The 467,383-nt window shown below is 40.2% G+C and overlaps 2 protein-coding genes and 2 long non-coding RNA genes across 9 annotated transcripts; 3 read left to right on the forward strand and 1 right to left on the reverse strand.

The window, feature by feature from the left end:
* The first annotated feature begins 44,041 nt into the window (after nucleotides 1-44,041).
* Nucleotides 44,042-100,477, forward strand: LOC310756441. Of its 3 annotated transcripts, XR_014544877.1 has the most exons (7): nucleotides 44,044-44,323; nucleotides 75,329-75,391; nucleotides 94,780-94,883; nucleotides 97,710-97,864; nucleotides 98,128-98,346; nucleotides 98,837-99,381; nucleotides 100,310-100,477. It is a non-coding gene; the product is annotated as an uncharacterized lncRNA (long non-coding RNA). The 3 variants fall into 3 exon arrangements; XR_014544876.1 differs by having other exon boundaries at nucleotides 44,042-44,323; nucleotides 98,128-99,381; XR_014544878.1 differs by lacking the exons at nucleotides 98,128-98,346; nucleotides 98,837-99,381 and having other exon boundaries at nucleotides 44,055-44,323.
* On the forward strand, nucleotides 77,978-79,441 carry LOC310746448 (calumenin-like). The gene has a single exon (XM_083580171.1). The coding sequence runs from the start codon at nucleotides 78,052-78,054 to the stop codon at nucleotides 78,994-78,996; it is 945 nt and encodes a 314-aa protein (XP_083436297.1). The 5' UTR covers nucleotides 77,978-78,051; the 3' UTR covers nucleotides 78,997-79,441.
* On the reverse strand, nucleotides 82,438-457,319 carry NELL1 (neural EGFL like 1). 4 transcript variants are annotated; one of them, XM_083598460.1, is made up of 20 exons: nucleotides 456,927-457,316; nucleotides 438,491-438,619; nucleotides 385,714-385,864; nucleotides 363,855-364,025; nucleotides 335,811-335,907; nucleotides 326,760-326,832; nucleotides 325,961-326,043; nucleotides 320,953-321,087; nucleotides 319,920-320,022; nucleotides 315,201-315,274; nucleotides 312,094-312,193; nucleotides 303,432-303,560; nucleotides 239,028-239,153; nucleotides 203,786-203,908; nucleotides 160,286-160,381; nucleotides 118,309-118,449; nucleotides 100,503-100,696; nucleotides 92,616-92,792; nucleotides 88,967-89,191; nucleotides 82,438-85,034 (listed from the first exon to the last, which is right to left on the reverse strand). In XM_083598460.1, the coding sequence occupies exons 1-20, from the start codon at nucleotides 456,973-456,975 to the stop codon at nucleotides 84,984-84,986; spliced, it is 2,427 nt and encodes an 808-aa protein (XP_083454586.1). In that variant the 5' UTR covers nucleotides 456,976-457,316; the 3' UTR covers nucleotides 82,438-84,983. The 4 variants fall into 4 exon arrangements, with proteins under 4 accessions (XP_083454586.1, XP_083454587.1, XP_083454588.1 ...); XM_083598461.1 differs by lacking the exon at nucleotides 239,028-239,153 and having other exon boundaries at nucleotides 456,927-457,319; XM_083598462.1 differs by lacking the exon at nucleotides 118,309-118,449 and having other exon boundaries at nucleotides 456,927-457,313.
* Nucleotides 272,644-284,134, forward strand: LOC310752001. Its single transcript, XR_014542776.1, has 3 exons — nucleotides 272,644-272,716; nucleotides 283,074-283,124; nucleotides 284,006-284,134. It is a non-coding gene; the product is annotated as an uncharacterized lncRNA (long non-coding RNA).
* Nucleotides 457,320-467,383: the final 10,064 nt, after the last annotated feature.

Consider the following 467,383-nt stretch of genomic DNA (forward strand, 5'->3'; position numbering starts at 1 on the left):
AGGTTGTGGAAACATGTCAGAATATTCCCCCAGTTTGTGAAACTAACACACACAAATGCATCATTTTAGGGGAAATGGCTTCACACAAAAATGTGTATATTAAGAAAAACTGCATACAAACATGTGTACATTAAGAGGAAGTCACAGGAAATGCTGCTGGGTTTTCATGTACACTTTTAAAAAATACTGATGTGGAAAAACATGGAAAGAGAGAGAGAGAGAGAGAGAGAGAGAGAGAGAGAGAGAGAAATAAAATGAGATAAACTAAAATCAGAAGATTTCTCCATCCCTAATTCACTCGACCTATATAGTGCCTGCATGTTTTAGAAGCAATTAGCACTTGTGAAGTTCTCCCAACGCATTCTGTGATCATAGCAATCTTGATGTCTGCTTAGCTGTCAAGTTGCTGCTTTGATTTAGAGTGTCTTTTCAGGAGGAATCATTTTCTGGAAAGATCCCCCCCCCCTCCTCATTTGTAACAAGGCTTGGAGTTTCACAGCCATCAGACAACATTATTTCAGCAGGGTCATAAGAAGCTGGCATTCAAGCAGTCTGATAGATAGCTACATAGAATCCGACAGGACCTCAACAGCCAAGTCAATAATTAATTTTCCCTGTCCAAGATTTTAATTGTTTGCTGTATCAAAGAGTCAGGGGTCATCTAGAGAGCATGTTTTAAATACCCATCAAAAACACAAGAACAAGAGTAATAAAATCTAATTTTCATGCTGAGTTTATTACTCTTTTCTGATTTTATACTCTAATATGGTAATAGGGGTTAAGCAAGTTACATAGTTTCATATCTCTGGTGCCAAACTAATAAACTACTTTTCTTTAAATGACGCTGTGAACATTTTTACTTTGATCTTCATTTATTGAAAGGTTAACCCCGAGACTGTGATTGATTAATCTAAAATGGGGGATTTACGTCCCTCTCCATTCCCATTCCCAGGCTGCTGGTCTCTTTGCAACTGCTGCTTTTAACCTTTAAAACCCTAAATATCTTAAACCCAGGTATGGCTGCCTCCTCCCATATAAACCTGCCTGATTAATAAGGTCATCTTCTGCAGCCATTCTGAGTGCCCTCACTGCAATGAGTCATATGGTGACTAAGGATATAGCCTTTTTCATTGTAGTGCTTCACTTTCAGAGTGCTTTCCTGCTACTGAGTCTTAAGTGCCTTTTAGCTGTGTGTGTGTATTAGTTTTTTAAATTAAAAAAATGGTTTTGATGCTGCATTAAAAACATGCAGTAAAAAATTCCCTATTGGATGTTTGCCCCATGTATTCAGTGCATGGAAGCGGTGAATTGGCTGTGCATGCTGTCATTGCCCACAATGTTGCCGCTCCAACTGGACCCACCCCCTCTAGACTGTTAAGGAAAGTGGCAAAAAGGTTAATTATCCATGAGTTGACAGAAATTGCCTCCCCCTCCCCCACCCCATGTAGCTGCAGGCTGAGTACTACTGGATAGACAAAGGCTCAAGTTACAGCTGTCATTAGGAGAATTTGTTTATGATGTAGAGACTGCTGGAACCATCCTGAGAAAATATGGAAGACTTTGTCCGAGGGAAGTCTGAGGGAAGTTAGACAGCTTGCAAGACTTCTAAACTCTGAGAACTCTGAAAGTTGCAGAATGTTGTTAGCAATTTTCCCCTGGAGCCTAAAGATATATAATGATATATGATATACTATCTTTTGGATAGCCAAAAGATGCCAGGCCTTTCTCACAATGGTGCCTCAACTGTGGAACTCCCCTCCTAGGGGGAAGCCTGCAAGGCTTTCAGTGCTTAGGTGGCACTTAAACATTGTTTTAGCTGTATTTTGACAGTTGATGCATTGGATCTTATTGATGCTGCTTTTGAACCAGTTTTCATTATAGCTTTATCACGTTTTAATTGTTGGATTGCCTTGATTTTGTTCTCTTGTGTTTTGCAATATTAGCCACAAGTGACTAGATAAGGGGAACGGACTCTTGAGCCCATCCACCAAATGCAGCTTTCCAGACTCTTACCTGCTGTTGGGACTCTCCAAAGGCCATAACTCCATCCGAGGCCACACCCCTCTCCTGAGGCCACACCCCTCTTCCCAAGCCACACCCTTCAGTGTTCCTGTTCTTTGTCCTTGTTGATTGATTTTGCCTGGCTGGAACATGTCCTCGGAGTGTCATAATGCCTGTTGCTTGCCTGGATGAATACTGTACGTGCTTAAGTGCAGTAACCTCTGTGTGGCTGTAAAGTAGCCTGATGTGCAAAGGTAAGAATCACATCTGTTGCTACAACCACTTTTTGCCTCTGCCGTACTCCCCCCAGCATGTGGCTCCTGGAAGCCTGACCATGAGGAAATGTGGCCCTTGTGTTGAAAGGGTTCTTCAGTCCTATAAATAATAGAAAAGTGGGATGTACATCTTTCTAAATTAACCAGACACATCTCTTGGACTATCCCTTTGACTTTTGCTTATTTTCAAACATGCCCATTCCATCCATTATTTACACCCTTCCATGATTTACTGTAGCCAAGAATAATCTGGCAAGGATGCTAAAAGAATATTTTCCAAAGTTCAGCTGCTCAGCTATATTCGGCTTCTCTGTTTTTTTGTAGGGGTTTGACAAATCATTTGCGTTCTGCAGGCTTTATGCTATTCTAGGCCTTTACAAAAGGAATCACCACGGTGTGTGCATGAAGAAATGGGTGAGATTTGCATCTTCTAGTTGAGGCTAATTTCGGTCTTTCTAAAATGCTTTTGCATCCCAGGAAGAAATTTGTGACATGGACATCTCAAAGATTATCATCCTTGCTTAATAATATTTGAATGCCATCTTTCCAGAGTAAACCGTGCTCAAGGCAGCTCACAACACCAAAGGGTGTAAATTCAATGATGTACTCTTCCAGTCATTCCATCTGTGCAAGCATTGAAGCCTTGCCAAATGGAAATATCCCTTCTCGCCTCCCACTGCACACTGCTCTGGGGGTTCTGCCAACCTACCCTCTGAGCCAATTTCAGGGGGCACTGGGGGTAGAGAGTGGGGGGACCCTATTGCATAAGCAGATATTTCTGTCCAGGGCTTCCACAGATGGGGCTGGATAGATGAATCCCACCCACGAACTTTACATAATTCACTAAGGGGACTTCCAGATGGCCTGTTTATTGCGAATTCATCCTGATTTGTCTGCAGGGTGATTCGATGACGTTAGTTAATTAATGATTAACTGATTTGCTTCCAAGGAGGTTAGATGATGCTGTATCACAACAAATGTTATCCACACTTTGCTGTGCATTTTCCCAATCAATTTCCTTATCACTGAAGTCTGATCTTTCAAGGAAGCAGGTTTGTTGCAGAAAACCTTCCAATTAACTATAATTGTGCAACTGCAATTTGCCAGCATGTGGTTGAATCCCACCCAAAAATCCTGACACCCTGTAAGCACTCTTAACAGTTATATTACACAACAAAATGTAGATAGGCATAAACAATAGTTAAATGGCACTGTCTCATATTAATAAACATACACTAGAAATAATAAATCTGCTCAGAATCCATAGTAACGTCTAACAAAAAAAAAAAATACAATAACATGGTCCAGATAACAATATTTTAAAAATCCATCTCCAAAACTAAATTTTGACCCCAGCAGCAAGCCCTAAACAAGCCCTCCATCCTGATGGCCTCTAGGAATCCTGAGCAGCAGAAGCAGCACCTGTAGCTGATGTTATCAGGTTCCTACTCCCAGGCCAGGTGGAAATAGACTGGACAAAGCCAAGAGAGGGTCTTGCAGGACTCGCAGCAAAATGGGTATTGCTACAACAGAACAAGCTCCACCAATATGTTTGAACCATTGCCCAGATGGGCCAGCTGCTATAGGTGAAAGAGGCAGTTGAGATTTACCATTTTAATTTAATCCTTTTCTGGCATCCCTTCCAGGACTGGCAGCAGTGTCCAGACTATTTCTTTGCAATGTGAATCTGGGCTGACCACTGCAAATGACTACATAATGGAGCTGCAAACCACTTCCCAGCCATTATAGGCATATGTGTTCTGGTCATAGCCATATTGGGCTGAAATGAAATGTTCTTCTCCTCTTGCAAAGGAGTTTGTTTCCCACTCCAAAGGAGCATGACATAACTTGTGGAGCAGAAAGAGAGAGCAGTAATGTATTCTCTTAGTCCAGCTCCGGTCCGTGCTGAGAAAATCAAAGCTGGCAAAAATTTGGCAACAGACAAATTTCTTTTGTTGAAATGTTGTCAGGCAGCCAGAGAGCATCACTTAGCTGACAAATTAGGAATGGAATATTGACAACCAAGTAAATGAAATGGCTGTGCACCTTAACCTTAGATTCTTCAATGCCTCTATTTAGTGACCACAATGGGTTAGAAATGGATGCTGCCCTGCTTTGTGCAGAAAGGAAAGGGAAAGCAATGACTTCATTATGAGAGCTACTCCTGAGACTTCAAGAGGGGCTGAAATAGCCAGTCTAATGATTCATGGGAACTTCTGGCTCAGATGCAACAGCTTCTTGGCATATTGGCTGTGTTCTTATTGCACCTGCATGTTCAAATGAAGTCTCCAAGGGAAGCTGGGCCTTAAAAACATATGAGATTTATCTTTACCTCTCAGGTAGGTGCATCGGGCATTATTCATTTTACATTCTTTAGGGCAATTTCATACCATTAGAGCCAGTCGGGCAAATATATCACAATACACCTATGGGGCATTTCTTTATTAGGAGCATATTTCTCAGGAGCGGGTTTTGTAATTTACTAGAGATGCAAGCACAGAAAGGAGACTAAAGCACAGATGGAAGCAGGCCTGGTGCTGTCATAGAAAGCGATAATAAAGAACGTATTTCAAACACACAGGGAACGGCATCCTTCCTCTTACATACAATGGTGACATCCAGGACTTTTGGTGGGAAGAGTGTTTAACTTACACCCGCTCTTCATGAACCAAAACAATCATGTGGTGCTCTATGAAAGAAGGGAAAGACCTTTGGTAGCATTGTGAATGGGTTCTGCTGCCGCCTGAAATGCAAAGGAGGGACAGATGGTGATAATGTAGCCGATTGCGATGGGTCTGGTGGAATAATAAACAGACTTGCCAAGCCATTCTTCAGAAGAAAGGGTTATGTGCTTTGTTGAAATGAATCGAAAAGTAGATTTCTATTCCTTGGCAGGAATAGTTGTAGTCATAAACAAGGCTGTTGTGCTGGCTTTATGGGGTTCAGCCATGTAGCAGCCTTCCACAGTAGTTCTCTTTACAGCTATTAGTGCTATAAATACTGGCAAGGTGACTTAACAATAACATCTTCAGATTTCTGGTATGGCATCCAAGCATGTAATGATTTTCTCTGAAACACAGCAGCAACCATACACTCTATCTCTAGACCAGGACCACAGCCAGCCAGCCTCACTAAGGTGAAAACTGCCATAGTTCTTGTTATTTCCCCCAACAATAAAAAAAAAACCCCTTACATAACCTTCACTCCAAGGCCAAGTGCCCATACTCATTAAAGTGTCTTGCATTTTTAGGGCCATGGCCAGAAGCTTTCTTATAATGAACACCTGCTTTGAATAAATAACGCCCTTTAGGCTGCAAGTCTAAGACATGGCAGGGAGGAAGACAACAGCAAACCTAAGGTATGGGGATTTAAATGCCTTATCCAATGTCTTGAGTGCCAGTGTGGTGGTGTGGTTAATTTGGTGAACCGGGTTCACTTCCCTGCTCCTCCACATGCAGCTGCTGGGTGACCTTGGGCTAGTCACACTTCCCTGAAGTCTCCCAACCTTACTGGGGGAGGAAGGGAAAGGAGATTGTTAGCCGCTTTGAGACTCCTTGGGGAGTGAAAGGCGGGATATCGTCCAAACTCCTCCTCCTCCTCCTCCTCCTCCTCCTCCTCTTCTTCATTTACTACCTCACATTTTCATGTTCATTTACTACCTCACATTTTCATGTTTTGCAGACTGTTAGTATTTGGAATTGTTTATTATCAAGGAAGATACAACCACTGTGTGGTGTAGTGGTTAAGAGCAGTGTACTCGTAATCTGGTGAACCGGGTTCGCATCCCCGCTCCTCCACATGCAGCTGCTGGGTGACCTTGGGCCAGTCACACTTCTCTGAAGTCTCTTAGCCCCACTCACCTCACAGAGTGTTTGTTGTGGGGGAGGAAGGGAAAGGAGATTATTAGCCGCTTTGAGACTCCTTAGGGTAGTGATAAAGCGGATATCAAATCCAAACTCTTCTTCTCTTGCATTGAAAAAATGGAAGGGAAGTTCATGGAACAGATTTAACCCAGCTTTCAACTTTCCTCCAGTTTAGAGGCATTTCTTATCCATTGTATAAGAACATAAGAGGAGCCTACTGGATCAGGCCAGCGGCCCATCTTTGGCAACATCCTGTTCTCTCAGTGACCAGCCTGATGCCCATGGAAAGCCTCATAAGCGCAATAGCAGTCTGCCCACCTGTGATTGCCAGCAGCTGGCATTCAGAGGCATAGAGGTGCAGTGTGGCACCGTATCATGTGGAAGCAGATCACATATCTGTTTTCAGACTGAGTGCCACTATGCGGTTAAAATGGCCTTACCCACACACACATGGAAGTTATCTGTGGACTTGTGGGAACTGGAAGGCCTGAAGAACTACCCCCCATAAAAACAACCTTTGGGGGGGGGAACCCTCTAAGGCAGATTTGGCTAACCTGTGGCCCTCCACAACCCATCCACCTTAGTCAACAGGACCAATGGTCAGAGATGGTAACAGAGATTAGCCCCCTCCTCCTGCTGTTGGACGTCAGAGCACTATCACCTTGCAGGAGGGCAGAAACTGATGATACACACACAGAAAGTTGAAGTTCTTGCTATTAAAAAGTGAATGTCATGAACGGAGAACTGCATCGCAAAATTCTGTGAAGTGGAAATTAGAAAGGATGGCTGTGTTTCACTTCTCATATAGTTTCATAAAGTGTGAATTATGTAGGTTCACCTTTAAATGTGAACAGAATCAAATTTCTCCCCCATCTCTAAGCAGAGACAGAACCTGTTGATGGGCCCTTTCCCGTGGATTCCCCCACCATATGCTAGGTATAATCATTTGCAGGAAAAACTGTTAAAATCCACGGGACCTACTTCCAGAGTTCTCTCCTGGCTCTAGTCTACTTTTTATTCAGTTCAGCTAATTAAGAGCATGCCTGTTAGACAGAGGAACCAGAACCTAAGGAAAGAGGGTAGTTGTATTGCAGAGCCTGTGAAAATGGCCATTTTGAGGAGATGTTTCATTCTGACAAAAAATATAGTATATAATGACTACATTGTATAGTGAGTGTAGACAGCAGTCTGCAAAAGCTCGTGCCACAATAAACCTGCTAGTGTTTTAAGGTGCTACGGCAGTTGTTTTTGTTTCTGTTCCAAAGACTGACACTGCTACTCTGTAGGAACTATATGTTATATTAGCAGTAGAAACAGAAGTGGTGACAAACAGAAACTGACATAACAACAGGCTGAACTGCAAGGAGACTATGCACAGAAATACCTCTAAATAAACATAGCATATGTCTTCTCACTGCCACAAGCATTTGAATGCGTTGTGTTCCACTAACTGTTGTTTTTTTTAAAGTCTTGATTCTCCCTGCTCCATTTGCAGCAAAGACTGTTATGCTTAGCCTGAACACACACGCATGAAAACTGCAGTCAGCAATCACCATCTTTAAAATGGTAGGTCTTTTCTTTCCAAACAGGAGGAAATGCTTTTGTTTGTATGCCACCTTTCCACAGTTCAAACCATGCTCAAGGTGGCTTACAAAGCGTGTTCTCCTTCATGGAGAGCACGTGTTGCGGTGGCGCCTAGCAAGACATCCCTGTTGCTGGGCGGGTAAGTGTAGATGGCCACGTTTGCGACTGGGCTCCTCTGTGTTGTTGGGGTGATTTTAATGTTGCTGTTTCTGACTGACAGCCTAGTAGCTTTATATTCCCTGCACGCAGTGTTGAACTTCCTCTTTTCGCTGTGCTCATCGGATCACCCGCCCACCCTCCCTAAGTTAGGGCTTGTGTGTTTGACCTTGCTATGCCTGTCATGGAGTCATCTACTTTTGGGGCAGGGGCCTGGTAGGAATTTTGTCCATTTGGCTGATTGGCTGCTGCCATTTAGCTTTTGCCTACTGCGTAGCAAATCGTCACAACTTGTAAGATTGCAGTTAGGCATTGGTTTTATGAATTGGTTGGTGGAGGGGTATGGATTGGCTGTGCCAATGCTGCTGCTGCAAAGGTATTCTGTTAAAGGAATCCAGGGGCTCGCCATGCTTTTGTCCTAACCCCTGTCAAGGGGCTAGGGCCATGCAAGAGCCCTGGGAGCATTTGGGGAGAGGTGAGGGCCTGGCACCCAGCTCCATTTTTCTCCCCAAAAGGTTTTCCCTTTCTGACTTTCGCAGGCTTGTAGATGTCAGTCTGTCCATGGGCAGGGACAGAGAGCCGCAACCAATGCCTAAGCAACCACTCACATTTTTTGTATTTTAATAAAGTTGTGGCCAAAATTATGCCAAAAACCTTAAACAAAAAATTCTGTGTGAATTGTGTTTATTTTGGGGTGGCTTGGGGACCTCGACACACAACATGAAAAAATCCATAACAACAACATAACAAAAGTAACCATAAACAATAAATGAAAAATAGAGAACCAAACTGAGCAATTTCCACATAAATCACAAGATACAAAAAAAAAAAAAAAATCAACAGCAACAATCCTCCCCAACAACCCCTCCCCACAACAACCTCAATCATCTAACAATGAAAATGTGTGCTTTTACCTTCAGAACTATGGTTTGGACTCCTATGCAAAATTATGTTGGGGGAATGCCATAGCTCAGCAGTAGAGCAATTGCTTTGTTTACAGAAGGTCCCAGGTTCCATCTCTGGTTATCTCCAGGTAGAGCAGGGAGACTCCAGCCTGATGGCCTGGAGAGCCCCTGCTAGTCTGTATAGACATTACTGAGCTAGATGGACCAATTGTCTGACTCAGTATAAGGCAGCTTCCTATATTCCTACACAGATTTAATTCATTGATTAATCAGTCACTTGACTAATTAATTGGCTCAAATTTAGCAAAACTTGCCTACTCCTCAACTCAACCCTTTTAAGACTTTTTATTTCTTTATTTACTATACTTCTTTGCCTCATAATAATCAAAGTTGTCTGGGCGATTTAACTATAGAGCAGTAGCTAAAGGGGTTGGGTTTTGGTCTCATTCCCCATGCTCTTTTAAAGTTAAAAGTAAAAAAATCCCACCCCGTTTTATGGCCCAACCAGAGACTATATGTTTAGTAAATGCTTGGTCTCCCCTTCACAAGGCAAGCTAGTGATTTCAGTGTTGAAATCAATGGGTTTATCAATCTGGGTTTGGCACTGCAGCTGCTTCCAGTGCATGCTATAAGACAAGCAGGCACTTTGAAAGTACTTTGCTGTCAAATTCGAAACCTTAAACCACTTTGCACTACTGTAATGTACTTTAAAATCAGTACATCAATTTGCTTTGGAAGCAGCAAACGCCACCCGGCACAATCCTTCAAGAAAAAATATTAATGGCCATGGCATATATAACATGGTTTTCTTATTGAGAGCACCCTCAACAAGGAGCTGCAGCCAATCATGGCTCCCTGATGTACATTCCTGTCTTTGCAATATTTGGTTGCATTCAAATTTTATATTTACAAAAACAAAAATTTGTATGATGACCCTTGGGGTTGTGACTATATATAACAGATTGTTTAAAGAAATGAAATTAGTAATAAGAGATAGATTTCTTTCTTGCCCTGTGCTTAGATCCAGACAGTCAAAGGTATTAGACCCACTGAAGTGAGCTAGCTGAATAAAAGTCCAATTGATTTCCTATCTGGATTGAGCCAAATATATCTGCCTTCAAGTATAGACAATGAAAATCCATGTCGTTCATCCTAAATTGCTGCAGCTTGAGTTCTGCAAGAGCTTTAATTTTGTGCTACTGAATTTAGTGCAGATGTGATTAGGCTTCCAGTATCCATTCACTTTTTTACACCTACCTATTTAGGGAGAGGAAGATTGAAGCCCTTCCAGTATGGACCCCCAAAGGTCCCTTGAAGCATGAATTTTAATTGCCCACATCTTGGCTTATATAGCTGTAAATGTTATTAGTATCATACAATTATGTGCATCTGTCAGCTCCAGGAGCTGAAATTAAATATTCCACATCTCCAAATGCTTGTTATATTAGTCTCGAGCACACAGTCTCTCATTTCCCGAGCACTTAAAATACAAAATCGCTCAAAAAGCAGAAAACAAGTGCATTAATGTTCAACATTTTTGGTGTGTGGTATTTCCCCCCAAAGAGGTTTTATAACCTATCCTGTCTAAATGGACTTACAACAGGTAATCTTCTGAAACCAAGGTCAGTACTACAGCAAACTAAGAAATGAATACAAAACAATACATTTAAATGGAAATGGTTCCAGTCCACAGATATACGCATTCCTACCCAGTTATCAGTACAGGCAGTTTTGACAGCACCAATCACCTCTGTGGAATGTGAGGGTTCTGAACTAGGTCTCTTTTCACACACACAAAAATATGGCCAACACTGTCAAAGCTAAGGACTCCAGAAGGACCTAACTCAGCATGGCGATTCAAGCCCATGGGCATAGCACCCTTTCATGTTTGTGTGACCAAGTCCACAAACAGGGTGGATCACAACGCAGGATCACAACGCATATGCAAAAGCACACATGCATCTTTCTATGTCCATTTGTCTTAAGTAATGTGATTACATCTATTACTTTTCATCTAAACTGCTGCTGGATGAAGGTTTAAGGTTCGACAAGCAAAGTCCTGTGTCAACCCCATGTTCTTTCAACTCTTGCCCATTGTGGTTTCTAAGAGGAACTGATCAAGTGGGTTCAGGAGATGTTAATGCCTGGGAAAGGCTGTCATCATGTCAGCTGCCTTAAAAGAGCCAGGGCATCCCACACAGGGCCATAGCTGGGGGGTGGGGGTGGAAGAGGAAATAGCTTAAATGTGGAATCTGAATTGTGGTGTAGTTCCATAACGGCAACTCCCAAATTAATTTTCCTCTTTGAAAAGCAACTGCAGGGGGATAGGGTGTTAATCATTTGCTTTGATACCTAATTCCTCAACTTAAATCCCCACCCTCACAGTTAGCAATGCCCATGGAGTGGGAAGTATACAGGCATAATTTTATGTCTGTATGTTTTTCCCTCTTTGGCTAATAGCAGCTCCAGATTAGGGTGATTTGAATCAAGGCTGTTGTGCACAGAGAATTGGACTCTTTGCTCTTTCCAAAGCTCATATCCAAATCAGGTGTGTCACCGCCACCCATTACATTTTGAATAAGAAAAGTGTGTTGGGAATTCAATGGCAGAATTCCAGTGAAATGCATAGGTTGGTCCACAGGGATAATTTTTAGTGAAGTACTTTGAGGTGCAAGTTTCCATGTGGTTTCTTACAGAGGAAACCAATTAAACTCTCTATTACTACCATAGGAATTTCTGCCTGCCTGTGGAAGTAGCAGGCACTTAACAATGTGCCTTCAAACAACTTAAGTAGGAACTGACCATATTCATCGTTTGGCATTTGTATGAAATCTTTCTCTCCTATCAAACATAAAACAGGGGTTAATTCAGCCATGCTTCTTGTCAATTTGGACATTTAAAATATGTATTTTTGCTATTTTATTATTATCTATATGGCTTCTTGTACATCACTTTGACATTTTTGGCTATATATTTTGTAAATAAATTTAGAATGCATTTTAAGCTATTAGCCACTAGATTTCTGCTGTTTCCAAAGATCCTCCCAAGGCTCTGAGTAAAAATAAAAAATAAATGTTAGAAAGACATTACGAATAAAATATCAAAACCTGTGATGAAGGTAAATGAAATTTAGAACACATTAAAATACAATAAATATTAAAACATAAACCTTCAGAAACAGCTGAGAGAAGCTGCTATTTAATCATAGAAAATGCATTCCTCTTTGCTGGTAAAGGAAATATCTACCTATTAAAATAGCAAGATCAAAGTATTAATATTAACCTTGGTCCTGTTCTGCTTGTTATGAATATTACCCATATCAGAAGTGGGAAGTCCTGTGCCTGCAATCTGGATGCAGCACTCAGCTTTGCTCAGTGCAGCTCTTAATGCCCCTTAATGCTCCATACCTTGCATTTGATCAAGCAGTGCTGCCATTGTGAGAATCAGCAGAAAATACACTGGCCACCAGTCATGGGCATGCAGACTTGCAGATCTCAAATGAATAAGATGGATCAATGGGGTATAGGTTTGTGTGAATGAATGGGTAGTGTGTGAGAGAGAGGGGGGAGGGGGAGAGAGAAGGGTTGTTCCTGCCCATTTTGGCACCACAATTTGGCTTTGGCTCCTCTCAGTGCCAACCACTTATTCTTGAGAGAATGTCACCATTGAAAAAACTTGTCCACCTTTGAACTGAATGATCAAAACTGATCATCTTTCTGGTATGCTTCTTCTCATTCATTCCCATTAGACATTTAAGGAAGAATTTTGGAGCGGGGAGGATATTTCAGTTGTAGAATCTATTTAATCCTCCTCATAAAACCCATGGAATCTCCTTGACTGTATTTCAAAAGAAGAGCCGTGCTAGATCGGGTCAAATTTGGCCTACTTTATTATGCTGCTTTCCACAGTGTCCAATCCAATGGGATATTCATAAACAAGGCTTGAGGTCACTAGCTTTCTCCTGCTTCTCACAGCAAGTGAAATACAGCTTCTAATTCTGGAAGAACCAATATGGCTACCATGACTAGTAGCCTTTCATAAACCTATCCTCCATTAACTTGTCTTACGATCCCTTTTGAAAAAAGTCATTTACTATAATAGCCATCACCCAGTGTTTGGGTAGCATTCACCATGAATTAATGATGTTTTGTTTTGTTTGGGTATGTCGTAAATCTCCTAACAACGAATAGGCCTTCCAGTGAAACTAATTGTGTGGGAGAAAACCATATCTCAATCCACATTCCCATGCCATGCATCATTTTATAAACCGTTATCATTTATCCCCTTAGCCATTATTTTCCCAAATAAAAAAAAAGTCCCATACCCTTCACTGTGTCCATTTGCTGTGGTTATGTAAAGTTCTCTCTTCTGCGCTCCTAATAATCGACAACAGATCCTCCTTGCAGTTATACTTGAAAACTCATTAAGATAAATTTAGTCTGAATTCCGTTTCAGAGGACTGATTAGTTTGCTCACCCAGTCGTGCACTGAAGTCTCCTGCAAGAATCAGTGTTGCCATAGGGTAAGTACCTAGGAGCATTTCAACAGCATTTGTTAATTGGTCCCACAGCTGCATATGATTAAAAGGTGATGTAACATGTGATTGTGTGTATGTTTGTGTTGGTGGTGATGGGAGGGATATAAAGGTTCTTTAGGCTAATGAATCTGTTGCTAATACAAACTCTTTATTTCCTCAGTTGCTAGCCCAAATAGAAATGTTTTCCTGCTGCTTGAGACCATGGCCTGGTTCGGATGATCATTTGAAGCTACATTAACCTTTAAGAACCCACGAACAAGCGTTGGAACCAATACTTCCTCCCTTCTCCTGCTTTGGATTCAGCATGAACATCCTGGCAAAAAGCTGAACCTAGGAAGCCTGGCTCAGTTTCTGTTAACAAACCAGGAAACTTAGCCAGAATGTGATCATGGCTTATTTTCCTAGTGTGACAGCCAACATTAAGCCAGAGTATCCCAGTTTGGACTTGAGGAGGAGCTCTGGCGTAGCACAAGCCAGGATCATTGTGCTCAAGACTGGCATGTAAATGGAGAAGGGGGAGAGAAGGGAAGGGAATGTAGCAGTGTAAGATGAAAGCTTCATAAATTATGGTTTATGAAACCTCCAACATCAATCCTAACTGAGCCATTACTTTCCACTGCTTTTTATCATTTTATTTAAGGGGCATCTATATGCATTATATAATATGGTTCTTATTTATAGCAAAAAGTGTGATCATGGTGTTGCATTTCACCACTTGAGGGTCTTTCTGTGCACGATAGCTTTTAGCACAATACATGTATGATGGTAAGGTAAGGGCAAATCTAAGTTTCTTTCAGTTTCTCTGAAAACACCATAGTATTTTCTCACTAGAATGATGCAGTTCTTTCCCCAAATAGCTTGGACAGTAGAAGCTGTGAGGTGGAATATGGTTGTTCATACATATTGAATAGTGCTTATAGTCACTATTCACACAATCCCTTTCCCCTAACCCCCATTGCATTTTTCTTTTACAACATTCAACTATTATTTTATTTCAGCAAGCCTACCCTAATATATGTTAGTAACCTATACAGTACTTGTTTTTAAATTGTTGTTGATTTTATCTGTGTTATAATTATTTTATGTATATCTGCTTTTAATTGTTTTGTTGGTTAGTGCTTAAAGAGCTCTTTGATTAAGCAGTTTACAAATCTTTCTAAGCAAAATAATATTTTATTTTATTTTTTTGCAGGCAAGCACAAACCATAGTTTGCCTGTTTGGATGAAGCAACATACTATGGCCTGCCACAGACTAGGAATTGTTTATTTCATAAAATATGCTTACTTACTACTTACTACTTACTATTTACTACTTACTACTGATTATAAAAAAGCAGTTTACCAAAAAATAAAATAAAAACAGAACAATAAAATTATAAATGAAAAGGATTAAAACAGTGATCTAAAACTTTCAGAGAATACTTAAATGTTGTATAACTTGGTGCAAGACCAAGTTTGTGGGGGGATATGAAATTGATCATTCAAGTTGAGCCACCTGATGTAATCATGGCATCACGTGATGGGCCAATGGGCAGGCACCTTTGTCCAAATGGCCCATGGCGGTGGAGGAAGTTTATGCCATATCTTTTTGTCATAATTTCCACACTTGGAAATTTTAAAAGCACAAATACATGGCTTTGGTTCCCCCCTACCCTTTTTAAAAGATATATCTGTATGGTTTCCCTTTCCAATGTTTCTAAACTAGTTTTCCCTTTGGTGTTCAAAAAGTTTGCTCAGGTGTTCAATCTCTAGTCTCAGCTGTGGCCACAGTGATTCCATTACTCTGGCAAACACCCATTCTAATTATCCTTAACACCTTTTCTAAGTATAAATATAGAACACAGCTCCAAATTCATAAGAGGATATAGTTATTACCATTGCATCATCATCATAATCACCTTTATCTTTAAAAAAAAACCTCAAGTACTGACTTAAGTGTGTATATTAAAATGTTTGTATATCACCTTAAAAATAGCAGACCACCTTCACTTCAGAAGAATGAATGCATCTTTTTGGCTCGTGCTGTTCATACATTAAAGAGAAATACTGTTACATGTGGTTAATTTATCTTCCTAAGTGTCATTTGCTGGTTATAGAATAGAAATACTGCTATTAAATGTAACACTGGCTTTTTTGATGCAGAGGACAACAATGGCAAGCCATAAAAAACTGCCTGGTTGCATCTTCCTTCCTTCCTTCCTTCCTTCCTTCCTCTTTCTTTCAATGGAGGTGATGCTTGCTCTTATGAATGCAGTTTAACCTTTTTCTCAGATACAAAACTGCAAGAGTAAATCACACTGGAATACATTTGAGCTTCAAAACCTTAGGGTCTTCCAAAATCTAATAACTGTAATATAGTGTTGGAAACAAATGCCCAATTCACACATGATGATTGCAAGATGTAAGATGCATCCATGTAGTCTATATATAAATGTAACACCTTTATACAGGGACCACAGAGGATGAGGGGGTGGTGTGGCTGCTTTTATAGGTTGTTATTGTGGTTCCTCTTTGCAGAACTCAGAACACCTACGAAAAGCCCTGCTGGATCAAGTTCAGCATCCTATTCTGACAGCGGCCAACCAGATGCCCGTGGAAAGCCTAAAAGCAGGACATGAATGCAACAGCACTCTGCCCACCAGTGAGTCCCAACAACTGGTGTTTCTGGGTACTTCTATTGGTAAAACTAAGAGGAGCAGGTAGGCGAAGCTTGGCTGGGTAGAGATGAGATAAGGTGTGATAGGAACGGCTTGCCAGAATGAGTTAGATTTGAATTATCACCATGTACTCTTTTTGGAAGCACCAGTCACTCTTGGGCATTTCTTCCTAGGGCAAATGTGCAGAACGGGAAGGTGTGAGCCGTTCATACTTCGTTTTATCCCCTCAATACTGCCCTAACAGCTCAGTTTCATAAAACAGTAAGGTAAAGGGACCCCTGACCATTAGGTCCAGTCAAGACCGACTCTGGGGTTGCGGCGCTCATCTCGCTTTATTGGCCGAGGGAGCCGGCGTACAGTTTCCGGGTCATGTGGCCAGCATGACTAAGCCGCTTCTGGCAAACCAGAGCAGCGCACAGAAACGCTGTTTACCTTCCCGCCAGAGCGGTACCTATTTATCTACTTGCACTTTGACGTGCTTTTGAACTGCTAGGTTGGCAGGAGCAGGGACCGAGCAACGGGAGCTCATCCCTTCACGGGGATTCAAACCACCAACCTTCTGATCAGCAAGTCCTAGGCTCGGTGGTTTAACCCACAGTGATTTGCACCAGTATAGCAACCACTTTAAGGTCTATTTCTCAGCTCTTTCTGCCAGGAAACCCTAGCTAAGCTTCTTTTAAACTTTTGAGATCTTGCCCAGGGTTGCATTGGCTCTTCTGCATGCCTTGGATGTCCGCAGGCACAGCTGCTTTTGACAGCCTCACTGCTGGCAACTTGGCTGATGTCTGGTGTAGGAGTACAGGAGCTCAAGTACATAGAGGTCTACTGCTCTGAGCAGAGGCTAAGACCCTTATGGTCAATAGAGAACAGAAGTCCGGTCCTCAGATATCAACAATAAAGAAATGAAGCCATATAAACACCAGTGAAGCTGCTTAAAGTCTCCCAAGTTCTCTGTTACTTAAGGAGTTGCACTCTTAATAGTGTAGTGTCTGAGGAAGAGCATCCCACAATTTATGAGAACAAAAATACAATAAAAATGGAAATTGAATAAAAATAAGATTGCATCTTTTAAATAAATGAAATCCTGTATTCCTCCTCCTCTGTCTTTTGCTCAGGAGCCATTGTAAGGCTAGAGGAAGGCTGGTCCATTCAATTATTCATAGCTACACAGCAGAGCAAGCAATTATTGCCTTTGGTTATAAGGATGGGGCTGGCACTGAACAATGGAACCAGATGCCTCTATGCAAAACTGGCAAAATGTTAATATGTAGACCTAATTACATCTCCCCATTGTATTGAAACTGACAGCCTAGGAGGACATTATTGCAGGTTAAAATAAAATGTAATGAATCATGATCTCCCCAAAATGTGTATGTAGCTCACATTTATCTGTTCTATCATTTAATCTTCCTTTCATTGCATCAAGGTTCAATCAAGACCCATTTTAAAGGAATCTTCCATTTACTGAGGCCCCCACCAGGCTGTACAGATTATGTTCTCTTTCACGGAACTCCATAATCTTAAAAAGACTAATGATTTGGCAAGATGAAAAGAAACAAGGAAGTGTCTGAAAATTGCCAGACATTCTACCTTGGAGATAAGTAGAAGGAGAAAAACACAGCAATATATGCCAACTTCTCTGCCTACATAGTAGGAAAACAAAGAAATTAGATCCCTTTAGTCTTTCAAGAACTCCAAAATGTCTCATGTAGTCACACTAGATATTCATAAGAGATTTGCATTCATTCGTGTCTTAGAAATGATTCTCTTCCATATCTGTCTCTCTAGACACTATGATTCCTCCTCATTCCTGCTTCGGTTATCTTGTTGGAGTACACTGTGACATCCCTTTTCATTTAAAAATGCAAAACACTGAATTAATGAATGAGATGAAGGCTTAATTTTGTGGAATGCACCTGTCTTGTCTTAATGTCAAGCTTCCTTGCAAGATATAATCAAGGCAGGTAAAAATGAGTGGTTCCTGTGCACCTAGATACTGGCAGAAGAAATCCTTGTCAGGTAACATGACTTTGCATACCAACGTCACTTGGGTGCATATGACCACATCTATGGCTGTCCGGGGTCTTAGCCAGGGGTCTCCCTCTCACATACATCACCTGCTCCCTGGCCCTTAAAAACCCTAGATATCCCATGCATTGAAACAGGATCCTTCTGCATGCAAAACACATGCAACATTACTGAGCTATGTCTCCTCTGCAAATCATACACTGGTGATTACTGTTTCATAAATGACCACCAATGGATCTTATCAGGAAAAAATAATAATCTTTCAGTTTTTTCGCAACAGGTTTGGTAGCAAATATAATAGGAATGATTACAGGGCAGAATTTACTCATTGAATGCCTTTCACCAGTTTAAATACCAGCATGAAGTTTCAAATAATCTCAGGTTTAAACTGCACATGGCGCGAATCACATCATTTGCCCTGAAATGCAGGGGATTTTTTTCTTGCAAAAACAACCAGTGCAGAGAGTGGGTGAGGAGGGATGACAGTGTTGAATGGGTCCCTGGTATGGCGGGTCATGGGTGTCCTATACTACATTAAGGGATGGGAGAGAAATTTGATTCATTTCCATTTAAAGGCAAACCTATGCAATTTTCACATCCTGAAACAATACAGGAATTTGAAATGCAACCACCCTCTGAAAGACCCATTTCTCCAAATATTGTAATGAAGTTCTTTGTTCAAATTATGTTTACAAAAATGTATAAAATAGCATACAAAAATGAATAGAGGGGGAAATTGCTTAGTATTTTATTGAATTATAATCTGAATTCCATAGAATTCATAAATTTAAAAGAAACAATAAAAATACAATTAAAAATCAATATCAATATTTAATGTAATAGACGTGCCATCTCCCCTATTCAGCAACAAATCCACATACATGCCAAAGACCCTCTGAATGAAGCTCCCAGACTAGAGTTCGGTAACCTTCACAATTTTTTCAGGTGTTATGAGACCTTCCACGGATGAGGTACCTCCAGGGTCCAGATCAGAATGGCTCCCGATATCGGGAGCCCCTAGCTGCACCAACTCTGGAAGAAAAATCCTGCACTTAAGGGCAAATGGCAATACCATTAGGTTAATTTTTGCCAGACCTTTTTGTATTATGATTTCCAAGGTAACATTCAACAGTCTGTCACCAGCTGTGGAAGACAACTGTCAAGACAGCCAGAGCCTCTCAGGATAAAACTGAAAATCTCAAAGTACTTTGTCAAAAGATAAAGTCACAGCAAAGTTTTCATTATGACATCAAGGGAAAACTGAAGAGGAAGGAACACAATGATAAAATGGGTTGTGTGGGTTGAGAGAACACCTAAGAAGGAAGATTGGCAGCAGGGAGGGGGAAGCAGAATGTTGGCAGGTTTTAGAGCAAGATGAGAAAGAGAAAGCTAGGGAAAATAATTTTTACAAGCAGTAAATGTATTTACAATGATGGGAGATGGCAGTAAAAGGAACGTACTATGTACTATGTAATCAAGACAGTATTCCTAGGAAGCATTAATTCACAGCTCCTATTGTTAAAATATGCAGATTGGCTGCAGGTATTATTTATTTTATTTCAGACAAGCAACAATACCCATAAAAAATCATTGTGATTGATTTGACTTTGTAACTTATTCAAATGTAAGAGAGTGCCTTATCCCCTTCTCTGAAGTATGTTAGGCTTTTATTAGCTCGCTGCCACACACCCACACCCCACCATAAGCCAGTCCTTGGTTGACTCGTTCTTCTCTTCATTGTTACAGACTTTCCAGATCCTTGGATTTTGTACAGCATCATTGTGTGATTCCCATCAAAACCTGCAAGCATTTTTTGCTAAACGAAACATTTTAATGGTTAGCACACCTGATGTATCATGTGCTGACAAACTGTCCTCAGCAGAAAGGAAGATTTAGTTGGTTGTTATTAGGCAGAGGGGAGGGGCCAGAAGAGTGGGCGGGGTCTGGGAAGCCTGGGAGGCTGTGGGGGCTGCATCCAGCCCTCAGACTGGAGTCCTTCCATCCTTGGTGACTAGCACTTTGAACTGTGCCTGGAAAATGAGAAACAACAACAGCTTCATCTTCACTGTCCGCCTCTTCCTCACCCATCTCACTGATGATAAGGGTAGGTTCCATCTCTTTGCCTCCCCTCTTTACTGACACATCACAAAGGCAGGTGGGTGAGCAGCTGGTGCTGGAAGAAGCAACAGCAGTTGTCTTTTCTGGGGGTCTGAAAGTGGCAAGCCAGCCCTGCCAAAGCAGGCAAGCCGGACTTTCGGAAGCTATGCATGGTGAATAACAAAATATGAATGGAGATAGGTTGTACTAGATAATGATTCACAAGTTCTACACTGCCAAACCTCTTTGAGAACTCTTCCTACAAAACCTGCCCTGCACATTCAGATATACACCTTACCTGGGAAATGCATCAGATTTCATGTTGGCTGTGAAAATTCAGTGCTAATTAACGAGATGTGCAACCTAGCAAATGTGGTAAAGGTTATACCACAGGCCTATTTTTGAATCTCCTCTTCCCGCTTTCTCAGTCCATTTCCAGACATTTAAATTACTATCATAATGGACACCCAAAGCCTGCCCACTGCTATTAATGCTTGTTATTCATGACATAGCAAGCTTAGATATTCCTGTGGAAGAGGTATGTGGCACTAATTCACAGCCGAGAGACCATCAAGAGCACTAGACATGCTATTACATCAAATCCCTTTTTAAAAAGATGATTTTATCAATCATCAAGAACCAGTGGGGAAAAAATTCCTTTCAGTAACTTTGGATAGGAATCTCTCAAAAGAAACGGTGCCCCTTCAGGTTAATAACATATATATCTCCAAGTATATTATATTTGCTCACTCAACTCTAAAAGAAATAGAAATGAGCTACTAATAACTCCCTCATTTCCCTTGATTTTTTCTCTCCCTCTCTCCGCGTTTCCATACACATTCAGACATATCTGCAAGGATCTTTTGAGCTGTGTCTCCTTGTTTTTCTGTTCTGCACCAAGGTTAAAAGCATTTTATGCCGTCCCAAGACTGAAAACGAAGTGGCAAGGCAGGTTGCGGAGTTTGCAATAGGGCTGGATGAGCAGTTCTGATAATGGCTGGTGTATCCGACCAAATAATCGTTTTGATAATGATCGTCACCTTGAAGGATTTTTATAAGGTACAGAATTGAAAGGATGGGAAAAATTCAAAAGAAATTTCCTTTAAATGCATGGCTTTCATGGCTGAGAGCTGCCAACACATAGCCAAATGCAAATGCATGTTTGCTAAAACAAAGAGACAATCAAATAGGCTTCATTATTTAGGATTAGTCCTTCATAATTATTATTTTAAACATTGCTTTCCTAAATCCCCAGTGAAGAGCTGTGTAGAAATAACTGCACAGACAAACTGTTTGCATTATCCAAAACCTAACTGTATTGATTACACAAAACCTAAGGAGACGGGCAATATATTGAGTGGAATGAATGACCTTTTCAGTCCATAACTAACTGTCTCTTTAAATGTAGACATTCATTGAGATGCTCTAGCACGCAGACGGAGGTGTGGTAAACCAGGAAAAGTAAAAGGTAGCAGGGATGTGAGTAATTTGGGAAAAGATTTCAAAACTGCAACATTCACTCTACTGTACACTTTATCACTTCAGGTGCTACACACACCTGTCTGTTAAGGCATACCCTCCAACACCTCGGTGACAAAATCTGGGACACAATCTTTCAGGACAGTATCTTCCTGTTATTTTCTCATGAGAGAATGGTGGCCATGATTTTGGTCATGATCTCATGCGATCTCGTGCTGCTATCCCCTGCCCACCCAAAGTGGGCAAAGCATTTGGGGGCACGGGCAAGCTCATGGCCCCCCAAAACATTTTTTTCTGGGGGGGGGGAAATTGTGGCGTGAAATCACATGAAACTATGGCATCCAAAATGGCTGCTGTTCTCTCATGAGAAAAAAACGGTATGTCCCCGTTTTTTTGGGACACTTGTGGGGTATGTTAAAGTTGAAGAGGCATGTGCTAGTTCTCTTCTGACCCCTACAAACCACCCCTTTCTTCATTCTGCAGGCCTATTAACCATGAGCACTGTGTAGATACCCTCACCCATCAGCCCATCACACAATGCATCACAATTTTGTTGGTGGGACCTAGCAGGTGCCACCTCCATTTGTCAGGGTCTTCTCTTAATCCTGAGATTGCTGCTCTGGTTGCAATTTACCTTCCTTTCTACTTCAGTAATGGGACATACCTAATACTTTTGTGACTCCAGCAAAAATAAGTATGTACTATTTCCCTAGCTGTCATGGACAACTCTCTCATCTTTCCTTGCATCAGACTATGCCATGGTGTTAATCCTACCACAAAACCAGGAATAAAAGGTTGCTGCAGACTAGAACTTTCCTTTGCATTTCTGTGTTTGCTCTGAAAAGGCAGAGGCATTTCAAGTGAAAAGGGCTTCTGCCTTCATAGATCTCTGCAATTTGTAAAGCACTTGGGCAACCACAGAGCTACAAGCCCAACATTATTTTGTTATCTTTGTAGGAATTTGAGCTTTTGCTGAAAATTGTTGTCCTGTCTCTCAGTGTCAAGCACTCTGTACTTTGGAAACAAATTATAAATTGTTCCTGTGCCTTTCACACTGAGGAAGTAATATCATCAGTGTTTAAGATAAGACTGCCAAGAATCCTCCTGGATTATTTTTCATTTTCCTTCAAAATCTCTTGTCAGTGCAAAGTGAGTGGTCTCAAGTCATGCTGCTGAGAGGCCATTTCCCAACAGAGAGAAAGGAAAGGAGAAGGCGAAAGGAGAATTGCATTTCAGTCCCCGTGACCTTGTTGTGCTGATAGATGTCTCCAAACTGAGAGAAGTATGGCCTTTGGTTTTGCTTGATGGTTCAACCAAGACTGACAACCCTTATTCCTCTCTGTCAGACATTTCACAGCCCTCTGGTAGTATAAGAACCTTGTCCTCTGCCAGTAATGCCACACTGGGTCCTTTCATTTTCCTGCTGTTTCCACCTCCCCCAGTTCAAAATTCCTTCTGGAAATATAAATAGATATGTGTCCTTTGGCAAAGTGTGCGCCACATACATTATCTTCAGTGACAATGTGCTGAATGTGATTGTCTCAGACAATTGCAAAAGCACAACCAATCTGTTAATTAAATTTCAATGACTCATCAATCAATAGTCTCCAGGAGGCACCCAGTTATAACCCTTAATATGCACTGAAATTACTTTATGCTCATTCAAGGCAGTTGTCACTATAATTCAAAGTCAAAGTCTATTTTTAACAAACTTGCTGCTTGACCATCATTAGATGTCAAACATAAGTAGAGAAAAGCTAGCAGCATGGAAATGGTGAGTTGTTGTAGGCAGCACATAGTTAAACTATGGCATTCACTCCCCCCAGGAGGTAACTTGCATGGCTTTAAAAAAAAATTAGACAAATTCATGGAGGAGAGTGCTGTCAATGGCTACTAGCCATGATGGCCATTGCTCTACCCAGAACCCACCCATGTGGCAAGGTGAGGCGATTTTACTAAGTGACATTGCTCTGCCCACGTTTGCCTCTAGTTGCACTAACCTGCAACAGAATGAGGCCCTCTGGCTTAGAAGGATACAAGCTCCCAACTTATTAGACAGCATTAGATTAACACTTCTAGTTAGCTCCAACAGCGTGTCAGCTTCGGGCCAAAATTTACTCATCTGAGACATCTCATAAATTGGATTTTCAATTAGAAAATTTTGCTCTCATTTCTATCCTCTTCTAAATTAGGAGTAGGCTATATGCCAAGACCCTTCTAACCCTGGGATCCAGAAAGTGTTAAAATATAAACCAGGTTAGCTTTCTGAGGAGGTGATGGTCTGGGTGATGGGCCATTAAGGGGAACAAAGGAAGTGGATCTGTGTGAGACAGCAAATGGGTGCTCTCCCTCCCTCAACTGACTGGTAGTTAGAAAAAGACAAAGGCACTAACAGAGAGTTCAGTGATGTGAGCTAGAAGCAAAGCAGCAAAAAGGCAAAGATTCAGAGCAATGTTTGATTTCGGTTTGAATCCTATGGCAAAAACAAGATTCTTTGAGGGTGTTAATGCTGTGAAGCCCTCCATCATTGATTCAGGGTGTATATATGTGTGTAAATAAACCATATATCATAAAAAAAAAACCCAGCAGAGTCTTTGCTTTGCCTTATTCCAAAAGGAATCACGAACCCTGGGTAAGCGCCTGGAACCCTTGGAATCTCACACCGCTTGGAGATTGGAGTGGTATGCCACAAACATGAGCACATAAATCTGTTTAATTTAAATGGGTATATGTTTGCCTGGAACCCTTAGAATCTCACACCGCTTGGAGATTGGAGTGGTATGCCACAAACATGAGCACATAAATCTGCTTAATTTAAATGGGTATATGTTTGCTTTCATGAGAAGAGAAGACTCCCTGGAAAAGACCCTGATGTTGGGAAAGATGGAGGGCACAAGAAGAAGGGGACGACAGAGGACGAGATGGTGGGACATTGTTCTCGAAGCTACAAACATGAGTCTGACCAAACTCTGGGAGGCAGTGGAAGACAGGAGTGCCTGGCGTGCTCTGGTCCATGGGGTCACGAAGAGTCGGACACGACTAAACGACTAAACAATAACAACAACAACATGTTTGCTTTTTCCACTCTGCTTCAATGTATCTGTAAACCTACATGGCAGGTTCCAGCTTTGACAGGGTGGTAGTGGTTTGGGGTAGCAGCAACGCTTGAAACAGCACATAGCACAGGAGAGCCACTATTTAAATTTCTCACAATACCTCTGCTCAACACAACATCTGGTGAACTTAAACGCAGCTGAGTCCAATGATTGGAGTGCCAAGACAGGGGTGGCAATGGGATGTGTGTGGCCTGTCCATTAGTAGTGGGCCCTACCATGATATTGGTGTTGATTCAAGCCTTGTCTTCAGAGGAATTTGGCCACCCTCCAGGTGCCCGGCTTGAATCCTTGTGACCTCCTGTTTGCGACTCCCGGCAGGATCAAGGGAGGTCTCCAATCGGCGATTCTTCCCAACGTGAAAGAAGAACACAACCATCCCTCCTCCCTCACTCCCAGGGAGGGGAGAGAGACAGACAGAAATGTATTTACATGTCTTTATTTCTGTCGTTCCAGCAGTACAGAGAAAACATGTCTGTACCCTCTGATACCCAGCTGCAGAGAGAGAATAACTCCACCCATGTACTTCCAGTACAGGGTCATGTGCCACTCTGAGCTAACATCCGGTGCTCAGAGCACATAATAGACTGTCCCTGCTTCCCACGGTACAGTCCCAAAACATCAACATCCTGTTAGGCTTTCCAGCCATCTGGAGCACTCAGCAGCATTGCTCCTTTTTCGTAACAACCTCCCCCAAAAGAATCAATGCATGTTGCGGCAAGCAAAGCGTGATCCAGAGAAGAAAACAAACAGTTGTTATACACATAACACTCCCCTGTTGTTTCAGTTCCACCCTTGGAACTACCCGCCACTGGTTTCCCCAGTGTACCTCTCTGGTTGTCTGGCTTCCAAGGAATGAGTGCATCTGCATTACCTTGGCTAGCAACTCTCTGTTGTGTCTTTGTCTCTGACTTAGACACTGCTCCAACCTGTCCTCGGTTGTTTACAACAGCAACACATGCAACAGCTAAATTAGCATGCTCTTCTGAGTACCTTTTGGGTGGTTCACCCTTTGTGACTCTCTCAGACCTGCGTATGAGGTGCTGATCCTCTCTGCTCACTGGTTCTGTCTCAGGACTCTTAGGAGAACCAGTTCCAACAGTAAACAGTGGTTCAACCTTCACCTGTGAAGGCCTATCCATTGTGTGAGACTTCCTCTCAATGACTGTGACAACTGAGCTCTCCGAGCTATCAGTGTCATCACTCTCAGTACCACTGTACTCTGTGAAATCATCATCATCAGAATCGTCCTCTGTGGGAAATGTGTGCACTATCACTCTCTCCTTTTCAGGAGCACTCTCTAGAAATTTTGTGAGAATCACCTGACCAGATTCAGACAAAATTACTCTGTAGAGACCCTTTTCATACCCCACAAAAATGCCTCTGGCATTCTTTACTCCACCTGGAGCTTCTGTCCTCACATGAGACCCAAAAACCTTGAAATGGGCAACAGAAGGTTTTCTCTGGAACAGTTTCTCAAAAGGAGAACTTCCCAACTCTTTTGAAACCTTTCTCACCCACGCATAACTAAACGACATGAGTGACTCCGCCCAGAACTCATGTGGCAGATGTGAACTAAGCAATTGCGCATTCATCCCCTTTTGCAATTCTTTGTTCACTTTTACACAGACACCCCTGTTCCACGCTTCCGCTGAAACAGCAATCTTGTGTCTGATCCCCTTCTTCTGCAGGAACCTCTGGAAATCCTGTAAAAGAAAAATCTGCTTCTCATCTGTCAAAAGACAATCAATGTTAGCATCATGCATGTCTTTAACTTTGTCACAAAACTCCTGAAACCTTTCTAAGGCTTCCTGTGGCTTCTTTAACACATAAACCCAGACAAAGTTGGAGAAATGATCCACACACACAAGATAAAATCTTGCATTGCCTCTAGATGGTTCTAGAGGACCAATCACATCAGCATACACCCGCTGAAACGCTCTGTCGACCCTGGCCACCTTCTTGGCGCTCGTTTTGGTCACACCTGCAAGAGAAATCAAGTTAGACTCAGAATTACATTCCATGTAATCACTTTGCTCAAAGTCCAACAAATACAGTCCACCTTTCTGTCTGGCAGAAAGATATAACTCTCCATCTTTGAAGATCTCGCAGCTCTTATCATCATAGGACAGTTTCAGTCCTTTCTTTGCAATCTGCGAAACACTCAGCAGATTGAACTTCAATTCAGGAACCAAGTAAACATTGTGTATTGTCAAGTTCAGACTCTTAAGATACACAGATCCAACCCCAGTCGCCTCCAGCTTCTGACCGTTGGCTTGTTCCACAGCGAAGCTTTGCTTCTTAAACGTCGAAAAGAGTCCTCTGTGTGGGGACATATGAACCGTCGCTGCAGTGTCGATAATAAACGCGTTCCCAACATCTGGCGTGGTTCCTTTCGCCATCAAAGCCCTTGCAGGTTCCACCATAGGCTTGGTATGACCCTTGCCTGACGCCTCAGGCTTTGCTGAGCGGCCCTTCGCTCCTTTCGGCTGGCGTGGCTTCTTGCAGTTCCGCTGAAAATGCCCAGCCTGTCCACAATTGTAGCACTGTACAACGTTCAAAGCTACAGCATCCTTTCCAGTAGCCTCATCGGTGGGGGAATTAGAACTCCGTTCTTCCCTCCCCCTGTCCTTGGCATCCATTTTGAATCCAAGTCTCAGCTCTTCACCCTCGAGCTAGTTAAAATCCAAAAGCTCCTTTTTGAGCTGTGTTTCTGCCTGTCTCTCAGGCAGGCAGGCAATCTCCACAGTCTCACAGTCAAAACAACTTTCGCTTTCCCAGCTCTGACTGAGCCAGCCCCAGGTGTCAGTAGTTTTCCACTGCCCGACTGTCGTTGCTTAGCAACCTTCCCCGGGACGGGAATCCTTATCTACCACAGGAATTTCTGGTATGCAAGCCTTTCTTTCAGAGCTTGTTTTTCCAAACGCAGCTCTCTCGTGAACCAGAGAATAAATCAATCTGCATTCACACTTTTAGCCCGATATTCAGCATACCTTTTTGGGGCTCCGTTGCTTGGAAAACACCCCCTCTTGGGGCCAGCCGTCTGTTCAGCTTCTGGCTGCAATTGCAGACGTTATCTTCTTTCCTTGGTGCAGAGGATGGCACACGATCCATCAACCTCTCACCTCTCATGCTGATTCCCATGGATCAGATAACCAGCAGCGTCTGCTACCATATGTTGATTCAAGCCTTGTCTTCAGAGGAATTTGGCCACCCTCCAGGTGCCCGGCTTGAATCCTTGTGACCTCCTGTTTGCGACTCCCGGCAGGATCAAGGGAGGTCTCCAATCGGCGATTCTTCCCAACGTGAAAGAAGAACACAACCATCCCTCCTCCCTCACTCCCAGGGAGGGGAGAGAGACAGACAGAAATGTATTTACATGTCTTTATTTCTGTCGTTCCAGCAGTACAGAGAAAACATGTCTGTACCCTCTGATACCCAGCTGCAGAGAGAGAATAACTCCACCCATGTACTTCCAGTACAGGGTCATGTGCCACTCTGAGCTAACATCCGGTGCTCAGAGCACATAATAGACTGTCCCTGCTTCCCACGGTACAGTCCCAAAACATCAACATCCTGTTAGGCTTTCCAGCCATCTGGAGCACTCAGCAGCATTGCTCCTTTTTCGTAACAATTGGGACTCTGCCATCTGCCCAAGGATACTGACTGTTGATGCCAACTGCTTGTATGGATCCACATGTCTGTGTAGTCTACCTTGAGCTCTTGATTGAGACAGTGTAGGCAAAAACAAAACTACTGGAATCATATGCCTTTCTACTCAGAAAGAAGCCCTGTTCCATTCATTTGTACTAAGATATGTGCTTATAGGATTGCTATCTATATTAGTCAAGCATTTCATATCTTAAGTTGAGCAAACAGATATTCCGTTTGGATGCTGTCATTTGGGGGTGGGGGAAATGGAGGAAATGTTCTCAGAATGCTTTTAATTATCAACTCCCAAAAGACAACATAAAACTGAACGCTGCAGAAAAACAGAGCATTTATAATTCAAGTGCAAATAATAATGTTGCTTGAGGGGCAAAACAAAATAACTTGAAAGTTATTAACGTCTGGAGCAATGTCTTTGATTAGATGCTTAGAATGGTAATGAGAAGTCACCTGCAAAGTAAATGAAAAATGAAATACTACTTTAAATAAGACCTGCTTTCAAATTGGAGCCAGGAGGAATATTATGGGATTTATTGGAGTTTTACCAAATGCACTCCCGCTTAACTGTGGGCAGAATCAAATTGCAGCCTTTAGCAGTATTTACCTAGGAGATGTTCATCATCTTCATTTATTGAATGAACACAGGCCATAGATATCCTTTTCCATGTAGCATAAATTTTCCAAATTAAGTAAAATTCATAGCACACTACTAAGTGTCAGAAGAGGGTTGCACATTTAATGGCCCAGTCCGAATGATGATGTTGGTGGGTGGTTCACTTGCCCAGCTTAGAGAGGTTTCACACATGCTAGGCAGTATTCTGCTCCCCTTGAAGGACCAAGTTTGCAGCTTGGTGGCACGCCCAGATCCATCTTTGTCACTGGGAGCCTAGGTTGCCTCTGTGCCATGGAACACCTTTTCCCAGATCACAGCAGCTGTGACCTTATCTGTACAGGGACAGCCTGGCTTCAGTTAACAATGACAACACAGGTAGATTGTTCAGAATATGTGCGTTCTGGTGACTCTTTCTTTTGGTATGCACATTTCACAATTTATTGTTCCCCTGAGGTAACTTTAACATTCAGCTTTCCCTCAGTCCCTCATTTCTGTTGATAATAACCATTAATATTTATTGACCTCATGCTGCGCAGTAAGCTATTTCTAATTGTCTTACAGAGAAAAATTATTATCCTAGACCAAGTGTTTTGGACAGAGCCAAGATTTAAAAACTTATGGCTTCTCTTTCCTAGATTTCAATAACGTCCTGCACAGTAATGCTGAGCATATTATGATGATGTTTGCTTTTAATGCAATTATGCCATTGACCAGGACAAAATAACCCTGTGCTGATCATTACCTCCTGGGGGGGGGGGGGAGGAGCGGCAGCTGCTAAGTAAGCAAATACTGTTTCTGAAATCTTCTGCAAGACTGTAAAGGGTTTTCCACTCCTTTTTCCTAGGCTGCATCCAATGCCGTCTTTCCACTCATGAAGGGCTCTTCGATTCAGTGCAGGCTTCTGTCAGTGGGAGAGGGAGGGAGGGAATTTTAGTGGGTTCTCCATCCCCCAGCAGCCTCTCCCTCTCCAAAATCTTCTCTGGGTAATGTGCTGGGGGAAGGGTTGTTTAGAACAGCATGGGAGGTGGCACTGGACTACTGTGGAAGGAGAAACTGGCAAAAAAACAACAACCCAGAAGTCTCCACTGGTTCAAAAAGCCTTCCATCGGCATGAGGGATATTTGGTGCACAATCCACTGTATTAAGCTTGATTTGGCAGTTGTGTAGATGTAAGATTTCACATTGACTTCAGAGAGGGCTTTTTGCAGCCCTTTAATGGAGGACTTCTAAACACTGATGGGCAATCATGTATTATCTTGCAGACTATCCCATCAGATCAGCTAGAATATGTCTACAAAAGTATGATGTTGTTTAACAGTATTGAACAATGTTCTTGACACAGGAAGCTGCCTTATACGGAATCAGACCATTGGTCCATCTAGTTCAATATTGTCTGCTTTGACTGGCAGTGCTTCTCTAAGGTTTCAGGAAGAGGTCCTTTCTGGCCCTACCTAGAGATGCTGGGGACTGAACTTGGGACCTTCTACAGACAAAGCTGAACCTCTTGTTGCTGAGCTACAGTCCTTCCTATTTATAGGAATCATTTATGAAAGAGAAACTTCTCTGGTGAGGTGAGACAAAAATTGTTTGGATACATAATCTTATATTGCTAGCTTTACCTTTCAATGGGTCCCCCCCCCAATCCCAAATGTAAAGCCATTGTCTAGGTTTTCTTCTAAAATATTCACAGTCTCTTTTTATGCCTTGCTAAGCTAAATTAGTATAATAAATTTCCTGTGTATTATGTCTGCTATTTCCCCTCATATCTTGGTGACAGTACTTCATTTCCCTTTTTTGTCAATTTAATAGTTCCTTGATATATCCCAACCTTTTGTTTCGGTTTTTCGTTTTCGTGCCCCTTTACCATTGCTATATAATTTTTAGCTAGACACATCTAGTGAGATTCACCTCTGGGATTATCACACAATTTGTGACATGCTTTCAGTGATCCTGAAGAAAGGCCCACATTCTTTTTAGTGAGAAAAGATAGAGCAGAGCGGAAGACAATTTCTATGCATCCTCCCTAGTCTCTTTGCAGGCAATAATAGAAGTCACTTCAACAAGATATTATTTTGCTTGCTCTATTTCTTTTCCCCTCTGTGTATGAGCTCTGAGTCCTTTAATGCATGCTTGAGATCCTCCTGTAGCTTTGCAGTGGGGTGAGGGTGGCTATTCTTCTGATTTCGCTAGTCCATTTTATCATGCACATCTCACTTTCATCCCATCCTTTTATTCAGATTCATCACTCAATATGAAGGAAATATGAAAAATAGATTTTATAGAATGCAGGCTCCTGTGTACTAATAAAATTAAGCATCCGATCCCCTGACCATATAACAATCAAATCTTTCTCCTCCACCACTGCCTATCCCTCACTAATTCCCACCTTCCACCAACCTGCCATGGATAACAAATTGAAGAAAAAAAATCTATTAATGTTTCCCTTTCAAAACTGAAGTGTTCCTAATAAGAGAATCTATTTAGCTGTTGCTGCTAATTCCCACCTTCTGCAAATTTGCAAGGGACAGTAGCTTGAAAAAGGATTAATGTTCCCTTTTCAAAACTAAAGTATTTGTAAGAAGAGAATTGATTTGGATGTTGCTCAGTGTAGGCTACTACTTTCATCCAAATGTTGAATCATGCTACATCAGTCTCTAAATTCACTATTAATGAGATGAGCTTTCTCTATGGCAATGTGATTTATGTATTATTCAGATGTGTACTCTGTCTTTACAATAAAATATTAAGAACCCCATAAAACAACGAGCACATAAAAATCAGCTGAAAACTGCAAATCGATAACATGTTATATATATGTATAAAAATCAGTGAAACAGATCAACAGAAATTTGAAAGCCTGAGGAGACAAAAATGCCTATTTCACTTTTCCAGAAAGACACCAGAGAAGGCACCCGGTGAGCATCTCTGAGGAGAGTACTCTGAAGTTAGGATGTTACCACTGAAAAAGTCATTTTCTCCTCCCGCTGTATCTCAAATTTATTTATTGTGTTGATATCCAAGCTTTCCTCCAAGGAGCTCAAAATAGTGTACATGGTTCTCTTTCTCCTCATTTTATCCTCACAACAAATAGGTTAAAATGAAAGACTGTTACTGGCCCAGGGTTCTATGGCTAAGCAGAGATCTGAACCCTGATCTCCCAGGGCCAACACTCTACCACTACACCAGGTGAAGGAACCTGGAAAATGGCCTCTGACTGAGTGCCAAAGAAATTACTAGAACAGCATAGTTGTAACTAACTCAAATTTCATTGCTTTCATTAGAACCTACAAATGAATACCTTCAGTATAATGGTTGCAGATGTAAGCACCCTTCCTTTTCAATCTCTCTCTCACACAGTCCAGGAACCAATGTTATTGAATAGACATCTTGTGAAAAATGGGATCTTCCCAACCTGCAATTACAGCACAAGCAAAACACGAACCTGGAATATTTCCCTATGGCCACCCCCAGACCATCAATATTTTGAAGGAGAGAGCAAATTAATTACTGTAAAGTGTAGATTTACACAATTAAAATAAAGTGCTCTCATGGAACAAATACACCAACCTTTTGCAGTTAGGAAAGTGATAAGGAAATGCATTAAAAAGTGTGGGATGACAATTGATTGATGGGAAGTTGTATAACCTCCCTGCAAACAAATCAAGCTCAATAGGGAGCAGATATCATATTATTATATTACCTCCATGCAAGTTTTGCACAAGCAAATCAGGATAAATGATTAATAAACACATCATCTGGAGCAGGGGTGCCCAAACTTTTTTCAAAGAGGACCAGATTTGATGAAGTGAACATGCATGTGGGCCGACCAAAGTTGTTGAGCTTTTATTAGGATTGAAGTTGTTGAGCCTTTTTTAGGATTTTACCCCAGGACATATACTGCCATGGGGGCCGGATTAAATCTACCAGCAGTCTGGATTAGGCCCCTGAAATGGACATGCCTGATCTAGAGGATCCCCTTTTTTGGCGTATGTAGCGTATTAACTGTGGAAACGTTGTTAACATGGAAGTTGGGAATCTAGTGTCATTGGAACCAAATGGTCTATTACATTTGTTATCATATACGTATACAGTGGTACCTCGGGTTACATACGCTTCAGGTTACAGACTCCACTAACCCAGAAATAGTGCTTCAGGTTAAGAATTTTGCTTCAGGATGAGAACAGAAATTGTGCTCCGGCGGTACAGCAGCAGCAGAAGGCCCCATTAGCTAAAGTGGTGCTTCAGGTTAAGAACAGTTTCAGGTTAAGAATGGACCTCCGGAACGAATTAAGTACTTAACCCGAGGTATACGTTTATGGAAGGCACACCTAGAAAAGCCTTGTCAAAACAGGAGCTCTTTATGCACGCATGAAGCTCAATTGATTGCAAGAGTTTTCTCAATTGTTTCCCTGGTGGGCCAGTTCCGCTCAGAGCTGCTCTTTCCACTGAAATGAATGGGAAAGCCTTCTGGGATCACACTGGTACTCCATATATACATCAGAGTTAATGTGGGGCTCTGGACTGGGGTTTTGTTTCTTAAAGATACTTGATTTGTGCTGAGATTTGTAACAAATTTATTTAAGAACAGTCCTATTAATGTTAAGTAGGTTTTGTGCCTTATAGTCTTTGGTAGCAAAGCAAATTACATGACTGCTTGAAGCTACAGTTTATTGTATAAAATGTGAGTATGTATGCAAAAATGCAAATCAAGCTTCATTGCTTTTTATAATTCATTCCAATGATTGTTCTGTCACTCACTGAAAATTAGCCTAGCAATTGCAACCATTAATGTTCTTTTAATACAAAGGAAATGTGTAGTTGAATGTTCTAATAATAGTAAGCATCAATTGTATAGACTGATTGCCTTAATAAAGATATTCTTTATTATACCTTTGGCACCCCTGGGACCTCTTATAATTAAATCTGATTTCACTCTCTTACCAATGTAAGCACGACTGGAGGTGTTATAATTAGTTCCAATTATTCTTCCTAAAAATGTACTCTGTTTTGAATGATACTGCAGCTTTCTCATAAAAAGGCAGATCTTGTTGCTATTACTCTTTTTAACTGTACACATACCCTATAATCTGTTGACACCTATGCGCCATCAAATGGCCTGAGGCAACAAAGTAATTTACTGTATATGGAACGCAGGATTTAACAGCAACTTTAACACAACAACACAACATCGGAAGCTATGCATCCTGTCAACAGCCTATTCCTTCCTTATCAACAGAATTAAGAAGTTCTCAAAGTGTTAACATTTCAGAGCTATTTTTAATTGTGGGACAAACAATCATATAGAAGCCAACTCTTTATTTGTTTTGGGAATGAACTATTCACCTATAGGCATAACTGTGAGGGGGGTCAGTATCGGTCTTGATGGATCCAGTAGTGGTCAACATGGCAGGGTAGCACTGCTCACCTGACTTCTGGTTTGCTGTGTTGCTGCTGCTTACCAGGTGATAGAGGGGAGAACTGGTAGTGAGGTTGATGTAGTGCAAATGCACCAGCAGGCACACCAGACCAGATCAGCTGGTGCATTTGCGCTGTGCTGACCTTGCTGCCTCACTACCACTCAACTCCTAGTGAGTAGGAGCAGTATGACAGAGCAGAATTCAGGTGAGCCCTGCTGCCCTGCTAGATTGACCACCCCATGACATCATCCACTACTGGGTGGGACTTTCTGACAAATATTCCCCTTTCTGTTTGACACATGCACATGACACATGCAGTGCGGCTAGGGACATGCACTCACAACATGCTATCCATTACTTTCCACAGGGGTATAACACATACCTAATAATCAACAACAACAAACAATAGTTGTTGTTGATATATATATATATATATATATATATATATATATATATATATATATTATAGTGGTACCTTGGGTTAAGAACTTAATTCATTCTGGATGTCCGTTCTTAACCTGAGGTACCACTTTAGCTAATGGGGCCTCCCGCTACTGTCATGCCGCCACCACACGATTTCTGTTCTCATTCTGAAGAAAAGTTCTTAACCTGAGGTACTATTTCTGGGTCTTTATCCTGAAACATCTGTAACCTGAAGCGTCTGTAACCCGAGGTACCACTGTAAAGGTAAAGATACCCCTGACCGTTAGGTATAGTTGTGGACGACTCTGGGGTTGTGCACTCATCTCGCTCTACAGGCCAAGGGAGTGGGCATTTGTCCATAGACAGCTTCCGGGTCATGTGGCCAGCATGACTAAGCCACTTCGGGCAAACCAGAGCAGCGCACGGAAACACCATTTACCTTCCCACCGGAGCAGTACCTATTTATCTATTTGCACTTTGACTTGCTTTTGAACTGCTAGGTGGGCAGGAGCTGGGACCGAGCAACGGGAGCTCACCCCGTTGTGGGGATTCGAACCACCGACCTTCTGATCGGCAAGCCCTAGGCTCTGTGGTTTAGACCACAGCGCCACCTGCTTCCATATACACACACACACACACACACACACACACACACACAAATATGGCCTGTGGGCCTCTCATCCAGCTATGGGCCTCTCATTCCCCAGGGTTCCACACACAGAACCTTAATAATTCAAGTTAAAAAACAAAACACAACTTCTATCAAAAGAGTTATGGCTCACGCTTTCTGAAGGACCATATTCTCCCATACGAATCTGCCCGGGCTCTGAGATCATCGAGGAAGGCCCTTTTCTCCATCCATCCACCCTCACAGGTACATATGGTGGAAACTTGTGAGGAGAGCTTCATGGCGGCTTTTCCCAAATTTTGGAACTCCCTTCCTAGAGAGGCCAGATCCAAGTGCAGAGTCCAACTCCATGCTGGCAAGAGCCATTGCAAAGTTTGTTGCATACCCACCCAGACACTGGCTGGAAACTTAACAAACAAGCAGGCAAACACCAGGCAAAATACTTGTTCCAAAGTAAATTGGTTTGTAATTTTTTGTTGATGGTGGTGTTGGATGCAACCACTTGGAGGGAGATCTCTCCTGTTTATCAGAAAGATTTGTGTTCAAAATAGAAAGCTTTCTGTTCTAGGTCACTGAAAATAACCCTCTGCTGTAAATCAGTAATTAGCCATATAGTTAAAATACTATTTTCTCCTTTGTGTGCTAAGGATGATTTCTTACCCTGTTCTCTTTATCTGTTTATATTAAGTGCAGCTGCTTCATTATTGATGTAAAGAAGCAATTCAGAATTGTATGATTAATTTTAATGTAGATCTTTCTTATCTGAATAATTGATGGGACATGATCATAGACATTCTGAGTCAGTAGCTGTTACTCCTCTTGTCTCTTCTTATCTTTGTATTTGTACTCATTGCTTAATCCCAGAGGGAAATGTGCATTTTGTTGGGAAATATTTTTAATTCCCTAGCCTCCTGTCATTTTAATTCAGGCCTTATCCGGGCATAAGACTCCACTTTGTTCTATGGAATCTAGAAATCCATCCTGCTTTACATACTGGAAAAGGCACTTGATCTTGCACCAAACACCCAACACCTTCAGGCTTACAGAAGGTATGCATTAAAAATGTAGCAAGCAAGGCATTTTGCATGCTATTATAAAACAAAATCACCCCTTGATAAGGAGGAGGGAATCCTGACTGAGGACCCAGAACTATCTAGCTTGGCTGTTGGGGAAAATAATTTTGCTGCCTTCCAGTAAGCACTGAATTCAGCAAACAATTGCACCTGTAATGTCTGCCAATGCTGGCATACAGCTAGCTCTCTCTCCTATCCACACGCACACATCTCATTAATTGGAATAGTGGCAGCAGCTCACTGGATCGGTTACTTCTAGTATTGAGAAAGGGGAACAGTAGATGCAGAAGGATATTTGTGTATACTATAATGTGGGCATGCAGCTCTAAACTAGGGGGCAGATTTAGGAAGCAATGCACCACTAGGATTGGGCCTAGAGATCCAAAGGGTCATGCACAGGGATAGCCTTCTGTCCTACCCCATCACATTGCACCATAATAGGAAGCCCAAACATGTATTGCTAAAGATCTGTTGTTCTGATATAGATAACTTCCCCCATTCTTGAATCAGTGACTTGCAGAAGGTTCTGTAAGTATTTCGGTACCTAACATATTTGGCTGTTTTCTTGCTTAATGCAAAGGAATCTGCCTTGTTGGCTGCGATGAGGCTCTTTTGTGAATTATTAGGGGTTTTGTACTTCCTGCAGATTACTTCTTGGTCTCCCTGGAAACGGATCATCAATTGTTGATCAGTCACAAGAAAACACCGTTTCCAAAATCTAGAGCTTCGTGTGATACATGGGGTCCAGGAGGCCTTCCTATTCACTTTACTGGAAAGAGCAGCTCTGTACAGAACTGACCCCAATTCTCTGGAGCAATTGGGAAATCCCTTGCAATCACCCACGTGTGCACAGGAACCCCTGTTCGGACAAGGCTCCTCCCCCAGGTGTGAACGAGCCCTGCCAAGCTAATTTGAATAAATGTAGCGGGATAGTGGTTCAAATTAAGTTATTGGCAAGATCTCTTCCTTTCTCTTTCTCAGGGTATGTCTGAGAACAAGAGTTCAGTCCCTGTGGAATCTCTTAGCTTGACCTTTCCAATAATCTACTGGAAGTTCTGGTGATGCTGCTAAAGTTCACCTGAGTCTGGCTCAAAAATGAACTTTTGTGGTTTTTAACAGGGCAACTCCCCAACTGTTCCCAGGCTTGGATCAAAATAGCAGCAGGCCTTGGGGAGACGTCCCAGGAGCCAGCACCATAGAACCCCTGCTTTGTAGCATGTGAAGATGGCCAAGGGCGATGGAGAAGATGAGGTGTGGAAATGGCCGCTTACCATCCTCACAGTGAGCGGCGGTTGCAGCCTGATGCATCCCCGCCACTCTCGTCCACACACATCGCACCATTTTTGCTGGTTTTCCTATCCCTTTCAGCCGCCACAGAGGCTCACATTGTTTTAAATTTTAAAGAACAGTCTTTATCCATACCAGCCAATGCAGTGGACATGTGTAGCTCAATGGTAGCGCATTTGCTTTGCATGCAGAAGGTTCCAGATTTAATCCCTGGGATCTCCAGGTAGGCCTGGGAGAGATTCTCTTACTGAAACTGCAGAGAGCCACTGCCAGTCAGTGAAGGGAATACTGAGCTAGACAGACCAATGGTCTGAGTCAATATATGTAAGGCAGTTTCCTATGTTGGCCAGCATTAGGGAGGCCTTTTTTAGGATAGTATATACATACATCAGGAGCATAAATGCCACAAACCATTGACTTACTGGGTTGCCAAAGTTAGCTGTGGTGCTTCTGCTTTATTAGAGTTGCCAACTTACTGGAACCATGTCTAAATAGTACAAGATACATGTTTAATCTTGACACCCACACTAACAGCTCAATTTCTTATAAGTGAAGAATGATTATTATGGGACACCTGTAAGAGTGCCAGTTTCACAGATCAAATTGCCCGGTAACAATTTGGCAACCAGTGCATATCTCTGAGCAGAGGTGTTATATGTTGACAGGGACTCATACCTGTCAGCGGTGGTGCTGTAGCATTCTGTACTAACTGCAGTTTGTGGGTCAAATGTAAGGGAAGCCCCACAAAGAATTAATAGCAGTAGTCCAACTTTGAAGTCACCAGTGCCTGAGCTACTGCAGTCAAGCTCTACATAAATCAACTGGTGATGGCGGTGTGTCCAGTTTGCTTGATCATATACTCTGTAGGCCCCATCTAAATGTCAAATAGAATCAAAGTATGCAACAAGAGGGGAAAGTACTAAAGAGCTGCTGCCATTTACATGATAAGGGTTTTTGTGTGTGCGCGTGTGTTTCTTTTTAAAGTATTATTAAATTAGCCATGCTTTTATGTTTGAGGGCATTTCTCCCCTCTCAGAAGCCACTTTTTAATCTGATGTAAATCCAATTAAGTCTTAACATTCTGAAATGAAAGACCCACTCTTTGAATTTATGTATAACTGATTTAAAGCAACTGCCAACTTCATGCTAAGCAAATAAACTATTAAAGGGAATGTGTGAAATTAGACGCAAATCAGAGACAGATTGATTTTGTTTTTATTTCAATAAATTAGTAATATAAGGCTGAGGTAAAGCATGGATTTTGTTTCAAAACTAGAGAGTTAAGATTTAATTAATCAACTTTTTTTTTAAAAAAAGACCTCATTCATGTGGAAAACAGAGTTTGATTCCCTAGGGCCTTACATACCCTCCAACATTTCTCTGATGAAAATAGGGATGTCCCATTCCATAATGATAATTTTACTATTTATACCTCACATATCTTATTGGGTTGCCCTAGCCACTCTCAGCAGTTTCCAACATATATAAAACCACAACAAAACATTAAATATTTTAAAAAACCTTCCCTATACAGGATTTCCTTCAGATGGCTCAGGGGTCAGATATCATTTCTCCAATGAAAATAGGGACATCTTAAGGAAAAGTGGGACATTCTGGGATCAAATCAGAAACCAGGACGGCTTCTCTAAATCAGGGATGTCCCTCAAAAGCAGGGACACTTGGGGGGGGGTCTGACCCTACTCTTTCTGTCCTTGCACTTGGAATAAAAAGTGGTGAGGATTTGTTTAGCATATTTCAGACACACAATCATGGAATTATAAGGCCACAAAGTATATAACAGAATCCTATCCAAGCTTCTGGTTCCAGTCCTGACGCCCGAGCACAATTTCTCTGGAGCTGATACAAAACTTGTACTGTGGCCTCCCTTCTCCCTATGCCCCATAAAAGACACTGCCTGCTTTGAAAAATTGGAAGAGGGATTGGTGCCTTTCAGCTTCTTGGTTTCAGCTCCCCCCCCCCCCCGGCTGCCTGATTTGTATTTATAGTGGACACAGCAGTATGATATGCACGCATATTCTTTAGGTGTGCAACAAATGCCATTGAAAAACTGCTCCATACCATGGGATGGTGTCAGATCTTGCAGGCACTCACGAGACCTGAGGCCTGACTCATTTATTGACATAAATGATATATCTAACACATATCTACTCCAGTCGCATATTGACCATCAATTTGCTCACCATCAACTTCATGGTACATTTGTTGCAGTTTAGAAAAGAAGAAAAGGAAAGGGAAAACTCAGAGATCTGCTCCGGTTTGCTGAGGGGTGTACTAGTATTAAAAAAGAAATGGAAAGTAATCATGCCTCTAATCCTAGGGCCCCATCCACTATAAGCCTCTCTCAATCCAACACATTTTGCTGTTGCAAACCCTGAAGACATGAGAACCTATTGGCCTGATTTCTCAGACTCTGATTTATAGTCTGAACTGAACCACGGCTAGATCAAAAGACCATAAAGAATAATATAACTCTTACTGAACGCCTCCCGGGTATGTCTTTGAAAGGACAAAAAAGTGTAGAAGTGAATAATAATATAATATTATTTTTAAGTTTGTGGTGAACAGTATGAACACTTCTAAAAATCCAGTGTCCATTAATCCACCTAGTGCAAATGACAATGCTATAGAACTGTAAAGGACCTGTAGTCCAAACTGACACAAAACAGACGGTGCGCTGTGGTACTGCTTTTTGGCAGTTGCCCAAAGCAGGCCTCTTGGGGTTGAAGGCTGCTTAAGTAGTCTGGCTGGTTGATGGCTTCGCCTTCTCTGTTTAGCTGCAGATACAAGCCTATTAGGACCAAACTAGCCGTGATACAGCTGAGCCACCTTTCCGCTTCCTCTGAACTAAAAGCAACTGGACTGGTCCCTAATTTGGCACAAAGGCTAACCTTTCCTCTCCTCAAATTGTTCACCTCCTGAAGATACAGGATGGAGGATCAGGATCCAACTGGCGAGGGCAAACCAGCAACAGATGGAATTGTGTCCTTGGAGGAGCAGGGCACTGTGGATGCTGATTCACCGAAGCCACCAGAAGAAGGCCCTGTGAAAGAGGCATTGGCTACATCTTCATGAAAGCCATTATACAACCATCCTAAAAACAATTTTTAGAATTAGACATTAAACAACATACCTACCGGTATATATCTTAAGAAGCATGCAGGTATACAGTTTAAAGTGAAACACTCATTTTCTAGAAGAGAAGTCTGAAAAAAGCAGACAGATCAAGAAAGCCAAGTAGCTTTTCAGAGTCTGATTGCCTACTAAACAAATTAGAGGTGTATGTGCGTGTTTTATGGCTGGTCATATACTAGGAGGCTGTCTTTGGATGTAGACATGACATTGTTTTCAGGGAACATAACTTGCACTAGTTTCCCTAGCATTCCTAAAGAGTTTTATTTGGGCAAACTGAGATCAGCTGACTATGCATCTTGGCTACAGATGCCCTGGCTGCTTCTTTGTAGTAGCTCAGGTGTTGTTTACACATGAAGCTGCAGAAATACTGAAGACTGAAAGGTGTCTTTGATTGGCACACAACCCCATCCTCAAATAAGTGTTTGTGTAAACCTGTCTGTTTTGAGAAGTTGATGTTTCTTTCCCCCATGCCTCTACTTCCATTTTAAAAATGCATCCAGAATAGGATTTTAGGAATGCTTGGTGCAAGTTACTTAAAATTAGTCTCAGGGAACCAGCATCAGTTTTGCGAAGAGGAAAAGAAGTACTTGCTTGATTCCTCATAACTCAGAGGGTAGCTGTTAAGCCACATTCGTGTTTCCAAATATGTAGATATGTATGGATGCCTATTTTAAGCAATTCTGCACCCCACCACTCCCTAGGAAAGACAACCCCTGGGGTTCCTTCCAACTCTACAATTTTGTGATTCTATGGAAATGCTTTCAAAAGGGGATTCATTAGAGAGGTGAAGCCCTAAAGGGCAGCAAGGGGGAAAAATGATCTCTCCCTGTTTCCTTTTTATCTTCTCTGCTGCTGCTGTTTGTTTCAGTTCTTCATCTTGCCCTAGTGCTGCCTGTGAATGCTAATCAGGACCTTTTCCAAGCCTCAGGCAGCCATTTCCAGGTAATTGGTCCAGATACCCGAAACCTGACCCACTCGTTTATACACCAAAGAGGTTTGGTAATCCATGGCTATTTTAAGAACGCCCGTGGCCAACCCAGCCCAGAAGACACCTAATCTGTATGCTTAAGAAAGAATAAATTACAATAATCACAACCGTATCATGTTTTATGATAGAGTATCATAGTGATTTTATAACTACAAAGCAGATAATAGAGACGGTGCTTTTAAAATCCTTACCACAAAATGCTTTCCATTAGATCAGCTGCATGTCTCTAATCTGGGCACCAACAGTTAATAGGTAAAAGCGTGTTTACTTACTGGCTGCTCAGTCCTTCCTGGAAGCCTGAGGGTTCCTTCAAGTAGGCAAGTTCTTAACCAGGCCCCACTTGTATTGCTCTTGAATATGCGAGTGCAATGTGTGAGACAGGTGATGTATGCGGGTCAAAAGTAACTTTTATGGTTGTGCTTACTCAGTTCACATTGTAAGGTTGGACGGGGGGTGTACAGGAGATGTGGTGGTGGGGACTACCTTCGGGTTCTGTGTAATGCCCCTTGGTCTTGGCTGATATGGGTGGTGGTGGTGGTGGTGGTAAAAGTTGCCAGGCACAACTTTGTAGGTAGTCTGCAGGAAAAAGTCAGTGGGTGATTTTTGATTCTGAATGGCTAAGAAACTCTGGGAATGCATAGAAGGGGGGACATACCTTCCCCACCCACTCTCATCCAGTGGCATAGCGTGGGTTGTCAGCACCCGGGGTGGAGTGTATGCTGAGGATGGTCATGCCAGCCCAAGCCCTCACCACCAACCAAGCAGTGGCAGTCTAAGCCGGTGACGAGTGAGGCAAACCAAGGGGAGGGAGAAAGAGGCTCAAAGCCGCTCTGTGAGGAGGGCAGACCTGAGTCCAGTGGTGCCCCGTTGCAAAGGAGGCAGCTACCAGAGCCTCTCACCTCTGCTCGGTGGGCAACAGCTGCAACATCCTCTCCTCCCCTTCCAGCCAGCCCAGGGGCAGGGAACATGTGGATGTTCCTTCGCAGGCTACGAGGACGACGAGGTGCCAGTGCCGCCCTAGCCCTGAAGGTGTGGCTGAGGTGTGGCTTGGCTCCTCATGGCTCCAGCCATAAGGGAACTTGTTGTGGGGGCACCTGGTTGCACACCCTTGCACCCCTTTAAAAATCTGCACCCAGGGCCAAGGCTCCCCTGGCCCTCCCCACGCTACACTCCTGCGCTCATCTAAACCTGGTGTAATCTAGGTTTGTGTGCATGTGAAAGAGAACAAAGGGGAACCTATAACTGCCACCATCCCTGACTATAGGCTACACTTCTTGGTCTGATGGGAGCTGGGAGTGCAATAACATCTAAAAGGTCACAAGTTAGCCACCCCTAGTTTAAGATGTACCGTAGATCTGCCTCAATCTATGTTCTATTTACATATATGAAAATGTACTAAAATATTATAAACACTCTGAACTCCTTCCAATCCAAACCTAGGTAAATGCTACACCCCTGCAATGTTTCAGCACTTCAAGCTCATATAGGCCCTTTCCATCTAGGAAATATGCATCTGTAAACCCTTAGGTGGCAGGTAAATTGGCATGCACTCTGCAAATATCTAGAGCAAATTATCAATGCTGCCTTACTCCAACCAGTTCGTTAATTAAACAACAACAACAATCTATTGCATCTCCCAGCTTGCTACTGCTGTCAGGCCGGAATGTCCTGCTCTGACTGAAGGAAAGCCAGAAAGTAAAGACAGAGAGAAGCAGCCTGAATTTATGAGAAACAGCAAATCAAGGAAGCAGGGGAGATAGAAACAAGGGCAGCACCTTGGTATCATAAGAAAAGGTAGAAGTGAGACCTTTTGATCAGGTGGTGTTCAATCAGAACTGGGTTAATTTCTAGCACCTGGTCTGTCTGCTCTAAAAAGGCCCAACACACACACGGATTTGCTTTGCAGGTCTCATCCACATGCACACACCTTTCAGCCTTTAGTAATCAAAAGCACCCTTTCCTTCCCAGCCTAGTTGAATACTGTTAGTACCGAAGAACAAACTGCATCCTGCCACGTCCAAAACAGAATGAAGCCCCGCCCCCCTAGTTTTTAAGACCACCCCATGGATGGTACTGGAGCAATTAACCCAATGTGTGTGGGGGGTGCGAGATCTGGGAAGCTTACAGAGATAAAGTGGCAGTTTTGCATTTAACACCAGCATTTAGCACTAGCTCAGGGGTATTGAGAGCTGCTTGATTAGAGGGGCAAGGAAGGGAGGATGCGTGTGTGTGTGGGGGGGGGGAATTGGTAAGTGCCTCCTTCAGCTTCCCCCCTATCTAGTTGGTATGATCCTTTCCCTCAAAATGAGAACTTCGGGACCACTTGCTGCAGTTCAAGCGAAGCAAGAAACGTGTCGTCGTGCATCTTTTCCTTGAGGTAACAGCGTGCTTGTTTTCCTTCTGTGTGTAAGAATGAGGTGTGCGCTTAGGAAGAAAACCCAGTCTTTGGAATGGCTGGGATAAGAAGCTTCCTGTTCAAACCTAAAATCTAGGAGGAACTCATAAAACGGCCTTAGCCAAGCTGCTTGCCTCCCTCTTTCAGTTTCCCCTGTGGAAAATGAGGACAGTTACTCAGTCGTGTCTTAATAGGATTCCTGTAGAGTTGACAGGACCCAGGAGTGGGTCACAACATGAACACTGTCATGCATATAGATGGTAAATGGTTAAGAAATGGGTCTCCAAATGCATGTTTGGGTTAAAAGTGGGTCCTGGGGTCTGAAAAAGGACATACTACAAAGCCAGTAGTAATTATTCCGAGTTACTCAGGTCTTAACATGCTTTCAGGTGGAGCCACACCCTTGTCCTGGTATTGCCTTTATGATGGTGCTTTGAATACAGTACCTGATTGATAACGGGATCCTCCTATCCCTCTTTGTTCTCCACATGGTGCTAGTCCCTTTTCAGTGCGATTTACTGTATGTTCTTTTCATAAGAATTTAAAGTCTCAAATATATAAATTAAATGTTAATAAATTTACAAGGCAAACACATACATAAGTATCTTCTTCTTTGGCGATCACTCGTAGCCGAGTAAGATTGTCTTCCATTAACACAGTTTTAACAATGAGTCTGAAAGTGACTGTGGAGGCCAGTTCTGGATCCACATGTCCTTCCACAGTTGGGACATTGGTTTCTGGGTGGGAGTTGATCACGGTGTGAATTTGCCAAGCGTGCCTTCCTCTTACCACGTTTCTCCCTTGCATCCTGAGTTCGAGTGTCTTCAAAGCCCATGACACCTTTGGTAAAGGCTGTTCTCCAACTGGAGCGCTCGCAGGCCAGTGTTTCCCAGTTGCCAGTGTTTATACTACATTTTTTTAGATTTGCCTTGAGACAGTCTTTAAACCTCTTTTGTTGACCACCAGCATTACGCTTTCCATTTTTAAGTTCAGAATAGAGTAGTTGCTTTGGAAGATGATCATCAGGCATCCACGCAACATGACCAGTCTAACAAAGTTGATGTTGAAGAATCATTGCTTCAACATTGGTGATCTTCTTTCCAGTACACTGATATTAGTTCGCCTGTCTTGCCAAGTGATGGGTAAAATTTTCGGAGACACAGTTGATGGAATCTTTTGAGGAGTTGGAGATGGCGTTTATAAGTGGTCCATGTTTCACAAGCATACAGTAAGGTTGGTGGTACAATAGCTTTGTAAACAAGCATTTTGGCTTCCATGCGAATGTACTGGTCCTCAAACACTCTGCACTTCAATTGGAAGAAAGCTACACTTGCAGAGCTCAGGCGATGCTGGATTTCGGCATCAGTGTTGTTCCTTGTGGAAAGATAACTGCCTAGGTAGGAGAAGTGATCAACATTTTCCAACGTTACACCATTGAGTTGAATTTGTGGCGCTGCAGAGGGGTTATTTTGTACTTGTTGGTGCAGCACTTTGGTTTTTTGGATGTTGAGTGATAGGTCAAGCTTTTCATAAGCTTCTGCAAATATATTTAGGATGCTTTGGAGGTCATCCTCTGAGCATGCGCACACTACGTTGTCATCAGCATACTGAAGCTCTATGACTGAAGTTACGGTAACCTTACTCATTGCTTTCAGCCTGCTCAGATTGAAGAGCTTTCCATCTGTTTGATATGATTTCTACTCCGGTGGGGAGTTTCCCTTCGACACAATGTAGGATCATGGCAGTGAAAATAATGAATAGAGTTGGGTCTGAAACAGTGCAGGAAAGCAGTCCTGAAGCCATTTTGACTTTCCCAGTGACCTCAAGTGTTCCTCTGCAGTAAGGGAGGCAAATGGAGAAAGCCTCCCCATTGTCTCTTTGCTCACAAATCCTGTCTTAAGGGTGTATCTGTGTATGAATAGAGTGAGCCTGTGACCTGGATTCAGGAACTAAAGTATTCACCATCACAAAAGAGTAGCCAGACTGCGCAGGTAATGCAATCAGAGACTATTATCAAGCAATTAATGACCATTATCCTTGCCTTAGGATTCTGCTGTAGACCAGCCCTTCTGTGATGTATATATGATGTATTGGGGGGTGGCCTTAAGCTTAGAGGGTGGCAATTTCAAAAAATCCATGGTTCGGGATTCCTCCTCCCTCCTGCATGTGGTGAGTGAGGACCGTGTTGCAACAGTTTAATAAAGATCAGGCTTACTAGCTGCTTTGCTTCTCAATATTCCCTGGTTGGCCTCTGTTGTTTTCTCCTACTGATAGGGAACCCACTTTAGGACTCTTTACGGGCTTCTGTATACCCTCTAAGGGGAAAAAAGAGCAGATTTTGTTTACAACAGTGCTGATCGGCTCGCATATGGTGTTAGCTTGCTAGTCCTGCACCTGTCCAACCTATCCATTGCTGATGCTGTGAAGCACTGCATCTTGTGGGAATGTGCCGTATTAAATTATAAAACCAGCATGAAAAGCTTAATCCAGTAAAATAGGTTGTCAGATTTTTATAGGACTTCCCTTCCTTCATTTTGTTGTTATGACTGGGATCCAAACTGATTAATAAATAGGAGTTTTGCCATTTTATTTCAACGGCATGATTGCACCTTTAAGCATTTTCTGTTAAGCAAACTGATTTTTTTAAAAATTGATATTTTCCCACCAACCATCCTCTATTGAGTATTAGTAATAGTTTATTCTTTATTTAATAATACACAATTTACAGCTGTTTGCTTTCATTTATTAATAGCCCTTTCCACTGAACAGGATTAAGAGAAATAATTATTTTTACACACCATAGGGTCCCTGTCAAGTATTAGGTGGATGTCATTAACGTCTCAACAATTGGGAGTCAGAACTGCAAGCAGCCAAGTAGGTATATAAAGCTAATAGCATTCAAAGTTTTTTTCATCTTTCAAAAACAGTTTTGCTAGCCCACAAACTTTTGTCCATATAAAGCTGGGATTAAAAGATAGTCAGTGGAATATCTAATGCAAGACCTACAATATGTGGTAGCCAAATATGAGTTAGCAGTACAAAGGAGAAATACAGAGAAAAGTAACATGTGCAGAAGACACAGGCTTTAGTGATTCAGCATTGTTTGGAAGATTCTGTATGCCAAGAATATATGCAATTTTCTGCTCCCAATTAAAAATATTCATATTGACTTTTTGCAGATAATAATTATCGTAGGATTATAATAGGCTGAGGGACAGAGGATATAGGACTGACCCAATGTTTCTCAAAGAATTTTTAGCTAAAATTTGGAACATTTCAAGTTATTCTTGAATAGTTGAGAAATTTCCCTCTTCTGCTGAAGAACCTTCTGCAAACTGGTCAAGTAACTGAATGGGGTAGAGAATTTCAGCCACAACTGTAGATCTGGTTTTAATATTATTGGGTTTTGTTTGACTGTTTTTGAAGAAGGCAGTTGGCCTGGGCCCTAATTTTTTCAGTCCTCCTTTTCATAGCTCATCATCCATCAGTATGTATTAACAATAGAGCTTAATTCAACAGTAAGTGACTGGAAATGTCTCATCCAGATTTAACCTTCAGAAATATTCAGTGAAATGCCCCCCTGTGTTTTTCTGCCTATGATTGCAGGGCAGATTTGGGGAGGTAATTTGGGAAAGAACAAGTAACTGAAATCCAAAATAATACACGTTAAAACTAATTGCCTGTGATGTATAAGAAGGACTGCACTCTGCATTCTGTTGCTTAGGGCAAAACAGTACATCAATCTGGATTGGGGCATTGCGCCACTTTCCTGCTGCCATTTGCCCACAAGGGTACAGCTTGTAGTAAACATAGCCTTCAGAGGAAAAGACTGGTGGTGGGATCTTTGGTATGGAGCCTGAGTCCAGATCGGGACCACATTCCAGAATAGGGTCTCTATGGCTGCTTTTCCTAAACATTATTATTATTTATTAAATTTCTCTTTATTAAATTATTATTTATTGAATTTCATCAGATGATCACAGGGCAGTTTACAATATAAAAACACACAAAAATGTATATAACAAACAAACACATACACCCACCCACCCACCCTGCCCTGTGGTCAGCCAAGTATGCTTTAAAAGATGCATAACTAATGTAATGTGTAGTTTGGCTGAAGGAGAGATGGGGAATACAATGTTCACTTTACACTATTCAGGATGATAATAATAATAATGCATAACAGGTGCAACAGTGATGCTGATCTTCTACTTCAGTGGAATAGTGTTCAAAATATTCAGTGACAGTTTGTGGAACAGCAGGTAAATGAAGCAGAAAATGAAGCAACAGGTTTTCCCAATTCTTACCAAAAATGGTGGAGATTGTGAAACCGAGTAGTTAGCTCTACGAAGCACAATGGGGCTTATGTCTGGCTAAATATGTATACAACAGCACTGAATGGTTTTGTAATGAACATCTATTTTTACCATAAAATTCTATGCATCTATTGTGGGATTTTGGATATATTGTATATATATATGCAGGAGAGCATGTCTTGATTCTTCCTCCTAGAGTGAGATGGCTTAATAAGGAAAATAATAGAAGGATTTGTATTTAAAAAATAAATAACACGTAAGAAGGTAGTTGAAAACACTTCTGATGCATTTATAAAAGTAAGTTGTACTAAAATAAATCCCAGTACATTTAAAAAAAAACACATTTCATACTTTAAAAAGCTACTTTTAAGATGGGAATTAAGCATTTTAATTGCACAGGGATTTATCAAAGCATTATCAGTACAAAAGAAATTTTTTCTCGTGCATTAGTTGCATACTAATTAACACAGTTTGATCTTCTCTAGATGAGCATGTTCTGAATTATTACAAATGGGAGAAAAGCGGTCTGTATACACAATATTATTTTATAGCATTTATTAAGAAATTGGAGTTTTTAATTGCTCCTTCAGATGTCTCAGAAACAGATGAAAAAGGACTCTAGCAATAAACACACTTCATGAGGTTGCATGTACTATTTCCCACAATATTATTGAAGTTAGGTGTGTTACACGCTATCAGTTTCAATTAAGTCATGCTTTCCACTTCTAAAGATTCAACCTCAGAGAACTTTACCTGGGGGAAAGCCCAGTGGGGCTTACTTATGTGAAGACATATAACTAAAGTTAAGACCTCTTGAATTGAGGTGTTATTCAGAAAGGCCTTGACTCTGGGAAGGTGTATGTCTGTAATCTATCATCTCAAACACACAATTTGCCATATGTGTAGTTCATGTGGCTGCCGACAGATCTGTGAACTGCAGTGTGACAAGAGACCACTTCAAATAGGTTCATCCACGCAAATACATGCCTATCATGATGAGCCACAGCAATTCCTACATAGAGTTTAATGACCGCTGTGTGCTGTGCGCATATAAGGAAAAAACCTTCAAACATTCTGGTCTGTAATCCACAGCTATTTAAATACTCATAAAATTCTTTAAAAAAATAAAAATCCCTGTTCTGTTATTATCCAATCAGTAAGTATATTATAGTTTAATCATTTGTATGAGCTCTGACTAATATATGAGCAAGGTGCATGTAACTATACCTTTCTCTTAGCCAAGTTCCATCAGAAAAATGCACCATTTTAAACTAGTGAATAAATTATGCAATAATTATAATCAAATAGAAAGCTGGGGGAGGTGGGTTTCTCCTGAACGCTTAGCATCAAAAGATTCAACCCTCACCCCCCCATTTTTTTGCTTTTTCAAATACAAATTTTCTGTAGTCTCCCGAGTCCATTCAGACCACATTAAAGCTTCGAAAATGTGTGCACTACTAGGAACAAACCATTAACCTCAAGGAATCATAGGTCACAGCATGAATGGCAATCACCGGCATACTATGAGTTCCTAGCACTGAGAGTCAATGGTTTAATTAAACAAGATTTGCATGCTGCATGTAGATCACACACTGTGAAACACCTTGAGGCCAAGGCTGTCAGTATAATGTTTCATGGGATTGTGCTTAGCCTTCTGGCTGTTAGCAATGGCCATGGGAAAACAAAAGGTGCTGGCTCAGAGCAGAGAGTCGATTCAAACAGGAACAGCAGCACACAACACGCAGACAATTCTCTCGAGGTTTGATTGTGTATTTTGAAAGGAACTTAACATACTGAAGTAGTCAGGAGAACATGCCCTATAACAATTTTGAATTGTCGCTGAACTGAGACGCAGCTCATGCACACAACCGCAGTGCTTAATTTCCTCCAAATAATACACCTCAGGATTGCACTTCAGTGACTGACTAGTGCTGGAAGGATACGCATGTCAGCACAGGATTGCAAGGATTTCTGCAATTGTACCTTCCCTGTTGGGAAACAATGAGAACAGGGCGATCACTGCAACTTCATCTAGTCAAAAAGGTCTATCTTCAGGTTAAAATATGGCAGTTCAGTACCATAGGTGCTATTATTTTCAAGATCAGTGTGTCAACCATTGCAATGTAGGTCCAGTGGTAGCTGGCTTTTATCCAGGTTAAGAAGCTATCCACAATAAGCCATTATTATAGAAACTGATGGGCAGTATGGCCTTGATATTCTCACCTTCGTTTAATAGATGACTTTGCTAAAACTTGTCTTCTTTTGCCCCAATTCAGCAAAAGATTTATCTGTGTTGCTTATGCACACGGATTGAAATTTATCTTAGTACATAGTTCTGCATGTGTAGTGGTAGGCTGCGTGCAACTGGTGCTCAACTTCTGAAGATTCCCAGTGATACCTGTTAGGATTTTTGTTCCGTGTTTGCAGTCATGGGATTGTTGTTATCACATGACAGTGTATGTTTTCATTCCACAGTGTGGGAAGTGACGGAGACAGGATGTTTTGTGTTACTATGTTCCGGAATGTAGGATTATTGTCCTTTGTTCTTTCCCTTTGCTGACTGATGAGAAAGAGGAACGAGCTAAGTCAAATGCTTCAAGTGTATTATATGTAAATAAAGTAGATTAGCCAAGATGCTGTGCTATTGGGTCTGTTACGCAAACTGCCAATACTCTGCAAGTTCCTAAGTGTGCTGATGCTTCTTGGTATTGGTCGCTGTGATGTTTGGATTGGAGAAAGCTTTTGAAGTTCCCGAACGAACGAGCAGGAGGGAGAGAACATGCCAGTCGGCCTACAGAGTAAAGAGTGGAGTGGGATGGATGACCTTTTTTGACTTGATGGCCACATTGAGAGTCAGCTCTCGGGGGGTCAGATGGTTGGACACAAGCACACTCTCAGAGTACAGGCAGGCAGATGTGTAGACATTGGCACATGTAGTCAAGAAGGTGCATGCACACACCTTCAGCAGAGGAAGATATACAGGCCGGCTGGCAGATACACACATTAAGGCAGGTGGACGGACACACACACGCACACATATTCAAGGACTTTTCCATCACTTTCTCCTTACTTACAGACAGAGGGGGAAGGGGCGATCTGCTATGGCGCTTCATGTAGTTTTGCACCAATGCCTGATGAAGAGATACAATCTCCAGCCAGGGTTTTCATGACCTGACTAAATGCTTTGTGTGCATTCTGTTAGCTTTATACTTCAGCTGCGCTTGAGAATAATAGCCAACATTAGCAGATGGCTGCCAAGAGCATCTGCAACAAAGAAGACTAAGTAGAACTTTTGGGTTTTCTAACAAGTCCCAGTTGACAGAAAAGGGTGCACAAGTACCTGAGGGCACAGGAGGAAGCCAAATGAAGGTAACAGAATACGTAAACAGGGTTTGGTGTCTTTTTCTTTTTTAGAGGAGTGATCATTGGAGATGTGGCATTTTGTAACATTTGGATTTATTTATAAATATGGGAAGAGAACATAGGTGGAGGCAAACAACTTAAACACTCCTTCAAGCAGCAGGTCCACTGCCCTGTGTCAGGTCCCCAGAAAGAGGCTTCTGCATCCAAGTAGGTGACTTCAGCTGATAAGCCCTCTCCCTTTCCTTCCTTCTCCCTGCCTACTTCTGTTTCTGATTCCAAAAAATGTCTGTTTTTCCTACGTACAATTCATTGGTTAGAGTGTGTATGTTGAGGGTCATCTTCTCTGGGATCAGATGGATTTCTCTGTACCATGAATAGGGAACCTGTTGTTGTTGTTGTTTAGTCATTTAGTCGTGTCCGACTCTTCGTGACCCCCTCTTCGTGACCCCATGGACCAGAGCACGCCAGGCACTCCTGTCTTCCACTGCCTCCCGCAGTTTGGTCAAACTCATGCTGGTAGCTTCGAGAACACTGTCCAACCATCTCGTCCTCTGTCGTCCCCTTCTCCTTGTGCCCCCAATCTTTCCCAACATCAGGGTCTTTTCCAGGGAGTCTTCTCTTCTCATGAGGTGGCCAAAGTATTGGAGCCTCAGCTTCACGATCTGTCCTTCCAGTGAGCACTCAGGGCTGATTTCCTTAAGAATGGATGCGTTTGATCTTCTTGCAGTCCATGGGACTCTCAAGAGTCTCCTCCAGCACCATAATTCAAAAGCATCAATTCTTCGGCGATCAGCCTTCTTTATGGTCCAGCTTTCACCTGTAGCCCCCCCCAATTCCCATCATCCTTCACTATTCGCTATGCTGGCTGGGGCCAATCGGCGTCGGGGTCTAACAACACCTGGAGAGCCACAGGTCCCCCCATCCCTGCTCTTACTTGGAATATTCCATAAAAGCCTCCCATTTTCTAGGATTTAGCTTCCTTAAGGAGCCATTACAAAGCTATAGGCATTCTTTTGCCTGACAAAGGATGTAAACAGGCTGGTTTTCATAATGATACACTTTGAGCTTTGTCAGTTCTATCAGCAGGACTGGCTCCTGTTGATCCCAGGATCTCAGTTTGCTGTTGCTTCTCCCTCCCTTCTGCTGCTGGTTTCTCTGGTCTACTCATAAGAAATGCCAACATCAGGCTTTTTCAACCTTGGCCCTCCAGATGTTTTTTGCCTACAACTCCCATGATCCCTAGCTAGCAGGACCAGTGGTCAGGGATGATGGGAATTGTAGTCTCAAAACATCTGGAGGGCTGAGGTTGAGGAAGCCTGGCCAACATCGTCTAAGGAATTTTGGGTGTTGTGGCACTTGAGAAAGCCTTCTTACACAAGCTCTCTCTCTTACTCCTAACAACTGTTTTTCAGAATATTGCTTTTTCGGCTGCAGCAGGTTTCACAAAATCTTATTAGACATGGATACCCTATATAGATAAAGGGAAATAAGTTAGCATAAACAGCCATGAGCATTATTTACAATTTAGACTCCGTTTTTCTTCTTCATGGTAGTCTGCTTGTAATTCAGGCTGTGGAAATAAAAGTGAGTCCATTTCTCCCATTTATTTAAAGCAAAACTCAACAAACCTGCTGCACCTGGGACTGGGTGTGGAGAGTGCAGCTGAATGGGACACAGCTGTGGGCATCCACCTTGGGATTGCCCTTAAAAAACAAGCCTAGAGACAGCAGACTAGAAAGATGGCTGCTGTTTCCCGGAACCCTTCTCATTGTGAGATGTTTGCAGGTGAGCTGAGAGTTTGTTTGGACCCTGGGTGAGATCCCAGAGAATAAGAGGAAGGATGTGTCAGAAGGAAATTGAATTGATACTGATTTTTATATGTAAGTAACTTTGCACTAATGCAACTTCCCTTCCATATCCTCTCCCTTGTGCACTCCATAAATTTGCATTGAACCCCCAGAACATTTTTAGGGGGTGTGCAGGGAGATGAGAGGGAAAGTTAGTTCCATTGCGTACCCCCAAGTGCTTGTGCTGCCGAACTGTTCAGTTGGATGCCACCTTTTGTGAGACAAGGTTACCCCCTGCTTCCATCCTTGACCCACAAATTGTGATGGGTGCTGCAATTGATGACATCTCAGAGTGTTTACCCAGTTACTTGATCCCAGGAGGAAAGTGTGGTGATGAGAGATTAGTAAGCACTATTATGCATAAGGCTCTCTGGACTGGTTCAGTTTGCATCAGGTTTTTGTACAGACGTGTTCTTTCAGGCAGTGTTTGTTCCCCTCTTCAAATGTAGCCCAGTTTCATTCTAAACTACTTTGCTGACAGGAAAAATGACTGAAATTAAATGAAATGACTTGTGAAGACTCTGCAACAAAGGAAACACTTGTTCGTCATGAGGCATATCTAGTGCATAAATCATAGAGAAATGTCATCCTGAAAGCCTGTATTCTTTCTGAAAAGCTTCATTATAATGAAGACAATATACAAAGCAGAAGCAAAGAAAAGCTGCTAAATAACAGGTAATAGTAATAAAATCTCAATAAAATCCCATTATCCAGATGCTGATTATCTGAGGGTGCAATCCACTGAAGAAACCCCAAGTGTTAAGGAAATTAAAAGAAGTACGCATAACAGCTTAATTTGCATGGAAGTGGCTATGGAGATTGGCTTGGTTGGTTGTGGCATTTGGAATATTTTAGCTGGCAGGGCTGATGCTCACTAATAATGGACTCGTAATACAGATTTTTGCTATTACGACTTAAGTCACCCTTACCCTGACCTTCTCACTCTCTTCGTAATTAATAATGAGACATATTTTGAGCTAATGCCCACTTTTGCATTTGCAAGGCCGGAATTCAACAAATCAGGCTAGTGAGGCTCATAGCTGCTGTTTGATTATGCTCTGAACATTTTTTATCTGTGCTTTGGGCAAGTCCACATATGGGCAGGATCTCAAGTTAGCCTCACTCCTAAATAAGATTTGGGGTCCCTCTTTGCATCCAGCTTGTCTCCAAGGCTGGATGAGGAAGGGCCTTTGCTCTGGAGGATCCCTGCCCCCCATTTCCTTCCTCTCTTGGAAACCATCTCATTTGCTTCATTTAACCTTTTCTGGGCCAAGGAGCATGCTCTCACTGAGAATCCAAGGGCTGCAATCGTATACATCCACTTCTTTGGAAATGGTGGGGTGGGGGCACCCGCCTTTCAGTAAGCAGGAATGAGTTTGTGCATTCACAGCAGGTTCCAATTAATGTAATAATTACACTGGGCAGCTGGAAGTTGATGCAACGCTACAGAAGTGAGATGAAAAGAATTGAGAAGCCAGGGAATGCAGGAAGCATTGATGGTAAAGGTAAAGGGACCCCTGACCATTAGGTCCAGTCGTGGCTGACTCTGGGGTTGCGGCGCTCATCTCGCTTTAGTGGCCAAGGGGGCCGGCGTACATGTGGCCAGCATGACTAAGCCGCTTCTGGCGAACCAGAGCAGTGCACAGAAACGCCATTTACCTATTTATCTACTTGCACTTTGACGTGCTTTCGAAGTGCTAGGTTGCAGGAGCAGGGACCAAGCAACGGGAGCTCACCCCGTCGCGGGGATTTGAACCGCCGACCTTCTGATCGGCAAGTCCTAGGCTCAGTGGTTTAACCCACAGCGCCACCCGCATCCCCATTGATGTCTAGGGGCATGTAATTAGGTAAGGCAATACAAAATGCAAGTGTGTATTTCAGGCATAGGCAAACTTGGCCCTCCAGATGTTTTGGGACAATAACTCCCATCATCCCTGACCACTGGTCCTGTTAGCTAGGGGTGAAGGGAGTTGTAGTCCCAAAACATCTGGAGGGCCGAGTTTGCCTATGCCTGGTGTATTTGGTAAGCATCTAACTGTAAATTAGGGTTTGATCTCTTAGAATTTTACCAGGATCAGAGAAATCTAAATTGACTGTAAAATCAACTGTGAGGTGGATGCTGCATGAGGGAAACATGTGGATGACACCTCAAACCAGCCTCAAATATGCAGTAAATACACAATAGAACTTGGTGTGGATGCGCAATTGGTCTCATTGATACATAGCCCTTTCGTTCCTCAAAGCTGCAATGTAGTTTAGTCTTAGCATCCCTTGTGCATGTGTTGTTGCTGTTGTTGTTTTAAGTATTTTTTTAGCCCTCAGAAAGGTAACAACTAAAATTAAAACCATGGAATAGCCTGGTGCACGTGTTTGCCTCTCCAATCATAATCCAAGGCCTGCCCCTGTAATTTCTACCATGAGCCCATGGTGTCACTGGGATTTATGCTGCACTTCCATGGCAAAGCGTAGAAGCTGAGGATGTGCACTGCTGGAACAATACCACCATCATATGCAATTGCACAGTGGCTCAGTAGCTTATGGAGGATAATAATTGTCTGGACTGACTCAGGTCAAATAGAACAGAAGCAATTCCCACCACCCAAGAGCCAGAAGAGGAGGTAGGCTGCAAAAACTGCAGAACACATCAGTGGTGGAAAAAGCTCCTCTGACAAGAGCTCAAAACAGTCTGGCTCATTAAAGCCACCCTTTGCAGTGTCAGGAGTTCTGCATTGTATGATGCACTGAACGGCAAGTTCATTGATGATGATGGGCATTAAATTCTACCTCCTCAGAAGTTGTTAGACTAGCCTTCCCATCATCGCTGACCACTGACTATGCTGGGTATGGCTAATGGGAGTGGTAGTCCCCATAAATGCTGTCCACAGCCTTTCACCAGACACTGCAAAGCTGTGAATGACCACAAAGGAGGCAGAATCTACCAGTTTCTAATCCCTCTGAAGGACAATTGGCGGTTCTTTTTAGCCATAAGGATTAGCTGTCAGGAGTTTAAAGGAAGCCAATTCACTTCTTACTTCCTCCCCCCCTTTCTGTTTTTTCTTTTCCAGCTGATACTCATCGTTCCATAGCTCCTGGAGACTGCTGAGCATAGGGATATTTTTCTATTGAACTTGGCTCCTTTTACCTCCCTTGTGTATGTAACATCTTATTTGGTGGTGGATTTGTTGCTTCCAACTTGATAGGTTCTCAACCATCTGAGTTTGCAGTTATTATGTAATAAGTGAGACATACAACAACAACAACGACGTGCTACAAATAATCAGAGGGTGCTTTAAAAGTTCTAGTTTAGGATTGCTCAACATGGTTGTCAGGAGAACTCCATTCATGGGTGTTTGAGAATTATGTAACCACTTTCAAATTGTACGTTTCTGCAGTAGCATAGAATCATAGAATTGTAGAGTTGGAAGGGACCACAAGGGTCATCTAGTCCAACCCCCTGCAACGCAGGAATCTTTTTGCCCAGTGTGGGGCTTGAACCCAGAACCTTGAGATTAAGAGTCTTATGCTCTACTGACGGTACCATCACACAGTATGTTAACTTTATGTGTACATTACAAGCTGGAACAGAGATGTGTTCATAGTGCCGCCTCCCAATATCAAATCCTCTTTCTTTAACAACTCCATGTTGTGTACAGAAAGCCCAAAGCAAAACGGTGCATGTGTGTAGAAGCTCCTGCTCACATATAGGGTTTGCGTGTGATGGTGTCCTGATCCTGCAGGACTCCTACACATGGGCAGGAGTTTGCATATTGGGCTTTACATATAGACACCCATGTGCAGCTGCTAAAGAAGATCTGATGGGGGCAGAGCAAAAAGCATGGCTCCAGTTCTGGTTTGGACATGGTTATGCCACAGACACAAGCAACATATACAGAGGGCTTGTCTCTTTCAGTTTCCACAGGGATTGTCTTAGCTTTTTAAAAGAGGACATCTGTATGGTATAGAACAGGCACGTCCAACTCCCAAGAGACTGCCATCTACTCCCAGCATAAAAAAACCTGGCAGTGATCTACCCAAGGTGGCAACTAACTGGGGGGAGATTTGCCCAGAGTTGTTGAGCTTTTTTGGGAGGAGAGAGGAGAGAGTCGCTTTTTTGGGGAAGCAAAGGTAGAGGAGCTGCTTTTCCATGAGCACTTTTTCTCATCCCGCGATTTACCTGGGGCACCCCGCCAGTCTACTGGTAGATCACGATCTACCCGTTGGACATCCCTGGTATAGAATGTTGAATAGGACTAGGGAGAACCAGCTTCTAATGTCCACTTAGCCACAAAAGTTACTGAGTAAACCTGAGCTAGTCAGGGATTTTTTTTCAGGAGGAACTCACCCAAACTCACTTCCAGCACCTCAGGTGGATGCCATTGCCATTCTAGCAGGAAAAAAGGCGTTCATGGTGAGTTCTGGCACCTGTTTTTCTAGAAAAATAGCCCTGGCTCCAGTCATTCTTAGCCTGGCCCACCTCCCAGCACTTTTCTGAAAAATTAGGAAGACAACATGCACTTCCCTGAGCTCCTTTCAGGAAAAGCAAGATGAAAATGTAAACAATATAAAAAGAAAAATCTGGGAGCAGTAATTTAATCAGTGCCTTGTACAGTAGGGGAAAATTTTGATTCAGATCACAGCCACCCTTCAAATTCTGAATTGTGCAACGGAGTTCTTCAAACAATACTACAAAAACACATATTAGTGGAAAGTCCACATTAAAATTAATAGTGAAAATAACATACAAAAACTCATTATATTAGGGGAAATTGCTAGCAACAATGTCTTACATTACTCAAGCTGCATAAAAATGTGTTTATTAGAAGAAATTCGCATTAAAATGCTGAAGATTTTTTTGTGACGATTTAAAAAACAACATGCAAACTGCTGTGGAAGTGTGGGGTACTAAATTTACGATTGGAAAAATGAGAAACTGAGAACCTTCTGTCCCTAACATGGACTCACAGGAGGACTTTTGATGTGGTTGAAGTGTCTGCTAACAGAAGGAAAGGGGAGGCAATTTTTGCTTTCAGTCCTACTTCCTATGCACCCTCCAAATATGTCCAGATTATTGGACCCACCAGAAGAGGGTGGCAGGTCGTGCGAGGATTTGTGGGGAAAGAGTGAATTGGCAAAGAAAGCCACCTCCTGGATCAAAATTCCTTTCTTGCATAGGGGCACCAATTGGATTCCATCTAATAGCTATATTTTAACCAGAATCTGTAGGCCACAGTTCCCATAATTAAGCATTCTTGAATAATAATAGCAGCCATTCTGAGTTTGTTTATAACAAACTGGATAATCTCCGGCAAAACAATAGCATGCAGACACAAATTGGAAAACAAGAGGGCATTCTCTGTGCTGTGCAACTGGAGGATTAGAATTCTCAAGCTTTTGATTTGGAGTTTATGGGAAAAGCTCGAATTTTAAACACCAGCAACAATGTTTCTGTGCTTTGCTGGCATTCTCTCAATGCAGTTCGTGTACTGCTTCAAGATACTCAGATGGCTGTATATTTTGCTTTCCCTGCGAGCAGCCAATTTGCAAGAAAGGGTCTAATATAAAAATTGCTATTTACTCTGAAGCAAGTGGTACAGTACATTATCACTTGACACTGATGTTGTTAGGAGGATAGCAAATCAATAATCAGTTCTCATTCAGTGACTTCGTAAACCATCAGCTTCCATCATTGTGAAGCTTGTTTCCATTTCTGCACAACCCTTATTGCCAGGCTAGCAACTGATTATTTTACAACAGACAGGGCTGATAGATGATCGAATGTATTTTTAATTACCTTTCTTGAAAATAAAACCAAGTGGTGAAAGGATTGAAACTTTGGACACTAACAGATGCATCACAAATTTTTATAACTAAAGAAAAGTGGCCAGAAGTGATAGTTTCTCAACTTTGTAGAACAAGACAAGGATTTAGGATTCAGTAGCTGTGAATCTTGGTTGCTATTGCCAAATGGCCTAGATGTGTGTGTGTGCACTGAGATCCTTGGCATGTAAACTTCCATTCATCTCAATGGAGGGAGATGGCTTGAATGCAAGTGGAGAAAAACTCTAGACCGTGGGTAGTCAACCTTTTTATACCTACCGCCCACTAATGCTTCTTTCTTCATGGTAAAATTTCCTTACCGCGAAACAGTGCTTGATGGAAGGAGGATTCAGCTTGTGCCGTAGAACCCCCTACCACCCACCTAGAATCCTGAAACACCCACTAGTGGGCGGTAGGGACCAGGTTGACAACTCCTGCTCTAGACCAGGCATAGGCAAACTGCAGCCCGCAGGGATGATGGGACCACAATTCCCATCATCCCTGACCACTGGTCCTGTTAGCTAGGGATGATGGGAATTGTAGTCCCAAACATCTGGAGGGCTGGAGTTTGCCTATGCCTGCTCTAGACAAATGCAAACACACTACTGAGTGCTTATTATTGAGCCTACTTAGAAGACATACTTTGCTGCCTTCATGCATTCTCACTATGCCGCACAGCAGAGCTTTTCCATGTAGTGAGGGGCCTCTTGCAGTCTACTCTGAAGGAGGGGAGGAACCAGCAGTAGTTTGCTGTCACTTGTTTACAAAGCATTTTGAGGATAAAATCACTTCCATCTTGATTCTGTTGTTATAGCAGATTAATCTGAGCACTGAGTGTCCTGAGCACTGTCTAGTCCTGTTGTGTTGGATGAGGCTCAGAGATCTGGACAAGGTGCTTGGATCGGACAGGGTGACCACTGGTTCTCTGGACCCTTGCCCCTCTTGGCTGATAAAATCTCTCAAGGAGGGGACAGCTGGCTGGGCCAGGGAGGTGATTAATGCCTCCTTGTGAGAGGGGGTGGTCCCTGCCTGCTTGAAGGAGGCAGTGGTAAAGTCACTCCTTAAGAAACCCTGCCTGGATTTGGAAAATCTTGAGTGATTAATGGGTGGTTGCCAACCTCCCTTTCTTGGGCAAGGTTGCAGTGGGCAGTTGCAGACTGGATGCAGGCACTCTTGGAGGAAGCTGATTCTAGATCTATTTCAGACAGGGGTTAGGCTGCCCTGTTTGATGACCTCTGTTGGGAGAGAGACAGGGAAAATGTGTTCCTGTCAGTTTTCCTTGACCTCTCAGTGGCTTTTGATACCATTGACAAGGCATCCTTCTGGATGTCTGTGTTAGAGGTGGGCAGCACCACTTTGTAGTGGTTCTGGTCCTACTTGGATGGTCATTTTCAGAGGATGCTGCTTGCGGAGTGCTGTTCGGCCCCATGGAGCTTTCAGAGTCTGATTCCTTGGGGTTCACTTTTATCTCCCATTCTGTTTAACATCTGCATGAAACCACTGAATGGGGTTATCCGGAAGTTTGGAATACGTTGCCAGCAATATGCTGATGACACACAGCTCTCCTTTACATCTGCAGGTGAGGCAGTGAATGTGCTGGACTGTTGTCTTGCCTCGCTAATGGACTGGATGAGAGCCAACAAACTGAAGCTCAATCCAAATAAGACTGAGGCACTGTTACTAGGTGGTTCCCTAGACCAGATGGATGAGGGCTTGTCTGCTTTTGATGAGGTTACACTCCCTCTGAAGGAGCAGGTATGCAGCTGGATCCATTGCTGTTGCTTGAGGCTTAGGTGGTCTGGGTGGTGCAGAGTGCCTTCCTTCAGCTTTGGACCCTGATCCTTCATCATCTGAGGCTCTTCATCATGTGCCCACTTCACAAGAGGTCTGGAGAGCAGCATTTTCTGCAGTGGCTCCCTGTTTGGGGAATGCTCTCCTCAGAGATGTTTGCCTGGCACCATCATTATATATCTCTGTAGGTGCCAGGCAAAAACTTATCTTTATAGTCAGGCCTTTGGCTTTAATTTAACTCTGGCCTTTTAGAAGTGGGCGGGATGGTTTTAAGATACAGTCGTACCTTGGTTGTCAAACACCTTGGAACTCGTATGTTTTGACTCCTGAACGCCACAAACCTGGAAGTGAGTGTTCCGGTTTGTGAACGTTCTTTTGGAACCTGAACATCTGACAGGGCTTCAGAGGCTTCTAAAGGACATTCCTGCAGCCAATCAGAAGCTGTGATTAGGTTTTCGAACTTTTTAGAAATTGAACGGACTTCCGGAACGGATTCCGTTCAACTTCCAAGGTACGACTGTATTTCTTTTTCCTCTTGGTTTTAATGTATCTTGATGGCTGCTTTGGGTTTCCCTGGGCAAGATAAGTAAAGGTAAAGGGACCCTGACCGTTAAGTCCAGTCGCGGATGACTCTGGGGTTGCGGTGCTCATCTTGCTTTACTGGCAGAGGGAGCCGGCGGTTGTCTGCAGACAGCTTCCGGGTCATGTGGCCAGCCTGACTAAGCTGCTTCTGGCGAACCAGAGCAGTGCATGGAAACGCCATTTACCTTCCCGCCAGAGCGGTACCTATGTACAGTGGTACCTCTGGTTACGTACCTAATTCGTTCTGGAGGTCCGTTCTTAACCTGAAACTGTTCTTAACCTGAAGCACCACTTTAGCTAATGGGGCTTCCCGCTGTTGCCATGCTGCCACCATACGATTTCTGGTCTCATCCTGAAGCAAAGTTCTTAACCCGAGGTACTATTTCTGGGTTAGCGGAGTTTGTAACCTGAAGCATCTGTAACCTGAAGCGTCTGTAACCCGAGGTACCAGTGTATCTACTTGCACTTTGACGTGCTTTCGAACTGCTAGGTTGGCAGGAGCAGGGACCGAGCAACAGGAGCTCCCCTAGTCGTGGGGATTCGAACCGCCGACCTTCTGATCGGCAAGCCCTAGGCTCTGTGGGCAAGATAAAGCAACTAACAAATTCAATAAATAAAATAATAGTCTACAGTGAAAACCCGTTTTGCAAACACAGCTTGCTCTATAGCTGCTCCTTTTGCTGCAGAGGAACAAGATAATCAAGGAAGATTCATGTCAGCAGTAGTTCTGAACATGGATTCACTCGTGGCGCCTTAGTATGACAGCTGCTTATACTATATTTTCATTATTTTTTATTAAATTTTATATTAAAAGGCAGCTGCTCATACCTTTGGTTAGGTACTGTGTAGCCGGCGCACAGGAGATAATCTTGGGAGAAAGGCAGTAATTGTTTTCTCAGTGTTCACTCATGTTTGGATAGTGGGGGCTGAACACGTTGAAACATTATTCTTCATCCCTGACGTTAGATCCACCACCTGGATATGCTGTTGGCTTTCCACCATCTGTTAACTGGGACTTGCAATGGCCTATCGGAGGCTGGTGTCAGGAGAAACAAAATAATCCCTGTTCTGCATCCAAAAAGCATTAAGAATTGCTGCAGCCCATGCCTCCGTTGACTTTATCAAACAAATGATTTATTGCTAGCTAATTTATTTTTAGAACCTGCTGTGATTTTTTTATTGCATTATCTATACAATTCTTAAGTGGAGAGATGCTTTCATGGACAGCTCTAGTTTGCAGGAAAATGGCATTACCTCTAAAGCTGCTAAATGGTTGGTTTGGGGGCTTCAGCAATCACTGGTGAAAGGAGAGAGAATGGAGGTTTGAAAGCAGGTTGATTTCGCTCTGCATGCGACTGTGTGCATTTCACATTGAACAATAGCTTGTCCATGCTAAAGATTTTCAGCTAGTGGCAGTCATGCTGACTCCTTGTTCTATTTTTCTAACACAGCTGCCCATTATTAGCTCTTCCCAGCGGGTCACTCAGTATGTGTATCTTAAGTAAACCTGGATGAAAAATTGGCCAGAAAAGTAATTTAATCCCCAAATAATAAGTTTAGGGCTCCATAAAAATTAATGTTGAAAATGCCTTTTTTTATTTCCTCAAATTAAGTGTTTTCTTGGAGACTTTATAACTTTTCCTTCCCTTTATTCTGAAATATTTGTCTATTTCCATGTTTTTATTTTTCCATGCTTATATTTTATTTTCCATGTTTACTATTATCTTTTATTTTTAGAAAAGAGGCCAAAATTATGTAAGAATTTTGTTTTAGATGTGGGATGAAAATTATAACTTTGAATCTGATTAACTTTTTAATTTTAAGCCCTTTACCAACTGAATGGTAATTCCTGGGCCCTGTTCTCCCACTGCTTTGCCCCACGGAAAACCGCTCTTTATTTTATTTTTTTTAATATTTAATATTTAATATTTAATTATTTAATAATATTTATTAAAATTTCAGAGGAAATACAAAAATATGAAAAGGAAAAAAGAAAAAAAGAAGAAAAAAAGAAGAAAAAAAGATACAAAATACAGAAAAATAAAAATAGTTAAAAACAAATCAGTCATTCCATATCCTATCTTTCATCTGCCTATTTCCCTGACTTCCTCACACCTCCCTTTTTTTGTATCCTGATTCAGTCATTGTTTCACCAAATCCTTTCTATATTTTAGCTTATAACCAATTAATTAACTCTATACATCCTATCCGTCTTTCACCATATTCTGATGTTCAATTTACCTTACTTTATTTAACCTTATCTTACCATAAAATACCTTAACCTTATCTTACCATAAAATACCGTAAAATACCTTAAAACTTAAAAACTTAATACTTATTTATCCTTATATCATTTCTGCTAAAGCCAGACAATTTCATTCCAACATTCTCCCTAATATTCATTAATTTTACACTAATTCCCAAAATAAAAAAATTTCTTTATAGACTCTTTCAGTTTTCATCCAACGTCCCTTCTTCCTGGTCTCGGGTTGTGTCAGTCCTTATTATCCATTCCATCTAGTCCATCAACCTGGTAGTCTGATATCCGAGGCTCTTAAGTCTCTTCCATGCCCCTTCTGCAGATCTTTTTCTTCTTGTTTATACTTGCACTTTTCCTTGTCTTTTGTTGGTCTCTTTCTTGGTTTCTTTCCTTTCTCCTTAGGGAGTAGGTCTCCGGGGAATTTCCATCCATATTCAAGTCCATCTCCCCACATCAAACCAGCCCATTCCCCACAGTCCCACTCCCCACAGTCATCAATATAATCCAAAAGATCTTTAACAGCATATTTCAAAATATCTCCAAAGTTGAGATCCTCCTCAGCTCCAGACTCCCTCAGGCCTAATTCAAGTTCATTCTTCCAAAACAGCAGCTTATACTCCTGCAGGGCCTCGGGTCTCACCATTTGTGTTGCTTGAGGTAGCACCATAGCTTCCTCCATTATTATCTGCCCTTGCATTTGCCCAGTCGAACCAGTTTCCTGGATTGGTCCCTGTATAATTTCTATGTCAATATTCCCTATTTGTCCACATTCACTAGTTGCAACAGTCATCAAGTCCAACTTCTCATTCATCAAATCCACCTTCTCATGCAACTGCTCCAACAAAGCACTTGTCTTGCAAAAAGCAAGCACCAGGACTTCTTCCAAACACATTTTTATTCAAGGTCACAGTCTGGTCCCACGATGTTAATCTCGCAGCTGTGAAATCCCCAAGTAAACTGCAGCAACAATTTGACAAGCTCCCTCTAGAGGATACAATTTCTATTTGTGTCCATCTTTTTAAATCATGTCCAACAAAAGAAAGTTACCTTCAGTTTTCAAATATTTTGTTTCTTTAGAATGCAACAGGCAGCATTGGAATCAATTTGTTTCTCTTTTTTCTTGCTTTCTGTCAAAATATTCCATTCACAGTCAATGAACGTCTCCGATAATTTCTGTCTCTGGCACCCCGTTCCCAGGTTTGAGACGGTGGAAACTTATTTTCCTTTACTCCCTCTCCAGCAGGCTTGAACAGTTTAATTCCCCCCCCCCTTTTCTCCTGCTTCCAAGGGGGTTTTAATGGTTATAAATGAAGGAAATTTCGACCTTTGTAAAGTGACTTTCCAGGCTATTAGCTTACAAGATTTTTGCTTCAGTCTGTTTACAGAAAGCGGAAGGCGGACTTCCTGTTTTGAACCTTCCCGCTTCGGTGCCAAATTAAAATATTTCTTGATCCAATTTTCCGTTTCTACTCACGGGTACTTGTTTAGAATCCAACTGTCGACAGGAAAAAGTCAGCGCTCTCCGGCAATGGCAATGCGGCTTCCCTCCGTGAAAATAGCAGTCAGTTCGCAGCACCGCGCCAATCACCCTACTTCACTCCGGAGCCCCGAAATGGGGTCCCCCGCGAGTAGGGGAGGCGCTCCTGGTGCTCTGCCGAACCCCACGTTCCCAGGCTTCTTCCACCTGGGATTTCTAGCGGGTCCCCACCTTTGCCATGGCGGGTAGACCCAGTTTCCATGGAGCCCGTTCCTCCGGTAGGAGGAACTCCGCCATTTCGCCGATGGCGCTAACCCGGAAGTCCCGGAAAACCGCTCTTTAGCGCTCAGTCAAAGCAAGTGGCAATTCAGGTTTCCCCTGAAATCCAAGTTGTTCTGACCTCTTGCTAAAAAGCAGTTTTCCCTTGGAAAGGATCAGGGCAAGGAGAAAATCTCTCTGACTTGTGTCTAGAAAGCATGGGTCAATTTGTTCCCCAACAGATATCACAGCTGGAGAGAGACCTGTTGGAATGCAATGTAAAAGTGCTGTCTACAATGTATAAAATATTGGAATGAGAGAGAAAAGATGAGCAAGTAAAATCCTCAATAATACATTGGGCAATAGATATTGGTCATAATATAGGGGAAAGCATGGGAATGATTGGGGAATATGGATATAAATTTTACAGCCTGTTATGGTCTAAGAGAAAATTATATGAAACTGAAAATGATATATCGATGGTATCTAACACCAAGTAAATTGGCAAAAATATAAATTAAATAAGTGTTTTTCATTTTTCTGCTCAGTAATAAGTGAGCATTGCTTGCTTACTAAGCATGCTCAGTCCTCATGGACTCTTTTGAAGTTTTCCCCTAAATACATTCTGTAGCTGTTGTAGTTTATTAAATTTCTATACTACTCTTCATCCAAGGATCACAAAGTAGTCTGTAAAAACACATAGTAACAAACAAAAACAACACCCCCACAGTTTAAAAGACCACAGATTGTTCAGTTAGCCATTGGCCTGGGAGATGAGGAATGCGCTTGACTGGCGCCTTGTTCAAACTCTGGGGTTCCTTCAATCTTGCTTATTCCTCCTTGTCGTGTGTGTCTGTAGTGCTGTTTTGGCTACGTAGGAATCAATACTCAGAATGTTTGTTATAGGTGTATTGGAAATATAATAGTACTTTATATTAGGTAAAAAAGGGCACCCCTTTTATAAATTATAAAGAGTTCTGGAATTGCTTTTCTGTTTTAGAGTAGAAAGGTGGTCACCTGACTCACATTACATTGAAAGTATAGCTTCATTTGTAATCTGATATTACCAATACCTTATAAAATTATAGGACTATGGAATTTATTTTTATCAATGTACTTTTATTTCTGCATTAATAATTTTTAATTATTAATATTTATTTGCAGGAATAACTCATTAGTAAGAAAATAATAACCTGTCATCATGACTACAATTGCAAACTCACTATAGGAATTTTGAATAAACATGCATAAGATTGAACTGAATGGTGCATTGAAAGTGATGGAGCAGGACTTAGTTGCAGCTAATCTAAATTCCATTGGTTTGACCTGTAATTCTGTTGTGTGGTTCTTAGTTGTGGTCCGATTAATAAGGTGTTGTAAAGAGGGGGGAGGGAAACACGTTCCATGTAGAATCTCTATCATAGCAGTGATTCAGACCAGATTATAGCCCTCAATTGAATACCAATAAGTAGGAATGTGGGGGGGGGGTCCTGAATAGTAACCAATATGCTATTATACAAAAACTGTGACGGTATGGCAGTTCTACCCTAATCATGCAGGTTTGCAGAAGAGAATTGTGCTGTAAGCAGATTCTTGCACTAACTCAGATGACTAGACAATAGCATAATACATTGTGCTTCCCTGCACTTGATGTGAACCAGGCATACATATTCATACCAATGTTGGCATGCACTGCAAAAGGAATTTGCATATGTAGCTCCAGAAAGTGAAGAAAAAAGAAAATCTGTCTTCTTTTCTCACCACCACAATAATACAAATAGGAGCAACATTAAAATGGATGTGTCTGATTGCTAGAGTCTGGTGAATTGAAAAACTGGCTTTCCTTACCAGAATTGCAAATGACTGCATTATTAGAAAGAGGATTTTGCTTGTGTTTTTGAATGTTACTGTTAAAAATGTTCCCCCCACCCATAGTTTCAGTTCTTCTTCACTGCTTTTCTGGGAGTAATGAGGCCACAGAATGTTCTGTGTTCTAATGGCTTGTGGAGTCTCTTAAAGTCTTATTTATATGCAAGTATAAGTGAGGAAATGATGACCCAACATATGCAACCATCTCAAAACTCTTTAGGTAACCTTTGTGAAATGTCCTGGTTGAAACAGTGAAGTTCTTTCCAAGCAGGTATCCATAAGATAAAGACATAGCATGGAATGTTAATGTTCAGATGAAGACATGAAAAGGAAAGTTAACAAAAACCTCTGTGGAATAACCAGCCTCCTATAACCAGCATGCTTAAGTCTAATCATAGAACAAGCTGTCCTGCTGGGCTTAGCTCACCTTGGGAGGAACTGGCTATTCCATGGTAGGCAGCTGTTGTGACCTGTCATGGTGTGTCCAGATACCCCATGGAGCCTCACCATTTTGTGTCACTTGGTCTATCTGAGAAGCTCAACATGTGAGGAACTCTGATCTGGTTGCTGCAGCTCAGACCATATGGCTCTTGCAAGCCACTCTTGAGCTCCTATACAAATAATTTAAGAACTTTCACCAGTGTAACTATGCCAAGTTTTAATATGCATCTTTTTTTGAATGCTGTATGGAAAAGCACATGAATCTGTGCTTTGGAGAGTTTGTAAGTTAGCCAATTTTACCTTGCCAAACATGTGGTCTCTTTCTATGATAAGGGAAGTGGGTAGCATTGGAAGCAACTTAAAATGGGATATTTTAAAGGTCTAACAACCTATATTCCCATGCTTTGCTTTGCTGCATGTTTTGTGTTTTTTAAATCTTTGCTGGGGTTCCCTTACCAAAGAGTACTTGCCCCAAACTTGGATCTTGGCATCCCATCCATGAATTCTCCTTTATATATCTATTATTTTTACATGCCACTGACAAAGTAAACTTTTTGATAGAAGTTTGATTCAGATTTTCTCCATTGTGGCTGTTCCAGGTCAAGACTCTGAGGAGTGGGGAACTTTGGACTTCTGTAGCCCTGTGTTGCACCTAGGAGGCTCACACATAGTACTTAGAATCATAGAATCATAGAGTTGGAAGAGACCACAAGGGCCATTGAGTCCAACCCCCTGCCAAGCAGGAAACACCATCAGAGCACTCCTGACATATGGTTGTCAAGCCTCTGCTTAAAGACCTCCAAAGAAGGAGACTCCACCACACTCCTTGGCAGCAAATTCCACTGTCAAACAGCTCTTACTGTCAGGAAGTTCTTCCTAATGTTTAGGTGGAATCTTCTTTCTTGTAGTTTGGAACCATTGCTCCGTGTCCGCTTCTCTGGAGCAGCAGAAAACAACCTTTCTCCCTCCTCTATGTGACATCCTTTTATATATTTGAACAGGGCTATCATATCACCCCTTAACCTCCTCTTCTCCAGGCTAAACAGCTCCCTTAGCCGTTCCTCATAAGGCATCGTTTCCAGGCCTTTGACCATTTTGGTTGCCCTCCTCTGGACACGTTCCAGTTTGTCAGTGTCCTTCTTGAACTGTGGTGCCCAGAACTGGACATAGTACTCCAGGTGAGGTCTGACCAGAGCAGAATACAGTGGCACTATTACTTCCCTTGATCTAGATGCTATACTCCTATTGATGCAGCCCAGAATTACAAAAGCCCTCTTGCTATCAGTACTAGGGGACAACACATTACAAAGGGATAAACGTGGCTAGTGCAGTGGTACCTCGCAAGACGAATGCCTCGCAAGACGAAAAACGCGCAAGACGAAAGAGTTTTCCGTTTTTTTGAGTCGTTCCGCAAGACGAATTTCCCTATGGGCTTGCTTCGCAAGACGAAACGTCTTGCGAGTTTGTTTCCTTTTTCTTAAAGCCGCTAAGCCGTTAATAGCCGCTAAGCCGCTAATAGCCGTGCTTCGCAAGACGAAAAAACCGCAAGACGAAGAGACTCGCGGAGTGGATTAATTTTGTCTTGTGAGGCACCACTGTGTTAAGTTGTGGGTGAACGTATCAGACGACACAGCGATTCTTCAAACAGCTCTTGTTTATTCAGAGGCCAGAACAGAACTGAACTGAAGGGCTCAGTCAGCCTGCTTATATAGAGGTCCAGTAGAACGTAACTGTAGCAACTTTCTAAAACTATCCAATCACTGAATGTCACTTTCAATCCTTCATTTGCATAACTATCTACAGTATCCCCCTGCTGGCCCAGGGTGAGAACTTCAGTACATAACAGCTAACGTATGAATTAGTGTGGTAACACCTCCGCTTTGGACCTCCGTTCTGCAGCCCAGACAACCGCCTTCCATTAGCTTTTCAGTGCTTTCTAAAGATGTTCAGTTTCAATTAGCCTTCCAGATCAATATCACATCTGTTATCAGTCCTGGATATGAACTCTTATTTTAAGTATGTGTTCTAGTTTTAAACTATTTTTATATTTAGAGTTTTTTTCCCAAAATGGCTTTGAAATGCAAGTGTTTTTAACTGCCATTATATATGTAACATTATAAATATTATTACACTGTAAAAAAAAAAAATCATCAAGATGCCTCATGGGAATTGATTCATAAATGAAATGATTGCTATAGGTCTTGGGTGCTGGGGTTTGCGAGTGAAAGGCACCCATAATTCTGATAATTAATCAAGGTTTTATTAAACTGCACCAAACCTGAAAATTCCTGGGTTTAGCTTATGCTAACAAGCCAGGCTATCCTGGCAGGGCTAGGTGAATGTAAGCCATTGGGTGATGGCCCATCAAGGAAACTATCAAGAGACAGCGAACACTGTCAGACAAGAAGGGGAGGGACTCCTCCTGCAGCTGTGTGTTGGTGGGCAGAGACCCAAAGGATTTAGGATTTTAGAGTGGATGACGTAAGTGAACAGGAAGTCATTTTGCAAGCGGCTTGGCAAGCAGAGAATGGGGGTGGCCATAACACGTTGTGGCTGGGAGAAGCTGCATCGAAGAGACAGAGTGGATGGCGTTTTGCTGTTCTTTGATTCTAATGGTGTGCTTATGGAGGAGGACAGACCCTCTTGGGGTGTTGATCATAGGCTCAATTTGTATATATGTGTAAATAAACCATATATCATAAAGACACCAGAGTCTTTACTGTGCCTCGTTATCCCAAAATGGAACACAGGCCATAATGAGCATGCCTGCAACCCCTGGAATCTCACACAATTTGTGGATATTCGGGTGGCGTATAATATTCTGATATTTATTAAGGCAAGCCTGTTAATACAGCTCCTCTTTGATTACCAAAACCCCCTCAAAGCCCTTCTTCTAGGACGTTGTCAGACACTTGCATGATTGTTTTAAGATATCTGCTAGTTGGTTATGAGCACTGTTGAAATTGGTAACAGGCCATAATGAAAACTGAGAAATGAGGCCACAGCTCAGAATTCTCAACAATGGATCAAAGCATTTCTAAAATGGGGCACTGATGTAATCACTGATTTAAAACTGTTCTGTTTAAGATGAATCTCGTACAATATTTAAATTACAGTCAGATGTATTTTCCTTCACCAAAAAGGAGCTATATTTTACTCTTGTCAAAGTTGATCTCTGCCCTATTCCAGCAATGTGGAAAAAGCTGGTTTCAGAAATGTATCCTAACTTTGCATCAAAGTTAGGATACATTTGTGCAGTATGCATGGTTCCTAGTTCTGTCCAGCAACCAGGGCTTTAAGTGCATAGCCAGAGCCAGGAAATTGGCAATTATAGCTGTGTGGGGAGGGTGAATTTAGTCTCTTCTTTTTGAGCACTGCAAGTGATAGAGGTATCGTACACTTTGATGTTGCATCTCATATGCTAAGATAAAGAGTAGTGCTCCTTTAGCAGACCTTTACTCTCCATTTAATCCTCCCTCCTTTTATCCGTTCTCCTGATCAGCAGTATTATATAAACATGGTCCATGCATATTTGCAGGTAAATCAAGCTTGTGTGTCATTTGATATACATTTATGTACAAGAATATTTAAATACATCACAAACTTGTTTACCTAGATTTCTGAAACTGCTTTCTGTTGAAGTTGTTTATAATAAACTTTCCAGATGGCTTTATCAATCATTTCTTGAGAATGACTTTTGCTTAAGTTTCATAGTCCCCCAAGTAATTATTTGTCTCAGAAATCAAAATATTTTTGCTCACTTTCTTCCTATACTCAAAACAAAACTTGGCAGTTTAATCAGCAATAAACCCTGGAGAAATGCAATCATAGGTCCCCCCCCCCCCCGTTCTTGAAAAAAATATTTTTGACTACTTTCACTTAAAAGTGCTTTTATCCCAGCAATGGCTTAGTTTACTTCAGGAGACTTGCTCCTCATTTTTGTGTTAATGAACTGCTAATCACATATCTTATTAAACTTGACTCACTCATTGATGCACCTGGTTCTCCCACAGCTCTCTGCTTGTGGCACATTACGATTTAGGCTGATCAAGGCAGCAATCTTTGGTTGTATGTGCTAATCTAGGCATGCCCAACTGGGGGCCAGATGTGGCCTGCAAAGCAAATTTTTATGGTTCCTAGAGGTTCTATCAAAATTTAATCAAAGAGTGGTAAATGCTTTACTTTCACTTTAATTCCTAAACATATTTTTTCCTTGGGCATTGCAAGAGATACAGATATTATTCTACACTTAAATGTTCTATCCCTTGCAGCTTATTTATTTATCACGTTTATATTACACAAATACTATACCAGTTGTATTGGTTTATGGTCCATTTCTGGGCTCAGTTGAAAATTTTAATGCCTTTTCCTGTCTAGGACCGGAATGCTTGAAAGGCAGCTTGTCTCCCTATGTTATGGGTGGCTAACCTTTTTCAGCCCGAAGGTCACGTTGCCTGGTTAAAAACCTATTGGGTGCTGTGTGGCAACAGTGGGCGAGGTCAAAATGAATACACACAAGAGTCACAAGATGCCAGTCAGGTGCCTAAAGAAAAGCTATGCTATTCACCTTCAGAATATACTAAGCTCAGTCTTTGCTGATTCAGGATCGTATACTCAAAAAACCCTGCTCCATAAACTCCCATAATAGCCATTGTTAGACTTTCCAAATGAGACTAGGTTGTGACCAACACACGCTGATCATGTGCATATCCTGAGCCTATTTATCCACTACCATATATTTTCGGGAGAGATGAGATTGCTGTCAGGTGGACCAGGCATTGCTGACATCCCTCCTTGCCAAAAATCCTTTCCCTCTTCTTCTCTTAGTGGTCAAGTAACAAGAAGTGCTCTGGTCTACTCCAGTTTTTCCTAAATGATGCTGGTGCTGATTTGAGCCTGAGCTCCTGTTTCCGGAGTGGTTGGCGAAGAAGAGCCACTGGTTTTCTGTTTTGTTTTTCAGCACTGCAGCTGATGCAACCAGTGAAAATAAATTGAATTGGGCTGGCAGGCTGTGAGGATATGTTTGGTGGGCTAGATCAGGCCTGTGGACCAGTGGGTTCACCATCTCTGGTGTGTGCTCCTACTAAGGGGGGGCGGTGATCAGGGAGATGGTAATCTCTATAGTGGCTCCCCAGTTATAGAATGTACTCCTTGGAGAGGTCTGTCTGGAACTATTTTACTGCTGTTTGGTGGCCAGGCAAATTGGAAATATCCAAGGAAATGTCAATAGTCATTCTGAGTGGAACAAGCTTGTTTTCTCCTGCTCTAGAGGGTAGGACTTGAACCAATGGCTTCACATTACATGAAAGGAGATTCAAACTGAACATACAGAAAAAACTTTCTGATAGTGAGAACTGTTTGACATTGGAACAGTCTCCCTCGGGAGGTTGTGGACTCTCCTTCCTTGGAGGTATTTAAGCAGAGGTTGGATGCCAATCTGTCATGGATTCCTTAGCTGAGATTCCTGCACTGCAGGGGGTTGGACTAGATGTCCCTCAGATTCCCTTCCAACTCGACGATTCTATGAGTAGTCCAAGCAAAGACTGTTTCATAAGGACCAGTGCTCTCTGCTCTGATGAGTTGCAGAGTTGGTGAGGAGGGAGAAAGAGGGGAATGGAGGAAAAAACTTCCTGATTTTTGTAACTTTACTAATTTTAATCCTGTTAATTTTTAAAAATCTGGCTTCTTCAATGTTTTGTTTTTTTCTTATCAACGTTTGGATTGTCAACATTTGTATTTAATTTTTTTTTAGTTTCTTATGTAAAATGAAATAGCATTTTTAAAAATGAAGTGTTGTTTTTTAAAACCTGTAATAAAATTAATAAAATAGCACAGGTGAGATTAGCAATCTATTCTAAATTTCTGTCTTGCTCAACCTGAGCAGGACCGTCGTAACAGCCTATCATAGAGAAGTCACACCCATAGAAAGGGGGACAGACTTGTGTTTTGATAAGCCTGCTTAAGCATACAACCTAAAAATACAGATTTTAGCTAGATGCGTCAGGTAATCTAGAAGGCGGCAGGATATGAATAGAACAAATGAGTGATAATGAGCTACATCCAATATTATAGCCCTGCTATAGCAAATTGACAGTTCCAGAGCTGCAGAGAGACCCTTGAAAATGCTTGCCTGTAATGCCTTGTTTGTTTGCACATATTTGGTCATCAAGGCAAACTTAAGATGTTGCTCAGAACACTTTCATACAGGGCAAATTCTTATATGGAAGAGAGCCACATGAGGAAGTATTTTATACAACATACCCTGTGAGAAATGCAACATGTTAAATTTTGTTTTGTTTACATGTACAATGCCCATTTGTGTATGTATTAGGTTACACTGTAAGCACACACTTCATCCACAGAATTGATTTCTATGTAGGAAAATCAGCTTTCATGAAGCAGCCGTTCATATCTGATTTTAGAAATTAAAGTGGGACGTAGAGATTGATGTAGTCTCAAGGCTTAACAGCCTCAGTCACTAAAGGACATCTGTGGCAAAATTAGAAACCTTAAATTGTATCCAGAAGGTTAACGGAAGCCCAAAGTGCTGGAGCTCTTTCATAATATATTCTTGGCAAGAGTGAAGAAGGCACATTTTCTGCTACAGTCTTGACTGTGCCACCCCCCCTTCCTATTTTTCATGGGGGAGGCAGTTTTGTGGCACTTCCTACCATTCAGTTTTTGTCCCTTGAAAGTTCAGAAAGCCAAAGATACAGGTTCCTCAAAGGATTTCTTCGAACAGTAAGTGCCTTGTTCATTTTAATCACAGTTTTACATTAGAGGCAACATCTGTGTAGTCCTGTATTCTGCGAAGTATAGTCTATCAGATCTCTGAGTGACAGAGATGCTTCACTAGGAAGCTCCCCCCCTTTTTTTTAAGAGACCCTTTGAATACTAGCAGTGTTCTCTGTTATGGTTCGTTGGTTAATGGTTAATCATTGTACTTTATGCTCTTCTTTTATCCAGTGAGCTTCTTGGCATGGAAGAAAAGAGTGACAATCCAGATTTGTAGCTGGAGCATCTAGACAGGTAAGTCTGAGATTCTTTCCTTGTTCCTTCAAGATCAGTTTCAACAGCCATTTAAATTATGTCCACTATGAAAGAAATGAAACTATTTTTGTATCAGTGAAAAAACAGTTAGTGAAAAAACTGTTCTGACCAATGTACAATAAAGTGAGTGGTCCAGCTACAATGATAGATTCAATAGAGCTCCAATTATGTATTTTCCTGTTCCACCCTACCCCCACCATCACTTGCCAATGTTTCAAATCCAGCTAATGATCTTTTCAACATTTTCTGGCTTCAGCATTCCCTGAGCACAATCACATACTCCTAATAACAAATTGCCTCAGTAGCATTCCAACTCATAAAAGGCATGAAAATTATTATTTGAATCTCCTAATTAATTATGACATATAAATTCTGCAATTTCTCACACTTCTCCTAGAGGTTGAAATTTAAGTCTTTCAGTGTAGCTCACCCTTCCTTTCATTATACTTGACATTTTACCTGTTGCTTTAGGAAATAACTCAATCGGACCTACAAAAAAGCAACTAATTTATTTTCTATGAAAAAATCATAATAGGATTGGGAAGTTAATGCAAATTAAGTTACATGTGTTAACTATTTACGCATTTGTTTGTTCTATGTAAAACATTTTTAGGTTGCTTGTCTAAATGCCCCTCCAAAGCAGCTTACAGTCAAAAACATTTAAAGGTACAAAGAATATTACAAAATTTTACAACTCAGCAACAGTCCACATAAGCAATTTTTTTAACAGAGCTGGAAAAAAGCAATTCAACCAGATTATCACTCAGCTAATAAACATCACAAACTAAAAACGCCTTCATAGAAATTTGGCACACGTCAAATGGAAGGCAATTCTGTAACAGTCTTTCATGCGTGAAGTTTAGAAATGTACTAATATTTGCTAATTGGAAATATTGGTCATGTTTCATTAGTTCTTGATCTAAGTTAGTTCCTTATTTGAACACATGATGCTGGTGATTGAAAGCTTGGGTGTCCATGTGCTGCTGGGCCAGGTCTTAAGTTCCTGCATTAATTTACAAGGTGCCTAACAACTTGGGCCTGGGACCCCTTATATCCTTGTCCAGTCATTGAGCTTGAGTCTGTTGGGGGTCACCCATGGTTTATATGTGTGGCTTTTAACTATTGAAATCTGTTTGTTCAGTGTTGTGGACCCAAGCCTGTGGAACATCCTCTTGAGAAATCTTCAGGTTGTAGTGGATAGGTCAGTGAAAATGTAGATCCCAGTGTAGTGTGAAAAGGATAATTCCATGTCAAATATTAGGAAAATGATAAAAATAATAATTTGAGAAGATTATAATGCCTTTATACAAGTCACACTTGGGATACTATGTACTGTATTAGAAAACTGGAAACGCTGCAGAAAAGAGCAACCAAAATGATGTGGTGAGTAGAACGGCTCCCCCATGAGAGAAGGTTAGAATATTTGTGGCTATTTAAATTATTGGAAAAGAATTTGATAAGATGAATACAAAAGGTTTGCATTGTATAGAGAATGTGGACAGAGATGCACTTTTCTCCCTCTCTTGTAATACTAGAGGCCAAAATCATCCGGTGAAGCTGAATGGTGGGAGATTAAGGGCAAAGGAAGTAGTCGTTCACACAGAGCACATGTTAAACCATGGAATTCGCTTTCATAAGATGTACTGAAGGCTCTCAGCTTAGATGGCTTTCATGGAGGGTAAGGCTATACGCTACCTCTAAGATCAAAGACAGCATGGCTTGAATGTGAGCTGCTGGGGGGAGATTACTGTTGCATTCAGGTCCTGCTTGTGGACTTCCCATAAGCATCTGCCTGGTCTGTAGGGGATCCAGCAGGATTCTTCTGTCTTTGTCTGTTCATCATCATCATGAAATGGTACACCAGGTGTGCCCTTTTTGATGCTGGACTGCTACAGCTTGTTCAATCTAGGACTGCATTTGAAAAAGTATTTAGAAGCTTCACATGACACAGAATGCAGTGGTGATAATTTTAAACTGGAATCCACTACCTACAAATAAGACTATAGTGGAGGTATTGTCCTTTAATTATTAGGATTATTTATTGTTTTACCAATTACATTTCTATCCCACCCTCCCAGGGTGATGTGCTTTGTAAACACACACCCCTTTCATCCTCACAATAGCTGTATAAGAGAGACAGTGAGCGGCCAAAGTTCACCTACAGGCATTGTGGCTGAGTAAGAGTTTTGCCTTAGCTCTTGGTTAGCTTTCAAAAAGTCAAGAAATCAGTGCAAGGGGGTTAAGCTGCTGAAAATCCAAAGGTCAGAAGAGATTAATAAGTAGTCAAGAGCAAGCAATGAATAAAAATGGAAAACGTCCAAGTATAAACAAACTGCCTTCTTGTTAGAAGGACAGTACATATATCCCTGAAGGAATGTTTGCAGAAAATCTGTGTTTTCAGAAGTGAAAGACGGATTGGTGAACATACTGTGAGATGCATTTGCATTGGTAGAGATTCATAGCAATTAGGCAATGGAGAAGTCATTAGCATTAATTGAGTAATCTGGGAATTGTCAAAATTTATTGTATGTGTGAATGTGGTTGAATCATGAAAGAGAATTACGGTTGTCGTGAGGGGGAGAAGCGGAGGGAGCCGAGGCGGCGGCGGCCACGGCAGCAGGAGGGGGAAGGATATCACCATGGTTGTGGCTGTTCGGCAGGTCGTTTTGTACCTGTCCCTGTGGACCGCCTGCGTTCTGAGCAAACCCACCAAGAAGAAGGATCGCATCCACCATGAACCTCAGCTCAGCAACAAGGTCCATGATGATGCACAGAACTTTGACTATGACCACGACGCCTTCCTGGGTGCAGATGAGGCCAAGACCTTTGACCAGCTGACGCCAGAAGAGAGCAAGGAGAGGCTGGGAAAGATTGTAAGTAAAATAGATGAAGACAAGGACGGGTTTGTAACTCCCGAAGAGCTAAAAGACTGGATTAAATTTGCCCAAAAGCGCTGGATTTACGAGGATGTAGAGCGCCAGTGGAAGGGGCACGACCTCAATGAGGACAGGCTCATTTCCTGGGAAGAGTATAAAAATGCCACCTACGGCTACATCTTAGACGACCCTGACCCCGACGATGGCTTTAACTACAAGCAGATGATGGTGAGAGATGAGCAGAGGTTCAAGATGGCTGACAAGGACGGCGACCTGATTGCTACCAAGGAAGAGTTCACTGCTTTTCTGCATCCTGAAGAATACGAATACATGAAGAATATAGTTGTGCAGGAAACTATGGAGGACATTGACAAGAACGGGGATGGCTTCATTGACTTGGAAGAGTACACAGGCGACATGTACAGCCACGACGGCGACGCCGAAGAGCCCGAGTGGGTGAAGACAGAGCGAGAGCAATTTGTAGAGTTCCAGGACAAGAACCGCGACGGGAAGATGGACAAGGAGGAGACCAAGGACTGGATCCTCCCCTCAGACTACGATCACGCCGAGGCAGAAGCACGGCACCTCGTTTACGAGTCGGATCAGAACAAGGATGGCAAACTCAGCAAAGAGGAAATTGTGGACAAGTACGACTTGTTTGTGGGCAGCCAGGCTATGGACTTTGGGGAACCCACGACGAGTTCTTAGCCAGAGAGGAGGAAAAGAGGAAGAAAGTAATTTATTTTTTACGGTTTCTGGAATAACGCAAAGAACTCTCTCTCACTACTGAGACTGGCAGTTTCAGGCAACAACGTGGAAAAACGAGAATAAACCTCTCCCGTCCTTCCTTTGCTACTCCTTTCCATGGGGACGGGAGCTCAGTGTTTTGACAAGCAACTTTTAACTTGCAACAAATGGGTTGTTTTGTTTTATAGATTTGCATTTTTGGGTTTAATTTTTTTGTCTAACAAAGTTCTGTTTTATTTTTGTATTTTATTTTTGGTCCCATGTGAGATGAAGAATGCATATCCTGAAACATTAGCCCTAGAGCAACACTAGCTCCCCCTAACTGACCTCCCCCTGTGAGTGTGTGTGTGTGTGCCTAGCTACAAAATCCAATCGCAAAATGCCAGAGAACAAGGAGGGCCATGGAGGACACACGAGAAAGCTTCAGTCTTCTAGTTTCTTCCCCCTATTACTGTTTTGAACTGGGGTGATTGCCTCCAGCCCATCTCGAAGGGCCTAGCGGAAAATTTCAACAACAGATGCTTCCAGTTCAACTTTACTACTGTTATCTTCCAGTGAAAGAGGATTTTCCCACAATGCACCTCCCACACCTGAGTTAGGAAGGTTTGCCGAAGGCTGTACATTAACTATGGTACCCTTCAACAAGAGGAGTTGTGGCATCCCTGCTTCGCCCCAAGTATTAATTCTTGGTGCTTGTGCTGCCCCCAGGAGCTGGGATCATCCAGCCCCCTTGCAGATGGGGTAGAGGACTTTGGCCAGTGCTGCTACAACCCTCCATTCAGGGCATTCACCACCTCCCACCCCCCGGACTTGGTTATGAAAGCCAAATCATCTCCACCTTTTATCCTCCTGGTTTGCTGTTCGCCTGGGCCTGCCTCTGCTTAGAACAGTGAGCAGCTGGTGCCTCAAGTGGGCGAATGCCGTACGGGCGTCAAGCGGGCCAGGAGAATAATGTGGCAGTTAGACGCACATGGAAGTCCTTCATTTTTGAAGTGCCTTTACCTTTTCTTTTTTAAAAAATCAGGCTTCCCTGCCAAAAAGGAACCCCGGTGTGAAAACGTGCATCCAAAAGTAGAGAGGGAATCTCTGTCCTTTATGCAAAATGCATGGCCCCCAGCTGCCTAGTCTGCCTGGGCGAGGGCCTTCTCCTTACCTCAGAAAAGGCAAACCACACGCCCTCTCTTCTTCCTCTCGGGTCCCAGGGTGCAACATGGGATCTCGGCCTTTTGAAGCTGACGCTCTCAAGTTCCCATTCTGGGACCAGTTTGCTGGGTTTGCTCATGCAGGTTTCCTGGGTTCAGCCCACCAGCAATGGCTCCCCCCACAAGCCCATTGAATGAGAATGTGATCAGTGCTCAGCACGACTGCTGGTCCCTGGTCCCAGGGTTTCAGGCCTGTCTTCCCCAGCTTTCTCCAAAGGTTTTGCGTGACGGTCCCAGAACTTTTCATCCAAACTGTCTGGAGGGCAGCAGGCTAAGATAGGCTGCCCTTATTCGCTTAAGACACTTCTCCCTGCGAGCCTCCTGAACACCAAAGGCCAACCTCTCCCTCTGGCCTGCACTAAATAACTGTCATAATCATGAGTGGTTTGGTAAAATTCCCCCGCCCCCAAATTTCCTTTGAGCCACGACAGCTCCAAGGGCAGAAATCTTCAAAACACTACCTACACCTCTCAATTCCAACTAACCTCTTCCTTTCAGTTAATAAACTTGGTGCCGGGAACAGGAAAGCAATGCTCATGAAACCAGGCATTGAAAGAATCCAGGATTTCATAAGATCAGTGTGTCGTGAGCCTGGGCTTCCGCTCATAACGAAACAGCAGGGCATTCCTCGTTTCCCAGTTTCAGGAAAGGAGGTGCATCCTGGTCAAGCAAGGTGCCAGACGGTGGGAGAACGAAACACCCATGTAGAGGACCTCGGTCCCATTTGCTTCGCCACAGAGAATTGGAGAGGGGCAGCGAGTTTATGAAACATTGCTTCTCCTTGCCCAGATGTGAAGACTTGAGTCGGGAAAGGGAGCTGTTGCCATTGTTTGCTTCCCAGCTTCTTTGTTGAACACTAACGAAGGTGCATCTGCACCACAATTGCATTTTCCTTCCCACGCTTGCATATTTTCACTCTGATGCAAAAGCCACCTCCTCTCCCCTGTAGCCTATGTCCCACCGCCACCCCTGGAAATTCTGACCTGCAGATTTGGCAGCGAGGAGGGGGGTGTTTGCTTGTGTGCGCATGCAACCTAGCTGGCTCTGTTGGCGTGACTGATATCGGGAGCAGGTACCTTCGGGGATGTACGCCTGTGATGCTTCTTTTTAGCACTGATGAGCCAAAGTTTCAGGAGTGCTGCTGTGCAGATGTGTGCTGTAAAAACACACACACACACACACACACACACACACACACAAAAACTTAATCCCCACTGCAGAAAAAAAATGGCCGAAGCAGAATTCTGTCAGTCAGGGCTTTCTGCCACGTGTATCTTGATTTTTATACTCCGCCGTGTTAACTCCTTGCACAATCTTTATTATCAAAGCAGATATGAACCTGGTGGCCACAGAAACTCGTTATTCGCATGCCCCAAAGCTCTTCATGGTCCACCTTTTTAGGCGATGACTTTTTTTTTTGGTAGAGTGTAAATGGAGTTTTATATAATGTACAACATAAAGATGGTGTCTTAATAAAAACTGTTTACATCCAAAAAAAAAAAAAAAGAGAATTACCACCATTCTTTCAAAATTGTACTTTTCCTCCTTATTTCCATGAGAGGCTTGAGCATTATATACACTTATACTTCTAATCAAGCTGAGAGAGAGAGAGAGAGAGAGAGAGAGAGAGAGAGAGAAAGAAAGAGAGAGAGGAGAGCAACTAAAATGTTTAAGGGGCTGGAGAAACTCTCCCATGGGAAAAAGCAACTGAGGCTTTTGGTTTAGGAAAAGAGTGAAGGTGGCACCTGAGAGTGCGGTTTCAATTCATGTGTGGTGTGGAGCAGTGGACAGAGAAAACTCCCTACTTTTCTCATAGTACTAGGACTTAGGGACATCCAAAGGACACAAATTGTTAGAAAATTCGGGACAGACAAATAGGAAGTGGGTCTCCATAAAACACAGTTTAAATATGGAACTCTCTCCTACAAGCTGTAGTGATGGTCTTTAAAAAGTTAGACAAGAAAAGGCTATTAATGGCTGTGTGCTGCCTCTAACATCTGAGGAAGCATGCCCCGGAATGCTACTTGTGTAGAAACACAGGTGGGGGGGAAGAAGTGCTTGTGGGTTTTCCATAGGCTTCTGGCCACCATAAGAATGGATGCTGAGCTAGAAGGGCCTGATCCAGCATCCCTCTCTTCATATTATTAACATGTTTGCAATGCATGCACAGTTTCAAAGAAAAAAAGGCTGAGGCCAGGAAATCTGTACATAGGAGTTTATTTAGATGCCACAAGTTTTAAATCACTCCCTTTTACATCCCAAACCACTGCATCATCTCCTTCAGTTGAATTACCATTGGGGTTTACAACATGATTTACAAAATGGATTAATGATGCGATTTACAAATGTCCTTTGTGGATCCTATAAAACACAACTTTATAATACCGTCATTAAAACAATGAAAATCAACACATAAGGGATGCTAAAAAGGGGGCAACTGATAGAAAGAAAAGACAAACTCTGCTGGCATGGAGTCCCATACAAATAGGGCCTTCTTTGTTGTCTTCAGGGTTTTTGCATAAAGGAATTCTCGGACATTAGAGGAAAACAAAAGCAGGGCCTGCACCATTAACCACTAGACCCACCTGTGTACCAGAACAACTGACCTGAAGTGTTTATTTTTATGTTGGATGCTAAAAATATACTGTGATAGAGCATGAATGTGTTGTCATATTCATTTTTAAAAATCCATTCCTATAATAGGCTTCAAAAAGTTCACATGACTGCAGACCTTCCATAATGTTCTGCAATACGCCTTTAGTAGAATGCTCTGTGCATGATATAACATAGAACAATGTCCACTATTCTTTCACTGCAGATACTCTACCATGGCTTTTAGAAATCAGTTTTACAGTTCTTGATTAAAACAGTTGTTCCACAAATGTAATGTGTACTTGCTAAGCTTACCACCAGACTCTCGTTCTGGCCAAGCAGTTTAGATATAAACAGTGAAAATGAAGAGTATCTCGCACAGCAAAAGCAGAATGAGAACAGGAAGCACTTTGAAAACACGGTGACCTCAGCTCTAAGTTCTAGGAGTGCAGGAGTGTTTGCATGTCCCTTCCCCCTCTGCTTAGCAAATGTAGTGAAAAGGAAACAAGGTTGGTTTTTGTTTTTGGTAGATCAATAAATAAGCAAACAAACATATCCTGTTGCTGCACTCATAGATTCAAATATCAAGGTTGACATTGTATGCAACTAGCCTATCTGGAAGTGGGGGGGCGGGGTTACCTTCCCAATTCCCACTGAGCAGTCTGGTGTACCTGCTATGCTGTGGGAGGCAATCTATGCATGGGAACCAGTTGGATAGGACTGAATCTATTGAAGTTTTAAGCTGAGACAGATTTTGCTTTAGCGCTATCGACATCTTAGCCTTGCAAAATCAAAGCAGCTACCTATCATTCAAACTTAACCTTTGTGCACATTTCAAAGTTTTAATTACAATTCTGGTTAAGTTTAGGATTTTAAACAGCGTTTTACAGATGGCTAACTTAATAAATTAGATCTTTTTTGAATGTCAGAAGATGTGGGAAATGGGGACAAGGTTGTTTGGTGAATATATTACATTTAATGAAAACTGGAACGTGGCGTGGTCCACCTTTCTTCCAAGGCTAGCATACTGCCAAGGTGATGTATGCTGAAATTATAGTTAAATGCAGTGACATTTACACTGTTCCTTGTAAGCTCTAACACAGTACAAATAGAGATGAACTTGTTCGTTATGGCATACATAATGGAGGATGGCAGACTTTATTATGCTAAAGCAACTACATGGGGGAGAGATTATAAACATATAACAGTTTAACAGATATCAAAATCTCACCCATTCACTTAAAATCTAGAAGTGAAAAGCCCTTTGATTGCTTTATTGAATGCTTCACAACCCTAACTGAATTACACCAACATCCAATATTTGTTGTTTGACTTGCAAACTACAAATTCTGCTAAGCCTAATGTTGATAAATGCCATGGTTTTCTGGGTACGTTCTGGAGCACTACTGATGAAAACTGTGTCATCCTTTCTTTTCCCCTCCACACAGGAATTTTGCTGTTAGCTCTTTTGTCTGCAAAAAAAATATGCTTTTTGCCACTTCATTAAACTTGTGACATTATCCCTTTTTATATATTTGTGTGTTTCTTTCATAAAGATAGGCTGAGGTTTGATTACTTCCAGCCTGTACAAGTCAAATGTACCTTGGAATGTTTTACAATGTTTGACAGCTATGAAATATAAGTACTATGCAATTTGACTGTACATACATACATATTTTCATAAATACATCCGAACAGGGACCTCAGAACTAAATAGGCAATAGTATGGGACTAAACCACAACAGGCAGCCTTATTTTGTAGGACCTTGATCTAACCTAAAATAAAATGGGAGTTTCCATAATGTTGGTTTTGTACACAAAGTAAACAAATCAATACATTGTATTTTACTGATGAAATAATTTCAATGCATTTGCAAATGATTTGACAGGAAAAGGGTGTAATTTACAACACTCAAAACTTTTTAACAACCATTGATTTATATGTATTGTACTGTAAAAGTCACCCGAGAGAAGCCTAGCAAGGTTGAGCATGTAGTGGTAGGTCCCAAAGGCAACTCCCAAATATCTTCCTCAGACGGAGACTTTGGTAATTGTCTATTGTATAAAACTCCCATCTCTTACAACTGCATTCATTTTGCAAGTGGGAAGTTGCATCCGTTTGCCTCACGAAAATAATAGTCCCAGCTTTATACTTCAGTTATTGTGAAGACATTCTAAATCCACAGAGCAGCACACATTTCCATTCTGTGAGGAGAAAGAAAACAAAGAAAATAAGATGCATTAACGCTATTAGCAGAACCAGTGAATATGACTATTATGACATGGGCTCTAAAAAAGTAGACTCAGGAAATGAGCATTTTGCAATTCAGTCCCCCTAAGACTTTTTTTTATTGTCAACAGTCCTGCTTTGGGCGTTTACCAGGGACTAGTGCTGCAGTAAGATAGTGGAGGGATGGCAGAACTCCTCCATCACATAGATGGCGTTGCACTCTCTCTGTAGGAACAGCTGTTCAAATTGAGGGATGCAACACCATCTCTGTTGCTGGAGACTCAGGTGATCTCTGGGGTGAGGAGGACCTATTACTAGCTTGTGCGGGTATGTTAGCTACGCCCTTTCCTGGACAGAGATCACTTAGTCACTGTGATTCATGTGTTGATAACCTCACGATTGGACTACTGCAGTGTGCTCATGTAGGGCTTTCCTTGAGATTGGGCTAGGAGCTGCAGCTAGTGCAGAATGCTATGGCCATATTACACCTGAGGTGAGGGAACTGCAGTGGCTGCCAATCAGCGGCCATGCGTTCAAGGTCTTCTTGTTAACATACAACTTGGGACTAGGTTACCTGAAAGACCACCTGCCCCTGTCTAGACCTGAAAATTACTTAGATCATCTCAGGAAATTCTACCTGTGGCAGTGTATCCTGCACCATAGGGTATGTTTTTCTATTGCCTGTTTCATTGGCTTTTAGGAGGTTTTGTGTGTGTTCTTGATTTAATGATATATGTTTTAGACTATACACCACTAAGATTTTTTAAAAACATTAACCAGTTTATAAATGCTGCTCAATAAATAGATCATGTGACTCTTGGCTCTCATATGCAAAATCTAATTCCACAAAGGTTCTGTTCACATTATTACCCTTCAAAAAAAAGGGGGCGGGGAAAACAGATCATATGAAGTGAATTTCTGCACAAGCAGCCATTTACACAGAGCTGCTTCACTTAAACTGGAGGCTATTTGCATGATGGGAAGACTTATGCCATTCTATAGACTCGCCCATGATAATGTATAAAGTTGACTGTTCTAAGGAGGGTGGGTGATTTACTTTGATGCCGAAAAATGTTGATTCAGATTCTGTTGGTTAGATGGCAACAATTTTCTTTTCAGTTTAGTAAAATTAAATAAGAGCAGCTATACAGAATCTTCCTATACTTCTTCCTCCAACTCTCTTCTTTGCTTAGAGATAGTTTGCAGTATTTTCTTGGCATGAGTACTAATATTATTATTTTTCTTTGAAACATAGATATATTTCCTGAGAGATGATTCTTTCTCACATGTGCAGCCTCTTAGCTGTTCTCTGATGGAAAATGGGAATTATTATTTTCTCAGGCTAAATGGTCAGTTCCAAAAAGTCTTGTTTTAGTAAGGTTTGCTTACTTCCAACTAGTTAGATTCATTCTACTAAACATATTCTTAGGCACATTCTTGTGAAATTGAATTACCACTCTGAAAGCTTAGCAGACCAAAAGCTTGGCATTCTAACATAGGAATACTGAAGTGGTTCAAAGAGAAGCAGGTAACTCCCCACCCCCTTAAGAATCGGTGCAGTTTTAACCTTGTCTACTCAGCTGCAAGTGCTACCAAATGCCATGGGGCTTACTCCCAGGTAAGTGGGGTTAGGCTTGCAGCCTAGGATACTTGCCCCCTAGTTACTACTGATTGGGATAGCCTCTTGTGCAGACTGAACCATTTGGACCAGTGGAATTATATCTCTATATCCGGAGTTTTGAATTATGAAATGATCTTGTTTGGTACTTCTTTTGGTGAGGTACAGTCACAATAATTTTCAGGAATCATTGGGGTTAAAGGGAACGGTGTTTAGATAACTAAGAGCTACAACTATAGCTGGAATTCACAAGCTACAGATTCTTAATGACTTAACTGATGTGTACATTTGGTTTGCAGTCATGGAGTTACTTATATCTACTCATCATGTTGAGTTTGATTTTATTAAGTTTGTTCAGGTAACTTGGGACAGTATGTTCTGTTAAGAAGGAACTAACAAAGATGCCTCTTCAAGTGTCTGATATACAGAGCAGCTTCCTGCCTGCTTTCACCAGGTGCATGGAACTCTTAATCCACATGGCAAACAGAGCAAATCCAATACCATACTAATCCTATCTCTGCTGCCATATGATTTGAGTCTGTGACATCTGAACCTCAGAGATACACAAATGGAAGCAACTATATTCCCCTGTCACAGCTCAGCGCAATGCCTCAGGGAAAGAGCCCCAAGGGCAGGAAAGCAAATCAAATGAATTAAAGCTCAAATACTCCAGCCATGGCTTATTGCTGCACTGTGCATGAGAAAATGGCGAAGAATACCCTGTTACAGTATTTTATACAGCATTTCATAAAACAGCATTTGGTACTTTCAGTGATCTAGAAAGGATCAAAGGAAAGCAATTCCGTCCAGGAAGATGGTGTAAAAAGAACAAGAAATCATTATTTGATTAACATGCATTGCTCAAGTGCTGCATGTTAGTCACTGTAAAAAGTTACTATTTTGGTACACTTTCATTTTCTTCTCATTTGAAATAAAAAGCATAACCTTGGATGATAACGGATGCTAATTGCAGTAAGTGCATTACAGTATTTCTGAAAGCTAAAGTGGATGAAGTGATAAATATGATTTCTCAAAAGGATGTAATTTTGGTATCAGTTACATTCACAATGAAATCTTCTTGCCCTAAACTATAATGGCTTTAGAAAGTTGTGTATAGGACAATGCCACAAAACTATGACAGGCAGCACAACAATACTTTATGAGGCCTGGAGCTCTTGCATGCCACTGACATTCATCTTTTGGAGGAGTGGAGGGCTTCTTTAAGTGGCAGAGGACTTTCCAGGTTTTATGTGCCAACAGATGATGAGTTGGGGAGGTTTTCTGTATCTATTGGGAAGCACTGATAGAATGAATAGAGTGTTGGGCTAGAACCTGGGAGATCAGATCTTACTCAGCCATGAAGGTCATTGTGACCTTACGCCACAGCCTAACCTACTTCATAGTGCTGTGTGAATAAAATGGGGAGAAGGAAGACCATGTATGCCACTTTAAGGTCTATGGAAGAAAGTTGAAATATAAATAAATAATATAAATAAATGTGGCAGGACACCCCACACACCCTCAAAAAAGTATCCTGGTATCTAATAGTGAATTCAGAGTAATTCTAGATTGTGTTGGCAGTGATTATGACTATAGTGACAATTCTGAAACCTTACAACTTCAAATGGGCCATTTCTGCACTAATCTAAAATGTGTGGCTTGAGGGTTGTCATCTTCATTGTTTAATATTCCATTTTTATTCATTCCACCATGAATAGCGAATTATACTCCAGAAAGTTTATAAAACCAAGCTACAAAATAGGATTTGTGTTTCTCTTGATTTTCCTGCTTTAGAGAATAAATGTGTATTTCTACCCTTTACCTTCAATTTTTGCCCATCTCTGTAAGGAAATAGAGCAAGAAGCAAAAGGGATTCAAAATGAATGCAACATAAATATATTGCACCCTGCAATTGGTATTACTGTAACTGCCTTGCTAACAGGCAGGTTATTTTTGAAAATACATATTTATCAATGTCTAAAATGTTTACTAGTTATTAACATCACTATTCTACATGCATATTAAGAATACCTGCAGGGCTTTAAGAGAGACTATTTTAAAGTTGTAGAAGAAGCCTACTGAATATTTCTGGCCCTATCTCCCTGGATAATAATCACACAATTACCATTACACAAATTGCATAATTTTTGTTACTGCATTCTCATTCTTCTGTTGCAGCTCACTGCTGTCAGTGGCAGCTAAAAGCAACCTTCCTGGGTAAAGAGTCTGACTCCTACACACAAATTATGTGTACTGCCCTCCCCTCCTCCACCTTTTACTATCAAATACCTTGCATTTGCAAGTTGTACAAGGAGACCCGAGCATTGTCCATACGGAGCCACTAAGTCGTGCTATTCCATAGCCATCTTGACAAGTTTTTCTGATATCGTAGGTTATGTTATCAGCCAAACAAGGATCACTGACACAACGAGGGCAACATTCTCCTTCTGATATTGCTGTGAAGTCACAGGTGAGAGTGGGGCATGCAAGCGGCCAACAATCTACTTCACCTTCCTGGGAAAACAGAGAAAGACCCACAGTAAGTTACGTCAAACTATGAAACAAAACACCAATAGCGACTACTTCTTTGATCAACTTTTACTGTTAGGCCTGAGTCATTACCTAAAACTGGGGTGGAATAGGACTCCCCTTATTCCATTGTTGCCCATAATAGCAGAGGCTGGTGGGAGTTTGGGTACCTCAGTCTCTTGAAGGGTACAAGTTCTCCATTCTTGACTAAAATTCACTTACAAAATAGGCATATTCTGATCTGGCAGTAGTCTATACAGTGCAGTGTTGCTGGGCACCACATTTACAGCAGATTAAGGACCATGCACACATCTCTGATGGATAAATGCAGACCTCCAACCAGGGATGTGGATACACCATGCTGCTGTACAGTCGTACCTTGGAAGTCAAATGGAATCCGTTCCGGAAGTCCGTTCGACTTCCAAAACCAAAGTGTTTGACTTCCAAATCACAGCTTCTGGTTGGCTGCAGGAAGCTTCTGCAGCCAATCAGAAGCCGAGGAAGCCCAGTTGGATGTTCAGGTTCCAAAAGAACATTTGCAAACTGAAACAATCACTTCCGGGTTTGCGGCATTCGGGAGCCAAAACGTCCGAGTTCCAGGGCGTTTGACAACCAAGGTATGACTGTATATAAAACTCATTTGCTGAACTGGGTGATGTGATAATATATAGCTTCTGAATGAAAAGCCACAAATGGTTGAATTCTGAAGCACATTTTTGTTTTGATTTCATAGCCCTGTTATGCAGATGTGCATCTTCATCACAAATTGCTTGCTGGTTTCCCACAGGCATCTGGTTGGCCACTGATGCTGGCCAAGTTGGGCCATTGGCCTGGTCCTGCAGGCTCTTCTTATATTCTTTAAGCAATTTACGAGGCTATGTAAACTACTCATTTTAACAAAAGGAAACCATGAACCATATTATCACATCAGTACTGCAGTACTGCCACTAGCTATTTACAGTGTTAAGGCTAAATGCTATGTAGTAGTTTACAGACACTAAGAGATAATGACACAGTAGTTAACTCATCCAGAAATCATATGATAACTGACACCTCAGGATACAACGATAAATAATTCATTGCATTACTCTGCAGCATTTGCACCCAAAAATGCCATGAAATTCAGATTAGACAAAGTCACTGGTGAGAAAGGTAAGGTGATTCAACCTATTCTGGATGGGGTTGCGCTCCTCTTGGAGGAACAGGAACATTCCTTATTATTATTTCAGAAGTCTTTTAAAGTCTAACACTTAGTTTTATTGCTGCCAGTTTAAACATGTAGCATATTGTGCATTTGCTACTGTTAGGATATGTTCTTTGTCCAAAAGAAGTCCAGGAGCTTTCTTTTGAGTAAGCCAGCAGGGAATCACACTGTCAAGTTCTCACAACATGAAGTATGGAGATCCTCCCCCCCCCCCCCCCCCGCAGTAATGCATCCTAAACTGTATTAGGCAACATACACACTATACCTTTAAAGCACTTCGCCCCTCTCAAAGAATTATGGGCACTGTAGTTTGTTAAAGGTTGCTCTGTGAAGGGTAAACTATAGTTCCTAGAATTCTTTGGAGAAAAAGAACGTGCTTTGCTTGTGACGTCCACTGGAAGTTTTAACAATCTTTAGTTACTTATGCTGTGCATCACCAGATGTTTTTGAAGCTCTGAAATCACTTCAGTGAATTGCTATGTGGCACTGAAAAGCCCTGTTCTTTGGACCCTAGTGATTCCCCCCCCCCCCATTTCCGAGCATTATACTACTACTACAACAACAAAGCATGTATATAGTCCTTTAAAGGGTTGTTATAGTGTTTTTTTTTTTAAAAAAATATAGATTTTCTTTTCTCATAACAAATATCCAATATCATTACTAAACATTCATTTTTTAACTCCCCCCTCCCTGTTCACTTCCCTCAGCTTCCATTTCTAGTTTATTACATTAAATGATACATTCTATCTTATCACGTTGTTATATTTCTTGTTCTCTGTAAATAAAATTGTAAATGTTTATTTAAATCCTGCCAGTGAGTCCATTTTTGTTGTTGTTTCTGCAGATATATTGTAAAAGGTTCCAATATCACAATAGTGATTTTGATATTACATAGTATTAGTAATCTTTACAATTGCTTTGGGTAGCATTATTTCCATATTACATGACAAAGACTGCAGAGGGGATGAGTTGCCAAAAGCAACAGAACGAATTAACAGCACAGGCAAGATTTCCTGTAGTGATTTCCTTGTTCACAGTCAGGCCCTTAGCTGCTGCACTACACAGATTTTGACACTGAGAAGCCACATTTTCTGGCCTTAATTTCTAAATACTGATAATGACATATTGGGAGAATCTCCATCCCTCTGTTGACACAGGGATTCCACATGGCATCGCTAATGGATAGCCATCCAGTCTCTCCTTAAAAGCCTCTAATGAGTCCACCAACTAAAAATGTTGAATTCAGTTGCTCCCCCAAACAAATATTTGGAGTTCCTGGTTGAGGCTTTTCAGCCTAAGAATGTGCATGAGCAGCACACATTTGCATGTATATATGTTTGTGCAATCATCCCTAGGAAGCCCCAGCTGGATCAGGGCACAGTAACTGAACTAGACAGCAAAGCCCTCTCGCAGTTTTCAATTTAGAAATACAGCTATCTGTTTCCTCAATAAAACCTGCTATTACCTCCAAACTTGTTTCAGCAGCAAAACCGGCAGGCTTTCCTGGACAATTTGGTATGCAGATGTTCCCCCTAGGCTAAAGTAAAATACAGCTCTGCTTCTTATAGTCTTAACATGTATGTATTCTGTAAGGTGAAGAGATCAATCCTTTGTGTGCATAAATCTTGATGGTCTTTAATTCATGATGACCCCTCTAACCTCTACCTTTGTGAAATGTTCAGAATAATACGTTGCAGAGGAAGAGACACAAAATAAAGCTGGTGGAAGCTTTAAATTTTTTCCTCATGCCCAGACCAAAATGGTGAACATTGTAATGCCTTTGAAGATGCTGCATTTACGTTGAAGAAGTAAGTCAAATAAGCACCTTTTTAAACTTGCTACTTCATGTTATGTACCTTAGAATATATGTACAGTGGTACCTTCGTTCTCGAACGTGTCCGTTGACGAACGTTTCAGAACCCAAATGCTGAAAACCCAGAAGTAAATGCTTCCGCTGCGTGTTTCTCAACTGAATTTGCAGGCAGCCCTTTGCACCTCGGTTTTCGAATGTTTCAGAACTCAAATAGTCTTCCGGAACAGATTACATTTGAGAACCAAGGTACCACTGTATAGAGCTTTCCATACTGTATTTTGTGTCATGAGAAGAGAAGAGTGTGCATTTTTTATTTTTCAATATGGCGTTTCCATATCAATCTTTTACCTCTCTTGCATCTCTTAAGAAAAATATTTTATTGGCTTACATACCAGACAGCGGCACTGTTGACAGCTGTATGTCCAATTGTCTCCACTTCGGTACAGCTTGTGCCCATTCTGATCTAAACATTGACTGGTGACTCTGGTATCACATTCTGGGCAGCAGAAGAAATCAACACTGGGATTCTGACAATCACACGTAGTTCGTCGACAGAATATTTTGCCATCCTGTCAAGAAACAATCATTATCATTAAGTGTTTCTAAATAACGGATAGATCAAATTGGGGCAGTGCCTAGCAATGCGTGTTAGCAATTTGCATTTTATAGTATTACTCATGATACAGTTCACAAATATAAGTGATTGGGAAGCTCAATAGTCACATTTCAGAAACTCATACCATGCTCGTTGTTCTATAACAGGCAAGAGGTGACGCAGTATTATTTTTAAAAAAATCTTCTATAGCAATTCTCATAGTTCTGCTTGTGAATGAGGCTGCACAGACTCTTGCATAAATGGAAGAACACCTCTGGATTTAGTTTCACTTTTGCCTTCCAAATGTGATGGAGCATCTTTGGAAACAATCCTAAATTTAGTGTTTGAATGTATTGCAAAGCTATTTATTCAAAGAAGCAAGAATATTTGTTCATAAACATTCATGTACTTTTCTTTGCTTTCAACTGATGCATTAGCAGTAAACACCCAAGTTGGACTCAGTGCCATGTGGACTTAAGAGTGAAAACTGGCAAGGATTCTGATGGCAACTGTTCTATGATGGCACCAACTGTTGGGTGAAATGCAGTGTATGTTGCTCCACTTACAGACGACATTGCGTCCATTGCTGGAATGGGGAGGAAGCAATATCAGCAACTCTTCTTCCCATCCCTCCGCCCCCTAAATATACTCCAGCAGACCTCTCAGCTGTAAACTGCCTATCTCTACTTTCTATTGATGGATGACTTTCACCAGCAGAGTGACACCCATTGAATATCCAGATTCACATTGATCCTAGTTCTGAGATGCCTTAAATAAATACTATGAGTATTCCCACAGACATCAAAGACAAGATTATTTCTATTCCAAGGAGCAGCCAAAAACATATCAAGCAGCACCTATTTTCTACATTTTTCCTGCTTTCTAGCCAATATTGGGGTTTGTTTTATTCTGGTTAGTTTAGCATATTGTAAATGTTATCAAACTGAGGTTTGGATACTCTTTCCACTTATACAAGAAATATGCTCTCAAATTTCATCTTTGGAAGCTATGTGTGAATGGAAAAGTTCTCAACTTTACCACTTTAAACCATTGCCCTTGCAAATAGTTTCTTGGGTGCATTCTGAATGAATAAACGTTTCTATTAGTCACATAATGCGTATCATGAAGCAACAATTTTCTTCACAAATTTTTGAATAACCATGTAATTGTAGAGATAATATCTTCAATAATTTTGTGGCTGAACAGGTGGCACCATTAATTTAACAAAAATGCATTACACTGCAAAACCAGGCCTGTCAGAGGAATTTAATACAGCAAGTTAATGGAGGAACCTATCATCCTTTCACCTTCAGTTATATCTAGTTATGTTGTTGTTGGGTTTTTTACAGCTTGACTTACAGTCCAACAGAGGAAGTCATATCTAACAACTCAGCACAATTTCACATTCCTTTCTCGCTGAAATCAGGATGTAAAAGTGCTTCACTCCAGATTGGCTCATGCTCTCAGACTCATTTTTGAAAAACTTTTTATTTATACCTCTCGGAAATGAAGCTTTAATACCACAACTGCTAAATATTTACTCCTTGCATAGGATCCTGCACATTTCAGTGGCTACAGATTAAATTACAATCCTTCTGATAACTAGAGCATCAGTATTGTTTTAAAATGTAAAAAAGAAAGTATGCGTTGGCTTGATGGAAAAGGGAAAATGAGTTTATTCAAATTGTGAGGATGATAATTATAGGAATTATTGTGCTGGAAACTCTACCTGTTATTATAGGTGAATAAATAATTTCAATGCTTTTACATGCATAGCATTGAACTGAAATCTAGAATACTAATGAATTATTTCAAATTAGGTAGTGGGTTCTTCGTTTGCTGAACGGTTAATTCAAGCAAAACAAAAAACCCCACCCCCACCCAACTGCTTTTAAGAACAGGGTTTTCAGCCCACCTACTCATAGGCAATACTATCTCTCAAAGTTGTGTGCTTCCTACAGTAGGGTGAAGAAAAGAGACAGGTAGACCTGAGAAGTAGCTGGCACAGCAGCTGCTGAGACTCACTGTGCTGCTGAACTTCTGAAGAGACAACCATTATCTCCAGGTGAGAGTACAGTAAATTTGCAGTTCAAATGTGAAAATGTACATCAGTTATCAGTGGCATAGTAAATGTCAAGCTACGTTGTCACACAGCTACTTCACCCTGAGCTCAAACGTTGCCCATGTTTCAAAGAGCAAGAATGCTGGTTTTCGTGTATGAAAGAAGCTTACACCCAGTGCTTTCCCCCCCTGGGGGTACTCTAGCGTATGCAGTACAGGCACTTTTTCTTCTAGAATAAAAGCACTGCTTATACCAGTGCAGATAAACAAATTGAAGCAATCAGGAACCATTTCATAAAAGGTTGCAACTGCTTTTATTAATAAGAAAAGTATTTCTAGCCTTCATAGCTGTGGAACCCTGGAATATTAGAGAAGCCTAGCAAAGTTTTAGCGCCTAGTGAAAATTCAGAGGCACATCCAGACATCTGAGAAAGGGATGCTTCCAGTTCTGATCAATCAAATTTCTGTCCAGATATTGGAGTTTGGAATAGCCTTGTTTTGTTTCAAAAGTGGAATTAGAATTAGGAGTTTTGCATTTTTCCTTTAAAAACAAAAACAAAACAGCAACCCTGAATTCTATGCAGAACATTGTGCCTGAACATTACAGTGTGTCTCCCCACACAAAAACAAAGCAAGCAAGCAAACAAAAAAAAACACTTTCAAGATGCCTATGGTTAGCCAAAGGCTAGTTCCTTTCATGTCTTGCAGTGGGTGGTTATTATTATTGTTTAAGTGTTTCACTTCATGTTTTATTTGCATCTGTTTCATTTTGGCATTCATTTTTCCCTTTTTTAAAAAGACATTTTTGCTACCACCTGTGAGGGCAATGCAGCAGAGTTCAGCATCACTCAAGTTTTGCAATGGTTCATTAGTGATACTGAAATTAAATTATTCAAATTAAATATGTAGTGCAACCTAGTCCATATACTTGATGTAACTGGTATTTGGACTTAATTAGAATTTCATATTTTTCCAACACAGTTTTCAGTATCATTGGAATTATTATGCCTCTCGTAGTATTCTATGTTTTGTATACAGACCTGTTCACTCTGCACTCTACAGAGAGCAATTTGACCCCAATATTTCAGTGTCACAAATATGTAGCCTTTTCCGCTGCACAAAGTCTCTTGTTGCTTTGGAGTGTCAAATATCCATCTCTTAAAATAACCTCAGCAATTTCTAAATGATTCTTCCACTATGTGCACAGACTGAACAAGTGGGAAATATAGTCTTTTCATCTGATAAAATAAGAACGAAAAGCGAGCCGCAGTGACCAACATCACTATGACCACTACCAAACACCACTACACCTGTACTTCAACTAATTACACCAAGAGAAGTTACAAAAAGAATGTCATTTGAGCCCAGTGACAAGAAAGCAGCTAATACTTTGGAATAATCAGAGGTTTAGATAAAGGAAAAACTGGTGGTGAAATTTGTGTAACAAGTTATTTTAAAAGTTAGATGAATAATAGAATTGTAGAATTGGAATGGACCCCAAGGGACATCTAGTCCAACCCCCTATAATAAAAGAATCTCAACCAAAGCATCCATGACAGCTGGCCATTCAACCTCTGCTTAGAAACCTCCAAGGAAGTAGAGTCTAGAACTTTCCAAAGGAGACTATTTTTTTGGTTTAAAATCATGGCACTATAGTTTACCCCTCATAGAGATACCACCCCAGCACTCTTAACAAACTACAGATCCCAGGATCCTTTCCAAAACTAAATTTCTATAAATTATAAGCACAGGTTCAAGGAATCAATTAAAATCACAAGTGCACTTCCATTCATTTCTAGTAGGGTGGTTTATATCAATAAATGAAACCTGTCAAGTATTGCTTGTATGCTCATGCCCAAGTCTGGAAAGGGGGACTCTTAATGGTGAACTTAACTACTTCCTCCTCAAGTGATTAAAACCCAAGCTTGAAGTGCAATTAAATTTGAACCCAGATCATAATTGGTTTCTCAGTTCCATTGCCAGGATCACTGCCACTAGAGTGGATCACCTTCTTCTCAATTAACTGGTGGTGGGTCACAATGGAGAGTTGTTGCTGGTGAGGCCCCCCTTCCTTTCTCCCTGGCATGATGAGCATTAAACACTAGCATTCCAGGTGCCAAGGACCCTTGGAAATGTGGTTATCCATGGTGCCCAAGTCTTTGGAGATGCTGGTGAAGTTCCCCTGAGTCAGGCATGGAAAAGAACTCTGGAGCTCATTAAGCCTGCCTCAGAAAATCCAAGCAGAAGAACTGCTTGCTCACTTTACACCTACTGAATAAAACGGAGCTCTGTTTCTTCTTTACATCCAGTAAAGAGCGCTGAAGCCACTGTAGGGGCAAAGAACAAATGCGAGGGAGAAGCCAAGGGCCCCATGAGGCATGGAATCCTCATTACCACTTTTGTATTTTGTCCCTGCAGGGTCTTTCATCACTCCCATACGGAATAATGGCTCAATTTATTTATACAGGGGCAGGCAAAAGGCACTGTAGAAGAAGGTGTAATGTTGAAAGATGACTCACAACGTTGGCTTCTTTCCCCGTCCTCGCTGGTGCACCTTTATTCTTGCCCAATTCAATATAATGCAAGCTACTATGTTTAATGGGGCCATAATAAAGAGGTGCAGGCATGATAAATTGTGGTGGTAGAAGGAATACAACCTCCCATATTTCCACCCCTGAATTGACTTGGAAAGCTTTTTCTGGTCTGGCAGGGGGAGGGGAGAACCTCAAATTATTTCCAAGTGAATCCAAAGCAAATTTTCCAAAGTTCACCCATCTCAAGTTCATGGTGTAGACATTGTGCTCCATAATCTAGGGTATGTATTTTCCAGGATGCTTAACAGACATATGAAGGCCTTGGATGCCTGAAGAATGATAAATCCCAGAATCCCTGGCATAATGATGCACTGCATTAAAGACACCAAAAGGGAGAGAGGAGGAAACAGAGAGGCCTCAAGAGAGGACCTCCCATTACCACAACTGCCTGGTATGTTGAAAAAGACAGGCAAGGTATTAGAAGGGAGGTTCACAGGTAGGAGTGTGAGGGAATGTTTAGACTCTTGTTCTGCTGCTTGTCATGGGGCCAGAATTTGCAACTGGGTTCGGAAAATAAACACATGGTACGTTTCTAAATATTCAGAGTGGAATCCAGTTTGTCTGTTATATTAAAGGGAGAGTTTTTGATGCAGTGGATACCACCGCTAACAGAAGGAAGGGAATTTTGGCTGATTCCTTCTTTGCCCCCTTCAGCCATCTTGGCCCTCTGAAAATCTGCTCCTGGGGGCTGGGGAACACCCCAGAACTGCCTAGAAGGTGATATGGGAGGCTACAGAGCGAAGGAAGAATATGAAGATTACCTTTCCTGCTTTCCATCAGCAGAGGTTTGCATCAGACCAAAGACTCTTCTGCAAATGGAAGGGGCGCCTTCCATTTGCATATTGTGCACCAGTTATTTTTTTGAACACAAAGGTAAGCCATACGATGGCCAAGCAATTTGGTTTGTTGAGATCCACTTTGAATCAAGCAGATGATAATATGTACATCACTATTTAAATCATGTCTTCCCCCATATATTGTCCATCTTGGGAATCTCTTTTCAGGGAACACTAGCTTCCATACTAGTAAGTCAGTAAAGCTGCTTTATTTTTTTTGGGGGGGGGGAGAAAACAGGATTAAAGACAACACAGCTCCGCCAATGCTGTTATAATTCACATAAGGCTTGAGGGATGTACTCTGAGAAAGCAGAGAAAATCTACTTCAGGCTACTTTGGGTAATGAATGCACTCAACTAATTAAGCTGTTAGAATTTTAATGTTTTAGCAAATTCTGCCCTCATTCATAGGAACAAAAACCAGTATGTTTAGAGAGGATTAGATGAAATATTATGTCTGGTGGATTGCTGCAGTAATCCCTTCCTCACTTATCTGTGAAATATTATTATTATTATTATTTTAAAAAGGTGTCTTCACATGGTCCAAACCTGGGCACATTATGCCAGAATTGGATATCATTGGCCATGGGGTGGACTATCTAATTCCACATTCACATATGAAGCAGTGTTGGGACAATTAGGATTTTGTTAGCTATTTCAGCGAGCTAAGAGTACATTCAACAGAACATTTTATGGAAAGAGGTTTTATTTTATTTTATGTGTCTTATGTGAAAGATACCAGACTCTGTTTCAATTAAGGCACTGAAAAATTCATACATAATTTACTAGAGCCAATTGTTATAGAATATTAAAATAACTTTTAATAAATAGTCCTGACTAACTAGCAATAAACTGTATTAAGACCCATAAACAGTATATGCTGGCCTTAGCATAGTCATATTATACCATCACTAGGACTTGGAATGCTCAGAAAAGTTGAGATGCTCCCACCAAATGATGATATTGTAGCTCTTTATGGTGGTATTATCCCTATTTCGTTCCTCAAAATATATTCTCAATAACTTCTTCCTGACTGTGAAGCAGTCCTTCTGGAGACGTGCACACAAGTTGAGGTAATTTTAATATGTTTTAGTATTTTGACTTTTGTATATTTTAAAGTATGGTTGTGATTTCTTCTTGATTTTACTGTTTTTTTCTTTTGTAAACCACTTTGAAGTTTTCAAGTGGTGTATAAATTTTATGAAATAAATAAATGTGCCATTTTTGCCACCAGAAGTTCCTTTTGCAAGAATGCAAGGTTCCTCCTAAATTTTCAGGTAATGCTTTTGGAAAGAGGAAAAGTAGACTTATAAAACCATATTTTGCATGCATGATTGCATCATAAATATTCTTAAAATGTTGCTTGAGGTGGGTTCCTATTCCCAGTGTTCCAAAATGCAATACAACTGGAGAGTAGTGGAGATTGCTTCTGTTGCAAATATTTCTGATACAAATATTCCAAGTAAATTTCATATTTCACAAATTCACCACTTTTGACCTCTATAGAGTCTCAAACATAATTCTCTACGAGGGCTAATGTAGCACAATTGTGAACTAGGAAATTCCCAGTCCAAATTCCATCTCTGCAACAAGCTCACTGGGTGATTTTTGTGATTATAATAATGATTTACCTTACAGGGTTTTATGGATTCCTGCAACAATGCTCTGAATACTAATGAACTATAAATGTTGTGTGTGTTGCTGCCACCATACAAACCTCTGCTGGTGAGGGCACTTTTGTTTGAAAGGCGTGAGTGAAAAGTATGAGTGAGGGCTATCTATCATACAGGGAAAGGTTTCCCTTAAATGTAATTTTTTGCATCCAGCAGTGTTCATCTTTTCAGTCACCTACAACTGTCCCAGGGCACTGAAGTTTCTTCTCACAGTTTCATAAATAGAAGAGTTGTATAGACCAGGAAGTTTACTTGTTGTTTTCTCATACCAGTTTTGCATTGATGCAAACCTGCTTGCTAGAGTGAATTTGCTTTGGGTTTTTTTAAGGAATCAAGAAAAGATTAATTCAGATTACAACTCTCCAGGGGGAGCCCAGGTGATTTTGGAAGAATTCAGCCTACAGTCTGAAATGGATTTAGTTCTTTTAAAATGGGTTTCTTATTTTAAAAAATACGCAAGGAAAAGAAGAAATTGGATTATTAAAAGAGTAAAAAAAAAAAAAAATCAAACAGGAACTTACCTTACAAGAGCAAACAGAACACCTGTCTTTCTTCAGTGTCCATACCTGGCCATTCCGTTTCAAGCCTCCTTCATGTGTGCAGTCACCAGTGCAGGATGGTCCAGATGGACAGAGGCAATCAAATCCTCCTGCCAGGTTCACACAGGCGGAGTCATTCCAGCAAGTGTGAGTCCTCAAGGCACATTCATCAATATCTGCACAATACAGAAGAGTTTATTGGGCTTCAGCAAGTTGTGTGATCCATAGTTCTTTGGGAACATCAAGTATTTACTTGAGACTGGATTTGTAGGCCTGCTTTGCTAAGAGCATATATACTTTCTACACCCACACTCTTAAAATGATTTCTTTAAAAAGGTTATTTCTCAAGTTGAATCAAAACCAAGTAAAAGAAATAAGAAACAACTTTTAGAAACTTCTGTTCTTGCATTATTATAACTCTTCCTAGATGCTTAATGGTTAAGAGATTATGTTGCCTCTCGAGGGCATAAAACAATGATATTTTTTTTAAAAAAAATAACGGAAGGGGACCAGTAGTTGTCTTTTTTAAAAAACATACTGAGTAGGAGTAAATTGCTCCTAAGTAGCAGGCTATTCTTGGATTTGTACAGGAAAAGGAAGTAGTAAGGACATAAGTAAGCTTTTGCATGAGCAAATACACTTCCATGCTAACAGCAGTCGTAGGGTTTTCCCATGTTAGAAGCAGGGAGGAAAGGGAAAGTGCCATGAATAAACCTTCAGGCAATTTGGCCTTAAGTGTTTTGGTGTTTGTTTTTTTTAAAGTAAGGGTTATATTATTTTATCACAAATAATCTAATTTCAGAGACTTCTTTCCTCCAGTGCTGTACTGCTGACACAAGGAAACCACTGACATGAGCAATTAAATATGCCTACTTGGTCTCTTATGTGTTTTACTCCCCCAACGCTATACTGTTCATACATAAGAGACACAGCTAAGATAATATATGAACCAGTTACTATTACAGATGAAATAAAACACCTGTCTTTAGCAGAAATAAGACAGTCCTCTCAAGCTGAAATTTAGGGTAGTAGCAATAAAATTGAAACAGAAAATCCACCTCATATTTCTCGGTTAGAAGACGCACTTATTCTAACCCCAAAGGAATCCAGAGCAAAACGTATTTCTAATGTCTCTCTATTCTGGGCTTGTATTCAAGTGGCACAGACAAATTAGTGTGGATCTAATTACAGAGCATTAGCAAAGTAGCACTTGCTCTCTAGACAAGAGTCACTCACAATAATAATTCTACAACAACAGCCCTGTTTACAACTTTCACAGTTAGTGTGCTTTGCAGGCCAATTGAGGAAATGAGCAGAGATGATATTGTCTCTTTATGTGATGAGAAGAATTCGTGAAGTTGAAAAGATTTTCAGTTCAGGGATCATCCAGTCATTCACACACACATATTTTAGCTGAGGAAGTGCAAACTACACCAACAATGGAGAAGCATAATAATAAGTTACAACAATATATTTAACTGAAAGCTGCATAGAAGACAGAATTGTGACCCTACCTGTAGGTTAAAAAAAGAGCCTTTGAGGATGGGGGATTCAGAAGCTCAACAATATCACTTACACTGTGTCCTTTTTTAGCTCACAATTTGTTTTGTCTTAGATTGCAGTCATATCGTCCCTGAGACCCTAGGACCCATCAGATCTCCCTAAGGGGAGGAGGAGAGAAAAGTCCAGCTTTGGAGAGGAAGGTGTTGAAGGTTGTGGAAAAGTTCCTGCAGAAGGTTCCTTTCCAACACTGAACAGCGAAAAGGAGGTGCTCACAAGGGGTGTTCTAGGCAAGGTTGCAGATCTGTCCTAAACTGGCATAATTTATTCCACTCCCATTAAATTCTTTGTGAGGGAAAAGTTTCTCAAAAACAAAGAAACCCGCAGAAACAAAAAAAATAGCAACAGCCACTTAGAACAGGAAAATAGGAAAGCACCATCCCACCTTCTGCCCTATCTGGAAGGACACAGGAAAAGGGAGTTAGTCCCCCTTTGTTCCCCTCTGCCTACCCTTTCGGATTGTCCTATTTGTTTCACTGGTGCTCAATGAGCAGCTCAAAAGTTTGCATGTAGACATTTCAGCAGCAAACAAAAATTACTGGTTCATTGCCTCTTAGAGATGTGGCAATGTTAATTAAATACCGCAGAAAAGCAGCAAAACATATGAGCCCCATTTGCACAAATCTATTTTTAGCTACAATGCACAATTAGACTTCCTATTCATTCATATATATATATATATATATATATATATATATATAATGAAAAATGATCTTACCATATATTCATATATGATATGAAAAATGATCTTACCATATATTAGCATAGCAAAAGATTTTCTTTTGGCTGTGATTTAAAAGATTACATGCAGGATGGAATGTGCAATTTACAACACAAGTGGCAAGCAGCGATTCTATCGTCCATTAGAATGTTGTTGAATTGTGCACTCCGGGCATCAATAATAGGGTTAAATCTACTCCTTCACTGCAAGCTCCTTAAGTGCTTCTCCCTTAATTATGTTTCATGTCCCTCCCCATCCCTGGAAAAGAAAAAGAGCCACAAGGGAAGGTCTATTTCTGGTTGGGAAAAGGACAGGAGGGAAAAGGGTTAAAAAGCCTCTCTGTCTAGTTTTCTATTTAAACACAACCTTCCCCAGGCTGCACACACATATACATCACAATGCTCTGCTTAATGTGTAGTTTGAGTCTCAGTTTGCAATAATGTTCCCATTAGACAGTTCTCCTTCCCTAGAAGACCTCTCTTGCAGTGATCATTTTGCTGTTTCATTCTGACAAAATAAATAGCCATAATGTGGCCATCTTCAAGGACTATTAATGTGCACATTATTTATTAGTTTTTTTCTTGATTTTCCATATAATAAGGAATGCAACTTGAAAGGAGCACTTTAGGTAATGAAAAGGTGGCTTGGTACCTTCAAACCAAATACCATGTACTGTGTTCCAGCTGCAAGAGAATCATGAAAAGGAAAGCTATATACTTATAATAAAACTAAGGCCATGAATAAATTGATGAGAAGTAATTGTTTTAATGGGAAAATACAAACTAGTTACCTTAACTTTCTTCTCATTGTTTCTCTTTTCAGTAGGCTTTCACTTACACTTCTGGTTAAAAATGTCACTACAGCCATGCTTGGGTGTTTTTGCATTGAAAAGATGCAAAATAATGTTTTCCTTTGCTGTGTTAAGGTTTCATTCTACACCATGCATAACATATGAATCGGGGCTAAAGAATAGATTAGAGGCATAGATTTTACAGTTCAAAACAAAAAGAATTTCACAGATGAGCATGGGGCCATATTGCCTACGAAGTTCCATGTAATTGCTTTACTTGCAACACAGACTCTAATTCTACTTCCGTGCAATTTAACAGATTTATGAGAAGCCAGATGTTGGCAATTATGGAAACCAACATTATTCATATTCTCAGTACAACAGACCTGTTTGCACTGCAAAACCCAACGTAATCTATTATACATATAACCAAAGGAGAAGAGGCATCCTATTTACATACCCCCAAATACTTCATGCTGAGAGCTCATAAACAGCACTGCCAAAAGCAGCAAACCTTGCCAATGAACAAATAATAAAGCAAAAAGCCCAACACCTTGTCATAACTCCGTTTAGGATCCTAATGCAAATTATAGTTTATTATGTTCTTGTGTTTGTTATTTAATATCAGCCAGTAATCAAAATATCAGGCTCAAAAAAGTGGCATCCATTCCAACTTCAACTTGGAACACAATTAAGACTACTAAACAAGGCAAATGTTTTAAACCTATACATGAAGCATTATTAGTGCTTCATGACACAATTTAAGGAGCTAGTTTTGAAGCACAAAGACCAAAACGAAATGGGTCTGGTCTACATGAGGATTTTCTTGCCTACGAGCCTTCTCTTCTTTCCTTATACAGTGGTACCTCGGGTTACATATGCTTCAGGTTACATACGCTTCAGGTTACAGACTCCGCTAACTTAGAAATAGTACCTTGGGTTAAGAACTTTGCTTCAGGATGAGAACAGAAATCGTGCTCCGGCGGCGGGGTGGCAACGGGAGGCCCCATTACCTAAAGTGGTGCTTCAGGTTAAGAACAGTTTCAGCTTACGAACGGACCTCTGGAACGAATTAAGTACTTAACCCGAGGTACCACTGTAGTCTCACCCTTCCATTGTAGTCCTTAAATGGGGCCCTGCTTTTAATCCTTCTCAGTTCAGAAACATTACCATGGTAAGGATCCCCAACACCACCACAAAGCTTGGTCATTTACCCCATAATGCAAGTTAAGTAATGCATTCCCCTTGCTCATGACAGGAGCCAGTAACCAGAGGCAAGCAGAGCTATGCTCACTAGCTAAGCAGGCCTTTGCCTAGCTTGCCTTACTGCTGAAGTGGAAATGAAGGTTTTAAAATATGCTCAGATGCATCAGAATAGTTGACCCTAATCTCCTCCTCCTCCTCTTCAAACTGGTGAAGTGATTGCATTTGTGAGCCATTTGAAGTATCACTCTACTTGTGATTCCCAGAAACTGGTGTTCAGAGATATACTGTCTCTGACACTGGAGGGAGTGCACGGCCATCATGGCTAGTAGTGATGGATAGCCTCAACTGCCATGAATTTGGGTAATATCCTTCTAAAACCATTAGCACATCTTGTGGTGAGGTACTATGTGTTTTGTGAAGAAGCGCTTTCTTTTGTCTTGACAGAATCTTTCAAAATTCAGCTTCATTAGATGGGCCTAAGTACTATCAGGGAGGGAGAAAAGCTTGTTCTTTTCTTCTTTATCTACCCCTGCATAACCCTATACACATCTATCAAGTCCCTCCACTTTGCCCTTTCCCCTAAACTAAAAAGCCTCAAATGTAACCTTTCCCCAAAGGAGAGTTGCTCCACACACTTGATCATTTTGGATGCCCTTTCTAAATGCTTTCCAGCTCTTAAACAACCCTCTTTAGGTTATGAGGCTAGAACTGTACACAATATTCCAAGTACGATTACACCACAGATATACAGAATGACGTGAAATATAGGCCATTCTATTTTCAGTTGGTCTGTTTTCTTGAGTGTCCTGGTTCCTGCCCCAAACACCACAACCGAGGCACTTAAGGTGTGAATGGGAAGAAAGTTTTATTTAAGGCTAACAATGGTACAGGTCAGGCTACAGGGGCAGAACAGCAAAGGCACACCTAGACAATTCAAGCACAGCATCAGGACAGTGCCAGATTTCGGGTGGATCCCCTGCACAGGGGGTACAAAATAACAACAACGCCTATATTTATACGGGTTCCTACTCAAAGTTAGGGCCCAGTCAGGCAGGTGATTGAGTTGCCGCAACTATGATACAGTGTACTTGAGAGCATGCACAGAATGGAAGGCAAGAGAGAGGAGGGCATGAAAATAAATATTTAGGGGGCACACCAAAATTTGTCCTCACTCGGGGCACCATATTACCAAAGTCAGCCCCTGATCAGGAGTCAAAGACTGGATGGAAGCTGCAAAGATGTCTCAACAAATGGCCATGCCCCACCCACCAGCTTTTATCAAGAGGCTTCTCTAAGGGGTGCCAACCAGTTCTCAGTGATGGAGGTTTTATTTGTGTGGGGGGGGGGGTTGTCGTTGCATTTTGTTTGATTACATTTTATCATATGCTTCCTTAAATCTCTGAAAATCATATTTTTTATTTTTAAAAATAGTTTTTTTATATAAAAACTCTGCTACATTTATTTTTACTTACCGCATTTATCAGAGAACCAGAACAAATAGAAAGAGCCTTACTCAGTTGCATAAACAAACCAGGCTCTGAAAAGAGAGAGGCCTTATGAAAGATTGTATTACTTGGAGGTAAGTCTTACTGTGTTTGTTGGGGCTTCTTCCCAATGAAGTGCACATAGTCTGTGCAGTACCAAAATGGCTTTAGAACAGAGAGACTCATTTAAACTGAAAAATTCTTCCATTTTTCAAATTGTAAACGAGGAGTAAGAAAAGCACATAATGTTAATTGCACTTGTAATTAGGAAAAATTGATATAAACATATCTTAGGTAAACTGAATATTTTTCTTCCTCTTCTTGGCATGAATCTTAAATCAATTTATTCATGAGAAGAGCTCTACTGAAATCACCTGAACAAGCAAAGTGTGTTCAGCATCACAATGGATAATTTCTACTGACATGTAGCTTGATTAAAGATTGTGTCCAGGCTTGGTGTCCAAGACATGGATGAAGAGTAATGAAATACTTCTGATTTTGATGTAATTTGCATCTCTATTCAGACAGTTTCTTGCTTGTCAAAAATGCAAATATCCTCATGAAAACTGAAATGCACAAAATTCAGCTCAGCTCCAGTTTAGATTACTGACAACACAATCCTATGCATGTCTACTAAGATGAAAGTTCTCTTTAGTTCAATGAGACATACCGGTACACCCATGTTAGTTTCTGAAAGGCTGAAGGATTAATCAAATGGAAGAGATGGAGGGCTTGGGTACTTCTAAATGGTCCTAGCAAACCCATTCAAATGTAAGCAGAGTGGTGCGGGATCCAGCCATAAGAAAGCAGCAATCATATACTGGTATGTGCAGAAATGGGAAACAAGCCTTCACTGAGTTACTGCTAATTTGGGTTAGTAGTGGATTCAGGCAGAGCACTTCGCTGGCCTCAATCTGGCCAGCTACCCCTCACATGCTTCTACTGCTCAGAATCTATCTCTACCCTGTGCATTTGAGAATGTAGTCATCATGGATCAAAGTAAAGTTGTTGCAGAATTTCACATATCTGCCAGGCGTGAGAGGACATAAGATATTCCAAGTGACTTTTTTTTAAAAAAAAGAAACCACTTTTAAATGCTTAAAATAGCTGTTTAAAACTATTTTTTACTGGTAATCTTACTGTTTTACTGTAAGCTGCTGTGAGGTTGTAGATGTTTTTACAGCCAAGTGGTGTATGAATTTTATGAGGTAAAATAAATAAACCCAATAAAAATTCAAAACATCCTGGTGTTGTAAGAACTATCATTTCCAGCATCTGTTTAAAAATACGTATTTTTCATTTGTCCTAAACTGTTCCACAGTAGCATAGTTTGTTACAGTTACCTTCATCATCCAGTCATTAGAAAGCAGCAATCATATATGTGCAAAATGGATAACAAGCCTTCACTTAGTTACATCACCATCATCAAAACTATTTCTTTTAAATCTAAATAATATGCCTTTCCATCTAAACCCAATCTACCAGTCTCTCTTCCCATTATTCTCTCTTCTAAACCTCCGCAACTGTCTCAGTTTTCAACTCTTTTCAGCAACTGGTCTCTCCCCTCCCCAAGATCCCCAAAGTAGATCCTCAGTCTATGGCATAACCAAAAATATATGCTTATAATAAACATGCAATTTTGTAATATATTCAGCACCTATTACACAGTTGATATTGCCACAATACCATTCAAAAATGTGACCAATAATGAGCAGAAGGAGTGGACAATAGGCAGGAAAATCTTCAGTTTGGTCTTTCTCATATATTCTGAATACTTCAGTTTTTAACTGATTTCTACTGAGAATTTTAGTATTTTATTATATATTTTTAAAGCATCTTAGAGGGTTTTTTTTTTTCAATTAAGAGATATATAAAATATGTTAAATAAAAATGACTGCTGCAGAAATGCAAAGTATATGGAGTGCCAGGCAGTTTTCCCTATAACACCGTAGATGGCATCAGTTGCAAGAGAGAATTCCCTTCTCAGATTTCATGACTATATATTGATAAATTGATTATATCAAGATTATGCCAAGGAATGACATCTGCAGACTTGATAGTCAATGAATTTGTCATTTATTGTGTAAACAGTATGTTATATTTAAAACTCTTTTTTAGCAGATTCATGATCAATCATGAAGGAAATAGCTCTCAAACTAGCCTGATTTCTCAAGTAGAAATACTACATTTTGATGCGAAGATTTAACGATATCAACTATATGAAATCCAGCAAAGCCGCATGATAAATATGACCCTTGCATTTCTTTTCTGGGAATGCAATATGTACATCCATCTGTAGAAAACTATTCTGATTCATTTACCTTAACGTTTCTAGCTTCTTTTAGACAGACTGGACATTTGCTCTTACTATTTGAGGGGAAAGTACCAGTTGCTATTTATTTGGTGTTATTACTGTATTATTTCATTTTGTTTCTATGTTTTTAAGAGATGCAGCCACGTCAATTTCAATGCAAAGAAAAAGCAGTAGGCAGCCAGAGGAAACAGGGAGGTAGGCAAGTCATAGAATCAAACGTTTTGGAAGGTACCCCGAGGGTCATCTAGTTCAACACCATTGCAATGTAGGAATCTCAACTAAAACATCCATGGCAGATGGCCATCCAACCTCTGCTTAAAAACCTCCAATGAAGAGAGTAAGTAAGTGGTGCAAGCACTGAGTGATGGGCTCAGATAAACAGCCAGGAAGGGCCAGGGCAGCTCCCAGCAGCCGTACTGCTCAGCTGCTACTGTGCACCTGCCCCTGAGGCTGCTGTTTTGGCTTCAGCCGTGTCAGAGGCTATGGAGGAAGAAGCGTCAGCAAAGTAGGACTGTGGCTGAAGAGCTGCCTCAGCAGGGAAGAGGCCTCCATCATCGACCACCACTCCTTTTAATTCTCCTCCCCATAGCCACTGATGACAGTAACACAGAGCTCTTGGGACTGGGGTGAGCTGTGAGGGGATGGGGACTGACTCCAGGGGGTAGAGTTTGGAGGGTAGGAGAGCTGTGAAGGAGTGGTGTGTTTGGCAATTTACAAAGAGAGGGGTTTGGAACTTGGGTTGATGGGTAGGCAAGCAATGTAAACCAGGGCAGCAGCCCCCTGGTTATTTTACAATATTTATATGCTGCCTTTCCAGTGAATTGTTTGAGTTGTGCATGACTGCGCAATATGGTATGTATTGCATTTCACAGAGTTTTGTAACTAAACAAGACTGAGTGGGAAGAGGAGTGAGAGGTGGGTAGCAAGGGATGGATGCTAACAGAGTTATCTTGTAGTTGGGGCTACCAAGATTAAGCTGTGTTCATGTGCACATACTTGTGCATTCTAAGTCAGGGGTGTAGAAACTGGTCACCCAGATGTTGATGGACTACAACGCCTATCATCTCTTACCATTGGTAAGAAGTTGGTAGACGTCCGAGCCCAAATCCTATTTACACATTTTTGTTTATACTGTTATCGTTTTATAAAACTGACTCATTAAAATGCCAGAAGCAGAACACAGTTTTTTAGAGGTGCCACTTTCTACCCTCCCCTTTGCTTAATTACTTCTCCGAGTAATTTACCTCTGTGCTTCATTATAATTGCAGCAGAAAGCAGAGAAACAATGAAAGCAACTACTGCAAGTTCATTTACTTTGTTTCCCCGACACTTAAAATGTTCCTGTGGCACCAAACTTCATCAAGAGTAATTCTGCATTTAGTGGGCATCTATTTTTGCAGGACTTTTCACACATAACACAGTTCTAAGAGTTATCCTGTCAGGGTGAGAAAACATGATAACTGTCACAAAGAAGGAAGAAGAAATAACTACAAGAGTGCTAATTTCAACTTCAATGGTACATTAAGCTATTACAATATAATCAGATATAACAAATGTATGCTAGGCTTGCAACCAACATATGCACAAGTTGAAGCTATAAACATTGCTTTGACAAATCATTCTTCACAGGCAACTTGCCATTTAACATGCAATTTATTTCCTAGTTTTAAAAATGAAAGCTAGTAGCACATCTAAAAAGCAATAGCGTGGTTTTAGTGAGACCGTGAAACATGTACTATGTTAACTTTTAATACTGTTGAACTTTAGAATATCCAAAGCCATAAGATAATTTTTGAAATATGGTTAGTACACTGTTTCTTTCAAGCTGTTTTTTAAAAAAAGAACTGTATTTTTAAAGAATTGGATGCATTTTTATGAGTTCCCTTCTCTGTTTACTTACAGTTGATATTTTGCAGTGCATTAAAGTTAAAGAATTAAAAAAAGAAAGAGATTCCAATCAGAAAGCTAGCAAAATGTGTTTCATTTTGCCACCTCAGATTGCTAATACATAGAATACAGAATATAAATAGTATAAAGTAACACATACACACAATGCAATGGAAAACAATTGAGATTGTTTACCTTGTACCTTATAAAGTCTGGCAATTCAAGGACTATTTACAGAAATACTACAAAATTAATGAACTTTGAAAGATGCTGGATTGAGCTTATGTGGTCTCTAGCTGTTATGATAAAAATAACTGGGATTAAAATTGTCTAAGTCATAAAATTTAAAAAGTTGATTGGAAAATAAGGTGTTAGTTAAAAGGAATGTTAAGAGATTAGGATTTGCTGGGTTAACAATTTGAACTAGAAAACAAGAAGGGGAGGTATGAGGAAGTCAAAGAAACATGTTATTGAAAAACTGTTATTGAAATTGATTTGTTTTTAATTTTTTCTTTTTCTTTTTTTTGTGTTTGTATAAAATTGGAAAATTTAATAAATATTTATTAAAAAAAAAAGTCTGGCAAATTGGTCACTTGTATGTTATGGCCAATCAAGCTGAGGCATCCACCATTCTGAAGGGAAAGGAAGCTAATGCTGGCCAGTTTCTCCTTCTGATGCAGCCCCTCCCCCAATTCTTTGAGAGAGGATTGTGGAACTTAAATGGGTCAGGATGGCAATACCTCAAGGGCCACCTCTCTCCTGATAAACTAACCCGGACCTTGCAATCATCATCTGAGGCCCTTCTTCATGTGTCCCCCTCCCCAAAAAGGTGCCAACATGAGAACGGGCTTTTTCTGCAGTGGCTCCCTATTTGTGGAATGCTTTCCCCAGGGAGACTTGCCTGTCACCATCATTATATATCTTTAGCCACCAGGCAAAAACTTTCCTTTATATCCAAGTCTTTGGCCTTTAACGATCTCTGGCCTTTCAGAAGTAGCATGGATGTTTTTAATATATTTCTCTTTCCTCTTGGTTTTATTGTATTTTTATGTGGGTTTATTGTCTGTTTGGTTGTAAGTTGCTTTGGGTTGCCCTGGACAAGATAAAGCTACTGACATATTTAATGACAACAACAACAACAACAACAACTATAACTACTACAGCAACCACAACTTTCCAGAACAGCATGGATAGTGGCAGAGTGTGCAGAAGGACAGCTGGGATCTGTGCTCTCATGCACACAGTGCAAAACTGCTCTGTTGAATTGCAGGGCCAGAGGTGTTTGCTGCCAATTTCTTTTAATGCTGGCAAGGAACAGAGTGGGAGCACTTGCCACCCATTCTTATCACCCTTAAAGAGTTATATCTGTCTTCATTCCAAACACATATGCATAGAGCTGCATAGAGTTGGCACTACATCCAAAGTTGGAATCATCATATAATTACCAACACTTACAAAAATACAACCCCCCAGGCTGGGGATTGTGGGTGGAACTAGCTTAGTCCAGGAGCAGACCCTAGCTAAACTAAAACAGAACAAATAGGCCAGGCAAGGGGGATCATGCCCCTTTCCTAGTAAGATTAAACTAAAATATCCAGGTCATTTTCCTCCTGGTTAATTAGCAATCCTGAATCTTTAAATCACGTATTGTACTAGAGTTCTCTTATAAAGTAGGGCCTGAAATGTGAAAACCTCAGCTGCTGCGCTGCATCAATGATGCCATTGATCCATCAGTGGGCTAAAGTTTGTCACACATTACAATCTAGTGAATTCTAGGGTCCTCACCAGGCTACGCTACATCTCATTGGTTCCATTCTAGGTTTCATTTGGGAATTCTGAAGAGTGGATTTAACTTATCCTAAGATGTTTTCATACTTTTGGGAGCACAACCAAGTGCTTCTTTTAGTGCAGATCAAGTTACTGTTTTCTGTCATACTGTTCAAATTGAATTGCAGTAAACTACTAATCCGGATAAAGGCTTGATATGCAACTCATTATGATTTTGCTCCACAATGTATTCCTCATGTATGATTATGAAGTACCCTGGAGCCTCTGTGGAACCCTCCAAGCACCTGAGTGCTAACATCCCATTCATTTTTATGAGCCTTCAATCAGCTGATAATTTTCAGAATTGTAAAGTTATATATGATTAGACAAGATCTGTTCACTGTATTCATATTTTACTTCTATAGTTATTTCTGAAGCCAGTGAAACTATTACAAGCAATCAGTGAGCAATCCCTTTAGTCACATTTAAAAAGAAATTGACTGAAGTACTTTTAAAACATTACAATCTGCTTCAGTATTACATAGCTGCAACTGTTTCTAAAAATTAAAGCCTGTTGGAGACCAGTTTATATAGAAAGTAAAAACTGGTCTAATCTTTTGGCACCAGACTGAAACAGCAGATGGCTCAGCAATGCTATTTAATTAAAATAACCCCATTAATTTCATATTCCGTTTACATCTTACACCTGGACAACAGTGTCTAACCTTGTGAACTTCCACATTGGTTGGCAGGTCAAAATGAGAGCAGTGGGGTTTGAAAAATAATAAAACAACAATAAAATGTTGCTGTGTGTGTTGCTCCTATTCAGTTCCAGCCACCCAAACATGACCTCTTCCAGAATTTTCAACTATTTTCCTCCTCCCACTCAGTTTTTCAGATAGCAGTCCATGACCACTCAGCATGTTCAATACTCTTTTTGGCTTCCTTCCTCTATTAGGTTTTTGTTCCCCCTTTACAAAAATGTACTTATACAAAGCTTGGACCTTCTTGAAACCGGCCAAGACTTTCCTCTTCCATATGAATGGCACCATTTTGGCTACATATGGACCAGCAGTCAGAGAAACAGTTGTTTTTAGTATATCAGGAATCACTATTTTATAAGCCTGAGAGCTGCAATCCTTCCCAGCATACTACAGGGAGAGTGGCCAAAAGAAATAGACATGCTTATCCGATGGCCTTGTGCACAAACCACACAAAGTACACATTACACACACACATCAGATCACATGATTGCACATCCACCCACATGCACTACACATAGAGCCCCTATGGATGCACCAGAATACCACAGAAAACAGCACAAACTTTGCTGAAAAGGGAGGTAGAAGACAGGTGGAAAGAGATGTGATTTTCCTCCTCATCAGTTTGTTCTATAGGAGGGGTAATTTTCCTTCACATCTATCAATGTTGTGATAGACAGAAAAATCACCTTCCTGTCAGGATGCATCATCCCATCAGAGCACTCCCATCTCCTAACAATGGTGGCAGGAACAAGAGAAGAGATGTGTCATTCACCACCAGCAGTAAAATGGGCTGGGGACTAGTGGGCTGGAAGAAAGGCTTGTAGGGCTAGGCTGAGGGATTGCCACCCATATGATATTGAAAAGTAGCCTTTTCACATATGAACCAAAGCTCAATAGGAACAAATTCTACATATTGTGAAGGATATTAAGGCTTGTCTGGAGCATTTTTTTTATTAAAAAAAAGATAAAAAGTACCCACTCTAATGACTACATTGTCCTAGATATACCCTGATAAAGGTCTTCTGCTTTCAGTAGTCTGAGGGCACTCTGAGGTGGAAAACTTATTTTTATATATTCTTACCCCACCCTTTCTCCCTTAGGAGCCAAAGGTGGCTTACAATGATAAAACAGATTAATATTCAAATACCATTCTAATGTTTAAAATTATTTAAGAGAGCGGCAAAACAACTAAACAGACCACAGGGTGCATAACACTAGCTGTTCTGCAAATCATCATCTAAGGGCCTGAATGAGCAAATAAATCATCAATTTATATTTAAGTAATTCAACCATGGGTGCATTTTCAATGTTCCTAGATGAGAGTTCCACAAGAAGAAGAGGAGGAGGAGGAGTTTGGACTTGATATCCCGTCTTTCACTCCCCTTAAGGTGTCTCAAAGCGCCTGACAATCTCCTTTCCCTTCCTTCCCCACAACAAACACTCTAAGGTGAGTGAGGCTGAGAGACTTCAGAGAATTGTGACTAGCCCAAGGTCACCCAGCATCTACATGTGGAGGAGCGGGGACGTGAACCCGGTTCACCAGATTAAGAGTCTATCGCTCTTAACCACTACACCACGCTGGCTTCCACAAGTGGGAAGCCACCACAGGAAAAGCTCTCCCTCGGGTCCACACTCTCCTCACCTCAGCCAAGGGTGTAACTATGAGCTGATTGTCTGTTGCACAGCGTAGAACCCTGGGTGATTGGTACTGAGGGAAGATGCTGTACTTGGGTCCCAAACTGTTTAGAGCTAGACCCTGAATTGAAACCAGTACCATACTAGCAGACACTGCAAGGTGATTCTCCCCCCATCTTAGTGCATAAGAATTCTTTCACAATATCACTTTACTGTGATAAACAACAATGATAACAGGGTGAAATCACTGGTGCCAAATTTAGCACCACAGAAATGAATGAAACAAGTTGTTCCTGAGTCTGCATATATGTATATTAAATCTGTGGTTGCTATTTTTGAACAGTAGTAGTTTTTTGTTTTTTTTTAGAAATCCTGATAAGGGTAGAAGTAATGGAGGATCCATTATAAACTCAGAACCCTTAGGGTCCTTATTGGGTTATTTCCATTACTGTGATTTGCAACATAATAACCTGGCAAATTTGAAACATCCAATAATGACTTTAAGTATGAATGACTTTCATGTGGAGTATTATCTATTAAAGCCATGAAATACTGTGAAATTCATCGTTTTTGACATAATCATGCCTGTGAAATCCACTGCTGAGGATTTATTGGGCATACGTTGCCTCATAGCAACAATCACTTCAAGCCAGAAAACTACACAAAAAAATTAGTGAGGTTGGTTACTAAGCCTTCTAAAATCCTATTTTAACATGCCAGTTGTAGCCCTTTTCTTTGCATTTGAGAGAATCTCGCATTGCATTCCTACCAATATTTTTAAAAGTACAGTGACTGACTGATAGTGACACTCCAAAGTTTCAGACAGGACGCCTTTCCAGCCATATCTGGACATATTTTTACATGTTCTGACAGGAGCAAAGCTGATTTCTGGTTTTGTTTCTCCTCATAGCAATCACAGACTGTTAACACTCAATTTATCTGAATCCACCTAAAGCCTCAATGTATACACAATGTACAGTACACAGCAGACATCCCATCTTAACCAAGATCTTTCTGCATCTCTCTCAAAGCAGGAGCCAAAAAGGAAACACCCGCTCCACAACAGGTGGTGGCAGCTCAGTGACACTTAAGGTTCCCAAATGAAACTGGTAATGAAAGACAAGGCAGCAATTCAAAGAAACTGGGCCAGAACCTAGGTTTGGACACAGAACAGACCCTCCCCATTTAAAAGCGTGCAAATGAGAACCTAAAGTAGGTTACTGCTTCTCTCTTTCCCTGGCCAGGTGATGGAGGGAGCAAGGAATGAAAAGGTGGAGAAATATATGAGGTTTTTTGAGGGTGTGGGGGAGGAAAGGCTTGGCAAAGCCATGATGGCTTAAGGGTTTTTGTGAAGGTCCTGGCATTTTTGTGGCAATTGGAGACTATTTATCCAGCCTCTTACCCTAGAAATGGCCTAGAGGAAAAAAATAACACCCTCCTCCAGAGAAAAAGACAAACAATAATACACACAAAACCATGCCCAGTAAAAGAGGGTGAGCACTCACCTTCCTTGAACCCTGAATACAACCCTTCCCCCAAGCAAAACAACCTTATAGTCTCCCCTCTCCAGCACCATAGGCAGGCTGGTTTGGGGCGTGTCCTGAACAACTACAGCCAATCAGGCAGATTGCTGACAGCCTCAGCAGGACCTAATCCAGATGTAAATACCTGCTGGAAACAACAGGCTCTTAGAGACAGCTTTTTTCTACATGAGGGCAGGGAAGCGGTTAGTCAATACCTCTCCCTGCTCTCCCTCTTTGAGCCAGCTGCTGCTCCCCTTTTTACTTCCTTTTGCTGTTTAAGTGACTTTGCTAACAGTCCTGAGCAAAACCTAACAAGGATGTCGTTTTTCCTCCATTACCTCCTTCACGAAAACAGGTGGCACATACCTCAGTCAGCATTTGACTGCTTGATGTGCAAATGTGCTATGAACAAAAAGTTCAGGAAATAACTTACAGGCAGGGAGGTTAAGAAAAATCAAGCTCAGCCACAGATATATAAGAAACACGCAACAACACACATGGAATCCAATCACCTTCCTGTATACAGCACAGCTACCCACTATATCCCCACCTCTCTCTCTCTCTCTCTCTCTCTCTCTCTCTCTCTCTCTCTCTCTCTTTCTCTCTATCTCTCTATCTCTCTCACACACACCATATTACATAATCTATCTCACTCGCACATTATCAGCACACATGATTGACAACCTCACAACTCAGTTATAACAACATGCTCTATGTGGTGCTATCCTTGGGCCTGGTCTGAAAGCTCAGGCTGATGCAAAATGCTGTGGCAAGACTGTTGAGGGAGACAGGCTCTGGCCACCACATAACCTTAAAACTTATATCCATATGCTCCCACACCACACCATATGCTCCCACACACAAGGCTTTTAACAGCTTGGATCTAGAAGACATTAAAGACTACCCAGTTCCTTATATCCCTGCCTGATTATTGACGTTCTTGGTGGGGGGAGCCACGGTCCCCCGTGGCTCTGATGCATGGCTCATATCCACCAGGAGCCACATGTTGAGTATTGTGGGCCCAACTTTGTGGAACTCCCTTCCAGGTGAGATCAGACACAGTTGGACATCCAGAGCCTAGTGAAGAGCTTTTTATTTCAGAAGGCGTCATTTCTGTTCTTATAGTTAGTTTTCAACCAATTTTGTCTCTACTGCATTGGTTACGCCTACTGTATACCACTTAGGAACAACTGTATTTAAGTAATACAGAAATAGCTTAAATAAATAAAACTCAGACCGCATATACAACACGTGTATGTCCCCCCCCCCCCCCATTCTCTCTCCAATACGCACACAAGAAAAGCAGATACTAACTGGAGTAGTGAACCTTTCCAAACTCTTCATAGTTAAATTTGAGCTATTGGCACCAGCAGCCACCTCTGTTCTGTTGTTCCCTGACCTCTAACACTAGCAGACACCTAAACTTCTGTAAACAAGCCCAGTCTTAGGAGCTGGGGGGGTTGCCTCTCTCTGCGTCCATCACAACCCATTAGCTCAACACACCTATCTGCTTCTGGCTGGGCCTGATTTTTGTTCCATATCCACACAAGCACCCATTTTTCTTAATTATTTTTTCCTCACAATGGCAACAAAAGAATCAAGTGTTCTCTGTTAACTGAAAGAAAAGATAACTGTGCTTTTGGCCACTTTACGATAAACTACACAAAACGTGTTGAGAGTTAACAAATAATGGTAAAATTAAACAAAATTCCAAATGTGATCAATGGAGGGAGGGGGGGATGCTGACTTACAGTGTGTTGCAAAATCATTGTGCTGGAAACATTAAAAGATTTGTAAGTTAATGCTTTACATCCTATAGATTTTGCAGCATAAAGAAACATAGATTGGGCGTGTTTTGTCTTAAGTGACCTACCGAGTATAGCTAAGGGAGTCAAATCACCAATATGACCTCTAAATGCACATTTTCTGTATTACATTCAGAGATTTGATGGTTCATCTCTCTTGTAATAATATTTAAATTATATTACACAGAACAGTGCTGAGCTTAAACAAATGGTTGGTTACATCCTAAGTTTAGCGTTAAATGTTGTCTTTGGACATGATAGGCTGTTCCTAGTAGTAAGGATATGATACCATGCAGAACAATAACATAACTTCTCTGCTGTTCTTTGCTTACCAACACAGGACTCCCCGGAAAGTGAATAGGTTCCATTGTCATGGAAACCGCTTCTGCACTCACAGTGGTACCACCCTGGGAGGTTAACACAGCGTGAATGGTTGTGACATTCAATGATGCCCTCTGCACACTCATCAATATCTGCCTCAGAGAAAAACACAAGCCAGCCAGGATATTAATTTCCTTTGACAACAACATTTGCGATACTTAAACACACACACTCTTCTAGAGATAAAGAAACAAATATAATACATATTTTAATGAATGGGTGGGCAACCTATCAGCAGCACACTGGAATTTCACCATTCCTTATCCTAAGTTCACTCTCTGCAATCCTGAGGACTAAACATTTACATTCTTTAAAACAAATGCAGAGAAGTTCCACGAGGGTTTTAATCAAGCCCCCACCCCAAGCTTTGGTGACAGCCAGTTGCCAATCTCTTTTAACACAGCAGAAAACGAAACACCTTGTTTTAAACTCTTTAATCCCCTTATCTACATATATTGTTAATTACTATAAGGATTTGGAAGTGCAATTAAACGTTTAAGTAGGACTTTTTTTAAAAAAAATCAACTAGAAAACTGCTCCTTAGTTTTGTGTGGAAGCAGTTGGTTCATAGGTTGAATAATTAGATTACATATATACCAAATGGAAAGCTATGATTATGGTAATGATTGAAATGAATGTGCAAACTCTGTGAATTTAAAGTCAGACCTTTGTTAGAATATGCAGATTTGCAGGAGGGAAGTTAATTGCTGCTTATCTCCCCACCCCACCCCCTCAATGAAAAAGGGGACCTTCTGAGGGTGTGTGCATGTGTTTTGTTTTCTCCCACCAGTTTTTCCTGGGTTCAGCCATTTAAATCTCTTCTGCAATTCTCATGCTGCAAAATGGATCTATTAGACTGAACCGAGGAATTTAAACAGATTGATGGGGAGAGCTTCCTGTATCACACACGAGATCTTCAGGAGAGACAGTCCTCTCCAGGGGTGGTCTGGCACCTTCCCACCTCCTTTTTTTTTTTTTTTTTTAGTTCCAACTGACAAAGCAAGCCTGGGATCATGGGAGAGTCGCAAAGTCCCTTGGTCCCTGGGGCTGTCTCTTGATAGATTTGGCCATGCAAAAGTGTCATTTGGAGGTTTTAATGCTCAGTAGTTGAGATAGCATGAAGCTAGGAATTCTTGTCTGGCTCAGATTTTACTTCGTCTATGAGGTACCGGTAAATATTATGAGACACTGAATTCAGTCTGGAGAATGATAGGTATCACTTTGAATTTCTGCACCTAAATGGAAAAAGGGGGCAGTGGAGAGAGAAAGAGAAAATCTGAAAATATTACCTTGTGTTGCCATTTCACAAACTGCAGCACAGTTAATATAGCTGGGCAGGATAAGAAAATTAGTACTCTTTTGGCCAAATTTTAGCTGCTAGAGTAATAGTCTGGCAGCAAAGATAGATGTTCAGTATTGCTTTTGGTTTCTGTTTTTTTTTAGGTGTAGTGTACTGTAGTGAGCCTAATTTCTGGCAAAATTGTCCTTAATCAGTAGTTGTTGTTATTTTAATACCTTTTCAGCCTCTATAGCATAGATGAGGAACCTGTGGTCCTTCAGATGCTGGACTCCCAACTCCCCTGTTCTCCAGTCAGCATAGTCAATGTTGATGATGGGAGTTGTTGCCTAGCAACCTCTGGAGGACCACAGTTTCACCACCGCTGCTGTATAGTATAAGTTGTTTATGATTTTGTTTTTAATATTTGACCTCTCCCAACCACCAAAGTGATAAGCTGCTGCGGCGAAGCAAAATGCCCTGAATCAAGCAATGACTCTGGCATCACCCAAACATGTATAAGTGGTACCTCGGTTTAAGAACAGTCCGGTTTAAGAACGATTTGGTTTACAAACTTTGCAAAACTGGAAATAGTGTCTTGGTTTTATAACTTTACCTCAGTCTAAGAACAGAATCCGAACGGTGGAAGGGCACCGGCGGCAGGAGGCCTCATTCGGGAAAGCGCACCTCGCTTTAAGAATGGTTTTGGTTTAAAAACGGACTTCCGGAACAGATTAAGTTCGTAAACCAAGGTGCCACTGTACTAGCAAGCACTAATACAACATTCACCCAATCAGTATACGATCACCTTCCTTTCACATTCTCTACCATCAACAGGTAATCAATCCATCATCTCAGATCTGACAGTGCTCATTCATTCAGCAGGTGAAGAGGGCATTTTGTGTTTGCTGGGTCCATAAAATGTAAATACAAAAATTTAATTGTCCCTTATCAACTTCAACCCTGGCATTAAAGCTAATAAAGTTCTAACAAAGATGCCAGGCCTTGGATTTTCAAAAGAAGTGGCAAGAGGGGATAGTGAAGTGACTCCCTCTTCCTACAGTTCCAAACCTCACCCAGAGGGAGGAAATGCACGTCTTCCAACATGAAGAACGCAATAATCAGAACCAAAGCCTATCAAATAGCATACAAATTCATGAAACACCATTTAACAGTAAAATGCAAAAAAGCCCTGCAATTTTTGTTTTTAATATTTTATTTTGTAAACTGCTTAGAGATGTGATAAAGCAGCATAAAATATCTTAAATAAGAAAAAATGAATTACAAATTTAGATGTGATGGGATCCTGTAGGATCCAAAAATGCATTTATGTGTCCTCTTCTTCCTGCTTAGTGTCTAAAGGATCCCCCAAACTCTGGCAAACATGCACAAAAAGGGAATTCTATAGTTGTCTGTTAGCTGCACATCTCTAAATACTTTCAACATAGACATGAGCCACATTTTAATGCTTGAAAATATCAGATTTCCTGCTTTCTTGATAACCCACGTTTCTACTCTGCCTTATAGCTTGTAATTTCAAAAACATTGTATCACAACAAGTTAGAGAATATGACAAAAGAGGCAAATATATTTTAACAGCAGGTATGTGAGCAGCTGTAGATGCAATGAAGCAAATAAGAGCATACTTTTTATTTTCAAATTGGCAAGTCAGATCTCCCAAAGTACTCCAATAAACATGTGTTGCCTTTACAAAGGTTCCCACCCTCCAGTTCTTGCAATGTAGTGGTGATACAGAGCTCATAATCTATAATAAACTTGGCAGATTATTATTGCACCTGGAAGATAGTCTCCTCTGAGATTTTATGCTGTATGTTTTGGAAGGCAATGTTTAAAATTATCAAATTAATTTTATGTTAACCTTCAAGTAATTAAGAGGCTGTAAAATTTTTGAGGCTGTTCACAGGGAAAAATGGCTGAATCTTCTGTTTAGATAGAACTATTACAAAATCCTCACTTGGATGATTTGCAGGATCACTGCAGGGGGTATCACCAATAATAAATTAGTGTCTTTCATTTTTTTAAAAAGAGCTGTTTTCATTCACTGGGAATTACTTCTATCCAAAGAGGCAAGGTTAAGAGCAATCTGAAAATAAATTCCTTCTCTTCAGATTAAGTGCCAGTTTACACATAGCATACGATTTTGTTCATATGTTGCTTTATCCACAGACCACAGAAATGAGTCTTGGATTCAAGGACCTTTAGTTGCAACAGAAACTAGGGCTTATTGGTGCAATCTGTGCAGCAGCATCACAGTTCTCATTGCAGGCTCCATATGCAACAGCAGTGAGCACACAAGACAAAGACTCCAGATGAATGACAATTGGTCCGTTTTTAGCTGCTGCTGGTGGTGGTGGTGGTGATTGAGCTTTGTTGTCAGGGACTGGTGGGGCTCCAAAGAGTGTGTGGTGGAGGCAGAGGACCAGGGGAGTGGATCAGGAGAGAAGACCAGTGATTTATGGGTGTAACACCACCCAAAATGCAGGAGCCAGGGGAGGAGGGAGAGTCAAAGTAGTCAAAGGTGCAGGAAGGTGTGCAGGATGTGGCAGAAGAAGAAGGGATGATTCAGGTGAGGGACGGTTCAGTAGTTTCCCCACCTTCCCGCACTCCACTGCTTCCTAGAACCAGAAGGGACTTGAAAAGGAAAGAGCAGCAGCAACTTCTGTGCAGGAGAAGTCTCAGGTTTCAGGCACACAACCCATCAGAGGAGGGTATATAAACTGGAGGAGGGGAAGGGCTGCAACTGCCATAGGGCCCAGACCTGCGGACAGCTGCCTAGAGACTGGGAGCATATGGGCCGAAATATTGGGAAATATTGGAACAAGATGGAGACAAATTGAAATTGCAGAGTTTTGAGAAATTAAAAGATAAAGTGCGAGACTGGCTACATTATTATCAAATAAGAGAGGCCTACAATTTGGATAAAAAAATTGGCTTCCAGGTGGAAAAATCAAAATTGGAAACAGAACTGTTAGATCCCAAAACTAAGATACTTTCAAGAATGTATAACTTGCTGTTAAAATGGAATACGCAGGATGAAACGGTTAAATCTGCTATGATTAAATGGGCACAAGATGTTGGACATAACATTATGTTTGCTGACTGGGAACAGTTGTGGACCACTGGTATGAAATTTACGGCATGTAATGCCTTAAGAGAGAATATTATGAAAATGATATACAGGTGGTACATGACACCAGTCAAGCTTGCAAAAATATATCATCTGCCCGATAATAAATGTTGGAAATGTAAAGAAAATGAAGGTACATTCTTTCACCTTTGGTGGACGTGCCCAAAGATTAAGGCTTTCTGGGAGATGATCTATAATGAAATGAAAAAGGTATTTAAATATACCTTTCGGAAGAAATCAGAGGCCTTTCTCCTGGGCATAGTCGGCCAATTGGTGCCAAAGAAGGATAGAACTTTCTTCATGTATGCAACAACAGCAGCAAGAATACTTATTGCAAAGTATTGGAAGACACAAGAGCTACCCACCCTGGAAGAGTGGCAGATGAAGGTGTTGGACTATATGGAATTGGCGGAAATGACTGGCAGAATCCGAGACCTGGGAGAAGAGTTGGTGGAAGAAGATTGGAAGAAATTTAAAGACTATCTGCAGAAATACTGTAAAATCAATGAATGCTAAAATGATGTTGAATTGAAAATAAGTGGCATTAGCAACAAAGTTAATAAGAATATGCAAAAATTAATTGATAATGGATGAAAATATAGAGTTAAAAAATGTTAAGATATAGAGTTAAGATAAATGAAAGAGGGTAAGGATTTGCTGACTTGATTATGTAAATGGGAATACAAAAAGGGGAGGTGTGAGGAGGTCAAAGAAACAAGCAAAGGAGTTTAAAGTTATGAAAAACGGATTTGTTTTTAAATTTTTCTTTTCTTTTTTTGTCTTTTGTATGTTGTATTTTTTATTTTTATTTCTTCTTTCATGTATTTTTGTATTCATGCTTTTGTAAAACTTTAATAAATATTTATTTTTTAAAAAAGAGAGAGACTGGAAGCATATGAGTGTGTATTTGGAGCACGGTGGAAGTTGCTTTGTTTCTCTTGCCAATAAAGAGTTAACTATCAGATATGTGTCTTCCTTATCTGGGATGGGCCATGACATCTGTTGATGGGTTAATTGAACTGGTTGTTATGTGTTTGTTATGGATTTTTACTACTGCTAGATGGGATTTTATTGTTGCTAGGTGGGTTTTATTATTTTATTTGCTCAGGGTCAAACTTTGATTTATATTCTCATTGTTTTGTATGTCACCTAGACACCCACTCTGAAGCTCACTGCACAAATAATTTAATTGTTAGGATAGGTGTAAACCTCAGAAAAGAGGGCTTGTAATATTATACATGGAAACAGGTTTCAGGCAAGGTTGATGATGGCACTCACATTCCATTTAATACAACCCCTGTTCAACTATAACATTAATATGTGAGTGAAGAACAGGAGAGAAGGAGCAAAAATCATATACCAAGTCAGAGCATTTTTTTCAGTGGGAACTCGCTGGAACTCAGTTCTGGCACCTCTCGGGTGGGTGCCATTGCCATTATAAGAGAACAAAGGAGGCGTTCATGGTGAGTTCCAGCACCTCTTTTTCTAGAGAAATAGCCCTGACAGTGTTCATTGCCAAAACCTGTTTTAAACTGTGCTACTGTCTGTTTTACATCACTTCATCTCAATGTGTACAAGTTGCAAAAATGTAACATGTGTCAGAATGCTTTATAAATCCTAGTTCTATGGGAATTTCATTGTGCATTGACCAGAAAAATAATTGTGGGTAGGGCAAAAATTTAAAATGTGCACTTTAAAAGCACCTTGCATGATTTCCAAATATTAGGTGAGCTTTTAAGGGGTTTGTTCGTAGACTTCAGTGCTGCCATGGGTGCTGCTGTGTGCTTGCCTTTGGATAATCTTGTAACATTACCTTTTATAGCACCAATAGGGCCAAGATATATCTGGATCACCAGCTCTAAGTCTTATTATTTATTTCTGTATATTTATTTCTGCTTTGCAGACTATGTTGCAGGTTAACCACCAGCTTCATTCAGATCACATTTATATTACAAAATGCCCTAATAAAAGGAAAAGCTTTCTGTTATTTAGCGCCAATTCATTGTTATTTTTAATCTTGCCATAGTGACAAAATGTAAAAATGGTCACTTGGTATTCACTCTAGAATAGACCAATATGATAATTTGACATAGCAAGCAAGCAGCCACACTGTAATCTCATCATTTATCATTTTGCCTTATGATATATTTAGCCTGGTGATGCTTTCAATTCTGCTCTTGCAGCCTCTACTGCTGCTCTTCCTGTTAGCTGCATCTTGGAGAAGTTAATTTCAGCATAAGAATGCAGCACAAAGCTAGCTGCCCATTACTATGGTTTGTGTGGCTTAAAATATTAAGCCTTCTCCAAGACAGTTTTCCTAGAAGTGGAATTTATCATGATCTATTCATGTGCTGCCGCTGATAGAACAAGTTAAATCCTATTGAGTAAGTTCAACTGCAGACCATTTACACACAAACTCCTCTTTTTCTTTCTTCCTTTTGTATTATAATTCCCTAGCATGCTGATGTGAAGATTGCTTCCATGGATCAGTCTTCATCTGACCTCTCTAAATTCAATTTTCATTTTTTCATTTGCAAAAATCAATAGAATTTTCCTGCAGTTCATTCATGTGGCCCAGTAACATTGAAAATATATTTGATTTAGATTTATGGAGATAGATGTTAACTGCTTGGTAGATTGCTCCCACAACATTTAAAACATGAGGAACTCTGGGTCCTTGTTAACTTCTCTGAATTATGGACAAAATGGTCAAATGGTGCAATGTTATGTAAATTATTTTAGGAAAGTGAAGATAGGACTGGATTACTTTTAAAGTAGATCACTGCCTCAAGTCAGAATTGCAACATTATCTATCTGATGAAAGAGCTGAGGTTAGAATTGAAAACTTAATATCTATTTGGAAGATACAAGAAAAATAGTTAGAGAAATGGAAGGGTTGTTAATGTACCCTTCATGTCAAACTCCAGCACTTACACAAAAGCTAAAGGGGGGAGGATCAATGAAAAGGGCCTCAAGCTAGGCATATTTTCATTCTGACTAAACCAAATACAGACAATATGTCACTGCTGAGCTGACACATAGAGGAGGGTGATATGAATGGATTCCTTGCTTCATCAAACACAGGATAAGAGTGATTCAAAGAACACAATAAAACACAGAATCCTCTACAAACTGGAATAAGCAACACAGTGATTATTTATGAATAATACTTTTGATACTTGTACATACCACTTTCAGTATTCAAAGCACAGCACATACAGCATTATTGTATTCATTACAACAACTTTGTAATGTAGATTCATATAACAACCACGATTTTCTCTTTTGATTGGTCCAAAATACTACAGTGGTACCTCGCAAGACGAATGCCTCGCAAGACGAAAAACGCGCAAGACGAAAGAGTTTTCCATTTTTTGAGTCGTTCCGCAAGACGAATTTCCCTATGGGCTTGCTTCCCAAGACGAAATGTCTTGCGAGTTCTTGCGAGTTTGTTTCCTTTTTCTTAAAGCCGCTAAGCCGTTAATAGCCGCTAAGCCGCTAATAGCTGTGCTTCGCAAGACGAGAAAACTGCAAGACGAAGAGACTGGCGGAAAGGATTAATTTCGTCTTGCGAGGCACCACTGTACTGTTGAACTGAATCATGACTAGATGAAGGGAACATATCTTGCCAGTCCTAGCTTGACTGGCTGCCATTTTTTTTTCTATGCACAAACCAAAATGTTGGTGCTTACCTTTAAACCTGCATATGGATTGAGAGACAGATATATGGAAGACGGCCTTTGCCCACGTGGAGGTGCCTGCATGGCAGGGTTAGCTGAATAAATGGTTCTGTCAGTTGTGACACCTTACCTATGGAACACTGTCATCTGATGTCTTCTGGGTGCCAAACGAAATCTTTCTATTTATCCAGGCCAAACTAGATGATATGTGAAATGCATGATCATACATGGACTGCAGCACATGAGAAAGACATCAATTAACCATTCTTCCTAGCTGCAGTAATGATGAAAATCACAGCATTGGGAGAAAGGTTTGCCACTTCACTGCACAACAAAAACCCCATCCTGATCACCCATCCCATTGGCAACTTAAAGTGTGCAAATGAAAGAAGAAAGAATTGTACGTGAAATGTCATTTAAGTCTGGCCCTTAATATTACTTGAACTGATCCATAATCCTATTAATTAATTAATTAATTAATCAATCTAATCTAATCTCTGCTGTGGGTTAAACCACAGAGCCTAGGACTTGCCAATCAGAAGGTTGGTGGTTCGAATCCCCACAACTGGGTGAGCTCCCGTTGCTCGGTCCCTGCTCCTGCCAACCTAGCAGTTCGAAAGCCAAAGTGCAAGTAGATAAATAGGTCCCGCTTCGACGGGAAGGTAAACGGCGATTCCGTGCACTGCTCTGGTTTCGCCAGAAGCGGCTTAGTCATGCTGGCCACATGACCCAGAAGCTGTACGCCGGCTCCCTCGGCCAATAAAGTGAGATGAGTGCCACAACCCCAGAGTCGGTCACGACTGGACCTAATGGTCAGGGGTCCCTTTACGTTTACCTTTACTTGTACTTCCAGTTTACTTGGTAATCCCCCTCCAGGGGAAAAGCTAATGTTTGAATAGCAGCTGGTTAAGGAACAACATTGGGCAGATGCCATGATTTGATTTTATCTGGACTGTGTGTCGATATGGCAGCTACCTGCAGTGGAAGGCTCCTGGACTGATTTGGCAGAAACTCCAGTTTGTGAAGAGAGGATGTGAATTTACAAAGGGGAATCTTGGACTACAGATTTGTACTATAAAGAAGAAGAGTAAGACATAAAATCCACACAGAAAGATTTTATTTTGACTTAAACTTGCAGAATGAACGCAGAGGCTGTTGAAAATAATGAAGGATTAACTTCAGAATGTATTAAGGGAATTATTGTAATATTTTGAAATGTAGTAGAACTATGAGATGATTAGGATTCCCTCCGATCTCAAAGCATGGGAAGTCAGCTAAAAAATAATAATTTATAATTAGGCATAACATTGGGATTTGTTTGATTACTGGATAATTTGTATAATTTGGAATATATAATTTGGTTTGATTGGAAATTTTAAATAAATATTATTTTTTTTAAAAAAATCAATCAATCAATCCATATGCTTTCAATGCTCTGTTGTTTTAAAATGTTTTCAACAGTTGATTATATTGTTTTGTTTTGATTGTTTCATATTTCTGTCAACAGAGTGGTACTGAAGGATAGGATTTAAATATTCTAAAGATTAAAAAGATTAAAAGTGTTGCAGACAGGATGCAGCGGCTGAATGGAAGTAGCTTGCCTAAGATCACACGGTAAGTTCATAGCACTACCTGACTTGTGGTGCGGTCTCTTACAGAGAAATGCAAACATCCAGCCTCTGCCTATTATGAGCATCCCAAACAGCAGGCAGTAGCCACCAACCGGTGGCATCCTCACCAGTGGTAGCCAGCAAAAATTCCTCAAAATGAAGTGTTGGATCCTGTGCCAACCATGTGGCTGACATTTGACAGCAAAGGACCTGATCCAGGCCTCTCCGCTGCTTCAGTCTGGGAGGAGTTAGGGGGTTGGACTGGATGAACCTTGGGAACCCTTTGAACTCTACAATTCTATGAAGAAGTATTTCCCCCTGTTCCTGTCTTCTATCTTGGCTGGTGTGAATGGTGGGGCTGTGCAACTGCCACTCTATCAAGCCCCACTGCTGCTGGCCAAGGGCTTGGATTGACGCCTTTGCCACGATGCTCATTGACATCAGTTTACTTCAGAGGCCCTTTTCTACTCACATGGGCTCCACAAACATTTTCCAGGCTTCTAAATCACATATGGGGCCTACATTAGTAGAACAGCTTTCTCATTCGATATCTCTCTGACTCATGGATGGCAACAGAGATGGCAATGGGGGATGGGAATGGAGCTAGTGCACTCATTATGCCACCGCCCCCCCATCACATAAGGTAAGCATGTATTAAGGTAACACAGAATTCATCTCTAGTCCTTTATTCTTTCCCATGATTCCTATTCAAATGCTTTATGAATAAGACAGCTATTCACAGATTCTATTGCATGTTAAATACTTTTTCTATCATGAATATAGGTTTGCTAACAGGTTGAACGACGTCATCCTGTAGTGACTTTTTTAGTACTGTCAAGTGCAATATTGTTTTGTTTTGTTACTAAATAGGAAAAGAACTGAATTTTGAGGAGGCTGCATCAAGATGCCAACCCTGTCCTTTGAGAACAGGCCCATTCTGCTAAAAAAAAAAAAAAACCCAAGCACTTTAGCAGTTTGCATTATTTATAAAGTTATTTATGCAGGCATGATAGGACAATTTGCCTCAAAAAATAAAACATGATGGTTTCAGAACCTAGTAAAAAACAAAGAATTAAAACAAGTCATTCTTTTAAAATGCTTCATCATCTTCCTGCCACACTAAATATACTGAAGGAAAGTTCTGTTAGGTTGTATAATACCAAGAAAATATAAAGTTTTAATGAGACAGAAGTGGGTTTTTCAAAATCACAGCCTTTGTTCATAAAAATCTTAAAGAGTGTTGCTGCTTGCATTAAAATAAATCGTATGTCATTTCTCTCTGGCTTTCGGTTGAATAATTAATTAAATTATAGGACCAGCAGTAGCAGGTGATCAGATCCCAGCCAGGCTAGGATTCTGCAAACATCAGCTCCAGAATAATGTAACCAAACTGAAGAGAGGAGAAGGGAAAGCTCAATCGCATAGAAATGCTTTGGCTGCTAATGCGCAAAGAATGGGATGGAAAATCCAGAGATGGCTCTGATTATTTGGCTCAATAGCTTTCCAAATACTTATTAGAATACCTCAAGCCATTACCAAGAGGCAACACTAATATTTCCTAACATTTCACAAATGGAAAAAGAGGCACTCTTGTGTGCTTAAGGTGCCTCCTTCCTGTGCTGCTCCTTTTGCCAGGCCAACTCTTTGTCCTCCTTGATAGTGGCCTGAGGTGGAAAGAGGAAGGGCTAAGGGTTTAGTAGGGTTGGCAAGGGGTAGAGGGTTTGGTGAGGTGAGGTAGGGAGTCACTGAAGGGGATAAGCAGGTTTGGCAAGATTAGTGAAGGATTGGAGTTTGGGGTAAGGTGTATGTGGGGGTTTGACAGGGTCGATGAGTTAAGCAAGCAGGGACACAGCCCCTAGTATTTAAATATTAATTTAAGTTGTTCTCATATTTGATGGCCACCAAGACACATTCTGTATTGCTTAATGCACCTTTAAAGATTATGCTAAATTAAACAGTAACTTCAGGATACAACAAAGCTTCACCCTGATTTTGCTATCCAGTTCCTAAGGTTGCTAAAGCTTCCAGTTTATCCCCCCCTGCCTTTTGCTATGCATACTGATATAGAAACAGTGGATATTGGCAGATATCCCACATACATAATAAAGAATCCTAACACTCTCCATATTAAGTTTCTCTATTTTTTAAAAAATGAAACATTTCTTGCTCTTTAAAGAGCTGAAATTAAAGAACAAAGGGACAGATATATTTTTTGACAAAGGTAAGCATGCTGTCACTGAAGAATTAAGGGAAAGTTTGTCAGGAAGGAAACTGTTTTAGAAACAGAACAATCTCCTTAAGTAGGACATGGCAGGCATCCAAAATCTTAAATCTTAACAACTCCAGCTTACAAAAACATGACTACTATTATATATGTTTGGACCAACGTTAGGGTCCACATTCAATTTCTTCTTCAATACTCTGCTGTCCCCAAAGTTACAAAAATGTATGTGTGGTTGTTCAACTCTTATCCCCCTTCCCCACTTCCCTCCCTCCCTCCCTCCCTCCCTTCCTTCCTTCCTTCCTTTCCTTTTTTCTTTTTAAATAGAGTCAACCCCCAACCCATTTCATTAAACCATTCTGAGTTGGTCGACTTTGATCAGAAAGCAATTCTTCCGACTGGGTGCTGCTTCAGACATCAATAATTCCAATTAAGCCAATACAGAGATATGACTACATCATTTTGCTAAGCAATTTTAAAAAGACACAACTGAAATAAATGGAAAATCCTGCAAGAGAAGCTAAGGGACTTGTCAAGTTTTATTATTATTATTATTATTATTATTATTATTATTATTATTATTAATAAAGCTTTTCAAATATATGACACGTGTTCAAAGAAATGTACTTTAATTATACCATAATAGATCGTTGTGAAAGAAGTAAAAAGATACAGCTATATTTTATCTTGTTGTTAAGCCTCCATTTTCCCTTCAGTTTAACAAACCCTTAATACTCCTGCTTCATTGAAACTGAGGCCTGATTCCTATATAAATGGACACCACAATTTCTTACAGCTTCATGCATGAACACACTATTACTTGTAAATATTACCTGTAAATATTTCTATTGAAAAGCCTGTGTCTGGGGCGATGGGTCACCTCTGACTCTGATTTTTTATTTATTTTGTGATGTCTATGTCACATATACTAGTCATAACTTGATCTCATAGTTTCTGAGCAATGAAGTAATGAACAAATGTGTATCATTATATACATACTCTCAGGAATGAATTAAAAGTGAGGAGGGAACAAAGTTCTCTTTAAAGAGCCTACACCTATGAATGATTTGTACTGTGAATTTTACCGGAGTGTGAACATCCATTTCCTGAACATTTTTGCCTATCATAGAAAGGATTAATACACCCTCTCCACAAAGCAGATATGCTAGCAAGAATTCACTGAAAGTATTTTGTGCAATATTCTCTTTTTGAAAAACAGACTTGGGAGTAAGGCACACCTTCTTGAATGTCATCCACAGAACTTTCCAATGCTGTTTGCTTGTTGCTTCCTATGTAAATGCAGCCAATGTTTGTTCACATCTCCTTCTCTTACCTGCAGGCAACACCCCTCTAATCAAAATTAGCATTGTGTCCTATGATTTATTTGTGTCCTATAATTTACTTGAGCAAACATCTACAAAGTGATAAGAACCCAAAGCATATGCCAGTTTGGGACACTGCTTGTTTTTGTTCGCTTGTTTGTTTTTACTTTAAAAAATATTTTAATACCGCTTTTTGGTCCCAAAATTGTTTACACAGAAGATGGAAACAAACAAACAAAATAAAAAATCAAAACCTTTAAATAAAATAAATGAAAAGAACAATGTGTGATAGGGATGGCTAGACACAGCCCCACCTTATTTTTCTGTATTTCTGTATTTTTCACTTGCTTAGAGACTCCAGTCAACAGGGCCTGTTGGTAGAGGATGGCTGCGAAGGGACAACACAAGCAGCCTCCCCTCCCTGTGCAGTGATCTGATAAGGCAGATAGGAAATAGCTAGGATGAAATGTAGCTTTGGGGCTTGAGGCTTCAGAACTTCTTGTAACTTGTGAGGGAGCAGGAGCAAAAGACAAGCAGGGAGAAAATGCTTGGAGAAGGTTGCAATGGTTGGCTGGCAAAAGGGAGGAGAACAAAACTACAGCAGGGGCAGTGAATCTTGTTTCACCACCTGAGATGAAATGGGATGTGCTGCCATGCTGCTGAAGCAGCCCTTACCTAGGTTGCGCAGCAGTGCCTGCAAAGCTCTTGAGAGATTTTAGAAGATTTCCCTGTTTGCCTAAACACTAGCAGCGAAGGGCTGAGCTTCACCTCCCTTGGAAGTAAATTCCACAACCAGGGTGTTTCCACAGAAAAGGCTCTGTGTTTTTCTCCAACCAACTGAACCTTTCTTGGTGGAGAGACATAACAGTCCTCTTAATTTGATCTCAACCTACATGCATTTTCTCCCTGCTTGTCTTTGTCTGCAGGTAGGTTACCTAGCAAGGAGTGCATTGTAAGCTGCTGATTTCAGTTATTAGTTCCAAGCTTTCGTGTTTCTGAAAGGTTCAGTGCAGCAGCAGATGTGTTGGGGCTGCGCTGCTCACCCGACCTCCTTCCTGTTGTGTCACTGCTGTATACCAGGATGGAGAAGGAAAGGGCCAAGGCAAGGGCACTATAGTCCAAATGTACCAGAAGGAACAGTGGATTGCCTCCACCAGCACTTTTGCATCACATTGCCCTCACCACTACCTCATCCTTCCTTGTCATTACCCTACAGCCGGAGGGAAGTCAGGTGAGTAGCAAAGCCCAAGACACCGCCCATTGCTGGTTTGATGGCTACATTTTAAAGTACACACACACACACACACACTCCAATAACAGTGAGTTGCTAGATTAGATTAGATGCAGTACCATTTTTCTATCTGCCTGATAGAATTATATAAACTTAGAACTGCTAAAGTTTGGTTCCAGCCCAAAAAGTTCTTCAACCAAACATTTTGGAAACTGGAAAAAAAAATCTAGCACTTGAAGTACAATCACTTGGCAATAAATACAAACACACATCTTAATTATATAGATAGCTCTAATGCCACTGATCCATGGCTGCTGGGAGAAGGTCACAGACATTAAGATTTTGCCTTCAACTAAGTATAAATCAGTGATGTCTTCCTGTAATTTAATAACCAATCCACAATTCCCCTTAGTCTGCAGTACGCTCTGTGTAACTGGTGGCTAAGAAGGTGATACATCATTATAGGGTTAAGGGGTTGAGCAAATATGGGAGAATACTAGTTTATTTCTATTTATATTGTAGCCATGCTGAAATGAATAGAGAACTGAATCCTGATAGAATTAATGCTACAATTTTTTTCTCAATGAAGGAATTGCTAAGCTTACACTGCATTACTTTTTGGGTTTTGTCTTGACTCTTTGCTTAAACCAGGGAGTCACTCCCTCCCTCCCTCTCTGTTGCATACTTTTGTATTTAACTGCAGCATAAATAATTACAATGATGTATGCAGATGATGTATGCTACTAAAGGACCACTCCACTGGTGCGGCTGAAAGCCTAGCAACTTTCGGTGCTGCCTCCTTGAAATTTTCCTCTCCATGTAATCATGAGAATTGGTGCTCATCACTTTCCTGGTTAGTGCCTGATGCAGATCCTCACTCTCCACCTCCTTCTCGGCCAGCCAGACCCACATGGTTGCCGGCAAATGCCCCTCAGCTGTAGCAACCATGGGGGCACTACCTCCCAGCCAGTAAGCCAGGTTCAAATGTACAAATTAGGGCCCAGGTCTCGCAGAATTCTTTTGCTGGCTGGCCGGACATTGGTCACAGCCATGGCCAGCCGGATTTTGCTGATTTCCTTCTTCCTTCCAGTGTGTTTTCCTTTTGTGTTACATCTTTTTAGATTGTAAGCAATTTCAAGTGATCTGTAAACTTCTCTGGAGCCCTTTTTGTTGGAACAATTAAAAAATCTGCAAATAAGTAAGACATATCCTTACACTCAAGCATGTTGTCAGTTGAGACATGTCTTTCTATTCATTATTTCCTGTCGTTTCTAAAATACTGCTTATCCCTATTTTGTGTCTTGCCTCTTTCACTCACTTTCCATTGTTATCCAGGAAACTATTCATTTGCCAACACACAGAAATTTTAATCAAATGTTTGCAGGAATTGTCAGGTTTTATTTTGAAGTATTTATATACGACCCTTCATAATATTGGTCAGGGCTACCTATCTATACAGGTAACTTTTTCTGTCAACATGTTGAGAAGCCTGAATATTCCCAACCCTGCTGTGCCACTGAAGGGGAAAGGGGGGGGAGAGAGAGTGGCTGACAATGAAGATTCTGCTCAGCAGCCTCTTCCAGCTACCCTTAAGCTTTCCTATGGACCATGAAGCTCTTCTTTCTTTTGTATGGTGTGCTTGAATATGCTGCTTCAGTTGACTCCCCTTGATTGATTTTGTCTGGGTGGTTGCCTAGTCCCTGGCCACCGCTGATGTTTTAAAGGCCTGTTTCACGCTTCCTTTGTTTTCCCTTCAGCTTGTTACACTATAGATGCTGAGTTCATATGGGAGGCACAGATGAGCACTTTGGAGTCACCATGTTGTGAGCTTGTCAGCTGATGGGCTTCCATTGTGCTGGCAGCAATAATAATCTTAATGCTCTGCATCCGATATGATGAAGGCTTCTGCAGTGCTTATGTGAGGTTATTTGCCCAGAAAAGCTGAAGATGAATGAGGAGAGATCATCTTTAGGGAGGCATTGTTTGGCTGACTTACATGCAAGTAAGCTACTGGGGCTGTTTTAGCCTCTTTAATGTGCCAGTGGGAGATATTGGATCAAGAGAGCAGTAGGAAAGATATGAACAACTCTGCCTCTAACAATGCTTTAAGGGAGATATATTTCACAATAAGCCTTTGCTTGGTTTTTATTGCTCATTTACCCATTTTTATGCTTTCCTGTTCTCATTCTCTCTCTTCCCCCTTCAATATTCTACTGTTCCAAATGTAGATGCTAGTAAAAAATAAAATAGAGTGGTTTATACACACAGGAAAGGAGTATTTCTGTGGAACTAATTTCTTATGTTTCAGGGTTTTAATATGTCTTTCTCTTAAGAATCAAATTCAAAGATCAATGTATGGTAAGCTCCAAAGCTTGTAGCAAACAAGCTGCATTCTTTATATGCTCACGGGCATCTACGCTTTATTCCAATGCCTTGTTAAAAATGATTCCTTTGCAAATCTTGTCAGTCAGTAATAAATAATAAGGAACTAATAACATATTTATAAAGAAAAAAAAAGTAAAAGCAAGGGTAGAATGCCACTGCCCACTTATTGCAATGTCAAACCATGGGGCTTATGTCTATGTTTATCTGAGTGAGCTGCACTGCGCTATTAAGCTTCTGGGCTTAATTCAGTGCTTATTAGTTAAAACTCTCCTGCTCCAACAAGAAGCAGGGGTTTTCCAATCTTGGTCTTGAATTATGTCACTACCTGCAGCTGGATGGTTTTAAAAAAATGGTTAGGGCTGACCAAAACTGTGGTTCATTTGGCAATAAAATAAAACAAAAATAGAGTGTCAAAAAGCAATATCCTTTCCCAATGATTTTTCAACCTCTTTGCAATTTGTCTATTCATTTACATTGCACCCCCATTTTCAATTGCCTTCACAATGGTATCATGTGATTATCTTTTTATATTACATATGTGATTAATCCAGGAAAGAGAATGTTACCTTCTTTCCCAGTGGGAACAGCAGCTTGGGGAGTGGTGATCACTGACACCATGCCAAGGGGAAAATAGTTAACAAAACCTTCCTGCGATCCTGATCCAGGATTTAAGTGCATCCACTCGTTTTATGCAGCATACAGTTTGGCCCCCCGTTATTAATCCTCATCATCTTCTGAATAGGAAGCATTATTATAAGGTACTAGGTCTTGTGCTGATCAAGGTTCCAGCACCATCTGCACATCTTGAAGGTATGTTTGCAAAATTCAAAACACTTTCTTAACCACTTCTTCCCTTTTAATCCTTTTAATATTCTAGTATGTATGTAATGGTTTCAGTATTTTATTTAAAGCAAAAGAAAGTGTGTTGCAAAGTTATTTAGTTTTATATATCCAGTGGCTTTGTAAACCCATCACTGAGAAGTTTCTGGCAACTTGATCTAATATTGGAAAATTAAACAATATATTAGAATGACAAGGGAAAAAATACTCCTTTTCATTTCTGAAGGCTAAAATAACATCTTGAGTGAAAATGTAATTGCCTAAAAGAGAATTTTCCCTGGGTCTACTAATCTTACCCTTGAAATACTGGTACAGATGAAGGCAGAAGGGGAAAATAGATGGGTGGGATTTTTCCCCTTTCAAATTATTAATGAGGATGCTTCTAGTAATAATAATAATAATAATAATAATAATAATAATAATAATAATAATTTATACCCCGCCCATCTGGCGGGGTTTCCCCAGCCACTCTGGGCAGCTTCCAACTGAATATTAAAAACAGTACAGCATCAGACATTAAAAACTTCCCTAAAGAGGGCTGCCTCTAGAGCCAACTTTGGGGTGGGTAGGTGGGTGGGTGCAGAAGTAAAGAAGCCCCATTGCACAAGGGGCAGATCCTGTGCACCCCTAGTTTGAATTCAAGATAACAACTCAAAGTAAGCATCAGGAGTGCACTGCTAATCCTTTTGCATTTTAATAGCAGCTTGAAGAATCCCAGATCTGATGCAATATATGTTCACAGGCAAGGGAAAGGTGGGCATGGTTTGCCCAAAATGGCCTTACAGAATGATTTCATCCCCACTATCTCATTTTCAGAATACAGTGGTACCTCGGGTTAAGTATTTAATTCATTCCGGAGGTCCGCACTTAACCTGAAACTGTTCTTAACCTGAAGCACCACTTTAGCTAATGGGGCCTCCCGCTGCCGCCACGCCGCTGGAGCACGATTTCTGTTCTCATCCTGAAGCAAAGTTCTTAACCTGAAGCACTATTTCTGGGTTAGCGGAGTCTGTAACCTGAAGTGTATGTAACCTGAAGCGTATGTAACCTGAGGTACCACTGTATATATTTGCCTGAGGCAGAAGAATAAGCAACTGTATAAAGAAATCAACAACAACAACAACAACAACCAAAGATATACAACCACCACCACCACAAAAGATATGCTATCCCGTCAATACTGTCTTTGTGGGGCAATGTGATGTGACGCCCTTTGGATCTCTGAGGAAAGTGTAGTATGGAATCATACTATGGGGTAGGAAATGCCTAATCTCATTCTAGCCTTAAGAAAATTATATTGTTTCTGCGAAGTATACTAAATGTGCAATACCTTTGTGAAGCTGTTCTTTTCACATGCAGCGTGTGCAAAAGCCACAAGGAGGCTAGCATTTCTGTTAATTTGGTTTTGAAATCATCCAGTGTGGTAATCTGTTTCGTGGCTTTTTGTTTCCTTCTTTACAGTTTAAGGGAAGTGAATATAAGAGAAGCAGTGCAGTATGCATAATTGGCTTACTGCTACAATGGAGGCCATACCCCTGACACCGAGAACAATTGCTAGCTGTGCTGGTTGATGGTTTTAAATTGAAAACAGTGTTTATCATTTCCAGGAGGAGCGCAACTATTTCTATGTGCAGTTAACAACTTGGAACCCATTTATTGCCTTCTTTATAATTTAAATTTGCTACTATTTTATTAATTAAATTTAGGGAGTTTTTTTTATTTCTCTGCGAGTTCAAAGTGCTGTAAAAACAATAACCTGCCTTGCTCATGGAACAAGATTACAGATTCTGACTATGCTACCAGTCACTTAAAAATATTAAAGGGGATTATTCCTCACCAAATACATGTGCTGGGTATAGTATTGTTAGTACAAAATTTTCAGGTGAATCAAGGTCAATAAAACTGTGACACATGATAAAATAGTCCTGTTTCTTTATTTCAGTCATTGGCAATAACATTTATTAAAATATTTATATTACAGTACAAAGGAAGCAGAATTATCAGCAGTATATGTTCAACTAACAGTACAAGCCTATGCACATCTACTTAGAAGCAGTGCTTTTTTCCAAGAAAAAGTTGTTACAGTAAGTCGCCAGGCGCCTCTGGGAAGCCCTGAACAGATGCGGGTGCCCTTGGTTCTGACACAGGTCAATTAAATGCACCTTCACCTCCCTTGTTTTCAAAAGTATAGGCCTGGCTGGAAACCTTAAAACATGCCACTGCTATACAGGTGACGGATTGAAGAAAAGGAAATATGGATTGGCCCCACCCCATAGCTTGACCAATAGCAGCTAAGAGCAGTTAGGAGCTCGGTGGAGTCACAGATCGAAAAAAAAGTATAGACTCACACATGCTGACCAGCTTCCATTTTGACTTGAAATGTTCGTTTTGGGCTTCTCAGAAGTATGTAAAGGCAAAAAGTGGGCGAAAGGAGCACTGGCCCACAATGGAAACCACCTGAGAGGTGCAAAAACTGTGCTCAAAAGTCCCTGTGAATTCCATTGTCATTACTCCTAGGTAAGTCTGTACGTACAATTGATGTGAGCTATGAGTCCTCATTGGCCTCCCCTGCTTTAATATGATCAGAATTCCTCCAAACTATTTCTCATATGCATTTTTTTAGAGTTAAAATTACAGCATGAAGTATTTACTGTGTTCAGTGTTTCAAAGGTTAGCTACATCAGGTGTAGACATTAGGATTCTGAGGTATTATTTTGAAAGCACATAATCCTCTCCTCCATTTTTTAAAAAGTTTGTGTGCCTTGCCTTTCTGAACTCAGTGAAGACGTTATACTTTGAACATTTGAACATAAGTAACTTTTCACTTGTAAGTAATTTTAAAAGATAATGTATTTTATGGGGAGCTGCACTGCCATGGGCTGTAGATCAGTGGTACTCCCTTGCATGCAGAATATCCTAAATTCAACCCCCAACATCTCCAGGTAGGGCTGGCAAAGACTTCTGTCTGAAACCTTGGAGAGCTATTGCCAGGAAGCTAGCTGGACCAATGGTCTGACTTGGTATAAGGCAGCTTCCTATGTTCCACCACATTTGTTGTTGTTGTTTAGTCGTTTAGTCGTGTCCCCATGGACCAGAGCATGCCAGGCTCTCCTGTCTTTCACTGCCTCCCGCAGTTTGGTCAAACTCATGCTGGTAACTTCGAGAACACTGTCCCACCACCTCGTCCTCTGTAGTCCCCTTCTCCTTGTGCCCTCCATCTTTCCCTGCATCAGGGTCTTTTCCAGGGAGTCTTCTCTTCTCATGAGCTGGCCAAAGTACTGGAGCCTCAGCTTCACAATCTGTCCTTCCAGTGAGCACTCAGAGCTGATTTCCTTAAGAATGGATAGGTTTGATCTTCTTGCAGTCCATGGGACTCTCAAGAGTCTCCTCCAGCACCATAATTCAAAAGCATCAATTCTTCAGTGATCAGCCTTCTTTATGGTCCAGCTCTCACTTCCTCCACCACATTAGCAGTGGCAAAATATTAAATGTAAAGGAAGCGGGGAAGAGGAATGGAGGCAGATGAGGTAAGTGAACAGAGGCCCAAAGCTGCTAATTGCCTTATTTTTCCTAACTGGTTAGCTGGACCTGACTACAGGCAAATGGCGTTCTGTCTGGAATTCACCACTAGGTGACACATTTTAAAGTGAATCATTCTGGCAGGTTTTTTTTTATGTACACTGAAGCCTTTCATATATTTTTATTGTGGTTCACATGATTAACAGTGCATCCCCTGCCATGCTCTACACACCAACCACACATTGGGAGAAAGTGGGCCATGGGGTAGCCTACCCAATGAGTTGTCTGCTCCCGCCAGGATCCCAAACCCTATATAATCATGGTTCCAGATCACAAGGAGAGCCTAGCCTGTTGCAGACATTCCAGAGCATGGCTCGCATGAGATGCCGGGGGGGGGGGGCAGCTGGCACAACCAGTTAACAGCTCTTCACAGGACTTTTAGACAGATGGGAGGGAGTGCCTGGAGGCAGCTTGAATCTGTGCAAGAAATGGCGGGGGATCAACCATCCTTTACTGGTAGTGGGGCCCTCATCTCTCCCTGTCATCTGTTCATCTGGCCATCTGATTCTAGACATATTGAGTACACAATGGACGCAAAAAAATAATTATAAAGAATCTTTTGAGCTAAAGTGGAGGATTCTTTCGTTGAGTATGGAAAAAAGAACCTAAATTAATCATTTACTGCCCTCTTTTCTGCTAAATTGGAAGCTAATTAGAATCTAGCCTTATAAATAATTATTTTACCTATATTTGTATGCAGCAGCTGTTTTATATGATCTTGACATCTGTGTACACTCATTCAAGAGGGGATATTCTTTATATACTATAAGAGAAAAGGATCGTATAAGTAGGCAGTGATTATAGGCCAATTATACATCTCTTGATTATAGTAAATCGAGTTTTGCCATATTTTAGTTACTTTATTCAGCTACCAGCATTCTCTCGATAAGAATGAAGATTGAGTACTATAACGACAAAAGAGCTCATGTAATTTTAAGCCAAGATTACACTGAATTTCAAATGATAAGTGAATGACAAGGAAACATTTCCCATATTATTGACAACTCCAAACACTCAGATGTGTTTGGGATCAGGCTTTTGAATACATTAGTTTCTATGGGAAGAAAGTAATGCTGAGAGCTATTTCCAGGCAGGGAAAACACAAATCTGTTCCATAACATCTTCCAGATTATTAAAAAGTGTCTGTGAAATCTTCCTAAATACTCTGTGGATCTGCTGGTAGAGTATAAAAGATTCTACTATTTATTGTAAAGAGATTGGAGGTTCTGAGGCAAGTATCAAATAAAGAGGGGCAGCAAGCAAAAAAAAAAGCTTGGGAAATCTAAGTTCCTTAAGGATAGTTTTGTACCAAAATTGCTAAAGCAAAATAGCTTACATTTCCTCCAAAAAGAATGCCTAGACATTAATGACATACCTTGATAAGAGAAATGGTTATGGAAGATGAAGCAAAATGACTTTTCTCTGAACATTCATTTCCGTTTAATAAATGGTCAGGCAATCCATTTTCTTTTTATTTATCTTTGAAGGCAAACACACTATAGGTTCAATTTCCAAATAAGGGCTTCTCACCAGGAGGAACAAATCATTGATTTGAATGTTTAGCTAGACAGATATACTGCATGACCAAGGAACTGCCAAAATGCCAGTTGGAATTTTGACAAGAAAGCTTTTGACATGCTATTGAAGTCTCTATCTTTTGAAAACCACTTCTTCACAATGTGTGCTTAGCTGCTCATGCACAAAGGAACAACAGACAAAATTTCATTCAGCAAACTTAGTGCCATAGCCTGACCAGAAGTCAGGTAATTGTGATTGTTTTGTGCATCCCCAGCTTCACTTTTCAGGAGAAATTTAGTTCATTCAAGAGAAACTTAGTTCATGTGCAAGGCTATTTTCCAGCACAGCAGTGTGTTGTTTCTGTTGCATTATGATGACACTAGTACTTCTAAGTGACTATGGCTCTATGTTTTGTTAATCACTATTTATGCTTCTCACATGCCTTCTTGGTGTATGTGTCATTCAGGGACAACAACAATTCAACTCAACCTTTTGAATGACATTCACATTCTTCTAGTGTAGGTACAAGATCTTCTAGACACATCACTGTCAATGTTTTTAAAAATGTGTTGTCAGGGAAACAGAGGCATTTATTCAGGACCTTGCAGTAGGTATAGAAGATTCTTGCTTTCAGCTAATTTATTTCAAGATATGTACGTATATATAGTTAAAAATATAGGTGTTCCTAAAAAAAACAACTCTTACCAGACAATAGAAACAACCAGCCTGTTTAACTTAGCATCAGAACAGGTAGCATAATATTCTATCCCATGATGTTTTGTCATGAAGAACCTCACAAATATCAGGGTTTTCATATTTATTTTTGGGGTGGGGGCATGTGCATTATGTTGCTGGAGGAGGGCATTTAAAAAGCTTAAAAAGGCAACCACAACCCAAAAGGGAAAAGGGCCCATGATTGTCAAGTATTGCACACACACATACAGCTCCTCCTAAATAACTGTGGTATGCACTTTCAAAACTAAATTAGAAAAAGAAAAAAAAATGGATGCCCACAGTAGTACCTAAAATACTACCCCAAATTTGTTGTCTTAGGTGAGCAACTGCCTCATTTGATCTCAGTGATGTGCAAATAGTCTGGGCCCCTGAAAATCAATATGATCCTTCATTACTTCTTGCCAAATTCTCCAAATGTCTCAGGAGAGTTTTGAGAATGCAAAAGAAAATGCTCAAAGGGATCAACTGTTGGAATACCCCCATCACCTAGTTCCACTTTACCCTCTGCTAAGGAAAAGTACTCACCTTGGGAAAGTGAGTAGCAGGTGGTAAAGCACAATCTTGCAGACATCTCCTTCCAAAATGAAATCCTGGCTGCACCTTTTTCCATTGGGAATAATGGGTCTGAACTACAAACCCCAGAAAATAAAACTGGCCAGGAATCATAGGGTGTGGTCCCTGACAGCAGAAAACACCCCCAGCATAACATGTTGAGCTTGTTCTATTTTCTTGAAAACCTATGCCACCTGCTATTCTACCCTCTCCCCTAAAGTTAGGGTTTTGTTTTGATGAAAGAGCGTGACAGTGTAACAGTTGGCCACAGGTAAGGAGGGTGGAAGCAAAACTGAGGTTGGTGGTCTATTTGTAGCAGGCTGTGTCTGCCTCAATTACTCTACTAGTCTAAAAATGTCAGGAACAATAAAACTGCAGCATGTAAGGCCTGAAGTCTGAAAAGTGCTCCATATTTTAACAAACCTTTAAACATTCGTAGTCCCAGTTACTACATAATATTAACATTACAGGACACAAGTGTCACCTTCCTTATTTTTCATTTTACAAATCAATATACTTACTTACAGGACTCTACTGTATTCTGTTTAATGCCTTCCTTAGACTAGAATCTATTATATTTAAACAAAATTTAGAGTATATCAAATCAGAGAAATTCACAGCTAAAATCTAAGACTGTGGGTCTGTCAGTTCAATGACAGAGGTTTTGATTTTCTAAGTATAGTGCAATACAGTTACAACTAAATCATTCCCTAAGTTTGTAAGTAGACGTCATGATTTGAGGACTGCAGACTTTACTGATTTTGATCCCATGTGTCATGGAGAAAATCAACACCAGCTCTATAGAACTAGGCAGTAATAATAAATTATGCTTTCTACCTTGGAAACCACAATGAATTTAACATTTCTATCAGGTTCACTATTTATTTTTTCAACCAAATATTGTGACCTTCCATTAAAAATTTAGCTTTCAAGGTCACCTATGAGCTCCATGTTACAACACAACCATAAACAAGAATAAAAGAGCAAACAAATCAATTAACAGCAGATATATCAATAAAACAACTTGAGTCAACTAATATCAGTTACTGTTAAAGGCTTGGGCAAACAAAATGGATGCAGTCTGGCATCTAGAATATAGAAAAGTGAATCTTCCACAAATAAGGATGGCAAAACATAGAAGGCCCTCTCCCCTGTAGCCACCTGCCTAAGCTTCAAGAGTGGAGGCATCCAGAAAAAGGTTTCAGAAGATTGTTTTAATTTTATATGAGAAATTATATTGTATATACATTGGTCCTAAGACAATAGCTGCTGTAGCACTTCTTAACCCTTAAATTCAGGGATGAAAGCAACATTTTTTTTGAAAAAGATCACACAAGATACATTTCAATAACATACAAAAAGTGAATATGAGATTCTATTAAAATAAGCATCTAAAACTTTAAAAGAAACAGGTCACCATTGATCTCTCTAGAATTGTTTTGTTCAGATTTAGATATCCTAGTCCAAAAAGTATTCCAAATCTGAAAGGATTCAGAAAGCAATTATGAATATAGTAAGTGATGGAAGACAAAACATGCTCAATGCCAAGAAAAGTGTGTGAGGGAAGAAAGGACATCAGAGGCTATATATTAAGAACAATAATTTTTCATTCTTATGAGTAACAGAATAAGAAACAATTGTTTCAATGTTAAGACGATAGGATAAAGTGCCTTCCTAATTACAACAGTAGTTCACAGTAGAATCAGAAGCCTAGGAATGCTAATAGGAGGTGAATAAGTTTCCAGCCGCCAAACTGGATAGCTCTTTCAGCATACAGACCTCAGTGACCTGTACTGTTTAGGAAAGGCTTGGCTGCTTTTCTTTGCAATTCACTTTATAATCATGTTAGATGGCTGCCACATCAGTTACTGTCTACATCTACTTGAGTGAAAGACAGATTTTTCCAGACTGGATAGCACTGTTCCTGAGCCTTCAAAGGGTATGATTATCCAGTGCATGTGGAGTTACTTCCCAGGTAATAGGCCAACTTTAAAGTTTGTCTCTCCCTCCTGTTTGCTCTTGTTTGCCAGATGCTGTCAGCCTCTTAGGAATGACTATAAAACTTTTAGTAATCTTTTAGTAATAGTAATTGCTATTTGCACTGGCAAATAGTAATCTTGCAAAGACTGGGCAGGCCAAATACAAAATTAATTAATTAATTACATAAGGATGAAGTAGGTCCAGTTCATTCTTCTGGTACATGGCAAGTTGCCAAGGTGTCCCAGATTTAATTATCATTCACTTTGGTGTCAGGATAACAATGGCTAGGATGGGAATTCATCATTTAGACACAGTGGGAGAATTACAATGCTGCTGTGCCACATCAACTCCCTGCACCCTAAAAAAATATGTTCTAGAGGACTGGTGGGCCCTCCAGGACACTGTGGTAGATAGCTTGGGGGGATGCAGAGGAAAGGGGAAAAAATTGGCAAAAATTGGGGGCCCTTCTTTCATGTTGGGAAATGTGCCTCTGAGGGATCAAATGTCATTTCAGATATATTAGATTAAACCCAGGATGATTTACATCATACACTGGAAATGTGCCATGGATTAGGATGCTGTGATGTGACATGCTGCAACATCAGGTATGGCACACAATTTCCCCTGTGAGAACTGAAATTTGGGTTATTTCCGCACGTAACACCATCATCCAGGCACAGGTAAATCAGTTCTATTTTTAATGGAGGTATTTGAAGATGGCCTGATCCTTCTACCTCACCCCTCACCCTAATCAATTTCCTGTTTAAAGCAAGCAAACAAAAACCCCTGAACATGTTATCTGCCCCCCAAATCCTTGGTAGTGTGAATTTGAATGAGTGAAGATGTGACATCTTTCTGCATTGCATCCTCGGAATCTATCTCCAGATGATGGCCACCTCAAGGATTCTCTTAGATATCCCTTCAAGGAATACGACATTTAAGCATGCAATCATTAAAGTCTCTTGTTAGCATTATGTAGTAGTGAGGAAGCTGCACTAAAGTGGAAACAGAAAGACTAGCCTTTGTTCCTCTACTGTAATGTGTTGCTAACCTGAGACCTGGATCCAGTCCCCACCCCTGCAAATTTGCAGTTTGAAAAGTGGAATGACCTCTCTTTCAGAACAGGCAGCCATCCTGAAGTAGGAAATGCCCTCTTGGAGCCTTTTATAAATAGAAATTCATGAACATTTTCTATTTTTTTCAGGGACCTAGTGTTAATAATGTGGCAGCCTAAGATTAAATCCAAGTCATGAATTTCATATATTTAAGTCAAAGCTTGTTTGGAAATACAACACTGTTCCCATTTTTAAAGTAAACATATAATAGTAGGAAGCTGGTACACACACATTTTTAAGAGTCACGTTAACTTAACATGAATTCTCTGTATAGAATATATATTCCACTTTATAAATGTTTCTCAGGACAATAGATTGCTCTGCTGCTGTTGTTTTTGGTCTTGACTGTCATATGGGAATATTTAATCATTTGCAAATTGGATATAGTTCTTTTCTCCCACTGCTAACACCCATTATCCTAAACTATAAACTGTGTCAAATCAGCTATGAAAGGCAGTCATGATTCCTTCAAGATTATGAAAGACTAATAACTCATATACCCCATAAATATGAATACATTATTGAGGTTCTTTTTCCCCCAACACAAAGGAAGATAATCATTGCCTTTCAACTGTGATGCATTTTACTAGAAAAGTATTTATGTAAAATAACTGAGCATTTGCATGAATTAAGGTCAAATCCTACCCCCAACTACTCAAAGAAAAGGCTCTTTGACTACCATTTTGCTTAAAGGGTATATTTAGTGGTTCTTTGAATATTATAGCAGTTACAAATGGCTTTAATTTCATATCCTTCAATTTAAGGGCAAGCACAAACAAAAGGAGGATATAAAGGTGATCTGTCTGGCTTTGTTCTACATAGTGGCTTTAGGTTTTAGCTAAATATAAGGTGCTGTTAACTAATGCAGAATAGAAAACATGACATTGTGAAAATGTATGGGGCTATAATTTATTTTTCAGCAGTTATTTAGCTCCCACAATTGTTGCATGCCTATTATATAAGGATCAAGCAGTACAGTAGCATACTAGGTTTCACCTATATTTTTAGGGCAGAAAGTGGTTGCCTGATGCTTGACAGCTGACAGATTACATAACACCAATACAGCTGCAATGACTGCCTCCATGCTTCTAAGCACAATTCAAAGTGCTAGCGTTCACCTATAAGGCTCTTTACAAGCCAGAGGGTGATGAGCAGGGAGAGGGCTCCCCATCTGTCTCTCTCCAGCGAGGTTTCCCTGATAATTTCGCTGAGATCTTTTTGGTGCTAGGTTAAAACTTACTTCCTCTCCTCTACTTTTGATGAACTAAGATGATGTTGTTTTGCTATTAGTATGCTGCCAATGCTTCCTGTGGCTATTATGGGGTGGATTTTGTGTGCATTACCATATAAAAACACAAAAATACATACCATAATTAAAAACAAAAGCAATACCCCACCCCACAGTTTAAAAGGCCATAGATAAAGATAAGTAACGAAGATGTGTAACAAATATAAAGACCATCAGACACAGATATCTATCTATCTTATGTTTATGTTTTGCAAGTTGCTTGGATAGTACGTCGACTAAATATTCATAATTTTATTTATCAAGAATTATATATCACTTAATTAAAATATATCTAAGCAGTTTACATGAAATATCACAAACTATTCATTAAAAATAGCAATAGAAATAGACTTTCAAAACAGTATATACTAAGAAATTTATCCACAGATAAAAGCAACAGTTTTAAAAACATATGCAATCGAATTACCTCTCTGGCTAGGCTTGTCTAAAACACTATTTTAACAGGTGTTGAGAACAGTACAATGAAGTTGCTTGCCTAATATTAATATGCAGGGAGTTCAAAAGCACAGGAGGCGCCACACTAAAAGGTAAGATTTCTTGCAAAATGAACATTACGTGGCACTTTGTAGATCAAAGTAGTCTAGTGGGCACATATGGTGTAAGGCAAGACTTCAAGTAAACTGGTCCCAAGCTGTTGAAGGCTTTATATACTAGTAGTAACATCTTGAATTTGGCCCAGTAACCTACTGGCAAATGGTCAGATCTTTGAGCCAAAGTGTAATAAACTAACAGTGTCTCACTCTTCTCAGGAATCACGCCGCACTGCGCTACAGCATTTTGCACTAACTGTGGTTTCCAGAATAAGCACAAGGGAAGACCCAAGACAGAGTGCATTACAGTAATCCAATCTTGAAGCTACCAATGCCTGAACTACAGGGCTAAGCTACCTTAGTTCAGGAACAGCCACAGTTGTCATGCAAGCCAAAGTTAATGGAAGGTGCTCCAAGCAGCTGGGGCCACCTGGGCCTCCAGCGACAAAAAATGTTTTGTAATTATAGTCAGTTAGATCTGTGTGCATAAACACAAAGCTAGGTTTTCCATAAATATTCATTCCATTCAAGTATTTATTTTCCAGCCTTTTCATCTCCACTTCTTTCATGCTCTGACATGTCTGAGACTACGTAAGTGTTCATCATGCTAAATGCAGCTTTAACTTTTGACTTCTGCCACCACCCCACCATGCTGTCCACTATTGCCGCAGTCTCCTCTTCATACATTAACACTTCCACGCCACTCAAGAAGGGAGCAGGGATATGCTGAGAACAATGCCACTATCTGTGGCAATGGATCATTTGTGCACACAGTTGTATGCACAAAGGCTCCATTGCTAGATAGCTGCACAGGTACCAAGGAGCTATTTGCACACACACCAAGGCAGGGTTCCTTGGTGCATCTTGCAAAGGAGCATTATTACCTGAAGAGGGCTCATGTGTTACAGATCAAAACTAGCAACTTAAATCACATGTCAAGACAGAAGCCAGTGAAGTCCTGGAAAAAATATGCTGTTCACGTGAAAGTTGTGCTAATAGTTTGAGCTGCAATCTAGATTAAACTGTGTTCACGTAAGCACAGCCGGTTTGCTGGGTAACTTCATTTATTTAAGAACAAAGCTATAGATGATACAAACTCACTTTGTAGTAAATCTCTTTTTTCTTCAAAATATTTCACTGTATCTTTATTTTGCTGCCTTTTGGAGTGCGAACTGCAGTTCGCATAGAAACAGTTGTTACATCTTTGTGCACAGTGAACAGCTTGTGTGAAAACTCCCAGAACTATATCACCCTTGGATGACACATTCTTTAACATCATTGAAATGGGCTTTGGACCTGGGGCACAATCTTCACTTGAAAGAAGAACAATATATCACTGAATATTTTATTTGGAATCCAAACTGTGTTAAATATTTTCCTTTGTACAATTTGTCCTTGGATCATAGCCTATATAATGAAAGGACAGTTATGAATAAAAAAGCACCCCTTATATATAATGCTGAATATCTACAGAGGGAAATATAGGAAGGAAAAATATTTTTTGTTTTGTTTTAGTGGCACAAACTGTCCCTTTTCTTTCATCAGTTCTCCATAACATGCTCTGAAGACAGATTGAGATATCTCAGTGGCTGACCTCAGGGAGGCTGGAAAACAGACAATAATCTTGTTTTCAGCTGGAGATCAAAACAGCCTTTGAAGAGATGAACTCTGAGCTTTATTTTCTTACTGGAGAAATGCAGTTGTTACCCAGTATGTCAGAACAGCAAAATATCTATGCAAGATCAAAAGAATGGATACCACACACACCAATGAGTATCAACTGTATACTGGAAGCCCACAACATATGTGGGGATTACATTCTGGGGATCACGCCTAAAGCCAAAATCATGTATAGTCAAAACAAATTGGTTCAATGGTCCTTTTTTCTGGATGCCCGCCCCGTTCTTTTTATTTTCTTTTTATTTTTTGCTGAACACATAAAGCTGAATGTGCACAAGTCAAACGTGTGTAATTCACGGGTTTACTTTACATATTTACTAGTTAGTAAGCCCCATTGAACACCGCGAGACCAACTTCTGAGCAAGTATGCATAGCATTGTGTTGTTGGCATCATTTGGTCACACAGCATCAGGAGGAAGTTGCATAACATACTCCTCCTCAAGATGTAAACAAACACTCAATGGATTTTATGAAGCATCAAATTGTTAATACAGTGGTACCTCGGGTTAAGAACTTAATTCGTTCTGGAGGTCCGTTCTTAACCTGAAACTGTTCTTAACCTGAAGCACCACTTTAGCTAATAAGGCCTCCTGCTGCCGCCGTGCCACCGCCATGCAAAGTGAAGCAAAGTTGTTAACCCGAGGTACTATTTCTGGGTTAGCGGAGTCTGTAACCTGAAGCATCTGTAACCAGAGGTACCACTGTATATAGTAGTGTTATATCCAACTAGAAACTCAAGAACTGAGTTGTGCACCAAACTGTCTGGGCATCGTGAACTATCCTAACCATGCAGTCTCCTGTTTAGACTTCCGAACTTAAAAATCAGTGTCTTTTTCTTTCTTTCTTTCTTTCTTTCTTTCTTTCTTTCTTTCTTTCTTTTTTGTCAACCTATTTACAAAACTGCCACTAAGGACTCATAAAGTACTTATTATTGGTCATAAAGATAAAAAGTCTAAAAGAATCCATAGAAAATTATAAAGGGACTCTGAAACAAATTATAAAACACACAAGCAAAGAAGAAGAAGCAACATTCACACATGTTTAGGATTTCTACTTAAGACCCTAAGAAAGAGATAAACCAAAAGGAAAGCATAAGACTAATATGGTGGCAGTTGTCAGCATGTATTATTTGTGGCATAGCATTGTTCACCCCTCAATCCTGTTCACAAAAAAGTTAACAAAATAGTCACATATATTTATCATGGAACTCAGTTTCAAAATTACAAATAAATCATTCATTTATTCACTGTATTTCTCTAGTAGTAGAGATTTCAATGCGTGGACAGGTGGAGTCCCCAGATCCCGAGCGGTCCCCCCCCCGCCCCGTCATGTAGAATAACGACTCAAGACAACGTGCTATGGGATTAAATTGGCCACAACTTTATTAAATTTCAAATGTGGGTAGACCTTGGCTCAGGCATTGGGCGTTCTCCCTCCCCAGTCCCCAGCTGGGGACCTAGGGAGCATCAGGGTTATCCAGTGTGTGTGTGGGGGATGGGCCGGCTCTGGAGAACATATGTTCAAGCAGAGATAGCTGCCCCCATTACGCTGCCGCAGGGGAGAGCAATGAAGACCTTTCGGCGTACGGTCAAAGCCTCCCTTCAGAAACCCCTTTAACGGGGAACCCTGGTATCGCCGTCGCAAAGAGGAAGATGGACTAAAGGATTCCGCCCAAGGCCTGATACCGCCAAAGTTGTGACGTTTTGCTACGGGAAAGGCGAAACCTGCCAATGCAGGGAAATTCCTTTCCGGCCCTTTAACAGCGACCTTAACGTAGCAGCGCCCGCATACCTGTGAAGAAAAGTTAACCTGCAAAACCTGTGAAGAAAAGTTAACCTGCAAAATAAGACATTAACTGAGGGTGGGTAGGGTGGGAGAAGCTCTGGAGCCAAGTGAGGATTCCCAGGTAAGATCCTCCCTCTATTGTGTGGGCAGGTAATCCCTCCCCTACCTGGCCTGGTCTCCTTGGCAACGCTTCCCCCAGGTGGGATTGGACAACTAACTGAGGTAGGCGGAGACCTCCAGGTATCCCACCTGAGGGAAGGCAAAGCCAAGCCTATGCTGATGGAGCCGCTCCAGATCTAGGGGCCGCGCGCGTCCACGCAAAGGGCGCCCCCCGTTTTAAGGGGGGAGCGGTCATTGGCACAAGATATGCACTTTTCTAATTATCAGCTTCTAAGACAGGTTACTTTTAAGTTTATTGCCTCTACCACATAGGTACTGCTTAACCATTAGCTTTTGATAAGATAGAAAGATACATTAGATCAGTTTTATTCAACATTCTCAGATCCGTAACACATTCTCAACAGTACCTGCAACATGGGACCCCCTTTTAGTTTCAATTTATTTATATTTTATTTTTTCATTTACATTCCTAGTCTACTCCATCCCCATGTCCGTTACAGTACAATAGGAAGACACAAAGCACACTTGTAGCCATTTGTAATAGGATACTTCCAGAATACAAGTGAGGTAACCTTGATACTTAATTAAAGTCAGAAAGCGATGTATCAGTCATATAAGACATCACCATTTATCATTCTGATATAGTTGTAAGAATATGTCTGAGCACAAGTGCATGATTGACTAGAGCCAGCTAGGCAATAAATAATACTAGAGATTCTGACACTGATAAGGCTATCACACAGTCATGATTTTAGCTTAAAACACAAGGCTGTAGAACAAAGGAGACAAAAATTAAAAAGGTAAAATTGCCTATAATGTATTATCTTCTCTGGACCATATTAAGCTGTCTATGACAAAAGGTGATAGCAGAAGAAACATAATTATATTAATCACTGGGTTGCTACATACTGAGCTTTTGACACTGGAAGAAAGGAAAATGACATTTGTGTGAACTGTTTTTGTCAATATAGAATCACAGAACTGTACAGTTGGAAGAGACCACGAGGGTCATCTAGTCCAATCCCCTGCAATGCAGGAATCTCTTGCGGCCCAACGTGGGGCTCAAACCCACAATCCTGAAATAATTTAACATCACATTTTACTTTCAAATGCTACTTAGAAACAATGCAAACTTGTGTTGTACCAAATTATGAACAATTCCCCCAAATTCTTAATCCCCACAACATTTTGTTTACATTTTTAGGCTTTACTTTCCTTAGTAATGAACATTATAAGGTGACTGAAAATAATAATAATAATAATAATAATAATAATAATAATAATAATAATAATGAAATTTATTATTTATACCCCGCCCCTCTGGCTGGGTTTCCCCAGCCACTCTGGGCAGCTTCCAACAAAATATTAAAATACAATAGTCTGTCAAACATTAAAAGCTTCCCTAAACAAGATGATTGTTCTTGGCTTTTAAAGAAACAAAGCATTTTCACACCACTAGCCCACCTCCCCCCGCACATGCACACACACTGGTTGGAATGATTCCTGGGACACGTGTGGAAGGACTTCATCATGAGCAGCTCCCACAGGCATTCCAAGAAGTGTACCAGCCAGGAAGACTTCCCATGGAGCTGCAGACAGTGGCGCAAGGATTTCCATTTCCTTGTTTTCTAAGCTAAAAGATCCCTTAAAGTCAGATTAATTACTATGAAGGTGGAAGAGAAAAAGAGACAGCACAATCTTACGCAAGTTCTGTTCAATGACTCTTAGTCTCAAGTGTGCACAGGATTGAATTATTACTCTTGCAACCCTATTCTGTACCAACTGGGTTGGGTTTCAGACTTACAAAGTTACAAAATTATTTACTATTCATTTCTGTCAACCAGAAACAGTGGTGTCTTCAGGAGAGGTCTTTGTGACATAATGAACAGAAAGGCCCCCAAAATGCAGCAGAATTGACTCATCCCATTTTGAGGTGAAGTAATACACATGACCCCCTGAAAAGGATAACTGGATGTAATATCATTACAGTCGGTATCTTAAATAGCTTAACTGCACCACTGGGTTGGCTTTTTAAAAAAATGCATTTTACTTTGGAAATGTCAATGGTTTCAGAATTTGGCTGTCAGAGTTCAGCCTTATACCAGGAGGTAAGATCGTAGTATGGCACTCAGATACTAGCTTCCCTGGTACAAATTTGCTGTCAGGTTTAATTCAAGCTGCTTGTTCTGACCTTTGAATGGACTGGGTCCAGAGTACCTTAAGAATCGTCTTGTCCCTCACTTCTGAGAGAACTGTTTTATTTCATGAGGCAAACAAATCCGGGAGGGGATGGAAGGAAATTGGGAACTTCTGTCATATGTGGTGGGAGTGCTCCCATGTGTAGGTTTACTTGCAGATTAAAGGAAATACCACGAACACTGTCTCAAACTGTAAATCCTAATTCATTACTTTCCCAATGAACAAAATAATTTGCTTCATAAGAACTTAACTGTATTTCTCCTGCTGACAACTTGCATATAGGAAGGAAGCATGGCTGACACCACAAAATGTGGCAACTGGAGCTATCTAGTCAGTTAACAAAGCAAAGTTTTGGGAGGGATGTCATGACTACTGAACCGGACCCGGCGATCATCAACCTGAGGCCCTTCTTCATGTGCCTCCCCCATGGGAGATCCAGAGGGTGGCAACATGAGAACAGGCCTTTTCTGCAGTGGCTCCCAATTTGTGGAATGTTGTCCCCAGGAAGGCTCACCTGGCGCCTTCATTACATACCTTTAGATGCCAGACTAAATTTTTCTCTTCAACCAGCCATTTGGCTGATTAACATTCTATGGCTTTAAATTTGTTTGTGGGAAGTGGGGGTTATTGGTTTGTTTTTGCTTTTGTTTTATTATGTATCTTGTGTTCTCATTTTGTTTCTTTCTGTGAACCGCCCTGGAATCTTCAGATAAAGGGTGGTATACTACTACTACTACTACTACCACCACCACCACCACCACCACCACCACTGCTGCTACTATTAACATAGTGACACCTAGCTTCACTTCATACTCAGTGTGAACATGGAGTCATGGAAAGAGGATCCATCCAAGTCCTACAGAATTTGAAAGCAGAGGTCAGCATTGTGCATGTGGGTGGGTGGTGGTGTCACGTTTGTAATATCTGATAGACATTGTAAGGATTATGTGAGCTATATACCATTTTGGCCTGAATATAAATTCCCTTTTTTCCAAATTCCAACCGTGAAAAGTTAAAGTGAGGCTTAAATTTGCAACCTTACAAAGATTGGCTTTTACGATATCACTGTTGAAACAGATATATGGTAAAAGGGAATGGGTGTGAGTGTGGAATTTTAGGGGAGCGGCTTATATTCGGGTATTGTCTTTATTTCTCCCCCCCCCCTTGAATTTTAAAGGTGTGACTTATTTGCGGGTGCGGCTTATATTCAGACCAATAAGGTACAATGTTCATTTGTGTATTTTGCTTGTTTTATGTTATTGTTTACTGGAAAGCAATAAAAATAGTGCAGGTGGTGTGTGTGGTTTGTTTGTTTTTTAAACTGCTTATAGATGGTAAGCAGATGTGGTTTTGCAAGACAGGGCACCTGATTTTTGCCAACCTCCCTATGCAATGCAGCCCCCCCCCCGTCCCCCTTAAAGCATCTCTTGAGGTCTGGGGGAACAGTGTGGAATGTGGCACAGATGGAACAGTGTGGAATGTGGCACAGATGTCTGCCTCAAGCTAGCAAAAGCACTTCTCTTGCATAAAGTCACCTTTAGATACAATCCATTTGTTGTACTCCTGGATGAGAGACCACAAACAATAGTGGGGTAGAACTTTTGGTATATATCAGTAAACATTATTAGGGTTCTACAATGTTACATGCACTACTAAAATTTCTATCATAATCATATTAAATAGTAAAAAATTATTTCCACTGAAATCAATGGTATGTTGTTCTAAGTAAATGCACCCTATTTAGGATTGGTGTGACGACGCTTCAGAGTTCATTGCAACTACCTTCCCATTATAGCACAGTAAGTGGATTCAGAATAAGAACCAATCATTCACCAGTGACTGAAATGCAGCTACCTCTGGGGTGAAATTGTTTCTATCATTCTGTGCCAGCAGCAGTGTACAACACTTTAAGAGGAAAAGTGAATACTGAAATTGTGAGAGAAGGCACACAAAGTAATTACCAAAGCTGGAATTGGATCTAAGTTCTATTGGATCTTTAATGACCACAAGTGTTCAGGGCCTCCATTTTATGTCTCATTCAAAAGATGGATGAGTATCATTCCCAAAGTGCACAAAGACTAGGTTGGCAGTGTACAAAGAGCTCTTCAATGCGATCAAATAAGAAAGGGAATTTCACTCTTTCACATGAAAGCCCCTACAAGATGTATTTAATACATATTTCATGCTGAAAGAAAAAAAATCACTATTGAAGACTATTTAAGATGTTGCACTTCTTAAATAGTAAAGAACTCATGATATTTGACTGCACAGGTTACTAAATTAGATAGTCCATTTCCAAAGAAGAAATGATTGCTGTGCTTAAGTGAGCTCTCTGTTCAGCGAAGATCAAGGTCTGAAGAGATTTTGTATCAATATAAAAAAAAAATCTCAAAAATCTCTTTGATGCTCACTTCCTTGTGGTAAGGAAGTTTGTTACATTTAAGTGATATCAAAAAATGAAGTGGCTAGAAGAAGAATCAGTCTAGATAAACTCAACTTATTTTACTCTTACTGCATCAGAAAATAGCAAATTAATATTTGATGTTTCCTAGCTTATGAGACAAATGGTTTATTGAATACAACTGTCTCGTGATTTCAACAGACTTTGATAGTGCCTAATTTGTACTTGTCAAGATAAGGATATATATATTTATGGAGCTTAGATATATGAGCATGTCCAGATTTTATATGAAAGATTTGTTATTCCTTTTTGTGCATCTCACAACCTTATGAAACTGAAGAACTTTAATGCCTAATTATCCTATATGGACATAGAAAACTTCAAAATTAGTTAACTGTCACAAAACTAACTCTACATATCTCACTGTTACAGACATCATTATGATAGACAGAAGTATACTATTAAGCAAAATGTTGACTGTCTGTGAGCCTACAGATACTAACATGCTTTCAAATGATGTTTTTCACAAAACACCAAGGCAGAAGTAGTTTTTAAAAAGCCAGTGCCAGAACTACTAGCATTTTTTAGAGCTAAACCAAACCAACAAACAAAAAGAAAGAAAAGGCTGTTTTTTTTCACCACAGTTTTAAATCCCTCAAACAGTGCCCTCCCCTTTTAAGCATAAAATGTTTGTTTCCCAGTGCTGCTTGATTTGCTGAAATAAAACTGTCACAGAAAAACTGGGGCACAATTAGAAGTGGCAGTCCAGTTGATCCCATCCAGAAACAGTGAGAGAAAATCACTGGCTTTGCCTTCACTGATGTCATCATGCAGCTAAAGATAATTAGATATAAATTGTCATTACGTTAAGACTTTTGTGGTCCCTGATTGGCTCCGGGGTAGCATAATAAAGAAAAGAGAAAATTTTTGGTTGTAAATAGGTGGGGGGGGACAATTATTGGTAGGATGTGTCCCCCATGCCCTGGCCCAGAACCTCTTCAACCCCTCAAAAACATGTTTTTTGGTCTAAAATTGTTCATAGTGAAACACTACAGAACATCTTAAGGAACTAGATGTCTCAGTTTAAAAGCAGCTAGGTAAAATTTGCAATCAGGGCCAGCCCAAGACATTTGGCACCTGGGGTGAACCACAAATCGGACCCCTCCCTGGCTTGAGAAGAAAGAGTGAGTGGAGATCTACACCAGGAACTATGAAGATATACATCGAGAACAAGATGGGAGGAGACCAACAGTGACGCTTACTCATTAAGAGGCCAGTGTAAGGCATGGTGGGGATAGCTTCCAAAGAGGGATCAGATCCAGCCTCCACAGAGCACGCCACAGCCATCACTTCTACCATGGCAGTGGCAGTGAGCAAGGCATTCATTGAAGACTGGATCTGCTTTCCCTGTGGATCCTGCTGCCTGAAGCAGTCGCTTTACTTGTTTCATGGGTGGGCCAGTCCTGTTTGCAATCTTGCCTCAGCTGCTGTACACAAAGGCAAGTCCACAGCTGCATTGTAATGTTTAATTAAATTGGATCTAAATTGCAAAGGCTACCATTAGTAGTAAAGTCTTCTTAGCAATATGCTACATTATGCATTTGCACAATTCACTTAAAGCTCCAATATCATCTTCACTTTGTTTTCTGCACATGCCATCAACATAAATCCTGAGCATTTGACAATCACTAAATCTGCATGGAGCCTAATATCATCACTTCTGTGGGGGTGGCTAATGAACTACTGATCATTCTTACTAGAAAATAAAACTACTTGCATTTTGATAATGATTTTTAACTGTCACAAGCTTATCTTACACATTTCTAGATGCTAAAGCAGGTTTAGACTATTACAAGTTGAGCCAATAGAAAATATTCTGTTCTTGCAGATAATGTATAAAAAATTGTTCTGTGCCACTGCAAAGGACATATCTGAATGCAGCATAATGAACAAGAGGTCAGTGAAAACAAATTGATTCACTATAGGTATTTGTCCATTCACTATGCATTTCTGTAGGATAATAGATGCCTGGGTGCATTCCAGCCATGGATGAGAATACAGTTAACATCATTTTATTCTCTTTGGATAATTCTACAGCATGAAGAGTATGTCACTATGGGTTAAAGTGTAAAGTTTCATCTATTTTTAGTTCATATTAAGCCGACAGATTTCACCTGAGATGCACTATAAAAAGAGTTCATGGTGGATATAAAATGTGCCCAATTTAAGCCATCTTCTTTAATCACATAAGTCAATATAGCCATCTGAACAACAGAAAGAAAGGAACAGAAAATAAAAGAAAAGAAACAGTTTGTAAGCCAAAGCTCCAGTTCGCCCCTTGGAATTGCTCACCAGAAGTGTTGTAATGAAAAAATTAGTATGCATTTGAGCCTGATTATCAGTCAGGCCCACCTGGTTTCTTTTCTGTGGTCTTTTTGGTAAAGTGACCTTTTTATTATTTCTTCAGGCTATTTAAATATATTTAATTTGAGATATCTAATTTGTTTTATTTTTTCTGCAGTTAGAAAACAAAGGGTTTAGCTTGTATTTTCATGATTTTAGTTTTGCATTTTAATTATATTATATGTTAATATTGCATCTTATTCCCTGTTCTTTAAGCTGTCCAGAGAACATGTATTGATGGGTGGCTATATAAATATGGTAAAGAAATATAAGTTGGGCACATGCTAAAAGTATGCATTCCCACAATTAACTCTACAAGTAAACTACGTTGATCAACTAGCGGTCTTTCAAATGATATAGTGCATTTTCTAGCATATATTAAATGCAAACCAGTCCTATTAGCATAATCCAGTAGCATCAGACAAAGGATGTGGACTAAATAACTAAACCAGCCCCAATTTTCTCTCTTTCAATAATTTAATTGCATAGTTCATATAAGGAGATTATCACTTTTCTGTAGCCCAGGTACTCCTTAAAGATAACCATCTATTTCAGGGGGTGGGGATCTGTTTCCCACCCAGAGATATTGCAATTGTTGTTATTATCTCCACAGAGTTTTCTTCATTTCTACCCTATCTTTGAAGATATCCATGTAGTACGTGCAAAGTATCTCTAAGCAACTTCTGTGCAGGTATGTAAAAACAAATAAATGCTGAAGAGGAATAATCAAAGCTCTCAAGTAAGCAGCAGCAGTTCCCTCTGTAGATAGGTCATCTGGGATTGAGGGGAAGCAGTTGTCATCTGAAGCCTCCCCTCTTGTACATTTCCTTTTCTGCTGGGGGGGGCGAGGTGGGGAAAGGGAGGCAGCGGGGGAGAGAGCAGCAGAGCCACATTCTGTCAGCTGTCTGCTGGGAAGCACCACCCTGAAAGACTTCAGTAGCCCCTTGGAGATCCACCACTGGCAACACATCATCTCCAGGGAGGGACTCCTCTTAGAATAAGAGTCTATTACTTTCTTTTGAATGGCCTCATGATAAGGTTCAAGTGAGAGGACGTGTTTGGCTTGGCTTGTGGTTTTCTTTTCTTTTGAATATGTTCATTATTTTGTGCTTTTAACTAAAACCATTGCTTTATGTTTTAACTACAGGTATTTGGATTATGCATTCTGTGTTTTTATATTGTAATTTTCTCCTGTGAACTGTCCTGAGACCTGCGGGTATAGGGCGGTATATATATATTTAATAAATAATTTAGTAGTAGTAGTTGTTATACTAATTCTAATGAGAACAATTCCATGTCATATATATTTTCAGCATCTTGCTTGACTTATGAGGGAGGAGGCCTTCTTGTTTTTTAAAATGTGAATTTCTCTGTGTGACCTATGGGCATTTACTGTGGGTGTTCATCTGTTTTGGAAAGCTGCCTGTGGGAGTAGGTTTATTAAGGTATTAAGCATTTTAATAAATAAGTCTATCAACCAGACACTGCTATGAGGCACTGGACTGGTGCTCAGTTGCATGTTTATTATTTGGTTTAAGGACCTTGTGATTTCTGATAGCTTATACTGCATCTATTTAGAGGGTTGTTATCACTTATGAAATATTTTGTTCATAGTATTGAAATGCTTTGGTAGGTTGTATTTGTAGTAATTTGTTATTCCTGGTATAATTTAATGGCTTATTGCTATTCTGCTATTGCGAACTGCAATACATTTATGGAAAAACAACAGACAAATAAACCTGATGAGGATGATGACTATGTGTTTCTCCCCTCCTTTCCAGCATCTGGACAAGCCCTTCTACTGTAGAGAATCTCAAAAGCACTTTCACTATTGTTCCTTGCAGCCTTTGAAAACAATTCTCTACATTTTGCACAACTTTCCAAGCTTACTCTCTGACAAGCATGCACAAGAGTTTGCACATCCAAGTCCCCACATTTTTCCTCTCATCAGCACATGAAAACATTTATGCATCTATCAGCTGATCATTCTTTCCCCCCCCCCCCCCAGCTCCTGCCGATTGAATTTCTGTCAGCCAGAATTGGACATAAGAAGCTTCTGGCCATCTATAATATTTGCCCACATTCATGCAACTACTATATATATGAAATCCAACCCGGCAGAATATTTTGCTATTAGACATGGGGAAGATTTCAAAGTATGCTACATAAACCATGTCCTGATAGGAGCACTCAGTTATAGAATAACCAATAAAAATAAATATCAACAAATAAATCTGTATATTGATTGGAAAAGAAAAGCAGCATTTTATAAGCCAGGATAAATCACTGATAAGAATTTGGAATGTTACCTTTTTCACAATGATTTCCCGTGAATCCAGAAGGGCAGGCACACTTATTAGGGGCTACACATGTCCCACCATATCTGCACCCTTCTTCACAGAATGCTGGAAAAAACCAACAACCATTGATTACATATACAGACTTTTTCTCTTTTTATGCACTTGTGAAACAATAAACGAAGAAAAACAGAATTCCTTATGGCAAAATAGCCCAAGTCTAATCTGCTGCAAGCCAGCCAGCAAAACGTTACTGCTACAGGGAGAAAACTGAAAGCCTCAAGGCAAATTGACAACAAAATTTTAATGATTATCTGGCATGGACGTTTAAGGAATAATACATTTTGGAGCAACACTAAACCCAAAGGGATATCTGCATTTGGGTGCTCTTAGTAACCTTTAGAGGATGTGGTGAAGAGCAAAGGAATCCCATGTTTCATTTTGATGATTTAAGAGTCAGCTACAAGTGTGATATTTAATCTTCTATGTAGTAATTCACTAGCAGAAATGTTCAACGGAATAATGTATTCATGGACCACAATCCAGAGAACTGTGAGATTAACGCCATACAGGTTTTTTGACATCTACTTTGAAAATGTGTGAGACTTTCAGAAATTGGTTGCAGTATTGCATAGGATGGGACTGTTTGGAGAGGGGGAAAGAAAAGAGCCCCCCACTGGAAACCTCGCAGAGTATTTTTCAATGAACACCACAAAACTGGTTCATGCTGTGGAACACTATGTGTGAACATTATATTTTTGACCTTCTAAACAAAATTATGCTTGGGTTTTTTTATTTTAAAAAACCTCTATAATATATTTGTGGAACGCTAAACCAATTAACAAATTATAGTTAACACATGTACTGAGGTAGGAGTACTGAGTACTGAAGTTGGAAGGAGAAGTGAACAGGATGTGGAGAAAAGGTAAAAGAAATTAGCTTTTGAATACATTCCTTCCATTGTTTGTGCAACTGGTGCAAATAAATTTATGCCTGATTCAAATGTTATGCAGTTACTTCTCCATGGCTAAATTCCACATAGCTCTGGTAAAATTTGAGTAATGGAACCACATGGGATGGGTGGATCACAAAATGTCCAGATAAGGAATCCCACAATTCCATTATTCAAAGGTTATTTGATCAACATGGATTTAGCCATGAGAAAGTGGCAACTACATTGACAAGAAACATTGGGCCATAGTCATATATCCTATTATACTACAAAGAAGAGAACAGTTCAGTCTATAGATTTGTATGCAAAACTGCCCCTTTTCCCCATGGATGCCACTGGAGACCTTGTAAATGATTTTGGTTGAGGCACCCAGAGTATTGCACCCTCATAAGGAATATAAATCAAAGACCTATGCACAGTGGTTCTCAAGGCAAACAGTGGGCTACAGAAGATAAACCACAGTTAATATTTAAAGAGTAGCTTCTGCCTCAGAGTTAACAGCAGAACCACCAAATCATATTGTAAGACGCAGTCACGGATGGAGTGTTGCTAAAGAAAAACTTCTACTGGTCTGACAAGGGATATAGAGACGTGAAACAGAATAGGTGCTTCAGATTTACTGTGTGATATACCACAACCAAGAGGGCACAACCAGAAGGGCACAATATTGGCCATTAGGATTTTAATTATTATGTGTAATTGCTCATTGGTGAACAGAGCAAATGAGAGTACCAGCTCCTCTTTCAATAGACTGCTTAACTGGTCCATGCTGTTCCAGTGCTACACATTATGGGTCTCTTTGTGGACCACTATACAGAATAAAGAATACAAATGACAGTTAACTGAATAGGAAACCTTAATTTGAGATGAAATTTTATATTGTAAATATATCACAAACAACAAAACTATTAAATGATGGTGATCCTGCTTGCTGACCCACATAAAAAGACAATGCATGGATCAGTTGGCATGGCAACAGGTAGAGTTAAAGCTACAAGAGTTAATGAAACAGCACAAGGCAGCCATCTTCCACTTACACAACATGATCATTTTGACAGCAACCAAAGCCAGAGTAGTCATTACAGCCAGCTTTATAACTTTTCATAACATTACACCCAAGCTCAGTGTGGTTTTGTAGATAAATTACAACTGGCTAAGCTAAAATAGAAGAATGCCATTTTCTAAAGATAGTCATCTTTTTGATGCTTCAGACATACTATAGGAAGTCAGGATAGCAAGGCCACGCACACCTGAGATGCCTTTAAGAAGATTGTATCTGGACTCTGAAAGTGCCCTCAGGCTTTTTAGGTTTTTCTAATGTGGAACTAGTACTTTAGTCTTCTCCTCTGTTTAGTTTTTCTAATGTTTTGGTGTGTACTAGTGTTTTTAATAAGTTGAGTGATAGCCAGATACTTTGTACTTGAAGCACTGAAACTTCTGGCTTTTACAAAGGTGGAAAGGAGCCTACTGTGCCGATAAGAGTCATATCAGCTGCTCCACTTCCCTCTGCCTCTGACCCCACCCACCACTGACATGCGGCCCCTAAGGGGGGGGTGTCCCCCTACAGAGGAATATGGCCCTTGAGTTGAAAAAGGTCTCCCCAACAGTTTTATGGTATGCCCCTCCCTGGTTATCAGTTCAGATGAAGGTTGGCCTAGAAATATCTTTAATAATAAGCAAGCACACAGATCACATTTGTCAAGTCTGCAGTGATTATGATGATGCATCCCTAGTTGTTGTCGTTGGCTACAGACAACCTGTGAAATCACAAAAGTATGTGGCAGCTGAGTGGATATAAAGGTGGGCCTTTTCTTCTTCCCCAATAGAACACAACAGGTGGCAACTGCTACGATATTCAGCATTGCCCATTCTCCTTTCACTTGGAGGAGGCAGACTGAAAGATGGATGAAGGCGATCAGATCTTTTCTTTTTTCTTTGTGAACAAGCAAGAATGCATTGTGACACCTTGAAGAGTAACAAACTGTATAATGGCACGAGAGTTGTTGCTGCTGCTGCATGTAGATAGTGAAGGCAGAAGGAAATTAAATGTATAGAGTACTGACTGGCAATTGCATCATTAACACCAACTGTTCACAAGTGCAGTTCACAGTTGCTTAGAAATTTTGCCAGAGGTGCTAAGGCAACTTGCCTTAGGTCAGAATGGTCCAGTATAATGAAGAGTAGAAGAGAAAGTTACCATATACTGAAACCTAAATGATATTACAGAATAACTCCCCCCCCTCCCCACAGGACAGCTAATTCTGATCAAATTATTCCTTTCTCGGAAAATGAAATTGCTTAGTACTTGACAAAATTCAAGTTGAAACAACAAAATCTTTATTAGCCTCAGAGATATCACTAAGTAGAAATGATATTGAATTAACATTAAAATGCAATACTGTATGGAGGGAATTAGTATTCCCAGCACAAGAGCTGTTGAGAGCAACTGCTATGTACAAAGAAGGAAAGAGAAATGAATTGTCAGTCTTTTTATCAAATCATGATGAACTTATCTCTGGCATATATTTCAAGATAACAGTACATCTCAAGTGTCAGGTGTCATTTAATGTGTGTGGTAAGCACATGGCACACATATAGTGTTATATTTAATGCTGTATTTCCTGACAGAAGGCTTTTTGATATAGCAAGTAGATGGTTATATGAATTGAAGAAGAGGGGGTTGTTTTATCTGATCCTGCTTTTCCTCCAAATCTATACCCCTCCAAATCCAGGGAGTGGGGAAATAGTTGTGCAGGAGAAAGGGCAAACTTGCAAAAAATAGCTTCCCTCCCCCTTCCATTCACGAAGGAATGGAATCATTCCACCGGATCAAAGAGCCATCCACAAACAAAATAACAGTATTGGATACAACACATCATGAAATAGAGCAGATGTGAATCTGGGGTTAGGGAAATAAGAGTTCCCTATGCGTAGAAATCTTTTTTGCTGTTCTTTTATCTAAGTGTGATGCAGTTCCTTGTGATCCTGTAAAATAAGAAAGACACCTTTGAGGGTGTGACTGCTATAAGATACTGCAAATTCAATGCGATAGTGGGTTGTTGTTTTATTGAATGGGTTACAGTGCTTTCGGATTATGCAGCATGATAACTTCATGAAGCCATGGCATTGTATTGACCATGCATTTTAACCGTTTGCAATAACTGAATGTGAAATATATGATCCTACAAAACAGTGGTTCTGGCTAAAAAAAATATACCTTTATATAATCTTTGTAATTTTTTCATTTGGGTTAGCTATTTTGTCCACACAGAAACCACCTTCTGCCAGCACTGAAAGGGTGGGGAATAGAAATCAGCTCACTCACTACACAGTTAATTGAGAAAAAACATGTTTGTATCAATTGAAGCTCTAAGTCTCTAATGCAATAGCCTATCTTGGTGCTTACACTTCTTAATAAGTCTCATAGCTGTTTGCGTCAAAAGACTTCTGCTGTGTTTCAAACCCTTCAATAACACAGTTTTCTTAGGGAACAACATAATACTTCAGAACAACAGAGAGGATTTTCAGAGGATTTTCAGTCCCTCATAGCAGGTTCCTGGTAATCTGAGAAGGCTAAACTAAACTTGATAAATCCCTATAGAGTCTTGTATTGCTAATATGACTCCATTAATACATTTTATCCTTGTGCCTGTTTACAGGTAGAAATGCTTTGTTAGAATAGTGCATACTGAATCTGCGATAAATCACTTTATTGAGCAAATTAAATGTGAACATTAGTAAAATAAAATCCCCAGGAAATCTGAATATGCCAATGTCGTAGCACCATAATCTTCAAAATGATTTCCACATAATTTTATCCACAAAGAACAGAATCACCACCACTATTTTCAATGTGGATTAACCAATGATAAACAAAATGCAATTTTACAGCCATATTTCTTTCAAGCATCTTTCAAGAGTTGAGTGTGAAATGTTGTTTCTTCCTCTGCCTCCTGGCTCTTTGGTGCAGACTGTAGAGGTATCATGACTGAAATTGCTCAGGATATTGCTCCTGTTTGGATGACCAGACAATGGAATATAAGTGGGATGAGGTGGTCATTTAGATAACATTTGAGGCCCTAAACAACTTTTGACTAAGTTAATGCCAGCATTGGCTCCCTGGTATATTTCTGAGCTTAGGGTGAGAAAACAAGCTGAAAGATGGCTTGGGTGCTAATGGAGGAAATATCTGGTCAAACACAACCAAACTCTGGTGAACGCTCATCACTGAGCCTACCTAGTGGCAGTGAAGGCAGTGAAGAAGGCATACTTGCTGCCCCCATTGCAGCCTATGTCATCCAGCAGGGCTTTTCCAGGTAGTGCCAGGCCTCTTATAGTCAGGCCCAAAGGAGGTGGTGGAATTGTGTTCTCCTCCCCTTCGGAACCTTCTCAAAATCATATAAGATACAGTAGGCCATAAAGATCAATAAAATACATTACATCGAATTAACTGTCTCACACATGAGATTCCAGACTGTATACATCTATATTCATCAACGGATTAGATAAATTACCTAATAACAACCTATATTGCCACATTTTACTTATGGTTAGTGTAACACCATGTCCCTATCTCTTTAAAACTATTTGCCCACCCTTACTTGTGCAGTGCAGTTAAACCATAAACAGAAGTCTCTTCATTTTCATCTTTCAGCTCTTTTAGAGCCAACAAACACATTCTGTCAGAGGCTTCTGACAGGAATTATTTCAAGTAGACTGACTTTTCTCTCCTCCCCCTTCTCCAGATGTCACAATGAAGAAAGCACAAGTAGCAGTCAGTGAACTATGCTTCATTTAAAAAAGGCTTTTAGATATATATACACACTTCACAAAGCCACTGACCTGTTCAGTTTGGCAGAACATTGAGCTGCAAGCAGGCCATAATTATATTTGGTTGTGCTAAAGGCTTTTCTACCTGTACTTATGTTTATAGATTTATTTTATATATAGGAAGGGTGGAGACATTGAACCATACACCATTAGCAGAAATGTGCCTTGTTTTTTTCAAAATGTACCAATATATGTCCTGAGGACTCTCTTTAGAGAGCTAGCTGACTGCACAGAAGCTGCAGGTAAGGGCTGTGTCTGTAATCCCCCTGCTTTAAGATTCCACAGTGCACCATGTTCTTCCCCTGAACAGGTAAACATTATCAAATAAAACAAAGGAACATGAATTTCTCCACTGAGTGCAATTCTGTAAGAAATTAATCTGTGCTTTGTTTTAGTCACTGTAATAAATATTACATACTTTGCATGATATTTGAGTGTAGCAGACACTTGATTACTGAGTGTTGCAACTCTGAATATTCAAAAATATATTTTATTGCGTAATTTAATTTATTCATTTTCAATATCCATGAATGGCTGCTCTGCTGAAAGTACTCAAGATCTTAAAAACTGAGATTCACAAACTGTGAAATGCCTTCTCCTCTTGAAGGGTATGAAATTATCAGATAGAATCCTAAGGCAGGTAATGTCCTTTCCAGCAGGTAAGACCTAGGAAGAATGAATGCCCCTAGGAAAGAGAACATCACTGGAAAACATATAATCTTTAAAGGTGGCTACATCCTTGTTGCCCCATTGTAATTTGTGATGGAGGGAATTCAGAAACGGGTGCAATTTTATTGCTAGGTATCATAGTGTATGGTGTTAGAAGAAGAATCTGAGATATGTCTTGTGTGGGTTTGCCCATCCTGCAGGATATATGTGGATCTTGTGTTTAGCTGCAAACTACTACCCTAGTTTCCAATCTCTAGTGTCCCAAGTTCTCAGTCTCCCCATCTCTGTCATCCTCCATTACAATGCACTTTCTTCTTATTGCCCCCATTCCCGCCACCCCCCACACTGATACATTCTAATAATTGAAACTTGCTCCTTATAAATATTTATAATTTACATTTCTAAATGTAATCTACATTTCTAGATGGCTAACAAAAAATATTATTAAATAAAACAGAACTCCAGTCAATAAAATATCAAGTGCAAAGCTGATTATGTTTTAATATGTGTGCAACTCTTATCTGAGAAGTTCTAAATTCTTCATCGATATAATGGGAAAGGTAACTGCTAAATTAATACTGTTGCTGATCAAATTCCATTTGTATCTACATATAATCCTTGACAAGCAAAAAGAAGGCAAGGCTATGCATTCAACCCTGAAATGTCACTTCAACAGACCACTAATGTAGCTATCCACTAGAGGTGGAGTTGGTTCCTCCGTATAACGTTGAAATATGAGGGGTCTCCATCTTGAACTGCCACTATTGCAAAGGTCCCTTTGCAGCATTTCAGAAGAAAAGATGCAACTGAGCAAAAAGAAATTGACAGATTGGGGCCCTTTTGAATTCTTGCATCCCAGGCAACCAGAAGAGGAAGAACTGTGTCTGTAGAAATAGTATAGCTTTGACTGTGGGTATATGATTTCCTGAAGCTTACAAGCATCTCTCACCTCCGGGTCCATGAAGGTTTGGAGCTAACTCACCCAAATTACTGCCAGAAACAACATGGAAATGGCACAACTATACACTATAATGACCAGAAATTATTTAGTTTGGGTTTTCCCAAGGACTGAGTTTAATTTGATACTTAATTAAATTAACTCAAGTTCATTATTTGACAAGCACACCTTAAAACCATTCAGATTTAATAGGAGATTGATGGTAAGAATATAAAGAAGCATAGGTGGATCAGGCCAGTGACCCATCTAGTCCAACATCCTGTTCTCATGTTAGCCAATCAGTTGCCCATGAGAAGCCCACCAACTGAGTTGGTTTCTAAGCCTAAAATCTGAGCTGAAATTACTCACATCACTACAAGTTACAGTAGAGGATGAATAGATCTTCTGCAACCTCTGCGCACATTCACATAAGCACAGAATTGAGTATTAAAGTTAGCAATACCCACCAATCCAAGGCCAGGATCTTAGTCTGTTGCAATTATGTGTTTGTTTCTCACTGTAGAGCTGTGTCTAATGCACAGCAAGCAGTACATCTACAGAATGCTTTCAAACCACATGTGTGGCAAACGATGTTTTCGCAAACACAAGAAACATGAGAACATCTTACCAGTGATTATAAGAATCACACATAGTTTGGTTATCTACAGCAATAAAAAACTAATTATTTTGCTTGGATTCTAGCAAGGGAGTTAATTTCCAGAGTCAGAATTTATCTCTTTGATTAATACTGTTGTTGTTGTGGTGGTGGTTGTGGTTGTGGTGGTTGTTGTTGTTCCAGCAGCAATCCCCTCAAATTCCAGGGAGCAGGCAAATATCTAAGCATATTTTATTGCATAAATTCTCTAAGTACATAAGGAGATAAAATATATAAATATTTGTGATCTCACAAGGGTTTTGCTCATGAGCAAAATATACAGATAAAAATATGTCTTAATGTCTGTTGCGTTACATTTATCATGAGAATCACATTACATCAATTTGCTAAAATGTTTATAAGTATAATTAAAATTAATTGAAACAGTAAGGCACAGAAATACCACAATAAAGTACTTGCTGTGATAAATTTCTTTTTTTTGAAAACACCCCCTTTTCCCTACATCTTACAAAAAACTGTATCCTAAAACTGTATCATGTACTGTGATGCTCTTAAATTTTAGCAGGATTTCTTTTACTTCAGGTGACAGAAATACACACTCCGCACTTTACATCCATTGCAACAGATGGCAGTGTGTGTGTGTGTGTGTGTGTGTGTGTGTGCGCACGCGTACACACACAACAATCCATGTATACCACTAATCACTGAAATTTACAAATGCAAAAGCAAATAAAATTTTAACCCTATCAAGGTTATAATGCAGATATCTTATATCAACATTATGAACTCTAAAGTAAAAGGTAAAGGGACCCCTGACCATTAGGTCCAGTTGCGGATGACTCTGGGGTTGCTGTGCTCATCTAGCTTTACAGGCGGAGGAGGCCGGCGTACAGCTTCCAGGTCATGTGGCCAGCATGACTAAGCCACTTCTGGCGAACCAGAGCAGCGCACGGAAACACCGTTTACCTTCCTGCCAGAGTGGTAACTATTCATCTACTTACACTTTGGTGTGCGTTCGAACTGCTAGGTAGGCAGGAGCAGGGACCGAGCAATGGGAGCTCACCCCGTCGCGGCGATTCAAACCGCTGGCCTTCTGATCAGCAAGCCCTAGGATCTCTATAACTGTATAATACCTCATCTTGTATGATAAACATTAAAAACTTTAAAAGGCATGTTATCAGGATAATTGTCTACACAGTTTAAATAAATAAACGAGTCCTCCCTCAAAATAGATAATTTCTTTAGAATCAACCAAAACTGTATTTCACGTTAAGTTTATATATAAACCATCACATTAAAACATATGTATGGCCCATTCATTAAAGATTAATAGAAGCATTAAAATTATGTTAACATGATGAGAACTTGCAATGATATATATAATGGAATTATATTATAGTCCTAAAATCACTTCTATTAAGTGCTACATAGTCTTAAAATTTTGATTATTATTTTTTGCTGCTAAGTAACAGCGATGTCCACTGAGAGACAACACTCTCTCTGAGATATTTACTGTGTTATTGCTTTAATGAAAACTTCATGACATCCTCAAATAATAATGTTTTATTAAACGCTGAATGAACGCTGAATAGCCTCAGTGCTTTAAAAGTATGCCCAGGATTTCAATAAAATAAAATTTTATGTAAAAAATTTAATTGCCTCTATATATAGAGAATACAGCCATCTCCACACCACAAAGAAGTAGGAAGAAATTTTACAAGACTGGTGTAAAGAAAGGATATTCCAATGGATTGTACAATCCAATGTACAATGGATGGAGTCTTCCTGTGGCTTTGAGATATGCAAGTGTGTCTTGCATTCAAATTCAGCTGGAGATTTGTCATTAAATTTAGACAGTAAACCGATTAGGGAGGGTGATCTTTTCCTACACAGCATTTATTATTTGCTCCAGTCTGCCAGGACAGTGCAGCCTACCAAGTCAAGAAATATAATAGCTCTAAGGCTCCATCTGCACTATATGTTTAAAGCAGTAAAATACCTCTTTAAACAAAGAATCTTGTTCACCCTCTGTACAATGGGGGGCCTGGCTCCCTCCAAAAAAATAAATAAATTGGGGGGGGCAAAGTGCTTTGGTCCCTAGTAGTCTGCGCCTATGGTTCTATGGGTTGTATTCAATGTAGCATGAGCAGAAAGCTCACTCAGCTGATCTTTACCTTCCCTCCCTTCCCCTGTAGCCCCTTGGGATACCTATGCAATATTGAGGTCTATGTATTATGGGGGTCCAGCGGGAAGGGCGAGTCACCCAAAATCAGTTTCAGAGCACAAGATTCCTCCACTCAATTTCCCCCTCCCAATGCAGTCCCCCAAGACATTCAGAATCTGATTTTGACAATGAAACTTAGAGAAGTTCAGAACTAAGAATTAGCTTCCACAGAAGTATCTGGATTAAATGGAATATAGCATTTTATCCATATAGCCACTTCTAAACTTCTCTCACACTATAAAGAAAATGAAAATTGGTACTTACTGTAAATTTCTATTTACGGATTGAGCTGGAGGACATTCTGTCAACAGAAGCCAGGAACTTTAAAGTCTTTTGACTCCCACTCTCCAGAACAAACGAGCAGAGCATAAACTCCCCCCTCCCCAACTCAGCTAAACACACACACACAGACACACACAAAACACTGGGGGGGAATTCAGAATAAAGGGCAACACTGAATACAAACTAGACCAACACATCTGACACTAAACAGAATGTACAGTATGTGTGATGCAGACCACAGCCATAACTCAAACCACCACTCCCCCAGAAAGAAGAGGAGGAGGAGGAGGAGGAGGAGGAGGAGGAGGAGGAGGAGGAGTTCAGATTTGATATCCCGCTTTATCACTACCCTAAGGAGTCTCAAAGCGGCTAACATTCTCCTTTCCCTTCCTCCCCCACAACAAACACTCTGTGAGGTGAGTGAGGCTGAGAGACTTCAAAGAATTGTGACTGGCCCAAGGTCACCCAGCCGCTGCATGTGGAGGAGCGGAGATGCGAACCTGGTTCACCAGATTACGAGTCTACCGCTCTTAACCACTACACCACACTGGCTGGTCCCAGAGCAAGGAGAGGTGGGTGGAAGATCCTCCAGCTCAATTCGCAAATAGAAATTTCCATTTTTACCACTGTTGTAGAGACCTCAGACCAAGAACTGTACAGAAAGGCATCAAATGAAGCATCAGCCGCAAGGGTGAAAGAAATATTTTTGAGACCATCTTTAACAGCCTTTGGTAAAACATCTCTCGACTCCCTACAGCCATACATAAGCAGATTGTGAGAAAACAGTTGAAGTTGTTGCTGCCCTTTTATTGAAGGTGCTTGTATACTTGCACTAGGATGTTTAGCTCTGATTGTACGAGTGCCACCACAATGGCTATTAGGATCAGGTCCTAAGTACATCATAATCGTATTCTGGAGATCAGCCTACATCAAAATAAAAACAGCATAGTACCTTTGGGACTCTTGCGTAAATTACATAATTTTATTATTATGTAAGCTTTCATGGACTCACTAGTCCATGAAAGCTTATGTCTGGATAAAATGTCTTGGTCTTTAAGGTGACATGATCTTCTGTTACTTTTGCTGCAGCACACTGCAGCAATCTAACACAGTTCCCATCGTTCCAGAGCAGTTCTTCTGAGTGCAAAGAGAAAAACCCCAGTGCAAAGAAAATGCAAGTATCATGCTCTTTATCAGCTGCCCTTCACTTCAGTGTGGCTTAAGCAGGATGACCCCTCAATGGATTATGATTTTCAATCAAGATTAAATGCTTCTAAAACCATAAATGGGATTTTAGAGAAAGAGTATTTCTAAAAGTAATCCTTACAAACAGAATGAAGCCACAAACCTATGACTCTTAGAAACTATTTAAAAATTTGCTGATTTAGCTGTGGGATCTCCCTACATCAGTTCTGCTTTGCCATAGGAAGATGCTCAATAGATATGTAGATAGATATTGCTTCAGTATGCTTATTGCGGACCATCAAATCCTTCTCAGCAGGGAGTAAAGCAACAAGTACCCAGCGTCAGGTCAGCCTCAAGTGCCAACTCTAACCACACACAAAATTCAATTGAGTCACCAGTGATTAATTTCAAAGAAAACCTACTACCAATTCTGGGAAGAGGGCAAGAATCAATAATATTCTGTTCAATTTCCGGCTGAAGTAGATTCATGTTTTCGGAGCCAAATCAAGCCCTGTAAGAAGTGTGATAAGTGGAAATGTTCAAGACAGAATCAGATTGTTCTCACTTCCCTTTAAAGTAATGCATTATATAAGTCGGAAAGTTGATATGTGTGCACTGGTCCCAATTTAGGCCTAAGTATATAAACAGGATCAGTATAATAGTTTCCCTAAGAGAAATTCAGTATTTATACTATTTCAGTGGTTATGAAATATTGTCTTGCATGCTCATTTACAGATTTCTAGACTTCCACTTTTTTACACTTTCACATTAAGGTCTAAAGCTCATGGACTGTCATGCTGTCACAACTCTGGCTTAGCTCAGACCAAGGAGGAGCAAATAAACTATGACATCTCCAGAAGCCCACATGTTAGAACAAAACCAAGGGTTGACTTAGCATGATGTGTGAACAAGACTATTAATTTATATTGTGAGAGAGAAACTTAAAAGATTGTTTCAACTTCACAAATGAAAACAGTCTCTCTCTCTTTAAGAACTGTGGTCTAGTCTTGTGTGACAAACGGTAGATGTATGACAGAAAAGACTTAGAGGAAGTTACAGATTGCTTTCATTCCTGCTCTTGAGAAGAGGTCCTAGAGGAACCAAAATATAAGTAACATGGAACAAAGGAACTGTTGATAGATGCGGCCATTTCTGTGTATCATGTGGCATCTTGTAAATGCTGATTGAATTTGGTAGAGTACTTAAATCATAAGAATTAGCCTCAAGTATTATTCAGCTAAATGCTTATTTTATTTTTATTTATTCCTTGTCAGACTGATGCTCAGACTTATCTCTGTCCACTGGCAGATGCTGTTATACTTTGTTTGATTTGTGTGTGATTTTTTTAAAAGTTAGCATATTTTATACTTTGTGTTGATCATTTGACTAGAAGAGCAGTAAACACATTTTAGAAATAAACAGAATGAAACACGTATTCTGCTCACTTCCTAGCTGACAATGTAAATATATCTTTAACATAATGGGAGACATTATAAGTCCACACTGGCAGTCCCATCTGAAGCTGCAATAAGCACAGACAGCTTGTTCATTAAAACCAACCCACAGCTGCTGGGTAATGAACTGTGCCCAAAATATCTAAAATATTTTTGTGCTAATTAACTCTTTAATTTGTCAGGAGATGGCTTTTTGCAAGTGGCACATGTTGAGCTTACTATGTAGTGATAAGGAACTCAAGCAAACTGCAATAGGCCTTAAACAAAATGGGTTACTTTGAATCGATGGTTCTTTCACATAGCAGTTGAGGTCTGTTTCCAACAGTTCCACCATATTAGTTCTTTCCATTTCACCCTGTCCCAGGGCTTAAACCTACTGAATGTCACAATGTCGAGGTCTCTAGTCCTATCTTTTCCATCTCTCATATGACTTCCTAAATATGGAGAGGAAAACCCTGAGAATTCTTAAGAGCCATAAGAAAAACCTGCCTGGTGCAAGAAACTAATCCATTAAGCTTAACTTTACAATCACAGTTCTATTCCTGTCTGTTATCCAATAATTTCTGCATAATTATGTGATACTGATAAAATCCCATATTTTAAATGTAAATACACTTGCACAACTTGTGTCCCATCAAGCCCAATACAGCCCTGTCAGACAATCAAACCAATTATTATTACTAATAATTGATGCGTATCTAAAAGCAAGAAAAACTAAATCTACTGAAAGCAATAAAAGTGAAGAATCTTATTTCCCAAGTACATTTTCGAAAAGCAAGGAATCACAATTGCAATTATCACTTTCTCACACAAGCAGAAAAAGTTGAACCACTGGTTCACCAGAGGGGATTTCAAGTTTTAATTATCACATTTACATGGGAAAGGACTTCCTTTGTGTCTTTAGTGCTACCAAAGAGAATAGATTTTTATTTGTTTTGGCAGATAGTCTGAAAATATAGGCTACAATCCAGAAAATGTTAACTGCTGATTGGTTCAATTAAGTTTCTGCACATCCAGCTTTCCCAGGATTGTGACCATAATTCCTAGAAACCTGTATTATTGTATGCAAAGAGAAAGCACAGCTCGGTTTGTCTGCCATATTAAGAATAGGTCACAATTTGGGCAGCTCTGAGCATGGCAGTTTACTTGAAGCTGAATGAAAATATTTGTTGCCAGTTCACTATCTATCCATTTCCATGTGATCTGTTAAATACAAAATATTGAGAAGATGAAACTGTCACCTATGAATAATTTAAAATTGTGTATCCTCATAGACATCCTATTATGATGGCAATCATATGCATACTCCATCTGCCCAAATAAATTTATCAAGACAGATGATAGCTTATTCCAAAGTAATTTATCTGACTCTTGAACTTATTCCAAGTACCCTAGCTTATACACGTGTCAGTTGGCGGAAGAGTAAAGAGAGAGAAAGTGATCATTTAGGCAATTCTTTTTAAAACCTGTAATGTCACCAGCAACAGCATTAATTTCTGTATCTGTTCTCAAAGAGTGAAATTAAGTATTATTACAAAAAAGGAAAACTGAGAATAAGTTAAATCCATAGTCAGAAGGCTGACATGACTTTGTTCAATCTGTTGTGACAGCAGGTATGTTATGTTTCAGCATCATCACTATAATCACCAGAGTGCTTCTCAGTTATATAACTACTTTCATCTCAGAACACTGATGCATATTAAAAATCATTAAACTTTAAACAGCTCTTCTGTGAGGTACGTACACATTAAAGGACTGAGCTTTTACTATATATGCAAATATGTTATTAACTCTAAGAGTAGGTTACTTGTTTTTTTCAAAGCTGTCATTCAATTAGAAACACTAAGGGCTTCTCCGGATTGGTGTTTTACTGCAGGTGTATTTTGCAAAATATTCTTGACACAATAACAGTGTATTAGTGGTGGATGTATTCTGTTTTATTAGTTGTGCCATGCTTCTGGAAAGCTACCACATTATACTTGTCCATATCACAGTGCAGTGCAGTGCAACAAAGCAAAATCCATTTTAAAAGCCAGCAATTTTGTGGTATGAAAAGTTACGAGATTTCAGCAAAGAATTACAGAGTACTGTGTGCACTACTGGAAATTGAGCAGCATGAACACACCAAAACTTTTGTGAGTGTAACTAGTATTCAAAACAGAATCACATATGACTGCCCTGATAGCATCATGAGCACAAATGTGCAATAAAAATTATTTGGGGGTGGCGGCAGGTTATGTATGCTAATTAGTAGTTATTTATGCTAACTTTTTCATGAGTGCCGAGCTCTTGAGAATCAATTCTCTCTCTCTCAATAAAATAGCTGTTGCTGATTCTGCTTTCTCACTATTTCCATTCTAGGTGGAAATAGATGGATGAAGTTGTTTTAAACTTTTTTAAACGTTGTGTTTTAATGTTGTAGCCCACCCTGGGAGCTTAAGGTGAAGAGTGGGCAATAAAATAATAATAAATTTACATTTTTCTAGTGAAGTTGTTCTTACTAATCCAACACTGAAAGGCAGTGGTTAAGCATTATAAACTGTAGAAATCATCTAAATATCAGTAGCAGTGCTATTGATAAGTTTTTAATTCCTTTCTTGCATCTGAAGTCCACCCCCCCACATGTTTATATTTATATGCTCTGAATATATTGCAAATTATGTGTTGTCTTAAGCGATGATTGACTTTCTCAAAGATACTGTGGTAACTACCACACACACCATTTTTTCTTCTTACAGTATTACTTGGCAACATAAAATAAAATGTGAGGAATCTGTCTTAGGTCTAATCCTTAAAAAACAGATCTATAAAAAGAAAGCACTTCGCGTGTACTCTTTATGATTTATATTTTGGTCAATTAGTATCAGATGCAGATAACAGCCAATTTATATATGGCATTCAGAGGTAGAACAATGCAATGAATATTTCAGTGCTTCAGCCTCATATCACTAAAGCAAGCATTTATCTGAAATGACACCCATATGAAAATCATAAAATTAACCATGCCACAGTGTCAGCTAGAAATCTAGGCCTATCTTTGATGCTGGCAAATTCCACAATTGCACTACCTCTGAACTATTATATTATTAATCTATGTGGTTCATTTCAAGTGATATAACAGGCCCCAATGCAAAATACACCATATGCAAAACTTTTGGCACCACTCAGCTACATATGGCAGTGGGCAGGGAAGTCATATGTCTACAGCACAGCTCAATCATCCATAAGGAATTGGTGGATCAGGGCAAATGGCCAAAACACACGAGGTAAAATCAGAGAAAATAATTTGTTAATACACAGCAGCCCTATTCAAAGTTTTAAAAAAGAATGTCCAGGGGCACAAATGGCATATGGGTCATGAGTCTGTATGTGCCAGCCCCATCCTCGTTCCCCCCAGCTTACTGGCCCCACTTACTCCACCCCTAACCTTCCTACATTGAGCAGGAAAATCGGATTCTCAACTGAACAGACTCAGGACACTGAAAACACTGTAGAAGGGACCCCTGGTTATGCATGGTTCCCAGTTGTGGGCACAGCTCTAAGCATGTTCATCTCAACGTGTTTAGATTCTCCTTTCAAACCTTGCATTCAATGTGCAGATGTCAGGAAGAAAGGGGAGAGGGACAACACACATGGGGATGATGTGGGTGGTGTGCATGACCCTGCGGTCCCTACATAGTTTGTTCCCTTGCAGTTTGACTTCAGCCCCAAAGGCGCACTCCTGCAACCAAGATCTTTTGAACATCACTATTGGGTTAGCACTTGGGCCTAAACATTCAGAAAGGTGTTCCATCTGAAATTTATCATTTGTCTCTCTAATTCAATTCTGAATTCTTTTCTGAGTACTTGTATACAATAAAATGAGCAAAGTTAAGATATTTGTGCCTCTGATTTTCTCCTCTAGACATGCAATAAAAAGGACAGCAAAGCACTCTGTATCTGCAGAGCTATAACAGCTTGCAAAAGAATGAGAACAAGCTGACCTCATAAAATGGAAAATCAATCCTCTTATGAAAATACGCTGCTTCATATGCATCTAAGCATTCCTTCTATCATCATAAAGAAACTCTTAACATAGGCAATGCCAAGTTATAGAACCATGCAAAAGTTAATGGAAATATCCTCATTCAAGCCAGTTTTATTAAGATCAGGTACAAATGGCTATTGTAGATCATCTGGAAGCTTCTCCAGTTGTTTATTTAGATAATATGAGAATTAGCTGGTTATTGTGTTAGACTGCTGCCAAAATGAAAGCAAATTTGTTGGACCGGGTATGTTGGTGATAAGCCAGGGGGACCTGAGTTCAAATCTTCAGTAAATCATGAAGTCACTGCTAACTTTGCTCCAACAGCAATCTCTCTACCCTTCCCTGGGCTTTGTGGAATAAGAACAAAAGAGAAATACAATGGACAGGATGAAAGCTGCTATTTGCCAAAGATTTGGGTATATCCAGTGAAGTTCTTTTTTGTCTCTACAACCCACATGCATGCCTAGTGAGGGGGGGGGGACTCACCTGCTGCTGAGGGCCTGAAGGGCCTTGCCTGCCTCCTTCCATCTGGGCAGAGAGGGCTCCATTTTTATTTTTGCTTTTTTTATCTATATCATTTAAAATTGTTATTGATATTAATGCTGTATTCTTAGTTTTAGATTTTATGATTTGTGTAGAAATCATTTTCCATTTGGTTGTGTACTTTTTGATGTGTTTTATTGATTGCTTATGACTTTTGTTACGTTGGTAATTATGTAAATCTTGTCATGTTGTAGGCCGCCTTGAGCACTGTTTTAACTATGGAAAGGCGGCATACAAATAAAATGATGATGCTGTATTAGTAGCGTAGTTTTTCAGATTCCAAACAACAACGAAGTTTAAATAATGGAATATAAACAAGAAAGCTACAGTCTGGTCTTCTGTGTGATGAGCACTGCAACCTCTTACCTTTTTTTTTAACTAGCCGCCCTCCCTCCGTTGTGGGGCAGATTATTTTTGTAACTCATTGCGATATAGTATGGAGGATTTGTGTTCAAAGAAATAAACAAACACAAAGTCCTATATGGCATTTCCAAACTCTTGAGAATGCCTATAGAAGCAATCCGGATCATAGCCATGACAGTATTTTTCTCTATGAGGTTCTATTTCAACAGCAAGTTATTATGTATGTGCTCCCTAAAAGCAAGCAATATATTTTTGATGCATAAATGAAAATAAAAACCATTTCATTAGATACAGTCTATGTTAAATGAAGGAAGTTTTGGAAGGAAGGAAGGAAGGAAGGAAGGAAGGAAGGAAGGAAGGAAGGAAAAATAGGTTTTCTATAGATTTGCATAATCCCTTTGCTTCAGTGTAGTTTTGCTACATTTAGTTTGGAAATATTGACTAAAACATACCTCATACATTGCTTTGAAATGCTACATTTACTTTTATGGCACAGATAATGCATTTCTGTTTACAAATATATCAGTACCCTGATAACATCAATAAACTACTTTACAGCCATTAAACACTACATGGGTAACAAACAAAGCTGTGGTGTTTATTTCCTGTTACTGAACTATGCAGATTAATTTACAGCTTGTAAAATGATACTTCCCACACACTGTAGCACAACAAGCACCATCCTTTAGCCTCTGAAGTAGAATCATTACCCATGTGATTAAAATGAAAAATAAATATACACACAAAATTGCATATAAATATATATGGTGGCTCTTAACGCTTTGGGTATCAACTCTGGAGATAATTAACATTAAAATTTGGAGAATGTGACGTAATAGCAGTTGTAATCAGGTTCTAAACACCTCTGCTCTCTGATTAACAGATCATCAGTTTGTTTCTTCAGCATTTAATGTTGAAGTAGGATAATTACCCTAGGCACAATTCACAAATGTTTGCACTATGCTGATGCTTTACTCCTCCAGCACAAGTACAAGTAATACAGCCCATCGTATAAGGTATTTCACACTCTCATACACAAATATACAAACAAACACCCAAGCTTGCAGTGCCAATTATTTCTGGGAGACCATGACATTGTTGGCATGGGTCCCGATAAAAATAAGTTGATGAGTGATTGGAGAGAAAGTGGGACTTCTGCGGTGTCCCACAAAATGAGGTATCTTACCATGCTAAAGTCTCCTTCCCCTGGAGCAACATCACTTATATCAGGCATAGGCAAACTCGGCCCTCCAGAAGTTTTGGGACTACAACTCCTATCATCCATAGCTAACAGGACCAGTGGTCAGGGATGATGGGAGTTGTAGTCCCAAAACATCTGGAGGGCTGAGTTTGCCTATGCCTGACTTATATCAATCACAGCAGAGGGTGCACTCTAAATTTCATAGCTGAATGATGGGATGGTCCACTCCAGCAGCAACACAGGTTATATGGAAATGGTTGAGGTAATGTGCAACAGAGAAGGGAAAATCCCTGCTTCCCTTTAAGTTCAGTGTGAGAAAACAGGGCATATGCCTTGGTTCACTGCTGCATTGGTGAGAAGAACATTTTTCTGAGGGACATGGTAGATGTGCTCCTTCCAGGCACTTCTTAAGGTGAAGACAGAGAGGAGTGTGTCCCAGGGAAGACTCTGGTAGGCATTCTCTCTATCCTCCTTGCATAAGATTTCCCAAGCAAAAAGTGAGAAATTCAAGTTTCTGAGATAAAAATTCAGATTTGTCAGTCTGTAAACAGTACCTGGCCTTAGGAAGGGTTACTGCGATATGGAAACTTCTCTTGAAGATCAAGAGTAGGGAAGAGGGTTTTTTGGTTTTTTTTAAACCCACTTACTTATGCTCATAACTTTACATGCTAACGAGGCTGCACCTAAATTAAGTATTGGAGCTAAATGAGGTTTTGGCACCTTAAATTTTACATATGTGCAGTTTCTAACTTTAAAAAGCGCTATGCAATTATTTGAGAATTAGTTACCCATCTAACAGATTTCAGTATAAATCAGGCTTTAAATAAGGGAATATGTCATTAAAACATTGGGAGGAAATGATCTTAGAAATTTCACTGAAGAAGGCCAGCAGGCAAACCTGTTCATCCTTTTCCGCCCCCTTCCAATTGTCCTAGAGAACTTTTTATGGGGCAGCTTACAGAAAATGTTAATAAATCATATGAACCCTTGAAGCCCTAAGATAAATTTTGGACACTTTGGGTGGTATTCAATGAAGTAACTGTGTGAGTGGAATGACTTCCATTTGTGTAACTAGACTTCCCTTCCTCGTATCCCACTGCACACATCGACTCCAGAGGCTTGGGGAACCCCTAGAACACATTTGTGGGGTATGGAGAAAGAAGAGGAAAGAAAGTTCCATTGTGTGAGTGGATGTTGTTCTGCTTGCGCAAGGTCCTACAAAGCGCTGCTTTGAATACCACTATTTTTTCCAATCCAAAAATTATTATAGTGATCCTCTTTTCCAAAATAAGCAGCTAATCATAATCATTGTCTTTATAAGTAAACAAAAATAATGGTCTTGTAAGTGCTGGAAATATTAAACTCAGTATTCTTTCTGAAGCTAAAACTAATACAGTGTTGTTGTTTTTAAAGTGGTTTCAATGAGGCTGGCATATTTAATCCTGCTTAAATAATATCTTTGCATAAACCAATCAACCCAGCAGGATTCCCACTACAGAAGCATTTTTCTTCTTACATGCCTCTTAATGTAGCAGTCCCTGAAGTTCAGCAAGTCTGTAAAAATAGCTGCCAACCTTGATAAAATGGTAACTATGGAAAAATGATGCTAATATCTGGAGAGGATGTGTATTGGAGAGCTATAGTCCAAATTCAATTTAAAACCTTCCACCTAAAAGAAATGGAAGATTTAATGTCCCTAGGTTGTGAGTTACTAGACACAAAAGGAATGCCTGAAGAATCAATCCTCATTGCAGAGATTTCCCTTCACAAAGAGAACGTGGGGGTCCTTGGCTGGCAAAGTGCAGAGATTCCATCTTTCTCCTCTATCACTGAAAAGAACCAATCGTTATCAGCAGAGAGTACAATGAGAGAGACTAAATGGATCTCTTCCCTGGAACTATGTTCTAAATAGGATATAAGAAAGAGGACAAAGCAGAAATGACTGCTGGCCAGTATGAGCAGAATTTCAAATATGACCTTCCTGGGACATCTAGGTGAAGTTGGTATTAAAAACAGTAGGACATGTGCTAACAAACTAAGTTACAGAGCAGAAAAGAAAACACACACACACAGACATTTTTTGTGGAGCGGGACAAAGCAATATAACAAAGTAGAAAATGGAAAACAAAAATATAGCAAAGAAAACAACACTGCTAGAACATGCTGATAATCTATTTCAATGCAGGCTATTTACACCTTAAAATCAAAACTAACATCATTCACCTGAGTTAAGAAGTCATAGAAAGAATTGAATAAATTTCTAGTGTTTCCATCTATTTAAAAGGAACTACAGAATAAAATACATTGCAGATAAATATTTATATTTATAATTTAGAATTATCAAAAGATTTCAGGGTAGTGTACAACATCAGAAACCCATTACAAAACATCAATGATAAAAACAGAAAAAAACATAGTACAAAGCAACTGACAGACAGGCTTGTAGTAAAATAACCATAATAATAGCAGTACTCTCCCCCACACTTTCAAAGGCCATAGATTATTTAATAGCCAAAGGCCTGTGTAAAGAGGAATGTTGTTGTCTGGCATCTAAAGACATGTAATGATGGTGCCAGGCAAGGCTATCTGGGGAGAGCATTCCACAATTGGGGACCCACCACAGAAAAGGCCTGTTCTCGTCGCCATCCTCTGAACCTCTCTGGGAGTGGGGAGATAGAGAAGGGCCTCAGATGACAAGCACGGGGCCTGGGTTAGTTTGTATAGGGAGAGGCGGTCCTTAAGGTATTGAGGTCCTGAGTCATGTAAGGCTTTATAGGTCAACACCAGCATTCTGAATTGGGCCCAGAAACTAATCAGCAGCCTGTGCAGTTGCTGTTATATGCTCAAACCATAGTATTCTGGTGAGCAATCTGGCCATTGCATTTTGCAGCAGCTGAAGTTTCTGAACCATCTTATAACACAATGCAGTAATCAAACCTAGATGTTACCAGAGCATAGGCCACAGAAGTTAAGAATATCCCTGTCATGACAGACACCATATTGGAGGCCCCATGATGCTGAAAAACAGTCTCCAAGCATCCCCCACTGAAAACTGGGCTGGAACCACAGCACAGCAGTGTCATCCACCCCACAACTCAGATAGCCTCTCCAGGAGCATACAGGTCAATGATATCAAAACCTGCCCAAAGTACACCAAAGGAGTGATGTTCTGCCTGCACCTCTTTAATCATGTACACAGGAAGTTTTAGGGCAAATCCCCAAAGAGTATTATGTTTGTGTCCCATGATCTGCATTTTCAAGCTGGATATATTTATAATTCAGCTCACAATTCCTTAAGAAAGTTGTTATCAGCATCTGAAATATCAGTAACATAGTGTCCTAAATACTGCAATAGTTTTACTGCTGTCCTTAGTTAACAGCTGCACTTAACAGTTGGCTTTGGGGATGCTTCTTTATTAACTCTCAGCACATCTCTCAGATGTTAAATCCCACTGAGTTCAATCGGACTTGCTCCTAAGAAAATCTTCATAGGATTCCCTTGAAATTTTGCAGCAAGGCTATTCTACCATTTAGCATATATTAACCTTCCAATTGTACTTCGTATTTTGAAGCACATTCATCTATATCTCTTTGGCAAAAATGAAATCTGGTATGAACTGTAGCAGACCAAATGCTTAGTGTTCCAAATCTGACAACAGTGCTCCTTTTAAATTTCTACTTTTGCTTTCATGATGTTGATTTCTAAACATTTCTAATAGGATTATCGATTCTGAGCTTCTTTGTTTCAGTGTTTCTTCACTCGAGTCTGTTGCCATTTAAGGGTAGCTCTCTACTGAGTGTATGATAGGTATATTTGAGGACTTACATGGCTATCTCACAGGAAACTAGTTTTATTATGCTGGGCCAGAATATCTGTTGGGATGGCCTTCATTACTGTTCTCTTTTATTCTTATCCTGAAATTTCAACCACACACAGCACTGAGGACCTTCTGGCGGTTCCCTCACTGCGAGAAGCCAAGTTACAGGGAGCCAGGCAGAGGGCCTTCTCAGTAGTGGTGCCCTCCCTATGGAACGCCCTCCCACCAGATGTCAAAGAGAACAACAACTACCAGACTTTTAGAAGACATCTGAAGGCAGCCCTGTTTAGGGAAGCTTTTAATGGTTGATGTATTACAGTATTTTAATATTTTTTTGGAAGCCGCCCAGGTCATGTGGCCAGCATGACTAAACCACTACTGGTGCAACGGAACACTGTGACAGAAGCCAAAGTTACCTTCCCGCCGCAGCGGTACCTATTTATCTACTTGCACTGGCATGCTTTAAAAGAACTGCTAGGTTGGCAGGAGCTGGGACAGAGCAACGGACGCTCACCCTGTTGTGTGGATTTAAACAGCCGACTTTCCAATCAGCAAGCCCAAGAGGCTCAGAGGTTTAGACCACAGCACCACCCGCTCCCATTACAGGAGTATAGGATTCTGTCTTACACCATTGCACCATCTAGCACAGTACTGTGTGTCATTACTAGCAGTAGCACTACAGGGTGTCAGGCACACTATTTCCATTACCCGATGCTTCATCTTTTTTAAACAGAGATGCTAGATATTGAACCTGGGACCTCCTGCATGCAAAGCATGTTCTCTGAGCTATGATCCCTTCTCCTGTGGTCTAAAACATGAAGCAGAATAAAGTGGTATAATTCTGATATATTAAAGATATATATCACGTCTCTCTCTGCTTAGGGATAAAGTTAAAAATGTCACTACTAGAAAAACTACAGCAGCAACAGCAGCAGCTAATCATCGTAGTCACCACCATCATCAGGAAGAAAGATTCTAGTTCTGCTTCCTGGTTTCCCCTTATGTTTTCATGTAACGAAGCATTCAGAATTGTGTTTCACAACCTGTAGCCCCTTGTACCTCCTGAATATGTAGATCAGGCCATATTTATTCTCTTCTCCTCCAGCCAGTCCAAGTACATTCATTCAATTAACAACCTCAGATACATGTTTTTAACCACAATGAAATTTTCTCATAATCTGAGTAGAAAGAGATAACACAAATATGAAGGAATATATCTGAGAAACATAGGGTTGCATGCAACAAAGTTGTCATGTTTGTGCAAGGGCTTCCACTTGCGTGATCAAACTTGCCCTATCCCTGCATGTCCCCACACTCCTCATATGCTCCAGAGGGTTGGGTGGACCCCCAGGGAGCAGATAAGGGAAATGCACAGGGGAAGGAGACAATGTTCTGTTGTTGTGCAAATGAAAGTTGTTGAGGGAATGGGATGCTTTCATTGGATGCAAACCATGCATTTCTAATGAGAAACACAGAGTTTGGAGAAGTTGTGAATTATGACTAATAGAAAGGACAGGACTCCAACTTTGACAGGCCATGGAATTCATGGCGGGATAGAATGAAGTGTTTGAGAAATGAACAATTAATGCTACAGCTGATGCTGCTGATATAAGCATTATATAAACTTTTATTAATTTATTTTTATGTGTAACATAATTTACTGACTGCAAATGAAACACATTTGCTGTGAACGCCAACATTTTACAGATTTGCATAGCTAGAATATGACTGTTAATTTGAACATTAAAAAGGCCTTGAGAATCTGATTCCCACACATATCCAACTCACTAAACAACTGGTTTTGTTTCTCCAAGAAAATACCAAGAAAGCTCAGGAATACCCCAAGAAAACACCCTGCTAACTCTGCTGTTACCAGTTCTCTGTCATCACTAGTTTTTTCGTTTTCTTCGTCAAGTTATTTTATGATGACTGCAATATAGAAACTGAGGGCAAGGATGGCTGGGAATGGTGAAGCCCTCATTCTTAAGTTCCCAGGCAGTAATGTAGATTCCTAACCATGCTCACAAGGATCCACTGGTATATCTCATTCATAGAGCACATGATTTCCATGCAGAAGGTTCCAGGATCAATCCCCAGCATGTCTAGGTAGGGCTAGGAAAGACTCTTGTCTATTTCCACAACAGAGCTTGGAAAGACACTGCCAAACAACACATACAATACCAATCTAGATAAACAAATACAAGTATGGGGAAGAAATTTAATTGAGTTCACATTTAAAGGTGAACCTACCAAATTTGCAGATTTTAAAACAATGCACAAATTTTACAGTGCAGTTCTCTGGCTAAGAAACGTGTACAAAAATGCACATGCTAGGATAACATGTTGTGCTCCCATTGTTATTTGACTGTGTCAAGGGGGTTTGTGGGATATTGGAGCAGTATTTTGTATCTCTGCTATATCCCTCTGCTGTCAGGAGAAGGTTTTTGAAGGTTGATGGTGGGTTAGTCAAGGTATTTATGTATCGCCTAGTTTGTCTTGTATTTCTTATGGTGGTGGGTTTTTTTTGTTTTTGTAGAAGTTTTTTAGACAGTGTAGGTTTTTGGCTTGCCAGGTTTTTACCTGGAGGTTTTGTGCTGTGTGTTGGAATAGTGCGTGTAGATAAGGGCCAAAACATGACCCAGATTCATTTTTAAAAAAATCCCACAAAACATTTCCCAGTGTGAAGTTATTCCACAAAATATATCATTGGACATAATGTATTTCACAACCCTTTAAAGTTCTCCTTCCAGCTGCTCATTTATAGTCTTTATCTTCAGCACAATGCACAATATATATTTCACTCTTTTCGCTTTTTATTTTCATACAGTAGTATTCATACAGTAGTATTTTATATAAAAAATACTAGCTCTTTTTAATTCTGAACACTTTAATTAAAGTAAAAATGTGAAATACCAGATTTCCAGACACAATGAATCATAATATGCAGTTCCAGATCAGAAGGTATAATTACCAGTATCTCCTATTGCTAATAATCACCCAGTCTGTAACTGTAACCAGAAATTCCCCTTGCAGGCATCTCATTCCTGATCCTTAATTGGAAATCAAACAGTTCCTTAAATGTAAACTACCCAAGCATCTACTTGTATTTAAATTTCACATTCACCAAAGCTTTTAGTGTTGAAAAAGACATTAATTATCACAAAGGAAATATAATTTGTTTTCAATATACAAAGCTGACATTTTAGCAATGTCAGTTATAAGCAGCTAAAGATTAATTTCTTACTCAATTTGCTTGACATGTAACACTCATATTTGGCAGACTGTAGTCAGGAGGAGAACTGAGTAGGGGAGAACAATTCATAAAAGGTCACTAGGATCTGAATTAAAGAAGCAAATAAACAGTGCAAATTGCCACCATTTTCGCTTTCCCTTATAAAACGATGTGCATAGGGGAGTTGACTATGACCAATGGAAGCAAATTTTTTCAGCCAGAAACAAAATACCACTGTTCACGCAATCACTGGGCAGGTAGGAGCCACATAAACTTGCAGCCTGCCACACAATTCCTAACTCATGGCCAGATGGGTCATGTGCAGAATAAGACTCTCTGCACTCCCACCTCAGCATTATGCTTACCATTCATATAGCACATTTCAATGGTACAAAGAGCCAGGGGCATAGGAAGGGGGGGGTGCAGTCTACCCCAGGTGTCACCCTTGAGGGGGGTGGCACTTAACGTGGGGCCTGGCCTGCAGTGCGCCCGAGCCACGCATCTCTCTTGGGAGTGACGTGGTGGCTCAGGGCCCCGCACTGCCCAAAACAGATTGCCGCGGCGCTCCTGGGTGCTGGAGCAGCTAGCTACACCCCTGCAAAGCGCTTCACAAATATCTCATCAGCTTTTGCAAAAGTCCTGTAAAGTGGGCTGGTATTATAATCTGCATATTGTTTGTACAGTGGTACCTCAGGTTACAGACACTTCAGGTTACAGACTCCGCTAACCCAGAAATAGTACCTCAGGTTAAGAACTTTGCTTCAGGATGAGAACAGAAATTGTGTGGCGGCGGTGTGGTGGCAGCGGGAGGCCCCATTACCTAAAGTCGTACCTGAGGTTAAGAACAGTTTCAGGTTAAGAACGGACCTCCAGAACAAATTAAGTTCTTAACCCGAGGTACCACTGTATGTGGGCGGGTAGAGCCAGGGACAGACTAGCAAAGAGTTTATTGCTGAGGTGAAATCTGAATGTGCCACTACACTGCATCTAATACGATGGTTTTGCAAGACATTGAAAGCAGTCTAATTCTGTGTGGCAATGGCTATCATGGGTGACTGGCTCCAGCCAGAAAACTGACATGCTCAATGGTTACAAATGGCTGCAAAGCATCCTGAGTGCTTGTGAACTGGTCCTCAAAGTTTGCAGGATCAGCAGTTTGGGAAAGAGTTCACTTCTAACTGTTAATTGATAAAATTGTCAATTTCACACCTGCTAACTTAATGTAATGTAGCATTCAGAAATACTGCTCTGAAGCAATAGAGTTCTGTAGAACGGGAACCATTATGCTGTCTTTGTGGTGAATACTAAAGTATAAAATCCTTAGGGATAACAGTTACAGTTCACATAATGTCTGGTTAGCCACAGCATTTAAAAATCAATAAACTGAAAGTGCTCAAGTTGTTTCCCATCTAGCATGGGGGGAAAGCATATTTACCTTCAGAATCACATCATGCTGCAATGAAGGCTACCATGGTGATGAAGCAGCAGCAGTTTATCTATTGTCATCTGGAGACTGGGGACAGGAGTGACCTTTGCATGCTCTCATAACTGAGGCTGCAGAAAATAAATTCATTCATACAGATAATTTGCTTTATCTTATGGGACAGGAAAGGCAGTATCCTAATACCACAACCCAATTAACTCACTGCTCTATGAAGCAGTACTGATAAAGCACATGGGGGATGGTATAGGCCCTGTCCTTTCAACAAAACACCTGGAACATGATAGTTGCAACCGAGAAGATAGAGAGGAATGAAAGGGAAGTTGAAATGTAAATGATGTTCAAATAGCACCCACTTTAAATTTCAGTATCCTGCAAAGCAAAATAATAAATAATACACCATACAACTAAAGCACATGACACCCCCCAAAAAAATCCTAGGAACTGTAACATAAATCTCTAAAACTACACTTCCCAGGACATCATCCAAATATATTTTCAGAGTACGAATCCCAAGGGTTACTAAAGAAACATTGTTTGTTTGTAATGTTATTTATGAATGAATGAAAGGTAGCAGGGCAAATTAACGGAACCTTTATGCTGCTTACAGAAATTGTATACTGTTTTTAGTCTCCACGTTTTCCTCAATATATATATAGGCTGAATGGAGGATGAAAAAGACCACAGGTAAGGTCCATTTAAGTCTCCTCAATAACTAGCGTTCTACGACAGTGACAGTAATGTTAACAAACTAAAGTATCAGTTCAAATCACTCTACAGAAGTGAAATTAATAAGTCTGAAAACATAAGGGTAATATCAGGACATTCAAGAACAGCCCCCCCCCCCCAATTCTCCGTCTATATTCTGCAAACTACTCATTATGAGAACAGCTTTAGCACCATCTCATTGGATTTCTCAGGGTTGGCATCACCTCAGATTTAAAGGTCATGCTGGAGACACTCAGGCCCAAATGACCCAGAACTAGTCACAGTAACAGAAGCCAAAGAACATGGAAATCTGACAGTTTTTCTTTTTAAGAATCCCAGGAGCTGAGGAGCACAAGTCAAGGATGTCACTCTGGGAAAACAGTCAGATGGATGATATTCCAGTGCTTCAAAAGGAATAAATTGGCAGAGAAGCAGATTAGGGAGGTAAGGCTGACAGGAAGTTCAAAGAATAGGGAGGAGTCCAGTATACAGGTGTGCATGGATAGCCTGGATAAGTAGGTCAACAGTAACAGAAGCTTGTCCCTACTAGATTTTATTCCTTACTAAATAAACCAGCAACCAATCAGGTTGCAATTGCTCAAAGCAATTGGAAGTGAGAGACTAAAATGAACAAAGCCAGAAAGTCCATCGACCCTGACAAGAAAGGCTTTAAAAATTTTGTAGACATCATGTGTTCAGTGCTGTGGGTGTATCAGGCAGGAATGTTCCTGAAATTTTCACTACACTTAAAATGTCCGTATCCTGGTCCTATACAGTACTGGGCATTTAAACAGGTACTGTTCATATACTACAGACTTTACTAAGGTTTTTCACAGAAACACCTAGCTTCTAACACTCTTTGTAGCCTGATGTACTTTAAAATAGACTAGTAACTGGGAACAATTGCCTGAGTCCATACCTCTACACAATCTTTCTTCTTGAATAAAGCCTCAGGCACTGGTTGCTAACAGGCTGATCCTTGACAGATCATCTGATTGTACCCTACAGTGGAAACTACATCCCCAAACCTGTAAAGCATCTCAAAATTCTCTTCCCAATCGCAGAAGGATGCTCCTTGCCTGCCCTGAGGCCTCAGCCCTAAAGTCTTCATGCTCTGATAATCCTGGGCCTGATTCTGATACGGATTATGTTGGTACCCAGTCAAATAAAGATTGTGTGCTGCAGATCCATTTGTACATTAGGCTTCCTGGACCTATATCAGTTCACAGGCTATACAAAATGTTCAACCGAAATAAAACAGATACGGTACAATAATACACATCTGCAGTTTGCAAATATGTGTAAAATAGCTCCAATCCGCAATAAACATAGCAGTATTGCGATATCTTTCATGGCAGCTGCAAAAAAATTAAAAAATGAACACCCCTCCCACATCATAACGAGAAATAAATGATATCTCCAACATAATTACCTTTGATTCCCAAGAATCTCTTACTAAAAACACTGGCAGACATTCCAAAACATATAATTACTAAAGTTTAATGAGCAGCATCTACATGACTGAATAGAGCTGATTAGTGAACTATGGACTTGCAATGAAGAGATGGTAATGCAGGATTTCAATACTTTTCTGATTACATAACATTTACAGCCTCTAACCCCGATTATAAAAAATAATGATTTCAGCAAACACAAGAAAAATTATTAGTGTACTAGTCAATGAAAATGGGGGAAAATCAATTCATATTTGCAAGCTTTCCTAGTTCTACTTTATAAATCATGCTGAAAGAAACCACTTTTACACAACAGGAACTTTTCCATTTCCTTGCATACCAAGTTTGTCTAATTTTGGGACGTGTCTATACCCATAACCTCATTAAATATGCCAAAGGGGCATTGAAAAAGCATGGATTAAAACATTCCAGAACAAATCTTTTCCAAATGAGGCATGACCACAAACTTTAAAATGTGTGTTTAAAAAACTGCTGTGCTACTAGCTGGGAGGTGCACATAATTCTGTTTAAATAAGAAGTTTTTCCTCAACCTTGTGCAGCCATCACAAATCACATAAATGGATGAAATAAAGTGCTTAAACGTCTCAGCTAAATAATGGTTGTGCTATATATTGGAACAGACAACTTTTAAGTTCTAAGACTAAATATAACAAACTTTTGAGCACTGAGTCATAGGAAACATTTCAGCTGTACAATGCATTATAAAGACATGAAAATGTGCAAAAAATGTACATATTCTTTATCATAAATGAATAAAATGCCATTTGCTTGTCCTGTCTTTATAGGAATCATGTAGAAAACTGAAAGGGGAGGAGTTCTGAGGTATCTTCAAAAACTGCCTCTGCTTATTGCGGTAAAAATGTCAGAGAAATATATTAAGTGATAAGAATGTAATAGGTATATTGGGTAATATTCCGAGGCAGCTATAACATGCCAGGTGTCCTGAAATTAAATGCAGTCATATTCTTTAGCATATTTTATTAGCAATGAAACTCAACATTTTTATATGTGGCTTGAATTAGGTCTTTCTTAAAAATAAATAAATCACAATTTGGAACTCAGGCACAGTCCATAAAATATTCACATTAAATCTCTTGCCTTTTTAATGTGTAATTATTTTATTTTCAGTTTTAAGCACCAAATATGAGTAACTCCAGCTCTCAAATTTGCAACAGAACATGAGAGGTTTGTTGCATTTCTTCAACGTTGTAGGTAAAATTTACAAGTGTTATTGGCATAGCTCCACCAATGATGAATAGACCACTTCTTGCCATCATTAAGCAACAGCAACATAAAACAATACATAGTGAAAATATATTTAATCTAGGAAGCATTTCAAAATTCTGGCATCCCTGCAGGGATACCAGTGCAACAAGGGGGAAACTTGCTAAGACAGGGATTTGCTAGGATTTGCTAACAGGAATCATGCAAGTCTTCTTGTCTTCCTGCAAATGCATGTCACAGTTATAAGGCTGCTTCTTACCCCTTTCACTGTTCATTTGAATATTCATTTTTTCACCCTATTTTCACTGGCTGTTTTCCATTGTTCCAAAGGCAAGGGAAAGAGGAGGGGGGCAGGAAGAAAAGGAGGTGACTCATGTCTGTAGTAAATGATGGGGGGGGAGGCTTAAGGGAATGTATTGGTGAGGGAAAGAAGGGTCTCTCTGTGGTTGGTTTAGTCCTTTTGCTAGTGGGGGTGGAATTGGGGAAGGGGCAGGCAGAATTGGATGGCATGTGGAAGAATGAAGGGGGAATAAGGGAGGAAGGTGTGTGCATGAGAGAGACAGTTTAGGTCTCTAGTGACCAGGAGGAGAAAACTGGAGAGAAGTAATTGCGGAGGGAGCAGATGGAAGTGGATTGAGTTAAAGGGGCAGTTGCAGTGCTGTAGAGAAGCAAGAAGAGGGAACTGGGGAAAATGAAAGGGAATGTGTCAGTGTCCCTCCCTTCTTGCTGTACTCAAAGTACTCCCTTTCCTCAAATGACTCACATGAGAGAGATAAAGGATGTAGAGCCCTCAAATATTCCATAGTACCTTCGTACAATGTCTTTCATTCCTGGGTATCACATGTTGCCTTCAGCATGAACACCAAGACTCAAGACTCAATGTAGTAATTTAGAGCTGATACTTCTGTAACAAGCACCTCCCCCCATGCATGTACTATATCCAACAACTGAATATAATTTACTCTAATTGAACAAGCTAACTGACAGGCTTGCTCTTAACATTCTATTTACCATATAGAACACATACCATAACGCGTGCACGCAAAATGGCCTGAAGAATAGGAGACTGGAGGAACCATGGAAATGGAGTGGTCTGTGTGCAAAGGAGAGTTGAAAAAAGGAGGAAGGAGGAGGTAGGAAAATGGGGTGTCAATGGAGGGGGAAAACGGGGTTGGAAAAACATGGAGGAGTAGGAGGCAGGGTAATGGGGTGAAAATGAAATCAGGGGTACAAAAGAAGCTGAAGAATGGGAATGAGAGGTGGCGTCATAATTAGGTAGAAGGTGAAAATGCTTAATAGTTGCATGCTTAATAGTTGCAATGTGTGGGAGGAGAAAGATGCAGGAGGTTACCATAAGGATAGGTCTGTGTGCAGGGGAGGGAGGCATGCAGTTGAAGTGAAGGTGAAAACGGGGGTGCAAAGTAGAGCAGCACCAGTTCTTAAAGTTATAGATGTGTTATAACAGCCGGCTTCAAAAACAAGGTTAGGAAGGTGAAAAGGAGGTTCAGTAGTTGCACCGAGTAGGAGGAAACTCTAGGGGGTTAATGTGTGACAGGGAGTGGGGGTTGCTGAGTGGAGCAAGCAGGGGTCAGAGCTCCCCAGTATAGTGATAAGGGTGGGGCTGGCACTCCTATTTCCTTCCTGTCACCATGACAGGCAATTTCCAGACAGGCCATGTTTACATTTGGCTGTGATGAAGCCAAAGAAGGCTGAAGAGTGCAGTCACCTATTGACAGCCCCTGACATCTGGTATATTTTAAATAAATACAAAAATAAAACAAGGAATAAAAAGTCAGAAAATGAAAAAAATTAATGCCCACTAAGCAATAAGATGCGGACGCGGGTGGTGCTGTGGGTAAAACCTCAGCGCCTAGGACTTGCCGATCGTATGGTCGGCGGTTCGAATCCCCGCGGCGGGGTGAGCTCCCGTCGTTCGGTCCCAGCTCCTGCCCACCTAGCAGTTCGAAAGCACTCCTAAGTGCAAGTAGATAAATAAGTACCGCTTTATATAGCGGGAAGGTAAACGGCGTTTTCCTGTGCTGCGCTGGTGCAGGCTCGCCAGAGCAGCTTCGTCACGCTGGCCACGTGACCCGGAAGTGTCTCCGGACAGCGCTGGCCCCCGGCCTCTTAAGTGAGATGGGCGCACAACCCTAGAGTCGGACACAACTGGCCTGTACGGGCAGGGGTACCTTTACCTTTAAGCAATAAGATATTTGTATTGATTTCTGCAAACCATAAGCCATAAATATAACATTTACTACGAAAATTCCAGGAACATGAAACGCAACATTCTATAACCATAAAAAGCATTCACCGACATGTACAATGCATGTACATCTGAAACTTTAAAATGAAAGGAGCCTCCTTTCTGTTACAGCAATTGCATGGTGAAACAGAAATGCAAGTTTTGCAAGTTTGACCAATAGGCTGTTCCCATGGAAATGCAGTACAGTGGTACCTCTGGTTACGTACTTAATTCGCTCCGGAGGTCTGTTCTTAACCTGAAACTGTTCTTAACCTGAAGCACCACTTTAGCTAATGGGGCCTTCCGCTGTTGCCACGCCGCTGCCACACGATTTCTGTTCTCATCCTGAAGCAAAGTTCTTAACCCGAGGTACTATTTCTGGGTTAGAGGAGTGTGTAACCTGAAGCGTATGCAACCTGAGGTACCACTGTACGTAGCTCTTTATATTATGTACACTGGACTGGATAATGTGGCTATTGCTATTTTAAAAATATGTGCCAACTTATATAGTATTTCAAAGTTCTGGACTGAAGCTGGAATGTATTGGATGAACAAAAGAATCAAATCTTTCCTAACTGAATATTTCACAAGAGCATAGAAATTTGAGAATGTGATGGACTATATGGAATTGGAGGAAATGACTGGCAGAATCCGAGACTTGGGAGAAGAGGTGGTGGAGGAAGACTGGAAGAAATTTAAAGACTATCTTCAGAAAAATTGTAAAATTAATGAATGTTAAAATTATGTTTGGATTGGCAATCAGTGGTATTCAGCAACAAAAGTTAATAAGAATATGCAAAAATGAATTGATAAATGGATGAAAATATAGAGTTATAATACGTTATGATATAGAGTTAAGATAAATGAGAGAGGGTAAGGATTTGCTGAATTGATTACGTAAATGGGAATACAAAAAGGGGAGGCGTGAGGAGGTCAAGGAAACAAGCAAATGAGCTTAAAGATATCAAAAAATGGATTTGCTTTTTGTATTTTGTATTTTCTTTTTTTCTCCTCTATGTATCTTTGTATTTTTTGTATTTTTCTTTTTTGTTTTCTTTTTATTCTGTAAATCTCTGTTTTTTGTAAAACTCTAATAAATATCTTTTTTTAAAAAAATAGAAATTTGAGAATGTTTAATCGTATAATACTGGGGGGGGTGACTTTCACACGATTAAATTTTGACTTGTCAAGTTAACACTCAATTTTTATATTGGACTTTTGCCTCTGCAAACTCATTGCTACAAAAGTATTCATGAGAATCCATAGGAATGAGCTTTACTAAAAGTCCTGTGATACCAAAATATCTCAGTTGAAGTCTGCTTCAAATATTGAACTAAATCTAAGCAAACCTGAAGCCAAAAGTGTTATCCAATAACTAAATCTGTAAATATGAGATTCCACTTCAGTTTCCAACCTAAGCAACTGGGATGGGGGCGGGAGAATCAATCAAATGATAATATTTGTGCTGTTTCTAAAATGCATAGGATCCCCACATTTCTGCTCTAAAAGAGACTTATGAATGCAATTTGATAAGTAAGATTTTTAAGGCAGGAAATACTCACCTGTCCCCATCTTATCTCCAGAACATTACAATTGCATTAATTGACTGTTCTGGCTTCCATCTAACAGTATGAAAATGTTCACACCATCTGTTTGTGTCTGACAACAAAATCCCCAGGAAACAGCAAGATATATCTTGTTCTACAATTCAGCAATTAATCCATACTTTTTTTTTTGTTCTCCTACTGAAAAAGGGAAGTTTCTTACCATTAATTCCTCCTCTCTGAAGTTGCATCCATGACTTGTTTATAGAACACTCATCACAATTTGTTTGCACAGGGTTTTCTGGGAGGTTCAACAACATTTACTGTTTACGAAGCATTTGTTCGAATTTTGCAGGAAGGTTATACAACGTCACATCAAGCACTTGTTATCCCACACTCTCCAGTGCATTTTCCCATCACAAGTGGCAAATCCACTTTAATTGTGCAATTATTGCTGGTATGTGACTGAATCCCATCTGCAGAACAGCAACAGTTAGGAAACACCCTGAGTTTCTCAGAGAGCATTCCAAGTCTTTAGACTATCTACTCCCTCTGAAAGACCTTTCAATGGGAAGAGACGCCTTAGCCTTTCTAGACTAGACTGGAAAAACCAAGAAACACTCCTCTATCCCTAGCAGAAAAACTATTAAAAAATGAAACCTCTCTAAAAAGTTTACCATGGGAACTAATAAACCTGAGTTCCACTACGTAATTAGAGAACTAACAACTTCTGTTCCAACATGTGAGCTGAAGTACAAGGAAGAATGAAACCCAGGGCACCCAAATTGTCTTCCCCACATGTAAGGCAAGACAGAAGTCTTTAAAGAGGATCATGGTTTGCTGAAGGACCAGGGAAGGCAAAATACCCTCTGGGAAACACAGAGAAGTGGAATTCCAAGTCCTCTGAGGTGTAAAAATATCACACAGACTCCAGGAAGGCCTACAGTGGACCACTGTCATTGTAAATGTATCCTGTGCAACACCCTTCTACTAAAGGTTGTGTCTACAGAAAACAAAGCATCCACATTGTAGTATTTCACAAAAGTGTGCAAGGAAGCCAAAAGTACACATTGAGGACTGGGCTGTGATCCCTGCGGGTGAATTCCCAAGACTGATGTTTATAGGATTTGAAACAAACCCTTCAATTTAGCAGAAGAGTTGGAGTTATGAAAATTGTACCTTAAACCTTTGCTTTAACCTGTGTATCATGTAAACGATAAAGATATTGCATAGTTTTACACGTGGTGAGAGTAGATGCTGTCCTACAGCAGATGCCTATCCTGTTGCCCTGGAACCAGGAGCAGAAAGGAAGCCCCCTTCTACCTTGGACAGGGGACCCACATCACTGCAAGGAAAGACCAGCCTGGCCCCACGCTCTGCATCTCCACTCCCTGACAGAAAGAATACTATCTTCAATCTTCTATTTGTTTTAGGACTTCAGAATTGAAAGTAAGCATATTCTGGTCCCATCCATCAGCTAATGTACTATGAGCTATTGCATGCGTAGGCAAACTAAGGTCCAGGGCCGGATCTGGCCCAATAGCCTTCTAAATCCGGCCAGCGGACAGTCTGGGAATCAACGTGTTTTTACATGAGTAGAATGTGTCCTTTTATTTAAAATGCATATCTGGATTATTTGTGGGGCATAGGAATTTGTTCATTTTTTATTTCAAAATATAATCCGGCCCCCCACAAGGTCTGGGGGACAGTGGACCAGGCCCCTGCTGAAAAAGTTTGCTGACCCCTGAGCTATTAGATTGTGTCTATGAATTTGGAGGGGGTATCACATTACTACATGTTTCTTTGTAAGCTACCTTTAAAATCATTTGAATGAAAGTCAGGGTTTAAGAAATCTTACAAATTAATAAATAATATTAGATGACATGATGTGGCGAGGGAAAACTGGGAAGGACATAGAGTCTGGTTTAAAATGCACCCATCAGAAAAGGCAGCTTCTATCGGCTTTGCTGAGAAACAAGCTGTCTTTGTTTCTTCTTTGCCCTAGCATTACATTGCTAGGATAGGAGAGGGAGATGCTATGAACCAGAGCCACTCTATCAGCTCTGCTGAGAGACCATATGCTTTGGATTCTCCTCTCCATGAGCATTTTGTATCCCAGCCTTTTGTTGCGCTCTTTTCATGTTGTGAACAGGCCTCCGGAACGGATCCCGATCGCAACCAGAGGTACCACTGTACTTGCCTCCATCCTGGGCTGAGCAAGTTCCAGCTGCTCAGCCCTACTCTCTTATCCATAGAATTCCTCTGTTGGAACTGTTCCCTCAGCCTGAGAACTGCTAACTGTCAGCAAAGAAATACTGGACTCCATCACAGACTGAGAAAGTTCTAGCTGTTTAGTCCCACTTCTTTGCCTCAGAGGTACTTACAGTCGGAGGGGTTGATTTGTGCCCACTGACTCCAAGGAAAACCAAGCATGAGGGCAAATAAAAAATAAAAAAATAAAAAAGCTGCCTGAATAAACCTGCCATAATTAACATTATAAGCCTGCCCTGCACTTAGATACACATGAGCCCTACACTGGATAAAAGCTTCCTGCATTGTAGGGGCTTGGACTTAGATGATCCTTGTGGTCCCTTCCAACTCTACAATTTTATGATTCTATGTGCATTATAATTCTATGCATTATCACATAAAACACTGGTTCCCAGAGGTATACAAAAATGGTAAGAGTGTGCAAGCCGCTTAGACATTTTGATGATTATATTATATAAATCATGTTGGAAATAAAATAAATGAAAGACTGGGCAAGCACAAGTCCAAAAGGCATGAGCAGTGCCCTATCTCTGGAACCGTAGTGAACTTGGCCAAAGACAAATGGATGGGGAACTAGAACGCTAACACAAAAATCTTTAAAATGTGCACATTCAGGTAAGGTGCAATGGGAAGCTTCCATGGACTTTAAGGCATGTTAATTTATTGCTGTGTGTTTTGGGGATCAGGGACTTATGCCTGCAATTGTGTTGCTAAATGGTGTGTTTCTATCTAATGACTGCATAGGTTGAACAGACCATATATTGGTCACAGTAGAATAAAATGCTGCGTGATGCAGTCATGCAATTTCTCCTCTTCAGTATTGGGTGGCTTTTGGATGTCTGAAACTGGGTCAGCAAAAAAGTAGGACAACTGCTGTAAAAGATATAGCATACTGTCTATTGTCATATTGTTGAAACTCTATCGTAAGAGCCTATAAATCCTAGCCAGTATGACATGAAGTGGAATTACAAGTTTCAATAGAAGATATGAGCTAAGCAGGCACATTTCAAGTGAACATCTTCATAAGGATGACAAATCCACACAAATTTTACACCAGCTACAGTTGTTGTTCCCAACAGCTTCAGAATGACACAAGTAGAAAGCAGGAGCATCCAAGGTCACTAAACTGAAGATACTTTTAGCAGAAGAAATAAGCTGAGTAAATAAATAAATAAAATAAATACTTTCTGGAAATGAATATAGAAAACTCACTTAAATTTAGCCTTGCTACAATCAGAAAAGAAAACTCATCAAGGTCACTGCCTGACACTGATGAAAATTCATTTCTAACAATAAATAAGATGGCTAAATCTTGAACAGGAAAAATTTTCAAAGTATTCTATTTGTACAGTCTATTCTTGCAGTCTCTTTTATTAGGGCAAGCATATTTTTGAGTTCATGAAATAAGTCTTGACTTGCTGCCATTTGTGATGGTTCCCTTTGTGTTGTGCCACAGCATGAAGCAAAGAAGCACACTCGCTCCATGGCTGGACGGTGATGTCGCACTGCAACCTGGACAGGTAACACCCCTGGAGGTAATCAGCAGATCTCATAAAGGTACTTGTATGTCTCCTTCTCCCCCCTCTCTCTGCGAAACTAATAAAACACTACTCGTCCACCCATCTCCGATGGAGGTGCTTCAGGGAAAAATGGTCACCTCCCATATTTGTGTCATTTTCACATTCTTCAGTACAACTGTGCTCATGTTATCTGAAGATCCTGATCATGGATATTCCAGATCACATCTACTTTATTTCTCCAGCAGGATGGAAACAACAAAAAGAGAGATGGAGGGCAAAGGTAAGAAGGGATTGGTGTGAGCAAATGTAGTTGCACGTCCCTAAGCTTCATTTCAGCTAGAGATGAGGCATCAAGTCAACATGGGCAAGATTAAGTAATATCAGAAGAGGAGCCAAGAAGTATCAGCCCCTTTCATCTCTATCAGGCATAACTTGCCCATTTCGTTTACTTTCTATGCAATTGTAAAGTGCTTTTTTCCCAACGCATTTTACTTTTTTAATATCCCTTGGGTCTATTCTGTGTTCATTTTTCAAACACAGTTTTATAACAGTCTCCTTACTGATAATTCATATGTCCCGTCTCACAGAATCTTTTCCTTAATCGTGTTGTGAAAAGCTTTAGTGTTCAGTATTCATGCAAAACTATACAATATTTTTGTACATTAATTTGTTCTTTTCACTGGGGAAATATTATGGCTTGTTACTGTTCAAGTTTTCTGAATAGGTTTATTCTCAGTTTTATCCTTTTTATTTAATCACAGCATTGTTACTACTACCTAGGGGCACAACACAGCTAATGTTGAGCACCTTAAAGTCCAACTGATTTCAGTGATGGAGTTAAGCATGTGCTTAAAGCATGGGTAGGCAAACTAAGACCCAGGGGCCGAATCCGGCCCCGGTTGCCTTCTGGATCCAGCCCGTGAATGGTCTGGGAATCGCCATGTGGATCAGATTGTTCGGGCTGCGCCAGCGCGCGTGTTCGGCGGTGCCTCCTCCCTCCCTTCTCCTGGCTTCTCCCTGCCCTGCCTAGAGCCAAGAGGAAGGGGGCTGGGCTTTGTTGGTGCCAACAGCAGCAGCATTAACACTCGAGTGACTGCCATTGTAAGCAGGCTCAATTTGGGCTTTGTTGCTGCCAGCCCGTCTCCAGAGCCCTTTCATGCGCCACTCATCGTCCCACCGCCGTCAGCCCCTGACGCTCGCAAGACACAGGTAAGCAGCCACCGGGGCTCATCCGGTGCTGTGGAGAAGGGAGGGGAGAGTCGGGGGGGGGATGGCTTACCTGAGTAGAATGTGTCCTTTTATTTAAAATGCATCTTTGGGTTATTTGTGGGGCCTGCCTGGTGCTCTTGCATAGAATGCTGTGTCCTTTTATTTAAAATGCATCTCTGGGTTATTGGTGGGAATTCGTTCATTTATTTATTTTTTCAAATTATAGTCTGGCCCCCTACAAGGTCTGAGGGACAGTGGACTGGCCTCCTGCTGAAAAAGTTTGCCAACCCCTGGCTTAAAGCTTACCCTCTGAAATACATGAAGATGGCAATCCTATACACACTTACTTAAGAGTAAGTCCCACTAACCTCAATGCAATGTTCACGTATTCATGAATAGGACTGTGCTGCAAGTGCTTAACTCTGTCTAGATTGTTCCCTAGAACAATGACCTAAAATGAAGGTCTTATTTGAGAGGGGTGTGTACATGCTGAATTTAAACCATAAAGCACATTAATATACCTTTGTGGGTAAAATGTTTCTTCGCATATGCACTATCTTAGTAATTCTGAATCCTATTATCTCTCATAGAAATAATCTCTAAATATTGTCTAAATACATACAGTAGCACAATGTCCCCAATCTTGCTAGCTTCCATTCTAGTCAAGTTGGCTAAATCTTACAATCCTTCTACCACAGTTAATGGTTGACACCCATTGAAAAAATGGCTTTTTAATCATTGCAGCCATGGGCAAATGGCACAGACAAGTCCAACTCTTTCATTTAAAACACAATCTAGGCCAGGGGTCAGCAACCTTTTTCAGCCGTGGGCCAGTCCACCGTTCCTCAGACCATGTGGTGGGCTGGACTGTATTTTGGAAAAAATAATGTACAAATTCCTATGCCCCACAAATAACCCAGAGATGCATTTTAAACAAAAGGAAACATTCTACTCATGTAAAAACACGTTGATTCCCGGACCGTCCGTGGGCCGGATTTAGAAGGCGATTGGGCCGGATCTGGCCCCGGGACCTTAGGTTGCCTACCCCTGGTCTAGACCACCATCTCAGCACTGTAGATACTTTGACTTAGATTGTGCCACACAAATGCATAAGCTTCCTTAATTGTCTACCCGCCAAATGTGGTAACATTTGAAGACTTATCTACAGTAACTTCTCTTGAAATAAACTAGATTTTGCACAAATTGTTGTTGTTGTTGTTAGTCGTTTAGTCGTGTCCGACACTTCGTGACCCCATGGACCAGAGCACGCCAGGCACTTCTGTCTTCCACTGTCTCCCGCAGTTTGGTCAGACTCATGTTTGCAGCTTCGAGAACACTGTCCAACCATCTCATCCTTTGTCGTCCCCTTCTCCTTGTGCCCTCCATCTTTCCCAACATCAGGGTCTTTTCCAGGGAGTCTTCTCTTCTCATGAGCTGGCCAAAGTATTGGAGCCTCAGCTTCACGATCTGTCCTTCCAGTGAGCACTCAGGGCTAATTTCCTTAAGAATGGATGCATTTGATCTTTTTGCAGTCCATGGGACTCTCAAGAGTCTCCTCCAGCACCATAATTCAAAAGCATCAATTCTTCGGCGATCAGCCTTCTTTATGGTCCAGCTCTCACTTCCATACATCACTACTGGGGAAACCATGGCTTTAACTATACGGACCTTTGTTGGCAAGGTGATGTCTCTGCTTTTTAAGAAACTGTCTAGGTTTGCCATCGCCTTTCTCCCAAGGAGCAGGCGTCTTTTAATTTCGTGACTGCTGTCACCATCTGCAGTGATCATGGAGCCCAAGAAAGTAAAATCTCTCACTGCCTCCATTTCTTCCCCTTCTATTTGCCAGGAGGTAATGGGCCCAGTGGCCATGATCTTCGTTTTTTTTGATGTTGAGCTTCAGACCATATTTTGCGCTCTCCTCTTTCACCCTCATTAAAAGGTTCTTTAATTCCTCCTCACTTTCTGCCATCAAGGTTGTGTCATCTGCATATCTGAGGTTGTTGATATTTCTTCCGGCAATCTTAATTCCGGCTTGGGATTCATCCAGCCCAGCCTTTCGCATGGACCATTTGCACAAATGGTCACCACAAAAATGGTGTTTGGCAATTTATATGAACTCACAATAAGTAAAACAGGAAATTTCCCCATTAGTGAAAGCCCTGTCTTATCAGGTTCTTCAACTGCAGTAAGAGTTTCTAAGCGTGCTCTGACAAATGCATTTTAAACTCCTCTTCAAACCTTCATGCAAATTGCACAAAGGTCAGATGACCAGCTATGTGATTGGGGACTCTTGCACATATGTCCCTTCCCTAGCCCATAGTTTCACTTTTTTTGTATACTCAAGTAAATGCTTGAAAACAACTTTTGTGGTAATCATTTGTGCAAAATCTAGTTTCATTTCAAGAGTGGTTGGTTATCAATGTTGTCTTCAAATGTGACCATATTCGACAGAGTATGGACCAATTCCTGTACATTTCTAAAAATTTCTGCCCAATCAAGTTTCTGCTTTTTTGGGGGGGGGGATAAAGCCAGTTGATAACCGTCTAGGTAAACCTTTCCACCTGGAATCTTAATTTATGTCAGTTGTCCTAAATGACTCATTATGAAAGCAAGTAATTTACAGCATGTCATCCAATGATTTTAAAGCCAGGAAACAGCGACTGCCTCCGTGGTATTTTACCAGCGCAATCTGATAAGTGTCTATTCAGAAGTAACTCCCACTGAGTAAGGAAGGTAAGGTGAGTTGGTATGGAACTGCAATCTAAGAGTTCTTTTTAGATGCAGTTTTCTTAATAATAATAATAAGCAAAAGAATAAATTCCACATTGAATAACTTTTGAGTATTGTAGTAATTTCCCAGCTACTGGATCAGTGAGTGGTGCCATCTCCCTTGAAGAGTCTCATCTTTATTTAATAATCCTCCACAAACTACCATGTTATTGTATACAAACTGATGTTGAATAATGTATATTTTATAGTCTACTCAGAACCTACAATAGCAATGGTATCTCAGAAATGCAGACAAGTTTATTAATGCACCATAAAGCAAACTGCATCAAGAACAAAAATCATATCTGTCTACCACTCCACATATTCAGTGGTTCTTGGCAGCTTACTCTACTATAAAAGAAAATTATGGTCACAGTTTAAAAGCCACATGGATCTTGTTTAAAAGACAGTTATTCTAGCTTAAAATCCACATGTACCTACCCCAAAAGATAACTGTGGGATCCATTACACTGTATAGTTCAAAAATGCAGTTTATACCACAATGAAAAGAGTTAATAACCTATGTAAATAATCATATTCATGAGCAGTAAACCAAAAGGTATTTTAAGTGCCTCAGAATACCTTTCCTGAGTAGTAAATTATGCAAAAATCAATTCTCATAATGTCTGTGCATGCAATAGTTGCCAGATGATAAATCAGACAGTGAATTCCTAACACAGCCCAGCATCTTGCGCAGGCTGAACTTAGGCAACTGTCAAGGAATATTAATAGTGTATACTCATTTTATCAAGTTGTTGGAGAAACAGACCCACCTCGGCAGATGGTCCCATTCCCCACATATCCAGGCTTGCAGGTGCAGCTATGTCCCCTGACTGTGTTAGTACAGATTGCATTCTCATCACAGTTGTGCTGTCCGCTGTCACATTCATCACGTTCTACAAGAAAACAATGCAAGAGAAAGTGAGCAAGGGGAGGGAGGGAAAATAAATTTTCAGCTTGCTGATCTGACATTTGAAAAGCTAGTTATAACTAATGAATGGTTACTACAATGGCTGAATACAGCAGAAGAGACATTAGATGCAGAAGCCTGACATGGACCACTTCCATTTCAGGTTTTGATTCATGGCAGACAGCCTACAAATTTCAGACAGAAAAAACCCCCTATATAGTTAAAAAAAGGATAGAATCAGAATAGTGTAGAACAAAAATGCTATCTAGGGATGAATAGGAATATTATCTCTACAGGAGCATGCAGTTTAAATACTAGCTCTGTTATACATTTCTCCCTAGATTTCTGGAGTTATTACCCTCAATACATCCTTTTGCAGAGCATCTGCCCCCTTTTTGTAGAGGATGGATGCTAAAAAATCAGTAGATTTACCTCCTTTTGAGATACAGGGATTAGAGGCAATTAGAGATGGTAGGATCAATAAACAGGCATGTAAAAAAAATGCAAATGTAGTTGAAAGGACAGAAAGGCAAGCGGAAAGATGGAGGTTTCTCTTCCTGCTCCATCAAAAGTTAACTCTTCCTCTTCCCAGCAAGCTGACAATTTGCTTAGACAGGCTGTATGCAGACATGTTTCCTATTGGCTTCAAGCAATCTGAACCAAAAAAGGATTAACTTTGGAAGGGAGAGTAAAGCAGGGAAGGAATAGAAGTCAATATGTGGTGGTGACCAAATCTCCCAAAAGTCTATTCACCACAACACACTGGCCTTCATTTACAATAGTGAATAGATCAATGGTTTTATTTATATCTGGAAGAAAGTTACAACATGGGTTTCAGAGAGAATCTCTTCTAAGTTCCCCATTTCCCCTGTTATTCAGTTTTCCCTGACTATGTACAGTTCTGATTACTTAGTTCACTGCTGAAAAGAAACCATGAGAAGAGGACAGACTTTACCAAAAGCCACATACTTATCAACTCTAATGTTCATATAATGGCCACAACCATTTCAAAGTGCATCTGCAGAACAACTGTATCTCCAAGCTACAGATAGTTATTACTGACTTGCTATTCAGACAAGGGAAGGCTTCCTTTAGAGCATCACATCGCTTCGACTTTGATTTAGAATGTGAATATCCATTTATTATGTGAATGCTGTCAGCATGGTGAGGATCCAGAGAATAGCAGCAGAGGTTTTGGAATATGTGCTATACAAGGACCATAATGAATGGACTAGGCATTCTTAGCTTGGGGAAAGAAGATTAAGTGGAGCTAGTAGAACAGGTTTAAAACTGTATATATCAAATGTTTGTCATGAAGAAGATGGAACTTTTCCCCATTGTCATTGTGAGAAAAGCAGGGCACAACTGAATTGAGCACCAGCAGCATGCAAACAGGCTGGCTGTGAGGGAACAAGGTTTGCAATGTGCCAGATGGACTAAGGATCAAACAGCTGTGAGAAATTATGGAACTTTTATCACTAGAGATTATTAAAGAGAGGCCAGAGATGTATCTGCCAAGGATGCTCTAGGTAAGAATTTCAGCACGTAGTAAAGCACTGGAGCAGATGTCTAATGGTATCTCTTCCAAGTGTGTATTACTATAGCTCTATTGATATAGGAAACTTGGAAGAGGGAATTTTGAGATAACAACAGTATTTATTTTCACATCTTTAATGCCAAGCTCCTGCTATAGGCATTCTGCAATTTTTGATTCACCTGAACACTTTAGTGGACACCTTAGCACCAAACTTAGAATCATAGAGTTGGAAGGGATCCCAAGGGCCATCTAGCCCAATCTCCTGCAACACAGGAATCTCAGCTAAAGCATTCATGACAGATGGCCATCCAACCTCTGCTTAAAAAATCTCCCAAGCCACTGGTTTGGGTCCTACCCTCCAGAACAGGAGAAAACAAGCTTGCTCCATCATCCAGGTGACAGCCCTGGATGGCTATCATATCTCATCTCTGTCTTCTCTTTTCCATGCTAAACATACCCAGCTCCCTCAACAGTTCCCCATAAGTCTTGGTTTCCAGACCCTTGATCACCTTCTTGGTCACCCTCCTCTGCACATGTTCCAGCTTTTTAAATTGTGGTGCCCAGAACTGGACACAGTACTTCAGGTGTAGTTTGACCTAGGCAGAATAGAGAGGTACTATTACTTCCCTTGATCTGGACACTCTGCTTCTGTTGATGCAGCCTAGAATAGCTTCTTCTTTTTTTACTGCTGCATCACACTGTTGACTCTTGTAGTCTACTAAGATCCTTAGGTCTTTTCCACATGTACTTAGTTTAGATTTATGCAGCTAGTTATTGCTGTCTAAGAACAGAACCTTACATTTGCCCCTATTGAAATTCATTTTGTTAATTTTGGTCCAGTTAGCCAATCTGTTAAGGTCATATTAAATCCTGATTCTGTCTTCTGCAGCATTAGCTACCCATCCCAGTTTGGTGTCATCTGCAGACAGAATGAGTAGATCATTCAAGTAATTTATAAAGATGTTGAACAACAATGGGCCAGGGACACGGCCCTGCAGCACCCCACTTGTCACGTTTTTCCAGGATAATAATAATAATAATAATAATAATAATAATAATAATAATAATTTATACCACGCCCTCCCCAGCCAAGGCCGGGCTCAAAGCGGCTTACAAGCAATAATAAAAACAAGTTGAATGATTACAACTTAAAAACAAAATTAAAATACAACATTAAAATATTGAAACATTAAAATATTAAAATGTAGCCTCATCGCAGGAGGAGAAAGGAAAAGAAAAAGGAAAGAGAGGGAGGGAGGGAATCAAATTGGCTCCAAGCCAAAGGCCAGGCAGAACAACTCTGTCTTACAGGCCCTGCGGAAAGAAATCAGATCCTGCAGGGCCCTGGTCTCATGAGGCAGAGCGTTCCACCAGGCCGGAGCCAGAGTTGAAAAGGCCCTGGCTCTGGTTGAAGCCAATCTAACTTCCTTAGGGCCCGGGACCACTAGGGTGTTGCTATTTATGGACCTTGAGGCTCTCCGTGGAGCATACCGGGAGAGGCGGTCCCGTAGGTACGAGGGTCCTAGGCCATGAAGGGCTTTAAAGGTCAAAAGCAGCATCTTAAATCTGACCCTGTACTCTACCGGGAGCCAGTGCAGTTTGAAAAGCACTGGGTGAATATGCTCCCATTTCAGAGACCCCGTGAGGAGCCTCGCTGCAGCATTCTGCACCCTCTGGAGTTTCTGGGTCAGCTTTAAGGGCAGCCCCGCGTAGAGCGAATTACAGTAGTCAAGCCTGGAGATGACTGTCGCATGGATCACTGTGGCCAGGTCGGGACGGATGATGAAGAACTATTAGTGAGCACTCTTTAGATTCAGTCAGTCAACTAACTACAAATCCACCTAACAGTTACCTTGTCCAGCTCACGTTTTACTAGCTTCTCTGCAAGAATATCATGGGTGACTTTGTCAAAAGCCTTACTGAGATCAAGATACACTACATCCACAGCATTCCCCTGATCCACCAAGCTTGTAACTCTCTATATAAAACTTCATCTGCTTCCCTCCCAAGCTCTTTTCTCTTTTTATGAAGAGGAACTTGAAGAAATTCTATCATCTGTCAACACAGTGCAAATAATTTCTGTACAGGTGAAGCTCTCACACTCTCTTTTTATATTCTTAAAGGGATAAGATTGGAGAACCAGTGACATGCATGTGTCTGCCATGGCACTGTAGTATGCGTCAAATGCAGGATAGCGTTATAAAAACTTCTCTTGTAGTTGTCTGATTCTCTTAATCCAAAATGAGTACTTGGTCTTTAAGGCAATGGAAAAAAGACAAGAGCAACATCTTCAGTACCATAGCATGGGGCCTGAATGTGCAATAACACAGCTTTCACCATTTCTGCTGCTTATTCACCCCTTGCCTCTGACACAGTCAAGGCCAGAAGACACTGGACAATCACATAGCAAAGCAGGTGAAAGGAAGCAGCAGAAGCATTGCAAAATTACATGGAGGGTGGTGGCACAACTGAATAGTAATTTGTGAGCTGCACATTTATTTTTGAAAGCATCACATTTTGTACTTTGATGCAGCTGTCAAAGACCACACAAATTACGTGAACTTTTCTTATTTACGACAGATGTTCATCCATTCATAAAAATGGAAGCTCATTGAAATAATGACTAATAAATGCTTAAATTCTAATCTTAAATGCTTCCCTACGAGAAACTAATATTTACATTAATTAAGTTTACTTATAAGAAATTGCTGTAGATTATTGTCAAAGTTAATATGATAGCTGTGGCAAAGCATGATGTAATTTATAGATTTTCCGTGTGTTTAGATACATTTAAAGGGACGGGGGTGGCGCTGTGGGTTAAACCACAGAGCCTAGTACTTGCCGATCAGAAGGTCGGCAGCTCGAATCTCCGCAATGGGGTGAGCTCCCGTTGCTCGATCCCTGCTCCTGACAACCTAGCAGTTCGAAAGCATGTCAAAGTGCAAGTAGATAAATAGGTACCGCTCCGGCAGGAAGGTAAACAGTGTTTCCATGCGCTGCTCTGGTCACGACTGGACCTAATGGTCAGGGGTACCTTTACCTTTACCTTTACTAAAGACACTATTCTCATCCCATTCTAATTCCATTGTCTGTATCAGACAAAATTTTCATATCAAAGCCTTGGAGATTATTTTAAGAATGTACAGTTACAAAGAAAGGGATGTAGCCTTGAAAATTGGATAATTCTACTAAATCTCTCAGTAGTGGTCTACAGATTAATTAGTAACTGCAAGGTGTTTTGATCTTTTCATATAGAAGGCAGTACAGGAGATCAAAGCAGCAAAGTAGTTAGCAAGTAGCTGGTGAACGGCACTCTGCTTCTTTAATTTCAGCTATAGCATTTGAAAACAGGAAGATTTTTGCTCACCTTACCATCAACCTTGCTGAACAGCAAGAGATACAGTGCTTTTATTGAGGGGGTAGATATACATGAAAAGAGAAACTGACTTTTCACAATGGAGGGAAATAAGCAAATGAACTCTGTTGTGCTCTGTACTAATTCATATATTCATAAGAGATCTGAATACTGAGATGTACAATGAGGTATCCATGTTCAAGGATAAGAACTCAGAATGGGGAATTTTTTACATATTCAATTCTGCATACAATTGAGCATGTGGGAGAGAAAGAAACATCGTATCAAGTGGCCCTTAGTAGAAGGTACACAAGGGACTTCTGTATTATTGCTATCGCTACTGCTACCATTATTACTAAGCCACACCTTTAAAATTTGGGGTGGGGGGGAGAGACAATACCCGAATATAAGCCGCTCTCTTAAAATTCCGCAGGCACTCACACCTGTTCCATTTTACCATATGTCTGTTTCAGCAACGATATCGTAAAAGCCCATTTTTGTAAGGTCACGAATTTAAGCCACACTTTAACTTTTCATGGTCAGAATTGGGGGGGGGGGGGGAGTGAGGCTAATATTCAGGCCAATGCGGTATGTCACTCTCCTCACAAGAGTAACCCACAAAAGCAAACTTACATTAAGACCAATTAAAATGAGCAGAGTCAAAACTGCCCATCAAAGGCAGGAGAGGAGCAGCCAGTCAGTAAAACTTAAACCAACTTGCTGCCCTGCTTTTGCTGCTGCCCCCTGTGAAAGAAAGAGGAGGGCCATCCCTGGATAACCCACCCAAATCCCTGGAACATCCCTGGAGGACCAAATCACAGCAGCTGGCCTTGACGCCAGACTTCTTGGTGGGCTGGGCAGATTTTAAAAACAACAGCAGGTTGATGTGAATGGTTTTGGGAAAGGGCATCAATGGTGCTAGTACATGGGAGTATTGTTTTTGTTTATTCTTTGTGTACTGCTATTGTTTTCCCCTCAATATGTTGCATGGAATATTATTGTGTTGCATGATTCCCCCACCCCATTCTTCTATGATATAATGCATTTGTGCATCTTTTCAACTTAAGCCACTTGGGGATGCTTTGAATGACAAGCAACTAGTAAGTTTAATAAATAAGGAAACATAAAAACCTAAAAGCACCTCTATACAGATAAAAGACAGGTCTTACAGATCCTGCCCCACTAAAATAGGCCATAGTTGCCTGAAACCCTTCAAATTAAGGTCCAAAAGTCTGGGCAAAAAAGTCTAGGTGGAAAAATGCTGAAGACGGCTTGTTTACTGGAAGCCGAAGCACGGGACGAACCGATGCAGTGACTTTTGGGAACTGTGTGATGACAGCTTCTCCCGGGACCTGATGGGAACCATCAACAGTTGCAGGAACAAAGGATACCACACCATATATGGATGGGAAAGTATTATGGAAAAAACTGTCACACACAGGAAAGAATAAGGATTGCAGCTAAAGTTCCTCACTTGAAACTTTATCAATTACCTATTATATCAACATGAATAGAAATCACAAGATTATAGCTGTAGAAGAATGAACTCAACTCTAGCATGCCGGGGGGGGGCAGTTTAATTAAATTGTATAATTTGACATTTGAGTAATTTGTATTAATAATTGGATAAAATTGGTATTGTTATAATGAGGCTGTTATTGGAATGATATTGGAAAATCAAATTTTTAAAACAAAACAAAACAAAAGTTAGGGCTTTTTTTCTTTTTTCTTTTGCCTAAAATAGATAGAGATGGTGCCAGACATGATTCCCTGGGAATCATGGGAAGTGGTGGGCCACCACAGAAAAGGCCCGTTCTAATGTTGCCACCTTCTGGACCTTTGTAGTGAGAGCATAAGAAGGGGGGGCCTCAGATGATGGCTCACATGCTCTGAGTTGATTTATGTGGAGAGATGTGGTCCTTGAGGCATTGGGATCCTGAGCCCTTAAAACCAGCCCTTTGAATTGAGCCCCAAACCTAACCGGTAGCCGCTAACTGGTAGTCATGCCAGAATTGGTGTTATATGTCCAGGCTGCCTTGTCATCAATCTAGCTGCTGAATTCTGTACCAGGTGCAGTTCCTGAATCAGCTTCAAAGACAGTCCCACATACAACACATTGCTATAATCCTATCTAGAGTTCACCAAAGCTCAGAAAGTCAGTCTATTCCTGCCCAGTTGCCATCAACTCTGGTTACTAGCCACGCTGGCTGAGGCCGATGGAAATCCAACATCTGAAGGGCCTCAAGTCCCCTATCTCTGTTGCAGGCTGCAAGAATGCTAATATTCAAAGATAATCACGGCAGTCTATATTTCCCCATAATGTTCCTTTTCATCATCTCCAGGGGATGGCACAACTGAATTTGTTTCAGAACTATTCTAATTCAAATTTAATTTTTAAAGAAAGATTGAAAAGATGTCAAAAAGCATGTTTACTTTTACATTTCCATAATAGGCCATTTCATTATTCAGTGTAATATAAATTGTTTGTACTATTTTTGCCCCTAGACAAATGAATATACATTTCTTTCCATTTTCCAATCTAGAAAGCTCATACAAAATGAATCACAGATTGGAAATAAAACTTTAAAAACACAAGTGGGTTTTGTTTTGTTTTTAAGTTTTCCTATTTGAATTCTGCTGGATATGTAAAGAAATGTGAAGTAGAAACATCTTACCAAAGTAAACATAACTAATTATCTCATTTAAAATATTTCCATTAATGACCTTAAATTATTTTGGCCTCAGCACTTCACTGTAAAGGCTTTTAAATATGCAGTAGAGTAGCACCTATCCTTCCTTTCCTCCCTACTGTGTGCCAAAATTTTAAATTAGTCTGTACCCTGAGAATTCTGCTGCTGCACTATTTTATAAAGATCAGTAAAGGTCAGTGCCCTAGTTGAATTTGCATTCCCAGACCCCACTTCATCTATTCCTATATTTTGAAGTACTGGTTATGTATTACTCAGTAGATTTCTTTTTCAAGTAGTTATTTGAATTTCTTTCTTTAGAATATATTTATAGCATGATGACTGTCTCCATACATTTATTATCGTTAATTAAATTTTGACCTTCTGACTGGGGCCATGCAGAGAAAAAGCAGCCTATGACTGCCAAGGAGCTGAAGCAGTAATGAACAGTAATGACAAGTGTTTTGTAAAGTCTTGGATCCACACCTACAGAGCCACAAGACAGAGGAGAAGAAGCTGAAGTTCATTGTCTTTACATATCCAAGTAGTGTTGGTGCTGTCTTGAAAGTCTGAATATGACCTAGGTGTGATCAAAGGACAGCATAACTACTGCTTGCTCAGGTTTTCACGTAGTTCTCTGATTTACTCATTCTCTTTGCTCTGTTTAATACGGATATATTGAAATACCTGTGAAATTGCCAGATTTGCTAAATTGCTTCTGCAGCACTTGGATGACTTCCTTGGCCTCTGAAAAACTGGCTTCACGTCTGCAAAATCTAGAAAAGGGGATGGGGGGAATGTAATTGTGTTTGCTATACTAAGCACTACTATTGCCTGCTTAGGGTTTTGGGGATGTTTTCTCACCACACTTGTGGTCACCCTTAGACAGTACATTTGAGTGCATTCAAATGAGAGTACATTCAAAAGTCTTTTGAACTGCTGAATATGTCTTGTGTAGCTGAGATCCAAAAATATGCATGAATACAAAAGAAATGTAGTCACTGCCAGATATTTGAAATTTCAACTGCTGAAGAGGCAGGTTACTTCCCTGTACACATTTTTTTTTTTAAAAAAAATTCAAACTGAAAAATAGGCTGCCTCTTTATCTGTTATAAAATTTCAAAGCAACCTCTTATTCCTTTATAATATGTATCCCTATGCAATACATAAAAATGCATAGACCACTGAAGCAGACCCTCCAAGTATCCCTATTTTCTAGGGACATCCCTGATTTAAAGACGCCATCCCAGTTTCTGATTTGATCCCAGAATGTCCCACTTTTCCTTAGGATGTCCCTGTTTTCATTGGAGAAATGTTGGAGGGTATGGAGTTTTCTGACCCCTGATTCATCTGAAGGCAATCCTGTGTAGGGAAGTTTTTTGAAAATGTTTAATGTTTTATTATATTTTTATATATGTTGGAAGCTGACCAGAGTGGCTAGGGCAATTCAGTAGGATGTGTGAGGTAAAATTATCATTATGGAATGGGACATCCCTATTTTCATCGCAGAAATGTTGGAGGGTATGCTGATTATCCCCAGACCACTACTGATTGACAGCATAGGGAAGTAATACTTTTGCTCTCAGTTTATGTACCAATAATATGGGTTGCTATGCACACCATAAACTAAACCAAATATGAATACGGATTTGATAGATTTAGTGAGGGCATATTCAAGTCTCTTTTCTTACTAAATAGTAATCCCCCATTTCCGTGTGCTCACACACATTTTGACTGATGTACCTAGCCTTTATTATTTTGACTGCAAAGCTATACGACACATATTTTCACACCATTCTATGTGTGTTGTCTATATGGAAATGGTACCCATAGAAAGAAAGACATATTTAGCTACATTCTAAATGGACCTTTCTTTTCTTAGCAGAAAGCAGATAAAATTTTGCTGTCAAAAACATGCAAAATGGAGGTGGTATCCATGCATTCTATACTGCAGATATAGCTGCAGATTTGCAAACCGCCCTCAAGTGCATTTTAATTTGGGAAAACAAACTGTTGGAATATTTATCTACAAAGACAAACAATGCTTCATTCTGAGTAGCACGAAGAGCTGACAGAATAATGTTCATCTTTCATGTGCTAATGGATAAAAAAACTGATAAAAAAAGACTATGCATACCTATCATGCAGTAAAACGAAGCAAACCGTGGAACTCTAATGAGCACAACTGTGTCTGTAAAACTATTTGTGAGGATCATCTCATAAATTTGCACAGGAAAAGCTGCTTTTGGTTCACTATAGCTGTATGTCAAAACTTGGTGGGACCTTTTCTATGAAATCTCTAGAATTTTGGAGTAAAGTTTCATTCCTTCAGAATGTCGCTTTTCCCAGTGGCTCCAAGTTTAGCTTACTACACAAGCAACACCTCTTACTGTATTTAGCATACTGCTGAAGTATACCAGTTCCTAAGGTACCTGGACCTTAAGGTGCATGCAAACTACACAGTTCTTGATTGCTGGGGTACACTTGTGGCAGAATTCTATTCCTCCCTGACTATGTCTCAAAGCACAAAAATCACAGATGTTAGAGACTGGAAGGCACTTGTCCATCTTAATGATGTGGTATGGAGGCAAATGTCCACTTAGTGCAACCTGATTTTGTTCCTTTTCCTAGTCTTTGAGTTCTACCTTTGCATACTATGAAGACACTATAATCTTGATTCCATTATTTCTACTGATGTCTGCTCCAGTCCTTCCATGTCTGCACTGTATTCTATATGCATGTTCCTAGATTTTATTATTTCAGTGTAACTTTAGAAATATTAGAATCATAAACTTATAGAGTTGGAAAGGACCCCGAGGATCATCTAGTCCAACCCCCTGCAATGCAGGAATATGTTGTAGCTGTGCTATACAGAGATCGAACCTGCAACCTTGGCATTATCAGCATCATGCTCTAACGAACAGGGAAGTTGTGTTGGTTTAAATATATATTTATTTTTATCTTAAGCACTGTTTTTGTATCTTTCTCCTATATATTTTGCCTTGCTGTTCTCTGTATATATTAGCATTTTCTTTACACTGGAGTATCCACTATTTATTGTTCTGCCTACAGCTGAGAATATTTTTGGTAGAACTTTGTGATTCGGATATTTTGATGTTGCACCCAGTCATCAAATGACCGCCACCCAAGCTCCCAGAAGATTTTTGAATTGAATACCTGATGCACTTGTATAACACTCACAGTTTTCAGTTGTTGCTCTCTGTTGGATATTTCAAGTTATTGCTTCTATCCCTCCTAAGCTCTGTGCCTTGCTGAAAAGACACTTATCTTACCACTCCTGTCTTCCTGCATAATCCTGCACTTAAATTCTTATTTTTCTTGGATAGTAATATGGTTTAGCACTTCCCCATGGCCTCATGCATTCAGAGTATAAATTCAGTAGAAATGAATTTCCTCTTAGGCTTAACATCAATCAACCATGTATTTTCCTATCTACAGTATCATATATTTAGATATTCGTTGTTCTTATTTATTTTAAAATAGATATGTTTATGAAACAGAGCTGTATTATTGTTAGCTAGCAGTGAATTCAAATAACAGAGGATGAAGGGGCACAAGATCATAGGGGCAACTACTGCACCATTCAAGTCTTAGGGCAGGTGTGGGATACCTTTAGTTCTCCAGATGTTGCTGAACTTAAACTTCTTTCATCCCTGGTCATTGGCTACGCTTGTTGGGGGAGTTGTAGTTCAGCAACATCTAGAAGGCCTGTTCCCTTAGGAAACAGGAACATCTATATGGATTGCCCACATCTCAGTGGTCTTACTTGTTCTACTTTTAAGCCTTTCCACTCCATCTTAACTGCTGTAGCTCATGTTATTTTCAGCTTATCATTATTCAGTTCAAGTAATTCATTTTATACTGCTCTTTGCTGCTGCCCTCCTCCTTGGCTTCTTACACTTTACTTTGAAATATCTACAGGGTCTTGGTCATGCATCTTATTTTTGCCCTCCATGTGCTCTTCCTTGGAAATTACATAAATACATGTACACTTGTTCTAGCGAAGCCCAAGCTCTATTCCCACTTGTGTTTTCCCTCAAACTCCTAAACATTGTGGGCCAGGAAACAAAGTGGCATATATGGTGTCCATTTTTTGCTCATTCTTCCTAAAGCGTGCCCGCCACCTTACCAAAACTATTCTGTTTGGTGTAATATCGGACACAGCAAGAGATGGTGGAGGGAGTTCCCGTGCATGTACCTACGGTAGTGCTATTCATGCAAGTATCTATGAGGAGACGCTTTGCATTTTATAAAAGCATTGTGACTGCTATCACCTATCATTTTTACTTCGGTACTGAATTCTTTATTAGTTGTCTATTCATACAACAGAAAATAAAACATGAAACGTCTGTTCTGATGTAATTGGAGCAAACTATTTCCTGAAAACTGAACTGAGCAGTGATGATGGCTAGGGCAAGAATCAGTATTCTTAATTGTTTATACATAGGATTGACCAATTCCATCTGAGTCTGCTCACTATGTAAATGTCCTATATAGCTGACATAATTTTCATCAAAGCATTTGCTTTTTCTCATGCTAGAAGCTTGCAGTTGCAATGAGAAATAAGAATTTTATGTTGCAGATTTCTGTGATTAAAGAGAGCGGAATCTTCACAGCCTCTTCTTTTCTTTTGATAAATACAATTCCTTTAGTTCTTGGTGGGTACAGGAGACTGACTGCTGACCTATGTAGCAATGTGCAGTGTCACAGCTTCTGATTTTCTGAACTCACTTTGAAGATTCGGATAGTCTTTTCCCTTCCTCACATTTTAGCAGAAAAATACCACAACAATAATTGCTTTGGAGGATGCGGATGGACTACTATGGGGGAGGATGGGTGCATATCAATAGGTTGCAAGCTTCTCTTTTACATTTGCTTTGGTAAGATCATCCTTTATCTCATTGAAGTTATTTGACAGAAGGAGGTTATCCTCAAGCTAGCTTGCCTTATTTATTTACTAACTAGCTGGCTTGCAGAGAAGAGTGTGATTTAAATATCTCTTTCCAAGACAAAATATTAAATACTTTGCTAAACTCATACCTATACATTTTAGATAAGTATTGGCATTATATTAACAATGAAAATAAAATGATAATAAATGACCCTGTTGCAGTCAACTTTAGGAAGCCTCAATTTTGACCCCTTGCTTGTGTATTCTTAGTGATTAATGACTGCACAAACAAGGGATAAAAAATTAGGCTACAGAATATATATATAAAAATATAGACTTATATGAAATAAATATCCTTAAAATTAATTCAAAACTAGCAACCAGCTCAAAAGATTTAAACCAAAATGCAGTGTACAAATTCCTAATAGATTTGTGAGAATGACTATAGACAACGATCACCCTAACCTGATTTAGGAACAGAACACCTTAGAAGGGCTGCTGATTTGCATGTTCCCTTTTTGTGGTTCAAGCAATCTCATGAAGTTGGACATGCAACCATTTTTGCTTCTTTCACAAAGCTTGGAATATGAATTATAGCTATCATCCATCCCAGCCATCAGGAATGCTTGGAGTTGTAGCCCAATAACATATGGAGGGCCACAGATTAGCCACCCTTGCTGCAAGCCAGTCTTTCTTTCAATAACCACTTGTGTGAAAAGGAATAGGTATGGCTTTGCAGCCAGCAGATGTTGCTGAACTAATGCTATTATGCTGAAATGAAATGCTCTCCCATAAGCAAATCAATTGGGACAGGGAGGGAGAAATTTCAGAATGCAACAGAGGTAATTCAAAGAGGAAACAGTATGTGAAATGTAAAGGAATTGTGTTGAATGATACACAGGCAGAGTTTAGCAGTTTTCCCCTGTGATGTATAATTCTAGGCAACAAACCAAGAATGGCTAAAGCAAATTAAGAAGACGCCTGCTAAGAAAGTTGTTAATAAAATTCCTGTGGGATAGAACATTTCTCCTCAGCATCACCTTCTGCAAGCTTTCTGACAGAAACAAAACTACCACAATGTAATATTATCCAGTTCCTACCCCTGCCAGGCAGCACTTAAGGGTACCATAATCCATGGAACTGAAAACTATTCAGAGACCCTGGAGAATTAGTAAGTTTACATTATCCATCTATCCTGTGGAAAAGATAATCCTGAAGGTCATTTTGGTCCCAAAATGTGAAACTGGACTGAAATTGGGGCAAATAATAACAATCAATTTCATCCAAAAGTGCCTGCAGCTGAACAGTCACAATCTACTCAGCTATCTTGCCCAAGTATGATATATGAGCTACTGGCCTATAATTACCCAAATGAGTTGGATCTAACTATTTAGTAATGCAACAGCCAAGAGGAGGAGTAAGAAGAAGAAGAGGAGGAGAGACTAGATCAGGCTTCTTCAACCTCGGCTCTCCATATGTTTTTGGCCTACAACTCCCATGATCTCTAGCTAGCAGGGATGTTGGGAATTGTAGTCTCAAAACATCTGGAGGGCCAAGGTTGAGGAAGTCTGGGCTAGATTTATACAGGGATTTTATTTCTGAATGACAAAATGCATGTGTGAAGTATCTTGATTTATATAAAGGCTTTTGCTATCTGAAGACCATCTGTAATGCTGATGATAGTTTAAAGTGGAACACTGTTCCAGTAAGAAAAACAACATGGTTTAGCCCTGCTACCATGGGGCTCCAAATTCTAGAAAAGCTGGTTAATTTATAACTGTTAACAATGCAAAGCGAGGGCAGCCAAAAACTTAATTAGCAATATCTGTTCTCTGTTAGTCTTCTATCCTAGCTTCAACATTAGGGAGCAAAATTACCTTACAGTGTTTTGTAGCTGAATGAAACACTGGGTAACTAAAGACAGGCCTATCAATACAAGAGAACATAAAGGACCAAGTCCCATCAGCAAAGTAACACCATGAGCTGCAGCAGCTAATATAAGAAGGATGAGATAAAGAAATGAGAGTTTTAACTTCTGGTCCATCCCAGAAGACCAGAACTATTTTTCCAACAGAAGTAGAAGGAGCTCATGACTATAACAATATGTTCATGATCCAAATGCAGTTTTTATTGTGTTGAGAGATCCTAAGTAAGCACCTTTGATGGAAGTACAGGTTTTCTATTTTTTTAAAAATAGACTATGCAAGACTTAAGTCAGCTTCCCTTTGAGACAGAAATATAAATAGGTCATTGTTTTCAACTCTAAGGATTTCAGTTCTATTAGGCAGACAACATGTTTGTTTTGCTTTAGTCTTGATTCTATCAAATTATTTTGACTTCCCTTGGAATTCCATATTATTATTTTTTTGTTGTTGTCAATTTTCAGCTTAGGAGAATACTAGTGTCAATGGAGAAGGATCATAGCTCAGTAGCGGCACACCTGTTTTGCCTGCAGAAGGTCTCTTTTCAAATCCCTAGCACCTCCTAAAAGAGGTGAGAAAGACTCCTATCTGAAAACCTGGGGAAGCTGGTACAAGTCAGCATAGACAACACAGAGCTAGATGGACAAATGGTCTTTCTGTGTTGTAAGCATTCAGCTTTCTGTGTTGTAAGCATTCAGAGTCCCTGGGAATTTTTTTACGATCCTTATTGAAACATGTCTGGATTCTCTCTATGAATCCCTTAGGTATTCTGCCTGATGATAAGCCCCTGAATTAATGTAAGAAAATTTCAACAGCAATTTTAGAGAACATTTCAACATAATCCAAGATAGGTGAACAATTAAGAAAATGTATAATAATACTGCATTCTGTAACAAAGCATCTAAAAACCTCTAAACAAATGCTGCCAAATAACAATAACAATTGTGTAGGTAAGCAATAAAAATTCTATAAACTGCAGTATTCCCAAGTGCTTGCATTTGGTCACACTATGTTTCTTATTAGGTTTACAGGATCATTTTGTCAGATGCTATGTAATGCAAGGGATGAAGAGAAACCTAAATTCTTCACCGGCATAGGCCTATGAAATATCCAGCAACTCAAGTTTGTCCCAACTCTAAACAGTTGCAGTTAATACTATCACTAGTAGCCTTCTATTGGTTCAGTGCTCTCGCTTTTTTCCTGAAATGTTTTCTGAAATATTGATTTAAATCAAGCCTACAGTGTCCTAGCTAATTTATTTTAAAAATTCCCAGTGCTCTGCCTATAATCAGATGCTGCTTCTTTTTAAAAAAGATATGTTAAGAATCACATTTTCATGTTAAGTGGTTAAAATGAAGAACGTCTGAAATGCAGCACTGTGTCCTATTGAAACTATATCAACACACATAATGGGAAGGATTTATACAAATAGCAGCAATTATCAATTTTCTCAGCTGAGCAGAATGAAAATCAGAAAAATGATTATGGCTTGAACATTACTGCAATATTCATGTATCTGCTTAACTGGCTGCTTTTGATGGTCTCATTTGTTTTCGTTGAACAAACGGGTAAAGAGATTTCAAAAGATTATGATTGTTTAGGATTCTAAAAGTAGATGGATAAGATATGTGACAAAGGTATTTTAAATAAAGAACAGAATCCAGAAGGCATTGTCTACAATTTTTGCATAATATCAGATATCACAAAATGATATACTGCACTATTAACAGCACAAAGCAAAGATTGCTAAATGTTCTTTGTTACATGTAAGTGGCAACCACTGATTAAGCCTTTTAATGCTTAAAATGATGTTAGAGGCCTTGATTATTAAAATGTATTGATCTACAGCAGGTGGATTATAGAGAGTGCAAGACATTACTAGACATTTTAAAGTCTAGTAAAAGGATTACCTCCAGAGATAAGAGAATAAACTTGCATGGGAAGTTCTACTGACAAAGAGTAAGGAAAGAAGGCAGTTAATTCTGTCTCCATATGTTAAAGATACATACACAATGGAAATGAAGCGTCATTTCCCCCCTCTCAGCTGTCACACATCTTTTCCTACTGCTTTCCTACTGCTGTTACCCCTGTGACACCTGATCACAGAACAGGATGGGAAAATCATCTCTAACAGGTAGTGGACAGGTAAAATTGGCAATACACTACCCGCAGGATCTTGAAACTGATCCTTCATTCACCAAACTCTCAATTGGAAAGCATCTTACGTCACTGAGTGACAATGTCATAAAGGATCTCTCTACTGATCAAGCATATAAGTATCAGATCACACGGGCCATAGGGACACAAAAATGTTCCACAGATCTGGCCCCTCTTCATTGCATATGGGTTTCAAAACATGGTCCTAAAGGCAAAACCCTCAACAACTGATAGCAGAACATATCATTTGCGTGTACTCCAAACGGAAATTGCCCTGGGCCTCCCCAGGCCGATGCTCCCTTAATTTTATAACTATAGATTTATCTATCTACAAACACAATCACACACCATGCAGTTTGCAACGACACATTCTACAGTACTCAAAAACTGACTGCAGCTTTTGGTACAATTCTACAAACAATAAAAAAAATTCATTCCAGTAGCACCTTAGAGACCAACTAAGTTTGTTATTGGTATGAGCTCTCGTACCAATAACAAACTTAGTTGGTCTCTAAGGTGCTACTGGAAGGATTTTTTTTTATTTTGTTTCGACTACGGCAAGCAGCATGGTTACCTACCTATAACTAATTCTATACACAGTTAGGTATTGACTTCACTGGTTTTAAATAGCAAAGGAATGCAGCTTTCATTGCAATCTGGACATTAATTTTGTCAGCAAATTAATTGGTATCTTTCCTTCTGTGTAAAAGTAAACCCCACACAGGGTAATAATAACTTTTAGTCCCCAGTCAAATTTATTATAGTTAATCTAATGGTGTAGATTGGTGATTTATTAAGTATAGTCTCATTGCAACAGATCAAATATAAAATATAATTTCAAACAGCTTAGTCCCAGGAGTTCATCGGGGGTGGGGGCACAGTGCAATGAGCTTAAGTTTTCTGCTAAAGAGCAAGGCAACACTTGTTTTTGCAGTATTATTGACTTTGCCCAGTTCTTCAGCAGCATAATTATCAACTTAGCAGTTTAGCACAATAAAAACAACTATAGGACAGAGCAGAGTCCTTTCCATAGTTGCTTCAGGGCTACAGAATTCAGCCTCCACATGACTGATCATAAAACAACCACCACCACCACCACCTACCATTCACCAACAGGTCCCAGGGTTGGTTATAACAATTTAAAATACAGAAAAGAATACAATCAATGGAAAAGTGTGGGCTCTGAAAGCACTTGTCTCAGATACCATAATAATAAATAATAAAATAATATCAAAAGCCAGGGTAAAGAGATGTGTCATCAGATGTGTATCTAAATAGGCATCTTTGCTGGCTCTGAAGAAAATACTGCTTTGTTACAGAATGCTCCAAGAGGTTAATGAGTGGGCTGTCATTTCATTGCCAGTATAAGACTGATGGATTTTAAATTTTAATTGATGCTGTTTAATTGGTTGAGATCTTATCAATATGATATTGGAAAAGTTCTTGGGTGCCATGTTGTGACCTTGAATTATGGAAAAGTGAGTTCTGCAACACTATTATTCATTAGAGCCATGGGTAAAGCAAGGCTTTACTTACATTTCCCTCAGATTTGACACATGCCCATAGGGTTGGGTAACTTTTCCTACTACATCAGAGAGGGGGGAAATTAAATTAAATCTTTCAGGCTTGACCTCTTGAAAATCTAAATACAATCCTTCTGCCTCCCCTGTGAAGCAGGATTAAACTTGTTTTTCAAATTTCAGTGATATTTGTTTTTCTTAAAACACTTGACTTCGGGCATCAACAGGTGACTTTTCTATAATCCTATTGTCTCATCCTGCTATTTCAGTGCCCTTGGATTTAATCATTTCTCAGAGCTGTCACAGCCATGCAAAAGCCATGGTCTACAGCTCTAAAAGAATAGACTTGCGCCACATTGTTGTGCAATTTTCAATATAAAAGAGAAGCGGGGGACAAACATATAAATTACAGTAAATCTAATGCCTATAAAAGATCATCCCTTTACAGGTTGCCCATGTTTTTATTTTAAATCTTTACTCCTTTGATTTAGGATGCATTCCAAAACAAACAAACAAACAAACCTACATATTTTTACCTAAATCACAGCTAGAAATGTGGAATGCATACATATAAACTTTAGAGGGAAATCAAATTGCACAACATATCAGTGATGATCAATTATCTGAACATTAACAAGAAACCAAACAGCTATAATATGCAACATTTACTTTCTGTGACTTTCCCCATTTAAACAAATTTGGAAGACTGTCATTAACCCACAACATGTGGGATATCATAAATATGATTTACTTATAATTACAGCTGTTTTTGTACTCAATGGTACGAAGAACCAACGCCCTTCTTTCCTTCCTTCTGGCACTCATTTTCTGCTGGCACCCACAACACTTTTTCAATACATGAGTACCTCCTCTTTCTTTAAGACACAACCGCCGAAGTTGTGACTACTGATACAGGGAAGACAAAACCTGCAAATGGGGCCAATCTGTTTGCATAAAATTCCTTCCCAGCTCCGAACACGGCAACCATTAGAAAACCACTGCAAAGCCCATGAGAGGGAATAAAGGTTAGCATATCAGAATCCTGAAGAACAACAAATTGAAGGTGGGATATGAGGGTTTTTCTCCCCAGCCCAAAGTGGTGTAGCGGACAGTCACAGATGGCTTTTAAGGGATGGGAGTAGACCAGAGTGAAGGCTGCTAGACTCCGCTCCCAGGTCCTGCCCCCAGGCCTGGCCAGATTGGCCAGAGTTCAAATTGGTGGCTGGCAGGAACAACCAGTGCACCACGCAGCTAGCCTGAGGATTTCCCAACTGCCAGCCACCTGAATTGTTTCTAGGGGTCTTGGAGCCCAATGCGATGAGCCACAACCACCGCCCACTGATGACTGAGTAAGCAGCCCTTCTCTAGTTTAGATGACAAGTGAAGATGTCATAGTATAAGTGTTCTTCTTATCTCCCCCCTCCTTATTGTAATGGCTGTGTTGCTTTACATTATTATCTGCAAAGCTACTGCTGAATTAGTTTTCTTGTCTTATTGCCTGTATATTGTTTTAATAAGATTTAATGTTTTCATATGGCTGAAGGACATAAATAAGGAAATACAATTAGAAATAATCAAAACAACTAACCAGATCTACTCATATATTTTTTTTGCAGAAAGCCAATGGCTAAATGATTTGGATTCTTCAAGCATATATGAAATTTGTCTGATATTCCTTTAAAAACAAACATTCTTTGAAAACTTAATAAAACACATTTGTTATTTCAGTGTTCAGTAATTTTTTCTGCTGGTTGCAATAGATAATGAAATCTTGTATTGTCACAAGATTGCTAACAAACATCTGTGACAATGTAAATGCACTTAAAATATTGTTGCCTTTTGCATAGTCACATACATGACATTAACAAAATACACTGGTCCATTAAGAAATTGGATTAGGCATTATTCATGGAAATTAGATTTTTTTATTTTATTTCTAGGTTAGAAAATAAATACTAAGGTGAAAAAACTCCATCCCCCTCCTCTCCTCCTACAACCCTTCACACCCTTCCAGTTTTTTTAGAAGTGTGGATTTCTATCAGACTTAGAGCATCAAAATAGTAAGTTAGTTCAGGACTGAGTAAGCAAATGACAAATATATGTGGTAAAATACACCCCTGTATAATATGATGTGCTACAGAGGACTAAAGTTAAGTATTGTACTCTATTTGGCTTTTTGATGATTTTAAAGGATTTTTAAAAGATTATTTTTGGCACTGCTTGATTTGTACATTAAAATTCCAGTCTCGTCTACTTTTTCTTTCCTGAACAATTCAACAGATGACTGAAGAAGATGCAAGAACAAGCAAGTACATTATCCACCAAGAAGAAAGGTGATTTCTTTAATAAATAATAATAATCTAACCCCAGTTGGATTTACTGACATCTACTAAAATATATGAGAAAACTTGCCACAATTCAGTGATGCTACTCCATCTGTAGAAAAGACAAAAACTAAAGCCCACACAATGCCTATCCCTATGGGTCTTCTATCAAATTGGGCCCAAGGCCCATATTCAAATTATATATGAATTCATTAGACGTTGCCTTCCTCAAGGTCTGACTGCTTTGTTCATAGACCTAGTGTTGTCTACTATGAAAAGCAGCCATTCTCGTGCAGCAGCAGCTGCACCCCACTAAACCTGCTAACACACCTTGAAGTGCCAGGGATTGAATTTGGGACCTCTGCCACTGAGCTATTCTTCACTCCCCAAAGTTTATCTGTGCAGTCTCAAATCAGTCTTGGAGAGATATATGCAATCTTACAAATTACTATTCAGTGTCACCGAGTTCAAGAGTTCAGCTGTAATGTGCTGAAGGCCAGAGTGCAGATTCTCTGTGTTATATCTTGTAGATAAGAAGCTGTGTACAAGGAGGGCTATGAGACATCCGGCTAAAATCTCTATTTCGTCTCCCTTCTTCAGGTCGGTCAAAGTACATTGGTGAAGAGGCTGGTGAAGGAATGTTAATCCCTCCCCTTCCACCCCAGCCACTGTGCATGGCACGACTGTGGATGCTGTGTGGGGAAAGTCTAGAGAACCGTGTAAGTCTTTCCAACACAGCAGCCAAAGACATGTCACAACAGCTGAAGTTTGATGTCATATTGCATTATTTACTTATTTATATACCACTTGAAGCCAAAACAGGGGTCTAAACGATTTGCAAATCCAATAAAGCAAATAAATGTGAATAGATAAGTCACTAAAAATGTAAGCGACTCCTCCGATAAAGAAAACAATGCCCGACCTGAAGAATTTGGAGCAAATGATTCAGCAGAGGAAACACAGCCCAGAATAACTAAGGAGATAGTACAAGAATACTTGGCTAGTCTAGATGTATTCAAATCTCCAGGGCCAGATGAACTGCATCCAAGAGTATTAAAAGAACTGGCAGATGTGATCTCAGAACCACTGGCAGTCATCTTTGAGAATTCCTGGAGAACAGGCGAAGTCCCGGCAGACTGGAGGAGGGCAAATGTTGTCCCTATTTTCAAAAAGGGGGAAAGAGAGGACCCAAATAATTACCGCCCAGTCAGTCTGACATCAATACCAGGGAAGATTCTGGAGCAGATCATTAAGCAAACAGTCTGTGAGCACCTAGAAAGGAATGCTGTGATCACCAATAGTCAGCATGGATTTCTGAAAAATAAGTCATGTCAGACCAACCCGATCTCGTTTTTTGACAGAATTACAAGCCTGGTAGATGAAGGGAACGCAGTGGATGTAGCCTACCTTGATTTCAGCAAGGCATTTGACAAGGTGCCCCATGATATTCTTGTAAAGAAGCTGGTAAAATGCGGTCTTGACTATGCTACCACTCAGTGGATTTGTAACTGGCTGACTGACCGAACCCAAAGGGTGCTCATCAATGGTTCCTCTTCATCCTGGAGAAGAGTGACTAGTGGGGTGACACAGGGTTCTGTCTTGGGCCCGGTCTTATTCAACATCTTTATCAACAACTTGGATGATGGACTCAAGGGCATCCTGATCAAATTTGCAGATGACACCAAACTGGGAGGGGTGGCTAACACCCCAGAGGACAGGATCACACTTCAAAATGACCTTGACAGATTAGAGAACTGGGCAAAAACAAACAAGATGAATTTTAACAGGGAGAAATGTAAAGTATTGCACTTGGGCAAAAAAAACGAGAGGCACAAATACAAGGTGGGTGACACCTGGCTTGAGAGCAGTACATGTGAAAAGGATCTAGGAGTCTTGGTTGACCACAAACTTGACATGAGCCAACAGTGTGACACGGCAGCTAAAAAAGCCAATGCAATTCTGGGCTGCATCAATAGGAGTATAGCATCTAGATCAAGGGAAGTAATAGTGCCACTGTATTCTGCTCTGGTCAGACCTCACCTGGAGTACTGTGTCCAGTTCTGGGTGCCACAGTTCAAGAAGGACACTGACAAACTGGAACGTGTCCAGAGGAGGGCAACCAAAATGGTCAAAGGCCTGGAAACGATGCCTTATGAGGAACGGCTAAGGGAGCTGTTTAGCCTGGAGAAGGTTAAGGGGTGATATGATAGCCATGTTCAAATATATAAAAGGATGTCACATAGAGGAGGGAGAAAGGTTGTTTTCTGCTGCTCCAGAGAAGCGGACACGGAGCAATGGATCCAAACTACAAGAAAGAAGATTCCACCTAAACATTAGGAAGAACTTCCTGACAGTAAGAGCTGTTTGACAGTGGAATTTGCTGTAAGGAGTGTGGTGGAGTCTCCTTCTTTGGAGGTCTTTAAGCAGAGGCTTGACAACCATATGTCAGGAGTGCTCTGATGGTGTTTCCTGCTTGGCAGGGGGTTGGACTCAATGGCCCTTGTGGTCTCTTCCAACTCAATGATTCTATGATTCTATGATTCCTCCCCTCTAGCTCAGGCTTCTGACCTATAGTCATTGATCCAGCACCTAGCTGGAAATCTGTCCCTCTTACAGCTCCAGGAATAAACCTGTTTTGTTTCCAACTTAGTAATTACTCCTGAAAGTATTTTTTTTTTACTGTACTCTTTTAGTATACGCATCTGCTCAATAGCAAGCCAGACTATTCGTTATCAAGCTGAGGACTGTTTCTCTGATCAGCACTGGCTTAAGCAGAAATCTTTCTCATCAATTTGCTTCCCAAAGAACAATGCACTGGTGGGGGAGGTTCCCCAGCAAATACTGTACCAGTACACCAACTTTTGCAACCCACATTTCTTCTGCTGGCACCACAAAATGTGAAGTGATCCATGGCTGTTGTTGTTTAGTTGTTTAGTCATGTCCGACTCTTCGTGACCCCATGGACCAGAGCACACCAGGCATTCCTGTCTTCCACTGCCTCCCACAGTTTGGTCAAACTCATGCTGGTAGCCTCGAGAACACTGTCCAACCATCTCATCCTCTGTCGTCCCCTTCTCCTTGTGCCCCCAATCTTTCCCAACATCAGGGTCTTTTCCAGGGAGTCTTCTCTTCTCATGAGGTGGCCAAAGCACTGGAGCCTCAGATCCATGGTACCATCCAGTTAAACTTATGTAACTTGTTTCCAATATCATGTTTTAATTGGTCTTGCCTACTCTCACAAACAGGGACACGGGTGGTGTAGTGCGTTAAACCATGGAGCCTAGGGTTTGCCAATCAGAAGGTTGGTGGTTCGAATCCCTGCGACGGGGTGAGCTCCTGTTGCTCAGTCCCTGCTCCTGCCAACCTAGCAGTTTGAAAGCACGTTAAAGTGCAAGTAGATAAATAGGTACTGCTCCGGCATGAAGGTAAACGGCATTTCCGTGCGCTGCTCTGGTTCGCCAGATGTGGCTTAGTCATGCTGGCCACATGACCCGGAAGCTGTATGCCGGCTCCTTTGGCCAATAAAGCGAGATGAGCACCGCAACCCCAGAGTCGGCCACGACTGGACCTAATGGTCAGGGTTCCCTTACCTTACCTTTACTCTCACAAACGAACTCTGTACACATGATATAATGAGGCACTACAGGATAGAGAGATTGGAGTCTCTCCTAGATTTCAATGAAACTCCCCTCTCACACTGTATGGATATTTTAGGTAATGCTTAATGATTTAATAGTTACAAGTTCCATATTTTATAGTTACAATATGTTGATTTTTAGATCTCTGAGCTGTTTGCACATGAGATCAATAATCACCTATTTGGTTGTTTAGAATGCTAAATCTAACTTAATAAATAAGTCAGAGCACTCATTCTAAAGAAGCAAAGTCAAATGCAAAAGCTCACAACAGAGTATCAAAAGATTTTAGACTTCCCCAGAAAACTAATCTATTCAGCATTTATCCTGAATTGCTTGCAAAACGTTTACATAGTTGTTAGTCTATGCCCAGTCTTTACTGAGCATTCATTCTGATTTATTTAGGGATGGCATGATTATGGCAATAAGTATCTATCCTGCATTCACCCTAATTTTGGTTAAGGCAACATGGTTGGCAAATTTTTCATCCTTGTGGCAGCTGTGGGTGCTGCTCCTCAGTGTCCTGATATTGAGGAGGAAGGTTTGGGGACATATGGGCTTTTTTTGTATGCATACTGAACATGCATGTAGTATTTCAGATCTCAACAGAGGTGCCTGTGTGTTTCAGTATTTCCATTACCTTCAACAGGAGATAGCAACATCCCTCACCTTATATGTCAAAAAAATTGAAATAAATACTTTCTACCGGCAAGATAGACAGTGGAGTATATCGCAAGCCAGGGGAAGCAACAGATATGTGTCCTAAGCTATGAGTTGTTCCATTTTGTGACCAACTTTGGGAATGTGGATTAAGGCCAAAAATCTTCTAAAATGCATGATTAGGAATTATAAAGTTTCTTTCTAGCTGAACGCACTTCATGATTAGCTCATATCCTCAAGCAGTGCTAGGAGGCATAAAAGTCTCCTGTTCCAAAACTACAGACAGGGTGCCTACAACATGACACAATCCCTCTTCCTGTTTTTTGCCTAAAGCAGTTGGTTGGGCCCCAAGCAAGCACGTCTGTTAGTTAAAGCCCTTCTGTGTTTAAAGTCAATGGAGTGACTTTGCATTTTCAAAACATTTCATTTTAAGACTGGTGTCTAAACCAGACTTTCTCAACCTTGGGTCCCCAGATATTGTTGAAAAACAATTCCCATCATCCCTAGCTAGCAAGGCCAGAGCTCAGGGATGATGGGAGTTGTGGTCCAACAGCATCTGGGGACCCAATGTACCTAAACTATTTTTTAAAATCCATATTCACTGTGATATTGTTGTTGTTATTGTTGTTGGTGGTGTTAAATTAAAATTGTATATCAATACAGACAAATATTCACAGGCAGGTAAATTTGGGAGTTATTGGCACAGCAGCATCAGAGACCTTATTTTGCTAAATGTGCAGTCAGAACAGTGCCAACCTAGATGATAGAACATAAAAAAATGCTTCCAATCTGGATTACCAGTGCAATTTTCAGATAAGACAGACAATGATGCAAAGGTTCCTGGCATCAGGAAGAAGTGCCTGATTTCTCAGGGCTTCTTGATCTTTTAAAGAGTTTGTAAGAGTACCAGGGCTTGCAAAGCTTCACGAATGTAGATGGGGTCACCATATCCCAAACAACGAAAACATCAACTTCCTGTTGCTCTGCTTCTGCCATCTGCTGCTGAACACCCACTGTCAGCTACTGGACTTTAGGTTGGACTTGGGAAGACTCATCTGGTGAATCTTCAGCCAAGTCATGAAAATGTATCTCATCAACCAACTCACCTAAAGCTTTGACAGCGAAGTACTGAAAATTCCTGTAGGAGCTGCTAAACCCCTTTATGAAGTGAAATAAGTAATGCTTTCACACACCTTAAGCAAAAAGGCATAGATATTCTTTCTTAGTTGTGTTGTAATGCTGGAAAAACCTGGAACACACTAGGAATTGTGGTCGGGGGTGGGGACTTGATCCCGATGAAGCATCAAACTAGGAGCTACTGTTGTTCGTCGCTATGTTTTTCACCAGGCTTCCTCAACCTCAGCCCTCCAGATGTTTTGAGACTACAATTCCCATCATCTCTAACCACTGGTCCTGCTAGCGAGGGATCATGGAAGTTGTAGGTGAAAAACATCTGGAGGGCCAAGGTTGAGGAAGCCTTTTTTTCACAATGGGTTGTTTCTCCTCTGTTGGGAGCTTTGCTCTTCAAACAGGAACTTGCACATTAAAAAAAAAATCAAATACCACAAAAATCCAGTACACCACTAAGACACAATTACAGAATGTCCAGCAAAGACCACCTTGCTCATCCATGGTCCAGCAGACTCTGTTTCATTTCTGTATCAATCTAAGGATGCTCAGAAACATGTACTTGAAACAACAGTACAGTAATTGAAACTCAAGAGTCAATAATGGTTAAAAAATCATTAGGTTTGCCTCAGTCAGTACACCATCTATGAAATATTCAGCCCACACATATACACAAAAATGAAATTATAAGCAATATACTTTGATTCATAAAAAGTTTTGAAATATGCTTTCATTAAAAATAGAACTACAGTCTGAAAGCACTTACTACCCTGTATATACCACATACAGTATCTTCCTATGAGTGCTGTTCCAAAACCCCTTGAAGTAGAAGCAAAGGCATTCACTAAATTCAACAGGTACCATAGTAAATCTGCAGCATACAATAACAATGCTGGGGGTTTTTCTTGTGCTGTGGGAAAAGAATGCCTTTAGATTAACAATCCCTGTGTTCCAAAAATGTATGAATTTTAAACTCTACTGAAATTAAAGTCTTGACCCAGGCTTAAAATTACCTCATTCTACAATCAATTACACCCTAAATTTCTTGTGTTAGTATGTAAATGGTAACAAGTTTCAAACTGTTTATACCAGGCATTGGCAAACTCGGCCCTCCAGATGTTTTGGGACTACAACTCCCATCATCCCTAGCTAACAGGACCAGCGGTCAGGGATGTTGGGAATTGTAGTCCCAAAACATCTGGAGGGCCAAGTTTACCTATGCCCGGTTTATACAGTTTCTTGCTTTCTTCAGACATCTAACAAGACAATCCATTTTCCTTGCATAGTTCCAGGAAACACTTGAAAGGTTCACCCATCACTACGAATCAAGTCTTGCTGTGGGGAAGAAAGCCTCTCTAGTCATTCTCCTAATTGTGCAAACCTCACATAATATGTAGCTACTTTCCCTAGACTAATCAAAATCCATGGAGTGATAAACCAATTTATATCTAATCAATTTCACAACTTTTTTGTCAAGGAATTATATGAATAAACTGTAGTTATGCACTCAAATAAATTTTCTGCTTGGGCAAAACTTCCAACTAATTTTGAGTAATGATCAACAGAATCAACAGAATTTTAACCAGACAAGTCAAATTTCACAGTGGAATTTCACACATGGTAGATCAGAAAGCACGAACATACCACCATTAATGTCAGCTGTACAATAGTGTCTGAACTGAAACACCACACAGAGCCTACTAGATATTATAACAAGTTAGAAGTGTTACCAGACTCTCTGAACACCATACAGTTTTTTTGTTCAGGGCATGGATAAAAAAGGAGGCAAACATTTAAAGCAATATTACACTTCTGGGGCAGGTACCATTGTGACTCCAGTTGTCACTTACAGTTCCCAGCTAACACTACACCAGCAACTCATCAATCAGGCCCGTCGTAACCATTGGGTCTAGTGGCGCAAGGCGCCAGAGCGCTGGGTTCTGAGGGGCGCAGAGCACTGGAGTCTGGGCCCAAGTGTTTGAGTCTGGAGCAGAGCTGAGTTCACCCCCGAACTCACGCAGAGCTGCCCAAAGCAGAAGAGCTCCGCATTCTTAGGGGCGCCAGGCACCCACTGCTGAAACCGCTGTGCTCCCCAGCTGTGGGGAGGAACAGCGCGAGCCGCCAGCGTGTCCCCTTCCCTGCTTTGCCTTTCCTGCTTTGCCTTGCCATCCATGTCGCGCCCTGGAAGCTGGAGATTCTATGCTGCGATTGGGTGTTAGTGTATTGGATGTGGCAAAGGCTGTTGTTGATTGGCTCAGTCTGTGTCAGTTGGGCGTTTGTTTTGCTGCTGCTTGCAGGGGTCGACATGTGCCTCTTAATAAGGAGTAATAAAGAGGTGGGTTTGTCTGAGAAAAAATGCCAGTTAAACAACTATTACACTGGCAAATAGCCCCTTTGGGGGCAAAGCACTAGAAAGGGTGGCAACAGTCCAGGTTCAGGCTTGCTTGGAGGCAACTTGGATACGTTCTAGTCTGGCTTCAGGGCTGGCCATGCCACTGAACCTGCTTTAGTAGCCATGGTTGATGACAGTTGTTGGGAGAAAGATGGGTGGAATGTGACCGTGCTTGTTCCCCTTGATTGACTGGCAGTTTTCAGTACCATGGTATCCTTTTGGAGCATCTCAGGGAGGTGGGGGTTGGGAACCCTGTGCTTCAGTGGCTCTACTCCTACCTCCAGGGCCATTTCCAGAAAGTAGTTATGGGAGGCTGAGCACCATGGGAGTTGTCCTATTGTGCTCAGCAGGGTTTCATCTTGTTCACTAAAGCAGTGGGTGGCAGCGGCAGTGTAAGTTACCAACACCTGAAAAGAACTGTGATTTTTTTCTGGGTGGGTGGAGGGAAATAGTTTATTGTTATGAAAAAGTAACCCTTCAAAATTAATAATTTGGAAATGAGTCACTAGGTGCAGACCAGTACTCTAGCAGTTTTTACTTCTGGGTATAGATAGTCCTATAGTCCTTTAAATATCTCCACAATACTTCTCTGCTGATGATGGAATCATAGATCATGATCTTTTGGTAATACAGTATACAAATACAGTAATCAAAATTTATTTGCTTAACCCATCAATCACCTAAATGGCACCTCCTGACCTTAGTACGCCACTGAGTATGGCACACTCCTGATTTCTCTTTGGGAAGGGGCAAAAGTGTGCGTCGCCACCCCTTCCTGCAGGTATATTGTTCAACAACTCAACAACTTGGGGGGGGGGGCCGCCGGGCAGAACTTTGCACCATGGCGCTGCATATGCTAAGGATGGCCCTGTCATCAATTATCTACAGCCCATCCTTGACAATTATATTTACCTGTCATAGCCTCAAGTTGTAGGCCTGTCTCTGCTTATAGACAGCACACTAATCTAAAACAGCTGCTCATCAGCAATGATGAGCCAGATAACAAAGATACATAGAGACCATACCTTGCAACAAACTCAGATGCCAACTCTGACAACATTATCAAAGGTAAAGGGACCCCTGACCATTAGGTCCAGTTGCGGACGACTCTGGGGTTGCGGTGCTCATCTCGATTTATTGGCCGAAGGAGCCGGCATACAGCTTCTGGGTCATGTGGCCAGCATGACTAAGCCACTTCTGGCAAACCAGAGCAGCGCACGGAAACACCGTTTACCTTCCCGCTGGAGCGGTACCTATTTATATACTTGCACTTGACGTGCTTTCGAACTGCTAGGTTAGCAGGACCTAATATCAACCACAATAAGAAACTTATTGCTCGTGTTCCAACATCTGCTCATGTTCCAACATCTTCTAGAAATTCTCTTTTGCTTTCCACATGCAACAAACAGTTAAATCACTATGCGAAAAAATAAATGGGCACAAATCTAACATCAGAAATGGCACCATTCAAAACCCATTTTGGTCTGAAAGACATTTTCAAAAAGAGCTGGATCTGGCTTGATAGTTTTATACTGTACTTTTTCTTTTACCATTTATTGATAGCCACATACAATACAATGTGAGCAGTTATATTTCTTCAGAAGCAAGAAGAGAAATTTGTATAAATGCCAAATAAAAAATGGTGACAGAAAAGCTATTAAGTTCAATTATCTCTATGCACTATAAATAATAACAGCAATAACATGCATGCTGTCCAAAAATAACATTTGAATTGCAGAAGCTGTTTCTTAAATAAAACATTCCAATGACAAATCTAAACTTCTCCAGAATGAAATGGACTAGCCTAAATGGTACATCATGAAAATAATCTACTATACCTATACCCTATCTACAAATTTTCTTTTTCCTTCCAATATGTATTTCACATATTGAGACTGTAAACCTTGAGGAAATAATAAGTAACACAAACAAAACAAGCCAAAATTAAGATAGACAGGTTGTTTGGAATGATTCACATATTTCCCTCTAGCAATTCAGTCACACAATTCCCAACTGTGAGGCATGGCCCTGTATTGCAGTGCCTCTGATATGAACATAGGGAATCAGAAATGTACATGGAGTTGCATGCACATAGGACCTTATCTGTTCTCTTTTTTATGAGTACAGGAATGCTAATAAGATCCCTGAGCATATCTGTGGAACTTTTTCTCAAAGGAAAGAACAAAAAGAATATGTGTGCACAGAATCTGGAATGTGTTCATGTTACACACAAATACTTTAGACTTTAAGGGGTAATGTATTCCCGCCCCCCAACACAGTAGCTTTAGGTGTCATATAGTGATTCTTTAAGTAAATAAATAAAAACTGCACTAAAACTAGGAGCCACAAATGCTAACACAAAACTACTAAATGTCTTGCTACCAATCCATTAGGCTGGATTCTTCTGAGAATTGTAAGCAGCAAAAGAAAATGCATTAGTACTGTTAGGTTACCTTTTGCATTACAGCTGGTGGAAGACTTACTAGAGTGCTGTGTCATGATGGTGTGCATAACAATACAAAAACCAGTGCCATATACACTCTATTGGATATATTTTTTAAAAGGTCATGAGAATGAGTTTGCGGACTCTTGCACAAGAATTTAAGAAAACAGAGGAATTTTTATTGGATTTGCAATTACATTTCACACTCAGTGCTCTTCCCCTAAAATAGTAACAGCTGTTTCTGTGAAAGAGAGTAACAACTTTGGATACAGCTAATGAGTTTCTGAAAATTTCATTCTTGTTGCATTATTGCAGCCTACTATTGCAGAATAAAACCACCACATGCAAGACATTTAAAACTTTAATAAAAGTGCTTACCTAGAAGAGTTTATTTGCCTTTTTCTGCTGTAGGATGAGAACACCTTTGGGTCTGTAATTATGCACAAACCTAGTTCCAGTGTTGAGGAAGTCAGGCTTTAGACTACTTTAAAAAAATGTTTTAGGATGCCTTATACATTTTTCCACTTAAATGCTTATTCAGCTCTTCTTTTAAAAAGCAAACAATTCACTGCTCTGAGTAGGGAGACGGGAAGTGGCTTTGGGGTTCTCAAAAGGACCGACAGTCAGCACCCTGTACAGTCCGCTGGGGAGAGGAAAGGGATAAATGAGAGCTGCTAAAGAAGGTGTCTAAAAGATATTTTTGTTAAAATTATATAATTTAGTTTTGCTTGGTAAGTAAAATGTGTGTAAAATCGCACAGACATCATTAAAAATGAATGTCAAATACTTGCAGTTACATTATATATTAATATTATTTTTTATTCATTATTATTATCATTATCATTTTCAGAAGGTAAAATTAAAATTCTTTGGTTTTCCAAAAGCAGTTTATCTGCTTCTTCAGCAAACGTAATTACCAAGCTAAATGTTGTCCAGTAATAGATTTGAATTCCTTACATGCAAAAACATACTTTTAAGGTCCTCCACCAAATTAATTTGCAAAAATTAAGTTTCAGCCCCTAAAATGGTCTATGGTCTACCTGTTTTCAGCAGAAGCAATCTGTGCAGATGATTTTTGGAATTTGAAAGTTGAAAAATTCAGTGTGCCCTACACAGGAAGGTTGTATGCAACCTGAAGGCTGAATAGAGTCAGATGCACAGGCTGAGTTGAACTAAGGCCACTTTATTTAAGTTTAAACCAATGAAAACACCTGCAGAGGGAAACAACTATCAGTTGGGAGCAAACTCTAAGGTAAAACTGCAGGCACTAAGCAACCAAACCCCTGTGTAGCATTCACGCGAGCTATCCCCTCCCCCAACCAGTCCTCCAAGCTTCGGCAAGACCTGGCAGGCAGAGGTATAGGCAGGCAAAGGGGTTGCAAAACATGAGCCAAACACTAGTAAGCTGCCACCACCTCCTTTTCCGGGAACAGTCCCCAGAAGGGATACAAGGAGGAGGATCACCTTTCCTTATTTACTGGACTACCCCACTCTATGTCACTTTACCGTGACACAGACAGAAAGCCAAAAGGTAAACTGGTAGGCGATTACGGGGTCAGGCACTGGTTCAGCTTCCCGGCAAAAGGCACAAAATACAAGAAAGGCAAAAGTCCTTTTCCAAATTTATTGAAAAAAGGTCATTCAGAAAGCAAAAGCTTGCACTACACCCTGTCTGAAGGAAATGGAGGTAGGGCTGTACCAGCTAACACTTTCCGTGGGCTATGCTGTGAAGGTGTGTAGGTAGGTCTTGCTGTATCACATAGACACACAACCGCCCAAGGCCCCATAGTCCCAGGTGGATGGGCTATCCCATCCCAGGACTCCACCACACAGATTGCAAGCCTCAGGGCCAGCCCATCACCCTGAAAGGTGCCTAAACAGGTCACCTGGCTGAAACTCAATTGTTCCCTCTTTCTGCACCAAACCACCACAAAGGGGATACATCTCTACTTAGTAATGCTTTTTCCCAACTGAGAACAGTGGATAAATACATACCCACAATGAATTTCTTAAATTACACTGCAGTCTTAGGTGAATTATAATCAATTGCATTCTGACAAAACACAAAGGACTCAATTAGAAAATTTCGGTCTTTTCCAAATTAGAGAAAATGTACATACTTGAAACTAAGAAAAGCCTTTATTGTGTGATCAGGTTGAGACAAACTGAGAACATACCAGTTTGAATAAATAGCCCTTTCCCACTATACAAAGACAGTTCACAAAAGCATGAAAGGGTTTTAATACCCACTATTGGATCTGTACTGAAAATGCAATTATATAAAGCTTTCAGATGTCTTTGTAGCTCCAGGGAGACCTTTGGCAAATCACTGTTTATTTTTTCACAGACCATTTGTTAAAATTGTGCCAGGTCAGTCTACACTTGTTCTACTCTCCATATGAAACTCATTCTTTTATAGATATGAGAATCTAGAGATTTCTTTATTGCCTACCAAAGACAATCTAGCGAATTCATATAACAGATGCAACAGGGAAATGAAGGTTAGAAGCAATTCACTGTAGCACAAAAGCACACCAAAATACACTTGAATGATGAGCTATAAAATTAATCTCTAAAGACAGATGTAGTTCTTCAAAAATGAAAAGTCAGTAGTAAAAAAAATATTTAGGAATAAAAATAGACTGCGTGTACATGAAAGTTCTGATACAACAGAAACAAACACACACACACATGTGTATATATTTATATATAATACTTTAAGGATGCCCCTTGTGAAAAGTTATGAAGAAAGCTTAGTTACCCCAAGGGTCAAGGAGTAAAAGTCATAATATAAATTGGTAACTGTTAGGAAGCAGTAGGCAGGAGTAAAGAAGCAAGCTTTTGCAATGGGTGAAAGCCATTATGCCTCTCAAATTTATTCTCATAAATCCTGAATACACATTGCAGAGAGGTTGGTCAGATCAGGAAGGAGCTGGGAGGGAATTCAGAGGAGCTGCTTGTTGAGAGGCCAAGTGGGCTGGGATGGACTGTTTTTGGACCTTGGGGCGGGGGGAACAAAGTTACAGATAAGGAGTTCTATCCCAGAGACGGTCTCAGTGCTGTCACCTCCCAGCATTCCTCTTCGACCCCCCCTACATCACCCGGGTATGCTGCACCAGCCTCACCCCTGGCTTCTGTGCTCACTTTGTCCCAAATCTTGGCACCCCCTCCAGCACTGCTGGAGCCCACTGGCTTAAGAAAAGTAGGGAAGGCAATACACAATTTCAGCTTTACAGTACATGCAATCCCCAGAACATAATCCCTGTGCAAGTTGTGAGTTATCTGTACATATCTGTAATCCTGAATAGATCCAAGGTTGTTATATATCCAATTCTTAATCCTCATTCCTTGAAGACACTATTTTTTATGTTTATCTTTTTGTTCCATACCAAGCCCCTGTTTATTCTCTAATACCTTGCCCTATGGATTGTATATATTCAGAACATGACGGATTCCGGAATAATCACTCACATATTGTTTTTTGTATTGACCATATTTCCAGGTGAAAAGAGAGGCAGCCCTTTTAAATGCTAATTTTATTTCACTGCCCCAAAACAAAAGAAATAAAACTTAAAAGTCCTCCAAGCCTTCCTAAGACAACTGTCAGGAGTTATCTTCTCAGGTACTGGCAAGAACAAGGTTTTCTCAAATTCTAGGGGAAATACATATTATTTTTCTTCCTAATCTTCCAACAAACCACCTGCAGATATTAGTTTAAAACACTAATGCTCTCCTAAGACTTCTCATTACTGCTTTTTACTGATAGATTAAAAATTACTGACTTTTATGTCTAAAGCTATTGTATTTGTTTCATATTGTTCAATTCTTCTTTAAGAAATAAGCAAATATTAACTCAACAATTAACAGGCAAAATTATTCCCTTAATGGCTATTCAAACAAATACTTAGGTCAGTTTTGCAGTACGTGTAAATAAATAATCACATGACATATGCTCCATGTACCAGCCACCTCCATCACAAATGCAAAAAGGCTTCTGTACCCCACACCAGGACCTGGTACCCCATAACATATTCCTCTGCTCCCGTTCTCTACTGGAGGGTGGGATGAGAAGCAGCAGCAGAAACTGGCTCAGTCCAAGAACTCTCTTCTCCCACTTCCCCGACAGTAAATTTAGCATTTACGAAGAAGAGAAATAACCTGTGTATATACTGAAGAACCATGTAATGAGGTGTCACCACTATAGAAAAGTCTAAACAATTGGATTTTAAATTCTTACCTTTTTATATAAATATAGGAAAACTTTATCCCCCTCTCTCAGAAAACATTTCTTCAACTTTCAAGGATGTATTTTCCCTCAAGGAATAAATCTATTCCCTTCATACAACATGAAGAATATTTCATTCTTTCCAAATGAACACCATTGGATATTAACAAAGTCTCATGGTGTTACTGCGATCATATTTAGAGCTTACCTGTACATGAGAAATCATCAACGCGGATATATCCTGGGACACAATCACAGCGATATGATCCAGGTAGGTTAACACACACTGTGTTGGCATGACAATAATGCATCTTAGCAGCACACTCATCAATATCTGAGGGGGAAAAAACACCCCATGAGATTGCATTCAGCTGCACAGTTGCACATCTTCAGCAATACAACACTGAAATATGAAAGAACTATATAAAAATATCCAACATATATCCACATTTCTGTTAATTCTGCCATTAACTTTGTAGGCATTCCTCCTGACCACCACTCCTAAATGTAATTACTCATCAATTGGAGTATTCCAAAATTGTGAAGCGTTAAAGAGAAAGGTTAAATTAGTCAATTACAAATTAGACATGTATTCTTTCAGCACATTGATTTCAATAAAAGGCCTGTGAACTTATTTCCTCAAGAAGTTGATATTTAACATCACCTTTTATAAGGTTGGCCTACTTTGGAGGACAGCCTTGGGGACAAGTAGCCTGAGTAATAACCTGAGTTAGTACAATTAGTACTTTTTATGTTTCTGCAAACTACTTCTCCATTTTTAATGAATAATCTCTTTCAGAACATGAATGATTGGAGAAAATGTAGCTCGAGTATGCTGGGGAAACCCTTTCCCACTATGGCCCTAGCTCTATTCTGCCAGAGGAGAGATTACTTTCTGTATCATAGATGTGGCCTCTTGCTAGATCCATCCAGTCAAGCTGTGAAAGCATTGTGACCCAAGACACTTATGAAGGCAGATGGCACTTTCTTGATACACCTGGTTATATGTGTAGGTAGAATAGAGACACCAAAACGATGCAGCTAGAACCCAAGCCAGCTCTCTAATCAAGCCTCAAAACCTGCAAACTGCTTCCCCCTTCAGTTCCTTTTGAAACACACTAGATTCAGACAAAACTATCAAATAGCTTCTGTCCCAGTTCCAATCTGGGTGGATGCAGTGGCGTAGCGTGGGGGGTGCAGGGGGGGCCGGCCGCACCGGGTGCAACATCTGGGGTTAGGGCAAATCCACGGGTTAGGGGGCGCAAATCCACGGGTTAGGGGGCGCAAATCCACGGGTTAGGGGGCGCAAATTACTTGCCTTGCCCCGGGTGCTGACAACCCACGCTACGCCACTGGGTGGATGCACATGATTCGCATGCTAGATACTCATCACTCCCCATTAAGCACTTACCTATTCACCATTATTTATCAGACAATACAAAATCCCAGAAAGCTTTATGGTACACAACAAAACAACGTGCCTGTAACAGTACAGTATCATTCTGAGTTGTCAAATAAATTTCACTTACATCGAAATATGAGACAACCATTAAGAATCCTCATCAGACAAAATGTTGTCTGGATTGATTCTTATATCAGCGGAAGGACTCTAGAAAAAAATCCAAGGGGAGTATTACTTATCCCTCTTATCAGTCATATGCCCTACGTCTCATTCCAAATATAATAGGTTTTGCAGCAAACAGAATACAAAGTCTCCCTTTTCTTAATAATATGCACACGTGACCTCATTCAAATTACTGAAGAAGATAAAGTTGCCAAAGTTGGGAGTAGGTATGATATAGTCTAGAAAGGCTGCAGAGCATTGCTACGATTATGGGGGAAATTCTATTATTCACAGGTGTTTTTCTTCTTCTCTTGGATCCCTTTCCCATAGGTACCTTAAAGCATATTGTGGATAGACCGGCTCCTACTATTCTCCTTTGATCTGCTCACCCCATCAGGGACAAAACTGTTATGTGCAAGGGGCACCATCTGCCTCTGTTTTATTTCAGTTACACTTGGGGCAGGTTTGGACAGGTGGCGATGAAGCTTAAGAACCCCTGCATTAGGATTTACCTAAAGGCAATATTTGGGATGCAGATGGCTTTTGCTTTAAAAATGAGTTTATTGTCCAGCTGTGCTTGATCTTCCTGGTACATAAACTGCATTTGCATGAGTCATTTCAGTTTTACATTTCTTATTATTCCAGTATCGGTGTTAAGGAAATACTGTCCTCTTACCTCTTACCTTTTTCTAGTTGGTTGGAGTGAATACAGATATCCCTGAAAGTCTGACAGAGTTCATGTGAGTCTGAATAGGTAAAACAAGGACAACAGAACTAGCTTCATTGTTCTTTGTTCTACTACATGTCAGTAGAAATGATGAAAGGGGCTTTGCCTCCATGCTGATGCAATCCTGTATTTGTGTGCTGAGTGCCAAGTAGACCAGCTGTCATGAGCACCACTATCCTATAGACATCAATACAGTAAGTAGGAAGCTTGAGCAACTAACGAAATCACTTTGCACTGGTCACCAAGCAGCTGTCAACTGACAGGGACTTTTGATCAGTGAGTGGTCTGGACTGAATCTGAAATGATGGCTTGAAGGCAAAAGATGGGATACAAATACCTTGAGCGATCAAGTCCCCTTGCTTTTGCTATTTCTGAATGATAATCCCCTTGAAAAATGGGGGGACTGTCAAAGCCTGAAAGACAAATGGCAAGGAAAAAGAGTCACTCTCTCTATCAAACCATAGTGCTCTGCAGCCATATGAGGCACACTTGCCTTTAAGTACAGGCTTGCACTTCTTTGCTTGCTATCTTTTAAAAAACAATGCAGGCTTTTATTTCATTCCTTTGAAAGGGCTTTGTTTAATCATGTATAATACTGAATCATAAATGTAAAGGAAGAGAGATAGGAAATATGTCAGAACTAGTAAGATATCCATCTAAAAATTAACCTGACAAGGTTCCATGTTTGTCTGAAGCTTCAACAATGAATTTGAAAGACATGAGCCATGTCAGTAAAAAGGGGGGAGTGCTGAAAAAACATTGAATGTTATGGATTTAACTAGCATCTTCTTTTAGTAAAAAAGGGAAAGTTTCTTAGTTTATTTTTATTCATAAAATATTCACATGCCACTATTCATTAAAAATATCAGTGAAATTTACATTAAAATTTCGATAGCAATAAGGGTAAAAATCTACAGCTTTGAATAGTTTCTGTGCGGCATTGTCTTCCTTTATTTATGTACACCTCTGATTTCAAATAAGGTCCACTGCCATGGGAGCATGTATGACATTCTCTTCTAGCTCCTTGCAGCTGCTAACTCCCATCTCAGGTTCCACGCTTTCCTCCCTACAGGAATGGGGCAGAAAGAGCTACAGGCAAATTTACAGGCTGCTTAAAGGTAAAAAATGGTGGTCCATAAAAGTAGCCTTTTGTCAATATTTAGGCTTTTTTGCCCGCTGGATTTTGGTGACATAGTCCAGGCTATCAGCAGTCAGCACCATTCTATCCAAGCCACTGAAGCACCCTGGGATGGAGAAGAGCAAGGCAGCTACATCAGTGTAGTGCAGACAAACAAGCAGGAGCACCGGATTGGCTCTGCTGGTGCCACTGCACCAACCTCCCACTTCTGGTATGCTGCAATGACTCAGCCAGAAGGAGGTCAGGTGAGTAGCACAACCCCACCATACTGTGGGGCAGAATGAGATGCAGACAAATACAGTGAATGGCTAGTACTAACGGTGGCAACCTGCTGAAGCAATTCTTCCACGGAGCTGCAGGTGCCCATTCTTTAAAAAAATTGTGCAGAATCTGAAGCATGGTTATTATAATGCAAGTTCCATTGACCTTGGCAAGGAAGTATTGGGCTAAATGGAATACAATGGTATAAATCAACGTTTCCCAAACATGGGTCTCCAGCTGTTTTTGGACTACAACCCCCATCATCCCTAGCCAGCAGGACCAGTGGTCAGGGGTTATGGGAACAGTTGTGCAAAAACAGTGGTCTAAAACCATTTGCTGCTTGGATCTAAAATTTTCAGCTTCAGTTCTTCACACATTCTTCTCTTTCATCATCATGCCCTTTCAATGGTATTTTATCATTGGCTCTTTGGGTGAACTGTTTCCAGGTCTAAGAAACAGGTCAGTTATCTGTGTTGGATGGGGTTGCTAGTATGGGTTGAATGTGCTCAAGAATCCCTATCTGTCACTGAATGCCCAACTGATTTCAGTGGCTGGGAATGCCTGCTTCTGCCTGCTTCAACAGAGGTGACAACTAAGGTATAAAGTTCCTGGTTTGGGATAGTTTAGTTATGACAGTCCGAGAATTGGTAACCTCTACAACAGATTCCTGCAGTGCACTTTATATAGAGATTTGGAATGGGGTTCACCAACCAAGCATCTGGGTGCCATGATGCCTGGAAAGTCCCTCATCATATAACCCACTTTAAAACAGCTGCATTAGTTGCCAGTTCTTTTCCAAGTCCAGTTCAATGAACTCACAATAGTGTTTAAAGCCCTAAACAACTTAGGCCCCAAATATCTGAAAGACCATCTTCTTCCAACTCAGGTGTTAATATCAGCTTTCGACGTTTATCTTCTGTCTATCAAGATCAGGGCTTCAAGTGTGGTGGCACCAGCCCTCTGGAACGCACTTCCCATGAACATGAGGCGGCATCTATTTGGGTGCTTGCTTGAAACTGAGCTCTTTAAACAGGCTTTCCAAGAGGGGTGATCCAGCTTTGTTGATATCTGACTCACTGTTTTTTTTAATAAATTTTGTGAATGTAATTTAATTGTTGATTTTAGGTTGTATAGAATTGGTTTCCAAATAAATAAATAAAAGTATAACTTTTAAAACAAACATCATTTCCTTTCCCCAATACTTTCTGCTAGTAAAATAATTTTGCTAAGATATGTTCAGATCAAAGGATATAAAGTAATGGTTGCTATTTCATTTATCTATAAAAATACACAAGTTTAAATGCCCAGGATTTTTTTTTTAAAAACTGCAACATTGTAACAGCACTATCCATAAACCACAATGTGGTACACATCACTTTGGCTATAATGGAACTCAAATTGTGATTCATGTGAGTAGATTGCTTGTCGCATTTGAAATATTAGAGCTTGTCTTCTGGTGGTCTTTTGAGGTGATAAAAATACATGATTTATGTCTTTCCCTGCAATGGTGATGTAGTTTGCTTTTCTTATAAAAAATGTTCTACTTATGGTCTTTAAAATGAAACTTGACACAGCATAATGATCCTTCACATATCACTAACTTCCATCTGCATAAGCTAGTTTGCTGTAATGACAAGGAGTCACTGGGGCTAAAGCTTTTCAGTGAGAATCACTGCATCATAGTACATAGCTTAGTATGGCATAGTAGATGACGGCATTCATCTGATGTGGAGGTACTTCATTAATATTTGCATTCTGGCAGCTTTCATTCTCTTGACATTTTGTTCTTTACTGCAACAATAACTGGAAACCAGCCATCCAAAGAGAGCTATATTCCCCATGCATCTGAAATACTATAAGGCCAATTCAAACAACCATGTTTATCACAGGATAACTGAATGAAATGGCTATCATGTCTCTGCTCTCACAGACAGCCTTATCAGCACATCAATGAAAGTATGCTTATCAAGTGTTCAGCTTATCATTTGATAGCCATCACTCACACAAACTTGACCTTCCCATAAAAAAAGGAAGCAGATGTTAACAAAAATAGAAAGACAATACTGGAGCATCAGTATTCAGTGTTGCAAGCTGGCATAGCTCCACTGATCTATTGGGAAGCTCATACTGTCTGTTAATTTTTTTCATCTTGTCAGATATCAATAAAAAGGGCCATTACAGAAGGCAATGAGTGTTGAACACTGCAGGTACCCAAAACAACACCTTTTAGTTCCAGCAGCAGCTAAGTCACTTGAAGTACTAGGTGCTTCAGCTGAAGGCTTCTTCCTTCTTGCCAGTCATCACCTAATGCCCTTCTAAGTATCTGAAATTCTGGGCTGCCCAGGCAGCACTTCAATAAGCAGAGTGCTGTGCTTTCACAGCCAAACCATGGTCTCTACTTTCCAATCATGGATGCTTCCCATTTCCCTTTTCAGACTCCTTGACTGTGACATCAGCTCAGTATCAGTTGCTGTATCTGGGATGGCCTTCCTGATTACTGACTGTGGCCATCATCTTCACAATTCTCTACCTTATTGGCTGCCATGGGGCTTGCACGGGGCTTTAAATCACTTGAGGCTTCAGGTCTACCACTCATCACCTGATAGTAGAGCCAAAGCCTGATTTTCCATTGCCAGTGAACAATTGGGAGCACAGTTTAAGGTTCCTGATTACGCATTGACAGCTTTGTCTTTACCTGCCCCACACCAGATGTCACAGGTGTCGGGTAGGTGAGCATGCTTTGAGGAAAATCTGAATCATTGATGGGCGAAGGATGGCCTGCAGGTTAGTGGTTTCCCACCCCACCCCTGCCCTGGTCCCTTTGTCTCCTAAGACCCACCCAAGTCAGGTAACCAAAGATGCTCTGCAAGGTCTTATACCTCTTTTCTGAAAGGAACTGTACACATACTCTGAAATCCAAGACTCTGCTCAAAGAGGTTAAAGGTAAATAGTTAAGTAAGATTATCTCTCTTTTATTATATTGAAGTGCATGATTCTTTCTTTTCCTAAAGAAACTTTGAATATACTTTGACATTTGAGTTCTTTGGTCAGAAAGGACATTTCTCCGGAATTTGTCATTAAAATATTCCCCATGCACTAAGACTGTATAGTCATTAAGCTATTGACCACGTTCTAAAGACCCTTCCCAAGCTTCTTTAGGTTTCGAAAGTAAATCTAAATCTCATTCTCCCCCCCATCCCCCATGGCTAGGCTTGAGGGAAGATCTATGTCAGTAAGGCTTAGAACATCTTCACCCAACTTGCTGAACAGTTTAGGGGTTTTCAGTCATTTCAACCAAACCAGGATAGTACTTTTCAGGGGACCCCTTACAAAATGGGGGTACACCAATAAGGAAAGACTTCCCAACAGTTTTCTGAAAGAAAAAGAGTGGCTGCTCTGACAGTTAGAGGACCTCTTCTTGCAACGGGCAGGTGGAAGTTCTGCTCTAGCTATAAGGCTGCATAGGAGCTTTATTTCAGGCACTGGGAAACTTTGGTATGTCTAGTACCTCAGTATTGCCTCAAAATGCAATTTCCCTGAGAAAATTAAAATATCCACTTGACTGAGAGAAATCTTACACAAAGCCCAGAAATGACATATTATTGGCAGGATGTAAGACAGAGTCCCAGGGTCTGGGAAAATAGCATGCTTAGAAATTGAGCTAAAACAACCACCATGAATTACAGAAGCAAAGGGGCAGGGCTTTTAAAGGAAAGAAGACAGAGCAGGCATAAGGGAAGAAGTGGTGCAGCAAAGATTAAGAGAGACTGGAGGTGGGGGGAAATCTCACAATGGTCTTATGGATAAGAAAGATTTCTGTCATCAGAAATATTAAAAAGAATAAACTGTGGAGGTGAAGCAAGTGTAGTCCAGTTCAGCAGAACAAGGAAGCAGGAGGCTGAATTTCATATGTGCGGCACGTTAAGTCAAATCTGAAGTTGAAACTCTTTGCTTATTCAATATTTATGTATGAACACCTCTTTCTTTAAAAGGCTCTTAGCAATAGACAGAGATATACAAAATCAAGTAATTAACATTTGTTGGAATTCAGCTATTTAAAAAATATCAAGAAATAAATATACACTTCACATTCTCAACAGAAAGGAGATTTTCTTAACCCAGAGTGAATAGCTGCAGAATTTTGATAAATGCATTAATGGAAAACATGCCACTTTTACTTAAACTAGGATACTTGATAAGACATTCATAAGGCATCTGACAGTCTGAAACAAATTATTTTTCAAACACATTTAGAATTTGCATATATGATAATGCTGTTTAGTAAACAGAGTGTGTAAACAATATGAAAACCTTAGAACAGGGTATTTAAGAAGAGCAGTTTCTGCCTTATGGCAGAATCTCAGTCTGACTCATACATTCTACATCAACAAGGGATGCAGTTGCTTCTCACTTCGGCTGCCCTTCCTGCTTTCCCAAATCCTTTGCCACAACCATCACCCACTTGCCCTTTCCTGCCCCCACTGCTGCTGGTCCCTCCTACAAACACGGCAAGCCTCGGATCACTGAAGCAGACAGTGGGGGAGAAGAAGAAGGCATTGAAGCAGGCAGTGGGGGAGAAGAAGAAGGAGCAGAACTTAAGCCAAAGTGACACCGTCTGCCCTGCAGCTGCAATGGCACCCAAAGCCCAGAATAAGAGCTTCAGAAGCAATCTTAGTGAACTGGTAACATACCTGAATAAGAGTCTGGTTTTAGTAACAGACCAAGTGATATTGGCTGAGGAAATGCCCTGAGGCTGCTCTCAACAACAGTCTCCTTACAGAAAAGTTAGCTTTGTCAAACCCAATGGAGACTCAGGACATCAAGCCTGAGCTTCCACAGCCGCTGCCCTCCATGAACCACCGTTGGCAGAACTGGCAGCAACACCAGCAAATATGTTCTATGCTTACAATAATACTTTATTCTCTTGTTAATGACAATGTTTTAAATGTGCATTTTATATTTTACTTCCCTTTTTTAGTCAACTTTGCTGCATTAAATGTAGATTCTGTAGTTGACCTCCTTTGTAATGCCTTATTTTGAAATCTTGAAGGTAATATTTTAGTTCCCTGTTAATTATGTTATTTTTAATATATACTTTAACTTTTACTGTCTTCAGTAATGTTTTATTCTGGGTTGTTTAATTTGATGTTTTAATGTGGGTTGAGATTTGAGATTTTTTCCCTTAAAAATATGAATCAGTATAGAAATGAAATTAATGTTGATAATAATAATAACTCACTAAGTCCAATGACTAACATCTGACATGTCCGTTATATGGCTTTTGGCAAATGTTGAAGACATACCACTTTACTTTGGCTTCTGACATTTGAGATGTATATTCTTAAGACCCACCTTATTATGTGACTATAAATTGTTTTGAGCTCTTTGTAATATTGTGTTTTAATTGGTATAACCAACCCTGGGGCCTTAGGGCGAAGGGCAGAGAATTAACAACCACAACAATTGGTTTTCCATTGATACAGGCAACTATCCTCAAACTTTCCTTTTTATCCAATTTCATCTGGTTTATTTTCTGCTGGTGAAAATACTGGCAGCTGGATGTACAAATTTCTGCAGCTTAGGAGAGTTGGAGAAAAGTAGCAGAGCGCACATTGTAAGATGTATCAAAGCATGGTTGTCTGTCACCACTGTAGTACTCACAATGGGATATGCATTCTGATACACAATCTTATCCACAAGTAGTGAACATAAGAAGTACCCTGCTGGAACAAGCCAAAGGACCATCTATTCCAGCACTCTGTTCTCACAGTGGCCACCAGATGTCCACAGGAAGTCTGCAAACCAGACCCAAGTACAACTACTCAACCATAACTACGTATAACTAAGTTTGTTACTGGTATGAGCTTTCGTGTGCATGCACACTTCTTCAGATACACTGAAACAGAAGTCACCAGACCCTTATATATAGTGAGAGGGTGTGGAGGGGTATTACTCAGAAGGGTGGTGGGAATGGGTGATTGGCTGATAGCTGTGCTAAACCTGTTGATGACTGTTAACAACTGCAATTGGTCTTACAGGAAAAAGCACGGGGTGAGATGGCTAAAAATAGCTTTATCATGTATGATGAGATAAGAATCCAATAGTTTCTCTGTCAGTTGGAGAACACTTCAATCTCCCAGGACATTCTATACAAGATCTCAAAGTAGCTGTCTTATTACAAAAAAATAATAATAATCAGAAATAGACAGGAAAGAGAAGTTGCTGAATTGCAACTTTTTACCAAACTTAAAACCATGGAGAGACCTTGTCTGAATAGAGACATTGGATTCTTATCTCATTACAGGTAGGTAGCCATGTTGGTTTGCCGTAGTTGAAACAAAATAAAAAAAAATTGTGAAGAAGTGTGCATGGACACGAAAGCTCATACCAGTAACAAACTTAGTTGGTCTCTAAGGTGCTACTGGAAGGAATTTTTTTATTTTGTTTCGACTATGGCAGACCAACACGGCTACCTACCTGTACATATAACAAGAGCTGGATGGGGCAGCACATGCACTAAATCTACTACGCAATGTAAAGAAGAAGAAGAAAAATTAGTCTGAAGGCTTGCAGTTGTCAGGACAGTGTGTATGGCATGTGCTTCAATATCCAGCTTGGTCTTCTCTGCCCTCCTCAAACTAAGCATGGGCTCACACCTCTGCAATGTAGCAGACATGACAGAAACTGTGTCACAAGCAGCAATATTGCTCTTGCAAAATATAGTTTCATACATTAGGCACCCAAGGAACACTGTAGTATCCAAGAGGGGGTGTATAAATATAGAAAGTAAATAAATTATAACACATGTATATTGTATAACATATGCAACATTGCTTTTTCTGATAGATTGTGGTGAAAGCCAACATCTACCTGTACAGATACTAGTCACAAAAGGAGTAGTGATTCATTGTCTTTTCTAAGGTATCAGAGTACGAGGAGACAACACTGAAAAATCCATGGAAATAAAGTGGCTGTATTAGGTTTCATATATTTCTAACATACTCTTTGAGCATCTAGTATGTTTGATGCTTGTAACCATACTGAAACGCCAGTTGTTGTTTTTCCCTCTTCTTATTGAATTATTTATTTTGCTTCTATATGTCAGGAACTCTAAGGTATTGCTATGCAATAGTCTGGGGAACTCAAGAGGAGCCACTGATAGAAATTTGGACCACAGACACCTAGGCTCAAATTCCTGCTCAGTTTGAGTTACCATCCCTTAGCCAAATTTACCTTGCATGATCGTAGTGAGGATATAATGGCAAAAGCTCACAATAGTTGCCTTAAGCTCCTTAGAGGAAGGTTAGCATGCAGGTGTCATAAGCTCTACTTCTCCAAGGCAACAATTCAATTAAATAATTATAAAATCACAAGTCATATTGATCTCCAGCGCTATGAATCTTATTAGGTTTATATGGAAATGCATTGGCCAATCTAATCTCATTTTCCTAAGGCCTTTCACAGAAAAATGTTTAGCTCCTCTTCTCCAAAACACTTTTACAGTATTTAGGACTGAAGTAGCTTCAGTAGAATCACAGTTACAGATTCTGCAGTGACACAATTAGATGTGTCTGCTGTCCATGATATTCAAAGGCAGAGACCCTTTAAGACATTTCTCTATTGCTTCTTCCTTGAAAGCCTTGAATTAGCTACATATTCTCACCTTTATTTTTGATAAGATATAAGAATTTAAAAAAGCAAGCAAAACATGCACACTCCAAATACCTATACGCATACTGAACATAAACAGTAAGGACACATTGAAAGATGGTCTTTGTGGAATTCCCTTATAAGTTTATTCAAGTCCAATCTTGTGTAGTTCCCTGAAATGTTTTAATACATTTCTGTTTGGGCTGGCTTTTAAGACATGCTCAGTAAGTTTATTTTAGCTTTATTTTTTTTAAAAAATTAAAGGTAAAGGACCCCTGGACAGTTAAGTCCAGTCAAAGGCGACTATGGGGTTGCGGCACTCATCTCGCTTTCAGGCAGACGGAGCCAGCGTTTGTCCCCAGACAGCTTTCCAGGTCATGTGGCCAGCATAACTAAACCTCTTCTGGCACAATGGAACACTGTGACTCAAACCAGAGAATATGGAAACACTGTTTACCTTCCTGCCGCAGCGGTACCTATTTACTTGCACTGGCATGCTTTCAAACTGCTAGGTTGTCAGGAGCTGGGACAAAGCAACAGAAGCTCACCCCATCATGGGGATTCAAACCGGCAACCTTCTGATCAGCAAGCCCAAGAGGCTCTGTGGTTTAGACCACAACGCCACCCGTGTCCCCATAGCTTTAATTATATACAGTATAATAGTTGGATATTTTACTTTGTTGGGGAGGTTTTTTAATTGTTTTTAAACTACTTGCTCATCCCAAACCCTAGGAATAGCAATAAAAATAAACTGATAACTCTATAATACCTTTCAAATAGATTTCAAGGGATAGCTTATTTTAACTTTTTTTGTTCACCTATCTTCTTAAGATATCCAGTACTACACATTAAAATAATTATAGCAATTTCCATGCTTGCTATGGAATTTTTTTCTTTACTAATGGATCAGAAGGAACAATGGAGTATTGTATTCAAAATGAATTATTTGTTCCTAACATAGCTATAGTCAAGAGCAATTATGCTAAAGTACTTATTTCTATCAGCATTTATCAAAACAACACTCACTCTACTGCTTTATTTTTATGTCTAATATTTGTACCCTGCCTTTGGCCCCCTTACATCCTCTATATTGACTAACTTGCTCTTTCAAATCCACACAGACAGAATTTCCAAATGATAAATTTGTTGCTGTATAATTGATGTTGAATCCCTATGTCCGAAGCAATCTTTCATGATAGCATTCTGAAAGACTTGGCCTCTGAAAAATTAAATGAAGATGAAGCCTGCAGTTTGCTTACCTTTCCAAATAAAAGGGCATCCATTGTCCCCAAACAATCACAGCAATTGCATTCCATGGCTATTTCTAATGCATACATATACATGAAAATGAACAAGTGGTATGGTGCATTAGAACCCATCTTTATTGACAGAGAAGCCATTGCATTCTCTGCTCTCCAGTTCCCAGCCGGCTCAGAGCTGGTGAAAGGTAGAATAAGTGTGTGGGCATTCTTTGCCCCTGTGCCTGTGCCTGTGTTGGGTAGTTGAAGTTCCAATAACCTGGCAGACAAGCTTCTGCTCCTCTGCCAGAAAGCGGGGGGGGGGGGGAGAAGCCACCATCAACCTCTGTTTCAGAGCCTGAAAGAGGCAGAAGCTTTTGTTCTCTTTTCGGATCCAGCAAGCACAGAACTTACTCAAGCCACAAGCTCCCATTCATTTTCAAGGCTTGTGGGTGTGGGGTGGGGAGATAATCTCTCCCTTTCTACAGCTCTAGTGTTGGAAGGAAGCCCAGGCTCACCTCACTCTTTAGAATCTGACTAACCTCACTGGAATTGGAGGTGGAGCTAGAAAGGAAGTTTGATCGAGCTTCTGAGGTTGGAAGTTATAAAAGTGCAGGGGCTGGAACACAGGTTTAGCTTCATTGACTAAGCAAGAGCAAAACCTCAACCTCTTAGTATTCATACCAGATCTGGTGAACATGGAGACCTTATATACAGTTCAAAGAAGCTCACATTGCACATGCCTCTTCTGTTCTGTGTCTGAAAAAGGCTGTACGCAATTAACATTCAAAGGTGCTGCACAGATCACCGGACTAGGTCACAGATTCAGAATCTTCCTGGTTCAAGCTCGATTCTTTTAATGCTTTGTTCTCTGCAATGCTCTGTCTCAGTGTATATTATGAGAATGCATGGAGATGCAGAAATATTCTAATTAGAAAAAATACAGAACATGTATACGAGTTGTTAGAGGTATGAATCAAGTGGTATGGTGCATTATAGCAATTATTCATGCAAAATGAATACTTCACCACTACTCAAACATACAATAAAATTACACCTCTATTTCTAGTGGCTACTCTAGCCTCATCAATAGCTGTGTTGGATTAATGTTCCTGTTTTCATCAGCTAAGGGAGTGGGGACAATCCAAATAGCCTTGCCCTATAATCTTCTGTAAAGAGCACAAAGCACCAACCATCTGTAGCAACAGAGCCTTTACACATACAGCTGCTCTCACACAAAAACCTCCAGCTCACACAATCAGGATTGTGAGGAAGCCTACACATGTACAGCTGTGCATATGATCACATTCTTTTTCACAGACTAGTAGGCAGAGCTACCTGGTGCATCCCTACTCCGTGGTCATGACAAACACAAATAAATTATTACCCAAATACGTATGATAACAGTTGCGTGTTAAACCGCCCTTGAAATAATTCACAATAGACACAGAATTATGGCTTAAGGTTTTTGGCATAATGTTGGCCACAACATTATTGATTACTGCATGTGAGTGGTTGCTTAGGCATTGGTTCCCAATTAGCTGCACCTGACCTTGGCAGGGCAGCACTGATGCCTGGACTCCGGCAGACATCAGTAAGGGAAAACAATCTGGGGAAAATCTGAGCTGGACACCAGTCTCTAACCTCACCCCAAATGCTCCCAGGAACTCTGGTGTGGCCATAGCCCCCTGACAGGGGTTCGGACAAGAGCAAAGCGAGCCCCTGGATTCCTTTAACGAAATACCCTTGCAGCAGCAACTTGGAGGGGCAGGCACAGCCAACCACATCCCCTCCACCAACCAATTGAACCAATGCCTAACCGCCAACCTTACAAAGTTGTGACAATTTGCTACGCAGTAGGCAAAACCCAAAAGGCACCAGCCAACCAGCCTATGGCAAATTCCTACCAGGCCCCTGCTCCAAAGCAGACAACCCCATGACAGGCATAGCAAGGTCAATAAGCACCTTAAATATAGGGAGGGCGGGTGATCCTGTGCACGCAGTGAAAAGAGGAAGCTCAACAACACGTGTAGGGATCGGCTGCCAATCATGAGCTCCCTGAGCCAAATTCCTTCCCCAGCAACCAAGGGGCGACCAATCGGGAGTTGAGGCCATCCAATCGTACCCGCCCCAGCAACAGCGGGGCAGTTTGGGTGGTCTCACCGCAACACGTGCTCTCCGTGATGGAGGACACGATTTACCAGAAGAGCCATTTTGCTTCTCAAATCACAGCGCTGAATTCCTTAGGCATAACCAGAAGTGAGCTAAACTAGAAGAGCTATGCAACTCAAGGGGAATAGCAAACACTTTGCCATCCAACATATGATCATAAAAGCCTCGCTTTCCCCACCCTTATTCATCCTCCAAATTCAGTAAGTAAAAATAATTGCTTTGCTTTTGGCTACGAAATGAACCAGCAATTTCATTCTTTTCTCTTCAATAACATTGTTAGAAATTTGTTCTAGTAAAGCATGATACTGGGCACCTCAGCTGTGTTGCATTTTCCATTCCATGAAATATAATTTTGCTTCTCCAACTAGCTGGAAGCATAAATCTACTTTAGGGCTGCTGTATGTTGCAGCAGCAAACAACGGGCCCTTGAATTTAGTTGACCACATCTTTTCTACAATACCTGAAGGGCATTCACATTCCTGAAAACAAGCATAAACAGATTCTTCAAAACAAGCATGAACACCATCAGCCAATCACAACTCCTGGATAGCATGTTTACCATCTGTTTTCAGACATCTGAGTATCCGTCAAACAATGCAGGAAAGCTGTGGTCAGCCTGCATTAAAAAATACAGGGACTATTCATTGCAGTAGACTTGGTATTGTTAATCATACTGACTGGTACTAGTATTTTTTATTTTATTTTTGAAAGACAATGACATACTGCCAATTGGATGCTGCAGTGCCCAGCTAGAAGCATAGAAAACCAGCCTGTGTAGGAAGTTATTTAATGTCACACTAGGACAGTAAAATTTAGTTGAAACGCATAAAACACAAACATGCAAAATTATTCTAAACTTCAGAATACAGATTATCAAGCCTAAAGACACAATGTATCCTGACACTAAAACCTGACACATTTAGCTCTTCACACCAGTAACTCTCTAAAACAGTTCAATCAAAAACTAAGCTTCTAGGTCTCAAAATCAATTGAAAACTAACATTTCAGAATTAAAATCCACTTGAATTAAGTCCCTATAACATTCATGGCACATGTGTATCCTTCCCATTCTCCTGACACTTCACAAATCCTTCAGCGCTCTTTCATTTCATTGTTTCATTTCCTTTTGCTACATTACTCCTGCCCTGTGATGTTTCGGTAACAAGAATATTTAAAAGGCCAGAAATGCTGGGTACCTAGGTTGTTCGAAGCAGTACACAAACCCAGGACTAACACAAAAATTTGTATACCAGTAGTATATAAAATCCAAGAGTCTCAAGGTAAGCCCAGCATAGAAGATGTTACAGTAGTCCAATAGTGGAGTCTGTGTTGCATGAATCATGGTGACCACAACATCCAAACTGAAGTCTCCCATTACTGCATTTCCTCCTTTGATGTTTTCTTGATTTCATTCTCTATCTCAGCTTTATTTGCATAAGTATGCCTGAAGTTTTCTTAAAGTATACCGTATGTGCAAAGCAGTTTTTTACTTCTTTATTAAAATATTTCTATCCTGGCAATCTGCCCAGAATAGCATTCAAGGTGGGTCAGAAAATGTGTAACAATGCAATCCTAAACATGTCTACTCAGAAGAAAACCCTACTGAATTCAATGGGGTTCACTCCCAGGTAAAAAAAATACAGTATCAATCAACAGCAATAATCAATATAAGAGATGGGGTTTAGAAATGAAATGCAAAACATTGGCAGTAATAAACAGAAGACCAGTGAAAGAACAAGGGTTTTTCACTGCCACCTAGGACAAACAAGATGACATGGCACCTAAATATAAGCAACTAGGGATTCCTTTCCAGGGCATAAAATTCCAGTTATTGTGTCATCTCACACATGTAAAGAGATAATCTAATCTTTCCTATTTTGTTTGATTGAGTAAAGACTGGACTAGAGGTTTATGGCTTTCAAATAAATTGAAACCATTACATCTTTTTATCCCTTCAGCATCTACATGCTGTTAGCTTTCAACCTCTTCTAAATCAATCCCTCATCCCCTTAGTAATGTGAAGGCTTTTCTCCGAGTACCTTTCAATAAATTAATTTTCAATCTTCTGATTGCATGATATGTTTTTGTCTTCAACGTGCTCTGAGCTCAGCATTAAATAACAATTTATAAAAAATATATACCAATTTGAAAGTGTTTCCAAATCTGACCTTTAAAATGTAACAAATCACAAAAATTAACAACACAATTTTGCAGTATATACACCAACTTCAGAAGAACTGTACAAAATAAATCCAAACAGCACAGAGATATTGCAGTCAGATGTTCAGGAGCACTGTGAAGTGCACATGGTAGCATGTAATCTCTTAATCAAAGGAAAGCTGATTTGAATTTCTCATAATTAAAGTTATGTAATGTGTAATTTCCGACCACCTGCAATTCTGGGTCATAAAAACCTTTTGCTGTTTTAGAATGAGGTTAAAAGCATTCTACAATGTGCTAGTGTCATAAAATTACTTTAAAGTCAGTATTAGCATCAACTTGAGATAAACGCATTTTTCAACAAAGGAAAAAGGGGGAGGGGGACTACTTTTACTATAGGAAGGAAAATGAAGTTCACAAACTGAGCCTAAATTGCATAAAGAAAAAGGAAGCATCCTATAAAACAGTGGAGGCTTGTTTGGTGGGGATAATTGTAGTGTGATGCCACTATTGCTGACAAGTGGCAAACCAAGGGAGAGGCAGCTCCATGCCCTCACCAGGGCGCAGCTTGGGAATGTCAGCTAAGTCCAGTAGGGTCATGCTGACACCGCCTTGCCATTCAGTAGCAAGATGCCTACTCAGAACTGCACCAGCTTCACAGGCTGCTAAGTAACGCCTATTCATAAAGGCGTGAAGTGCTCCTTCATTTTGGTTGTTGCTCAGCAGCAACAGGCAACACATAGTACCACTGCTGAAAAATATGCTGTAGTGAAATTTGTTTTAAAATAATAAATGAGTTTTTCAGCCTTCAATCCTTGCCGATTCAAGCCCATCCCAAATGAAAATTTCCCAGAGTACTTTCATTTACGTAAATAATTTATATCTGTCCCATGGCTAGGATGCCTTAGATCTGCCTTTTACATGTATAGATGCGCTGTAACATTCTCATTCTGTTTTGGTTTCATACAGGCGGTAATCTTCGTAGTGTTTTTTAAGTCGCTTTTGCTTCCTTTTTGTAAAAAATAAAACAAAAAAATGACTATCGTAGGTAACAAATTGTAGTAGTGGTGGTAGTAGTAGTAGCTCTTTTTTCACAATTTAGCATTGTGACTTCAGCCTTCTGTGCACAAATACCAGGCAGTAAATGCAAATTGATTTAATTGGGTTGAGTAGACAGGTATAAAATTGTACTACAGTGGTACCTCGGGTTACATACGCTTCAGGTTACATACGCTTCAGGTTACAGACTCCACTAACCCAGAAATAGCTTCAGGTTAAGAACTTTGCTTCAGGATGAGAACAGAAATCGTGCTCCGGTGGCAGCAGGAGGCCCCATTAGCTAAAGTGGTGCTTCAGGTTAAGAACAGTTTCAGGTTAAGAACGGACCTCCAGAACGAATTAAGTACTTAACCCGAGGTACCACTGTATCAGACACTGATCCATCAGTGTGACAGGCACCTTACTGGTTATTCTTCTGCACAGCACTCAAGAGTGTGATAAAATTATGGCGCCCTCACACAATGACATCTAGCTCTATCTTTCTGTTCCATCTGAACCAGGAGAGGCAGCTGAGTTGTGAGACTGGAGGTGGGGATATTAGGATTTTTATGCAGCCGATGCTGCTGTTGTGATTCGTATAAATCACATGAGATGTCTGAGAAGAGTGTGGGAACGGAAGACAGTCTTATCTCTTCCGTCTAAGCGTGTTATTGCAACTGTACTTTCACTTTTGCTGTATGCAACAGTTGGTTGTCTGCCAGAGCTTGGAGAACACAGACGTGATTATGGATCTTCTGTATAGAATCTAAATAAAATGTAGTTTAGATCTACAGATTTTTCTTTCTTCTTGTTGTGTGATGCTAAAAGACTTGTGTGCACTTTTCAGATGAAAAGTGTCACGGAGAGGCACTCTGGAGATGAAGGGACATGCCATTCTAGAGACGTGCCTACCAGGAGATGCTCAGAGGTCCGGGAGGGTCACCGTTTTCCCCAGAGCGTTTTTCCAACAGGGGATGGGCTGGATATGGGCCATTTAACTGAAGGTGAATCCTGAAAAGACAGTGATGTTGGAGACACCAAGTTCTTAGGTCTGTTCTCAGCCTGCCATGGACAGGGTATCACTCTCCTGGAAGGAGTAAGTTTGCAGCTTGAAGGTACTATTCAACACTGTCACTGGAGGCTCAGGTGGCCTTGGTGGCTACGAGTGCCTTTTTTCAGCACCGGCTAGTTCAACAGCTATGGCCCTAGGTAGCTCACCAGATTAGGTCACAGATTCAGATTCTTCCTGGTTCAAGCCTCAGATCCTCTTAAAACTTGCCTTGTTTTCTGCAATGCTTTGTTTACGCTTCAGTGTAGTTCACAAGAATGCATTGAGATGCAGAAATATGCCAAGAGAAAAAATACACAGAACTTGTTTACAAGTTGCTAGAGGTATGAAATTTTCCACTATGGCTATTGTTAACTTTCTTTTGAAAAATTCAAAACAGGTCAGTAAATGAATACAATAAAGTCACCTCAAAAGCTTTGCTTAATTCTGAATAAATAGTAGCTAATAAGTGGAGCACATTTCACTGACAAATATTAAAACCTAAAATTACCAATGAACCTTTTTTTGTTTTTAAGAAAGAGACAAGACCTTAAATATACAGTGATAGAAGGATATTTTGTTTTTTGGGGCAACCCAAGTAAAATGTTTTATTCTGTGCTGAATGAATTTCCCTTAAGAGTCACCTCATTACAGCCTTGAAACAAATTCTTTCCCTTCCCTTTCCACACCCCTAAGGCACCTATTTCTCTAGGGTTTTTTTTAAAAGCTCTTTTGTTTTGTTTTTATTCTGAAAGGAAAATAACTTCCCTTTTTTCCATATGAATCCATTCAGTAGCTTATGTTGTCTCTGTATGCATGTGCACGACTGCAATGTAACAACATAACTTAAACCTGTCGTTTTTAAAAATCTTCTGTCCATATGAATGAATAGAAATTGCTCATGCATTCCATTCTATATTGAAAGCTCCAAATGCCTCAAAGGCATAAACAAAGATATTGCACAATAGGTTGTTGTTGTAAGGAATGTGTCCAAGACTGAGGACAGCTCTGTTAAAACAACAGAGTGTCCTTGATGGCTGAGCTTCCACATGACAATCTAAATGCTTTAAAAAAAAGCCGTATCAGTCTTCCATCAGTTTCAACAGGGATAGGCCCTGTTATGCAACATTTGAGATATCAGGGACTTTTCTCCTCAACAAATATAACTGAGGAACATTCTGGAGCTTAACATCTGGTCATTTTAAAATATAAATAGCAGCATTTCTATTACACCTAGTGAAAGTCCTTCAGTTTAAATAGTATTTCCGAATCCTGTCAATACATTCCTTTGATAATTAAAAGTGCTAACGAGTCCTAGTAACCTAACTGACAGAGTCATGTGGTCTGATAAACAAATTAGAAGAAATCTTAAATATACTTCCCTGCACAACAGTGACAACTTCCATGTTACCAGGAACTAACATAATTACATTCTCTTGATAATGGAGGTGCTGTCACTTCTAATAGCTGCTGCTTCTCTAAGAGTTAGCACCAGCCAATGTGTCCTGAAGAAGCAAATTCACATGTCATGTCAACACATTGCAGTGCTTCCAGATGAGACAAGTGGCATTAGCAGAAGACAGCCCTGAAAGTAGTGATGGAAAGATGCCTTGATAAGTCATGATTTCAGAGGCTTCAGAGAATGTTGCTGCAAAACGAATGCAAACTCTTAGTGATTTTTGTAAAACTTACACTGCACATTCAGATGCCATGCAAATAAATAGCAATCATAGCAAAGTATATCACAGAATACTTTGTAGTATTCCCATAGTACTTGCTCATTCCCATAGTATCCCTTGTTGTGTACTGGTCAGCAATGGCATTTTACAGAAAGGAAACTGAAGCTGGGAGATACTGAGTACCAATATACCAGTAAGTCATATGCCTGTAAGAAAATCCGAACTCAGGACAAAATTCAACATACTGAATTGCAGTGTCTTCTGAAGGTCTATAGGAGATGTTGTAAGAAACTGACACTACAACCCCACACAATGTTTACTCAACAGTAAGTAACTGATCCAAACAGATTCCAACCCATTATCAGTCTTACACAGATACTCACACCTTGGACTATGGTGGATACCCTGATGAAGATGCTGACCCTGTGAAATAGGTCAACCATGGGAAGCTGTGAAAAAAGCATCCCCTATCATTCTTCAATGCTGTGGAGGGCAATGGTGCTCCAGCCACTACTACCAAAATGCAGGATAGTGATAATGCTACATCTTGGCTATTTATACACATCGGTGTAGCCAAGGGGGATCCAGGGAGGCAGCTGCCTCCCCCCAATCAATAAAAATAAATACAAATGAATACAAATCTGAAGTTCTCCCCCCTAATAAAAGCCTGCCACCTGATAAAAGCCACTGCCCCCCCCAAACAAAAATCCTGGCTATACCCACGTTTATACATGTTATTCAATTTCTCTTGTTTTATTCTTTTGCTGCTAAAGACTATATTAAAAAATTCTCTGTAATGATGTACAGCCGTGGATATTCACCTTTAAACTGAGAAAATATAAAACAAATAAATCCCTTCTCTAATGACTTGATGCTGTAACAGATGTACAATAATGGATTTTTTTCCCCTGCTAGAAACTCTGCACTTTGTATCAGTTTATGAGCTGCAGTTTAACAGAAAGGTGAAAGGCAAGGGGATACAAATGTGAAAATGACTGATATGAAAAAAAGATATTATTTATCTTCCAAATGCTCAGATTAAAAAGCTATTATTTTTATTACTCAAAATTATTCCAAAGCAAACACGCAAACAATTAAATTTGATACATCACATTCAAAGAGCTACAACTTCTGAGAAAAAGTTATCAATAGAAATTCTATTCTCAGAATTTTAATAGGAATGTTTCAATCTTACATGCATTCCTCAAGCAAAACTTGCTTAAAATCTAATTCTCAAAAGTAAAAGCCAATATAAGATAAACCCACATTATTAAGCAAATGTACTTGCTTTGAGGATATGGATTCAGCCCTTTTTTGCATATAGATTAATGCCACTAAGACCTTTCTCACAAGGGCTACTTCTTGAAAGCAATTTGTTTTCTTGGAGGGTAAGGCTATCAACAGCTACCAGTCACAATAACTATGTTCTACCCTCTACTGTCAGAAGCATGCCTCTGAAGACCAGTTGCTGAGATTCAGAAGTGGACAAAATGTTGTACTCTGGTCCTGCTTGCAGGCTTCCCACATCTGATTGGCCAGTATAAGAACAGGATGCTGGACCAGATGGGTCATTGACCTGATCCAGCAGGCTCATCTTACGTTCTGAGGTGCACATACATCACAATTATTTCAAAATATCTTACATATTAAGGCTGTAACCTTATGTCTAAAAAAAGGGTAAAGGACACCTGACAGTTACCGGTAAGTCCAGTCTCGAACGACTCTGGGGTTGTGGCACTCATCTCGCTTTACTGGCCAAGGGAGCCAACGTTTGTCCGCAGACAGTTTTTCTGGGTCATGTGGCCAGAATGACTAAGCTGCTTCTGGCAAAACCAGAGCAGTGCACAGAAATGGCATTTACCTTCCCACTGGAGTGGTACCTATTTATCTACTTGCACTTTTTTGATGTGCTTTCGAACTGCTAGGTTGGCAGGAGCTGGGACCAAACAACGGGAGCTCACCCTGTCACGGGGATTTGAACTGCCAACCTTCCAATCGGCAAGCCCAAGGATCAGTGGTTTACACCACAGCGCCACCCGTGTCCTTAGGCCTTATGCCTAAAAGGTAAAGGAACCCCTGACCATTAGGTCCAGTCGTGAACGACTCTGGGGTTGCGGCGCTCATCTCGCTCTATAGGCCGAGGGAGCCGGCGTCTGTCTGCAGACAGCTTCCAGGTCATGTGGCCAGCATGACTAAGCCGCTTCTGGCGAACCAGAGCAGCGCATGGAAACGCCGTTTACCTTCCCACCGGAGCGGTACCTATTTATCTACTTGCACTTTGATGTGCTTTCGAACTGCTAGGTTGGCAGGAGCAGGGACCGAGCAATGGGAGCTCACCCCACCGCGGGGATTCGAACCGCCGACCTTCTGATCGGCAAGTCCTAGGCTCTGTGGTTTAACCCACAGCACCACCTGCGTCCCAGGCCTTATGCCTACTTACCTGCAAACATACCACCATTGAAGACAGTGAACCTTAACTTCTCACTGAGCTGTAAAAGTCAAATCATGCAAGTCACTAAAGGGGTGGGGAAGAATGTGTATCTGATCCTTCTGTTGTTATCAATTGCATGTACTTTAAAGATGGAAACCTTAATATATACATGTTTGTGCATCCTTCCTGACATATTTTTTGTGCATTTTATACATGGTATCTGTACTTGGACACAAAACAGTTTGAAGAACTGGCCTTTTAAGATGTGTGTGAAAGAAGATACTGTCATTCAATTTCAAGTACTTTCAGGATACTGAAAAAGAGCTACTGCCTTACTACTTTATTATTCAACATTGCTCAAATTTTTAAGCTACCTTTATTTATACAACTGCTAACACAGATCTATCATCTCACCATTTTAAGTGCCCCTTTTTATCACAGTGAAGAACTTACTAGGGTTGCCATATTTTTTGAGGAAACCTAACCCCCCAAAAGTGATTTTAAGCTTTTTGAGCTGTTTCCGCTGCTTTTTCCATTGCATTGCCATACAGGTTTCCCCTGACATTTTGCCGCTTCAGCAAAATTTCCCCCAATGCCATTTTTACACCCAAAAACCAGGACAAGTCAGGAATTTTCCTGACGTATGGTAAGCCTAGAACTTATGATTTGTCAGTAATGAAATTCAGTCTTATATCTGTGTGCCCCCTTTACAAGGAATACTTTACCATCACAAATAGTCAGGCATCACAGCTCAAAACCAAACTGATTTGACAATGGCAACAAGTAAGTGGTGACTCAAAACAAACTATTGTGGTGGGTCCACAGCTTGACTGGAGAAGGAGCTTTTTAGTGCTGTTCAGGACTTGTAGCGTGGTGGGAAAATGAAAGAGTGTATTGTTATGTGTGTTCCAATTCCCCATGCAATTAGAAATAGCAGGGTGCAATGCTTACCTGGCTTTCTTTTGCTTTGGAAGTTGGTCCCAGGAAACTTATGACACTTTGCAATATTTGTGTTTATTTACAAATATGCAGCTAAGAATAGGTGAAGGTACAGCTTTAGACACTGATACCAACAGATGTCCCAGAATCCGGCGTCCCACCATTAGATCTCCAGGGTAATAGCCAATACTCCCAAAATGTTGTTAGCTTTTTCCAGATGCCTAAAATCCAGTATTCTGGAATCTAGACTGCTTCTAAATATCTAGACTGCCTCTATATCTGTCAGTCCATTGTCCTTTTCACACAGAGATTCCTTCCTCACATTGCCTCCATGGGTATTATTGGGTAATTGTTATTGTTTTTATTTTATATATTATGATCTTTTCTGTGAACCACCTTGAGACCTCCGGGTATAGGGTGGTATATAAAAAAATGAATGAATGATTAAATGATTAAATAAAAAGGGAAAAGAGCCATCATTGCTTCAGATTCTTCCTCAGGCATTGTTAAAGCCAACATCCCAGTCTTCAGAATGAAGAGAATTGCCAGGCTAAACTTATCCAACCAGTTTGACCCACTTTATCTGTCCTCCTTTTACAATCACTGAATCCAACCAATTCTGTTTCTCTTACCTACCGGAATCAGGTAGGTGTCTGGAAGCAGTAACAAACTAGATTGTGGGTTGTTGGTTCTTGGATCTGGGAACTGAGCAGATACCTATTCTGGATGGGGTTGCACTCCTCTAGAAGGAACACTTGGATCTGGCAGAAGTACAGGGCATGAAGGCTGTTCAGATGCTGCACCTAGTGCATAATGCAGCTCTGAGGACATTAGGAGATCCTGTTTGGTGAGCATATTTACACCAATCTAGAAGAACTTGAATTGGTTTTCTGTATCCTACTGAGACAAATTTAAAGTGTTATAAATCCCTAGACTACTTGGGAGTCCAGTTATCTAAATGAATGTCTCTCCTTTATCAGTCTCTCTACCAGCCTCTCCTGTATCCCTATGTGTAAATACAGCTTTTCTCAAAAAGTGAAGTCACTTAGGTACAAAATTTGTTATTATTATTTATTAGATTTGTATACAGTGGTGCCTCGCAAGACGAAATTAATTCATTCTGCGAGTCTTTTCATCTTGCGATGTTTTTCGTCTTGCGAAGCACGGTCCGTCGCAACTGCGCCTCTTCAAGCGGCTTTAAGAAAAAAGCGAACAAACTTGCAAGACGTTTTCGTCTTGCGAAGCAAGCCCATAGGGAAAATCGTCTTGCGAAGCAACGCAAAAACCGAAAAACCCTTTCGTCTTGCGCGTTTTTCGTCTTGCGAGGCATTCGTCTTGCGGGGCACCACTGTACCACCCTTCACCCAAAGATCACAGGGCAGTTCACAACAACAAAAACACAAAATGAGAACACAAAATACATAATAAAACAAAAACCAAACAATAACCCCTCTCCCACAAATACATTTAAAAAGCCATAGAACGCTCGATTAGCCAAAGGTCTATGGAGATTACAATGTTCTGTGACATTTGCATAAACACTGAACAATTTGGCTCTAAGCACACAGTATGCTGGCATTTTATGAGGAAATCTGCATACTTTAGATATTTAATGGGACATTATTTACACCTTTCCAAAATACGTTATTTATTTAAATTATTTATAAGCCACTCTTAATTGTTTGCGCAATTCCAAAGCGAATTATACCTTTGTTAATGCGAGTCTTTTCTTTGGTATTCTTGCTAAAACTTTTTTTTTTTTACCTTCCTAAAACACATTCTAGCACTTTATCGATATCTTACATTTCAGCCAACCAGCAGCACATAAAGATGAATATCTGGCCCTAAGGATAGCACCATTTTAAGAATATCAAGGACAGCTTGCATTTTAAATTCCATGTTTGTGATCACAAACAGAGATCTTCTTCCACAGAAAGAAACAAATCAAAGAACTGAGAATCCATTGCCAAAGGCTAAAATCAATAATTCCACCCTCATTCTCTTTAAAAAAAATAGTTTCTCAGTCACTGTTTCAGAACAGAAACCAGATGCAAAAGATAGACTATACCCAAGTACTCCCATGCAACTTTCTAATGATATCGTTAAGATAATCTGTGAATAGAAATGGACAAAACAAACCAATATTTTAATTTTTCTTCTACATAACAAACATTATGGTCCCTGCACTGCATCTTTAGCAGACACATTAGAGCACAATGAAACTCACTATGTGAAGGTCAACTCAAGAGTTAACACCCTGAGTAGTGATGAAGTATGGGGGCAGGGTGGTGGGGAGAGAGGTGATGCCACTGGAGAGCCAATCCCAATTGGGAGTATAACATACAGCCCAGAGCACAATATACATTTCCTTTCTTTATTAGTGTGATGAAAAGCTCCACTCTTCTGCTGCTTAAACAACTGCTATGTCTGCCAGAGCTTCTCTCTTCCCATACAGCCTGAATACATACATGAGTATCTGGCACAAAAAAAGTATCTCCTCAGAATTAGTTCTCTTAATGCTTTTCCCCTGGGTAAACAGCGTGTTAAGTACTGTTATTCTGCTACCTGCAGTACCAGGAGAACACCAAGATCCTTTCCGATTGGCTGCTTTCCCTCCCATCTGTTAATCATAGCCACTCACGGGATCTGTAGCACTCACATGCCTAGTTATATACAAAGTAATCTAGAATTTCAAAGCATTTTTGAATCTATTAGCACTTATCATTAAATCAGAAATAACAGATCATTAAGTGACCAAATTGAGACTTAATGTCACAGCATTATTCTAAAATTGGTCACTTACATCAGATCTATTATGTCAGATCTAATGAGAAAATATGAACACACTTTGTATAATTGCTTAAGTATGCAGTTTTACACAGAAGGTAAGTCCACAGTGCCTATTCAGGTCTACTTGCCTTTTCTTTTACAACTGCTAGGGTTAATAATGGCCATAAAATTATCCAGGCATTTAAAAAATAATAATCCAGGCTACCTGATTTGATTATTTTCTTTAGCAACAGATCTTATAAGTCTACTGTGAAATCTACACTGGCTCAATAATTGGCAATATCTTAACTGTCTTCAGCGTACAGCTGTATAGATGCATATATGTGGAGAAGGAGTTCTACAATTTAAGGGCTGTTACAGAGGAAGCCCTTTCCTGGGCCATTATTCCCCACACTTCTGAGGGTGGCGGATCAACCAAGAGAATCCCTTCTGTCAAGCTGAATACCCTAGGGTCTGTAGGAGTAGAAGTAGACATTTGGGGCCTAAGTTGTTTAGGGCTTTAAACACCATGTGAGCACCTTGAATCAGTCCTGGGAACTATCTGGCAACCATCTATATGAAACCATTGGTAGCAGTCACTGTGGGGTTATGAGTTGAAGTGTTACTGGTATTCTGAAGACACTCAGCTCAATATCTCATTTACATCAAGATAAGGTGAGGCTGTGCAGGTGTTTAACTCTGTTAGGAATCAGCAATGGGCTGATGCCATCCAGTTGAACAGAAGATGAATCCAGGCAAGAGGAGCTGTGGATTGCTGGTTCCTAGCCTCCAGAATTAGGGGAATGGTCTATTCTGAGTAGTTTTGCACTTCTCTTGAAGAATCAGGAGTGTGTTTGATGCTGGGCTCTACTTTGTTGCTGGAGACCCAAGTGGACACTGTGACAGAGAGTTGCTTATTCCCAGCTAGTATACCAGCTGCTGGACAAGGAAGTCTATCAGCCACAGCAATCCATGCCTTAGAACCTCTCAGTTAGAATACTAAATACACTCTGTGTGGGGCTTCCCTTCAAGACAGTTTGGAAATTGCAGCTGGAAGATATGTTCTGGCCACCTATTCATTACAACATGAAATGCAAAGTGATATATTTGACATATAAATCTCTATATGGCTTAGGACCCAACTATCTGAAGGCACATCTCAGATAGCAGTACTGTCTCTGATGGAACCACCAGAGAGGCCCTTTGAGTTGCAATGAAGTCTAGCTTGTGATAAGGCATTCCTATTCCATCTCTCTCATACACAAAAACACACACGATGGTGCTCTGTACATGTGTAATGACACACTTTCCTAAATAACTGCTGAACAAGTCCTGTTCTGATAAAAACTGCAAGGTTAAAAACTGCAGCCCTACCAAGTGAATATGTTACCAGATGCCACTACAGCCAAGATAGATATGGTGGTGAACATGTCATTGTATGTAACATGCCTACCTTCCTTCTTAAAAAAAAAAACAACCTGTGTACAGCGGTACATCGGGTTACATATGCTTCAGGTTACATACGCTTCAGGTTACAGACTCCGCTAACCCAGAAACAGTACCTCGGGTTAAGAACTTTGCTTCAGGATGAGAACAGAAATCGTGCTCTGGCAGCACGGTGGCAGTGGGAGGCCCCATTAGCTAAAGTGGTGCTTCGGGTTAAGAACAGTTTCAGGTTAAGAACGGACCTCCGGAACGAATTAAGTACTTAACCCGAGGTACCACTGTATTCAGAATCATGCTGCATTAAAAAGCCAGCATGTACTACCTCCCTTTGAAGCTTGTATGATATGCTTAGGAAAGAGCAGGATTCTGTTTCTAGAAAGATTAGAAGTAGGAATGAAATTCAGGAATTTTAATCACTCTTGAGAAAAAGCTGCTTTTAAAAAAATAGAGAGATTCTTTTTCTCAAAAGACTATTTTAAAGCCAGGGTGCCTTCTTGAATTCCACATCCAGCATTCTACCTCTTGCTCAGCACTGTGCCTAAAGGTATAATCTACCACTATATCACCTCATTCACAGGCAGTAATCCTATTTTTCTGGTGACTTGGGATTTGAGATAGCAAGTATTTTAACAAAACAAGTTTATTTTCTGTCAAACAGCTGTTTACATTAACTCAGATGTCAGCTTGAGGGGAAAATAATATTTAGGTAGCTATTTTTAAAACTTTTTTAAAAAGTAACATATAATTTAATACTATTCAAGAGCAATTCCTCGCTCTCCTATAGACCACATTCAAAGGTCTTGTGTTTTCGTTTGTTTTTTTGTATACGTATCAACAACAAATTAAGAAAAGGGGCACAATACTTTAAAAATTGAGTTATTTGTTTTTTCAAGAAATGCTTTCAGCAAATAAATATAAAAAAGAAAGCCTGTGATTTTGCACTGCCTGTGCAACTTTATTGTGGCCACAGGCATATGATGTCTGCGGCCAGTGCAGGGAGAACTGAGAAAATAAACATAGGATATTGGTATTGGGTAGAATTAGGCCACAACTTTATTGATTACAGGTAAGAGTAGTTTTGGTTAAGGCACTGAGCATGTATCCAGCATTAGGCAGCCCACTTGCTGCCCAATAGATAGGAACCCAGTGGGGTTGACCCTGTGCTGGGGAGATGCCCCTGACATGGATTGGGGCCCATGACCTCACACAGGGTGCCATTGAGAGAGGTGTTTTGGCCCTTCAGTCCCTGTGTGGACTCCTGGACAGAGTCACTCCTCCTGGACTCCTTTAATAGGATCCCCATGTGTCTAAGGATCCAGAACAATGCCTTATCTGCCGAAGTTGTGAGAGTTGCTATGAAGTAGGCAAAAACCTGCAAGCTGGCCAATTTGCTTGCAGGAGCAAATTCCTCACTGGTTTCAAATACAGCACCATGTAAACCATAGCAAGGTCCTTACGCCAACCTAAATAGCTTGGCTCCAGCTCCCATGAATGGAATCCTGCTTACTCCAACTGGAAAAAGTGGGAGGTCATATTTGCTGGCTCCTCCTTTCCCCTGCAGCCCCCTGTGCCCCCTGAAAATCAGCTACAGAAGGTTACAGGATTCCCCAGAACACACTGCGGGAGGTGACCCAAAAAGCTGTAGGGAGAACCACCTTCCTCACTGTTTCTTAAGCATAAGTCTCCATTAGATTGCAAATATTTCTGTAAACATAAGAAAGCTTTCTGTTTACGGAATGCAGCTCTGGATCCAGCCCAACGTTGTCTATATTCTTAAAATATGTTAATGAACCAAGTGTATATTCATAGGAATATCTCTTTTAATTTAATCATTACATATTGCATTTCATATTTGTTTCCAACAGAAAGAAAAAAGGAAAAGAAAGGTGAAATAGTGCTGAAAGATTACAGTACATCAGGTATAGGCAAACTCGGCCCTCCAGATGTTTTGGGATTAAATTCCCATCATCCCTAGCTAACAGGACCAGTGGTCAGGGATGATGGGAACTGTAGTCTCAAAACATCTGGAGGGCCAAGTTTGCCTATGCCTGGATTACATAATACTTGTTTGTTAACTGGACAATCATTCCCATCAACTGCCAAAACCTTAGTCAGCAAAAGGCTACTGGTACAGTTTAAATAAATGGATACATTTCAATCTCAGATTCAAATGTGGACTAGTTTAAAGTAAATTCAGTTTGATAATATGAAATGTTATAGTTATAAACAATCCCTACAAAAAAAGAATTTTACAATGCGGTAGGAGGCTCTCTGTAGGACAGGAAACAAAAGAATTGAGAACTTTTGCTACATAGTCTGCTGACATACAAAGATAGTCACATTTCGATTCTCTCTCTCTCTCTCTCTCTCTTTTTACACTGTCCTACTCATATTTTTCCAAAGTAAGGGCCTTGCCTACTGACTCTGAAAGTAATATCTATTGCAATTTCGAAGTTCAGTTCACAAGCTAACATTCAATGAACCTGTCACCTCTTGCAGATATTCATGCTCCTGCTATGGAAAGTATCATAATAAGTCTTAGGTAACTTAATTTGATTTAACTGTGTCCTAGTGACTCAGCCTTACACCCTGAGGTTTATTTTTTTATTATTAAAAAATCCTACCTATTAGATTTGATTCCACAGCTTATATTTAATGCTTTGTGTGGGGAAAGCATTTGTGTGCCCAATTATATTTTAAATGTATTCTTTTGTGAGAATTTCTCATGCCTACAGCAGATTTTGCACTACTGAAAATAGCTGAGTTTTGTGTTGAGTACAATCAAGCTGAAGTCGCGCACTCTGATATCCCACTGAGAGTTAAGCATGTACTTCACTTCTCACTGAAATTGACGGAACTAAAAAGTGCTCAGCTTTGGCTGGATTATGCTCATTGTGTTCTCAACTTAATCTTCAATTACTGTAGTTAGGGCTCTCATATGTTCACTTAAGATATCCTAGGATACCTGAACCTTGAAGAAGAGCATAAAGGTCTCAGAACAGCTGGAACTAATTTCTGACTAATGACAAGCTGACACTTAAAAAAAGTAAGAAATTTCAAAGGTTTGTGTATGCCAAACTCTGGAATATACACTGTACTGGAGATGAAATAATAGCTGCCAATTACACAGAATAAACTTTGGGGGTGGGGGGGAGAGAATTGTTATAAAATGTACCTGCAGAGAATTATACTATAGAGCAACAACTTCTGAACTGGGATGGCAAATATGGCCATACCCCATAATATTATTTTACTATTTTGTACAACATAATACAGTATGTAAATAGAAAATATTATGTACTACAAAATATCGCTTTTTAGTCTATTATCAGGCGTTTACCTAGAACCAAGTTTGTTTGTTTATTTCAAAGTTTGTGTGATAACTGAGAGTCTTCTCCCATGAATATGTTTTATGTTATTTAATGTTACTTGATTCATGGAATGAATTCTGGTTCCTAAAACAGGAAGGAAACACAGGCAATTGCGCCCAAAGATTGCAATCTCAATATAACAAGCCACTTAAATAAAGTTCATCCATGCAGCTCATAATACTTTGATTCATTTGGGGTTTTGGTGAATCCCGATTCCACTATGGAATTGTTCTGAAGTTGGACAGGAAGGAGGGCCTTCCCAGTGCCATCCTATAACCTGGACAAAAGAGAATGAAGAAAGGCCCTGAATGAGCCTTTTCAAGTATTGGGGTGACATACTGGGAGGAATTCAATGTTACACTAAGGTAACTGTTCTATTGGGGCAAGCATTTCAGCTCCTTACCTCCCCACACCTGTTGTTCTGGGGTTTCTCCCAACACCCACCCCTGAGCTATTTTGGGGGTACATGGGGCATGCATGGGGGGCAGGGGCAGGGGAGAACTCCCTGACAGAGCTTGTTAGTTGAATTCACTACAGAAGGCATTATTTGTAATAAAGTGCAAATAACATAGGAAATTTTGGTTATTCCATCCATATCCAACAATCAGTGAAACTAATAAGCTAGTCAAATGATGTTTAAGAATGAATGGGAACCATGTGAGAAGGGGGAATTTCAGAACTGCATGATTATAACAGGAAGTAAGTTGCTTGTCTGGTTTGCTTGTTTGCAGGGGATCTTCAGGTCTGGTTTTGACTGTAATTGTACATCATTTAGAAACAATAATTTTGGAGCATCTATTTTTTTATTTTTTTAAAATATACCTTTGAAAAATACTCAGAAGAGGGCCCCTTAAGGAATGAAAAATGATACTGATGATGATGCCAGGCATCTTCAGGGATGCTCTGGGGGTGGCACTTGGCTTTGCAAGTTCCAGAAAAAGTAATACTGGGTGCTGCACCAGTATCCTTAATTACAAGCTAGTCAATAACTACTTTTGGTGGTCATGGTATGGAAGAAACACAGATATCCTATGGCCATCTAGGCCACTCTTCAAAAATATTAAAGATTATTCCTGCGTGCCTTTCAGATGTTGACCCATCACTGCAAAAAGAACTGGCATCAGGATAGTGATGTATTAATTAATTGGTAATAATTTATCAATACAGGTCATTGAACAAAGCTTTGTACTTAATTTTTCCAACTGTTCATCACACCATCTTCTTAAACTGGATTGAAAGCTTTATGCATGACTTTCAGTAGCAAGCATTTCCAACTTTTAATTTACATTTCTTCTCACACGCACATAAATAAATAATATCTTATAAATGCATTAGATGAACATGTGTTGAGTTTGGTATTTTGTTTTGTTTCACGGATGATTTAATTATCGCAATGAAATTACAGCACACCACACAACAGCCTGGAGGTGTAATTCATGAAGCTGAGATCCATCATTATGCTAAATCGCAAATGTATTACATTGTACATTTTTGATATTGTGTATATTCTGCAAAGAATGCACAAATTATATTCTCACGTAAACTGAACGGTATATTTTCACTTTTGTACATGAAGGTTCCTTTAATGATGTTTTATAATTATCAGGTAATATAATACATTTTAACAAAGTCAACTGTAGATACTATGTCATGCCTCCTTTATACCATATTAATACACATATATGCAACAATTTATGCATTTTGCAGACTTCAGTTTCTGATCTGAAAAATATAGCTCTGCACTCAGATATCCACATCTGTATTAAGGGCACACACAAAAACACAACAAGGAGGAAAACAGACTATATGCACCAAGCTGGAAATTCCCAACCTAGCCTGATTCATAAGGACCAACAAACTGAAGGTCAACAAACATACTAAACCATAAGACAGACAATCTATGTGTTGGGGAGTTTATCAGGCCTGGACAGGGTTTCACTCCCTCTGAAGAAATAGGTTAGGTTGGGGTTTGGCTCTTAGATGCATCTTTGTCCCTGAAGTGCCATGTAATCTGGAGGGCAAGGGACACATCTTTTCAGCTTATGTTAATATGCCAACTATGCTATTTTCTAGTTAGAGATAGATTGGCCACTATGATTCATGCATTGGTAACCTCATAATTTGACTATTGTAATGCACTTTATGTGGGACTTTCCTTGAGACTGTTTCAGAAACTGTAGCCAGTAGCTGTGGCCAGGTTGTTGAGTACAGCACATGCACTGAAGGACCCACACTGACTACCAGCCAGCTACTGGCCATGTTCAAGGTTTGTTGCTAACATATAAAGTCAGTGCTTTTTTTCCTCGGGGTACGCATACCCCTAAACATTTTGTGAATCTAAGTTTGGTCTCACTGAGGGGCAGTATTTCAATATGAGTAGGAAAATGAGAGTACCCCTAAACCTATTTTTTAAAAGAAAAAAAGCACCGTATAAAGCCATAAACAAATTGGGCCCAACTTACCTGAAAGATCCTTTGTACCTACTTGGATCTTTAAGATCACTTAGATCGAGTAGCCTTCAACCTTTTCAGACCAGAGAACCACTGTTAACCCAAACACGCATTTGGGAGTCCATTTCTTAATTTATATCATACAATTGCATAGTGGTAGTACTGCTGTTGAAACCCATCTCAGATAAGACCCACCAGCTGAAGACCAATGACTTAGATCAGGCAAAACTTTAGACATGGCTTCACACCCCACAAAATATTTCAGAGTGGTAACCCCAAACAGCCATTTTCTGCCACTGACCCGACACTGTGGAATGCCCTTCCCTCTGCCATATGTGAAACATAAACCATCAATTGCTTTGGATGTCTTCTAAATACATAATGTTGTATTCACCTAATGTGCCTTTGTCACGATCCGGTTCACAGGCGATCAAAGTCCCAGAAGGACATCAGGACCGGGGGCAAGAGTGGGAATGGGGGTCCAGAAGCCAGGGTGTCCAGAAGCCAGGAGTCAAGAGTCTGAGGGTCAGAGAGCTGGGAGTCAAGAAGCCAAGGGTCCGAGGGTCAGGAAGCAAGGAGTCATGAAGTCAAGGGTCAGAGGATCAAGAAGCAAGGAGTCAAGGGTCCGAGGATCAAGAAGCAGGGATCAGGAAGCAAGAAGCCAAACGCAGCAAGGCAGGAAGCATGTTGCTATGACAAAGAGCTGAAGGGAAATGCTGACCTTATATCCCTTCCCAGCTCTTGCCACCAGGTGCTGTGAGTTACCAATTGGCCTCACCTGTGAGGCCGTGCTTTGTCTCTTCAGAACAAACTTAGGAAGGCTCCAGACCTGCAAAGTCCTATTGGTCACAGGGCTCCTGCACGCACACCTGACAGTCCTGTGAGCAAGAGCACTGTGAAAGGTCTTCTGCTTGTGCAATGAGCTCCCTCACACTTTCTGTTGTCGTCCCCCCAAGCCCCCCAAATTGGCTGAACCTCCAGAACAGCACATATGTATGTGGTACACACTTTGCTTTTTAGAGTACAGGAAGCAACACAGCAGGCATCATGAAGAGCTTACAAGCTACACTTTGATATAAAATACAACAAAGTTTGAAAGCAATAGGCAAAGGCATACTAAAAGGTGACAAATATGCAGAAAGGCAGATGCGCAGACTTATTTTCAGAAAGGCTAAGTATATCCCCTACCTTATAGGCATCAGCTTACATTCTGCCTCATGATTCTCTTGCAATTCTCTGCTTCACAATTATTACTTCTCAAATTCAAACTTTTTTCACACACTTTGCAGTTTTACATTAACAGTGTGGTTTCTTGCTATCCAAGCACATGTAATCTCTCCCCCCGCCCGCCCACCCCAATCCCTGCTATATCTTAGGCTAATATTAAAATCATCCTTACTTCCTTGAACTTGCACACTGCCATGCAGGTCAACCACAGTATTTAAATATTAAAAGGCCTAAAACTAGAACGCACAGGAATTAGAATGAACATTTAATCCATAATTAATCTAAACTCTTTAAGCAATATTAATTCATTACTGGACAACTCTAGTAGATGCCAGTAAAATTCCCATCTTGCCATTTAATTTATTTAAAATATTTTTATACGGTCTTCCATACAAATCCCAATGAAGTTTACAACAACTTTGTAAGGTAGATCACTCATAATGGGCAGTATCCAATCAAGTATTGTATCTCTGCTAATCCAAGGACTTTCAGCTGTGCAATAGAACTTCCCTTCCCTATCCTCTCCCTGCATGGTCCCTGAATCTGTTCTGGGATTTCCCCCAACTCTCTGAAGCAGATTTGGGAAAGGCGTGGGGTGCTCTCCAAGAGGAGAGGGAGGTCTTGTTCCATTGTTGTTGTTGTTTAGTCGTGTCCAACTCTTTGTGACCCCATGGACCACAGCACACCAAGCACTCCTGTCTTCCACTACCTCCTGCAGTTTGGTCAAACTCATGTTAGTAGCTTCAAGAACACTGTCCAACCATCTTGTCCTCTGTCGTCCCCTTCTCCTTGTGCCCTCCATCTTTCCCAGCATCAGGGTCTTTTCCAGGGAGTCTTCTCTTCTCATGAGGTGGCCAAAGTATTAGAGCCTCAGCTTCAGGATCTGTCCTTCCAGTGAGCACTCAGGACTGATTTCCTTAAGAATGGATATCTTTGATCTTCTTGCAATCCATGGGACTCTTGTTCCATAGTGCAAGCAAAAAAGTGTTGCACTACCAGAATCACTTTGTTGGATACTGCCCACTGACATGAAGTGTTTAAATTAAAGGTAAAGTTAAAGGATCCCTGACAGTTAAGTCCAGTGGCGAACGACTCTGGGGTTGCGCCGCTCATCTCGCTTTACTGGCCGAGGGAGCAGATGTTTGTCCACAGACAGTTTTTCCAGGTCATGTGGCCAGAATGACTAAGCCACTTCTGGTGAAACCAGAGCAGCCCACGGAAACGCCATTTACCTTCCTGCCAGAGCGGTACCTATTTATCTACTTGCACTGGTGTGCTTTCGAACTGCTAGGTTGGAGCTGGGACTGAGCAACGGGAACTCACCCCATCGCAGGGATTTGTACCGCCAACCTTCTGATTGGCAAGCCCTAGGCTCAGTGGTTTAGACCACAGCGCCACCTGCGTCCTTTGTGTGGACAGTACATCCACACAAACCATCACATGCCATTCTGGAGTGCCGTCTAACCTTTAAGAATGGTGGGAAGGTAAAGGCCTAGAGAAGCAAATGAGGCCACGGTATTCCACTTGCTATTTAGATCTCAGGTTAACTACAGTAAATAATTAAAGATGGCATGGAAAGGAATAAAGTGGAATAAGAGGGAATAAGGGGGAATGAAAAAAGTTCTACTTTTCTGCCACACCATGACAGCTTGTGGTAGTTTATCAGGAATCAGCAGCATGCTAGTGTACACTGACCAATTACTCTTGTTTTGTTTCTCCCTTGGTACAAGCAGGATAAACAAACTAGGGACCCTTGGTTTCCCATTACATCCAATCAGAGGTCATGGGGTTGTTGTTTTTGCTGCCCAACAAGCTGCAATAATTAAGCCAACAACAAACCATTGGTTAAAGTAACCAGTGATCATAGTTTGGTAGGGAGAAGAAACCATAATCCTTGGTTTGGATGTAGCCAGCTTTCCTGGTTTGTTTATTCCACTCATACCAGGGGAAGAGTGAAGCAGGAACAATTCAGCAGTATGCACTAGCACACTGTTTATTCCCGATAAACCACATCAGAAAGGCTGGTTCATTGTTATGTGTAGCCAATATGTTGTGGCAGTTAAGAGAGGTAGATCCTGACCCAAAAAAATAATGATTATGTCATTTTAAATAAATGCAGCCTGCTGCTGCACTGATCCAGAATGCCACAGCCTAAGTCCCAACAATTAACATTCATAATGGAGCAACCAAAAATGGGAAGAAGAGAAAAAAGCCTAAAACCTGGTCTGCACCATTTGTGAGATACTAAATAAACAGCAGCCCACTGGGATTGTTGTTGATGATGTTCCAGTTTTAACAATCGTGCTGTATTTGCAGGCCAAGCAGAGAGCAGAAACAGAAGATTAACCAAGCTCCTGGCAGGCTGCCATATAAAACTAATGGGGTCAAATTGTGGAAGTCTGTCCAGGACTCTACCGAGGTAACAGCTGCCTGCAAAACACATTTTGCCACAGTGAGAAGAAAACAGAATCATGTATGATTTACCTCTGGGCAAGTTGATGGTTTACATAACTTAACACAGCATGCTACACCTTTGCCTATTGCATGCTGCTTCCACTTGCCAGAGTAGTGGTACCTTAACATCTCACTATTAGCAATGACATCTTAAAAGCCATCATGAGTACTATTCATAAATATGTTCCAGTTTCAGCTCCTGTTTTTAGTGCACCTCACACATTTACCTATTTAAATTCATTTTCTAGAGTATGAACAAAATAACCAAGACTTAAGTAAGATCATTAAATTAAGTAGAATGTTTTTCAGTGTGCAGTGCTTCCAAAATAAAATATATGAAGGATACAACTGATGCAAATAACAAGGCTAAAATTAACTCCAGTTTTATGTGCACTCATACTGATATAAATACAAATAGTACATTGTGTGTACTTTGTGCAAGTGCAAATTTATTTATACAAACAGTGTAGCGAAACACATGCAAAACAATCAGATCAGTGATTCACTAAAAGGAAGTGCTATTTTCTTGCAGTTACAATAATGGAATAGTCTGCAAATTAATAATAAAAAAAAACAGAATATGCTATACCATAGCAGAATAAGCTGTGAATTAATAAGAAATAGAACTTTACACAGCTATGGTTTAGAAAATGGGGATTTTAATGTATGTTGGTTGGGAGGTTGTATATCTTGTCTGTTGAGGGATACACACACACACACACACACACACACACACACACATATACACACACACACACACGGCTGATAAATAGAAATACCTCCACAGTTAATCAGCACATTTACTTACACAGAAATGTGGTTCCGTATCTCCTTATATTCATTAAGATCATATTGGAAAGAAGCCATAAAAATAGCCTGAGATATATAACTGGCACACAGCAAAACAAAACACCCCCCAAGGTTTAAAAAGTGTAGCATTAAACAAAAATATCAAATACAAGCATCTGACTTCAGTGTGGTTCTAACAGCGTTAGCACAGTTTGTCCCCTGAAGCACCAAATGGCTTAACAGATGATAACTTGCTTGCCTTCTGGCCAAAGCATTTCACACAGCTATGTAAGTATTTCTGGCAAAGATAGCACTAACTCTCAGACTAGTTAGTAGATGAACATACATATGTCTGTAAGTTTGATTCAGTACATAAACTGTCAGAAATTAAACAATGCAATAATACCTCACAAGTAAAAACAAAAGCCAGACAACCAATTTTTGAGTCTCAGAAAGCCTGGAGAGCCTGGGCAAGTATGAAAGCTGAGAGAATGCTGTGACATTTCCAAATTACACAGCTAGATCTTTGAAATTTCAAAAAAAAAAAGCAATTTCATTTATTTATCACTAAGCACAACAACACGATACTGTTCAGTCAATGTTAAGCGCTTTAAATCTCAAAATAATCAAAAGCACTTTTGATACCAAAATCAGATAAAAACACTCAATACAAAACATGGATGCATGGATCCATACAGTGCATGAATGAAAGAAAGACTGAGGTACAGAACTTCACAAAAACAATAGCCAAATACCTCGCAAGCTATGTGAAATTCCCATAACCCATTCCAAAACACATTCACTTAAAATATGGCCCACAGCTCGAATATAGCTCACTTTCCCACATGTGTCCTGGATTAACTACCCCTGGTTCTGCACTTCTCCCCCTGCAGGGGCCTATTTCCGACACTGCAAAATGAAAGAGAGCTTAGGGACCCCCAGGTTCATGACATCTATTATAATGGAAAATTGAATAAAAATGTTTTACAAAAAAAGTTAATAAAATTTTAAACTGAATATGAAAAGAACATTATGGCTAATAAAGAGAAGCATCAGAGGGTGACACCATCAAATTTATCCTTAACACGTATAAAATGATGAGCATGCACAATTTACCCTACATATCAATTTTGTTTAAAAAATATGGAAGAGCCATTCCGTTTGCCTTCACACAAATTCCTGTGTACTTGAAAACTTACTGTAAGAGGGTGATTCATTATCCCTCCTCAGGAATTATCCCATGATAATTAATGAATACCTAGTATGTCAGCCTAGATGCAGCAGAGCACAGAAAAATACTCTCCAATCAACTTCCCCTTCCCCCAAGGAAAATATTTAGGTCTGTAATCACTAAAACTTCACACAGGCCCATTTCATTCATTTCTTCCTGCATGGGCCTTTTATGCAGAATAACCTCAACAACAAAACCAAAATGAAACAACATGCTGATTACTTAGAAGGGTAAATTTGGATACTGTTGTCAAGCAATGAGTTCCTTATCAGAAAAAAAAGATGTGCTGTGGTTCACACAAATTTGATATTAACAGAAAAATCATTAGAGGAAAACCACACATCCACGTCAGTAAGGGGCTTCAAATTGATTCTTGTGTGAAATAAAGCTTGCAAACTCTGCATTGCATTCCATTACAAAGTGAAGGCTCTTCAAAATGTGGCTGACCTTTTCACAATAGCATTGATTCAGCTGGAGAGGCTGCAAAACCAAGAAGCAAATAAAGTTACCTAAAGGGTAACAGGTTAACGTAAGCTGCATAACATTGTGGCGAGCCTGACCTTCAGAATCTGAGGTATCATCAGTGCCCCCAAACCAAATGGAGGCGAGAATGCATTGCCACAGTAACAAGTAGTCTTACTCCAAATGACTGTAGACAGATTCCAATGGTTTTCAAAGGTTATCTAAAGAAGGATAGTCAGAAAAGGTGCAATCTTTAACATCTCCCTTAAGCTCACTTTTAAAATCACCAAAGTAACAAGGCCTGAAGGAGCACTGTGTGCTTTTCTTCATTTGTCTTGTTGGCAGATGGTGTTAGGAATGCATAAGGTAACTCCACATTTTTCACTGATGTTTTTACTTCCTTGAGTGCATAGTTCAAGGGCCTTAAGGGATTCTTTGGGTCTGTGCAACTGCAGACAAGGTGAAAGTTAACAACAATTTCTGAAAAAGCTGTAATACGTTTTTCCTCTTGGTTTAAGATATGGGGGGGGGGAGAACTTGCTTTCTACACAGTTCCACATCTGCTTAAAACATCTGTGAAAGACAAAAACAAGTTTGAAAACTTCTTCTATTTCCACGCATTCTTTAGCATCCTCAGATACCGCATCAGACTCATTCTCCTTGACCATTTCACCCATAAAGTTGCATCCCATGACCAATTTTTCTAAATTTTAATTTAAACAGAAATTATTCATTTTGAATGCCCCCTCCCACGTTCACCAATGCTTTATATTGTTTCATTGGTAACATAAGAGGAAAAATGACTATTACTCATATTTAATCTAAGCACAACCACAGATTAGGCATTTGGCTAAGTTTTAGAAATTGTTTCTACTGCTCAGTGACAGCACAACTTCAAAAATTTCTACACTGCAGCATGACTGAATATTCACCTGGTCATCACTTTAGTGTAAGAGAGTTCTGGTCACAAATTAATAATAATAATAATAATAATAATAATAATAATAATAATAATAATTTATTTATTTATACCCCGCCCATCTGGCTGAGTTTCCCCAGCCACTCTGGGCGGCTTCCAATCAAGTGTTAAAAACAATACAGCATTAAATATCAAAATACTTCCCTAAACAGGGCTGCCTTCACAACTGAATGGCTTATTGCACTACTGCTGGATACAGCATAGTCAAATCATTCAAAGTTGTTACACTGAACAGAAAGAGCTGCAGATGTGGAATGAACATACTGAATATAACATGCTATGTTAAAGTCATGTTTTACTCACCACACAACTAAGAACACCATCCACACCATTGCTGATAATAAGGGAATTGCAACTAGCCAACTTGCTCTGCACTGTGCAGATAGGATATGCCTGTAGTTTAAGACACTCTGTGCACTGTTGCCATCCATATCATTAGAACTGGGTTGTAAAACTGTGTGATTTCTCAATATGTGAATTAAGAGACTACATTTACAAATGTTCAGGTTGTCCTTACATTTGCAGATGCAGTTGCATATTCATGCCTTATACCCCTGTTTCAGCAATAAATACAATGAAGGCACCCAATTGCAATCTCTCTGTTAAAGCCTGGAGGGCAAAAATGACAAAGATGAATGAGACAGACACAGTAATCAAAATGAAGATATGAAGGGAAATTGGCAAATGTTTTGCATAGAGGGACTGTGATTGTGAGAAAGAAAGAAAGAAAGAAAGAAAGAAAGAAAGAAAGAAAGAAAAGCTCATATTTGTATCTCAAAGCATTATATCAAGGATTGAGAACATATGCAGCTGCTATTTATGAAGCATTTTAATTGAAGACGATTGTAAAGCTCTCTAGAAAATCACATTTTCTTACCACCACTGAAGCGGAATGACCTTGAAAGTGCATTATTGGAACTGGGTAACACCCACAACAAAATTGCAAGAATTATTAGGTCAGAAAAGCAAGATGGCATTCCTGCCAGCTAACCTTTCAGTCTGACAAGATGTAATTCTACACCTCTGGATATGTCTAAACTTTGAAGATTAATGCCATCACATTTGTTTATCAGATTCTTTAAATGGGAGCAAAATGCTGTTGTGCAAAAAAATGGGGAAATTGGAAATTTAAATGTGATAGTGATAGTTGGGTGGGCTCAGTGCTTTTTTGTTTTGTTTTTTTTAAAAAAAAGAGGTGCTGGTAGTCATATCTTGATAAAAGTATGATAGGCCAGCACAAAATGGCTGTCTTGTGTAGCAAAAACAGAAGTGATGGTACTCTGTACCAGTGAGTACAATCACAAAAAGCACTGGGCAGACCCATATCTCTTTCTAAATGTTTGCACAAATGTGCTGGTACAATAAAAACATTTATAAATGCACAAAATCCCTCTATGTGGTCTCCAGAGTTACAAAATAAGAATGTTGAGCCATTTCTTCCATTATTCTGGTTTTGGATAGAAGTGACCTGTAACTAAAATGTTTATGTTTACCCAGTTTTAGACCCCAAGGAAGGTTCATCCACTACACGGAAAGGCAGTTGCTGGGCAGTCTGCCCCTGTGATGAACTTTTAAACATATAAATTTCCTTTTGTGGTTTAACTCCTCTGCTACTTTGTCCTAACCTCTGTGAAAAGAGTTGAACCACAGTTCCACTTTTCAAATCGTGAAAATTATCAACATATTCCCATTCTTTTATCAAGATAAGTATGTCAAACTCTTTCAACCTTTAAGCAATTTTTTTATAACCAAGCCTTATTGTGAAGTCCTTAACAATAGTTTCAATGGTAATATGAAACTAAGTGCTGGATTGTGGTTTATTTTGCAGCTTGCATGAAGGGAGGAGCAAAATGGCAAGAATGGGGCTGGCTGCAATTGCGTACAACTCACATATCTTGCTTTATTAAACCTGGAAATGTTGGTTTAGTGGTATGTGCAGGCACTGACTTGCTGTGGCATGGTCCTCTAACAGGATTTGTATTTTTGGATGGAAGTTGCTTGCTTTAAATTATTCCCATGTGTCCTGATCAAACCACTGATCAGAAAGATAACATTATTTTTCAGAGATTTAAAACACACAGGTGCCTACTTGAAAAAGGCATTATTATTATTATTATTATTATTAATCTTATTATTATTCCCTGCCTCTGCCAGTTTCCCTGAAACAGACTCAAGGCAGCTTACAGATAAAAATAACAAAAGCTAAAAACATGGCCCAGGTTCATTAATCATTGCTAGAATTAAAACTATATATCTATACCTCTATCTATCTATCTAATCTATTTGGATTAACAGAAAAATGGATATGTTAAGAGTTTGACAAAATTAAGAACAAATAATACAGGGGAGAAAGTCATTCATTTCTGTACTAACAAACATACTGGGAATTCTCCTTAAGCTAAAAAAATCAGATTGAAGGAGAACCAAAGCAGGTAAAATTTCTGCCACACTATCTAAAATGTTACAAAACAGAACATAATGGAAAGCAGACACTACACTTTATTCTGTTTTATAAAATTTGATTCTGCCTCTCCTTTGGCTTCAGACATCCATCAGAATAATACTATCACATGTAGTAATGAAAAGCACCAGAATCTTATATCTGATGCTACTCCTCTATACAGTTAGTACAAAACTATGCTCAGTTTTGTTGCGCCAAATTCCAAGGAGATGCACAGGACAGGGAATAAGATGTCTCCATTTTAAAATCCCTAAAGCCTAGGGCTGGCAATAACTTTTATTCCAACTGCTTTTGCAATCTGATACATCTGTTACACTCAGAACACTATAAATTTGTCACATGTTATTTAGCTTTGTGAAGGAATGTGTCACTAGAACTGGCACATCATAGCTTTACAAGTTGTTGCATTCTCAAATTGATTTTGTTGTTTATGAATTGCATAAATAAAAGAAATCTCTCTCCCTTGGCATATTAAGTGTTTGATAAAAGATACCCATGCAAACATAACCTCAACAGCTAGAAAATATTAATACAGGTAGAATAATAGAGTCTTTGTTCTTATTCTTACAGACATGCAAATGTTTTTGTTGAAATTATACAATTCAACCTGAAATGTACACAGTATGTATAGTTTTTCATCCACAGCAACTAAAATGTTGTAAGAGTGAACATCAATAGAAGCAGATCACACAATTGTTTATTATTTATTAAAATTATACCCCATTCTTCCTTCCAAAAAACCCTAGGGTATTAAACAACAGGAAATAAAGCAATAAAACAAAAAACATAATCTTAAAAACAATTTGGATACATATGCAGACTGGGAAAGATCTCTTCCTAAATGACTTGTTGGAAAAGGAAGGTTTTCAGTAGATGCTGAAAAGGCAACAGAGAGTGCACCTGTCTAATATTCAGGGGAGGAGATTCCAAAGGGTTGGTACACAAAACTAAATGCCCAATAATTAATGGACCTTCTGGTAAGATGACATCTGCAGAAGGCCCTCACCTGCAGAGTGTAGTGATTTGTTGGATATATAATGGATGAGAAAATATCTCAGGTATCCTGGTCCAAACCCAGAACCTTGAACTTAGTCAGCCAGCTAAATGGTGATAAAACACACTCCTGGTCACTGAGGTCACCAGGGCTTCTAGTGTCAAAGATAGATCCAAGAGCATCTCCACTTCCACAATGTTTCCGAGCACAGTGCCCTTAATGGCTTTGATCCTGTATACCTGAAGGAGTGTTTCAGCCCCTATCATTCAGCCCAGACACTGAAGTCCAGCTCCAAGGGGCTTCTAATGGTTCCTTCATTGCGAGAAGTTACAGGGAACCAGATGAAGGGCCTTCACAGTAGTAATGCCTGTGCTGTGGAATGCCATCCCATCAGATGTCGAAGAGATAAATAATTATATGATCTTCTGTAGACATCTGAAGGCAGCCCAGTATTGGAAAGCTTTTAATGTGTGACGTTCTGCTGTGTTTTTGTATATTCTGTTGGAAGCCACCCAAAGCATCTGAGGCAACCTAGTCAGATGGGCAGGGTACAATAACAATGATAGTTGCTGTTGTTGTTGATATCACCATCATCTCCACCTTACCAGGTCAGTTCCTTGGCCTTCATCCAGGCCACCACCAAGTCCAGGCAGTTGGTAGCGATCATAAACTAACGAGCCTGAGATGTATATTTCTAGGTTGTATTTCACCCACTTCAGTTCACTTTGAGGTTATACGTCAGTTGAAAACTTATGCCAGAATGTCCAAAACAGTGATCTTCAAAATCCTGACAAACCTGAATTTATTTTTAATTATCTAGAGGGTTATAGTAAGTAGTATGTTCAGGAATGAATACTGCATGCAACTCAAAGCATGTAAATTCCATTTTTGGTAGTTTCAGAACACCTATCACAGGAATCATCTATTACTATTAATTAAATTATGTTCTTGTTATGAAAATACAGTGGAAACGTGATGATTTAATCAGAGGAGCACAGTTAGTGTTAAAAATTGAAACATCATTGCAAATTAATGAGACATAAGAGAGCTTTTAACCTCAGGGTTGCAAAAGTGTGGGGGCACTACAGGAGCAGATAAAAACTATCTATGCAGAGTAGGAAATGAAGTGAAAATCAGACACTTGTAAAAGGGAAGAACATAAGCCAAACATTCTTTTTATCAAAATTTTATAGGCTGCCTTCTACCCACCAAAACAGGGGGCCTTCAAGGCAGTGTACAACAAAAAGATGTCATAATGCAAATAAATAAATAATGGTCCAATGTTTGACTCAGTATACAGCAGCTTCCTATGATCCTATGAATAAATCACCAAAAGCAATGAACAGTAGCTGTAAGGTATGAAAGCAGTACATGAGCAGGAACAAAGGTAGTAATTCCACTTACCTTCAGTGGTTATGTGGTTTTGTGGCACGGCGAGATCCCGCCAGTTGGATTCCCTAAATGATGGGAGCTACTAACAACCTGTCCCACCAGCTTGGGAACTTTTGAATTTGGTCCACTGCAGATTGGCCAATAGCAGCTGGACCAAGGGGCAAGCACAATTGGGGTGTGCACTGGACCCATAACTCAGAGGTTGATCGATTGGAACCATCCTCTGCTACCAAGGCAGTGGTATGACATCCTTGACCCAGCTCATATCAACTGGGCAAGAAAGAAAGTAATCAGACTATGAGGCAGAGGGTGGAGCAGTAAGGTGGCTGGGAGATTCAGCACCCTGAAATCACGTTTGATAAAGAGACCCTCTGGGTGACATCCAGTTCTCAGCATCAGGGAATGATGTCTGATTGAAAGATATTGTGGTTGGGCTAAAGTGTTGGCTGCAGATGTGAGTGATTTGGCAGCGAGCAGGTATTTGGGTTGGCTTGGATAGCGAATAAGGTATTGGGTAAAAGCTTTAGTCAGGGTCGGATGGGAGGTTGTAAGCCTTTGTCTGCCCTTCCAAGGGAATGGGGTATCCCATTAAAGGGATCCTGGAGGAGGTGCTTCTGCCCCCAGATGGGGGCACTCAGACAAATATATTTGATATATGTCATAAGATTCCCTCACCACTGGTTCAACCCATTGGTGAATTAACCAGCAGATGGGTTGGTTGGATTAGCAGATGCCTAATCCCAAAAACACATTTGTAATCAATAAAGTTGATGCCTAATTTGAGCCACAAAAAAGTATGCTGTCACAAGTGGTCATTCATTTCCATACACGGTATGGGATGGCAGGTCACAGTGCCTGGGCATGCAGTTAATCATGCCTATCAGTCAACAAATATAAATATGACATATTTGTGAATATTGTGAATATCTTAATTTCTGAATGTTGTGAATATCTTAAAGTCATGCTGCCCTCAGTTCCTTCCAGAGGAAGGGCAGGATGTAAATTGAGTAATAAAAATAGTAATAGTAATAATTCAAAATGGAGCATAAAATGATGTCTGTCGTTACTCTGTGTGTAGCTAGAACTTTATTGCTGATTACAGTTGCAGCACTGCTCAATGCGAAGCTTTCTTTAGCCATGCCCAGATTCAGCAGTTTCATTTAGAAGGGGAAAGTGATGGCAATCTACGCAAATCATTCTTTGCAATCAGCAAGGCATCATCTACCACATCCAACCATATCACAAAGCCCTCCAGGTTTTCCTCTTTACAACACATCTCTCATCTTCATGTTGGATGTATGTAACTGGTTGGACTCTATTCTACTTTACAGTCCAGCACACCAATCCTACACTTCAGCAGCGGGATTATTTCCAAGAAAGTGCATCAAGGGCTGCAGACTACGGAGGTTGCTACATTGGCACCTTTCCCCAATCTGAAAACACACATCAGTCTTAAACATACAGAAATAACCAACATTTGTTTCAAAGGTGGTGATTAACTGAAGAGTTCACAGTTCAGGGGTGGTTATGAGTGTGGGGGATGCTGCCATCAACGTATTTTTTGCCATCACCAACACAGCAGTATATAAATCCTACTTAAGTTAGTGGGACGAATATGTGGGTAATTGTGCACAGGACTGCAGCAACAGCAGTTAAAGCGTATTAATATCTAAATTCATCACCATAATCATGTGTTTAGCTTAATGTTTTCTTAAGTTCAAACTAGAAAAATATAACTGTGAGGTAAAAAATTCTGCCTATCTTCTACTAGGCCTATATTTTTGTTCTCTATATTTGCATTTACTAAACTGTATCCTACAACTTCCATATTTTCCCTCACTTATCAGACCTTTCTTCTTTTCAGATCTTGCCAAAGGTAACCTTCGCAAACCCCGAGCTTTCAGGAAGGGAAGAATGCACACTAGCTCACAGTTTGTGATTGCTTTACAGTGTTACCTTATGCTGTATATTACCTTGTCAATTTAAACAGCCACAAAACGTTAGCATTTTATAAGGAATGACCTTTCATGCTGTGAAATGCAATTAGCAATGCACTCTGGGGTAACAATGTCCTCTGCAAACAGGTGGTGGACTAGCAGCTGCAACTTTGATACTATAATGAAAGAGAAGGACAACTTGAAGCAATGCTGCATTGTGTTGACATTTCCATTCTCAAGCTTTTAAAAGAATTTTGAAAATATATATTTGTTGTGCTCAGAACCAATTAATACTGTATGGATTTTGCTGTACTACAGGACCTAACCTACTGTTCACACTTATAAGCTATCACCTATCAAGGATGTATTACTGCAAAATTATTATTTCAATTAAGTTTATACAGGAAGTGGAAGAGTGATTATGCCAAAGACTTTATCACGTTGTACAGTTAGGAAAACATAGGGGCATAAAGAAATTAAGTCCCTGACAAAAGTGATTCTCTCTCTCTCTTTCTCTCTCTCTCTCTCTCTCTCTCTCTCTGTCTCTCTCGGCTTGTTCACAACAAAGCAAAATGTGAATTCTCACCAGCCTATTTCCCCATTAATGTAGGGACATATGCATGATGTCCTCCCTATCCCAGTACAGTGGTACCTCGGGTTACATACGCTTCAGGTTACATACGCTTCAGGTTACAGACTCCGCTAACCCAGAAATAGTGCTTCAGGTTAAGAACTTTGCTTCAGGATAAGAACAGAAATCAGGCTCTGGCGGCACGGCAGCAGCAGGAGGCCCCATTAGCTAAAGTGGTGCTTCAGGTTAAAAACAGTTTCAGGTTAAGTACAGACCTCCGGAATGAATTAAGTACTTAACCCAAGGTACCACTGTATTGTCCTTGACCTTTCCTCCTTTAAATGTGGAGTTTTAAATCATTAGAAAGTCCAAAGTGGGCAGAATATATAAATAAAAACATTTAAAGGGGGAAAGGTCTGTGACAGTTCTGGAATGGGGTCCACTTTATTCTGGTGTGGACAAGCCCTTTGTCACTTTTTTTCCAATCTCTTTCATGTGTGGCCTATAACATTTTGTTCAGCCAAGGTAAACATGAAGCCACACAAAGTCTGAAGCTAAGCAAGTTTGGTTCTAGTCATACAAACACACACACACACACACACACACACACACACACACACACACACACACCATACACCCATGCACCCTACTATTAACACCCTCCTGTCCTAAATTTGAATATATAAGTCCCAATAAAAGAATCACTCCCTAGTTCATGTCCTATTATTCCAATAGGAATATTATTGTCCCTTTGTGACTTCCTCTTAGGGCACTTTCACACATGAAGTTTAAATTGCCTTTTAATCTTCCTTCCCTTATTTATGTGAATGTCTAATCATGGTTAATGCAGAACAGGTATTTGTAATGGAAATGAGCATTCTGGCTAGTATTGATTTTACATTGGTGTTATAAACCCATTGAAGCAAAAAGTGCTTTGAGCTTTGTGTGTGAAAACATCATTATTCTCTTTCACTCTATACACATTCTCTCAGCGATTCTATTCAGGCCCTCAGCTTTAACTTTTCACTGTTACAAACATTACTCTTTATCCACCTTACACCTTCTCACTTTTTGTTTAGTCTTCTACTGTTGCTTTTATTCTGCTATGTGTGTAAACTTATTTAACATATTTATTACCTGTTCTTTATTGTTACATACTTTCACAGAGTGCACAACAACAACAACAACAACAACAACGTAAACAGAACACCTACCCCTCCCCATACAAAAATGTATTATTCACAATCTCAAGAACCAGTAAAACAGTGGATCATAACAATCATCATTATCTCTGACATAGCACTTGGATAACTATTTCCTTGTTTTCCCACTTAATATAATAAAATATCAAAATGAGCATTCCGTTTAAGTTAATTCAAAGTAGAATCAAGAACTGAATCTATGCTACTTCCCAGCAGATTAACCCTCACTGAGGGTCAAGAGGCTTGGACACAAGCCTGGACACCAAACATAGTATTCTGTGGGTCTGAAAAGGCAAGGCTTTATCTGACCATGAAGCCTTGGTGCTGGAGATGGTTGATGTGGTTGTAAGCAAATGAAGGCTACATAAAGGTAGGAGAATCCATCCTAACTTTCTTTTAAAAATCCACAGAGGTGTGTTCATGGGTCCCTTAGATCACACAACATGCCTACTGTTTTTTTTCACTTATTTAAAGACAGTCCTCAGGACACATCTTAGAATTCAGAGGTCTGCAGATTCCAGAGCACGACCCTGTTCCAATCTGCAACTTGATTCGAGAGCTGGTCAGATGAGTTTTCTCGGGAATGTGGACCCCCTGAATTCCTGAAGCATCCACCTAATGAAAGCTTGTGCCACAGTAGATTTGCTGCTCTTTAAATTGCTACAGGATTCTTAGCTGTCTAGCTGCAAAATGAACAATTTCACCTACATTTATTTTAAATACAAACAAAGTGAAACTGTTTTAAAAAAGCAGCTTATTCTGTGGAATAGATGGGGAGATAACTTATTTGTTAATCAAACAAATCTAGATACTCTTCTAGACGCCATACTAGTGTTTCTGTCCATAGTCCACAATGCTCACAATTACCATAAATTCTGATGCACTGGCACCACAGTTATAACCTATCCTCAACATTTATTTCCTACTACAGATAGCGTTAGAATTAGGTCATAAAATACGAAAGTCAATGCCAAGGCTTCACTTGACTTTAATGGGGACTAGATTAATATATTCATTCACCTAGCACCAAACAAGAGATAAATTTCTACATGCTAATTATTAACACATGCAAAGTAATGGTAGATCTTCAGGACATCCAACTACCCATGGCAGCACATAAATTCTAAAGCTCAGGTACATTTACTGAATGAGGGGGGAAAGACTGCATAGCTCAAGTGTATTTTTATTGCAAATCTGAGTATTTTCAGAAGATAAATCATACCGTGATGGTTGCAATCTGTTTCACAAGTGAGCTGTTAAACATAAGAACTGATGACTGCAAGGTTGAATTTGCTTGGAACAATAATTATTTATGACACTTTATTACAGCATAACTCATAAACATATGGTTACCTTATTAGAAATTAAAATTCATTTTCATATAACTCTCAGCATGATATTACACCAGCATAACTGAAGCAACTCCAGGGGACAACAAATAATTCCAGTTCAACTGTTCCAGGGCTTGACAGTTGCAATATGCAATTTCAACTAATTCTCTTGTAAATACATAGGCAGGTTTTGATAACACAAATCCATCCACAGGCAAGTACAGGCATAAATGTTATTATTTTCCTACCAGCTTTGGAGACTGCATAATTTATTTCTTTGACACAAAGTACCATTAATTTGTTTGACATTTGCTGCTTTTTTAAAAAAGTGCTTTCTTCTGTTTTGGCCTTATAGTTACACTTCCAGATGTGTAACTGTGCCTTGTAAAAAAACAACAGCAGCAACAACCTCCTGACAGCATATACAAATTAATTAATTAAATGAATAAAATAAACAGTCAGATAAACTTGGTATAGTCTGGATTATGCTTCCTCCCTGCCAAAATTGTGGGGAGGGGGAATACATGGAAGGGCCTAAAGTTCCTTCATAGACTCACCAGTAAGTTCCTTCCTATCAAGTTCTCAGACCACATCAACTCCTAAATCCTGCTTTCAAAATCACAGCTAAAATTCAACACTAGACCATCCCATCACCTCTAAAACCTTTTGATTGTTGTGTTACTCACTCTTGCTTCCTCCCCCAACTTCTTTTATCATGCGGGGTAAGAGAACAACAAGGAGGCAACATTAGGAAACAAAAAATCCCTTCCATCCTCTGCTGATGTAAGCTTACTATTCTCCATAGTAAGTGTTAAGTCTTCAAGTGATAACACTACACCAAGCCTGGCAATAACGCTCTGTAACAGCAGAGGAGAAAATGACACCAAAACTCAAGAGCTCTTCTGCGTTATTAAAAAATACATGCTTGGCTATGTTGAGAAGACAACTAACTCCCTGCCACATGCCCACTCAAACACATCCTGACAGCATCCTAAAGATCGCAATCTAAGGACTAATAACAAACAGGGTATGCATTCCACTTGGCTGTAACTATGCTTTCCCCGGCTTCCCACTCAGGGGGCACATCTAAAAAGCAAACTTCCTCCCACTCAGGGTCTCACCCTAGATCACGCCTTTGGGCCTCTTCTCTTCTAGGACCCAGCCAGAAACACAATTTAGGAACAGTTTTACCATTATTATCCATATGTCCCGTGCTTTGCATGTGATAAGAGCTTGCATGTGATATACTTGGCATATACATTCTGTTTGCTCCATTATATACATAGCAATCTCTTTTTGAGAATCTTTTCTTTTTATGTGCTTTTGGGTAGGATTTTATGTCAATGTTCAAAAGATTGATTTTAGATGCAAAGAAGATTCAAACAAATAGGTTTTTTGTACAGTTTGGTAATGACAGAATTTTGAATGTACTTTCATAAAACACATTCCGTGGTAGGTGAGAACTCTTGGAGGAGGTTTAGTATGTAATAAAGTGTGAATTAGATACAGAAAACTCCAATTTATTTTTTTAAGTGCTTTTTGGGAGTGAAGACGGACAAGTAGAAGGATGGTCATTAAAATAAAAATAGATGGGGAAAACCCAGCCAAAAGTCCATATATCACCACTACAAATACTGTATGTACAAATATATCATATATCACCAATACAAATATGGCTATGTGATGCCATAGAACATTTACTTTTACCTCTAGAACTGTAAAATGATATTGTCCTGGTAACAATGAAAGCACTGTGCCAAAAATGGAAGGGGAAGTAAACTGTGGAAGCAAAATTAATTAATTAATTAATTAATTAATAAGAGACTACCTATTTCACTATAGCTCCTTCCCTTTACGGTCTTCTCATTCAGCACCCTTTATCTGAAGACATATTTGACTAAATGCACAAATCACAACACACGGTTATCAACTAAGTTGATCAAAGACTTTAAACATTGCTCTATTTTTTAATTGAGTGGTAACACAAGCCATTTTGGGTACAAGTGACGGTTAAAACATTCCCACTTGAAATGTAATTACTGAAGTTCTCTTTAAACTAAAATGTAAATAGGCATTTTAATAGTATTCTAAACTGTATTTGATTTACTTCCCATTGATTGCATTATCGCCTTAGTAATTAGACATCACAGTACCCTTTCTGTGCTGATTTTCTTCCACCCTAGGTGTTACTATCTGTTTTAAGCTATAAAATGTGTTGGCATAGCATTTGGGAGAAAGTGGGTGGTATTCAACGTCATACATTTTCAATTGTTCTGTCTGCACAAGCATTTCAGCTCCTCTCCTCCTGTGCACTGTTCTGGGGTTCTTGTAACCCTCCCCCTCCACGATACAATTTTGGGGGGTGCAAGCAGGAGGAAAGGAGGAAACCCCCCTTATGTAAGCAGAAGTCCTTTTGCTGGACTTCTGCTGATGGGGCTTGTTAGGTGAATCCTGCCCAGAGAGTCTAAAACTCTATTTTTTGATTGATGCATAAGTCGTATTTGCCTGGCTTTGAGAATTATAAAATGCTCTTTAACGAAAATTTACAAGCATGCCCACCCCAACCAACCAGAAAAAAATCCAAAATGGGGGGCAAAGCTAAAATGGGTGGGGGTAAACGTTTGAATGAGACTGGGCATCTTCATTGGGCACGGGATGCCGACAGAGTTGGGTAGTGAGAAAAATGGTGGGATGGATTGGGATGGATGGATGAGTAGCACTCCATTTGTTGCAGTTCCCCATCTGCTTTATATTAAGGGCCATTTCAAAATGATCACTATTGGGCCACCTCAGTGGTAAGAAAAGGAGTGTGATGCCTTAGATCAGTGTTTCCCAACCTTGTGCCTCTAGCTGTTTTTGGACTACAATTCCCATCATCCCTTGCCACTGGTCTTGCTAGTCAGGGATGATGGGAGTTGTATTTCAAAAACAGCTGCAGGCACAAGGTTGGGAAACACTGCCTTAGATAACTCATTTATTGGCCCTTTGATAAGTTGACTGTCAATTAGGGCTAAAAGATAGAGAAAGGTAGTATTTCATTGTCAACAGAATACTCAGCTAAGAGCACTTAATTCTTTTACATGCTCATTCGGAGCTATAACCAAAGGAACATATTTTTCAGTCAGTTTGAAATGATTAATCAAGAGGTGAAAAGATCTTAGTTAATGCCAACCATTTTTTTTCTCAGTCACTCATTTCCCAAGAACAGAATATAATCAAAATCATTACCAATTAAATGTGCAATTTAGCAGAATGAAGCAGGACTGTTTAGGAACAAAAATAGTACAAAACACTATTAATTCTATATTACTTGACTGTGATTATTTTTCTAAATGTCAATGTTTTTACCAAAGATTAACAGACAAGCTATTGAATATGATTTTATGCTCATAATCCAGCATTCTATTTAATGAAAGGGGGGCTAAGAAGTAAATAAACAGGAAATGTTGCTTTTACCTCTGCACAGCACCAAAGATAACTGAATAAGTAATTGACCTTTCAAAACAAGGACTCCGATCCAGACATCCAGAAACCAAGTGCACCTAAGAGGTTTCCAATTAATCCTCTAATTTAAGTCCTATGTCTCTTTTCTATCAAATATAGATAAAAGGCTGGAAATCACTCCAACTGAAGCAGCACCCTCTGCAGAGTGCTAAGCGGGCCAGCCTCCTTATTAGGAACTAAAGGTCAATAAAAGAAAAAAGTCTCTGTAATATCTACTTTTATTTACTTCTTGTTCTTCTCGTGTATTAAGACATGGAAGAGCTGAAATGAGAATGAAAAATGATAACACTGGCAGACTTCAGCAACAAGGCTTAGTCAAAAATTCATCGGGAAGCTTCAGAAACTCTAGAAACTTTAAAACTTTGGTTAGATCAAAAAGGGATTGGCAAATCAGCAGTAAAATAGCAGAGCTGATTCAATGTAAGTAAGTGTAGAATGGTGCACAATGGGGCAAATATATATATAGAGAGAGGGGGGGGGAGGGAGAGAGTGTTTCACATATAAGTTCAAGAGGCCTGAATTGTTGGTGACCAACCAGGAACAGAACCTCGGGATCATGGCTCAATGAAGATATCAGCTCAGATGTGAAATGGGTAAATACCATGCGAAGGATCATTAGGAAAGGGATTGAATATAAAACTGCCAACATCATCATGTTGTTATACAGTCATGTGGCATGACTACACTTGGAATACTGTATACTGTTCTGGTCATCTAACCCCAAAAAAGGAAGTTGTAGAGCTGGAAAGGGTTCAGAAAAGGGCAACCCAAGTGATCAAGGTGTTGGAGAAACTCCCTATGAGGAAAGGTTACAACTGTAAGACCCTCCTGGGGAACTGGCAGACAGACTGTCCCTTGATCCATGCATTTCATGGGGAATAGGCCCAACTGCCATCACAATGAAGAAGCAATCAAAAATTTTGACTTAATTGACATTTTAGCCCTTGTTACAAGTTCCCACTCCTTTCTCCCAGGCAATTCCGGTCCTAATCCCCACACACAGGGTCACAAAAACAAGGCCTTATGCCTGTACTTGTACTTTACTGCGGTTCTCCACTGACATGGCTGCTGTAAATGCTCTCTGTTTAGTGTGGTCCCAGCAATCCTGGTGGGTTGGACTTCTGAGTGGGCTCCCAGCAGCACCCTTCTGCAGGCTCTGAGACCTGAGGAGTCCAGCTGCCTTCTGGTTGGCAGTCTTCTGAGCCCAAGGGTCACAGCCAGTGGGGTGATTCCCCAGTTGCTTCTCCCCCCTTCCCCAAAAGACAAGGTGGCAGGTGATGCCTTTTCCCAAGACTCCATGTCCCTTCCTGGAGACAGAGATAGCTGTAGGAGAGCTACAAGCTTCTTCGACCTGCTGTTTTTCTTTTGCTTGTCAATCAGTCAACTCCCTCTGAGTGCTGTCTCTAGGCTGCTTAACCTCAGGAACTCCAAGAGCTCCTCATTAGTCTTAGCTGTTGGTAGCTGTTCCTTGTTCTACTCCTATCTTGGTTGGTTTGACTGAAGTGCAGAAGACTGGAGCCTTATTGAAGGGACAGTCACAGCATGGCCACTGTGCCCAAGACTCTCCTCAACATTTGGGGCCTTTTAGTTTAAAGAAAATGAGAGGGGAGGGGAGGGTAGAGGAGCATAAAATTATGCACAGTATGGAGAAAGACGTTTCCCTCCCTCTCTTATTACAGTAAAACTCTGAGGCACCTAATGAACCATCTTGGAAGATTCAGGACAGCCAAAAGAAAGTCCTCCTTCACACAATGCACAGTTAAAACTGTGGAATTTGCTCATACAAGATGCAGTGATGGCCACCAACACAGATGGATTTCTGTTTTTAAGATTTTTCCGCTGGAGAAGAATGAAAAACTAGTTTTGAAATTAAAATCCATTCTCACAAGTGAGGCCGCAAACACATAGTTGGGATGCAGTTCCTATGATGCACATTGCAGCACACAATTCCCTGATTTACATTCTTAGAAGTCTAAACAAGTTAGGAGACAATATAGCAGGGTATACAGCAGTTTTGATTCATTTCTTATATTGTAATTTTGTTCTGACATGGATATCAAAACCTGCGTTTCAGAACACTTCTCCAGAATATATTGAGTAACAATGCATATGTGGCTAAGAATCTTTCATAATTTGTCTGTCTGGATACTACTGATATCCTACTGTGCAATATTGGGAGGGGAACAGACAATTGTTATGAAAAAAGCAGCATGAGCTGTATCCCTTAGGGGCAAATAGAGAATTAGGGCAGACAGACGATGTAGGGAACCCTACAGTAGTCTACAAGTCAATTGATTCAGGAGACATGGATGCAGCATCCAGCAGTTACTGCAGTGGGAGAATATATAATTAGAGGAAAGGAGAGAAGAAGCCACCCAAGCTGCTGGTGCCTTCAAAGGCATCCGTGATACAGTCTGAAACTCTGTGATCCATGGAGGATGGACTGCAGATCAGAGGCAAGCACACCACTTGGACAGAGATATGTGCAATAGCACGGTCAGCAACCTGCACTCAAGGAGAGCTGAGGACTGATGCCTGTTCAAGACACAGATAACATGTCTGGATAGAAAAGAAAATGTGCTTTCTACAACTTGAAGAGGATGGGAATATAGTGAAATTATTCTAAGTGGCTGAGTCGGAATCATGCTAGACTCCCAAATGGGTTAGAGATAGCTGATTCGAGGGAGTGGGGAACAACAGATATAGAAACAGATACATAGATATGCATGCATCTGAGGGGAAATCTGAAAGGAAAAGAGTTTTAATTAAAAGCTCTGGTAACAAGCATTTCAAAATGATTATTAAAAGCTTGTAGTCATGAACATGTTATTTGAAGGATACCTGAAAATTACCACCCTCCATTTTATGAATAATCTGGTATGTTTTAAAACCTTGCAATCTGAAATGCAGTCATAGGACCTGCACTGGATGTTTAACCCTTCCTCTGTGCTATTTTACAAACTACACAGAGCAGGGGCAGGGAATTATTTATGGGGGATAAATGTGTTCTGTTCACATGCAAAGCTACCTAACTTGCACTTTCTTAACAAATACCCCTGCACAGCTAACCTGTGAAATTTGCAATTTTCCACATGTTGTGATGCATACAAAAATCATGCACTGAAGTGTGTGCAAACATGCATGTATCAGTAAAAATAAAATAGAAGAAATAAATGAGGGAAATTGCTTGTAAAATTTGAATATTTAAATAAAATGAATTAAAAATGAATTTATTGGAGGAAATGTGACTGCAAAATTATGGTTGCCATTTGGGAGGAAGGGCGATCTGAATCCCCCATCGCCCAGAGGGGATCCTGTGTTCTGCTTGGGGTGAATAGCCAGCTGGCCTCTTGCTAGGGTATGGGAAGAGCTGGGGTGCGTTTTACCAGGTCTCACAAAAGGTGTGTGCCTCTAGCCTGCATTTATTTGCACTGGGCTTCTTGCTGCAGTGCTGCAGCCTCTAAGGCAGGATCCACATTTCCCCCTTTCCATTTACCAATGCTTGAAGGAGTGGAAGAGCAGAGGCTGTGGCCACAACCAATACCAGGCTTTGCTGTTCCAGTGATATCAATGGAGAGGAGAGCAAGACGACAGAAGAGAGTGCTCAATACATGTGCCTGAAAGGAGGGTGCAGTGGCTGCTATATAAAGGTCAGGAGCATGGGGCCAAAAGACAGTGGACTTCAGCAATCGTTTGGCGGGAAGAAAGAAATAGCCTTGTGGGGGCTGAATACAGATCCCTGCCTGCCGAAAATCAGTCAAGGAGGGGAAGAAAAGTAGTAGAAAGAAAATGTTTAGTTTTGTTAAAAATATTAATGCAAAAAGAGGCGCCAAGCAAAAGTAGAAATCAGGGTGGAAAAAGAGTGGGAGCAGCCTTTCCAGGAGGAAGGGAGCTACCATAAGGCAACAGAATTTATAAGGAGAGTAAGAAAGATGGAAAGGGTTGAATTCATTGTTAGGAGTAGGAAATGCAGGAGTGAACAGCGAGATGACTGCTTCGTAGAGGCAGGAGCAAGAAACTGATCAAGAGCCACCCCCTTTCTGAACAGCTTTTTGCCTCTGCCTTTGTCACCAGAACAGAATGGAGCCCAACCCAGTGACTGTGTAATGCCTGAAATAAGTTGAATTTTCATGCAGACTTTTAAAGGGGAAAAAAATATGCAGATAGACACAAAAATGGAAGAATGGAACTGAAGAATGGAAAATAAAGGTGCAATATAAATATAGAATTCAAATATATCCATCCATGATGATAAGTACACTGATCAGTATGTAATTAATTTCTTATTGCAACAAATAGATAATAGGTGGCAGTTCACTACTTTCTCTTTTTCTCTCATTCGTTCTTTAGGTTTCCCACTTAACAACATGCCACTGCTGGAAAAATAAATGAAGTTGAGTAGACCATTGTTCTACTGTAGAATGCCATTTCTTAAATTCAACCATTTATTTCATATGTATATGTAAAGCTACATTTGATAAAAAGTGAAGGCTTTCAGTATTGAAAATGAATGTTTGCAAACAACATGTAGTCCCAATTCCATGTTTGCTAAATTAGGGTGTTTCTGTGGTGGGGCACTTGGAAGAAAGGATGACTTGTGTATGGGAAAGGTACTTAACCTGTCCCAAACCCAATGATTATGTAAACACCCCTACTATTCCAATTATATTTTTGTGAAATATCAATGTAACAAATGGCATGGTTTGCATGGGCCTAAAAGATGACCTGTGGTCAGCATGTCCACAACTCAGAAACATCAGTGCCTCTGCAGCCTGAGAGAGAACCTACTGAAATATTTTCCAGTGGATAATTCTGAACCATGCTGGAATCCTATCTGTGTAAAAGGTTGATAGTTCACTGTGAACATTAAGGACTAAACTTTTTTTTTTTTTTTGCCTTGCTAAGGAAAGGGAAAAACCTTATTTTTAATTAAAACCTCTGGGAAAAGGCAGCTATCCAAAAATATTTTTGATGTGAACTTGTTTGTTTTTCTAAACCACTCAGAGAAGTTCTGTTATGGGGTAGCTATATAACCTTAGTTAATGAATTAATAAATAAATATGAGCACTCTGCTTAAAGTACGATTCCATCTATTAGCAAACCCAAATAGTCATGTGCCTATCAGCTTGAAAATGAAACAGAGCCAATAGAACATGTGAGCTTCAGGTACAGAATACTGATTGCTGTTGATCCAACAGAAAGATGGAAGAATCTAACACAGTGCCCTACCTTCCTCACTACGTAACTATAAAAAGTTTGTATTTGAGACTGTTGTTGTTTAGTCGTTTAGTCGTGTCCGACTCTTCGTGACCCCATGGACCAGAGCACGCCAGGCACTCCTGTCTTCCACTGCCTCCCACAGTTTGGTCAGGCTCATGTTTGTAGCTTTGAGACTAGCAGCCCAATGCAGTAGTTTTGAACCCCTAGCCACCATGCTGAACCAGGCCAACAGAATGTTTTCTCAAGGGCTCTAGCCCTTCCTCCAAGGTCCAACCATTCTTTTAAGAAAGCAGATGTTCAGCCTATCTTCAGTGTAATTCAGCTGGCGAGTCACAGCAGGCACTCTTGTTTCTCAGGAACCCCCCCCCCCTTTCCCGTGTGCGCATCTGTGTGTAAGAAGAGTGTCTGTGTTGAGAATTACAAAATAGTGAGAAGGGAGGGGACCTGAAGAAAAAGACATCTGGTATGATCGCTCCCCAGCACCTGCCTCTGTGCAAATGCAACGTGTAAGGAGGGTAGCCTTGAAGTTTATGAAAAGTGCAAGGCTTCTTAAAGGGCAATACCATTGCTGCAATATAGAAGATCTGGGGTGGTTAATGGGGAGGAGAGAGAGGATGGGTGGACAGATGAAGGGGCACGAGACTGCTTATTATCATTGCTATTAGTATTATTATTGATTCAGCACATTCTGAACTAGGATACAATTACTTTCAGATCAGCTGAAGAGACAGGAAACCTTGGATCTCAAAAGAAGCAGTATGAAACACGACTTCTATTTCAATTCCTTTGAAACAATGGAATGAAATTCAGACCATTATCACAGCAATATTTATACTAATTATCTCTAGCTCTAGCTGTCTCTATGACCACTTATGAATACATTTGTGTGTTTTAAGTAAATGTGGCATGAGAGCAGTACCATGCTAAAGACTGCTGTCAAATGAATCCCTAATATAGCAGCAAAAAGGGAGCATTTTCACAGCAACTTCCTATGTTATTGGTTCTAGGTGAAAAGCAAATAAAAATCCCAAAGTATGTGTATTTGGGGCTGTAACACAACATCTGGCCCAATGGATGAATTTTAAACACTCCAGGACAGCAAGACATAATGGAGAATTTATATTTGATGTCCCAGTGATACTGCAATCTATTCTTTCTCTCTTCTCTCGCACCCACCATCTGTGAAGTAGAATTGTGGTTTTTCTAGATACAGAAGAACCTTGCATACAAAGACATAACAGGTCCTGATGCATACATTCACAATAAAATGGTGCTGAAATAGCATGGTGGAATAACAGGAATGCTTGAGCATTTGGAAGCCCAGTTTACCTGAAGGAGTGTCTCCACCCCCACCATTCTGCCCAGACACTGAGGTCCAATGCTGAGGGCCTTCTGGCAGTTCCCTCGCTGCGAAAAGTGGAACGCCCTCCCACCAGATGTCAAAGAGAACAACTACTACCAGACTTTTAGAAGACATCTGAAGGCAGCCCTGTTTAGGGAAGCTTTTAATGTTTGATGGACTACTGTATTTTAATATTTTGTTGGAAGCCGCCCAGAATGGCTGGGGAAAACCAGCCGGATGGGCAGGGTATAAATAATAAATTATTATTATTATTATTATTATTATTATTATTATTATTATTATCACCATCATCGTCATGTGAATCAGTCTATTTATAAAAAAGTGCAGTCATGTTGGCTCATTAGATTAAAAAAAAAAAACCTTTATTGGGGCTAACCAAAGCTTTACAAAATAGTCAGCAGTCTTTGTAGTAGTCTTCTTCAGGTCAGATATCATGTTAAACAAAAACAGGAAAAGGTCCATATGTATGTTTTGGAACATGCAACTTCAGATTAAAGTACAGTAGAAACTTTTTTTTCATGATTCACCAGATGAGATATGGGATGGGATCACTGTCCTTTCACATGGATTGATTCACAGAATCATTGAATCACAAAACTGCAGAGTTGGAAGAGACCCTGAGGATCATTTAATACAATCCCTCTGCAATACAGGAATATGTAGCTGTCCCATACAGGATCAAACCTGCAACTTTAGCATTGTCAGCACCACACTCTAACCAACTGAGCTATCCAGACAGATTGAGCCAAAAATACGGTCATAAATACGAATTTTTTTATAATTTGAGATTTGTTTCTTATAGCTCAACGCTAGCCCTCTTCATACTTGCATGTATGGGGAAGAATACTAGTAGCTTTTCAGACCAGCTAAGCAGAGCTGATACCCACAAATCTCTTTCTGCTGAACACTCCTTAGTCTTATCTCCCTGTTCCAGCAATATATTTTAACAGCTTGTCAAGGGTGTCATCTCTTCTCCATTTCAAATATAGATGGATGGAAGCCAGCTCAAGAATAATTCTAAAGAAAGCACTTTTTAAAAATGGAAAAGATCCATGAAGGCCAAGCTCATAAACACTAATGCCATAAATAGAGAAAACCAAAAAATAGTACAAGCCAAAGTGAATGCCAGTTTATCACATTAATATATGTACAATACAAAACATTCAGAAGTCTTCCTAGAAAACTGAACCATATAGAGAGGGGAGAGCAAAAAGGAAAGGGGGGGCAGGAAGACAGATGTTCAGCCAGGACAATTTAAGGCTGTTCTTCAGGAGTGACAGAAGCAGCAGGAGATTACATCTCTCCTCGTCCCCAAACAGCACAGGAAAACACACATTCTGCCCATTATCTGATATTCTACCTTTGGACATTACCTAGAGCAGCCATGGCCAAACTTGGCTTTCCAGCTGTTTTGGAACTACAACTCCCATCATCCCTAGCTAATGGGAACTGTAGTCCCAAAACAGCTGGAGGGCAAAGTTTGGTCATGCCTGACCTGGAGGAATGGTGTCCTATTCTGGTGAGGAGTGGAAGCCTTCAAGGCAAGAGGGGATTCTGGGGGAGAGGGAGAAGAACCCAACGTTGTAGTGTCAGTCTATCAGGTCATCAGACAGCATATCAAACTGGAGTTGTAGGACCTTTGATATGTCCAGGCAGAAAACTCTGACATGGTGTATTGCTCAGGTGAGATGCAACATCCCTCCTTGGGCCGAAAGCCTTATAGTGTAGCCCTCGGGCTTGGAAGCTAACACAGTCAATTCCCATTCTATGTCTTGCCTTTGCTTGTGAGCAGGTATAGTTTAGCATGAAGCCCATGGTCTAAAAAGAGGGCCAATTCTCATGGAGTGCTGTCTCCAGGGGAACTAATGTAGGGCTCTCTAGCTCAATTGCGGGGTCCAGCTTGGTGTTAGTGGCACTGGTCCTCCTGATCCAGCTAGCTTCTCCTTCGCCGTGTCAGAGGACTAGCTAGTGCCCTGTGATCATGGTCATGAAAGCACGAGTTATTCATGCTTCATTTTTCCAAACATGTCCAGCGAATGTCTTAAGCACCCCAAAGTGCTAAAGAATGAAGATAAGAGAAGATACATTTCAGACCTCCTCGTACTTTTAGTCCTGTGCTGGTGCCTTATCTCTTTTTCTTTCAAAACAACAATTTTAATCCAAGTTTGAAAGTTTAAAAAATGACTTTAATCAAAAACATGGAATTTTACAACACCAAAAGCTTTGGGTCCCTTTAGGGATGTCTCATTGTTGTTTTAAGCTGCAGACTAAGAAATTAACAATGACAACTTTTAATCAATTAAATTGAGACTGGACAAAGAAGATTCACAATGGGAGAAAAAAAATCTATTCTGTTCGAGGCACTTGCCTCAACCAAACCAGGGTTAGGTACAACAAAAACTGAGTCTTTCTAAATTCACTGCACTCCTCATGCATTAACATTGACACCAAGTAAGGCCTTTCTATTTCGTTACCAACAATAGGTCTCAAAAAGCCATTTATGAAACTCAACAGTTTCCGATCAAGACAAGGGAAACAAACAAAGACATGTTTCATTACATGTTTCATTACATGCTTGAAACTTCAGCACTGAAGGGTCATGATGGATGGTATTCCTATGCATGTTCAGCAACGCAAACAATTTCTGAATGGCAAGTGAGCTAGCTTGTCCACGGAAACCCAGGAAAGGGGGAGACATTGACAAAATTTTCCTGTATGTAATAAACAGGGTTGCTTTGTAATGAGTATCCACAGGAGCACCCCAGCCACAGAAACAGGTTTTTCACCAAGTTAATACTATGGGGTAAACAGTATTTGTAGCTCATCACACCTCACAAGATGCTATCTACAGTCACAACATCTTATTGATTTATGTTTAAAATGTACCGGTATATTCTGCTCTTGAACGGAATACCTCAGAGCAGTCCACGTCATTAAAAGAAGGCCATAAAACTACTTCTAAAAAGCCTACTATCTGTAGATACAGTGATACATGGGTCACATTTTTACCTCAGTCGAAAGGCATGATGAAAACAATCTTTGCTTGTTGCCTAAATATACTATTATCAACTGTTCTCAATTTGTGACACAGATTATTCATGTCTGGAACAACATACTTGCCATCAGCCTAAGCAGCAGTATTACTGGAATTTATATATTGCAAAGACAATCACAAACAGAAGGGTGACATTTTAACATGCTAGGAAGTCAGTCAGTCACTTGGGAACTTCACAATGAAGTTTCCATCTGTCTGGGTCATCTGAACTTTCTACATATAGAATCAAATGAGGATATTATCATTTATACTACCATGAAGATTGAACTTGATAATGAGATGCTCTGTTCTGCTTTTGTTTTAACAGCACATTTCTCACCAGACCACAATGAAGTTACTTTGCGGAACACATTATTTACCTTCACAATAGGCAGAATCCCCTTGGACGGAGACATAACCACTTTTGCATTCACAAGTAGCTCGCGTGTTCCAGTTCCTGCACTCTGAGTTTTCACCACATCTGTGACCTTGTGCACAAAAATTATGACCTGAAAAATAAAGCACATTCAACAATGTATCAGAGTAAGTGAAAACAATAAAAAGCTTAATCCTAAATCAGCAGTTATACTATTTAATTTAGATAGGAATCCTAGCAGTAATACAATATCATTTAACTTCCACGCTAACATAATGTACTTTACCCTTTCATGGAATTTTAGAATTGGAGGGAACCACAAGGGTCATCTAGTCCAACCCTCCGCAATGCAATGCAGGAATATTTCGCCCAACATGGGGATTGAACCCACAACCCTTATGATTAAAAGTGTCATGCTCTACCGACTGAACTATCAAGGGCCTCACACTATCAAGGGCCTGTGTGCTTAATTGTCTATATTTACACTGATATTCTACTGAAACTAATCACATCACTTTTAAGAATGCTGTCATAACAGATGCAAAATTCCATAGCATGAGAATCTTCTGTTAAGGGACACATTTTCTTAATGGTACTCCACTGAGAGGCCAGATGCTGTAGCGGGGCACAGCCAGAGCTAGCAATAATGAGAGCTCGAAACAAAAGTGTTCTGGATTAATTAATCTTAAATAAAGAACACCCTGCTTAAATTTTCATCAATAAATTAGAATTCTCAGTCATATGCAGGTACACTCAGCAGTAAGTCTCACTGGAGCTTTATAAGGTGGGCTCTCAAATAAATATATAGGGCAGGGGACTTAGCTAATGTCCCATCAATGGAACCCCTGTGCAAGGACTTCCACTCGAGAAATGGGATGTTCCATCCTCTCCTCCACCCACATACTCCCACCCTTGAAATTGGCTTGGGGGGGGGCGTTTCATGCCGGGAAAACATGGTGCAAAAAGAGCTTTTAAGCTCTCTGCCTTGCCTGCATTTAACGTGCAGATTTGCAACCAGCCGGCCTTCAATCACATATGGTTGAAATCACACAAGTTAAATGTGCACACAATGTGATTTATACTAATATAACAGGTTAGGACACAGTTACAGATAGGTAGCCGTGTTGGTCTGCCATAGTCAAAACAAAACAAAAATAAATAAATTTTTTTTCCTTCCAGTTGGTTTAAGGTGCTACTGGAAGGAAAAAAAATTTTTTTGAGGTCAGGACACGTTGTTCCAGAATGCAAGGGGAAGCAATTCCTGAATACTTTTGTGCACTACACACAAACATAGAAGCCTACCAACTGATTCTCAAAGAGATGTTGGGGAGATGGGGACGGACTTCTGTTCCCCAATGCATACAACCAGGAAAAAGCTTTTTTAAAAAAGTAAAATAAAACCAACAATATATATTTATCAAATAAAATGCTGCCCCTTCAAATTATTCTGAAACCACACAGAAATGGGAAGACAAACACTTTCAAAAGCCAGCAAAAATATGGAGGAAACCACCAGGAAAGAAGGCATTGTGAAGCAAATCTTCAAGATGCATTGGGGATGCATAAAATATGGTCGATTCAACATCCATGATCCTCTACAGCTACCTGTGTAATTATTTTTATACTAATTTATTATCCACCCTTCACCCTAAAGTCTCAGGGTAGGTTGCAACAATTATAACACAATATTATAATCAAAGCTAAAAACAAAGCTAAAACAATTTGCAATCACAAGAACAGAGTGGGTCCTAAAAATATGCAGGTGTCAAAAATATACTCAGGTGTCAAAAGCCAGGAAAAAAGTGTGTAATCAGAATTCACTAACTGCTGTATAATGAAGATGCCTGACAGATCTCTGTGGAACACAATTGTATATGGAGATGTTATTTATCAGATTTTTGAGCCCAGCTTTTTTCCAGAATGAATCCAAGCATATCACAAATCCACAAGAAAGTAAAAACAAAACAAAAGCAAATAATAGGTTTCTGCTCCTTAAAAATCCTATTATTATTATCATCATCATCATCATCATCATCATCACCATCATCAGCAACAACAACCAGGATTCAGGGTATTGCTCCTTCTAAAGACAGCCTACATTACATTTCCATCTTTCAATCTTTGTTTCTGTGTAAAGGGACCAATAGTTAAACCATTAAGGATTTCAATAATATTTTTCAAACTGAAGAAAATGCTTATGTGAACTTAACCTACAGTGTTACTGGCTGATCTCACACTAATAGTATACCAACCGCTCCAATTTTGCTCCAACAAGTCAAGCTCAAAGGAAATGGTGACAGACAGCACAACAAATATGTTAATGGTTATACTGAATCAAAGTCTTATTTAGATGACAGTGAGGTGAAAGTGACTTAACATCAAAACAAAAAGCACTGTGAAATATTACAGTAATGCTGCATGTCATTCTAAAATAATGCCAACTTTTTTTAAAAAAAAAACCTGTTTGTTTCATTTATGTGCAGGGTAAGTTTCCCCCCCTATTAACTTGGTTTTAAGAACTCTAGTCTGTTATTTCTTTTTTAAAAATATCCCAGTGAAATCTTTTTCAACACAGCTTAGCTGTCAGAAAGTATGAATTCTTAGAATCTAAGAACTCCATATAGGGGAATTGTGAATCACCTTCAAGATTTACCTTTTTTAAACAAAAATAATGGATAGAATTACACTTTGCATTATGATTTCCAAAGAAAGATTTACATGAAATGAACTTCACACATCCCAGGCTGTATATATTCACACTCCATTGCTGAGAATCCAAGTATTTGGTACAGTTTCCACCATATTATTTGCTGAAGTTATCCATGAAGAGTTTTCAGGACCAATTTTTAAACCATTTCTTTCTCTCTTTTCCGTCAAACCCAAGGAAACAGTGGAAGCTATAAACCAGTGTCGGAGGGCAGTGATAGACTGGATGAAGGCCTCCTTTTGGAGGAAGGGCAAGATATACGTTTAAGAAATAATGATGACAGTAATAACTAATCCAAACCACATGGGACTTTCGTTGATTGAGAAGACAGATTACTGCCTAGAAAAGTATGCCACCTGCACACTTTCCTAGGCAGTATGAAACTGACTACCATTGCTTATGCTCTGGTAGCACACACATCAGCTTACTGTAACATGCTTTGTGTATAGCTACCTCTGAAGATTGCTCAGAAATGACAACTGGTCCAGAATGCAGCATTAGGGTGTTATTAGGGATGGGCCACTCTGAGCGTGTTAATTCAATTTTGCATTGACTTCATTGACCCAATTCAAGGTGCTGGTTTTGACCTTTAAAGTCCTACATAGTCTGAAGCCAAGATGCCTGAAGCACTGCTTCTTCCTATCTGAGCCTGCCCAAACATAAGTTCTCCAGAGGCCCTGCTGCATGCTCTTCCACCACATTATTTTGTATGATGTCACTCAGTTACCCACTGAAATGAAAGCTAGAAATCCTTCAATAGAAAGAGAACACACTTCTTGCATGCATCAGAGCAGCCATGCAGATTGCTGGAGAGGCGTGATGAGTTCTAAATGTCACAGAATACTACATTATTGGCAGTGCTATTTTTCTAGAAAAAGAGGTGCTGGAACTCACCATGAGCACCTCCCTCATTCTCTCAGAATAGCAATGATGCCCACCTGAGAGGTGCCGGAACTGAGTTCCAGTGAGTTCTGGCTGGGGAAAAAAGCCCTGGTTATCAGTAAGCACTGTTCCTCATATCCAACTCTCTTGTGGCTACTCTGCTGCCAAAAATTATATTATAAGGTGCTCAAGACAGTTTAGAGAGCTTATGCATGTACACAGATGGCACTGCATAAATAATAAATGGTCTTACTTTTTTAAATGATTCCATTTGGGTGCCACTTGATTTATACTAATGCTTTCTAAATTTTGTGAATGCTAATAAAGAATATATTTAGCTCACTATCTGAGTAGTTAAGACAATTAGTGTGGGCCAGTGGTCTGGGGTGAAAACAACAATCCACATGGGTCTACTCTCTGGTGACTTGGAATTTCAAATCCTAATGTCCTGTGGAAATTATGATGATATTGAATAGTTTCCAAGGAGACTGGAACTGAAATCTAGTGAAAGTTAATCATGACCAAGTCTCATTGAAAAGAAGGATACTTAAGTTAGCCATGTCCACTGGTTTCAATATTCCATAATTATGACTAGCTTTGGCTAGATTAGAACATAATAAAACAATGTCCCCTTCTGAATTTTAGATCTGACACATTCATTTTATTTTTTTCATATGGCCTACTGTTAAAAATGAAGGGGGTGGGGATCTTTATATGACTACTTCTCATTTCAGTCCAGCATAGATGACAAGGCAATAGAGCGTTAGCTACTACAACAAACAATTTAGAACAAATGTGCAAAACATTCCCCATACACATAGATGTATGTAATAAATGCATGTAGTACGTTAACAACATTTGAAAAAGAAATAGACTTCCAAAAGGGAATCACATTGAAAAAAGCATATACTCTAGATCTTTGACAAATGAGCTGACCTCTATTCCTTCTTCAAACATTTCAGGTGAATACTCTTCCAGCATTTAGAACAATTTTTCTACCCTTGGCTTTCCTTTGATGAGGGCATTCTTATGTCTTTATTACAACTGCTTCCACAAGATTAAGTTTTGCTTTTTAAGTTATTTGATTGTGCAATGACCCATTTATCATTTTAAGCTAATTATAATAGTAATCAAATTCTACGCTTCAGGGAATAGGTAGACAAGCTCATTTCATGTTGTTGAATAATTGTACAACTGGCTTGGCACATATCCTTTCAAATGCGTTCCTCCAATTAGGTATAGGTTACAATTCTCAAAAAGTCAAATAACTTAGCAACCTCAGACCTGCTCCAAAGCTACTTAGTTTGAAAATCTATGCATACTCACTTGTAAGTCCCCATGAACTCAAGCAAATAAAAATATGGTTGGAATTGACATGATTTTTCTCATAAATGTAAGCCAACTGCTTTATTCCATATGCAAATTCTTCTGATCACCCCAAGACACAGGATCACATTAAGAAATAGGTGTATGGCCTAAATAACAGTGGATCATTGTTACGTGGCACTTTATATGACCACATCAATCTGAAAAAATTCTATCATATTAATAGAGCTTATCAGGCGCACTTTGAGTTTACATGTACATGTTACTTTTCCTGAAAAGCTCATGCCTGTGATCAGTCAGGAGACATCCAGAGAGCATAAGTGGGTGGTTTTTATGTGTGAGCTGGCTCTTAAGATGCCAATGGGATGGGGAACCATTGTTGTATGTGGTCCACTGTCTTCAGATTCAGCCTGATTCATTGACTTCACTTCAGTATAGCAATTGGGGGGGGTTTGGGGGGGTTAAATGGAGCTTTCTCCTAACCTCATTTATTATCTGAGGAGGAGGTACAGGGAGAGAGAGAAAGGACGGACAGAATGGACAGTGAGTATGTGTGTGAGAGAGATCAAGGATTTGAATGAGTGTGGGTGGGATAAAGAATGTTGGGGGAGGGATTAAAAATGTAAAAGGAAGCCAAAAGTGCATACTCATCTGTGGTCAGGAACAGAAATTGGCCTGGTGAATATGACTGGCATTCATTTACATCATTACTGTTTTTAAGGCCACACATTACAGGGAATTAACAACTTTTTAAACATTGTTTTGCCATTTATTTTACACTGAGATTAAAGTAAGTTGCAGAAATAGTTACATGTAGTATTTGGCAGAAGCCAAACTGCAGTGGAACAGAAACAGTGCTGATTGTGACAAATACAGGTTAGAACAGAAATCACTGCCTTCTTACATCCTTAGGTGGGAGTAACAAAGAAAATGTGGTGGCTCTGCCCATGTATGAGAAACGGTATGGGGTGATATTGATGTTTACTTAACGTTATCATCATTTCATTATCTGTTTAAATCACCACCATCCCATGTCTCCCTCCATCTCTCTCTCTTAAGATCATCACCTGTCACCCTGCCACTCTCTAAGAGAGAATGGGGTAGTGAGGAGCTTAAGATATACAGAGTATGGGGCAGCTCTGGCCCCACCCTGCACCAAAACACTGCCCTGAGTTATGTGGTGCTCAGTGGCGCTCATTTGCCATAGACTCCATGTAGTATCGATGTTACTTTAGAAGTATTAAAAAAGTACCATTTTTAATTTGCAGTTGTCTGTAAATTTGTTTGCACTTGTATCCAGAACTATTTAGCTATTTATTTAGGCAACAGAATTGTCAAAACAGGCAGGATAGCAACAATAGTCTTTACTAAGACTAACACTACTAAGTCGGGCTGCTACATTTAATTTATCTGTTAAGATTGATTTAAAAGATTTTTAATTAATTAAAAATATGTAACATATCTGTGAAAAAAAATACTAGTTTAATCAAAGTGCAAAGCTTTAAGGTTGTAAATCAATCAAAATCCCTGGAGAAAAAGAAGCTGAAATATGCATATAGGCACAAGGCACTATGTTGCACTAATAGGTTGCCACTGAATTGCAATAGATGAGCACAGAAATAATTAAACAGAGGCCAGCAGAACTGTATTTATTTTCCTCAGAATAAGATCATTTCATGGCTGCTCTCACATATATTCTAAGTAACACAAATGACTCTACATGCATGTATTTTGTACTCAATAAGCTGCTCCCAAGTACAGAAAGAAAGAAGCCTTAGTAAAGTTGAGAGCCCTGTTGCTACAATTCTGTATGCAGCAGACCTGTTAAATTTATGCTTATCAGCATCTTTCTGGGACTTAATAAAACTGAATTCTAGAGGTGTCTCAGAGTCCCACAGCAATGCATGAGAAATGTCTGATTTTTGCATCTGACGAAACAAAACTCCTTCCATTCCCTTTACGCAAAATTGTCTCAAGTCCAGTCTTGGGGCTAGACAGGAAGAGATGGAAAATATGCTAATTGAAGAGCCTCCTGAAGGTGCTACTGAAAGATATTATAAACCTCTTTTATATAAATAGTAAATGTAAAGGTTAGCAGAGCTATATTATTAATAAAATGTTTTCCGCACTTCAACCTCCTCCAACACACACAAACACAGAAGTTGAAGTAAAAGGGGCTTGCCTCTGAACAGACATGCATAGATTTGCACTGCAAAGTACTCATTTGAGCACAGTGAGTGACTTCTAACCTGATTGCCACCAAGGTCAATTAAAAACCACACAACCTAATTTAACACATAGTGATTAAAAATTATGTTATTCAAAAATGTTTAACCATATGCTTTTTTAAAAACTCTTTTTCATATTCAAAGGTTAAGGACATAGAGACATAGGGAGCTACTTTATACTGAGTCAAGCCCAGGACTTTTCTTCAGCTGGAACTCACTGGAACTCAGTTTCAGGACCTCTCAGGTGGGCACCATTGCCATTCTAAGAGAATGGGGGGGTGTTCATGGTGAGTTCCAGCACCTCTTTTTCTAGAAAAATAGCACTGAGCCAGACCATCAGTCCATCTAGTTGAATACTCCCTACGCTGACTGACAATGATTCCCCAGGATTTCAGACAGCCCTACCTGGAGATACGGCCATGCAAACCTGGCAAGAGGTCCAGGCCAGGTGGGAAATGTAGGCTGCATTTCAATAATCTTTACCAAAAGGTTCCCCTTTGCTTCTACCATGGGGAGCTTGGAGTAGCCCCTCCCTCAAAGTCGCAGGCCCATTCCAATTGGCCCATCTGCCACCCCGCCCCCTTTCTGACTTGCCTGGAGGTGCTGGGGATTGGCCCTGCAAGCAAAGCAACAGCCCATCTTTGTAATCCAAGAAACTAAGTAGCAGCAAAAAAAAAAAATCAATGATTTTGATTTGACACCCAATGGAAAAAATGAACAATCACATCTGTGACTCCAAGTTACATAATCATAATCTATGATAGTACAGTAAATTTCACCAAGGATGGGGGGGAATAACAAAAGCACGATTAAGCTGCAATCAAGAAATTGTTCCACCGTTATAAAGTCTTTGATGACTACACTATAAACAACAACAAAAATGTTAACTGCAACAATAATTACATATGAATTCATCATGACTGTGGGTGGTCAGGGAAATAAGCAGCTTTCAAGGAGAAAGATAATTTTTGGCAGCTGTGCTATTTGAGGCTTAAAGACATGGGAAGGGAGTAGGATAGGAAAATTCAGGAAGAAACCCAGAAGGCCACAATACAGCACTTGTGGATTTAGCTTTACACTGGTGGCATTGTTTGGGTTGTAACTCCAACTTTAATGTGAACATTAAATATAAACTTTTTTAAAAAATAAATATGTTACCATCAGAACTCAGTATTGCTCAAATACTGTTTTTTTGTTTTTAATAATGGGGAGAAGGGATGTTATTTAAATGGGTTTATATAATGGTATCAATGTGTAGGAAGTTGTACATGCTTCACAGACTGTATCTATACAAATTGAAAAAAAAGTATATTAACTTCCCTGATTTCAAAACGCTCTACAATATCCCCAAGGAGCTTTGATGTCTGACTAATATTAAAGGTCTTTTATGAACTCCAGTTAATGCATAAAAGGCAACCAAGACAACACCATAAACATTACAGTAGGCCTTTCAGATCCAAATCAAACATTCTTTTAAGCAAGACACAATAACTATTAACAATGCCTGCCAACATCCTACTTACCTTTGCAAACACTGCAGCACTGATTCTCTGGGAGGATGTAATCTTTTTCCGAGCAGTTCAATGGAGGACAGGTCTCTGTTACTTTTACTAAAATTCCATTCTGGAAATAACAACGTTTTAAAGAGTTACACTGATGAAAATTCCACGGTTGCTTCTACTTTCTGTAATCTGTAATCAGGGACTGACATAAACAAAGGCTGCATACATACGAGACATTTAAAGCACATTCTTCTTCAAAAGAATCCTGGGAACTGTAGCTTGTTAACGGTGCTGGGAACTGCAAATCTATGGGGTAAACTACAGTTTCCAGGATTGGACAGGGTTACACAGTAAGGTGTGTATGCAGCCAGACTATGACAAAGAAAAGTAAGAGGTACTGGTCTGATCAGCAAGGACCTCGTTGTACTCAACAACGCCCAACATGCCCAGACTAACTATCTGTTCTCTTTGCAGAACGTTGTTGCCTTAGCATCAAACTAGTGTGGAATTTTTGATGAGTGAAAGATTAAGAATATCAATTTGAGAGAGAACTGTTTTCCCTCTAAAGTTCAGTAATACCTGGTTGTCATGAGATGTTCACAAAAGAAAAGCATGGGAAACGCATTGACAGCAGACACCCATGATACTTCCATGCAAAATGGGCAAGGAAACAAAAAGGAAGGCAGCTCTGAAAACTAGCTCTATGATTTCCACAGCTTGGAAGCAATTAAAAAGCTATTCATGCCTTCACTAGTCAAAAGCAGAAAACATGTAATTATGATGGGTTGCCCACAATATTGTCTACTATGGTACAATTGATACTTTGTTCTACAGCAGCTGAAATGAAAACCTGACTTACCAAGTTACTTAAAAAATGCATTGCTACTCTAGGCTCACAGGCTGAGAATCAGTTAAGCACAAGGAACCATTGCTATCCTTACCTCTTCTTCACTTACAGTAAATACATATGAGTCTTTTGCATATGATAGATAGATACGCCAAGGGCAATACCAACACAGCAAATAAAATGGCAGCTGCTGTGCCAGTATTGAAGCAATGGCAGGGTTAGATACTTCATATATTATGTGATAAAATCACAATTAGCACTAAAGTGAAGATCAGATACTCTTATCACCAGAACACAGTAGCTCATATCTAGTTTTCTGCTAAGCCTAGAGGCTTTTTGGAGTTTCTTATAATTCTTTTCTGCACATTTGCCCTGATTTGCGCCAGGGACTCAGCGGCTGCCCTCCATGCCTAGTCAGCAGCCGAGAGACAGATCTCAAGTGTTTCCTGAACCTCATAGTACCCCAGGGAAAAAGCTAACAAATAGCAGCCCAGCAAACAAAGCAGAGACCCTCTGGGTGCCATGGAGGATCCAGATATTATTGTTTTGAGAAGGAACAGAGAGGAGAATCTGATGCAGATGAAAACTCTTCTGGATGTCTGATTTTGTAGCCCTTTCAGGCTACTGTTGCTGTTCACTGTTATCATGAAGGTATGGGCTGTAGGAACAAGCATGCTAGGTTCCCCTGCCCTGTGGTCATTCTCATGATCCTCCATGAATTGCTTTGTGAGTGAAGGAATGACCGTCGGGTGTGGAGCACACTTCCACCCACCAGGTGTGCAGCACACTTCCACCCGCAGACAAGCCACAGCTGTCTGAACATCACACCCTCTATCTAACCTTTGCTCTCTTAGTAGTCTGCCATGCCCTGTCTGTGACCTTTGTCTCTTTCGATTAAACATTGTTCAGGGGGAAAGTGACACGGTGGAAACAGGTGCCAAAATAACTTTGTACCACCCCCCCGATCTCGCGATTGGAAGATGTGTAAAGGGCACCGTCCAAAATGTATCTGACTGGTTTTGCAAATTGGGCTAATAAAAAGAGCCTCGGCAGAGCTAGCTAGGAGCTTGCTTATGCACAGCTCACCTGATGACCAACACCTGTCTCGTGTCCTTCACTTCAGTGAGAAGCAGGGATCCTCCTGAATATCTGAAAATTCTCCACATATTTAGATACTTGATTTACACATTTCACACAGCAACCCTCCAAGGAGAGCTAGTCCATTTACTCCTGAACCACCAGCATCAAAACATTGAAGAGGACAGTGTCAAAGCAGTAATATATTTCAGTTATTTAAAAAAAATCATGGTAAATGTTATTGTTTAAGCTGAACTGAAAAAGGAAAAAGGAAGTACGAAATAGCTTTAATTAACCACATGGGGCTGGTTCACATGGTCTGAAATATCATCCACTGCTGTCAAGAAAACCCTCTTGAGTTCAATTCAGGATTGGGCTCAGAAAACCAAGCTATTTTCCCCAAAGACAGAGAAAATCACTTGGCTTTTCTGGCCTCATTTCTGAGCACAACAGGACTTCTGAGTATCCCCTTCCCTAAATGCCCCGAGGCATTTAAAAGTATTAAATGCTTTATAACTGAAGCTGGAGAAGATTACTTTTGTTTCAGATACAGACTAGCACTGTTGGCTAGGCAAATTTCCATTTCTCATTCTTTCTGTAAGTTCAATAAGATATTCCCCACTTTATGAATGGCCTTGTTCTATTATGTCTCTCTCTGAACGCCATGTCAAGGAACAGAACCTGCTCAGTATTGACAATCACCACCTTTACTGCTCATCCAGGTGAGATCTGTCAAGCCCCAAAACTCTATGCTTTTAAATGCTTGGTGAAGAACTTAAAGGCTTAGTTAAAAATAATAATTTGTTGCACTTTGCAGTGCATTTTCCTGTCACTTTCCCACCTGAAAAAGTCTTCTTTTTTTGTGGATCTGTTGTGCTATCACACCAGAACACTTTAATCCTACTCTAGTTGTGCAAAGCTAAATTTCTGGTATGCGCTTGAATCCCTTTCACAATAGTGACAGCCTGCAAGTAATGAAAGTCAAAGTGTATTAGAATTTATGACTCATTCTAAAAGTGTTTTTTCTGTCAAAAGCATTTGATGTAGAGAAAGTAATATTGCACACACTTTGCTGTACCATGCTGGGCATGCAATAAAGGAGATACCACACATGTTTAAAAGTGAAAGAGTGAACAATTGCAATGTAAGTCCTACAGCAGCCGTAATGCTTGAGACTGCAGTCTTAGAAGGTTAAAAAACTTACACGACATTCTTTGCAGTTCTTGGTTAAAATCCTCTGACCTTCTGCCAACACTTTTCCTCCATAGATGCATTTGGCTAGAATTTTCAAAATAAATAAAAACATCAGTATTTAGTAGTAAGTGCAGATAAATTATACAGTTTGGTACAAACAATATTGCTTTAAGTCAATCTAGATGCACTGTGGTAAATATGATGTACTCATTTTGCTTTCAGTAGCAGCCAGTGTTAATTGCTCACATTTATTTTGACTATAATAGTAAATTCATTACAAAAACTATTATCTTGAACCATTTCACAACTCACTCTGACAAACTAGGCTACTTAGTGACCTGAAGTAATAGGAGAAGCAGAACAGATATTGAACTCGATTCATTAACAGAATTAGTCATGGCAGTGACATTCTGTGGAGCAGGCACAGTACATTTGTATTAAGATATGCCTGTATGGGCAAAGTATTGACAACCTGGATGGACTTACTGGATCACAATATATAGATTCTGATTTATCTACACCATATCAAGACAGGTGAAAACAGAACCGTGCCCCTGTGTAACTGGAGCAGTGTCTCAAGTGAACCACAGGTATTCATTAACTATCATAATTGATTAGATCACTGCTGGAAATACAGAGCTAACAAACACATGGAAAAAGGAAGACACCATAGAAAGATCCACACTGATGACTATCTGTAACATTAAAATTACGGTAGCTTCTGGGGCATATGGATCTAACTTTTCTTTGCTGATTGCCTTTTAGAAACTTTTAAAAATGAACTAAAACTCAAATATTGTATTTCTTAAAAGGTAAAGGTAAAGGTAAAGGACTTAACCCCTGACAGTTAAGTCCAGTCGTGAACGACTCTGGGGTTGCAGCGCTCATCTCGCTTTACTGGCCGAGGGAGCCAACGTTTGTCCACAGACAATTTTTCAGGGTCATGTGGCCAGCATGACTAAGCCGTTTCTGGTGAAACCAGAGCAGCGCACAGAAACGCCGTTTACCTTCCTGCCGGAGCGGGACCTATTTATCTACTTGCACTAGACGTGCTTTCGAACTGCTAGGTTGGCAGGAGCTGGGACCTAGCAACGGGAGCTCACCCCATCACAGGGATTTGAACTGCCGACCTTCCAATCGGCAAGTCCTAGGCTCAGTGGTTTAGACCACAGCGCCACCCATGTCCCATTTTATTTCTTACATACTTTTAATTCCAGAAAGGAATGCATATATACAACAGACTTTATAATTGTCTGTTATGCTATCCTTTCCCAAGCAGAGGCCCCTTGAGCCATGCCAGATATATCTCCACGAATGAGGAAATATAATTCCTTTAAGGATAGGTAAATTTTAAAAAAAATTCTCAGTTCAGGGAGGAAAACCTGGAACAACTCAAAAGGCCTCTGTTTGCACAATATGGGTTGGACTGCTGTAAAAAGTCAGTCGTGCCAGATATAGCTCCATGATACCTGCCTTCTGAGGAACTACAGATCTGTATTTTGGTATAGAAGTACTGGTGCCAGAGACAAATATATATATAGTGTGACCAAAGTACAGATCTCTACTCAAGATGACAGGCACTCAATTCTTAAACAGACCCTCAGTATCCTTGAGATTATGGGTACTTTCAAGCAAGTATCATTTCTGGCAATGGAATGAATATTAGCTCCAAAATCTTTGTTTGGTTAGAAAAGAAATTGGCTTAGACACTGTTACTTCACGGGGTACATATGTAATAAGGTGCCCAGTGCTCCAAAATATTAAAGCTAGAAAAACTAAATTCCCCAAGGTTGTGTCATTAATACAGATAAATGAAAGCTTCAAATATGTTGTTGTTGTTGTTGTTACAATTATGTAACTTATTATCTGCCCTTCACCCTAAGGTCCCAGGGCAGGGTACATTAAAACACATTACAACACAATATTAAAAGCAGTTTAAAATAACTAACAATTTATACCCAAATGTTGCTTCCTAATAGCACAATGTATTACAAACTCTAGTTATGACTTCCTGACACATTTGCGTTACTGTAGCCATAATAAAAAAGAATGTCCTCTTTAACTCCAGTAAAAAAGGAATACTAAATAACATTGCTCTTTAAATCATTTCCCTTTCAAGAACCTCAAACACTGCAGAATGGGAGAAAACCTTACTTTTCAACCTTTCAAATGATATCTATAATTTTCTTTGGTAACAGTCATGCAACTAGGTCTGAGGTAAAAAATGAGAAATAGGAAAGGTGGTAATAGGCCTAGGGCAAGCAGAGGAACTAGAAATATTACACCATACTGAAATTTTATCCTCAGCAGTTGCACTTTACTTCTACAAATTCTCCCCATATACTGTCCATCAACTTCTAAATGTTACACCACAGTGTATGCTAGCAACAAAGGGTGTGTGTGTAAATCCTATAAAATATCTTCCTTGAAATCCATCTATACCACCACATTTTGACAATCAAAGTTTCACTTATGTGATTTCATCACTATTCTAATGATTGTTAAATGTTACTTTTTTGATGTAGGTTGCCTATTTTAAAGTTATGTTTTATTATCACATATTTGTATTGCATTAGATTGTTATAAGATGTACTGTGCCGGACCCCCTGTCTGACTCTGAGGAGGAAAGAGAGCCAGAGCCTGAACCTGCTGGTGGAGACCAGGTCCCTGAACAGAGTAGGGCGTCTCCACAGGTTGCTAAGGGAGTGTCCAAGAGTGAGCTCTCATCTCCTGTTAGAGTGATGGAGAAAGCTCACAGACGTGTCAAGTCGGAAGGGCCAGCTGATGAGGCGCAGGGAAGTGTGCCGGACCCCCTGGACTAAATTTGACCCCCCCGCACATGTACATTTTTTGTTTCTTCAGCTTGTAAACCGCCTTGAGTATTGTTAGATAGAAAGACGGTATACAAATTAAAAATGAAGATGACGATGATCTTTGAAGAATACAGCATGTCAAGCGTATATAATGATGACCTGCCTCCCAGCTAGACATATAAGAAGAAGAGGAGGAGGAGTTCAGATTTGATATCCCGCTTTATCACTACCCAAAGGAGTCTCAAAGCGGCTAACATTCTCCTTTCCCTTCCTCCCCCACAACAAACACTCTGTGAGGTGAGTGGGGCTGAGAGACTTCAAAGAAGTGTGACAAGCCCAAGGTCACCCAGCTGCTGCATGTGGAGGAGCGGAGACATGAACCCGGTTTCCCAGATTATGAGTCTATCTATTTAGGCCGTTCCACCATGATGCCATAGAATTTGTTTCAGAAGACCTGTCAACATGGGTATGATGTGATTCAATAGCAGATAGTGTGGTTAGGCAGTGGTGCTCACCTGATTTCCCATTATCTGTTGCTGCTGCTTACCAGGAATGAGGGTAGGAATACTCAACAGATTGGCTCTGATGGTACATTTGCATGGCACCAGGCTCTGCCACACCCTCTATCAAGCAGCAGCAAATCAGCAGGAGGCTAGATGAGCACCAACACCCAACTGTACGCTACTGATGTGATTAAGTCATACCCTTCTATATTAATATATAGATATAGTTGTGTCTCTTAGCCTATCATTTTTTTAAACAATTGGTTTTATTGAGACTCCCTATTTTCTGTTTGGAACTTTGCATTTTGTCTTATTCATCTGTTGACTGTAATAAACACCTGACTAACATTTGTGTGGTAAATGTGGCATTTTTGCAGCTACGGCTTGTAAATCATCATCTTAGAAAATATAAAACCTAGTTTTTGTCTTTCTGATGGGCACAGGGCTGGTGGAGGTATTTTTCAGCTTCAAATGTGACAGCCTATATAGCAAGGCTGAATGTAGACAAAAAGGGAAGAAAAATCTGAATAATAGTCAGACTTTGCCAGAAAGTCAGTTTTGATCTCAAAAAGCATGTTCTGTACTGGAGGGATTAACTAAAGATAACTGAGAAAAAAGAATCCTCCTGCATTTTTTAGGTAAGAAATGCTAGTTGCTTTAACTCTTTTTTTAAAAAAAATAGCTAATTATCTGCTCAATAAGCCCTAAGGAAAGACAATTACAGTTGACCATACTGTCAATGACTGTATGGACAAAGGGCAGAGAAATCAATCCACACAGTATCATCAGTATAGACAGCTTCAGTGTCTGGAACAATATGGAACCCAAAAACTGTCCCAAGTATATCATTCTGTCAAGATTTGCAATCAATTTTAATCAATGTTTACATCTATTTCTTCTAACAGATTTCCAAGTACACCAACAAGTTGAGATGGGTGTCAACCAAAAAACACAAAAGAGTAGGTTTGTTCATTCATTCATATTTTAATTAGAGGACATGAAACAAAAGAAAATATTGTGACTATATGGTTAAATTCAGTTCTAATTCAGATGAAATGACTAGTGGAAGAAACTGGGAGATGGCCAGGCTTATTCACATTGCACAAAGCCATAGTTTACCGTTCCTTTCAAACATTACCCTTATGTGTGCTGAATCATGTGTAAAAGTAAAATTTTACTAATTATGAATTTTAAGTCCATTACATGGTATGAGCATATTTTTTAACTCCCGGGTGCCTCTCTCCCAGAAAATGCAAGGCAGAGTCAAATTTCAAATTACTTCCCAGGGAGTAGGGGCTTCCCGAATTGAAGTGACATCACTCCACAACTTGACTACATAACTAACTAACAACAAAAAAGCATGTAAAATCAGTATGACTGAGAAAAAGAAGAGAGCACAATACTTATACTTACACTTGCACAATTTGCAGCACTGGCCTGTTAAATGGACCGGAAGGCGATCTGGCGAACAGTTCAATGGTGGGCAGGCCATTCGCCGGCACTCCACTACTCCACTCTATAAAAGAATAGAAAAATAGGATTAAAACACCTGCATAAAGCAGGGTTAGCCAACATGGTGCTTTCTAGATATTGTGGACTACAACTCCCATCATCTTTGGCCATTGACCACGCTGGCTAGAGCTGATGGCAGCTAGAAGTTTGTAAAGCTCTGCAGGGTACCACATTGGCTATCTTTGGTATAAAGTAATGTATATTTTAGGGGGGCGGGAAACATTCTAAACTTGTGGTAAAATTAATTAGCTTAGTTATGAATATTTGGATAAGCTATATTGCAACTACAATTTCACCATTCTGAAGCAACCATAATCATATCCAGCTGCTACCTATGCGAACATCTATTAAATTTCAGATATAAATTATTTCCCTTATTCCACCAATCACTAAGTGGGTTAGACAATAGAAGCCATCTACTCATTTTTACAAATATAAAATAACACCTTCACAGTCTCTGTCAATCATCTTCATTTTAACAAACAGTTTTCTATTTTCTTGGGCAAACAAAACCTCTCTTCTGATAGTTATCAAATAATTTCAACAGTACAAGATTTACATACTAATCAACTTTTGTTCCTCTGATGTTGAAAATAATAAATACCACGAACACAATATACATGTTGTTGTCATGCAAAATGCAACTCGTGCATACAATTAAGATAATGTCTCCTTTCCCACAAACTTCAGTAATACAATTCTAAATTGTACACAGGAAACACTGAAATGTTCAGTAAAAAACATAGGCATCTAAATACAGGAAAGAAACTGCTTTTAGGCAGGTATCATTTTTGATTCCCTCCCCATACTCTGTACATAATGCTATGCATAATGCCAATAACTAACCCTCCAAGTTGACATTATGTACTCAACAAACTTATACTGAATTGTAATGAGTCATCTTACCCCCATATACAAGTTAGAAGTTTCTTACTTTGCAAGTACAATTCCTGCAGTGATCATCTTCTACCCATGAGTCTTTGTCTCGATAGATCACTCCATTTACTTGACAAGTCTTCTGACAGTGACAGTTTTCCAACTGACTAAGCCTCATTTCTGCATAATTTAGCTATAAATGAAAGTTACTTGATTTAATTCCTGGCATTCATGCACATGGGTTCATACAAAGGAAAATAAAAGCACAGCTTAGTGATCTTCAGAGGAATTAGGTTTTATCATACTGACAAAATCACATGAAAACAGCATGACTTTAAGCTGGTATAAATCAGCCCAGATCCATAGAAGGCAATCGCATATGCTTTGCTAGTGTATTTAGTTCAGTCCAAATTAAAGAAACCTCTGTATATGGGATGAGGATCTCAGGGCAATTGTCTAATCTGTTAACTGGCAATCAAAGTAACACCATGTCTGCAACACATAATTATTAACTTTTTAAATAATAACTATTATGCCTATAAATAACAACCTATCCATTTAGAACTTTACTGTCCAATTCTTGGCTCTCTATTCTGGAAAATGTTAAGAACTGGAAAAGTTCAAAATGCTATGATCTGTATTCCAAATCCACTAGTCAAACCCGTAACATGAAGCTCATAGATGTAGCTCTTTCCCTGGTTCCCATCTGGCTTCCTGGAATTTATCAATATGCAGGATATGCAGCAGAATAAGGTTTGAATAGAATGCCATGGAGAGATGGACTGGGGAAGTCCCAAGGGAAGTGACTTGTAATGGATAATACATGATATATAAAATTATGCATGTCATGAAGTAAATGGATAGCAAAAAGTTTTTCGCCCTCTCTTATACTGCTGGAACTCCAGGGCATACAATGCAGCTGAGTGTTCGAAGATTTAGCACAGACAAAATGAAGCACCTTTTCATACAGCATATAGTGACTAAAGAATTCGCTCCATCAAGCTGCAGTAATGGTAACTGACTCAGATGGCATTAAAATAAGATTAGACAAATTCATGGAGAATAAGGTTTTCAATGGCTACTAGGGATGATGGCTATGTTCCACTGCCAGAGGCAGTATGCTGCTGAATACCAGTTGCTGAGAATTGCAAGCAGTGTTCTCAGGTCCTGTTTGTGGGTTTTGCATAGGTATTTGAGAACGGGAAATTGGACTAGATGGGACTCTGGCCTGATCCATTGCTTTTCTAATGTTAAAACACTTCCCCACCCCTTCCTGTCTGAAGCATATTATTCAGGCAAACTCTGCATTCATTCACAACATACCACACATCCAACAGTAAATATACTCCTGATAGGAGCCATAATTCAGACCAGACGCATGGCCTTTCCACTTCCAGCGTATGTTTTGAACATTTACAGCACGTAAAGGGACATAATGGGTATTACATAGAAAGGGTATTTTGTGCAAGAAGGTTGCACACTGCATAAGCAGCTTGGCCTCTGGATAAATATAGGAAGAGCACACTGCACACACACCTGTGCTCTCAGAACCATTACAAGTATTCTAGAAATACTTCCATAATTCCAGAAATAAATGAAACAACACCTACCCCTATAAAAGCAAACGCAAGGATAAAGCCCAGCACACTTTTGCTTTCAATTAGAAGGTTTGTCCGGGATGTTGGTAGGGGAAAATTTTGGTGGATTTTGGATATGTTGCTTAGCTAACTTTTAATAATGTTTTGAAATAATAAATATTTGTGTTCGTATTATGTATGTTATATTTTATCTATATTGGAGGCTCATGGTTGCTGGGTTGTCACTGGCTATAACCCAATGGTGCATGTAGGACACTGTGGGTCTTTGCATGTAGCAGATTATGCTTTCTGTCGTGTAGGATAGAATGGTTTTGCAGGTGAATTAATTGAATTAATTGTCAAAAGGAGAGGTGGTAGTCATTAGGACATGCAGCATTAGAAAAAAACAAGATAATTCATGGAGGAAAAGACTTATCGTGTATTTGATCTCATGTTTGGAAACCAATTGCATTTGAAACTGAACAGCAGATACTTCTGTTGCAGATGCAGGATTCATACATGGGACAACAGGCTTGGCCAACTCTTCAGTCTCTGTCTTCCTACTTGCCATGGTGGCAAGGGGAGGTGCAGTGCAAATTCCATAGTAATCAATCATAGTAGTCTTCCTTATTGAAATAATTTGATCCTAAACACTCCAGGAGCAAAGTAGCAATCTTTACGCCTTTAATCAGATTGAGTACTCAATTGTTGAAAGACCAAATCTATGTCAATAAAAGTAATCTGAGGCTATTTGTATTTATGGGTATAGAAAGAGGGGCTTCTTCACCTTTTTTATATTCTTAAAAAGAGAAAAGGTCTACTTAAAGGGGGTAAAGGGGGCATTTAAGGGTGAAAGAGAGCAGGCAAACCACATAATTTCATCATTAAATACATAATGTAGTAGCAATGTACAAGAGTGAATTGTTTTGTGACAGGACTTCAGTGTCACATCTCAGCCTTGAAAAATAACCAGCAAATATCAAAAAAATGAGACACTGAGCATGAGACACTCATCATAAAGTCACAACAACCTGATCACACAGGTGTGCAATTAGGGACGAAGGCTTCAAGCTTAGACACGACAACTGATATGTGTCATTTTAGAAATGAACCACTAAGTTTCTATTTAGCAATAAATAAAATGAGCAATTTTGCATTCTGCTTGCTTTTCTCTGACAATTAAACAAACAAGTGTGACATGTTCTCACTGGTCTATGAATGCAACAAAATACTAAATTTATGTACTGCAAAAGGCAATGAAACAGCAGTTCCTGGGAATATGGAATAAGAAGGTAAAGAGCATTCCACTTGTAGGGGTGCTTGTAACCTTCAGAATGTTAATTATGTATTATCTAGAATAAAAAAATATCAGCAAGAAAAATATAATTAACTGCAGCAAGGACAAGTCACTCAATGCACTATGTAATTGGCACCTACTAAGACCACCAGCATGTCTCAGAATAATTATCTCACTTTCCAGAAGTAAAATGAACTGAAATTTAATATTTTTCTTTCTCCAAGTGATCAAGTCCAAAGCATGCTGATTAAGACAGTAGAATTAAAACATGAAGATGGAAGATCAGAAAGGAAAGCATAAAAAGTATGGGGACATTAAACAGGGGTATACTCGGGGGGGGGGGGGATCACTGTAGAATGTACTGCCTTGTGCAGTTTTCATATAAACCAAAACCAAAAATAAATAAACAATGGAATGGCACTTTTAAGTTCCATTAATTTAAAAAGGTCAAAAGTGCATGCTTACTCAGAAGTAAGTTTCATTTTGTTCGACAGGACTTACTCCCAGCAAAGGCATTATAGGACTGCAGCCTATAAGCACCGGTCCACTGAAATCAGCAGGGCTTAAGAGGGCTTATCTTTGGCTGATTTATGCTCCAGATTTCAAACCATGAGCTTTGCAAAGATTTGAAACAGACAGTGGCCATGATTGCATGTCCTGCTAACCAGCGGTGAGCAGGAAGAAGCCATAGCAAACCTTGGGTACACAACTGGGGGGACTTCAGAGGCTTTTAGTTTGACTTTCATTTAAAATAGGCTTGTCAACGTCATCTAGACCAGGGATCATACTTTATGCCTGGTTAGTTTAAACAACCTAGATTTGTGGCGTATGGTTTAAAGTTGATTTGGTTTTGACCCTGGCCACAGTTATGAACCATGATCTCTGATCCATATGACACAACAAGCGGGCTTTAATACAGTGGTTCTCAAACCATGTGGTGCACCAGGAGAGGAGGGCAAGTGTGGCGGGAAGATTCAAGAACAATCAAATAAACATTTAAACATTTCAGTGTAGTGTAGTGTGTGTGTGTATGCGCAGAATATGGATAGACATCTTTTCTAAATGAGAGCAAGAGCATCAAGTACGATTGAGGACAATCCTAGCTGTGATCCAGAATCACTGTTTGAACAGAGTACAGTGGTACCTCAGGTTAAGAACTTAATTCGTTCTGGAGGTCCGTTCTTAACCTGAAACTGTTCTTAACCTGAAGCACCACTTTAGCTAATGGGGCCTCCCACTGCTGCCACATCGCCGCCGTGCGATTTCTGTTCTCACCCTGAAGCAAAGTTCTTAACCCGAGGTACTATTTCTGGGTTAGCAGAGTCTGTAACCTGAAGTGTCTATAACCCAAGATACCACTGTATGGGAGAAGACTCATTTATAATTTTTATTCTGGAAGTGTGGCCTAGATAAAACTGGTTTAAGAGAAAGAGGGGGAGGAGGAAGGAATGATGAAGTCATCCTAGCCTTATGTGAAGTTAATGGGAGTGCACTTACATTTGAGGTTTGTTCCTGCTCATGCATTGCTAAACTATGGTTTAGAAATGATGTAAAAACAGAGCCAGTATGTATACACAATGTTTTGTTTTATAATTGGCATTTTAATGCTATGAAAATGTGTTATTATAAACAAGATAAGCACATGGAACAAGAACAAGTGAAGGCAGCTCAGAAACAAAATAGGATTTAGACAGCATCTGATGAGCAGCCACTGCTGCCTGACTACTGGTAGAACTCCAATCCCAATGACCTCCACTTCTCATCATCATGCTATCCCATGCAAAAAAAAACACAAACCCCAATATTAGAACTGAAGGGTTAGATATAGAACAGGTTATTCACAATAACTGGAAGGGTACAGATTTTTATGTGTTTTATTTCTATGAAAGGAAACGAATGACATAGGAAACAACCATGTTTGACAACTATGCACCAGGTTAGATAAATACTTGTGCCTGTCTTGTTTTCTTATTCCATTAGGCAAACCTCAGCATCAGTATTCAACCACAATTCAAACAAAAAGGAAAAATGCATTCTTTGTGGATCAGTAACTTACTCTTCCATTTATAGCATGAAATAAGTCCTTGACATAATGATACATAAACTGAAAAAAGATGAGAAATGTGTACATGGTTGCCCAAATATGGGGAGCAAATGACAACTTGGATGTAAAACAAAGGTCAGATACCTACTTTTGCTGTCATTTTAGCCAGAAGTTCTTGCAAATCCATAATTCCTTGAACCAGGCTTAAGAAATCACTGCAGGTTGGACAGGCTCAATAAAGGAAGGAAGGAAAACAGCAGATAAAAACCATATTATACAAAACAAACTACCATATGCTTAACTCACTAGCTATTGATTCTAGCATTTGTAATACAAATATTACAAAGATTATAAGAAAATGAAAACGTATGGACATTTTAATAGAAAATAATATTAATAATTTAAATTGGGTTGTCTCGCACATCTATGACGTATTATTGGAAATATTGGAATCTTACAGTAACAGAAAAGCATGGGCGGAAGGGTGGTATCCCACAGTCTGCAATTCAGTCCAGTTTTCTCTGGCTTATAAGCAATGCAGCCATCAGAATGCTGAACAGACAAATCTGAACTGATCTGGTGTGATGACAGTAATGTGTAGCCTAGTTCAATGCAAACTGGAAAATGGGGGTCCAGAATTTGTTGGCTTTCCCAATGAAACTGTCATCTAGGTCACTTATAAGATCAGTTTAAATGAACAGAAAATAAATATGTGCAGTCAAACATACGAAGGAGTAAAACAGTTATATCTATAACTCCCCAGCCTGCTTTTACTGAGAAAAGTTGGCAAAACATAATCTTAGTTGTTCAACTACAAAGTGGTACTTCTCAGGAAGAATGTAACATTGTTGCACAACAAATGAATAGGCACTACAAAACACTCGTTTTTGTTAAAAGTATTTTTGTAAACTTAATTTTAAATATATATACTTAAAAGTGCTACTTACTGCGATTCAGATTAGGGCATTGTGTTATATATCCATTAGGCATGAAGATGACTTTCACATCTTGAATGATACCCTTTGTAACAGAAGAGATAGCTGGTAATATAGATTATAGTCATACAATTAAAATTGTACAAAATAATTCACAAGTTATGTCTTGATAAGGCATAACAAATTAATACAATCATACTGATTTACCAATTAAAATCACATGAACTTTTAAAAAAGATACCACTGAATTGGTAAATATATATAATTTAATTGAAGAAAGAAATTATAAATATAATTTCTTTCTTCAATTAAAAAAACCATAGCTTTTCATTTTTAAAAAAATTATTGGGTAGGTTTTGATGATTCATGAGTAAGTGAAGTTAAGTACTCTCATAGGCCAGAAGATAACATTTAACATCAGCTAACCAAAGTTATGCACTTTTAAGAACCAACTGTACTGGTCACTTTACACACTAGCTTAAATATTTCCTGGTCATTCACTATTTATTAATTTCATATTAAAAAATGAGAACAAAATACAATATTGTAGGTTCATACTGCTTGATCTAACAAAACTAGTTGACAAAATATTTACAGATTTTAAAAACAGAAATGTTAATATTATTGATTTGGGGAATAAAGTTTTAGAGCCCACTCTGGAACCTCATGGTAAAACATAATAAGTAACAACTGTTCTGGCAAGTAAAAAATTCTGAACACAAAGCCTGGTCAGCCATAGACCTTATGGTTTTCACTTTATATGAAAAGTTTAGTGAATTTATATTTCACTTAACTATTTTTACCATGCCCTTCAAATAATATTCCTAGGGCATTAAGTAAAGATCCAAACTCAACACCACAGTCCAGAGTGTGGCTAAGAATGCTTAAGTCTCACTATTTTCAATGACACATAAACTAAAATCATATGGTGAATTGCAGTCAGTCACATACAAACACATACACAAAGACAAGCAATGAAAACCCTATGAACGAAAACCTTTGAAAGGCCTATTAGAGAGCAAATGCCAATGGAACTATTCTAGTCTGAAGCCACTTTCACAAGGTGACTCATTCATAGTACAATGATTCCAAAGAAAGGTTTCTCCACCCCTCTTCCACTGATTAGCCTCAGTGTGATATGATGCTTTATTCAGATTAAATCTGCACCTTAAAATCAAATGCTGAGGTCTTCAGTCCTTGGACATGTCAACATATGTGAACTGGATAACAAAAAAGGCTAAGACCCTCAGAATGCAAATAAATTTTGATAGGCATGCATGCTGTAATGATGAACTGGATCTAGGAGAGGCACATAAAGTGTACTGAAAACACCCACCCACACACCACTTTATGTGGAAAAGTAAGTTTACAGTCAAGGTTATCCTTTGATAATCAAAATATTGGTTTCATCAGAAATTGAAGCCATTATTTCAGCTGGAGTACAACAGAAAAATGGATGCTACTGAGCAGATAGAAGACATCATATCCTACTCGGAATAGTGAGCTCCTGCTATAAATAAAATACAGTGCTCCAAGATTTGCAGATGCAGCAACATTTAACATTTATGCGCTCGTTGTCTCAGATAGCAAAAAGGTAATCAGCAAGCAGCTCTTCCTGCTTGTTATTTCAAGATCAAATATTAATTGAAAATATTAATGAAAATAACTATCCAGAACATTTATTAACCTTTTCATCTATGAGAATGATGAAGTCATATGAGTAATGAGAGGAGACAGTGTCAGTTGGTAGGGATAACCTCCAAAGCAATCTGTAATATGATTCTGAAAATGAATGCTACTGAACAATGTATTAAAACCACAGACCCATGGATGTCTAAGGGCAATGTTTAAATACATATAAATAAAACCCAAACCCTTGCCCTAATACAACATGGATATCTGTGTATGTAGCTGATGTAAATTATATCTGGGTGGGCATCTCAATTTACACTGAAATGCTCATCTAGGCAGTACGTACAAGGCTTCACTGACATTGTGGCCTGAGGAGTCCAAGTTAAAGCAAGCCTAAATAATAACCACTGAGCACACCAGGCGTGCATCACAACCAAACTGTTTCACCTCACTTTACTAAGATTTATTCTGCCTTTGCTTAACATTAAGCACCTGTTGACTTTTTCCACGGGTGTTTAGCCTTACTCAGTGCTATTTTTCTGGAAAAAGGTGTTGAAACTCACCATGTCCGCCTCCCTTGTTCTCTTATAATGGCAATGGTGCCCACCTGAGAGGTGCTGGAACAGAGTTCCAGCAAGTTCTGGCTGAAAAAAAGCCCTATTTGCTACATAAATGAATACAGTGGATGCTCGGGTTGCAAACGTGATCCATGTGGGATGCACGTTTGCAACCCGCAGCATTCACAACCCACAGTGGCATCTCTGCACATGCGCAAAGCGCGTTTTAGTGCTTCTGTGCATGCACGACTGCCAAAACCCAGAAGTAACCCGTTCCGGTACTTCCGGGTTTCAGCGGGTCCGTAACCTGAAAAAACACAATCTGAAGCGTCTGTAACCCGAGGTATGACTGTAAATGTTAAAAATATACATATCACAAATGCTCCCCCCACCATTTGCTTGTTTGTTAAGCATTAATCTTAAATTTATTTAGCAATTTCAGCTGGGAGAGGGTGGTAGCAAACGCAGCCTAGCTAATGTCTGTTTTTTGTGCACTGTTTCTAAGCCTTGAACTATATGCTTTAAAAGGTGTGCTCTTTTCATTATGCATGCCAATAGCTTATTTATACACATGTATCATTTTTTTTATTGAATGTTAGAATGATGTTGGATAGAAATTAAGTGGTTTCCAGCTGTAATGCTTTAAGAGAATATGAAAAAAGGGTTATAAATAGGTAAAAACATAATTAAAATGATGTTGGATTGGAAATAAATGGTGGATGAAAATACAGAGTTATAAAATGTTAAGATATAGAGTTAAGATAAATGAAAGAGGGTAAGGATTTGCTGATTTGATTATTTAAATGGGAATACAAGAAGGGGAGGTGTGAGGAGGTCAAAGAAACAAGCAAATGAGTTTTAAGTTATGAAAAATGGTAATTGTTTTTAATTTTTCTTATTTTTTCTGTGTTTTTATTTTTATTTTTATTTTTTCCTTTATTATGTGTTTTTGCATATTTGTTTTTGTAAAACTTCAATAAATATTTCTTATTTATACACATGTATCATTTTCATTCACTTCCAGGTTTTAGATGCCGCCATGGTAATAACAACAACAACAACAACAACAACAACAACAACAACAACAACAACAACAACAACAATACTCTGCCCATCTGGCTGGGTTTTCCCAGCCACTCTGGGCAGTTTCCAGCAAAATATCAAAATACAATAATTCATCAAATATTAAAAGCTTCCCTAAACAGGCATACAACTACCAGAATCTGTTTTCAAGAGGACTAGTCAAATATAAATAAAGGGCTTTTTTGTCAGGAAAAGTCAAGCTGCAGTGTATACTCTGCCTTTGACTTCAATGGATTATGACAGCGACAGCTATAGCACTACCTCCAGTTATATCCACTGACACAACCAGCTAGCATCCTATATTGCAACAGCTGCTGTGTCAGGGCCTTATGTCAGAGAACGTACTGCACAGATTATAGGAATTGTGGATATTGTCTTGTATTTGCAATAATATTATGTATCATTGTAAAAATCTTCTTTATAAAAATTCACCTCCATAAATGAGAAGAGCATTTTCAGGGGCAAGAGTAAGGTTGACAGAAATGACATACTGCTAGAAGGAAGCATGGACATACGAGAAAAGGCATGGTGAGCATTAAGCGAGGGGGAAGTGTCAGGTCCCTTGACTTTGTGCTTTAGTACAGAATTACGATTTGCCATATGCCAGCCCACTTGTGGAAGCAGCTGAGTGACACACAACAATTCCCTTCTGCTACTGTGGCAACTAAGGGTCAGTTATATGGCATTCCATTGCATGACTGTATTAGTCAACAGTTGCTGTTGCTGTTTTTGACCAAAGCAGCTGAGGGAAGCTACCAAGTTAAGTGGAAAATCATGAAGAGGAGACTTCTCCCCCCTCATCTCTGCTTCCAACACCTGAGGTGACAAGATTATTATTCAATCAATCAATCATTACATGCCCTTCACTCTAAGGTCCCAGGGCATGTTACAGCATTAAAACTCAATATTGGAAACGATTTAAAACTTGCAACTTATTTCTACTTGTTCATTACCACCAGCATTGCTAGATGGACCCTTATAATAAAACAGTTAAAAATACAGTAAGATACATAATTACTATATTTCATATAATCAGTGACAAAACTATTGATGCAGGCTCAGAAATATCCCAGTTTATAAATAAGTACTCAGGATGGATAACTAAAAGCAACACAGGTGTCTCTAGTGCTCTAATGCAAACAGTGTGTCATACAGGTTTGGACCTAACATGCACAGTGAGTATAGCTTCAGAGAGAAAGGCAAGGCTGAAGATATGACAACAGGAACAGAATCATAAGCCTTCTTGGTTACATTTCTCCCTTGCTTCTTTTAAGTAAGGTGCTTCAAATACTTTTAACATGATATATGATTTATCTTTGGGGTGCCTCTTCACTCTAATTCAGTCTTTCTCAAACTTGGGTCCTCTGCTGTTGTTGGATTACAACTCCCATCATCCCTTATTAGCATGACCAGTGGTCAGGGATGATGGGAATTGTAGTCCAACAACATCTGTGGACCTCAGTTTGAGAAACACTGCTCTAGTTTCTTTGTTTTCCTACTCTGGCATGGGAGTACTGTACTACTACTCTGCAATACTCAAAAAGATATCCTATTCAAAAAAATTCCTCCTCATCTACAATAATTATTCATGAGGCTGTGTTGTGGAAGAGGCAAAAACAGAATGCTCATATTTCAGGGAATTGTAGATTTGGAAGGGACCCCAAGGGTCATTTAGTTGAACCCCTTGAAAAGCAGGAATCCTGCCCACAGTCATCCATGGGTGGGCTCAAACCACCAACCTTCTGGTTAACAGCCAAATACACTGACTTATTTCACCAACTTTCTTTACGCTTTCCTAACTCATTTTACCATTCGTCTTCCTAAAATGCTCTGCAACTTGTGCTTTAAATCAGAAATAGAACTTGTGGAAACAACAATATGAAAGGGGAATACGGTAGGGGTGGGGGAAGGGGGGAGTCCCAGAAAGTGGATGTTTGAAAATAAGGTTCTGAATGTATCTTCATAATTTCTTTTCTTCTCTTTCTGTATTTTGGAAACTTCAATAAATATTATTTAAAAAAAAAAACTAAAATGCTCTGCAACATGCGGAACAATCTCACCTCCCCCTAACTTGAACCACATTAATGTTACCTAGGCATAACTGTTTTGGGGATGCAGAGCTCTATCAAATATGAGGGGTAGCTGTGAGGTTTTCCTTTACAGTGTCAGATCTTTTTTTGTCTTTTTAACGGAAAGCACTGAAAATTAAAAGGAATAAGACAGGAGGTCACCATCATATGGGGTGGGGTGTCCCCTAAGAACACAGGAGCTACATTCAGACATGAGGGGAGATGGCTTTTCCACCTGCCTTGCCCCAGCCCCAGGAGTCTTTATAAGAGGCCTGCTCTCCTCCAGAGGAAGAACTGAGCGGAGAGAGACTTTTTGCAGGCAATGGCTTTTCCACCTGCCTTGCCCCACCCTCCAGCCCCAGGAGCCTTTCCCACACCATGACTTTGAGAACAGCAGAAGCAGCTGGGAAGAGAGGAGTTCAGAGATAGTTTGTAAAAATAATTTTGTAAATTGTGTGTCCTTGTTTCTCAATTTGATCCTTTTTTATGGTTTTGTACGTTTTGTGGTATTTTATGCATTGTGCTTTGCTGCTAGATTAGTAATACTTTATTGCAATTGATGACCGTAAACTGTTTAAATTATTATTTGCTGATGTTTAATTTTACTGTTTACTATTGGATTCTAATGGATTATTGAATATTGCTTCACTTGATATAAGATGTTTATTTTAAAGTTATTGTGACTTTTTATATAGGATCTGATTTTTACTATTAATGTTTGATGTTTTATTATTTTTACGGGTGTTGGAAGCCACCCAGAGTGGCTGGGGCAACCCAGCCAGATAGGTGGGGTATAAATAAAAAATTGTTGTTGTTGTTGTTAGTTTATTGGGTTAGTTTTACTGCTTATAATGCTAACACTTCTGTTCCAATTTCTAGTGTTCCTTTTACACTACAGTACCTGTTGCGTTATGGCACTTTGATCAATATACTGCCATGTCGCACTAAATTTTAAACAGCAGGAAAGAACTGTATGCCAGGATACTGCCCCAAATTTCATCAAGTGGAATTACAGTGCAAAACTCCCGTGATTTTCCAAGCTAAGATGCTTGTAAACAGAGTTTTTCTGGAACATGGAAACAAGCACTAAATTTCCACTAGATTTCCAGAATTTATTTTTACACTGTGTGAAAGACAATATAAAATGAAGAACTTATCATGTAAGGCTACATCAGGAAAACATAGTAGGTGTGAAAGGAAAGAGAAGATTGTGTCTCCAAGTGTGTATTAATGCTACAATTTTAGAGTTTTGCCATTAAGAACAAAAGCAGAAGATGAACTGAAAACATATTAGCGAAGTATGCTGTTACACTCCTAATAGATTTGAAATAGCTATTATCAGTATAATGCTGATAATAATATTCAGTGCTTTTTAGACACAATTGCTAGCACAATTCCTCTGCATATACAAAAGAAAAATACAATTCTTTTTTTAACATTCTTATTTCCCTGCAGATCTCTGTTTACACTGAGCAAAATAGGGTTTGTATATGCTAAAACACTGAAACAAATTGCTTTCAAAAGAAAAAGGGAGTCCTGCTGAGTATGTAAATACAAGGACAAGGGATATGTGTGCTTATAAACTATCAAAATCATAGGCTTTTGCATTGGGTAACAACAAGAATAAAGTGTAAAGCTTATAAAACTCACAAGCAAGCTTAAAAATACAGCCAATTATGTAGTTTTGCCCTGCAGACAGTTAGTAAAATATTCAGGCATCCATAGAGCAAAGAAAGGCACATGTCGACTTACATTATGATCAATAAAAACTGGCAGCTCATTATCATATCATTAGCTATCCTGCTGTTTCCAAAGTGTTAATGTGTAGAAATATTAATTTATAAATGCATAATATCCCTCAGTTCTTAGACTCTGGCTGTCTGTATCAAAAAAGAATTAAAGATGGGCAAAACCAATATAACTATTACTACTCCCCCTGTTCCTTTTTTGCTATATACCCATAAACATATGTTTACCATCTGCAGAATTATGGGAAGCAGCTGAGGTTAAAAAACCAACAGCTGTAGAATAAAATAATGCCATCAATTTCACTTCACGGTGACAGCTCAGCTGTTAGATGGAGAAATAAAGTCCAGGTAAGAAGGCATTTCTCCACCTTAATTTAAATGGGGAGTGGGTGGATAAAAGAGATACAAAAATTATCTGCATTATATTAAAACCTGCTGCAGTATTCTTACCCATTGCAACCTCCCTTGCACCCCAAAACCAGTTGGGTAATGTGGGTGGGGGGCCTTTACACATACAGCTGGATGAGAAAGGCATTGGCATCTGCTTCAAATTGCAATGCTGGTGGCACATTTGCTGGTGCCTGGGAGTGGGAGCCATAGATGCATGAGTGCCAGAATTCATTATTAGCCAGTGGGTCCAACAAGCCAAACAATGCACAAGTTTGCAGGAGCAGTAGCAGGAGAAAATAGGAGGATGGTGAGAGAGGCTTCCTAATGTTTTGTTTTACATATTACTCTCTGTTCTTTGGTCCACTGCATGGGAGGGTAAAGGCTCCAGCAGAGTTCAGCCAGGATCACACTTTAGGAAAGCTTCCTGCAGCCACAGAAGGCTACAAGTCCCACCCCCATCCCCAAAACACCTACTTATCTCTTATTTGTTAGAAGAGTACATTGAGGTTGATGTTAATGCCCTCCTAGCTCTGTTGGAAGCTGCGGAAAAGGAAAGGGGAATTTAGAGAGTAGGGGAGCAAAGAAACTGAGGATGTTTTTGATTTTGCTACTTGTCTTTGGCCAAGATTTTGGCCAAACCTAGCTTAGCAACAGAACCAACACCATCTCCCATGGAGCAGGCAGAACTGAGAAGTTGAGAAGACCAGCTAGGATGACCAATGCTATGGGATAGGGTAGTAAACCCCAAAGTTTTGGATCCCATGTAGGGAACTAGACAGCACCATTCTGGGCTTCACTCCCCAAAGTTTTAGACTGAATGTCAGTTCCAGTACAGTAGTTCACTGTCCATGAGCCAGCAGCAAGCATGTCTTTTCCCCTATGCCAGGTTCAGCTGAGTAGGCCATGAAGCTATCCACCAGATGCACTAGAATAAACCTGATATGGGATATAATTCAGTTCCCTTGTTGACTCGTTCATATGTGGAGACAGCCAAGCTGCTAAGAAATTATCTCCTTCTAGCCTTCTCCTTTTTGGGAAAGGGCCATATGTTTACATATTTTGTTTCAGGGGTTAGAGACTAAAGATAAGGAAAAACTTAATGAGAAGGATAAGCAGAAGGTCAGGAAGTAGCAAGTGCGATGAAAGGTTATCAGGCCTGCCCACACATATGAGAATAGTAAGTAGTTCCGGTGCAGCTGTGTGAACTCCAGCCCAAACCCAATATATAGAAAGCAAGGCAGGGTGGTACATAACCTATACATCTTTTTATAACAACAATACACCTCTGATTACAGAGAGCATATGATGTATCATTATTGATTCCATGCTCTGACATAAAGATTCACATTTCTTATTCCCTTTAAGTTGATCCAAAACAAGTTACAAAGGAAAAGTTGCACAGAATGAGTGTAAACTGAATTCATGTGTTCAGAAATTTTCACTCCATGTAGCTGATCCACATGCATGTTGAACTATGAAATGGCAGTGTTGCTATGAAAACACCAATGATCGGATGTTGTAAAAGGCAAAGGATGAATGTATCACATTTCTGTTAACTCATTTGGTTCCATTTTTCAGACTTACCTTAAAGAAGCCATGTTTCCTGTTACGTTGTCCAAGCCACAGATTGCTTCCTGGAGTCAGATTTGTTTCCGGAGGGTCTATAACACGTTCATAAATCCTATGAAGCAAAGTGCTACTATTAGCCAAATTCTTTTTGATTAGAATTTTAACCAAAATTAAAAATTAAAACTCATTGATAAACTACACACAGCGAGACTTATACAAGCTGCTATCCAAGGCTCAACATAACAACATATATCACATTTTTAAATTTTCCACTGAAAAAAGAAAGAGAAAAATAGAGTTTTCAGATATAGATAAAATAAAGCATCACGGCATGAGAATTACAGATACTGTACATGCAAGTAAGCAGAGATAGCCCATAACCAATGCATTCATTTCCAAGGAAACTGGGCCATTACAACTATTTTTTTATTTTTTTATTTATACCCTGCCCATCTGGTTGGGTTGCCCCAGCCACTCTGGCAGGCTTCCAACTCATCATCATCATCATCATCATCATGAAACATCAAACATTAATACTAACAATCAGATCCTATATAAAAAGTTACAATAACTTTAAAATAAACAACTTATATCAAATAAAGCAATATTCAATAATCCTTTAGAATCTAATAGTAAACAGTAAAATTAAACATCAGCAAATAATAATTAAACAGTTTACACTTATCAATTACAGAAAAGAATTACTAATCTATAATCAATAAAATGCATATATATTTAATATATTCATAGCAATTGTAGAAAGCTATTCATCGAAGAGTGGTTGTTAGAGAAAGGATAATGATTGTCATACACAATACTTGACAAAGTAGGTTTTTCTGAACATTTCAAAACACCAAGAGTAGGGAAGAGTGGTTATTATATTTGCAATTGGAGGAACTTCGAATATAGTGATTTGTATCTTTATTCTCAAACCATGGCTTCTGCTAGCATCATACAATATGATTTGGCCTTCCAAATGTACACAAGCATCCATAATCTGGCAATGCTTGTCTACCTGTCTTACATCTATTCAACATTCAGTTTTTTAATTTCATAAATTTACACACAACTCCAAAGTTCAGCAGTCTTTTGAGGTGGAGCAAAAGCCACAGATGTGTTTTTTCAATGGTTTATAAATTTTGCAGATAAACAGCAATCCACAGAGAACACAACTTTAATTCATAGTTTGGCAGCTTTGCAAGCTCCAGTTTGTAAATTGTCATAGTCTCAGACATTAAAGAAAAAATGCATTGGCTTTACAAACCAGGGGTTACCATACCATCTGAAAGATTTAAAATCATGGGGGTGGGAAGCATGTGTATATGAATTCAACAGTGTTTGGTTTAGTTTATGGTTGCCATTTTGTTGTTAATGGTGTCAATATTGTTTTATAGATGATGTTGTAGTACTTCATGAATTGTATCATATGGTTTTTGTTGTAATTGTGCTGTTTAGCTTATTGTTAGTTGTTTTGTTAGTGTTTTATAAATTGTAATTGTTTTGCTGATGTGTTGTTAATTATTCTATATGATTTATGTTGTATTTGTGATGTTCTTTATGTTATTGTTTGTAATCTGCTTTGCTATTCATTTGAAAAATATAACACTCAATCAAATCAAATCACCAAGGTCATTTGAGACTCCAGTGACAAGACTGGATCCAGGAGCATCCCCAAGCCATGGACCTCTTCCTACCAGGGAAGCGCAATACCATCCAGAACAGGCTATTTCCCCTACATTCCCCTATATTCCACTACAAATCTCATGACAGTTCCCTGTGGCCTCATATAGTTGTTAAATAGCATGGGGACAACCCTGCAGGACACTACAAGACAACTGCCATGGTGCCAAACAACAGCATCCCATAACTACATTCTGGAAACAGTAATGGACATAGGATCAGAACCACTGAAGTAGTAGTAGTAGTAGTAGTAGTAGTAGTAGTAGTAGTAGTAATGTACCACCATTCATTCAAAGATCACAGATACCATGGTCAACAGTATTGAAAGGTATAAAAAGATCAAGCAGAATGAACAGAATCACTCCCCTCTACCTTTCCCCCAACAAATGTCATCAACCAAGGTAAACAAGGAAGTTTTATGCCATAATGGGGTCTGAAACCAATGTGGATCCTCCAAGTGTGCCTCAAGTTTTACCATCACCACCTTCTCAAGCACCTGGCCCAAAAAGGAATAATTGCCTCTCAGCAATAGTTGTTTAATGCTTCTCGGTCCATGTAGGTCTTCTTAAGGAGGGGATGCCACACCATCTCCTTCAAAATGGATGGTATTTCCTCCTCCTCCAGTGAAACTAATCACATCCTGGACTTACCCAGTCAACCCCCATGGGTTGACTGAGAAGTCAAGATGGGAAGTGTCAAGATGGCAGGTGGTTGGTGACACTTCTTCAAGCAGCTTCTCCACATCCTCAGGCCATAATACAGTACAGGTGGATCAGACAGTGCTCAGGATACCTCCCTTGAACTTGATCCAACTGTAGCAGATTCCAACTTTGTCCGAATCTGAGAAATATTGTCCTTAAAGTGCCTCACGGTGGTTGGTGACACTTCTTAAAGCAGCTTCTCCACATCCTCAGGCCATAATACAGTACAGGTCGATCAGACAGTGCTCAGGATACCTCCCTTGAACTTGATCCAACTGTAGCAGATTCCAACTTTGTCCGAATCTGAGCAATATTGTCCTTAAAGTGCCTCACAGAATTGTTACAGGAGGTCAGCAAGGGTATTGAAGCAATGCTCTCAGATAACAAAAACCCATTTACCATTCAGTAAAGCTCCGCCAGACATCAGCATTTTTCACTGATAATGTGTACATGTATAAGAAATTGATGAAAGGCACTGCAATCATATTTTTAAATTAACATGAGCTACAGTTTCGAAAGCAAACTATGAGCCAACACAATCCATTTCAGCTTTATGAATTTACACTCAATCTAGCTTTCCAACCTTTTCAAGCCTGGCCTTACTAAATGTAATCACTGGGTTTGTGTTGTAGCTTGCTATTTGTCTGGAAACACATACATTTCAAGAAACATAAATTACCTATAATCAACACATAGCTGTGATAAGCCAAGTATACAGAAGTAAATAGTCTTCCAAACTGATATTGACCAGGGCAAATAAAAGCAGATACAGTAATGTATGGTATAATTTTTTTAAAATCATTTAAACTTTTGGCTTAGGAGCATTCAATGAACTCAAGAGAGTAATTCATATAATTATGGGGAGTAACAGCTTACCTGCATTGTAATTACAATCAATTTTAATTCTTCAGAATACTGAGGCAAAAAGCATATTCAAAGTTGGAATCATTAATACTGCAATAATTTTCTTTTCTTTTGCTAGATAATACCCTTTCATAGGTCCCCTTGAACTAATTTACCTCTTTGAGCAATAAAACAATTTTCCATGCTCCAAGCATATATTTTGGAGATCACTGGCACTGTGGAAGTATTATTTATTATCTCTATCAACATTTTAAAGAATAAACACCTCCACTCTTCAGCATCAAATTCAAAATTAAACCTCTACTCAAATACCATTTTAGGAAACCAGGGCTCTCATCTTCTATGCATTTACGTAGGGGTAAGTTCCTTTAAATTCAACATTTCATAAAACCTTTGACATACTCATTAAGAAAGCAAATCACTGAATAACACACTCACATTAGAGATTTTTCTTTACCTATATGGTATTAGTAGAAAATATGTAGCCTTTTAAAAACATTGGTCATTATTCAATGAGGAATTCCATCTTTTGTTAACCACTAAAAGCCCCAAAGCTTAAAACAAAGGAATGTACCGCTATCCACAACACTCCTTACAAGGGAGTATTGGATTTTTATTTATTTGACCGAGTAGGGTTCTGAAGGGACTGCACAATATCTGTCTTCAATGACACAAAAGAATGAATTTTTCAATGTAAAAGCACACAAATCGACATGTATTATACTGCAGCTCAATAGTACAATATAAGGAAGACAAATGAGATACAGGCCCAAATGGTTTGTTTCAGGCTTTGGTGGGAATTTAACGAAGAACTACCCTTTATGGAAGAAGGTTGTAACAACCCCTCTTTCCTGCATATTTTGAGAATACTGCATTCATTAGATTAGGGGTAAACGGCAAAGGACTCTCTTCATTTTTCTTCAATTGTTATCCTGGTCTAATTACACTTGTGAAGCCTCTATTTACCTTCTCCTTCAGTCATCCATTCAGATTAAATACAGAGGGCTTACCTTTTCTCCATATAAGTGGTTTTTAGGATGCTTGCATGTCCACCCCCACACCACACATTACTAGAGTACATGTTCTGATATTAAAAAGTTCTGTCATTAACCGTTTTGACTAGTCAGTTTCTAGTCAGATATTTTGTTGATTGTAACAGGGTTCCTGATTCAGTATGTTGACTTGCTAATAATAAAATAGCCTACTGAAAACAACAGAATGTCTTCACACTCCATAAATGGGATATGTACAAGTTACATAATAAAAAGTATGTACTCATGCGCATCAAAAAGTAATGTACGACTGAATAACCATCCATTGGTTGGTTGGTTGGTTAACAAAAGGTATATGCCACTTTGTTGTAATCAAATCTCTATGTGCTTTACAAGAAATATTAAAAATATCAATAAAACCAGTTTAAAACAAAATAATTAAAATTAACAGTAAAAGAGATTAAAACACATCAACAATATTTTTGATCTGGATTGGAGAGAGGGCATTTAAATGGTGCTTAGAGGGTCCTCCCCACTTACGCAATTTTCACTTGTGCACATGGAGTGCCAGAACGTAAACTCAAATAAGTGGGGAGTCACCTGTAATTGTAGCAGCACTTTTCCCAGTTGTTACAGTCAAAGGTTTTCTTGCAGACAATCACCTAGTTCAATTCCATAAAATGTCATACTTCAGCAGGCAAGCTCATCTTTTGTGTTGAAGAGAACCCAAATTCAAACTCTATGATATCTTTTCTCTGTGTGTGTATCCTTTTTTTAAAAAGGATAATGGGTAAAAAAAAAGTTGGGGGAAATCTCTGCTAGGATCTGTCAGGGCTGGGAAAGATTTTTGCAGTGGTCTGTCTACTTCAAAATAAAGAAGCTTCATAAGTAATATTTGTCCACACAAATTCATATACAGAAGTAGTCGGAACTGACCACGTGCACAAATTATTTGTGGATTTTAAAAACTGCCATATCAAAATATAATTGCATAGCTGTCAACTTACAGATTTGAAAATAAGGGACCAGCAGCCTTGAAAATAAGGGACCAGCAGCCAAAATAAGGGACCTGCAGCCTCACCTGTTCCAAGCACTCCAGTCTTCCTGTCCTCCTGCAGTCTGGTCAAACTCATGCTGGTAGCTTCGAGAACACTGTCCAACCAACTTTGTAACCAGAGGTTCAACTGAATAGAATCTGAATCACATGCACCACAAGGCCTATGCAGCCTCAACTTAAGATGGGTCCCCAGCCTGGCTTTGCACTGCAAAGTTTGCAGCAGCACGTGCAACAAAATGGCGTCCAGCATTCAAAAACCCCCTCAGCTTACATTAACTAGCCACACACAAGGCATGCAAGCTCCACCCCCCAGTCGTTCTTAGACTTCTTATTGGGTGAGCAACACAGCCAAGCAACACAGTTGGAGCCTCCCTCCTCCCTGGCCAGCAGGGAGGGAGGGAGAGGAGCTGCTTCCTTTGAAATTTAAGGGACATCATTTAAGGGACATTTAAGGGACATCCATCAATAAGGGACAGCAGCGGGACATGGCGCTGGAATAAGGGACTGTCCCTTCAAATAAGGGACACTTGACAGCTATGTAATTGATCTTCAAGTTTTACATGTGCACACACAGAGACATTCAGTGTGTAAAAAAGAAAGAAAAGAAGTTCCAGAAGTTAACATTTCCAGAATCACTTAACAGCTTGACTTTTTATGCAAATATTACCTTGTGAGAGATTAAAACTCTGGTCCAGAAGTAACAGATTGCCTCACTCAAGTTGTTTGAGTTAGCAGTTAATGGATGCAATCCTTATTTGCATAGAAACTCTTCCAAACTGTGACGATATATGGCAGTATTTCTCTTGCCACATATATATAATTAATGTAAGGTGGTATATTTTTTCTGTATGGTATATTTTTTCTGTATGGTATATTGTATTATTATTCCATATTATACATGTGCTGATTGTGGAACCTGAACTAAAGAGCAAGAACACAGAGTTAGAGGTTTGACAAGTATCTCTTCTCATTCTCACTCCCATAGGATATCACCTTGCCATTGTGCTCCACAGTTCAGAAAACACTGGTCACTTGTCTCAGATGGGATAATCACCATGATTATGGCACACACTTCTCATGCATAGCAGATTATCTGCTCTGACAAGTCTAATAGCATTTGTCAGGAAAAGATCCTGGCTTTTGATTTATCCACTTATGGACAGGACTAGAAGTATACAAATAACAACTAGAAAAATAACAAACAGATTACAACAGAGATTCATGCACCACAGAGATTCTTATAGAATTTCAGCTTCAATATGGTTATAATCCTAATAAAAAGTTTCTAATGAAAAACTTTCAAAACTACTGACCAGTCAGGTTAACATTGGTACCAGGAAAGGTCCTAGAACAGATAATTAAACAGTTGGTCAGTGAACACTTAGAAAAGGATGATGTGATTATTAAAACCCAGCATGTTTCCTCAAAAACAAGTCATGGCAAACCAATCTCATTTCTTTTTTCGATGGTGTTGCAAGCTTGGTGGATCAGCTGAATGCTGTAGGCGAAGTGTATATTGATTTCAGTAAGACTTTTGACAAAGTCCACCATGATATTCTTGCAGAGAAGCTGGTAAAATGTGATCTGGATGAGGAAACTGTTATGTGAATTTGTAGCCGTCTGGCTGACCAAATCCAAAGAATGCTGCAGGGCTCTGTGCTGGGCCCATTGTTGTTAAACATCTTTATAAACAACTTGAATGAAGGATTTGAGGGGATGCTCATCAAATTTGCAGATGACACCAAACTGGGAGGCGTAGGTAATGCCACAGAAGACAGAATCAGGATTCAAAATGACCATGACAGATTTGAGCACTGGGCCAAAACTAACAAAATGACTTTCAATAGAGACAAATGGAAAGTTGGGCACTTAGGCAGGAATAACCAGCTGCACAAATATAAAAGGTTATATGATCACCTATCATTTGTGCCTTAGTTGAGATTCCTGCATTGCAGAGGCTAAGACTAGATTACTCTCAGGGTCCCTTCTAACTCTACAATTCCATGATTCTGCGTACGAATGAAATCCTGAAGAATGCCTTCCAAAACAGAGGCTAAAAATATAGTAACATTGCTTGAATCTGAAAAAAGTGGCTCAAAGAAATATTAACTCCTTTGGGTTGTAATTCTCCCCTATTCAGTTCTAAGGATGTGGTTTTAATTGCGTTACTGACCATTTTAGCAGACTTTATGGGAAGAATAGCAGAAGATGACAGATAGTGCCTGAGATTTACTTTAAGAAAGGGAATATATCCAATAAAGCAAAAGAGAGTCCCAAAGACATGAAAATAGCAGGGGGAAAGGGGTAAGATAAGAAAAACAAAAAAAGCCAGAAACCAACCGGCCAACAATTTATAGTTCCCTTTTGTTTGCCTGCTGCTAGTTTCTGTACTGGTAATTTAAACTATTGTTTCAAGAAGCGGGGGGGCAGCAAAAATAAAATAAAAACAGCTGCCCTGAAATATATAGTGAACATGACAAACTATCAAGAAACAGGAGCTAAAAGTTTATTTTCACAGAAAGAGCAGTGCTTGACAGGCCTGGGTAGAACTTGTCTAAGGCCCAGGGCAGAAGTCGTTAGAATAAAGTTATAAACAAAAAAGCAGTCAATCCCTGCTCCCTGCCCCCCAGCCAGCCAGCTTAGCTTTCTGAGGCCCAGGGCAAATGTACCCGGCTGCCTCGTCTTGGCACAGGCCTGGTCCTTGATATCTCATTGGCACAAATGGGCATTTCATTACATGTTACAGATAGAAAAGAAGTCTATCTGTAAAGTTCTGCCCAACCAGGGGTGGGCATTTTACATTATACCAAAGCATGGGAAAAGAGGGTTGGGTATTAGGTACAGACCTCAGTGGGTTTGTGTTCATATCACTTTAAAACCACAGTTAGGCTTAACTACTGTTTAAAGGTAAAGGTGAGGCATGTTTATTCAGGTGGTCTGCTCCTCACCTTCTCCAGTTGTGCTCCTGTTGTAGCTAAGGCATGGTTTTGCTTAGTGTTACATCCAAATGTAGGTTCAAGGTTTGCTCCTCTCCAAACAAACCATGAGCTGTAATTTAGGTTTATTCTTGTCTTACTACTTATGGTTTCTTTGCAGGATAAATTTTTTATGTATTATTATTATTATTATTATTATTATTATTATTATTATTATTATTATTATTATTTAAAGCTCATGTGTTAGACCAGGCATAGCCAAACTTGTCCCTCCAGCTGTTTTGGGACTACAACTCCATCATCCCTAGCTAACAGGACCAGTGTTCAGGGATAATGGGAATTGCAGTCCCAAAACAGCTGGAGGGCCAAGTTTGGCCATGCCTGTTAATTAGACTAATGCCTAGTCTAAATGTAATAAAAATGGAGTAAATGTAACTATAATTGGTGTCACCGTACAAAAGCAGAGGCAGGTGGCATTCTGACCTTGCAGTTAAACTGTAATAGTGCACTGCCTTGTTGCTACATAGTTTCCAGCAGCAGGCAAAACTGGAGAACAAGAATGATATACTGTACGTATAATATGAAGTTGAAAGACCTATTTTTTTTCCCCATAACCCGAATCTGAAAAACAAGATTTACTCCACACATCTTATTTTGCACCACTGGTTCTGCATCTTTGCTATGATGGTTCCATAGATTATTTCTAATCATCATGCATGACTGCTCCAGCCCTTATATAGATGAAATTTATTTATCAATAACAGAAACATACAACTAAAGAAAACACATACAGGAAACAAAACAGGATTAATGTCCATAATATATATGGCAAGCAAAGCAGTTTGGATCATATTCCATCTACATATTCCAAGTACATGCGCCAAATACGCAAGAACTGTATCTGATTTGGCCAAGTCTCTAGAAACCTGTACATTCATCACACCTCTACAGTCTGTACAAAGTTCTAATAATAAGTCATGTCTGCCTTTCCCCTATAGCAGGCAGCTGTAATTTAATATTTATTTTTATTTATAACATTACACAAAATTTTCTGGGTTGTATACAATTTTAAAAAAAACCACTGTGGTATTAAGGTGGTATATCAATGCAGCCTTGAAGGTTTAGGCAAGGTTTTGCTAAGCTCTGCTACCCAAGGCCTTCTTAATTGGAGAGGTTAAGGCTCAGTGCATAAGAACAGTCCAACCTCCCTAAGCTAACTTCCCTAAAAGTTTTTTGGTTTTTTTTTAAAGGAAACTTTTGCCTGTGGTATATGATCTTGTCCCTAAATTATGGGCAAGCAAATCAGTATAAAGCAGGAGGAAGCAAAGCAGAAGGGAAAGCGACAGTAAACCTCATGAACAGGATATTGTTTCCAGGTACAATTAGTACAACTTTAGGAAGGAGGTGATCAGGGTACAACCTGAACTTCCAGCATTATAAACACCCATGCTCTGATTCTAGATTCATTTATTGCAATGCTCTATGCATTTAAAACAAAATTACAAATATTTCAGAGCCCCTGTGCCAAGACTATTAGCTTGCTGCTTCTTTCAACCACTTGTTTTATCTCAATTCCATATAAAATGTGTTAATACCCAGCATGATTGCTTTTTTTAAAAAAAAATGGTGTTTACAGACTGTGCTGGCTTTTTTAAAAGAAAAAGACCTCACTTCAATTTTATTTTAGCTGAATTATTCATTCAGCTTCCTATCTCTCGAAAAAGAAGGCATCTAGTTGGTAAAAAGAAAAATCCTTTTTTTCACATGTCCAACTCTTGTCATACTGCAGGAGTTCCCAATCATCTAACAAGAAGAAAGCTATTTAGATAAACATTTCAGATCTTGAAGGAAATGTTTTCTTATTGAATTTGGAGAGCACAATAGTGCCTGACAACTATTTAATCAAGAAGTTATTGTTTGGCTCATAGGGAGAAAGAAAGGGATGAAAAATAATACCAGGCCTAATTTTTAAAATGTTGAAGCAAGTGCTTGTTCACATTTAAAGCTTTTTTAAAACAAAAAACACAAATCTCAGCTATAACAACAATAGCAACAGCAGCATATTTTTGGTAAAATGGTAAGCACAGTTGGCTCTCGTTTTCTCTCTTACACACAAACACACACACACACACAGAGAGAGAGATTAGCAGAACCTTTTTTTTAAAAAAAAAAGCCAAAACGTAAAGATTCTCAGTTCAACAACTGATCAGAGTTAAATAAGTGTTAAATAGTCCAGAATTGCTTTCTTTTTAAAATTAAAAAATGTTTTTAATGAATTACCTGTGCTTCTGGAAAATACATTGTAAACCACAGAAAACCGTCCATACTCAGAGTAGTATAAATCACAGATAATGAAAAAAACAAAAAACCAAAGGACCTTCTTCATCATGCCCAGCATGTAAATATTCCAGAGTCATCTGGGCTTCTATTTTTGAATATAATCTGAGCTACACTGCCTTCTTAGTCTACTGCAGCATGATAATTACATTCTTATACACGATACTTTGTTTTTAAAGAAATCTTTGTGCTATAATGTACTTAAATTCAGGCTGAAGTTCTGTTAGAACAAAGCAAATAGTATATGTGTTCCATCCATATAATGGCTATACTCCAATGACTCACTTAGTATGCTTGTCAAGCATGTATTTTTTGCCAAGACTCGGTGAGATAAAAGGCAAATGATGTGGTCCAAGGAAGACATAGGTTAGGTCCAAAAACATAGCCAGAGCCAGGCAATGGTAGAGTTTGGGGGCATACAGATAAAAATAAAAGGGACAAGAGACACGAGATATGGTGTCCTGAGCCCACCCAGCCAAGGAAAGCAGATAGTTAATTTTTTATTGACAAGAGCACGCACTTACAGCAGCTCCTAAGGATACACATGTGCATACACGCTTCTTGTGTCTAGGCAGTTATTCCCAGGTCCATGACCTATGAAGCAGTTGCAGTAACAGGGGTACTACACACCCCACCAGCTTATATACCCTCCTCTAACAGGGTGTGCACATGTAACCTGAGGCTTCTCCTACATGGAAGTTGTCACTGCTCTTTCCTCTTTAAGCCCTTCTTGGCTAGGAGACAGAAGGACAGGGAATGGTGGGGATTTAGCTGATTCCCCCTTCACCTGGGGAGCCTCTTCCTCTGCTTCTGATGCATCCTGTGTCCATCCCTCAGGCCCTGACCAATTCAACTTGTCCTCCTTCTCCTTCCATGGCTCCTGCCTTGTGAGGGACACCAAATCCCAAAAATCACTGGTCTATTCTCCTGGATCAGCCCCTGACTGCCTTACCTCCACCACACACTCGTGAAAGCCCTGCCAGGTCCCTGACATCTGGTCCAAAATAGACAGGTAGTCAATTCTAGAGGCAATAGAGGTGAAGCAGACAGGGTTGAGTTTTACAGACATCAGAGCCAGGCTAGGATAGTTATTACATAAGACCAGAGTGCCCCTATTGGTTTTCCTGATTTCTCTGGGCTGATCAAGTCTCATGCTTACTAGACTTGAACTGCAGAGCAGCAAAATTCAGGTCATCAGTTTCCTCTATCTTCAAACTGTCCTAATGGCATAAAGAGTGACAAGCTTCCCCCCCCCCATACCCTCAGTTGGGGTGGGTGGGAGGAAGACCTGCATTTCCAGATATTTTGAACCATACATCACTCCCCTCTCCCTAAACTGTGTAGCTAACTCAATGAGACAAAGTTCAGCACACTTCCAACCCTGGTTTATCTGAAGACACAAAAACAGCATATTGCACATAGCAAATTGAGCAGCACTTCCCAAAAAGCTCTTCCCCACGGTAATCAGTATACTCCCTGAAGCTTGAAATTTGATTAACCATGAAATTCGTTTCATCGTAAAATTCACAAATTAGTGAAGAGCTCATGATACAACTTTTAATATGGATTTTCGTGAAACTGATATTTCTATCCTATTTGAAACTGTTTTTTATCCACCTAATTCTATGCAATATTTCAGCATCCTTCTCCATTTGTTATGGCAACTTAACAGAAACTTAACTTGTGCTTGTTTCTAGCAGTATGATGAGGAAAGAAATACTTCATAATTTTTTACTGATTTTTAATTTCAAGTAACAAAACATACCCATACAAAGAATACATACAGTAGTTTAGTGTTGCAGAGAAAAGAGAGAGAAATAGTGATTGATGGTTGTAGTTTTAGATATTTCAAGAAAAGCAATCAAAGGAATGTGTTTCTCCATAACGTTCCATGAGTCGATGACGGGTGAAAACCATGTTTATTGTCTTAACAAAGGCAATACACTGGTACCTTGGTAGTCAAACGGCTTGGCTCCCAAACACATCGGCTCCGGAATGCCGCAAACCCGGAAATGAGTGTTCTGGTTTGCAAACTTTTTCCAGAAGCTGAACATCTGAAGCAGCTTCCGCTTGAGTGCAGGAAACTCCTGCAGCAATAAGAAGCTGCGTCTTGGTTTTCGAACCGTTTCGGGGTCAAATGGACTCCTGGAACAGATTAAATTTGAGGACCAAGGTACTACTGGTAAAGAATATCATGTTGTATAAAAGGTGTTAAGTCTTTCCTCTCTCAGATTGATATTCCTTTTGTGAAATGGTTAATTTTTCCATAAGCATCATGTCCCATACTTGCGAAATCCAGGCTTCAAAAAGATTTGCATTTAAAGTTTTATGCAATCCCAAATCTAGCTGCAGTTAATAAATGGAGAGTGTTTGTTGGTTGTGTTCTTAATGTGAGAATTTAAATAAGATAGTATGGCTAATTTGGGGTTTAGTCAGAGCAATTGTCCCTATCATTTGATTGTTTGAACATCTTATTCCCAAAAGGGAATAATTTCTTGGCAAAACCACCACTAGAGAGTCAGGTAAATTGCATTCCCATCAGCAACGTTTTGATGTAATTCGTTGATGATGATGATGATGATTATTATTATTATTATTTGTATACTCGCAGGTCTCAGGGCAGTTACAACATAAAATCACAACACAAAAACACAAAATACATATATAGTTGGGATACGTTTCCCCTTCCCAGTGGTCATTCAAAATGCTGGAGTCCTTATATTTGGGCTTGTTTAGAAAGTGTATAATCTGGTATATCTCTAACCAATCATGTGGTATATCTCCCAATATAATATTTATTTCTGGAGCTGTCTTGAGTTTATATAATCCCATTGTTTCCCACCTAGCAAATGAGCCTGATTTGGCTGCTGTGCGAAAAGAAGAGTGTTGAGTTATTGGGACTAAAGGGGAATCAAAAGGTCAAAGTTTCAGTCTCCGTTCCTTCCATATGGTCAAATCTGATTTTAGAAAGGGGTTAATAATGTCTTCTAGTGTCTTGTTGTACACTTTCTAATAAGGGGGTGGGCACATAAAGAACTGACTGCTATCATCCTCCACTTTTAACCATGGGACCTGGTCTAAGCCTTGTAAAACCAAAAGGATATTGGGTAAGTCTTTATACCATTTTAGGTTAGGTATCACTATACCTCCTTTTTTCTTGACCCTATAAAGGGTTTTATGAGGTAGCCAAGGTCTCTTGCAGAGATTCTGGTAGATGTTTATCGTTGAATTTTCTATTATGATGTTTTCCAGTGTCCTGAACTTTTAAAATACTGTAAGTCATTTTTAATGAAGAAGGAGCTAAAGCGAATGATAATGGGGACTGAACTCACCATTTTTATTTTTAGTTTAGTTTAGGACAGAGTGCTCTGCGTATCCTTTCAATGGGGCCTCCTTGCCATCTGGAAGTATTTCCCTTATCTAGGACTAAAAAGCCTCACACAGACTGATGTTTCCAAAGCCCTCTGTAGCCCCTTGAAGGCACAGATTCTGACAGCACCCCTGATCCTGAACATCCTTGAGCTAGATGTCAGATTGAGATCTCTCTCTCTCTCTCTCTCTCTCTCTCTCTCTCTCTCTCTCTCCATCATCTGCCTATCTATATCTATCTAGCTATCTATCTATCATCTATCTATCCTATCTATCTACCGTGTTTTTTGCCCCATAGGACGCACCGGCCCATAAGGTGCACCTAGTTTTTTGGGGGGGAAATAAAGGGAAAAAATTTATTCCTCCCCCCAGGCGCGGGGCTGGGGCGGGGGAAGCCTGAGCTTCCCCTGACCCCAGCCCCCAGAATAGGCAACTCTCTGCAAGCCGTGGGAGCCCAGCGCCGGGCTCCCACGGCTTGCGGAGAGCTGCGCGAAGCCTAGAGAGCGAGAGGGGTCGGTGCGCACCGACCTCTCTCGCTCTCCAGGCTTCAGCGAAAGCCTGCATTCGCCCCATAGGACGCACACACATTTCCCCTTCATTTTTGGAGGGGGAAAAGTGCGTCCTATAGGGCGAAAAATACGGTAATCATAGTTCTGTCGCAGTTATGTACTTTTTATGTTGTAAGCTGCCTTGAGCTGGTTTGAACTGTTGAAAGGGAGCATACAAATAAAATTAATATGTAGCTGTGGGAAAGTCCATCCCCATGGTGCCATTCTTGCTTGAAGACCTGTCTGCCACCTAGGAAGAGGTGCTTCATGAAGGTTACAGACTGTCTTACCCCAGGACCACTGGAGAATTAAGATAATTTTAGAAGTAACAAACAAGACCCTCAGAATTATCTTCTACTTTTAAAGATGTAGGCTTAAGAACCGCATCCAACTAAAATCCATGCAAGATCAGTGTCCTATTATTCATATATGAGACATATTCGCAAATTGTGAATATAGATTTAAATCGAAGCCCTCATTAGACAGAAAGATTCAGCCACTGCCTGAAGCAAACATATCACTTTAAAGCTGTTATTGATCATGATGAAACTAAACCACCCATATTCCCCTCTGGTATTGGACTATATGACCTCCTGTGTCAATGAATCCTAACCCCAGGCTATATATAATTTCAAACATCTCTCCCTCCTGCCCTCCCTCAATCAGTTCTAATTTTTAGACTGCAATCCTTAACAACTTACCAGGGTGTCCTATTGAACTATATGGGTTTTAGTTTTTGAGTGGACATGTAAAAGGACTGCACTGTTAAGACAGCGAAATGCATCCTGAAGTCTAGTTGCATTTTGCTCAAATCATATTTTGTGTTTATTGCTTCTCTGTTTCTGGGACATCATAGAAACACAAAGGGGAATGTGTAATATGAATTTCCTTGAAGGAAAGAATCATTTTAGTGCTTTGCTATCGGTTTGCTAAAACCTCAGCATCAACCATTAAAAAGCATCCTGTGTTTTGAGAATTCATTACCACTTTAGTCTAACATCTAAATTTATGCTGTTACAGTGTAAAAGCCAAATACATAATATTTGAGGGTGGGATAATGCATCTACTTCCACACTTTAGTAAGTGACTGAATTGCTCGTGTGAGCCTTGCTAGGTTTGATTCAAAATTATTCTCTCTGTTATTATGCATCCTTTCTCCCTCTGCCACATTAGCTGCATACAAATAAGATGAATACAAAACGTCACAAGTAAAGCATAATGCAATATTATCTCTGTTCCGTCGAAGGCATAAACCTGTCCATCAGTATCTTTTCTGCTCCACACTGAAAAGCTTTGCAACATCCTGCATCTTAAACTACAGCCGTCGGGTCTCTATCAAGAGGAAACTACAGGCACTGTCTGTCAGCTCTGAACAAAGAAAGCTGCCTTACACCAAATCTGACCAATGGTCCATCTAGCACAGTATTGTATACACTGACAAGAAGTGGCTCTCCAGGCTCTCAGACAGCTGTCTTTCTCAGCTGTACCTGGAAAGGCTGAGGATAGAACCTGTGATCATGTGCTTGCAAAGCATGTGCTCTACAACCGAGCTGCTGAGAATCCAGTAAGCAAAGCACAAGTCCCCCTCTAATACATTGGATTAAATGTCAGAGCGGATCCATAGGAGCCTCAGTCGGAATCACAGAATTGTAGAGTTGGAAAGGACCACAAGGGTCATCTAGTCCAACCCCCTGCAATGCAGGAATCTTTTGCCCAATGTGGGGCTTGAACTCATGACCCTGATATTAAAAGTCTCGTGTTCTACTGACTGAGGTAACGAGGAGATTGCAGTCCAGAATCTCAGTCTGTACGAGTAGGACAGAATGCAGGAAACTAGAAAGAAGGCTCCCATATCATGAACATAAGGTCCTAGGACCATTCTACACAATTACATTACTGAGGTGTGCATATTAAAGGTAAAGGGACCCCTGACCATTAGGTCCAGTCGTGGCTGACTCTGGGGTTGTGGCGCTCATCTTGCTTTATTGGCTGAGGGAGCCGGCGTACAGCATGACTAAGCCGCTTCTGGTGAACCAGAGCAGCACATGGAAACACCGTTTACCTTCCTGCCGGAGCGGTACCTATTTATCTACTTGCACTTTGACATGCTTTCGAACTGCTAGGTTGGCAGGAGCTGGGACCGAGCAACGGGAGCTCACCCCATCGCGGGGATTCAAACTGCCGACCTTCTGATCGGCAAGTCCTAGGCTCTGTGGTTTAACCCACAGCGCCACCCTCATCCCTGGTGTGCATATTAGATTTCTGGAATTCAAGAAAAGGCTTTCCCCCATGTTTAAAATCCCCTACATGTAGTGAACAGCTTCAGCATAGCCTCCCACCCCCCCTATTCTGCCACCCTGAAATACTCATTTCCAATATACTGGGAGCTTTTTTTTACGTGAGGGTTAGGGTTAGGATGTTACATTTCAGTCTATCAAGTATTTATTTATTTATTTATTTATTTAATTTCTATGCTGCCCTTCATCTGAGGATCACAGGGTGGTTTACAGTACAAAAACACAAAAACAACTTAACATAACAACAAAGACAGCAAGAACACACACCCCCAAAGTAGATATGCATTGGATGTCAAATGTTTATCATTATTTACCATCTGAGGGAGTACCCTGCAACTAAGCACAAGCTTTAGAAAGCTTAGCAAGGAGAAATCTACAACAGGCAAACATTTGGCAGTTTGCTCAAATGTATCAAATTCATTGTGCTTGCTCATCCCGAAATCTATCATCTTAACTGCCTAGAACAATTCATTCCATTACACAATGCTGCAGATGTATCACACAGGGAGCCAACAATCACCACGACAATAGAGGCAACCATTATAATATCCCAGTCTTGTAAATCTGTTGACTGCAATATACAACTCTCCATTCATACACAGAATGCCTGTGACAAAACAAGGAATATAGTCACACATAGCATGTAAGCCATATCCTAGCCTTCTTTCAACCACTGAGCTTCATAATCAAGCTACATCAAGGCATGACTTGTTTACTGCATCACTGTTATTCTGGAGAAATACAACGGTTACAAAATATATTAACAAACAATGGCAGTAATTTCACATAGCCAAGGACCTAACCTAAATAGCATTAATCCAAGAAGCACCCAAATGGCAAAACTACTGTAAGTCTTAAGTACCACTTCTTTCCTTCGGGTGTGGTTAGGTGCTAAGTATTTATAAAATTGAAATGTCCAAGTATCTACAGTATCTTTGCAAGCAAGGAGGAAGGGCACAACCTGGCCACACCCTCCTGACCACATTGGCAATGCCCTTGTGACCTCATAGTGGCCCTTTCAGGTGTCATGGGCACCAGCAGCCACTGGCTAGGGGACTCAAAAGATGGAAGTGGGTCCTCTGAATATATCAATGATGACTGAGAGATTCCACATATAGCCAGGGCTAATATAGACACTTTGGGTGTTTCAAAGCAGGTGAACAATACTATGATACATAATACTATGAAACAGCAAGGGACTTCTTAATGGATTTCAATTAGGTTTTTCTATAAGTTATATATCTTCAAATGCTATGCAATTTCCTATATATATTTTCCCCTTTTGAACACTATTTCACAGTTCCAGTAACTGATCTGAATTTGATATGAAGTATTAGGTCCCAAGGGACGCGGGTGGCGCTGTGAGTTAAACCACAGAGCCTAGGACTTGCCGATCAGAAGGTCGGCGGTTCGAATCCCCGCGACGGGGTGAGCTCCCGTTGCTCAGTCCCTGCTCCTGCCAACCTAGCAGTTCAAAAGCACGTCAAAGTGCAAGTAGATAAATAGGTACCAGAAGCAGCTTAGTCATGCTGGCCACATGACCCAGAAGCTGTATGCCGGCTCCCTCGGCCAATAAAGTGAGATGAGCGCCACAACCCCAGAGTCGGTCATGACTGGATCTACTGGTCAGGGGTCCCTTTACCTTTACCTTATTAGGTCCCAAAGCACTGAGCAGAGGTTTTACTTACATATATAAATGTGAACATCTATATAACTTCCTAATCTAAAATTTTGAGGAAGCATTACAGTACTAGTGTGTTCAAGTCCCAAAGAATTTGTCACACGTTTCTTGGAGAATTTTATTTTACTGAATGTAAGATTATCTGCATTTAGCTGAACATTTCCCCCTCCTATTACTCTTCAGACATCAACTGGATATTTGCTAATGCCAATAATAATAATAACATTGCTTTTGGTTTTTAATCAAGAACACTTATTGATGTTGGTCATCTTTGAGTTACACCTGAAATTATTTAACTAAGACTTTTGAATTGCCATTGGGAAGAGCAATTTTAGGACATAGAAGAACAGATGTTAAAGTGACTAACATATGGACAAATGCATTTCCTTGGATACATTTTATTGAACCCCACGCCTTTGTTAGTCACATTTCATTACAGCATAGTTAAATTATGACAACATGTTCAAGAAGCCTCATTTTTTTAGCCTAGAATGCCACTAATCTTTCAAGTAGCTTCTCTTTGCATATTTAAGCATTAAAATGACAATTTTACACCGCATTTGAATGCCTGAGGTCAATGACTAATCAGCATTCAGGTGTCGAAAGTGATACTACGAATTAGTATAGTGCATATGGAACAGTTTGGAAAGCATAAATATGGATTGGGGGCATTTGGTTGGCCAGTTTCTACTCATTGTGACTTTTGTATTACTGCTGTTTTGTAATTCAGCTGTGACTTTACTAATTGTATTATTTTATTGTTGATTTTATATTATATTTTACTGTATTCTTTGTACACTGTCCTGAAAGCCTTGGTTAACAGGTGGCCTAAAGTACAGGGTGATTCATAATGAAGTATACAGTTTAAATGGAAACTGTATACTTCATTATTAATCACCCTGTATATATTATCAAGATTGAAGGGCAGTCTAAAAATATAAGTAAACAACGATCCCAGGTTTAGCTTTAATAATAAGCCAGAACTGCATACGTTGTTGACAGCTGCTCACATCAGGAAAGGAACAACTGGGCAGCATACACTAGCACACTGCTCAATGTCAACAAGACATCTACGGTGGCTTATTATGAAGTGTGAACAAGGCCAATATGGCATGCAACACGCTAATGTTTCAAAAAAAGTGAAAAAAGAATAACATTCACATTCAGTAGGAAATTTCACCTCTTCCCCTGCAATGACAGCTCAAGGCAAAATTTAATAGAGATCACCTATTTTGCATTAGTGCGCAACCCCAGAGTCATCCGTGACTAGACCTAATGGTCAGGGGTACCTTTACCTTTACCTTTACATTTTGTATTAGCACCACTCATGTTAAAAAGACAACCAACTTATCTTGCTAAATGTAACACTGCCATAGATAAGAATGGTTGTGTGTCGAGGTCCCCAAGCCACCCCAAATAAACTCACACTTCACACATCAATTTTGTTTAAGGTTTTTGGCATGTTTTTGGCCACAACTTTATTTAAATACACACAAGTGAGTGGTTGCTTAGGCATTGGTTACAACTATATGTCCTTGCTCCAGGGACAGAACTGACTTCCGGATTCCAGCGGAAGCCAGTCAGGGAAAACAATATTGGGGAGAAATGAAGCTGGGCATCAGTCCCTCACTTCTCACCCACATGCTCCCGGGGGCTTGCACGGCCCAAGTCCGATGCCAGGGACTTGGAGGAAAGGATGGCAAGCCCCTGGATTCCTTTAACGGAATTCTCTTGCAGCAGCACCACTGGAGGGGTAGGCACTTATCCCTCCACCAACCAATTTTAACCAATGCCTAACCGCCAACCTTACAAGCTGTGACGATTTGCTACGCAGTAGGCAAAAACCAAATGACACCAGCCAATTAGCCAAATGGACAAAATTCCTACCAGGCCCCTGCCCCAAAAGCAGGCAACCCCATGACAGGCATAGCAAGGTCAAAGAAAGACCCCCCCCAATTCAAGGCTGCGTGTCCAGTATTTAAAACCTTTGACCCCTCCTACAAATTGGCAACAACAAATTCTCCCCCGAGACTCAAAATACCCAATCACTGCCTGTGGCCATTCAAACGTAACTGCCCAGCAACAGTGGGGTGGCCTGCTAGCCCCCACCACAACACGTGCTCTCTGTTAGGGAGAACACGCTTTGTAGCTCCTCCTTAACACCCCTTGTAAACTGAGGGAGACTACAAACTTCAGCAACTATTTTTTCTCACACTCCAGTATTTTCTTCACCTGAACTGAATGAGCAATTAAAAGGGAAAGCAGTGAACACCACTAAAGGATGCAAAACCCACAAGTCTACCAACTAAAACAGCATTTCTTTCTCCTGTGACTTAATTTGCTCAAAGAAGCTCAGAAAACCACTGCCTTTCATTAAACATTCAGAACTCATCTCCAAGCCTAAGATGCTACTAAGCCATCGTAAAATGGCAAAATTGATATGTGAAATCTGCCCTCCCTAATACTGGATTCCACATGTACTTTCAAGTGCAGCCTTCCACCCACTGAAGATTAGGAAAGCTCAGATACTTTGGCAGCTCTTGACAGTACTCCTGGTTGCCATGCCCTTTGTAAGGCACTGCTAATCACTTTCACAGCCTTAAGAAATTGACTGAAGTGTCAGCAGAAGACTTGGGTGGAAAAAATTAAGAAAATGTTCAGTTCTCTTTTGTATACAAAAGTTTAGATAAGAAGTTATTTTTTAAAAAGCAGTACATTAGCAGAATGTGCTATTTAACTGGCTCAGGGTGGCAATTGATATAACTATCCTGATTTGTGTAGGTACCTTTGCTGCTTCAGGTCTTTCTGCATCACTTAAACAGCTGACCACTTTGCTATTTGAACTTGCTTCACTTTGACTTCAAAGTATGTTTCATTCTCTGTCCCCTAAACTTAGAAACTGGGTCAAAGCAGCCAAACTCCTAGACTGACCTGCCCTTGGCCTGAACTGTGGTTGCACAAGTGTATCTAGTATAGAGTGCCTGTGACATTATTAGTCAACTCTCACACATACACTCCACAACTGCCATGCTGCTTTGCTTTGCTTTGTTTACAAGTTAGGGGTTGGTTCAAGGCAGAGCACCACTCAAACATTTGGACAGAATATTTCAACATTGTCTTCAGAACTAGTATGGCAGAAGAGGATCAGGTAGAAGGGAATCAAGCCTGAAAATATCATTCGGTAAGGACCTCTATTTCCTTTAATCTGAATCATTTGTTCTGCATTGGACCCAACATCCAGTGCTTTTAATCTGGTAAACATCCTGAAGGAATCCCCTTAGCCTAAGCTATTAGCAAATTGCAATCACCTATCTGGCATTTACCAACAGCCATATTGTGGTTATAACTTTAAAAGCCTAATTAGTCCATGAGCTAGTCACCAGAGAATAAGCTATTTGAAATTATTTTATTGAACTTTCTTATTGGAGGGGTATAAGCTTGAGCAAATAAAAAATGCAGAAACCCTGTCTTTCACACAGAACAAAGGAACTGAAAAAACTACTGGACATAAGCATGTCAAAGAGGCTAAGACAACTGAACTATCAATCAGCATTAGGAAAGAAGCAGTTCAGTTAATTATAGTCAAGACTCTAAGGAGGAAGGATCAAGTTCATTATCTTTTTTTTTCAGTGCCTCACATACAGCCCTTCAAGAAGTGTTTACAAGATGTCAGGATTTCTCTGAACCTGCCTTTCAGGTGTTTGCTACTGCATCTAGAAACACAAAGAGAAGGAAATTAAACTGAGAGGCTGAAGGGACCTTTGCTTCAAAAGCTGTAATAGTAGTGTGGCACCAGAGGGCAAGCACCCTTCCTTCACTCCATGGAACTACCAAGTGTTACCAGGGGAGACAGCTTAGAAATAAAGGAAGTGCTAAGTACATGGCTCTAGCATGAAAAAGTGTTATGATGCACCCATATACATATATGAACTATCAACTAGAGCAGGGGTGCACAACCTGCGGCCCTCCAGATGCTTCTGGACTACAACTCCCATCAGCCCCAGCCAGCATAGCCAGTGATCAGGGATGATGGGAGGTGTAGCCCAACAACATCTGGAGGGCTGCAGGTTGTGCACCCCTGAACTAGAGCATGCTCTATGAAATATACTCAGAGTCGCAAAGTGATTTCATGTTCTTTATTCAGCTCATAGTGGTGAGGAGGAATGAATGAAAGTCCCCTCAAGGTATCTGCTTTATATACATCATTTACACAATGGGCTGCACATGATTGGCTAATTCCGGAATTCTACTGTAAGCCAATCAGGTTGTGGATTCACTTCTATCTGGAGCATGACTGGGTGGTTCCTGCCAACCAATCATACTGCTGCATTGTTCTAGGACCAATCAGACTGCTGCATTCTGAATCCTATTGTTCTAGGACCAATCAGACTGCTGCCTTTTGGATCCTATTGTTCTAGGACCAATCAGACTGCTGCAGTTTGGATCCTATTCAACTCAGTACATAACACTCTAATTGGTGTTTAGTACCTGCCAGAAATTTCACTATCCCAGTCTAGAGAGGAGACTGCCAGGTCTAGGCTGGAGCCAAGAGCAATCCACAAACAAGTCAAAATCTGGAAGGTGTATTCTTCTGCTCAGTGTCACTGATGCCAGAAGGCTGAGCTACAAGGACTTCCCCCCTTCTCCCGCACCCCCAAAAAATTGGCTTGCAGGGCGGTTTGGAAAATCCCCTTGAAGAGCATGTGTGGGAGAAAAGGGATTGTTCCATCTGGCAAGCCTAAATGCTTGTCCTGATGGGAGGATTGCCTTAGCGTGATATTGAACTCCTCCCGATATGTTAAGGTTGAAATCCTCTACCCACTTACTTGTGAGCAAGCTCCATTGAAATCAATGGGACTTACTTTAAAGTAGAAACATAAAGACTGAACTGTATCTACAGTAATTCCTCGTGCTTTCTATGATATAAGAAAGAGTGAGTGGATATAATTTTAAATAATTATAGGATTCACTCAACAGAAGGCCATGCTAACTGTTGCTTTCTTCACTCTTAAAAAGGTAAAGGTACCCCTGACAATTAAGTCCAGTCGCGAATGACTCCAGGGTTGTGGCACTCATCTCGCTTTATAGGCTGAGGGAGCCCGCACCTGTCTGCTTTCGCAGACAATATTTTCGGGTCATGTGGCCAGCATGCTTTTATTATGAATCAAATTCTGTGACGTTTAACTTGAGAACAACTCAAATTTAGCAGGCATCAACACTGAATTTCCACCCCCAATATTTTGCTTCAAACTGTTCTGTTTAACCAGACTTTCCCTCAATTGTACCATTGGTATTTGAATTTATTAATCAGATGTTTTATTTGAACTTTTTAATATATATTTTTGTCAACCACTTTTTATGATAAACAGTATACAAATGTATACAAATAAACAACTCCTTGTAAACCAGTATGTACACATTTTAGGGCAAGAAAGGCATTCTAGGAAATGCCACTGAGAACAGCATATGCTTAAGTGCCCATTAGCAATCCTTTAAGCTCTTCAGCCAGAGAAAACAAGTGGAAATGTGTTTTTTTAAAATGCATGCTCTTCAAGCATATACCATATTTCAGTGAAAATGCCCTTTGAATGTGTATTATAGAGACATTGATGTTGTCCCATTGCGTAAAGTAACTCTTAGGAGATGTGATGCATATTGGTCATGGAAAACGAATTTCTCATATATTATGGGCAAACAGTGCAGCACATGCTCTCTGGATTGTCAGCTACTGGGGGTGGGGTGTGAGGAATCCAAAAGGAAGCCATGCTAGTCTGCTACAGCAAGAACAGCAGAATCCCCCTGCACTTGGGTTAAGTGAGCTCCAGTTCATGAATGTCCGTGTAAAAATGGAGTGCTGTCAGAAAGTAGTTCAAGTCATAGTCCCCTGCATGATTACTGCCTAAAACAAGCTTACATGCAGAGCATTTTACAAAGAAAAATGCTGTAGGCAGCTGAGTTTGCAAGCTGGCTCTTTTGCCATTTATCTGTTGTGAGGTTACTGTATACATAAAAACAAAAATTTTGTACAATAAAATAAAAATTATGTTCAATATAAATATTGAATGTATGATGTTATCTACACTATGCAATACTTTTTTTTCAAATAATGCACATTTCAAGCATGTAACCAAAATAAACGAATTCTATAATTTCCTATAACAACAGATGATTATATGTTCCTTGGTGCAGATATTTTCCCCAAATGTTTTTTCAGTTAAAAATATTGTACCGCCTAGTGCTGGATCATATAGGCATGTAAAGGAATCTATCTTCTTACACAATTCATGACACAGAGAGAAAATATGAAAATGATAAATGAATATCCAGCACTTCAGCCATTGTTTTTCCTACAAGGTTTACCCTCAATCACATAACCATCACGTACAGACAAAATCACCTGATACAACCCATTCCTAAATACCTTAAATAAATTTTAAATGTGATAAATGTCATGTCATGGTCACTGGCCAGCCAATCCAACTAAAAACAGGCAACCCATGACAAATAAAAAATGCCAAATATCCCCATATGTTTCCCCCCAGATATTGCAGGCATTTCGTGATGTATGATTTATGCCAGTTCAACCAACATTCTAAGAGAATGTAGTAAGTGTAGCATAATGCTTTTTAAGTCTTTAATAGCTAATGCTTCAAGGTTATTCTCTGTTTTTGTTATGTCAGAATTATGATTTTTGGTGAGTTAAAAGACACTGGAATCAAAGTTGCTTTAGACTTCCGGGTTGATGCCTCCGGCAATGGCGGAGCTCCTCCAATCGGGAGAAACTTGCTCCGTGAAAAGCAGGGTCTGACCGCCACGGCGAAGGCAGAGACCCACAGAAATCACAGGCGGGAGAAGCCTGTGAACTTGGGATTCGGCTGCCACCTCTTGCGCCTCCCCTACTCACGGGGAAACCCTGTTTTGGGGATCCGGAGCGACGTGGGGTGAGTGGCGCGGTGCTTTGAATCGACTGCTTCTTTCACGGAGTGAAGTTGCGCTGCTGTTGCCGGAGAGCGCTGACTTTTTCCTGTGGACAATTGGACTTTAAACAACTACCCGTGAGTAGACTGGAAAATTCGGATTTTCAAATATTCTAATTTGGCAAAGTAGCGGGAAGGCTCTAAACAGGAAGTCTGCCTCCCGCTTTTGTAAATAGATTGAAGCAAAGGCGTTACAAACTAAAGTCTCTGAAAGTTTTTGGATAAAGGATTAAAATTCCACTGGTTAAAAATATCAAACCCCCCCTTGGAAGCAGGAGAAGAGGGGGGAAGCCGTGGACCTAGGGAGAACCTGCAAGAGAGAGGGAAAAGTAAACTACCACTGCTCTGAACCTGGGAACGGTCTGCCTGATGACGTTTGGGGAAGGTTCCTGACAGAACGGATTTGACAGATACTTAAAATTAGAAAGATACTGTTTCCATTGATCTCTTCTGAGTTTATTAAAGGGAGGAAAAATAACTGAAAATCGAAACTGTTTCTGTGACTGAAAGAACTGATACAATTTGAAACTGCTTCCCTCTAGAGGGAGCATGTGAAACTGTTACAGGAGTGTAACAGGGTAAACTCCAGCTGCAAGATAAAGTTTCTGAGAATCAGAGATTGACCTTGGACTACTCAAAATGCTGATAGGAGAAGTTATTGTGACTGCATTACTCAAAATAAATCATTCACTTGAACAGCTGCACAAAAATGTAGATGACATGATCTTCAAACTTGACAGCCGGGAACAGAAAGGGACTAACTTGAATCAAAAAGTAAGCAACAACATGGACTTGGTACAGGAAAATATCTTGGCAAGACAAATGGTGGAGGAAAAGGAGAAAGATGCTGTTGTGAAACTTAAAGTAACTCAAGAAGGAGCCTCAGTTCTACAGAGGCAAATCGAGGATTACAAATGGAGGCCCTGCATGATTGATTTTAGCAAAAACCAGAGCTTGAGGATGGGACCCCAGCTTGGACTGAAGAACGAAAGTTGGAAAGACCCCTTCATCCAGGGATTAACTGACATCTGGGACATGGGTTGGGATCTGGAGGAGCTTGAAGCTGTGGGGGCCTATGGACTTGGAGGAATCCTGAAATACGTCCTGAAATATCCTATGGACCTTAGTTTCAAGTATGGAAATTTGGCTGAGCTGTTCAGAAGGAACAAAAGTTCTGTTTGGTTGGAGTTTTCCCGAGATTTGCTCCTGAGCATCAAAGAATATGAAAAAGATCCGCAGAAGGGACTTGGAAAAGAATTAAGAGCCTCGGACATAAGATCTCCAGGTTGATGGAATATATGGATTTGACGGAAAGGACTGGCAGAATCCGAAACCAGGGAGAGGAGAGGGTGGAGGAAGATTGGGAAGCTAAAGCTTATATTTAGAAATTTTGCAAAATTAATGACTGTTAGAAAAATCGTGGAATGTTATTATATGGATTTAGTAGAAATGTTAGAAGAAGTTAAGAATAGATAAGTAATTTAGTCTTAAAGGGAAATAAGGTTAAAAATATGTTATTTACAAGATGATAAAAAACAGAGAAAGATGGAAAGGATTTGCTGAAATAATTAGAAGAATGGGAATACAAAAAGGGAGATGTGAGGAAGTCGAGGAAACAAGGAAATGAAGGATAGAATATGGAAAAGGAGAGATGTATTTTAAACTGTTTTGTTTAGATTTATTTATGTGTTTAGCTTAATGAGATTGGGTTGGGGTTTATATTCTTTGTATACTGTATTGTATTGTGGTGTCTTTTCACTTTTTTGTTTTTGTTTTTCTTTCTTTGTTTATTTTTAAATTTTCTCTTTTCTTCTTTTTCTGTAATCTTTAAAAGCAATAAATATTATTTTTAACAAAAAACAAAAAACAAAGTTGCTTTATACCTAACATCATTAAGTATTCTAGTGTAGAATCTTGTAGCCTTTGCAAGTTAGTTTCTAGTGAGGTTTGGGCTTGTAGATCTGGAACTGCATGTGTGCTTCCTTCTGCACCCTCAGCATCTGCTCAAGCTTATACATTAATAAATAAATAAATGTTACAATATCACAACGAGTCCCCACCCCCCCCAATAAAGTAGGCCTGTATCTACTGTGAACTTCTTACAGAATGGCAGAACAAATTGATGCAGAGAATTAGTAGGAGTTCTAAACAATTAAGGTATATTGCTCTTTTAGAAGTTTATGTTTAGAAAAGATTTTAAAGATCCCCCCCCAAAAAAAGCACTTGATTACATTCAAAGAATTTTTTAAAAAAACAACACATAACACCTTCAAGCGATGGAGGTATACTGAGAAGCCTTTCTCACTCGGAAAGCTATGGACAGCTCAGTGCAGTGCATTATATGTAATCAAGGCAAACATTGCTTAAGCACATATCTACAGAACATGGAGATATATTCAATATCCTACCCCCTACCCCAAAATCAGCAATCAGCCTTTTGTTCATAATCACAGGCTTACTGTTTCATTCTAATGCTGTCTGTCACATTCACTTTTCTCTGCAATTTTTTGTGGGGTTTTTTGGCACATACAGAACTTTATGGCAGATTTCATCAAATAATTAGTTTTAGTCTGAAGAGCAGGCAGATATTCAAGAGAAACGTACAGAGAAGTAACTTTACCTATTGCAGTCGACATGAAGCAGGAGGTGGGATGCACTAAGTGATAACGCAATCTTATGCCACTGTCCATCTGCCAGCCGATACGGAAATACTTCTGTTCTTGACTTTCCATTAAATCTGTAGTGATATCTTATTTCATCTCTCAGGCCACTGCTTTCCAGTTCAAAGTAACTGCATTTAAAAAGAAGAAGAATCAATTTCATTTTACCTGCCGTGCACTATTCAGTCATGTGTCCTGTGAATTAATGAAAACAATTGCTCTTGAAAATTACATTTATTATGATGCCTGTATGTTTATTTAAACATGCATGTGTATGTGTGTGTGATAATGCTAGCCACCCACCCAAAATACAGCCTCCAAATATAACATCTAGCCAGAATTAAGGCTAGGAATCAATCATGCACCGTTCAAAGCCATTCTCATTACAGACTAGAAATCTTATGCACCTGACAGAGTCTGCTCCCAGATTTGAGATGGCTGACAGAAAAGTGCCCCCTAGTGGTCACATCATGGTTAGGGTCACGCCATTTCCCCTCTCCCTCCCTTTCTCATTCAAACCGCCCCCTCTGCTGATACACCAGTTAGATATTTAAAAAGATGCCACTGGTTCAAAAAGAAGTTGATTTTTCTAAGCTTAATTGCTGCATGGGGTCACAGTTGAGCAGCAGAAGCTGTGAGTCAGTAGTTTCTCATCCTTGGTTTACTGAAATCTGTGACTGTAGCCAATGCCTCAGAGAGATGGGCATTCTGGGAAATGAGCGTAGCAGTTAGAGACAGGTATTTAGAGCTGCTCAGAATGGCAAGTTGAGATTGAGTTAAAAAGGGCTGAGAGCAGATGCCAGTACTGGCCCTTGGCAAATGCCCAAGGATGCCAGCAGTTGAAACATGCCCTGACACCTAGGTACTGAAGATTTTCCTTGGCAGCTATTAAAATACAGGGGGAGAGACCTTTAAAAGTTAACATTCGCAGCTTTGAAAGTGAGTTTTTGTTCATTCTATTTCCCCCCCCCCCCCAACTTTCTGACTTCAGTCTGCTTTCTTTATAACAAAAGTCTGGTAAACTTTTGACAAGGGAAAAACACATGGAATGCTGTGCAATATATATCAGTTACCATTTTTTCCACAAGAAAAAAATATTGACCCACACTGTGAAATGGAAAACCCTGACAGACTCGCTCATGCAATAAATTACTGAATAGGAATTTGTGCACAAATGCATGTCTGGCAAAAGAGAGAGAAAGGATAAAAAATGAATTTGTATCATCTAACACACATAAAGTTTTAACTGCCATTAAATGTATCTAAGCAGCAAAACAAAGTATTTTAATGTTAAATGAAATGTTTAAATTAAATATTTCAACTTGAAAATGAACTTGAAGAGAAGGCAAAAATAACCTAGAAACTCATGGCAGGAGCATGCCAGCATTAAATTGATGGAGTAAGTGAAGTTAACTCTTTATTAGAAGAAACAGGATCTGTTCAGGACTGCCAGGCCTAGTGAGCACAGCAACTCTTCTTCGGCAGGCCTTTCCCCTATGAGGCAGTTGTAGAGACTAAGGGTCCCCCCTTCCCACAGCTACCTAAGTCTCCTCCTCTACCAGGTTCTTCCCAAGCAATCTGAGACTATGACAGCATGCTCCTCCCACGCATACCCCTCCTAGTCCTGGGAGACCATGGAAAAGGGGAGCTTATCAAAGCAGGAGGGGGAGACACCTTTGCTTCCTCACCTGGCTCACTCTTCTTTGTATCTTGGCCTCCCTCCTCTCCTGCTTCCGCTTCTGGGATTCTCTCTGCCACAGGCTCTCTCTGCTCTCTAAAACCTTTTATGTCTTCAGCTTCTGACACTTCCTCTTTTTAGTCTTTTCCCTCTTCTCGCTCTGACCACTCATTATTATCCCACTGCCAATCACTGGGCTCTGAGCCTTCTTCCCATGGGGGTTTCCCATCAGGTGCCTCCCATCATTCCTCTGTGTCCAGCCAGGCCATGACACTCATCAAAGCAAACCCAAACACAGTAATCCTACCCAGGGCATAGAAATGCATGCACCAAAAAAATTAAGATGCATATCTGGAAAAGGTTCCATTTTCTTGTTTAAGCAGAACACATCACTAATGGGAAAAACAAACTGGGCTCTTAAGAGTGGCCAACGGTTTTCTGTCTAAAGATACCCTCTGTTTTAAGGAACATCTAGTCCAAGTCTGGTTTGATGATAACAAGGAAGATGAGGAGCCTTGAAGTTATCCATCAATAGTTAGGACCCATACAACAGAGAAGGCATACATGTCACCTGGACACAGACTTCCCCACTATATTGAGATGTATTGTATTTTTATTTAAACTACAGTAATAGCAGTGGCCAGTGGATTGGAAAAGATCAGTCTACATCCCAATCCCAAAAGAGGGCAGTGCCAAAGAATGCTCCAACTACCGCACAATTGCACTCATTTCACACGCTAGCAAGGTTATGCTTAAAATTCTACAAGGAAGACTCAAGCAGTATGTGGACCGAGAACTCCCAGAAGTGCAAGCTGGATTTAGAAGAGGCAGAGGAACCAGAGACCAAATTGCAAACATGCGCTGGATTATGGAGAAAGCTAGAGAGTTCCAGAAAGACATCTACTTCTGCTTCATTGACTATGCAAAAGCCTTTGACTGTGTCAACCACAGCAAACTATGGCAAGTTCTTAAAGAAATGGGAGTGCCTGATCACCTCATCTGTCTCCTGAGAAATCTCTATGTGGGTCAAGAAGCTACAGTTAGAACTGGATGTGGAACAACTGATTGGTTCAAAATTGGGAAAGGAGTACGACAAGGCTGTATATTGTCTCCCTGTTTATTTAACTTATATGCAGAATTCATCATGCGAAAGGCTGGGCTGGATGAATCCCAAGCCGGAATTAAGATGGCTGGAAGAAACCATCTTTGGCCACCTCATGAGAAGAGAAGACTCCCTGGAAAAGACCCTGATGTTGGGAAAGATGGAGGGCACAAGGAGAAGGGGACGACAGAGGACGAGATGGTTGGACAGTGTCATCGAAGCTACAAACATGAGTCTGACCAAACTGCGGGGGGCAGTGGAAGACAGGAGTGCCTGGCGTGCTCTGGTCCAGGGGGTCACGAAGAGTCAGACACGACTAAATGACTAAACAACAACAATCACTTCTAAATTTGCATCTATGCATATAAATTAGCAGATGCAAAATTTATGCATATTGATGTTCTCTGTTTACCTTTTTTTGTGAGGAGACATACAAATCCTTCCCACCCCCCAAGTGTAAGTAGCCATCCTATGGGCTTTCAATAAAGGAGGGGGAAGCTTTGATCAAGGGAGTTATAACTACAGTATACACCTTAAAACTCATTTTATGATTACAATTTATTTTAGTTTTGCTGTCACTCAGCAACAAGCACTGTCAGTCTTAGGAAGCTAGAAGCTGCTTCTAGCACTTTGCTGTCAAAGAAATCAGTGAGACAAGTACTGTCAGGGAAGCTCCATTCAGAACTTAAATGGTTCATAATTGCCTTCTCTTGTCAAAGAACAAAAAGATCCCTTGTTGGGCTCTTTCCCCTTTTTTCTTCAGAAATGCTGTACAGTAGACAAATTAAGAAAAGAGCCTAAAGTAGCTCATAGAGAAAAGTAAGTTTTAATAGTCTGGGAGCCACATATTGTTCAAAGGTATTTGTAATCCAAAACCACCTGGAGTTGAAAAAGCACTACTTTTTCCAAAATTTTACTCAAAAAATGGAACATTAGATACTAGGTGATAATTATCCAGAATTATCCAAGTCTCCATATTTTGTTTTAGTGTTTTAAACAAGGTTCAAGCACTGCTTATGACTGTCCACTCCACTCCAAAAGGCATTAAGGTAAAGGTAAAGGTACCCCTGCCCGTACGGGCCAGTCATGTCCGACTCTAGGGCTGTGCGCCCATCTCACTTAAGAGGCCGGGGGCCAGCGCAGTCTGGAGACACTTCCGGGTCACGTGGCCAGCGTGACGAAGCTGCTCTGGCGAGCCAGCACCAGCGCAGCACACGGAAACGCCGTTTACCTTCCCGCTATAGAGCGGTACCTATTTATCTACTTGCACTTAGGGGTGCTTTCGAACTGCTAGGTGGGCAGGAGCTGGGACCGAACGACGGGAGCTCACCCCGCCACGGGGATTCAAACCACCGACCATGCGATCGGCAAGCCCTAGGCACTGAGGTTTTACCCACAGCGCCACCCGCGTCCCCTCCAAAAGGCATTACGCAACTCTAAAGTCGAAATGGCAAGTCCAGTCCTATCTAGTTTTAAGATTCAGGAAGGGCAAGTAATTTGCCCACTTCATCGGACTACACAAGCTGAAATCTATCAAGGATGAGGGGCTCCAAATTAAGAAAACATTCCTCAGTACTACCCGTGTATAAGACAAGCCTGAATTTTAAACCTAATTTTTTGGTAAAAAAAAAACAACCCTAGTCTTATACACAGAAAAATACGGTAACTAGATGGAACCCTGGCTGCATCCATCTCTGACTGTTAAAATGATGGCAGCCAAGTGAGAACAAATGCAAGTGGTTTTGTCTGCATAATATCTGTAAGATATAATGCAAATAAGTCACAATGAGTCTTTGAGAGTTCCATCAGATCTCCTAAGTCTTTTTTCGCTTGGAAATGTGTTCCAGTGAACTAATGTTCACTAATGTGTTCCAGTGAACTAAATGTGGCATTACCATGCTTAGGATGGGGCATTAAAGTCTCATTTATTTTTATATTCCAAGAGTACCATCTTTTGCATGTTTGTTGTTGTTGTTTAGTCATTTAGTCGTGTCCGACTCTTCGTGACCCCCTGGACCAGAGCACGCCAGGCACTCCTGTCTTCCACTGCCTCCCGCAGTTTCGTCAGACTCATGTTTGTAGCTTCGAAGATGCTATCCAACCATCTCATCCTCTGTCGTCCCCTTCTCCTTGTGCCCTCCATCTTTCCCAACATCAGGGTCTTTTCCAGGGAGTCTTCTCTTCTCATGAGGTGGCCAAAGTACTGGAGCCTCAGCTTCACGATCTGTCCTTCCAGTGAGCACTCAGGGCTGATTTCCTTAAGAATGGAGAGGTTTGATCTCCTTGCAGTCCATGGGACTCTCAAGAGTCTCCTCCAGCACCATAATTCAAAAGCATCAATTCTTTGGCGATCAGCCTTCTTTATGGTCCAGCTCTCACTTCCATACATCACTACTGGGAAAACCGTAGCTTTTACTATACGGACCTTTGTTGGCAAGGTGATGTCTCTACTTTTTAAAGATGCTGTCTAGGTTTGTCATTGCTTTCCTCCCAAGAAGCAGGCGTCTCTTAATTTCGTGGCTGCTGTCACCTTCTGCAATGATCATGGAACCCAAGAAAGTAAAGTCTCTCACTGCCTCCATTTCTTCCCCTTCTATTTGCCAGGTGGTGATGGGACCAGTGGCCATGATCTTAGTTTTTTTGATGTTGAGCTTCAGACCATATTTTGCACTCTCCTCTTTCACCCTCATTAAAAGGTTCTTTAATTCTTCCTCACTTTCTGCCATCAAGGTTGTGTCATCTGCATATCTGAGGTTGTTGATATTTATTCCAGCTTCGGATTCATCCCTTCCAGTCTTTCGCATGATGAATTCTGCATATAAGTTAAATAAACAGGGAGACAATATACAGCCTTGTCGTACTCCTTTCCCAATTTTGAACCAATCAGTTGTTCCACATCCAGTTCTAACTGTAGCTTCTTGACCCACATAGAGATTTCTCAGGAGACAGATGAGGTGATCAGGCACTCCCATTTCTTTAAGAACTTGCCATAGTTTGCTGTGGTTGACACAGTCAAAGGCTTTTGCATAGTCAATGAAGCAGAAGTAGATGTCTTTCTGGAACTCTCTAGCTTTCTCCATAATCCAGCGCATGTTTGCAATTTGGTCTCTGGTTCCTCTGCCTCTTCTAAATCCAGCTTGCACTTCTGGGAGTTCTCGGTCCACATACTGCTTGAGTCTTCCTTGTAGAATTTTAAGCATAACCTTGCTAGCGTGTGAAATGAGTGCAATTGTGCGGTAGTTGGAGCATTCTTTGGCACTGCCCTCTTTTGGGATTGGGATGTAGACTGATCTTCTCCAATCCTCTGGCCACTGCTGAGTTTTCCAAACTTGCTGGCATATTGAGTGTAGCACCTTAACAGCATCATCTTTTAAAATTTTAAATAGTTCAGCTGGAATATCATCACTTCCACTGGCCTTGTTATTTGCAGTGCTTTCTAAGGCCCATTTGACTTCACTCTCCAGGATGTCTGGCTCAAGGTCAGCAACCACACTACCTGGGGTGTACGAGACATCCGTATCTTTCTGGTATAATTCCTCTGTGTATTCTTGCCACCTCTTCTTGATGTCTTCTGCTTCTGTTAGGTCCTTACCACTTTTGTCCTTTATTATGGTAATCTTTGAACGAAATGTTCCTTTCATATCTCCAATTTTCTTGAACTGATCTCTGGTTCTTCCCATTCTGTTGTTTTCCTCTATTTCTTTGCATTACATTTCTTTGCATGTTTACTTACTCTGTAAGCTACAAGTTGTATTCTTAGGCAACAGCTCAAAGCTCAATTACCAGGGAGCAAGAACTGTGGCATTTGTAGGACTTGTTTTTGAGTAACATGTACAGGCAACACGCATCTGATCAGGGCCTCATGCCTTTGCTTCACACTAGGTCAGGTAGCAAGGTGTTGGATGGACAGAGTGGAATTGGTCAGATCTTTAAATAAAAATGACTGGGGTCTTTTGTCAGTAGAAACACACCTATCCTGTTTGGGCTTTATTGTTTCTTGCTTTTTTATGTCTGAGTTAACAAGCAAGCATGAGGCGAGGTGAGCAGAAGTCACCAAACTGGTAATGCACAAAAGGGAAGAACCTTTATCTCTTAACCTTCATTTCTTCTTTCAAGTTCTTATAGCTATTTTAGGCAAAGCAAGGAACAAGCATCTTAGATACTCTACAGGGACCACAGCAAAAAATGAAAACAAGTTAGGTCTTGCAGCATTCACCATTTCCAAAAAGGAATTTCCTGCTGCTGAACACAGTCAGTAAGGCTAAATGGAAGCTGGCTATTATAGACAATATATGCCATGCTATTCTCCAGAAAATCAACAGCTAAATATCAACCAAAAAAGACCAAAATATTTACTTCTTTCTCCTTTTTTCTTGGTTGTACTGTTCTATAGACTTTACTTAAACCATGTCTAAAATGTTTTTGGCAAAGAGTTTGCTTGCCATGGTGACTGAAGTTGTAGGTCATGACTTAATAACAATCCCAAAGATGTACTTTGCCTAGGTAGTGTTTATCTATGTACACTCTTTCTTTACAGATTATATATAGGAAATCAGAGTACAAAAATACATATTTCTTCAGAGTAGGCTGCAAAATAACTAGGTGCTTTTGTTATAGGTGGCAGGTAGATGAATTCAGCACACTGAAAAACTGCTTCATTGGGATAGGATAACACAAGCAGCTGCCTAGACAGTGGAATCATTATGTCTTCAGGCAATATCTATCTATGTCCAACAAAATCCTCCCAGTTTACTGTATTCCACCCAATGCAATTCTGGCAGGCTAGATGTAAGAGGTGCTTCTACCTAGCAATCATAGTAAGCATTATTTTTTGAGAACACCACAATTCTATGTTGCAAAGGCTTCTAAGGAGACACAACTATAATTTATCTGTGCATTAACTATTCAGCTGAACCTACCAATCTAAACACAACCAAAGTGGTTCAGAGTTTAAGATATGATTCTTCACATAACTTTATGAATGAGCTAAAATAATAGTTTTGCTATAAGGAGGAACATTGGCAATACGTGAAAAGGGAATGTGTATCAAAGGTAAAAATATGGATGATTGTCAGAGACGCTGAAGGAAGTCCAAAACAGTTATGATTTGTTATATTCGAGATGAAATGTATAATTTGATGAAAACCAATAAAATCTATTTAAAAAAAAAAAAAAAGTTTTGCTACACATTATTTTATCTAGTGCTGAAGAACCAACTCCTTTATGCATTTTTTCCCTACTGGATTGTGAACATAGCTGTCAGCAATGGTCTTTATTCTTATTTTTTCAGAGCAATCCTTGCCTACATATCTGGCTGAAAGTGGTTAAGATGGGGTGAAGGTGTCTCTGCTGGCTGGGCGCAACTTCGGGGATGTGGTGGAACATCTACTATGGAGCCCCCACCCTTTTCCTGTGAGTTAATGCCAGCAGGAAGCTATACAGGTTTAGATCTACAGTTGATAGCATATCTGCCAGCGTTAAGCCCCCAAAACAGGGCATTTCAAGGGTGAAGAGGAGGCAGCCTCACTCCTTCAAGAAAGTACTCCCAAGATCAGGCTTCTCAACTATGTCAGCTTGGAGCTTAATCACGCCCAAACCCCCAAAGTCAATTGGGACACTGCATGCATATTTTAAAACACAACTACCTGATAAAGAAGAAACAGGAGATCTAAAAACATGAATATGTCATGTGACAAAGGTACTGTATTTGAGAGCAGAAGCCATAAAGGGAAGCAGTAAAGCAGTCTAGAAATGTTGAGAAATGCTGTAAAGCTGCAGAATCACTTTGTATGCTGAATCACTGTGACTCATCCTGAGGATGACTCATTCTCTGTATAAATGTATTGTATCTACCTGCAGGCAGACAATTTGGAACCTGTTAGTTTGGAGACAGTTTTGGAGCCTGTGAGCTGTGGAGCCATGAGTTAGGGTGGAGTCAGTGTGTGTATGGAGCCTGAGTCAGAAGTGAAGCCGGTACTCTGTGTATGCTCTGAAGCTACGGTAGTTTAAATCTTCTGTTCACTATGCTGTGTTATTTGCAAACAAGTTTTAACTCAGTAAAGCTCTTTATTCTTTTACTGAAGAAGACTCTGCGTTATTAATTTACACTGCGCATCAGAAAAATCTTCCTATTAAAAAGCATAATCAATTTCTATATAAAAAACCAACCTGCAGTCAGCATCAGCAGTAATTTAATAAACCATTCCAACTCTTAACTACCAAAGGTCTTTCCATTTGCTACCCACTGGCCAAAACGGATAATTGTAGACCTTCATCATTTCAGAAGTTCCATAACTTCCAGGCTATAAAAATAAAGGGCTTCTCTGTTTGCTAAAAACACTACTCATATAGTAAGGGAACACAAAGCAGCTGCCCATCAAATGATCTTTAAACGCTTATGGGGCATCAGTTTGCCTGTTCACACTACCCAAGTTGCCAATTATTTTCTGCTAATTTATTTTTGGCAAGGGTTGCAAGTCATCTTAAAACATTCACTGAACCCCATCTTCAGCTTACCCTACTTTGTTTTCAGAATCCTGCTCCCTTTCTTTAAAAAAAAAATGCAGCTGATTTTGCATTATTTTACAAACTGTCATTCCTCCTGCCACCCACCCCGATCCAGACAGAAGGGAGAATTGACTTTTATGGGAAATATGTGTGAATTACCACAGGACGACGAAAAATGATATGTAATCCAATTAATGTCACTGGAAACAATGGTGCAGGAATATGTTCCTGAAGTAATATGCTGTACATTTGCCAAGTCAGAGACACTCAGAACTACAAGGCTGTTGAGATCTTCCCAGTGGTAGTACTACTATATATGGCTTAAATGGTTCAGCATATAAATATTAATGAAGCTTGTGGCTTCTGTCATGCAACATAAAGGTTAATGGGTACATTTCTGTTTTTCCATTTCTTGAATACTGTACATTCTAGAATCTGATCTGCATATATACAAGTGTTACAAAAAGTCACCGAATCCTTCAGGTTCCCTATTAGTGTTTGAAGTAATTTGTGAAGAATCATTTTTCTTAATTAAGTTTTTCATTTTTTATTCATTACATTGTTACATGTAAACCTGGCATGCACTAGCTCTGCTTCAATACATTTTATCATTTATCCCCTCTTTGTGAAGTCAGAAGGGGAAAGAATGCAGCACTGAATGTAGGAAAGATTGTTCTTTGGAGAGCCCAATTCCCACAGTTCCTGGAGGAACCAATTGTCAATTCTAAACGGAACTCAATCTTGTGACAGCAGACATTTCATAAAATTTACATACCTTTTGCAAAAAGAAAAACGAACCTCAAAGCAGTTTACAATTACCAGTAAAATAGTTAAAAACAACTATTTAAAATATTTTTTAAAATAATTAAAACTGACTGTAAACTAAAAAAGAAACACTGTTTGCCTACACTGCCTTAAAGGTAAAGGACCCCTGACAGTTAAGTCCCATCATCCCTGGGCACTGCCTATGCTAGTTAGTGCTGAGAGGACGTAGTGCTGAGCAAACATATACATCTGATATATGTAATACTTTATTAGCAATACTTTTTCGATTTCACAAGTGTTCCGAATGTTAAGTTATACCCATGCAGAATTTGCCATCTTTTTATGAAAAGATGGCAAATTCTGAACTTACACTGTCAGTGGAGATAACTCCCACTGCTGGTCCCAAGTGTTAATAGCTACAAAATCCACAGTTGCACACTGTAGTCCTAATAAAAGATACTTTGGAGCTTTTCCTTATGGGACAAAATGGCCACTCTCAGGGACAGTCATTCAAACACTAAAAAGACAAAGCAGTAGGAAGTCAGGAAACCCTAAAAGGCAGTAGAGGCCAAGAAATATTCATTTAATATAATTACGCACACAGACTCCTGGATGTGTGAAATCAATCAAACATTAGGAGGAGAAATATTAACTCAGCAATGAAAACACACTATAGCATTGAAGTTAAACAGACATCACAGCACTGTATAGCTCTAGTCAAATTAAAGTCCCTTTTATAGTATAATAAACACTGGAGTAGCCATTTTGTGTGTGTGCGTACAATTCTCCCTAACAGCAACATGACATTATCAAGCCCCATTGCTCCCAAGTGCCTTGCTGTATTTGCAATCAAAACACACAGCGACAAGGAGTCGTGCTGCTCCAGGCAGTGGGTGACTGGATTACCAATTTTTAAAAGTTTAAAAGACAGGAACATATTTTACAGGAATGGAGGGAGCAATGCAGTCCTTGGGCTGCCTCATAAAGGAATCTCTGGGACTGCTCACAGATCAGACACCTGTGTGCCTTCCCATTCCACTTAGTCTAGCCTTGAAATATAAGGGTTTGTGATGGATCAGTCTCTAAGTGGACTGAAAACTGGAACCAATGTCCACATGACATTTTTTTCTACACTGAGGAATTTTCTATGCAGATTAAAATCGGTACCCCTTGATATATTATGAAGCCTCATACCCACACATTGCTTGAAAGGTCTAAGAAATAAAAAAAGCAAAATAAGGGGAGGTTGGGGGAAGATTTTGAAATTGCTGGTTAAAATCAGTGCAGCTTTGAAAGGCTCAGTCCATTTTGATTTAAAATGGTATCCAATTGTTGAAAAACATAGATGAAAACCTGTTCCTCGATCTCAGGAACCACCACACAAACTATGGTGATGATATTTTAAGAGGGATCCAAATGTTTATCAAAGATAGTGCAGTTGAAATATGGCATATTTATTTTGCTGCAATTACACTGGAAAGATGGTACTTCAATGTATGTACTCATGACAAAATAAAAAATTGTCCCATGATGTGCTTCTCACAAGTGTTCTACAACACAGAAATTCTCTAGGTAGGAAAAGTGTCATGTGTGAGTCCCCTCAGTTAAGTTGCATATGAAAGTTTGAAGGTAATTATGTGTACCAGATCTCTACAAATCTATGGGTGCCCCAGGGAATTGAAGTTAGGAGGAAAATGAATCAGAGATACTCCCAAGAGTTCAGTACACTGAAAAGAAAAGAAAGGACCACAGTCTAACATATGCATAATTCTGCCCTCTTCATCAGCATAAGTAGGTATGCTAATCCAGAGATCTGAGAGTAAAGGCAGGGCGAAAGTGGAGCTGGCACTGCATTAGTCATTCTAGGCATTTTTTAACAATTAAGCATCATGAATATAAGTGTTAATAAGGTAAGTTAACAGGCAATTTTCTATATCAAAAGTTTCTGCACTGCTCTTTAAACAAAAAAATAGCTTGATGATGTAGTCTACCAATCCTTCACCATCTTGCCTAGAGGACCGAACTCTGAGTTGTATTAAATAGCATTTCCTTTTGCTGCCATTCATAGCAGCTCATTTAGATCAGAAAAGAAACACATAAAAAACCTTCAATCAGCTAAAATTAATTTTGTTACTGTCTTATAAAGCCCACCCACAATACAGATTGTAGCAATAACAATTAGCTAAGTGACATAAAGTATCAACTGAACACATAGACTGCATTCCTCTTTGTTAGATTCAGATTTCAGAAGCTGCCTGCTTGTAAGTCAATTAAGTTTGTTTAATTTTGTGCTCTGGTTATTTGTAAATTCTTTAGGATTGTCTTTTATCTCTCTCTCTAGCCATTTGTAAAACCTGAAAACAATTTGCAGCAGTCACAGATTTGTAGCTCGTGGGTGAAGTGGGAATAATGCACACCAGACAATGGTCTTGGATGAGCACAGATCACAACTGAATTGATCATAAAGCAGGTAAGCAAGGTTGGCATGGGATGGTGACGTCACCTAGGCAAGACTGCGTTTTGATTCTATGAGTCTATGGTCTGCTGCACCTTCCTTTCCCAGAAGCAAAATAGCCTATCTTGCTCCAAAACAAAGTCTTGCTCAATCTTTTAAGTGGACTATGAGCTGCAGAATCACAAAGCAGCACTCTGGACGACTGTTTTTAGCCTCCATTGCAGATCATCAGAGAATCACAAGCCCAGGCCACAGCCATTTCCATAATGTCTGCCAGGGCTCAATGCAGTGAAGCAAAACTCTTACAACTTTCATCAGCATGTGCCATCCACTAGACATAATGCAACAACTTCAAGCCCCCTAGCTTTCTGCTGTGTTGGCAGTCCTAAAAAACAAATAAATCCAAAACTGACAGATATCAAGGTGCTCTTTCAGTAGATTCGAAAATATAGTGACACCTGTCTTGTTGAAAGTCAATTAAATTTCCCATCCCAATGTTGATACCCAGCTACCAAAGAAATCTAGATTAACAAGGTCATTTTGCACACTTTCCTCCATAGCAGTGCACTTTTCCATCAGGTTATTTTGTAAAGGAAGACAAAAAGAAAGAAAAGCAGCTCAAATATCCTACAAAATCCATAGGCAATCAAAATAGAACCACAATAATAATGACTCAAGTTCAGCAAAAAGTGGCACTTTAAAGCAACAATCTTTGGGAATGTCAGGGTCTAATATCTGGCTCAGTAATCATGTATCAAATCAGCTCACCTGCAAAGCTAAAGGCTAGTAGTGTGGTCTGAATTATGATGCGGCATCTTTTTTATGTCCTGCTGCAAGAACTGCTTTTGCAGTCAATGCTGACCTGACCTATAGGTTCAAGTTAATCACAAAAATTCACTCTTCCTGAACCCACCTCCAAAAAAACCCACAAAGGAACCCTGAAGTCCGTCCACCATTCAATATTCTCAAACTTTGGCTACTATCTATTTATGCACTGGTGCTAAAGGTGATAAGGCAACCTTAAAAAAGAAGACAAGGCTCTCATATTTTTAACAGTTCTAAAACATAGTGAAATATGACCAGTGCATTTTGTCAGGCAGGAGTGGCAAAATGCCCTCTTACTTTCTGATATTCCCTTTTCTACTGTTATTGTGTGTATTGCCAGATCATATATGGCCAGTAGGTGATGCTCCCTGGTTTCAACGTTTATTGTAGCTTTAAATCTTTATATATTTATTTGTATAATGAGGGCCTCATCATATAGCCAACTTATAATGAGGACGTCGCTGTCTTTTAATATAATCAGGACTACATATCTAGATGATAAGGGCTTGTTCCTCACTTCATTATTTAATTACAATTTGGCCAACTGCCAAATACCTGCTTAGTTTGACAAGTTACCATGCCCAAGACATGAACTGTACTTAGCTCAGCCAGAAGGACTACCTACGTCGTGAACTTTCTGTTGGCCTTGATCCATGCCAACATGAGAAATAAAGCCCACACATGCACCCACTCCCAGGCCCCATTAGAGGAGGGCACCTGCTGATCTTGGCAGCTTCTTCTTCTGCTTCTCTGGCAATCACTCATAGCCGAGTAAGATTGTCTTCCATAAACACGGTTTTAACAATGAGCCCATAACTGACTGTGGAGGCTAATTCTGGATCCACACGTCCTTCCACAGTGGGGACATTGGTTTCCAGGCAGAAGTTGATCATGGTGTGAATTTGCCAAGCGTGCCCTCCGCTTAGCACATTTCTCCCTTGCATCCTGAGTTTGAGTGTCTTCAAAGCCCATGACACCTTTGGTAAAGGCTGTTCTCCAACTGGAGCGCTCGCAGGCCAGTGTTTCCTAGTTTATACTACATTTTTTTAGATTTGCCTTTAGACAGTCTTTAAACCTCTTTTGTTGACCACCAGCATTACGCTTTCCATTTTTAAGTTCGGAATAGAGTAGTTGCTTTGGAAGACAATCATCAGGCATCTGCACAACATGACCAGTCCAACAAAGTTGATGTTGAAGAATCATTGCTTCAACACTGGTGATCTTTGCTTCTTCCAGTACACTGTAAAAATTTCCAGAGACACCGTTGATGGAATCTTTCGAGATGGCGTTTATAAGTGGTCCATGTTTCACAAGCATACAGTAAGGTTGGTAGTACTATAGCTTTGTAAACAAGCATTTTGGTTTCCCTGTGAACGTCCCAGCCCTCAAACACTCTGCACTTCAGTCGGGAGAAAGCTGCACTCGCAGAGCTCAGGCGATGCTGGATTTCGGCATCAATGTTGGCCCTTGTGGAAAGATAATTGCCTAGGTAGGAGAAGTGATCGACGTTTTCCAATGTTACACCATTGAGTTGGATTTGTGGCACTGCAGAGGAGTTATTTTGTACTTGTTGGTGCAGCACTTTGGTGTTTTGGATGTTGAATGATAGGCCAAGCTTTTCGTAAGCTTCTGCAAAGATATTTAGGATGGTTTGGGGGTCATCCTCTGAGCGTGCACACACTATGTTGTCATCAGCATACTGAAGCTCTATAACAGAATTTACGGTAACCTTACTCTTTGCTTTCAGCCTGCTCAGATTGAAGAGCTATCCATCTGTTCAATATATGATTTCTACTCCAGTGGGGAGTTTCCCTTCGACAAAGTGTAGGATCATGGCAATGAAAATAATGAATAGAGTTGGGGCAATAACACAACCCTGTATAAGAAGGCTGCGCTTGGTGCAGACCAACGGGATCTGGACCTGATTAGGAAACCATCTCGTCAGGTTGCCTGCTTGCTGCTTCAGAAATCCCCAGCAGCTGTGGGAAGTATTGAGACTTATCAGGGAGCTGCTTCAGCCAGCTGTTAATTGGAAGCCGAAGGAGCGAACTACTGAGCTTCATTCTGTAAATTTAACTACTTTGCTCATCTTAGCTGTTACTCTGCTGATTACATGTTACTTAGTATTAAGTCTTTGCTCATTGTAAGTCTTTGCTTATTTACTGTTAAGTCTTTGCTTATTGTAAGTCTTTATATCATACAGCTTTATATTTCATATTAATGATTCTGTTATCAACTAATAAACAGAAGTCTTTCTTGCATCCAATAGCTTGTCTGCCCTTCTATTCACTAACATCCAAAGAACTCTCCTGCTTTCTTGGTGGTTTCCATGGCCGGGTAACCACTAGGAACTCCCCAAGATAGGGGAGGCAAAACACTGTGAAACTTTCCCCTTCTTTCATTCCGGTGGCACTAACTTCTGTTTCTCTTCACCTCTGCATGGCAGACCTGTGCTGCCTGAAGGGAACAGTGTTCTGATATATGTTGTGATAGGGGTGACAAGGTCCTTTACCATTCCTCTTTCATAACATTTTATTTGTACAGAATGAACCTGCAAGTGTCAGAGTCACTCCTGGGCAGCTTAATTTGCATCATGTGCATATTATATCTGTAATTTGAATATTAAAAGTAAAGGAACCCCTGACCATTAGGTCCAGTCGTGACCGACTCTGGGGTTGCGGCGCTCATCTTGCTTTACTGGCCGAGGGAGCCGGCGTTTGTCCGCAGACAGCTTCCGGGTCATGTGGCCAGCATGACTAAGCTGCTTCTGGCGAACCAGAGCAGCGCACGGAAACGCCGTTTACCTTCCCGCCGGAGCGGTACCTATTTATCTACTTGCACTTTGACATGCTTTCGAACTGCTAGGTTGGCAGGAGCAGGGACCGAGCAACGGGAGCTCACCCCATCGCGGGGATTCAAACCGCCGACCTTCTGATCTGCAAGTCCTAGGCTCTGTGGTTTAACCCACAGCGCCACCCGCGTCCTTAATTTGAATATTAGACACATGCAAATCAAGCAAATTCACTTTAACATTTTCTCCTCGCAAATGCTATAGTTGTTTCTGCCCAAGCAATCAGTACATGATATACAGATATAGATATAATATAGATATAGGTATGAGAAGAAATGGGCCTGACTGTTGGACTTTGGATGTGGCTTACTGCATCAAATCTGGAGTTTTTCTTGACCTGTTGGACTGCCAAACTACTCACTGGCATTCACCCTTGGGACTTTGCATACCAGCAGGACTTGACACCACATACACCGGGGTTCAGGACAATTGTATGTTAGTGATTATTTTATGTCTTATATTGAATTTTATTTTATTACAATTTGAATAGCCAGGAATTCAACTTGTTAAATGCTCTTCAAAAACATATTTCAAGCCACCCAAAAGAAACTTGTGGACCACCTGTACTAGAGAACATAACAATCTCCCATCTTTACTGAAGCCATGGATGAGGCTCCCCAATGCTAGGAAACAAATACAAAATTCACTGACTTCAGTGAGTGTATCTGTATTATGCCTTTAAAACTGGTTCAGCAGTCATTCCTTCAGCTCTTGGAACTCCAGTTCTGTGAAGGGGGAGCTAGTGATCAACAGAGGATTCTGATGCACTACAAATGCAAGATACCTGACATAATAAAAATTGCATACTGATATTCTGTGCGGAATTTTGGCAAAGCCTATTGCTATTTTTATGGAATACAATGAAACCTATTTGTTTTTATGTAAGTTTTCCTAGATCCCAGCAGGCATTTCTAAAGAAGCCACATATGGCTGGAGAAAGGCAAATATTAGATTATGAGATTGGTGAATTTTATTACTTTTAATAAAAAGCTCATTGCTTAACTTGCTAGTAACTTCCAGCTGTTGTGGTTTTACAAAATAACATAAATATATTATTTTAAAATAATAGAATCCGTAACACTGGAAACCAAATCAATCAAATTGCCCTAGATAAGTTATTTGTCCTTTTGAGCTAGACTATCAATGAAAATGTGTGACATCAAATATACAGAGCAATGGATGGGAAGAGGTAGACAAAGCAGCTGACAAAGAAATGTGGGATATGGGGTGTGTGTAAAAATATGGAGCATTTATTCCTAACTAATAGTGGCATAATTCTAGAGGTGTGCTCTACAGGACTCTCTGGGTGGTATTCAACTACGTTTTACTCAGAGGAAGCCAACTAAAATTAGTGAACATTACTAAGTTAGGTCCATGAATGTTAAACCCTGCTTTTCTATGAAAATGAATGAACAGAGCCAAAAAATATTTGAGGTTAAGCATGATAAGTATAGCTGAACAGGTCATGCTATTTATTTATGCAAACTCTGAATAATGAGAGTGTGCCACAAACTATACATACGCTTTACCTTCTGTCTCTTACTTTCACACCCATCTGCTTAGGAAAGTTCTGCCTAGTTAGTTACCAAGCCATTGCTTTCAAAAACCTGAGGTAAGTTTTAATCTTCAAGTAAGAGCTCTTACATACAATCCTTGCTTGTATAAAGAAAACCAAGAATAAAATTCAATTTTATCATATGAGCTGTCACTAACAGGTTGTGTTTATTGGACATCACAATAAACCATGGAAATGAATCTGAGCCTCCCTCAATGTTATATCTGAACCTTATATTGCGGTTAATCTTAACCCTGTTTCATTGAAACAAGATGCTTTGTAAACCACATGGTTCGTTTGAAACAAACCATAGTTAAACACAGCTTGTCAGGTTTGGCTGACACGACCTATAGCTAATCAAAAATAGAAGTAAGTGCTTCTGAACTCCTGCACCAGAGGAGAAGAAGTTTGGAGGGGAGTATGTAAGTCTGGGAGAAGGCTGGGTTCATTCCCATCATACATCAGGGTTTACTGTAACATCCAAACACAGCCACTGCTTAAAGTGGTATAGCCCATAATAGTTTTACCATGTCTTCTGTTGTACAATAACTGGACCCAAATCCCATGATTTCAATCAATTTATTATGTGCACTTAGAATAATTGCCTGATGTAACATGACCTCATTAATTTAATTAATGGAAACAGCCAGGCACAGTGAACAAAGTTACACTCCCATCATGATAAAAATGGTTCACAGCAAGACTGCAGAATCCACATTTCCAGCACCTTTGGTCTATTTGATGTTATGCTTCCTTTGCAAGCTTCAGGCATAAACCAACAGAAAAAAAGCTGCATCATTTGATAATTTCCAATTTCCCGTTGGTAAATGACTCCTGCTAGCTGCTAGCAAAATAACTGTTAAAACCAAAGTATTCTTTTCTTCCTTTGCTAAGATATTAAGGTGACCTTTTAAAATGCATATAATATTTATGTGATAGAAGGATGCAATTAAGCAGGCCACTATTATATACAAGTCACTTAAGGTATACTGAATTTAGTGAAGACCTAATTGTTGGCTCTTAAGAACTACAGAGCCTATTTTAAAATGAAATAAAACATAGTGAAGCAGGAAATAGAGAACTATTCAATCTTTATAAATTTAACATCCATGCTGAAGTAAACCACAATACATGCATGATAAACTAAGGAAGAGGAAGAAGACACAAGGGTTGTAACTTCTGGCTAAGGTTACAAGAATTTAAGAGAAGGAAAACAATGGCTGAAAAAAATCACTTGAGTCAGTAATTGAACTTAAGCAAACTCCTCAGACCAGAACTGCTCTAATAAGAACAAGCAAGTAGCACAAGACTCCAAAACAAGAAGAAGATTAAATCAAAAGGAATAAATGAAAAGGAACTGTGGCATTTGAAAGAAAGGGATCAGGTTAGACTTCAGTAAAAGAAAAACCTTGTGTAACTTTTTAAAGAATATTCTTACTCCACAGAGACAGAATATGCAAAAGAGCATAAGGCATACAAGCTTTGAATACCCCTCTCATAAAGCACTGGGGTTGGAAAACCCAAATAAAATAATTCTCTCTGATTACAAACTTGGCCTATCAGCCACAACACAGCTAACCCTCCCTCCTCTCCCCAGTCCAGCATTTGGTATCTCTCACCCCCACCCTGGCATGTTCTGCGTACAGTTAACTTAGAAAGCTTAGTTTCACCTTTAGCAGTCAAGTTGTCTGCAGCTTCTTCTTCTTTTGACATCTAAATAGTCAAAGCAACACAAGGCACTCTGGTTTGGGGCAACTCATACAGATAATGCTGTTCTTTGGACAAGCCCAGAATCTCTCTGAAGCACCCTGCTTTGGATTGAGATTCAGCTGAATCCACTTCACACCACTAACAGAGCTGTCATAACTTTTTCTGTCATCATACTTCAGCGTAAGTAGTCTGAGGCTATTTTATCAGTGGAAATGACTTGTCTCTTTTATCTGTTTTTAATATTGTATTTTAAATTGCTGTAAATTGCCCTGGGTAAGTTGGCATCTTGCAGGGTGGGTAAGAAATCTAATAAACAATAACACTAATACTGCTACTAATGATGATGATGATGAAAATTATAGTATAATTTTATTGTATACTAATGTTTTAGTATCTGTGAAGTGCTTGGCAATTTTGAAATGTTAAGGAGTATATAAATGATAGTAAATAACAGCTGCTCAGATGTTACGAGCCCGGAGATGGAAAGAAGATTAAGTCCTACCAGAGAAGAATGGCAAACTAAGCTGTTGGAGTATGCTGAAATGGCAAAACTGACCAGGAAGCTCAGGAACCAAGAAGACCAAAACTTTAATAAAGAATGGGGAAAATTTAGAATTTACTTGGGAGACCACTGCAAGCAGATGAAAACATTAGCAGGATTGCAAAAACACTTGTAATGTACCAAATCTTATGGACAAAATGGAGAGATATAAAATATGGATTACTGAATAATATGAAGTTGAAAGGGTTGACAATAAAACCCATGGAGAGGAAGGTGGAAAGTCCAGAGATTTGAAGAAATCTTTAAATATGGATATGTATTTTGTATTGTTATAATTCTATACATGTAAAATCAAATAAAAAACATTTCTAAATAAATAAATAAATAAATAAAGGGATGCATTCAATTACAGAAATACCCAGAGTTCATAGAAATTCACCAAAAATATTGGTTAATAATAATAATTTTATTATTTATACCGCACCCATCTGGCTTGGTTTCCCCAGCCACTCTGGATGGCTTACATATGTACAGTATATGGTTCCATATATTCTGTGTATTTGGGAAATATGTTCAGTTAGCATCCAGGCAATGCTATTCAAAGTCTTGGGAACATCACCTGCCTCTTAAGGAACATGACACTCTCCCTCTTTCTTTCTCAATCTCTATATTAAACCTATGGCACTGGCTAAATTAATAAATTTGATCTGCTTCTCTTTTGACTCTTGCTGTACCTATTTTGTACTTTACAGGACTTCTGGTGTTCTGCTGTCATTGCTAATATTAGAGGGTTTTATTCATTAACAACACAGTGGCTTTACTTCAGGGGAAGTACCTAGAATTAAATGGTGTTTTGTTTATTGTTTTTGAAAAGTGGCTAATAAATTGGAGAACAGACAAAATAAATAAAAATGACAGACTACCAGACAAGCAGTTCTTTTCTCTTTTTGCATGCTCCTCTCTTTGGCAGGGAATGTCATGTGGAGATAACAGCAGCTCAAATGTGCTTGTGAGGAGTCATTCTAAGGCAGGGATGGGGAATCTCTTCATCCCAGCAGGCCAGAATTTTATCTCCCCAACCCTGGTGGGCCACATTTGACACCCACAAATCACCTGGCATCACTGTGACACCAGGTGATTGACAGGTAGGGGAGATAAAGATCTGCTGCATGTCAGGAATTCAAAGCACTGTGCTGGGCTTACAGGTAGCCCTGCTTGGTGCTTTGAAGTACCACTGAGGCTGAGTATAGCTCCAAGCCTAATTTCTGCAGGGATTGGGGAGCTCACTGGATTGGCGTAGCGTCAATCCAGTGGGTTTTGAGTTACTGCCTATCAGGTGAGAGGCAGCAGCTCAAAACCTGCTGTTCCAAGGAAAGAAAAAATGCTCCTTTTTAAAACTGGGCATTTTTTTTCTTTACAAAGAAACCCCCTTGGGAAGTGCTGTGCAAGGAGACTTCCAAACTCTGTGGTTTGCACCAACTGATTGGTGTTTAGGAAGCACTGCAGAAGCAGCTTTGCAGGCACTGCCAGCTGAGAGTGCAAAGCCCCATTCAGCTCAGTCCCACCTTTTTCTGCCCCTCATCTCGTGTCATCTATGGCATCAGGTGTAGGGCAGGTGGGTTTGGCTTGCTCCAAATGACCTTGTGGGCTAAAGAAGGCCTGGAGGTTCCCCACACCACTGTTCAAAGGCATAGCATTGCTGCCTCTTTGTATAACAAAAACGAAGAATCTAAAATCGATTAAAACAATATACTTAATTTCCTCACTGGCTTGGTGCCTTAGTACAATATCACCATAAAGCATTAAATGGACAGTGTATTTTTATTGGTTTTCAGCAATGATTTACATAAGCCACAGGTTTCCTCTTACCTGTGCTCCAACTCTCGGATAGACAGAATGACTCCCGAAGTCGACGCCTGCTGCTGTAGGGTAGCCAGAAATGTGAACTCACTTTTATTCCGGAAGAGCTGAATTAACTTCTCACTAGAATGGGGTGCTGCATGGATTTCTCTGTCTACAGCTAAAAAAAAGTTGGGGGAGAGAAAGAGGAGGGGAAGAAGCATACTGTAAAAATGTTTACATCTGTAAAAGTACGAAAATGCTTTTCATTTTTGTCTCCTGTAGATATACTCTTCACTCTGGGGGGCTTGTGCCCTATGTGTGCTACTGGAGCAATCATGTATAAAAACAGAAAACATCATCTTTATCAGTGTGCCCCATTTGTCACACTGACAAGTTCACAATCAGACATGCACTGATTTTCTGACAAAGTTTCTGACAGGGGATGCTGAGCCATTCAGGTCTGCTGTGAGCAGATTACATTGCTGATTCATGAGGTGTGCCGAAACAAGATAATAAGCTCCCAAATTCAGAGGGTCTGGCTGGTCCCCGAGTCACTTGCTAAGCTCAAATTTCAATTTCACTACTGTCTCAGTTACTCTCTTTCCATAATACATCTAGAGAATCTGTCCTTGTAACATATGCGGGGAGAAATGCATTATTGGTAGCAATACTCCATCGACGTACTTTTGACTCCCAAATGTATTTATTTTACTACACTGGCACACATAATATACTTACAGGAACAAGCATCATTTCTGGAACATTGCAGTTTAAACAAGCAATATGTACATGTTCATGCAATATTTATTAGACCACAATCTGATGTTTAGAGATGCATCCCTATCCAAGCAGGAATAAGGCAACACTCCAGCATTCAACTTAAAGCCACATTTCCTCCAGGTCTTGTTAGTTAGGGATAGGAAAGGAGTAATGAAAGCAACAGATGGCATCTATATTAAAGAGAATGAATCACCCACCCTCCAACCTACATTTCTATTTTGCTGCCTTTCAAAGCAACAACTCTGTCACATATTTTGAGGACTAGTGTCCATTCATTCCATTACTTGTTTTTAAAGCCACATGACATGACACAACAATCCAGATTTTTAAGCGTTATTATTATTATTATTATTATTATTATTATTATTATTATTATTTTGCCCCAGCTACAAAACTCGATTTCTAATAAGTGTTTTCTAATAAGTTAAGTCCAGTCAGAGGCGACTATGGGGTGCAGTGCTCATCTTGCTTTTCAGGATGAGGGAGCCAACATTTGTCCACAGCTTTCCAGGTCATATAGCCAGCATGACTGAACCACTACTGGCACACAGAGGACTGTGACAAGTGCCAGAGTGTACGGAAATGCTGTATTCCTTCCTGCCATACTGGTACCTATTTATCACCCTGCCCTAGTATTCTTTCGAACTGCTAGGTTAGCAGAAGCTGGAGTAAAGCAACGGGAGCTCACCCCATCGTGCAGATTCGAACTGCTGACCTTCTGATTGGCAAGCCCAAGAGGCTCAGTGGTTTAGACCACAGTGCCATCTGTGTACCAGATCCTTTACCTTTACAGTCCTAAAGACAAACTAGGGGTAGCCTATGTGCTGTCCTCCAGATGTTTTGGACTATAATTCCTGGCCATTAGCCATGAAGGGCACTATGTTGGCTATTTCCACATATCAGGAATATCACATGCCCCTAAATTCAACAGAAAACTTTGAACTACAACTGCTAACAGCAGTTTAAGAGCCAAACTAGATGTGCTATTAAATGGAGGGTTTCCTTTCAATGCAAGCAATAGCGCCCAAAGAACTTGTTTTGTTAGGACCACAGAAGGGAAGGGAAGGGCTAAACACCCTCCCCAACACTTGCTACAATCCTTATGATTATCACCAAACTCCAGTAGCTGCTAATTTTTTATTTTTTATTAAACAGTTTTAGGTACAAGATGCCCTAAGCAAGGCCATTTAAAATACTGAGCTCATCCTAAAAAGCAAAAATGCTACATGGAGAGTTGTACAGTGGCTACTCCCTTGGCTCCCAGATGTCACCAAATGCCATGCAAAGGGTCTCTGTTATATCTGGTATGGTGCTGGCTGGGGCTGATGGAAGCTGTGGTCCAATACATCTGGAAGGCACCAAGTTGGCCAAGTCTGCTTTAAATACACTGCTCAGAGATTTCTAAAACAGTAAGTGATTAATAAATGCTTTGAAATAAAGAAAGAGGCCTTCAAAGAGCTAGGGAAAAAAGAGGTGCCACCAAAAGTGCATCTTCAGTTATCTATAATTTAGTTAGTCTCCAAGTCTCATTTCTCATGGGAAAATGAAATTCATTATGCCATAGCAGCCGAATTTCACGTATATATCAATGATTCCATTTCCAACACAAAATTATACTAAGTAATGGAAGAAAGGGGAGAATCCTCATCTCCCTATTCCTTTCCTTGTAAATGATTGATGTATGTCCCTTAGCCATCAGATTTGATTACCCGCATTTTGAAGCGTAGCATGAATGTTATGAATGACATAAAATTACCTAATTCTTTCTAAACCCTAGCCTTGGGAGATGTCAATGCTTACATCAAAAAATGTCAATTAGTATTCAAATATATCCTTAAAAACACAAGAACTTCTTAATGAAAATCCTTCCCCACTATTAACCATGTTTTAGCTTTTGCACAACACATACACAGGTACATTTGTTTCAATTTCAATTATGCAATATCCATATATAACTCACAGAGAGGTGGGGAGGAAGTCATGCAGATAAGAGCTGAAGGGTGGGGAAATGACAAGAAGATAGCAGGCAGCCTGGTTGGGGTGGTAGCAGATTAACCGTGGCAGCTAGCCTGTTTATGACACCATGGCAGCTAGCCCATACCATACCACATACTAGCATTGTTCCAAATATGAGATAATTCTTTCATCAGAAACTTGTTTCCACTAGTGCAAAAAAAATCTTTAAAAGTATGCAACCAGCAGCTCAACGACCTAGACAAAGTGTAAATGGAGGTGGCTAACCTGTGGTCTATATATACCCTACCAAAATATAGTTGTCTTTCTGAATACAATACATCCGAGATGGCTCACATTTTTAAAAATTCAATGCAGGAAAGCTTGTGAGTCTAATGAGATGTCAGCTCAACTGAAGCAAAACTTTGTTAGACAAAGTACACTCTTGTGGAAGAAAACTGTAATAAATGCATATATGTTTCTCAATAAACAGATTGTGCACAAAGGTCCTGTAAATCCTCAATACCCATTTAATCACTTAAAATGATTTCTTTAAAATCTGTTACAGTTTTGCTCAACTACAATGTGGCAAGGTCCTTTGTACACTCACTTGTAAGTTACTATATCCAAGCGATACAGTAGTAGTAGCAAATGATAGTCTAGGATTTAAGTGCAACATTGGAGCAAAATGAATGAAAGGCTGACTTGATGTTTCAACATCAGTTAAATGTCAAGAGTTGACAGTGGTTTGTTCAGTTGTTGGAAAGTGTCTGAAAAACTTTTAGTGGCTTGTTGAAGAAGACCGCTCACCCCCTTTTGGGGGTGTGGTGGCGTGCAGGACAGCTAGTGACTCCCTCCCGCCAAATGCAGGAGAGCTGGGTGCTGGAGAGTGAGCTTCAACTCATGCTCCTGGCTTGAAGTCTGGCTCTGTGCCAGCCTGCTTAATTGGGCAATGGCAGGCTGGCTCGGAGGGCAGGGGGGGCATGACAAAGCCATCAGGGGATTTAAAGTGCCCCCCCAAACCCAGGTCTTCTCATCAGATCAACCCACCCACTCCTTCAGCATTGCATTACACATATTGATTTGCCTTGCTATGGCAACAGTGGTCACTGTATTCAGGGCTGGGTAGGAATTTGCCTATCAGGCGAATTGGCTATGGCCTGAGGGTTTTGCCCACCTCATAGCAATTGCCACAACTTGGGTGGTTTAGGCAGTGGGTAACCTGAGTCTTGGATGGAGGTGTCGTACCTTCCCCTTCCCCTCTAGAAATAGGGTATTCAGTTACAGGGATCCATGAAGGAGTCATTTCCATCCATATGCCCAGATAGGGGCTTGGGCTTCAGTGCTCCTCTAGGTGGCAATCCCTGCAGGGATACCCCTACTTGATGTAAGTCAGGGGTCAGCAACCTAAGGCCCATGGGCCGGAAGCGGCCTACGGAGGCCGTTTAACTGGCCCATGAGTTGCCCCCGAACCGAGCAGCCTGCTCGGTAAGTCCCCGTGCGCTGTGCTAAACTGGTGCAGTGCAGTGTGGGGACTCTCTTCTGTGGCTCCAGAAATCACTTCTGCGCATGCCTAGACGCTGAAAATCGCTTCTGCTCAGGTGCGATTTTCAGCGTCTGGGCATGTGCAGATGCGATTTCTGGCATCGCGCTGCATTGGTCCAGCCCATGGAGGATCTCTGCGGGAGTGATCTGGCCCATGCCCGGTAAGCCTTGCCAACCCGAGATAAGTCATAGAAATCTCCACTGCCAGGTTGACTGTTCATGTCATTTTTGGCAGGTGGGCCAGAAATAATGGTTTCCCATTGCCTATGCCAAACCTCTTCAACTATGGTCAATAAAGTTGTGGCCTGATTTGATCACATCTGATGGTGTGGTGTCATTTATTGATGGAGGAAGCGGGAGTACACAACCTGGACCTGCAAGAAAGATGGAAGTGACAAACACTCCAAAATCCTCAAATCACCAATGGATGATTTAAGGGCAATGAAACAACCTAGAACAAGTTACAACTCTAGCTAATCTAGGCTATTCTGCCAATGGCCTTTCCTCACACATGCTGTCATTTCAGATGCTACTTTCCAAGCAGTTCAGCCACAGCTGTTTCCAGGCATCCATAACTATCAGGGACACAACTCATCAGAAAGGTCTGCTATGCAGCTTTCGTTGAAATGCACTGAAATGTATTACCGTGCTGGTGTGCAGCACCCATTCATTTTAAATAGGACTTTAAAAACTCTCCTGAAGATTGTGCCCTAAAGCAATGTTTTTGACAATGTACAGTAGTGGCACTTTATCCTACATATTTCAAAATTATATAGATAAAGCACAGTAATATAATATTACAACATAAAAGATTAGAGTTTCAACTCACTAGAGCATATGTAGTACTATTTCACCACCATTCTGAGCCACTGCCATGCAATGCACTTTGCAAGAGAACACATATTTGAAAGAGCTATTTCCAGGAAACACTGTGGTATTTCAGTGCATGTGCCAAAGAATAACAAGCTTAGCACTTGTTATGTTTACTAATCCAAGGCTTGTATTAACAAACCGTGTTTGCCAGCACACAAAAGGGAAATGAGAACTCCTCTTTTTTATTTAACTGAAACACAAAAATGAGCTATGCAACACAGAACTGCTGAACTTCAGCGATGCTCCCTCTAGATTAAAGGTGCCCTTTCATTTACGGTACAATCCAATCAAAGTTAATTCTAAAGTCTCATTATTTCAATAGAGAGTTAATCATATGCCTAATGCTTTCCAATTGCAGTAAATGAAACTTAAGACCTTTTTGACTTTGGCTGGATTATGTCCTCACATAAGTATTTTCAAACATATGATTAAATCTAAATATCAGGCCTCATATGCTTCAGGAGCCACTGTTGCTCTGGTCATTAGCATAGTCTATAGCTAATGGTGGCTGTTATGCTCTGGTCATTAACATAGTCTATAGCTGATGGTGGCTGTTATGCTCTGAAACCGGTAATCATTATAAATAAATAAATACTGTGTGCACACATTTCTAACACAAATACAGTTTAGCAGGACCACAAGGTTGTTTGGTCTGTCCTTATCCACTAACAAGACAGGGCCATCTAGTCTCCCTATCATGACCAAGCTACATGATGCCATTGCAAAATCCAGGATGTTGCAGGACAATTAGCCCCAGATTATTCAAGCAAGTCAAAGGCTGCTGTCATATTTACATATGCCTAAAACCATGGGTATCTGTAGAAGGGGGGGGGAACCGCTCTACCCCAAATAAGCATAAAATCCGATTCCCAGATTTCAGGGGGGGGTTGTTTTTGTTTTTTTCCACATGATAATTTTTCAATGTTTTGAGTCTTCTTTAAAGGCTTACATTCAGTAAAAACATTCACTCAGATTACAGTTAAGTATTCACAACGAAAACATAGTGAGGAAAATTAGCAAAATAAATCATAGCACTCAGGATGGTTTTTAAAGATATTTCTACCACTTGTAAAATCTTAAATGCAAGGCAAAATTTTGCAGAAACTCAAAAGCTCATTCCGCTTGTGAGAAACTAGCCTGCTCCTGCCTTTTAGTGTTTTTAATCAATAAATGGAATCATATCAGTAATTGATATTTAGGAAAGCAGAGCTAGCTGATTAGGCAAAAAGGCTTAGAGCAGGTATGGCATACCTGCGGCCTTCCAGATGTTGTTGATTTCCGGATTCCATCAGTCTCGACCAGCATGGTCAATGGTCAGAGCTTATGGAAGATGGAGTCCATCTCATGAGGTTAAGACAAGCATTATCTGGAGAAGAATCCTCCCAATTCATTTTTAATTTTAAAACTTTTTTGTCTGTGTGAGTTCACTGCTGACAGATTGGTAGAAAACAATTCAGAAATCCGGTACTTTCGTGGGCAGAAAGATAACAGAAAACCCATTATCTTTCTAACTTGGGCCTTATTTCATATTAAAAATGTGAGTTAGTCCTTTAAAAAAAAAAAGCTTCCCTATAAATGTAGTTAAAGTACATCATTACTATAAACTTAGTGCAGGACTGTGGCTGAGATAGCATGGACTACGTAAGCCTTGCAAAAGTACTCTAGTATTATTATACCCATTCTGATGGGAGCAGTGTGTGTGTGTTAGAGCAGTATCTGGTGCAGTATTGTTACGCAGTTGGTTTTTAGAGAAATGGAAGGGGTGGAGCTTCGAAATTGATTCAAGCTGCAGTGCCGTTAATTAATTGAAGTTTGAAGTGGGTGAAGGGAGCCAAGGAAAGAAATTAGTTTCAGCTGTGGGGAAAAGACAGGGTTCAATGGTCCAGGTATCAGATCTACTTGTAGATGGACAGTAGTTCTACCCATTGAGTAACAACAGAGAAATACAAGTTTCTCAGAAACAAGGTCTACCCAAGCCTTGTTGCCAGGTATGCAGTAGTTGTAGACCTGCTCTTTGATGTTAGTTATGTATGTAATGGGCATCTGTAGGAATTTTTCAGGGAGTGGGGGAGCAACAGAAGTATATATGATGTGATTATGGACAAAGTGACTATGACCAAAGAGGTGTAAGCCTTAAAGTATTGAATTCCACAAACCATAGCCTCATACTTAACTTTGATAGAGCTGAGGTATACATTTTTGCAACATTATGTTTTTTTAAGAAATGGAGAGGAAAAAGAGCATGGATGGGTACAGATCCTTTCAGTTTTATGCACACAGGGTTTTAAAGCACTAAAAAGTCACTAACAAGACAATCCAGACCCAAGGTCCACTGGGATGAGTGAGTTTGGAACAGGTGGACCTTGGGAAGTTCTGCCAGGATTCACTCCAATATCCAGGCTCAGTTGGAGATACGGTGGTGTAACTCCCACATCCCAGTTCAACCAAGGATATGACAGCACAGCTTCCACATTCTGGCTCAGCCAACACAGGCCCCCAAAAGCGGGGATTCTGTAGGTGGAACAAGGAAAGACTTGCATCTCTTCCAAACATCTTTCAGCTCTTGTGGAAAGTATATTATCAAATCTTCTGCCCTAAAGCAATTGCCCAAATAGGTAGCCATGTCATACTTCCATCATCTTCACTACTCACTTCTCACTGATGAAACAGGCTCATGCATACCAAAGAATGATCGCAATAAAACTGTATTTACGTATCACCCTCTCTAAGTGCTGGTTCCTGTACTCCAGGGCAAGCAATGAAGGCCTGAGTATGTCAGGCAGGCCCTGTCATATAATGTCAGATATTATAAGATTACCATAATAGTGTGAGAACCAACTCTATGGGAGAAACAATCCCTATGCCTGTTATTGACATCAGAACCAGTCCTTTGAGTGTTCCATATTTACAAGAGTAGGACTACATGCGTAGCTCAGTAAAATGCTTAAAATCCCACTACTCAGTTTAAATGGAAAGCAATGCAGAGAGACTGAACTTCATCACTCAGTCTCCTTTATAAACAGCAGATAGGTGGGAATTTCAAGCTTTGCTTACTGATCAAATAAGCTCCACCTCAGATGCTGGATTAGGCTGGAATAATTATGTACAAGATAATATGCATGGAATTCTGGTTAAGAGAAAACTGTATACTTATATGATGCCTCCACTGACCGCCCCCTGCCATATTAACTCCCTAGAACTTCACCTTCCCATTCCATGCACTACTAAGCTTGCTTTAAAACATCCCAACCTCAATTCTGAAGCCCTTTCTCTGCTCTTCTGTGCTGCAGACCTGCTTCGCACCCATTTTCACCTTCATATCCATGTCCATGCCTACGCCTCCTTTTGTGAAGCTCACCGCCACCATACACTACCCCCCCATGGTATCTTCCTGCATTTTCATCCTCCCACACATTGCAACAACTAAGCACCCTTTTACCTTCTGCTCAGTTATGAACCATTCCCTCCTATTCTTCAGATGCTGCTGTGCCCCTGGCTTTGCTCTTCAACCCCATTCCCATGCCTTCTACTCCCTCCTTTTTTGCAATCCCCTTTGCACTCCCATTTTCACCTTCAGTCCTTCTCCCTCCACCCTCCTCCTCACTTTTCTCAACTCTCCCTTGCCCACAGATCCTCCCCATTTCCCTGCCTCCTCCTCTCTCCTATCTGCAGCATCCTTTACACAAACACCATGGTGATACATGTTACTGTATACAGTGGTACCTTGGTTTACAACCATAATCTGTTCCGGAGGTCTGGTTGTAACCCAAGGCATACTTTCGCCAATGGGGCCTCCCAAAAAAATGGGTTGTAATAAAAAAAATGGGTTCCAATCCCAAAAAAGGGACACACACTTCTGGGTTTGACATGGTTGTAATCCAAAGCAGTTGCAAACCAAGGTACCACTGTATTTAAGATGAAAAGTCCGCTAGTACCGTTAACTTGTGAATGAAGGTTAAGTTTAGTTGCTGTGTGCTGTACATATATGAGTGTTTGCTTGTTAATAAAATATCTCTTCTAAATTACTACACTGTATCTGGAACTTGATGCTGAATGCAATACACGGTACCAGGAGCAAAATACATGGCTGTGGGAAAGTACTATGCAATATTTGAAGCTAACACAAGCAGTGGCGTAGCTAGCAGCTCGGGTGCCCGGGAGATGAGCACGCCCAGCGCCAAGGGGCTGGCCACCCATGGGGCGGAGCAAGCCGGGAAGGTGCTCTGGGCGGAGCCTGCATGGAGTCCACCCACCACCTCAGCTGCAGGGCGTCGGAGGGGGAGGCAGTGAGCAGATGCGAGCCCCACACTGCCTTTTCAAGCGGAGAGGTGGATGCAGGCACCCTAGCCACTGTGTCACTCCCGAGACACGTGGCTCGGGTGTGCTGTAGGCTACACATTAAGTGCCACCTCCTGGGTGAGTGGCCCCCAGTGGGCCCCCCATGCCCCCAACTATGCTGCTGAACACAATAGCCTTTCCCAATTTCCTTCTTGCTGTGCCCACACCTTGTTTTGAACTGCCACTTTCCACCCTCTCTCATGCATCTCAGACCTCTGTCATGGTTCAAAATTGCAATCCCTCCTGCTTGGTTTCCTCTATGCAAACCTCTACTTTAGTCAAACTTCTGCAAAGATTTCATATGGGTAATTGTATTCTTGCTAGGATATAACCACCCCCTTTTATTCCTTTAATTTCTCTCCAATATATTTCTTAACATTTTGCAAAATCTGATCTGTTTGATTTGAGGCTTTTGTTCACATTTGCATTGAACTGATTGTAATGTGAAGAAAAATATATTTTGGGGGAAGGTGTTAAGCGTCATAAAATCCAGCTGTCATACATATATGCTTTCATTCTTATGTTTCACCCGGGCAATGGAGAAGAGCAAATATAATGTCAATTCAGTATGTTGGGGTGCAATTCCATGGCAACTTGCACAAGTTCATTTGCACTGACTTTGGTAGGAATACACCAGTTCAAGTGGCATTTGAATAATGCTCCGGGACTTGGAGCACTGTAAGCCTCAACTGAAAAAAAAATAGAATAAAAATAAAGACAGGAGTATGCAGGGAAACCACTGCTTCTATTATCAGTTGAAAATGACTGTCTCCTTGTAATAGAATGCTGCTTTCATAGATAATATAGAGCAATACTTTATCCAGTCATCTTCAACAAAATATTACTTTTCAGTTGAATGATAATGCAAGCTCAGCAAAATACACAAAGAAATAAAGACATGACTTTCACAAGCCCAGCTAAGGTAGCTGATTCCCTCACACCCACCTCCCCCTTTAATCTGAAATGCAGGGGTTATTTTAATCAAATCATTGTGTTTCTGAAATCAGAATCAGGTGGGTACTAAGTAGCTTAGTGTACTCATTTGAGCAAGCAGTGTGATCACATTCTCCACATCAAAGAGAGGCTATTTGAGAAAGGTCCAGCTTAAGAGGGGTTTATATTTACATCAGCAAAAACTTTCATGAGGCAACTGTTTCTTTAATAATCTTGCCACCATTTTCTGTCCACATCAGCACAATAGATAAATTACAGCTGCCATGGAACACTAAGTCACCTCCACAAAGCTGAAAAAAAATCTGTTGTTTTTTCAAAGGAGATATTTTGCTACTGTTTGGCTCTTTTCCAACACAGCCCTTTAAACTGACAGCTAATTCATGAGGTGATAGCAGTTGTATTTTGCTCCTGCCCGCCGCCGCCTGCCCAAGGTAGCAAGAAAGACTGCGCTGATTAACAAATCACAGACGTGCAGCTGCATGGCATGTTCAACATGTCAGAAAATAGGACAACTGTCTTAAGTAAACCTTGAAGACTGCTAGACTCACAATTAGATCTAATCAGACATGAATGAACGCACATGAGGTGGCGAGGTAGGAGGAGGGTAAGCAATGTCATCCCCTTCCCCACAACTTAAAAGTGCATTCCATAAACTGAACCAATCCTATACTGTCTGAGTGATTTGGCACATTGCATTTTCTTCCACTATTCCTGATCAGATACACAGAACATACTGTAAATGCAAATTACAGAAACCTATTAAATAAGAGTCATATATTGGATCTGAGGTTGGGGCCAACCACCTCAACCCACTTCCTCCCTGCCTCTGCCATCCATAAATATGTTCACTCACCCGGTATATGTTGCCAGAATAGGGCTAATATTGAAAAATGATTATGAGCAGGAACAACCGCTTTCGGTACCAGAACACTTTCAATTTGAAGAAGAGTTTGGATTTGATATCCCGCTTTATCACTACCCTAAGGAGTCTCAAAGCGCCTAACATTCTCTTTTCGTTTCCTCCCTCACAACAAACACTCTGTGAGGTGAGTGGGGCTGAGAGACTTCAGAGAAGTGTGACTAGCCCAAGGTCACCCAGCAGCTGCATGTGGAGGAGCGGAGACGCGAACCCGGTTCCCCAGATTACGAATCTACCGCTCTTAACCACTACACCACACTGGCTCTTTGGCTATTTAAACTCTGATCTCTCCATTTCTCTCTTGAAAAGGAACTTCTGCAATATGCACTGAGGCATAGCTGGGAAATTATACAATAACTTTGCAATGCATATCCACCCATATGCTTAGCAAAGCCTAGTTCCCTTCCTGCTGTTCTTCCCCATCACCCAAGAAAAAGAACCCATGACGATGGCCTACCCCTGGGGTCAACATGGTGTCTGCACTCACAAAGGCCTTGCCTGGCACACACTGAAATTAGGCTTGAAAAAACATCCTGTTGCAGTGAGTAGAATAAGTTGTGGTGTGTGCTTGACTGCAGTGTGTGTGTGTGTGTGTGTGTGTGTGTGTGGTGTCCACAAAAGGTTCTCTCATTTTCAAAAGTGTCTGCAGACCCAAAAAGTTAGGAAACTCCTGGGCTAATCAGGTTACCAAACCTTATTATAAAAATAGTCTGGCACTGAATGTAGTATTGCCAACCTAAAATAAGTTGATAAAAGACCTATAGTAACCTAATCGGTGTTCAACTCATGATACTTGATTCTTTGCTTGTTTTAGGGAAGGCACTGGGGACAAGGCTCTTGAATTTCTGTCTGCCACAAAGCTCTTAAAGGTTTTTCTAGTATGGAAATACAAACATGGGGAAAGCTTTACCTGTTGTCATTCTTTCTGCCAGACATCTTATTGCTTCTGTGTCTGTGGCCCCTGTTTTATATTTGAATCCTCTACCCACTACAGAAAATTTAAGTTTATATATGACACAAAGTATCAAAATTTATGCAAATTTGTGTCACCTTCTGCAAATGGGGCAGAGCACCCAATTCATACACAGTGTATTGGACCCCGAATAAACTACTATATACTGATACCCAAAATAAATGAATCACATTACAACCATCTACCCCGCATGATAATTCTGCTGGCTGAATTTTTCACCAGCTGAATTTTCCTGACTATTTTCAAAGGCAGCCCTATGTAATGAACACTACAGTAGTCTGTTCTGGATGTCACCAGAATATGTGTTTAATGAGGAACATCTGAAAAGGGCTTATAAATATGCACAGAACAAGTACTGAACTGAAATATGAGGCCAAAGTTATGAGTGCTGCCAAAAATCCAAGGTAATGTTAAGATTAAAGCAAATTAACAGAAGAGAACCTGGAACCTCAAACATTTTGTGATTAAACAAACCTAGTCCCATCTGCTCTGAAGTGTACAATAAAATTTCCCATGGTTATAGTGGAGCTCAACTACACTCCAAAGCTCCTGTCATAAGACTGCGGAACTCACTTAGCATACAAGTGAGTACCACTGAGACAATAATGCTTCTGATATGTGCACTGGTATGATCCCAGGATACAAAATACTTGTTCTGCCGGTCTCATCTGAACTGTACATGTATATTTTCAGGTGCTAACCTTTTAGAAATACACAGGGGCCTTATCATTCCTTGTATTTCAAAGGAACTAGTGTCTGAATGTGTGCGTGTAGTTCAAATGATTTTTATTTGGATACCAAAAAAAAGTATTGTTGAAGCAACTCTAGGTTAAGGGCGGTTTTCCTCTAAAGATTTTTCAAATGCTTTATGGGTTTGGCAGTGCTATCTCTACAAAGATTTGTTCAATAACAAACGTAAGGCATCCTGTTGTTGAACAGCACTGCTTTATCATTCATAGCTATTTGTAATAAATCACTTTTTATATATGTTGCTTCAAACACTGATTTTCAAGTATAAGATCTGCCAGTACTGAAATGCTCTGTGATTTTAATATGCAAGCCTCCTACAGAGATGATGTCTCATTTTAATTATTGTTTCGGTTTAATGGGTTTTCATTAAATTAGAGGATAGAGCAATTACCAGGGTGAACAGCTAATGTTTCAAAGGTAAGATCTCATGGCTCTGCAACAAAGACAGAGTTGAAAAAGAGAGGAGACTGAAGCATATTGCAATATGCTCTTTTAGCCTGGATATGCAAAATTTTCTGGCACTTTTTCTTACTAGACTTAAGCATTACTGTCACACTGATATGCAAACTTGTATAAACCAGTTTACAACAGGCCATCTTTTAACCAAACTAACCAGTCATTGGGAATTGTGCTGTTTATTCTGTATGATTTCCAAATTAGAAGGAAACAGACTTGGGACTAAGAAACCAGAAGAATGTCTTATGAAATGGGGTGTTATTGCTTCTCATTTTCACCTTCAGCAGCACTTCCCACTCCCAGTAATTTGGGCTGCAATCCCATACCATTGTTTTATTTAAAAACATGTATATATCACCTTCTGTACTAATTCCAAGCTGACCTACAACCTTAAAAGTCAACCAATGAACAAAATGTAAAATCAATAACCACACATTACAACAAATTCATAAATTCAGTAACCAGAACTGTTCTCTATTGGGCATTGAAACATGTCGCAGAGTGCATGCAGAGTGGACCACACAGATGGAAACACTGAAGAGACGCAAATATATCTTTGCAAGGTTTAATAACAACTTCCCAAACATACATCTTACATAGTGTCTATAATTGTCACCCATCCATCCACCAGGGCAGAGTAAGGTACATATTGCACATTATGTATCATTCACAATTGCTGACACAGCTAATTACAGTGACTTATCAGCACCTGCTATACTGCTACGCAGCTGTAAAAACTAGGTCAGGATATGCACCCTGGCTTTTAAAGAGGTACACATCCTGTGAAACAATAATGAACCCTAACACTTAAACAAACTATTCAACCAGGCCAGGTATCAGTACCCCCCAAAGGGGTGAATCAATGTGTTTTCAGGAAGCACCAAACAATCAATAAGGTTGGTGCCCACCTTATTTTTTAGCCCCATCTGTTTAGATGTCTGCACAAGAACAAACAAAAATAAAATAACTTTGTGGCAAACGAGTCATCTAGTAATTATGTGCATTAAGTTTTAATATGGATGAGTAAACAAATGCTGAAGTAGGGCACTAGGATGATAATGGCCTGCATATGCACACATTACTGTATCACAGTACATTTTAGAAAGCATATCTTTAGGGAGCTATTTTTTTCCAAAGTGCTACAGTTTCAACTGTTCACAGCACATCTATAGCATCAAAAAGCATACTCAATTCTATAACCTATTAGTGCAGATAATTTGTATTATTTACAAAGCATTGCATTATTTGCTGGTACTACATAAACATTTTATTAATCAGAATTGTTTTTAAAAGTAGTGAACGCTATGAGATTCTCATTTCTCTTGTAACACTACACGATTTTTCATATATAGGAAACAGTAGAATTAAGATGATCTAGAAGTGAATCAACTTGTTGATCTCTTATGTTTACTCCTCTGCCAGCTGAAATGCTTGAGAAGGCATAGCACCACTAAAAGCACATAATCTGCTCTTAAATCATGTGAGCTAATCAAATTACATGCCTTGTTAACTAATTAGTTCAGGAGTCACTGATTGCAAGGTCTTTTCCCACACTTTATTGTTATTGCCCACAAGGTGTTGTAATTTTATCACTCCCTGAATAATGTTGCAGTTCTTGTTTTCCAACTTTTTGCAAGAATGGTTTAAAAACATTTAAGAGTACACAGCAATGAAACGAAGTCAGCAGATCCAATGGCTTTGTGCACAGAGCACTGGGAGAAGAAAATGATTTGCAAGCCTCATTACAGATTTACTATCCTTCCTGCAGAACCACTGTCCATTTTAGAGATCTAATTTCGATTATGATAAACATTAATGTCACACTAAATAATGAGATACTGAAATTTTTGCCAAGGCCAGCCTAACAGATATTTTCATCTATAAAGGGCATTTTCAGATGAATCTGAAGTTAAAGCTCTATAAAAGTGAAGATTTTAAGATTATCCTCCTAAAAATGTGATTCAACATATTGCATTTGGAAGTACATTTATGAGGAACTCTGAGATAAGGCTGCTTGGATTTTAGCATTACTGGCAGTTTATGCCTTTTAAAAAGCACTGGTGGAGTAGATGGAATATATCCTCAGATTTCACAAGTATAACAAACTTCCATACCACGTAGCATACACATTACATAGGTTCACCTATTTTCTTCTGTAGCCTAACATGCAATCAATTAACACACAATACTATATATATTTATCACGTGATGGGCACCAGGTAAGTTTGTTTTACAGTGTCTCTGGTCCTACCTGCATGGCCAGTTCCAGAGTGTATTGTTGGGGAATGCTCTTTGGCATTTGTGCTAGGCAGTGTCGCAAGCCATTAATTTGCCCCCAGTGCTATTTAACATCCAGATGAAGCCATTGTGAATGCTCATTAGGTCCTTTGAAGCTAAGTGTCAGCAGTGCTCTCTTTCCCCTGCAACATCTGGAGTGGCCGTGCAGCCTCTGGATCAGTGTCTGACCATAGTGAGTGGCTGAATGAGGGCCAATAAACTGAGTTTAAATCCTGGCATGGAGGCCCCCGATGGGCAAGTGGCTCCTGCGCCCATGAGCTAGGTCAGTTACCTGTTCTGAACAGGGTTTCCCCCTCCCCTCTGAAGGAACAGGTACATAGTCTGGGGGTGTTCCTTGATCCACCTCAGTCACTCAGTGGATAGCAAGGGCTCCTGGGGGTTGAGGCACTGTGGGTCCCCCCAACATTGCATTGGGAGCCTTCAGTCTTCCGGAGAAGGTGATGCCTCTGGTGGTTTGGACTACCATTTATCAGTTTTGTGTGGTAAGATAGCTGTAGCTGTTTCTGGACCAACATTATTTAGCCACTATGGCACTGATAACCTCAAGACTGGATTACTGCAATGCATTCTATGTGGGTCTTCTTTTGGGCTTAGTCCAGATTCTGAAACTGGATGCAGCAGTTAAGATGTGGACTGGGACATCACATAGACACCATATATCACCTCTGTTGACTGTCAGTATGTTACAGGGTACAGTTCAAGGGTTTGCATTTATCTTTCATAAAGCCCTAAACAACTTGGGACCAGGTTACTTAACGGACTGCTTCACCCCAGTGAAAACTGATCCACTTGGTCTAGTAGGGCATTGCCATGCCAAGTACCAAGCAAAAGTTTTCCCTAAAATCTTAAAGCCACACTGTTCCTGTCCCACATTAACTGATTTTCTTCTGTTTATACTTAAGAGAGGATCCTGGAGATATTTCTGCCAATTTTCTGTTCTCTGGCAAATCAACTCTCTGGACCACTCACAGCCAATCCCAATTCAATTGAAGAGAGCTCGTACCAATAGACAATCCTTTATCTAAGATTCTGACAAATTTTTAAAAAGTATGTTTTCCCTTCAACCATTTATTTGGAAATGGTACAAAGCGTTTATTTCTTTGCAGTTATTCTAGAAAGACCATTAACAGCCATTTTAAAATAGACTGTAGATATTTTGCAACACCGAAGCTTCTAGATTAAGCCATTGCTTAGGCCTCTAGAACATTATGTAACAGACATAAATTTTACAAAAAGATAACCTGTAATCAATTCAGATTTTAACTGAAGATAAATGCCTGGCTCACTTAAAACTAAAGCAGGCTAAATTGTCTTAATATTTTGCTTTGGTAACATATACATTTAGCAATATGTCCAAAATGAATTCTGTACGAATGCAAACATGAAACCACCAGAACTCATTTTATTGGCTTTGCTTCTTTTCTGTTGATATATGCTTCTGAGTTCAATGGATATAAGGAAGAACCTGAGGATGGAGCTCAGGGTGAAAAACCTATATTCACAGGAACAGGTATGGATTTTCTTTAGTTACTGTAAATTTACTGCTGGACATATACCATAAATACGCTCCTCTCCAATGGTATCGTTACACATTATATTAGTAGCAATAACAGTAGCACAAATCAGTAAATAAAATCATGGACTGGTTCACTTTATTTACTACCTAATTGTGCTGTAGTTAAAAAGCATGAAGGTCCCCCCATTGTATAACAACTGCTCTGGGTCAACACAGGAAACCGCTTTATACATAGACCCACTGGGTCCATCCAGCTCTGTATTTCCTGCAATAATTTAGTATCCTATGCCCATGCATTCCTTTTGTTCTTGGGAGAACACTTTTCAAAGACACATTATGTCCTAAAATGCTGCTGCACACCACCCCAGTCTCTGAGTGGTGCGAGATTCCAGGGGTTCCAGGCGTTTACCCAGGGTTCGTGTTTCCTTCAGAATGAGGCACAGCAGAGACTGTGGTGTCTTTATGATAAGTGGTTTATTCACACATATACACAATCTGAGTTTATGAGGCTGTATTAACACCCTAAGAGGGTCTTGCTTCTTCCATCTTGTGGCCTTGGATTCAAATAGAAATCATACATTGCTCCAACTCTCTTTCCAGATTGCTGCTTTTCTTCTGGCTCATACCACAGCAACTCTCACCCCTTTAAACTCTGGCTCTGGCTTTTTGACTGCCCACAAGTTGAGGGAGGGGCCCCACCCATTTGCCATCTTGCACAGAGACCCTTTCCCTTTGTTTTCTTTAATGGGCCATCACCCAGGCGATCGTCTCAGCAGGAAACTAGCCTGGCTTATATTTTGATATTTGCTGGATCCAGGGGTTAGAAGCCTCTAGGCATAGTCTACTCTCCTCTCAAACTCAAAACACTATAATACACATTTGCTTCTACAAATGGACATACATGCAACAAGTTGTTCATCTTTCCCCTTGCAGATAGATCTACAAAGGAAAAGAATCTTCAATCATTTCCAGGAATTTTTTATATAAATATTTGAGAAATTCAAATTTCCAAAAAAAAAAAAAAAAAGAGGATCATACTAAAATCTGTTTCTTTTTTTCTTTTAATACAATCATTACGATGATGTTTCACCCAGGCACAATACTTTTTCTTATGTCACCCAAGCACACCACAAATTCATGAATAAAATATGGCAAGTTTTATGGTATCCACTGCTGTAGGTTCATCTGTAACAGTAAAACGTGATCTGTGTACTAACTGCTCCTTTGCTTCATAAAGGCCTTTGTTTCTGAGTACAGGCTCTTATTTAAATAGGCCCAATGCATTTGCCCCCTCCTCCTTGTTATTTCTTGCCTTTAGCAATAATGCAAGAAATAATGTTTACTTGTCTTTCCCCCTCAATAAGTGCATTTGCAAATAGTGACAGTGGTAAAATATCATAAAGACCCACTGTCCCATCAAAAGTCCCATACTAGAAAACACAAAGGATCTAAACTCCATTGAAGAGCGAGAAAAAAATAAAAAGACTGCACAAATTAAACGTAATTCTTGTTGCAAAAAACAAACAAAATTGTAAATGAATGTGCTCTATATTGCCAAAGACAACTAAAATATAAATCCGGGCAACATTTTCTTGCAAGGAAGTGTATGAATAAATACAGTGCAAAAATGTATGCCTTTAATATGGGCACAAAATGCCAATTATCTGTCAAGTGTTACTGTATGCACCTACTAGGAATGGTAGCAAAGATGAGTTGTAGGAGTTAATTCACATCTGCGCCTTACAGAAGGCAATGGGGAAATCCCAGTACCTGTGTACCCTAGCAAAGAAAAATAAGCAAGGACCAAAATACCGCTTCAATGTCCCATAATGGGAAAGGGAAAGAGAACAGATACTGTCTGACTGAATGAATTAAGCAGCCTGACTGTAGTAGCATATGACTGAGCTGAAAACTTGCTGGGAGTCAAGGTAACAGTTGTCTTTGGGGCTATGTTGCAGACTTGGAGACTGTCTTAGCCCAATGCAATAGTGAATACATTAATGCAGGTGTACAAAGGCAGTTAATCTTAATTATGGTGAGTTGAAAACAAGCCAAGCTTAAACCACAGTTTATGAAACTGGCTTTTTTTCACTGACTATAGTTAAGATTAAACATGGTTTAGGATTTAGAAGTAACTACACAATTTCATTGTTGAAAACCTACAAACCATGTGCAGAACCACCACATATGGAAGTAGGTTCCAAACTCCCAGCATCCGTGCCAGCAAGAAATGCCAAAGATGACTCAGATTTTTTTTTAAAGCTTCACAGTCATCATATGCAAGCGGTAGGCTAATTTTAACATATGCTATTTGACTTGCATTGCAGGAGTTTGCAACACAGGCCTGACTCATAGCCTAGACAAATCCTGATCTTCTATTTCTGCACCAAAGTCCGTTTAAATCATCAAAAACTTTATCCAACAAAAAAGTAGCTTTGGGGGATTAAACCCTTCAATGCTGAACTTGCAGGTTCAATTAGCTTTTCAAAAAAGGTAAGCTGCCCTCAAGCCTGCTCTTGTATGTCTTTTTCCCCCTAGAAATGTACTCACTTGCCTCTACTGAAACCAGTATTTTCCCTATGTGTGCCCTGCATCCTCCCCAAATCTGCAAGAGTAGGGGTGAAGGAACACCCAGAACAGATTTAGGGACACAGGGCAAAGAGGGAGAGGAAGTTCCATTGCACATTCAAAAGTATTTGGGCAGATGGAATGAGTTCACTGAATACAATACCACCAAAGTTCAGAAACAACTACCCAAAGCATCGCTCTGACACAAAGGGTGGTCTCATTAAAGACAGAGCTTGATGGAAAAAACATTGAATAACAAGGGATGCCATTAGACAAAACAATATGATTTTCCTATCAGAGAGTAGTAGAGAGGTTACAAGAGACCTCTGGCCAATCAGAACTCACAGACAGTGAAGTGCCCCTTGTGAGGAAAGGTGGAGACATTTCCCAGGATATGTACATTTACATTAATCCAGTTACTGGTGGATAATGCCTTGCTGTCCAGATACTTGGTAGCAGTTTCAGGGACTAATTGGCTGGCACTCACACAATCCATTATGCATATTGGTTACTGCATGGAAATTCACCTGTACAGTTGCTGCAATGAAGAGATACTTGGTAAGAACCGCTTAGGCTTCCCATGGGCTTCCCATGAAGGAAATACTGTGGTTTCCTCCAATTCCTTGCAATGATGCTACAGTAATCACTCTGGGCAAAGCCAAAATGCACACATTCTCAGGGCACATGTATAGTTCAAACTGAACCAATCTCAGTAAGAACTCAGCAATCAAGGACTTCTGGCCTCCTCTGGATTTACTACTTAGCCTTTTTTTCTCTCAAATATATCCCACAAGTAAAGGTACAGTGCAATATACCTTGTGATAGGCAACAAGTTCCAAATTAAAGAGTCCAAATATCACACCTCGGTGGTTGTGTGTGTAATTCAAGAACTGACATAATATGTGAATGAGGACAAGCATAGACTGGGAAACAAGCCTACACACACACACACACACACACACACACACACAACATGGCTCTCCTTGTATGACAGGCAGCCTTGCATTTTGTAGGGTTCCTAATCACATGTATATAGCCTATAAACATACGCTTGTACTCCTGTCTCCTAGAAAGGGGTATAATGCAATAGCACTATACACACCTTTCATGCATAAAGTACCAGAGACTCAGACTCTGATATCTCCACATAGGGATAGAAAGCACTTCTATCTGAAACCCTGGACAACTTCTGCTAGTTATCATAGACAATGCTAAGCTAAATGGACCAATGGTCAGACTTGGTGAAGGGCAGCTTCCTCTGTTTGCGATCCAAATCCTGCACTCACTATACCGCATTTGGTTACATTATATCTTAATGCTTTCCACCACACTACTGAGAATTTGACATAACACAATAAGTAGGTATATAGCAGAAGTGAAAAATGGAAAAGGCCATTTTCCTCTGCACTACAGATAGAGCTTCAGGTGGCAAATTAATCAGAATTTTTAGCAGATAAGAAGCAGGTTGAAGCCTCACAAGAAGCATTTAATTTTTATTCTCTCTGAGAAGTTCAAGTCAGTACTTTATTTTCACCACAGGAAATTGCCAGGCTTTCGTTACTACATTATGCCTTGATTATATATGTCTGCAACTTGTAATACTGCATAATGCCTTCTAACTATTTTTATTCATATTATTTAAAAGGGATGCTGTCAGCTAGGAGATATTTGAAAGTCAGCTTCCTTTAAAAGTGACTAACAAAAATGTGAAATACTCTGTACTTGCTAAGGAAATGCTTGTTTCCAGAGAATGTACTGCAAAAAGACTATATATTTGCAAATTTTAAAATCCTCAAAAGATATACTCAGTACCAGTAATGGATTTTCTTTCCCCACATTAACATAAGCCTGAAAAAACATTTCCTATATAAAAAGGTTTTATTCTAAACCACTTCCAAGATTCTTAGGACCAGCCTTTGTCAACATATAGAGAAAGCAGATTTATGGCTTTAAGATAGATAAAGGAGTCCATTTGGTGACAAGGTTATTGGCCAAATAAAAGTACTGGCCTAATGCACATTTTGTAATTCTTATTTTAGAACAATGCAACTGCCTTTGCTTTTTTTGGGGGGGGTGTGACTTGGTAAACACAAATTTAGCTGTTCAAAAGCGGGATCTTGTTCTGGAGGAATACCTGAAGGTGGGATTCTATTCTGGTTCTGTGTGAATTATTTTATTTTATTCATTTGGAGAAATCTTTTTTTAAAAAAAAGAATCTGCATGGAGCAACAGAATTACTACTACTACTACTACTACTACTACTACCACTACAATTACTATTACTACTACTATTATTTTAATGTAGGCACAATTTACACAGGATGACCTGAAGGCTGATTTCTTACTCAGTATTGTAAAAGCTGCTAGGAGGAGCTTCAAAGCCTTTCACATGCACACTATGGCAAATAAAAATGCTCCAGAAGTTTAACTGTACATGCAATGGTATACAATGTGTGATAAAACTGTGGCTGCCCTTATGTGTTGTGGAATAAAGAACTGGTGTATATTTCATTCTGAGTACTGGTTTGAGGGGTACAAGCTGGGAGAGTTCACTTCAAATTGTGGAGTGAACAAAATCCTCCCCACACGAACATCTCTCTTTCCAAACTACAACCCAGCAGACTACAAAGACACTTTATTTCTTATTGCTGCATTGCAGGAGGTTGGCCCAGATTATCCTTGTGATCCCTTCCAACTCTACAGTTCTCTATGATTCTATGGACAAGGCCCTCCCCAGCAATGGCACCTTCAGAATACAGAACAGCCCTTGAAAGTCCAAGCAGTTTTCCTCTGAGGCAGCAAAGCCTGAGACCACTGGATTACTTAAATTCAATGTTTTATTCATTTATTCCATTTTTATCTTGACCTTCTTCTATTTCTCCATTCCCTCCTTTTATTCTCACAATGATCATGTGAAGCAGTGTCAAAGATAAAGACTAGCCTACGGGCACTCACTGATGTTACTGAGTGGGAATCTGAATCTGAGTAATCCTAGTCTGAGACTGTGTTCACACTCCTGCTTACTGTGCACTCGCTGCATTTCCAGTGCTGGTTTGTTTTGTTTTTTTACTCCAATTCACACAAAGTTATCCAAAATGCTTATGTATTCTACACTTCGTTGCAGAATACTTTTACCTGATGTATTGTTTTTCAAACTAGCTTTAATCAGAGTCCTCAAACCTCCTCTAATCTGTCTCTAGCCAAGGTGTAAACACATAATGACATTCCTATCCCACTTTTGTCCCCTGGTGTGAACAAGAACAGAAATGAATGAAGCCATGCTGATATGAGCAGCCAAGGAGGTAAGAGCTGTGAAAGGCCAAAAAATGCAACTACTTCACTATATTCTAAGGTGATATGAACACACCCTGAGACATGAACTTCTCCTGTAGACTTTGAGTTCTCACCTTTGGCACTGTTTGCCACCAAGCCCTTTACAGGTGTCTGCAGGAGAACCTGACCCCATTGAAGTAAAAAATGAATTTTTCAGCTCTCCATCTTCAGAGCAATTCCCCCTCACTCACTCATCTCTCCACAAAGAGAAAGAGAGAGAGAGACCAATTGGATGCCTTCTGTCTCTTCTCAATAACAGCCAGAGGAGAGGAGACAGTGAGTGGCAATAGAAAACACAGGTGGTTTGTGGAAAGTTTTTGTGCCACAGTCCATTATGACAAGAGAAATTGAACCAAGGTTTGTTATATAAACCAAAAGTATAATGGGGAGGCACACATACATTGGTAGGGGCTAAAAGTTCGTTATGGATATTATGTCAGCATTCTCCAATCACTAGACGTTTTACATGAACATGAAATATCTCAGAACTACTAGGCTGACTTTCAGATGTGATTCAATTTACACTTGATTAAATAGGAATAGAGGTGAAGTGTCCTTCACAGAAAAGCAGCAAGCATTTCTCCTTGGGTTAGAAGCCAGCTTGGATTTGGAAATATTTAATGAAACATTTTTGTCTCCAACAGAGAACCTGTGAGAGCACAGATGAATCTTTACACATCTATTTTAACCCCAATAATTTGTCCTTTATGTTACTGAGCCCTTGTTTAAAGTTAGACAGATACAACTCTGTCTTTTCTCCCCCACACCCATAAAATTTATACACTGCTTGACTGTAAAAAACAAAAACAAACCTCAAAGCAGTTAGTCTTGGATTATTATGTAATACACTTCCACAAAGCGCTGTCACTTAATGTTTGTTGCATATCATTTTAACTGTCTCACAAGTCAGATGGAAGTAACTTGAATGTCAAGGGTTAACCCTTGGAACAAATCCCTGCCTAGAAATAAGAGTGCTGCTGCTATTTGGCAGTTTCATGAATGCCCATCAGCCTGCCTCAGATATTGGGGGGCGGGGCAGAAAATGAGAGCTCAGGATTTGGTATATTCATTAAAATCAGAAGTGCCAATTAACCCATCAAAATGCAATTTTTAATACTACATCCAATATGCAAAAGCACAGTAATTATTCCACCCAGGGCACCCAAATGCATGACAGTATTCAAGACATGTATGAGCATATTGGGAGGACTCCTACTGCAAAGCAATCCCTTTGATTGGAAAATAGCTGTGCCAGTTTAGGAAACTCTTTGAATTCTTCACAATCGTTTTGGGATACAATCTGCTCCTGAACACTGTAAAACATATACATATAGTTGCTAGTTAAAGGGGTTTTGGGAGTATTATCTACCCCAGGGGTAGTCAACATGGTACCTTCCAAACGTCACCAGGACAGCCAATGATCAGGCTTGATAGAAGTTATAGATATCCAATTGTATAAACATGTTCTAGAAAATAGGGATGACAGATGTGGAAGACTCAATTAAGCATTTGGTGCCCTCCAAGTTTTAAATGACGGAAGCCGGAACAACACAATATTTGCTCACTCAGGTAGAACCACCACCGGGCAATAGGAAACAGACTCTTATTGTATAATTAATGATACAGCAAATCAAAACCAGGCACTTCACAGTGGAGCATAAGTAGTTAATTCCTGTCTCCCCTAGCAGTCCCAGGATGCATCCTAAGGGGCTGAATGAGAAAGTAATCAAGCATCATGTTCAAGTCAGTCAACAGGTCTACTGTAGAAGTGTGACAGACAAGAGAGACGACCTCAGAGAAGACATGGGACAGTCACTGACTGGGGCCCATGGATATCTACTTATATTTCAGACCAGGGCAACTAAACCACAACAAGTGAATGGGAGAATCAAAAGTGCCCAGTGACCCAAAACCTCACAGTCTCAATTGGATCATAGTGACAGGTGGTAAAGATGAACATGCCACTTCTCAAGATAGGAAGAAGGTATCACAAGAGCCTGTGTTAGATGCATGAAGCCTCCTGTGTCAAATCCATGTCTCTCCGAAACGAGCTGAACATTATAAGATTGTGACACTGTACTAGAACAAAATTAGGGCATAAATGTTTCACAAAATGCTTCAAATAAACTTGAATTCTAGTAATAAAGAAAAACAAAGAAAACACACGCTGTCCAAAGCTGATCCAGACATGCAAGAGAGAAAAAGCATTTCCAAGCCAATTTATTGGATTTATTTGGAAAGCAGATCCATGTATTCTATTTAAACTCATAAACAAACACATACTAAATAACAGAGCTTGCATTCCATCTTGGGATTTCAGCAATTCAGACTTCATTCAGTTGATTTATAGTGTCATTAGAATCACTCAATAGAGTCACAGCCCTATAATTCACTGAGCCTCTGTTTGTGTGTGCTTCTGTCTGTCTGTGTGTATTTATATATATGACACACACACAGTGTTTGCGAGTCAGCAAAAGAAAGATGCATCACATAAACGATGGTGGTAACTATGTAATATATTGCTGAAACGTGCTAATTCCACAAGCCAATGAGCCTGGTGCAGACTAACTTGTACAATGCCCACATTATTTAACATGTTGGTAACACCTTTCGATCTTTAATATGAAATAACTGTTGTTCATTTTTTAAAAAACAAAAACCTTAGCAGAGTTAAGTACTGTAAGAGTATCCCATTTTTGCAATTTCCTTAAAGCGATTTACAAAACACAGAAATACAGAATTAAAAAAAAATGATGCTACAAATATTTGGGTCTTTTTAGTTTACAAAAAAGTGCGTAAGAGGAAACATGATGGAGTGATGTGTGGTGTGGAGAAAGTGGACACAGACTTTCAAGATCAGACGTTCTTGGCTACAGCAGGATTTTCACCAGGCAAAGACACAAGGCAATGTGATGTAGAGACAGAGACCAAGCCTGGAGCCCCAAGAGTCTGAAGGAATGTCTGTCAGTTCTTGAAAGCACTCTTTTTCTAGTATTCCAGTGCAGTTATACTTCTGAACTAAGGGTCTTAGCTGAAAAGGGGCAAAATGGAGATGAGACTAGGACAATGTTCTGGAAGAGTAGACTATTAGGTGCTTGATGGAAGTTTTTGATGCTAGGTAGATGGTCATAAAAGTTTAGAGCTGATACGTTACAAAGTTTGTGTGAAAGTAAAATGGACCATTAATTTTCAGTTTAGAATGCTCAGAATATTATTTACAAAAAAATGGAAGCCAGATTATGAATGCAAAAATAATTCCAGCACTTATTTACTGGCAGGTTTAATACCAGCATTTTATAATCCAGGGGTGGCCAACTCCCAAGAGACTGCTCACAGAGTTAAAAACTAGCAGTGATCTACCCCATTTTGGGGGGTTCAGGTCAAAGTTGTGGAGCTTTTTTGTGGAGCTTCTTTGGTACAGAGCAGAAAAACTGTGCACAGGCTAACAAAACATGTTATATTTTGGCAGTATTACAAGCACGTAAGATTTTCCTGCCCATGAAGAAATTAACTAGAAAAATGCATTGGGCATTTCACACACCAGAATAAGGGGCTTTTTGTTAGCATCAGGTTAAGATTTTGCCTTTGGAGGGTGAGGTTGGTTAAGCAAAGGCTACCTTTCAGTGCTGAAAAGTCCAGCGGCAGTATGGAGATACGGTCTTCCATTATCTAGATTCACTAGCATGGTTAAGGAGAAATCTTGCAACTGATCTTTCATAGACAGCTACTCTAAGAAAAACACTGCCCCCAAGAGAAAAGAGAAGCATGAAAGCCAGGAAGGCTTAATTCCACTAGAAAAAGACTTTCCCGAAAGTCCTTGGAAAGTCAAGGAATAGGACTTACTGTTGTTGTTATATATGAAAAACCTTTTGCAATCATTTTCAAAGGCTCCTAAAATACATTGGCTGGAATTCAAACACATTTTGTTGTGGGAAAGTGTAGCTGTAAAAGTCTGAGTACAGCCACAATATTCCTTTTTTTAAAAAAAACATATACAAGTAATATCAATCACTTCTACCAAATCATGTGGCAATAAGCAGGCTTCCACAGCAGCTATAGGCAGATGATGCTTCAGTTGGTCTAGGAACCTCAGGTACTGAGTCACTTCATAATAATAATAATAATAATAATAATAATAATAATAATAATAATAATAATAATTTTTTATTTGTACCCCGCCCATCTGGCTGGGTTTCCCCAGCCACTCTGGGCGGCTTCCAACTAAGTTGAAAGATACACTAAAATGTCACATATTAAAAACTTCCCTGGATAAAAATCTAACAGTTGCTGAAAGAGAGAAGTTCCAGAGTGAAACTGGTTTAATGGTAGCAAAGAAGGTGAAATACCTGGGGATTAATTTGACATCTAAGAATGTGAACCTATTTAAAGATAACTATGAGAAATGTTGGACAGAAGTGAAGAAAGATCTAGAAATATGGTCAAATTTGAGACTTTCCTTGTTAGGCCGAATTGCTGTTATTAAGATGAATGTTTTGCCGAGAATGTTGTTTTTGTTTCAAACATTGCAAATTGTGGATAAAATGGATTGTTTCAAGAGGTGGCAAAAAGACATATCTAGATTTGTCTGGCAGGGCAAAAAGCCCAGAATAAAATTTAAGATACTAACTGATGCAAAAGAAAGAGGGGGGTTTGCCCTGCCGGACTTAAAATTGTATTATGAATCAGCGGCTTTCTGCTGGCTGAAAAACTGGCTGCTTCTTGAAAACACAGACATTTTGGATTTGGAAGGGTTCAATAACAGATTTGGCTGGCATGCATATATATGGTATGACAAGGTTAAAATCCATCAAGGTTTCAAAAACCATATTGTTAGGAAAGCACTATATAATGTTTGGATTCGGTATAAAGACTTGTTGGAAAATAAAACCCCTAGGTGGTTGTCACCAATGGAAGCTAAGGAAGTGAAAAAACTTAATATGGAATCCAAATGGCCAAAATATTGGGAAATTATAGAACATGAGGAGGGAAGAGTGAAATTGCAGAGTTATGAGAAATTAAAGTCTAAAGTAAGAGACTGGCTTCATTACTACCAGATAAATGAAGTCTTCAAACAGGACAGGAAAATTGGCTTCCAGGTGGAGAGGTCAAAATTAGAAACAGAGCTTTTGGAACCCAATACTAAGAATCTGTCAAGAATGTATAACTTGCTGTTGAAATGGAATACACAGGATGAGACGGTCAAATCAGCTATGATTAAATGGGCACAAGACATTGGTCATGACATCATGTTTGCTGACTGGGAACAGTTATGGACTACCGGTATAAAATTCACGGCATGTAATGCCTTAAGAGAGAACATTATGAAAATGATGTACAGGTGGTACATGACCCCAGTCAAGCTTGCAAAAATTTATCATACGCCCAATAATAAATGCTGGAAATGTAAGGAAACTGAAGGTACTTTCTACCACCTTTGGTGGACGTGCCCAAGGATCAAGGTTTTCTGGGAAATGATTTACAATGAAATGAAAAAGGTGCTTAAATGCACTTTCGTGAAGAAACCAGAGGCCTTTCTCCTGGGCATGGTAGGCCAATTGGTGTCAAGGAAAGATAGGATGTTTTTTATGTATGCGACAACAGCAGCAAGAGTTCTTTTAGCAAAGTATTGGAAGACACAAGAGCTACCCACGCTGGAAGAATGGCAGACAAAGGTGATTGACTATATGGGACTGGCTGAGATGACTGGCAGAATCCGTGACCAAGGGAAAGAGACGGTGGAAGAAGATTGGAAGAAATTTAAAGTGTATCTTAAGAACTGTTGTAAAATTAATGAGTGCTAAAATGTCATGGGTAAGGCAAAACAGAATTGCAGTAACAAATAATTGGGTAAGAGAAAAAGGATTAAATAATTGGGTAAGAGAAAAAGGATTAAAGAAAGTGAATTATAAGTAAGTAAAGTGACAAGTAATTGGATAAGAGGAAAAAGATCAGAAATTGTATTATAAGTATTGAAATTAGGGGTTGCTGGGAAAATTTAAAACAGGGATGCAGAAAAGGGAGGTATGGGGAAGTCGTTGAAACAAGGTTTAAGAAAAAGAGGTTAAGAAATTATACGTGTTTATATGTTTGTGTGTCTATGTATTGTTTTGTATTGTTTTTTTAAATATGTGTTGGAAAATCAATAAAAAATTTATATATATAAAAAAAAAAAACTTCCCTGAACAGGGCTGCCTTCAGATGTCTTCTGAATGTCAGGTAGATGTTTATCGCTTTGATATCTGATGGGAGGGCGTTCCACAGGGCAGGCGCCACTACCGAGAAGGCCCTCTGCCTGGTTCCCTGTAACTTGGCCTCTTGCAGTGAGGGAACCGCCAGAAGGCCCTCGGAGCTGGACCTCAGTGTCCGGGCAGAACGATGGGGGAGGAGACGCTCCTTCAGATATACTGGACCGAGGCCGTTTAGGGCTTTAAAGGTCAGCACCAATACTTTGAATTGTGCTTGGAAACGTACTGGGAGCCAATGTAGGTCTTTCAAGACCGGTGTTATATGGTCTCGGCGGCCGGTCCCAGTCACCAGTCTAGCTGCCGCATTCTGGATTAGTTGTAGTTTCTGTTGGGATACTGCCAGGGAGATAGAATCTATCTGTGCCCCCAAGCTCGGTGCCGGACGATCCATCGACCTCCCGTAGTCACGCAGTATCAGCAATTTAGCGACACTAAGCCTCTGGCTTAGTGCACACTCTTAACAGCAGAATTCACACAGCAAAAGTTGCACAAGCAGGACAGCATATTTACAGTTTATTTTGCGTAGGTCAGAACAAAAGAAGACATGACCGTCTGCTCCGACTGCTCAGGCAAAACAGACAGAAAACGAAAGGAACATATAGCATAAACATCCTGTGAACAGGAAATACGCAGGCTGTGACACAAACATCCTGCTGCCTTTTAAGGTGGAACGGAAATATCCTAACATCCTCCCCCTTTCCGTGTAACCTGTAGTACCTGTGGTTCAACCCAATTGCAACCTTTGTACGTAAACCTTAAGTTGTTCTCTGTTAACAACCTTAGACAACAGATCAGCAGGAATTTGATTTCCTGGCATGTAGGACACCTGAATGAGTCCTTTCTGAATACACTCTCTTGCACGATGTAGCTTAATCTGCAAGTACTTGGTCCTTTGCTTGCAACTCTCCGAGTTCAGCAAAGCCAAACAAGATCTATTGTCTTGATACACTTGTATAGGACATTTCACAGAAACCCCAATGTCCTTAAACAGTTGCATCAACCATTCACAATCCATGAGTGAAAATGACAGAGCATTGAGTTCTGCTTCACAGGAACTTAGGCTAACTGTCGTCTGCTTTTTGCACAACCAGTCAAACAGGCAGTGGTTGTACATGTAGCATACTCCAGAAGTGCTTGTACCATCCGTGGTGTCACTTCCAAAACTTGCATCTGCAAAGATTTCAAGACCTCCAGTCTTCTGACTGGTGAACCTCAGCCTGTAGTGCATAGTCCCTTTCAAATATCGGGCTATGCGCTTCAGAGCTTTCCAATCCTGAACAGTAGGATTGTTAGCATGTCTGCTAAGCAGGTTAGTGCTTACAGCAATGTCAGGTCTTGAACATCTAGCAATGAAATTCAACTTGCCTAGAATGCATCTGTACAGCGTTGTGTCTGAAAACGCTTCAGCAGTACTGTCTACCTGGTAACCTGTCACCATCGGTGTGTCTGCTGGGTTTGCATTAACCAAATTCAACCTGGTTAATACATCAGCAATTTTCTGTGTTTGGTGTACCAGAAAATTACCTGCTTGGTCCCTCTCCACCTGCAGAGAAAGATAGTTGGATACCTCACCAAGATCCTTCATGTCAAAGTGCTCCTTCAGCTGAGCTAGGGTGCTTTGGTAGAAAGCCTGATTCTTCCAAAACATCAGAAGATCATCAACAAAACATAAACAATACAGTTTGTTTTGCCCCTCCTCCTTGACAAACACACACGGATCAGCTTTGCCCTGGTGAAAACCTAGAGAAAGCAACGTTTCAGTGAGTTTTGTGTTCCAACACCTGGCACTCTGCTTGAGACCATATAAGGATTTCCGCAGTTTACAGACCATTCCCTTCTGTATCTGCATCCCGTCAGGTGGAAGCATGTACAGCTCCTCCGCCAAAATCCCGTACAAAAAGGCTGTATTTATGTCATGATGGGAAACATGCAGTTTCTCCTCCGCAGCGATCTTGAGCATCAGCCGAATGCTCTCATATTTGACCGTGGGTGAGTAGGTCTCGTGGTAATCCTGCCCTGGTACCTGTGAAAAACCTCTGGCAACCAATCTGGCTTTGTGTCTGACAACCTTGCCATTTTGGTCTGTCTTGGCCTTGAAGACCCATTTGCTGCCAACCAGTCTCATCCCTGGGACTACCGGTACCAGCTCCCAAGTCTGGTTCCTGTTCAAGGAATCAACTTCAGCCTTCATGGCATTAAGCCAAGGCTCAGCATCTTTTGAGGTTAACTCCTGGACCTCTTTGAAGCTTGAAGGTTCCCACACCTTCTCTGAGCTACTAAGAACAGCAGTTGCCGTCTTAGCAAACTCATCAGCAAATCTCTTTGGAGGTTTGCCTTTGGTCGCCCTTTCAGACCTGCGAACTAGACGCAAGTCTTCTGGACTCATCTCTTCCTTCTTAGGAGAAAAGTGACCAATGGTGAACAGTGGTTCTTCCAGTTCATTGTCAGACGCATCAGATGGTCTGACTGAGGCCTTTGCGCTCTTGTAGTCTGCTGTGTCATCACTGTCACTGACAGCAGCAGCAGCGCCGCCCACTGAACTGGAATCCGAACTCTGATCATCATCATCATCATCATCCTCAGTTTCCTCAGCTTTCTCAGCATGATCTGCTTTCTTCACATCACCTTCATCCTCCTCTGGGTAACTCTGGAAAATTCCCACATTTTCCCCCCACTTAGGATTGTACTCAACACTCCTTGTGAACTTTATGGATTTTGAGTTAGTCATCCATACTCTGTATGCACCTTTATCGTACCCCATGAACAAACCATGTGCCCCACGCTTCCCAAGCTTGTTGCTTTGTGGGGTGTGTACCCACATGTCAGAACCAAAGATTCTCAAGTGCTTGGTGTTAGGTTTCTTACCAAACATTTTCTCATAGGGAGTGCAGCCAATAGGTGATGACAGTCTGCGATTAAAAGTGTAAACAAAATTCGAGAGAGCCTCCCCCCAAAACTTCTCAGGGAGGTTGGCATCATGCAACAAGGTTTTTATTCCTTGCAGCAACGTTTGATTTGCTCTCTCCGCAAGCCCATTCATCCATGGCGATCTAGGCGTTGACAAGTCATGCTGGATTCCCTTCTCAGTCAGGAAAGCTTCAAACTGCTGAGAAGTGAACTCCCCGCCCCGATCAGTAAACAGACAGCCAATACGTTTACCATGAGCATTCTCCAACCAAGCACAGAATGCCTTGAACCTAGGAAATGCTTGCGATTTCTGCTCGAGCACAAACACATGAATGTACCTGGAAAAAGAATCAATTAGAACCATGAAGTACCTTGCTCCTCCCAAAGAGGGCGCTAGAGGCCCAACCAGGTCTGCGTGAACTAGCTGGTAGGGTTTGGAAGCCTGCCTGCTAGACTCCTTGCCTTTTGGAGCAACCTTCACCTTGTTCTCTGCACAAGATACACATTTCATGTGAAATTTACAAGGTTTGATGTCCAAACCTTCAACCAACTCAGGCATCTTGGCTAGCGCTTGCCAAGAGAGGTGACAAAATCTTCTATGTGCATCGTGAATGCATCCTGCATGAAGAACCTTGTTAGTTTGTGCAACACAACAAGAATCAGCATTAGATACAACAGCATTGTCATCATAAGTTAGACAGAACAAACCATCCAACAACTTTGCATGCAAAAAGTCCTCTTTGCCTTTTCTGATGACACAGACAGTCCTCTTGAATGTAATTTCAAAACCACGCCCATTGAGCTGTGGGACACTAAGCAAATTGTCCGCAGCTCCTGGAACAAAAAGTACATCTCTGATGGTAGTATGCAGACTTGCAAGTTTCACAGTCCCAACTCCTGCAGCTTGCAAAGTCCTTCCATCAGCCAGGTGGATCTCTCCATCTTGAGGTGTGAAGGAGATGAACAGATGGCGGTCTTTGGTGATATGTCGCGTGCATCCTGAATCCACAATAAACCTGCCTTTGGCTTTCGGTGAAGCAGTGCCAGCAAACAAAACCTTGTTTTCCACTGGCGTGGGCTTTTGCAGCTTGCCCCCCTGCTCCTGGCCATGAGACTTGCCTTTAGCCTTTGGTGAAGCTGTGCCAGCAAACAAAGCCTTGTTTTCCACTGGCGTGGGCCTTTCACCCCCCTTCTGCTTCGGGCCATCTGCAGGCTTTTTCCTTTGTTTACCTCTGGCCTTCCGGCCTCTGCAAAGTTGACCTTGGCTCCCATGGGAAACAGAGCTCTCAGCTGCCGACTCCTTGGCTCCCCCTGGAGGCTGGAATGCTGCCTGGGATGACATCACAGTCAGCTCCCCCTGCAGCTTGCAACCGGTGCCCTCGGCATCCTTGCATTCACTCGCATTCTGGGAAACAGCCAGGACCTCCGATGCAGTCAAACTCTGGGCTGGGATGACTGGCAGATGGGCTATCTTCAAAGCATTCCACATCTGACGTGCAGTCGTGTTTCCAGCTAGCGTAGCAATTTCCTCCAGAGAGACGGACAAGACTATTACGTCTATGGCTCTCGAATTCTGAGCCTCCCATCTCCCTGTCAGAGGAACTGGAGGGGCTTCACTGACAGTTTGCCAGACTCCAAACTGACGCAGCAAACTCTCACACCATTTTGCCCAGGTCTCATAATTGTCCCGATTTAATTTTGGGCACTCAGCAGCTTCAGAGGCTTGGAAAAACTCCATTCCAGCTCTTAACGTCAGCCGTGAGTCTTCTTCACTTCAGAGACTCCTTATCTTGGCACTCATAAATCTTGAGGCCTGCTTGGCTCGGCTCCCAGGCCAATTAGGCCAGCCGGACATCAAAGAGGCTGCCGCGGCAACAGAAAAGCCTCTGCTTTCGCTTTTCCCACACATACCTTTCAGCAGTCTGTCGCAGTCTTACTCTCCTGCAAGTGCCGTGAATCTGGGCCCGAAACCTGTTGTTGGGATACTGCCAGGGAGATAGAATCTATCTGTGCCCCCAAGCTCGGTGCCGGACGATCCATCGACCTCCCGTAGTCACGCAGTATCAGCAATTTAGCGACACTAAGCCTCTGGCTTAGTGCACACTCTTAACAGCAGAATTCACACAGCAAAAGTTGCACAAGCAGGACAGCATATTTACAGTTTATTTTGCGTAGGTCAGAACAAAAGAAGACATGACCGTCTGCTCCGACTGCTCAGGCAAAACAGACAGAAAACGAAAGGAACATATAGCATAAACATCCTGTGAACAGGAAATACGCAGGCTGTGACACAAACATCCTGCTGCCTTTTAAGGTGGAACGGAAATATCCTAACAGTTTCCGGGTCACCTTCAAAGGTAGCCCCACGTAGAGCGCATTGCAGTAGTCCAAGCGGGAGATAACCAGAGCATGTACCACTCTGGCGAGACAGTCTGCAGGCAGATAGGGTCTCAGCCTACGTACCAGATGGAGCTGGTAAACAGCTGCCCTGGATACAGATTTGACCTGTGCCTCCATGGACAGCTGTGAGTCCAAAATGACTCCCAGGCTGCGCACCTGGTCCTTCAGGGGCACAGTTACCCCATTCAGGACCACGGAATCCTCCACACCTGCCCGCCTCCTGTCCCCCAAAAACAGTACTTCTGTCTTGTCAGGATTCAACCTCAATCTGTTAGCCGCCATCCATCCTCCAACCGCTTCCAGACACTCACACAGGACCTTCACCGCCTTCACTGGTTCTGATTTAAAAGAGAGGTAGAGCTGGCATTTTACTTCAAAGTAAAATGGGATCTATGTGTTAAATAGGTGTTGCAGCTATATTAATAACATTGTTATAGGCCAATAGGTTAGCCCAAACATTTAATACTTGGTGCCAGAACACAGATCCCTGAAATTTTCTTTAGCACAGTTTTAAAGCTACCAGTAACTAAGATATCGACAAAAGCACAAAAATGCCCTAAAGTAACATAAAAGTATACTTCAAACATAATATAAACTGTGGTTTGGCATTATGTGAATGAGCAGAGCTTTGGGGTTATGTACTTCCTTCCTTCTTCATGTCTTGTGATTCACTTTTTAGAATCCTATTTATAGCAAACAATTTTGCCTAGTCCATTTTCTACTATTAATTTTTGTGAACCGCCCAGAGGACTCTGTTGATGGGTGAGATGAAAATATCATAATCCATTTTAATAATAAACAAACTGACAAGGTATATGCCTAAAAACCAGGATTTTAAAAGTGTGAGAGGAGAGTAACAGATTGTGTTCAGGAGATCTATCATCTTTCATCTAGAAGACAGCTACCAAATGTCTCATCCCCATAGGAAAAACTTTTCCAATGCAGAGTTAAGAGTTTTGTGGCATCAGCAATTAACAGACACATCTTTTCACTTTGCCCTGTCCCCTATCTGAATATGTGAAAATTCCAAGTTCTGAATGAACAGTGTTTATTATGGGAAGGCAAGATTACATAGTTTGTTCCTATGGGGGGGGGCTCACTAATATTAAGCAAAGACAAGCCATCCAATAGCTCACATTTCAATAATATATTCCTATGATTTGATGGACACCCTGCTACATATGGTATCACTTCCTTATAATCTTTTTATTGTCCTTTTTTAAAAAAGTAAAAAATTAATTCAACAAGTATACATCTTTAAAAAAGAAAAGAAAAAAATACGCATGGACAGGGTAGGTATACAAAAGGGGAAAAACACAGTATGAATATAAATTTTAAATACTGAATATATATCACCTTTATATTAAAAGAAAGAAAGTGCATTGACATCTAATTGTAAGGGGAGAAGTATTGGGGGAAATAGACAAACGAAGTAAGTTCTGGATGAGGCAAACAAATGGACAGAATACTAGTTAAAGCTGCTTCCAAATGCATTCATCCTTTGCAGAGACTATGTTGACACAGGGCCAATCATTAAGATACGTCATAAAGGTCCACCAAATATCCACGTGATCTTTAAGCTCTGCAGTTCCCCACAGCAGATACCGATGAGTGATTCTTTTCATGACTGCAATATGCACAACCTTTTCAAACACTATTGACAACTGTCAATAGTGAAATTGGGCTACAAGGCTGGCTGTCGCTACAAGATACAGGACAAGCTGTTTTAATGTTACAGAGGAGTTGGCGCCTTTCAGTATAGAGAGGTGGCTCAGAGCCAGATCTGGCTGGATTAAATTACCAGTAATGTTGCTGATTAAAAGGGACGCGGGTGGTGCTGTGGGTTAAACCACAGAGCCTAGGGCTTGCTGATCTGAAGGTTGGCGGTTCGAATCCCCATAACGGGGTGAGCTCCCGTTGCTCGGTCCCTGGTCCTGCCAACCTAGCAGTTCAAAAGCACGTCAAAGTGCAAGTAGATAAATAGGTACCGCTACGGCGGGAAGGTAAACAGCGTTTCCGTGCGCTGCTCTGGTTCACCAGAAGCAACTTAGTCATGCTGGCCACATGACCCAGAAGCTGCACGCCGGCTCCCTCGCCCAATAAAGCAAGATGAGTGCCACAACCCCAGAGTCGGTCACAACTGGACCTAATGGTCAGGGGTCCTTTACTTAATGTTGCTGACTGTAACTGCAGTCCAGAAAGCATGGATCAATGGGCAAGTCCACCATAGATGCCAATAAGTACCTCTGGTTCCACAGCAGGACTTTTTTTCTTTTCTTTTTTGTCTTTTAAATGCCTTGCCCTGGAATAGCTTGTCAATGAAAAACTGACTGAAAATATTCTTATAGAGCCAGAGCAGACTGAAAAAAATGCATGTAGTCAAAGAGTATAACGTATAATTGTCCATAATTATACAACTCGATATAAGTTTCATTTCAACATAAGGACTTGTTTGTGTGTATTTTTCTTTGTTTCCCTCATATGGTTACTACTAAATTACATGCCGTTTCTTCTGACTAGAACACACAGGCCCATGGATTCAGGGGAAAAGTAAGGGTGCTAATTAAGAATATTATGACCATTGGATTTCTTACATGCCCTTCACTGGGGATGGTTGCGGTTGAGATATCAATCAAAATATGTCACTCATATAATACAGGTCTCCTCAGGATATTCACCTGAACTTTTTAATAATAAATAATAATAATAATAATAATAATAATAATAATAATAATAATAGCAGCCCTGTTTAAAATATACAGAAAGGGATAAGTGAGTGTCCCGACACAATAAATCCAGTCAGCCATACAGCCAGGCACAATAGAGTTAAGCTACAGAACATGTGCTGAGAAGAAAGGCCGAGCGGAAAAGACTAAGCATTAGACTCTTGTGTAGATAGCAGGCAAAGCAGAGAAAGCAGACTTTAAACAGTTATGCACAACAATCAGTGATCAAAGCACTGCTTTGCAGAAAGAAGGGATCACCTCTCAGAGAATAAAGGGAAGAGGAAAGCAGCCTATGCAGTGGATTAATGGCATACCCTAGTAATACACAGTGATTTCAGAAATCTCGCTGCTTATTTTCCGAATGCCTTTCTGAGAGTGGGGTGGGTATTTTTGGCTCTCCACAGAAAAAAGTGTGCTATAGAAGGATTGCTGCCAAAGCCAAGAAAAGCTAGAAAAGTTTCAGAAATGCATGTCCCCGAGTTTTCTCTTCAGTTGGGTGTTCGCTCATGTGTTGTCATTCAGGATCAAACACTTGGAGGATAGAAAGCCTTATAGCACCAGTCTCTGAGCTGCAATGCACACATGAAGGAAAACCTATACAAAATCAGGCACCACCTTATATTATTCAGCTTTGGGTGGCACGCCTACCTATGGAGTGATAAGAAGAAAGTCCATAAAGGATTTGGGAACCACATTTTCAGGAGTTCATTAATAGAAGTATGGGACAGGGATAAAAACCTTTTGGAACCAAGAGTTCCACATTGGCTATCTCCGTTAGAGGTTATGTGTGTAAAGAAAATTAATATGAGAGGGAAATGGGCTACATATGGAGAATTAATAACTAGAAGGAGGAAAATGGAAACTAAAACCATATGACTATGTTAAAGATTATGTGTATGATTGGTTGCATTATTTTCAGGTAAATGAAATGCTTAAAAAAGATATAAAGGAAAGTGGTTATGCAGAAAAAGATTCAAAGTTCCAAACAGAGATAATAAATAATGAATATAAAACTCTGTCAAAAATGTATAAGATATTGTTAGAATGGTTTACGAAAGATGAAGAGGTTAAATCGGTAATGATACAATGGGCCAAAGATTTTGGATATAATATTCAATTTGAAGATTGGGAAAAATTATGGAAGGAAAATTTTAAATTTACTGCATGCATGGGGTTAAAGGAAAATGTTATGAAAATGTTTTATAGATGGTACATTACACCGGTAAAATTGGCAAAAATGTATAAAACATGTAATAAGTGTTGGAAATGTAAAGAAAAAGAGGGAAAGTTTTACCATATGTGGTGGGAATGTAAGAAAGTAAAGAGTTTCTGGAAAGCGATATACAATGAAATGAAAAAGATGTTAAAATACACTTTTGTTAAGAAACCAGAAGCTTTCCTTTTAGGGATTACAGGGAAAGAAATAAGAAGAAAAGACTGTAAACTATTCCAGTATGCAGTTACGGCAGCAAAAATTTTATTGGCCCAGAAATGGAAACAAGAGGAAATACCAACGATTCAAGAATGGAGAATGAAATTGACGGACTATGCGGAACTGGATAAATTGACTGGGAAAATAAGATATGCTCGAAACCAAAAGTTCATCGAGGATTGGGGAAAATTCGTAGACTATCTGAAAAATATATGTGAGGTGCAAACAACGCTAGTGGGGTTTCAAGAAGCACTGTAAAATTTTAAGAGGTATTGTTAAAAGAAAATAGAAAAGGGAGGGAAGACAAATGGCAATGCAATTAAAGGAATGCGTATTGAAGGGTAAATACGGATGATTACCAGAGAAGCTGAAGGAAGACCAAAAAGAGTACTTTGTTAAAATTTGGACAAAATTGTATGACTGTTTTGGAAAATTAATAAAAATTTATTTATATTATTCAGCTTAAACAGTCCCTTCAACAGGCTGAGCAGGGATAGTTAGAGTACATTATAAAACTAATGTGACCCACACACTTTGGCAGTCACAAAGTAAAGAGATAAAATGAGCAGAAAGACAAGATCTATACAGGTTTACAAAAAAAAAATCCTTTAAATGAAGTCCTTCCCAGTTCAAATGGTACCAGTTCAATGTAATGAGACTAAGAATGTCTCAATATTTTGGTAGCAAGCTCCACTCAATTATGTGGCATTAACTTTGAAGTAAATATGCATAAGATTAGCCTCTTATCTTCTGAAGAGATGAGCAGCCATTGTGTATAAATCTGTACAGCAAATCGGTATGACTGCTGGTGCACTGACAGTGTAGGTATCTGCAATACATCAGGACAGTGGTTTCAGTAACTACTAAGAATGTCCATCATTTCTCTTGGGATTCCATCTGTATAATGGCAGAAAAATGTGAAGATCTTCCTCCTCTGCTATCAGCAAACGATGGACAAGAGAGACATGTTTGGATAAACATTAAAGCGAGGAAGACTTTGTTCTACTAGGAAACAAGATTTCCATAAAGCTTGTATTTGAAAGGGATGGCAAGTCAAAAGCCACAGTGTTACTGCTTTGTTTGAGAACAGACAGGTTAGGGTGGGAACAACTGCAAGCACCACCATGGATACATGAGTCTGCTGCACTTTTATATCTCTGTCTGGATCTGGAGCAGCAAGTTGGCCTGCTAGACATGGGGCAAAGGGTCATTGTCTCACCAAAGCAGCCACAGCATTTGCAACTGCTGTGAATTGTGCACAGGGATCTGTTGTTGCATATAAGTCATCCTTCACTAAACTGGAGCTAAACCAGCTTATGACATTAACAGTTCATATATAAATGAGATGCACACATCAGTATACATCTGTATACATTTGTATATGACGGATTTTGTGGCACAGTGGCTGCTAGGAATAATTTAATTCTTCTGAACTTCTGAAATACTGGTTTTAGTGATCAATGCATTTTTATAGCATGTAGATGTAGATAGTCTGCTTGTTAGAAATCATAAGGCACTTTGGAGTTTTCGAAGGTGAACTGCATTAAAAAACTGTCAAATCATTCGATAACCTCCCAATTTATATTTGACACTCATGGATGAGAAAGATACATGTATATTGCTTTAGGTTATTCAAGGAGCAGTTTAACAATGTCAGCCCATTTGTGAAAATCTACAGATTCTGAACTCGCTGAAACCAACTCCTTGATAGAATTTGCCTTCTCATTTAAGCCCAATTGGCCACCACAGCGTGCTGAAGATTGAAAGTACTTTAGTAACTGGCCATATCAATTACTTCATTAATGCAGTAGTTTTGTAAAAAGAAAGAAAGGGGGGGAAGCCATTTCTTGGCATACTATCAAAGACAATAAAGTCATGAAGTTACCAGAATATGAGAAGGTACCATATAAAAATTTAGATGATTCCGCAAACCTTCAACAAACCGTGAGGTACTAATCAAGTGTTTGGAGTTCAACCACTTCAGATTTTCACATGAATGAGAGTGCTTCCATGTGCCTCTCCACAAAAAATCTTCCACAGAAACAGCTAGAATTTCAGGGGAAATCATTATTTATGGGGGGGGGGTAGAATAGAAAATACTTCAGAAATATCAGTCTGCAGTGGTCAAACCCAGGCACAGTTTTTCCATCTCAATGACAAGTAGGTTAGAGAAGTCCGTTCGACTTCCAAAATGTTTGGAAACCAAGGCGCGGCTGCAGGAAGCTCTGTCGGAACCACCATCGGACATTCGGGTTCCAAAGGACATTTGTAAACTGGAAGACTCACTTCTAGGTTTGCGGCGTTCAGGAGTCAAAACATTCAAATTGCAAGGCGTTCGGGATCCAAGGTACAGTAAGCCTGCAACTTGCACACACTTAACTTGTGCACATTCAGCTTTACGTGCTTGGTAATAATAATAATAAAAAATTAAAAGGGCAATCCATTGCCACTGCACCCAATGTGTCTTGACCATGCATTGTTTTCACTTTAAGCACAATCCCCGGAATGTAACCCCCACAAAAGTTGTGGGCTTACTAAACTGCAAAATATGGGTTAAGCTACATTGATTTTGAGGTCCTTTACAAGACCATATAGATACATAGACAGACAGACAGACAGACATGCTATGCCATCTAAATAGACATATGCCACAGGAACTAAAAAAATTGGTCGGACTACAGGTTTATAATGAGAACATATCTCTGTTAATATCCAGAGAAAGAATCTACATAAAGGTAATCTGTCAAATAGTTTTCAAACCAAATCCTGTCTCTATTTGTACAAAGCTATTAACACATTTCAGAGTACATTTCCAGCATGTATTGACAACTCTTTGAAAACCTGAATGCTCCTAGCTAAGCATCCTATGAAGTTGGGCCCCTGCTGCACTATAATTATGCAATACTACCTCCGGACAGAGAGTGCAACTACAGGGCTCCCTATTTGGAGTTACTATTAAAATGACATGAAAAGAGTAGATATGTTCTTAGTTGTCAGAATATTTAAAATGCAGACAAGCAGTTCAGTTTCAGGAATCAGCCTGGATTCAAAGAAATGGTGAAAGTTTGGTTCCCCACCCCCCACCCCGTGTCTCTCCTCCTGCCTCCATATACGACAGAGATGAGAGCAGCATCTGTCAGAGAGCTGTGGAGTCTCACAGTTCAACAAAAGGCTCCCATGACTTTTGTCTTGAATTTCCCAGGACATGGTGCCATGCAGATGAAATAGACAAAACAGTACATGCAAGAGAAGGAACAGCAAGGAAGATAGCATTAACTGTCATGCTAAATTGGGTCTGCCCACTAAGGCGCAGCTTAGACATACAGTTCTTGTCTAACTGTGTCATCTAAAAGCTGGAAGCTAAGGCAAGAGACTGAGCTGTAACATGATGCCTATTGTTTGAAAGTCACCCCTATCAATCATGGCCCTAAGGATGAAGAGGATGAAGTTGACGACTCAGCAGTCAGGAGGGTAACTGCACACAGGCCCAGCTCCAGAAGCACTTCTGCCAAGACAAGCCTGTGGCATAGCTGTCAAGTATCCCTTATTTGAAGGGACAGTCCCTTATTCCAGCGCCATGTCCCGCTGCTGTCCCTTATTGATGGATGTCCCTTAAATGTCCCTTTAATGATGTCCCTTAAATTTCAAAGTAAGCAGCTCCTCTCCCTCCCTCCCTGCCGGCCAGGGAGGAGGGAGGCTCCAACTGTGTCGCTTGGCTGTGTTGCTCACCCAATAAGAAGTCTAAGAACGACTGGGGGGTGGAGCTTGCATGCCTTGTGTGTGGCTAGTTAATGCAAGCTGAGGGGTTTTTTGACTGCTGGATGCCATTTTGTTGCATGTGATGCTGCAAACTTTGCAGTGCAAAGCCAGGCCGGGGAGCCATCTTAAGTTGAGGCTGCATAGGCCTTGTGGTGCATGTGATTCAGATTCTATTCAGTTGAACCTCTGGTTACAAAGTTGGTTGGACAGTGTTCTCGAAGCTACCAGCATGAGTTTGACCAGACTGCAGGAGGACAGGAAGGCTGGAGTGCCTGGAACAGGTGAGGCTGCAGGTCCCTTATTTTGGCTGCTGGTCCCTTATTTTCAAGGCTGCTGGTCCCTTATTTTCAAATCTGTAAGTTGACAGCTATGGCCTGTGGTGTCAGGGCTCTAATAGCCCAAAGATGTTACATTGCTGTCCTCTGATTCAGGAAACTCCATTACAGAAGCCCCAATACAACCAGCGTGTCTCCCGTTTTGTTGGAGTAAAGAACTGCTGGAGCAATCCTCATTAATTGAAGACCACCCCCTGCCCACCCAGCAAGCTTGCAGCTGGGACAGAACTGCTGCTCCTATATAGGTCTCCATCTGAAGTTGACTGTTGCTGAAGCAACTTTTAGTCTGATCCCTGTATAAGGCAGTTTTACCTTGCCCTGATCCACCTCTGTTCAGGTCAGCAGAATTCACTAGGTAGCTTTACGCAATCCAGAATGTACTAGCCTCAGCCGACCCCCAATCTGTTAATATGATGGTGTGGCCTATCTTAGAAAAGATCACTGAGATGAGGAACACAAAATGCTTTGAATATTTTAAAAGTTCTATATATGTATCAAGTATTACATTATCGCCACTGCTGCCACTATCCAGACATAACACGAGCACTGTGAAATCAGTGGTGCTGTTTGGAAGCAACCTCCAACAGGGCCACTTTTTCACAAGTTTAAACACCCACCTGAAATAGAAGAAATAGGAAAACGATGGCCCTAAAGACTGCCTAGGTTTGTACAGTTAATTATGCCTGTAGAGATTATTTCCCCTTCATGGTTCTGCAAAGAACCATGAACCAAAGCTGCAATTAATTCCATATTTCTGATCCTGCAATCCTAACCAATTCTGCTTTCCTACTGGGGAAAAGACTATGAAGTGCTGCCACCTCCTGTTACAGATAAGGCAACATAAATATTGCATAACATTAAACTTAAGACCTAGAACCCAGGGCACTGCCATGGTATTTTACCTATTCATTAAACTGCCATATTTTTCTGTCTATAAGATGCCCCCATGTATAAGATGCCCCCTATTTTTGGGGACTCAGATTTAAGAAAATGGGGGAGATGGCCCAGAGTATAAGACGCCCCCTAATTTTTGACATTATTTTTTAAGGAAAAAACCCTAGTCTTACACACAGAAAAATACGGTAACTGCTCAAAAGTCACTACACAGCTACTTGCAAACTGTGAATTCATCCTAAAAGTCTCTAGAAACGCTAGAAACTGTCCGAAAAACAGACACAATGATGCCTAATGTAAAAATATCTGCTCTAAAGAAAACTGAAATCCTAACCCACTTACCTGGGAGCAAGCCCCATTGAATTTAGTAGGATTTACTTCTGAACAGATGTGGCTAGGATTCTGCTGTGAGTTGGGTGAAAAACACCTCCTTGCTTATACTATAGCATACGCATCTAACAGCATCCCACAACTCATTTCTTCAACCACCTAAGTCTTAGCACAAAGACATCTCTTTCAAATAACTTCCTTAACAGGGTTGCAGAATACTGTAATGGAATCCTGATTATTTAAGCAGTGTTCTAAATCATATTGTGTAATGTAGTCTGTCCTTTGAATAATAATTTACTTTATAGTGTGTTTGATGGGGGAAGTCTTCCATCCTGGTCAGATGACTGCAGGTTTAACTGTCACTGGGGACTTTAGACAGGTGATTAGGGGTTGGGGAGAGAACCCTCAGTATGCAAAAGAATGGCATACTATATGCATGTTCTAGTTGGTAGTTGCAGGTTTAGGAGGTGGGCAGGTATTGGGGGCTGTGCCCCTAAAGGACCAGGTGTGCAGCCTGGGGGTCATTTTGAACTCTCAACAGTCTATGGAGATGCAGGTCAATGCTGCATCCAAGGCAGCTGTCTGACCTGAGAGGAAGGCAGAAAGTGGCGTGGTGGTTGAAGACTTACTGGGGAAGCTGAACCACTTACCCTAGGCTGAAGAGACCTGTCCACAGTGCTGAGGGAAAAGAATCAGGTAGGTAGCCGTGTTAGTCTGACACAGTCGAAATAAATAAAAAAATTGCCCAGTAGCACCTTAGAGACCAACTAAGTTTGTTCTGGGTATAAGCTTTCACGTGCATGCTGGTATCTGAAGAAGTGTGCATGCACACGAAAGCTTATACCCAGAACAAACTTAGTTGGTCTCTAAGGTGCTACTGGACAATTTTTTTTATTTATTTCGAGGGAAACGAAATAAGGCAATTGGGAATGCTAGGTCTGTTAGGAGAGTCTGAGGACGATTCCAGGAGAGCATGGCAAAAAAAAAAAAACAGACTTGCACTTCAATTACATCAGTAGGGAGTGAAACTGAGACTTCAACAAAGGCCCTCAGTTTTGGTATGGCTTAACTGGGATGAAGTAAATTACAAGGGCAATCTGGCAAGAGAGTTTAAACAGGGGCAACTATTGCTCGGAGCTTTCCTGGTTTAGAAAAAAAAAGCTGCTGGTATTTAAAGTGGCATCAATAAGTTAAAGAGTAAACTGTACCCATTTAAAAAATACATTCCTATATTAAAATTACCACATTCTTTATTACAGTGCACAAACTTATGTGGTTAATTAATATCTTTGTTAAATATAGTAACTACCAGGGGCTGCACTTCTGCTTGCCCCATTCGCAAACGCCCCACCATTCCTCCCAAATTAACCCCTTGCCCCCTCTAGAACTACTGAGCTCACTTTTCACCTTCCCACCCCCGTTCCTGAACCCCTTTCTGTATTCTTCTCACCACACATTACAACTACTCACTACCATTTTCAACTTCCGCCCAATTATGAAACCACCCCTCCTTCTATTTTGCAGGCCCTAGTTCAACTACGATAAGCTTCCCTAGTTCAACTACGATAAGCACCTGTATCCTACTCTAGTCAGAGCAATGATTGTTTACAATTATTCTTATACAGAACAAATATGTGTGCAACAAATTCCCAACACCAACTTCGTCCAAGGAAATTCAACTTCAAAGAAAGAGCATGGCAAAGCACCCTTAAACCTATCCACGCCCACCATTTTTATACTGCTGCTAGTTCCTCCTCCCACCCATCCTAGCAACTCTTCTCATTCAGTACAGGATTCTGTGTCACTGGACATAAATTGCATTGAAGTTTGGGGAAAATTAGGTAGATACGTGCATTCATGTCTAATAGGCATGTAAAAGGGTGTTTTGGCAGGAAACTGACATGGTTGTTCAATCCATTTTTGGCCTTTTTGTTACCTCAGCTTGTGCTACTGAACGGAAGATGGAAGGAAGTAGGATTTCCAACTCATAAGAAATTAATTATGCAGATGCTATCTGCAGCAAAACAATGGAAAGTCTCAACAGATTCTACAGTGAAACAATGGCTTTTACTTTTTAAAAAAATGCTGCCATTATATATAATCTTATTAAGCATGATAAAACTGAACAGAACTATTAAGAAAAATCAATTCTAAACATCTTGAGTGCCTTTCTTTTTGCATGCAGATAATGCTGATATAGATAAAGTGGAAATGTATAGGAATTTTTACATTGATTAAGTTATGGATCACAGTGCTTTAACACATGCAGTGATGGGGCAATGACAACAGAGGTTTCTCTTCTTTTCTGTTAATTTAGCTATTTCATTGAAATTGATGGTTTCCTGCTGGGTCAAGCATTATACTTGTAATATTTTTACATTTTTACATTTTGATGTTCCTATCATTACAACTGGGAACTGACAATTTTTCAAAGAAAGGCTTGCAATAGTGCTGTGCTGTTTTTATTATCTGTATTTTCATAGATTTTTTAAAATTCTATTAGGGTTTAATTACTTTAATGATTACTTTTTATTTATTTTTTAGATTTGTGTATTTTAACTGTTGTTTTAGTTTCTGTCAGCATCCTTGCATCCTGTTTAAATATAATAGTAATAATAATGATAATGCAAAATTTGACACATACTGGAAAAAAATCACTTTATTCTCTTTTAAATTTGCATTTAAGAGACACACACATAGAGATATCCTTGTATCTTGAATATTGTTTGTTTGTTTGTTTATGTGTTACATAGGAGGCATGGGTCACAAACTAACCCATCATCACAGACTTTTATTGCACTAGCCATAGGCCATGCCATCATTCAGAAAAAGAACAAAAAGAAAAACAGCAAGAACCATAAAAATCATCAGGCACCACACATACAATATAAACCACGGTCACAACTACTAAGATTGTTTATTGCATAAAATAGAATAGCAGAAGATTCTCTAGTAAAATGTGCCAAATTAAATATCCGAATCCCCTTTGCAGTTGACCTATATTTTACCTAGTTCTTTCCTCCTGATCTTCTTAGCTGCCAATGCATAGATTGCTACTTTATAAGTTACAAAGTAATCAGTATCGCTCAGCAGCCATTTCACCCTTTCCACCCTATTCAAGTGAGTTCCATTTGGAAACAGGGGTTTTATGAATCAGTCTCTTGGGTCTATATAAAACGGGCACTGCAATAAATAGTGGCCCAGGTCCTCCACACAGGGTTGCCCACACAAAGTCTCTCGTCATAATGTACTTTGCCGTAGCATCCATCCAACACCGCCAAGGGCATCGATTGGAATCGTAATTCTGTGAAAGCAATTCTAAGCATGGCAAGTGGGAGTTTTGACAGGTAACTGGCCCGGGTATGCTCCGTTTTAATAAGTGGGAACCATGGCGAACTCTTGGTAGAAGCCATCATGGTTAGATCCCTTTCTGCATCAGATCTAAAGAGACAATCTCTTAAGTGCCTCTTGTCCATCTTCATATTCACCTGAAAATCTTGTATTTGGTATTGGGACAAGAGGCGTTGGATACCGTCCTTCCAACATTTGGTCTGTTTCTGTTCTCTGTGTGACATAGCGGGGAATCTCTCCTCTGAAAAAAACTGAAGTCTTTTCACATAATTTGAGCACAAGTAATCAATTCTAGCCTGTATTGCTGTCATGTCAGCTTCAATGCGGAAAAGAGCAGCTGGAGTCCCGTTGGGGAGCAAGAGCACTTTCCTGATGAATTTGTTCTGCACTATTTCTAAGGCTTTGTTGGCATTTGGGTCCTGCCCCATATTGCTACTCCATGAAGCATCTGGGAGACCACTTTAACAGCAAAGATTTTTAATGCAGGTTCCAATAGCTGACCACCCACTGTAAAATAGAATTTCATTAATGCCCCACAAGCTTTCTGTGCTTTGAGTTTTGTAGCCTCGATGTGCCCCTTCCATTATAGTGTCTCAGTGAAAAGGATTCCCAGATATCTGAAGGAGCGTATTTGCTCCAAGTTCTGCTGATCCATTTTCCATTTGAATCTGGGACCACGCTTCCCAAAGACCATAATTTTGGTCTTGAAGTAATTCACAATGAGCTCTTCCCGCTTGCAATACCTGCTGAAAGCTGTAAGCAGATTGTTAAAACCTAATCGGGAGAGTGATAGGAGCACCATATCATCGGCGTACAGCGGGCAATATATCTTCCTATTACTAATTGATGGGGCGGGGGATTACACCTGTGTTAGCTGTGGCACCATATCATTTATATAAAAGTTAAAAAGTGTGGGAGCCAATATGCAGCTTTGTTTCATGCCTCAATGTCATGAATGCTTCTGAGAGACCTCCCTTTAAGCCCACTCTGACTCGTGTTTCTGTACCACTATACAGTTCACGAATTAATAATAATAGTTGTGGGTCTATATTAGCATTTGAGAATTTCTCCCACAGTCTGTTAATGACTGATTGAGTCGAAAGCAGCAGATAGGTCAATGAAAGCAGCGAACAGATTACATCACAAACTAACCCAGAGTGGGTTCATATAACCATTCCTTGCTCCCTTACAATGCTGCAACTTTTCTAGTTCACTTTACAGATTTGCATGGAACTTCACATTGTGAATAGGTTAACTACACAGCCTGATCACGAAGCACGACACTATTAAAATGTTTATTCTCTAGCTTTGCTAGGAATGAGATTAGGACACCAGTTCAGTGTCCCTACACTTCAGTATGAACAGTTAATTGAGACCGTGAGAAATGCCAAAGTTCAAGAAGATTGGTAAGAAATGTCTCTGATTCCAGAGAAATAGCAGCAGGTTGCTGTTGGGTTGCTATTTATGAAGGAAAGGTACTTGCCACGTGCTCAAATATATTATTCTAGTTTACATACGCCTTCTGATGTGGGTTATGGAGCATAGCTCCATGAACAAAGTGGACCATAATGAAGAGAAAATTACCATGTGGCTCCACTATTGATTTGTAAATATTTGTTAGGTTTTTATAGTGTGCAAATAATATCACAGTGGTTGGATTGTACACAATTTGCGTCCCTCCACTGACAGAAGGCTCTTTGAGCCAGTGGAGCCCTCCATCACTATATCAATCAGTGATGCCACTACCCGCTCTAACCCCCATCCTAATAAGAACTGCTTTGGAGGCTTAAGGACCCTTCAAAATAGTGGTACAGGGTGGAAGGGCTACAGAAAGGAGGGGGAAACAAAGGACCTTCTGTAAGCAGGAACACACAATCTGGATACAACCAGAAGCAGCCAATGAGGAGAAGGGCTGCCATTTGCCAGGATAGTGCAGGGAAGGAGCATGGTGGTGGTGAGGTTGAGCACTGTGATCAAACTGACCTCACCCTGACTTCACCCATGCACTGTCAGATTCTTCCCCATTTAAGACTAACACTCAATATGATGTAGGATAATGGCAATGTGGAGTATAGCTTCACCTAGGCTAGGCGTTTTCTCATATGTACATGATCGATACTAGGATAACAGTACTGGTCCATGTTACAGAATACCAGGATGATTTATGTGAAGTACTTGGAACATTAAAATGTATACATAAATTTTCATACCACACTGTCTCATACCCAAACACTACTTAACAACAAAAAGATACTTTCAGCCCCCACCTTCTCTAGAAGCCAGCTCTGTCCCCATATCCTGCTTTGGATTACAGACATCTTGAAAATAGCTGCAGATTACACCAGTCAGTTCCTCTCTCCCTCTCCCCAACCCCAATATACTCTGGAATTACTTTAAGATGTTTCAGAATACAGTGGTACCTCGGGTTACATATGCTTCAGGTTACATATGCTTCAGGTTACAGACTCCGCTAACCCAGAAATAGTACCTCAGGTTAAGAACTTTGCTTCAGGATGAGAACAGAAATTGTGCTCCGGCGGCACAGCGGCAGCAGGAGGCCCCATTAGCTAAAGTGGTGCTTCAGGTTAAAAACAGTTTCAGGTTAAGAACAGACCTCCAGAACGAATTAAGTTCTTAACCCGAAATACCACTGAACTTTACATATGTCCATATAAACAAATGTACATTTTATATGTAAACAGACATTCATATAGATATGTTTTCTAGGACAAACATTTGGGCGGCTTTAGACATATTACTGACTGGGTGGGAAAAGTGAAAACAAAAATATTGTTTGCTTTTTACCATACCACTGTCCTACACAAAACGCACACACATCCTGCCAGATATAGTTATGCCATGACAGCTTCCAATGCGTGAGCCACTGCATCACAGGCACAAAAACACTAGCAACAAAGAGCTATACAGCACACAGAAGTTCAGTTCACCTTATACCACACACTACTTAGGAGTATAACATTTGATCACAGCACATAAAGAGAGGGAAAGATACAGCATTAAGACACAGGACCCAAAAAAGCTGGAAGAGACACACACATAGCCCTACTTGGGAAAAGTTCCACTGAGGGAGGAATTAAGTTTCTCTTACCAAGCAGGTAAAAGGAAAGACCAGGCAGGCAACAAGGGAAGCCACAAAACCACACACTTAATAATAGCAACCAGGAATAGTCTTGCCAGAGGGACCTCCCTCAACCTCAAATCCACAATGCAGACACCACAGAGCAATTTTTAAACTCCAAATCACACCAGCAGACTGAAAACAAGACACCCCGGAGGCATTCCCCACCTTATTACCCAGTCATGTGCATAAGGAGCACAATGGCTTGAAGAGTAGCCCTAGCCTGAAGGACAAGCACAGGTTTTATATATAGGGGGTTTCAAGTTTGAATCCAGGGCTTAACACCACACTGCAAGGAGTGGGGAGGGACTCCCACACTCAATAGTATAGCTTCTATATGGGCCAAATAACCTTTTTAACTGTTCCTTCCTGTCTCATGTAACCAATCCTACTACCACCACACACTATATTCTTGTTGTATGTTTCTGACTGGAGTCCCAATGCAAGGTACCAGTTAATGTTTGAGGCAAAGAAGTGTTAGCAATAAGCTCAAGTTTCTGTGAGAGTTGTGAGGCCAAGTTGTTTATTTATTTATCAACCATATTTATAAACCGCACTTCACCTAAAGTTCCCAGGGTAGTAATACACAGAATTAAAACCAAAGTTATACAAGCCAACATAAATTCCAGGCAAACAAAAGAGCAGCAGCAATAAAAATCCAATCTAATATACCTCAACCTTTCCCCAAAGCCCAAGCAAAGCAGTGTGTCTTGAATGGATGACAAATGACAGCAATGTCCTAGTGAGATGCACTTCAGGTGCACTTCAGGAATGGGGGCTGTTACCAAGAAAGCCCACCCACAGGTCCCCACCACACAAATTTCTTTGGTGTGGGGACCACTAACAGAACTTCCCCCTCATTATCTTAACCCAGAGATCTTTAATGGACACTTAGGCACTCTGCACATTTTCCCTGTTTCTCTTCACCAGCGTTCCCCCATATATGCTCTGTGCTTGCATGACTTAAGACTAGAGAGGTATAGTCCCACGCTACACACCCTATCATCTCAGTTGTGGTCCTCTTTTCTAGGGTTTTTATCTTGGTGCTGATGTGTTGCATACCTGTCAAGTGTCCCTATTTCCCCGAGACATTCACAGAATTACAGAAGCAATCCTGGCTTCTGATTTCATCTGGGAATGTCCCATTTTCCCCCTCCAGTGCCCCCACCAAGCACAGGAGGAGGATTAGCCGGTGTTTGCAGCCAGAACTTGCACTTAGCAGGGGAACCCTTCATGAAACAGAACCCTTGTGTGCAGGGGAGCATTGTTCTTGTCGGCCCCTCTCTGTCACTGCCAAAGCCACCAACACTGTCATGGCTGCAGGAGGTGCAGCACAGGCAGAGAAAGCAAGCAAAGTCAGAAGAAAGTGAGCAGCTGCCAGGTAGGGGCTGTGGCAGGGCAGGCGGCCAGTTGACTCTCGCGTCTTTTGGTGTTGTGCTCTTGCGCGAGCCAGCTGACCCGTGTCTCAATTTTCTGCTGAAAAACATTGGCAGGTATGGGGTTGTAATTGGGTCCTGACTGGATTCATATACTATATTTCATTGTGGAGACATCAGAAGGGAAGGAGGACAATATTTTATTTTCCTCTTCACATCAGCTCCATGGTCAATATAATGATCCACTATTTGTGTATTAATATATTATTATGGTAGTGTCTACTCTTCATCTGTTCTGGCCACATCCCCACCTTGTTTGGGTTGCTATACTGGCAGTTATGTAGCAGAACTCTAGGGGTGGCGTATCCGTACAGCTGCACCAGTAACTCTCATGTGGCAACAGTACAACCCCCCTCAAACATAAATGTGTTCCAGCAACAAAACAAAAACTTTTCAAATAAAATTAGTATTAAAGCTATCTAGCATCATTACAGTCTACAGACAGTGGTTTTGATATACTTTACTTTTAAGATACCAAGACAGAGATTGGTGAGGGAAGGAACATGCTTCATATGCAAGAAATATGTCAGTCTTCCAAATTATTAGTTACTCGCACTTTCATTCCTGTTAAATACATAAAGATATTAGCCTTACCTTGAAATAAAAATGCTTTACTGGCATTATGTAGTCCAGACACCTGTGTAACTCCAATAGTCATGTTGACTAGATCCAGTTCTGTGATGATATCAATTTGTAAGTTGGGATCCATTCCAAGGCCTACAACTGGTTGAAAAGAAGGCAGGTTTTAATTTTTAGTTCAAGTAAAATAACTACAAACGCTGTGCAACCATGAACAGTGCTATAGCCACATTAAATAGCCCTAGTCCTACAAGCAACAAAAATGATCCACTGCATTAACTGAAACTGAACTCCCATCTTTCCAGATCTTTTTTACCGTATGGGACAGGGCACAATAAAGCACCATCATTAATGCAACAGCATGACATGATAAATGAGCCCTGCAATTAAACAAACCTTAAGAACTAGAAAGATGAATAACATGAAGACAGACAGAGATCGGATGGAGAATTTTGTAATGTATTGGGCAAGTAATGGCTGTGTTTAATGAGATATGCTATTACCAAGGACTGAGTCTTATACACACACTTACAACCCACTACTTTAGTAGCCCATATATTGCTACCTGCATTAATTCCTTTCCTTGGATTATCCAAGTATTTTGAATGTAACTTGGACAAATAACATTGTATCTTGCCTTTTCTAGTTCGGGTTTTCACCAAAGGCAAAAATGTACTACTGCATTTGGAACATTATCTTGGTGCTCAAGTATAGGATACAAAAATTCACTGTGATTTTTCCTGACAACATCCAAACTGCAGACTGGTTCCAACAAAGTCATATTTAAGAGTAGACTCATTGGCAGCACTTTAAGTTACTGAAATTCATTGATTTCATACTCCAACTATGACTAACCCAGTACAGTGGTACCTCGTGTTACAAACACCTCGGGTTACAAATACTTCAGGTTACAAACTCCGCTATCCCAGAAGTAGTACCTCAGGTTAAGAACTTTACCTCAGGATGAGAACAGAAATCGTACGCTGGTGGCATGACGGCAGAGGGAGGCCCCATTAGCTAAAGTGGTACCTCAGGTTAAGAACAGTCTCAGGTTAAGAACGAATCTCCAGAATGAATTAAGTTTGTAACCAGATGTACCACTGTATTTATATCTCCCTCACTTGGGAAATTCAACAAGCTTCAACTTGTACATTTTGAGGGTTAAAAAAAGCAATGGTTGCCATTCCAGTATGATACCATTATACGGATCACCCTGCTAGACAAAGGAGCTAGACCTGCTAGACCTCTCAAAGGAGCTGTGTAAGGTAATAACTGCTTAAAGTAATACGCACCAAGGTGTGTGCACACAATCCTTCCATAGTGAATGTGCAGTAACAGACTGCCAGCAGTGTCAAGTTTTGCTCGAAGATGCAGTTGCATGATGTAAGAGGACTGCAACTTATGTGCTATAACAAGGACTTAATACATTGCCTTATTCAAGCAGGCAATCAGCACTGTATTAACAAAGCTGACACCACTCATTACATGTATAGCTGCCACTCATAAACCACCAGAGGCTCAAACTTCTGAAGACATTTTCTTCAGCTACCTAACCCTTAGTCCTGGTTCTTCTATTGCAACTTTCTGACACTGCAATTGTCTCCTTGTGCTCCACATAAGCAAACTACAGAGTTACAATTCCTACCAACAACAAAAGAGCAGTTTATAAAGGGGTGGGGTAGCTGTGAAACTGAACTCTACATATTCCCACCGAAAAGTGAAAAGGCAACTTAGTAAAACATCCAGAGACAAGAAAGATTGGCTGAAAATACATAAGGAGAAGGAATTAGTAGTACATGTCATGTACAATTCCATAATTTTAAAGGTAAAGGACCCCTGACAGTTAAGTCTAATCGCAGACGACTCTGGGGTTGCGGCACTCATCTCACTTTACAGGCCAAGGGAGCCGGCGTTTGTCCACAGACAGTTTTTCTGGGTCATGTGGCCAGGATGACTAAGCCACTTCTGGCGAAACCAGAGCAGCGCACGGAAACGCCGTTTACCTTCCTGCCAGAGCGGTACCTATTTATCTACTTGCACTTTTTGGTGTGCTTTCGAACTGCTAGGTTGGCAGGAGCTGGGACCGAGCAACGGGAGCTCACCCCGTCGTGGGGATTCGAACCGCCAACCTTCTGATCAGCAAGCCCAAGAGGCTCAGTGGTTTAGGCCACAGCACCACCTGCGTCCTCCTCATAATTATTATTATATTTTTGATTACAACATTTTCCTACAAATGAGAGCCAGAGAAGAGGGTATGCTTAATCCTTTCCCTTTCTGCTGGTTGATCACTCTAAAATTGCACACACACCCCAAATTCTGGGATATGCAGTCAAATCTAACATTGCATATTCATGATAGCAAGACCATACATCTGTACTGATGATAGGCGAACTCAGACCATAAAAACATAACTGGTAGAGAAGGCTCTGTGTGGTGATATTTCCCCTCCTGTCCTGGAAGGGAAGAAACAAAAAAGTATTTCCTGTTCTTTCTCTTTCTCTTCAACCAGCCATGGAGGGGGACATCTGACTGCTTGCTCCCATATCAAGTCCATGCCTGAAGCTGTTTTTGTTGTAAACACAAGTCTTTTACCTGCATTTGTTTTTGCTGCTGCTGCTTCTGCGGCTGCTAAGGGTGAATGCTTGTCTGTGAGTAAACTATATGTTTTAAACTTACTTTTCAGTCTGCAGCTGATAAACCCTGTAACAAAGGGGGAGCTCAGCCTAACAGCTAACACCTATGCTTTCAATTAAACTACATAAAATGGGATTAAAACTTTTCTCAGCCCCACACTTTTAAATGCAAGCAGTAAGCTGATCCTTCTGCCTGTTAACCTACATATGTGGGTTCTGTAGGGGGACAAAACATAGTTAATTATATTCCCTCACCTACCTAATAAAACCCATCACAAATTACGTTCCCAATCATAGAGACAAAAGCCACTTGGGGGTTTTAATGGATGAACAGCAGGAAAGTAAAGAGTTAAGCACACACTATTACACCCACCAATTTTCTGTTCCCAATTAGCCTCCTGCAGCTGCTTTTAAAATTTAAAAAGTGGGGAGGGGGGAGAGAGACTCACAGAACTGCCAATCACACATATAGTCTGACCCACAGCTCCACCCAATTCAGTATTGTGCTGTCCTTCTGTAACACCAGCAGCACGTATGTATAAAGTACTTTAGAGTTCTCACATGTATACAGACATTTCAGCAAGAATTTCAGCACAGCAATGGTGTAAGACAGGACAGCACTGTTACAATTTTGGGGAATGGGCATTTACGGCTGAAAATCAATGTAAAGGTATCGAATCCAAGAAACTGATGAGCTAAGACTATATTTGTACCATCACATCCTAGTGTCAGATTCAACTATCCCATTCTGCTAGAGAAAACCAGCACAAGGACTCTCCCTTCTCTTTCACCTGCATATCCCCCAAGTTCACTCTGTAGGGCTGAGAGAACCCCAAGAAGAGGCAGGGATGAGGAAGGGGAGTTCTACCAGGCAAGCAAAGCTGATCTCCTTAGCTGACAGAACGATCTCCTTGGTACTACGTTGACCTTAGTCTCATAAAATGCAATTCCGTACATTTCTTCTCAGAAGCAAGTCTAATTGAATTAAGTGGAGCTTATTACCCGGTAGGACTGCAGTCCTGGCCACACAGATGACCCATGCCCTCACTTATTTACAAAGTACAAGGTTTCCTCCTCGGCATTGATGGGAAAGAAGACTACAAAAACTATACTTGTGGCTGCTGGAAGGGTCAACACACATTAAAATCCATTTCACTGGTGCAGCAAAAGAGCCCCATATAAAGTAGCAGGCTTCCACATATGTGGAATAAGCTTCTGCAAAATGTGAATGATCTCACACTTAAACAACATCAACCTGCCATTTCCGAAATTTTATCAAGAATATGTAATATAAATGTGTGTACAGTGGTACCTCAGGTTACATACGCTTCAGGTTACAGACTCCGCTAACCCAGAAATATTACCTCGGGTTAAGAACTTTGCTTCAGGATGAGAACAGAAATCGGGCTCTGGCGGCACGGCAGCAGCAGGAGGCCCCATTAGCTAAAGTGGTGCTTCAGGTTAAGAACAGTTTCAGGTTAAGAATGGACCTCCGGAACGAATTAAGTACTTAACCCGAGATACCACTGTCTATGAGACTACAAGGGTTCCAGTAGAGCATTCTGGCTACATTCTTAGAGCTACACTTACTTAAGTCCATTGATTTTAATGGTTCTACTTCGAACATGTCTGATGTTGGATATCCCACAGGCTATTTTGTTCATATTTTGGTAGTAGCTGTTTATCTTTCCCATGCAAAAATAAATCAGTTAAGATATGAGTGGATATTTATGCCCAGAGGTCAGAATGAAAGCTGTTTCTGCATCTATTTAGTCTAGAAAATAAAGGATATCAGCAGACTCATAAAACTGCTCTGCAGGTGATTATGCACTATTCCAACGAGATCAACAGACTCAAAAATAGATCAGTAAAGCTGAATTTTACAAGGGGGAGCCAATGTAATGAATTATGTAATGTGGCATGTGTCTTGGATGTATTGCAGAAATCACCCTGTTCCTTTTGAATTTTTCCAGTGATTTAAAATGAAATAAACACAAAGGAATAAATTCCAACCATGAAATGAATAGTAAAACTGCAACTGATCACAGTGCTTTCAAAGTTGAACCTAGATATTAAAGTTTATGAATGATGTGTGCAGAAGCCTGGGTATCCTTAGTCTCCACAAGGTTATTTTGGTCTTTGAGGATTTGCTCCTGTTGAATTTGTGAATTGGGGACCCTTGTCAGCTAGCTTGCCCAAAATCTATTCAACTATAGAGTACCGTATTTTTTACGGCTGCATTTTTGAATACTATACAATTATACAGAATATTATTTTAACAGATGTGTGGCTCATTTAAGACCAACTCACGTTTTGATTTTACAGTAAGGAAATGAAAAAAACAAAGGGTTGTGAAAATGTTTCTTTTCCACAAGGAAAATAAATCTGATGTGTCTTTACACACTGTGGGCACACAATATATCTCTGCTTTTTTCTTACAGAGATGCACAGATTTTTCTGTGTGCCAGAAAAACAACAGGTGAAGAACTGCATGACTTTTATATTAAAACAAAAAGAATAGACTGGTAAATATGATGTGTATGAACATTTAAATTTAGAACCTGTTTTGGAAATTTCAGAGATTTACCAGCAAGTCAGACCTCCATGCTGCCACTTTCAATATGGTTGTAGAAATTCCTGCATCTGCCTTACACAGATAAAATTTGAGTATGTTCCAAAACCTACAGAAATAAAACATTAAAGGGTTCTTCTTTTACCAGGCAAACATCTCTACTCAGAATTAAGCACCACAGAAATCAACAAGACTTGCTCCCAGGTAAGTAGGTATAGGATTGCTACCCTTAATCTCATGCATGGTTGGCAGAGATGGGTAGGCCCAAGGCCTTTTAGAAAAAAACTAGTTTGCTTTTCTCCTCCCTGCTATAACATTTGAAAAGAACAACAACTGACCATTTGTGCTCTTTATGAGCATCCAAAATTTGCTGCCTGCCTTGCTCTCTTTAACGATAGGGTCAGTTAGCCCTGTGAAGAACAGCTGGAAGAGCTAGACATATTATTAAGAACTCAATAGAAGCTATTATAACTAGGTAGCTGAATCCTGTTGTCTTTGTCCATGGAGTTTTCTTGGCAGGGATACTGGAGTGGCTTGCCGGTTCCTCCTCCAGGTGGATCACGTTTGGTCAAAACTCTCCACTATGACCTGTCCATCTTGGGTGCCCTGCTCGGCATAGTTCATAGCTGCTCTGAGTTCTTCAAGCCCCTTCGCCACGGCAAGGCAGTGATCCATGAAGGGGCTTTTCCAGGGAGTCTTCTCTTCTCATGGCCACCTCATGAGAAGAGAAGACTCCCTGGAAAAGACCCTGATGTTGGGAAAGATGGAGGGCACAAGGAGAAGGGGACGACAGAGGACGAGATGGTTGGATAGTGTCTTCGAAGCTACAAACATGAGTCTGGGGACTTCCGGAGGCGGCGCGAAACCGTGATGGCGGACCTCTTCGAGTTCTGAAGAGGGGCACCGCAGAAAAGGGTTGTTCGCGACGGCGCAGCGGCAACCCATCAAGATAAACCACGGGCAGAGTGAGTCCGTGGCCGTGGGACCCGGCGGGCACCTGGAGCGACCCCGAAATCACAAAAGGAACCCCGTAAGGGGCTCCGGAGTGAAGGAGGGGGAGCGGTGCTGTGGGTTCATCGCTCTTTCTGCGGAGGCGAAGCCGCGCGGCTGTCACGGATGAGCGCTGACCTTTCTTCCAAGAAACATCGGGCTGAAACATCAAACCCGTGAGTAAGGACCCAAGATCCTACAAATTAATTTGGAAAATTTGGCTAAAAACGGGAGACGAGAAAGAGGAAGTCCGTCTTCCGGCACTGCTTTCAAGATCAAAGCAGACGGTCTAAAGAGCGGAAAGCGCTGTGAACAGGGAAGCTTTAAAGCTTTAAACTGGGACTTTCGTGCACACTTGAATTTTCCTTTTAAAGAATAAATACAGCATAAATTTGACCTGGAGCAGTCCCCCAAGGGGCAAGGGAAGATTCTAACCCCAAATTCCCGGGTGGCCGGGTAAAGTTGTTTAAACTGCGGAACTGTTGCAAACTTCCAGATACTTTTGTAACTGGAGAGTGTAATTTTGAGCTTACTTAGCTGAAGTGGATACAATTGCAGGCACCTTGCTGGAACTTTGTTACATGTTTAAAAGTGCTCTGCAGGACTTTTTTCTTAGTGTGCTGGAACTAATTTGCCTTTAAAATTGTTTTTAAAGTTGGAACAAAGGGACTTTAATGGCGGAAAAGTTATCCTCTTCTTACTAAAACTTTGGTGGCACTCCCCCTAGAGGACATTGGGAATATAGAGGCCTGGGAAAAGTTTTTCTGTTTATCTTCTCTCAATAGACTGTTTTTAATTTTGGGCTTGCCTCTCCCATGGGACTACAACATCTGACCTTGAACATTGACTGATGAGTGGCACAGGAAAGACAAGAGCAGCCAAAGCTAAAGAAGCTAAGGAGAAAGAGAAAGCAAAAAAGCAAGCACAGCTTTTGCAAACAACTTTAACTCAGGGACGTAGATTATCAGTTCCAGCTGTGCTTGCGACACAAAAAGTAGAAACCGAAAAGCCTGAAAGATCTGAAGAGGAAGATATGGCAGCAGGAGGAGCTGAGGGAATACTGAAACAAGTTTTGGAACAATTGTCAGCAATAAATCAAAAAATTGATAACCAATCAATAAAAATTGATCAAGCAACATCCTCGATCCAGAAATTGACAGATCAGGTTTCCCAACATAACCTAGCAATTGAAAAATTGCAAGGAGCAACAGAAGAGAATCGTAAACTGGCAGGGGAAGCCGCTCAAATTGCAACATCAGCTAAAAAAGAAGTCGAGGAAGTTAAAGCGGAAGTCAAGCCTCTCCATAAACAGATAGGGGACCAACAAACCTATCTCTCGTTGGTGGAATTGAAAAATCGCGAGACCAACCTCAGGCTAAGGGCAGTCCCAGAAATTGAACAAGAAGATCTGATTGGACTTTTGACAACAGAGTTTACAAAGTTCTGGGACTTAAAAGAAGAAAGTGATTTCAAAATTGTATCGGCTTTTCGGTTGGGAAGATTAGTAAGAAAAGACAGGTCCAGAGACTGCTTAATAGCTTTGAGATCAAGGGAAGAGAGAGACAAAATACTAGGCCTACATTTCAAAAACTCAATTGTGATACAAGAGAAAAGGGTGGAAATTTACCGAGATATTCCTAAACAGTTATTGGACTTGAGAGCCACCTATTCAGAATTGGCTAAGTTGCTGAGACTCAACACAATTCCTTATAGGTGGGAGTTCCCACAAGGGCTATCATTTACCTACAAACAGAAGAAGGTTAAAATAAGATCACCAGAGGACCTACAAAAGTTCCTGCACGACCACGGAGAAGATCTCCAAAAAGAAGCAGCAGCTAATTGGCCTATACTCAACCCAGGTGGAGCAACACCTGCACCTTCGGAACCAGAGGAGAAAGAAGACACACCGCTCTAGGTGTGGCAGAATAGTTCAGGATGTCTCTGCGGCTACTCAGTTGGAATATAAATGGCGGAAATTCCCCGGAGAAAAGAAGGAGGTTATTTCACATATTGAAGAAAGAACAATTGGACATTATTTGCTTACAAGAAACCCATGTGACCAGGCTCCATAGGAAGGTTTTGGTTAATAAAAGACTAGGCCAAGAATTTATTTCGTCTGACAAAGTAAAGAAAAGAGGAGTGGTGATTTATGCTAAGGAGAGCCTGACACCTAAATTTTTATTTAAGGATGAACAAGGAAGAATTTTGGCAATTGAAATTCAAACCCAAGGAGAAAAAATATTGATATTAGGAATTTATGCCCCAAATGACGGGAAATTAGAATTTTTCAAGAAGCTGCATGAGACGCTGCTGGACTATCTGGATTATGCTAACATCATAATGATGGGAGATATGAATGGAGTGGTGTCTACACATATGGATAAGTCTTACAACCAGAACTTAACATCAGACGGCAGACTGCCCAAAACTTTTTTCGAATTGACTGACAATCTGGATTTGATCGACATATGGAGGACAAAGAACCCCCTAGGTAAAGAAGGAACTTTTTTCTCTGAGGCCCACCTGTCCTGGTCAAGGATCGACCAAATCTGGACTTCCAGGGGGCTGGCACCTAAGACTAAAAAGGTGGAAATCTGCCCAAAAACATGCTCCGACCACAACGCCTTGAAAATAGAACTTAGATTAACTCAACCCGGTTCCTTCAGATGGAGAATGAATGACACACTACTAAGAGATCAAGAGATTGTGAAAAAGGCCCAAAAAACATTAAAGGATTATTTTGAGATAAATCTGAATACTACAGTTGAAAAAAGAACGATTTGGGATGCAAGCAAAGCTGTTATGAGAGGGTTTCTGATACAACAGAATATAATTAAGAAAAAACTCTGGAATGGAAAGAAGGACAAAATACTGGAGAAAATACACCAAGGAGAGAAAAAACTGAGAACCAAACCAAAGTCCAAGGAGGTGCTGAGAGAAATTAAATTCCACCAAGCAGAATACTCAAAATTGATCAATCAGGAGATTGAATGGAAAATAAAACAGATGAAGCAAAGATCCTTTGAATCAGCAAATAAATGTGGAAAGCTGCTAGCTTGGCAGCTGAAAAAAAGACAAAAGCTAAATACGATAACAAATCTAGAGATTGATGGAAGGATAGTACAGAAACCAGAAGAAATTAGGAAGTGTTTCCACAGATACTTCAAAGAACTGTATGCACAGGGGCCCCAGAAAGAATCAGAGATAGATCAATTTTTAAAGACAAATGGACTATCAAAAATAACTCAAGATAAAAGATCAATCTTGAACTCTACAATAACCTCACAGGAAATTGAAGGTGCCATTCAGAACATGCAACTAGGCAAATCTCCAGGCCCGGATGGGCTTACCTCCAAATATTATAAGGTTCTGAAGGACTATTTGATACAACCTTTGTTGGAGGTATGCAACCAGATCATGGATGGGAAGAGGGCACCAGAAACGTGGAAAGAAGCCTTCATCACATTGATACCTAAGTCAGAATCTGAAAAGACTCAGCTTAAAAACTACCGTCCCATCTCACTCCTAAATGTGGATTACAAAATATTTGCAGACATTTTGGCAAATAGACTTAAAAAAGTTTTAAATGAAGTAATTCATAAAGACCAAGCAGGCTTTCTCCCTGGTAGACATTTATATGAGAATACTAGAAACATCATTGACATTTTAGAACTTTTGCAGACTAACAGGAACACAAGGGCGGTGTTAATTTTTATTGATGCGGAGAAAGCTTTTGATAACATATCTTGGATGTTTATGAAGAAGAACTTGGAAGGGATGGGAGTAGGACGGGGGTTTGAGAATGGATTACATGCAATCTACTCAGAACAAAAAGCTAAATTAATAGTGAACAATGTGGTGACGGAGGAATTTAAAATTGAAAAAGGGACACGACAAGGGTGCCCTCTATCCCCTCTGTTATTTATTTCAGTCCTGGAGGTGCTACTGAATATGATCAGAGAGGACCGGTTGGTACAAGGGATAGAGGTCGGAGTGAAACAATATAAACTGAAAGCTTTTGCAGATGACCTAGTTTTGACACTGCAGGAGCCAGAATCCAGTACAAAAAAAGTTCTTGAACTTATATCTGAATTTGGTCGGGTGGCGGGATTTAGGTTGAATAAACAAAAAACTAAGGTTCTGACCAAAAATTTAACAATTACAGAAATAGAGGGGTTTCAGAGAGAAACAGAGCTGAATGTGGTTAAAAAAGTGAAATACCTTGGGATCTATTTGTCCTCCAAGAATTTGAATTTATTTAAGGATAATTATGAGAAATGTTGGTTGGAAGTTAAAAAGGATTTAGAAATTTGGTCAAGATTGAAACTTTCCTTGTTGGGAAGAATCGCAGCTATAAAAATGAATGTGTTGCCGAAAATGTTATTTTTGTTTCAAACCTTACAGATCGTGGACAGAGTGGATTGCTTTGGAAAATGGCAGAAGGATATATCTAGATTTATCTGGCAGGGCAAAAAGCCCCGAATAAAGTTCAAAATATTAACAGATTTAAAAGAAAGAGGGGGGTTTGCCCTGCCGGACCTGAGGTTGTACTATGAAGCTGCAGCCTTCTGCTGGTTGAAAGATTGGTTCTTGTTGGAAAACACTGATGTCCTAGATCTGGAAGGTTTTAATAATGCTTTTGGTTGGCACGCATACTTATGGTACGACAAGGTTAAAGCACATAAATTGTTTAAAAGCCACATTGTCAGAAAAGCAATTTTTGCAGTCTGGATGAAATATAAAGACTTACTAGAGAGTAAAACTCCGAGGTGGTTATCACCAGTGGAGGCCAAGGCCCGAAAAAGACCCAATATGGAGGCCTACTGGCCGAAATATTGGGAACTAACTGAAAAAATTGGAGACAATTGGAAGTTGCAGAGCCAGGATAAACTAAAAAATAAGGTGCGAGATTGGCTACATTATGCTCAAATTCAAGAGGTTTTCAAAATGGATAAAAAAGTTGGTTTCCAGGTGGAAAAGTCGAAACTAGAGACAGAATTGTTAGAACCAAAGACAAAGCTGTTATCTAGAATGTATAACTTGCTGCTTATGTGGAATTTACAGGATGAGACAGTTAAATCTGCTATGATTAAATGGGCACAGGATGTTGGACACAACATTATGTTTGAAGACTGGGAAAGGTTATGGAACACCGGAATGAAATTCACGGCAAGTACTGCCTTGAAGGAAAACATTATGAAAATGATATACCGGTGGTACATGACCCCAGTCAAGTTAGCTAAGATACATCACCTGTCTGACAATAAATGTTGGAAGTGTAAGGAAGCAGAGGGGACTTTCTTTCACCTCTGGTGGACATGCCCAAAGGTTAAGGCTTTCTGGGAAATGATTTATAATGAGTTGAAAAAGGTATTTAGGTATACCTTTCCCAAGAAACCAGAGGCCTTCCTGTTGGGCATGGTGGACCAGAAAGTGTTAAAGAAGGACAGAGCTTTGTTTATGTATGCTAGTACAGCAGCAAGAATACTCATTGCAAAGAACTGGAAGACACAAGATTTACCCACGCTGGAGGAATGGCAGACGCAGTTGATGGACTATATGGAGATAGCTGAACTGACCGGCAGAATCCGAGATTTGGATGTAGAAACAATTGAGGCGGACTGGAAAAAGTTTAAAGACTACTTGCAAAAGTATTATAAACTGTATGAATCTTAAGATTGTGCATGATTTGGAAATGATACGCTTTAGCAATCATGATTAAGTAAATAGTAAATCAAGTGATAAAAGAGAAAAGGAGATAATATGAATTGAACATGTTACGTTTATTTTAAAGGTATAAAAATTGTGATATAATATATTGAATTTAGATACATAACATGTAAAAGTTACAATAAGGTAGGACATAAGGTAATAAATTGCTGACAAGGTTAATATAAAGAACGCAGAATCGGAAGGGGTGGGGAAGTCCAAGTTGGGATTATTTTTGTTTTGATTTTTATTGTTTTGTTATAAAAAAAAAAAAAAAAAAAAAATGGTTTCTTGTAAACTCCTCATTTGCTTGCAATGTACAAAATTTGGAAAGAAACGCAATAAAAAATACTATAAAAAAAAAAAAATACAAACATGAGTCTGACTAAACTGCGGGAGGCAGTGGAAGACAGAAGTGCCTGGCGTGCTCTGGTCCATGGGGTCACGAAGAGTCGGACACGACTAAACGACTAAACAACAACAAAGCTGAATCCTGATAAAACTGTTCTTAAGCATCTTTACAGGAACACTACATACATTTCTTCACACAACAAAAGCAAGTTTGCACAACCATTAAAAAAAAATCACTACTGAACCCCTGTCTACATGATGATGTGACATTACACGCTGCTGGTTTAGGCTCAGGCTGCATATTTGGATGCCAAGTGAAAGACAGGCCATGCAAGTTGTTTATGTCACATAAAAGTCAGCTCAGCTTACATAAATGTTTAGGGAAATTTAACACACTAATTCTGCAGTACCCAAGCATAGTGTGAATTTTATCGATATCCCGTATTAACTGGCCTTTAAATCTCCTGCTGGCTTCATTCATAACAGATGTTGAGAAGAGCCACAGAGGTGTATTTGACTTCACTTTCAGGCTGGTACTGCCATCTTCAGTAACTATAACTAAGGTCTATAATGAATGGCAGAGCTGAGGAGAAATGCCAGGTGCACCCAGAGACCTGATATTTTTGCAGACCTGGACAATGCTAGCGGTTTTAAATTTATACTGCCAGTAGTGCAGCGAATGCATAGTTGCGGCTCAACGGGCGCACAGGATCTAGACATTTCCCATCAACTATTCCTTTTATTCCAGAGACTTTCACAACATGCAGCCAGTGCTCCTGCTGTAAATAGAGGTGTATATTCCCAGTTAGCAAAGTCATTGCGATTGGAATACAGTTCCAAGTGTGTCCCAAGACAATATCTTGTTTCAAGCTTTCCTCTAGTCCTCTTGTCTGTTTCCACTTCATTTCTTCAATTCTTTTTATCTCCATTCTTTCTCCTTCTCTCTTTCTCCCCACTCACTGCTCTTAGCCCATTTCTGATTCCTTTTGTCCCCTTGGTGGCTATGCCCCTCAGACCTCTTCTTACTTTCAGATGGGTATTTATAATGGGATGGGTGCTCCTCATGCACACTTTTTTTATTTATGTCATTGTTTGCAGTCATCCACACAAGATCATTGGCATCAAAATTCCACTCCGCATTTTTATACCATTTAAGCAAAATTCATTGGGGGGGGGCGATTTGGTATGCTAAAAAAAGGAGAACTTGTTACCAATCACCCATTTCCAGTATCTAAATATTTACAGTATTAAGCCACTTTCTGGGGCTTAACCTCGAATTCCACTCATGCAAAGTCCCACCATCAGCAGAGTGAGGTGGTCATTTCAGGCAGATGAATGATGCCAAGTGTCATGAAAGAAAAGCAAACTGATAGTTATTTAACTTATCATTGTTGTATTTTCACTCCCAGGGAAATATGCTTTGGGGATTTTCTGGCTCAAGTACCAAAATATTCCTGGCCAGCCTTTGGTACTATGTACTGTGGCATGAAGAAGGGTTCTGTTGACAAGTAGATAACAAACTGGCAAGAGACCTTTGAGAAGAGACTGCATTTTATACAGGGATTTCAATTAAACCACCAACTTGGGACAGCATTAAAAAGTGGTTAGACAAATTTATGGAGGATAAGGCTATCAATGGCAACTAGCCATAACAGCTCTATTACTTGCAGTATGCCTTAGTTTTCTGGGAATCACAAACAGGAGAGTGCTACTCTACTCATATTTTGCTTGCATTTGGTTGGTCACTGTGATGAACAGAATGCCCAGTAGGGTTCCTCTTATGCTCATATGAACTGCAGCTCCTTAGTGATATGTATCTGCCTGACAATAATTTTGCTCCAAATAAGAGTAAGTCTGTAGTGTAATATAATCAGTATAGCAATTAATAAATAACTGGTTTCTATGCTTGTAAAACATTGAAAGCCTATTTTGACATAAAGTGATTTATACTAAACAATCAACTACATAATTAAAAGGGGTCCTTTCAATGCTTCTCCAACAGCTTTGAAAACTGCTCTTCTGTGAGTCATGAGCCATATTTAGATAAGACAAACACAAGGGTGGGATGATTGTATACGTCTTTCCCATAGAATTATCACTACCACAATGCTCAGTCCCACACAATCAGCCTCTATCCACATGGTTGTTAATATCCAAGCAAAGTATGAGTTGCTCAAACCAAAGGTGGCTCTAATATATATACAGCAATGTTTTGGGCCCACAATTAATTTCTTTCTGCTAAGTTAAATGACAAAGAAAACTCTCCCTTCCTTTGCAAATCTGGAAAATGATCATGTCCCAAAAGTATATGCTGTGAAGCAATGGGAGAAGAAACTGTCTCCTTCAAAGATCTTAAGGAAGAGCACAGGTGACTATTTCATTTATATCCAATGCCTTAAGTAGAACAAAGAGACAAGGCAATTCGTTTTTCTTCTTATAAATTAAAAAGAGCCATTAAATGGAAATCATTTTCCATTTTAAAGTAGCACAAATCATTGGGTTTGATTTTTTTTTCTTAATCCCAGTTGATGGGAATAACCCACATCCTGACTTTCAGTTACATCTTCAATTTGCGCCTATGTATTAAATTTTGCAAAGAGAAGGAAAAGAATTTGACCCACTAATGTTAAAGGTCTATTCACAGGATTGTGGAAAGTAATTACTCATGTCAACAGAAAAAGTATCTTTAAAGTAACCAATTTGTTCTCAAAACCCTACAGACTTGCCACCTTACTGTGCTTTTATCAGTCTCTTGGCTACCTGGAACATGACCATCATAGAAGAGCTTCACTTGATTGCTGTATGCCTAAGTATCTCATGGATGCACCCCCAGGTCACAATTCTTTGCTTTCATCCTGCCTATACAGAAGGAACATTCGGTTTAATGCACTTACAGTTAACCATCCTCATGCAATATTTACTGCTCATAACTATTATGAAACTTCTTTCAAAACAAAAAATCTTGTCTGACAAAAATCTAAATAGCAAAGGATGCTCACCACAACTTTCCAAATTACTCACCTCATAACTAAGCCATAACATTTTGCTGTAATTTTATGGATGAGAAAATTTCATCTAACTGCATCATCCATATAACTTATTCACATGAGGATCTACGAGTAAAGACCTGGTTGTTAATTAGATCCTATTTACAGGATTCAAGAATGAGCAAGTTGCATGGATGGCCTATGCAGACAAGGATACAACCATTCAAGGTTAAACATTCAAGTCCCAGTGATTTCCATAAAAGAGAGCTAAAGGCTCATGTATCACTCTCCCCTACGTAAACGAATAGGATTTATAAACTGCATAATGTTGGATGACTTGTGCCCAAAGAGTTTCCCATTTGTGGACCATACTTATTAATCACTCCAAAGCACATTTGATGTAAAGTGCTTTACAGACTTGTTTTCAATACCCTAGTGAAATAAACTGCTTAATTCCTTCCTGACTAGTGAAAGCTGACATAAAGGGGATCATATGTGCAGATGCAAGTCCCAACTACCTACCATAAAAGCTTATTCCAGGAGCCACCTAAACACAGGTGTTCTGATGGATCTGCCCCCTTAGTCTTAAAACTAGCTATAGCTAGAGTATCAAATACAAACTCAAATTATGCAATCTTGGTAATCTGTAGAAGTAAAGATATTTTCTTCACAGACATCTCCAAAAGAGTGACCGCCAGACTGACCCTAAAGACACTTTACTTTAGGAAGTAACAGCACAATCCCTATTGACTCAAAAGTTCTGTTGAATTCAATGGGGCTTACTCCATGGTAAGTGGTGTTGGGATTGCAGTCTAAATCATGCTAAATTTAGTGCAACTTACTAAGTATGCCTTATACCTGCAGGGTTTAGACACAGATTAGGATAAGGGGCAATACTGAAATGTTGAATTTTCATTTCAACTAGGGAAGCAATATCTACAAAAAAACTATTTAGAAATTTAACTTCCTTCAAAATCATATAAAACAAAGTGTCTATTTAAAAAAACTCTGTAAACAGGTGGGAAGAGAACAAAAGAAACAAGCAAAAAGCCCAAACTATTCCTGCTTAATTCCCTTTTTAAAAGAAATTTTTCTAATTCTCCTAACTGCACATACAGGATTGACAACCCTAGAGAACTATTCCTATTAAGGCACCCTTTTTAATTAAGATGGCCCCCACTGCAACCAATGTAGCAAGTATTTGTTAAGAGAGAAAGACATAAGGATAGCAGCCCACATGCATCCATTTCTTCCTTCTGCAGGCTTTCAACATTATGATCAGATTGCCCTAAAAAGCAGTTTGCTCCAGTTAAGTCTCAATTAAAGTGTGTTCTAGAAGACAGGAAGCTAAAGGGGGTGGGTAATCAGATGTACACAGAAGGTTCTTTTTTCCCATCCCTCTTGAACAGGAGTACTCTGACAAATCACTATTATAAATGCCAGAATTAAGCAGATTGCTCCCCACCATGTGAAATGAAAGCATTCTGGAAACCAGCTGTTTGTACTCCCCTCCGTCTCTGTCAAAGAAACCCTTAGGGACCTGATCTCTTGCATTCTCTAAAGTGGTGTGCAGTGGGTTTCCCTAAAGCTCTCCACTGTTAGTACTTAAAATCCTCTCCACCTTCTTCGTAAGCAAACAAAAAGAAGGATGGATGTCTAGGAAGATTTCCCAAACTTTTCATTTCCTGATTTTTTGCTAGATTATTATTTCTATTTTATAGGCTTTAATCAAAACAAGCAAGTGAACTCATCTTCGGGAAGCAACAGAAAGTTAATGTCCAGAACGTTTCCGGCACTCAACTGGAAAGGGGAACAGGGAGATTTCTCATTGAGAACAAGACTTGGAAAAGCAAGACCACTTGTCATACACACAGCGCCCTGAACTGTTAGTAGCCGATTAATGGTGGCTGTTTTCTTTCTTTCATCAAGGCCATTGTGATGAGCTAGGATCACTGCATCCGATTTCAATATCTCCAGCTGATCTTATCCTTGAGCGTTTTCCCTCCCTATATTTTATCCTCCTCCTGGATCAGACATAACAGTTTCAGTGAAAAGCCAAGCTAACTGCATGTCCGTGGCTGAGAAGACAATAAAAGAGTGCCACCCATGTGCAAAGCCCAGAAACAGGCACTCCCGCTTTTCTGGGAGGAGAAATCCCTGGTGGAATAACGCTCATCTTAAAGCGCACACGCACACACACACACACCCTCGTTGTCTTGCGAGCCTCGACAAGGAGATTATCTACCTCTGGCAGGTAGAAGTCACCTGCTTTTTTCAGCGTGCTCACAGGAGGGGATGAATGAATCCTTAAACTGGTGCTTGCGTTATATGAACACATCAATAAAAGGCTTGACAAAGGGGGATCAGAAGTCTAGGGCGGGGGGGGGGGCGTTGTGGGTCTGGGGTTTGCAGTAACGACTGATAAACGTAAGCAGCTTGCTCAGCTGCCTCTCCTTCCACCGCGCGCCGCCGCTGCCACTGAAGCGGTCCGGTGCCTCCTAAAACAGATTGGCTGGGGTGGGGCTTAAGCAGGACTTGCAAGGTCCTGAGAGAGCTACTGCCATTGCAATGCAAAGTTTCCGAGTTCCGCCTCGCAAGCCGCGGCAAAAAAAGGGGAAAGGCGGTTGGATGGGGCAGGTGGCGGCGCCCTGGGATCGCGGGTCTCCTCCTGGACCTCCAAGGTAGCCAGCGACACTATCGAGATCTCTTTTCCTCCCACTTTCCAGCCCTTGGGCTTTTGCTCCCTGCTCCCCAAAAGCCACAATCCATAACGGTCGCTTTTCAGCACAAAATCGATTACCTTAAAGATAGAACACCCCACCCCTTTCCCTCTCTCCCCTTGATCCTCGCCGTCATTCACTCACACGCAGCCCAGTTTCTGCGCTAACTCGCGGCTGGAGGACTAGAGCAAGAATAGTCCCCGGTCCCACTTTTCAAAAAGAGAGGAGGAAAGAGAGATAGCCCCTAAGGGGAAGAGATCGGCTCCTCCACAATGCCAACTAGCTATCTATTGTCTTTGCAACAGATACACCGAATGCGTGAGCGAGGATTATTTCCTATTAATATATTCTCCTCCGTAATGACCCCCGTGCCCGTCGCGAGCAGCGCCTTTGCAGCTGCTTCGCACCTCCCTTTCTGTGCAAGGCTGCTGGGGCGGGGATGCCTCCCCCCCAAAAAAAAATCTCCGTCCGCCACCCCTTCTGCCTTACCTGTTCTCGCAGCTGCCAGGCAAACCCAAACGCCTACAATTACATCCATCTGGGCTGGTCGCGCTGTATTCCCCGTTGAGATCCCGGCGCACGGCAGAGCCTGGCTCTAGCACTCTTCGGAGCTGCGGAGCCTCCAAACTTGAAGCGCTCGTTTTGCCAGGGCTTCGAATAGAAAGAGAGATGGGGAGGGAGGGAGGGAGGAAGGGGGGAGGAAGAAGAGAGCGAGCGAGAGAGAGACAGCGCACACAACCAGCGGCCAGAGCTGCTACCCTGGAAGAGCCCACGTGTTCTCCTCGGGGATGATCCCGGTTCTGGTTGCCTTTCCCCCGCGGGGCTCCGCGGCGCACGCCCAGCCTGACGCTCAATCTTTGTTCAGCTCTTTCTCCTCCGCCGCCCCCGCCGCCTCCAGTTGCCTCCGCCTGCCGCCAGGAGAGTGGCACCGTGAGCTCATCGCTTGAGCGGATCCCCCTCTTGGCGCCTAATGGATCAGTCTGAAGCACTACCAACCCCCTCTAAAGAGGGAGGCAAAGGCATCTTCTGAAAGAACCTGGGCAAGTGAACAGGAAGGGAGGCTGTCCAGAGAGCCGTCCAACTTACTCCGAAAGAGAGAGAGAGGAGTCTGCTGCTGCTATAATTCGTCTTGCGTGATAAATAAGGGCGCTTCGACGGCAGGGGCGGGGGGGGGGGACGACAAAACAGCATCGCTTTATTCGGGTTAATTGATAGGGCTCCGAGCCCCACTGTCTCCCTTTCCATCCATGTGTTTATTTGTATACCTGCCAAATGAGGACACGCCATACGTCTGATAAAGTAGTAGAATCTGGACTAAGAAATGCGATAGTCCAAAACGTTTTGTTTTCCCTGTCTGCCTGCCCCTGGGAATATACCTAAGAGCAAACTATCGGAGGACGGGGGGGGGGGGGGGCTTGAATGTCTGGATCCTTCCTGCCAAGTACCAGGGAAGATTTTACTGCCCGTCATCTGCTGCTGAGCAGGAACATAGCTGCCTGTATCCATCCAGCCATCGACACCATTTAGAAATATTAATAGGCAGTGAAAGACTGCAAACAGCTAACCCAGGCATAGGCAAACTCCGGCCCTCCGGATGTTTTTTGAGACTACAATTCCCATCATCCCTGACCACTGGTCCTGTTAGCTAGGGATGATGGGAATTGTAGTTCCAAAACATCTGGAGGGCCAGAGTTTGCCTATGCCTGAGCTTACCTTTTAACCCAGGGATGCGGGGACCTACACCTCCCCAAAGGTGGTTGGATTACAATTCACATCTCCCCAACCATTGGTCATGCTGGCCTGGGGCTGATGAGAATTGGACTCCAGCCACACTTCCCTGCGTTGATCACCTTGGTTTCTTGGCCCTATTCATGTTTATTCAGAAGTAAGCCACACTGAGTTAAATGGGACTTACAGTGGTACCTCGGGTTACATATGCTTCAGGTTACAGACTCCGCTAACCCAGAAATAGTGCTTCAGGTTAAGAACTTTGCTTCAGGATGAGAACAGAAATCGTGCTCTGGCGGCGCAGCAGCAGCAGGAGGCCCCATTAGCTAAAGTGGTGCTTCAGGTTAAGAACAATTTCAGGTTAAGTACGGACCTCCAGAACGAATTAAGTACTTAACCCGAGGTACCACTGTATTCCCAACCATGTGTACGTGGGCATGCATCCTGCTGTGACTTGTTTTATATTAAAAAAATAGTCAAAATTCAGCAAACAGTGCCATGATCAGTTTGGCACAACTAACTTCAGCAAGAATTGTGTGCACACAGAAGTTGTAACCAATAACTAGTAACCAAGGAATATGAAACCCTGCTCAGCAGCAGCAGCAAGGCTACAAGTAAGCTTTCTGTAGAGGTTCGAATAAGAGAATTCATGCAGTGCGTTCCTAAGCACAGAAGTAAATTCTTTTAAGATCAATTGAGCTTAATGGATCCATTGTTCTTAACAGATCCATTGAACTAAACACCTATTAAGTAAGCTTAGCATTTGCAGTCTTAGGAGGCAGGGAAGCCGCAATGAAAACACTTCTTCACCATCCAAAACCACCAGCAATTTTGATACAGCTAACCGTTAATTGACTGCATTTGTCATTTTCTTGCATAATTAGCAGCACTTTTGTGTGATTCAGAGTAGATCAAGAATATGTGGAGAATGAAAACAGTTTTAGGAATCTGCAAGCAAATGACACACAATGTAAGCATATTCTTCCTGCTCTCTACCTGTTGTGCTCGTTCTGCAACAGCTGGTTCTGTTTGCATATAGCTGGAATACAGAACATGGCAATCACAACCTTCAAGGTTTTTTGCAGCCTTTGTATTCTGAGGAACTTTTCAGATTTACAAATAAAATAGGAGCATTAGTTCCTTGGCATATATTCCAAATTCTACACCACATAGTTTGACTTTAAATAATTGGTTTGGCAGCCCTAACTAAAACTGACACTTTGCTTCCAATGCAGAGAAATGAGTTATTTTTTTAAAGGAGGGTGGGGAAGAAACAAAGATTTTATGAAACACGAAAATCCAATTTACAAGCAGTACATTATGTATTCCCCAGCAAAGGCTTGTGAATTCATTAATATCACTGTGAATCCATTAATATCACAGTGACAAGGAGTCCTGCAAACCTAAAGTAAACTTTGCAAACTGGAAGTTGCTGGCAATTGCACTATGCATTGGATAAAATTGGTCATGTTCAAAGTTTGCTGCAGATTCTCTTGTGTATGCTAGTAGTAGCAGTATGTTTTCAGTTTCAGAGGACGGGCTTCGAATTTATCTTAAGCATTTATATCAAACCCTTCAACGTTAACATTTCCAATCCAATTAAAATACTTCTTTGTGTTCCTCACCCACCTTGCCTCAAATGACAGGGAAACCTGGAGAAGGGCCTCAGAAGAAAATCTTAATTGCAGAAAGACAACTTGCCCATAGTTCCTAAACTTTCTTTATAGTGCACACCTAAAGTTTGGTCTAATTCATGTTGAGGATGGGCTTTGCATGCACACTCCTCCACAGTTTGGGTTGAGGTGAATGCCCATGACTACAGTGGTACCTCAGGTTACATACGCTTCAGGTTACATACGCTTCAGGTTACAGATTCTGCTAACCCAGAAATAGTACCTCGGCTTAAGAACTTTGCTTTGGGATGAGAACAGAAATCGCACGGCAGCAGCAGGAGGCCCCATTAGCTAAAGTGGTGCTTCAGGTTAAGAACAGTTTCAGGTTAAGAACAGACCTCCGGAACGAATTAAGTACTTAACCTGAGGTACCACTGTATAGCAAAATGGTTATGTGGCGGCAGCTTATACTGTTTCCTGTGCCTGCTTTCCACTCAGGTTTCTGCCTCTTCTACCTAACCATGAGTCCCTTGGCATGTGTTCCTCCTTAGACCTTTTCTATTTAGCCATGTACAGGGAATGAAGACAAAGCCAAGCCTAGTGCCCCTGTCCACCATGGCATTTGGTTTCTGGCCCAGAGTTCACCCTGCCTTTTCCCCCTTCCTCCATAGCAAATTTAGCAGTGAAAATCCATCTCCTTACCTCAGCACAGTGGCGTAGCGTGGGTTGTCAGCAAAGCAAAGCAAGTAATTTGCGCCCCCTAACCCGTGGATTTGCGCCCCCTAACCCATGGATTTGCGCCCCCTAACCCATGGATTTGCCCTAACCCCAGATGTTGCGCCCGGTGCGGCCGGCCCCCCCTGCACCCCCCACGCTACGCCACTGCCTCAGCAGCTCTTTTGAGAGGCCTCTCTTAAAAGAATTTCACCAGGTGTTGCCTTTCTCATCATAGTTTGCAATAATGGGAGAAACTGCACCTGGAGGAATTTTCCTTCCTGGGCTTCTCTTAAAGGCACAGGTGCTTTAGCAAGTTTCGTTCGGTCAGCTGTATGTTCCCCAGGGTTGTCTGGCCCTGAAAAGTATCCGATCTTGCCACCTGTTCCTGGCCTTCCTCCTGTAGTTTTCAGGACAGGCTGATGTAAAGAAATTAAGAGGGGAAGATGTTTCCCACCACCACCACCAATTTATCTCCTTATTAGGAGAAGCTTCACTAGTTCAATTCCCCCACCCCAAACCTAGTGTTCAAGGTAGAGGAACAATATTCATTGACTGAGTGGGAAGTCAAGGAACAATACTTGTTCGCAGTCCTTCACAATCCTATCCTTGTTGAGGTTTGCCTTATGGAAATCAGTGTTGGGGAAAGCAGCATCTACATAGTTGCACATTTCAGCCAGTCATGAGGCAAAACATCCCTGTCAGGAAAATATGACAGAGATCTCTAAGCATCCACCTATTAGGGATGTTGCAGCAGTGGACTTCCTTCACTAGGTGATTGGACTAGGTGACTTCTAGAGACCTTCCAACCTTTTGATTCTATTTTTGTATAACATTTGTGGATAGCCTCACCTTCTCCATGTCTCACTGGTTTGGTTTACTTAGGCAATATAGCTCCCATTTTATATTCTCTGTGTGATGGAACTGCTGGTGTGCTGAGCTAGGATTCTACAGAGGCCAGTATCAATTGTATACATTTGAATATATGGTGTTTTTTCCAACAAATTGGGGAAGACTTATGATGTCCACAACTGAAGTCATAATGTGATGCTTTCAAAAGTCACAGTGCAAGGCGGGGAAGAAAAACATAGGAAGCTGCCTTTACCAAGTCAGGCCATTTTATTTATTTTATTCCATAAAATTTATATGCCACTTGATTGTAGAAAAAGCCTCAAAGCCATTGATGAATCCGACCCAATATTGTCTTCATTGACTGGAAGTGATTGTCCAGGAGTTCAGATAGGAATCTTTGCCAGCCTTAATTCAAGATTCCTTGGGATCTTTTGTATGTAAAGCTCTACACACTTCATTGAGTTATTATACAAAGTCAGGCCATTGGTCCAACTGGTTCCATATTGTTTGCGCTAAGGTGCAGCACTTTCCAAGGTTTTGGGGGTTTTTTATTTTGGCATGGGGAGAGGGATTAGCCAGGGTCTTTCCTAGCCCTACCTGAAAATACAAGAGATGGAACCTGGGGTCTTCTGTACTCTTGAGCTCTGCCCCTCCCCTTAAATCCTTCTTTAAAAGTGTGTTTTTACAGTGGGTGGAAGTTTTACTAGTGGGTGGAAGTCGCACTAGTGTTTGATTATACTGACAGGAGTGGTAAATCAACCCCTAAGCATTGTGAGGTTTAGCAGGTTAGGGAGGGTTGGACTTCGTTTGGAGAGACCCGGGTTCAAATTTCCATTTGGCCATTAGTTTATTGGGTGACTTTGGTCGTTGTGACTGTGTACAAATTACTAATCTGAAAAGCAGCAATGTCAGCCTTTTTCCCGATTCAAATCGAAGTTGGTATTGAGGAAAATGCATCAAAATGCAGTATTTCATAAGAAATGGCAGGATAGTTGTAGGATAGATATATGGATTGTGGCTAATATCATGTGTACGCCACTTCTCAAACCAATAGTGGGAGCGTACTGGGTGCCAAGTAAACAGGAGTGTATACACAGCCTGTGTCTCAGTGTCACCAGCACAGTTTTTGTGTAGGTAAACAAAAGGACCAGGTATGCTTTCTAGAACTTTTTGGAGAAATGAGATGATAGATAGATAGATAGATAGATAGATAGATAGATAGATAGATGATAGATAGATAGATAGATAGATAGATAGATAGATATAGATAGATAGATAGATATGGGTGGCATATATGCTATGGATTATTATTGTCCCCATTCTCTCTCATACCTACCAAAAGGAAATGGTTTTATTTTCAGTGAAAGGAACTCTCCAGGGAAAGCATTTTAACTTGGGATGAAAAAAGGCTGGCTGCAGGAATCATACATGTGTCACTGTCTCCTCACTTGCTGCACTTTTTTGCTGGTTGATATATTTAGCTACTCTTAAGCAGCCATCGTAGCTGTGGACACCTTAATGCTCATTTTAAAAAATCATGAAGAAATTTATCATATATAATAACATCCATTAATCCCTCTCAACTGCCCCCTTCTGATGAAAAAAGTCCTAGACAGTTTAGAGCCACATTTTTCTCTGCCACTCATCAACCTGCTATTTGTCTTCCTTTTATCACTGTCAGTGATTCATAAGAGAAGAAAGTGGGTCTCATTAAAAGAAGTGACAGGGAAAGCTGTTTGTCCTGCTAAATAATCCCATGCGGCATTTAATCCTCAGGTGTGTGGTGCTAAGGGGCAAAGAGCTTTAAAGCAAGGACTATAATAAAAAACACACACACACACAAATTGTGCATGGCTCTGGCAGGGGGGGAATTGGCTGCATTAAACTTGTATTTAGTATTCCAGAATCAGGTAATGTTTTGTAATCCTAGTTGCTTAACTTGAGGTCAATTCTGACATAAGAATTCTCAAGCATGATAAATGTTTAGAACAAAATTAATTAAAAAAACCAACAATAGAATGTTCCCTAAGCCTTGTACCTAGTCAACATATTTCTTGTTTCCAAAATTTATGACACTGGGAGTTCTTTCCACATTCAATATATATCACACCTGAAACCAGTTTTAGAAAACAAATACAATTCACTATATTGTTTATATTCTATACTAGAAATAGAAACTGCCTTATCCAAGCATAGATGTATTCCTGGCTGCAATGGAAACTAAAATATTGTTACATGCATGAAGGGATAACTACCATACTCATCCTTTCTATTTACTGTGTTGTTGTGTTGTCTACTTGAATGTTGGTTGCTGTTATAAAATAGATTATTATGCTTCAAGTTTAAAAATAAAAAAAGTCTCAACATCAGACTTTTCTCAGATTATGTGATGTAAAATCCATTCCTTGATCCAGACCAAGATTTCAGAGCACTGCGGTTCAAGTACAGGGCAGTCCATCCCAGTTCTTACAGCAGCTACATAGGAACATATGAATTGCTTGTTTAATCAGGCCAGCACTCTGCCCACCTTCAATTCCAAGCAACTGGTATTCGGCAGCATAATGGAGGTAGAGCATAGTCACTGTAGCTAGTGGTCGTTAGAGGCAGACAAAGCAAGCGGAATTCTGAAATGAATGACACTAGTCTAGAAGGAAAAACTATAGCTAAATTTGTTATTTATTTCCAGAATTTATAGGCCAGTTCAACACAAAAATCACAGATAAAAACATAAAATAGGCCTAATACAACTTACTTAAAATGCCTTCTGGAACAGAAAGATCTTCGTCAAGCTCCTCAAGTTGAACAAGGAGGGGACCTGTCTGATCTCAGCTGGGAGTTCCACAGAACTGTGCCCATATTAATGAATGCACAGCTCCTGCTGGGGACAAGCCCAGTGTCTGGGCCATCAAGGACCACTAACAGTGAGTCCCTTAAGATCTGTGATTGGGGAAGAATATAAGGAATCAGGTGGTCCTTAGCTCAAGGATACCATGTAGTTGCTGAGGGCCTCACAAATTAATACAAAATCCTGAACTCAGGCCAGTAATGTGTGGGCAGCCACTGTAGGACAAATAAGAGAAAAGTGCCTCCTTCTTCCAGTGGGAGGCTTCATGGAATCTCTGTCCCTTCTCTGAACAGCTGGAGCCCTTCCATTTGCAGAAGGGCCACTCTGGATCCAACCTTCTAAATTTTGCTGAAACCAGAACAATTTTGTCACTATATTAAAGTTTGTGAATTAATCTTAGGGTTCATCCATACTTCTGCTTGTCCTACGATTTTGAGGCACAGGTCTGAGAGGTTTTTCTTTTGTCCCATTGCTTTCCCTAGGAAAACCCGCTGTTTCCTGCTGAATCTAAACAAACATCAATTGGGTTTTCTGTGGATTGACATCTCACCAAAAGAAAGCAGATTAAGCACTATTGTTTCAATGAGATATTAGTTATATATGGTCTTGGAATTTGTTCGAATTGGCATGATTGCAGCACTGCTTCAACACTCTTTGACTAACTGAACTGTGCAATTTAGATTATGCTTAAGCATGTTTAGTCAGGCAAAAAACATGCTGACTTCTATGTGTTTCGATCCAAACAAGGTGTGCTTGGTATTGCAGTTTCTCTGCCTCGTCCTCCATCAATGGTCCTCCATCCAAAATGTCTTTTCCTTCCTCTATTTTTATTTAATATTCTGTATGATTGATTTAATGCAATAAAAGGATTTAAACAAATCCAATCAGTCGTTTGATAAGTAATTAATTATTCAAAGTGCTGCAGAGCATCCTAATCGTTAAGACTCTAACCATCTAATTGATATTTGCTCCTGCATCTGTGCAATAAATTGTATTCCCCTAAGAGAGCTGGATCATTTTTGTTTTTTTGGTCACCACTCAAGTTTCGTAACAAGCACATAGAATCATCTAGTAGACACAGCAACAATTCATATTTTTTAAACACTGGACATTTATTTAGGTTCCTTTTTTTCCTGAACTCATACATTAGAGGATAGATTCTAATTTGTAACATCAGAATATAATAAGCAAATATATAATACAGTAAATTGCATTTATACACATAAATACAAAATTTGAGGTAGGGCCTCAAGAATAATGATTTATTAAATGAATAATGTATAGTATATCATCATAGGTGCTATATAAGATAGATAGATATATAAGATATGCATCCTTTGAAACATAATGTATTTTTTCCCATTAGCTTATACATGGAGAAAATATAATGTCCTGATTAGGGTACATATCTTTATCCATAGGCAGCAGTACCCCTATAGAATGCCTGTAGTATTTATGACATTACGCAAGTAATTAAGAATTAACCTATTCCATGATAGGTCCACAATAAAGTGCCTAAAAGACACAAAATACACTATATACTCTAGGTGATGGACAACAATATATTCTAGTCAAACACTAATTTTATTCCTAACAATGAAATACACCTATAAGGCAAATGGTTACCTGAAGATGTATTTAAAACATGGCGGGCAAAATCATACTATTGCAAGCAATAAGGTCCAGCCCAGCTTTCACATTTTAAATTCAGCCCATCGAAAGCACACACTCGCTCTCTTTCTTTGGTTATTAGCTGCCTGGTGGTGACACAAAGGCAGAAACCATAAATACCTTAAATGCATTTTTCTCCCCTTCTTCTTAAACCTACAGTGGAATGCTAAGTTCCAGGCAGTTCAATAGGCACAGTTTATTATGTGCCAAAGTTTCGCTACAGGCTAGGAAAACAGAGTCGCATAAACACATTGTGGCTAGTGGCAGGATTTAAGGACTTCTGCCTGAAACACTTAATGGGAGGAGCCCAGAAAACAACCACCACCGTACATCCTGGGACTTGAGCGGTGGTGAGATCTCATTCAAGTCACTTTTAAAAGGGACAGAGGTAGTACAGCAGGAACAACATCTGCTAAATTAACCTCTCCCTGTAGCAAAGGAACACCTGCCAAGCCTGCAACTGAAAGCATTGACATTCCATTCTCATCTTTCTTCATTTGAGACAGAAAACCTGCTAAAAGGTGCAGTTTAATAGGAAAGAAAAAACAGCATCTGCATGAAATAAGCAATAATTCTAGTATGAGGCCACTATAAGCCCATAAACCACATAATTGTGCATGTATAGAAAAAGGTATGAGGGAGGGGAGGGGAGGCTCATTAATGCTAAATGACATTTTATGGCAAAAAGAAACCATAATAAAGAGGAAACGGTTTTTCCCCCCAGTGCAGACTAGGCATCCAATCAATGGAGCAGAACCTGATAGAAACAATAACTTGGCTCAAATGAAACATTGGCCTAAATATATTCCAAGCCTTTTTTTTTCTAATTAAAGTTCATTTTGTTAAACCCTCCTTTTAGAAACAAAGTGCTGCTATGTCGAACACACAGGTACTCTTTACAGATGACCCTAAGGAATTTTAAGGTGGAATATTTCAGCTTTAAGCATCATTTTAATGTACAATAGTGCATTTGACTTATTCAAAAGTTTGCTTCATTTGTTAGACAAAATGTGCCACAAAGACAATCTACGAATAGGTTTTTAGTATTTTCATTTGCAAGGTCATCAGTTATATAAATAGATATGTCACTTTTCTGTAAATATGGCTTTCTTTCTTTTTTACTCTTTTACATTTTTTAAAATTACAGTTACTAAAATACTTTAATGTTCAGGAAGTGCTCATAAAATAAGTGCAATAACTACTAGACACTCCACACAGGTATGGCATGTGCTTGATTATCATATAACCAAGTTTTGTTTTGTAGATTAAAAGTGAAATACTGCGCTTGATACATTTAAAAAGGGAACAAATGCTTTTGCTCTAATTGAAACGACTAGATCAGTGAAGACTGATTTTCTTTTTAAAAAATTTATAGATTCTGTACCCTAGGCACTAGGCAGAAACTAAAATTAGACTGCTCATGTTCAGCGCCCTCAACTGAAGCTTTCCTTTCAAGAGGATTTTTGCCATCAGATTCAATGGAAAATTACTACCATTTGTGAAATAGGGTGAATTCAAAAATA

Source organism: Podarcis filfolensis, assembly GCF_964270895.1.
Source record: "Podarcis filfolensis genome assembly, chromosome: 1".
NCBI lineage: Eukaryota > Metazoa > Chordata > Lepidosauria > Squamata > Lacertidae > Podarcis > Podarcis filfolensis.

Coding starts and splice junctions, on each gene's coding strand:
- LOC310746448 (XM_083580171.1), top strand. CDS start 78,052: ATGGTTGTGGCTGTTCGGCAGGTCGTTTTGTACCTGTCCCTGTGGACC.
- NELL1 (XM_083598460.1), bottom strand. CDS start 456,975: ATGGATGTAATTGTAGGCGTTTGGGTTTGCCTGGCAGCTGCGAGAACA. Junction 326,044..326,759: donor ATGCCCTAATCTGAATCGCA/GTAAGTAGCACT, acceptor TCCTTTATTGAG/CCTGTCCAACCTGCAGTGAT. Junction 320,023..320,952: donor GCAGGAATTGTACTTGCAAA/GTAAGAAACTTC, acceptor ATTCTTTTATAG/AGTGGAGTAGTGGAGTGCCG.